A 576,716-nucleotide genomic window follows, 5' to 3' on the forward strand; every position below is an offset into this window, starting at 1 on the left:
CCTGCTCCCTTATCCCCCTCACCCCCCTTCCACGCTGACATCCCATCCCTGCTTCTGGGACTCCCAGTGTTAGTCATAATCTTGTAACAGCACATCTGGTAACAGGGGGGAGGGTTAACCCCCAGCACAGCAGGGAAACCTCAGAACCCTGCCCCACCGTCAAGGGCGGATGAGCTGATGATCCTTCTAACTGATGGATGTTTCTGCCATACCAGCTGTTAAATACTTTGTATCTCCCTCTAGAGTAACACAACTCCGAGTTCTTGGGAAATTGCTTCTACTCCATTGCATTAGCTCTGGTGAGCTGTCCCTCAGAGTTCTCTCTTCTCCCCTAGCCAAGTATGGGCTTAAACTCTAAATCAAGCCAACCAGATACTCGAGCCCTCAAATATGAGTCTAAAGTGGTGGGACACAAAGGCAGAAAAAAAGTGTTTAGGGGCGCCTGGGTGGCGCAGTCCTTAAGCATCTGACTTTGGCTCAGGTCATGATCTCACCACCCCCCCACCCCCCCCACCCCCCCACCCCGCGTGGGGCAGGAAGCCTGCTTCTCTCTCTGCTTCTCCCCCTGCTTATATTCCCTCTCTTGCTATCTCTTTCTGGCAAAGAAATCAATAAAATCTAAAAAGAAAAGAAAAGAAAAAAGTGTTTACTAAATTTTTATCTCAAATCATCCCAGCAATGAGGCCTGAGGTAACAATGAATGGACCTAGACACAGTTCTAACATCCAGCAGAAACCAATAAAGCCATACCCATTGTTGAAATACTGAAATATTGCCATAGCCAGTGGTCATAACTCCCTGCCCACACCCCTGAATGTCCTCCTCACCATCCCCTTCCTAGGACCACTATCCCAGATCTCCCTTTGATCAACAACCGTAGAATTAACCCTCGTGCTATTGTCTGAATGTTTACCTCACCCCCAAATTCATATGTTGAAATCCTATCCCCCAAAAGTGGTGGTATTAGAAGATGCGGCCTTTAAAATTTGCTTAAATCAAGAGGCTAGAATCGTCATGAAGGGGACTTGTGCTCTTATAAATCCCTACGCTTTTCCACCAGGAGAGGATATAACGAGAAGTCTGGGATCCAGAAGAGGGTCCTCACGTGGCCATGCTGGTGTCCTGAGCTCAGACTGACAGCCTCCAGAATGTGAGAAATACACTTCTGTTGTTGAGAAGTGCCCAGTCTATGGAATTTTGTCACAGCAGCCCAAAAAGGATGGAACACGACAGCCTACCTCAGCTGAGGGCTTCTAGGTCCCTGCTCAAGTGTGGCTAAGGGCAGTGTCTCAGATCAGGCGGTCCCTCCGCCATATTATTGTTTCATTTTTTGAATATCAGCACAGAACTCCAGAATATCTCTGACTCTGCACTTTCTGAAACTTTTGTCTCAGTTTCTAAACCTGCTTTCCTTTTTTGCTAACCAAAGTACTTCACATGGGTGCATCTTCATTTTACCAACCCTGGAGCTGAGACAAAGGACATGAGAGAGATTATCCTACCTTCCCTAGGGGATTAATAGCAAAGTCAGCCCTAGAATTCAAACGTCCGAACTCCTAGACCAGAGCTTTTTCCCTCTAGAGTGCACTGATCCTTTTCCAGATAATACTGTGCTCATATAGGGTTTTAACTTTACAGTGTGTGTGCAGGTACATCATCCTGTTTTAATACATTGGCTCTGCAAGGCAAGAATCATTCCAGAGGTTAAAATTGTACTGCCTTATTCTGTCCTTTGTGGGCTGGGAGTCCCCCAATCTCCTCACAATCTCCTTTCATGTTCCTGAACCAGCAATTAAGACATTCCTCATCTTCTCAGCTCCATGGCCCAGATCAAAGTCAGGACTTTGAAAGCAGCCAAGTTTTTCATGGGTGACAGCACCCTGTCCGTGTACACGTATTGTGTGAAGGGTTCTATTCATGGCATAATAGGGTTGGTGCAGGTCTAAGGGATTATACATGTGTGCTAACCCCTCCTCCTTACAGATGAAGAAACTGAGGTCCAGTGAATCAACTTTCCTGTCCAAATCCCCAGAAAGAGTCAGCGGCAGGTATCACTGGATTCAGTATCAGCAGACAATGAGCCAAGACTCTTTCCAATAATAATAATACCCTAATAATAAGAAAAGCCTTTACTGAGAATCTTTTGTATATCAAGCATTCGAGAAAAATCAAATGGACAATTTTAATTTTTTAAGTTATTATCTTATTAAAATAATTCATACAGGCATCTTAGAAATGCAAGTGATACAAATAGCTTACTTTAAACTATTGTCTTGCTTACCAGGAATAACCACTTTTGACTCTTTTAGTTTTTTTCTGACATTTTCCAATCTCCATGTTTCTAAATGAAATGCATGTACTGCTATCTGCTTATTAATTAATTTTAAATATCACTTATAGGTTTCCTATTATGGCAGGAGAGGATGTAGTCCTTTAGGCTTCTATCCCCTCTTCTATTCTATCTTCCCAAATGATTAGATTACAGTTTTTTCTTCAGTTTCCATGCATAGGCTTTGTAGGTGTTATTCATATAAAAGCATCTTAATGCATTGTGATTATTTTCCCTTTTTACTTCTAGTTTTTCCTGGAGTTAATCATTATCTTGTTTATTCATCTGCTTCGTTTTCTTTTTGCTGATCTTTCCAACTACTTCCAATAACATCTTAATCCAGTGCTCCACAAAGCCTCATATTTGGTTAAAAAAAATTTTTTTAAACATTCCTCCTTCTCCAGGCACATTTCTCTTTAGACTTGCTGCTCAGTGTCATCCTGGCCTTTGCTTTGCTACTTGGAATTCCTTCTGTCTTTCTCCAAGATTGGCTTCCCTATTTCCTGGAAATCATGTCTTCCTCTTCCTTAGTATACTCTTTTTGTTTGGGTGGAGTACATCCTCCAGGAGTTTTCTCAAGTTGAAAAGATGGTCCAGCTGCACAGGCATGGTGATGAACCTTGTCTCTTGAGTCATGCCTCTTCTCTCTGAATGGTTGCCCTCTCTGCCAGAAGCACAGTAATTATTATGGGGGCTCTCATTCTTTCTCTCCCATGCTGGATGTCCTGTCTCCAATTTTGCACATCTTCCTCGATCTAACTTTACTCCATTGTTTTAAGGAAGGACATCCTCTGGTGGTATCATAAGATAGGTACCTGGGGAGGGGAGATACATTTTTGAGATTTTGTATGTATTTACTTTCAAATTTCACTACTCATTAGGCTATGTATGCATAGACTTTTCACTTAGGAGGAATTTTCCCTCAAAATTTTGAAGACATTGCTCCCTTATTTCTTGCTTCTAGAACTGCTGTTGTAATGAAGAAGCCATTTCTGACTTGTTAGTCAACTCCATCCCAGGCAGAACTCACCTTTCCCTCCTTTGAGCTGGTACAGTAATTATTGTCCATTTTTGCCCCCCCCCAATCTTATATTACTTTGAGAGAGCTCTTCTATTGCTGACCACTCTGGTTGGTATGTACCGGATTTCTTTCCCACCAGCCCAGGTAGAATGTACGTTTCCTGGGAGGCAAGAAAATAGAACAGTATCAAAGAGCATGGATTGGGGGGCTCCGGGGTGGCTCAGTAGGTTAAAACCTCTGCCTTCAGCTCAGGTCATGTTCTCAGGGTCCTGGGATCGAGCCCCTCATTGGGCTTTCTGCTCAGCAGGGAGCCTGCTTCCTCCTCTCTCTCTCTACCTGCCTCTCTGACTACTTATAATCTCTGTCTATCAAATAAATAAATAAATAATCTTAAAAAAAAAGAGCATGGATCGTGTCAGAGTTCTGGCACCACAAGTAAGCTTGCAGAAGTCACTGAACCCCTTTGATCCTGTTTCCTTATTTGTAAAATGGAAACAGCAAGTGTACCTAACTCATGGATATATTGTGACTGGTAAGTGAATTAATCCATCCAACCTAATTAAATCATTAAAGCCCTAAGAAGAGTGTCAGGCTCCCAGTCAGTTCCTCACTGTTAGCTGATATTAACTACACCAGATACCGCTTCCTTTCTTCCACTTTTTAGTCCGTCCTTTTGTACAATGAAGTCTTAACTTATATGTGTGCACTTCAAATTTACTATTAGGAAATTATATAGATAAAATATGCCAGGAATAACCTATATAAGTATCTGCATAAAAATTAGTCCTAAATATCCAGACAATAATGAGAACAATGTCTATTTTTTACTAATTTGTAATATGTACTTTCTGTCACTTGTCGTATGTACTTTTGTCTTGGTCGAAAATACTCATCAATGACAGTGTGGGAACAGGACTCTAATAGCTTTAATGCTTGCACTGCCGGAAGCTCTCCTCACGATCCAACTCTGTAAAAGTCTAGAATCTTACACTGCTTTGCTGCCAAATTCTTTTTCCTGTGTATTAGATTTGCCATTATTGCCTCAGAGAGCGATGCCATTGTGAAACACACCAGTGGATAATCGACAACCCAGTGCCTTGCTTGTAGTGGAGATTCCACAAAGACTTGTCAGGGTAAGCTGATTTCAGTAGGAATCAGAAGCAGGGTCCCAACTGGTTGAGGAAGTCTTTCTGCTTTGGTTCTTCTTGCACAAAAACTATTCATTACAAGGTTGCTACAGAGAAGAGGATGTGTATTATCAACTCCAACAGAGGGCCTTACTCATAATTGGGGCTTGATAACTGTTTGCTACATTGAATTGGATGAAATTAATCAATTATGCTTCCCCAATTCTGCCCCCATAGCTGTCGCCAGTTTTAAAGCCACCTAAATCCATATGTCCAGCACATGGTGACTGTCTTAAGAGGGCAGGTGACAGAAGCCCCAGGACCCATCCACTTATTTATGTGTCCGTTCAATCAGTAAATACTTATTTATCCCCTGTGACCTTCCAGGCAATATTCTAGGTACTGGGGATACACAGTAAAGAAAAGAAGTTCTAGCTTCTTCGAACTTATTCACGGTGGGGATAGACAGAAAACACAGAAACCAATAAATGTGTAACATAATGTCATTGGTAAGTGCTAGAAAGAAGAATAAGGTGGGGATGGAAGTGGACAAAAGCTACTCTTTTAGCTGGAGAGGTCAGGGATGAGTCCCAGAAGAGGGTATCTGAGCAGGGAACCAATGGCGGAACTGGCTGGAGGAAGGGCAGAGAGAACCCGAGTTGCAAAGCCTCGGAGGATGGAGGGATGGCCAGGAGGCCTCTGACGTCAAAGAGGAGTAAGCAAGATGGGCATGGTTGAGAGAGGAGATCAGAGAGGTCATCGGGTCCACATAGTATAAAGCCCACAGGCAGACTTTGGGTTTCTACTCTGTGCAAGAAGGGCAATTCTAAGAAGAGTGATTTGGTTGGATTTAACTACCAAGAAGATCATTCAAGCACACAGATCTGTCTTTCTCATTTTCTTCCCTTATCTGACAATCTCGTTTTTGAGAATGATAAGAAGAATTTTATGGGATAGCCATTTTGCTTTCAAAACGTATCAAAATAGACAATTATGTGTGATCCTCACCACAAAGCTATTGTTCTAGAAAGAGCACATGGTCTCATCCATTTGGAAAAAAATAACGGAGGCATAAAAAAATAACCAAGAAAGAGGTTTCTTGTAGGCCCGTGCAGATTCCCAGGGAGAACAACTACCTCTCCAAGAACACTGCATAATTAATTGGCTTGAATTCTCAAACACCACAAAACACTTCCATTTAGAAACGCAGAGAAGGATCCAAGACCATAAAGGGTTACATATATTCCTTGCCTAGGGGACGTATCTGGCACAGAGACCTGGCCTTAAACTAGGGGAGAAAGGCTCACAAACCTTCAGCTCATTCTAAACCTCCTGGCAAGGGAACTTGCCAAGTCTGATCTGTCAACGCTTGTGATAATGGAGTAATTTTTGACTGCCTGTGATGATAGAACTGAACAAGATTTCAAAATATGTCCTTACTACACAGGACAAAAATGCATTCTCATCTAAGAGGTTTCAAATCAATGATCACAATAAATGTATCCATCCGACCTTTGAAATCAGTAGATGCTGCATGGTTGGTATGCTCCGGGGGTACAATTTATATTCATTTGTAACACTGTGAGAGCTTTAGTCATTAAGCCCAACCACATCTAGAGGAAGCCAAACTTCTGTAAGCGAAGGTGTAAAATTCCAGTAAAACTGAAGCACGTCTCAAAAAAGTTCCCTTTAAAAATTATGAATATACTTTCTATGTTTGAACTTCACAATTAAAGAGAGTATTGGTCATCACCAAGTGGGGCTAAACTGAAAGACAAGAATTGACTTGGATGGCCTTATGCAGTGTTTCCCTTTTTTTCCAATTATATGATTCATGCAAGTGGAATTTTCTGGAGTCTCAAGTGTATTCTTTCGGTTTTCCCAAACTTTTGCATTGTATTATGGCAGCTGCTTTTATGCACAGTTGATCTTGTGAGGGGGGCATTTTCTTGTGTGTTTGCCTAGAAAAGGGTCTGTTACAGTGTCCTTGGAGCTCACGACCTACTGATTTCCATAATACATTTCTGTCCATATACTTTCGAATCAATTCTAGAAAGACCCATTTACAACATAGACCTTAAAAGAGTTGAAAATTGTAGGATTCTTCATCTGGAGTTAGTTAAATGAGGTAGTGGGAGGGGGGCATGAGAAATCATTTTAGCCAGGGAACACTCATATAAAATAAAAGAACCATCCGCTGGAAAGCACTTGGAGGATTATCTCCTCTGTTTTCTGCTTTCAGGGAAGATATCATCTAAGTCATTTCAACTCCTCCAACTACCCTCAAACTTTTGCAAGGCTCCAGCGAAGGTGAACTAGCCTTATCTTCTCCCTTTGTACTGATATTCTCATTTTGGGGAAAGTCTTTTGCTTTAGATACCAAATAGCTCTCCAGAAAACAGAAATCTGCACCCAAAGGATTTTGCGCAGAGGGGTGAAAACCAACAAAAACACATATCTATCTAGAACGATATCTACACATATATCCAGAGAGAGAGAGAGAGCTGATAGATGGTAAGAAACCCAATGGCAATGGAAAAAACTTAACACCATTCTTTCTTAGTATCAAAATGTTTCAGTTAAGATTTATGTAAATTTTAAATAGTTTTAAAAATATTTTTAGCCAAACAATTCATGTTCCTTATGGAAAACTATAGAAGAAGAAATAAAAGAGAAAAGAATATTCTAAAATTCAACCTGCTTGAAATAGCTATGGTTAAGAGCCACTACTTAAAACTCCTTCCTTTGGGGGCGGCTCAGTCGGTTAAGCGTCTGCCTTTGGCTCAGGTCATAATCTCAGGGGCCTGGGATTGAGCCCTGCTTTGGGCTCCCTGCTCAGCAGGAAGTCGGGTTCTCCTTGTCCCTCTGCCTCTCCCCCTGCTTGTGCTCTCTGTCAAATAAGTAAATAAGTTCTTAAAAACAAAAAACAAAGAAAACCTCTTTCCTCTGTATCTAAGGACCTCTGAGAGTATTTTACGATGAGATCATACTTTTTACAATTTATAACTTTCTTTTCATTAATTGCAATATTACCATCTTTCCATGTTTAAAAATAGGTATCTACATCTTAGTTAATTGAAAATGTATTCGATGTTTTAAAAAATCACCCTAGACCTCTAAGACAGCATGAGTCTACTTAACAATTTTTCCATCGGGGAATAAAACCAAAAAGCTATAGGAACGTATTTTTAAAAGGTCTATGAAAACACATTGTTACGCTAGCAAGAAAGTTTAAAAAAAAAATCTTAGAAGCCAAAAATTAAAAGGCAAGAATCCAGAGGTGAGCAAGCACTTAAGCAGTCATCTACAAACCCCTGGAGACTAATCTATTTTTATAGCCTCTCAAGCTCAAGGCCAGGGTCCCCCAAGAGAGAATTCTTCTAGGTGACTCCCACATACAGCTGGGAATCTAAATGGCTGGACCATCAAGGAAAGGGAGATCCAGAAATAAACCCACTCTCAGAAGCAGATTGTAACGTGTGTGTTGTGTGTGTGTGTGTGTGTGTGTGTGTGTGTGTGTGTGTGTGTGTTTTAATCTTGAAACTGAGTGAATGCGTGGGGAAAGAGATTCTCTAAGAAACTACAGCCCAAAGATAGTCAACCAGGTTTGTGGCCTGAATTCACACCATCCATGGAATTAAAAAGCCTCAAGACTAAGAATTATTTTGAATGGGTCACTTGTTGTTATTTTCCCTAAACATCTAGTAGAAGTGAACTTGAGCCTCTCTGGAGGAACTCACTTTTTTTTTTTTAGTTTCCATTTATTCTTGTTTCTTTTTTTTTCTTTTTTTAAATTTATTTATTTAATTTTTAAATAAACATATAATGTATTTTTATCCCCAGGGATACAGATCTGTGAATCGCCAGGTTTACACACTTCACAGCACTCACCATAGCACATACCCTCCCCAATGTCCATAACCCCACCTCTCTCTCCTGATCCCGCTCCCCCCCAGCAACTCTCATTTTGTTTTGAGAGATTAAGAGTCACTTATGGTTTCTCTCCCTCCTGATCCCATCTTGCTTCATTTATTCCTTTCCTACCCCACAAATCCCCCAGTTTGCATCTCCACTGGAGGAACTCACTTTAACCACAGGCTTCAAGTAATTCCATAGATAAAGTTCCAAAGAATATGAATGCATAATAAAAAAAAAAATCTCATACTACCTAAGGAAATAAGAGACCATGAGCAACCGGCAATAGAAAAGAAACAGACAATAGACCCAGATCTGCAAAGACTTTTTATAGTGAAATTAATAAGAACAGAGTAAGTTATGTTTAAGAAAAAAAAAAAAGATGGGGGGGCCACCTGGGGGGATCTGTTGGTTAAGGGTCTGACTCTTGATTTTGGCTCAGGTCATGATCTCAGGGGGGTGAGACTGAGTGCTCAGGGTGCCAGGCTCTGTGCTCAGCAGGTGTCTGCTTGTTCATCACCCTCTGCTCCTCCCCCCTTTTCGCATGCACGCACTCTCTCTCAGTTAAATACATAAAATCTTTGTAGAAAATAAAAAGGGGGCGCCTGGGTGGCTCAGTGGGTTAAAGCCTCTGCCTTAGGCTCAGGTCATGATCCCAGGGTCCTGGGATCAAGCCCCATGTCAGGCTCTCTGCTTAGCGGAGAGCCTGTTTCCCTTCCTCTCTCTGCCTGCCTCTCTGCCTACTTGTGATCTGTCTGTCAAATAAAATCTTTAAAAAAAAAAAAAAGAATAAAGTCTCCCTTTTCTTTTCAACTGTGCTTAGCCATTTTAATAATCTTTCTTACTCCTAATTTCATCATTCTTTTCCCTTTTTAGAAAAGATTTTATGTATTTATTTGAGAGAGTGAGCAACAGAAAGAGAGAAAGAAGGATCAGGGGGAGGGGCAGAGAGAGAGGGAAAAGCAGACTCCCAACTGCACAGGGACCCGACTTGGGGCTTAGCTGGGGGACTCCAGGATCACGGCCTCCAGGATCGCAACCTGAGCTGAAGGCAGACACTTAACGGACTGAGCCATCCAGGTGCCCCAAAAAGGGAGCTTTTAGAAAAGAAAAAATCTAATCTTTAAAAAATTAAAAACTCAGTGCATCTAGAGAACAATATGAAAACACATACAATGTTAAAAACCTGAAAGATAGCAAGATATAAAATTAATATATAAATCAATGTCCTTCATATACACAAAATAGAAGAGTGAATTCTAATTATAATAGCAATAAAAAAGATAAAACACTTAGAAATAAACTTTTATGAAATGTACAAAATCTACATGAGAAAAATGTCAAATACTTATAAAAGATTTATGAACTTCATCCTATGGACAGACACCCCTTGTTCTTGAATAAAATGACTCAGTGTTATAAAGATGTCAGTTTTCCATAAGTTAATCGTAAAGCCTCCATAAAAATACCCAAAAGCTTTTATCTTAAAATGAGATAAGCTCATATGAAAAGTCACATGAGAAAATAAGGAGTGAGGGAGGCAGAAATCTGTCAGATAGTCAAATATCTCAGAAAGCTCTTACAAGAGTGTTGCTCTAGTTCATGAATAGACACACCAATCAATGAAATAAACTAGGAAGGACAAATATATATGGAAATGTAATGTATGATAAAGTTAGCATCTCCAGGCCCTGGGACCAAAATCCTGTTGGGACACCTGGAAATCTACTTAGAAAGAGAGAGATAGAATTGTATCCCTAATTCCTACTAGCACAGAGAGAATACAGAAAAGAACAAGTGAATAAGACACCTAATTATAAAAAAAGAAACTAATTATAAAAAAGACGCCATGCAAGAATGCAAGCTGGTACAACCACTCTGGAAAACAGCATGGAGGTTCCTCAAAATGTTGAAAATAGAACTACCCTATGACCCAGCAATTGCACTACTGGGTATTTACCCTAAAGATACAAACATAGTGATCCGAAGGGGCACGTGTACCCGAATGTTTATAGCAGCAATGTCTACAATAGCCAAACTATGGAAAGAACCTAGATGTCCATCAACAGATGAATGGATAAAGAAGATGTGGTATATATACACAATGGAATACTATGCAGCCATCAAAAGAAATGAAATCTTGCCATTTGCGACGACGTGGATGGAACTAGAGCGTATCATGCTTAGTGAAATAAGTCAATCGGAGAAAGACAACTATCATATGATCTCCCTGATATGAGGACATGGAGAAGCAACATGGGGGGGTAGGGGGATAGGAGAAGAATAAATGAAACAAGATGGGATTGGGAGGGAGACAAACCATAAATGACTCTTAATCTCACAAAACAAACTGGGGGTTGCTGGGGGGAGGTGGGATTGGGAGAGGGGGAGGGGATTTGGAAGGGGAGGCGAACCATAAGAGACTATGGACTCTGAAAAACAACCTGAGGGTTTTGAAGGGTCAAGGGTGGGAGGTTGGGGGAACAGGTGGTGGGTAATGGGGAGGCCACGTTTTGCATGGAGCACTGGGTGTTGTGCAAAAACAATGAATACTGTTACGCTGAAAAAATAAATAAAATGGAAAAAAAAAAAGACGCCATGCAAGTACTAAAAGGGAACTAAAAATAGATTTTTTTTTTTGAATCCTGTAAGGAAATGTTTTCTGAATAGGTCTAAAAATTCAGATACAGTAAAAGGAAAGAGTATGAATTCAACAAGATAAAAATGAAACAGAAATGAAAGGAAGTTGCATGGTAGAAATCTCTGTAAGCAAAGTGAAAAGACAAATTACAAAATGGAAGACAATATTTGCAGCATGTACTGCAGGTAAAGAACTAATATCGCTAACAGGTACAGAACTCTTAGACATGAAATGAAAAGGACCAAAACCCGTGGGCAAAACCCACGTGCAGAAAACAGCCCTCTAAAAAGATACAAAGTATTCCTTGCACTATAGAAAGAACTTCAATCTGGCCACAATTAAATTCAAATGAAAAGGGGAAGCACCATTCGCTACTTCTCAGAGTGGTGCAAGCTAATTAGAACGATGGTGTATTCTGCTGGCAAAGCTGGAGAGGCACTAGTACTCTCACATGTTGCTGATGAGTGTGCAAAATGACACACTCTCCATCTAGCCGGAGTATCACAAAGACTGTTTAATTAGCTCTTATGGGCGTGTTTACTCTTCACCCTTTGGTGTCTCTGCGCCCTCACCCTACACAGGCTCCACGGAGGAAATGGAAGTTCATCTCCAAGGATTGGGAGTTGGGTTTGTCGCGTAAAATTTGAGAAGTGTTCATATGCAAATCATTCGCATCTCTATCTTGTAACTACTACTACTTCTCCTCCTCCTCCTCCTCCTCCTTCTTCTATTTCTCTCTCTCTCTCTTTTTTTCCCCCTGCTGCTATACTGCTTTTAGGGGTACCTCTTAGAAGACAAACTCCTGGGAGACCTGGGTGGCTCAGTCAGTTGAGTGTCTGCATTCAGCTCTGGTAATGATCCCCAGGTCATGGGATCGACTCCCACTGGCTCCCTGCTCAGTGGGGAGCCTGCTTCTCTCTCTGCCTGCAGCTCCCCCTACTTGTGCTCTCTCTCTCTCTCTCTCTGAGAAGTAAATAAAATAAAATAAAATAAAATAAAACCCAACTCCCTGTCTCTTGTCCACCATTGGTCACATCACAAGCGATAAAAATCTAACTGCTCTGCGCTTCCTGGTTATACCAATACTTCTAAGCACTTGTACCCATGAACTTCAATTCACAATATTTATATCTAAGATTTATCAAAGTTGTCCCTTGAACGCATTTTAATCATGCAATAGATGGATAAAAATATTTGTGCTTGAAGATCTAGGGAAGGACAAAATTCTTTTTCGTCTACCTCTCTTAGGGTTTTTAGCTGGGGCTCTATCAGTTAGGTTAACTAAAGACCGATGAAGAAGAGAAACGCAAACAGAAGTTTATTAATATATGCCTTGTGCATTCACATGGGAGTACCCAGTGATGAGGAACTCAAAGGTGTGATTTGAACTTGGGCTTCCACAGCACATAGTAGCAAAAGAACAATAAATTTTTAGAGCTGGCAAACTAAAGAAAAAGGACTTTAAGCTTCTAGGGCTAGCAAATCATGGGAAGGCAAATATATGGGGAAAGTAATGGTAGATAAGAGCTAGTTTTAGCAAGATTTGTGATGTAGATTCCTCTGGTGACATCTCTAGGCTGGTAGGGGTTTTGAATTGTATCTAGTGAATAACGTGTCCGTCCTGAAAGACAGAGTGGTGTGTGGGGGGGGGGGGGGGGCGTTGGGGGAGGAGGAAGGAAACTTTATCAAGTTATGTCCTGTTTTAGCAAATTGGGGGAGGGCAGAGAGTCTTTCTTTTATCTACTTCTCAATAGCTTTTAGTTCAAAATAAGCCTCATACCAAAGTGACATACTTGGGGGGGGGGGCGCGCTGGCATATTCTGATATCCTTCACAGGAATAGCCAGACACTATATTTTATGAAATAATTCCTCAGCAGAAGGGGATATTATGGACTATAGCCGAACAACAACACCGCTGTGTCAACATATGTCCAGGTTGTCCTGGGAGATTAGAGGGCAGAGGCGGGATTGGAAATGTGTATGAAAACTGGTTCTGAGACAGAGGAACTTCAAACTATGTGTACCATTTGACTCAGGAAATGCAGTACTTACAGTTGTAGGAATTATCTTAGGGAATGATCATGGCTCTGTGTTTAAGTGACAAGGATAATCAGAAAGCAACTGTGTCTTCTAGGCATAAAGAAAATCCGGAAGAATCTACACCAAGGTACAAACCAAGGTTTTCCATGAGCCATGGGATACTTTTTTGTTGCTCTCTATTGCTAATGTTCTTGATAATTATTATGATTTGCTTTTATGGTTTTTACAGAGATTATCTTGATTTTTTAAGAAATTGTGTGTATGTCTTCCGACTTTGAGAACATGTAATGATGATCTCTACTCCAGGAGTTGAATTCCAGGGAAGAGGAATCTAGTTGCAAAGGGGAGGGTTGGGGAAACATCCAGAAGGTGAGTCCCCTCCCCTCTTTCAGACTATGTGTTCTGATACCGAGCCAGGTGTTCCCCAGCCCACACTTCTGCCATGAAATGACTCCCACTGCATCATGTAGACACCTGCAAAGGGCGGAGGGAAACTATGTTTGGGCAGGGAGCCTGGAAAAATGGAGGGTACTTGCCAAAAGGGAGTTCAAATTCCTTTGGAGTGTAATCATTTTCTGCTTCTCCATAACTAGATGACCTCCTAGTCTTCTCCTTCTTAAGGATCTCCCAAAAAAGCTTGGGCATTTAGTCAGGTCTCAGGTATAAATCATCTGGTAAGAAATTACTCTAATAATAAATCTTTTCTATACCAAAGGTATCTCAGACTCTTTGAGTCAAGTGTTAGCCCTGGCCCCTCAACAACCTTTGGATTCTCCCAGGTGTGGAGAGAGCGAGAAAGATGCCATGACGGATGATACGTGAGAAGCATGTGCAAAGGTCTGTGGGGTCCAGTCCATCACATTCAGAAGCGTGTTTGGAGCAGAGCCTCCAAGAAATGCATTTCACAATATTTTGTAAGCAGTAAGAGAGTAAGTATGAGCTTCTTGATGAAAATACAAGAGACTCTCTAAACCTTTCCCACAAGGCTCTCCCATCGGAGAGCCCCAAGAAAGCAAGCAGCCTAGACTTGGGTTCTCAAGAAAATCATAGTTGGGCAACTATTTGAACCTTGATGTCTCTAGCTCCAAAAATATGTTTTCCTATTTCTTTTGTTTTACAAACCATGCAATACTGTCACCAAGTATCTTAGTATTTTTAAAACTTTTCTCCCTACAATGAGAAAACTATATCATGATCCCTTACACACATACACACTCTATCACACACACTTACAAACAAATCTTCATGAAACAATACACACTTTTACTATGTTAAATGGCTCATTTATAGGCTATCCTATTGCTTCCTTTTTCGATGCTGGTTTCAACCCACTCCATGTATTTCACAAGCCAATAAGGGATCAAAACCAACCTATATCGTTAACATAAGCTGTTTGGAGCTTCTTTTTTTTTTTTCCTGAAACTAACTTTTAAATTCTCATGGGTCTATTTTCCATAAAAAATTATCTTTTGCTGATACTCTCCAACAGGGCACCATCACTGCAAAAAGGTGAGAGAGTTTGTTCAGTGGTTTTCCACGTTTTCAATAAGCTCCTCATTCAGATGGAATGTTCTCGGCCTTTCGCAATTCAGCATTCTGTTTCAGCTGCTTGCTGAAGCACAGGTGTAGGTCGTCAACCTCTGTTTCCTTGTGACTCGCAGAGAGGACACTTTTCCTCTAATGCCACCCCCCACCCCCACCCCAGCACCTACCTTCGGGCTTCTCCGGGGCTGGATGCTGTCCTGGAACACCGGAGCAAGTGACTCAGCCATCCGCTGACTTAATCTGAATTCCTGTTCTACTGCGCAACTGTGTGACCTTAGGGAAATAACATGATCTTTTGAGCTCCAGTTCCAGTATCTGTTCAATAGACAAAATGGTAGTCTTTAACTCACAGCATTGTTAGGAGAACCAACTAAGATAAATTGGCTGGTGCATATAGTAAGTCTTCCTAGGAAGATCAGTTATCTCTTTCTTATTCCTACGTATATCCCACCGTATCCTGTTATACTATAATTCTCTATCACATCGTATCATGTTATACTACAATTCTGTATCACAGCGTATCCTGTTATACTATAATTCCATAGCCCATCATATCCTGTTATAATTCTATATCCCACCGTATCCTGTTATACTATAATTCTCTATCACATCGTATCATGTTATACTACAATTCTGTATCACATCGTATCCTGTTATACTATAATTCCATAGCCCATCGTATCCTGTTATAATTCTATATCCCACCGTATCCTGTTATACTACAGTTCTATATCCCACCGTATCCTGTTATACTATAATTCTGTATCCCATCGTATTGTGTTCTACTATAATTCTCTATCACATCGTATCCTGTTATACTATAATTCTATATCCCACCATATCATGTAATACTGTAATTCTCATGGCAGCCCAGAGGTGCTAATATTTAAAGGGGAATCTGTATGTACATGTCTTTAATCCCAATGTCTGACACGTAAGCACATTATGCGGTCCCCTTCAGATTTTTCATTACTAAACAAACAGCCAAACGCCTAACTGGATGGAGTCAATGTGAAGGGTAAATGAGATAGGGCCTATCAAGTGCCCGGCACGTAGCAGGGGTTCACCATAGGATCTCTTTCTGTCCAAGCTGCTGCTTTCCCTACTTTACCCTATTCCCTGCTCTACATTCACCATTCTCTCTCTCTCTCTCTCTCACACACACACACACAAAACTACAAATTCTCGCCATCCTATTTACCTGGCCATATGCAACCAGAGGGTTTCAAGCTCTGAGAATGATGTCCAAGGCCACCATACCCAGCTACGTGCCAGTGAAATCGGTACAGGGAAGCAGTGGTGCAGCAAGGGACAGTAAAGACGTCTCTTGGGGGGCACCTGGGTGACTCAGTCTTTAGGTATGTGCTTTCGGCTCGGGTCATGATCCCAGGGTCCTGGGATCGAGCCCCACGCGGAGAGCCTGCTTCTCCCTCTCCCACTCTCCCTGCTTGTGTTCCCGCTCTCTCTGTCAAATAAATAAATAAAATCTTTAAAAAAAGAAAAAGACGTCTCTTGGATGTCTAAGCTCTCAAGACAGAGACGGTGCTACTTTCTGCATTCCAGGAGGTGAACAGAGTGAGTCTGATCTGATGGACACTCTTGAGAGAAGCAGTGACACCTGGGGACAGGGCCACATTTTCTTAGTGACAGTTATTTTACTGGTACCAGCAAACAAACAAACAACACACAACAAAACTTGGAGACCTAGTGAAATCTAGAGTCCAGTCTCCAGAGAAGCTGTTACGCATCACGAAATTCCAGGTGTGACTCGATTTGTGTATCTCTTTCAATTCCAACTTCTGCTTCCAGTTGGAACTGAAACAGACTGGAACAGATGAAAGAGAAATCACACTTAACGGGGTTCTGGGTGGGATCCTGGAATAGAAAAAGGACAATAGTTGAAAACCGATGAAAACTGGAAAAACATTTGCATTCTAGTTAATAGCAATAGTACCAATTTTAGTTTCCTGGTTTTGATCATTGTGCTATGGTTATGTAAGGCGTTGACTTCAAAGGAAGGTTATTTGGGACCAGATCTACCCCCTGAGAACAACTAGAAAAGCAAGGATAGATTACTGAGTATAATCTGCATGGAGCAAAACGTACAAATCTTAAATATGGAGTTCAGTGTATTTTTCTGTGCAGAATAAATAAAATGTGACTTCCCCCTCCATACCCAGCCCAGATCAAGATACAGAATGCTTGCCCCTTGCCCTCGCCTCACAAGTCTGTATCAGCAGTCAAGAGAATGGTTAGCTCTGAGGAGAAATCTAAGTAGTGATTAGGAAGGGGACCTGGGGAGACTTCTGTGGCCCTGTATTATTCCTTTTCCTCACTCAGGTGTGGGATCATTTTTGATAACTGACTGAGCTGTGCACTTCGGTTTGTGACTTTTTCTTAATGTATGTTATACTTCTGTTAAAATAGTCATTTAAAAAAAATAGGATTCTCACGGCACCTCACTGAGAAAAACTGCAATCATTTAAAATTCCCGAAGTGATCCTAGGCACTGGAATTTGTGTTTGGACCCGTTCATTCCAAATCAAAGAATGACCACCTAAGGACGCCTGGGTGGCTCAGTCGGTTGAGCACATCTGACTCTTGGTTAAAGCTCAGGTCATGGTCTCAGGGTCGGGAGATGGAGTCTTGCCTCCTATCCTACCCCCCTGCACCGTGGGGCTCCACGCTCAGTGGGGAGTCTGCTTGAGATTCTCTCTTTCCCTTTGCCCCTCCCCCGCCTACGTGTTCTCTTTCACTAAAATAAATAATTGAATTTTTTTTTAAAAGAAAGAAAGAAAAAAGAGAAAGAAGGAGAGAAAGAAAGAAAGAAAGAAGAAAGAAAGAAAGAAAGAAAGAAAGAAAGAGTGACCACCTTAATGGACAGGGGTTGGCGTTTAGAAGGGGACTTTTATTTTTTCTTTTAACCAAGTATCAGTGATATTTGGTACAATGGGAGCTGAACATAACGGGTCAATTTTCAAATTAAAAATTTTAAGCCGTTTTCATCCACTTAAAATTAAGAATTTATTTGTTAAAATTGAAACTAGATGAACCCTGAAAAACACAAGAGGGCAGCATTTCACATTTTATAAAAATGCTGCCGGGAGGGTGGCGGGCAGGAATGTTGCTGGAATGTTTAGTTAAGACACAGGTTTGGAGAACCGAGCTTGGTGAGAGCATTTTATCGGATGAGGAAACTAATGTCTGAAGAGTGAGTCACCTTAAGTTTCTTTAAATCACAGAGGTCAAGAATCACAAAACAAGGACCACTATTTATGTCTCCTAAGGGTGAACTGTTTTCCCAGACACTGCACTGTTCTTTCTGGCTTCAGGATCACTTGCTGCATGCCAAAAACGGTTGTTTTCTCCCAAAAGACCCATGGAGAAGGTCTCTGTGGCTTGCGGACACAGATTAGGGCATAGCTGCCTGGCACCTGTTCTGAAAATGAGTAACGAGTAGCTCAGCTGGAATGAAGCACGAATCCACTTCCGGAGCAGAAACAGGCTCCCAGTTTAATTACGTGCTCATCTTCACCGGAAAGAGGCCTTGAGGGAATGGTTAGACTGTGGTCATTTTAAAATCACGGCTTGCGAATGTTAAAGACGTGCATTTCAGTTACACTCTTGAATTTTGTTTTATTGCATTCTTGGGCTTCTTGCAAGAAGCTATTATTAAGAGTGGTAGATATAATGTGCTTGCCCTCTTTATAAAGACAGTAAAATCTTTATGGGGAGAGAAAAGGAGAGTTTTCTATAGTTTTTAGTGGTAGAGTTCATTACTATATCAAAGTTAGGCCTGGTGGACTAATTCCCAGACTTCTGCATTGTATAGAAAATCATCCTTTTAGGGGCGCCTGGGTGGCTCAGTGAATTAAGCCGCTGCCTTCAGCTCAGGTCATGATCTCAGGGTCCTGGGATCGAGCCCCGCATCGGGCTCTCTGCTCCATGGGGAGCCTGCTTCCTCCTCTCTCTCTGCCTGCCTCTCTACCTACTTGTGATCTCTCTCTCTGTCAAATAAATAAATAAAATCTTTAAAAAAAAAAAGAGTCAGAAAATCATCCTTTCTGGTACTTGAGTGGCTCTATCGGTTAAGCCTCTGCCTTCGGCTTGGGTCATGATCTCAGGGTCCTGGGATCGAGCCCTGCCTTGGGCTCCCTGCTCAATAGGGAGTCTGCTTCTCCTTCTACCCCACCTCCCTGCTCATGATCTCTCTCTTTCTCTCATTCTCCCGCTCTCTCTCAAATAAAATCTTAAAAAAAAAAAAAAAGCAATCTTTCTGCTCATGATACCCAGGACATGAGGCTTGCTATTCCAGGTTGAAAGGTGACTACGATGTCAGGAAAAATAAGACTAAAGTTCACTTCTTCTAACAGAAGGGACTGTGGGATGGAGAAGGTGACTAGAAAGAGAGAAGGATGATGAAGTGATCGGAGGGTATGTCCAGCTATCCCCTCTTTGGGATAAAGCCTAAAACCTGGAGAAGAAAGCCAATAGGAAGAGAGATATCTATGTCCTCCTCAGTAAAGAGGAGGAAAGGGACCACCACTTCCCAGGGCGCCCGACTTGGCAATAGCCACGTCAAAGTAAGTCTGGTGTCCACCTTTGTGGTTGGTGGAGGGAAGCCTTGACTTTGAGCTTCTCTACGCAGTTCCCTGTCCAAGGGTCCAGGAGTTCCTGAAGCTCCAGGAAAGCTTGGAAGGCAGCAGAGTGGGGAACCTGAAGACCTACCGCTGGTCCACCCTGGGGAAAAGATGAGATAGCTCTGAGGCAGAGCCTGGGGGTGGATGGGCAGAGCCAGAGGACCAGGCGGAAGACATGGCCAAAACTCATGTGAGTTAGAGAGCTAGAAAGAGCCAAAGTAAGACTAAGACAGGTAAGGAGGAACCCCGGGCCCCAGCCAGACAGAGAGAAAGCAGACAATAAATTACTACAGCTACAACCTGTTAAAGGCTGAAGATATGAAAATGTCCTCCCACTTGGGCCAAACTCCTTTATTAAGTCACAAGCAAGACAGCTTTGCTCCCTCCACTTCTTTGGGGGTGCCTGTTAGCCTGGGTCTTCTTTGCTATTTGATTCATGAAAAATCCCTTCATGTCCCTATTTCTCTAGGGAACTTACACTAAGTCTCTGGTATTGAAGCAGAGAACAACTTGAATGGCATTGAACTTAAGAACTTCTCTCTGTTAATCCCCAGCAAGTGTCCCAACTTTCTGTACCCCAAAACATTTTTATTCCTCGGGGAGCAAGCATGCCTTCTGTATCTGGCACGGTGCCTGGGAGGTCAAAAGGAAACCACTAGCTTCCCCAGTTTGGGGAGTCTTAGCCCTAGGGACCAGACACCAGTTGTAACGCATGCCTCAAGCTTTCATGCTACTAGGACTCTTGACCGTTGGTCCGTGCGTAACTTGGACATTCTTTTACGCGCTCCCGTTGGCCACAAAAATGCAGCTAGACTCTGAGGCCTTCACCATTCTGGGGACTCTCAACAAAGATAATGATGTTTCAATCAGAAACAGAACTCAAGAGTCTGCAAAGAACACCCCTCATGTATCTATCTGTCTTTCTGCCAGGCAATGGGACTAGGGACGGCTGCAGGTCTAAGGCTCTGGGATGACTCCCACCACTGGTCTGGCAAAAACTCAAAAGAGTTGGTGGAGTGCACGGAGGGCAAGAGATTTCATGCTGGTTACTTACTTAGATTTATGGGTGCTGACTTGACCACGCCCCCCCCACCCCTGGCTTCAAATCCCATGTCTGCCACTTCTGGTGTGGCTTTGGGTAAGTCGCTTAGCCTCCCGGTAACTCAGCATTCTTACCTGAAAAATGAGGGTAATAACAACGCCCACCTTGGAGAGTTATTGCAAACATTTAGTGATTCAGAATGAGATAATCCATGTAAGTCTGTGGAGTCTGACTCATAGGAAGGACAGTAAGTGTTATCTGCTATTTATTACAAGTTTAATGGTTTATTACAAGTTTAATGGTTTATTACAAGTTTAAATACTCTAGAAATCGACACATTTTTATACCCAGATTGTACTGATCAATACAAAATCTTCTTTAATTTATACTGATTCTAAACCCTAGCTTACTAACTAGCCACACTGGGATATAATTAATGAATATGATTCTCTCTACCTTTTTTTCCAAGAAGAATTATCACCTGTTCTTGGGCAAATTGCCCGAGGGAGACTGCACTTAGAGCAAAACTCAAGTGGCCCATGAAAGGAACAGTGAGGGGGCAGAATCGTGACCTTCAGAAAACATGGAGATGAAGTTCTTGCCAGTTTCTGACCCTTTCAACTGGGAACTATGAACATGTGGGTTGAGCGGAGGCTGGGGACTGCAGAGGTGTTTCGTTTTGCTAGAGCAGTGGATTTGTTCTATTTTGTCTGAAAACAAACAGTGCCAGGAGTTGAATGCTTTCGGAGCACGCGTTCTGCATCACCCACAACCCCACAGCTCACTCTTGTCTTGGTCTCCGTCTCCCCTCACATGGCCACTATCCACCTCTCATTTAGGTATTTGAGCATCTCTCCTCACTGTCATGCGTCTCCTCTCACAAATGCAGATTCCACGCACAGCAGCAATCCCCAGAGTCAACACCCTTGCGGGGCTGCCTGTCCCCCTCTCCTTCTACACCGTTCTTTTCCCTCCCATCGGCATATAGGTTGCATTGGACAGAACGGGGGAGGCTCCTTTAATCTTCTCAATGTTTCTCGCCTTTCTAACAGGCGAGACAAATTACTTGCTTCTTTTCACAGTTTCATCTTTTTTTTTTTAAGATTTTATTTATTTGTGAAGAGAGAGAGAGCATAAGCAAGGGAAGCGGCAGGCAGAGGGAGAAGCAGGCTCCGTGCTGAACAAGGAGACCAATGTGGGATTTGATCCCTGGACCCTGGACCATCACCCAAGCCAAAGGCAGACACCCAGCCAACTGAGCCACCAAGGAATCCCTCTTTTCACAGTTTTTAAACAGTGTGACTCTTGGCTCTGAAGTCTTCTTGGTAAACAACAAGGCAACAGCAGACCCAAGGCTGTAGGTATCTTCTCACTCACTGCAGAAACTGTAAGTGCAAAACTCCAAGCTTCAGGCTGAGTGGGAGAAGCTTCCAGACTTTGGGACTCCGTTTCTTGCTTCCATTTTTCTTCATATCGAACAGGAGCTCTTGATGACACCATTTTTCTTTCCTGTGCTCAGGTATATCGTAAGTTAGGTTAAGTTTCCGGAAACTGCATTCACTGAAAATGCATACACTTCCATCTTTATCTATCTGTGCTCAGCCATATACTCCTAGCTTAAGAATTCCAGTTCTTGTATTATTTCGAAGATTGTCATTTGTTTGTTGCTTTTTTTGTTCTTTAATCAGGAATGAAATATTTTAGAGGGGCAGACAGAAGAGTGCTGGCATAATTACATAATGGCTCTGTCTCTTCTCATCTGTGGCCCTTCGGTCATGGCCCCCCCCCCACTACAATTTCCCAAAGCCTCATTTCATTTCCTTGTATATAGAGAGAGAATCAAGCAATATTTTTGGGTCCATCACCTTGTGCTAAGAGCTTGGCTTACCTGGTAAAGCCAAAGAGAAAATGCCCATACAAGGCACAGTCTGTATGGGAGACTGCTTACCTGGCAATGCCACCATGTTGCACAACTCCAGGGGGCACCATCCTCCCAGATTTGTGTCAGGGTGTCTCCTACTGTTGTGCAGTATGAGGCCAGCATGGCCTGTGCATGCATTGACCCCATAAAACATGGTTTTACCTATTTTGTACATGAATGCCTCTACTCTAAATCAAGTCTGTCCATTCCATGTATCTATTTGTAATAATTCCTACTGAGTCTAACTCAAGACTTTATAAAATGACAATAGAATTCATTGGGACAGACTTACACAAGCTAATGATTTTCAGCAGTTCCTTAGTGAGAAGTAATTGGTGTTCACTGCTAGGACACCAGTGTTCAGTAACTGGATCTTGAGCTACATAATTACGGAATGTTAGTTGTATAGTAAGTATAAATAATTCCATTCTAGAGTGTGGGTTCAGTCTGCCCCCACAGATTCTATTATTGTTTCATAAATTCTGAGGTACTGGGGATTTCCTAACAATTCAACCCATAGCATCCGTTATCCTAAGGATGGCATATCTATATGCTATTTTTTTAAAGGTTTTATTTATTTATTTGAGAGAAAGAGAGAGAGAACATGAGAGGGGAGAGATCAGAGGGAGAAGCAGACTCCCTGCTGAGCAGGGAGCCCGATGTGAGACTCGATCCCGGGACTCTAGGATCATGACCTGAGCTGAAGGCAGTTACTTAACCAACTGAGCCACCCAGGTGCCTGGTATTTCTACGCTTGGTACATATTGCAGTCTGCCTCTGGACACGTGCTGAGTTCAGTCACTTGAGGTTTGCTGATGTTCTTCCAGATCAATAATCTGCTCCTACTGCATCAAAGAACATGATTGGAGTCTGCTCCCTTCGTTGAAAAGAGAGGGTATGATTGTGCGAAAATAAAGCACTGTTCTGTTTTGTTTTCTTTTCCCTTTGAGCAGAAACATACACACTACAACATTTCCTATGTAAAACCAGTAAAAGCATCTCTTATTGGCTAAAATTAGGACCTGCTCCCAACTTTTTCACTACCGATTGGGTATAAGCCAGTCTTTTTTAAGCTTATGATTGTGATCAAGTTTGAAATAGATTTATTGGATTGTCATTAACATTTTTTAAAAAATGAAATAGAACAGGGCTGGATAGAATAGAACTCAATTAAATTGAAAAAGAGAACTACAGGGGCCACCTGTGGCTCAGTCGGTTAAGCATCTGCCTTCGGCTCAGGTCATGTTCTTGGAATCCTGGGATGGAGCCCATGTCTGGGTGTCTGGTTCCCTGCTCAGTGGGAAGCCTGCTTCTCCCTCTCCCTCTGCCCCTCCTCCCTGCTCATGCTCTCTCTCTCCCTCTCTGTCTAATAAGTAAATAAAATCTTAAAAAAACAAAAAAACAAAAAGAAAAGAAAAAGAGAATAACAGAATGCATCCTACACAGTATGGGTGTATATTGGTCAGGAGTCTCCAGAGCAACAGAACTAGGATGTATATATAATATGATATGACATGATATGATATAGATAGTAGATAGAGTATAGAGTTATTTTTTAAAAGATTTTGTTTATTTAACAGAGAGAGAGAGAAAGAGATCACAAGTAGGCAGAGAGGCAGGCAGAGAGAGAGGAGGAAGCAGGCTCCCTGCTGAGCAGAGAGCCCGATGCAGGGCTCCATCCCAGGACCCTGGGATCAGGACCTGAGCCAAAGACAGAGGCTTAACCCACTGAACCACCCAGGCACCCAAGTATAGAGTTATTTTTAAAATATATAAGATATACATTTGTATCAGAATATATAGTGTATATGCAGAATTCATATACTAATATGTTATGTATAGTATATATGATATACAGAGAATATATATCATACATATTATACATACATATTATATATGTATGATATATATGTATAAAGAGAATTATTTTAAGGAACCAGCCTATCTGGAGGTTAGCAAGTCCAAAATCTGCAGAATGAGTCAGCAGACTAGAGACCCAGGAAGAGCCAATGTTGAATTTCAGATCCAAAGGCCATCTCTTGGCAGAACTCCCTCTTGTTCAGGGGATGGTCAGTATTTGGTTGTACTCAAACCTCCAACTGATTGGATAAAGTCCATCCATGGTATGGGTGACAACCGACCTTACTTAAGGTCCACTAATTTAAATGTAAATCTCCTCTAAAAACACCCTCACAGAAACACAGAGTAGTGTTTGACCAAATATCCAAGCCTCACGGCCCCAGCCAAGTTGGGACGCATAAGGTTGACCATCACAGTCCATATCTGTGGTGGTCATTCATGCTGTTGAGCAGATATTTTTGGTACTTTTCCCAGGCACATGTCAAATCACTTTTCCCCACCCTCTGGGTATCACCAGGTGACATGGTCCAAGAAATGTGAGCAGAAGTGATACGTGCCACTTCAGGTGGAAGTTTTGAGTGCTGATGTGGGACCTGCCATGTTCTCTTTCCCTCCTCGACTGAGGGCGATAACCTTTGGGAAGGAGGCTGCTCCGTCAGCTCCGTCAGGACAAAGTGAAGCAGGACCCCAGCTGCCTCATGACGCACATGACATAAGCCAGGACAAAATCTCTGTTGCTTTATCATTTGGAGATTTCTCATTTCTCTGGTATCACCTATTGGATCTGACCATTTCAGTGTGCTCCATAAAATTTACATTTCAGTTCTGTATATGTGCTTGTGCGTGTGTGTGTGTGCACGTGTGTGTGCGTGTGCACTGAGCCATGAGGCAAAACGAATCTCTTGCTCTAGGTTATGAATAAGATGCTTGATAGTGGATGACACAGATGGCCATTTTACTTTATATCATTAATTTAGCAAAAAAAAAAAAAAGACTAGAACTGGAAGGGCATGAAGAAATGAATTAGTTCACTGCAATCTTTTTAGAGATGAGAATACGGAAGCCGAAAAGGGTCAAGTAATTTATCTGAGGTCACAGAGACTAGGATTCAAACAACATTAAGACTCAAGCCAGCCCTGTACCCCTGGGGCTAATAATACATTATATGTTAATTTAAAAAATTATTTAAAAAAAAGGACTTCAAGTCAGCACTTTACCATAAAGCCCTACTTTAGGGAGAATTTTGTACAAGTGCCTTGAAAACTACAAAACATCAAAAAACTGCAAAGTAATGACATTATCACAAGAGACGGGTACAATGTGATGGTTAAGGGCTTAGCCTTTGTAAACCTGGTTTCAGATGCTGGCTCTGCCGCTTATAATCTGCGTGACTTTGAGAACACCATTAACCTCTTTGAACATCTGTTTTCTTATTTATAAAATGAGAATAATCTTATTTATCTCATATTTTCCAGATGAATAAATGAGATAATGTAAAGTTCTTCACAATGTGTTTAGTTGTTAGCACAATGTTTGGCTCATGATAAATGCTAATGATTTATTTGTAGTAAGTATAATACCAAAGAATTTGGCTTTAAAAAAAAAAAAAGTAGAGGAAAGCCACTCCTGGTCTTCGAAAGAGCCAGAATTTGGAGCCAAACAAGCACTATTTCTCAGCGGCGGCACTATGGAAATTTGGGGCCAGATAATTCTTTGTTATGGGGGCTGCCCTGTGCACGGTAGGAGGTTTAGGAAAGATACTGAAATATTAGACAGATGGTATGAGTCTGTTTCTAACCTTTGGCATTCTTGACATTTGGGGCTGGATAGTTCCTTGTTGTAGGGGGCTGTCCTGGGTAATGTAGGGTGTTTAGAAACATCCCTGGTCTTTACCCACTAGTTGCTAGTAGCTCCCAGTCAGGACAACCAAATTTATTCTCAGACATCGCTAACTATCTCCCGGGGGCAGAATCAGTCCCTTTGAAAGTGCCTATTGCACCGTTTTTCAATTACTTCTTCCTAGGAGAGAACTAGAACATAAAAGGAGGTTAATCTCTCTGAGAGAAAGGTATCTGGACTTCCCAGTCTTATACTTTATTGGCACTATCTGCTTAATGTCTATCTGACCGACTGGAACAAATTCTCCATGAAAGTGCTGCATCTGTCTTGTTTTCTGCTCTGTCTCCACGGTGTATACAGCAAGTGCATAGCAGATGTGCAAAACAAAACAAAACAAAACAAAAAACGCGCAATCGAAATAAAGACATGAAAGAATTTTTTTTGGCATTCCCTATCTATAACAATACAAACAAGGTTCCGACAGGATCAATAGAGCAGACTAGGTCTGCGGAAAGTTATCTCCTTTCTCCTGCTTTGCCCCAACTCTAAAATAAAGATTCCCTCATGAGAGTCTATTCTTAAAAACCAATTAAGATTTTCAAGGCACAAGTCTTCAGATGGGGGTCTAAAAAGAGCAAAACAGGGTCTCAGCTTTTACAGGCAGCCATGGAGTCTCAAGAGCCAGCACAATAAGCCTGTTACACGTCAAACTGACAGAAAGGCAGGAGGCAGAGTTGCCTCAACATAGCCTGTAGGAAAGGAAAGGACAGGTCTAGTGCTGGAGCTGGGGGGTGATTCTGGAGACGCACAGGAAGGCATGGCAAAGTCACAGTAGATCTGACACCAGCCCCTCCTGCTAGCTGAGTTTGCAGGCTGCTCGCTGGAAACAGAGTTACCTAGGTAATGATATTTTCTTGTGTTCTAGATCCCTCTGCCCTTGTTCCTCCCCACATGTGGTTGTTGCGTGAACCTGAAAAAAGTGTGCCTCTTTTCTTCTGCTCTAAAACCTTGCGAGCCACTTGCTGGTCTTGAGACTGCCCAGATACACAAGACTGACAATAACCATTCTGTTTCATTCTAAGCTCTTTCTGGAAACACCGCCTCTTCTAACTTTTCTGGCAATCGTGCATCATAATTCTCATCTATCAATTGAGTGGATTCTTGTGGTTCTTGTTGGCACCCATTCAAGACACCGCTTTGGCTTTCCTGCATCCAACAGCTGGACCCCATCTGTGTCCATGGCTTCCCTGACTACCTCCCTCAGTTTACTTCTCTCAACATGAGTCTATGACTTTGTTGCTGTGGATGGATCTCATTCCCAGCAGCATTGCCGCCCATGTTTATCATCTCTTCCCTGCATGCTTCCTTAATCTGTCTCTTACTTTGTCCTCGGACAAAACACCACGACCCTCTGCCTCTCTACCAAAGATGATCTCTGTAAGGGTCTTCTAGCAGTCAGCAGTAAAGAGAGGGTCGTCTTCATGACCCAACAGAAAATCAGCAAAGACTTGAACAGACATTCTTTTTTTTTTTTTAAATATTTTATTTATTTGTCAGAGAGAAGGAGAGAGAGAGAGAGCACACAGGCAGGCAGAGGTGGAGAGAGAAGCAGGCTCCCTGCCGAGCAAGGAGACCATGCGGGACTCGATCCCAGGACTCTGGGATCATGACCCGAGCTGAAGGCAGCGGCTTAACCCACTGAGCCACCCAGGCATCCCTTTTTTTTTTTTTTAAGATTTTATTTATTTATTTGACAGAGACCAAGTATGCAGAGAGGCAGGCAGAGAGAAAGAGGAAGAAGCAGGCTCCCCGCTGAGCAGAGAGCCCAATGCGGGGCTTGATCCCAGGACCCCGAGATCATGACCTGAGCCAAAGGCAGAGGCTTTAGCCCAGTGAGCCACTGAGCCACCCAGACGCCCCTTGAACAGACATTCTTAAAAGAGAATATCTGAATGGCCAATAAACATAGGAAAATGTGCCTTACTGGCCTCCAGGGAAATACAAATCAAAACCACCATACACTACCACCACACGCTCACCACAGTGAGTGAGGATGGAAAACACCCAGTGTTGGTCTTCAAGCTAGTGCACTGCGAGTGGCACTATAACTTGGTACAACCACTTTGGAATACTGTCCACTAAAACTAAATATATGTAATCCCCTACAACAATGATTGCTTATGGCCCTCCAAAGACATATTCTAGAATGTTCATTTGGGTACCATTCTTAGTTGCCTCAAACTGGAACTATCCCAATGCCCAGAAACCAAAGAGTAGAAAAATAAACTACATTATAATCTCACAATGGAAAAAGCACTGGGAATGACCTATGTACAATCTCATGCGATGGCATGAACGAATCACACAAAATGTTGAGCAACAGACACCAGATATGAAAGGAGGATGTACTATATGTTACCATTCAGGTAAAGTACTAGAACAGATTAAATAAATGCATGCTCTTAGAAGTGATAATAGTTACCTTTAGTGATAGGGGAGCACGTGCGATGTCTCTTGATTTGGGTGCTGGTTAGAATGGTATGTTCATTTTCTAAGTATTCATGAAGCTGTGCAATTACGATCAATGCATATTTCTGGGTTTATGTTATACATTATCAGGAGTCAGATCATCTGGAAGCAGACTCCAAGATGGAGATTGATATACAGTAAGATGTTGGGGTGGGTGCTTTCACGAACAACATGTTAGAGTCAAGGCATGATGGAGCAGAGGGAGCAAATGACAGGGAAACAGTGTAAGCAAAGGCCTTGGTCAGTCCAATAGGAGAGAGCTCGGGAATTAAATGACCCTTCAGAGTCAACCCAAAGGGGTCAAGCCTTTTATACCTAAACTCTGCACACATTCTCTTTTGAGAGGTGTCCATTTTAGTGCTTGCATGCTTTCTGTTCAGCAAATTCATTTTTTCTTCAAAGCCATGGACTGCCCCCAGGGAAGGGGGCATGATCTAGGTTGAGGCAGCTCTGTCTTCTTTCTTTCTCTCTCTTTTTTTTTAACCTCCCCCCACCCTCTCATGGTGAGAATATTTAAGTTTCTACTCTTGTAGAAGTTTCTACTCTTGATAATTTAAATTCTACAATACTAGAGTCTCCGTGCTATACATTAGATACTCAGACCACAGCCATCTTAGAGCTGAAAGTTTGTACCCTTGACTAATCTCTCCCTCTTATCCCCAACTCTAGTCCCTGACAACCATCTTTCCACTCTCTGTTTCTAGGAGTTCCACTTTCTTTTTTAGATTCCATGTGTAAGTGATACCGTGCACTACTTGTCTTTCTGGGTCTGGCTTATTTTCCTTAGCAGAACACCCTCCAGCTTCACCCACATTGTCACAAATGACGGGACGAATCATATTCCATTGCACATTTATACCATATCATCTTGATCCATTCATCCAGTGGAAGACATTTAGGTTGTTTTCATACCTTGGCTATTGCGAACAATGCAGAGTAGCTCTCACTAGTAGAGGGCTTGGACTGGAGGTGGCCCAGCCAAGCACTACCGCCTACCAGCCCTTCCCGTACCCGGACATAGGAACAGTACCCAGTCTACAACAGGACCATAGCAACTGCTACATATTTGAATAAAAAGATAAAAAAGAAATACTCCATCTTTGATCATGAGGCAAGACAGAAGAAACATTTGAAAGAAGAAACGAACAAAATGGAACAGGGAACATGTACACTGACCAAAGCCTAGTGCTAAAATGATCATTTCAACTTCCAGTAATTCGTTTCATGTTCCCGAATGCTGAGCCAAGGTGAACTATGGCATGTTTCATTAACTACTTATCCTGGACCAGATGCTAGTGCATGTTTGTTTATTCACATACTGCTGAGTTCTAAGAAGAATTTCCTGTGAATTGCTCAGATACAATCCAGCAAGAGAGAATTTACCTATAAATAGCCTGTTGCGGAATCTCCCATTTATTATGTGAGGTTCCAAAGAATGGTTACAGCTTCCAGCATTTTCAACCTTGTTGCCTGTTTCCGAAGGGCAGGACTTACAGGGGACATTCCTGCTGATCAGCACTGTGGGAAGGACAGTCCTACTCACTCCAGTAAGGCTTGGCTTGAGCTAGTTGGTTATTTATTAGAGTAAAAGCTGCAGTTTTCTGAAAGGCACGACTTTGAGGTTGAAGAGCTCTCTCCACTAAGCACTGTGCCCTCTGTAGTGGCAAGGGTCTCTTGTGAAATCAAATTCCACTGGACCGACTCTCTATCCTGTCCTTTGGCTGAATTGCTTCTTTGGATGGGAGCCCACAGCCACCCAGTCAGACTTCCGCACATTTGTCCACTTTTTTCTCCCTGGGAACGGTTGGGCTGGGGACAAGCGGATTGCTGGTAAGAGTCAGCCCCCAAGAAATCCTCTTCAAAGTGGGTAGAAGGTGATATCTCTGTGTTCCAAGTTCCATTGTAAATGGTTATGCCTTCCAACAACGGAGCCAAAGAAGGGGCCAGCAGCAGCGGAACTGGGAGCTTGGACAAGCTGGGATGGAAGGCATGTCCAGCTCTAACATTCTCCTTCTCAACCCTTTCTATGGAATCCCCATTTTCCTTTCTGTTCCCCAAATCTCTATTTGAAACTCGAGGTGCTCGATGCCCTTGAGCCTCTGCCAATGGCTTTTCGGAGTAAGCTCCCTTCACTTGAGAGTTGCTAGAGGCTCATAGAAATACTGCATCCTGGGACCGTACATGTCACTAACAGGCCATTGTATACTAGGTTATAAAGGGATAGAACAATCCAGCAGTTTCCCGGATTGCAGCATTCATGATTAACACTCTTTCCAGGTAGCTGCCGCATCTGCCAGCTGTGTTTTATATAGGGTGTATTTTATCTAACAGCTGTGTTTCTGGTTTCCACACTGCCAGTGGATTTGGCAGCAAGCACTCTATAAAAGGCCATCATAGTGGGTGTGTACTGTTTTATCTCCAAGGAAAGGTCTTCTCTTTGGAAAAATGCTCTTCAAACTAGTGCTCCTATGTCTTCGACACTGGAAGGGCATAGAAACCAAGGTGAACCAATCCTAGGAATCCATCCTTTTGTTCACAAAGATTGGTCCAGGGTTGGTCATGTGACACAGGCCAACCAACTTGAAGCTGTGGGGCAGGACATTTCACAGTGAAGCCGATGGAAAAGCGTCCTTCCCTCACTGATCGGTCAGCTGTAAGAATTCAAACCTGGCAGCCATGCCCACTGCGACATAGGCTTGTGTGAATAAAGGTCATATACGAGAAGGAGAAAGTAGAGAAAAGTAACAGCTACACAGAGAGTGAGATCCCTGGCAGCCTTTTAGGTTTTACTCGCCCTGATTTCCTAACACTTACTCAGTTTTGCCAGTTCCCAATTTGCCCAAGTAGGCCCAGCTTACACCTGTTGCCCCAGCTTAATCATTGACAGCTCCCTCTTACATTCTCAGAAGTGTTCCAGGTGAATGATAAAGTGTATAATCATTGTTCCTATTGCAATGCGGCTAAATAAAGCAATAAAGTCTCCCCCCGCTGTAAGTTAGTTTAAGCTGGTTTTATGTCACTTGCTGCCGCCAAAATCATGATTGATCTAGGTGCCTGAGTGGCTCAGTGGATTAAGCCTCTGCCTTTGGCTCAGGTCCTGATCTCAGGGTCCTGGGATGGGTCCTGGGATCAGTCCTGGGACTGGGCCTGTGTCGGGCTCTCTGCTCAGCAGGGAGCCTGCTCCCCCCTCCCCACCCCGCTCTCTCTGCCTACTTGTGATCTCTGTCTGTCAAATAAATAAATAAACCTTTAAAAAAATTTTAGGGGCACCTGGGTGGCTCAGTGGGTTAAGCCTCTGCCTTCGGCTCAGGTCATGATCTCAGAGTCCTGGGATGGAGCCCCATATCAGGCTCTCTGCTCAGCAGGGAGCCTACTTCCCCCTCTCTCTCTCTGCCTGCTTATGATCTCTCTGTCAAACAAATAAAATCTTAAAAAAAAATTTTTTTTAAAAAGTCATGACTGATCTATCACTCTTTTCTAAATTAATCAGGAAATCTTTTCACAGTCAATTCCAAACTTTGCTCATCTCCACTCGCTTGAATTCATTGGCAGACACCTGATTATCTATCTGCTTCTTGGTCTCCATTTGTTCTGTAGAATCGACACCCTGAGCTCTTCCAAGCATACCCAGCCCTGATCATGGACCCTTTGCTCCACACTTCACCACCCAAAACCAGCCTCACCCTAAGTGACAATGTATTTATTATACATTGTGCTTCTCCCCAGTGCATAGTCATGACCCAGTTTGGGCTCGTATTTATAGGAGATCCGGGGGAGGTTTCCTGTTGCACTCCTTCCCTTGCCTCAAGTCCATCCTGCTGGATCCTGTCCATCGGGCTCTTGCCTTTGCCAACATCACATCAAAGCCAGTTTCCAACACCCTCCAGCTCGATTCCGTCTCCAGGTTGAGCCTTTCTTCCTGATTGTATCACTCCCCACTTCTGCCCCATTCCCCTCTTTTGGCTTCTAGTTTCGTAACACGTTTTCCTGCTCATGGCACTTCTCACCATCCTAAACTTTCAGCACTGCTTCCTTAGCTTTGCATTTTGGTTCTTTCTTTTCCCTCCATCCTTTCTGCAACTTATCAAAGGCTTTGGCTGATACATCATTCGTTCTAGTTCGGTTCAATCTACCACAGGGATCTGGTACCTTATCATTAACTTGCAGGAGGCACGTCCAAACAGATGAGGGCTGTAGTTAAAAAAAAAAAAAGTACTGATCCTGGGGTCAGACACACGTGATTCACATCCCCTCTCTGCAATCATTGTCAGTGTGAAACCCAGGACTTACCCCCTAGCAGAACGACACGTTATAGCTTTCCCAAAACCCCACACAGTTTTGCAGATTTGTTTCATGTGCAAATCTTTTTTCCTGCTTTATTTGGTATTAGTTATTAGATATATTTGTTTTCCTTTTCTCCAATACCACTGTATTAGAGTAAGGTCATTTAGGCTACAATGACAAACCCCCCAAATCTCAGTGGCTTCAACAATACGAATTGGTTTCTTGCTCATGTCATAGCCGGATCTGAGTCAGGATGCTTTCTTTCGCAGACGACTCAGGGATCCTGGCTCTTTCCATTGTGTGGCTGCTCTATCCCAGAATCCTTCTCTTCTGGACCCATGTAAGAGTGAGAGTGGGAGTATAAGATTTCACAGGATATTTTTGTAGCCAGCCCGAGAAGTGGTATATATAACCTCTATCCACATACCATTGGCCAGAAACGAGTCACATTGTCCTACCCAAATTCAAGGCTGTAGACTTCCCAGGAAGAGGAAGCAGGATTGGCAAGTAAGCATCTAGTCCGTCTATGACAATCACATTTCCTAGTTGGAGTGCGCTGAAAATAAAACCGATGATGGTATTATTTATTATATTCAGTATAATAATATTAAGCACTTACATACTAAGCATATTATTAGCTCTTTTCATGGGTTATCTCATGTAATTTAATGCTCACAACAACTTTATGAGGTTCCAAATGGCTTGTGTAGAAATAGCTGGCAGAAATGTGGTGGTAGAAATATCGGTGTCAGTAATTACTCATTTAATTTTTGTGTGTCTTTTACATTCCCCAGGGCAACTGCCTAAGTTAGGATGTTAAAATAGTGTCCTGGTACTGTCTTTAGTGCATATGTTTAAAGATAAATCATTTTGTAATGGAGATTATGGAGCACTCTGACGTGAGCGGACTAAGGTCTTCAATATTAAGACATGACAACTGTATAAATAGGGTTAGTATGACGTGGACAATTATAAGGGCATTAAGAGAAATCTACTTGAATTCTCTGATTTCACTGAACTGGGGTTGATTCACTAAGACATCCCCTGGCTGGTAGAGACTGGCGGAGAGTTGTGGGAGATGTAGCTCATGACAAAAGATCTAGAGCTCTCTTTCTGGCTTTAGTTTTCCCTCCTTCCTAATGCATCTTTACCTTGTCTACATGATGATGCCTTTTGGCTCCATCTGCTATTTCAGATCCTACAACCGCAATAGATCTTTCTGTTGCCTAGGTGCTGACGGTTGGCTCTTCTCCTGTGTGTCATCCTACATAGACCCACCAACAGACAGAGCCCCTCCCTGTGGATTCTCCAGTGCTTATTCCATCCAGTGGACTTTGTACCCACTCTCCTGTTTATGGCTGCCCCATCCCCACCAGCCTCCCACACATAGAGCTCAGCATTCAGTAAGGGCTAGAAGAGGCTGCTAGAAACTGATAAGGAGAATGAATAGGTTTTAAGTCAAAATGGGGAAGAAAGGAGTAAGAGGGAGGGAAAGTCAGTTGGTGGTTAAGGGAACAAAAGGTCAGGAGCATCAAAAGGAAATGCCTTACACTCTTAACTCATGGTCAGCAGAAATTTTTAAAAAGGGAAGCTTTACTTGAATTTAGAGTCTAGACACTAACTGCAAAGGAAGTTGTCACCAAGAAAGGAGATTATTAAGTGAGAAGTTGTACATGCACTATTTTTATTTTTTACAGTAGAATTCCCTTTGAGAAACCAGGGGAAGACTCCAACTGTCAAATGAGAGACAGTCTCTGTTCACGCAAGGGGTGGTCTCAGCCCTCGTAGAACTCTCCGTTTGTCTGACCCCCACCAGACTTGCCAAAGAACCAATGCATGCTTTGTTTCTGGACTTGCTCTTTTTCATAGTAAGATGTTGACATCATCCAAAGGCATCCACAGTGTGGTTGATGTGAACAGAAGGCATTTCCAAGGAGTAAGAAAGGGGTACTTCATCCCCTGGTTGAACATAGCTGAAGGGGGATGTGTGCATTCTGTTCTTCCTTTATAGGGCTGGGAGCTGGAGTCAGAAGCCCCCTTATAGTTACATGCGCTGTGTTAAGCAACTGTAAAAATACATATCCACTGAGCTTTTCTTGCTCTGGGCACTGGTGATCTTGGACTTTTAACAGCCACTTTCTCTCCCGATAAAACTCTGCCATAGCCAGTAACTTAGCTTGGATATGGAAGTAACCTTCGAAAGTAGGATGACATGCTCCTATTTATAAGAGAAAACTCTAATACACTTTTCTTGACCTCTAATTCACACGAGAAAAGCACAACACATCTAAGAATGAAGAATTTCTTGGGACTTAAAAGACAGCAACAACTCTCAGAGACTGCGTTCAGATGAAAACTTCTTATCCTTCGAATGTGTGTGTGTGTGTGTGTGTGTGTGTGTGTGCACGCAGAGTACAAGTCCAGCCCTGGACTTATAACCTAGTTCTTCTGCGTGGTGGAGGTTGTAGAGGGAACGTAGAAGATCAAAGGTTAAATGGAGTTGATGAACCATTGTGAGATGTATCATACGTAGAGCTGTGACTTGGGACAATGTGCATAAAGTCAATCCAGCAGTTAAGAACGGCCTTCAAACCCTGAGCATGTACATGGCTTATAATAGACATCCAATTTCTCAATCATTGAGAAACTTTCTAGAAGTCTGGAATCACAGGGACTTTGCCTTGATTCCTTGATTCCTTTGCCTGTGACCATAAATGTCTCTCCTCCTAAAAGAAAGAGGTCTCTTTGCCTCTCCTTGGTCCTTGCTGTGAGCCCTCTTTCTCTCACTAAGCTCTAAAAAAAGGTGCCAGATTGAAGGTCTCCTGTGGTCCAGCAGATGTCAGTGTGGCCTCACTGGAGGACCAAGGGAAACGGGGCTGCACCAGACTGCCTGAAGGAATGAATGAAAAGGAGGGTCCATGTGTTTCCCAGGTCATCTCCGAAAGGAGGCAGGAAGGAGGAAGCATCAAGATGATACCTAAGATATCTAGGTCGATTTCCATTTTGGGAGGGTACACTGTCAATGTGAAGAGATTTTTACAGACACATACTTTTTTTTTTTTTTAAGATTTTATTTATTTGACAGAGATCACAAGTAGGCAGAGAGGCAGGCAGAGAGAGGAAGGGAAGCAGACTCCCCGCTGAGCAGAGAGCCCAACGCGGGGCTCGATCCCAGGACCCTGGGATCATGACCTGAGCTGAGGCAGAGGCATTAACCCACTGAGCCACCCAGGTGCCCCCAGACACATACTTTTTAAACAAACATTAATTAAGAGATGACTGTGGGTGGGGAATGTTACTAGGTCCTAGAGATACAGGATTCAGTGTAGCTCCTTCTTATCCTCTGGAACTCACAAGTTACTTGTTGGCTGTCCACCTGTAGTGATTTGCACTTGGCCTTAATAGCATAGGAGGCATATATTATTATGTGTTGAATAAATGAAGTGAAACGAGTGCACGAAAACAAAAATGTCCAGGTGTTTGTGTCCCAAGAACCATCCAAGAAGGAAGCTGGAAAAAAGGGCCACGGCATTGCCAGTTGGGGAGCAAAGGAAACCCTAGGAATGAATCAAACGATAGGTAGTGATGTTGAGAAGAAAGAGGGGAGGAGGGGGAATCCCTGGTATGTGCAAGAGGAACACAAGCCAGAAGGGCAGTCACTAGGCAAGAGGGATGAGCCCTGGATCATCGCTGCTCGGGGATGGGCCCAGCTGTGGTCCCCCACAGCAACATCTAGAGCGTGGTGTGCTCCCAAGGTGCAAAGTCTGGCTCTAGATGGCTCTCTTGCCACCGCATGCATGTACCATCTTGTGCCCTTGGACAAACCGGGTTGGCACGGGAAGCAGATACCGTCAGCAGTCAGAATGACTGGCTTCCAATCTTGGCCTCACCATTTGGCCTGTATGTGACCTTGTGCCACTGACTTCACCTCCCTAGAGAGCTGGAATCCTTGTCTACAAAGAGAGGATTTTACTAGGACCCATGTCATGGAGTCGTGTGAGGATCAAATGAGATCCTCCATAAAACCACAATTATCAGAGTAGCTGGCATATATTTAGCATGAAATAAATATTAGTTATTATTATTATTCGCTTTTCTAACATCCATAAAATGAGAATAAACCAGCCAAATTTACAAGGCCTCTTACGGATTAAAAAAAAAAGATCCTAATTTCTGATTTCATACTTCTTTTTCCATTCCTGTACTAAGGCGGAAGTGTGTGGAGTACATCAGGTGAGCCTTCTTAAGTGAGAAGGAGGAAGACCAGGAAGGTGGATGGCTAAGGAGAGATGTAAGTGAGTGGCTTACTGTGTGTTTGCAGTAAGAAACACCATGCACTGGGGCGCCTGGCTGGCTCAGTGGGTTAAAGCCTGTGCCTTCAGCTCAGGTCATGATCCCAGGGTCCTGGCCCGCATCGGGCTCTCTGCTCAGCAGGGAGCCTGCTTCCCTTCCTCTCTCTGCCTGCCTCTCTGCCTACTTATGATCTCTCTCTCTCTGTCAAATAAATAAAATTAAAAAAAAAAAAAAAGAAACACCATGCACTTCATAGCTAAGTCGGTATATGACCTCCTCCCTCTCCATTTCAAGCAAAACCAGCATTATTTTATTTTATTTGAGAAACAGAGAGAGCAAGTGCACAGGTGTGTGGTAGCGGCAGGGGAAGGGGCGAGGGAGAGGGATAGAATCTGAAGCAGGCTCCATGCCCAGCACAGAGCCCAACCCGGGGCTCGATCTCATGACCCCGAGATCATGCCCTGAGCTGAAATCAAAGAGTCGAACACTTAACCATCGGAGCCACCCTGGAGCCCCTCTCACATCTTATGTAGCTCGGACAAACTGAAAGAAAATCTGAAAACAAAACGAAACAAAATAAGGGTTCTTTGTCTAACAGATCAAATGTCCTTCTTCTTCCTTCTTTTCTCCTCCTCCTCCCTGTCCCACCCAGCCTGAGTCTCATCCACTCAGGCTGGACCTCAAGAGCTGTCCTAGCCCCCTTCCTGAAGTTTATCATCAGTCAGCCTTTGTGGACCCGGGCATTTCATATTTCGGGAGAAGCAAGTTTAATATTTAGTCCCAAGGGAGCGAGGGAATTTAGAATAAAATATGGAGTCCCAGGAGGCAATGAAAGAAGGTCACAATGGCCCAGTGACAGGCGCAGGAAAAGGGAGCTGTCCAATCCGGCATGTAAGTGCCCGAGACCCTTTGCCAAGGGTTTTACAGAGCGCTCCTTTCTTCTGCTCCAGGGCGTGCCTCAGATGTCCAAGGCAAGCAGCAGCCTGTGCCTCCACTCTCCCGCCTGTCCAAAGCTTGTGCTAACAGAAGCACGAGCGGGTGGTTTCGCTTGCATAATTCCCGCATGAATCTCCTAAGCCTCTAGACTTAGGAAGCTGCCCACAAAGTCAAATGGAACGATGTCTCAATTATGGTTTGCTCAGGAAACCTTTATAACTTCTTGAAAATCAAGACGGAGTTGCTGGTGTACCTGAGAAAGAGCGTTTGCCCTGGGACGTAAGGCAAGCCCGTTGATTACTTTCACTGTTTTCTGAACAGGATATCGAACTGCCGGGAACCTGATCAGGTGGTAAATGAATAATACGCAGTGTTGTGAAATCACTCTGTATGAGAGATGGAGTTTCAGAGATTATGTTTGGTAAGTTATTTAATTGTAATTTTTGGTTTCAAAGTGAGGGAGCTGAGTAACTACCCAAAGCAGAAGGATTTTTACTCTGTCCCAACAGACAGCCACAAATCCAGAGCTGTATTTTCTAATCAACCTGCTCCACAATCCTTGCTCCGCAGCACCCGAGGAGTATAGCCAAGGTGACAGAGTGAGTGATTTCTGTTAACGTACTCACCGGAGTATAGCGATGATCATATCTATTTTTCTAACCCTTCTATTATCCAGTCTATGGCAAAAACTAAAATGTACATGGTTGGTGATGAAGATACATGTGTATAGACAATCTTATGAATTAGTGTGTGTCACCATGACTGAAATTAGCATGATATAGTAATATTAATAATAATCGGGGCACCTAGGTGGCTCAGTGGTTAAGCCTCTGACTTCGACTCGGGTCATGATCTCAGGGTCCCCGGATTAAGCCCCACATCGGGCTCTCTGCTCAGCAGGGAGCCTGCTTCCCCCCGTCTCTCTGCCTGCCTCTGTCTACTTGTGATCTCTCTGTCAAATAAATAATAAAAAATCTTTAAAAAAAAAAAGATAAAGTCTATGAGACCTAATATATTTTTTTAAAAAGTAATAATAGCTATCAGTCGTTATTTTTAAAGTACTATGTGCCACAGGCACTGTACTAAGGCCCTTCAATGTGTTAATTAATTAATCTTCATAATAGCCTCCTGAGATGATTATATCATTTAAAAATGAGAAAACCAAGACACAGAAAGATGCACTGAGAAGAGCATTGACTAAGCATTCTGGGACCCAGGCTCCAGTCCCATGTATACATTAGTTGGCATGGATTTGAGACAAGTCATAACTTCTCCAGAGCTCATTTTCCTTTCTGTTGAGAGGGCAGAAAAACAAGACAAGCATCCACTTACTGGTTATTTATTATGGATCAGGCATAAGGATTAGCGTTTTACTCGTATTATCTCATTTACTCCTCACAGTAGTCAAACGGGGTCAGTGCTATAATCCCCATTTTACAGATCAGGAAACTGATACCTAGAGACATCAAGTAACTGAATGCACTCTTGAGCGTGAGAATTGGAATCTGAATCTCGGTCTCTAGGTCTCCAGATCCCGTGCTCTTAACCCCTATGACCTTTCCAGCCTTAGTACGTTTGGACTTGCTGCTTCCTCTGCCTGCAATACTCTTCTTGATTTCTCTAAGCCTGGCTCAGTCACCTTCTTTAGGTATTAAAGCCAACAATCAGGTTTGCAAAGAGGTTTTTGCTCAGAGCTGTTGCACTGCATAACTCCAGGGAGCACTGTTCACATGGACCATAATGAGAATGGTGCCTCACCGGAACTGAGGAGCATGGTTTTACTGACCACCCTGCTGAAATTCTGGTCATTTTCCATCACCCCATCTGGTTTCATTTACTTCTTAGCACTTACCCCTATCTAAAAGGAACTGTTTTATTTATATAATTTATTTATTATCTGTGGCTCCCAAGAATATGTAAATTTCATGTGGCCAGGGACCTGTATTATTTACTGTTGTTTGCCGAAGACTTAGTGACAGACCCATAGCACGTGCTTAATAATTATTTGTTGGATGTCCGTAAATATGTCATACTGACTTCCAATAATTCTTCCCTCATTGGAATCACAGGGTTGTTACAGGATAAAAAGTTTCAAGACATCAAGGCATCATGAAGACACTGATGTAGTAAGTTAGGATTATAAATTGCGAATTACATTTTCTGTGCTTTAAATTTATGAGCTAATTAGGACTCCCAGTATCATTGACCAAATAGACATTTATCTGACAAAAATTAAGAAGTCTCAGAATATCAAGTGTTGGAGAAGATATTGACAACATGTATCACTTTCTTATTTTGGAAAGGAGTGTACAGTGACTCACCACTTTGGAACTAGTTGTGTCCTTGTAAAGTCAGCATTCACGTTTCCCATGACTCAGCACTTCTTCTCCCAAATAAATGCCTCAGGTAAATTCCTACCCTTATTCCCAGGAGATGGTATAAGAATGTTCCTAACAACCCCACTAATGATGATGACAACAACAGTGGAAACAACCCAAATGCCCAATGACAAGAAAATAACTTGGGCTCTAGAAATTTGTGAAGCTGTGAAAAATGAATGAATGATGACTACGCAGAAAAATCTAGAAGAATCTTAGTAATATAATCCTGAACAAAAATATGTGAATCTCAGATTATGTAAAACTTGATGCCCTTTTAATAAAGTTCATTAAAAAATAAAGCTAAACAATAGTGAAAACAAGAGAATGGTAAAGTCAACATGGACTGCTGTGGTTATGTTGGGTAAGGGAAAGTGAGCACACGGTTGTGAAGGATGATATAGTTAAATGTAAATTGCTGTCAGTGTTCTGGTTCTTGGGTAAGATGGTGGTTTCTTGCAGTAAAGCACCTGCTTCAACACCATGATTTCTTATCCGCCCCCCTCCACCCCTTCCATGTAGAGAACACTTCTAGGAGGCAGGCCCAAAAGTGACACATGGATCCAGGGTCATGTCTCCTCAGTTTTGTATTCCCAGGGCCTATATACAGTATCAAGCAAGAGAGTCTCAGTGAGGTTTCTGGAAGGAAGGAAGGGAGGAAATGAGAAAAAATGTAAAGTGTCTTTGGTTTATATTGACTATAATCCAACCACTTACCCCATGCTTTACTCGCTCCCACACATACTGAATTATGTAATCAATTTGCTAATTAGTTGAAAATAAAAAAGAACTAACATGCTCCCAGAGTAGTAAACAACTACATAACATTTTTCCATATAGACTGTTCCACAATACTCATCAATACGGGGCTTTGTAGGGAGAAAATGATTCCAAATCAAATACAGTACAGAAAAAGCTTTTTAATGCACTTTTTTTTTTTTTCAGGCAAAAGAGCGTCAGAAAACATCCATCATTAAGTAGTGTTACAAATGGCACTTTTGGCTACATTAGAGAATTAGATATGAATCCCATGTGTTTTCTCTGATCGCTTAGTAGTAGAACAACTTTATAATGCAACCCTTTCTTAGGATAAAAAAACCGGCTAAATTGTCCTAAAAGACAGGAAAAGCTGTAAACCTAAAGTCACCACTTTAAAAATTTAACATTTATTTCATACTATACAATCTATTTTCATATTATAATTTTCAGTATTATGCTACAATTCTTAAGAAGGGAAAACATAAATTTCAACCTAATTTAAAAATGAACATATAAATTAAGTACATATATTAATGCATTTGATAATATCATATGCTAACTTTGATGGTGAACTTCATTTCGGTATGCTGCAGATTTGTCCTTTTGGTGTTGAACTGAGGAAAAGCATATTATACCTGAAATTCTGCCTTCGATGAGTAAAACAATGCTTAGTGATATCAACGGATTCTTACCAGTTGGTAAAACTGAAATGTTCCCAAGTTCTTCTGACGAAAATGAAACGGGATCAATACTCAACAGGAAAGAATAGCTAGTGTCAGTTTAAAATAGGTCTTGAGGGGCACCTGGGTGGCCCAATCAGTTAAGCCTCTGCCTTCGGCTCAGGTAATGATCCCAGGGTCCTGGGATCGAGCCCCCCATGGGGTTCCCTGCTCAGCGGGGATCCTGCTTCTCCCTCTCCCTTTGCTGCTCCCCCTCCTTATGCTCTTTTGCTCTCTCTGTCAAATAAATAAAATCATAAAAAAAAAAAAGAAAAGAAAATAGGTCTTGAAATTTGACTCTTGTCACAAATATTTGAAAAGAGTATTTGGAAATGTGATACTAGATTTTGAACGGAAAGCAATGATTTTTAAATTGTTAATTGTTAATTGCTACCACCCCAATGCAGTCACTTTTATAAGATGGCATGAAGCTGACTGTATTTAATCTACTCAAAGATGGGTATCTTCTTCCGGTTACCGGTCATTTCTCAACTAGTCCCCTTAGCAACTTGTGCAACTATTCATCCGACATTAATACTCAAACATCACACAATAGGGCCGACCCAAAAGGCAACTATGTTTTTCTCTCTACAGCAGAAATAACAAACGTGGCTTTCAAATTTGCACTGATACATATACCACACTAATGAAGAAACCAAAGAAGATTTCCTCCTCCATCACACTAACACAAACACAAGACACAAACTCCTGAAAAATCCAAAGTGTTTTCTCTGGGAACAACGAAAGCCATTTCAGGGTGAGTGAAGGCACACACATGGCGCGCGCGCGCGCGCGCGCACACACACACACACACACACACACACACACACAAATGCGCATGCGAAAGAAAAGCTCTTAGGAGTATTGCTTACTGTTCATTTAGGATAATTCTTGAGGTTTCACTTAGAAGTGGAGTTCCTAAATTTTAAAGCAATTCGCCTGTTAAAATATCACACAAGATGCTTATTTTTTAATGATATGATTTCACAATCCATGGCCCAAGTTAATTAAAATGTAATCTTTCAGCACTCCTTGTGTTTTAGGAACACCCTAGAGTCAAAGGCCTATTTTCACCACATTTGTGTTTACTACAGAAAGCTATCTTATAAAGGACATGTCACTAGAAAGCAGAAGACTAGCGTCTAACCCTGGGCTCTCACCCTAGCAAGCTTCATGAGCCCGGGTGTGCCACCGAACATTCCACACTGAACTGTGCTGATCAGTAAAATGAGGACAGGACACCGTGCTCTCCATGGCTCCATGTGGCACCACTAGTTTAGGATTTTCCAACTTTGAAGTATTCATTAGGCACTAGGTTCTATTCACAATCTAGTACCAAACTTCTACCCAGTGTAGAATTTCCAGATTTGCATCTGGAAAGCAGAGCCTTTCAGTAACTAGGTAGCTCCTTGGTCCTTTATTGCATGAATGGTGAGTACCTACTCTTGGTGCATTGAAAGTAGCCACAAGTTCTTTGCAGCTCCTCCCGTCAAAGGGAGAGACCGTTCCCCACCTCTTGATTCGGAGCTAGTTTAGTGACTTGCTTTGACCAGCAACACGCTACGGAAGTAACCCTGGGTCACTCCCCAGGCAAGTCCAGGAAAGGTCCTTGCAGTTTCCATTCTCGCCTTCTTTGATCTCATGAGGTGTAATGAGGAATCCTCAGGGATCCTGTGGGGAAAGGCCACATGGGGTGGAAGGAGACACCTGAGCCAACAGCACCGGCCATCTGTGACACCCGTGCACAGAGCCCTCCTAGACCACAAATGTTCGTGGGAACCCACCTGGCACCACCTGGACCAGTGGCGGGCCGTCCCAGCAGAGCTCTGCGCCATTTGCCAACGTAGAGGATCATGAGCACAGAGAGTGTTGTGAGGCATGCTGTGGGGTGGTACGCCAGCACCAGGGACAGCTGATACACAATAGTGTCGCCACCTGCTGATGCTCAGAGTGTAGCGAGGGAGACAGATACGTGATGGACAACCTCCAAGTAAATATCATCCGTGATGTAATCACAGGGCATTGATGCAAAAGGGCCCATGGGAATTTAGACAGGGGGAGTCAAGCCCAGAACTGGGGAGCTGGCAAAGGTTTCTCAGAGAAGATAGTATCTAAGGGGAGTTACTTAGACAGATTTCTCCAGGCAAAGACGGAGAGGTCATACTGCAGAGAGGAGAAGCTTATGCGGAAAGGCAGGAGGGAGCTCAGTAGTGTCCCAGTGGGAATGGGAGCACTCACTTTCATTACCATGTCAGGATGTCAGGGTGGGGGTTGTTGAGGAGTAGCTAACACAAAGCTCTCTTGACCTTAACTAGAATTCTCTGGCATTTGGCCTTTAATCTGAGGGGGAATGGAGCCAAAGGAAGAAATAGTTCCTCCCTCCTTTCTTTCCTTCCTTCTCTCCTCCTCTTCTTCCCTTCATATTCATTTGACCGAAGACATCAATAAACTCTGCATCAAAGAAATTCCACTGGCAGGAAGCTGAATGGAGTAAAGAAAGACAGATGCTTCTCTGGGGCTTAGATTGGTTAAAGGGAAGTGATACTATGCCAGAGCCCAAGATGATTGGCATTAGGACATGAGTACAAAGTACAGATGGCAGGCAAGAAGAAGATGCCATTGACAAAGGTGGTCCTCCTTCCTTTGTCGCTTAATGAACACCTGAACAGAGTCGTCTTTTAAAGCCGTCCTAAGAACTTTCTGAGCTGAATCATAAGGTCTCCCACTCACTATTGTGTGGCCTCAGGCACATGACTAATCTCTTTATGAATCAGCTTCCTCAGCTGTAAAACAGAGATAATGGCGATATTGAACCTCACGGGTCAGGAGGAATCAGTGATGTATAGTTTTAGCACAGCGCTGGGTATAAAATAACCCCGCAACAGTAGGTCCCTAAATGGGGAAAGGCTGGGGGAGGGGCGGTAACATGGGCTCTAGCATTAAACAAACCCATGTTTGATCTTAGCAGATCTTGCAGCAGTGACAACATGGATGTTGACGTTTGTTTACACTTAGTTTCCATATCTGAGAAATAAGGGTGATAATACCCTTCTTGGAGGTTTTTTTTTTTTAAGATTTTATTGATTTATCGTCAGAGAGACAGAGAGCGCGTGTGCACAAGCCGGTGCGCACACGCAAGGAGCGCAATGCAGGGCTTGATCCCAGGACCCCGGGATCATAACCTGAGCCAAAAGCAGACGCTTCACCCACTGAGCCACTCAGGTGTCCCTTGGAGGGTTTTGATGGAGATTCAAAGAGATCACATACATTAAGTGCCGTAGCACAAAGCCTGGCATACAGTATAATCGCACATACACACAGAATCGCTACTAGTTCCCAAATGGAGATCGACGGTACTAACGTTAGACGTTCTATATTACTTCAAAATCCTATTCTCTGACTAAAGCTAAAATCAGAAAAGCTGGATTACCAGAAACATATATATGTAACATCTTTAGCATGATACGTCCATTTTACTAGTACCAACACATTATGATAACCAGTTACAAAAAGAATGGCTGAGGTACAACATTCGTATTTCATTGTTAATATGTGATAAGAAAGTAACCTGGTTGTTCAGAATGCATTATATGAAATCAAGAATTTGACATTCCCTGACTACCTAATTTGGCACTTTGAGGAATTTCCTTGATACACCAAGCCCCCAAATGCATTCTTTTCTAAACCAAAAAAAGAAACATGCATATATACAGTGAGCTAAAATATGACAACACAAGATGATGTTTTGGTGAAAAATAATCCTGCCAAAGAAGCAGGACATGTCATTCCTTAGAATATGTTACACTAGAAAGCTAGTAAAAATTCAGGCCAACAAGGCAATTTAATTTCAAGTTTTTATCATAAATGGGCCAAGCTCTAGAACACTTCATTTAAAAAGGGACAACTTCAACGTGAAATCTTGCCAGAGGCTTGATATGTATATATACAAATTACTCTGTTTTGACATTCAACATATTCTGGATTAATTCTAGAAAGCTTCTGTAGCTGATTGATAAGACAAAATTATTTAGGCTCAGAAAGAGAAATCAGAGCTAATAATCAGAAGTAGTATCCCCCCTATGGATCCCATCTATATTCATCACAAGGTTTTTGTTTTCTTATGAACGCCATAAATGAAAACATAGGTTAGAAGTTGATACTAAAGGCAGGAATTAAGAAAAAGTAATTTTTTTCAATGGCTTTTAAGCACTTGAATGCTTTAGAACCTCTTCAAAATGCTTGTTAACGGGTAATATTCCTTTGGATGTTGCTTTAATTTGAAGCTTAGTGAAATCCAGATCTTTCCATAAAGAGTTCCATGTTCATTTTGGTTAAGAGAACAATTTAAAATCTGTAACAACTACTCAATTGAATCTTATGGGGGCTTTTAGCATGTTGCTGCTTTGGCCAGAGAAGCATTTCAACAACTTTAGGCGAACCAAGATAAAAAAACAATGGCTGAGAACTACAAATGGAACCTGAGTAAGGCAATTCTACTATATAAGGAAATTTCATTTCTGAACTTTTTTCTACATTGACATAATTTTTTTTAAAGATAATCTACCTGGTTCTTCCACATTCAAACAGTGTATGAAACACAAATCAAGATGTGTATGTGTGGAGAAATTTTGTGCGTCCAAAACCATCCATGTGCATTGAAGTCTTGTCATTGCATTGCTTTGTGTTGTCCTGGCTTCGATCATCCTCAGGCCACTGAAGGGCTGGGATGTCCACCTGCTCAGCACTCTAACTCCTCCATGACTTCCATGACGATCGTCCGAGGGCCCGTCAGAATCAGATTGCTCACCGTCCGGTAGTCGACATGCAGCACGTTGAGCCCATTTACAGAGACGACAAACTGACAGACCTAAAGGACAGACAAAGAGAAAGTATCTATTACAGCTCCTGCTTTTCCATAGATTTCTAATGAAGCCATTGTGTATCTCTAATGTCTAACATCTCTTAAAATACCCAACTGCCCCTAGCTGAAGACAACAATTTCCAAGAATCTATGCTTTTCCTGGAAGGCGATATAAGAGAAAAAGCATTTGGCTTAGTGTTTCACAAAATTAGGATTAAATCCTAATTTAGCAATTTACTAGCTGGAGCTAGGTATTTAAATTTCTGAGCTTCATTTCCCTCAACTCTAAACTAGAAATAATTAGTAGTAATAATAATAATACCCACCTTATAAGATGTTGTAAGAATTAAAGGAAGTGAAGTACCTCAAGCTACTGCAGTGCTCTATGCCAATGGAGTACTCAATACATTTTTACAGTGTTTAGGGCTGTTATTCATTTGGAGTCAATATTTAGGGAGCCCCTATGGCTTACTATTCCCAAGACAGCCCTCTTTTCCACCTACTGTTTCTGAAGGATTATTAATAGTGCTTCCTTCACTTGCCAAGGTGTCCCCATTGAGATGATAAATTCCACACCTTTCCCTATTTCCATCCCTTATGAAAGTGGGTGAGGCCAATAAAGGTCAGCTTTATTTACACTAAGTATTAGTTAACCCGTGATAGGAGAGAGAATTACAATAAAAAAAAAGAAGTACCACTCAATAATGAGAGACCATAGTGAGCTTGAGAATGATCTACAGCTACTGCTTCAAAGGGAGGTACTTCACTTGAGGTTAGTGGTGACATCAGATGCTGGGTACTTTCTTATTTAGCTGAAGCAAAATAACAGTTGGTATATCTGTTGTGTGCCTAAAGAGGCAGACATGGGACATTCGAATGATTTATGTCCCTCAAATAGAAATATGGAGAGACACACAGATCTCCAGCTGTCATTTGAATGATTTATGTCCCTCAAATGGAAAAATGGAGAGACACACAGATCTCTAGCTGTCAGTGATAAGTACATCTAATTAGCAAAACAGAATCCCACAGAATGTAAGTCTGTATAGTGCCTGGCACATAGAAGATAAAATATCCCCAATCCCCAACGATGTCTATGTCCTAATCCCTGGAACCTCTGAATATTTAGTTTACAGGGCAATGGGGAGTTAGGTTTCCAGATGGAAGAGGTTGCTAATCAGCTGATTTTAACATTAGGAAATTATCCTGAGTCATCTAGGTGGGCCCAGTGTAACTGCAAGGGTCCTTATGAGAGGGAGACTTGAAGCCAAAGGCAGAAGTAGATGTCACAATAGAAGCAAGAAAGTGGAGAGAAAAGAGAAAGGGGCCAGGAACCAAGAAATGTAAGTGACGTCTATCAGCTGGAAAAGGCAAGGCAGTGGATTCTCCCCTCCAAAAGCCCAGAAGGAATGCAGACCCGCTGACACCTTTAGACTTCTGACTCCAGAGCTAGAGCAATACATTTTCTTTGTTTCAAGCTGCCAAGTTTATGTCAATTTGTTACAGCAGCAATAGGAAACCAATGCAGTAACCCAATAAATACTCATTGTTGAATGAATTGAATGTATATAAATGCATTAAGCAAAAAAAGCACAATTTTGATTGACTCTTAAGGGTTTCTTGCTTCTTATAAATTATCCCCTCACTGAATAAGAAAATAAGAAAATAAAAAGGAGGGAAGGAAAGAAGACAAAAAGGAAGGGAGAGAAGATTGAGATAGGGGAAGGAAAGGAGATTGTCTGGTTGAGACTGACTGATTGAATGTCTCCCATATCTGTTGTTATCATCATATTTCTTTATAATCTCTCAGTAATTAATATGCATATATGATTATTAATTAATTAATTAATTTAGTGTTAATGACTCAAAGGATAGGAAAATATGAAAACAGTTTGAAAATCATTATTTCCTTTTCTTATTTTCTGAGTGGGTAATAACTATCAACTCAAACACTGTATTGATACAATATAAATAATATGAATTATAATAAATATTTAAAACACAAAATAGATTTTAAATATAAAAATTAAATCTATAAATTAAATATAATAAAACACTATATTATTAAGTATAAAAATACCTATCCTATTCCTCAAACCAATATTGGAAAGTATTAGAAGGGCAGCTATAGATGGAAAAAATGTGGGATTTGGAATTTAATCTTAAGCATTTAAGTCTTTGGCTCCTTTTGTTTGATGACCTTAATCAAGTCATGTCTTCTCTACCATGTCTCAATTTATAAAACAGGGTTAGGTAAAAATGCTTATCTGCATGGGCTCAAATTAGACAATGAATTTAAAGCCTCTTTGCACATGTCAAGCACTACACCGCTAGTTTCATGAATTTCTTTCCCTTTAAAAATACCCATTTTCTCTGTGGTCACATGCAAAACAAAATGGAAAGTGGACTGTGGTAAGGTAAGCAAAGTGGTTATTTACATAATGAACACTTTCTGTCGTCATGAACCTCAATATTTTCCACTCCCAACCTATACTGTCATGGCATCCTCATATGTAAGGAGACCACACCATCACTGTTTCTCCTTTCCCATTTCCATAAATCTGTCCTCATGGATTCAGGGCACATCTTGTATAGAATCAGCTGTTCTCAACCATGACAGAAGTCATAGTCATAATCAAAGTCATACTAGCAGGTTACAATCCCTCCTGAAGTAGGCCATGGGTAATTTGGAAGGCAATTGAGCACTAATTTAAAGTAAACATTCGTGGTGCTTTGTTTTTTCTGCTCCAGCATACTCATGAGCCAAAGGATAAGAGAAAGTCCACTCCCTCCTGATCCAGAGTGCTGACTTTAGACCTGGGTCTTTCTGTCCTCCAAAGAGACGAACAGCCTATTTGTGTTGCCAAATGAGAAGGCAGTAGTTGCCAGGTGAGCTCACATTCCAGCAAACCCTTCATGGGCTCTGGAAGGAGAGCTGTGTCTCTGCATCACCAGGGATTACCTTTAGCATTTAGTCTCAACCAGAATTGTATTCTGTCTCTCTCACACACTGGTTGTTTTCACTGACCATCACTTGAAAAGTAGGAAATTTCCACATAAACATCTAAGATCTAGCTTCTCTGGAACAATCTAAAGCTCTAATAACATCAGGTCAGGATGGCCACTTGCCAATGGCTGAGTAGGGGCTACTCCTAGTAGATGTTCTCTTACTTGCCATGGTCCACACCGGTTTGTGTTTCTCTGCCACCTAGTGGACAGACATTGGAGTCTATGCCCCTGATCTGGGGCCACCAGAGGCAAAGAGCTGAAGAGAGGGAAACTTGGTACACCAAGAACCAAAGGATGCCAAATATCCATCGACGGATGAAAAGAGAAATAAAATTTGGTATATCCATATCATGGAAAATCATTCAGCAATAAAATGGAATCAACCACGTGCTACAACATGGATGAACCCTGAAAACATGCTAAGTGAAAGAAGTCAGTTGCAACAGACTGTATATCGTATAAGTCCATTTATATAGAAAGTTCAGAACAGACAAATCCACAGAGACAGAAAGTAGATTAGTGGTTGCCTAAGGCTGGGGCATGGGGAGGTATGAAAGGGTGTCTAGTCCGGTAAAACTATAACCAATTTGCAATCCTCAAAATAATTGTTTTATTTAAAAAAAAGTGTAGGGCTTCTTTCAGAGGTGGTGCAATGTTCTTTTTTTTTTTATTTGTTTATTTACAGCATACAGTGTTCATTGTTTTGGCATCACACCCAGTGCTCCATGCAGTACGTGCCCTCCCTATTACCCACCACCTGGTTCCCCAACCTCCCACCCCCCCCCCACCCCCCTGCCGCCCCTTCATAACCCTCTGGTTGTTTTTCAGAGTCCATAGTCTCTCGTGGTTCATCTCCCCTTCCAGTTTCCCTCAACTCCCTCTTCTCTCCATCTCCCCATGTCCTCCATGTTATTTGTTATGCTCCACAAATAAGTGAGACCATATGATACTTGACTCTCTCTGCTTGACTTATTTCGCTCAGCATAATCTCTTCCAGTCCTGTCCATGTTGCTACAAAAGTTGGGTATTCGTCCTTTCTGATGGAGGCATCATACTCCATTGTGTATATGGACCACATCTTCCTTATCCCATGTTCTAATACTGATTGTGGAGATAGTCGCATGACTCTGTGACTATGCCCAAAATAAGTGAGATATATACTTTACACAGTATATGAATTATAACTCAACAAAGATGTTATTAAAAAGAAGAATTAGAAGAAGGGCGGGCTGATGCCAGCAGTTCACAGATCTCTGTAGACTGGAGAGGGTGGATGCAAGATTGGTTGAAAGAAGGGGTCTTACAGACCTCCTGATTGCAGGGGCTCTTGGAGGTTCAGAACTGGAATGGTAAGGGCTGTGTGACTGGGAGGATGAGCCCTCTGTAGCCACTGCTCAGGACCTATGATCTGGAGTTGAGAGGTGGAAAGGAGGCAGGCATCAGGGCCAGTTAGACAAGGACCAGCACAATGGTCAAAGTCCTTCTTATTGGGGTGCCTGAACCCCAGGATGGGAGCTGGGGGAAACAATATAATCCCAAAGGAGAAGGCATGGACAATGGGACACCAAAACAATATTATATTGCACTTGTCATCAACCTTGGTGAGTGGTGACTTGATCTGCACTTAATTTTAGAGAAAGGTCATTTTGGGGGCACCTGGGTGGCTCAGTCAGTTAAGGGTCCAATTCCTGATTTCGGCTCAGATCATGATCTCAGGATCATGAGATTGAGCCCCACATTGGGCTCTGCACTCAACGGGGAGTCTGCTTGGGATTCTCTCTCTCTCCTTCTCTCTCTGCCCCTCCCACTCATTCTCTCTCTCTCTCTCTCTCTCTCTAAAATAAGTATATCGTAGAGGAGAGAGAGAGAGAGAGAGAGAGAATCTTGAGCAGACTCCACACTGAGCCTGAAACCCAACATGGGGCTCCATACCAGGACCCTGAGATCATGATCTGAGCTAAAACCAAGAGTTGGATCTTAACTGACTGTGTCCCCCAGGCGCTCCAATAAATAAGCCTTTAAAATTTTTTTCTTTTAGGGTGCCTGGGTGGCTCAGTGGGTTAAAGCCTCTGACTTCAGCTCAGGTCATGATCCCAGAGTCCCGGGATCGAGCCCCACATCGTTAGACTTTCTGCTCAGCAGGGAGCCTGCTTCCCCCTCTCTCTCTGCCTACTTATAATCTTTGTCTGTCAAATAAATAAATAAAATGTTTAAAAAAATTAAAAATTTTCTTTTATGGTAGCTGGTTTCTATCACTGGCCACCCATGATCACCGGTATTAATGTTTATGAACAAACTGAGTCTGAGAGGTTAAGTACTTTGCTCAAGGTTACACAACTATGTGCGACTTCTGGAATTTGAACTCCATATGACTCCACAGCCCCACAAAAATACAAATTTATAAAGTACAAGTCATAAATGCAAGTTTGAGGAATACAGAGAATAGTAGAAGACACATGTTTCTTCTCTTTGCTTTAACTATTAATTAAGCAGTGTAGGTCCACTCAAATATCTTGTGATGTCGACAAGTGATATTTTGGGTCTTCCAACTGCGTAAAAAAGGTTTTTACTCAGTTAATCTTGGATTGCTTTTGTGCCACTTAAAGTCCTGAGTGATATAGGAACTTACATATTTATTTCGAATTTTTTTTTTTTTCTTGAATGACGAGAGGAAAAAAGCCTTCCAAACATTCATCACACTTGTATTCAAGGTGGTATTTTTGGAGTCAGTCTGTTAGTAAAAACGTCATCTCTCCCTAAGTGGTTCTCACAACTGTCGTGGCTCCTGCAGTTCCAATGTCCTGTTACTAAAAATGTGCAAAATGATCTGGAAATGCAGGTAGAATTGTATAACATATTCAGTTATGATGGACTTTGAATTAGCATCTATGGTACACTCTGTTCTGCAAATAAAGACATATTACAAGTAACTACAGGAAGTGCACAGCCTGGGGAAAATGTTTTTCTCTTCTGTATTAAAAAGCACACACATGCAAATACACAGAACATGTGACTACATCTACATTAGGTACCGTACTACCTCCTACCTAGATTCAGGGAACGTAGATGCCACCCATAAGTGGAAATGAAAATAGTGAGGGTGTGATGCTTTTCTTCTGCTTATGATTACCTTTATCAGATCTATTTTCAAAGATTTTATTGCAATTCTCTCATTTCCCGGTTCACAGAAAAGAGATCAAGTGTGAGGTCATGTAGCTGCTCTAAACTCATTTCCTCCAAGAACGGTGGTACCTTGACTTTATACAGAAGGGATATGGAGGACGTCATCCTTAATGAGAAGGAAGAACAACACCTTCGTAAGTCATAGGTAAGTGATTTCTGAGCAAGAAGGCAGTGGAGAAAAGTCCTAGAAACCATGGTAGGTCTGGTAAGAGTTAACGGGAAGTCAGGGGTAGGACTCAGCACATTTCAGGGTGTGATCAGGTTGGGATGAATACCTAGGCTGAACTCCAGCTTCTCTCCTGATAAGGAGCCAAAACAACCAAATAATCTTGCCTCTAATTCCTCTCCTGTGCTAGTCCTCCCGGCAGACGCCAGACAACCCTACAGATGGATTGAGTGCTCCTGCATTGCGCAATTGCACATTTGTCCTTGTATTCCAACGTCCTAGGGTTCCATCACAATCATTCAATTGTTATCCAAAGTGGGAGTGAGGTTGGAAAGAAACACTACACCTATGATTACGTAAGTGTCTTCTTCCTGCCATGGAAATCTGTATTCACCAAGACACTCGCATCCTTGAAATGACTGCACTCACGTGAGAGCTATCCTGGCTTTTCTCTTCCTTTCCCTTGTGTTCTTGAAGGAGAAAGGATTGGAGGAGGGTAAGCCTGTTTGAGGCTTTCCTTCAAAATAACAAAACAGTTGGCAAGACAGAGACCAAGAGACAAAGTTTTAATACTATGACTATAATATGATTAATTGATACAAATTTCAAAAGTAGGCAACTAACCTTATCTTATCATTCCTGGGTAGTGGTTTCACTAGTAGCTCATTTTGTAACAAACCGAGATGTGCCTAAATAATATGTACATTTTCTATATAGTGCAATAGAATTGTTTTAACTCTAACCTTTATAATTTGCGAGTAATGGGACTTTGGGCAAGTTATAAATACCCTGAGTTATGCTTTACTCATCTGTAAAATGGGGATCAAGTTTATTATGAGGATCAAATCTGATTAACTACTAAGCCCTGTGTTTAATAATAGCGAAACACTAAATAAATATTGGCTTTTCTCTTCTGTCCCTCTTTGCACACAACCTCTCCCCGCAAACAGCCTCGTGAATGCAGATTGTTGAAAGGAAAAGACAGACCGACCATCGCATGGTGATTCCCCGGGAAAGCCACCTTGGGTTCTGGTTTTGGGAGACGGAAATAGATACTGAGTTGCTATTATTTACTGAGATAAAATACGAAAAATAAAAATAAAAATAAATCCAGGGAGATAAGAGAGATTTTTTCCTAAGCTAAGAGTATCCCGCAAGGTTAGAGAATCCAGAAACCACTGCAAACAGTCAGCATAATTTTAAAGTAAATCGAGTATAGAATTCCTTAAGGAATCATTGGTCCTGTCTTGTAGGATATTCACTTTAACAAAGTCGATGCAGAACTAAAGTAAGCTGAGTCAGGATGTGCTCGTTACTTCTACAGAATGAATTCCTTACAGCTATAGAATGCTTTATGTTTGCAAAAACATTCACATTCAGCAAGGATACCAGGAGTTTTAGACACTGCTGTAGTAAATAAGTTGTGTGTCTGTATTTAGTGCATAATAGCCTTGACAGTGGAACATTGTTCTTGGGGAGGGAAAAAAAAAAAGAAAAGATTTGCAGCTGTATGTTTAGTCCCATAAATCTGTTCACCAAATATGCAACTGGCTAGAGAGCGAGTAGTGTGGGAGGCGGCAGAGATCCAGTTCTTAGACAAACACAGGATCCTCTCTCCAGAGAATTCGTTTTCCTCTAAGCTTTATGCCTGTTCAGCGTGCTATACGGCCCTGTGATGTCCCCAAAGAACAGACTGTGCCATCAGCCTCCAAGGAAAGTCAAGGATATGTTACGAGTGACTTTCCCAATAAAACAACAACAAAAAGCAACACTGAAGAATTTTTGTTTCCGACTGAGGAATGCCAAGTGCCTGCTGGTTTCTGACAGAATCTGCCCCCTTCCAGCCCAAATCGACCAAAGGTCTGCAGCAGACACACGCTCACCCTTAGTCCTCTTTGCTCCGTTGTGGGGGGAGGGGCCGGTCATGGGGAAATGTGGCGTACTTCAAGGAGGGGGAGATATGGGGTCCACTGAACTTAGTTTTCCAGATTTAGGATGAAAATTTGCCTTCCAGGGGGTTCCCTCTGGAGATGGGGATGCGGCTAGATGGAGGATTTGTGGCCTGTCCTGGTGGTTCATACCACTTTCCCACATGCTGCTCTGGATTCACTGGGACCACTTCCAAGATCTGCTTGTGCTAAGGACAGACAGCACACTCTTGACCTGGTGGTTCCCCGAGGTTATAAGCAGTGTCCAGGCACTGAAGAGAAGCAATGTACGCACATTATAACCACAAGATTCCCTGGAATTCCTTTACTACTGAAGGAAAGGAATCTGCCATCTGGGAGCCTTTGACTACCACAGAGGATATGCAAATTATCACTCCTACCTTGCCCCCCCTTACAAAGTTGGCTTACACTCTGGATACGGAAAGTTCCTTCGAATTCCAAGAATGGCGAATTGGGGCTCCAGCAACAGGAGACACACACTCCCAAAGCCATGTGTTAACTCCCAGGGGAGCTCACGGCTAAAAGGAAAGAGGCTCCAGAAGGTCCAACTTCCTCCCTGACCCCAAATTCTTTCCTCCACAGAACCTTTTACCCAATTAGCTGTTTGCCCTTAGAATGCTTTTTATTATTAGGCACTTAACACCCAGAAATTATTATGCTTTTTTCCTGGATTATGCTAAAAAGCAAAATGAATATAGTAAAAGTTTTAAAAGAGACTAAATAAGAGGCAATACACAGTAAGGTTATTCATCAGGTAGACAATCACGTTTTTCACATACTATTTCACTCATAAGAGGTGATCTATAGTGTGTTGGTAATATTATCTAACCTTTTTTTTTTTTTAAAGAATTTATTTATTTATTTGACAGAGAGAGTGAGAGAGCACAAGCAGGCAGAGCAGCAGTGGGAGAGGGAGAAGCAGACTCCCCACCGAGCAAGGAGCCTGACGCAGGGCTCAATCCCAGGACCCCAAGACCACAACCCGAGCTAAAGGCAGATGCCCAAACAACTGAACCATCTAGATGCCCTGATATTATCTAACCTTTAAGAGTGAACCAAAGTCTCATTATTTTTATTCTACTCCCATGGTGGTGCCCTTGTGATTGGAGCTGAGAACAAAATGGTGTGTATGTGTGTGTGTACTTTGCAGAGATAGTACAGGTCACAAGTAGTTGGTAGTATTTTAGGGGGGAAAAGTAAACGGGTTGAAAATAGGTCTAAGATGGAGCGTGGTCTTTGTAAGCATGTTATCTGGACTAAGTAACCTCAGACATTTTTGTCATGGTTGCTGGAAGCTGAGTACCGCCAGCGGAGGGAACTATTCCTCTGGTTTCTTCTCTAGAAACTCTTATTTTACCAGTACATGGGGCTATATTTGGGACCAAGCGATCTGTGGGCCAAGGACAGGGCTGCCAATCAGGCTCCTCAGGACCATCTCAGTTTAGGGACTTGTACTGAAGGACCTAGGGAGGTTCCATGCTGACTTGACTGATTGGGAGTAAACCCCACCCCACTCCCATCTCCCGGGGTCTAGCAATAAACAGTAGGTATGGTCTGTATGTTATGTTATGGATCATAACATCTTTTGGAACCTTGCACACCAGTCTCAGAGAACTTTATGCATTTGAAGACTGGGTTCTGTCCAATATCTCCACTCCTAGAGAAACACCTAATCCATGGCAGAGTTGGTAACAGACTTTGCCAAGATTAGCCCAGGTGGAAAAATTGAGGACCAGAAAATGAAATAATCCCAACACATTTGGAGGGTACCATGATACAATGGAAAGACCAAGGGTTCTGGAAACAGACAGACCTGGGCTAGTTTGGCTTTTGGCTCTTCCATTTACTGACACAACCAGAGGCTATGACTCAAACTCTGTCCATCTCAACTATAAAATAGAGCTAATATCCAGGTTATAGGGTTGGGACAAAGATGAGACAGATGATACACATTAAGCAACCATCACTGTGCTCACCGTGATGCCCAACTAAAATGGGTTCCTTCTTCCTGTTATTCCTGAAGAACATACCAGACATCACATTCCATTAAGTGGTCTGCCCTCCTGGGCCAGCTCCCACACCCACGCATGTTTACTCGAATGCCAAACCACTGGATTCTGAGCCAGGACTGAAGAGCTTCGCTAAGTCTTAATGAGAGAAAGTGATTAATTTATAGGTTAGCTCTGGAAAATGGGCTTCCCTTCTGGGCATTCAAAAATGATCCAGGAAAACATCCCAGATGGCCATAGTCAGTTTGGTCCTATTGCTTCCATCTTTCATAAAGTACCTGAGACGAGATATGTTGTGAACAGAACCAGAGTTTGCTAGAATGAGATGTTTGTTTGTTTGTTTTTTAAGTTTGGAGAGAAAAGACCAAACAGGTGACTCCTATTTTAATTACTTCCTCTGTCTTGGGTCCCTACCCCAAGGAGCTAGAGGGAACAAAGAGATAGTTTTTGCTCACAGAGACAATGTTAGAAGCAACTCTAGAGGTTTATAATCTAATTTCACATGCGGTAGCAAGTACTGGGTACAATTCCTTGAGGTCATCCTCTTCGTCCTCTCTCCTTCTTGACCAGATGGATCTCATATTCAGTGTCCCCACCCCTTCCTCGTATTTGTACTGGGGATATTCTGTGGGCCTGATTTTAGGAAGAACATGAATATAATAAATAAGAGGTGGGGCTATGTATTGTCCCCTTGGCCAAGCCAGAACTACATTTCCCAGATTCCCTTTCCAGTGTACTTCCAGGTCGAAGTGGCCACAAGGAGAAATTTGCATACTACGGAGGAAGCAGAAGTAAGGCTGCGAACATCACTCATGGCTGCCATGGTTAAATACAGCGAGAGGCTGACACAGAGGTGCCGTGGAGGGGTTCCGGCCTGTCGTTCTGTACTTCTCCATATCCGTTTCTTCTCCCTGACTGATAGCCCTCTGACCAATTGTTGTGTCAAGCTTCTCATCGCCAAGGAGGTCACCACCTTCTAGATTTCTTCCCCAGCTTCCCTTACAGTCCCATTCCAGAACGTTTGGAAATGAATGCTCGGGTCACCCAACCGGAAATCGAGGTTTGGGAACCATAAACAACCGAGGTGTCTGCTAAGGAAATACATATGGAAAATGTCAGTTTTTTCCCAGCTATTTCTGTATACATCCTATTTCCACAAGATCAGTAGCTCCTGACAAAAATGACTTCAGACTCTCCACAGAGTCTGAGACACCTAAGTTGTGTTCCACACAGAGTCCCGCAGCCCAAAATTCCGGTGCACACAGACACGGGGACCCCTTGGACCTCTGCCTCCTCTGACCTAGCTAAGGCAGGAGACAGTAGTGCCACCAGTGGGCCTCAAAGATATGGTGTGACTGGTCCTGACTACTCTGGCTCTGTGCATGTGACCTCATCAACCCCAGCTGTGGGTACATGCAGGTGACTACCCTGCCTGGAACACAGCTCAGTTAGGGTCCCACGGTCCCACGGTAGTAACACAGCTGGTCACACATAGCCACAACAAAGGCAGCTTTTTCCTCTGAGGTGCCGAAGGGCTCTGTGGGCCCTCCCTAAGCAGATCTCTGGCTTTCCCAGCCCAGCAAGAGAGCCCCCTTTAACACCTTGCTTTGTGAACTTTTCATCAGTTAGCACAAACTTCTGCCAAATCTGGGTGACTAGACAGATCTAGGTATGAAGAGAGGTCCCTCAGCAGAGAAACATCACCTCTTCAAACTAAAGACCCCACATATATTTGAATTAAAATGCAGCCGACCTCCACCAGCCTTCAACTTTCCTTGGCACGGTAGGCGGTCTATTTCCTTTTTCTTCTAAAAAGCTTCTGTAACTCTAAAAGAACCTGACACAGTGCAATTTTCCCAGGGTACAAGGCCACAGCTGTTAAGTGGCAACCTCACCATCAAATGCGGCTGAAACGCCATCCTGAAATTCTACCCCGAGGTATGGGAGATGCAACGAGAGCTGTGTTTTACGCCAGCGGCTGGGAGAAGCCGGGTTCCCTGACCCACACATGGCACCATGGTCATAGTTCACAGCAGCCCAGAAGTCAGCCTGAGGAATAACTGTGCGCAATCAGTGTCACTGAGGTTTACGGGCTGCTTCTTGGCTTGTTCTGCTTTGGGCCAATTCCGATATCAAGCGGAGCTAATGCATTTCCAAACGTGCTTGTCACTGAGACGCTGCAAGTTAATCCCTCCAGACCCAAAGTACACTGTCTAAATGTTTTTGCAGCACATTTCAAAACCCAGCTATATAGAATGCTGTCTTCCCTTTGAATTTCAGGCATTAAAGTCAGGGCAGCCCCTTATCCAACCACAGGATGAGATCAGGAAGCATCGTATCCATCTTCTGTGAAGTCTGGATGAAAATTCTCACTTTTGGCCGCTACGAATTGAAGTCATCTAGGAGTCTCCACAAAGAGCCCATATCTGGGCCTCAGCCCAGATCAACTGTGTTCGTATGTTTGGATACATTGGAGGAGTTTCCCAAGTGACTCTGACGTACAGGGAGGCTGGAGAACACTGGTCTGGGCATTAATTCAAGGAGCTTTGTGCTCTTGCTTATGCTTGTTCTAAACAAGAGGATTCTATGCAAGCCCATTTCCCCAAAACAGGAATTCAGGGCACACCAAGAGCTGCCATTCACTTCTTCCTTGGCCCTGAACAGCTTTCCTTGGGTCTTAATTTTCCTGCATGTAAAATGGAGCTTACAATACACACTCACTTCTATTTCCGGGAGTTGTGAGAAGACAATGAGGAATGCTGAGTCTCCAACACAGGTGTCACGAAAGCAAGGCACTATTAGTATAATGATTATTATTAAAAATAGTTGACCGTAATATAAACTCAAATAGCCCAAATCATATTCGTTACTAAAATGACTACGATGGTAGGGGTGGGGTGCAGGAGGGATAGAAATAGTCTAAATTGAGTGTCCACGGGCCAAGCATTGAAGTTGATCCATCGCACGCAGTAACCGGCATGATCAGGTCCTAGTTCTGGTTTTCTCACTTAACCCTGGGTGAGTCAGTTCATTTAGGTGGGATTTACTTTCTTTACTGATAACATGGGATGGTTAGACTGGGAGATTCTTATCCCGGGGTCCACGAATAAATTTTGGATAATCCGTAAACAACATTAAACTGTGTGCAAATATATGTCTCTTTCTCTCTCTCTCTCTCTCTCTCTCACACACACACACACACACACACACACACACACACACACACACTTTTCTTTATTTTTCCCCTGGGAAGAGGGTCCATAGCTGTAACTGAGCTCTCAAAGAGGCATATGACCCCAAGATAATATTAAAAATCAGCAGACTCTTTCTAGCTCTAAGCTTCTGATTATTGATAGAGAAAATAATACCTTCCATTGTTGTTGGCAATTCAACAGACATTTATATGATGTTGCATTTCAAACCCATTTCATCTATAAAGATATTCAGTGAAAATCCTGGACAAGAGCCAAGAATAAAAGGGGAACCGACAAGCATTAATCGCATAACCACAATGGCTTTCATCCCCTCCCAGAAATCAAACTAGGCTGAAGTTGATATCAGGTCACAAAAGACCCAGAAGACTTGCACTGGCCTAGAGAGGTCCTGGAACCAGAGCATCCTCGGGGGTCTGCCAGCCCGGAGGTTCTGCACATCCTGCCCTCTGGTCCCACCATGGGACTGGTGGAAGGAATATGGATTTGCATGGGGGCTGGAGGACAGATGGGGCAGAAAGGAAAGTCTTAGCTCAGAGAGAGATGTCTCTACAATATGGGATTCAGCCAGAACAAGCACTTGTCAGTGTCAGACAAAACACAGAAGAAGGAAAAACCAGATATTAAAGCCCAGGGTGGAACAAGGCGTCTGGTGACGTTTGGTACAGACTTTGCTTAAGGCTCTCTACAATCACATCATCGGGACCCATACTTGCTATCAGGAGACACCAGGATCCATGCTTCTGGGCTTCCTGCCAGCAGAACACATCCATTCCGAAGCCCAGTTCGAATGCTGGGGATCATACTAACACCTTAAAGATCCACAGATTTGGGCTGCTCAGATCTTTGGGCCACAGAAAGTTGAGAGAAGGCTGTGTTTTTTCTAGTTCCCAAAACTCCGCCCTTTCACTTTTAAACAGCTCAGTGATTTGGATTTCTCATTTTGCAAGAATGCCATCCATCCGTGTCACGGAACCGGAGGACACAGCTGTACAGTAAGAACCAATGCAGAGGGGCCCCCAAATGCAATATCATGCCTCTGGCCCAGGATCCTCTAAAGCCCTGTGTTATTAAGGGTATTTCTGGCTTTTATCTTCTCTTGATATAAGCCGTTCCACACATAAACAATAATGATTCCAAAGCAAAGGATCTAGACCCAGGCATATCTGAATTCCCATGTGAGTTTTATCCTTAGGCAAAATTCTTAAACCCTCCAAACCTCATTTTTTCCCCAGCTGTAGAAAGGGAGACAATACTCTGTCCCAGGACAGAGGTGATTGTAAATGAAAGCCCAGAGATAATGTACCTAGCACAGTGCCTAGCATGTAATGTTACTCAACAAATACTCTTAAATTTTCTTAGGGCTGTTTTCACTTGTTCTCCACAAAAAATCCTGAAAGGGTGGGACATGTGCTCCCAGATGGAAAATCTATCTTCTTTTGCAAATATGTTCAGTGCTGTCTGCCTCTGTATCTGACTGAAATGATGTATTGTCTAGACAACACCTGACATGCTCAAATTCTTTTAAAAAATAAAAATGAGGATCGACTCTGTACCAGGCAAGGTGCTGGGGATTTTAAGATGAATTATCTTGTTGTTGCATATTATATTATACATACTATATATAGTATAGTATATATACTATATATACATATTATATTATATAGTACATATTATATTTGTCCATCTACCTAAGAATATAATGATTGGGCCTTGGGAATCAACTTCCAAGGATTTATTTAATACCTTAGAAATAGTAAGACTTGAATAAATGGAAACCAATTGACTGGGATTTCTAAAAAAAATTTCGAGCACCTGTTAAGGGTCACGTGGTGTGGCAAGGGCTAGAATGAAATCGCATTGACTACCTGCCATCCTAACAAGCCTTCCTATTCTAGTAAAGCAGAGACAGTCTCTGGATCAGAGTTTCCACCATCCCTGGCCACAGAAATTAACTTGTTGACTCAAGAAACATTTATTGGAAATGTAGTAGAAGAAGAATTAGATGTTATCCCTGTGTTCATAGAGCATGTATCCTAGAGGAAGGTTAGAAAAAGACAAATAGGGGCACCTGGGTGGCTCAGTGGGTTAAAGCCTCTGCCTTCGGCTCAGGCTCAGGTCATGATCTCAGGGTCCTGGGATCGAGCCCCACATCAGGCTCTCTGCTCAGTGGGGAGCCTGCTTCCTCCTCTCTCTGCCTGCCTTTCTGCCTACTTGTGATCTCTGTCAAATAAATGAATAAATTCTTTTAAAAAAAATGGGAGAACTCTCTAAGTTCCCCTTTAAGAAAAAGACAAATACTTATCTGTGAAGGAAATAAGCAGGGAGGGAAGAAAGAGGAAAATGAGGGGCTCAGCAGATACTGCAGAATTCAGCCACCCTACTTCGGCCCGACCTCTCTTTCTCTTGCCCTATAAAAGGTGGAGAAGGAAATACTCAAATCATCAGCACCCCCAGAAATGATCACACAACACAAATTCCAGCCAATGAGATGCGGGTGTGAAAACGCTACTAAGACTTTCCATCCCCACTGAAGAGGAGGAGACCTGTAAGGGGAGGTGTAAAAAATAAGGAGGGATCCCGTGACAAGCTGTGAGAAGAGACTCCTAAGAGGAAGGAGTGGCAAGTGCAAAACGCCCGTGGAGAGAAAAGAATCACTGGTTTGAGGATCTACAAGGTGATAATGGAGGGGAGCAAGGACGAGAGCGGCCAGGAGGTAAGATTTGAAAGACAGGCGGGGGGTGGTTCATGTGGGACTACTTAGGCCATGGTAAGGTCTTCAGATGTTTTGCTAAAAGCAACGGGGACACAATGAAGGATCTCAAGCAAGAGAGTGGCAGAACTAGATTTCCTTTCATTGCAACATGGGGACAGATGATAAGGCTACAAGGTCACATGTAAGGAGACCAGTTAGGGTCACAGTAGTCCTGGTGAGAGATGACAGGGGTTTGGAGACAAGGAAATGAAGACAAACAGAAGTATTCGAGATACATTTTGGAAGTGTCTTGCGTTGGAGGAAGAAGAGAAGAACGAGCAGGACTTCTAGGTTTCTGGGCCAAGCAGTGGGGTGGAGGGTCATGATATGGCCTGGGATGGAAGAGGCTGGAGGAGGAGGAGACATGCGCAAAACAAAGCATTTGATCAACTCAACATCCATAATTCCTGCTTCAGTGATCCGACCCTCTGCCAAACGGATGTTTTCCCGTCTTGTTCTCCATCATTTTACTTTCTCTCACAGGCTCTCCCTTGAGAACCACGAGCTGTAACTGTAAGACCAACAACATTTCGTTTCAACTGGCAGAAGGAGAGTAGTGGGTGGAATTAAGAGACTCTGATGCTGAAGGCAACTGGCAGACTCAGGCCCTGACTTCATTCATTCTGAAAATGAATGAAACGTGCAAACCTACAGAAATTTGTATCTGAGACTCCAAGTCTTGCATCCAGTAATATGCCTAGTAAACATACACATCACAGTGCATAATTCAATATTTGTGTGAATAACTAATATCTCCCTTGTCACTAGATGGAAAGCTCCACAAGGGCAGGGACCTCGCTGCCTTTGCTTACCACTGGATCCCCACAGGGCACCGTAGGCAGTAGGCACTCAGTCAATATTTCTTGAAGGATGCTTGTACAGCATTTTATGGTCAGTGGCAGAAACTACAAGTTGTCCCCCAGTATCCATTGTCTTCTTTGTTACTAGAACCTCCATTTTTTCCTGGACACATGGCAACTGCCTTAGGGCTACCATAACAAATACCAAGAACAGGGTGGCTTAAACAACAGAAATTCATTGTCTCATGGTTCTGGAGTCTAGAAGTATGAGATTAAGGTATCATCATCAAAGCCACGCTCTCTCTGATGGCTCCAGGGGAAATCCTTGCTTGCATCTTCCAGCTTCTGCTGGTTGCTGGCAATCACTGGCATTCACTGGCTTATAGATGTATACCATCCAGTCCTACGGACATCTTCTCCACGGGTGTCTTCTGTCTGTCTTTCTAATGTGCATATCTGGCCCTATTTCCAAAATTTCCCTTTTTATCAGGACACCAATCATGGACTAGGGCCCAACCTAATGACTTCATTGTAACTTGATTACTTCTGTCAAGACTCTATTTCCTGAAGGTCACCTTCTAGGGTATTGGAGATTAGAACTTCTATGTGTCTTTTTTGGGGGCGGGGTAATACAATTCAACTCATATTAGTCACTCAGAATAAACAACATTTTCCAGATTTCCTTGTATCTAAATGTGGCCATGTGTGGTTATATTCTGACCAATGGGATGTAAACAGAAGCAGTGTTTCTAGGAAGGATCTTTAAGGGAGTAATAATGCCCTTCCCCTTCCCTTCGCTTTTATGGATGGCTGGAATGCAAACTTCATGGTTTCAGCAGTCATCCTAGACCTTCAAGTGACCTTGGCAATGGAAACTGAGCAAGTGAATATACAAAATAGGAATCAGAGACCACAGAGCCACATCTCAGCCTTGGGCTGACTTCTTCCCAGCTTGTACATGTCAAAGAAATACTGGTCTTAACCACCGTTTGGAAGGACTTTACGTCACTCATAAAATAGTGAACCTAATAGTCGCTGATCTACAGCCCCAAACTGTGGAATCTTCTGTAAGTCACACATCAGTGGAGACAGTAAACAGTATTATCCTTATCTTTACTCTTCCAGATACTTGGATTGGTCATGGATAAATTCAGGAGCTTGGCTGCGGAAGGAGATGTCCAGCCTTGGTCGGGGTCGTTTTTTATTTCTTCCAGGTATAGGTGAGTCTTGGGGGGTAGGGGTCACTGACTTTACACCTGGAGGGAGTCTTAGGGTTATCTGCCCTTGGGGAATCCTTCAGAAGGTTGACAGGATTTGGCCTCACATAACTATTCAGCTGTGACACAGAAAAATAGGGTGACACCTAATCTACTGAGGTCTAAGGGGTGTCAAGGTTTTCACTTCTCAGTACTTGCCCTTCCTCCTGTCCTCAGGGATCCAGCACAAAGAAAACCAGCATTAGAACCCAAAGCAGATCGGTGTAGGAACGGCTCAGGATTATACCAAGACATTTCTAAGACTTAACATGTCCTTGTTTTTGCAAAAGATGACTTCTGCAACAGTTGTGCATAAAAGCATTTATTTTCAACTCAATGTTAAATAAGGTTTGCAGCAAGCAAAACAAACCCACTGCTAGGCGTATAGGAATCGGTGGGGCTGGGACTTGACATAATGCCAGTAACTGCTGATTCTAAGCTGCACAGTTCTGAAATTGGGTTCCATCTTACGATCAATGCATCTCATATGTGATAAGACATAGGAGGCGATCCTCACTGAAGGTCTACTCCGTGACAGCTCTGGGCTTGATATTTCATGCACGTTTTCTTATCCCTCCTCACACTTATGCCATGAAGCAATGATCATTGCCATTTTTTAAACCATATTTTAATTATTTTTATGAACATAGAATGTATGATTTGCCCCAGGGGTACAGGTCTGTGAATCCCCAGGCTTACACATTTCACAGCACAGATCACTGCCATTTTAACACAAAAAATGGAGGTTTGACATTTCTAAGAAAGTGAGCAAATTGCAATAGCATGATGCCACATGGCAGGGACCTGTGATTATCTAGACCAGGCTCCCCACGATACCCCGCTTCAGCTACTGGCCTGCTACTCCCTGCTACATGTTTGTAAATATAAACTTATTTAAGCAAAGATGAGCCAGCAGACTCAGAATACCACAATAATTGGAATAAGCAATATAATACTGGCACGTACACACATCTGTTGAGGGTTTATGATGGCCAACTACGGTCCTAGGACACATTTCATTTCATTTGACTTGTGAGTGACTATTTTAAGTGTCACTGTAAAAATGAAGAACTTGAGACTGAGATTAGAGTTTAAGTCACTATCCTGCGTCCTTCACAAGTGGTGAAGGTGGGATTCAAACACCTGCTGTATGACATCCAAGCCTGACTCTGTCCTATGACCCAGCTCTGGGTACCACCTGGAGACTTGAGCCCTTGGGAATATGGGATGGGCCACAAGATAAGGAATGAGGAGGATAGGTTGGATGAAAGGAAGGAGAATGACTCGCCAAGATAAGTCAGATATGGTTCTGGGAGATTCTGAAAGTGGGGGAACTAGAGGTGCTTGTAATAGGCTCACTGAATGAAGCCAGTGAGAAAGGACCTGTGTCCTCCTCATCATGGTGGCAGCTTTCTAGAAGAGCACAAGAGGAGAAACATTTGGGAAATGAGAGAAGCAGGAGGATTTGTGGGTCACAAGGCAAAGGGAAACACGGACTGTTAAGGCCAGAGCTCAGGGAACTAGAAGGATCAACAGACCTGAAGTAATCATCAGGCTTATGCTATAAGCCTGATCCCATTGGATGCCTCTTAGAGACGCCCGTGTATTCACACTGTGGGGAACGGGGTAGGACAGCTTGCCTCCCTCACCAATCCTGTGAGGAAGACTCCACATCTTTCCTCATTTACAAGATGAGATAAAGGCCCAGAGAAATGAAATAATTTGCTAAACATCACAGAGACATGAGGCGTGCAGCCAGGAATCTATCTGACTCTAAAAACCTGAACTAATTTCTGGTGACAGAAATCATAACAGTGAGGCACGAGGGAACTTTCTGGAGTGCTGGAAATGGTCTTTGTTCTGAAGGCTGTTACACAAGTGCATGCATTTGACAAGGTTTATCAAACTATACACTTAAAAGCTGTATATTTGGGTACATGACCATTGCAATTCAATTTAACACAATTTTATAAAGCTCCTGATATTCCTTCCCTAACTCATCCATTCTCATTAGGTGCGACTTAGTCCCCAAAGGTGAAAAACTGCCCCAAAAGAGAGTGTGAAAAAATATTCCTCTTTTCATGTACAAAGCATACACACGTGTACACACAGGTACACACACACACACACATAGTGTACATAAACAGGAATGCAGTGTATCTGTGTTATCCAAACTTCATGGGAGGGATGATTAGGGGGGAAATGTCTTAAAAAGGCTCCTTCGGGGAAAGATAATAACAAGTAAGTTGAGAAACACTCTACCCTATCTCGTTGCTACCTCTCCTTCCAAAATTCTCTTCACACTATAGTCTAGCCATGGCTTCCATTCTTGTCTTCTGAGGAACCACGATCCTTTTTTGGGTTTCTTCTATATGGACTAAACCCTTTGTGTGTATGTGTGTGTGCATGCATGTGTGTATAGCACACGTGTGCATAGAATGCACACACACACACACATACACAAAGGGCACACACACACTCAGGCTTAGTTGACTTCTCTCCACTCTCTAGATCTCAGCTCAAGCATTTTTCCTGGGGGAAGTGTTCCCTGTCATTCTTCCCACCACCCTACAAAAATGAGAAACTCCAGTCCTTTTCTTCATAGCTCTCATCTGTTTATAATTATATATTGAAGAGTGGAATTACTTGATTAATGTCTTTCTTCTCTGGACTGAAAATCCCATGAAGGCCTGACACAGTGTTTGGTGCATGGTAGGTGGCTAGTACCGACTTGACAAAGAACTGTGCCGAGTTGCCCTGTCTTCTGGAAGGCTGTCAGACGAGGACGTGAAGACCACCCTCTATTAAGGAAGGGCACAGAGCAGCAAAGGGTTCTGAGCTGAAGCCCTCAGAAGTGGCCTCTTGTGCAGGCAGGGACCCCCTGCAAAGTGGTCTTTTCTCCTCCAATGCTAGTCACGCCTAATGATGAGCAAAGGGACACTAACCCTACTGCTTTCTGTCAACTAAAGGACAAGATGGCTAGAGGCATAGCATGCTGCATAAGACATCACCTTTTATTCCTACGCATGAATTTCCTGAACTCAACTGGAAAAGAACTACCTTTAACACAGTTAACAGAAAGCATTTTTTTCTGTGTGGACCATGATCCCACAATTTGCTACTTGAATGCCCGAACTGTCTTGGTTAAATTAATTAGGAACTTCAGGTGGTTTGCCCAACCTGGCCTCTCTTGGTTCAGAAGGAAAAGTCCATGAGAGATCTAGGTTTGTTGCCATGAGGAAGAAAGTCCAAAAAGCGGGATTTTTACTTTTTTTCTTCTGTATAAGAAATAGGAATTTCTGAAAGCATAAAAAAAGAACACAATGACCATGCATGCCTTACTCTGAGTCAGATAGCTCTGTTTCTATATAAACATGCAAAGAAACAAACAAAGAGAAAAGAGGCCCCATAAGTCCACATCCATCAATTCATCACAGCAGGAAACACGAGAAGAAGCCAGGAGTCTTGAAATCGCTCCCGACTGTTGGCACGGGTTGCATAAAAACTTGAATACTGTTTCTCACAGGATTTAATTATCCCCACCAGAAAAAAGGAAACTTTCCAGAAAAGAGCAAGAATAGCTTTTGTGCCTTATTTGTAAATACGACTCAAATTTCTTCCCAGTGTGAAGGCTGAATGGTTTACCCTGATAGAAGGTGATTAAACTAACACAAACGAATATTCTGCCTCTTTCACTTGGGTGACCCAGTAAGATCTAGAGCTGACCCAAGTGAGAGGTTGGTGCCAAGAATAAAAATTGTTTATTTGATCTTCAAGCCAACACAGGTGAACACGTGACTGCCCTAACAATTCATTTGAATTAAATACAAATTCTTCCCACAGGAGACATCCAAGGTCATGCATCCATGAGTAATTTGCAAGAGTTCAGCGTTTTGTTGGGATATATCATCTACTAAACTCTGCCTCGTGGGATTGCATTTTATGAAATAATGCAGTAGGAAACATTAGTAGGGCTTTGGGGCAGCGAGACCAGGTTTAACTCTAGTTCTGATGTTTGCAGACGGGGTGACTTGGGGAAAGAGATTCACTGGGTCTCAGTTTCATGGTCGGAAGAACGCTTCCCTTCCACCTTCAAAAGTTGGAAGAACAATAAAAGAGAGAGTGCGTATGACATGTGTGGGGACAAAATGCAGGTGTTCAATGGGTGAACTTCTCAGCCTTTCTATGGAAGCACAGATTCATTGGATCATTCAAAAATTGTTTCCAGCCCTTATTAAACTCTAGGAATTGTGCTAAGTACTGGGAACATAGTAGTTAAGACAGACAAGGTCCCTACATTTATGGAGCTATTAGAGACAGGTAGATAATAAACATGTAAGTACTATTATCAGATTCTGATAAATACTATGCCTTAAAAACCCAAGACACGGTAATAATGGGAAAGAGTTACTGGAGGAAGATAGGGAGACTATCCCAGGGTTTTTAGGAAGCTCCTCTGAAAGACTGACCTTTAATCTGAGACTTTAATGACAATAGTAGAGCCTGTCGTCCAGTCTTAGGCAGGAAAACTTGGTACTTGGGAGGGACACCTGCAAGGCCAATGGAGTCTTATATAGGCAAAACAGGGTAGAAGTAATGTTATTCTCAGCAGGGTCCAGATCATGGACACTGCAGTCCAGGGGAAGGTGTCTGGACCTTATTCTCATTGTAATGGGGAGCCATTAGAGGATTTTAAGTGCCAGAATCACTTGAATAGATTTATTTGTGGGCAGATGAAGATATAAGCATGATGTATTTGTGAAATGTAAAAATTCTCCCCTGTCTACAGTGGAGAACAGCCACTAGAAAATCATGTAAAATAAAGTTATGATAGACCATGTGGACCAGAAATGGGTTTCAACTTGATGTGATTTTTTAAAAAAAGGATGTCATTCAAGGTTGTGATGTGAAGCCATGTTTAAGTGATGGCCATTCGACTGTGGCCTGCAGTCTCGTGGAAGACACTTTAATTCTTTTCAAAGTAGAAGAAAAGAAGGAAGAAATAGAATTATTCCTCCTGGAACCGTTCCTTTCTCTAGGATTTTAGTATTCAGATGCTGGTATTAAATGGCCTTAGGTACAGAAAGGGCCTAGTATGGTGCAGGGTCAGGCACACAGAACACACTCCATAAATCAGAGATCCTTCTCTTTCCCCTTCCCCCTTTTGCCTTGAAGGAAACCACAGTCTACTGCTCTGGAATTCCTAAAGGTGAATGAAGAGTTGCCAAAGAGAAAATGTAGCAAACAACCTCTTCTAGTTGAAAATGTACTGAATGCTGGGGGAGCCTGGGTGGCTTAGCCAGTGAAGCGTCTACCTTCTGCTCAGGTCATGATCAGGAGTTCTGGAATCGAGCCCCGCATCGGGCTCCCTGCTCAGTGGGGAGTCTGCTTCTCCCTCTCCGTCTGCCCTTCTGCCTCCTCATGCACTCTCTTGCTCTCTCTCTGGGTCAAATAAATACATAAAATCTTTTTTAAAAAATGTACTGAATGCTGAACGGTTGACAAAGCTTTTGATGATTCCCATATTTCGTGCTACACTGTGGAGTTGTAATGCCCAGTGATTTTATAGTTTTCATTTTTTAAGCAAAAGAACCATCAGAAGAAAAACAGCTCCAAATGCAAAAATGCTAGATCAAGTGCAAATTTTAATGACTCCTACGGCTGTTTTTTAAGGCATGGGAACGAGGAGAGGAGTCGTATGAGGCAGAACAACAAACATCTTAGAAAAGATGCAACTAATTGTTCTCTCTCTCTTTTTTTTATGAGCGTCTTGATTCAGACAAAACTAAAAATAAGGTTATAGTCTGGGGCCTCTTGTAACATCCGTTTCCTTTTAGGTCTCTGGGAACAAACATTTTCTTATGGCATGGAGAGCAAGTCATCAGAAGGGAAGGGGAGAAACCAGACTAAAGACACACTTGACAAACAAGCTTGAGATCATATATAAGTCGAATAATTGACCGAAACATCTAAAATTCCATTGCATTTACAGTGGAGGTGAGGCTGGAACTTTCCCTGCTCTATAGGTTTATAGGCTCCCAGCCCTGCCTCTCGTTCATTCTCAACTGGTCTGCCCCACCTTGCAGTCCAGTTGCCTGACCCAGGTCCGCCTGCCGCAGTCAGAGGTGTAGATGGGGAGGCCTGAGAGCTGTGGGGCCACGGGGCTAGGTGGCCCAGGCACAAAGATCTCAGATGTCTATACTCCATTCTAGAGTTGCGGCCAGACTTTATCACTCTCCTGAAGGACACCTGTTCTCTGAAGTTCTTCCAGATATTCTAGAGAAGTAAATTTTAATACAAACATGAAGGTCTCCTCGCAGGAAGGATTAAGGATGCCATTTAAACCGGGCAAGGAGCTCTCCTTTGGGTCTGGGAAGGTCTAGAAGCGATAACAGGGGCAAATGGCCCTCAGTTTCTTCAGTCTGGGATCTGTCCTGTCTACATGCTGGTGGCCCACATCTTAAAACTTTCCGATCCCCAAAGAAAGGTGCCATAAGAGAGAGAAATGGTACCCATGAGAAACTTAGCTACAAAGTGATCTCTGTTTTGGCAAGTCAAGTGTGAAATTCAGCAGCCACAGTCACAAAGGCTCAGGTGCAAGGCTCTGTCCATGTCAGAAAGCTGGAGAAAACCAGGACCGTGACTTGAGGGGTGAGGCTGGTGTTCCACAGAGACAGTGACCCTGAACACAGAGCGAGGCACTTTATCCTGGGTCAGCTCCTGCCAGTCAGAGGTGCTAAACGAGGCTTCTGGCCAGAGCTTTGGATCATTCCTACCGCCCAGACCAAGCAGGTCAATCATTACGCAGGTTAGCGGGTAAGCTCCCGTGGGCTGATGTCCCATCCTCCTACTCTCCCAGGGCTCAGCACAACCAGACACACCACCCTGCAGTTTTCCTGAACAAAGGTAAAGGGCAGCAGCAATGTGACAGGTCAGTGGAAACAAGCCTCTGGGACTGGATTATAGGAACGGATTTTTATGCAAGTGGAGTTATTTGAGGGCAAGTAAATATGGGAAAATAGGAAACAGTTCAATGTTTTCTGTGAGAAAAATAATGTGCTAAGTAATTAAAGTGAATACACACCGTTAAATTATATATATATGGAAGGGCATAATATTCTCTGTCTTTTTCATTCAACCAGCAATGCAATTCAAAAATATATCTCTATATATTCATCTCAATACACAGTTTGACCAAAGGCAGTTTCTTTGGACATTTTTTTGGTTTTTATTTTTGTTTTTAAGAGAGACAGTGAGAGCAGGGGGAGGAGGCAGAGGGAGAGTGAGAGACAGAATCTTAAGCAAGCTCCATGCTCAGCGCAGAGCCCGACGTGGGGCTCAGTCTCAGGACCTGAGCTGAAATGAAGAGTCAGACGCGTAACTGATTGAGCCACCCAGGTACCCCTCTTTGAATAGTTTTAATGCTATATCTTAACAATCACAATATTTCATTTGAGTGTTTCTATTAAATCATAAAACATTGTGTTAGACAATTTAAACAAGTTTTTTGCCTGCTGGACTTACCAGAATTTTTAATATGCCAACGTGCTTTGTGAATTTCCGAAAGGGCACTAAAGTGCACAGCAGTTTGAAATAATTTTAATTACAGGGGCCCCTGGGCAACTCAGTCAGTTAAGTGTCCAACTCGATTTCAGCTCAGATCATGATCTCAGGGTTGAGAGATGGAACCTTTGCACTGGGCATCGAGCCTGCTTAAGATTTTCTCTCTCGGGGCGCCTGGGTGGCTCAGTGGTTTAGGCCACTGCCTTCGGCTCGGGTCATGATCTCAGGGTCCTGGGATCGAGTCCCGCGTCGGGCTCTCTGCTCGGCAGGGAGCCTGCTTCCCTCTCACTCTCTCTGCTTGCCTCTCTGTCTACTTGTGATCTCTCTCTGTCAAATAAATAAATAAAATCTTTAAAAGAAAAAAAAAAAAAAGATTCTCTCTCTCTCCCTCTGCCCCCACTCCCCACGGCTTGTGGGCATGTACGCACACCCTCTCTCTCTTTTAATTAATTAACTAATTAATTTTGATCACAGAACCTCAGGTCAGTATATTTTGCTGGACCAGAGAGCTGTATAATACAACTTTGGAAATGCTGCTCTAATAAATCCTGCGTTGTTCTAAAAACATACGAAAACCATTGTACACCCCTGGAGAAACTGAGACTATAAACCATATGAAATAGTAGCTTATGATGTTGGAAAAGAACCTATCAGGTTACTCACTCATCGGGGTATATACACTAAGGATGTAATGAATGGACCGATCAACAATGCCTAGAACAATAATTCATGTTAATCAATAAAGACAGACTACAATCAATTACATGGCCAAGCACAACAAGGTCTTCAACTTCAGCGTAAGTCCATCACTTTCCCCAAAGCAAACATGCTTTAGGTCAAAGGCCTATGTGAGTGAGCACACGCTTAGTAGGGAAGCATTCTGCCAAAAATAATTTCTACTAGGTGCTTTACTATGGAAATAAAATATAAAACTCTTCCCCGAGCCAAGAATTTCATTAGAAAATGACAAATTCAGCCTCGGCACAGATACAAATGCTCGCCCTTTCTGCTCCCGGCCAACTTTCCTGCCTCTGAGTTTCTTTGGTGCTGTGCCCGCTACGGACGGAGGAGGGAGGAACACAGACAGACTTGGTCAATACGGCTTCTGCAACTCAGCCAGAGCACAGCACCTGGTGAGCCCAGGCTTCCCTGCATGAATGATGGTGTTCAGGTCAGGGCACAGAGTCAACCCCTAATCCTATAGCACTGATTACCCAAAACAGCAGTCTGTGTACCCTCGAGCTGGTCTCCGCTGCATAGATTTCTTTTCCAGTGGGCACATCAGCGGAGGGTAAGTGCTGGACCTCGGAGCTGTGAAGACCCAACCCGTGCCTATCGCTTGACTGGTTTACCAGTCCAGAAGAAGGACTGACGGTGGGAGAGGATGAGAGTGCTGAAGAAATGAGCAGAGGAATGATCTGTAGCTTTCAAGCCTTCTGCATCCTCCCACAGGCCCAGATAATCAAGACATAACTATCCTCTGAGAAATGTTTTGCAGATGACAGAAGAAAACTGGGGTAGGTAAAGGTGTTTTCTGTGTTTTTTTAAGATTTTATTTATTTGAGAGAGAGAGTGAGAGGGAGGATGAGGGAGAGGGAGAGAGAATCTGAAGCAGACACCGCAATGAGCATAAAGTCCGACGTGGGGCTTGATCCCACAACCACAAGATCATGACCTGAGCTGAAACCAAGGGTCAGGTGCTTAACTGACCTAGCCATCCAGGCACCCCAGGTAAAGGTGTTTTGAAATAGAAAACCAATGCTCTCAACAACTTCTTATATGATATTTCTGTGTAAATAAAAACAAAGTCCCAGATGGTGACTATGATTACCCAGGTAAGCCCTGAGTCATTTATAGAATTGTCAAATCAGCATGCTGTCCAGCTGGAACTAATATAAAACTGCATGTTAATTATACTCTGATTTAAAAAGCTTAAAGAAACCAACATACATATATACACACACATACACACACACATATATCCTTACATATAGATGTATGTGTGTATATGTATATACATAACATAAGAAGTCTGGAAGATAGACATCAAAACGTGAACAGGACTATGCGTTACTGTATGTCAATCACACCCCAATAAAGCTGTTTAAAATTAATGTAAATAGTGGTTATCTCTGAGTTATGAAAGATTATAAGCAATTATCATTTTCTTCTGCTGGTATTTTCTACATTTTCTTCTGCTGTATTTTCTACATTTTATTGACTTCATAAGCACTACTTTAGCACCAAAAAACATTAAAAGTTATTTTTAAAAATCTTCCACCATTCATTCACTTTGTTTGATGTTTGTGTCATTCTCTGCACCTTATGAAGAGCTTCCACATATTTAACAGAAGAAGGAAATATATTACTTGAGAGAGGATGAAACGGGCTCTGAGGTAGTTACAGGACTTGTTCAATGTCAAAGATCTAGAAATTAGCAGAACCAAAATGGGAATCCCAGATCTCCTCTTCCAAATCCCATGACTTCTGTTTTCCTCTGCTCACTGCTTGCTGCCTCGCGTGGTCTAAGCATGTTCCACTGACTGCATAAATGCAGTACTTCGTATAGAACCAAAGCAGTAGAGTTATCATATAAGACTTGAGCAAAAAGTGGGGCGCCTGGTGGCTCAGTCGGTTAAGCATCTGCCTTCGGCTCAGGTCATGATCCCAGAGTCCTGGGATCCAGCCCTGCACTGGGCTCCTTGCTCAGTGGGGAGCCTGTTTCTCCCTCTCCCTCTACCTGCTTCTCCCTCTGCTTGTACTCTCCCTCTCTGGGTCAAATAAATAAAAATCTTAAAAAAAAAAAAGACTTGAGCAAAAGAGCTACTATTTTTTGTTCAAACTCAGTACTGGTGGATAGGGGAGATGAGATTAACCGAGCAAGGGCCGGAGACCAATGAGGCCCCAACACAGTGACAGGAAACCTTTTCCTCCTGGTGGCCACATCACACACTCTTGGCTTCACTTCAACCCTCTTCAGAAAGGGTAAAGGAAACTTGACCAAAATGGGACCAAACCACTCAGGGAGGGAACGTACAGATAGAAACAAACAACAAAACGAGGCTAGAGGTGTTCAGACATTGCCCAGTTGGAGGTACCTTCATTCCCGCCGCCGCTGCCGGGCCACTGGGGTCCACGGCCTGGATGTGGCACGGCTTACTTCCTCGTACCACAAAGCCCCAACCCACGGCATCACCGACAATCTGGAGAGGAAAACCACAATGAGCAATTGGCAGATGGTCTCTAGCAATTTGCCTGTCCTTCCAAGAGAAAGAAAACCAACCCAGCATTAAGGGGCGCGTCCTGACATCTCTCTCCTCTGTTCTATATGAACCTTGTGGGAGAACACGACACTTTGCTTCTATCCCAAACACAGGCGTATCAATGTGGGGGGGGGGGGGTCAAGAAAATACCTTTTTGGCAGAAAGAAGCTTCCTCTGTGAGGGGTACTCATCAGTACATAACCAGCAGGTGGTCTCTTTCTTAGGCTGTTATGCAGTTTAATATCAGACTCCAAGGGAAAATTGAGAAGATCGTGAAAACACAGTTGAAATTTCTCTCTAGACCCAAGTTTTGTTCCAAGTTTATTCTTTTTCCCCTGGATCCAATGATACTTTCCCGGTGATCTTGCTTGATCCGTGAAGTTCAAAGGAACAATTTAAGACAAACCATAAGGGACTCTTAATCTCACAAAACAAACTGGGGGTTGCTGGGGGGAGGTGGGGTTGGGAGAAGGGGAGGGGGGTTATGGACATTGGGGAGGGTATGTGCTATGGTGAGTGCTGTGAAGTGTGTAAACCTGGCGATTCACAGACCTGTACCCCTGGGGATAAAAATACATTATATGTTTATAAAAAAATAAGAAGTAAATAAAAATTTTAAAAAATAAAAATAAATAAAAAAATTACCAACGGTGCAGAATATGAAGAGTTTTGGCTTTTTTGAAACACAATTTTGTCTGCCAAGAAAATAAGTAAGTACATAAAGTTCACAATTTACAAGGAGGGGCTGTTCCAAAAGTGTTTGAAAGTAGAGGGTGCCTTTTCCAATAGAATCATTACACTCGGCAGTTACATTCCCTGGGCAACTCCCAGACATGTCTCTAATACGTACCCCAACTAAAATGCAGAAGACACACGTTCACAATTACTAGCAATGAGGGCATTTACATTTAAAACCAAAGAGAAATACTTACAAATATAATCAACTGTTTTTCATATGCTTGAGACTGATGCAAGGCAGGAAAGCAAGTGCAATTTTGGTGAACATTCTCAAAAAAAAGTGTAGGCCTTCCATTGGCTTTAGGATTTGCTGGTGTTACTAGTTCCTTATACCTAATTCACTTCCAAAATAAAGTTTATCTTTTTTTTTTTTAAAGATTTTATTTATTTATTTGACAGACAGAGATCACAAGTAGGCAGAGAGGCAGGCAGAGAGAGAGGAGGAAGCAGGCTCCCCGCGGAGCAGAGAGCCCGATGCGGGGCTCGATCCCAGGACCCTGAGATCATGACCTGAGCCGAAGGCAGCGGCTTAATCCACTGAGCCACCCAGGCGCCCCAAAATATAGTTTATCTTTTACAGACATATTTCCAATGCATTTTTTCATATCGATGGGCTAGGACTGACCCCATCTTTAAACTCCTTGGTGCCCAGAATGTGAGGCAGGCCTTGACAAGTATTTGAGAAAGACAGAGAGAGTGCAAGCACAAGCGTGAGCAGGGGGAGAGGCAGAGGGAGAGAGAAAGGGAGGAAGCAGACTCTCTGCTGAGCAGGGAGCCTGATGTGGGGCTCGATTCCAGGCCCCTGGGATTCTGAGCCGAGCTGAAGGCAGACTCTTAACCAACTGAGCCACCAGGTGCCCCCCAAAGTTAGAAGACTGAAGGAAGAGTAGAAGTGCCTTCAAGGGCACATCCACGTGGTTTTGTGCAGAGACTGAGAGAAAGAGGCGAGGAATGGAGAGTGCGTGAGGTGCTGTCAAGCAAAGCACTTGGATTCTGTTTAAAGAAAGCCAGTGGGGCTGGTAGTTCTAGAAGGAAGCCTGGAGGACCTCCAAGAAGGGCCAGGTGGCCAGGAGGGGCTCACAGGGACGCAGTGCTCCAAAATCCAGGGCTTGTATAACTCAAGACATGCTCAGCATTGTCAAAAGCACCATTACTTGCGGTAGAACAGATTATCCCATAGTTTTCTTTTCTCCCCTAAAGACTCCTAATGTCTTAAATGAATTTTGGGATTAACTGTAACACAGAAGGAATTACTGGCATTATTTGCACTGCCATTTGCCTTAAAGTCTGTAATTATATCAGACTAAGCATATAGTGGAAACCTTTTCTTAAGGGCACATCAAAAGGAGTTTCAAATGCTGTATTAATCATAAATCATGTCAAGTCCTAATGCATTTTAGTGCCCAAGGGTCAAGTAAATCTACTCTCATAATAATGCCAAAACAAAAGGGAAATTAGAAGGTTTTCAATTCTGTCCCTAAGCTACACACTGATTCACTGACATGTTGACGTGGCACAGAGAGAAAGCACGAGAAAACCCCAAATGAGGAGCCTACCGTGAATGTCTTCCTTGCGTACGGAGCCCCGGGAGTCAGGAGTTCCTCAGAAGTTACGGGTCTCTTTAACACTGTAAGACAGACACAAGGTCAAGGTGCAAACCCTTCTGGTCATTTGCTCATTCATGTAGCGGATATTTACTGAACGCCTCCTATGTGACCGTCCGCAAACAAGTGTGGCAAGGATCCCCACCTCACAGTGTATCTTTCTAGCCAAACGGGGACAGAAAACATGAGCAGGACGATGAACCCTAAGCCCAACTTAGAGACTTCTGGAAAGAAGAAATGGCACAGGAGTGTGTTGATATTTCTCTATCAAGAAAAAGTTTTCTAGTGCTCATGCTTCTTTCTTTTGAATCCTGACATGTATTCACCAGGACAAGGTTAAGACAGAGACTTGACTCCAGCGGTCCGATAGCCATGTTGCAAGAGCCACCCCCCAGCACCCCAACATATGGCACACATCTCATCTCACTCATGGAAGCTTTACTTATTTCCTGATCAATACCCTGGACTACATGGACACACTCACTGCCTCTTGCCCTGAGGAATGATGCTAGAGAAATGTGAAGCATATTCAGCGTGTGCTAGGCTCTATGCTAGGTGCTCCAAATATATGATCTCATTTAGTCCTCACAAAAGCTATCTAGCTAGGTTCCACATTGTCCCTATTTTATTAGTGAGAGACCGGAGGTTTATAAAAGTTAAATAGCTTTGTCCAGGATCTCAGCCCTCATGGGTAGCAGAATCAGGATTCAAACTCAGGCGTTGGATACCAAGGCCCAGCAGCCACTGCAACATGGGTCCTCCCATGCTCTCTTTCTCCATGAGCAGAAGGATGGGCTCAAAACCTCCAGAAGTCAGTGGTGAGCTGTCCTCCTAAGACATCCGTTCTTATCAGCTCGCTGCTGTTGCCCAGCAAGATGGCAAAGCCAGCAGCCAATTCCTGACTCGTAGGCAGCCTGAAATTCTGCTAATACCATAGTCCCTCCTTATCTGTAGGGGACACATTCCAAGACCCCCAGTGGATGCTGGGAGCCACGGATAGTACTGAGCCCTAGAGATACTACATTTTTTCCTATATGTACATATTCATGATCAAGTTTATTGTAGAAATAAGTCACAGTAAGAGATTAACACCAACACCAGCAATAAATTATAACAGAACAATATGCCATAATGAACGTCTCCATACATCCTGGGCTCACTAAGAACTTGAGAGGGGACTGCTATGGCCATCCAGAGAAGCCAGCGAATGGGGACCCAGGGAGCCTCCTTACCTAGTTAGACAGAGATCATGAACTTGGGTATCCCAAAGGAACATGAGGGACCAATGTCAAGCCCCTAACCTGGCAAAGTGCCAGCCTTCAGTTCCCTTGGCTGGCAGCATTCAGAGGTCAGGGGCCGGTCCTGGAACAAGGGAACGGCAGAAAAAGATAAGGCAGCACAGGGCAAGACCTCGATGACCCAACAGGAAGTGTGGCCCTAACAGACCCTCTCTCTGTTAAAGGCAATGAAGTGCTTCTCGTTGAGATGACAGGTAGCTGGGATGACTGGTTGCTTTTATAAAGCTCATAAAAGAGAACATGAATTTACATTCTCCCCAAAAGAAGGAGCAGGTCGAATATCAAAGAAAAGAACCTCTCAGATGAACAAGAGTTAAGAGAAGAGGTCCACGGTTGAGAACTCGGACTTTTTAATTCCCTCCCAGACAAGTTCCCCCCTCCTCCCCCAAAACCACTTCTGGGTGTATGAATTTGGATATAGAAAGCACATTGTACTGTGTGATTTATTATTACCATAATATTACTGTATTATTACTGTAATACTACTGTCCACTTCTTTAATATAATCTTTCCTTTTATTGAGCTCTAATTGACATCTAAAACTATATTAGTCTCAGGTTACAGCATAATGGTTCAATATATGTATATATTTTTGGCAAACCATCACCACAATAAGTCCAGTTAATACCTATGAATTCACATAGTTACACGCTTTTGTTATCTTGTGATAACCTTTAAGCTTTATTTTCTTAGCAACTCTGAAACAGACAATACAGTAGTACGAACTATAGGGGTCATGCTGCATATGACACCCTGGACTTACTTGTTTCCTAACAGGAAATCTGTACTGTTTGCCCATCTTCCCCCGTTCCTCTGGCAACGGCCAATCTGTTCCCTGGATATGTGAGTTGGGATTGTTTTTTCCCCCATTTTCATTCTGCATATAAGTGAGAGCACATATTTGTCTCTCTGTTTGGCTAATTTCACGTCGCATAAAGCTCTCAAAATCCATCCATGTTGTTGCAAATGGAAAGGTTTCCTTCTTTATTTTTCTTTTATGGCTGAATGATATGCGGTTATGTCATATCCCTCATCTTCTTCATCCATTCGTCTAGCCATGGACCCTTAGGTAGTTTCCGTGTCTTGGCTATTGTACATAAGGCTGTGATGAACGTGGACATGTGGATAACCTTTCAAGCTTCCGTTTTCCTACCTTTGGATAAATACCCAGCAGCAGAATTGCTGGATTATATGATGGTTCTCTGTTAGTTTCCTGAGGACCCCTCGTACTATTTCCCACGGGGGCTGCACCCATTGACACTCCCGCCAACCGTGCACGAGGGTGCCCTTTTCTCCACATCCTCGCCAACACTTGTTATTTCTTGTCTTTTTGACAACAGCCATTCTAACAGCTGTGAGATCATAGCTCGTCATGGTTTTAAATCACACTATATATACTGTGATATTTGACCACCATACTAATAAAGTAAAATAATTTATAAATTAAAATATTTTAATACACTTGCCCTTTCTTCTGTTGAAAAATAAAGAAATCTTGATGGAATTATCCTTTAGCTTTCTCTTTTTGTGTCCTTTGGAAGTTATTTGCTCATTACAAGAACATTAATCATGGTAATATCTGGTAGCTCTTTTTTTTTTTTTTTTGGCTGGCTTAGGGCATTTATACATAGTACTAAAAAAAATACATCCAGATGTAAATATAATGATTAATTTTAAATGCCTTACCATGAAGCCCTGCTTATCTGCTTGAGAATAAAAAAATCACACATGAGCTCACTGCACCCTGGGAACCCTCCCAAGAGTGAGGGAGAAGCGTGTCAGAATATGGGTGAGATGTAGGATTTATGAAGCACAGTTAAGACAATTGAGACAACCACAATGGAGACCCAAAAAGGCAACCTGACCTTTCTTTGTTGCCTGCTTATCAGCATACTTTCCCCTTTGAGCCAAGGGGGGAGGAGAAAGAGGAAACAGGGCAAACCCACCCGGGAAAGGTGGATGTGTAGTTCATTTAAGTAATTAACACTTTGCTCTGACTCTACCATTGTATGCAAATGCAAGCAAGAAAAAAATGGCATTAGCCTGGCTGACCCTTTTCTGAAATTGAAGTCTACTGCTTCTAACTCTAGGTTACACCTGTCAGATTTCTATCAAGCCTTCAAAAAGCCTATTTCTAAGAATACAGTTCTCCTTTCTCATCCTACCTTATCAGCAGAGCTCTTTCCTTGGAAAACACATGGGGGCTCAATGATTTTCTAGCCAGAGTCAGCGTGGAAGCCAGTTTCTTCATTCATTATGATTTTACTCTTCCAGCTAACCCTCCAGAAGGTAGCAAAAAAATGTTAGATTAGGTAAAATACCTAGATTTGCCTAGATAACAGTCTTACATAACAGTTTCTCCTAAAGCCCTTTGATCGATATCTATTTGTCCTAACATGTGTATTCTCTCCCCCCCCACCCCCCCCCCAAAGAGAGAGGATAGGTTCACTGAGGGAAGGGGTCATGATCTTTCATCTTTATATCCCCAAATGTGGTGATGAGAGAACAACATGAGCCAAAGGAACAAAGTCCCTTCCCTGAAGGTGATACACTGGACAGGATGTGAAAAAAAGGGAGTTGAGGGTGTTTTCAAGGCAGTGATTATTGGCACAATGGATCACATAATCTAACCCTGGCAGAGCAGTGGGTAAGGGGCAGTGAGAAGTCTGCTGTATCTGGGAGTTACAGGAACCTGCGGGCTGAAGAACCGACGGGGTCAAGGAAGAACTGTTTTTAAGCACGAGTTCATCACCCATCTTTGCGCCTAGACTTTTCTTTCTGGAACGTAAAGGTCATGGAGTTCGATGAGTAGGATCAGAAACCGCAAGGCACCAGGAGTCATTCTCAGAGAGTGCAGGGTTTGCACAGATATGTGCCTCTTCTTTGGGGGGTGCTGGGACCCAAAAGATCTTTGCATCTGCTCAAACCCTCTTAGGACTGTGGGGCTTCTCCCAGACGCCGGGACTGCCGATGTCTTCCACTGTCTTCCCAACCGCCTCTGGAAAGAGCTGCCTTGCCCAAAGTCCTGCCCTCCTCCCCAGGGGCAGCTGACATCGAATGACTGCTCAAAAATGAGGGCTGACAGGCCTGGCCATGTCACCCCAAATTGGGACAACTCTGAAGGGCCACCCCGACTCCAGAGCTCCCCCTGGAGTCAGTGGTGCAGACTGACCCTCCCTCTGCCCAAACCTCCATGTTTCCCTCCCGTTGGATGGGATGCTGGCACCGATTCCCACTCACGAGTCTCCCCCGACCCCGTCTGAGAATCTGCTGCCCGGGGGAGACCCCGCCTGCACACCTGCCCCCCTCAGCCAGAAACGGGGCTGCCTTCTGGCCACTCACCGGACTTGGGGTTGCAGAGCACCGGGGGGCTGCTGCTCAGGGTGGGGCTGCTGCTGAAGTAGCCGCTGCTCCCGCAGCTGCTCATGCTACTCCTCCGCACGGCAGACACGATCTTGATCTCCTTGCTGGGGCTGACTGTGGGGGCAGGAAACACAGCGGGTCACAGGGGCGCTGGCCTCCCCTTCCCAGCGCACCGGGGCTTGCAGCTGCCACACACCACCAGGCCAGTCCCTCTGGCCAGGAAAAGGCACCCTGGCCTTGGAGTCAGAAAAGCAAGAATTTGGGCACCTGGGGGGCTCCATTGGTTAAGCAGAGGCTTTTGGCTCAGGTCCTGATCCCAGGATGCTGGGATTGAGTCCCGCCTTGGGCTCCCTGCTCAGCGGGGAGCCTGCTTCTCCCTCTGTCCCTCCTCCCTGCTTGTGAGCTCGCTCTCTCTCTTAAATAAATAAATAATCTAAAAAAGGAAAGAAAGAAAGAAAGAAAGAAAGGCAAGAATTTCAATTGCAGCCTCTTCCTCATTTCAGTTCTTGGAGCCTCCACTTTCCCAGCTGTGAAGTGGGAATAATGCAATCCCACGGGATCAGTAGGAAGGGTGACGTGACGAACGGCAATGTACTCAGGCACATAAAATGTTATTTCAAGAACTACCGAGCCCAAGCTGAGCAGTCCCGGGAAGGATGTAAATTACCTCCGGGCTTGACACTTAGCGGATTAACAGTAATAATAAAGCCTCCTGATTTAATATGAAGTCACTAATCACCCAGAGCCATGGAAGAGGGAGATTAAAACACAAGACCACCTATTTAGCTCTGAAAGTGTATGTGGGGCAGCAGTCAGGTCTGGCTCTCTCAGAAAGGGAGGGGAGAGGGGAAGGTGTACTGTCAAATGACAGAAGCCGTGGAGAGTCCCCGCTTAGTGCCTGGAACGTGGGAAACAAACAAATGCTGGCTTTTGTGGTGACCATGTGCCCTCTGTCCTCCTTTTCATCACTGTCACTTTCAGCTTCTATCGGGACCACAAGACACAGGCAGAGCTTAGTGCTAGAAGAGAACAGGAAGAGTTGCTCGGCATTTGCAGAAGGCTGCAGCCTGCAGGGAACACACGGCTGGGATGTGTCTGAGCACAGACTGAGCCCCTGACCAGCCGGAGACCTCACTTTCCCTGAGGGGCTCTTGCTTCCTTCTTTCTTCCATCCTCGTTCTGTCTGCGGGATGAGGGGGGTTGGGGCAGAAGCACTGGAGTTAAGACAGAACTGGCATGAGATCCAGCTCCGTCCACCCTTTTCTAGCTCTGTAACCTTGGGTAAACCCCTCCACTGCTCCATGCCTCAGTTTCTCCACCCACAAAATGGGAATAAGAAAAGTCCTTCCTCTGACGATACAGTGAGAATTAGAGGAAAACTATGCAAGCAAGCTTAGCTCAGTGCCAAGGGGCACAGAAAGGTGTCAATATGGCTGCAAGGGTTCTCATTGCCTCCTGCCGTAAGTAACCAAGACACACATTTTCACTGTGCCCTGAGTTTCAGGTGAAGCCCAGATCATCCAAAACTTAGACCAACCAGTTTCTCGGGTCAATCCATGCCAAGTTTTCAGAGAGTTGAAGATAGCCATTTAAGCACTTCTGCTTCTTCCAAAGAAAGGCACCTCAAGCTAACCTTTTCTGGATGAGTGGGGTTATCTTTGTGGACACCTGTCAATGTCATTTCTGGCAGGGGTCACTGTAAATATGGGACTGTGTGACCTTCCATGTGATGTCCTAGGCTTTATGAGCTCCTCTACTTGCTTTTCACAATTTTTCTTTGTTCTGGGTCACCCCTTCCTGCCGGGTTGACAATCAGTAGTCTTTTACTTGAATATGCCCTCATAAGCCCTTATTCACTATTAAAACATAGAGCTTTTCAGTGCTCTGATTTAGAAAACTGGATCATTAATGATATGTAAGAATTGTTTATAAATGAAAAGTAAATAAAGTAGCTTGCGAGCTTAAGATTTCTATCACTAAAAAACATAATTTGATATAACGATGTTTTCATGACATCTAAATGGACTGCCCAGGAACAATATGGTCATGCTGGGTTTTTTTTTCCCCCATACTTTTTGGTTATGAATAAATAAAAAGGTGCCAAGAACAGCCTTTCACAAAGGTGAGGCATCACTAGACTAGTTCTCAAAAGACAAACGCACGTGATCACATACACAATGAAACTGACATACCAGACATAAAACTGGTAGATTTCCGATTGTCATGGCTCTGTTTCCTCAGGCAGAAGGGGCTGTCATGAGTTTCCTGAGACGAGGGCGATTTTTCATTGAGCAGCTCCATCAGTCTGCGCCTCCGCCGGAAGTTCATTCTGAACTGGTAGAGAAGGTTGCTGTCCACGAACGGGTGCTTGTTGGACACTGGGAAAGAGAAACAACGGACAAGCATGTCTGGTGTCCTGGCCACAGAGCACCGCCGCCAGGAGACTCCCTCCAGCAGGGGCAAAAGTCTTTGGAAAGAGTGTAATTCTCCAGATGCCACATGAGCTTGTAGTCCACACACTGTCCCAGGAGCTTTCCACGTGCTATGCACTTTAAAAATTTGCTAGCCCATTCCTTGGGGGAAGCATTGCCTGACTTTACCCCTGATCTAAAGTCATACTCTTTCTGGTGTTGTCTGAGCCTCTATGCAACCTCTCACTGAGCACTTATCACACGGAGCCTGCAGTGTCTGTTCATTTCTCTGCCTTGTCCACTCAACTCTAGGCTCCCTCGGGCAGTGGTCATGGCTTCATGTGGTCCCAGTGCCCAGCAAAATGCTAGTCTCATAGCCATACATCCATTTGTTTTTAAACTTTTGATTTTGAAATGATTATAGACTCAAAGAAAGTTGTAAAAATAATACAGAGACTACATATAAATTGTTTGTGTGTTTGTTTTGGTGGTGGGGGGAGGCCATCTCTTTCTTCCAACTAAGTCCCTCTGCTTAAGGGTCCAGACTGTGTCTTAATCATTCTGGCATCCTGAAATCTTAGACTACCCCGTGTTTGGCTCAGAGTAGGTGCTCAGTAAAAGACTGGTAGTGAACAGTCTGTGATGGGTAGTCGGATAAGCAATATGTCCAGAACACAGCTAACTTTAAACTGTTTATGGCTAGTCTATGCAATAGAGCTCACCTTAAACCAAGGTGTGGGTTTGTGGTAGGTCAAGAAGCGGTTACTGGGGCATAGGAAATTGGAACATTAAAGACAATGCATCTCTAGTCTTTCCTAAACTAAGTATAGTCCCTTTCAAGCCTTTCCTTTATTCTGAAATGATATCATCACAGCTTTCTTTGTTGTCCATTCATCCCTCCAATTATTCAACTCACATTTATTGACTTAGGTTGACTACATGTTGAGTACATTTTTTGTCCTGCAATTATGAAATGATGGTAAAAAGAGATAAAAGGTGGTTTTTTTTTTTAAGGTACTCATTTTGGCAATTTTTTTTTGAAATGTGAAATTTAAAATTCTGTAAATCACTAAGAAAATAATCTAACACAAACACTGAGAATCATATTAACTCATTTATCAGTAATAGTAACCAGTACAGCAGCCTCTTTAGGTGTTTCACAAATAGCATCACATCCCTTCTGGCTCAACACCGGAAAGTGAAATCTAGGGTTATAGTTGTGTTTATCATACACATTTGCTATGAGTAATTCTGGTTACATGAATATCCAAGTCTCAGGAAGGAGGGTCCCTATTAAGAGAGTCCCTTGCTAACTTTTAACTTAGTGATTCATATGGTTGTTTCACTGTCTTTAAATGGTGACTAGTCCCTTTGGCTAAATGCATGATTTTGGCCACACAGACAAATACACTTAATTCAGTGGTAGTTCTTCAATGTTCTTAATAAATGATGCATTCTTGGATTCAGGAGATGCTGAATGCATCCTGGACCAAGAGATTAGCCAGTTACATTTGGATATGATATCTACAAATAGTGGTTCTTTTGTGGATAGTCAAATTTTAATAATAAATTTACTTTATCGTTATATTCAACAATGCTGTTATAATAAAATTTTGTAGAAAAGTTATTTATTTCTGGCAAACTTTTCTCAGTGTATTGAGATCTTTTAAATCCTCAAGTTGACTTGGCAACTGTATCTTAAATTACAACCTGAAAATACACACTTCTGTAGACATTTATTAATACCTACTGTTTTCTCTTTGGAGTGTGACTTATACAAAACATTGGCTCTGGTATAAATAAATACAGAAAAACACTCTAAATCCAATCAAATTCCAGAATGGCCAAAAGTACTTTATTTTTTTTTTAAAGATTTTATTTATTTATTCGACAGAGATCACAAGAAGGCAGAGAGGCAGGCAGAGAGAGAGAGGGGAGGAAGCAGGCTCCCTGCTGAGCAGAGAGCCTGATGCGGGACTCGATCCCAAGACCCTGAGATCATGACCTGAGCTGAAGGCAGCAGCTTTAACCTACTGAGCCACCCAGGCGCCCTGGCCAAAGTACTTTAAAAAGTATTTTTGATTGAAGTGGAAATTTGGCTGCCAATTTAGTCTCCTCGGGCTTTAAACACCGAGACCTAGAGTTGAAGTCATACCTATGCTTCATGCTCCACCTCCCAAGCTCTCCACCACCTGCAGCTCAGGGGGTAAATCTGGCATCTGAGATGAATGGGTTAAATTCAAATGTCCTTATTCATCCTATTCCCTCTCCAATCCTGCAAATGACCTTAAACGTGACCAACCGAATCAGGGAAAACAAACGTTGGATGAGACAGCAGACTTGATAAGCATAATGCCAAGTGGACTGTAAGAACTCAAAAAATTAGACCTCTATTATTTTACAAGCACTGTTGTTATTTTTACAATTACTATCATGTACCGACGATGATGCCACTTGGCTTTATGGGAATTCAATTTTATGACACATGATATTTAATGCCTCACTTCCATTTTCAAGGACTCACTTGGATTTTCACGCCCGAGGAGCAGCCACGCTCTGTGGAAACGAAGGTCTCCGTGTGTTCATCCTCCAGCTGTGTGGCTGGAACAGATGGAGTCCAATTCTCCTCTCAGAATAGAAAAGTGACAATTGCATGTGCCACCTGCACTGTTTTCAATAAATTATTTGGCTTTTAAAAGGGTTCTTTTTTTCCTCTCTCTCTCATTAAAAGTTGAATGACATGAACGCTGAATTTCATGCATTGGCTTTGTTTGTGAGCATAGCCTTAGGTACAACACAGATTATTATAGCCACAAAATCTTGATGAGCCCAGGTAGACAGCCATATTATAGCAATGATCAGTTGACACATGGCTTCCATTGATTTATTCAACAACGTGAGCACCTAGTAAATCCCGCACACCATGCAGTTCTCTTTCTTAGCACGGTGGCTGGAATATGACAACGTATCTGCTCCTCCTTTCAAAAACCAAAGACTGCTAAAAGAGACATTGCTTCAGATAAGACCGAAACAATTAAGTTGGGACTCCATTACACACTCTCTTCCGCTAAGGAACTTTTAGAAACTAATATTACGCAATAAAAAGCCAAGGATCTAGAGTTCAGTGACCTCAGTTTTGATCTCAGGTCTGCCAACCTGACTAGCGAGTGCTTTAGGCAACTTACTAAACTTTCAACTTTTCACGGCTTTGCTGTGAAGGAAAAATGGGATAATGACTGTGAGAGATTTGGAATGCCTGGAATCTAGTGGTTTAATTCTTCTTATTCTTAGACTCCTAAAGATTGGCTTTAACCTTTAGTCATAAATTACATATGTAAAGTCTCAAGAAATAAACAGTGGCTAAATGACAGGAGAGTTTATATTCCAGAGGGAGAAAAGCGTTGGTTCCTCCTACACTTTAACATGACATTCACTATATTAAATCCAAAAGCCATTTGCTACATAGGCGACTTACGCTTTGGTAAACACAGAAGAAATAACCTAAACTCAGGGGGAAAAAAAGAGAAGGAAAGAAAAACCATTTAAGGGAAGGTGATTGGTGGCTCCAAAACTTGAGGTTGTTCCAATTCTTTACTTCTCAGATCCCAACACTGTACAGGACTTTTATTTAAAGTAAATATTGTGACACAAACAATTTGACAAATTTCATTCTTTGCTCCTTGAGACTATGAACCTCTAACCAGGAATAAATAAGACAGAATATTCAAAGCTGACATTCAATATCTGGTTTTTCTAGTTGTGCTCTTTCAATTATAGTTATAATTGAAAAGTGGTAGTTATTTCTCCATTCAATTTTTCAAGTTTCTGGGACTTATGAAGACTTTTCTTTCATATGGGTAGCATTCCCAAGGGGCTTGACTCGGCTTTGTATTAAATCAGACATAAAAATAAGAGAAAAGCAGGCACAGCCAAAGCTGTAAATAGAAGGTGACCTAACTGCTTAGGAAAGTGGGGGTTCTGGAAGCACTAAGCTCACAATGTTATTGATACTTGGTGAAAGAAAAGAGATCCTGATTTGCTGTGTGCTTTCCCTTTTCAGAAAGTATGAGAGAAATGTTATGTAGTCTACTACCAAAATAATAGATCAAATTGTAGAGAGTGTGGCTACATTTTTCTCTTATAAGTTTTTGGATGACTTCAGCAAACTCAAGGAGACCTTGACAGTGATCATCTACAAGAGGGGAAATTGGCTTCTTCACCACTGACACATAGAATCTAAACATGAATATAAAAATCTATCATCTTGAAACCTACAAATTCAGCTGAACATAAAAGACATTTTAAGCTACTTATCTAGTTGGAGGGAGGAAGGTCACATACTTTCATTCATCCTTGAAATGTTTGCTGGCAAATGACATAACACAAGAGGCATCGTGGAACAAGCCCACTGAATCCAGCAGTGTGATGGGGAGGGGGGTTGGGAGGGAGGGAGGGTGAGAGAATGTGCAGTCACCAACTGCTCTCTGGATGGCATTTCATCAAATCTTTTAATTTTTATTTATTCTTTAACTTTTTAAAGATTTATTTTTTTGAGAGAGTGTGAGTGGGGGTGGGGAAGGGTGAGTCAGAGGGAGAGAGAGAATTTCAAACAGACTCTCCGCTGAGTGCAGAGCCCCCCAACTGGGGGGGGAGGCACTGGATCCCAGGACTCGGAGATCATGACCTGAGCCCATATCAGGAGTCCGACACTCAACCGACTGAGCCACTCAGGCACCCAGGCACCTCCATCAAACTTTTTTAAAGGTGGTCTTGGATCTGGGATTACATAAGTAACTCAGCAGAGTGAAAAGAGGGCTTAAACAGAGGGGGAAAAGGATAATGGCTATTGCCATGAGAAGAACGATCAGCAGGGATGAGACAGGTGGCACCATACTGCAAATGCAAACTGGTGCCAAAGCTAAAAGGTCCTCCAGGTCACCTTGAATACAGGAGACCCTCAGCAGCTGCCCTGATAAGCATCCCTCAATGGTCCTCCACACAGCAGAGGTTGGTGTGGCTCACAGCTTTCCCCAGGGCAACCTGGTGGGTGAAGGATCATTCGGGACCATCCAGGCTGTCACGCCATCCTACTCCTCACTCCATTTCCTCTTGTTTGCTTTCTCTTCTCCACTTACCACATCCTAAAAGGACCATCCCCACCACCCCCAACACTGTATTGTCATTGACAAGACATTGACAAGAGTACTGACCAAACCTCAAGGCTAAACAGGTGGCGGGCATCTAGTCCTCAGATTTAAGGTCTCTAAAAGGCAAATAAAATGTGCATATGCAAGTGCTGCACCTCCCCTGCCAACAAGCCCAGAGCGTTCCGTTGTCTCAGTGTCCAGGGAAGGCTTTGCGCCCTTCGGCCTCCCTGCTCCTGATAATTCACCGCCCTTCGGAGTCCAAGCAACTCGTGTCGCTTGGTAGGCTGCAGATTTAAAAACCTGGCAAGACTAAAAAATATTGATATCATGCTTTTTAATCACGTGTTTGGTGGAAAACACACACTGAGGACTAACTATAACAGAAGATTAAAGCTATTTTTTTTTTAAATCTGAGCTACACTTAAGGTCATAATGACCCATCTCAAACCATCCTAAAGGAATGCAGGAGTTGAAAGAGCCCTGTTTCCCCAAGCAGCAGAAGTCCTTGATTCAAGAACATTAAGCAATTATTTTCAAGTGCCTGTGGCACATAAGGGCAGAGCGAGGTGCTTGGGATCCTAAACTCTTCAAACGGCAGTAACAACAGTGAGTCAGAGAACTAAAATAATTACTTCCTGAGCACCGACAACATTAAGTAGAGGATATGAAAACAGGAAATTGGTTTTAGGGTATAAAGTCCTATTAACTGATATTACTAAAACAAAACACTTCACATTCACAAAGTTAGAATCCAATTACACTAACTTAATTGATTGAAGGGAGGAAAGGATGGGAAAGAGACAAGGAAGAAGGACAAAAGTCACCCCAGAAAAGAGAGCAGAAAAGAAGAAAATCAAAACATGACATCGTGATGGCATAGGTTTCTGCATCTTCTGTGTCTTGGTGCCAGAAATACAAAGGTAATAAACAGACAGTAGGTCAAATAATGTTTTTTTCTTCTCTATGCATCATTAAATAATAGCTGGGTACGTTCCAAAGACTAGAACCTTCACTGTTAGTGATAGAACTCAAGACAAAGGGTGTGTTTATCAGAAACTAAATCATACCATAAGGGCAAAGTTCTAAAAACAAATTTATTTTGTCCAGGAAATGGAATACTGCACCGACAAAAGTCAATGAAAACCATTTTGTGACTCTGTTCTAGATCTTTTGGAATTGTTGGCATAAATCCAAAGGCCTCATGAAAGCACCTCCCTGTTGATTGATTTAACATGTATGTATTCAGCACGGAGTATAGATAAGATACTGCGTAAGACCAGCAAGGGTGAGGCCATCAATGTGATATCGAGCCATCCCCACCAAGGCACCTGATGTGGTGGATGTTGATGATAACAATAAATGAAAGTAACAATAGGCTAACATTTACTGAGGGACATTCTGTGCCAGACCCTCTGCTGAGCACATGCATGACTGTATCATTCTGTTCTCACAGCAACACTATGAGAGAGCGTTAGAATTATTCCCATTTTACAGATGAGAAGACAGGATTACACAAAGTGAATTTGCCCAAGGTTCCAATGTTACTAACTGGAAGATTCAAGTCAGAAATACTTCGGGGCACCTGGGTGGCTCAGTGGGTTAAAGCCTCTGTCTTCGGCTCAGGTCATGATCCCAGGGTCCTGGAATCGAGCACCACCTCAGGCTCTCTGCTCTGCGGGGATCCTGCTTACTTTTCTCTCTCTCTCTGCCTACCTCTCTGCCTACTTGTGATCTCTGTCAAATAAATAAATAAAATCTTAAAAAAAAAAAAAAGAAATACTGACAGATGAACTCTGGAACCCCACCCCTTACTCTCCTCTCTCGACTATCTCCCATCCAGAGATGTAACACCAAGGAAGAGGTAAATAAGGTTGCCAACACCAAAAACCCAGCTTACCCCTCATTGATTCCTATCTCTAGTTTACAGAAGGCAGTTTGGACGGGCACCTTTTCCACAAAACTTTTCACCAGGACAGAATGTTTATTACCTTGGAATTGTTCATCGAAAGGACAGAATGATGACATAGAAAACACTGGTCTGGTCTCAGAGGGCCCTTGGCTGAATAGCATCTTCACTCTTTTTTTTTTTTTTTAATGATGAACTGCATTGTATTTGTCCAAATAATACAGACAATTTTTTTCCACTATCCATTACACTCAGCCTGAGAAGATACAGCCAGAACCTTTAAGATGATTCATCTTTGATACTCATGTTTTATCCAGGGCTGGATACCCAGTCTTTACTAAGTTACTTAACTGCCCTGAGCTCCAGCTGCATTCATCTGGAAAACCAGTTGAAGAAATAACAGAACGACATAGGTCAAAGGCCTGTTATATTTTCTGGGCCAGGGGCGCTCCAGTAACGTTGGCCATGTGTGGGTTTCCTGGAAGGCCCTGGGCTGTCGGGGGCCTTAAACCTTTTCAAGGTTTAAGCCTCTGCAGACTCCGCCTACGGAGCGGAAGCATCTGGAAGCAGCTCTAGGAGCTCTGGAAGAAAAGGTGGCACCAGATCAATTCAGCAAGGCCACCAACACAGAGAAAAGCATCCAGCGGGAGGCTGGAGGGACCAGGATAAAATCCTACCCAAGAAATATGAAGTGTGAATGCCCACCACAGCCTCATTCCCAGATAGCATTTTCTAACTCTTTCCAGAAAGGTTACCACAAAACCCGATGGTGCTTCACTGTTAAGTAATTTGTCAGGTGTTTGTTATGACACTGAAGGGCACAGCATCTTTGAAGTAGGAAGAAACAGACGTTCAGAAAAGGAAGGAATCGGTGGTGAGATTTTTTTTTTTAAGGTAAGGTTTCTTATTTAAAAAATGGTCTTCATTTATTTTCTATATCGTTTATATCTGTACTCACCTTTTCTTAAACAAAAAAAGGTATAGGAAAAAACCTTGCATGCTTTTTCTAGAAAAAATAAGCTTTGTGTTTTGAAATCTTCGATTTATAGGAAAGCAGTAAAGATAGTATCGATAGTCCTCATCTAACCCAACACACGCTCACGTTAAGATAACCATGTGCAGTGGTCAAAACCAAGACATTGACATTGGTACTCCCAGCGATTTCAAATCTCACTTAGAGCTACAAGGAACTCCGTGAGGGGACACAAAAAGGAAACTAGTCCTTGGAAGCCCCGTTTCCCAGGGAAGCACATTTCACTGTGAAATGATAAAGACGTTTGTCCTTGTGGATAACAATACTAGCGGCTTATCCAAAACCCACTCTCTCTTTCTTCCTCCTTTATGATTTTCCCACGGCATCAGGGTACCTGGGTAAAAGCATTCGATCACTGATCGCCTTCTGCCAAGGGGTGACCATATGGTACAGTTCTGACCCTCATGATGTAGGTGTAAGTCTCGAGGAGAGGCAACCTTTCCTAAACAAAAAGCCAAGTCTTGCTAGGTGACATCTCACTGCCTTTCCATCTTCTCCCCACCCACAGACAGACACGAGGTCTGGCAAACTCTAGGAAGAGCCGAGCAGAAATGGATGGGGCCTTATCTACCTCTTATCAACCCAGGACTCCCCGCTCCCCACCTTTCCCTGGAGCAGCTCCCTGCCTGAGACAGAAGGACCTCTCTGTTCAAACCATCATTATTATATTTGCTGTTATTTGTACCAAAACACAATCCTGATGCTGTTCCAAATGTAGGTCTGGAGACATGAAATCAAAAGCTTAAAAAAACAAATGCTTTCCATTTATTTGCAGCCCATACCTTACAACAAACTGCTTGACTCGAAGCCAAGAGGGATTAGACATAAAGTCATGCAGGCAGAAGATAAGCCTTCCAGCCACTCGGCTCTGATTCCCCTGGGACGGAACTGCTTATGGACATTCCTTGGGCCTCAATTTTCACATCGGCAGAAAGGAAATTACAATAACTTCCTTTTTTTATCCATCGTAAGTGAAATTCATAAACATATGGGGACACACAGATCTCTGAAAGGCAGGTCACAATAATGTCAATGCACCATTAATAACTATCCTGTTGCCAGCAAAAATCTAAAGGATCCCACAAGGAAGAGCAGGAGTTTAAGAAAGTGCTTCTGAACTTTGGGTTACTTACTGGATAAGCACTTTCTGAGCAAAGAGGGAGCCGCCAAGATCAAAACCAGCCTAAGTGATATGAGCAACAGTTTCTGACTTGTGGAAATATTTAAAAATCAAAGGGAATAGTTAAAAAACAGAAGAGAAAGAAAACATGATTGTGAAATCAGTGTGCTGGGGAAGAGAGAATTATTGTCGCCATTCCAGAAACTTCCATGGCTGGCAACCAGCTCTGTGGGGGTGTCCAAACTGGCGTGGCAAAACAGAGATAACCAGGTGCTTCTTTGAGGCAAACGATCGGGTATTTAGGCACAGACAAAGATGTCTGAGATGAGGGGCTGTAAAATGACAAACACATTCCCCAGGATACTGTCCTACCCTGCGATGGATTCAGAAAGGTCCAGAGCTTGGCTCTCTAGAATGACAGCCAAAGGACACAAGGGCCTGCCAAGGACTTAAAATGTGGCAGAGTCTGAATTGAGATGAGCTCTGGATTTTTTTATTATTATTATTGTTTTATTAGTATTACTATTGGTATTAGTATTAGTATTGGGGTTTGAATGGGGCTTGAACTCAGGATCCTGAGATCAAGACCTGAGCTGAGATCCAAGAGTCAGATGCCTAACTGGCTGAGCCATCCAGATGCCCCTGCACTGAATTTTAAAAGATTGAGCAAGGAAAAAAAGAACATTAAAGAGCTGATTGGGATCTGTCATGTTGACAATATTTTGAAATGATATTTTAGAGATGGCGACTTAATATAGGTTATTGAGATTAAGTTCACCTGCTTCTACTGTTTTTACTGTGGCTCTTAGAAATTTTAAAAGTACATCTATGGATTGCATTTATGGCTTACATCATTTTCCTGTGGGAAACGGGATCAGTCTAGAGTAGAGGCTGCTATGCCACAGGAACAGACCAGCTAGCCACCAAACAAGTTCATGCCCTTACGTGTGGCACTTTGAAAGCTATCTGTTGTAGAAGAGAACTCTTAACCCGAGCTTTTTTTTTTTTTTAATTTTATTTATTTATTTGACAACAAAGATCACAAGTAGGCAGAGAGGCAGGCAGAGAGAGAGAGGAGGAAGCAGGCTCCCCACTGAGCAGGGAGCCCGATGTGGGACTCAATCCCAAGACCCTGGGATCATGACCTGAGCCAAAGGCAGAGGCTTTAACCCACTGAGCCACCCAAGCACCCCATTACCCCGAGCTTCTGACAGCTGAGTGATCGAGGGTTCTTGTTACTGCTGTCCCTTTTCCTGCCCCCCACACTACGTCCCCCATCCCAGTTCCTTCATTTTGATGTGGAAGCATGTTATGTTCCCACTTGGCAGGAATCCTTGTTTGCGATTATGCTCTCGGCAACTGTCAAAGATGATTTTATTTTTTTTATTTTTTTTTAAAGATTTTATTTATTTATTTGACAGAGAGAGATCACAAGTAGATAGAGAGGCAGGCAGAGAGAGAGAGAGAGGGAAGCAGGCTCCCTGCTGAGCAGAGAGCCCGATGTGGGACTCGATCCCAGGACCCCGAGATCATGACCTGAGCCGAAGGCAGTGGCTTAACCCACTGAGCCACCCAGGCGCCCTCAAAGATGATTTTAGAAAGACAGGAATGAGCCAGTGGGCCAAACCAACACCTACCCCTTCTCCCCAGGCATGGTGGCTTTGGTAATTTCCAACTGGACTGAAACTGTGCAGGAGCTCAAGGAGTGGTTACAATAAGATGGAGAGAATATAGATCCCCATATGCAGGCCTTGCTTGGATAGAGGGAGAGAGGAGGGAGGGTGGGTTCCTCCTTAGGTCCAATGTCACCACTGGGACAGAGAGGAAAGTGAAAGGAAGCTTTTTAGAGAAAAGCTAGAAGAAAATGTTAGAGCCTTTAAAATTTTATGTCAGTTTTAAAATAGTTTACATAAATAATTTTACAAAAACATTACTTTCCAAATTTGATTAAATTTGGTTATGAACATTAATAAACATTTTTTCCATTGTAATCTGGATGTGTGTGCATATGTGTGTGTAATTCCTTCTTAAATTTTAACTTAATACCGTTGCATAGTCATGCCGATCAGAGTGGACATATGGTCAGTTTTACACCTGGCAATCACTCCCCAGTACAAATACCCTTTAGTTTACTTAGCCATTCCTGGCAGAATAGAGGAGGAGGGAGCTGGGGGAGGAGCTGGAGGCCCAAACACAAAAGCACAATCTAGACCCACTGTCTGGGAGGGGAGTGTCAGCAAGGAGAAACTGAGTTAACGTGAGTGTGAGTGGGTAAGGATCCTGAGCCAGGAGTGGCTAGTTGGGGACTTTCTAGAGGAATAACCACGAGAGACTGCAGGACAGCAGCAAGGACGGAATACTGTGAGAATAATCCTTATTAGTATCCAAGGAGAACCTAGGTCCCAGACATGAACCCTTGCTCCAATGTCCCAGTCTCCCAGCTGCAAGGGACTGCCACAAAAAACTCACTCAAGACTGACGCAGAGTCAAGAGCTAGAAAAATGATCTGCGATGGAAAAGAGAATGAAGGCATTTCATTCCTTAAAGGAAAGCCTCTTAACTTTTTGTCCCACCCGCCTCCATTTTGCCTTGAGGGCAAGGGTCAAGCTCATGTCCATCAGTCGTCCGGAGGTAACATCAGGGTGCTTCCTGAGCAGTAGAAGAGAGGAGGGGTGTATCATGATGAGCAACTGAACTGTCTGTTCCACCCTGATGCGCCATTCTAATAAACCCGAGACCTCTACATGTCCCACTAGAGACGACCATGGAAACCCAGTGAAGTCCTTAAATTACCACGGAACACCTAGCAGAGTAGTACTTAATACAAGATCACATAGCTTCCACATACTTTAACGGCACAGCGATTGTGTTGTTGAACTTCAAGACTTCCTCGTGCTGTTAGAAGAAGGTTGCACCCGGCTCAACTGAGGACCATGTACGGGCAGGACCCTGGGCGACGAGCTATCAGGAGTGAGGCAGGAATTGCAATTGGTAGGATCACAGGTTTCAAGGCCGAACACTGTCTGTAGCTAGATCAGTGTCTGCGGACCTGACAAGTTATACTAAGGTCAACTGAAGATGGAAATGTTTGCAGTTACGACACTGTTCACAAAAGCCCTCTGTTCCTTATACATCGTACTCTTTTGGAAAATTACATGAGAGAAGGCTTTCTCCCATTTCCTTCATACTTTCTAATAGTTAAGGCTGGGTGTAGCTACAGGCCTGTTTTCCTTTAACCAAAATCAACACTGTAACGTGTACCAGTGCATCAGCCCTTTACTTTACCAAGCAACCTTGTTCCCCTCTGTTTGCGTTGCAGCAACATTCTGGCTGTGTACGTTTTCCTTCTTGCTTTGGATTCAGCTATAATAAAAAGTAAAATAGAGTCAAAGCATATTGGAAGGCACAGCGGGATAACTCCCCAAAATTCTAAATTGAGAAAATGAAATGGTTTTTATTAGATTGTGGCTGTTGATAAAGATTATGCTTGAAAGAACTATTGAAAGTAGATTGAGAAAATATTCTCCCCACGCATTTTTTTTTCTATTCAGAGTTTAACATTTAGGAGCGAAGAATGGTTATACTAGTTACAAATCCTGCAACACCGTCATCTAAAGCAACAGGGACAACAATGCCAAATGCACTGATTTGAGAGGAGAGGATTAAAGGAACTAACAGTGGTTAAGAACAGCCTGTCTTGCACAGACCACTGGGTGTTACAGGCAAACAAGGAATCAGGGAACCAAGGATGTACTGTATGGGGACCACCATAGCCTAATTAAAACAAATAAAAGAAAAAAAGAAAGCCTGTCTAACACTTTTGCCTGCCTTAGCGCTCATTTCTCTGTGCTGACAGAACTTTCAACTTTTTTTTTCTTTTCTTTTTTTTTTTTTTTTTGTGACCAACAGCCCTCTCCTACCTGGTGAGTCTGTCAGTCAAAGGGTTCTGCCCATCTTGGATCAAGACGTGGGCATGTGACCTAGGTTCAGCCAATCAGAATCTCTCTGGAGTTGAGCTTGGAGTCGGTTCCCAGACTGTGAGTTGCTGGAAGGCATGGCCCTTTAGTCACAGGTTCCTGGCACCTGGATCCCCAAGAAGTGCTTTAGTTCTTCAGGCATCTGGTTTTTCAATGTTTCCTTTCACTGTCAGATGGTTCTGCCATATGTTTAAAGCCAATGATGACTGGGGCTGCTCACACTCAAAGAACTCTAGCTGGCATAAATACTCAGCCCTGTGCCCGGCAAATGGCAAGGCCTCCATATGGGGTCATTACTGTCATCGGTTCGTTGAACACTTTTTTACTGAACAGCTAATACACAAATGCCAAGCCACTGGGGATACAGAGAGAGAAAACAAATTGTCTGTCCTCAAAGCACTTACACTCTAGTTAAGGGCAAAGAAAGAAGAAGATATTGACTGGGTACCATTTGTAATAGAAAAATCTTCATTTGATGGAGGCAAGAAGTGACCAAAAGCAAAAAGTAAGAGAATGTGAGTAGGAGAGTCTTGATGGACAGGAAGGGAGGGTAGGCCAGCAAGGGTAAGTTGCCATTGACAAAGACTTTCTCCGTGTTCTGACTTTATAGCCAGGTTCCCCTGCACTTATCTTAGTCAAAAGGCCGAGAAGTGATAGCCAGGTTCCCCTGAACTTTCTTTTTGATTAGGCCTTGACCTTGGCCCCCCATCCGGTCTTTGGCTTGCTTAGCTAGACCAGTCTTGTGAAGAATCCTGTTAAGTCACTTTAGTGAGAACCTTCACCCACCACAATACCCAATCACTCTTGATACTTGACAAGTTTCTCATCCTGCATCTTTGACGTATAAGTCCTCGGCCTACCTTTCAAAAGAATTCTCTTAAATCGGTTTAGCAGGAATCCCCCTACCCTTCAGGCCCCCTATTAATACATTTCCATCCCCTGACCCCATCACCCTATCCGGTGGCTACAAATCCCCACTTGTCCTTGTTACATTCAGAGTTGAGCTCCATCTCCCTCCCTCACTGCAATAGTCTTAGGACAAGACTTCCTTACTGTTTTAATAATGGCAGAAGACTTTCTTTTCTGCAGGATCTCTCAGTCTTGGGCAAGTTGCAATCTTGCCTTTGGCCTCAATCTTCAAGGCCATTTTTCTTCCTTTCTTCCTCCCTCCCATCTCTCTCTTTCTCTCTCTCATTCTTTCTTTGGCCAGGCTATTCTAGGCTTAGGCTGAACTCCATCAGTGATCTTAATTACCGGAAAGATCGGGTTAATTGTTGTCTCCATCTAGCACTTAGCTTCCTGTGCAGCAAATTCCAAGCTCTCTCTTCACGGCTGTCTGAGTGAATGTCTCAGCTACCATCTTCCACTGGAGAAGGGGATAATCCCAACTCCCCCCCGAGCAGCTGGGAGGACTGAAAAGGTAATATACATAAACTTGCCTTGGGAATTGCAAAATGTTATATAAATATATGCTCAAAACAAAAGAAAAGGAGAGAGGGCTTGATGAAGTGTTGAAATTGTTGAAGTGCTCTGACTAAATCTTTAAAAGAGGAAATTATGCGCCTGGACAGAGCAGCAGTAGCCTGATTATCCCAGGTCAGCTGCTGCAGCTGTGAGCAGCTCAACCACGTGATTATCTGGTTTCTCGCTCCCTCCATGTAAGGCAAAGTTAGCTGGAGAGCAGCTAGAGCGTAGGCAGATACTTTATGTGAGCAGAGAAACGTGTTCATCACATCTGTGAAGGCTGCACAGAAATCCCAAGGTGTCCCATCATTGTTTGGAGAAAGGGAATCGTCTGTGTTAGGAGCTAACCATTTTTATGGTTACAACATCTGCCAGGCACTATGCACCAAAGCAATAAAAGTAGGGGAATTACAGAGCTTCTAATGGATCCAGTTGTCTTTAGTGGTAAGAGATCGCCTGGATTTCAGGGCGCCTGGGTGGCTCAGTGGGTTATGCCGCTGCCTTCGGCTCAGGTCATGATCTCAGGGTCCTGGGATCGAGTCCCACATCGGGCTCTCTGCTCTGCGGGGAGCCTGCTTCCCTCTCTCTCTCTCTGCCTGCCTCTCTGCCTACTTGTGATCTCCTGTCTCTCGCTGTCAAATAAATAAATAAAAATAAAAAAAAAAAAAAAAAAAAGAGATCGCCTGGATTTCAATCTTGAATCTGCTGTTTACCAGCTCTTATCTTCCGCAAGTTACTTAACCTCATCTTTTTTTTTTTTTAAGATTGTATTTATTCATTTGACAGACAGAGATCACAAGTAGGTAGAGAGGCAGGCAGAGAGAGAGGGGAAGCAGGCTCCCTGCTGAGCAGAGAGCTCGATGTGGGGCTCGATTCCAGGACCCTGGGATCATGATCTGAGCCGAAGGCAGAGGCTTTAACCCACTGAGCCACCCAGGTGCCCCTTAACCTCATCTTTAAGATGGGAAGAATTATGATACCTAACAGAGTCAGGGAGAGGAATAAATGAGTCCATGAGGAGAGTGACTAGAACAGTGCCTGGCACATGGGAGGAGCTCTATAAATTTAAACTGTTATTTCCCGTCGATCAGATCGCATACAATAGCTGGCGTCTGGGGCCCCTAAGAAGTAGGAACTGTTCAGAAAGCTTTGCCAACCGCTCTTATGGAACCCTCACAGCAGCTCTGTGCTGGGGATACCACGGCAGCCCCGATCCAGGAGGGCTTGCTGGTGGGCCTGGTCTGTGGCTCGCATCTGGGAACTTGGTTTCTGGAAAGTTCCCGAAGTTACTGCTAATCAGGCAACCTTTTTTTTTTTTTTTAAAGATTTTATTTATTTACTTGACAGAGAGAGATCACAAGTAGGCAGAGAGGCAGGCAGAGAGAGAGAGGGAAGCAGGCTCCCCGCTGAGCAGAGAGCCCGATGCGGGGCTCGATCCCAGGACCCTGAGATCATGACCTGAGCCGAAGGCAGCAGCCTAACCCACTGAGCCACCCAGGCGCCCTAATCAGGCAACCTTACCCACTTGGCACACTGCCCACTGCTATACCAGCCTGCCTAGATTGTTTGTACAAACGCTGTGATTTATAGAGAACACGTGCTTTCCTTCTGGGAGTCTGCAGTGCAGGTGGTTGCGCCCCGCCACGCAGGCAGAGTGCCCCTCCATGAGCAGCCCCCAGCGAAAACCTTGTACTTGAGTCTCGAGTGGGCTCCGGCGGGACAGAGGCATTGACCATGTGTTATGGCAAGTCCCTGCTGGACGAAGGAGCCAGGAAGGGAGGACAGAGAAATCCTGTGCCGGGCTTCCGCAGACAGCACCTGAGGTGTCTTTCCCCCCTGATGATCCTTCTCTGTGTCCTTTCACCATAATAAATCTTAGCCGTGAGGCTGACTCTGTGTTGAAGCCTTCCAGTTCATGGGCAAGGTCATATGATCTTCCCCACAGAGCGAGTAAGTAACTCTCAAAGGTGGATAACGTGACTCTAATTTCATAAATCTAAAAGCCTCAGGAATGAAAGACTTGAGATGTCGACAGGGTCACTCAGTAGGTGGAAAAGCTGGGACCTGATTCCTGTCTGTCTCCAGAGACAAGGTTCATTCCACTGTATCAGGCGGCCACACCCAGGTGCCTACATCCTGGGCCAAGGAAAATGGTCTAAGACACCACACCTAGTAGCTACTGATTAGCTATGCGCCCTTGGGAAAAGAGCTTAAAGGCTTTGCACTTCTGAATACTTTACTGTAAAACTGGAATAAGAATGATATATTGTCACAGAGTTGCTGTGAAAATGTAATAAGATTATATATATATCTTGTATATGTGAAGCACACACACATTAAATATACAGTACAGGGGCATCTGGGTGGCTCAGTGGGTTAAGCCTCTGCCTTCGGCTCAGGTCATGATCCCGAGGTCCTGGAATCGAGCCCCACATCGGGCTCTCTGCTCAGCAGGGAGCCTGCTTCCCTTCCTCTCTCTCTGCCTGCCTCTCTGCCTACTTGTGATCTCTGTCTGTCAAATGAATAAATAAAATCTTAAAAAAATATATACAGTATATTAAAACCTATATTTAGTCTAGTACCTGGTATACAATAAGCCTTGATAAATGAAAAAGCTGGAGAAATATGTACATATGTGGTCAACATACATACATTTGTATCAACATATACATATATGCATGGGTGTGTGAATAAACACACATCACACACACGCACACATACATAGGCTTGTAAGTTAATGATTCGTCTCCAGGTTCTGTCTTGATTATAGAACACACCATCCACCATTCATAAATGAAGCTAGTTAGGATTTCATGGCGGGCATGATGGGGGTATAGCTCAGTGGTAGAGCATTTGACTGCATGACGGGCATGATTTCTTTTTTTTCTATTGGTTTCAGTCTAGGGAATCACATTTATCCAGAAAGCTTCCGCTCAAAGCCTAACGTCCGTCTTTCTTTAATGGGTCGCCTGTGAAGTTAATTATTAGCTAGAGAAAGCAGTGCTTTGCGTAAGACACTAACTGGCATTTGTCATTAGCTCTAACAGACACATACAAGGTGGTCATATTTTTATAACTCAAATGTGGAACCTGTTATCTAGCAATGGATTGCTGGACGGGGACACTGGGACTCCCTTGGAAACTCTGACGTCTCCAGATAGAGAATATTCAATCCTCCTGAAACTCTGGAAAGCAAACTTCTGGGGTTAATATTTGCTCTCGGTAATGCCTTCTTTTATCCTTTATGTTGCAAATTCATGCTGATAGCATTACAAAACTACAATGTAGTTGATGTATAATTATTAGCTCTTGGGAAATCATTTGGAAACAATTCCTGGCACCCTCTCTCTTCTCTCTGAAGATGTTACAGTATCAGTCACTAAACTGTAGTGTAAGAGGCTAGATTTCTCTGGTGCTTGGTATCACCAAGTTTTCCGTCTATAGCAAAGACGACAGAACTAACTCTAACCCAAATACATCATTTTTCACTGTGGATAGCCCCACACTCCAACCAACTCTGAGTTCACACTTGTTAGCAAATATCCATTTGGAGGTTCCTAACCGAGCGGCCTCAGATGAAATCTTTAGCCTGCTGGGGCCTTGGTTTCCTTTTCTGTAAAACGATGATAATAACACCTGCCCTACCGTCAACAATCCTATATTGGACACCAAGAAGTTTGTTAAGAAGATTGACCTCATGGGAGGTGTTCTTACCACAATAAAATAAATTTAACCATAATAACAAAAAAACATATCTGTCTCAGGGTGCCTGGGTGGCTCAGTCAGTTAGGTGTCTGCCTTTGGCTCAGGTCATGATGCCGTCATTCTGGGATCAAGCTCTGCATGGGGTTCCTTACTCAGTGGGGAAACCTGCTTCTCTATCTCTACCTGCTACTCCCCCTACCTGTGCTCTCTCTCTCTGTCAAATAAATAAATAAAATCCTAAAAAACAAAGACAAAAACAAAAACAAAACATATCTGCCTCAAAGAGTTTAAGAGGTTTAAATAAGCCAGTATTGGTGAAATCATTAGAACGGTGCCTGCCACAGGGTGTAAAAGAAGTAAATGAAATGTCTAGTACTACTTCTGCTCGCTAATTGCTTCTATATCCATATTTGAGTCCCAACAAGACCCTAAGATGTCTAAGGCTGGAGACCACACTGACACCTTACTTTGTACCCAAATTCCCACCCCCAATGAGCTTAACACAGTAGCTGACATAGGATGCCATCAGTAAATGGTTGTGAGTTCAGTCATGGCAAGGTCACCTAGGAGAAACCCCCTGGAATACAGTGAGTGGCTTGAGGGCCTCTCTGACCACAGCCTCTGTGCCATGGGTTTCAAAACACTTGACCCTAGCACACAGCAATGATGTGTATGTGCTAAGTCAATATGCACTTTACTTTGTTCAATGTTTATATCATTATCTCACTGAAATCAAAGTTTTACAAAAAAATACTTAATGATATTACATAGACTATGCTTCTGATTTTTTTTTTTTTTGGTTCATAAAAATGTACTTTCTATTTCATTAAAAAATAAACAACCTGGGGCGCGTGGGTGGCTCAGCGGGTTAAGCCGCTGCCTTCGGCTCAGGTCATGATCTCAGGGTCCTGGGATCGAGTCCCGCATCGGGCTCTCTGCTCCACAGGGAGCCTGCTTCCCCCTCTCTCTCTGCCTGCCTCTCTGCCTACTTGTGAGCTCTCTCTGTCAAATAAATAAATAAATCTTAAAAAAATAAATAAATAAACAACCTGTCTAATATCACTCTCCCTTCATACAAACAGCTCTCATGTGTCCTGGTTAAATCCAGTCCAGTGCATCTCAAGCTTTGATGTGCACTCAAACCATGTGGGGGTCAGGCTAAAATGTAGATTAGACTCAGCAGGAATTGGTAGGATCAGAGATTCTGTGTTTCTTTCATGCTCCCATGGTGACACTGTACAGTCCCTGGCCCATACTTTGGGGAGCGGTCATGCTGGGAATGGCTTTCTAAACTGATTTCACAGCCCACTAAAAGGTTACAATCTGCAGCTGTGAAACACTGCTCCAAATAATTCCGAGTCTTTCACCTCTATAATTCCATTATTATCTTTCTAACCTTGGGATAGAAATCCTAGGCCTGTGTAGAAGGAGGAGTAGGGGAGTTCACAGCCAGAATGACTCAAGTAGGGGCACCTGGGTGGCTCAGTCAGTTAAACATATGCCTTCGGCTCAGGTCATGATCCCAGTGTCCCGGGATCGAGTTCAACACCGGGCTCCCTACTCAGTAAGGAGCCTGCTTCTCCCTCTGCCTTCCACTTCTTCTGCTTATGTGTGCGCTCTCTTCTCTGACAAATAAATAAATAAAATAATAATAAAAAAAGAATGACTCGAGGCACCTGGGTGGCTCAGTGGGTTAAGCCTCTGCCTTCGTTCAGGTCACTATCTCAGGGTCCTGGGTTCGAGCCCCGCATCGGGCTCTCTGCTCAGCAGGGAGCCTGCTTCCTCCTCTCTCTCTCTCTCTGCCTGCCTCTCTGCCTATTTGTGATCTCTCTCTGTCAAATAAATAAATAAAATCTTTAAAAAAAATAAAAAAAGAATGACTCAAGTATGACCTTTCCTATGAACTTTTAGGCTGATGTGTTTACCTGGTTCCCAGCTCCATGCTCGCTGTTCAGAGCCTACACCTTGCAGCTGTGTTAATACATTGACTGAGCACTTATTAAGATCAGGGCATTGAACTGAGTGGTTCATATCAGCCACACTTATTCTTACAACCTCCTGTGTAGATATTCCCATTTTAGAGATGAGAGAAGGCAAAGAGCTAAAACTGGTGGAGTTGGGATTCCAGAGACTTCGTTCTTGCAACAGCCAGCCTCTGGGACGGCTCTGGTGGTCCTTGCCTCCTGGTACTTCCACCCTTGTATAGTCCTCTCTCACCGAATAGGGCCGACCTGGTCACCAGTTGGGTCCCAAGGAAATGACAGTGTGTGATTTCCAGGGCTCACTTAGAAGGTACAGGAGTTTCTGTCTTGTATCCTCTTAGATTCTCCCTCCTCAAGAATGGCCAGGTGGCCATGTCCTAAGAACTCTCTAGCAGCCTTATGAAGAAGTCCAGACAGCACTGGACGGAAGCTTTCTGCCAACGTCCAGCACCAACGTGTGAGGCACACACGGGGCCTCCTGTGGAGGCCAATCCTGTAGCCGGCCAGGCTTTCAGATGATGGCGCCCTCGACTGACATCTTTGCAATTTCACGAGAGACGCCACCTCACAACCACCCAGCTAAGCCTCTCCTAACCTGCTGACCCACAGAAACTGTGAGAGGTAATAAACATTTATTATTGCTTTATAGCTTTAATGTCTGGGGTAATTTCTGATGCAGTAATGGATAACTAATGTCGTTCCTAACCAATAGGTTATGCCATCATCATTATGAGTCAGCCCTAAAAGGAAAGTCAAACTCTTATGAGGCCTTTTGGATGAATTCTCCACTGTGGTGGTTTGCACTGTGGTTCAGCAAATGGTACCCTCCCCTTACACCCAAGTTGGTGAGAAGCATCTACTTCCCACCTGGACTGAACCTGGTGACTTGCTGTAGCCAATTGGATATGGGTGTTGAGGATGTTAAATTGCAACTGAACAGAAGTTTTTGGAGATGCTGTAAGGACCCACCTGTCCTCTTTAAGCTTCCGGCCTCATCTGTAAGAACAATATATCCCAGGGAGTAAATGATCCTTTAGCCTGGGTCCCAGCACGAGAACGCACGGCCAGCCCAGCTGAATCTGAGCCCAGTTTGGAGACAGGCTAAGCTGAGCCCAGGCCCGTGCAGAGGAACAACAAACCCATGAGTGAGAATCACACACGTGCCATTGCAAGCCACATGATTTTAGGATCATCCGTGACCTCGGCGGAAGCCAGCCCGCACACTCACCATGTTGTATAATGCCATGCTCCATGAGCCGGTGGCAAAGCTGCTCAGCCTCCTTCCTTGTGGTGGCCTCGCCCTCCTGGACCAGCCAGTCCAGAAACTCCGATGCCATGAAGGTGCGCTCATACTTGACCCCCTCCTCTTCCCTGGGCTGCAGCAGCGTGTTTTCAGGGCTCATCAGCCTAGGAGGAAGGAAGGGAAGAAAAATAAGCCTACAGGGAGGGAAAAACAGCTCTTTTGAAATCCTACATCCTGGGGTGCCTGGGTGGCTCAGTGGGTTAAGCCGCTGCCTTCGGCTCAGGTCATGATCTCAGGGTCCTGGGATCTAGTCCGCATCGGGCTCTCTGCTCAGCAGGGAGCCTGTCTCTCTCTTTCTCTCTGCCTGCCTCTCTATCTACTTGTGATCTCTCTCTGTCAAATAAATAAAATTAAAAAAAAAAAAAAAGAAATCCTACATCCTAGGTGTCTATGTAGTCTCGTGGCCAAGTTGTTAGACAGATGTGGCCATCTCATGCTGTTACATATGTTGTTTCTAACAGAAGGACCTGCCTCAGGAGTGAACAAGATGCATTTTCTCCTGGTAACTGAGAGAAAGGAAAAAAAAAAAAAACTGCTGGGGCTCCTGGCTGGCTCTTTTGATAGGGCACACAACTCTTGATGTTGGGGTTGTAAGTTCAAGCCTCACGTTGGGTGTAGGGATTTCTTAAAAAAAGAAAAGAAGAGAAGAGACAAGAATAGGAAAAAAGAAAAACAAGAAAAACAAAACCCTGGAAATGTAATCCAAAACCCACAGTAGCAGACTGCATTCCATTTAGGTACCTTGAAAAGGGCAATTTATGGACCCAGCCTTTCTAAAAAGGTTAGTATCTCTTTCCTCAAGGAGTTATTCAGTTTCCCAAACCACTGGGCTTACAAAATGACTGTTACAGGTTGAATACTTGTGTCCCTTCAAAATTCATATACTGAAATGTTGATGTCCAGTGTGATGGTATTGGGAGCAGGGACCTTTGGGGGGCGGTTACTTCATAGGATAAAGCCCCCCACGATAGGATTACTGCCTTTGCAAGAAGAGACAGAGATCTTGGTTCTGCCTTCTTTCTTGACGAGGATATGAGAAGACTGTCTGCAAACCAAGGAGAGGGCTCTCACTAGACCCCAGATCTATGCGGCGCCTTGATCTTAGACTTCCCGGCCTCCCAGCTGTGAGAAACAAGAGTTTATTGTTTAAGCCACCCAGTCTGTGGCATTTGTTCCAGCAGCCTGTGCTGATGTAAGCCACCCCTTCACAACACCCCCGTTCCCACAGAACTTGTTTCTCACGCCTCCTTCTTCGGTGTTCTCCAACTGCCCTCGCTTCTGTCCTCACCACACCTCCCGAGAAACCCCCACGGGGGCTGGAGTACTCCCTTGTATCCATATACGATGGGCATTTTGTAGACCCCCATTTGGGCTGGTGTTATTAGCATTAGATGCTACTGAACATTTCCCTCACCCGGAGGAGCATTACCGTGTCCTGCTTTCCCTCTTGTCCCTCTCTTCCTACCTCCTTCTCAGTTATCTTTGTATTGGCTCCTGCTCATCTCCTTGGACTTTAAAGGCTGGAATCTCTTGAGATTTGGTTCCCCAAATACCTCTTTTCTTATTGCTTAGTCTTTCAGGGAAGTTCATTCAACCTCCTGGCTTCAATTGCCATCCATGTCCCAAAGATCCCCAACATTATGTCCCTGGATCAGGCCTATATTCCCAATTCCGGACCTTTGGATCCATACAGACATCTCAAAGACCTCAACATCAACAAACCACGACCTGGACTCTGGTTCTTCCTCCAAACCTGGTCCTGTGTCAGTAAGTGCTTCCATCATCCTGCCAGAAAACAAGGCACTATCCTCAATGCCTCCATGTTCCTTAATTCCCCGCCTCCAGGTAGTCATACGAATTGTGAATTTTATGTCCCAAATCATACTCATAGATCTAGGCCTTCCCCTCTCCAATGCTCCCACTACCTTAGTCCATAACACTGATACATTCAACCCAATTACAATGGTTTCTTCATTAGACTTTACTATGTAGCCCCACCTGTTTGCAACCCAACCTCAAGCATCTAAGTTCAGACACAGCAATTAAATTTATCTTTTTCAAACTCAAACCTGATAATGTTTCAATGTTCCTACTCCTGCTGAAAATACAATTTAGTAGTTTCTGATTGCTTTGAGGCTAAACATTGAAATCCTTTATATGGCCTCTAATGCATGCATGATCTTTCCCTTTACCCCTTTAGGACCATTTTCACCTCTGACTTCATTGTGCTTCAGAGATGATCTTCTTATAGCTCTTCATCTGCCACAGGGCCTTTGAATATGTTATTCTTGCAGCTGGAATGGTCTCCCCCACCTTTCCACTCTTCTACCCACTCTTCTACTCCTTAAGACTACTTGACTCCTTATCCTTTGTCATCTCAGCTATCCTTGGGTCTCCATTAGGCCATCTCATTGCTCCCTGTACAGCCTGTGTCATTATCAGATTAAAGACTACTGCCTCTATTCAATCATAAGCTCCACTAGGTTATGGACCACGTTTACCCACAAAACTTTATTCAATGGAAAACTGAATCCCATAAAATACCAAAACCATTGTGTCATCTTCCTCTTTTAGAACAATTCCTGCTAAGTTCCTATCTTCTGCATGAAAGTTTCTTTCTTTTAAAAACCCTCATTTTCTTTTCAAACTAACAATAATACACAACACAAGTTGTACCATTTCACTCTAGAGCAGGACAAAACCTTAGAGATCACAGTAATCCAACCCCTTCTTCATCCTCATGAAAACAATGTCACTCTCTAACATAACATTATATGTCAATCATATCTGAATTTCCAAAATCTAAAAACTGAACAACTGCACTCAATGTTGCGGGTAGGAAACTCGCTCAGGGTCATGCTAAGAAGCACGTTATACATATTTATAAATCATTTCATTTGGGGTAATTGAACCTCCACACCTGAAGGTCCATTCACAGTATGTGCTTTTTCAGTGCTTTCAGCCCAATTCTGCTATGGAAAGGATGCTGGGCTAGGAACTTGAAGACTTAAATTTAGTTGGAATAGATCACTCAGGTGTGAGATATAAAACAATCCACTTTTCTTTGTTTCAACCTCCTTTTTCTCATAAGTATAATGCCATTTTCACCCATGATTGGGGGAAATCATCCCTGAGTGTGAATGAAACAGCTCTACAGTTCAAAAGGTGAGGTGGATACGTTACACTACTTCATCAATTATGGTGTCTATCCCAGGCAGGATGGATTTGTGCCCAACAGCTATGAAACAACAAGGGAAACTCCTCGGCACTCCCTCCAGTCTTCCCAGCAGAATCTTTAGAGTCCTATTATATGAAAGTCTTGGCTGGGCACAGGATTGGGAATCTAGAATTCCTTCCCTGTTGATAGTCTCCATTGAAGACACAGATGGACCCACCTGGCTTTTTTCTCTCTTTATAACACTCTGCCCCTTCTAGCTCAGCGATTTTCCATTTGGGTGTGGGGAGGACAAGTGGATAGGGTTTACTTATGTCATTTCTTGTAACCAGAAACATGACCTGCCAGACCTCTAGAGCTCCTGCTAAGTCACTGGCGGCCTCTGGACAAGTGGCTGGTTAGGCGCCATTGCCAATGTGAGCTTTAGGAAAGAGACCAGCTGGCAGGCCTGCCTGCGCTGACGCAGCTTGCCGTGCAAAACATGCCCCACCGGCCTTAGTTCTTCCTCATTTCGTTTCTTCTTAAAATCAAATAATGTCCCTATACAGGTTCCTCTCTAAGAAAAATGCTTTGACGGGACTTGACTTTGGTACTAATATGTGGTCATAGAGTTAAGGCAAGACCGACTACTTGTTACTGTGTTTTGCTAGGTAGCAAGCTATCCTCAAAGCTGGTGGCTTTTAAACAACCATCATTTCATTGTATCTAAGTATTCTGTGGGTCGCCTGGGGCCCAGCTGGCAGCTCCTCTGTCACTCTTGCTCCAGGGCGCTCATGAACTTGCAGGCAGATGGTGGCGAGGGCTAGGTGTCTGGTGCTGCCATGCTCCTCAGGCCACAGAGCATCTCCGTCCAGGGAGGCAGCCTGGATGTTGAGATGCAGAGCCCAAGAGGGAGGGGGCAGACACTACCAGAACTAGTCTATGGTTTTTATTGAAACCTAATCTACTTACTGTACAATGGACCCGTTTAACATGTATAATTCAACAGCATTTATACACAGAGTAGACAACCATCACTACAATCCATGTTAGAACATTTCCATCACCCCAAAAGGAAACCCCATCACAATCCCTCCCCACTGCTCCACTGCCCCATCCCTAGGCGAACACTAATCTGCGTTCTGCGTCTACAAATTTGCCTGCTCTACACAGTTCATAGAAATCATATGATACATGGCCCTTTGCGGCCGGTTCCTTTCATTCAGCATAATGTGTTTGAAGTTCATCCATTCTGGTTTGTATATTAAATTCTATTCCCTCCACAGTATGGCCAAATAATATTCTGTCCTATGGATATACTACATTTTGGCTCATCCATGCATCAGTTAATGGACATTTTGGGTTGTTTCCATTTTGGGGTTCTTGGGAATAATGCTGCTATGAATATTCATATAGGATTTTTGTATAGACATATGTCTTTGTGTACATCTAAGAGTAGAATTGTTGGATCACTTTGGTTACTGTTTAACCTTCTGGGAAACTGTCGGATTGTTTCCATAGTGGTTGCGTCATTTTCATTCCCACCAGTGAAGTGTGAGGGTTCTAATTTCTCCTCATTCTCACCAGCAGTTGATACCATCCATTCATTTTTCTGAGTGTGTCCTAGCAGCTGTGAAGTGGTATCTCACTGTGGTTTTGATTTCCATTTTCCCTGATGATTAATAATATTAAGCATATTTTTCATGTGCTTATTGTTCATGTCTACATATTTGGAAAAATGTCTATTCAGATCCTTAGTTCATTTTTAAAATTAGGTTACTTGTCTTTTTACTTTTGAATTTTAAGAGTCTTTTATATAGGCAGGATGCAAGTCCATTATCAGACATATGATTTGCCAATATTTTCTCCACTCTGTGGGTTGTCTTTTCATTTTCTTCACCATATTGCTTGTAACCCCAAAGTTTTAAATTTTGAAGTGGTACGAATTCTCCATTTTTCTCTTTTTGTCCCTGTGTGTTTGGTGTCACAGCTAAGAAACCACTGCCTGGTCCAAGCCCAGGAAAACGTATTTGCTCCTATGTCTTCTTCTAAGAGTTTTACAGTTTTAGTCCCTACATCTCATTCCATAATCCGTTTTGAGCTCATTTTTCTATAAGGCATGGGGCTGGGGCCCACCTTCATTCTTTCACGTGCGGCTATCCTGTTGTTTTGTCACCATTTGTGGAAAGATTATTCAGCCCCCGCTGAATTATCTTGGCACTCGTCAAAAACCAATCAACCTAGCCAGGCTTTCTAAATTGTTAGGCTCTGAAGTCACAGAACGTCAATTGCCCAGAATTGCATCTATTGAAGCCATCAGACTCAGGCCAGACTCAACGGGGGGTGATACACACCAGCTCTTTGTGGAAAGAGCAACATGCGCATATAGGAAGAGGCGGGAATATTTGGAACCATCTGGAAGAGGAGGTACCACGCTGATTTATTTTCACTAACCAATGAAAGGCAATTTCAATAGCTAGCTCATTTACAGCTGTGTGTTTTCTCTTCCTCATTTATTTACATATTTTTTACTTAAAGTATAGGGTAGTTTTAAAAGTATGAGATTCAAGACAAATCCAGCTTTAAGTCCTAACTCTGCATCCGTGTTAACCGCGGGACCCTGCTTCCCTAAGTGTACACTGGGGAGTGTAAGGGTGACTATTTGGGAAGGTCTGCAGCGAGTGGGATAATGCACAAAATGCTTCAATCACAGTGCCAGCTGCCCCTGCAGCACCGAATACATTTTAGCCATGATGACGATGATGAGGATGAAGATGACAACGTTGACGATGACAATAAAAGTTTTCCAGGTGGAGCCATTATTTGATCAAATCAAAACCTTCTGTGGCAAAATGGATTGAAATTCTGTGTGGGTTTCTCCAGACCAGAATAACAACTCTATTTTAATTACTAATTGGAAGTGTATATGAGGCTCAGAAACTCTTCTATTTTATAGAACCAATTCATTTTTTCATCAAAATTGTCCTGCTCTGGCCTATTATCATGACATAAGGCCACGTGCCAAATACAGCGCTAGGCATTAGCAATCCTTGCCTCCCATAAGCATGTATGAAACAGATTCTGATTGTGCATGTGAGTTGGTGTCAACCCTTCCTGGATATATATCTGAGTCAGATTTCCCAGACCCACTTTAGCCAGGGGAAGGCAGCATTACAATAGAAGGAACTGCTACATTGAGGGGCCAGTACAGAAATAGAAATAAGATGATAGCGATCTCCTTGTGCCCTGAAAAAAAAAAATCAGCATAGTGGAGAAGGCCCTGTATAACATGAGAACATAGGTAAATGGTACTCAAGGGCATAAGCTAGGGAGAGTCACAATGACCCATGGGCTATGCGGCCAAAAATGCGGTTTAGGATTAGAAAGTTAGCTTTTTAAAAAAATCCTGTGTTAACATAATGATAAATTATTTTGAAAGGCAAAATATGTAACTTTATATATATGAGAACCATTAAAAATTAAATATTCACTTACCCAAATATTAAAAGAGTTTCTTACTCCTGGGGGTAGTTTGTGAATGATTTTTGTTTCCTTCTTAATGGAATACTCTATTACTCAAATTATTCCCCAGAGAGAAGGTACTGTTTTTGTAACTGGGGAAATATGTTATCAATAAAGAAGTTATATTAAGCTTTGTTTTGCTGGGTTTTCTTCTTGTTGTTGTTGTTGATTTTAGATGGAGAACATGAACACACAAAAGAAGGAGGCAGGGGAGGGGCAGAGGGAGACAGGAAGACAGAATCTTCAGCAGGCTCCAAGCTCAGGGCAGAGCCCCATGCAGGGATCGATCACACGACCCTGAGATCACGTCCTGAGCCAGGATGAAGAGTCAGATGCTCAACCCAACTGACTGAGCCACCCAGTCTCCCGAAGGTTAAGTTTATGCTTAACTGCATGACTTGTTCCTGATAATGTTTATATTAATACTCAATACAATAAAGTAGCTCCCAATATATAAATTATATATTTACCCGTACGCTCCCAACATACAGTTTGAATGTATAACATTGACTTCTGTGATTAGAAAGAAGGTATTAATTAGGTAGAAATGCTTACATGAGTATGGGTATTCTTAAGTATTATGCTATTATCTATAGAACTGATGTTACACTGATAAATTGACATAATTTTCATATTAGACTTGGAACTAGTAAACAGAAAACTATTCAGTTAATACGAGTAAAGACGGTATATACTGGAAAGGGTGAGGGAAAGAAAGAAAAAACAGCATTTTACATCTTTTGCCAACAAATATTTTTTACCTGCTTTCACTCCTGCTTTTGCCTTCATATTATACACTGAATTGAACATCCTCATTTTCGTCTTCATTCCTTACTTGTGCTGTTCCCTCACATCTCCTCTCCTTTCTTTCTTGAAGAAATCCAAACCATTCTTTAAAAGGGGACGAGAGGTCACTGTACAGTGATACAGGTTGTTCACTGTACAAGGAAACCTGGCTTCAGGTAAAATGGAGGGCTAAAGTCTAGCCCTAATTCCTCATGAGCAGTCCTGTGTGGAAAAGAATGCACTAGCCAGAGGGAAAGGGCAAAAATTACCTGGTTCTCATTTGCACTAGGTGCGAAATGATGCAGTTGGCCTCTTTTAAAGGGCTGGATTGAGTACTAACTCCTCTTTGAGGCAATGCCAACTAAAGTACAATCCAGTACAAACAGACAGCTCTCTCTCGGTTTTGAACTTAAAATCAGTGCCATGGTTTATATATCCATTCAATTTTTAATGCACTCCAGCTAAGCTAGAAGCTTCTGAAAGATAGACACCATGCCTTAAATGTTTTTATTTCTTAAAAAACAAACATACAGAACAAATAGAAACTGAGCCTAGGGAAGGCGTATACATGAAGTGCTCAATAAATACTTGTTAATCAACTGAGGGAAAACTGAGAATATCACAAGCAACAGTAATAGAGACGGTGATTTGTCTTTGAAAGGTGAAATCCCTTCCTCCTTGCTTGTTATTTTAAATCTGCTGGAAGAAAAACTAGACCTTTTTAGTATTGGTTTTATGCTCTGAAGAGACTGATATTTTGGAACCTGAGCTGTAATTTTCACATTGCCCGTGGTTTTCAGTGTTGTAGTAAACATTTTCAGAACTTGAGTCAGCTTTAGACAGAAGCCGAGTGCCACTGCAAGGCCACAGCTGCCCTAAAAGGCCACCCTCAACTATGGTTTCATAACCGTAAAATTACACATGAGAGGAGAAGCCAAGCGTTTTTACAACATCTTCAAAACAATTCCAACCTCTGTTAGCCTTTTCCAACAACTGTCCAGGGAAGTTGGGTTCTCAAACATATTATAAAGGCTTCTTCTAAGGGAATCATTGTTATTGATGTTGAATGCTTCCATAATTATTAGAAAATAGAAGCATTTGAGGCCAAAAACAAAGAAAGAAATGGGCAAAGAAAGAAGCTTAGGAGAGGCAAGATGAAGCTATGAAGACAAATTGAGGACAATACCCACTAGGGAAAATAAGTATATTTTAAAAAAGTAAGAAAGTGATGGGGCACCTGGGTGGCTCAGTGGGTTAAAGCCTCTGCCTTCGGCTCAGGTCATGGTCCCAGGGTCCTGGGATCGAGCCCCACATTGGGCTCCTGCTTCCATTCCTCTCTCTCTGCCTGCCTCTCTGCCTACTTGTGATCTCTGTCTGTCAAATAAATAAACAAAATCTTAAAATAAATAAATAAATAAAGAGGTAAGAAAGTGATGAAAAACCTGAACACAATGACAAGTAGGTACTACTTTTGTGCAGGTTCATGGGCTAGGTGACAGGAGGACCACTTTGTACTGTACTTTTGTGGAAGTGGTGTGAAAGAGGAAGGGAAACAGGCTCTGGTCTCTTTTTCAACCAAGATCTTATGCTGTACTGTCACAAGACTCCACTCCTCTTAAAACAGATTTAAAATCACTGTGTTGACACATCTGTGGTCAACTGATTTTTAACAAGGGTTCCAAGGCCACCCAACGGGAAACAATTTTTTTCCCAACAAATTGTGCTGAGATGATTAGAGAGCCACATGCAATAATAATAATAATAATAGTAATAATGATGATGATGATGAATTAATTAAAAAAGTTAAAAAATGATGTTAGATCCTTACCTCATACCTTATACAAAAAAAATAACCCAAAATATATTAAAGACCTAAGTGTAAGAGTTAAAACCATAAAATTTTTATAGGAAAACATATGGGTCAATTTTCAAGACTTTGGATTGGGCAAAAGATTCTTAGGACACCAAAAGCACCAGTGACAAAATAAAAAATAGATAAATGGGACTACAGCAACATTTACAATTCTCATACTTCAAAGGCACCAGTAAGAATGCAAAAAGACAGCTCACAGAATAGGAGAAAATATTTGCAAAGCATATACCTGACAATGCATTTGCACCCAGAATACATAAAGAACACTTAAAGCTCAATAATAAAGAAAAATAACCCAATGTCCAAGTGGACCAATGATCTCAATAAGCCAGAGAAGACATACAAATGGCCAATAAGCACATAGAAAGAGGCTAGGCATCATTGGTCATCAAGAACTGCTAACCAAAACCACAATGAACTATCACTTCACACCCCTTAGTTGGCTAGAATCAAAGAATCATATTATAACAAGTTGTTTGCAAGGATGTGGGGAAATTGGATGCTTCATACACTATTGGTGGGGATGTAAAATGGTGCAACCACTGCAGAAAACAATCTCTCAGTTCCTGAAATCACTACATGATCCAGTCATTCTACTCCTCGCTGTATAACCAGGAGAAATGAAAACATATGTCCACAGAAAAACTTGTGAACACCAATGTTCATAGCAGCACTATTCCTCATTGCCAAAAGTTAGAACCACCCAAGCACCCATCCACTGATGAAACTGAAAATGTTATCCATCCATACAATGGAATAGTATTTGGCTACAAAAAGGAATGAAGTAGTGATATAAACTACAAAGGGATGAACGTTGAAAAACGTAATAAATGAAAGAAGCCAGTCACCAAAGACCATGTATTGTATCATTCCATTCACATGAGATGATCAGAACAGAAAAAGCTAGAGGGACAGAAAGTAAATCAGTTGCTTAGGGACAGATGAAAGAATAGGGAAGTGACAGGTAAGAGTTAACAGTTTCTTTCTGAAGTGATGAAAATGTTCTACAATTGTAATTGGTAATGACTACACATATCTATGAATATACTAATAACCATTAAGAAGTATACTTTATTGGGTCAGTTACATAACATGGGAATTAATCTTAGTAAAGTTGTTAAAAATAATACTCATTCATTAATCCAATAAATATTTACTGAGCATCTTCTATGTCCCAGGAGATGCAGAAATGAAAAGACATGGTCCTTGACCTTAAATTGCTTACACTCCAGTGGAAAAGCAAACATTAAAAACCCATGGGCAAGACAGATAAATGTCATAACAGAGTCAGAAGTACACAGATAACAAAAGGGAAGCAAGGAATCTAGGAGTGATCTGGTTGATTCCCTTCTCCTCTGCTCTTGCCTATCAGCACAAATGGCTCCAGAGAGAGGGGCAATGAGGCGTAGTCCTGGGTTTGAATCTCTGTACTGTGATTTCCAAGCTGTGGTTGGGCTCGATGATCCTGGATATCCTCTTGGATATAATAAAGATAATAATGCTTACTTCAGTGGGATTGTAAAAATTATAGCTAATCTATAAAAGAGTCAGGCATATCACCAGGCACGAAGTAGCAGTGAGCAAATGATATACACAGGCACATACACACACCCCAGAGAGTCAACCGTCGTCAACCCTGTCAGTCCTTGTCAGGTTGTCCAACAGTTCAAACTAACCAGAAGAACCAATTAATTCCAGGCATCTGGGGAGAGGAAGTGGCATTCAGGTAACAGATGAAACATATAAAAGCCAAAGAAGTTTAATTACTTAAAAATATATTTTATATTCTATTGAATGTTAACACTGATGCTAACGTCAATTTTGTTTAGAATATTAAATTATGGTAGACTACAGAGGGAAATTTAAAAAAAAAATACTATTTGGGGAAAGGTGGTTTCATAGGGGGGTTAAATTTGGGAAAATTTATTAAGCTGTACACTTAGGATATGTGTACTTTACATATATTACAGTTCAATAAATTTAAATTTGTAGTTCAACTTTAAACTTTAACTACAAATTTAAATTTGATAGTTAAAAATCCAGCTTGCCTTTCATTCTGGTCTGAAAGACTCTTTGGTTAGAGGTTCTGAAATTAATAAATGTTTTCTGTCACTTTGGTACTTTTTTTCATTTGATGGAACAATGTCTTTACTTATACTCCCCAGCTCTGTGTGAAGAGACAGTAATTAAGTAGGGATGTTTTCATTTAGCAAATAAAGCAAGATAAACAGCATAGGAACTATAGTCCTTGGATTCGTTTTGATATTTAAAGCCAAAGCCACCAACCTCAGGGAGCTTCCATACAAAGCCTCTAATGTAAGAACACTCTCCTTCCTTAAAAACTCCCAGCCACATCTTCCCCTGGTGCCGCTCCTAAAACATCCACTTCTGCTTGCTCCAAAATGTGCCTCTTCTCTCAGAAGGTCCTGCCCCCTCTTCTACTCTGTGTTCTCCTGTCCCTATGTGGCAGAATGTCTGGCGTAGCCTCTTCATACCCATCCCTCTTGATCCATTCATTCTAGAACTTCAACATTTAAAAACAAATCAGCTATTTCCTCTAGCAAGGACTCTCAGTTCTTGATCTCTTCCAGATGTAAGCAGGGGTCACTGTACTCAAAGCGTATTAGAAAGGATATTTCATTTCTACAGGTTCACTCAAATTACAATTTTAGTTTTTAATGCCAATTGTGGGAATGTGAAGAGTGTGCATTATGAGCAACTTTCATAGGATCACTCTTTAGGAACTGGAGGTTTAAAGCGTGTTTCTTGGTCCGTCTCAAATTCACTTGCCTTACCTGTAAATTCATGGTGAAAATCTCTCCCTCTTAGTTAGAGGTGTAGGAAGAATTAAGTGAAGTAATATGTGAAAAATATTTAGGATGGTGCCTAGAGCTGGGAGTGCTCAGTAAATGATGGCTATGTTTACTTTTCTTATTCTTTGGATGTCTACACTAAGACCCACTAAGACTCTACAATGAGTAAATACAAATAGATCTTAGATGACCAAGTACCTCCCCCTGGTTTTACTCAAATTTGAACATGCCACAGGTTAGGAAAAAGAGAAAGGGGCTAACCATTGGTTTCTTTCCTAAATAAGAATGACCTAGATCCATGACCTCAATGGGCTTCTGGTCCAACTGGAGAGAATGAGACCCAATCACATCGGGGAGATGGCTGCTGTAGTTCTGGGCTAGAACCCAGAGTGAAACAGGAGCAGAAAGGGAGCCAAAATAATCTGCTTCAATCCAACCACACTCCATACTTGCACAACAGTGGAGACAGACAGAATCTGGTGCCAATTCCGACCATCCCATCATGCATGGTACATGCGCAGAGAAAACAGAAAGAGCAAGTGAATTTTCTACAGACGGGGTGTGGGCAATTCTGTCTGCCTGTCCATCCAAGGAGGTATAAGATAACTCCTATCAGGGCCCAGATGGGTCTCACTGGCTTATCAATCGGGGTCCCTGCAGGAAATGACATGGATGGGCAAATGAGCTATTAAAATTTGGTCCGTAATGAAAGAGCGACTGATGCTATGGGCAGGGTTAAAGGCAATGACCAAGTAAAGCTCCCAGACTAGCAGACTGCAGTGATCATTAACAACTCCAGGCCTGACGACTCTGGAGGGAGGGAAGTTTCCAAAGCCTAAAAGAGATCTGGGGAAGGAGAGGGCTGACTGACAGGAGCTGAGGACTTCAATAGCGGGAAGGGAACAGAGAATTATCACCCTGACCTCACTGTCTTCCCTCCCATTTACTTCCTGCTCGTGCCTCCCACGGACTGAGGCCATGGCCATGGAGCATGGTGATGACCTCTGTCCATGTAGGCCAGTCTCTGGGGCACACAGAGGTCTGCAAAGTGGAGAGAATGGATCTGGAGGATGAACAGAAATGTCCCACATCCAGGCTGGGAGTCTCACCACATTGAATATGACTCTAGTGCAGAAAGGCACGTGGGTTTTTTTTTGGTAATAGTCTGTGTAACACAAGGATACTTTTGCCTATATGCATTTTCCCTTAGGGATTAGAAATATAAGGCCACCTGCATTCGACGAGGCTCTGCTGAGCTTTACCTCAGTCCTCACAACAAATCTGTGAATTAGTCATTTTCTTCCAATTTTATAGATTAAAAAAACCAGGGTCAGAAAGGTTGAATGTTTCAGTAAGAGACAGGCCAAGAACTCCGACACAGGCTTCCCCAATTCCAGAAATCGTAAATGGTTTTTTCCTTTTACCAAGTTGACAAAGAGCAACAGTGACTATTGGCAAAGTGAATGTTACAGAGACTTGGCCCGCAGCCTTGCAATCATATGAAATCAGGGAAACATGGCAGAAATAACCAGCACAGTCCACCTCCACCGCCACTGAACCTGGTCTACTGGTGAAGCAGCAATGCGTTTACCTTTAAATCATTTCTAAATAACACCTAGAGCTAGAAATCTGTAGACGACAAGCTGGGGCTGATGGCTTCTCATGGGCACAGCTGGCCCAGTGCCCATTCTGCAGGTTAACAAAGCTGGACTATCACAGCCATACATTACAGGGGAATGGCATCGCCAAGGGGCAGTAAGGAGAATATGATTTCCCTAACTAGACTCAAAGACTGTCTTCACATCCATTTAAAAGTCTCCTAAGCTGCCTGTGGTTCCCTATCATCTAGTGGTCTTCATTTCTGCTACCACCCCAGCTTAAAGCTACAGAAACTTTTCAAAGCAGAACGTGCAGATTGAAAAGTGGTTCAGAACATGGGCTTTGGAGCTGGAAACCAGGGTTGGAAAAGGGCCTCATGCTTTCTGGCTGTGAACGTTAAGCAACTCAGTTCACCTCTCTAGCCTGGATCTCCTTATTTGCCAAAGGGAGGACAACAGTATTTAGCTGATTAGTTTAGAGTGAGGCAATTCCTCCAGTCTATACCTGGTCCTAACAGTACGGGGATCATCACCTTGCTGTCTTTCTCATGCTCACTGGTACTCTAAGCTAAGTCTGACTGCTTCCTGTCCACCTCTGGCCAGCTTTGTTTTTTAAGCGATTTTAAAGTTTTTAATTTATTTTATCTATTTAATTGTGGTCAATAAACATAAATTCTTCCCATTTAGCTATTTTTAGGTTATAGTTCAGTAGCATTAAGTAGCTTCATGTGAATCTACAATCATCACCACCATCCATCTTGAGAACTTTTCATCTCTCCAAACTGAAACTCTTTACCCACTAAATAATAACTCCCCATTACCCACCCCACAACGCCGGGCTCTGACAACCTACTCTTTGTCATTATGAAGTTGAGTCCTCTAGGGACCTCCAAAAGTGGAATCATATGACATTTGTCCATTTGTGACATAGCATAATGTCATCTATGATGTCGCAAGTGTCAGAATTTTCTTCCTTTTTTTTTTTTTTAAAAGATTTTATTTATTTATTTGATAGAGAGAGATCACAAGCAGATAGAGAGGCAGGCAGAGAGAGCGAGAGGGAAGCAGGCTCCCCGCCGAGCAGAGAGCCCAATGCGGGACCCGATCCCAGGACCCCGAGACCATGACCTGAGCCGAAGGCAGCGGCTTAACCCACTGAGCCACCCAGGCGCCCAGAATTTTCTTCCTTTTTAACTAAATAACAAAAATAAATGAATAAATAGATAGATAAAGCTAAATAACATTCCACTGTATGTAAAGACCACATTTTGTTCATCCATTCTTCCATCAACAAACATTGGCTCCTTTGACCTTTTATTTATTGTAAATAATGCTGCTGTGAATATGGGTGTACAGATATCTGTTCAAATCCCTGATTTCAATACCTCTGGGTACATACCCCCAGAAGTGGAATTGCTAGGTCATCTGGTATATATATGTTTAATTTTTTGAGGACTCCCTCCCCCACACCATTTTCCCAGTAGCTACACCATTCCCACCAGCAACGCACAAGGGTTCCAGTTTCTCCACATCCTCACCAACACTGTGATTTATCATTTGTTTGTTTGTTTGTTTGTTTTGGTGATCACCACCCTGATGAGTATGAAGCAGCTGTAACACCACTTTTTGTGTTTCTAACGGCTCTGTGTTCCCAGATGCATTTCACCACCCCTACCGCCCAGTCTCAGGGCATCACTAAATGTGCAGACACTGGCTAATTCTATTCCTGGAGAACTGGCCCAAGCTCAGCTACCTGGACCAAACTAGCCATGAGGTTGTCTCCTACTTCACCCTTCCTTGGCAGGCTGAAGCTGCAGCTGTTAAAAATAGGAAAACCAACAAAATTAGGCGAACCAGGGCTGGTTCATATCAACATGCATGCACATTGTCTTCCATACTCTCAACTACACTTAGAATGTATAAGGCAGTGCTTAGATAAATTATTTGAAAATAACTGTAGTATAAAATTTGTGATGGGGTGTCTGGGTGGCTCAGTTGGTTGGGTATCTACCTTTGGCTCAGGTCATGATCCCAGGTCCTGGGATCGAGCCTCACATCAGGCTCCTTGCTCAGCAGGGAGCCTGCTTCTTCCTCTGCTGCTGCCCCTGCTTTTTGCTCGCTCTCTCTCAATCTGACAAATAAATAAATAAAGTCTTTTAAAAAATAAATAATAAATAATAAATAAAATTTGTGTTGATATTAAAAAAATGATAAAACAGTGAGTTTGTTTTATACGGTCTCTCCCTGACAAATTATTAAACATTTTAATAACTCATCAGGTGAAACACACAATTTTGCACAAAGAAACCTTTTTTTTTTTAAAGAAAAAAAAAAACAAAAAACAAAGAAGAGATGGTTAGGAGCATCCAGCAAGGATGTGGTTCTAGGTCAAAAGTTTCTTGTGACTCTACGTAGAGCTGCACACATAATGAAACTACTTAGTTTTTTTTTTTTTTACATTTTTGTCTTAAAATGATTGTTAAACACCCTGTGAGAGGGGATGATGGCCCTTTAAAACTAGCCCTGTTTTAAAACTTTTTAAACCAATCTCCTTTCTCAAATAAAATTTTACAGAAAATCCCATTTTTAAAAATCTCATGCTTATAACACAACATTTACTTATAAAATGAAACCTGTAAGGGAGTTTTGATTAACAAACAAAATACAGAAGTAAGGATACGGGTGAGGATATTCATGGCTCTCTCAATAATCAGCACCAGGGGCGCCTGGGTGGCTCAGTGGGTTAAAGCCTCTGCCTTTCGCTCGGGTCATGATCCCAGGGTCCTGGGATCGAGTCCTGCATCGGGCTCTCTGCTTGGCAGGGAGCCTGCTTCCTCCTCTCTCTCTCTCTCTGCCTGCCTCTCTCCCTACTTGTGATCTCTGTCAAATAAATAAATAAAATCTTTAAAAAAAAAATAATCAGCACCAAATCCAATTAATTTTTGCATTTTGGTTTAGTTGCCCGGAGATAATTCTCCATGGATCTTACACATCTCTTAATATCTTGCGAGCAGAAGCAGCGACAGCATATGTTCTAAACCATCTTTTCAAGAATGCTTGTATAGTGAGCAGACTTGGAAGGCAGATAGTGACTGTCTCTGAAGCAAAAGGGCAGATTGGCTTACTATCCTGTATAAGAAACATAAGTCTCACTCTGTGCTAAAGAGCAGTTTGCGTAATGACTATTACAAAAAAACTCAGGTTCCTCAAGCTTGGGATCCTCTTCCGTAACCCAACCCTGGCAGGCGTCAAGTGGCCTCCATTGTGCTATTCTATGGGAAGTGAGGCTTGGGGAACTGGTTCCAGAAAATGATGATACTCTGGTTATTACCACTGCTGAGAGCAACAAACTGTCCCTTGTCTCTGACCCAGGGGTCTCCTGTCTTCTGCCAGCACCCTGGAAATGGTGGCAGGCAAACTTGTTAGCTTGCAAGTAGGATAAAATCTCAAGATCCTTAACAGTCCTTGACATCAGTTACACAGCATGGAAATCATCCCTTGTCACTCAGACAAGCCATTGCAAAAGGGAACAACGTTTAATCCACTTACCATGCAATCCTAGGACACTCTTCAAATAAACCAAGAAGACAGGAAAGTTTATTCCAAGATTCTATGAATCACTGTTAAACTGGGCAGTACAAGTAAACTGTGACAGTGATGTACATAGCCTATTGGAAAGTATTTTTATTAGGGTATGCAAAATAATTAAAACACATTTTGAACACAAAATTTGAATCAATCCATAGAATTCCATATCTCCGTTCAAACAGCACTTCTCTCCCAGAAATGAAACAAGATAAGGTCAAAAGCTTGAAGGCTTTATTTTTTTAAAAGATTTTATTTTATTTATTTGACACAGAGAGAGAGATCACAAGTAGGCAGAGAGAAAGGGGAAGCAGGCTCCCTGCTGAGCAGAGAGCCCTATGCGGGGCTCGATTCCAGGACTCTGAGACCATGACCTGAGCCGAAGGCAGAGGATTAACCCACTGAGCCACCCATGTGCCCCACTGAAGATTTTATTTTTATGTATTTATTTATTTTTGCTGCAGCTCCATGCTTTAGAGCATGGTTCATTCGCTCCAACTATCTTCTACCAGTCATTAAACCTCTCTCCAGTTCATGTTCCCCACCTCTGTAGTGGGATGAATTGTGTCTCCCAGGTTTTACTCCCAGAGTTGTACAGGGGAATCACACACATTAATGCATAAGATGCCTTGTAAACCCTGAGGAGGCGAGAGAAGGTAAATCTCTGGTTACTGTTGTTTGCCATTAAAAGCAAGTTCTCTGTAGTTCTTTCATGGACCAGGCTCGGCAGCTCAAGGCAATCACAGCGTGCAGAGTCCTTTGTTCATTCAACAAATATTTATTGTGCCAGGCACTGGGAGGGAACAGGAAAAAGATCCCAGGGGCACATAGTAGAGAAACCTCTGATAAGATAAAACACACAAAAGGGCTTTTCCCCTTTGGATATAGTTTCCCCCTTGTATTTTCCTTCGAGGAGAGAATATAAAGAAAGCGGTGGGAACTCTAACGGCATGAGGCGGTTTAAAGCAGTTCTTCAATCAGGCTTACACTCTTATGCAAACTGATCAGACTATCAGTGGCTGGACAGAGAAAACTCTTGCTGCTGAGCAAAACCAAAGGCTCTTGAGGTGAAAAACTAAACTAATGTCTGTATGAACCAGACCTAGAAGAGAGTTACCTTCCTGTGAAGCCTGGGGTTAAACTAGAACAGAGAAGTCTGCTCCAGGTCTCACAACGAAATCAAGGTTAGTTTCAGATGTCCGTTTCAACTACTAGTTTTCGAAAGGAAAGTCCAAATTTGTACATTCAACTCATTTTCTCTTTTATAGCTACCTCTCTTTATCAGTATATAGAGCGGATCATCCTTGAGTTCAACTCATTTTAAAGCGGATCTCTTTTGCTAATCGAATTTTATAGTTTGGAACATGCACTCCAACTATCTTCTACCACAGGATGGCAGCGGCACAAATTCAACATTGCTCTTCTAAGTTACGGATATTTATCCTATTCATGCAGGTCTCATTTGAAAAGTACAAATTGGGCAGCGCCTGGGTGGCTCAGTGGGTTAAAGCCTCTGACTTCTGCTCAGGTCATGATCTCAGGGTCCTGGGATTGAGCCCCGCATCGGGCTCTCTGCTCCACAGGGAGCCTGCTTCCTCCTCTCTCTCTGCCTGCCTCTCTGCCTACTTGTGATTTCTCTCTGTTAAATAAATAAAATATTTAAAAAAAAATTTTTTTAAAAAGTACAAATTGGGGCACCTGGGCGGCTCAGTCAGTTAAGCGTTTGCCTTCGGCTCTGGTCATGATCCCGGGGTCCTGGGATCAAGTCCCACATCGGGCTCCCTGCTCAGCAGGGAGACTGCTTCTCCCTCTGCCTCTCTCTCTCATGAATAAATAAGTAAAATTTAAAAAGAAAAGTACAAATTGTAGTGTTCAGGAGAATGTGAGTTATGGTCATGCGTTGTGTGTCTGGGGCATGTGGACCCACGCAAAATTAAGTGGGAAACGGGAAGCACCTCCTGGAGAGATGGCGGACCTTCTTCTAGGCACCTTCAGGTGCAGTAAAGGTCTGATGAAAGCTTGTTGATGAACGTGCATTGTGCCTTGAATGTGCTCAGATAAATTACGCAAAATGACAAAGTCTGGGCATCCATCCAGGGGCATACATCCTCTTTCTCACACTGGCTTCCAGCTGGCAGCAGGAGAGGAGCGATGGGATACGCTCCTACTCCGAGGCAGGCCCTGTCCTGTGTGCCTGATACATCATGTAGTTCATTTAAGCCCCACACAGAGTCTGAAAGGTGGATACTGGTCATATATCCATCTACTAGGAGGGCGAATACAGGCACAGTTTGGTGAAGGCACTTGATAATTAGGCACGGAGCCAGGATTCACACCCAGGTAGCCTGGTTCCTGGGCTCTTAACTTCTGTGCCGGGTTAAATAATGACGGGTATCATTTATTTACATTATGATTTACTACTCTAGTATCAGGAGCTAACTTTTCTTGGGGGCTCACCCCATGCCAAGCGCTGTGCTTGGCAATGTACAGGCTGTAAAGTCCTCCCCACAGCCTTTCCAGGTGGGACCCCGTCTTACTTCCATTTATGACTACAGGTCAGTGAGGTTCCGCTGCCGGCTCAAGGTCACGGAGCAAGCCAGTTGCGAGGCTGGGACTGGACTCACACAGACTCATGTGTGAGCCCTCACACAGAGGGCTGTGTGACTCTGAAAACCATATCCACTGTCACTCACTCTGCAGAGGACTCATGTCACCAGCTGTCCCATAACCTTGCTCATGGTGGGACACCCTGAAAGGGCCAGTTTTCACCCCTTAACCAGAATTTGTTTGAGTACGGATCCTAAGAGGTAGCAGAGTCACTGAATTTAATTTGGAAGTACAGCTTTGCCCTACAAACTAGCAGACTGCGAAACACCTCTACAGGTTAGAAAGCCAAGTGCCCCCAAGTCAGCCGGGTTCAGCAAAACCCCAGACAGAAACCACCTGGTTTCACAAAGTTCTATTAATAACACAGAACAAACAAGCAAGAGGAGAGCAAAAAGGAAATATTGACAATACAGCCAGCCCCCCAGAGCTGCGGGGAGGGTGTGGGGAGCAGCAGCCCACACACCTGTTACCCTCTCACGCTGTATCACCAACACACAGAAATGACCTGATTGCCTCAGGTCCTAGATGCTCCTTCTGAGAAACAGGGTAGTAATGTAATGTCCCATGTATTTTATATTATATTTTATACCGTTAATTACTACGTTATTATTTCTCTTATTATTTGCCATTCTATCATTAGTCTATTGAGAGAATTCAGATAAAATAATCTAGTGGAAATGCTTTGAGGAGCTTAATTTATAAATAAAAGATATAGTTTTCATCACATTTTATAAAGTACCATATAGATTTATCTCTATTATTTTTTTGTTAAGGCACCAATAATTATATTCCTTATGTTCTTTAGTCCCTAAATCTATAGGTAGATTCATCATGAAGAAAAATCACTTTATTCACCTCCAATGTCTACTTGGAATATTTTCAAATTTCCATCAATTTTACAGAAAATTCTATATCTGGATATTTACAATCCCCATGTTACACTTTAAGTTAAACTACATTTGAAGAAAACATTAATTTTGTAAGTTTAATCTCCATAAATAATAAATAATGACAAATCTTTCCTAATAATAAACATTCTAAGATTTATCATAGCCTAGTAGCAATAAGTTTGGGCTTTGGGCTTCTGGGTTCAAATCCCAGATGTTTTTATTAGTGAGCTGACCTTGGGTAAGAGATTGAATCTCTCCCTGCCACATTTTCTTCATCCATCAAATGGGTACAGTTGATCTAAATCAGGGTTTGTTATGATGATCAAACAAATGGACTAGTCAGGCAGGATGCCTGACACATAGTTATTAACCAACTGATGTTATTGTTATTATCTTAAAAGGAAAAAAAATAAAAGGAACATATATTTTGCAAGGACTTCTTTCACAAATGTTAGAGATATCCTAAGCGAGTTTTCTGGCAAAAAAAGGAAAAAACCTTCAATACTAAAATAAATAAATTTCTTAAAAAGAGTTGTGAACAAAACTATTTTCTTCTTCATATAATTTTGAAAGTATACAAAGCTTACAAAATAATAGTACATGCTGAGATTCACAGAAAAGATATCCAGGGAAATACAAGAAAAATTATATATAAAAATATATAAAAGTTATATTAAATTTCATATTAATAAATTTTATAGTTTATATTAATATATAAAAATAAATTAATATATTTATATCAATAAATCAATATATTATATTATTCTGTAATTATATTATATATATAATATATAATGCTAAATAAAACTTTTCAAGTAGGTAAACTGAGCCATCATTCCAAAGGCTCCAAAGTTTGTTCCAAGTGTGTTCCAGCAACCAAGTGTAGGGCCAAGACTGTGAGGAGGCAGCTAGTTCATGCAAGGTTAAGTACCGATTAAATTACTTTTCCTAGTACTAATTTCACAAGCAGTTTGGAGGAATAAGTTTACTTGGAAATTGAGATACCGAACACTAATGACAGGAAGGGCAACTGCACACAGAAAAAAGACAGCAATATTGATCCATGGAAATGACATGTATATTTTTGACAACATAGAATCTTACAGTTTGAAAGAACTGTCTTGGTGATCTAAACATCTAACACCTACTAGAATTTTCCAGAAGGAGCTAAGAAAGAAAAAGAAAACACCAACAACGGAAGACTCTTCATCACAGGAAACCAACTGAGGACTGCTGGAGGGGAGACGGGGTGGGGGGATGGGGTAATTGGGGGATGGGCCTCAAGGTGAGCACGCAATGGAATGAGCCCTGGGTGTTATATAAGACTGATGAGCCACTGACCTCTACTTCTGAAACTAGTAAGACATTATATGTTAATCAGTTGAATTTAAAGAAGAATAAATAAACATAAAAAGAAAGGAAACAGCAACAAAACAAGCACTGCACTCAGATATACAAATGAAGGTGCTGATGGACCCCTTCCATTCAAATTCATGTGAGTGTGGGAGAGGAGGGATTTTCTACCCTTCCATTGTAGAAAGCAAGTGATGGGAGAAGGAACACACACGTACAGGGCATTAAGTGGCATTGAATGGCTGGACAATGCCATACTATTATCTGAAATGGCTATCATCTCTGGGGCCTGACAGCATACCGCAGTCACTGAGCTAAATATTCAAGTACCTGACACATGAATTCTTTTAATTCCCACAACAGCACTAAACACCTAGGAGGTGGTCCCATCACCCCTCCTCGGTCATAAAAGAGGACACTGAGGTTGACAGAGGGGAGGTGACAGGGCTAGAATCAAACTTATCTGGCTCTTCGCCGTCACGTGACTTAATCTGGCTCCCCAGACCCACCTCCCCAGGCACCAACCCACCCATCACACAGTAGGCTCTTTTGTGTGATAAAGACCTATTTTCAACCTATTTGAAAGGCACCCAGAGTTAAGGAGGGAGCTCCCGTCCCCGCCCTCCTTTCCCTAGTGGCTGTCCAGGCCAAAAACAAGAGGTGGGATGGGAAAGAGGCCACAGGACCAGGAGATCAGCTCAGAGACAAGACTAAACCTCTGAGTTATACAACAGTCCTCAAAAAGAGAAAATGGGCAACTGCCTTACTTACTGAGGGCAAACATCGAGCTCCAACCTTTTTTTATTTCTGGACTTTTGCTAAGTCGACTCAAAGATAAAAAATAAATATTTAAGTATTTTCTATTTAAATAAAGCATTTTCTATTTAAATGAATTCTTTATTAAGAATCTTACGAAATCGACTTGATTTCTGGCAAAGAGAAAAGAAAATGAGTGATCGAGTTTTCCCGTATTAAAAGGAACAGTTATGTAACTGTCCCACAGGGAAGAGTCAGGCTGAAGGCAGAATGATAAAAAGACGGAAATAGCCCTGTCTCTCTCCACAAGTTAACATCACAGTGGGGGATTTCATGTGCGACATACTTCTCATACAGCCTCTGTCCCCTCATGAAGGCCTTCACTTCGTTGTCCAGCGGGAAGGTGCCGTCATCCTTTCTAAAGCGGTAGAAGAGTTTGACGTCCTTGAATTCCTTGTGCTCGTCACACACTGAAACACAAAGTACACAGAGAGGCCAATAAGAAAAAAAAAATCTTATTTAATTCCTCAAATGATGTGAAAGGTTAATTAAGACTTGCTTTACCATAAGAGACTCTTAATCTCACAAAACAATCTGAGGGTTGCGGGGGGGGGGGGGGGTGTTGGGTTATGGATATTGGGGAGGGTGTGTGCTATGGTGAGTGCTGTGAAGTGTGTAAACCTGGCAATTCACAGACCTGTACCCCTGGGGCTAATAATACATGATATGTTAATAAAAAATTAAAAAATTAAAAAATTAAAAAAAAAATGAAAAAAAAAAAAAGACTTGTTTTACTACCTAAGTTCTGAAGCACACCATTCTACGATTTTGTGCATGTGTTTAGCACAGTAATATTAGCTATCATCATCATCCTCATCATCACCATCATTATCTAGTAGAATGGTCACACCGTTCTATGTATCATTCATGCCACAAATTCTTCTTGAAATACTGGGGCAGGCATCAGCCTCAAAGAATGTGACGTCGAGTGAGATAACGAGAAACGTCAACCTGGAATTAACATACGGTGCGAGGGGGCAACAAAAGAAGGGGATATTGCACTGGGAGCCCAAAGAAGGAATAACCAGTAACCCAGTAACCTAGTTGCAGGGAATGGACACTACTCTGAAGAGCTTGCATGCAGGCAGAGACCTGAAGGATGGCGAGAAATTGGGCTAAAGCGAAGATAGAGGGCATTCCAGCCAAACAACAGCACGTGGGAGGTCTTGGTCAGGGTTAGAAAATTCCAGGAGATGTGTTCTTGGAACCACTGAGAGTAACAGAAAAACTCAGAAACCTCTTAAATGGCCATCAGCAGGAGAATGGGTAAGCGTACCCATTATATATGGCATAGCTAATGATAATGGCAAAAGTAATTATATATGGTGTACACAGCAGTGGCAATGAGCAAATGAGAGTTACGCCATTAACATGCGTGAATCTTACGGTCCTGATCTAGTTGTGAAAGAACAAACATGCACTTATGTAATGATTTAAAGCACCGAAAGCAACACGATACCTTGCTAAGAGATGCCTATACAGAAAGGGAAATGTATTTAAGAGCAAATGGAAATAAACCCCACTGCCTCTTGGAGGAAGGAGGGGAATGTCAACTGGAGACAGATGCACAGGAGAGCCAGCGTTTTATTTGTTCAATGGGAGGGTACATATCGGGAATGGAAGACGTGGTCTTTGGTTTCCTCCCAAGTTACCGTGACTGTCGGTGGGCACCGCACTCACCGTGATGAATGATGCCCCGGTCGGCTAACTTCTGCATGAGCTTGATCGCGGTCTCTCTGTCGGAAGCCTCTTTGTGCTCAATCAGCCAGTCGATCAGTTCTTTTGCGACAAAGCAGTTTGGGTAGGTTTTGAGATGATGTCGCCTATCTTTAATCACCTTTTCTTCATGCAGCCTGAGCCTGGAAAGAAAATTTGGCAATTACTTCCAGGAATTTTAATGGCAACACAAATCATTCAGCCAATCCCAGAGCTCAGGAACAAAGTGGAGGCTCTAAGTGTATCAGAGGGCCATCCACATACCTGCAGGTCGGGAGGGGGTTGCCACACTGTCCCAGCCCAGAGGTCCCAGGAAATGATTCTACCCCCAGATCTAGAGATAATACAGGTCAATGATGGAGGGTGCGAAACAACCCTGAACAAGCTAGAGCTAGACAACCTGCCACTTGGCAGGCTCCCTTCTTCCCTCCACCAGTGGGCTTATGGCTTCAACCAAACAACAAACAAAAGTTCTAAACACTTGCTGAAACCAGGCACTTCCACTTCGTCACAGAGGTCCACCCCATGGGCATTCGTGCATCTATGCAACAGAAACGAATGAATGTCCACCACCTGCCCATTACGTATTTCCAGGATTAGAGACCTACGTTCAAAAGTAGCACAAAAATCCCGGCCTCTGCCTGTCCCGCTTTCTACAGGGGCAACAGCTAATCCTTTGGTGAGGCTTACGAGGGTCCAGGTGCTGATCGAAGCACATTCCATAGATGTTCACAACAACCTCACCGAGAGTTGCTATTACCCTCTGCGCTTTTTTTTTTTTTAACAGCAGAGAGAACCTCAAAGAGATTAAGTGACTTGCCACACAGCTAATAAGCAAAGAAAATTAAATTTGCACCTGATGGTCTCACTTCAGAGTCTGACTTCCCAATGGCCACTTTGTGCTGCCTCTAACCAGGGAGGGATAAACAGAATATCCGGGAGAGATGGCTGAAGGCCGTGGGACAAACATGATTTGTTTACAGGCTGATGGATTAGCGTGGGGGAAAGCGGTTGACCCAGAGCCTTCCCTTACACCCTTCAGAACTCCATGACTTTTTTTCCAAAAGAGTCTTCAACCAGCCTTTACATTTTTATTTTCATTTGGTTCCTCTTCTTTTATCAGCCTGCATTTACTTTTTTTTTTTTTTTAAGATTTTTTTTTTTTTTTTATTTATTTGACAGAGAGAAATCACAAGAGAGGCAGGCAGAGAGAGAGGAAGGGAAGCAGGCTCTCTGCTGAGCAGAGAGCCCGATGCGGGACTCAATCCCAGGACCCCAAGATCATGACCTGAGCGGAAGGCAGCGGCTCAACCCACTGAGCCACCCAGGCGCCCAGCCTGCATTTACTTTTTGATTCTCAAGGGTTTGAATTGGGTGAAACACAAGGTCGGCTTTCTTCCTGCTCTGCCCACATGGTCCTGTTCTAACCTCAGATTCTCAGCACCGTTGTGGAAGGGGAGTGCCACCTGAGTAAATCCCACAGAATCTGTGTGAGCGAGGCCAGAGGCTTACTTCTTCCTCTGTAGAATGGACGCAGTTCTGCTCACCCCATCCTTGGCCATGTTGAGACTGGGCAACAGAATGTCAATTCAGCATCGGCACCCAGCACAGGTCTCAACCTCCTTTCGTCTACTCCTTAAGGAAGGAACTAGACTGTCCTCTTGCCTGCTTTTTGAACACAGTTGACTGGATGAAATTTAATGGGTTTTGCTATCCCAGGGACTGTGAGTATAAATTGGGAGCACACAGGGCTGGGGCTCAGAAGCTCAGCTCTCTTCCTGGATAGACCACTCTGATGGGCTGAAGTGTGTTCCCCTCAAATTCATTATTCTGAAGGCCTAACCCCTGGTACTTCAGAATGTGACTGTATTTGTAGATAGGGTTTCTTAAAAGGTAATTAAATTAAAATGAGGTCTTGAGGGTGGCCCTAATCCAAGAGGACTAGGGTCTTTATGACGAGCAGAGATTAGGACACACTTCTGTACAGGGAGAAGAGCGTGAAAACACATGGGGAAGGCAGTCACCTATGAGCTAGGCCTCCGACAAACCAGCCCTGCCCCTCCCTGATCTCAGATTTCTAGCCCCCAGAACTGTGAGAAGGTAAATTTCTGTTGTTCAAGCCACTCCCTCTGTGATACTCTGTAATGGTGGCCTGAGCTGACGAGGACCACCAGGAAGGGCTAAAGTCTGGGGACGCACAAGTGGTCTGCAGGTGAAATGCTCAGCTGGGACATCGGCAGGGACAAGGGAGGATGGAAATGAGAATCCTGGGGTGCCTGGGGGGCTCAGTGGGTTAAAGCCTCTGCCTTCAGCTCAGGCCATGATCCCAGCATCCTGGGATCCAGCCCCGCATCCGGCTCTCTGCTCAGCGGGGAGCCTGCTTCCTCCTCTCTCTCTCTGCCTGCCTCTCTGCCTACTCTCTCTCTGTCAAATAAATACAATTAAAAAAAAAAAAAAGAAAAGAAATGAGAATCCTAACGCCTGTAAACGGCATAGAAAGAAAAAATCCATGCTCGCTGCATTCCTACTCGATGCCTAGTATTTGACTAAGCACTTACACCTATGCTCGCTTCACATCTACGGCCTGAATGTTGCATCCTCCCAAGTTCATATATCGAAATACTAAACCCGAAAATGTCTGTTATGAGAGCAATCAGGAGCACAAGACTAGGAATAGGAACTTTTCATTCTCGTTCTGACACTGCCAGTAATTCCAAACAATCCAACTTCTGAGCACCAGAATCCTCCCTGATAAAATGGGGATAATTATACCCATGGTGATTACTTCATCACACAGTCACAAAGTTCATTAATAAGGACAACGCAAGTATTCAAGCCCTTGCTATGCACTAGGCACTGTTTTCACTACTTTATGGACAGCAATCCTCACGGCAGCTCCCGGACGCAGGTAATGTTAAAGCCACAAAACCAATGTGGAGTTGTAATTATTAATACAAAATAAACAAAGCCTGATAAAAAAAACATGTTCACATAGGCGTGCTGAAGTCTCACTTCCCTCTAATTAATTCAGTGAGAATGACATTGAGTAATTTGTTTAACATGCTCAAAGTGGCAGAATGTGAAACATTAATTCTCAGACGTGATGTCTGTCAGGAATCCAAGAATAATGAGGACCAATTTATTTAGAAATCGAAACATGGAACAAGCTACCATATAATTTGGTGGAGGAGGAATATGTTATGAGCCAAAAGAGGAGTTTTAGCTCCTATAAACTTTCCATCTTAAAAAAAATTAATAGGTAATGTTTATCTTCAAATACTACAGAATAGAACCTTTCAGTTCCTATCCTTTCGTGAACCCGAGCATGGGGCGAATTCGTGAGCATTCTTGATTCCCACCGATTCCCACCCTGCACTGAGGGCAGAAGCTCTAGACTCTCTCCCTGCAGCCCCACCATGGCCTGGCATAGTTCCATGTTTAGAAAACGGAGCAGTCATCTGGTAGAGGGGAAAGAACTCTGGATCCAGGAGATACTGATGGTTTTCAACTCATTACTGTGGTTAAAAACTTTTAATAATGGTGCTAGCATCTTTTTTTTTTAATTTCATAGTCAGAAATACAGAATTCTAAAAATGACCATTAAGATTATGCATTCTTGGGGGTGCCTGGGTGGCTCAGTTGGTTGGGTGTCTGCCTTCGGCTCAGGTCATGATCTCAGAGTCCTGGGATCGAGTCCCGCATCGGGCTGTCTGCTCAGCAGGGAGTCTGCTTCGCTCTCTCTCTCTCCTTCTGCCCCTCCCCACCACTTGATCTCGCTTTCTCAAGTAAATAAATAAAAGAAATATTTAAAAACTTTTTTAAAATTGTACTTTCCTGAAAAACTATCCCAATAAAAAGATAAGAATTTTCACACCGCAAATACATAACCAAGTGTTTCTGCCTAGCACTTTGGACACTTACTATTTGCTGAAAAAAAAATGAATGTCCAAGCAACTAAGAAATTTTCGAAATTTTCAAAATTTTCAAAAAGGTAAGGAGGCTTCTAACTATTAGGAGTCCCCACCCCACAGCTTGGTAACCATAAGTCTTTTTACAAAACTATTTATGCTTTCCATTCCAGGTAATCAATCTCCAAAATTCTAATCCATGTTGCGTGTGTATGTGTGTTTTTCAAAAAATTATTTCCTTTTACTTGCACTTAACTTACCCCCTATAGGTTTTCATATGTTAATGTGCATGGAGAGCTCCAAAAAGGGAATAGAGTAAGGAATATTTCAAAGTCTTATGGAAAAATAGACATTTTGAGGAGCCAAGCCTCTTCTAGAATAGAAAGACCACAAAATGCTGAGCAAGGGGCTAAAAACCATACATTTTAAAGAAGACATGTTGCCTGGACACGTCAGTCACATTGTCCACCATGTCTAACACCCCCTCTGACTTAAAACCACCTTCCACACCTTATCTACCCCCAGCAGGGTTGACAACTCTGAGCCTGTTTTCTTTCCATGTGGGGAGATACCTGACTGAAAGAGCCCATGACCTCTGGTGGCCCCTGCACATACGTGCCCATGGGCTGTTCAGTGAGCCCAGAGACATGAGATCTTACCCAACCCAAGTGACATAATCAGTGAGAGCCAAGCAGAATGGCTCCCTCCAAGATTTAAACTAGAGCTGGAGTTTTCAAACTCACTGTCCATGGAACACTTTGCTCAAATGTAAATCACCGGATGTCAATGCATAAAACAGCCATGTGGGCTGTTCTAGCCAAAAGGCTGCCAAGTCCCAAGTACTTCCTGGTTTTCCCACTCGGTTGTCCCACATACACCCTCCATATTTCCGAGACCATCTCCATGGAATTCCCAGAGCAAAGGTGAACACTCCCCACCAAGATGCTGAGGAAAATTGCCAACCAGGAAGGTGAGGGGAGTGGGGAGGGCGGCACAGCATAGCTAGTGGAGAGAAAGAGGAGAAAGAGGGTGCAAAATGACAGACAGCATGAGATGCCTGTCCCTGGAATAGCTTGGTTCCTTAGGTTTTCTAGTTCTTCTTCCGCACTCTGTGTGCCCTACTAATAACCAGAACCAATCCCTTCAGGTGGCTGAGGAAGCCTCAATTGTCCGAATCCTAAAGAACCACACCTACTCAGGCTCTAAGGAGGCTTTCCAAACTTCCTCACCTTCCTCACCTCCCAAACACAAACACACCCGCCTTGAAGTCTAGGCACACTGGACCCTTCCCCATACCCCACGCAGGCCATCACCTCCCATGCCTCTGCTCAAGATGGAGACCCTCCTTCCGCCTTCAATAATTCAGAAAATTGTCTTTGCTCTTCAGCTGACGAGGCACCTCCTTTGTGAACATCCGCCCCCCCCGGGCCTTCGAAAGCTACAGCACCTTCTTTCCTCTCTTCTCCCACGCTATTTTGGTGCCAGGAGTAGAACATTCATCCTGCTGTATAACAGTTAGACGAGGAGCAGGATACTAAGGGAAAGTTGTTGATTTATTTGTGTCATTCTAGTGCCTAGCGCAGAGGAGGGGATCAGTTCTCACTGATGTGAAAAATCAATTCGATCATGCAATGCACTCGGTGCTAACAAGGCACAGGGCCGAATGGTCTTCTGACTAACAGTCCAGATCGATCCACACTGAACCACTGGGGAAAATAACCATTTCTATTTTAGCTACGTTTTTCAATACCCCCGACGAAGAAATTTAAATACGAAAACCACCTTCCCGTCCTTCATCTCAGACAGCTGGTGCACAGGTTTTAGATTCAAGGTGATTTTGTAATATTCTATTCCTGTCCAGCTAACCAGCTGCTGGGCTTGCATCAGACAATTTCCTCTTCTAGCCCTAGGAGAACAAACACTCCTGAGCGCAGGGTGTTAATAATCCCTGTAAAATTACCCTCCATCTGATAAGAAATGCAGAGATTGTTTTGCGAAAAATAGCTTGCAGAGAATTGCACAGGTTGTCGGGCCCAGGGAACAAAGAGGGGACAGAAAGCACATATTCTCATTTAAAAACAGCGTCATAAATCTCAGCCAAAGTAAACAGTTTAATTAAAAAACACAGCAAGCCAAACAGTAGGGCTGACAGTGCGAGCCTTGTGATTAAGGCAATAACGCTGACATAGATGTTCTGTCAAGCAAAGCTCCTGTCTTTCCCAGATGTTCAGCCAGCATCCGTCCCTGGGGACCAGGGAAGTCGGAGACAATCGCTCTGGATCACCTACCCCTGAGGGGACTGGAGTCTAAAAGGGTGAGAAAAAAAAAGACAGAAACAAATGAAACCTAACTTCCTGCATTTTCTTTTAAAGTTTGAATTGACTTTACAATTAAAATTTCAAATTTTCCAAATAAAACAGGCTCATGGTAGATAGAAAGAAACTCAAATAGGTCTAACACGAAGCTGGGTAACGATCGTGAATTGGTAATTGTCAAAGCCAGGGGACAGGTGCATGGGGGTCCACTCCTTTATTGACTTTGGGGTATGTTCAAAATTTTCCTTGACCCCCCACTTTTCAAAAGAAGCCGATGTTAATAGTTGCTTATGTTGGGGCACTTGGGTGGCTCAGTAGGTTAAAGCCTCTGCCTTTGGCTCGGGTCATGATCCCAGAGTCCTGGGCTCTGCTCAGCGGGGAGCCTGCTTCCCCCCTCTCACTCTCTCTGCCTGCCTCTCTGCCGACTTGTGATCTGTCTGTCTAATAAATAAGTAAAATCTTTAAAAAAATAGTTGCTTATGTATTCTTGCAAAGATCTCCTATGTACACAGGTACAGCTAGTTTATGTATATCTTTATGTGAGATAGGATCATTATACACATTTCGGGTAATTTTGCTTCAAGCAGATGCTTGAATTCTCCCAACCAGATCAGAACAACAGAAAAAATACACACAGCAAAAGGAAGGAAAGAACATAAAACAGGTTATCGTAAACACAGTATATGTGATTCAGGAGAGCCAGCAGGAACTGGTCTGAGATCACACACACACAATGCGTGTACACTATGCAGAAAGCTGCAGTGACCACCTTCAATGACAGCAGCGTCAAATGATCCACCAGCACCCCTTTGCAGGAGGGTTATAAGCAACGGCTCTGTGAATCAGGAACAAAGGCAGAGCCACCGGCTCTACCCAGAGCCCTCCTAGGCCCCATGTCAGGTCAGCGCAAGCACAAGTCCTTTACGCTGTGTCTTGTCACCACACTAACTGAGACGGTAAGCACACCCATGAGGGAAGCATGTTTGATTCTAAGACCTACATACCAAGCACTATATTTGAGATCTTGATGATGGCGTATTAGCAGAAATAATAACAGTTATTTCACATTTGAACAGAGCTGAGGCTAATGACATCCCTGTGATCAGGAAGGCACTGTCATAGTCATTTGACAGATAAGGAAGCAAGTTCAGAAAAATTAAAGGGACCTGCTCAAGTCACATTTTTGATCAGGAGTAGTCAGGACTTGAACTCAGATCTTCCGATTTCTGTGTTTAGAAAGCGTTCAGTGACATCAAACTTTAAATGCGAGAAGCATCTGTCTTCTGCTTATTTTATGCTCATGTAGACTACAGAAAAGAAAACATTCTGCTAAAGAGCCATGGAAAGGTGAAAATTTATGCAATTTCTACATCCTATAGATACCGCCACCAACATAAATACAAAAGAAGTCATTGCACTGTCTTCCATGTCTGCTTTGAGCCAATGTTGTATAATCAAGATGCCACTCCTGGGGGGTGGCATGGAAATGAGCTGGTGAGTTGAGTTACACCATCCCAGAGAGCAAGCCTCAGCTCATGCGAGACATACAACAAGCCCTTCTAATGACATGTGCAAATAGCTCATGAGGCCCTTTTAAATCTTTCTTCTTGTCCGCGAGATAAGAGGTAAATACAGGGTCAAGACAGGAAGGTCTCCAAGTCAGCCTTCCTTGCCTCGTTAGACCTGAGATTTTCACTGAGTTCTTCCTCCTGGGGGCTTTTTCCTACGAGGTCTCCTGTTCTGAAGGAACAAAGAGCACTGGCATCAACATCCCCAGCTCTGATCTCTTTCTCTGATAAGGCAGAAGTTCTTCCTGCCCGCGAAGGGCCTTTCCAAGAAGCTCCAAGATTTTTTTTTTTTCTAAATAGGTCATTATTTGTTTACACCACACCCAGGTGTATCAGGCCTCTGCCATTTCACAGGTGAAGAAACCAGCCCAGAATTGTTTCTGGAACTCAGGGAGGACACAGAGTGACCCGGAGGACCAGTACTGGTTACTGAGTCAGCTCAAGAAGTAGCAGCAAGTGGGGGATAAGAAAGTATAGCTCTTGGGCAGGAACAGGGACTCTGGTGCATCAGTCAGCAGATTAACTTCCTGCTCTCCTCATTCACGATTTATCCTTCATTTATAGCAGAGCTATGAAGCCAGACTGACTGGGGTTCAAATACAAGCTCCATCCGTTATTCGCTGTGTAACTTGGGACAAAACATTTGATTTCTCAGGACCTCAACTCTCTCATCTATAAAATGGGTATAACAATGTATGCCTCATATTGTGAGGATTAAATGAGAAAATTCTATGTAAAGTGCTTCGCATATAATAAGCTCTCAGTAAATGTCAACCCTTAGTGTTATTATTATGTAATATATTTCATTGTCAGATTTCACCAAAAGCAGCCTCAAGAAGCCACTAAATATGTACTTTTTAGAACAAAGGCTCAAGTTGCTGGCCATTGTTTTCCAGTGTGGGTGCAGGATTTTGCATTACATTTGCTTAATATCTCTGGGAGTGAATCAGAGAACAAGGGGGTGAATTAGCAACTCTATCTAAGTCTACCTAAGTCTAGCTTAGCTGTTCTTTGTTCAAGGATGAGAAAGAGCCCCTGTGTGGGGTGGCAGGTAACTCAGAGAAAACCAAAGGTGAGTTAGCACTCAGTCACTTCCTAAAAACACACGGAGGCCTCACTTCCTGGGAGGTCTACAAGAACTAATCTTACCCCTTCTGCCGCCTGAACTAAACTGATAACTAAAATCACTGACTTGTTTTAACAGGAAACTGCCTTCAGCCTATCTGGGCCAAGCCCTCCCTGACATCACTATTGGACAGATAGGAAAGCCAACACTTAGAAGTGAGTGACTCGCCCACGTTTGACCCACTGGCCTCCTGACTCGAACCAGACTCTCTGCCTGAACTCCACCACGGGACAGCCTGGAAACGGTGACTGGTGGCACTCTAGCCCTTTACTGAGGACTGGCCCACTGATGGGCAAGCTGGCCTAGACTCTGTGACAGCCTCTCAAGTCACCTGTTGTCATGCCCAGTCTGTACCCTGCCCCCCTTGAGAGAGACACTGCATTTCAACAGCACCTTTAGTGTTGGAAACTGAAAACTTCTTAGAGCAGAAGCTGTCTCAGGGCCCATTTTAGACAAAGAAGAAAAATGGAGAGAAAGATGAAGTACAGAGATCATGAAATAATAACTAAGTATTGTTCACTGGATCCCTAAGTGGAATCTGAAAAATACCAGCCAGGTGCTCTGTGGTCCGGTGGCAGGTGCGGGGTGGGGGTGGGGGGGGGGGGCGGCACACAGAGATTCAGGTTAGACAAGGAGAAGGCAGTGATGCTCAAAAAAGGCCTTCACTAAGATCACGGAGAGGGCTTGTTAAGCACAGAGCGCTGGACCCTCCCTGCTAGTTTCCAGTTCAGTAGATCTGGAGGTGGGCCCAAGAATCTGCATTTCTTTTGTTTTTAAAGGTTTATTTCTTCATTAAAGAGAGTGAGAGTGAGAGCAAGAGCAAGGGGGAGGGTCAGAGGAAGAGGGAGAAGCAGGAAACCCAATGAGGGGCTGGATCCCAGGATCCTGAGATCATGACCCTAGCTGAAGGCAGAGGCTTACCGGACTGAGCCACCAGGGGCCCCCGAGAATCTGCATTTCTAACAAAGGTCCAGGTGAGGCTAATGCTGTTCTTCAGGGAGCACACGTTGCAAACCCCCTGGGGTGGAGTGGAACAGCACCAATATTGTGTTGCAGAATAAAAAGATAAGAGTAAGGGGAGGAGGCAGGGGGAGAGTGACCAGAAGCTGAGCTGAGCACTGAGACAGCTGAACTTCTGGGGCTTGGGGGGCAACAAAGGGGCATCCAGGTGAGACATACTCTCAGGGAGTCTGTTTCCAGGCATTGGAACACCCTCCCCAGGAAATCAGGAACCTCGGGGTCTATACCTCACATCTTGCCAAAAAAAAAAAAAAGTAAAAGGCTGACATGTGAGCGACCCCAGGGTTCAACCTATCAGGTTCAACCTGATTCTCAGGGCTCCTTCTTCCTTTGAATGTATCTCCCCACCTGCTCACGGATGCTCGTTCCCCCATAAGGAGGAGCACAGCGGTCCATCCAATAAGAAGGTATAAAAGCCTTTTTTTTTTTTTTTTTAAGAGAGGTCTTTGGCTGATGAACAGGTAACAAGCTGAACTCATATTAAATGGCATCGGTTAATGTCCTCCATGCTATTCCTTATGCTCCACAAGTAGGTGAAACTATATGATAATTGACTTTCTCTGCTTGATTTATTTCACGCAGCATAATCCGGGAAAAGTGAAGGGGGGGAATCAGAGGGGGAGAGGAACCGTGTGAGACTGTGGACTTTGAGAAACAAACACGGATTTTAGAGGAGAGGGGCTGGGGGATGGGTTGGCCCAGTGATGGGTATTAAGGAGGGCACGGATTGCACGGAGCACTGGGTCTTATACGCAAACAATGAATCATGGAACACTGCATCAAAAACTAATGATGTACTGTATGGGGACTAATGTAACATAATAAAAATAAAAACTGAATGGAATCAGTTAAGTGGCACACATTAATGGTGGCATGGAACCTCTTCCCATTTTGATTGAGAGGAAGTTTAAAGTAGGGAGGTGCGTGACTTTGAAGGAAGAAAAGCAAAGAATTGGTCTGACAAGGAAGCTCAAAGCGGAAGCCGGGCTCAGAAAGCGGACCTCAGGGTCCTCAAAGTCTGGGGGGAGCCACAGACACTGGGTACTGTGCTGTCCCTGAGAGGAGTCAGGCCACCTAAGTGTAGTGTGTGCCGGTTCCGTCCAGGTAACATGGCTCTGGCGGGGAGGGCTCTTTTTTTTTTTTTTTTTAAAGATTTTATTTATTTATTTGACAGAGAGAGATCACAAATAGAGAGGTGGGCAGAGAGAGAGAGAGGGAAGCAGGCTCCCTGCTGAGCAGAGAGCCCAATGCGGGACTCATTCCCAGGACCCCGAGATCATGACCTGAGTGAAAGGCAGCGGCTTAACCCACTGAGCCACCCAGATGCCCGAGGGCTCTTAACTGAATTAGGACCCGAGCTTCCTATTGGGAACGTGAGGAAACCGCCTAGATGATTTCTAAAAAATCTCTTTCAACTCTAACTCCTTTGTTTTTTATGGATATGCTGAAAAGTCCCCAGGGTAAATCCTCACTCACGAGATCAAAATGGAACAGGCCGTTTGGGGGCACATTCTGTACTAAAAAGAGTTACCGCAAACCACAAGGCCCGGGATCACAACACAGCAATTTTGTTTCCTCTGTGCTTCCAAACAAGGATGAACATATCAAAGTGAATCTGGTGCTAAGGGAGCCCTACAAACACTGTTTATGGTTACGATCATCTAAATTCAGCCCACGGGACAGACGCTGAAACCGCCACAGTGTCATAGGCTTTGGGTGTGCAGGACATGGGAATAGACAGTTTCTTTGGGTTTAAAAGTAGTTGTAGGACCCTCAAAGGTGTTTTCAGGGGGTGCCTGGGTGGCTTCATTGGTTAAGCATCCGACTCCTGATTTTGGCTCAGGTCATGGGCTCAGGGTGGTGAGATCGAGCTCTGAGTGGGGCTCCACGCTGAGCGGGGAGTCTGCTTGAGCTGCCCTCTCTCTCCCTCTGCCCCTCCACCCACTCACACTTGATCACTCGCTCTCTCTCTCACAAACAGATAAATACATCTTTTTCTTTTTTTTTTTAAGTGTTATCAGGGACATCTGCAGCTATTGGGAAGGCTGCTTTCAGCTAAGGGGCTCCTACAAGATTTCTCAACCAATATACATTTATTGAGCTCCACCTGCATACCAGGCATAGCTGAAACAATGGCTCATGGTAAGCTAGCTTCTGTAGTTCAAGGGCCGTAACTGAAACCAGTGTTGTCTCTTCAAAATGAAAATGTTGTATTTTATGTGTGTTGGGTATGCGCACCCCCCCCAACCAAAGTCTCCATATTATGTTAAGGCTGAATCTATCCAATTATTTTCCTCTTCTCTTACTGCCTCTGTTTTAGCCAAATGTATCACCTTCATTTCTGCCTCTGTCCCTATTTGTAGCCTACCCTTTTTGCAGGATATGCTCCATTGCTTTTCCTATCCATCTGGGAAAGTCTAGTTCAACTTCACCTTCTTCCATGATGACTTCTCTCACTAAGCAGAGAGGATCTCGTTTCCCTGACTCCTCTGTGATCTATTTTCTCCAATGCTCATGTTTACCCATATATTATTTGTTATTTTCTTCTTTTTTGCATCAGTTGTCCAACTATCCTACAAATTCTATGCTTATACAACTATTTCATTCCTCTCCCATATTTCTCAGAGCCTCTGGGACAGGGCTAATGGTAACTGATACTCAGTAGAAGGGTCTGGATTTTCATCTTTGTTTTCAGCTAGACAGAAAGAAACATCAGCACAGCCCAGAATGCAAAACTTACATCTCTCCTCTCGGGCACTTTGGTGGCTCTGTACCCATCCAGGTAGCACCTCAAAGGATTTCTGCTATTTCCTTTCTATTAATATGAAGGAATATTTGGATCACATGTGTGTGTCTGGTTTCCCCAGATAAGTAGTGTTCAATGATAATTCCTTCAGAAAGAGCCCCCACCCGGGCGCCTGGATGGCTCAGTTGGTTAAGTGCCTGTCTCTTGATCTCAGCTCAGGTCTTAATCTCAGGGTCATGAGAGGCTGGGTGTGGAGGCTGTTTAAAAAAAAAAAAAAGAAAGAAAAAAAGAGCCCACAATCTTCTTCACAGAATGTGTATACAGCAGGTGTCCAAGCTTTCGCTCAAGCTCTGTTAAGATCCAGACAGGTCTGGACATATGTGGCTCAGGCTGGAGGACAGCACCCCCCCCCCCCCGCCCCGGAAGCCACTGACAGCTCAGCAAAGGAGCCAGACCACCAGAGAGGAGGGAAATTGGGGGAAGGCCATGGTACCTGGTCAGGCCCCAAAGACACAGAGCCTGTGTCTGAAGGTGCTGTGTTTGCTAAGGTTTTGTGAAGTGACAGGCCAGAAGCAGCCTCACTGTAGCGAAAAAGACAAAAAAGAGAATACTGAGAGTCTCCAGACCAGTGATACAAACACACATACACACACAAACACTGGGACACAAGAAAGTCACAAGAAGGTCTGTTGAGAAGCATCCAGACTACTCCAACATAAGCCCTTTCGGGGGTTAGTGGTCCCTTTCAGGTACTCAACACACTTAACGACCAGATGTTTAGGCCGTCTTTCATACCCGGGTAGAGTGTGGACACCAACTCCACTGGTATCGTGATTTTGTTTGTCTTGTGACTAAGAGAATGAAAGTAAAATGGAACTCTGGGAGAATGAAGAGGTCATGGGAATAAAGGGCACAGTGTAGGGAACAGACCCAAAGACATTCTAGTAATGCTGCCTGGTCCTCGATGGCAGCTGCCCTTGCGGGGAGCAGAACATCGTGTGTAAACCTGTGGAATCACCACGTCGTATATCTGAAACCAACGTCACGTTGCAGGTCAGCTAGACTCACAAAAGGGGTAAAAAAGTGAAATCCTGGGGGAAACTCAACCTAAAAATCTACATTTCACTCACAACTATGTAGAAAACAAAAACATTTCTCAGGGTCACATGCTAAAATGGGACTTCACGCACCTAATATCCCCCTCGGAAAAATCTTCACAGAACCAGCTAGGGAGAAGAAACTCCCAGCAATCTAGTTATCGGCTTATCCCAGGTTTACATTTTCCCTTTCTTAATGTCATTCCTGTGACCCTTGCAGGGACTTGACACACTTTTAGTGAAATTTCCAGAAAACATATGTACCCATGGGGTCTCTGAAGACACGTTGGTGTTCTCCCTATTCCCATTTCAGGAGGCTCTGGTGCATATAACCTCCTGGATGGAGACCCACATGTGCCTGGATTCCAGGTCACTCAGACTGAGGAACAGAGAGAAGCAGAGGGATGAAAGCAGATGCAAAAAAAGCACCAGAAACAGCCAAGAAGGGATTCCGTCAAGTGTGAAAGACTCAAGATGGTCCCTCTGGAGCGTCCAGATTTCTGTAAATCTGAGTCCCACTGAGGTTCCACATAGTAGTAATGTTACAGTTCATGGGCTCAGCCCACCGTGGCTTATAAACCACGACCATTCATTTCATCACATTTGATTTTTGCAAACAATCCTGTGAGGTACTTGGTGGGGAGGGGATTAAGCCCCGCCCATGGGTGACAAGAAGGAGCTTTACCACGATGACTGGGATTGCCATTAACAGTTCACAAGGGGCAGAGCTGCATGTAACATCTAGAACTTGATTTCTCACTTATCAGGAGTCCACAGTTGAAAGAGTATATCCAACCTCATTAATAAACCTCTCTCTCTGTGGTTATAACGGTGATACCAATAATGGTTGGACCCGTAGTATTATTTGCATATATATGTTTTTCATGGGTCTTCTGTTCTTTTGATGAGCACCCCCAAGCCCTCCATTTTCTCGATAACTCCCTGTTTTGTTATGGTGGGTGGGTAGGCATTTACACCATGCTGATGTTTTTATAAAGCATCTGAAAACTTAACCAATCTCTATTTAAAGTCCCAGACGCCCAGCATGGTTTCCAAACACCTGTGGCTGCTTATGAATTATAGCGCTCTTTAAAGCCAAGACTGTATTTTCTAAAGATAGCCAGACAACTAGAGATCTGGTCAGCTCTCAGCCACATTCCCCTGACAGTTGTCACTTGAATGGTGGTGTCACTTGGCAACAGCTAAAAAGTCACACTCTCTTAATTAGGCTACCGGAGGCAGGGTAGAGAAGGTGAAAGTGGGCTCTTTGGAAACCCTTTAAGATTCCAGACAGCCTTTGGAAGGCTTCTCTCTATTTAACGTCACTGTGCTCCTGCACCTGTCTCCAATATCTTTCCCAGCATTTGTTTTCTTGTGTGCAAGACGCTAGGAAGCAAAGCACAACATGACAAACCTTCACTCTAGGTACCAAAAAGTACAGGATACTGCTGTTCTGTGAATTGGTGGGTTCTCTCTCCTGGTTTTTAAATGAGGCCCAGGCATCTTTTAAACCCGAGGTCTGTTCCAAGGGTACGCTGATGGATGCCACGATTTCATCTGCTCCGGGCTAGCTGACGAGCTAACTGTCTGGTTAGTTTTTTGAGAACACTTAAAATGCCCTGCAAATCAGTCTCCATTTATCAGACTTGTAACTTTCCCACTGATTACACAATGAAGGAACAGTGATTTGATTTGATTTGGTTTGATTGCTATTTGCTTCAAAAGCAACGCAAGTTCTCGACTTCTTTGTTTTAAGGGAGGAGGTGCAGACAGAAAGTGGAAGCAGCCCAGAATAAGGTGCTCAGATGAAAACAATGATGAAATCTGCATTTTTAAAATTAAATTAAATTTTTTATTATGTTATGTCACCATACAGTGCATCATTAGTTTTTGATGTAGTGTTCCATGATTGATTGTTTGAAACCTGCATTTTAAAACAAAGGGACATAAACCAAAGAATAGGGGACTGTGTTCATTTGATAATAGAAAACCAATGGCCTGAATATAATCAACATCATTAGTGGGTGAACATAAACTATTATTGAATAGATAAAATTAAACATGTCTATGTTCAGAGAATCACAATATATTACAGTCCTTCCTAGATCATTAGAGCTATTTCTAAAACTCTTTTCCATGAAAAAGAATAATCTTTCTTCCTCCAGTTGCTGGTCTTTCAAAATTTATTTTTAATTTATTTCCTTTCATTTGCAGCAATAATGTGCTGTAATTAAGTTCCTTAAATCTTCTCTGAGCATTTAACCTGAAGGATGGTGAACTTTTTACCCAAACCACTCAACCAGTGAGTCATACACCAATAATAACTAAGTCCAGGTGCCACATTGGAGGTACAATTAATTCTATTAAATGTGTTTATGGTGTGACTCTCGATCATGCCCTGAGAATAGAGCCCATTCGCTTTTGCAACACATCACTCTATGTGGCTTCTATATTGTAGCAGATCTGTCGAACTCTTCCTTAAATGTTCATTCCACATTTCTCGACTGCATGAGCTAAAGAGCAGGCGGTAACCACTAGAATTAGAAGAAAGGTAAAACTCTTAAATTAAGAAATCAGTGGCGGGGGCGCCTGGGTGGCTCAGTGGGTTAAGCCGCTGCCTTCGGCTCAGGTCATGGTCTCAGGGACCTGGGATCAAGCCCCACATCGGGCTCTCTGCTCCGCAGGGAGCCTACTTCCCGCTCTCTCTCTGCTTGCTGCTCTACTTGTGATCTCTCTCTCTCTCTGTGTCAAATAAATAAATAAGTAAAATATTAAAAAAAAAAAAGAAATCAGTGGCGAAAAATTCAAACCCAGATATTAAAGCATTATTTGCATTTGAGGATATACATGTTTTCTGCTTCATCCTCTTTAATATTATTTTATACTCCATGGCACTTCTTTTGAAGGTCCTATCATTGATTCCATAGCAAACAGCCATGCTTCTAATTCTTCTCTTGACCCAGGAAGCAACATGAGGACCGGCATTTCCATCCATGGCACTCATTGTTGTATCTCCAGAGCCCTAGCTCTGCCCGACAAACTCAACACACACAAAACATGGTAGACACAAGTCCGTCATCATTTCAGTGGGTCTCCACCCATAAACACACATGCTCTCTTACCATCCTTCCCTAGTAAGCTTGCTCCTCTTCCCAAACATCGGATTTCTAGGCACGTGTCCTCCGAACAGTCCAGCCATCCAGGCACTATTCCTAGCTATCTCGGACTAAAAATTCTTTCAAGGGCAAAAATTAGGACTTCATCCTTTTTTTTTCTTTTCTTTTCTTTTTTTTTTTTTTTTTTTTTTGTATTCCCAGCACTCAGAGTGCTGTTGATAGGAGCTCCATCATTGTTTCTTGTACTCAAATTTCTTTCATCCCCTGTGTTTAACCTGTCACCATGTTCTATTGTTGACACCCTGGAAATATCCCTTAATGTGCCTTAGGCCACAGCTACTTTTCCAGTCCCGAGTCTCCTCATTTAGTCTCTGGAATGCTGTTCATTCGCCACACAACTGCTGCCTGCCTCATGGCTTATAGAAGGACATTCAGAGGCTCCCTTTTCCTTTTGATATGCCACATGTCCTGAGTCCTCTGTGTAGCAACAAAAACTTTCTGTGAGCCTTGCTCACTCTGCCTCTCCCCTTTACCAACCACAGGCTCCTCCCCGGTCAAGCAGGCCCCCACCCTACTCTATCCCATTTGTGTGTCTTTGCCCATGGTATTTCCTACCTCTAGGAATTCTGTCCTTCCCTACAACTATTACAAAACCAACTCATCTTTCCTCATGTCCCACTCACCAGGAGGCCAGCTCCTTTTGTGGGTCATAAGGATTTCTCCTTTCTAAAACGGTAGCTTTAATTCTCCAGGGTACTTTGTAGCATTTAGTTCATCTGCCCTCCAATTATTCGTGGACTCTTACTCTGTTTCTCTACCTAAAAAGTCATCTTCCTGAGAGCAGGAATCACTCTGTTTATCTCTTATCTTATGATACAAACAAAAACAGGTCTCAGAGCCTCCCAATAAATATCTGTAGGCTGAGTAAATAGAGATAAAATACTGTCAGCAGGCATCCAAATATGAAAATGATTCTGGAAGGAAAAGATGAAAAAGGCTATGTCCAGGTTTCTCCAAAATCTGCTGAAGCAATCTGTGCTCTTTATACACCTAAAGTATATAATCTTAACTCATCGCTAATAAAATGTTAACTGCACTTAAAATTCAGAATCCCAAATTTCATTTAGTCCTGCTTATGGGAAAAATATAACTGACCCTTCTATAAACAGAACGGTTTGGTGGAGTATATATAATAAATACATCGACTGCAAAAAAAAAAGTTCCTTAGTGTTCAAACCTATCCATGAATTACAAGGCACTGGAAAAGACTTTATGTTCTGTTTGTTGCCAGGTGGAAAAGAGTTCTGTTACTCCAACATCACAGACTCCTCGATTCAAAAGTCACACAGAGGAATATGCTTTTGCATTGTTATCATTAGCAGTAAGAGCAGCAGGAGGAAGAATGGCCCTCATTCTGTCGCCTGTTTACACAAGGGCCACTTACCCTTTTGATAAGCTTTTCCTCAGTGCCACGTGCTTCACAAAATCACTCTGATTAGTCACTCGCCACAAGTGGTGTGTGATGTGTGGGAATATTATTGCCCTTGTTGAATAGTGTGAATGCCCTCAGAAGACAGGAAAGTTACATGAAGGCCTTGCCTGCCCTAAGATAAACAGTGAGGGTCAGAGATTGAACTCAAAGCTCTGGTGTCCTGCTTGGAGCCCTGGGAAAATCTAGCAAGGTGTCCCTTCAGCAAAGCCAAGAAGCATCTGTCACCAGCTCATGACTCCAGACTAATTCTGGCCATACTAAAAATCAGCTCAATCCAACAAATATTTATTGGTGCCTAGTAAAGCTTAAAACTGTGCCAAACACTGGGATACGGCAGTGAATCTGACATGCTTGTAGACTTTCTTATGAAGGAGGGGTCTAAGACCATCCTTCGGGTGCGACTGAAAAAAATATGAGAATGTCTTCATGTATTTTATCTCACCTTTAAAATAATTTCAGTTGCTATTTTTGTGTATGTTTCTGATACATGTAATGCACTGGAACAGTAGTACATGTGGACAGCTGTTAAATTAATATGTTCGTGTGGGGGAATCTATGATCAAAACATTTTTGTTTTGTTTATAAGATTTATTTTTTTGACAGAGAGAGTGCATGAGCAGAGAGGGAGGGGTAGAGGGAGAGGAGAGAGAAAATCTCAAGCAGACTCCCTGCTGAGCGTGGCACCCAACTTGGGGTTCAATTCCACGACCATGACATTGTGACCTGAGCTGAAATCAAGAGCTTAACAGACTGAGCCACCCAGGTGTCCCTATGACCAAAACATTTGTGCAGATCAGGATAGGCAAGCAGAACATTTGAAAACTAACGGACTACATGACTCTTTAGACTTCCCTGAACATGCCACGACATTTCTCATCTTTAGGTCTTTCCAACTTCATATTTTCTCTGCCTCCAATGAACCTCCTCTCCCTCACCATATCCTGAGTAAACTTCAAAACCCAGCTCAACTGGTACCTGCTCAAGGAAATCATTATCCCTCTCCACCAGGCAAAGCTGGTCCCTTCCACCTGCTGCTCCCAATGCGGCTTGTACGCCCTTCCATTGTGGACATCCTCCCACACCACCCTGGAATCATCCTTTCCATCTCTGGCACTAGCCAGTGGGAGTCGCTGCTTGTGAGCTCCTTGAGGACAGGGTTGGGATGTTTTCCTTAAGAGCTAGCACAATGTCTGATACATGGTTTGTGTGAGAAATGTACTCACTTAGGTGAAGAATCTCTTCACAATGTTTTTTTCTAATTGCAATCAACTGGAAGAAGATAGAATTTCATGGGAGGGGAGGCAGTCAGAGTGCACTGTACTTCCTCCTTCCTCTCCTTGTAGTGGGGCAGAGGAGCTCTGAGGGTGGGGAAAGGTGGCCATGCTCAAGACAACAGATGACCGCTACTACCAGAAAATGTAGAGCTGAGATGTGAGAAAGTTATACATTTTAAATTCCCCAATGAGGGCTGGTCAGTTTCAGTCTTCAGTTAAAAATGAAGAACAAAGACTTCTGAGCAGGACAAACCAGAAATGCAGAGACATGCTGTGTTCTGATAGAACGGTCCCATGAAGATGCTTGTGGGACAGAGGAAAGGTGCCCAGGAATGGGGGAGAACCTCATGTCCCGGGTCAGCTCTACATACACTAACCACTTCGGGGCCTCTCGGTCTCCAGAGAAGGAGATGGTCTTGACGCCCCATGCAGACTTTCTGGGTTGGCATGAGGAAGTAGAGAATGGGGAGGAACCAAGACTGTTAGTTCCATTCTTGCCCTCGCACAAAGTCAAATGGCAGAGCAAGAGTCACTTACAAAGGCTGGACTAGATTCTCACCAAGGTCCTTCCAGTCTGAAGTTCAACAAGTTGGCTATGCTGAAGACCTAAAAAGATGCAGTGTTGACCAACTGTGATATGATCAACATTTTAGGAAGACCTTGACGAAGGTGTGACTTGGAGCAACTACTCTAGTTTTCTGGATGTCCTCTGGCCAACAAATATGGATTGAACACCTAGCGTGCATCAGGCACTGTGATAGGCACAGAACACGCGGTAAACAAGCCCGCAGGGACCCCGCCCTCAGAAAGTTCAGTTCGGTACACTTCACTTTCCTTGTTGTCAACATATAAAAGTTCTTCCATGTCTAAAAACCCTGAAATGCGATGATTCAGTGTGAACTCCAAAATGACATGGCCTCCAAGATTTCCTCTGCAATTCCGTATTTTTAAAAATTCCCTTTGAACATAGCAGAGCCACAGAACAAATTTTAGCTGTAAAATAATCCTTTTTTCAATTTAAGATGTCTGCATTTTAATATTTCAAATACATTTCTTTATCTTAGCTCTTATCACTGAAAACTACTTCAGTGGCTCTTGTTGGGGTATTAGCATTACAAAGCTGAGAACGGGATTTGGAATAAATCTGAGCTGTCTCCATCACTTAGTAACTGTGTGTCTTGTGACCAAGTCACTTAATCTCTCTGAGCTGCATTATTTATTTTGCCACTTAGCAAATTTTTACTTAGGTCAACCAGGTATCCACTCCAGTGCTCAACATTATAGACATAGCAATGGACAAGAAAGTTGGACAAACTTCATTTAAACCTTCTCACCTATAAATTAGAATTATAATAATCACTCAGATTCCTCTTAGCTCACAGGCTAAGGATCAATACAATGTTCAGGATCAATAATACCTCTTTCTAGGAGCTCTTGGGTGGCTCAGTGGGTTAAGCCTCTGCCTTCGGCTCAGGTCATGATCTCAGGGTTCTGGGATAGAGCCTCGCATCGGGCTCTCTGCTCAGCAGGGAGCCTGCTTCCTCCTCTCTCTCTGCCTGCCTCTCTGCCTACTTGTGATCTCACTCTCTGTCAAATAAATAAAATCTTTAAAAAAAAAATAGCCACGCTAAAAAAAAAATTAAAAAACAAAAAACAAAAAACACCTCTTTCTATAGGAACCTGCATGCACTGTTGGTAGACATGTAATTGGTGAAGCCACTCTGGAAAACAGTATGGAGGTTCCTCAAAACCTCAAAACATAGAAGTACCATATGATTCAATAGTTCCACTTCTGGTTTTTCACCTGAAGAAAACAAAAACACTAATTCAAAAAGATCTATGAACCCCTATGTTTATTGCAACATTATTTACAGCATCCAAGATATGGGATTCCATATTTACAATGGAATATTACTCAGCAATAAAAAAGAATGCCATCTGCCTTTAGCAACAACATGATAGACCTAGAGAATATTATACTAAGTGAAATAAGTCAGACAGAAAATGACAAGAACCATATTACTTCACTTATATGTGGAATCCAAAACACAAAACAAAGGAACAAACAACAATACCAAAAAAGAGAAACAAACTCATAAATATTGAGAACTAGTGGTTTCCAGAGGAGAGGGGGATGTGGTGATGGACCAAATAGGTGGAAGGGAATCAAGATGTACAAAGTTCCAATTATAAAATGAACAAGTTGATGATGAAAAATACAGCATAGGGAATATAGTCAATAATGCAATAATAACTTTGTATAGCAAAAGATGGTAACTATACTTATAGTGAGCATATCATAACATACATAATTGTTGAATCACTGGGTTTTACATCTAAAATTAATATAATGCTATATGTCAACTATACTTTAATTAAAAATTTTACGGATGCCTGGGTGACTCAGTCAGCTGAGCATCTGACTCTTGATTTCAGCTCAGGTTGTGCTCTCAGGGTCATGAGATTGAGCCCCACGTTGAGCTCCATGATCAGCTCCCAGTATACCTGAGATCCTCTCTCTCTCTCTCTGCCCCTCCTCCTGCTCACATTCTCTCTAAATAAATAAATAAAATCCTTTAAAAATTTTTGGATAAAAAAATAATACCTCTTTCTATACAAAAGATTTAATTATATCTGTTTAAATGTTAATGGTGTTCATAGTTCCTATCATGAAAGCTTTTCAGAAAAGAAAAAGGAAAATCATTTTAGGAATAATAAATTTCCTTTTTTAAGGTTTTACTTTTATTCCAATTATCACGCAGTGTAATATTAGTTTCATTTGTACAATATAGTGATTCAACACTTCCATAGAACACCTAGTACTCATTGGATAAGTGCATTCCTTCATCCCCTTCACCTATTTAACCCATTCATTCCTTACCCACCTCCCCTCTGGTAACCATCTGTTTGTTCTCTATACCTAACAGTCTGTTTTATGGTTTGCCTCCCTCTCTCTCTCTCCATTTCAAGTTGTTATTTAAATTCTAGTTAGTTAACATGTAGTGTAATATTGGTTTCAGGAATAGAAATTAGTGATTCATCACTTACATAGAACACCCAGGGCTGATCACAAGTGCCCTCTTTAATATCCATCACTCATTCAGCCCATTCCCTGCCCACCTCTCTTCTATTAATCCTCAGGTTGTTCTCTATAGTTTAAGTGTCTTTAATGGTTTGCCTCCCTCTCTCTTTCTTTCCCCCTTCCATATGTTCATCTGTTTTGGTTCTTAAATTCCACATATGAGTGAAATCATATGGTATTTATCTTTCTTCAATTGACTTATTTTGCCTAGTGAAATACTCTCTAGTTCCATCCACATCATTGCAAATGGTTAAGGTTTCATTCTTTTGGATGGCCAAGTAATATTCCATTGTACATATATAGACCACCTCTTTTTTTTTTTAATTTTTTTTTATTTCTTTTCAGCGTAACAGTATTCATTGTTTTTGCACCACATCCAGTGCTCCATGCAATACATGTAGACCACCTCTTCTTTATCCATTCATCATTCAATAGATACTTGGGCTCTTTCCATAATTTGGATATTGTTGATAATGCTGTTATAAACATCAGGGTGTATGTGCCCCTTCAAATCAGTATTTTTCTATCTTTTGGGTAAATACCTGATAGTGCAATTGTTGGGTTGTAAGGTGGAAGCTCTATTTTTAACTCTTTGGGGCACCTCCATACTGTTTTCCAGAGTGGCTGCACCAGCTTGCATTCCCACCAACTGTGTAAGAGGATTCGCCTTTCTCTGCATCCTCGCCAACATCCGTTGTTTCCTGACTTGTTAATTTTAGTCATTCTGGAAGGTGTGAAGTACTATCTCATCGTGGTTTTGATTTGTATTTCCCTGATGATGAGTGATGTTGAGCATCTTTTCATGTGTCTGTTGGCCATCTGGATGTTTTCTTTGGAAAAATGCCTATTCATGTCTTCTGTCCATTTCTTAACTGGATTATTTGGGGTTTTTTGGGTGTTAAGTTTGATACCTTCTTGATAGACACTGGATATTAACCCTTTATCAGACATGTCATTTGCAGATATCTTCTCTCATTCTTAGGTTGCCTTTTAGTTTTGTTTACTGTTTCCTCTGCTGTGCCAAAGCTTTTTATCTGGATAAAGCCCCAATAGTTCATTTTTGCTTTTGTTTCCCTTGCTCCCCAGGACGAGTCTAATAAGAAGTTGCTACTGCAGATGTCGCAGGCATTGCTGCCCGTGTTCTGCTCTACAATTTTGATGGTTTCCTGTCTCACATTTAGATCTTTCATCCATTTCTTTATATACTTGTCTTACCCAGCAAGTTCTCTTTGATTCTACAGACTAAGGGCTCACAGCGTGACCTACTTCATTTTTTCTGACAGCATCTGACCATCAATAACTGCTAAAAATTCACAAGACTGAGATGATCGCATCTTTCTAACAGCATCTGAGAAAGCTAAAAATATTAATATGTCTGTGTGTCATCTTACCTTCAGTGCATAATCAGCTGACTCTAAAATGGGGTTTCATGTTTGTACCTAAACAGTTAGCAATTTTAACAGTGCAATGAAATGACAGACTAAATATAAAAAGACCAAAAAAATGTGAATTGGCTCACAAATAGATTGCGTAAGTGTCCTTGTCCATGAAAACATCTAAAATTGAAAACAACCAAATGAAATCCATTAAATAAAATACTTTCTGCTTCTTACTCCCAGTATAAACTCCAAAGCATAGAGAAGTCCAGTACCTAAAACCTCAGAGTTTTCCAGGGCACCTGGGTGGCTCAATCAGTTAAGCATCTGGGCTCGGGTCATGATCTCAGGGTCTTGAGATCAAGCCCCATGCTGGGCTCCATGCTGAGCATAGAGCCTGCTTTAAGATTCCCTCTCTCCCTTTGCCCCCATCCCCAGTTTGTGTGCTCTCTCTCTCTCTCTCTCTCTCTCAAATAAATAAAAGCCCTAAGAGTTTTCCTATTTTTAAAGTAAAAATGGGAAGAATGAAATTACTTGGAAACTAAAAAGCATTTTCACTCTCTAGAGGGGATCAATCAATAAGCCTTTATTTTATTTCCTACTCCATTCCTAGAACAGTGGAGATATCATAAGAGCTATCAACACAGAGAAACAAGCAGCCATCTATATAACAATGTCATTAGAAATCCAACATACTTTTATGTATTAAAGCTCATACCAATGTAAGCAAACAATAAGATGATTGTTTTGACCACAGGAGGATTTTTCTATACCAAGCACTAAGCCTTTGTTTATATTCTGCAACAAGCAATAATTTTATATTAATATCCCAACTCTGTGCATTTAGGGGAAAAAAGAGTATAATAGACACCTATAATTTTTGTCACATAGTATTTATAGACCTCATTCCTGGTGTTAATTTCTGTGTCAATAATGGTTAAGAGACAGACACTGGGGCACCTGGTGGCTCAGTGGGTTAAGCCTCTGCCTTCAGCTCAGGTCATGATCTCAGGGTCCTGGGATAGAGCCCCACATTGGGCTCTCTGCTCAGCGGGGAGCCTGCTTCCTCCTCTCTGTCTGCCTCTCTGCATACTTGTGATCTCTCTCTGTCAAATAAATAAATAAAATCTTTTTTTTAAAAAAAGAGGCAGACACCAATTCTGGCTAATTTAGGAAAAAGTAGATTTCACTGAAAGGATACAGAGGGTCTTACAAATTCAAGAGAAGTTTGAAGATGGAAGCTTAGAAAACACAGGAAGTGTACACAGGGAATGTACACAGTACACAGGAAGTGTACTTCTGGGAATCCCTCCAGAGTCCCCCTGAGGGATCAGGAGACTGCCAGCAGCATTTAAAATTAAATAGGTGGGAGATTTCCAGAGACTTTCAAGAACTTGTGGATGATGAAGACCACAAGTTCTTGAAGTAGGCTAGAGAGTTTCTCAGAGCCACATAGTGATTCAGTGAGTACAAATTATGGTTGTTTTGTAATAGATTTGTGATTTTAAAAAAGGAGAAGGGTGGGGGGCTGACAAAGTAAAAGCATTCCAATGGCCAATGACCAAAGATGCACTGAACTGAGGTTTTCGACTGAAAGTTTAAACACATACAGATTCACACACAGATTTAAAGCCTTAACTGCCAGGAGACTATGTGAAGTGTCTGAATGGGTCACGTGGTGTTCTTCGTCCACCTGATAAACAACTTCCCTCATCAAGGAGACACGGAAATGAAGGAAAAGAGTAAGTTACTCCTTCTGGCTTCGCTCAGTTCCTAGATTCCGTCCTGAGACCAAGAGCAAGAATGAACAGACGTGGGAAGAGACTTCCAGGTAAGTGACTAAAGTGACAATCAGCTGAGTAGTAACAGATTTCTAGAGACATGAAGAAGCTTGAATACACAAACACAGACAAGGAGCTAGTCAATGTGTGATAAAAGGAAGAAAGCCTTATATCACAGGATAAGGAGGAATTAAAGAATAATAGGACTCTATACCTATAACACTATTTGGAAATTCATAGTAGCTGACGGAGGGTGGGGCGAAGATTTAAAAAAAGGCGGGGAGGGAAATAGAGCCAGCATTTCACATTTGGTTAAAACAGCAACACATAGTCTTGATAACGGGTTTTCCAAAATAGGGGCTTTTGGCAAAAATGCACAGAGAACAACCATTAGGCTACAGCTGTGTATATGTTATTAATGTCATATTCTGTATCAGTGGAACAAATAATAGGCATCTGTGAGGGGACAAAATAATTAGAAAACAAATAGTTTAGAGCTCTTTATGGTGAATCAAGTCTTTATCCCCGATCAAAATACCAGAATGTTTCTAAATTTAGTTTCCTACTATAAAATACAAGTCTTTTAAAAAGGTAAGCAAAAGTAATGAACACCAAAGCTTCTCAAAATCAATTTATAAATTTGCAAAACTCTCATCTCTCATTTGGAAGAACATCATCAGTTTCTGGTAGGTAGCCCTAAATACAAATATGCATAAACCACACACACACACACACACACACACACACACACACACATATGTGCACACATGCACACAACTTTCTCTCTCTTGGATATATATTAAGTGTTGGCAAACTTTTTCTATAAAAGACCAGATAACAAAGACTTTTGGCTTTGGGAACTATACAGACTCATTTGTAATTACTCAACTCTTTACTTTGTTATACCACAAAAGCAGCCACAGACAATACACGAATGAAAGGACATGGCTATGTTCCAATAAAACTTTATTTCTAGAAACAGGCAGTGGGCCAGATATGCCCTACCAGCTGTAGTTTTGCTTATTCCCAATATACATGACTAATTTTTAATATATCATTTAAAAATTCATGTTTTCAACATCATGAATAAATATGTACAGTCTCATTTCATAATAAAAGAAGATGTGCTTCCAGAATGTTAACTTTCAGCCATGTTGATGTGGTTACTATTACTGATAGTAATAACAACTAACAATGAATGTTCCTTACACTCTAGGCCTTAATCTAAGAACTCTACAGGAATGTTACTTCAAGGACCCTATTTTTCTTCTTCCCATTTTATAGAAAAGGAAACAGAACTTTAAATTGATTTAGTCAATAAGAGCAACTACTTAGGGCCCAGTATCTCCTGAGATAGTCCATTTATTCAAGAACCCAGGCCAAGACTGCATAACCTCCTATAAATATTCCTTATCCCCTCTTCTGATAAAGCAAGTCTTGTCTTAGAACTTGGAAATTCTAGCATTATGCCTGCATATCCCTGTTACCACAGAAAATCTTTATACTCATTCTGTCTTGAATCCAAGATTCCCCAAGCCCTTCTATTTTCTTCTAATCCAAAAACCAACACCTAAATTCTGGAACTCATTTTCCACCAAATCTCAAGGTCTAGTGTGAAAAAATAAGTTACAGTCATAAAATTATTGTCTTATCCATTCCTACAAATGAAGCAAGGGAGCATGGACTAAATGTCCAGGATTTTTTTTTTTCCTATTTCAACTTCCACTCTGAAAAACAGTGAATCAAAGGCTCTATATTAGGGTCTAAGGTAAGGATCTATAGTTGACTAAGTAAAAATTAATTTTAGCTCTAAACAAAAATTGAGCAATACCTTGAAAAGTTCTCAATCTACAATGTCCCAAATAATATTTGGAACATTTAAAAATGTTTCTTGCATGAGATTCTGCTGCCTAATCTATTCCTTATGTGTAAAACATAAGCTTAGGGATGTGCATTTTCTAGAATTTCATAACACAGAAAAGCAGCAATAAATAAGTTTCTTTCTACAGACTAAAATATGACCAGCTGTAATCACCTTCCAGAACTTCCATTTCTGGTTAATAAACAATCCATAGGTGAAGTGTATTTGCTCTTATCTTATGATAAAACACACAGAAGTCAATCTGACATATTTCACCAATATGTTTCCTGGTAATTAGGCACACAGTGTAGTGGAAATTAGTTAATTATTCACACAACTGAGCCAGGCTTTTTGTATCTTTAAGTATTTCCTCATTACTTTTTAAAGGGATTAACGTTGCTATTCATCATTTTCATGTATGTAGTTGCTATAATTCTTTTTTTAAATGTGATTTTATTTTTTCAGTGTTCCAAGATTCATTGTTAATGTACCACACCCAGTGCTCCATGCTATACGTGCCCTCCTTAATGCTCACCACCAGGCACACCCAACCCCCCACCACACTCCCCTCCCAAACCCTAAGTCCACAGTCCCTCATAATTCATTTCCCCCTCTGATTTCCCCCATCTCACTTCTCCTCTCCATCTCCCAATGTCCTCTGTGTTACTCCTTATGCTCCACAAGTAAGTGAAACCATATGATAATTGACTCTCTCTGCTTGACTTATTTCACTCAGCGTAATCTCTTCCAGTCCCATCCATGTTGCTACAAAAGTTGGGTATTCATCCTTTCTGATGGAGGCATAATACTCCATTGCATATATGGACCACATCTTCTTTATCCATTTGTCTGTTGAAGGGCATCTTGGCTCTTTTCACAGTTTGGCGACTGTAGCCATTGTTGCTGTGAACATTGGGGTACATATGACCCTTCTTTTCACTATATCTGTATTTTTGGGGTAAATACCCAGCAGTGCAATTGTGGGGCCATAGGGTAGCTCTATTTTTAATTTCTTAAGGAATCTCCACACTGCTTCCCAAAGTGGCTGCACCAACTTGCTATAATTCTTATAACACATGAAAATTTCATTTTTACTCTACACAGACACAAACATTCTGAAACAAGTCAAATTTCCAAGGTCCAGGCTCTCTACCCACAACACTGGGGCATTCTCTGATCTGAACTCCAGGCTCCAATGGCTTAGGGTTGAGTCAAGGTGTTTCCTCCACCTGCAAACTCTAAGAGCATGGCTTTTGATGGAGCACTGTGGTGTTGCAAAGCCCAGCTCTTCTACTGGGCTGATCTTGCGACCCTGGACAAGTTTCTTTACTTTGTAAGCCTGTGTGCCCCCATCTTGAACACGGGACTAATGATACCTACTCAAGGATTAAATGATACATACAATTCATATACAATGCTTACCACACTATTTGGCACACAGTCGGGTTCCATAAAGACTGGTTATTATTGTAATTACTGTTATTATTTATTGAGAAGGCTAAAAGGAAATCAGGATAAACACCAAATTAACGAATATCACAGTAAATAGCGCAGTAATAAAGCTTACACTCTGCTGCCGAGAGATGATTTGTCCGCCTACCTTGGCAGAAGGAAAATGGATGGAAGCTCAGTGGTGAGCAATTAGAGAGTGAGAGGTTAGAAGGTGTAACCTAGCTTCACCTGTCAACCAAACACCCTAAACCTTTACCTTATAAGATAAAGTAACACTTAAAGTCCTGGTTTCCAAACTTCAGAGTAAGTCAAAATGCACTTGCAGCATTAAAATATGGTGTGCCTCTTCCTGGGCTTGAGGCATGGAAGTTCTGGACCTAAGAATAAACAAGGCAGCAGACCTCATCTCAAGGAGTACGGCTCTATTACCTGTGGAGGGATACACAAGAAGTCTGGATGTGACCTCAGAGGCCCAGCTTGCTTTGCCAGGCAGTGAGCTGGCTGAGACTGGGAGCCTGACCTTTCCCCAGCTTCCTCTAGGACTGGTGGCCTCCCTTCCTGGCCGCAACTTCAAACAAGCCCCCAAGGTCTCCAGCTGCTGGGCACCTGCTGTTCCGCAGGTTGGACTTCTTGGTGCCTGAGTTCACAATACAAGAAGGTCATGGAGCAAAGGGATAGGGTCCATCCTACAGAATAGAAACAACTGCATGCCAGGCAGCTTCAGCTCATGCCCAACTTTTGGTAGGACAATAAGGAATGGAGGACCGTGTCCCTTCTTGCTGACCTTTTTCCATGTATGGGTCCCAGGAAAAGTGTTCCTTAATCCACACCATGAAACATGGTATTCATCTTTACCCCCCCACCAACTCACACACAAGAGGGACAAAAACAGAAAGGGCTGTGGAGGCCTTGTTGGAAGTCTGTAAGATACGATGGGAAGACTCAAACCAAGAGGTGCAGCCATCTTCTTGCGTCACTGGAAGAAGTTTGGCAATGAGAGCTGGACTTTCCCTTTAGAAGGTGTCATCTTTCGCTGACACCTCCCATTCCTAAAGGTCTGAAAGGGAAAGGAAGATAGGTCTGCAGTCAATCACCTTGACCCCTTCTCCAGGAGAATTATCAAACTTGGACATAAGGACTCTTGGAAAAGAAAACACCTTTCCCTATGAGAAACACACACTTTGCATTACCAATCCTTCTGCCACGCAAGGCATGCGAGGTCATATAGATAAGGTATGACTGTCAAGGACTCAGGTCCTAATACTATAAAATGTCTGCCTTCTTGCTTCTGTGGTTTTAAGTGACTAACTGAATTTTTCTTTTTCTTTTTAAGATTTATTTCAGGGGGAGGAGGGGCAGATGGAGAGGGAGAAGCGGAACCCCCACAGAGCAGAGAGTCCAGTGTGGGGCTCAATCTCAGGACCCTGAGATCATGACCTGAGCCAAAATCCAGAGTTGGCTGCTTACTAACTCAGCCACCCAGGCGCCCCTCACTCAATTTTCAAATGTAACCTTTGAACAAGTTTCTGAACAGACTACAGTATAATTTTAAATAAGTGTTCTCTTTGCTACAGGCTGTACTAGAATCCCCACAAAGGCCCAGCCTCAGAACTCCCCAGACAATGCAATTAAATTACTGTTGCTATGCCCCACCACGAATAGCATTTTTTACTACAAAGTCAAACCAAATCTCACATTAGAGGGGGATGTTCCTTTAAGGACCACTAGGCTAAATTTTATAATGAAATTTTGTTTCACATAAGCTACCAACAAAGATTGCAAAGATCTCCCCAGATGTATCTGAGATTCCATAAGTATGACTGCTGTGTTGATGGAGTCTTCCTCCCACCCACCCGGCCCCCGGCCACATGTTTAGAACACATTGCGTCTCAGCTACTGGAAGTTTCCTCTGGCAGAGGTGAGAGGGTCGGCGGAGGAGCCCTGATGAAGCAGAGGAATTCCAGATTGTGGAAGATGCTCTGAATCACCAGAACTGAGGGAAAGGAGACCCTAAAGAAGTCACTGTCACTCTCCCAAGGACCCTCTAGAGGGCTGGCTTCAGCCAGGAAGTCTTAGCATATAGATGGTGGTGGTCCAAAAAAGAATCAGACCCGTCCAGATAAGCCCCCAAATTCTCACAGTTGTCAGTCTCCTCCCTGGGTAAACATTCTTCCAGAACTGCTGACAAGGAGCCAAACCAACTTCCTCTCTTCAGTGTTCCCCTTTTGGAAAGGAGATTATCTCGCAACAAAATCTCCACCCAAAATGGAGCTAACAGGAAGACAGCTGAAGAGATTCCCGCTGGTTAATTAACCACGTCAATACTGAAATCATTCTGTCCCGGAATAAATGAAACGGCTCAACAAATCCTGCTGCCTTGGAATGGTGGTTGGTAAGGAATTCCCGCCCCTGACTGCTACACCTTTTGCTTGACAGATGTTATTGCAAGTTACAGGGATGTCCCCGGTAATCAGACTCTGCCCTTCTTGGCTTAACGCCCTCATTAGTGCAAAGTCAGCAAATGGCCAACGTGTAGACAAATGCGTTGGCTCCAAGCCCAGCTTCTTAGATTTCATGGATGTTTCTCGATGGGTTTAACTGGAGCCGCTCTCTTTGGTAGTGAACACGGGTGTAAGAAAAATCACGCTTTTGATATCACAGTTTTTTTTTTTTAATCAGCACTTGACTACAGAAGCTTTGTTACACGTGTGCATAGCATATGCCAACGATTCTGAAGAATAAAAGGCTAAATTCATACTATATTATCAGAGAATCATACCACTTTTATTTGGATTTATTCCTATTAATTATCTTTATGGTAAGATATAGTAAGGAAATCAATGCCAAAGTCACTATTGTAAGGTCAACACAATGTACACTGAAATATAAGCTCAAACCACATTAATAGTGGAGAAAAACCTGCCTGCTTGATAATCAAAGCGAACTCCCATTTCCAATTTATGGAGAACAGAAGGGGAAAATTGGCAAAATACACTGAACATGGGACATGAAAGGCCTTTTTTAGTTGAGATATGTAAGTAATAAAAGGTTTTGCACCTTTTTAAAAAAATCTACATCTTCATAATCCCCAAAACAACTTTGCTTAAACAAAGAGATGACTTTTATATGGCCTTGGCTTTCTCTGGATGGAGGGAAGCTTCCTTGGAAAATCATCAAAATCCAAAGGATACAGAAATCATTCTTTGTAATTTGACCTTGAACCACTTGCATTCCAGCCAGATGTTGAGAATTCGATTTTACTTCTATTACCAAGAAGTATTAGAGGCATATATTCCAATCAGAGGTGGTGAGGGGTAGGAGATGAGGGAGAAAGCATCTGGCGGCTAAAGAGGTGACCATCATGTTGGGGTGGTTTATAGGGGAAATTATGTTGAAGCCATAGAGTACAAGATGCACCAATGTCTCCTAACCTTTCCTATGCTGTGTCTTTCTTGTGGCTTTCCAATGGACACTTTCCTCTTTTCTACATAAGCTCCCTGCTCTGGACTCTGAGTTATTTCTCTGAAAGTCTTGGTTTAATGTACTCTGCTCAAAAATTTTTCACTGATCTCCCATTGACCCCAAATTACCTTTTGTTGAGGACACTGTCTGATCTCCCCCACAATCAATGAACCCTTCTCCAAAGTACAACAGCTGTGATCCCTCCTCTTCCCCAAGGGGACCTACAGCAGGCAGGATAAAGGCATCTTCCTTGCCACAGTATTACAGATGGCTAAGCCCAAGACTACCAGAGAAGAGCTTTGCTTTGCTGTAATATATTGTGAGTCTGTGAGTTAAGATGGTCCCAAAACATCAAAGCTCAAGACCTTTGCTGATCATTGATGGCAGCCAACTCTCTAACTCTTCAGTCTTCATTTGTTCAGAAAATAGCGAATATTATTAAATCACATTTTGAAGGTTTTAGGGAAAGTATATTATAGTCTGCAACTCACTCCAAAGTACCCAAGAATAATAAGTTGGATAGAAGGAGGGATAGGAAAACAGTCAAGTGATAAAGCAAACATGATAAAATGTTAATTGTGGAATCTAAGTGGTAGGTGTAAGGGTATTCACTGTAAAATTCTTTTCACTTTTCTGTATGTTTGCAGTGTTTCATGATAAACCATTGGAGGAAAAAGCTCTTGTTCTTTACACGTGGATGTCCTTAAAATGCTTTGTGATATCTCTCAGCTCTTGTAAGTACAGTAAAGTGTTCCTTATCATGGCAACCAAGGTCTGTTCATACTCCCCATGATGGCCTAGGTTCTACCCACTGTTCTGTTTGACAATCAGAGTCTGCGACCTAGTCGCTAACAAAACAAATTCTAACAAATGTGATGGAAAAGGAAGAATGGATATGCATTAGATCATGCTGCCTTAAAACTTCATCTCTAAAACTGCTTTTCGTTGTCAGTACTTAAGAAGAAAAATAGCACAACAAGTGGGAGCTTCGGTAAAGCCCTGTTTTATCTACTTTATCACAGCTTAACTGAACACAAAATAAGGGCATTCTACAGCTCAGTGCAAGACATACTCATACCACCACAGGGACTAACTTCTTGCTTTTTGCCATGAATATATTCCGTGAAAGTCACTTTCATTCATGGAAAAGTTAGAGAATAAAAAAGTAAGTAAAACTTTGAAAATGACTCAATGAAAAGAAGATCCAAGTTGATTCCATTCTCCTTTCCTTCTAAGGAAGAGGCTAGGAAGCAGGAATGACTTTTACAACCCAAGTAATTCACATTTTGCTGCATTCACTGTATGTGCCTGGAAATAGCTGGCAAATCTTATAAGAGGATCGATTGCATGGCAGATAGGAAACTGACCCAGGATACCCAAAAGAAGTATGTGCTAAACTCTTCTTTAATGTGGAAAAACAAACAAACAAACAAAAAAAAAACCAGTCCTTTCTTAACATACTTGTTCAGTAAATTTGCACTTTCATATATTCTTCTAGGAAGGATAAGAGAATGGTTGCTCTTAGACCTGCACATAATTATGTATCTCTATACTACCCCCCCAATCCTCCCTGCTCTTTCTGTCAAGACAACACTCACGGCATATTCTCCCCCAAATTTCACAGCTAGAAAATGGCCAAGCGGGGGCACCTGGGTGGCGCAGTTGGTTGGGCGACTGCCTTCGGCTCAGGTCATGATCTTGGATTCCCGGGATTGAATCCCACATAGGGTTCCCTGCTCTGCAGGGAGTCTGCTTCTCCCTCTGACCCTCCCCCTCTCTCATGCTGTCTCTCTCTCTCTCATTCTCTCTCAAATAATAAAATCTTAAAAAAAAAAAAGAAAATGGCCAAGCTTCACACATAATAAAATGCAGTGACGCACCCAACCCTGATGAAAACAGGATCACATGAAATGAGACTTTCCCTCTTCTTGAGAGAGTGTTCATCAGAATGCTTGATTGTTTCTTACACCTATGTCAAGATCAGAGGAGCTGCTGTGTTGGGACTTGTCCTCTGACTGTTGCCTGATCTGCCCACAGTGTCCCCTGTTCAGCTCTCCAGAGCAGAAATCATTCCACCACCCCAAGCAGAGCCTGTCCGAGCCGGATGATCTACATGAGGCCGAGATCTAGGTGGGTGCTGGGTCACAGCTCGCCTCCATAAAAGGAATGTCTGGACAAATATCGGAATCAGAAATGGGTAGGAACAAGTATTCAGGGAGACCGTATTGTCAGCATAAAAACTCAGAAGCAAACCATCACCACCACCACCAGAAGCAACAGGAGCAGCTGAGGGATAAGAGTGGACAGATCTGAGACTCTCTGATGATACTTGTGGCTGACTACCTCCTCCTACCTTCTGTGCAGCTGCCGCCAGCTTCCCTGAGCTGGCAGCCCTGGCATTTGTCCCCTCTAGCCACACCCTAGCCACAGCTGTTCATCTGTAAACTGCAGACACAAAAGATCTTGCTTCACCCTCCCGGATGTGTTTTCTCTCACTTCATCTCATCTCTCCTCCCAACCTTAGAAGTATTGTAAAAGTTACCAAAAAAAATGATTCTTTATGCACAGCCACGTAAATCAGGGTTCTCTCTTGGAGCCATCCCAGACAGACCCGATGAACATAGATTCCACAGCCCCTGATGGCCACCAGGGACAGCTGCTTGCAAGCATGCCGTCTGGCCTGCGAAGCCGTCTGCCCCCATGCTGTCTCCACTGTTGTCCCCCCCAAGTACATAATAATCCACAAAAAATAGTCACTAACATAAGCTTTCTTCCAAGTATGGTTCAGGCTGATAAATACTGGAAGAAGGATCTCGATCTTAGTTCTAGAGTCCGCCACTCCTCGGGACAAGGAGAGGAGCATGAAGAAGAGTGATGACCTACTGTGTAGAAAGAGGGTTGACCATTGTTTCATCTGTTTTTTCCTAGTCACTGACCTCATAGAAACCAACATTTAAGAGCCGCCCCTTAATAAAGGCCCCTTAAGGGAACCCTCCTACACTGTTGGAGGGAATGCAAGCTGGTGCAGCCACTCTGGAAAATAGCATGGAGTTTCCTCAAAAAGTTGAGAATAGAGCTACCCTATGACCCAGCAATCACACTACTGGGTATTTACCCTAAAGATACAAATGTAGTGATCCGAAGGGGCACGTGCACCCAAATGTTTATAGCAGCAATGTCCACAATAGCCAAAGTATGGAAAGAACCTAGATGTCCATCAACAGATGAATGGATAAAGAAGATGTGGTTTATATATACAATGGAATACTATACAGCCATCAAAAGAAAGGAAATCTTGCCATTTGCAATGATGTGGATGGAACTAGAGGGTATTATGCTGAGTGAAATAAGTCAATCAGAAAAAGACAATTAAATGATCTCTCTGATATGAGGAATTTGAGAGGCAGGGCAGAGGATTGTGGGGGGTAGGGAAGGGAAAAATGAAATAAGATGGGACCGGGGAGGGAGACAAACCATAAGAGACTCTTAATCTCACAAAACAAACTGAGGGTTGCTGGGGGGGGGGGGGTAGGGGAATAGGGATAGGGTGGCTGGGTTATGGACATTGGGGAGGGTATATGCTATGGTGAGTGTTATGAAATGTGTAAGCCTGATAATTCACAGACCTGTACCCCCGGGGCTAATAATACATTATATGTTAATAAAAATAGTTTTTTAAAAAAGGAAAAAAAGAATAAAGGCCCCTTAGTAAATGCCCCTTAATATATACCTAGTGAGTTCCTGATAAAATGAATACCGGAAACAACAGGAGAGGAGAACAATCTTCCTCCTGATTACATTCTCTTCTTTTGAGAGGTATTTAACTTGTCTGCAGGTTTATTAATTCTGAGAGATGGGAGCCATGACTTAACTATCAGCACTGGCCTTTGAGAAAACACAAATATATTACTCGTTCACAGATAACACCCTAGTCATTTCAGAAAAAGATTTACAGGAGAATATATCTATACAGGTATAAAATAATTCCATAATCATTTATGGAGGGCTTACCAAATGTCTTCTATTTGCATGATGCTTTTTGCACTACGTGACAAAGTACTTGCAATGCTCTCTGCTGGTAAGAACTGAGTCATTACCGAGGGTCTGCTCTGTACCAGGGTTCTGCTCCCTACGCTCACATCCAAATTGTGAGGCAGAAAAGATGTTCACAGGAATACAGTCCGTATGTTGGAAGAGCCCCTGATTCAAAGACAGTTAACGCTCCACACTAAGCTTTTCTGCATTGACTCCAAATACAGTGACTCTATTTCCTACAGCACCTCCCCCCTTTTCTTTAACCAAATAGGCAGCGATTCCTGACTCGAGGATATCTCTGCTATTGAGAAGAATAAAAGTGTTCTCCTTGTATTATTTTATCTATTTTATTTAATTAATTAATTTTATTTTAAAAATATAACTAAACATATTTTATCATTATTTATTATTTATTATATATTTTATTATTTATATTTATTATATATTTTATTTATTTATATATTATATTTACATAAATATACAGTGTATGTTATGTATAAATGTTTATGTGTAAATATAAATTTATCTATTTATATTTATTATATATTTTATTGGAGAACAGTGTGGAGATTCCTGAAGAAATTAAAAATAGAGCTTCCCTATGACCCTGCAATTGCACTGCTGGGTATTTACCCCAAAGATACAGATGTAGTGAAAAGAAGGGCCATTTGTACCCCAATGTTTATTGCAGCAATGGCTACGGTCGCCAAACTGTGGAAAGAACCAAGATGCCCTTCAACGGATGAATGGATAAGGAAGATGTGGTCCATATACACAATGGAGTATTATGCCTCCATCAGAAAGGACGAATACCCAACTTTTGTAGCAACATGGACAGGACTGGAAGAAATTATGCTGAGCGAAATAAGTCAAGCAGAGAGAGTCAAGTATCATATGGTCTCACTTATTTGTGGAGCATAACAAATAACATGGAGGACATGGGGAGATGGAGAGGAGAGGGAGTTGAGGGAAACTGGAAGGGGAGATGAACCATGAGAGACTATGGACTCTGAAAAACAACCAGAGGGTTATGAAGGGGCGGCAGGAGGGGGTGGGGTGGGGTGGGAGGTTGAGGAACCAGGTGTGGGTAATAGGGAGGGCACGTACTGCATGGAGCACTGGGTGTGATGCCAAAACAATGAACACTGTTATGCTGTAAATAAGCAAATAAAAATAAATAAATTAATTAAAAAATATATATAACTAAACATATTTTATCATTATTTATTATTTATTATATATTTTATTATTTATATTTATTATATATTTTATTTATTTATATATTATATTTACATAAATATACAGTGTATGTTATATATAAATGTTTATGTGTAAATATAAATTTATCTATTTATATTTATTATATATTTTATTATTTATTTATATTTTATTTCATTTATTTTGTTATTAACTGAAATCTAGTAGTAGCTTCTGGGTGGTGGTTTCCTGCTATTTCCTTAGTTACAGTGTCTAGCAGAGTGAGCAAATCTTCCATACTAATGGCTTCCAAGAGGGGCTACCCCCTAAGACAATCTCCATGTCAACTGTAAAATTCCTTAAGTTCAAAATGCAATGAAATGAACTATTTCTCCTTTTTCTCTTCTGCATGCTTTAAATTCCTTACCTCCTATTTATTTTATTTGTAGCTTGGTTTTTGGTTCAATGAGTTGATTCTTACCTTTTACCTGCATACTGCATTAACATTTGCAAAATTGGGAAATCAATCCAATATTTGTTGAATGTGCTTTTATTTTTATTCCACTGTAAGAGTCTGGAAAGGCAGTCTGTTATAACAAAAAGGCAAATACATCAAATAATTTGAAAGAACTACAGTTTCCTATAATGCAGCTAAAACTCATCGCCTAATAAATTGCTTGTGAGGAACCCGCTTTAGTGATTGTATGAGATTGTTGTAATTTGCATATTTAGTCTAGGTAGATGAGCATAACTGGAATGCTTGAAATGTTTTCTCTCTTAATTAAGCATCCCTCATTACCTTCTTAATTCTCCTCCCCACTCCACTTCCATCCCCACAGCTGGCAAAATTGTGAACTGCAATTTATCTTCCCATTAAATGATTACAAATTCAGAATGAGTGGAGTCCAAATTAAGTTTTCAAAACCACATGGCAAGCGATTTAATAGTTAGTAGAGGAAGTGACCAGTCTATCTTGTCAACACAAACACTTCCAGAAATAAATTGGATTTTTCCCAACAGAATGGAAAAAATCCTTTGTCTACTTTTTGTTTGCAAAAAGATGTCTCACTAGAATGTGATAAATCTTATACAAGGAATCCATTTTTTGTTTGTCTTATCATTACGTTCTGTAACCCTCTAAATTGCTTAGCTGATGACACATTAAACTGTAGTCTAGCATCCTGCCTAAGTGTGGGGACTTCAGCTCTACCACTTTATGGCTGGATAACCTATGGCCAGTTAGTTTAAACGTTCTGTTCCTCAGTTTCCTCATCTATAAAATGGGGTGATAAGCACATCCTCTACAAGGAGTTGCTATGCAGATTAAAGAGATATATATATATGGCATATATATGTATACATGTATACATCCACTCATGCATATATCTCTTTGGCAGGCACTAAATGCCACATAAATGACTCTTATTGTTATTATTACCATGCCTACCATCAACACAAAAAGAACAGTGAAACCCAACACAAACTGTTGGGCTTCATTATTACAACACTCTATCAAAAACCACTTTCATGGGTGCCTGGGTGGCTCAGTTGGTTAAGCGACTGCCTTCAGCTCAGGTCATGATCCCAGAGTCCGGGGATTGAGTCCTGCATCGGGCTCCCAGCTCCATGGGGAGTCTGTTTCTCTCTCTGATCCTCTCCCCTTTCATGCTCTCTCTCACTCACTCTCTCTCTCAAATAAATAAGTAAAATCTTTAAAACAAACAAACAAAAAAACCCCACTTTCTGGGAAAGTATCCCTGGGATTAACTTAGAGAAGAAACATGACATGCATTTGGGGTGTCTTAATTAGAGTGTCACAGTGACAAGTGCACAGCAAATTTCAGGATAAAAGACACACATAGAGCACATAAAAATAACCAATGACTTGAAAATTCATAGTATGAAATTCCCTTCATGAATTATTTATATATGGTTAATTATCTTCAAATGAGGAATGTTCTGAGATTTTCTCGACTATTCATGGCACCTTTTCTGTTCTGTATCAAGAATAATACTATAAAAATATATGTGTAAAATATCACTTCCATTTGGTGTGGTAATAATGTGTTACTGAGTTAGCGATAAATATCACTGCATTCTTTGGTCAAACAAAAAAGCAAAAGCTTTATTTTAAAACTTCTAATATTTTGTCTTTATCACTCTGTAATAAAACATCATCCAAATCCATCCATTTTTGTAATGCTTTTGTTGAGATGTAAGTCACATACCACATAATTTGTCCATTTAATGATTATAATGTGATGATTTTAAGTACATCCCCAGAGTTATGAAATCATAACCACAAACAAGTTTATAACATTTTCATCATCCCCAAAAGAAACTCTATATTCATTAGTACTCACCCTTCATTCTCCCTCCCCACGGCTGCTGGCAACCACGCTCTGTCTCTATAGATCTATTATGGACATTTCATAAAAGTGGAGTCATATGATACCTGGCCTCTTGTTTCTGCTTTCACTCCCAGGATATTTTTTTTTATTTTTTAAGATTTTATTTATGCACTAGGGAGAAAGACACAGGGAGAGGGAGAGAGAGAGAGAGAAAGAAAGCATGAGCAGGCAGGGAGAAGCGACTCCCTGATGTAGGAGTTGATCCCAGGACTTGGAGATCATGACCTGAGTTGAAGGCAGACGCTGAACCATCTGAGCCACCCGGGTATCCCTGCTCTCAGCATATATTCAAGGTTCATCCGTGTTGTGGCATGCCTCCCTACTGTATTTCTTTTTATGCCAAATAATAATCCATTGCATGGATATTTATCCATCCCCCAGCAGATGGACACCTGAGCTGTTGTTTCTGGCTATTATGAATAATGCTGCTGTGAACACTTGTGCATAAATTTTTATGTGAACATATGTTATCATTTCTTTTGACTATATACCTAGGAGTAAAATTGCTGGCCCATATGTTAACTCTGTTTTATCGCTGAGTAAATGCCAGACTGTTTTCCAAAACGACTGCATCATTTTACCGTCCACCAGCAGTGTATGAAGGCTCCAACTTCTCCACAACTTTGTGAACACTGGTTACGATCTATCCCTTTCATTGCAGACATCATGTCAGTATAGAGTGGTATCCAAACGCTTTTTTAAGAGGCAAAACCATAAAGATACACTGGGCAAGGAAGTAAAATCTGTTATGAAAAGGGAAAGAATGATGAGATTAGGAAAAGGAACCCAGTCAGGCTGGAGAAGGAAGCAGGAGATGTTTCTAAGTTTGCTAGTTAATTTCATGTCCTCATGTAACCAACTGCCCTTCAAGGTGTCAGGACTATGGAGCCAGGCCTCAATTTCACACCTGGAGCTTACAATAACCATAACGATAACTAAATCTTGGTTTATGGCTTATTTTACAGAGTTCCCTCCCATTTGATCCAACATCACAAATCTTATGTGGAAGGATATTATTAATTCCCATTCTGCTGGTAAGAGCACTGAGGCCCAGAGAGGCTGACTTGACCAAGGAAAAATGGTTAAAAGTACATACATACATATGTACACATGTGTGTTTCATTACTAGTAAATATTAATGTGTTTAATATATAGCATTAAATAAATGCATTTATTTATATAAATATATATGTTATTACATAACCACATATATAGCATATATATTATATATAACATATTATATACAATATTATGTATATATTATATACACGATATGCATGTTATATATATGTGTGTGTGTATATATATGGCAGTAAATAAATAAAACACACAGAGTTGCACCTGGAAGCCAAATTTTTTATTTCAAATCCCAATCCTTGGTGTCCTGGTTCCTTACCACGTTCCTTTGCCTTATCTCTGATGACCAAGAAAGCAGTGGGAAAGCAAGAGAGGACAAAGGGAGTTGTGTGTGAAGCAGTTAGAGGAAGGTGACCTGTAGATCACAAAGTCCCCCCAGTCAGACTATGGGAAAGCAGCTAAGGATGCAAGGACACGTTGTGACAGGGACAGCGTGGACGGATGCCTTCCCACCCGTTCACGAGAGGCTCTTCCAGTAACCAAGAAGCCAGGGCACACTTAAATTCCTAAATTCTGAATATTTCATCTGTATATTTAATCACATATACTCGTCAAATATTTATTGAATAATAACTATGCGCTAGACACAGTGCTAACATGATTGAGATTTTAAAAAGCAATGATTTCAATTTTGCAAAGTAAAATTAAGGCATGAACATTTTCTAAGGCCTTCACATGGAACATCTCATTTAATCCTCACAACATTCTTGTAAGAGATGTGGAAACGGGCCCAGAGAGTGAATCAGTAAATTGACCCCAAAGTGACAGAACTATGAAATGTGGAGGCAGAATAAGAACCCAGGCAGCCTGATTCTATACCCTGTGTTCCTAACCACCACCCAATCCTTCCTGCCAGATCTCACTTGGCTGGAAGTCCCATGTGGTGACGCACAGAGACCAATAATACTGATTAATTCCAGCAACCATTGTTGAATGCTCATTAATACAGAAGCTCAAGGGCACATTCCCACAACAACCCTATGAAGTACTTATCTGCATTTCCATTTTATAGATGAAGAAACAAAGGCTCAGAGAAGTGAGTTAACTTGTCCAACGTCACAGAGCTATGCTAGCTTACGCGGACATGGTACTTCCTTACATACCTGGCACTCTTCCTCTAAGCACTAACTCATCTAATCCTCATAACAACACTGAGTTAAGTTCCACTGTTGCCCAGCAATCTTAGTTAAGTAACTTGTTGAAGTTCCCACACTAGTAAGGAGCAAACCCAAGATTTACTCTAAAAGTCTGTCTTGAAAAAACCTAATGGTGAGTTGGCTACAAAGTGGCTGAGTAGAAACTCAAACCCAGGTCTGCCTAGGGAAGGAGCCTTCTCTCTTCTTACTCACCAGCTAAGTGTGGCCCTCTCAATCCCACGTTAGTATAGAGGGGTGCTGGGGGAAAGGAGAGTTAACAACTGCTCTGGAGATACCGACAGAAAGGGCATTTAAACTGCCTCCTGAAGGAGAAAGTGCTTCCTGGACAAAGAGAGACACCATCCAATTTTGTTATTTTAGAAGAAACGAGGGGCACCAGGGTGGTGCAGTTGGTTAATTGTCCCACTCTTGGCTCAGGTCCTGCTCTCTGAGGGATGAGATCCAACCCCTCCTCATTGGGTCTCAGCAGGGAGTCTGTTTAAGTTTCTCTCCCTCTCCTCCCCCCCACCCCTTTTAAAATAAATAAATAAATCTTAAAAAAAAATTTTAAAGTACCTGATGAGGACTTTGAAAAAGATGATACAGTAAGGAGGAGCAAATAAATTATTAAAAAGTGACTGTTTCAGATTGAATCAGGAAAGCTTTTGATTTTTATTCAATTAGGACATACTCTTGATGAAGGAAAAACGAGTTTTTAATTCCCTTTAATTTTCACTCTACTCTTAAAAATCATGGAGGGATTGAAGTGTGCTGTTTGCCTTTTGTAACGTTAAACTCAACTAACTCTGACTTCCAATATTTACTTCCTCAATCAAACCGCTGCAAACTGGGTGGTTACTAAACCTTTATGGATCTTTGCAAAGATTCTCTCTCCTAAAGGTCCTGAAACACAGCATTTAGAAACCAAAATAAGCCTGGAGATTCAGGCCAAGCATTAGAAGGAACAGGGGAGCGCCTCATGCCAGTTGGGCCAGGGACGGGCACTCGAGTTGTGGCTCAAACGCTTCAGAGTCAGGTTTTTGGTGGTTTTGGTTTTTTGTTTTGTTTTTCCCCTTCTCCTGGCAAACTGATTTATGACCCCACGACGGGCAGCTGCAGAACCGGTCAGACAGTGGAAGCACATTACTCAAACATGATTCCAAGAAGGACCAGGATGGGATGCCAATGGTGAGGGGGGGGTGGGGGCGGGATCTGGGGTTAACTGCCTGTCCCGGGTGCGGCGAGACCGTCAATTCCTAATTCTTGCAGCAGCCTGGAGCCCAAAGACTCTGCTCTCCCAAATGTGCGCGCTCGGGAAGCCGGCACGGCAGCGGGGCATCCGGACAAGGTGCCTCCACGCCCCCTCGCGGACGCGACTGATGATTGACGGGGCCGTGCCAATTTAGCGATAAGTAGCTTTTCAGAACCTGGGGTTTAGCCCCCCACAACACCCGCTCAAGGCAGTCCCGGCGATCAGCCTCATTTTATAGACAGATGAAAATGCCGAGGGTCAGAGGAGTGAAGCAGGACTTGCCAGCGGAAAGGAAAACCTCAAGTCAATCGTTGGGTTGGCCCTTCCATCTAGGAGTCGCGGGGCTGGGGCTGGAGGCGGCATGGGGCTGCGCACCCACCCTCTTACTCTCTGGACGCAGCTCTCTCACTCTCGGTGGCGCCTGGCAGCCAGGAGGCCTGGCAGCCCCACGTGCCGGGGAAGAGGGAGCGCGCGTCTGCAGGGCGCGGGGCTGCAGCGGCGCGGCCGGGGCGCAGCGCGCAGCACCCGCTCCCGCGCGTCTCCCTCGGAGCCCCGCGCCCTTGCCGAGTCGCAGGGCGCCTGGCTGCAGCAGCTAGGCAGGGGAGCCACGCCGACCGTCCACGAGCCCGCTGTGGTCCCGGAACCCCGCGCGAGTCGCAAAGCACGAGCCACGCGCATGTGCGCGCGGGGCTGCTGCGGGCACAGGCTGGCAGTGCCACAGCGCGCCCACCCGCACTGCCCCACGCCTTACCGTAGCTGCTCCCCGGTGACCAGGACCTCAGCCATGCGCTCTAGCTCCCTTTGCTGCGCCCCACCACTCCCGCTGGTACTGCTGTCGCTGCCACCGCTGCCGCCGCTGCCGCCCTCCTCCATGGCCGGGCCGCTCCGCTACCGCTGTCTTCCCTAGCCGCCCTGGGTCTGGGTGTTAAATCAGCCTGCCCCCACGAAGGCCTCTCCCGCCATCTTTGTTAGGGGCAGGCCCGTTGCTCAGACGCGATTGGCTGGAGAGGGAATCCCTGTGGGTAGGCTGAGGCTCTAGGCAAGTCCGCACCAGGAACTCCGGCTCCGCGCGGCGGCTGGAGCCCCGCGTGGTCGGGGGCGGGGCCAAGGGAGGAAAATATAAACATCTGGGCGGGGCTCCGGCTCTGCGGAGTGTGTATGCTGGTGGAGGTTAGGTAGGTGACCTCTCTAGGCGTTACCCGCAGAGCCCTTGCTGTGGGACTCTGGGGACAAACCAGGAGGTACTAGACCAGTGTGAAGGTATTTTTATTATATTGTCTATGCTCCAAATCGCCAGAGTAAAAACAATAACAAAATAGCTGAATAATGAACAATGAAGGATATAGGGATATACACGTCCCTGCAGGGACTGGTGAAATTAGGCATTGTTCTCGTCCCAGTCTTCACCAAAGACAGCTTCCTTACCTTATAGCGTAGTCAATAAAGAACGCTGCTGGCCTGGGAATCAGACAGACCTAGGATCCAGCTCCCACCTAAAATTTCTTACCAAAACGTGCTTAGTCCTCAGTTTCTTCCTTTACGAAATAAAAATAACTGCGGATACCACTGGTTGACATCTACCGCATGAAAGATTCGCGTGGCTCGTGCCTTGCGACTCGCAAAGTAATAAATGCAAGAATCATCAAGCCCACACATTCTGGCTTCAGAGTTGCGTTCTTAAAAGACTGCTTCTCAAAATGGGGCATATTATGGTTTTTTTCCCCCTCCTTTATGGGGAAGATGAAAGGAACTTTGATTTATACCAGATGAATGTTCTGTTATTCTGTCTCACTCAGGGTGAGAGCCTGGTATACAGGAAAACAGAGTAATGCGAATGGCAGAGGTCATTATAGTAAAGGGATATCTGTTGACATTTTATACAGATTTTTATGATTTTTGCATATATATGTCTCTGCACCTTCACGAGTAAATGTAAAATATTTTTTAAGTGAATACCATATGGAAAGACATGAAAATAAGAGGGCTGTTGGAAAGCAAATTGTCTTCAAATAATATTCTTTGTGTATTTTATACCAATTCTGCTATTCGAAAGTATTTATACTCACTATCCTTCTGGTTTATTGTATTTTATTGTTCTGTTTTCTTCTTGTCATTTATTTTAAAAAAAAGATCACTGTAGCCTTTTCCAGTATTCTACAAGATCATTACCTAACTTAATATTTACAATTCATCAAGCATTTATTCTGTGTTTTACATGGTGCTAAGCATTTTGTTTATTTTATTTACTTTACCCTCACAAAAACCCTGAGAGTTGTGTATTCTTATTGTCAGCTTACAAGTGGAAAAGCTTAAGCATAGAAAGGTGATGAGAGTTGTCTAAATTTCACACCTGGAAAGTCAGTTAGGCAGCCCTTGACCCCTGGATCTGTAGACTCTCTAGGTTATGCTCAACTGCACTCCAGAAAGAGAACAATTGTCCAACTCCCTTGTGAATTCAACAATAGCTATTAGGCAATACTTTCTCCAAAAAAAAATCTAACTTCCTTAACTTTTTAAATAAACCTATGGCAAAAATGTGGGGCAAGCGAGACATAGTTCCAAATGAATGTGGCTCTAAGAACTTCCTTCTGCATAAAGTATAAAAATCATTTAACAGAAATAGAGGTCCCAGAATTAATGAGTTTAACGGCTGGCTGTCCCTCATGTTTTAATCCTATAACAGAATATCAAGAGTTTGCAACTTTATGCTAGTTACTTACCTTCTCTGGGCCTCAATCTCCTGACAGGAATAATAATTCCTTCATTATAGGGATGTTGTGTGGTTTAATAACATTATGTAAAGTTTTCATGTATATGATGTGTTCAAAATCTGTTCTCTTTAATATCTTTATTGGTTGTAATAATAAGAAGAGGAAGAGGACAAAGGAGGAGGAGGGAGAAAGAGAGGAAGGAGAAGAAATTCTTGTCAGATACATTCCAGGAGTTTTTGGTGCAAGGCAAAACACCTTTTTTCAAAGTATCTCTAATTATTTTTTAAATTATTATTATTTAAATTATTGACTTAATTATTATTTTTGGAATTATTGTAATTATTGAAAATGAAGGAAGGAGAAGTACAGGCCTGGTCCCCCTAAATCACTTTTATTTAATGATTTTAAGCTTTCTGGAAGTGCAGAATGAAAAAAAGTAAATTATAATTAAAATTATAAATAAAATTATAAAATTAAAAATAAATTATAACACATTTCTGATTATCCATTGTTCAACAGTGTTTTATCCAAAAAGCTCAGGCTACATATTGAAAATCATCACTAGGGGCGCCTGGGTGGCTCAGTGGGTTAAAGCCTCTGCCTTCAGCTCAGGTCAAGATCCTAGGGTCCTGGGATTGAGCCCCCCATCGGGCTCTCTGCTCAGCAGGGAGCCTGCTTCCTCCTCTCTCTCTCTGCCTGCCTCTCTGTCTACTTGTAATCTCTGTCTGTCAAATAAAATAAAATCTTTAAAAAAAAAAGAAAGAAAATCATCACTATTGTCAACTGCCTTTTGTTTCTTCTTCCTTTCACTCTAGTGTTTTCCTTTAAATTTAGGCAACTTCATCTGAAAAATTAAAATTCCAAGAAATTTTTTTTTCAGAATATTTTCTTGTTGAATAGTTTATGATTAAAAAACTGTGGTAAAAAAAACTTGTACCATGAAAGTTTACAATTTTAAAAAACACCCTGACGTAAGGAAAACAAAATTCAAGTCAGGAAAACACCTTGTACTGCTCCAGTGAGAAAGAGCAGAATTGGCTTCTCTTGCTAGATGAGAAGGGTTTTCCGTGTCTGTACGTGTGAATGGGAAGGGGGAACTGGTTTGCTGTCATTGTTTCGACCTTTCTTTGGCATATGAGACTGGGTTAGAGGACAGATCCTTTTTCTTAACGTAGGGAAAGTTTGGTCTGACTCCCAAGAACGTGCAATCACCCGTGCTGAGTCCATCAGCCCTGGAGCAACTCTTCCACAACAGACTGGGATCTGCAGGTGTTGCTGGAAGAGGGATGGGCACTGACATGGTGATTAAACCAAGCGTGAAGATCTCTGAAGGGCTGAAAATTCCAACAGACCTCGGTTTGATTCCTGGCTCCATTGGGGGCAGGTTCATGAACATCTCTAATTTTTGCTCTCTTCGGTAAAGTCAAGATCATACTACTAATCCTATTTGGTTTGGGGGAGGATTCAATAACTTTTAAGGAGCACACTTCTTGCAGGTGGGAGCTATTAAATGTAAGCCTTTTCTTCCAGCTTGCCCTACTCACCTGCGTCCTGCCTTCTGGCTGTTTCTGTGCTTGGAGCCAGTGCTTCTCAAACTTTTGGGAGATGAGGGCCAGGTGTGTTTGTCCATGTGTGTGTGTGTTTTCAGTCCACTCAAGCTTGATATTTGGTAAAATACTACAGAAATGAAATTTTTTTAGGGGAAATTTTTAAAGATTTTTTTTTTTAATTTATTTATTTGACAGAGAGAGAGATCACAAGTAGGCAGAGAGGCAGGCAGAGAGAGAGAGGAGGAAGTAGGCTCCCTGCTGAGCAGAGAGCCCGATGCGGGGCTCAATCCCAGGACCCTGAGATCATGACCTGATCAGAAGGCAGCGGCTTAATCCACTGAGCCACCCAGGCACCCCTAGGGGAAATTTTTAAATGTACAAAACACAGCCCAGTTTGTCATCGTTGTGGTCAACAGACAGCAGATTGGCAAATTGTTATAAACATTCCTCTTGATGTCTGTATGTCTCAATGACTCTCAATACAGGTAAAGGTCACCCGTTGGCAGACTGCCCTTTTAGGAGTACCTGTAGGTTACTCCTAAAAGGTTAAAAGTAAGGTTAAAGGTGAGCAGCAATGTGAGAAGACGAACTTGAATAAAATGTATGAGTATTGTCAGCTCTGAAGCTTAATAACAGGTAGCTCTGGGTGGTGGTGTTCCCTCTTCGTGGACACCAGTATTGCTCCCACATGACCTTAACGATGAACTCAAATCCCACCTTCTCTGTGCTGTCTTCTTACACTGCCTCAAGCGCTCTGTTGTTCTTCCCTGTGCCTCACGTGGTATCAGAAGGTCTACGTTGCTACTCCCATGAATGGGAGTCTCTCTTCCGCAGCTGCTGCAATTTTTATTCTCTTTCCGTGGATAGAAGCAAATGGATGGGTCAGTATGAGCCTGTCTAGAAATTTCTGTTGGTAGATCTTTTAAGAAGGAAAAAATAAACGTAGAGGGAAAATAAAATGTTCGTGTGTCATCATTCACATCCCTTTTTAATATTTTAGTCGTGTTTAATCCATCTTTTCAAACATTACAAAATAAATGTGAAGTCGTTTTGTCCTCTAATCCCAGTCTGGCTCACCCCCCTCCCCCCCAACCCCCACCAAGAAGGTCTTAAAGCGGTAAGGGCATCAAAACTGCTCAATACTTTAGTCTATCCTGTCACCTAGCGGATGATTTTGCAATGACAGTAAATGATGGTGGGTCTTGTACCGGAGGACAAACCCCAAAAAAACATTTTTGGAAAAATTAGGTGGGGATTGTGGTTTGTCATGGTATTAGGAGTGCTACTGGCTTTTAGTGAGCAGAAACTAAGGATGCTAGATATTCTGATTTTCCAGGGACAGCGACCTCATAAAGAATTATCCTAAATCCTGAATGTCTTTCCTAGGTCCTGTGGGATATTCCTGCAGATGAAAAACCTGTTCCTGAACTTAGAACCTAATTTGGTTTTACATAGAAACACAAGATTTTTTTTGCACAATTTTAATATAATTCTGACTTGTCCAGGAATGCAATTATTATGTACATTGAGGAAAAAAAAAAAACTGTACTTTGCTCAGAACTTTACCAAGAAAGACTTGTTAGAAAAAATTGTTTCATTCGTTATTTGTGTGGTAAACACACTGTGAGTACAAAACACCTTTTTCAGGCTGCACTTGTTAGCGATTGCCTGTGTGGTGATTCTATGTGTGTTTGTATAGTAATATATTATTTAGCCAGATTTTAGAATGCCAAATATAAAATGAAGTGATAGCAGTATTCAGTTAACTATTGTCTTCTGTTATTCTAAAATTACTCATTATAGGGGCATCTGGGAGGCTCAGTCAGTTAAGCAATTGCCTTGGACTCAGATCATGATCCCAGGGCTCAAATCGAGCCCTGCATCAGGCTCCTTGCTCAGCAAGGAGTCTACTTCTCCTTCTTGCCCCTGCTTGTGCTCTTGCTCTCTCTCTCTCAAATAAATAAAAAAGTCTTCTAAAAATTCTTCTAATTTAAAAATTATTCATTTAAATAGTTGTAAACATCTGACCATCTCGCTACACTTTCTTTTTTTTTTTAAAGATTTTATTTATTTATTTGACAGAGAAAGATCACAAGTAGACAGAGAGGCAGGCAGAGAGAGAGGGGAAAGCAGGCTCCCTGCCGAGCAGAGAGCCCGATGCGGGACTCGATCCCAGGACCCTGAGATCATGACCTGAGCCGTAGGCAGCGGCTTAACCCACTGAGCCACCCAGGCGCCCTCGCTACACTTTCTATACTCACTCAAATGTTAAAATAGATTTTATTTTGCTATAAAGGATTTTCTTTTTCTTCCTTATACTCCAGTGTAAGAGCATCATGCTGATTTTTTTTATATGCACACTGAATTGTGCGTATGTATATTGAGAACATTGGCGGATATTGAACAGAGGAATGCCATCATCTGACTAACATTACTACAAAGATGGTTTGAGATAGCATAGGATACTCAGTTTTGTGTTTCATGAGGCAAATATATTAATGGATATTCCTTCTTTTTTCTAAGTGAGTGAATAGGGCAAAAACCGGGCCACTCTGTGAAACATGACACAATTCCACCATCTAGTGGGCAAAGTCCTGATTGTTTTATAAGCAAAGCTTCAATAGTTACTTAAAGAAGGTACAGTTAAAATTTAAACTGCTGTAGTTCCTGTAGAATTAAATACATCTTGGTGTAAATCAGAAATTCCTTATCTGAAATGATTTTAAGTAAAAACAAAGTAATACAGTTTCCAAGACACTACTTGATTCCATTTCTCCTATCTCATGAAATTATTTCTCTAAGGAAGTCTTTCTTCCTCCCTCCCTCCCTTCCTTCCTTTCCGTCTTTCTTTTTTAAAGTAGGCTCCATGCCCAACATGGGACTTGAACTCAGAAACCCGAGATTGAGATTCCCATGCCTCTACTGACTGAGCCAGCCAGGCACCCCGAGGAGGTATTTCTTTCAAGGCTTACGCTTCAAATATTGGTGAGTCTTCATTTTTTAGCTGAGTTTTGAAAATCACTGATTGAGTTCAGGGCAGGCTGCCCCCAAAACATACCTCTTTGGCATACTGCTTATTTTGAATTAAAGTTAACCTAAGAAGCAGCTGGTACAAGAAGGCCTCTCTGACCCTCCTTGGTCTCCTTAAAAGCAGGAAATAAATCTCCCCCGTGAAAGGTATCTGCACCAGGAGGTAGAGAGATCCCCTTATCACCAGAAAAGGAGTTTAGGGCCCAGAATTCACATAAATAAATCCTATCACTTCTTCACTAATTCACTACTCCAAGCTCAAACTTGATCATGTCACTTGCTTTGTCTAAAACGTAAAAATCGCTGCCGGCTTTAGTTGCTTCTTTGTATCTCGTATTTTTGTGAGCTCCCATACGTATGAATTAATTTGTTTTTCTCCTATTAATCTGTCTTATGCCAATTTAATTATAAGAAAAGCCAAAGAACCTAGAAATTTTTCCTCCCTACATCACACTCTCCATGGGCGATCTCATTTATAGGCAGTCTTGTAATCACCATATATGTATATTTAAAAGCTTTGTCTTTTAGCTCCTAGCCAGACCTTTCTTCAAACTCCCAAGTTCTAAATCCAACTTCGGAGGGTGTCCTCCCTTGTGTATTCTCAGAGCACATCAATTGCCACAAACCAGAACCAGGACTCATGATATCTCATCCCAAGTCTGTTCCTACCCTTCCTACAGCAGGTTGTAAGAGGAAATGCAGTTGCTCACACAAGAACCGAGAATCTTTGATCCTTTCCCCTCTTCTTAGTCCTTATGTCTAATCAAGTAGTCAATATTGTTCCTTGTAGCTCAAAAATTACTTTAAAAAATTTTATTTATTTATTTGACAGACAGAGATCACAAGTAGGCAGCAAGGCAGGCAGAGAGAGAGGGAGAGGAGAAAGCAGGCTCCCCAACAAGCAGAGAGCCCAATGTGGGGCTTGATCCCAGGACCGAGGTCATGACCTGAGCCAAAGGCAGAGGCTTTAACCCACTGAGCCACCCAGGCACCCCTCAAAAATTACTTCTTAAACCCAGCCACTTTCACCACTCATGTGGGCTCTTAGAGTCCAAAAAAAAAAAAAAAAAAAAAAAAAGGTAGGGAGAGACATTAAGTAATTAGACAACTAAATGTAAAATTGCAATTTACTTAAGATCTAAAAATCTCCTGCTTGGTGGGAGTCTGCTTCTCCCTCTGCCCCTCCCCCTGCTTGTGTGTGTTCTCTCTTTCCTTCTCTCTCTCTCAAATAAATAAAATCTTAAAAAAAAAAGAAACAATAAAAGACTCAGAGAGAAGAGAAGATACTAATTTAATTTCTTTGACAGTTTCACAACTTCTATTTTGCCTTTTCTACTTCAGTAATTCTGACACCGCCAGTTGAAGGAGCTAACTTGAGAGTCCGCAACTAAATGTATCATTAAAAATGGGAATGTCCTTATGTGCTATCGTGAGTGCTGTGAAGTGTGTAAACCTGGTGATTCACAGACCTGTACCCCTGGGGATAAAAATACATTATATGTTTATAAAAAAAAAAAAAGAAAGGATGAATACCCAACTTTTGTAGCAACATGGACGGGACTGGAAGTGATTATGCTGAGTGAAATAAGTCAAGCAGAGAGAGTCAAGTATCATATGGTTTCACTTATTTGTGGAGCATAAGAAATGACATGGAGGACATTGGGAGATGGAGAGGAAGGAAGTTGAGGGAAATTGGAAGGGGAGGCGAACCATAAGAGACTATGGACTCTGAAAAACAACCTGAGGTTTTTGAAGGGGCGGGGGTGGGAGGTTGGGGAACCAGGTGGTGGGTAATAGGGAGGGCATGTATTGCATGGAGCACTGGGTGTTGTGCAACAATGAATACTGTTACGCTGAAAAAATAAATAAATAAATTTAAAAATGCTATTTAAAAAAAGGGAATGTCCTTTGGAAAACGGAAATGACTTTTGACCGCTGGTTGACCATTGTCTATGAGTCATCTCTCACTTCTCTGAAAATCTTAATTATATCTAGCACAAGTCTTGGGATTTTTGCTCCATTACCTTTGTTTCCTTTGGTCTGAACTCTTTCAGCTGATGACTTTCTAGATCTCTTATTTTATGTCCTTGGTCATCCATGAATGGTGACTTCTTTTACTTTATTTATTTTTATAAATGGTGATTCTTGGTTGTCTCTCTTCAGCTTTGAGAATCTGTGTTCACCATTTCTTCACCCTCTGTTCTGCACGACCTACTGCCAGAGACTTGGGGGAAGGGGTAAAATCACACTTGAGCTTGAGTAGGAAGTTCTGCTGGTGGTTTGTCTTCCGGGAGTTTTCGCTCCCCACTCGTGGAATTCATTAGTCGCCATGCATTTCTCTGCCTTCCCATGACCGTTTTCCGCACCGCTTCGGCCAGTGGACGGAGCTGCTGCTAACTCGGTATGGGTGGACACGAGGAAGCTACCAGCTTCCCTAATCAATCACCCCAGCACATACCCCGGAACCACCTCTCAACTTCTGTATCTGGACTTGATGATCCCTGAAGCCTTTGTATACTTTATTCAGACTCATTGGTGGTTAACATTTTGCCCCACTTCCAAAATTTTCTTTGTCAATGTATTGAATGTATATTGTTTTTCAAGTGCTTGAGAATAAGAAGCAGACATCATGCTCATTTGCTCCTAAATATTTCCATGTGTATTTCCTAAGAAAAAAGACATTCTGTTATATAATCACAGCCCAATTATCAAAAGCAGGAAATGTAACATTGATTAAAAAAAAAAAAACCCAACAACCCAAAAACCTCTTACCCAGCCCACAGTCCATATGCAGATTTCATTACCGATCTCAACAATGTATTTTATAGCAGTAATTTTTCCTAGTCCGAGATCTAACCTAGGACTTTATCTTTTGGCTCCTCCCTGAATTAATTGTATTTAATTATCATGTCTCTTTACTTTTGTATAATCTCAGAAAGTTTCTCAGTTTTTCTTGTGCTTCATGACCCTGCAACTTTTTAAGAAGGATATAGGCCAGGCTTTGGGGGGTTTTTTGTTTGTTTTGTTTTTGGTTTTGGTTTTTTTTTTTTTAATAGAATGTCCCCCGACTTGAGTTGCCTGAGCTTTTCCTTACATTTAGATTCAGGTATTGTATTTTGGCAGGATTAACTCGGGATATCATATCAAAAGGCACATGATGTTCATCCCAGTGTTGGTGACGTTCACCTTGATTGCCTCATTGAGGTGATATGTCCTGTTGGTTTGCACACTGGCCCGCAGCCACGGAGGGCAAGGTGGGACCAAAGAAAGAGGCAGACCACTCCAGGGTGATAGGTGACAGTTTTTTTAAGATTTTATTTATTTATTTGTCAGAGAGAACACAAGTGGGGTGAGCAGCGGGCAGCGGGAGAGGCAAGCGGAGGGAGAAGCAGGCTCCCCGCTGACCAAAGAGCCTAATGCAGGACTTGATCCCAGGACCCAGAGATCATGACCTGAGCATGATGCTTAAGGGACTGAGCCACCCAGGCAGCCCAGTAGGTGGCAGTTTTTAATAAGGAAGGGAACCTTCTTATGAGGTTTGTCTTAGACAACAGGGAGACAAAGAAATATCAGCACCTGCACACCAGAATCTGAAAAGTTTATTGTACAGAGGCCTTGACTGGGTTCAGTTACATATACACCCAGATGGTTTCAACACCTTACCGTCTCACGGCTCTGTTCTTGGAACGGCTCCCGCTGTGGGAACGGTGGGCCAAACTTACATTCCAAATTCAAGAGAGGGGTGAGGAGGCTCCAGTCCAGCTGGAGGGTCAAATGATGATCTTGTCTTCTCAGTGCCCTCCTCCAACCTGCTCCAAGTTTACCGTTGTGAAGTGGCTGTTTTGTCTTTTGTGATTAGTAAGTATTTTTCAGGAGGATACCATGTAATTAATTAGTATTTTTCAGGAAGTTACCATGTAATTCAGGAAGATACCATGTAAATATCCTGTAAATATCCTGTTTCTCATCAAATTGTCACCTGTTAGAGTAAATAATCTTTCAAAATCTAATAATAATCTAAATAATCTTTCAAAAATCTAAATCTGATCAAGTGACACCCCTGCTTCAAATAATCCAATGATGTCCTATGCACTTTCCCTTCTTTTAGGGAACCACCACATTCCCCATTGCCCAGGTCCTACTTCCAAGAGTCTTTTTCAACTCTTCTCTCTTTCTCACTGTCCTCAGTGTCCACAAAGTTCACCCACCCTACTTTCTGAATAGTTGTTTTTTCTCCTTCTGCTTGTCCTGATTCCACAGGATCAGTTCAGGTTCTTACCAATTAGCTCTGTCCTTGTCTATTTAAATTTTCTGTCTGCTCTTACCGGTTTAAACCTTGGTTCCTAAACTGCTCTCCGAACTGCTACCTGAAAGATCTTTCTTTCTTTTTTCTTTTAAAAAAGATTTGTTTATTTATTTGACAGACAGAGATCTCAAGTAGGCAGAGAGGCAGACAGAGTACATAAATTATTGATTTAGTAATTTTATATATTATCAATATATTAATTATAATTAATATGATATATTGATAATTACTATTATTGTTAATCTCTATTAATAATAACTAATACATAACAAAAAGCTGCCATTGAAAAAATATCCTTTGCTTTCCATGCATTTTAGAATGTAGGTATTATTATCTTCTTTTTACAGACAAGGAAGTTAGAACAAGAGAAATGAAGTAAACTGCTCTAGGTCACAAAACTAGCGAGAGCAGAGTTCAGATTGAAAGCCAGGCGTGTCTGAGGCAAAGGCCAGCATTCTTCACACACTGAGCGGCTCCCACTGAACAGCGCACCTGCAATGGTTGATTCTCTTCCAATTCGTAAATTTCTCATCATGGAACCGCCTACATATTCAACATTTTTCTCCATCACAGTCCTCGCATTCAGGTGTATTAAAAAAGGTTAATGAAGGAGTAGGTCATAGGAACCAACCTTTCTGCCACCAATTAAAGCAGCTCCCGTGCCCCTGGGATGCCCTATTGCGTATAATTTCACCCAGAAGTGGAAAGAAAATGCCCGCTCATTTCCCTTGAGTTAAACCCCTCACTCACCCACCCATCTCCTTCTTTTACTTTAACCAAGGTCTGATGTACATCACTAGTGGAAAGCTCCTCCCAGGCTGCATCAGCTCCCAGGGGCAGCAAGGGTCCCAGACTGGGGCTGCAGGTGCCTGGGAGAGTTCACGTTATGCCCTTAAGAGCTACTAATGCACGTGCCTATCTGGAGGAGCTCTTCTCTTAAAACGTTGTATTCATTGTGAGATGTGGTCTGGAAGACACCACAGAGAAAGCTGCGTGAACGGCTCACACACCCTGCAGTGGCGAGTCTGTCTTTCCAGGAGACTGCAGGCCCTTTCCGGCCCCAGAAAGGAGGCTCTCCTCGGGACAGGGGACTCGGCCCCTCTCCTGACACCCAGCTCAGACCGGGTATTCAATGGATGGTTGGATCTAGTCCAAGCCATAGTCTCCCAGCTATGATGGTCCCCAGAGGCAAAGACATAAGATTCCCTGACCACGTCTACCAGGGCCTCGCTTCCAGTCCAAGTGTTCGCAGGACACCCGGCCGCTTGTTTTCAGAGCCCCAACATTGTGGGGGATGGAATCAGACTTCACTACCTCCTGCTGTGCCACCGCGGGTCAGGAGCTGGTCCTACTCGCAAAATGGGAAGAACCGGAACCACCTTAAAGGCTTGTGGTGAAGGATTTATCAAAGGAAGCTTGCGGAGTGCTTAGCATAAGGCCCGCCCCTGGTGGGGTTGGGGAGGATGAGACGATTTTGACGGCGAGGAAATGGGGGCGCCGGCTGGAAAGCGGAAGGGGTGGACGTGGGTTCCGCGCGGCGCCCGGCGAAGTGGCAGCACAGCTCCCACGGGGTCCCGCCGAGATGGCCCGGCGGAAGCGTGGATTTCCTCCCGCAGCCCCGGTCGTGCGTGGAGTGACTGGCCGCCTCGGACCTCAACCCCCCGGAGCAGCGGGGACTTTGGATCCTTCCGTGGACGCTCCGCCCCGGAAACACGCCCCCTTCACCTTGGCGCGCTTTTGGAAGGCTGTCCCTTGCTCCGGAGCTTTCCGCGGGGTCGGGCCTGCTCGCGCATCTCCGTTCTCTTTCATTAGCCCTGCGTCATCCCCCCCCCGACCCCCCACCCCGGGCGCGGCGGGACCCCCGGGCGCAGCGATGAAGCGGACCCGCGAGGAGGTGGACGCGACGCTCCAGATCGCCAAGCTCAACGCGGCCGAGCTGCAGCCCGCAGTGCACTGCCTGGCCTTCGGGCCCGGGGCCGGCGCGGCTGCCGGCGACTTCTGCCTGCTGGAGTTGGAGCCCGCGCTGTGCCAGCAGCTGGAGGCCGGGCACAGGTGACTGGCCTGCGGGGAGACACAGGACGGGGTAACTGGGCCAGAAACGCAGAGGGCTCGCAGCTGCCCGGAGGCCTCATCTCCAGCGCGTTGCCTTTCTAACGAGGGGCCCACGCCACTGCGGGTCCGTCCACTGAGCTGGACTGCGGTGATCCAGAGGATTGGCCCAGCTCGTCTGGGGGGAACACATCGGGAAATAGAACCTCGGTGAAGTTTTGGAGCCCTGAATAGTGATGTCAGGATCTGCGCTGAACACTTCGCCATTCTATCTTAAAATCCGGTGCAGCTGTCTAGTGTTTACAGAGTTCTCCTTGCCTTCCACTTATATTCCACTATAAGTAGGTCGGACTGTAGGGAATGAGTTGAAAGCCGTTCTACAGAGTTGGTCATTGTGGGAGGCCTCCAAAAGCGGACTCGCGTGGGGCCATTTAATGGAAATCTGAAGCTGTTTTTCATTTTGGGTCAGCTACACATGGGCTGCAAAACCATGGATTAAGAAACACAGAGGAGACATCTAGAGAGTCATTCAACTTTGTGCACTCCCAGCTTCTGGAAAAGGAGTTAGGGGCTCTGGTTTGCTTCTCTTCTGCAACACCCCACCTCCAACACCTGTATCTTATAAGGTTGTTCTCTTGTAGATTTCTTTAACTTGAACTCTTCAGGCTTTCAGTTTTTACATTTATTCGTCTGACGCTGTTATAATTAACGGGCCGTCTGCAGATGCTAGCCGCGAAGGATCCTTAAGGAAGCCTAAGCGGAGTCTCATTCATTGGTTTTCATTCCAGCTGAGTTGGGGGCGGGTTGGGGCGGAGTCTAAGAAAGGACTTCAGGTGTGCGGACTTTGCTTTTATCCGGTTACAAATCATCCACTTGGCAGTCCAGAAGGACTAAGAAATGCGTGTTTTAAAAACTTTTTTTGCGAGGGGACGGGTAGTTGCTTTAAACAAAATATTGAAGCATGGGGCGCCTGGGTGGCTCAGTGGTTTAAGCCTCTGCCCTTGGCTCAGGTCATGATCTCAGGGTCCTGGGATCCAGCCCTGCATCAGGCTCTCTGCTCAGTGGGGAGCCTATTTCTCCCTCTCTCTCTGCCTGCCTCTCTGCCTACTTGTGACCTCTCTCTCTGTCAAGTAAATAAATAAAATATTTAAAAAAAAAATTTAAAATATTGAAGCATGGATAGTGCAAAGGGGAAATAAGTGTTGAAGAGTGGGTACTTGGGGCTTACGTGTTTTTAGCACTAGGAAACTAAAAAAAACCACTTATTTTCACTTAAATTAAGTCTTTAATTTTAAAAAGCATTACACATTCTTCTATTTCAGGATTTGTTTTTATTTCTTTAAAAGAGGTGAATAGTGTAGAGGAGGGTTAACCTTTTATAAACAAAACTGCTAGAGCCTATGCCCTTGTTGTCAATGCCATCGTCTTTGTCCTTAGCCTTTCTTCTTCCTAACTTCTGTCCTTCCCGTCCTCTTCTGGCTCTTTCCCACCCGTGAGCCTTTGCCAGAACTTATTTACTGCAGTTTGTAAAAACATGCTTTTCCTCTTTTTTCATTCAGCGTTGCAGTTCTCTTTATAAAGTCCCAATTTCTTTGCAGCAGAGCTGATGGGTAGGTTAGGGTGTGCGGCTTTGATAGTTATGGGGATATTCAGAACAAAACTAGAAGAACCACTCTTAGGTGGGTACCAGGACCAAGAGCATGATGATTGTCTGGGAGCCTATTAGAATTCTGGGTCCCATCCCAAACTGGAAGATTGGGATTCAGTTTTTTTTCTGTTTTTCTTTTTAAAGATTTTATTTATTTATTTGACAGAGAGAGATCACAAGTAGGCAGAGAGGCAGGCAGAGAGAGAGGGAGAAGCAGGCTCTCTGCTGAGCAGAGAGCCCGATGCGGGACTCCATCCCAGGACCCTGAGATCATGACCTGAGCCGAAGGCAGAGGCTTAACCCACTGAGCCACCAAGGCGCCCAGGATTCAGTTTTTTAACAAGATTCTTGGGGTGGGGGGAGTGCAGGGACAGACAGAGCCTCAAGACTTAATTTTATTCTACAAGCCTAGAGGATTTTGGAACCGCTTATGATGAAGATGTCTGTTGGTGTCTCAGTAAACCATGTATTTTCTCTTCCCATTTTCCTGCAGTCTTGTGATTCGGGGTGACAAAGATGAGCGGGCTGTCCTGTGCAGTAAAGACAAAACGTACGACTTGAAAATAGCGGACACTTCCAATATGTTGCTTTTTATTCCTGGCTGTAAAACTCCCGACCAGCTGAAGAAGGAGGAAACGCACTGTAACATTATTCACACTGAGGTACTGGTCTCTGCCTTCTAATTTATTTGAGAATCACAACACCTGTGCTAATACTGCTTTTAATTAAAACTAGGTATGGGGGCACCTGGGTGGTGCCTGACTCTTGATTTTGGCTCAGGTCATGATCTCAGGGTCCAGCGCTTGAGCTCAGCGGGGAGTCTGCTTGAGATTCTCTCCTCTCCCTTCTGTCTTTAAAATAATAAATAAATAAATTTTTGAAAAAATCTCTAGTATAAATCACAGGGGATCTGAAAAGTTCTCTAATGCAATTTAAAATGTCTCGGCAGGGGCGCCTGGGTGGCTCAGTGGGTTAAGCCTCTGCCTTCAGCTCAGGTCATGATCTCAGGGTCTCTGGGATCGAGCCCCGTATCGGGCTCTCTGCTTGGCAGGGAGCCTGCTTCCTCCCCTCTCTGGCTGCTGCTCTGCCTACTTGTAATCTCTCTCTCTCTCTATCTGTAAAAAAGAAAAAAGAAAAAAAAAAAGTCTCGGCATTGTTCGGAGTCTTGTGAAGTTGGCTTATTTTTCCTATTGAAATTTTAAGTCATAGACAAGATGACCATTTTCTGCAACATGGAAAGTTTGTGATTAGGTGATGTGGTCTAAAAGTTTTACCTATTTTTAGTGAGTCTTGCTGGAGATATGTTTTGAAAGGAGGCTCCCTTAAGCCACAACTAAGGCTTTAAGTAATGTTTACGAGGTAGAGAAACGAAGAAATTTGAATTTTTGAGGCAGGTGTGTTTCTCACCTTTGAAGTTGGTTTAACTCATTACGGCCTCTAGCCATGCATAATAAATTCTTAATTATCATGGAGACTACTGATGACTGATACCAAATAGAAGTTTCCATCCTGTCTAGATTATTACACATGTCATGATCAAAACACAGCCCTTAATTCTCTTGGAATGACTTTAGCCAACTACCGCCTAAGAATTGGAATAGAAATAAGGGAAAATATTGGGAAATGTCAATGATTCCTGATGTTGCTAGAAAAGAATAACTTCTAGTAAATTTTCCTTTTTTGGGGGGTGGGTGGGTCTGTACTTCAATTGTAATTAACTAGAAATATGGGCAGTTCAGTCTTTTGTAAAAGATGTCATTTTTTCATCATGTACCTGTTTTGTAGGTGTTTTTGCAGGTGTATAACGAAGTAGGAGTACCTCTGAGCTCTGTTAAGAGATTTCTGTGCATTGAGACCGAGGATGCACAAAGTGTATCAAAGTGTAACAAAGATCTACCAACTGAAGTTTTTTTTGTTTTAAAGATTTTATTTATTTGAGAGAGAAAGCACATGTGGAGTCGGGGGAGGGACAGAGGGAGGAGGGAGAAGCAGAAGCAGACACAGCACTGAACAGGGAGCCCGTTGCAGGGCTCAGTCCCAGGACGCCAGAATCTTGAGCTGAGCCAAAAGCAGACATTTAACTTACTGAGCCACCCAGGTGCCCCAAGTTTTAAACCGTGGTTGCACTTCAGATGCCTGGAAGGGTTAGGTGAGGAATGCCTATGGGCAGAGCAGGCTGCTGCTGATCAAATGTTAGTGGATACCAGTCTGTGCAGTAATAGAGAATGGTGGGGTCTTGGGCAAATTGAAAAACACTAGTCCCGCATAGGTGGGCAGCCTCAGCATGGCCTTGTGGGAAAGCAGGCCCAGAGCTGCCCAATCTTCTGACTTCCTGTTTTTAAGTAAACCTTGAAATTTGGATTCTGGGAGAAAAATCTCCTCTAATATTTCCACATGGACAACTAATTTCAATTCCATAGTGACTATCCCTCCTGGACAACACAAAGCAGACACCAACATCTGTGCTTAGGATATAGCCAGCAACCCATCCGTTTGTGAACTGTGGATGAAACCCATCTTTTTGGTTTGGTCCTTAGGCTCCTCCCTTGGAATCCTTGGATTCAGCAGCATCCCCATCACTTGTCAATCAAGCCTTGTACTAGCTTGAAAGTAGAAGCATCCTTGACCTTGCATTTTGGAAGGCACCCTGCAGATAATCCAGTGCGGCCTTCTCTCCTTACTTAAGTGAACCACTTAATCGGACACCTACTAGGCGCTAGGTACTGGGCGTCCCAGAGGTAGGAAGGGGTAGCAGATACTCACCCATCCAGTAGCCACTGTCAACGGGATTGGTTGGAGTGATGAGCCTCTTGCTGTTTCACAATAAGGAATTAGCAGCATTCTTGCATTAAAGTCTCTCTTCCTTCACTTTCTGCTAGATTTTGATACCATAAGCCACATAGAGCAAGGAAACTCCCTCTCTCTTTTAACATCCCTTCATTATTTGAAGACTGTGATCACGTCTCTATTTTTTGTTTTCCAGCCTGAAAATACTCATTTTCTATTGTGTCCATCAGGTTTATAGAACTGTCCCCCCGGTCATTTCTTTTCTGGGCATACACCCTAGTTTCCAGAGTACATTTGAGCTACTGACCTCAGTGAGTGGCTCACTATGTTGGCAGTGTCTTCTTAACTGGGGTTTGAAAAGATGTTTCCTGAATATACCCATCCATTTGGTTGAGATGGCTGGAGGAGGCCTTCTCAACAGAAAGGAGATTACTGGCTCTTTTTTATTCTTACTGAGAGCAGGGGAGTTGGTTGAAATTTTGTATGAAATTTTCTTTTAGAAAGGCTCCTGGAAGGTTATATATTTATATTTTCTAGATCTTTGGTTTTTCTAATAATTATTGGGAATTAAGAAGATGCAGGCCTAAATTAAAGAAGCTAAAGAAACTTTTGATGGAAAATACTTATGAAGGACCCGACAGTCAAAAAGAAAAGGATTCAAATCATTCAAAAGTAAGACTTATTTTCATTTTTTTCTTTGAAATTTACAAAATAGAAATATAATTAGAGCCACTTAATGGCGACATTCTTACTTTTAGTGTTTATATTATGAAAATTTCGAACATACCCCAAAGCAGAAGACCCCGCCATATATTCATCACTTAGTTGAACATTTATCAATATGTTGTCAATTTTGTGGCTTCTGTCTCTGCTTCGTCCCACCTTTTTTTTTTCCCCTCCTTTTTCTGGAATACTTTAAAGCAAATGCTAGATATCATGGTGTCATTTACATAGCTGAAAACGTCACATGTTCCTAACTATGGAATACATTTTTTAGAAGGTTATTTTTATTTTATTAAAAATACAATTAGGGGCTCTTCAGGAAAGACATTATGGAAATGGAAAGTATTCTTACTCTCATGTGAGAATTCGTTGATTCCTGAAAGTATGGAAAATATTTACAAGCTAAGTAAAAAATATTCTCAAGTTTTTAATGTAATTCAAAATTATAGAACTGTACGGGCATTCTGAAGACCGTATTTATGTTCTCGTTTTCTTCATTGACTGATTTTTTTTTTCTTTTTTTCTTTTTCTTTTTTTCCTGTAGACCGGATAGTTCACTCATTTTAAAGCACCTTTAGTTCAGTGTCTTTAGGACATATACAGAGTTGTGTGGTCAGTCGCCACGTTGACGTTCAGAACACATTCATCACCCCAAGGAAACCCCGCACCTCCTACTTTTAACTTATGTTCCAATCTTACTTTTACCTACTTCCCTCTCTCACTCAGCCCTAGGTAACTTTTTTTTTTCTTTTTGGCATCTTAGCTATGAAACTATGGCTAAATTCAACATCACAAAGATCGATCCTATATTTTCTTCTTAGATTTCATGTAATAATCATTACGTTATCAGAAGAAATTGAGCTATGTATAAATATTGTCTTAATTTGTTCTATGTATTTATTCTCCCAAATTCAGTAAGTCTAAAAAATATTCTTCAAAGGCCTTAAAATGTTTTTTGTTTTTTTTTTCCCTTGTTTCAGTATACAACGGAAGATTTGCTTGATCAAATTCAGGCAAGCGAGGAAGAAATAATGGCCCACTTACAAGTTCTAAATGCCTGTGAGATTGAAGGTAGCATTACTTACCATAATTATTAAATGGGATTATCATGTAAGAAAGAAATTTATGGACATTTTCATCCCACTGCATACTATCTATTTAATTCTCTTTTGGTCTTAAAGCGTAAAGGTTAGGCTTAGGGTTAAAAAAGATATACTTACCTTTTTGGATGGGAGGTAGAGGCTACATGTCAGGTTTACATGAAGAGGTCCAACCGACTGGTGAGTCCAGCCACTTCTTACAGCGCTTTTTCCTTGAGGCACAGTTGATCCTAAGCCTTGGAAATAAAGTTTCAAATTATGGATGCCTGCCGTTAATTGCTATGGTATAGGAGTACCATGAATGTTGAGGTTAGAAACCAATGGATTTTAATGCCACCCTCTGCATTTTTCACTTCTTGCATGGGGATGGATAAAATTTTGGTATGTGTTGAGGGGCTCGTAGTTTATTCCTGGCTTTTTCTCAGATTGACATCACACACCCTCTTTTCTAAGGTCGCCTTTATTTTTTCAGGATAGCAATAGTAACATTCTCCCTTGGAAATGGTGGATTTGTGCCTGATTTGTTTCTTCAGGGGGGATGGTAGTGCCTTCAGTGATCAGTTGGCATTTTGTGATCTTTCTCAGGAACAGGGAAAGTATCTTGATGCCCAACCTTTATCTTGCCATTGATTCATTTCGTACCTCTGAGTCTGTTGACTCTTGAGTGACCTGGGCCCCTTTATGAGCACGAGAACATCTCTGCAAGACAACTAGAGGAGAGTTACAGCCATGCCAGTGCCCCAGAGTGGAAATCACTATGTGGGATATCCAACCTACAACCTTTGCCTTGTTCGTACAGTGTTCTAATGAAATCACCAAACCAGCTACAGGTTTCCGCATTTCCATTTAGATTGACAAGATTGCTCTGAACTAATTATTAAAGCACTTGAAAAAATCAGTGTCATAGGTAAGGTACTTTTAAAAAACCACTTGGGTTTCCCTCAGACATAATTCGTAATGATGAGGAGAAAAGCATAAAAAGAAGTGTGGCTTCTAAAGAAAGCTAAGATTTCTAGTGTCTCTTTTGTGCTGGGCAAGAGCACACTGCTTCTTCATCAATCTATTAGCCAATTAATTTGCTTACAATGTCCTTTGTAACTATTACTTTGGGAATTTGTAGGTTATTGGAGGCTTCTTGAATTTGATTATGAGATGAAACTTCTGAATCATGTAACTCAGCTTGTGGATTCTGAATCTTGGTCTTTTGATAAAGTTCCTTTGAATATTTGCCTTCAGGAACTTGGACCCTTGGAGCCAGAGTGAGTATTTTAATCACTGTCCCTCCAAACTTGCTTTAAGGAAAGAAAATTATTTCCCAGAATGGAACTAAATACAGGGTATAGACTATTAATATTTTGATGTCTTACAGAAATTTAAAAAATAATATAACCAGGAAGGACTTAGGAGTTGTAGTCACTGGGCTGAATAAATGTCCATCATCTCTGTGTTTTTTGTTTTTTTTTCCTCCCTTAAAAAATACAAAGACAGGGGCACCTGGGTAGCTCAGTGGGTTAAGCCTTTGCCTTTGGCTCAGGTCATGATCCAGGGCCCTGGGATGGAGCCCTGCATCAGGCTCTCTGTTCAGCTGGGAGTCTGCTTCCTGCCTGCCCCCCTCCTTGGCCTGCCTCTCTGCCTGCTTGTGATGTCTGTCAAATAAATAAATAAAATCTTAAAAAAAAAAAAGCCCTACAATACATAATGATGCTTCAGCTATCTTATGATAATAAATGTATGCTCACATAATTCTTAAAAAAAATGTTTAGTATGGGCCTGGCATGTAGTAGCTTTCCAGTATATTTTACTTAGTTCCTACTATAAAAATGTTACTTGGCAACCAACATCACTTAGTATGTAAAATCTCAATTTTGTATCTTAAGTTTTTAGTTAGCAATGGTGTTTAAGATACAATGCCTAAAAACGTATTGACAACTTTTCAAAGGAGTGTTTTAAATTTTTCAGGGCAATGATTGAACACTGTCTTAAATGTTACGGGAAGAAATATGTAGAGGAAGGTAAGATTTGGAAAATATTTTAACTTGTCTGTGTTCACATTGGTACACCTTTCTGAAATGTGCCCCTAGGTTTGTGGGAGGTGAGTTGGGTGTAATTTTTCCTGAGAAAATTGCACTGGGGAAAAAGAAACCGGAGTAGTGCTTTGAATGGTCAGAAGACCATAGAAAACGACCTTTTCCTTAGGTGACGTTTATTTTGCACTGAGTGCTGATAAAATTTGCAGAGCAACAGCACAGATGCTCCTTCAGAATGCAGTGAAATTTAACCTGGCTGAGTTTCAAGAAGTGTGGCAACAGAGCGTTCCAGAAGGAATGACAACGCGGCTCGATCAGCTCAAGGTGAGGTTAGCGGTGGGGATTGCTGCCGTAACGCATTACTGGGTGACGTGAAATCTTTATTGCCACTGAGTTGGGAGCTACTTGATTTTCCAAGCCACCGTTTCCATTAGGAGCCGACGATGCATTCAGTCCGTAACTGCTTTGAGAATGTTTCTATAGCCTCTGTGAGGTCCTTCAGGCCTCTGCTTCCCGCCCCTGGTGTATTTCATCTTTTGCATTTGTCTTCCCACCAGCACGGTTGGAACCCAAAGTGCCATATTTATGTGGCTGTAAAGAGCGCTGGTGTCCCTCCGATCCATTCTCTGCAGTGCTGCTAGAATGACTTGGAAAATGCCCGTGGATGAGACGAACGTCATGCTTAATGATGTAATGGTTGCCTGTAGCATTTAAGATAGAAAATCCAGGAGGGCGCCTGGGGGGCTCAGTCGGTGAAGTGTCTGCCTTCTGCTCAGGTCATGGTCTGAGGGTCCTGGGATTGAGTCCCACATCAGGCTCCCTGCTCAGCGGGGAGTCTGCTTTTCCCTTTTCCTCCTCCCCTACCTCCTTGTGCGCACATGCATGCTCTCTCTCTCTCAAATAAATAAATAAAATCCAGGACTGGTATCTTGGCCTGCAAAATGCTTCATCATCCCCCTGTGGCTCCATCTCCTCCTCCTGCTCACTGCATTCCAGCCTTCTTTCAGGTTTTTAAGATCTTCAAGCTCTCTCCCACCTGAGGACCTTAAGACAAGGCTTTTTGTTCTAGAACAACCTTTGTTGTAGTTTTGCCTTGCCACCTCCTATTCCTCTTTGAGTCACTCCCTCAAGGAGGCTTTTCTTTTCTCTAAGAGAAATGTCTCCTGTTGACTTGGCCCGAACACCCAATATTTTTCCTTCATGGGACTCACCGCTTAGCTCTGGGAAAATATTCAATTATGTGAGTTTCCCACTCTCCGTGGTGATAGAATTTTCTTCACTGTTGCTTGCTAATAGTGTCGTGTATGCTCAGTATTTGATACAGCGTGAAAGGATTTGCTCAATATTGAGAGTTCCTATTATGTCCAGGAATCATGCTAGACGCTGAGAAGATGATGTCACATGCCATCAGGGTCCTCAGCCTGGGCTCTGGCAATGGGGGTGCCTCTGACATGCATAAATCCTTTCTTATAATGTAGCATGATCTGTGTCATGGGAAGGGTGTGTACAAGGTGTTATGGGAGCAAAGGAAAGGGACTTATGCATCTCACTGACTGGTTGATCAGGGATGAATTCCTGAAGGCATGGCTGTTTGAGCTGCCGAGTTTGAAAGGATGAACTATGAACTCTCTAGATGGAAGGGCAGGGATGAGGACCCCGGAGAGCGTGTTCCAAGGCATGGAGAGAGAGAAATTGGGCACTATTGGTAGAGATGCATGACTAGAATAAAATGTGCTGGTGAATCAGTGAGGGACACTAGGGTCTGTGCAAAGGGATAGAAAGTTCTTGGGGGCCTTTTAGTGACATCAGAAGAGAAGAGCTACCTGATGAATTTTGCCTTTTGGAAAGAACACTGTGACACTGAGGATGTTTGGATGGAAGGTTGGCTAGATTATGATAACGGAGAAATCTCCAGGCTCTCTACAGTTACATACTCCTAATGAAGAAAGTACTGGCTAAAGAAATTAGGTGATGAGGAATGGTTAAGGGAAATGTTGAGGCCTTAAAATCTATAGGATTCAGTGATCACATAGGTATGGGGTTTGAATAATGGAATCTAGGATAATGCCCAGATTTTGTGGTTTCCCAGGATAATGGGACTAGAGCAGTTTTGAGTATCAAATGAGTTCTTAGATAGGTTTGGGTATAGAGTTCTTGCCCTCAGAAGAGTAATTTGAGTTGAAGATGCATGTGTTACTGTCATTAGCAAGTAGTGTTTGCAGTCTGGGGTTAAGTCGAGGTGAGTTGAGGCACCCAGGACAATGACATTGAGCCAAGTTGAGGTATCAGGGTAGGAGCTGAGGGAACTGCAACACTGAGTTAGGAAGAAAATAATAAGACGATGATGTCAGTGATGGCGATTCAAAGAGGGAGGAAACAACATTAATAAAGAAAACAAGGCTAGCAAATCCAAGGAAGGGTGCCCCTAGATTTGGCAATGAGAGATCATTGGTGACTTTGAACTAGAGCCATCCTGATAAATCGAGCAACGGAAGTCAGATTGTAGAAGGGAAAAAGAGAATTCACCATTTAATGGCGCTCTTTTTATGGAAAGGGCTATTGAGGGTCTCTCCTAGAGGAGGTGGAAGTTTGTGGAAGTTTCACGTAGCTGACATCTTGAGCGGCTTGGGCTCAGCCAAACCTAAAGGTGTGAGCTTTATTTAGAGACTAAACCATTATTCTAACTGCCCTTTTTCATTTCATTTTTTTAAAACAGGGTTTAGCCTTGGTGGATAGACACTCAAGACCAGAAATCATATTTTTGCTAAAAGTAGATGATTTGCCTGAGGATAATCAAGAACGTTTTAACAGTCTATTCTCTCTAAGGGAAAAGTGGACGGAAGAAGACATTGCTCCATATATTCAGTAAGTAACTTACCGAAGTGGATTTCGAGGGTTCTTTTCTCTTCTCTTTTTTTTTTTTTTAAAGATTTTATTTTATTGATACACAGAGATCACAAGTAGGCAGAGACACAGGCAGAGGGAGAGGGGAAGCAGGCTTCCCGCTGAGCACAGAGCCCGATTTGGGGCTCGATCCTAGGACCCTGAGATCATGACCTGAGCCAAGGCAGAGGCTTAACCCACTGAGCCACCCAGGAGCTCTTGACGGTTCTTTTTATAAAGAGTAGCATAGGGGTTTTAGATTTATTATTAAGAATTTTTTTTTTTTTTAAGTATTCCCTGAGGACATAGCTTCCTTTGAAGTGGCCCTCTTCTCCGTCATTCTTCACCTCTGATCCCAGAGGTGGGAATGTGTTGTCTTTCTTCCTCATGCTGCCTCTAAAACCACTTCTCTGCCCTCCTCCCTGCAAAACTGCAGCTCTTTGAGGCCCAGTCAGACTACTTGCCCCACTATGGCTCTAAAGCAGGCCCTCTCGCTGACGGACACCCCCCCCTTTCCCGCTGTCTCACTTTAACATTTCCTGTAGATGCCAGATTGCAGGAGAATGACCTAGCTCGTTGGTCACTGTTTACAGGACTCAAATCTCAAATGTACTAATGCGGCCACCTCTTCACTGTGTCTTAGCTCTCCTGTCCTCTCTTTACCCAGGCTGGACTTAGAAACAGATAAGAAAAGACAAGGACAACGTCTTTCCTACCATTAAATCTGCCAGCCTCCTTGGATTATGTCTGCACAAACGCCCTTGCAGTCGTTCCTCTAGAATGCATGAACCATCCCTGTTCCTAAGGCCAGTCCTTCTTCTGCACTAGATCCATCACTCGCCTTATTTTTTTAAATACTTTTTTTTTAAAGATTTTATTTATTTATTTGACAGATGGAGATCACAAGTAGGCTGAGAGGCAGGCAGAGAGAGAGAGAGAGAGAGAGGAGGAAGCAGGCTCCCTGCTGAGCAGAGAGCCCGATGTGGGGCTCGATCCAGGACCCTGGGATCATGACCCGAGTGGAAGGCAGAAGCTTTAACCCACTGAGCCACCCACGCGCCCCATCCCTCTGGCCTTATTAAAGACGTACATCCTCTAGTTATCTCTGTCCCCCCTTTTATTATTGATGTCTCCCTACCTGCTGGATTATTCCCATCAACATATGGTATTCTGTACTATTGCTCATTTTAAAAAACAACAACCTACTGGACCCCACACCTTCTGCTCTGTTTCACAAGAAATTCCTTTTAAAAGTTTGGGCACTCATTTCTGCTTCTTTTGTCTCCCATTCTTTCCTTAACCTGTTGGCATCTGTCTTTCTACATTTCAGTGGTCAACCGTCCATTCTTATTTACTTGGCCTCGTAGAACTGTTGGACACTGTGCACCATTTTCTACTTGAAGCTCACCGTTTTTGTCCCTTCTCTCCCAAGGCAGCTCCTTCTCTGTCTCTTGCTCAGATGTCCTGGTTCTTTCCAACCTTTAAATGCTGGTGTCCTCTGGGACTGTTCGTGAACATCTGCTTTTCCATTTGTACCTTTTTCCTTGGTGCCCTCATCTAGACCTGGATTTAAACTTAATGACTTCCTAATTTTATCTTCATATTTGATCTTTTTCCTGAGTTCCAGTTTCTCTTACCTGGCTGTCTACTGAACATGTCCACTCGGATATCTAAGAGGAGTTTCAAACCAGACATGCTCACAACAGAACTGTGGTTCTGCCTTGTCCTAACCCTGTCTTCCATCTCTCAGTAACATGACCACCATTAATCCAGTGACTCAAGCAAAACATCTGGGAATCATACTTGTCTTTTTTCTTCTCTCACTCTCTGGTTCAAACTAGGAGCAAATCCTAATGGGTCCTCTAGGACCTGCCTCTGAATTGGTGTCCCTACTTCTATTTTTCCCTCTTCTCCTGTCCCACGCTTCAGACTTTTTATTTTGGAAAATTTTAAATGTCCAGAAGTGACAATATAACATAGTGAATGCACCAGGTGCTCACCACTTAGCTTCCATAATCATCAACTCATTGCCTCCATTATTTAAAGCTTAGGTCACTTCTGCTTTTACATTCATGAAAACCCTCCTAGTGACTTCCCTTTATACTTAGAATTCAATCACAACTGTTCCTTTTCATGTTCTTTAAAGCCTGTATGACCTTGCTGTTGCTCCCTTTTCCAGCTCCTGTCCCTTCATTCTTTCTTTACCTCATACATTCCAGTCCTTCTCCTCTTTGGGGTCCAGAAGATGAAGCTAAAGTTCAGGGACGGTGGGTAACATAGATAAGCAGCCACAGGTAGCCTGGGACCCAGGGTCTCTGTCTAGACCCTCCTATATTGCATGGCTTGTATTTTTAATTTGGAGACTTGTGATACAATGGGGGAAAGAAATTGGACTTAGAAGTCATGCAGACCTGGCAGCAAAGTTTGGTTCCATCCTTGACTACCTGAGTTCCATATCTAATGTGGGGTTAAGTAATACATTACTGTTACTCTTTCTGTGGTTAAACGAGGTAATACATTACCTAGTTCAATTAAGGCTTAGTAACACTCCGTACCCTGTCTCTCCCACAAATACATATCCTTATGCTTGTTGGAAAGATGGATATAGGTAAGAGAGATATAAATAACTAGCACCATGAGTATAGTATATACATATATATGAATATGGTATATATATAGTACATATATAAATATAGTATATACATATATGAAAATAGCTAGCACTATGAACATTCATGCTATTCATTTTTTTTTTCCCCACAGAGATTTGTGTGGAGACAAGCAAACCATAGGTGCATTGCTCACTAAATATTCTCGCTCGTCAATACAAAATGGTGTTAAAGTTTACAATTCAAGAAGACCCATTTCTTAAAAGAACAACAGTCTGTTCTTTGGGACTGAAGTTGCTTCATAAAGTTGATGGTTATAAGAAAAAGATTCTTGCATATATTTGTATTTCAGATTTAAAAAAACATAGTTTGAAATGTTTTTCTTCTAATCCTAAGTGTTTTGAAACTACAGCTCTTTTTCCCTTAAATGAAATAGGACATTTCTTTATCTTTCAAGTTATTTTTTTATTATGCATACAGTGAAATTAAACAAGGACAAAAGTGTTTTCTATATTTAGTATACCTCGAGTCTATATGGTTTTATTTATAGAAAAGTGTTGGCCTTTTTTATATTTAAAATTGCATTCCTTTAATTAGGATTTGACATCCTAATAATTAACAAATTTAAAGGCTTTTTCCAGAGAACTAAATAGTAATACTTTCCTAGAAAAACTATTTGTTCACTAAAATGTCATTTCTCAAGTAATTTCCCCTCTATTTTCAACATCCCACCAAGACAGTCACTAGATCCTCTGTTATCAGATGAGTCATTTACATTGATGAAGTTGGCTTGGTAATAGCTGCTATGTTGCCTGGCTGATGTCCATGTGAAATGGGTCTGATCCTCAATCTTACATGAAGAATACTAATAGAGCAATTTATAATCCTATAATGGAGAAAACAGAAACTGCTAATACTGGAAAACTACAAGTAATGTCTAATGGGTTTTGGAAAGCTTGATAAAATGCCTTTATAGCTTTATTTTCCTGATTTGTATTCATTTAGGCCAAAGTTCAAATTAATTTTAACTTAGCTAATAAGCTTGTCACCAGGACAGTATGAGGGGTTAGGCGAAAGATAACTGATCCAAGTTTAAAAAAAAAAAAATGTTAATGGGTAATCCACGATTACCTAACCAAGATTTGACTGTTACTGAAATTTGCAACTGTTTTATTCTCTTGTACATGAACTGCACATGTCGATGATTTCAAAATATTTGTTTTTTCAATAAATGTTTTGTATCTATATGCGATTATTTAAAAATAAATATTGAGGCAGCAGTACCTAGTGAGGCCTCTTAAATCTGAGTTAGGACTACCTGGGGTTTAATTAACATGTCTCACAGCTACAGTCACTGGGACCCAATGAGTTCATCCTGTCCCTTCACACAGCAAACCCGCGGGACCCTCTTCTGGTTTCATGTATCCCTGGTTCTAAGACACCCCCCCCCATTCACCGCCCCGCTCTTCCCCAACCATTATATATTTCCTAATTTTTAACCGTTGGCTTCCAAGTGCCGGGAAAAGCAAAGGCTAAACCCCCAACGTGATCTCGCAAGCTCCACCCACCGGCACAGAACTTCCGGCTCCCGCCCTCGGCGCCGTCCCAGTTCCGCTGACGCCAGAGGTCAGAGGTGACAGGCAAGATGTCGGCCGTCTGTGTCTTTGAGTGGTTGGTGAAAGGAGCATCTTCGTGACAAGCTCGCCGGACACGGCGAAAAGGAGCCGAATCGCGGGAGCAAGTTTGAGGCGGCGGCGGGGTGTGGGCGCCGAGGGAGCCCTGGCCGCGGGGCATGACTGTCGGGAGCGTGGGGGAGCGGGGAGTGGGAGGTGCCGGAGGCTGGTAATACCCCGCAGCCCCCCGGGAACCGGGAAGCCAAGCTCGGTGGGAGCGCTTCATGCCGCCGACTGGTTTAGAGCCCGCCAGGATGAACAGGAAGAAAGGAGACAAGGGCTTTGAAAGCCCAAGGCCATATAAATTATAAGTATTTTTTCGTATTCCTTTCCTTTTTTAGCTTTTGTTCTTATTAGTTATATTTTGTGATTGCTTGAAGCTGCCTTGGTGACCCTGGGAAATCTAGTGGGAAACTAGAGCCCACTCACGGTGATGGAAATGCCATTTGTAGGACTCTATGTAGACAGTATGTATGGTTTTGAATGGCAGTATTGTTCAACAGATTTAATGTCCCTTGCAGGTCAATAAGTGTTTTTCTTAAAATACCCAGCTTCCTATTTTTATACGAAGAAATCTATTTTCGTGGCTGTTGCTAAATTTAAAACGTGCAATTACCTTAATTAGTAGGGTTGTGAGCTGCTTAGAACTTCCTGTTTATTCTTCCGTAGAATTATGTTTTTATTTAATAATAGCAGTATTTTCTTTTTCTTTTTTAATATACAACCCATCAGGTTGTCTGCATCAACAATATAAACTTCCAGAGAAAATCTGTTGTGGTAAGTATATTCTCAACAATTATAAGCAGTAACAAATTCAGACATCCTTTACAATATTTAGAAATGTTCCCTTCCAGATGACTATGCTTCAAGAATAGGTAATATTCGGAATTCAGATCTGTGTGACTCTAAGGTGCATAGCCTTGCTGCTGTTCCAACTCAAATCTCCCTTCTTTCTCTCTCTCTCTCTGTTTCTGTATTAACATTTTATTCTGTTTAATCTGTTGTAGAATATGAAAGTCTCTCTTACCAAGCATTTTAGAATTTTGCATGACACAAGAATAAGCCCATAGTGAAATTTCTTCTGTGAGAAAAATTAAGGTTAGCGCTCTCGCAGACTTAACTTGGCTGCTAAGAGGCCGGTTTTGTTTTCTGATACTTGGCTAACCTGGTTTAGGAGCATTGCTTTTTGAAGGTTTAGGTGTGGTGTTAGGGTGTTTGAAATCTCACAGACATTGCCCCTTTCCTTTGATATTTATAGATTGCATATATAATCCAGTCTGGGACAGTCTTTGGCTGCCCAAGTGCTTAATTTGGGGGGACCTAAATTAAAGAGACAAAATCTTAGTGAGCTTTGTTTTTTTGTTTTTTGTTTTCATTTGTTTTGTTTTGGTTTTTGCAGGGGGTGGGTGATGCGTGAACTTCCTTCTGGAACTGTTACCCCTGTATGCATGTGTTTACTCAAGATGAGCTGTATAGTTAAATTAAAAAGTAACTTATTATAGGAATCTTAGAATCATTAAAAGTTCACTAAGTCCCATTTCCTTATTCAGGGAATTTCTCTGTCAATATTCCCTGCATATAATTACAGCTGACCCTTGAATAATGTAGGGGCTAGGGGTCCCGACTTCCTGCACGGTCAAAAATACGGGTATAACTTTGACTTCCCAAAATCTTACTGCTAATAGCTTACTATTGACCAGAAGTATTACCAGTAACATGAACAGTTGATAACGCGTATTTTGTGTGTTTATTATATACTGTGTTATTGTAATAAAGTAAGGTAGGGAAATAATGTGTTATTAAGGAAATCATAAGGAAGAGACAGTACTGCCCTGTATTAGGAAAAAAATCCACATATACATGGGCTTGTGCAGTTCAAATCTGTGTTGTTCAGGGGTCAGCTATATTTACCTTGTACTTCATGGAAGGATACTTAGGTGTGTTGTGTTGTGTTAATTGGGCGGGGAAGATATGAGATTTAGGAAGTTTAATTAAGATGTTACTGAAATAATCTTGGGGAGAAATGATGAAGCCCTGAATGAAATAACAATAATGAAAGTGGTGTAGAAATAGAGTTGACAGGGGCGCCTGGGTGGCTCAATGGGTTGAAGCCTCTGCCTTCAGCTCAGGTCTTGATCTCAGGGTGCTGGGATCGAGTCCCGCATCGGGCTCTCTGCTCGGCGGGGAGCCTGCTTCCTCCTCTCTCTCTGCCTGCCTCTCTGCCTACTTGCGATCTCTCTCTGTCAAATAAATAAAATAAAAAAAAAAAGGAAATAGAGCTGATATGATTGACTGAATTACAGTGAATGTTCATTGAGTACATTCTATATATGAGACTTTTCTAAGGTTTTAAGTGAGTGACCTCAATCACAATAACCCCATGAAGTAGACACTATTTTAATCCTAATTTTAAAAACTAAAGTGGCTGAAAGACTGGAGACTAAGTAACTTTCTTCAGGGCATAAAGTTAACAAGTGATGGAGCCATTTTTAAATCCAGGATGACCTAAGAGTCACACAGCTCCTTATTGTCGGTTCCCTCTTTCAACCTCCTCTGCTCCTGCATATATAATCCAGTCTGGGACAGTCTTTGACTACCCAAGTGCTTAATTTGGGGGGAACCTATATTAAAGAGACAAAATCTTAGTGAGCTTTGTTTTTTTGACAAAAAAATAGATGGGAAGGAACTGCAGATGACTCGTACTAAGAATGTTAGGAAGGAGCTGTGAATGAATTGGGGTTTCCCACTAGAAAAATTGGTTGGGTTGTGAATGGAATAGGGTCCTAGAAGGAAATAAGCAGCATACTCATACAGGTTAATTGAGGGAAAGTTGTAAAAGGACTACTTAGACAGGGTTAAGAGAAACCAAAAGATGGTGGGGCACACTGGTTTAGCAACAAGAAACAGTTAACACTTCTAAACCCCAGAAAACAAAGGAAGAGGTTACTAGGGTATAATAGACTATAGTAGCTGTGGGAAGGAGTCACTTTATAGGATGTGTGGCCTTTGGTGGAAAAAGCTACTGCCTCCTTCAGCTGGGTAGCAGGGAACCTGAAGTTTAGATGAATTGAGCTCCCTTTTCTTCTCCAGTTTTCTCCTCATGCTTCCCATTGGACCACCCCAACTAGAAGCTAAAGAGCTAGCGGCCAGTTAATGTAAGTTCTAGGGTAGAGAATGGAGAGTGGATTCGGAGGGGCAGACGGAGAATATGTAGAATAGTCTACCCATTTGCCCCCAGAAACATTCTTTCTTGTTTTTTTGTTTTGTTTTTGTTTTTGTTCTTGTCTTTTTGAGATGAAAAGCTAGCACTCCCAACACAGGGAACTTAATGAAGTCTCACCCATTATTGCAGAGGTTGGCGATGGCCGACTACCTATTTTTGTTACAAGTTTTGTCCCAGTGCAGTCACATCCACTTATTTGTATATTGTCCGCACTGCTTTGGAGCTGTGCTGGCAGAGCTGAATACCTAGGACAGAGGCTCTGTGGCCCACAAAGCCCATTTACTGCCTGACCCTTGAGGGAGTTTGCCAGTCTCTCATCTCATGAATTCATGTGAGGTTATGGCCGTTCAGCTCTACTCCACTAAAGTATTAGCTCCCACCAGTATCTTTCATCCAAAACAGTGGAAAGAAAAGTAGTGAAGAGAATGAGAAACTTAATTGCTACAGCCCCTGCTTTCTTTAGCTAGTGTCAAGGCCAAAGTTGATAAACACAGCTTCCTCATTCTCCTGCCTGTTCTGTTTTCCCTTTTTCTTCTGCTGATGTTTCTGTTGGTCTGACTAGACCTTCATTCCTGTAGGATCTGCATCCTTGCCTGTCCTGTCTTTATTGAGTTGTTGCTCTTTTCCGTTGATGAGGACTATTGGCCAGGTGAGCCGTAAGAGGCGTTCTGTAAATCCTCCTGGACCGCAGACAGAATTGTTGTCCTTACTGTGTCGCAGAACCTAATCTTTGTTTGATAATTGGGATTAGTCATTCCAGTCAGTATAGTGGCCTCTTTCTCTGCCTGACGGTTTAGTGGCATGAGGAACCAAAAGTGGTCAAGGGACAGTCTCAGCTTCCGGTGTAATGGAACCAGGACTATGTGCCCTGGTGGATGCATGTTTCTCCTGGCCAAATATACCGAACCCAGGGTTACAAAGACAGCAAAGATTCCTCAGTTTTTTGTTTTGTTTTGTTTTTGTTTTTTAATATAATAGTGAGAACAGTCACTCCAGCTTTTACCCTTGGTTTGCAGATCTAGTTTGGCCATGGAGAGCTGACCTTGTATATTGTCCACTAGTTCAAACAGCATCCTGTTGGAGGTCTCTCAATTGATGCAGTACCTGAGCCTTCAGTAGCTGATCACGCCAGCATTTCTGGATGATAGGGCCAACGATGAAATGAGTATATTTTGTGTGTAAGAGCCCATCACCACACTTCCCTGTATACTTAGAGGCATGTCTGAGATAGTACAATGATATGTATGGTTTTCTACAAGTATGTTGTGGGTTGGGGGGGAATCTAGAATCTGTCTGCTCTTGTAAGGACAGATATGTTCTTGATGTGCACTGTCTCTTACCAAGTGACTGACTGGTCTTTCCAGTACCATCTGGATGCTTAGTATGAGCCTGTGCTAGTGGCAGTGGGACCTTAGCAGTGGTGGTAGCCAGCTCATCCCTGATGGAGGGAAGACCATGCCTTAGGGCTCATATAGCGCGTCTTTTCTGCCACCGTGACCTCCTTGTGTATTGGGTAGGGTGACTAGGGAGAGTCTGCCGTATCTACTTCATCTTGCCAGTTGGTTTTGGGGAGGTCCTTTCTGTTGTGGGTGCCCTCTGATGGTCGTTTATGTGGTAACAGCATGGATATTTTCACACTGTACCTGTTCCGAGAAATCCATCCATACGCTTCTCCTGCTCTCTTCCTGTTTTCAGTCTTTTAATTTTGTTCTTACCAAAGTCCTAACCAACCCGTTAGCAATTGCCCATGGATCCGTGTAGTTGTATACTTCAGGACATCTCTGCTTCTACAAGGAGGGTATGGCCAGATATATTTCCCAAGGTTCTGCTGGCTGTAGAACTTCTTCCACTGTCTTTTAGGGCCACACTTCAGTGGCTTTCTAATGGCAGTTCCCTCCACTTCCAGCTGGTGGTAGCATCCTGCGTGCTTACTCCTAATTTGGGCTTGTGCTTTGTGCTGTTAGCTGAGCATAGGGAGCGCTCAGTGACATGATGGGTGTATATGGAGGGAGAGGTAGACGAGCAGTGGGAGGACGTCTTACGGGATTCTGAGCACCTGCTCACGTGTTGCCTCTTCTTTATGAACCTGCTGGGCCCTGGCTCAGATCTGTTGTCTCTGTTTAAAAGTGGAAAACTGCTGCACTTGCCCAGTTTTATTTTTCAGAACTTTATTTTATTCTCCTATCATTATGATCACTTCAGGTAACAGTCTTTGGAAGTCCCATGGTCAAGTGTTGAGTTTCTACTGAAGGGTCTAGTAGCAAACTAGTGGTTGGTTTGCAAATTGAGTATAGTTAGCAACAGAAGACTTTGTGGCCTTCCTCTCAAAGCTCAGGAATTTGCAGTCATTCTATTGGGAAAAGCCAGCATCTGTAGAGCACCTCTGTCTGTCATGGACATTCCTAGTGCCATTGGATCTACTGACTCATAAGGCCCAAGTGTCAAGGTGGCTTGAACCATGCTTGGACCTGCTGTAGAACCTTTTCTTGGTCTAGACCCCTCTCAAAGCTGGTAACTTAATAGGTTGCCTAGTAAGCAGTATGCCCAGATCTAGATATTGCCTCCAGAATTCAAAGAAGCCTACCAAGTTTTGTGTCCTTTCCTCTTCCTCCTCCCCACTTTGGTGGGCAGTATGAAATGAAGCAACTTATCTTTTATTTGAAAGGAATACTTTCATATGCCTCAATACTGGAACCTTAGAAGCTTTATTAATGTGATAGGCCCCTGAACTTTGATGCTTTTTAACCGGCATCCTCTGCCATCCATACGTTTTTTTCTTAAAGCATTTGGAGAACTTGCTTTTCGCTTCTCACCAGGTCCAGTTAGCATAATGCTGTCAATATGATATACTAGTGTAATTCTTCATAGCCTGTCTGGGAATCAAGGGACTTTTGGACTATGTTTTGATTGAGCAGGAGAATTGATATAGCTTCTAGTTATTAGATGACAGTGAAGGTGTTCTGCTGTTTTGAAGAAAACCTGTGTCTGATTTTTTTTTTCCTGGTAAGAATTGGCAGGGGGGTGGGGAAGGGAAGGTTTGCTTGATAATTAGTCTCAATACTACTTACCAAGAGCTATGATGATTTGCTGCAGTAAAAATACTATATCTGAAACTGTGGTTGTAATTGGCAGTTTTGTGATAATTCATTGTCATTCTCCAAAACCTACTCAACTTTTGTATTGGCTGAATAATAGAGTTAAATGAAGATGTAGTAGGCATCTTTCCAGTATCTGATGGCATGAATCTTTGCAATTCCCCAAGGAATGTTTAGTTGCTTTGACTTACTATCTAGCCCTTCTGTAGTAGTCCTCACTGCGCTGGTTAGAGAACAAATATGGGGATTGTCAGTTACTAAAATATATGTTCTGAGACTGGGGAAATAAGCATGAGTTCTACTCTGAGGGAGCCTTGGGCTGTTAACCCCTTTAGTACTTGACCTCCAAAGACTTCCAGTATGAGTAGTAGACTGGTAAGGTTTTGGGACTCCAGGAATTGTTTCAGAATCAAGATATAATACCTCCAAGAAGAGAGGAAAAATTAATTCATTTGAGTGGGATGGGTCTCAAGATTTTAAGGAATGGTATGTGAGACTTGTACATGTTTGTAGGCACAGGAGAAAATCCTGTAGGGAGGAGGCATTGTAATTATAGGAGAGGATGATTAATAGAGTGGAATTTTTTTTTTTAATATTTTATTGATTTGACAGACAGAAATCACAAGCAGGCAGAGAGGCAGGCAGAGAGAGAGGAGGAAGCAGGCTCCCTGCGGAGCAGAGAGCCCGACGCGGGGCTCGATCCCAGGACCCTGAGATCATGACCTGAGCCGAAGGCAGAGGCTCTAACCCACTGAGCCACCCAGGCGCCCCAATAGAGTGGAATTTTTAAGGCTACTATAGAGCATGGCCTCCGTTGACCAGTGGAAGGATCACTCTTGAACAGTAGGGAAAGATGGCTACATGCAGCAGGAGGGAAAGAGAATTGGTAGATGGCAGACGAGTGGTTGAAATGAAGGATCTTGAATAAATGGAGATGAAGGATTGTGTAACAAACTGGAGGAGGTCAAGGAATTGGAGGACTTCATGTAGTTGACCAGGAAGACTGGGGAGGGAAATAGCAGGAGCGGCAGAAGGATAAGCATTGCGGGCACTCAAGTTTGAAGTGTCGGCATGGGAGTAATTACCAGTAGTAATGATCTATCTTTTGAAGTGTTGTCTCAATGCTGAAGTGAAGATTGTAGAAATTAAGGTCAAGGAACTTTGAAGCAGTGTTACTGCACGAATCAAATATATCTACATTCATATCACTCAGAGTGATGGCAGAGGTTAGAAAGGGGGGGCATGAGCCTTTGATAAATGTTGAAGAATTTGGAAGATAAGAATAAAGAGGAATAGAGGATAGTGGACCTGTATGGCATGAACATACGGGAAAAGAAGTAGAAAAGAATGATAAAGACATGTCTTAAGCATTTATTAGATGTCCACTATGATTTTAAGGGCTTTCCATGTATTAAATTGCTGAGTTGTCAGACCACCAAAAGGTAGGTAGTGTCATTATTCCTGTTTTACAGATGAGGAAAAGACAGAGCTAGAGTAACCCAAGATCATACACTCATTAAGTGGTAAAGCTTGGGTTTGAATGCAGGCAGTTTACCTTCAGAAAACACAACATTTAAAGATGACATTATCCTGCCCTTGCTCTTATAGCATATGCTATCTACGAGCGGTCCAGAGTAGCATTTGAAATTAGGAGGTCTCCTGTTTTCCCCTCCCATAATTTATAGTGAATGAAAGAATAAGTAACTTCTTGTCAGAGGGATTTCAAGAGACATTTTATCTAAAGCCAGAAGGTATAGAACGAGTATTTGAAAAAGCTGAATGGCACAAGAGAGATTATTTAGAACAGGATAGGAATATGATCAGCTGTAAAGTGCTTGGGAGGGAACAAGGAGCAAGAAGGAGATGAGATTAAGTGAGAGCTTAGGTGATTGGGGGGCTTGCAGTAATGCCAGTGGTCAAAGATGACAGGGAATGGAGACATGTAGAAATTAATGGATCTGAATGTTGTATCCAAATATAGGTTAGGGCTCTAGGTGGTGTCAGAGACCTGATGATACAAGGAGACTGGGCTTTCCCTATCTTCATGAAATATACTCCATTCACTGTTCTGTCAATGTTAACCTTAGTCTAGAAAGCCAAATCCTGTTCTTAGTCCCAGCCATGTAGCTAACTACTGATGTAAAGCACTTTCCATAATCTTTTCTATTATAGCTCACTTTTGCTGTTGTCTTGATTCTGTTCGCTGTCATTGAGCTGGTCTAAGTTTGTTCATATAGATTGGTCATTGGATTGCTGATAGGCTAATTAAGGTAGTAGTTTACACCTTTATTTTATTATTATTATTTTTTTAAGATTTTACTTACTTATTCGACAGAGAGAGAGAAAGAGACAGCAGAAGAGGGAACACAAGCAGGGGGAGTGGAAGAGGGAGAAGCAGGCTTCCCACTGAGCAGGGAGCCCAATGTGGGGCTCGATCCCAGGACCCTGGGATCAGGACCTGAGCCCAAGGCAGATGCATAATGATTGAGCCACCCAGGCACCCCAGTAGTTTACAGCTTTAAACACAGCTTTCATCAGCAGTATTTTGACTTCTTTCTGTTCTCATTTTCTACCACGTAGATCTGCATAGATAGTATAATTTAAGAATGTACGGCTCTCTTTATATTTGGGAATTAGAGGGATTGGGGCTGCAGAATCTCTAGATATTTGAGCAGTTATGCCAAATGTTATAAAAAAAAATTTCTTGCGTATTATTTAAAACCTTGTACGAGAAACCTAGCATTGTAGGAATCCATTGGAATCATTTAGATCTGGTTTGAATGTGAATACTCCACTTACTAATTATATGACTTTAACTTTGTTAACTTATCTGTGAAAAGTATAAAGTAGTACTTTTTTCGGTTGTTAGTGGGATTGGAGAGAACATATTCGTGTAATGTCTGGCATATAGTAGTGCTCACTAAATAGCAGCCATTATAATTGTTATGCTTTAGTCCTCTATGTTGCTGCCTCATTTCATCTTAGCTATTCCCATTGTAGCTTCTGAAATTTCCCTGTTCGCCCTGCAACCCCTGAAAGGCTACTCTTTCATGCCCTCCCATAACTGGCATTTGAGTACATCAGTTTTTTTACTCAAGGTAGTAAAGTCAGTGGACTAAATGCTATGTTCCAATGGCCCATCTTTCCCATTTGATTCCCATTTTGGAGGGCCATGTTCTTTCACTCACCAACCTGGTTTTGATTCTCTTTCTGCTCTATCTTTTTTTTTTTTTCCCTTTCTTCCCTGTTTGAGTTCCAGTCTGTATGGAAATTGTTGAGTTTGACAGTAGTGAGTTGTTTTACTGTCCTATTAGCAGAATATCTAATTTTCACTGATAGTGAAACACAAAAGAGATAAAGTATTTATAATTCACACCTGTTCATTCATTAGGACAATAATGTTTGAAATGATACTTGGAGAGCTTTTGTATGTATGTAGCTATTTGAGATTCTATCTCTGAAGGGTAGTATACATAGTAGAAATAAAAGTATAAATAAGTGTAAATAGTAGAAATAAAAAAAGTATGTTCTAAAACCTCCATTCTTAATTATAATGAAAGTTATTATTCTTTATCTTTGCAGGGATTTGTGGAACTGACTATATTTCCCACAGTTGCAAACTTGAATAGAATCAAATTGAACAGCAAACAGTGTAGAATATACCGAGTAAGGATAAATGATTTAGAAGCTGCTTTTATTTATAATGACCCAACCTTGGAAGTCTGTCACAATGAATCAAAACAGTAAGTTGTGTACTTTAAAAGTTGATGTTTCTAACAGCTTTATTTTCCCCATATTATTGGATTAATTTTTTCAACAGATTTTTCTTAGTTGATTATTAGACTTCGAATCGCAATTTTTTTCCTAATTATAATTTTCTTTTACCGCTCTGCGCATTTGGTTCAAGAAATTTTACTAGCTCTGCCCAACATAGTAAGTTATGAAGTTTCCTTTCTTCAGACTGATTTTAAAGAAGTATTATCAGAATTCTAAATAAATTTTAACCATTTTCCTACTTTTAATGTTTTTTAAAAAACTACTTCGTAAATATTAAATGTGATCTTAGTAGATTAGGTGTTTACTGTAATCCCTGGACCAGAGACCACTTTACTTTAGACAATTTCAGGCTGTCATATAAAAATATTGTTTTAAATGCCTCTTTGCTTCACTTTACATAAATACTGCATCTACTGAGGTTACTTCTGGTTTTTATCAGTAAACACGTTGTGATGAGTTTTGTGTCCTACTTTTTACAATTAAGTGCTTTGTCTCCACTTTTCCAAATATGATATGCTTCACTTTCTGTCATTTTTATGGTCAGGTTAATATTACATTTACTCAGTATTCTATAGTTCGCATGTTGTTTTCCAGCTGTTCAGCTTTTGTATAATTTCCAGCTTTTGAGATCCTAAGTAATGTTGAGTGAATATTTTGTCCCAGATCAGTTTATTTTCCTTTGACTTATTTCCTTAGGCAAATAGGATTATTTATTATTTTTAAGGCACTTAGTATTTTACTTCATTGTGCCCCATAACATTTGTGTTCATTTAAGTACTGTCAACTACATTTGAGGACACATGTTTTTTCAAAGTTTAGATAGCATTGGATTGTATCATGAGTCTCTGTTTTGGGGTCAGGTGCCAAAACTTTGTTATAACTTTTTTTAAGTTAGGATGGTATTTTAACTTCCCTAGATGTATAACATTGCTTTAAAGCAGCAATTCTCTAAGTGTGATTTCCAGACAAGCAGCATCAGCATCACCTGGAAACTTGTTAGAAAAAAATATAATAACAGAAAGGAGGGCAAACCATCAAAGACTCTTAACAACAGGGAACAGACTAAGGGTTGCTGGAGGGGAGGTGGTAAGGGGATGGGCTAAATGGGTGATAGGTGTTCAGAGAGCCCTTATTGTAATGAGCTCTGGGTGTTATATGCAAGTGATGAATCACTAAATTTTAGTCCTAAAACTAATACTGTGCTTAAATTAGAACTTAAATTAGAACTTAAATAAAATCTTGAAAGAAAAAAGACATGCAGATTCCCGTGCATTGGCTTAGATCTACTGAATCAGAAACTGAGGATATAGTCCTACAATTTGTGTTTTAACTAGTGTGCCAGGTGATTAGAAGGGTTGAGAAAAGAGGCGTATCTTTAGACATATTTTTGGTTCCAATTATCATTGGTTCAGAATCTTTACAACTCAGGGAAGAGAAAAGGAAATGCTGTTGGAAAAATTCAGGGAATTTCTGAATTGCTTCTGTAACTTCCCATTTCACAGAGATGAGTAGTTGTGAAATTACATTTCTTTTTCAGCCACACTTGTAGAACTCATATAAAAACACTTATTAAAAAAGCATTTGCATCCTCTTCCTCCTGGGGGAGGTGGGGAGAAATGACTTGCCTTTGGGATAGTAAATATACACCACTAATGAAAGGAAAAGGCACCTGCAAAAAAGCAGGTGGGGAAGCCATTGCCTTCCTAGAGCCCAGAATAGCTACCCAGTTGGTACTAGAACTCTGCATTTAATGACAGGGTAAGAAGCCTCTCTGTCTGCCAGTCACAGAACAGTGCTTGCACATCTGCTTTACCTGTTGCTCAGGTCTCAGAGCATATAATCAGTGACAGTCCAGTGACAGGAACAATGGACTCCACAGCTGTTAAGGACGGAAGCTTTACTTTGCCATGTTTGTTTTGAGGTGATCATATCCCCTAAAATTTTTCTCTAGTGGTAGGGAAGATGCTTTATCACTTGCCGCATTAGAAGGAAAGAAAAGGAGGTTATAAAGGGAAATCTTTACACTTTAATCTTTTCAGCTAGAATTAGAGCTCAGTTAGGCATGGTCACTTAGCAAATACTTGCTCCTTACCCCCGCTTTTCTGCCAAGCGCTAGAATCTCATTTACTTTTTAAGAGAGAGGACATTAGTTATTTTTTCCTGGTTTTTATTCTCTGACTCGTTTTAAAAAGGGTTTAAAATTGGTTGTGGAATTTTCTTAGACAACAGTTTTTAAAAGAAGCTAATGAAAGTAGCATGAAGAGTGAAAAGCATCGGGTAGTGGGCACACGCTAACTAAAGCTTCTGCACAGTTACTGTGGGAGAACTAGACTTGGGTTTGGTACTTCTGGCTGCCATACCAAAGAGGGAAACACTGTTGTTTATGTGATTGATAAGCCACAAGATAGAAGCATGCCCATGCCAGGTATTCAGAGGAAATTCTGCTTTCCTTAGAAGTTAGATGTGGAAAATCTCTCTTCTGGATTATATTACTTTTAGAGAACTTTGGGAAAGGCCGAGAGTTGAGGTCCTTACTTACTGTGCTCCCTGGATACTTCGTCACCTTTGTTTCTAAAGTAACTTTCTTTCATATACCAGTAAAATTTACACTGAAGCTGAAACAGAAATTAAGTGTAGCAGTTTTGAAATTGAAAATTAAATCCTGTGATAACATTTGATCTTTACTACCAGAATGTGTGTAAATGTATTTAAACCACGAATGCCCTAACAGTCAAAGTAATATACTGCTTCGTCACATTTCTTCTTATTTGTTTTAAAGTTTAAAGTTAAGGCGCCAGGCCCTTCTATTTTTAATGGAAAGTGTGTGCTTACCTTGGTTGAGATTCAGTATCTTTTTACCGCAGGGAGAATGTAAGGAAGGGAAACATTTAGATAACAGACTAAAAGACATTTCTGTGTCTATACTTTTGCCTGTTTTACCCAACTAAGTGTGAGCTGAGTTGTTAAATGACCCAGATGCAATTAAAAATCCTGTTTGTTATGTTACATGGATAGGGTGCATGCTCGCTCAGTCTCTCTCTCACTCTTTTTTGGGGGGGACTTATTGTCTGCCAGTAAAATAATTGTAGCAATCTCTCTAAGTATATTTTATATTTGAATCTTATATATTGTTGATAAATTATAGTTGGCCCTGTAGGAGTTATGGCTTTTTGGTTCTCTTTTTTTTCCTTTTTTTTTTTGCTCTATTTTTCTTTTCTTAGAATGAAATAAATGTGGATATTGCCAGAGAAGCTGTTTCTGTGGATAGCCTACAGTGGCTGACATCTTTTTACTTTGTTTCTTTTCCTTCCCTAGGTAGGCTTTGCAACTTTGAGAAGATCTTTTTTATTTTGCTTGAAAAGCTTCAGCCTTCCAGAGTTCCAAGCATCAGTTTAATTCCTGTCTCCTGTGTTCATTTTCACTCAGGATTGACAGTAGAAATGACCAATCTTGAGATATAAATGAAGTAGCTGTTGAGTGATTAGAATGATTATTTTTAGAGTAATTGGAGTTGATTTTTTTAAATTGCTGTTTAATTTTCTTTTTTGCTACTTTTTAAAGAAGATTTTTTTTTTTTTAAACAAATAAGAAGAAATGTGACAAAGCAGTATATTACTTTGACTGTTAGGGCATTCTTGGTTTAAATACATTTACACACATTCTGGTAGTAAAGATCAAATGTTATCACAGAATTTAATTTTCAGTTTCAAAACTGCTATACTTAATTTCTGTTTCAGACTTCTACTACCTAAAGGTTTTAAATGTTATTTTACTAATACATAGTAGAAGTAGGTGATTCCCTTACTGATTATAGTTAAGTAAGTTTTATATTAAGATAGTTTTATATTTTAACTCAGCCAGGATGGCTCACTGCCAGTTTTTTTACTGGTATTAATTAGGATTAAATTATGGTAGTTGGAGTAACATTAAAGTTGATTTAGTCAAAACATCAACAGGAATTTTTCCTATACTATTTCACCTTCTGCTTGAATGCTTCTAGCTCTGGAGAGCTCACTATATTTTAAAGCACCCCTTTCATTATTTCTGAATGCTAGAAAATTCTTTATTATATCAAACTACAGTTTGTTTTGCTATGATATTCACAAAATTATCCATTTAAATATTGTTTTATCCTAGGGGCGCCTGGGTGGCTCAGTGGGTTAAGCCGCTGCCTTCAGCTCAGGTCATGATCTCAGGGTCCTGGGATCGAGCCCCGCATCGGGCTCTCTGCTCAGCAGGAAGCCTGCTTCCTCCTCTCTCTCTCTGCCTGCCTCTCTGCCTACTTGTGATCTCTCTCTGTGTGTCAAATAAATAAATAAATAATCTTAAAAAAAATAAATAAATAAAAAATTGTTTTATCCTAATTAAATACTGTTTTCCTCTTTCTAGTCTACATGATCTAAATACTTTCAACCCTTCCTCATCTAAAACTCTTTCCAAATTTATTACCATTCTCACCCTTTGAATATACTCTGATTTGTCATTGTTCTTAAATGTGGTAGCCCTGAAACTAGATATAGTCCTTCCTATTTGGATTAAATGATAGATGCATAGCTGTAGAGTCATTTTGACCTTATCTGTATTCATTATTCTATAGTTTGAAATACATTAGCCTTTCACAAATGGCTACTTTGGTTTTGTTTTGTTTTGATTTTTTTTCTTCCAAAAATTTTTTTAAAAGATTTTATTTTTTTTATATCACAGAGAGAGAGATCACAAGTAGGCAGGCAGAGAGAGAGGGGGTATCAGGCTCCATGCTGAGCAGAGAGCCCGATGCGGGGCTCCATCAGAGGACTCTGCGATCATGACCTGAGCAGAAGGCAGAGTCCCACTGAGCCACCCAGGCGCCCCTTTCCAAATTTTTTATTTAAATTCTGGTTAGTTAACATATAGTGTAATATTGGTTTCTAGAGTAGAATTTAGTGATTTATCATTTGCATGCAACACCCAGTGCTTATCATAATAAGTGCCTTCCTTACTACCCATCACCCATCCAGCCCATCCCCCCCACACCTCCCTACATCAACCCTTAGTTTGTTCTCTATTGTTAAGTGTCTCTTACGGTTTGCTTCCCTCTTTCTCTCTCTTTGTTTTCCTCTTACCATATATTCATTTGTTTTGTTCCTAAGTTTCTAAGATGAATGAAATCATACGGTATTTTTCTTTCTCTGACTAACTTACTTTGCTTAGCATAATACACTCTAGTTCTATCCATGTTGTTGCAAGTGACAAGATTTTCTTCTTTTTCTTTGTATATATACACCACATCTTTATCCATTCATCATCAGTCATTAGACACTTGGGCTCTTTCCATAATTTGGCTGTTGTTGATAATGCCGCTAAAAGTATTGGGGTGCATGTACCCCGTTGAATCTAGTAGTGCAATTGCTGGGTCATAGGGTATCTATATTTTTAACTTCTTGAGGCACCTCCGTATTGTTTTCCAGAGTGGCTGCACCAGTTTGCATTCCCACCAACAGTGTAGGAGGGTTCCCCTTTCTCCACATCCTCACCAACATTTGTTGTTTCCTGTGTTGTTAATTTTAGACAAATGGCTACTTGGAGTAGTTCATTCAAGTTTGAATTTGAGGGAAATTCCCTAGGTTTGGTTTTTTTTTTTTTTTTTTTTTTTTGGTATAAAAACCTGTTCAGGTACAGTTTTCTCCAAGCAACCTATTTCACAGTATCATATCAAATGTTGTTTTGATTATTTCTAAAATGTCATCTTTATTGATTTGGAATACCCAAATACCAATACCAGTACAGTTTCTGTTTCAGAAAATGGGTTTTCCTGCTGCTGGCTTATTTACTTATTTTCTCTGTGTGGAAACTGTTAAAACCAAAGACAAGGGAAACCAAGACTTGGATGTAGAGTAACTAGAACTTTAAAACACTACTAATAGAAATGTAAATTGAGTTTGAATAGATGCATACCTTATGAATAGGTCTTACTCTTAGGTATATACCCAATAGAAATATGTGTATATGTTCACCAAAAAATGTGTACAAAAATGTTCACAGCAGCATTTATAATAGTCAAACTGGAAATTACCTGAAGACTCATCAGTGGTAGAAGGTGGATTGTGGTATGTTCTCACACCATGGGAATTCTAAACAGTAACAAGAATGAATGAGCACCAACTATATGCTGTAGTATGTCTGGATCTCGCAGACTTGACATTGGATAAAAGAAGTCCGACACAGGAGAAAGTCTGTTAAGTTGTTAATCTGTCACCTTAGCTGTCAGAATAATGGGTAACCCTTGGTGGTAGGAAGTGGGGCTTGGTTAGTGATTACAGGAGGGCTTCTGAGAGGCTGGTAAAGTTCAGTTCTTGCCCTATATGCTGGCTACTTTTGTTCTGTGAAAATTTATTTAGCTGCATATTTAGAGTACATGTGCTTTTCTGATACGTATTGCACTTCCATGAGGTTTTTTTTTTTTTTTTAAATAGAGAAGGAGTTTACAAATAACTGAATCTTAAGTTTTGTAAAATCTGCACTTATAGTTTAAAGAAGTATATGTTATTGGCAGAGAATTACCAGATTATTTTAATATGAATGTTTATAATAGGTTCTTGGAGAAAATTCTTTTGATTACCCTAGTTTTCTAGTTTTTCAGTATCTCCTATAACATTACTTGTCTCTTTAAGCTTTGTTTCCTTGAGGGGATGAGGGTTGGGAGCTGGAGCTTGGGGATGGTCGTGGTTACAGGGCAAGGACATATTAATATTTTGCAGTCACTATTATTCTGAAAATTGAAAACACTTATTATAATCCTGCCTTGTGATTTTTGGCTTTAGTGAGGTTATTATGAAAAGAAACATATTTGATTCATATTATGAAAGGAAACACTGAAATCCAAACCATGAGAAGATTGTTCCTCATAACTTACTTTCCAATAGATTCCGCTTAAAATGACTCACCATTTTATTTGGACCACTTTACCTTTTCTCAGGAAATGAGGAGATTAAGTGAGAATAATTTCCCATAAAAAAACTGAGTGGTCTAATATGTAATGTTTAAATTTGGCTTTTTATGTAATGATTTTTATTTTTGAATTTCACAGATACCGGGGGGAAATTACAGGTTTCTTCAACTGTCTTTCATATTTCATGTTTTTGAAATTTTATTGAAAAGAAATTGCAATCTCTAGATATACAAAATAGCCTTTAAAATTAGATGGTATGTTAAGTAAGTGCTGGCAAGAATGTGAAGCAACTGGCACTTTTATATATTGATGGTGGGAATATGGAATGGTATAGCCATTCTGGAAAACAGTTTGGCATATTCTTACAAAGCTAAACATATTTTACCATCTGACTCAGCAGTCCCACTCTTGTGTATTTGTACTACAAAAATGAAAATTAAAATCACATGAAAAACAATATACAGTTGTTCATAGCAGTTCTATTTGTGATAGCCAAAAGCTAGAAACAACCCACATGTTCTTCAGTGGCTGAATGAATGAACAATAATCAGTGGTCCAGTCTACACTGTGAAATACTGTTCATTATAGGAAGAAACAAACTTATTGGTACATGTGATGCTTGAGGTGAATTTTAAGACATACTGAGTGAGACAAGCCAGCCTTACAAGGTTGCTTTCTGTATGACTCCATTTATCTGACACAAGGCATAGCGCAAGGTACTCTTTGGGATGCTGGACCTATTCTATATCCTGATTGTGGTAGTGGTTACACATGTGTAAGAATTTACAGAATTATATACCAAAGGAAAAAGAGTTGCTTTTGCTTTATGATATTTTTAAAAAATAGATGGTATGTGAAAACACAGATTTATTCATTTTATTGTGATCCTATAGTTTTTACACATTTTACATTTATTTTATATTTTACACATTTCACACATTACACATCTATCTGACAGGAAGGAATAGTTAAAATTATTACTGTTTTTTGGAAGATCGAGCAAGGGCACAAGTCGGGGGAGCCGCAGGGAGGAGAAGAAGCAGGCTCCCCACTGAGCAAGGATCCTGATGTAGAACTGGATCCCAGGATCCTGGGATCATAACCTGAGCAAAGTTGTTAAAAACTTTAGTTAGTGCATCCTTCCTAGATAATAGAGGATGAAAATGGGAGAGGAATGGCCTCTGTCGGTTTCAGAGTTTATAACTTTAATTTTTTTTTAATGGCTTTTTCCATTTAATTTTTCCTGTAATCACTCTGTATAGTCTATAAATCTTACCTTTTAACTACTTAAAATTTTATTAAGCTAGTGAAATGTAACTAACTTTGCTTTCTGGATTCATCTAGTGGCCAAATGATAAGCCTAAAGGTGCACAACAAGAATGTGGCTCATGGGGTTGTCTTTCATCCCATTTTCTTGTTATGTCTTTCCTTGTCTTTTTTCTTTTATCCATTTTGTCCGTATTCCTTTAACCGATTTCAATGAGAAAATGTAATACGTGTATAGATGGTCCCCAGCTTAGGACAGTTTGACTTAAAGACTTTTCAGCTTTATGATAGTGCAGAGGTGGTGATACGCATTTAGTAGAAACCATACTTTGAATTTTGATTACTTTCCCAGGTTAGCATATGTGGTACCTGTGTACCTTAGCATACCAGGTTAGCATATGTGGTACCTGTGCGGTGAGCCACAGTTCCCAGCCAGCCATGGATCACAAGGCTAAGCGATCTATATACTTAGAACCATTCTTTATCCATACAGCCACTCTGTTTTTCACTTTCAATATAGTACTCAATAAATTACCTGAGATGTTCAACACTTCATTATAAGACAGGCTTTGTGTTAGGTGATTTGGCCCAATGGTAGGTTAATGAAAGTGTACTGAACATGTTTGTGGTAAGCTAGGCTAAGCTCTGATATTTTGGTAGGTTAGGTGTATTAAATGCATTTCAACTTAGAATGTTTTCAATTTATAATGGGTTTATTAGGACATAAACCCATTGTAAATGGAAGGAGATCTCTATGGGTGTGTATTTGTGTGTGTGTGTGTGTGTGTGTGTGTGTTTAGTGAATTACATATATCGTTTTTAGTGAAATAAAATTAGAAAATTGGATGGGAACAATGTTTTAATATTTCCATAAGACTTCTCTGTGTTGTTTTCATCTAATGGGAAATAAGGCCAAGTAACTATTGAACAAATATTGATAGAGTAGCCTCCTGGCATATAGGAGATAAAACAGTGAAGCAGCCAAAAGTTTCCCTCCTTCCTTAAGCTTATATTGTCAGGCGCTGGTGAGTGAAGGTAAGAAGTGTTATATTTTGAGGACTTAATACTCATCCTAACCTGTTGTAAACATCTTAATTTCTGTCAATCGTAGAGCTTGTGAATCCACTGAAATTTTTGCCAGCATGATCAAGAATATTTATTTATTCATTAATTATTAATTAATAATAATTCTACATAGATTCTTTTTACTTCTCTCAGGAAGGTATAGTGGCTTTGGCATTCCAAAATTAATGAAGAATGTGATAATCATAATAATACCATAGCATTGGCGAGTAGATTAAATATGACATATTTATTATTTAATAGGTTTTTGTCACGATGGGTTGAGTAATAGTTACTTGGCTAAAAAAAATACTCTCATAGGTTCCATAAAATGATATAATACTTAACAAATGCTGTCAAATATTTAAGAAAATAGTTGGTGAGATGTTTGGCTTATTAGTAAAACAGACTCTTTTTTTTGTTTCTTCCAGGAGAAATCTAAATTATTTTTCCAATGCTTATGCAGCTGCCGTTAGTGCTGTGGATCCTGATGCAGGAAACGGAGAACTTTGCATTAAGGTTCCGTCAGAGTTATGGAAACACGTTGATGGTAAAATACCAAAAATATATTGACTGGATAGTAAAATCATGTTAGGCTCAGTGACTGAAAACGTCTATGAAAATTAATGATGTCATAATTGTAGATTAATAAGTTGAAATATACGGAAGTTGGAAGCTCTTTTTTTTTTTCTTAAGGATCACTGGTTAATAGGAAAGTAGCAGTTAAGGGCTGTGACAAAACAACTCATTCATTGTTGTTTTTAAAGTGAAAATTATTTAAAAAAATTGGATGGTTGGGACAATTTGCCAAGAGTTGAGAACCCATGTAGTCTCAAAGTGGTTTAGAGTTACAGCATGTCATAGCAGGAAGAATCCTAAAAAATCACCTGGTTCAGTTCCTTCCTTTTACAGAAGAGTAATCTGAAGTCCAGACAGTAAGTGACCTATTGAAGGTCACTAATTAGTAGTCAAATCAGGGCTAGAACATAGGGTTCTATGTTCTGCACTTTTAAGCACACTCTGTCTTATTATTTCTAAACCTTCATTTTCTCTTGTATAAAATCACAGCCATTATAATTATTATATATAACTCACCTACCTTTATTTAGCCTATAACCAAGATAAAGAAGTAAAAAAACTTTTTGTTTTGCTTTTGCTTTTTTTTTTTTTTAAATAGTTGGTGTGTTTGTGGGGGGCATTTTTCTTAAGGGGAGTTGCACAATTTAGGGGACAGTCATAGAAGGCTATAATTTCATGTTCAGGGATTGGAGATAGCCCATATGGTTGTAGGGTTTTAAGGGAAATTACAAGAAACCCCTTTTAATCTTAGGAAAGCAACATGTTTTTGTTATGTAGAAATCAAAGGTGACATAATAAATAATGCATTATGTAAATCCTCAGGTCACTTTTCCCACCCATTCTTTACTCCTATTCTCTGAAGTCAACTAACAATCTGGGAGGCTTTTTAAGTCTTTATTTTTCAAATTTTGCACTGAATCTAGTTTTGAACTGTTTTCTTGAGGCAGTATAACATTGTCAGAAATGTTGGGAGGAGGGTATGGCATGACCTGAGCCATATTTTGGGAGAACACAGCTAGCAGTGAGTGAAATTGAGTGTAAGGAAGGACATCAATGGAGGCAGGCTGTTGAGTTAGTATAGGTGGAGAGAAGGTGAGAGCCTAAACGAGGCTAAGTAGTGTAGTTTTTTCATTTAAATTGAGCTTTGATTCCCATTTTATGTTAGGGTAAGTCTTTGCCCTTATTATATAGACCACTGTTACTTAATTATGTATTTATGTATCAATGTATATATATATTTATTTGTTGCAGAATTAAAGGTCCTAAAGATACACATCAATTTTTCTTTGGATCAGCCAAAAGGAGGTCTTCATTTTGTGGTACCCAGTGTTGAGGGAAGTATGGCAGAGAGAGGTGCTCATGTTTTCTCTTGTGGGTATCAAAATTCCACAAGGTAGATTATTCTTATATATTTCAGTTAATTTCACTTTCCAGTTGCATTTTTTTCTGTGTATGTGCAATACATGTGTTTTGTGTAAAATGAGAAGTGTGAGCTTGATCCTCAAATTTACCTCTTCTGAATCTTGTTCCACTAGTTATTCATTTTTAGTCCTGTCTTATGTTTTCCCTTTCCCTCTCAAAAATGAGGCTTCTAAAATCATCTCAGTTTTTTATTTTTTAACTTTATACCGACGTAAAATAGCATATAGAAAATTTCACAAATTGTAAGTAAAAAAAGGTCGGTGAATGTCACAAGTGAACAAACCTATGTAATCTCACATCAAGAAAAAGAACGTTACCAGTGTTGTAGAATCGTCTGTCCTACCTATTTCCATTCACTACTTGCTTACCTAATGTCCTCCTGCCCAAGGTTAACCATTGTTTTGATTTCTAAAATACCACAGCTTAATTATCTGTTTTTGAACTTTAAATAGATGGACGTTATGCATTATGGTCTTTATATCTGGGTTTTTTTTTCAACACAGTGGTAGTGAGATTTACCTTCATTGTTACATGTACTTATAGTTCATTCCCAGAGCTCAATAGCTCACTGTATGTTATTGAAATATTATAGTACACATAGTCTCTTCAGATTTTTAGTAATCCTCAGATTATTAACTCCTTCAAGCCAAGGATGATGTCTTATACTTCTTTGTGTTGCAATATTAGGTACAGACCCTGACAGTAAAACCTGACCTTGATAGAAAGTGGTATAGAAATTTAATGTCTGGCTTTACTAACACTATTTGAATTAATACAGTGCATCGTGTTCTGCAAAAACAGTTTTCTAACTTATGGATCAGATTCTGAATATTGTGGTTTTTTAATTTTTATTTATTTATTTATTTTTATTGTGGTTTTTTTTTTTAGAATTTATTATAGGCTTTTTTAGTTTCCAGAAATGAGTACTACATAAAAACTGACTATTACGAATATGCAAGTGAAAATAATTTTTAATTTAAAGATTCAAAGCTAAGAACTCCTTATCTCTTTTTTAAGGGTTTGAACTGGCAGTATCATATGATATATTTTCTTGATATTGCCAAATAATATTTGGCGAAAAGTTTCTGTCTTTAATCAGATTCTTTCAAGTTACACAGTGAAAAGCTTTAATAGGCAAATAGCTGAAGGCCATTTTGTACCTATTCTGTAAATGTTAGAATAACTTATAAGTGGGGGGAATGATGTAGGTTATACTTTCACTATTTTTTTATACTGTTGATATTTTTTCTAGATTTTGGTTCCCATGTGTTGATTCATACTCTGAATTATGTACATGGAAATTAGAATTTACAGTAGATGCTGCGATGGTGGCTGTTTCCAATGGAGATTTGGTGGAGACAGTGTATACCCATGATATGAGGAAGAAGACCTTCCATTATATGCTTACCATTCCAACAGCTGCATCAAATATCTCTCTGGCCATTGGACCTTTTGAAATACTTGTAGATCCATATATGCACGAGGTAAGTCATAGCTTCTTGTTCCTTTCTCCTCCCAGCCTTTCACCCTGATAAAGGGAAGGATGTAATGAAATACTGAATTTTTTTCCAACTTTTCTTTCTAATTATCCAGAATATCACTAGAGAGAATAAGGATTCCTCATCTGATATATTAACTGATGTGAATTCTTGAATGAATTACTTTTAAAATGTTATACTAAAGTTTTAGATTTTTTTTTCAACAGCTTAGAGTTCCAAATGAGTTTCAAGTCTACCTTGATTAGAATAGGAGTTGATTTATGTAACTAGTCTGTATTAGGGTCACCTTTTTTTTGGCGTATGTTTATGAATGTTATGGTCCCATCTCTGGAATCTGAAATATTGCAATTTTCAAAATTAAAGAACAAATTTGTTCTCACTTAAGCATCTACAGAGGAAGAAAGATAAGGCTGAAGCCAAGTTTAGAATTCTGTTCAGCACACTTATGAAGGCTTCTTGCAGGTTTCTTCCATCCCATATCTTGCTATAAATGGTATATTAATTGGCAGACCAGTTAGCCCTTTTAGGCCTCCCTAAGGATGAGACTTCTGGTGTTCAGGAAGTAATGTATTGGTTATTGACACTCTCTACTTCTGTACCTGTTTAAAGTAATATTTGAATGAATCTCTTTTTATTTACTCTCAGTCCCTAACATTTTCAATTTTAGATTTTTATTTCTTAGTATAAAACTAAGATATACATTGACCATATGTCTCAACAGTATTTCTTTCTGTTATTCTAGCAAGATGGAGGGCAGTTAGGTTTAGACTGTCAGTAAGCTCCTCAGTATGTTCTTATATTTGCTTTCCTGAAATTCACAAGATTTATAAAGTCACTTGTGGAAAATATTCAGACTATTTTATGAATGGTTTTGCTTTTACTGGCTTGACCGTGAGTCTTAAAAGTATATTCACTGATAAGATTGGCAGAGAATTTTATTATCTTTGGTAAATGGTTAGCTGTAAAATCAATATTTGATTAGTACCTACTTTGTGTTTTGGAAGAATTTTTTCCCACTCCCAGGCCATTGGATGGGAGAAAGGTAAATGATCGTTAAGAAGTATTTTTCTTGAATACTTAGAGCCCACTTAGTCTTTCTCTGTCTCAAATAAATAGTTTTTACTGCATTATCAGATTTGCTGTCACGTAGGTCTTTCTAAAAGAGAATCTTTTTTTGATGAATAGTATTTTGGGTTTTGTTTGTGTACCAAGAAGAGTGCTAATTATAATGCGCCTTGGGCCCTTGACCATTAATTGTACATAGATCCTCATCACTCATGTATGTTAGTGTCTAGTCTGTTCTAACACTGTTAGAAGAATAATTTTTATCATACATTAAAAACTTTCCTTGCCTCCACAATCCTGCAACAATCAGAATTCTTTAGTATGGCTTTCAGGATCTTGTAGAATTTGGCCCTAATTTTCCTTTCTAGCTTTTTTCTCCATTACTTTCCTGTTTGTTTATTATATTTGTATAAGTACTTAGATTTTTCTAACCATACCATATTTTTTTCTATCTTTGACTTTGTTTGAGAATGTCCTCTTTACCTCTTCATTCCTATCAAACTTTTGTCCAGTTCAAAAAGATTAGCTCAGATTTCATCTGTAGCATGAAACCGTAGTAGGTCATTCTAAACAGAGTGATCTCTGTCATTGTTGATGCCATTTATTTGGCACAGAATCATGATACGGGGTGAAATGGTATGTTATACTTGAATGGCTGTGTCCAAGGTGGAACTATTCACTAGGTGAGATATTTATGAATCAAAGGTGGATTTGTAATAAGCCTTGGAAATTTAAATCTTTCTTCTTTTGTATGCTTATTGTGCAGAGGGCATTTTAATTTTGAACCAAAGTTGTATTTTCAGTGTGTCTAAGCATTTCAGACTTATAATTCATCATGAATATAATTTCTGAGTACAGTGAATATTTTATAAACATAATCAGTAAAAGTAATCACTGATTTCACACTAGCATTTTCCCTCATTGCCATGAGTTTGTTAAAAGGACTTATATGAAGTTTTCCTTATAATTGAGACATTTAGGAAATTTAAAATACTAAAGGTAACATTGTCTTTTAATGATCTTCCCTTTTTATTTTCAGGTTACTCATTTTTGTTTACCTCAGCTTCTTCCATTGCTTAAACATACTACATCATATCTTCATGAAGTTTTTGAATTTTATGAAGAAATTCTTACATGTCGATACCCATACTCCTGTTTTAAGACTGTATTCATTGATGAGGCTTATGTTGAAGTGGCTGCTTATGCTTCCATGAGCATTTTTAGGTTGGTATTTAAGATTTGAAATGCCCAAATGAGGGTAATGTTATGAAGACACGTTATTTTGTGATCAATTTTAAGATATGTTTCAGACATTTTTCCTTTCATTTAAATAGGATTTATTTTGTAAAAAATCTAATGTTTTTAAAATTCAAAATGTAGAAAAGCATAAAAAAGAAAATTTCCAAGTGACCCAAAACACTTCTGTTACTTTTATCCAGATGTAACTGATAGTGATGTTCTACAGATTTTTTTTTAGTCTCTTCTTATGCATTTTAAAAAATAATATAAGTTATATAGCTTATATAAATGTCTAATGGGCTTTTTTTCCTAGCATCATTTAAAAATTTACTGATGTCAGACATTATAAAAGAGAGAAAACTTCATTTGTTTTCTTTTTCTTTTCTTTTTTTTTTTTTAAGGATTTTATTTATTTATTTGACAGAGAGAAAACACAAGCAGGGGGAGTGGGAGAGGAAGAAGCAGACCTCCTACTAAGCAGGGAGCCCGATGTGGACCTGAATTCCAGGATCCTGGGATCATGACCTGAGCCGAAGGCAGACACTTAACAACTGAGCCACCAAGGCACCCTTCATTTATTTTCTATCTCCTCCTGCCTTACTTTCTTTCTTTCGAAAGTTCCAGATTTATAAATTTTATGCCTTAGGTTCAATCATTTTATCTTATTTGTGCCTAAATTTTCTCATCTGTAGAAGCAGAATAATATTACTGCCCCTGTATTTTCTGGAGTATGTTAGAAAGATCTTAATGGTCAGTGTATTTGAAAGTAAACAATGAAGCACAAAAAATTAATAGGGGTGCCTGCCTGGCTCACTTGGTAGAGCATATGACTCTTGATCTTGAGGTTGTGAGTTCAAGCCCTGCACTGCGTGTAGATATTACTTTAAAAAAAAGGGAAGCGGGGGGCTCCTGGATGGCTCAGTTGGTCAGGTGTTTGCCTTTGGCTCAGGTCGTGATCGCAGGGTCTTGGGATTGAGCCCCGAATCAGGCCCCCTGCTCATCAGGGGAGTCTCCTTTTCCTTCTTTCTCTGCCCTTGCTTATGCTCTCTCTCTTGCTCACTTTGTCTCTCAAATAAATAAATAAAATCTTTTAAACAATTAATAGTTATTATTAGGAAAAGGTTTTTGAAATTAGAAGAGTGCTTCATAGGAGGATCAGTTTCTGATGAACATACCTGTTTCAGGCGAATGATAATTTCCCCTTCCCCTAGAAAAAGATACTTAACATTTTTCAAAGAAATCAATGGGAAACATTAAAGTCCTTGTTTTAGGCAAAAGTGAATTAAGATTATGGATTTCACCTAAATTTTGAAAAGATGTAAAAGTTTCGGAAGAATGTTCTGTTTTTTCTCTTTTATGTTGAACTTGAATTGCCTTATTTTAAAAGTGTGATTGTTTTATTTTGACTGAGTAATTATTTATTTCTTGGTTATAATTAGCTGTCTCTTTTAAATTCCAGCACAAATCTGTTACATAGTGCCATGATTATAGATGAGACGCCTCTGACTAGAAGGTGTTTAGCCCAGTCCTTAGCACAGCAGTTTTTTGGGTGTTTCATATCCAGAATGTCTTGGTGAGTAATTTCATAGTTTACAACTACTGAGATTAAGAATTGGGAAAGTTTGTTTTTGTTTTCTTTTCCTGTGTTTTCTTTTCTCTCTGTCTATTTAGAGAAAAATAATGAGTATAAATTTCACTCCAAATTTTTTTACCATCAATGCACTGTAGTTCTATAATTTTTAAAAGAATTTTGATAGCAACAATTTATTAGAAAACTGAATGAATACTGTAGATATAAGGCCTTGAATGTGCAGAAAACTGTGGTAAGAATTCTAATGTCAGTGTTCAGTGTAACTGGTAATGGTCAAGATCATGTATAAGGTAAAATAACAGTCTTTCTACAGTAGTAGTAATGATATAGGTATTTTCCTGTTAGTGTTCGCCTTTGTACTAATATACTTGAAAGAAGTAAGAGATAAGAACACTTGGGGTTTTTGTTTTTATTAACTTGAGATGAATTTGAAGAAATACATGAAAGTCCCTTAAGATTATAATTTATTTTTGTTACCATTCTGTGCTGTATGTGGTAAACAAATATCGGTTGGTTTCTTTTTCTTTTTTGTTGGCAGAGGTTAAGTTCTCTTGATTTGTAATTTTTTCCAGAATAACATAGTTTCAGTGAAGAGTGTGCCTGGAACATGGTAGGCAAAATGTTTGAAGAAATGAATGAATGAATGGATAAGTATATGAATGAATAGATGAATGAATTGTGTTAATTCCCTTTCCTCTTGAAAAACCAAAAATAAGTAATTGAACTTTCGATCTCAGAATCCCATTGATAATTATGCATGGGATTTGCAAATGTGAACTTTAAAAATTGAGCAGTACAGTCCTGGCTTTGGGCAAGTATTTCCTTAGAGGCAGATGGTATGGACAGAGTTGGCCAGGAGGGAAGCAGTGCAAATGTAGGGACATAAATTGAAATAAGACTAGAAAGCAGATGTGAGGAAGGTGTAATGAATGGGTAAGTAGAACTTACTGGTAGGAAGTGGTTAAACCAAATATTTTGTTAATACATTTTTTTAAATTATTTTCATTTTTTAAAAGAATGCATTAAAGTACACACTATAATGTGTTCTATTACCTCTTTGGCCTTATCTGAAAATTTTTATGATTAAGAGAAGTTTTATGATTAAAAGAATATATTTTGACTTTTTGTATAGGTCCGATGAATGGGTACTGAAGGGAATTTCTGGCTATATTTATGGACTTTGGATGAAAAAAACTTTCGGTGTTAATGAATACCGCCATTGGATTAAAGAGGTAAAAATAGCCAGATCCATTCCCATTTAGAAGTCAACAAGACATGTTAGTCCTGATTCACAAGTCACTTGTCCTTTACTTTCCATAATTGTAAAGCACTGTCATTTGAAAGTGCCTAATTTTTCCCAGCGAAATGAAAATCACTTTACAGAGTAAAACTAATGGTCTCTTTTAGGTAATTCCGTTGGCAGTGTTGACTTCAGACTCTTTTGCTAATAGGCAAGGGAGTATTTAGGCTCCTTCAACATCAAATTAGTCATTAGATATATCCAAGCTCCTTGTAGTCATTGGTAACATAACTCTGTGCTTCTGAGATTTGTTTAGATTTAGAGCCCAGCTTCTGGAGTCAGATTACTTTCAGTCTGCCTCATAGCATTTACAAGCTTTGTGGCTTTGGTTAATCTTTTCTGTGTCATCTTTATAAGGAGAGTAGATGGGGATTATGAGACATCATACATGTAGTGTGCGTGATGCCTTGTACATCATAAGTGCTTCTTATTGTGCCGGCTAGCCCTTTTATGTTTAGTGCATTTATGTTCTCTGTCATTGTCACGTCTTTTTCCTATTAATTAAAGGTTTGGCCAAAAAGAAAAAATCAAGTGTATTTTGCCTAGCCCTTTCTGTTCACGTACATATACATTTTACTCATCTTGTGCTTAACTCCTTCCTTCTCAAGTGGAAAAATTTCAACCTTTAATATCTTTATGAAATAAACCCCTCCATGTTCCCCTTTTCTCATTTTATGTATCTTCGTCGTCCAAACCTAAACTCAAGTAAGCCGAAAGATAATTGTAAAGGATTTCAAACATCTCAACCAGAAAAGAATTTATACATCTAAACTGGAGGAGTCCATTCTTCATTTCAAAAACTATTAATGAAGAGCAAAAATAACATATAGCACTTACAATGTTTGGGAACTACTATAAACATTTTACAAATATTAACTATTAATTTTCCTAAGTTATTGTTATTGTTATTACCCCCATTTTACAGATGAGGAAACTGAAACAGAGAGAGGTTAAATTATTTGGCCATAGTTACACAGCTAAAGTAGTAGAGCCAGAATTCTAACCTGGTTTTTAACTACTTCACTATGATTTTTTTTTTTTTAAAGATTTTATTTATTTATTTAACAGACAGAGATCACAAGTAGGCAGAGAGGCAGGCAGAGAGAGAGAGGAGGAAGCAGGCTCCCCACGGAGCAGAGAGCCTGATGCGGGGCTCGATCCCAGGACCCTGGGATCATGACCTGAGCTGAAGGCAGAGGCTTTAACCCACTGAGCCACCCAGGCGTCCCTACTTCACTATGATTTTTACCACTTCTGTATATAGCTTACATATTATTTAAACTAGTCATGTGTTTGTAACACAGTTTTGTTGTCTTTTTTTTTTCCACTTAAACTTTTTTTTTTGCTTTGGTCTGTATCATATTAGAGTAGACTGAAGAAGTTTTAAAATGGTAGATTCCTGACATAATTTTATTTCCATTTCTTTTTATTTGCCTAAATCTTCCACCAGAAACAAAATACAAAGAAGGAATAAATGAACTTGGAACATAGGTCAGAGAAGGTTGGGAAGAGCCATTAAGAAAAATTGGCAGGCTGCTGGCCAGCCCTGAAGTCACAAAGGAGAGAAGGCTTTTTGGCTTTATTATTGAGCTGGCTGTATAGTCTGCTTTGTTTATAAGAACATAAACTACTTTGTAAATACATTTAATGTATTTTTAAAAATTTACATTTTGATTCTAGGAAATCGAGAAATCACAGTTCAGTTCTAAATTTTGATACGTAAAGATATTTGCACTGACTCCTATTTTTATGTTTTTTAGGAGCTAGACAAAATAGTGGCATATGAACTAAAAACTGGTGGAGTTTTACTACATCCCATATTTGGTGGAGGAAAAGAGAAGGATAAGTATGTTTGTTTTTCAGAGGTGGTATTGTAAGCCTTGTATTATGGGTTCAGTCTTTGAGGATTACTTGGGATGTGTGTTGAGGCCCACACAGACCAAAATAATAGTATGTAATATTGAAACCACAAATACTGGTAATACTCTCATTACTCCTTTCCTTACTTTACTGTTTTTACTGCATGCGATGGCTACAAATGGATTTAAACATTAAAGACTCTCAAAAAAATATAAGGCTTTACTCTTTTTCCATGTTGATTTCCAGATGGTAGTAGATTATACTGTTTTTAGAAAGGTTTAAAAATAATGGGAACAAGTATTTTGCTTATGGACCACCAATTATTTTCTTAAGTAGGTAATTTCAAGTTCAGGACATCCTACCTATACCTGTTTGTCTGAATGGTCACCTACCTAGACACTTACTTACTCTTTGCTTTTCCCCTTCTTTCCTTTTACTTCCCTCCCTCTCTACCTTCCTTCTTTCTTTCCCTTTCTCTCCTTATGATGTGTAGCAAATCCCTGTAAAGAAGACAGCCACTTACAGCAAATAATGGTACTGGCAGGCAGTCTTGTTTGTTCTAGTGTCCATAGATTCCCTAAAGGAATGTGGATTGAAATGGGTGGGAAAGTTTTTCTGTGTTTTCACTCATTGTTAGCTGACATTTTATATTTTCCTTAACTATGAATGTAGGCAGCAGACAGTACTATCTTTGACTTTGTCAACAGTAGAAATCATAGATCTTTCCCTGTCGTGTTATAATTGTTAGCAGATATTTTGAAATACTCTGCACTTATCACCACCTCAATATTACTATAATAGACCACTGCCAGATCTCATTATTTAATGTATTAATAAACTAGCACATATATTGGCATATCATAATTTTTAAATATTTTTATAACTGCATTTCATTATAATTGGTTTTCTGTGTAATTCTATATATTTTATTTTGTGCATATGAAAGCAGTTTCTCAAAAGGGGACGTACAAGATTAACCAGGCTGCCCCAGGGTCTTAAAAAAATCACCACAGAGGTTAAGAAATTTAAAGTTCTATAACCAGTAGCCTTTTCTTTATTGTAGCATGGTCACCAAGACAAGAGTAAGTTCATAGGAAAGCATAGAAATTTGGAGTTAGGCAAACTTGGATTTTTGTCAGTATTTTTGTGATCTTAGAAAATCATATGACCTTTTATGTTTTAATGTGTAAAATGACGGCAATAGTCCTTAACCAGGTTGGTTGTGAGGATTACTTGAAATCAAGTTTCATAAATACTAGTTCCTGTTACTTTCTTTCCTGACTGCCTGCTATATGGCAGTTTCCCAGCATATGATTAGAGCATTGCCATGGTGTGTAAATATTGTTTACACTGAAGGCTTTTACTTTGGTTCTGCCCATTTATTTAGCTCTTGTATGTTTAATTTTTAAAGGCAAAAAATGTCTGGAAGCGATATACCTCCCTCCCACCAGTTCCTCTTAGAGATAGCCATAACCATTTTTTGTGTGTATGTGTGCCTTTATTTATGTATGGCATTACCAAATGTAGTTCAGTCATACATATATTACTGTGTAACTGCCAAATTGACAAATACTTTGAATTTCGATATGCTGTGTTTTTAAGCAAGTGTAATGACTACCCTTACACATTAATTGTGAGAGTGTAATTTGGTACAGTAATTTTGAAGGGTAATTTGTTGGTACCAATTAAATAGCCATTTAAAGTAGATGATTTTTAGATTCAGTAGTTGTATTTCTAACTCTGTTGTAATAGGAATTCTACTTCTAGACATTTGCCATACAGAAATACTTGCACATGTGTAAAAAGACAATACTACAGCATTATTTAAAATAGTGAAAAATTTTAAACATCTTAAGTGTTCATATATGTCATAATTTTTTTGTATTACTAGACTGTACTTTTAATAATTTTCTTTTCATGATGATGATCATCATCATTTCAGAATTTAGAATTTTTACCTAGTCAGTCTGGTCTTTGTCCCCTGCATTTTATTTATTTAGTTAGTTATTATTATTTTTTTTTTTTTAAGAAAGATTTTTCCCACCCTAGAATTAGGACAAGAAATTTTTTTCCTTCTTCTAGTACTTTTATAATTGTTTTTGCTATGTAGTACACCTGGAATTTTTTTTGTGTATGTGGTTTAACCTTGGGATATTGGTTAGAATTATATTAATTATAATGATGAATTTGGAGAGCACTAAAATATGGACACTGTTCTTATCTAGGAGCTTGGATGTGGTTTTATTAAAATTTTCCTTTGTGCTTTTTCATGAAACTTCATAATTTTCTTGCAGTTAAATTTATTTTTAGAAGTTTCCTACTTGTGTTGCTCTCATGCTAAGAAATTACTGAGTTATATTATCATGATGTGGCCATGAAACTTGTTTATTTAACACAAATTTGTCTTATTAAGTACAGTTGTTTATATTTTTAGTCCGGCTTCTCATCTACACTTTTCAATAAAGCATCCACATACACTTTCCTGGGAATACTACACTATGTTTCAGTGTAAAGCTCACCTCGTGATGAGATTGATTGAAAATAGGATCAGTATGGAATTCATGCTACAAGTAAGTAGTATTGAAGTTAAGGACTTAACAGTTACAAAGAAAGATACGTTCTGTATGTATAATCTGAATGCTATTCTGTAGAATAGGAGTCTACGTTCTGTATGTATAATCTGAATGCTATTCTGTAGAATAGGAGTCTACGTTCTGTATGTATAATCTGAATGCTATTCTGTAGAATAGGAGTCAGGCCTCAGGGGTTGTAGCAGGAATTCTGTTACTAATTAGCAGTTTGCTCACAAAGTAATCAGTGCTTTTCGTTTGTTTCCTCAGATGTAGAATGAGTATCAATACTTACCCACTTAATGCTGGATTGTCATGGGTATAATATTAGAATGTGGGAATGAAAGTAAAACGTATTTGTATATATGATTTTGTGTTCAGCATTATTTAAAATATTAAGGGTGAACTGCCACTTACGAGTGTTTTCAATAAAAACACCCAAACCTGTGATGTTTATTTTTGCTACTATTAAATTCTGTCATATATTTTAAGCAAGTTTTGGTGTAAATAGTTGAGATATAGTGGTTGAGGTAATAGAAGCAAGATGTATTATAAATGGTCAGCTATTTTTTTTTCCACTGATAACATTCTTACAGGTGAGTGAAAAAAAATTTTTTTGTAATTTTTTAAAGCATTTTATGTTTGCCTTAAAATTAAGTTTCTTGGGGCGCCTGGGTGGCTCAGTGGGTTAAAGCCTCTGCCTTCAGCTCAGGTCATGATCCCAGGGTCCTGGGATCAAGCCCTGCATCGGGCTCTCTGCTCAGCAAGGTGCCTGCTTCCCTTCCTCTCTCTCTCTGCCTGCCTCTCTGCCTACTTGTGATCTCTGTCTGTCAAATAACTTTAAATTTCTTTAATCTTTCTGTCCTTCACCTTACCATTAAAGTGGAGCAATATTAAATGAGAGATGGTCCATAAAGAAACTTGTAGAGCTGTGTAAGTCTTAATGAGTGTTTTCAACTTGCTAAATGTTTAGTTTCTTTGAAAGTTCATGATACAATATATTATAGGTGTTATATATTATTGCTATTATAATCCTTAAAAACAATGTTCATTGTTTGGCTAGGACATCATTAAAATTGACTTACATTTTGAGGAAGAATAGTTTTATAGTCTGGCTGTTTAAATCTTTGCATCCTTTTATTGCTAATAGTCTTTAACTAGATCTACCTATATAGTAAGATATGAAATGTATTATCTTTGTAATTGACTATAGTAAAGTCATAATGCAAAATGGGTATAGTACAGAATTGAAAACAATGTATATTGTGTTACACAAACTTACTAAATGACCCTTTTCATCCATACAGGTCTTCAATAAACTGCTAAGTTTGGCTAGTACTGCTTCATCACAGAAGTTCCAGTCACATATGTGGAGTCAGATGTTGGTTTCCACATCTGGATTTTTGAAATCCATCTCAAATGTCTCTGGCAAAGACATCCAGCCTTTAATAAAGCAGTGGGTGTATCCTTTTCAGTAGCAGCTCACCAAGGAGGGAAAGGGAATAAGGTTATATGTGTCAGGGGAAGGAGGCAAAAGAAAGATTTGGGAGACCAAAGGAGAACTATTTAAGTTGCTAAATAGTAGTAGAAATAACTAGGAACTGTAAATCATTTATGCTGAGATGCCTATTAATCATTGAGATATACAAACATGTATGTTTATGCTTGTAAAATTTGGCATATTTTGAATTGCTTTTTAGTGTGTGAGTATTGCAGTAGGCTTGATGATGGGGGAGGTGAATAATCCACCAGACAGGCCTGGAGGACGGCTCATTAGATGTAGCAGTCTGGTGGCTTTTAGATGTGGTTAGGGGTTGGCACAACTTAAGTGCTATCTGGGAACTTTTCAATTTTTACATTTTTTTCATATCAAAGCACTATTATATTAATAAACCAGTACAGTGGTTTTACTACTTCTTTCAAAACACAAATTTGTTAATATTTCAGAAATTTTGTTTAAATCTGGGGAAAGAGTTTTCACAAAAATTTTGAATACTTTGCCACCTGGTTTCCCCTGAAGTGTGTTCTCAGGCCTTGAACTGGTGAGAATGTGTCTGAAAGTTATCACTTACTGTAATGAGTCACTTATTTTGTTTAGTACAAATTCATCTCAGAATTCGAAAGTTCCTTTACAGTTCTGCAGAGACCAGAGTGGAGTGGTAAAATTTTATGGAAGTTTTGCATTTAACAGAAAACGAAATGTTTTGGAATTAGAAATAAAGCAAGATTATACATCCCCTGGAACTCAGAAATATGTGGTAAGATTTTTTTCCAAATGGCCCTTTTTACTGCTTTCTTCCCCGTTTCAATATAGGAAGGGCTTATGGATGGAGAACTGGTTCGAAGATATAATGAGATTTTGTTTGCAAAGGTGGAAATTGAGAAAACACAAACTATCAATGATGGAGGTTATGATGGAGATTTCAGGGGACACAGGTTACCCCAGTTCTCCCCTCCTTTGGTGCCAACTACCTTTCTGTGTCTCCCGATACAAATCTTCCATGGTACTGTTTTATATCTTAAAATATATACCTGTACACATAAGAATACATATGTGGTATTTTTCTAGCATTATCTTTGAACACTGTTTCTTTTTAAAGGGACCACTTAAAGTGACAGTGCAGGAGTTAGATGGATCTTTCAATCATACGTTGCAAATTGAAGAAAACAGCCTTAAACATGATATTCCCTGTCATTCCAAAAGCAGAAGGTAGGCATTGAATCATAACTTTAAACTGCAGTTGATAATTAAAGTGTAAGTCTCACGGATTAAAATGCCAAAATAAAAATCCTAATATATACCTAAGTTTCAAGTAAAGAACATATTATCTGGTATCTTTTTTTCTTCCTTCTATTTCAAGTTGGTATTACCAAATATTCTTTATTTGCTTTCTGTTCTTGACATTTTTATTCTTTGAATTAATTAATTTAAAAACTTAGATTTAAGAATCTTTATTTTGTAGGGTCATTGGGAGGTGGAATAGAAGTTTGATTTTTTTTTGGAGCCAGGAAAAATTCAAGGCAAATTGCTTGGTTTATTAGCCCCATTGGATTAATATCTATAGTAAATATTGGAGAAATGATCATTAAACATAAAGGAAGGCGCTGAATACCTATGTCACAAAAAGCCCCTGCATTTTCTTTACTTTGTCTTTCTCCTTTTCCCTGTATCACCATTCCTTTACAGAACATTCTTTTTTTTTTTTTTTTTTTTTAATTTATTTATTTTAAGTAATCTCTATACCCAGCTTGGAGCTCGAACTCGCAACCCTGAGATCAAGAGTCCCATGCTCCTCCACCTGAGCCAGCCAGGTGCCCCTTCATTTATTTATTTTAAGCAATCCTATACCCAACATGGAACTTGAACTCATGACCCCAAGATCAGGAGTTGCTCAGCCAACCAGGTACCCCTTAAAAAACCTTCTTGTTGTTTTTCAAAAAGGCACATTGTCATTTTCCTTAAAAAGTACCTGTACCCCTGGGGCTAATAGTATATTATATGTTAATAAAAAATAATAAAGTATTCAACCGTTCATCTTCAATGTAGTATATTTTTTCTTTACCACTGTTGTTAGTCATTAGCGTGTATTCTGAATAAGAAGATGGGAACATTTTTGTGCTTTGCTGGAAGATTGTGTAGTAATATCAGAACTTCAGGAACAGAAGTTTTACAGTCATGACTACATTGAGGTCATGTCAGACAGATGAGGATGTCAGTTGATTGTGACGGCCTTCAGAAATTTGACTGTGAAATTTCCCTGAAACCATTTTTTTTTTCTGCAAAAATTCTTTCTTAGTTCAGGCTGAAATTTCCCTTTCCTTTTGTTCTGTTTCTGCCTTGGAAATTGGGAACATCCTATTGCTACCCTTTTCGTAACATTTCCTCAGGGTTTTTCCTCTATAGTAACAGTATGTCCTTTCGGTATTCTTTGGTATGAGGAACATAGGAAGACTGTTCTCTGTTCCTATTTTAATTTGTAGTCTCTCAAGTTTTTAGTATATATCCAGTAGATTTTATCATTCAAGAGTAATTTGCATGGAAGCAGTTGCTTTTTGGAGGACTTTTCCTAAATATTTTTCATATTAATCAGTTGTACATGTTAATTAATATTAAGATGTTTTATAGTTAACCACATACTTCATTTCATATGGGATAGTTCCTTGCACATAGAGCACATGTTCAAATTTATGTTTCTTTTCAGGCTGGTTATATTTTCAATTTTTTTATAAAGGATTTCTTTGTTGATAGATCGATCTTTTCTTCATAAGATTACCAGTTTTTAGAAGTACATCTATGTTTTAACCTGGCATTTAGCTTTAAAAAAAGCATATTTTTGCTTTTTGTTAAGCTTTCATCAGGAAGAGCTTTCAGTATCATTGACTTCATTCCCTTCAGCTTCAAAATAGATTTTTCTGGTGTTTAAATTCCATTACATTCACTATCCCTTCTTCCTCAAGCTGTCTTACAACATTGCCTGAAGTTTTTATTTTGAACTTCATCTGTTCTTATCTCCTTTCTGAATTGAAAATGTCACAGTTTGTAAACTTAACTTTTCCCTGAATGTAGGAATAAGAAGAAAAAAATCCCACTCATGAATGGAGAAGAAGTTGACATGGATCTTTCTGCGATGGAGTAAGTTAGTTACTTGAGTTTAAGGATGTAATATATGCATTGTCGTTTGTCTCGTTACTACACACATCTAAAAGTATGTAAATGTGTTGAAATTGCTGCTTTTAAAACTTTGAAAATCCATAGAAATGCAGTGTTTCTCAAACTATAATGTGCATGTCATCACTTGCGGATCTTCTTAATATACAGTTTCTGATCTAGTGCTTCACTGGTGGGTCCTGATAGTCTGTATTCTAGGGAGCTCTCAGATGATCCAGGTTCTTTTTGTCTTTGGTCAAGGCTTCAGGGCATTTTGAGGCTCCCTGTGCTTTCAAAATACAATTTAAATATCACTGTTCTAAATTTTATGTGGTATTTACTGATTGCAGTATTTAATTTTTAAAAATACTATAATTCAGACTTCATTTTGCTCATCCATATTGTGCCTCTGTGTTTTTATTAAATATCTGTAATTATTTACGGGCTTGGTTGCCAAATATTACTGCTGTTTATATGCCATTTATATACTTTTTCCATATCAAGTGCCTTTCCTGTAGTAAGCACCCACTACTATTTGGTGAATTAAAGTAGTATTTTAGGTAGTGTCCTTTTGATGATGGTGTTGACATAGACTAGATTTTTTTAAACTGGGAGTTACTTTGACAAGTATGGGAGGATAAATTCATGATAGGCCTCTGAACTATGATTTCAGAACTTGCTATTTGAAAAAGATGATCATGAATCTAACATCTTTTTTTAAAAAGTATTAAAAGTCAGTTAATTTAGTAAAATAAATTCATTTCTTAGTCACAGATTGATTCCAAAAAATGATGGCGTTTATAGCCATAGTCAGGCTGTAGGCCATGGAATAAAGAAATTTGATCTCATTCTTTTTTTTCCACATTATATAATCACAAATCAAAATCCCCAAATTAATATTTTGAGATGGAATTTCTTTGTGACCACTGTCTTCTTATCCTTGGGGGATCTTTTAAGTAAGATTAGTAAAGATTAGCTATTGTGAGAAAGTTTGAAATACATTAAATATAATGAGAATGTTGTCAGTGTGATTAAAAAAATACAGTAAAAGTTCAGGCAGTCTTGAGTATTACATAGAGAAGAGAATCTGTTTAATAAATGCTTAGTTTTTATTTTATAAATATATAAAATTGAAACAAAAGAAAATTTTATTTTCTTTCAGTGCTGATTCCCCTTTGCTGTGGATAAGGATAGACCCAGATATGTCAGTGCTGAGGAAAGTAGAATTTGAGCAAGCTGATTTCATGTGGCAGTATCAGCTCCGCTATGAGAGGGACGTCGTTGCACAGCAGGAGTCCATTCTGGCCTTGGAGAAGTTCCCTACGCCAGCATCTCGCCTTGCACTCACTGACATATTAGAACAAGAGCAGTGTTTCTACCGAGTAAGAATGTCTGCTTGCTTCTGCCTCGCAAAGGTGAGATGATGCATAGTAGAAAGAAAACACGATTACTGCATTAAAAAAACAAAAAAAAAAAAACCAAAAAATTCTGATAATGAATTAACATTTACTGAAGTCTTTAATTTTACTTGGTAGCTGGTCCCTCAAAAGCTTTTTTCCAAATATGTTTAATAAGACTCATTCAAAAGGAAAATATTTTGATCTGAAAATAGATAATGCATTAAAAGTTTGTAATTGTCAGGGCTCCTGGGTAGCTCAGTGAGTTCAACCTCTGCCTTCAGCTACCGTCATGATCTCAGGGTCCTGGGATTGAGCCCTGCATCCATCCAGTTCTCTGCTCAGCAGGGAGCCTGCCTCTGTGCCTACTTGAGATCTCTCTCCCTCTGTCAAATAAATAAATAAAATCTTAAAAAAAAAAAAAGAGAATGAACTTTACCAGGAGTTCAGACCAAGGTTTAAAAAAAAAAAAATTTTTTTAATTGTCAGAACGAAAGTCAGATTTTTTTTTTTTAATTTTTTTTTTTATTTATTTGAGAGAGAGAGAGTGAGAGAGCACGAGAGGGGAGGTCAGAGGGAGAAGCAGCCTCCCCATGGAGCTGGGAGCCTGATGTGGGACTCGATCCTAGGACTCTGGGATCATGACCTGAGCTGAAGGCAGTCGCTCAACCAACTGAGCCAACCAGGTGCCCCGAAAGTCAGATTTTAAATTCAAAGAGGATTGTTCACCATTTTATTGAATTGCCAAACCCATCCTGTTAAAGCACAGAATGCATTTGGGAAGAAATTCCTTAGTTTGACTGGTGCTTTAGGTTAAATATTATAGGAAATCAGTTCATCTTAACTATTCTGTGTGGTGATTATTTCATGTTGGTTTGGGTTTAGTAACCAATATTAGTGATACATAACTTAAAATGATAGGTTCTATAATTTCACACGCTAGAAAAGTTAATTTATTAAGAAAACTAAATATTTTCCTTTAGATGCAAAAAAACTGAAGGTAGAACAAATGAAAACCAAAAAAACGCAGACAAAAATTTGGCCAGAAATACTGGGTTCCAGGTATTTAAAAAAAATCTTGATATAGGTTCATTCGCATTTAGTGGCAGCCCTGCCTTCCTCACTGCTAAAATCCATTTGCCTAGCATCTCCGAAGATTATAATGGTTAGATTCGTTTTGTCTTTAATGGTCACTGTTGAGTAGTTATATTGCTACATCCTGCTCAGAAATGTGAGGGACAACATGGTATTCTTTGATAGATCATCAGCTAAGGATATAATTTCATTACTTTTATAAAGATCTTTGTGATTCTTACATGCTAAATTCTTAGCAGGTCCATGAAGTTATAGACTGTTACTTAAAATTATAAATTATTCTTTTCAGACATAATTTCTATATACTCTAAAAGTTTCAGTAGCAGTATTTGGTTTTTCTGTAGAGCATTCTTGCAGACTTAAACATTAGCACTGTACTTGGCTTATTTTTCAGTTAGGGTAGACTTTAAAACCTTATTTAAAATTCATGATGATGATTCTATTTGATAATTTGAAGTGTTAGAATTATATTTTCTTAAATGAAAAGGACAAACTTACTCAGAATAGACGCCTTTTGCAAATATGTTTTTTTTAAACATAGCAGAATGCTCTAACTTACGAATTACAGAAAATACAAGTATACATAAGAATTGGGGGGGAGGTGAGTTAATTTTTTTTGGAAATGGTAATAAAAGGCTAAAATATATTAAATTTCTGAGAATTGAAATTGTTGAAAACAAATCCAGTTGTATTAATATATTTTAAGAAGTTATTTATTTAAAAATGTGTTTTCAGTGGTAATGGAAATAACTTCATTCTAATTATTTGCAGATTGCAAATTCAATGGTGAGCACATGGACAGGACCACCAGCCATGAAGTCACTCTTTACTCGAATGTTTTGTTGCAAAACTTGTCCAAACATTGTGAAAACAAACAACTTTATGAGCTTTCAAAGCTATTTTCTACAAAAGGTACAGTTTACTTTCTACTTTGTTATAATTGTTTTTTGCTGTTATCTGTGTATCTCAGTTTAACTTGGGGACTATTTAAATAACAGGTGTGTTTACTTTTTTATAAATTGTTTGCCTTTGTTCTATTTTTAGTTCTTCAAAAATGTTCCCCAGGGGCACCTGGTGGTGCAGTTGGTCAGGTGTTTGCCTTCAGCTCAGGTCATGATCCCAGGGTCCTGGGATCGAGCCCCGAATCAGGCTCCCTGCTCAGTGCGGAGTCTGCTTCTCACTCTGCCCCTCACCTGCTCATGCTCTCTCTCTCTCAAAATCAAATAAAACCAAAAAAAAAAAGTTCCCCAAATTTTAATTGATTATTCATTGAGATTATGAGCTGTGTGTAAGTAGCTATCAACATTTATACTAAAGTAAACAGAAATGGATAATTTGACCTTTTGGTTGCTCATATAGGGGATGGAGGTATGGGTGAGTCCTTCTGACAGCAGTCCTTCCAGAATGTGGACTACCCTTCTGAAACGGACAAGTACATAGCCATCTCTGGTTTCAGTCTTAGCTCTGCTCTCACTAGCAGTTTGCACGAGGATAAGTTTCTTAACCCTATAAGCCTCAGTTTACTCAATTATAAAATTTGTCTTTTTAAAAATCAAATAGACTAAGTATATAAAGTGTTTTTACACTATATCAGAAATTTTTCTATATATGATATAGAAAGTCACAGTGGTGTGATGGTGTCACTGTTTAGGAAGGGATATGGGAATGGCAGGATTTTCAACATTTGGGCAATTTGCAAATCACTTGTAAAATGTTTTGATTGATTTAATGATGATGATGATGATGAAGATGAAGATGAAGGCAGGGGTGCCTGGGTGGCTTGCTCAGTTAAGCATCCACCTCTTGATTTTGGTTGGCTCAGTTTGTGATCTCAGGGTCATGAAATCGAGCCCTGCATCAGATTCTGTGCTAGGTATGGAGCCTGCTTAAGATTCTCTTTTTCCCTCTCCCTCTGTTCCTCCTCCTCCTCCTCCTCCTCCTCTCTCTCTCTCTCTCTCTCTCTCTATATATATATATATACACACATATATGTATATGTATATATGCTCTCTAAAAAACCAAAATATGTAATAAAGGCAGAGTTCAGATTAAGTTTTCTAGATTAAACTAGAAAGAAGAATGAAGTTGAAGTAGAAAAAACTAACAAAGCCTATTTAATAATTTTGGTGTTGAGGAGTGGGAGAATGACATGTAATGGATAAAGCAGTGGGTTAGTTTTGTATAAAGGAAGAAGAAACTTGAGGCATGTTTGGCACAGAGAAAGGAATCTGTGGAAAGGGTGAGATGAAATATTCAAGTGGGAGCAAGTAAATGTAAAAAAGAGAAGGCGAAGTCAATTCTAAAGATACAGGAGTGGGTGGGATGCAGTTGGGAGGTTTATTTTAGAAAAGATAAGAACATTCCTTTTTCTGAGGCAGGTGGAAAGCAAATTGGAAGTGGGTGAAATGATAAATGTTGAGGGGGTTGTTAGGTAAGGTGAGATTTATATGTGATAGTGGGAGAAGGAAAAGATTACCTAGACATATTGAGATACCTACTGAAAATAGATGTCATGATATAATTAGAGCGAATTTCATCAGCAGAACAGATTCAGGATGAACCAGGTTTTGGGAAAGCCAATATTGGTGTGATCAAAGAAGTCGAGGTGGCATGTCATTTTAAAGGACTGAACATTCTCTAGTACTTAACTTGTTGCTCAGCTCTCTCTTGCCATTTCACTAATTCATGGTATGGAGACAAGTTAATTTCTGTGTCTACCTAGAATGTTCCCTTCATTGTGCCATTGTGTCCGTATACCTTACATTGTGTTTCATATTGGGATGTGTGTCCCATTAGTGAGAGGGATGAAATCAATTTGTAAGTTTTGGTTGGTTGGTTGGTTTGTTTTTAAAAAAAATAGTAGGCAGTATAGAAGACAACATATCTTATAAGGGTAGGTATAAAGTGTTTGTGGTTTTAATTAGTATACATGACATTTGTGTGTGTGTAGATTAGGATGTAAATGTATTTCTTACTGTGGGTTGCAGTCAAAAAAGTTGGAAAAGTAATGCTTGTAGACCAGTTTCTTTCACATAATACTTTGGTGCCAAAAAAGACTGAGAAAAGATTACTGTAAGTCAAACCTGAGTCCCTTAAGGGCAGAACAGGCATAGGACAGGTATTTCTGTGGAAAAGAGCCTTTCCTTCCATTCTTAGGGCACAAATAGTCTTTTATTACATCGTGGTAACACTGACGGTCTTATCGCAAAGACCTTCTTAAGCAAAGGAGCTTACGCTTTTTGTCCTGCAGTTTGGAAGATGCTGTTAGTTTGAATCAGATGAGAGCATAGTCCAAATCTCCCTGGGTACTGAGGACTGTGATGACTTCATCTGTGGTTCTTTCTTGAGTTTAAATAGCTTGGTTTTACTGGTAAAGGTTACCACTGTGTGAGTCAGGTTTCCACTTCTTTAGGAAAATTCCCTGTGAAAATCTGGAAAGGGAAAAGTTAGGCTGGATTTTAGATAATTTACTATTTTTCTTTAGGTTGAGTGGGGTGGTACTGCAGAATCAGTGTCTCTCAGACTCATGATCTCTTTCCTGTCTGTCGCATGCTTCCAGCCACTGTATCATCTAATCCTCAACATGGTTGTGAGGAAGCAAGGCTCTTAACTAGGCAGCTGGCTAAAATAATCATCTTGGTAGTAGAGTAGGACTTGAAGAATAGTCTGTCTTAGTGTTAAAACCCATTTCTTTTCCACTGTAAGACACAGAACTGCATTTATATAATTAATATGACATATACTTTACTTCACCAAATGAAGACATAGGCACACAGGCTACAGACTACGCTCCCTTTGGTTTGTTACTCTGCTCTCTGTTGCAACGTGTCACATGTTCCCAGTGAGAAGGGGTGGGAATTAGAGGGTTAAGCGCCATCCAGATATACCTAGGTCAGTCCTGGAGTAACCATTTTTTGCATATACTAAAATGAATTGTAGTAACAGAAGAGGTTATTATATGCTTAAAAAGTTTTTTTTCTATTTTTTTTTTGTAGACTATGCCAGTTGCAATGGCTTTATTGAGAGATGTTCACAACCTTTGTCCCAAAGAAGTCTTAACATTCATTTTAGACTTAATCAAGTACAATGACAACAGAAAAAATAAGGTAAGATACTTTAACGAATATTATAAAACTACCTAGTGACATTTTGTTCTTAAAGAAATATTTAGACTGTGAAATCATTGTTGAGTCCATGGTACTTGAAATTTCTTGAGAATATATACAGTATATATTTGTTATATAATACACAAATATGATTTATTATAATAACCAGTGGAAGACAACCCAAGATTAGTTGTTTGTTTGTTTGTTTGTTTGTTTTAATTAGTTGTTTTTTTACATGTTCCTCATACCTGTTGCAATGTGGATACAGTAGTGTATCAGATTTCAGGAAGCCAACTAAAACTTGATTTGGTGAAGTCTGACAGCTCAGTTATTTTTTATTCCTTTTTCTATTGCCATGTGATACACAGAAAACAGTTCCCTCTAGGGCTAATATATTCATTAATAAATTTAACTTTTTTTGTTCTTTACTATTATGTATGTTTATTAATTTATTTAGCAAATAGCTGTTGAGTGCTGTGCTTCAAAAATCATTTCATCTTGTAATTCTAACAGTCAGCAAATGGTTTTGAAAATACATGCTATGCTAGGCAATACACTGTGCTAAACAGAAAGAAGAGTTGGTAGGTGGTACCAGAATTTTGTTTACTCATTAAACATCTCTTGAACAACTGCTGTATTTCACAGTTTGATTCTGGACCCTCACAGATTCAACCTAATGGGGAATCAGACAAGTAAACAGTTAATAGTCATCCATAGTGGAAATATGTTTAGACTTTTCTAGGGCAATTCAAAGAAAGTAGTGCCTTCCAAAGGGTATAGAGAGAAAAACTCAGGGAAGTTTTGTATACAAGTGGTAACTTTCAAACTGAGTCCTAAAGATGAATAGGATTTTCCCAATGTTATTCCAGGAAGAAGGAACAGGACATGTAGACACATGTATCTGATATGGCAGATAAGTCAAAATCATGAACAGTTAATGAAACATTGCAATAGTAAAGAAAAAGTGACAAGTATGTTTATTAAAAAATGGTGATTGGTAATGAAAATCAGGAAGACCAATTTTTCCTCAAGTCAGTAGAATAATACTCAAATGATTTAAGCTAAAAAGAGTCCTTAAAAAATTAGTACTTTAAAAATACATTATAGTTGATAGACTTTTTCTTTCCATTTTTGAATACTCTTAAAAAATTTTCAGGGGCGCCTGGGTGGCTCAGTGGGTTTCGGCTCAGCTCATGATCCAAGGGTCCTGGGATCGAGCCCCGAATTGGGCTGTCTGCTCAGCAGGGAGCCTACCTCCCCTTCTCTCTCTGCCTGCCTCTCTGCCTACCTGTGATCTCTCTCTCTCTGTCAAATAAATAAATAAAATCTTAAAAACAAAATTTTTATAAGATTCTTTCCTAGTCTTCTGGTTTGTTTTGACTTTGATTTATAGTATTCCTTTCTTCCTCTACACATGAATTTCTTTTATTTGAAGATATAAGGTTAGAATTTCAGAAGATATCAAATCAAAATTATATTCAGATGGAAGGGGGAAATACTTTGCAAAATTGTTTATGTCAGTTCTTGTTTCAGGGGGTTGCTTATATAATTAAAATCATGGTAGCCCCAGTATAATACTTTTACTTTGTAAAGTGATTTCACCTACTTTAATTTCTTTAAACCTTACTTATTTTGGAGTTACAAATGAAAGAAGAACACAGAGGTTGAGAGTTGAAAATGACACAGTAAGTGTAATCTGGGAATTGTGCGGTGAGCTGTCGCCACCCATCTGTTTGGTGATCTTTTTAGTGCACCATGCTACTTTATATGATGCTGTCATCCATGTCCTCATTTAGGATTTTGTAAGGTGCATACTGACATTACAAAATTTTACACTTCCATTATTTTTTTTGCAGAACAACGTACGACTCAGTTTCTTGTAACTTTGAGAAGAAGGCTAATCGGGTGTTATAGTTAGTGGCTGTAAGATTAGCATACTAATCTTGGAAGATATTAAGGATAGAATAAATACAATAATGATAACAATAGTAATAATAAAATAAGCTGTTTTTTGTGTGTTCCATGGCCAGTACCAAAACATGTATAATCTAATATGATTCTAATCAGATATCTGAGATAGAGACTATTATCTCAATTTCCCTTTGAGGAGATTAGAAGCTAATAAAGATTCACCTTAGGGTAATAAGCCACATGTGTAGAAATGCCAAAAAGAAGTTGGGAATCAGTGGAAAATATTTAAAATTTTTTTAACATCTCGTTAAATGGATAGAGTATGAAATTCAGTACTCTGGGTAAGTTTTCAAGAAGTCTGAAATTAAGCCCCCTTAAAGCCTCTTTATTAGCTATGTTCTATGATAATCTTTTATACATATATATGAATTTCTAATAATATATGTTTATGGAATTTCTGTTTTGTTAATTACAGTACACAGAACATGGATTGAACTATTCTTGATTCCCAACAATCACTGTTAAAAACATCAGTCAGTCTTTGCTATAATACCCTGATACTGATGCCTTCAGGTTTTTTTTGTTTTGTTTTTTTGTAGGAATTTTCGCTATACCGAATACCTCCTACCTTCCATGTGTTCTGCAAATTATTTCTTCTTCTTTGTCTCTTATAACCTTAAGGTGATCAGATAATCTAGCTTGTTCAGTTAGGATTATAGTAGCTGTGAAAATTGGATGTGGTCAGAGGGATAAATGTTAAATCTTTTTGGTTTCCCTAGTTCACCCACTCCCCCTTCTCATTTTTTTTTTTTTAAGGTTTTATTTATTTATTTGACAGAGAGAGAGATCACAAGTAGGCAGAGAGGCAGGCAGAGAGAGAGGGGAGGAAGCAGGCTCCCTGCGGAGCAGAGAGCCCGATGTGGGGCCTGATCCCAGGACCCTGGGACCATGACCTGAGCCAAAGGCAGAGGCTTTAACCCACTGAGCCACCCAGGCTCCCCGTCCCCATCTCATTTTTAATTTCCAAGTTCATTCTGTGAGTTGAATACTTCAGTCAGAAATAGCAGTTAAGTAAATGGACTCTTACTTTGGTGGCAAAGTAGTTATCAGAAGATAATAATGAAGCTATCTGAATATTTGAAGAAAACTGGTAATTTGAATAATCTCTGAATGGAAAGGGTCTTTCTAAATTGGAAACAAGACTTAGAACCTGGAAAAGAAAAGGTCGATAAATGCCACAATGTTAAAACAAAATTAGGCTGACAAAAATCCATGATTGTTTTCCCTGGCTCGAGAGGGAAAAATTAGGACTTTTAGAGATTAAAGTTTTAGGGATTACTTTTGCAATCATGAAAATGATTTGAAAACAAAACTTGGTCCATAGTGAACATGTGTGGAGTATTTTTTCTTTGATTTTGTTTTTTTGTGTGTGCCTTATTTTTTCTGCCCAGTACCTGAACATAGGCACGTGTTGGGATTCTGTTGCTAAAACTGTCATTGTGAACTTCTGCCTCCACCATGGAAGTCACGGGACAGGTGCTCCCCCTCTGTCCCCTGGCAGTTTGTGTTGCTGTACCATATTCCCATTGATATAAAACTGTACCGTATTCCCACTGATGATAAAATTAATTGTTCCATATTCAAATTCCCAGGCTAAATCAAGCCACCCTAGATTGCCTTTCAATAAATTGTTTCTCTGGGAATTGACTGGGGTATGGATTTAGAAATTGTTTTGGATGTTTGTCTCCTCTCCTATCTCTGCTTCTCTTGCTAGATCTCCTGTTTGTACCTCATGTCTTCTACACCAGGCCTCCAGTTTCCTTTTCTTTTTACTTTGTATCTTCCTTTTTGCTTAGAATTTAAGGAACTTTTTTCAATTTTATATTCCAATTTAATTTTGATTCTGAATCTCTGCATATTTTTTCTAATCTCTGCATATTTTTTATTTTTAAAATGTTACGCATTTGGAAGGCATACCTTTGGTTATTTCTCAGACAATGTTCTTGATAGATTTTGGATTTTCTTCCCCCTTACCAGTGTTCTTTTCCTTGCAAACTCTTTCCAACAGGTTGCTTTTCTTCCTTTTGTTTGTTCTGGTCTTCTGTTTTTATGTTGATGCTTTCCTTAAATATCTGGTGATTCTTGATTATAAATTTATATGTGAGAATAGAGCTAAACAGCTGATTTCAAGCTGTGTGTTACCAGTAGGCTTTGTGGCTTGTGGTCTTCCTGTGAGAGGAATCTAACTAGGTTATTCTTATATGCAGTAAATACTGGTTGAGGAAACTAATGTATTACTAATTGGTGTGTTACTCTTTTTCCTAATGTATAACTACACAAAAGACATAGTTAAATAATTACCAGAGAACTCGCGTATGTTTTCTGATATATTGTTTTGAAGTTATAAATATTTTATTAATTTTTGAACAGAAGTGTGAATTTTGTTTCTTGCGATTATTTTTGGCTTAGTTTTCAGATAACTATTATCGTGCTGAAATGATCGATGCCCTTGCCAACTCTGTTACGCCTGCAGTCAGTGTGAATAATGAAGTTCGAACTTTGGACAACTTAAATCCAGATGTGAGACTCATTCTTGAAGAAATCACCAGGTTTTTGAATATGGAAAAACTTCTTCCAAGTTATAGACACACTATCACTGTCAGGTATAATAAAAGTTGCTTGCTTTTATAATAGAAATTATTCTAATTATAGGAAATACAGTAAAGTAAAAGGAGAAAATTAAAATCCTTTATCATTGTTTCATCACAGATGTATTTTTAGTACTTTGGAGAATGGCCTTCTAAATTTTTCATCTTGTAACTAAATACATTTTTAATTATGTGATACATATTGTATATATAAATTTTTGTATTCTACTTTTATCACAACACTTTCTCATGTCATCCGAAGTTCTTCATGAGCATTATTTTTGATGTCTGGAAAATGTTTTTATCCCACTGGATATAATATAAACATCTCTGTATTATTAAGCTTCTTATTTAGATGACTTTAGTGCTGTCAACTTGTTTGTATATGGCTATTAAAAACTTGTTTCTTTAGGAGTTTGCTAAAAAAAAAGTTGATCCAGTAGTTCAGATATCATCAGTTCTCACTTTTATGATATTCTTGACTAAATTATTGCAAAAAATTAATGTTACAAAATTAAAAGATTCAGATCACATCCGTATTTCAGTTTGCTGTTACAGATTGATTCCTAATGTCTGGGAAACAAGTTTGATTCGATATATTTTTATGGAAATATTTAACTGCAGGTGCTCTTTTTCCTAGTTGTTTGAGAGCCATACGAGTGCTTCAGAAGAATGGACATGTTCCAAGTGATCCGGCTCTTTTTAAATCTTATGCAGAGTATGGCCACTTTGTAGACATCAGGATAGCAGCTTTGGAAGCAGTTGTTGATTATACTAAAGGTAATGCTTTAGAAGCATATGTGCATATCAGTTTAGAAGGAAATGTTTATTAAATATTCAAGGCCATCTTAGTTATTGGGGTTTCCTATTACATAATAGGTTTTTAAATTTTAAATTCTTTAGAAAGAATTTTTGATAAATGTAGAACTTGCATAAGAATAAGTGAGGGAAAAGAATAAAATTAGAGATAGGTATCTTTGGTCTTTCTAAGGAGTCAGTGGTATTACTCCCTAGCTTTAATTACACGTTATTAAAACTAGAAGAAGATTTTTGGGAAGTTTCTAACTGAGGACTCAAGAAAACATCTTGTACCTTAGAACAGGCTTCATGAAATTGAAAAAAATGTAAGAGCAGAAAGTGACTAAGAGAATATTGTGTATTCAAAACATTTATACAGGGCAGAAAAATAAAGAGATGAAAATATTAAGAATTCAGTCAAGAAGAGTAGAACAGGTAGCAGAAAAACAATAATCCAAAATAGAATACTTTGAAAGAGTAAAATGAAACTTCTTAAGCTAAAATCTGAAAAATTTAAAATTTTAAGGTTATAGAAAAGTATATAAGTTCCTAGAATATCAGAATCTAGTTATTGCACAGGATAAAAAAATAATGATTTACCTGTGGCCTGTGACTTCTTCAGAATATGAAGAGTTCAACAGATAGTGAACAAAGGGCTAATGTAATGTTTAGGGAAAAGTACAATCCTACCTTCTCTTTTTGCCAGTCTTAAAGATTTAGAAGTACATCTCCTTTGTAACAGTCTTTAAAACAAAATTCCCAAAGAATTTTCAACTGAGCTGGAAGTGAATCAAGTAGTAACTCAAGATTGAAGAAAGTGTGAAATGAAAGACCCAGTGATGAATGACTATGCCTGTAAAAAAAAAAAAAAACAACAACTAGAACTAAACTTAAATATTTGTTAATGGCATGGTTAGAAAATTTAATGCAAATTTCAACCATAATTTGTCTTTTATAAAAGATTTATTTATTTTGGTGGGGTGGAGGGAGCAGAGAAGAGAGCATCTTAAGCAGACTTCACACTGCACAGGAGCCGCATGCAGGCTTGTTCGCATGACACTGAGACCATGACCTGAGCCAAAACCAAGAGTCAGAGGCATAACTGACTGTGCCACCCGGGCACCCCTCCAAAATAATTCTTTATAATATGCAGGGGTGCCTGGGTGGCTCAGTCGGTTGGGGGTCTGACTTCGGCCCAGGTCATGATCTCCGGGTCCTGGGATTGAGGCCCAGTTTGGGCTCCTCGCTCAGCCGGGAGTCTGCTTCCACTCTCCTCCTCTCTTTGTCCCTCTCTTGCTCATGCTCTGTCTCTCTCACAAATAAATAAAATCTTTAAAAAAATTAAAAAATAATATGCAAATATAAGAACATATAATTTAATTTACATATAGAATTCCAGATCATACTAAAATTCGGGACGAGTAAAGAAGTTAGAGTATGTTATACTTCTCTTCTGACTTTGGAGAGAGGAAGGAGTGAGGGAAGTTCTTTAATAGATACTGGTTAATTTTTACATATTAGAGGAAATCTACTCAAATATTTATCATTTTTTTATAAATTTTAATAGAAGTATGTGTGTGTATAGTCAGAAATTATAAAGGTGTAGAACAAAATAGTGTATATTATATATGTTGGGCTAAGTTCAGAAAAGATGGTTATTTGTTCTTTTTATTGAGGGTAACAATAAATCTTTCTCTTAAGAAATGGCAGTGAAAATAGTGATTTTGTTTTAATGGATATTTTGTCAAGTAAAAAAAATGTAATCTGTCAGTCTCCTATTTTGTTTGGACATTTTACCGGTTTGTGAAATCTAGACATCCTGAGATCCATCAAATATGCCAGTATTCCCAACTTTCTTTCTCAAAATACATGAATGACGTTTACTGCCACATGAATATGAAGATTTCATGAATTAGTATTACCTGAAATGAAATAGAATGCTAATATTATGATTTCCAAAAGAATGCTAAGTTAATAAACATAATTGAGAGGTGCTTCAGTATTATCCATATATCTGGATCATTAGAAAGTAAAAAAATAGATCAGAAATAAAATTCTGATAGTAAAGGTTTTCAAATCATAAAAGCATAACTTGTTGAAAAGGTGAATGGAAATTGCTAATGAGTGTTTTTATCCAGGTTGTTTATATTTATAGCACTATGTTATGTTATCTTATGTTGAAAAATTAAGACTGCTCTTTAGTCTTAAGTGAAAGAAACCACTTGGGTAAAAATAGTATTTCATATGGTATACTGTAATTATAGTTGAGATACCAATGGGTATCAAATTTCCTGTTACTTTCCTGAGCATCTAGAAATAAAATTTATTTAAGTATATTTTGTCCATTTAGAGTTACTCATCTAATTTAGGGATCTTAAATTATAATTTTCTTTATGTTATTTTGTCATTGATTTGAGCATTAGCGAAAAATAGGCACTTGGTCCTGTTTTATGTTTTGGCTATATGTAGCACAATACCAGTAAAGTTTACAAAGTGGCCTGTTCATAACAAATGTAAGAAGTTGCCTACAGCCTTCAACTCTGATTTGAAATACAGCCAAAGCATTGCCCTAAATATTAAGTGTAAATCTCTCCTTGTCACTCATCATTTCATTTGTTAAAGTTAAAAACATACATTTCTTTATTTTTATTTTCAGTGGACAGGAGTTATGAAGAACTGCAGTGGCTACTTAATATGATTCAGAGTGACCCTGTACCCTATGTAAGGTTAGTTTTTGAGCTGTATTTTGATTTTGCAAGTCCTAAAGTAAACTGAGTAATCTTGGAAGATTATACATGGAACAAGTTTTTGTTATTTTTTAAAAATAGAGGACTATGTTATACATTTATTAATGTCCTTTTTAGGGTGCTTTTTTAAAAATTGAGTGTGCTGGGGCGCCTGAGTGGCTTAGTTGTTTAAGCGTCTGCCTTGGGCTCAGGTCATGATCTCAGGGTCCTGGGATCAAGCCCTGCTCAGCAGGGAGTCTGCTTCTCCCTATCCCTCTGCCGCTCCCCCCAGCTCCTGCATGCGCTCTCTCTCTCTCTAATAAATAAATAAAGCCTTTTAAAAAATGTATTTTGGAAGGGAGAGAGGCAGGCAGAGAGAGAGGAAGCAGGCTCCCTGCTGAGCAGAGAGCCCGATGCGGGGCTCAATGTGGGGCTCAATGTGGGGCTTCATCCCAGGACCCTGAGACCATGACCTGAGTCCAAGGCAGAGGCTTAACCCACTGAGCCACCCAGGGGGCCCTATAAAATATATTGTTATAAGCAAAGTTTATTTCCTGCAACTTTATATACAACTTCCATTGTAATTTAAAGAAAAGCTTATATAACAGTTTGTAGTGTACATGGAACATCCCTTATATATCCAAATTTATAATATCTCTATTGATTAATTCAGTCTATTTTACAAGTCATTGAGAGAAGTGTCTTGGTGTATCCCATTTGTTTCTTTCTATCTCCTATAAAATCTCCATTTTTAATACACAGACCTGGGATTTTAAAAAGTATAAGAGGAAAGTAGAGGAAAATCCCAGTCCTGACTTAGTAAGTTTTCATTTTTGTGTTTCTTCTAGTCTTCATTTCCTTCACTTCTATTGCTTTCTTTTTGCAAAGTAGGATCTTCATAGTGTATTTTTTATTAACATATAATTCATAGTTATTTGAATAGGATTAAATTTTTTACCTTTTCTGTCTTCCTTTCTTTGTATATATGAGACACTTAAATTTTTGTCATTTGTTTTAAGATTATGACTTCACAAAATAAAATTTGACTTGTGGGAAGTAATTTATAGTCATGCCCACTAGAAACAAGAACATAAACCTAGAGATGTTGTCTTACTAAACTTTATACGTAAGTTGGCAGATAACTGTTTTCTCCAAAAAGGTGTACAGGCAAACTGCTCTCTGCCCTTACTGAAAAGCATCAGGGCATGAGGAGTCCATGTAAGAGATTATAGTTCCGTAATAAAGACATTGTCTTTGACCAGTGTTAGTTTTTGAGATGGCTTGTAGCAGTGAGCTCTTGCTTAAGGGACCTTATTATCTCAGTGTTTTATTTCTATCTGTCTGTCTTTTTTTCAACTCTAACCATTTCAGTGTTTTTTTTTTTTAAACTTTTTTTTTTTTTTAAAGATTTTATGTATTTGAGAGAGAACAGAGCAAGAGAGAGTGAGCCAGGTGGTGGGTTATAGGGAGGGCACTGCATGGAGCACTGGGTGTGGTGCAAAAACAATGAATACTGTTACACTGAAAGGAAATAAAAAAAAAGAGAGAGAGAGAGAGTGAGCATGAACAGTGTGAGGCGCAGAGGAAAAGGGACAAACGGACACCCCACTGAGCAGGAAGCCGGATGTGGGGCTCCATTGCAGGACCCTGAGTTCATGACCTGAGCCGAAGGTAGACGCTTAACCAACTGAGCCACTCAGGTGCCCCCATTTCAGTGTTTTAAATGTTGCCTGCTATATGTGTATCTTCATGCAAAGTTTTGCTGTTAATATTTCATAGTTGATGATTTGTGATCTACATTGTATTTTAAATAATTTTTCTTTATGGTTGATGTGTACTAAAGGTATGGTTGACGTGGATAAAATGATCATCTGTTCTCAGGTTTATATTCAGATAAAAGAGGAGAAGCAGGAAACCAGCTTCATCTCTTACCTGACAAGAGTTCATGCATTTGAAAGTTTATAAGATCCTACTGATAGCAAGTAGGAACAGAAATTAAAAATAGAGTATAAACAAAGTATATCGTGTATATTTGTGTTTTCAATTCACAACATTGGAACTAACATTAAAGCGTGTATTTCTGAGATCATGGAACTGTGTTTTGAAGATCATTTTAGCAGATTGTAGTACTATATAATATTTGAAGTTTCTGTATTTCTAAATTATATACTATACAACCTGAATGATTGTTTTTGAAGTTCTGTTGTGGAACTATTAATAGCATTCAAATTTCAAGAGTACTGTTACTTACAATCTGAACTGAAAACCTTTTTAAAGATACAGTTCATGATTATATTTGACATTTTTCTTCTTAGTTGATCTGATTCATTTATATCATCAGGAATAGGGAAGCTCTTATTCTGTACTTAATATCATCTAGCCCATAGTTCTATTCATAGTTAAAAAATTCAGTGTGTCTTTAAAAATCTTTAATGTTAATTGTCAGAGGATAGAAGTATTACCATGTAACAGTTAATGTATGTGTGTATTTAGTATCTTGGCACATCTGTCCATATTTTTGTGTTTCTTCTTTGTTTTTAATACTTTGAATAGGAACCTCTGTCCTTTTCTCTTTGTTCCCATCATTACTCTTTCTCCGTTTTTCTTTTCTTTCTTTTAGGTTATAATTGACATGTAACATTATGTTAGTTTTAGGTGTATAACACGGTGATTCAGTATTAGTATATATTGGGAAATTGTCACCCCAATAAGTTCAGTAAACATCCATCACCATACATAATTACAGACTTTTTTTTTTATGATGAGAACTTTTAACATCTACTCTCTTAATAACTTTCAAATATGCAACATAGTATTAATAACTACTGACACCATGTTGTACATCACATCCCTGTCACTTATAATTGTAGTTTTGTACTTTTTGACCTGATTCACCCATTTTGCCCTCCTCCCTGTGCAACCACCAATCTGTTCTATTACTTTTTCTTAAACTCGTTAAGTAACTACAGTACAGATCCACCATATTCTGCTTTATTGATTGGATAGAATTCTTAGTCTTAAAGATGGGTAAATATTGGTGTCTGTCTTATAGTCACTGGCATTATTCTCTCCTACCCCAAACACAGCATTTTATTTTTATGGCCCTTGGTTGATTTTTAAGCTAATGATGAAATGGTCTTCAAGAAGACCTAAATTTTTTTTTAAAGATTTATTTATTTATTTGAGAGACAGAGAGAGGGAGAGAGAGAGTGGGGGAGGGACAAAGGGAGATAACCGCCAAGCAGACTACCCTCTGAGTGCGGAGACTGACACAGGACTGAGTCTCACAACCCATGAGATCATGACCTGAGCTGAAACCAAGAGTAGGATGCCTAACTGACCGAGCCACCTAGGTGTTCCAATAAGACTTAAATTTTAAAAATATATGTTGATTTTCTCTTTCTGTGTTTATTATTATATATGTCAGAATTACTGATTTTGGTAGAGTTAGATAAAGCTCTGAAGAATTTTAGGGTGAAACCTTAAAGTCTGGAGGAAAAAACCCCCAACTACCTATAATTACTCCTTGATGCTTTAGAGCTAAACTTGAAATTTCTTTCTGCAAGGATGCTTCCTTGATTCCTTCTACTAGATCATGTCCCTGAAGTCATAATCGCCCATAAAAATCCTACCGTTCTTCCTATACTAAAGAAATACCTCCTGTGTATATAAGTATTAATTTTATGGCTATAACTATTTGATTATTTTTGTCTCCCCCTTAGGAATATAAGTTCCAAAGAGACAGGGACCACATTTCCTTTTGTCACTGTATGTATGGAACATAACATTGTCCTTAGAAATAGTTGGTTCAATACATGTGAAATGAGTGACTGGATGTAATTTTTTCCTTTTTCCTCTAAACATCTGTATGGCTTTTTCCCTGATCATATGTATGTTTAACTTCATATGTTAAAGAGAAGTGATTTTATCTCTATGTTGACAACTATATACAGAAAAGAGTTTTAAGGTGTTTATTTTGAAATGTTGGGCAAGTTCTTAGTCTTTCATGTTGGCTTGATGTTTTAAATATAGTAATAGGGTTGTCCACTTTATTTGTATCATTTTCTTGCAATAGAAGACTTTCAGATTATAGGTTAGTTCTTCATTAAGGTATCTTGAGAATTGAAACTAAATAAATGCCCTTTAGATAACCTGTATGATCACCTGACCATTTACTAATGCTTTTTTCCATAAAGTTTGCTGTGCATTTCACATGTCTGATTAGACAGAGTAATAATCCAAAAAGGGAAAAGAAAAAAAATCTATATGCAGTAAATAAATCATTAAATCTGGGTGTTGTATTTTTTTTTTTTTTTTAGGATTTATTTATTTGACAGAGAGAAATCACAAGAGAGGCAGGCAGAGAGAGAGGAAGGGAAGCAGGCTCTCCGCTGAGCAGAGAGCCTGATGTGGGACTCGATCCCAGGACCCCGAGATCATGACCTGAGCTGAAGGCAGCGGCTTAACCCACTGAGCCACCCAGGCGCCCCTGGGTGTTGTATTTTTGAACTAAAATGAAATTTACATTTTTGAAAATTATAGTTTCCTTTCAGTAGGCATAACTTTTTTCTTTTTCTCTTTTTCATGATTTTATTTAAATTCAAGGTAGTTAACATACAGTGTAGTATTGGTTTCAGGGGCAGAACTTAGTGATTCATCACTGGGCATGACTTTTTTATTCCTATAAATTTGGAAAAATGCAAAATCACATTAAGAAGAAAACTTTAAATGGCCTATAATTATTTTAACCAGAAACACTTAACATTTTGGATTATTGCTTTCCAGTCGTTTCTATCCATGAATATACTTTTTATATGGATAGGAAGAACTATTAATTATATTCTTTAAAATGGATAGGAGTGTTTTAAAGATGACATGGAATTATCTTCTGGTTTTGGAATGAAGCATACGTATGATTATAGTCTATCAGTCCCTCAAGAGACACACATACATCTTGTGCTTCTTCTCATGAGAGATTTTGAGCATGTTTTTAGTTTTGATTTGAGTTTCTTATTGACAGTGATTTGCAGTAGATTGGACTGGCCCACCAAGAAGATTCTCAACTGTTTAGGGAAATAATACTATAAACCTGTGACTTTCTCGGGATTTGCTTTAGGTCTGTTCCAGTTGTCTGAAGCATATAAGCATATTCTGAATTTTTATATTTAATCTCTGTAAAATTAAGCATAAGATTTTCATTGTCTTCCCTTAAACTTTATCTCCTGAGTATTGCTTTGGGTATTTAGTCATTTATAGGTATTTCTTTGTAAAATCCTTTCTTCTATCATCTAAACTTTAGAGAAACACAAAGCTTTTGAAGAAATGTTTAATTTGATAATAGTAATACATGTGCTGATCATTATTGCTCTTTTAGTGACCGTTTCAAAGATACCCTCTGTTTCATCTTTACAGTTCATTGGCACAGCTCTAAAGAGTTTGTGATGATCTGAGTAAATGCCATAAAGTTTTATTAGTTGGGCGCTACCACTTTGGTCTTTGGGGATAACTGAGAAAGCAGCGTAATAGAAACTTAAGTTTTCTTCTTAATGCAGACTTAAAGTATAACAACATGAACAAACTCATCCATATTTTTAAAGGTTGTTTACCCGTATTATTGATCTATTCTTACATAGAGATTCTGAGGTCCTTAAGGATAGAAATTGTGTTTATATATAAAGGTTTGAAAATATGCATATGAAATATCCATGAGGATGTGTATCCCCTTTCATATTCCCTATCTGTAAATTGCATCTATAACTCCATTTCGCTTTTTGTTCTCAAAGCTTTACAGTAGTCTTTTTATTTTATACAGTCTTAAAATATCAAAGCACAAGAGGATGTTAAAGTGGGAGTCCACATCTTCCAGTTTTACAGACATAAAATTGAAGCCAAGAGGGGTTAAGTATCTTAATCTGCAGCCTATTTGTTCCACTTTCCTCCCATCTCTTCAAGTACAAATCCAGTTCGATGCCTTACCACCAACAATTAAATATAAAAACTGCCTGAGTTCACCTTTAAGGTTTTGCTAATCTCATTTGTAATTACAACCTAAGTTTCTTCTCCAGTTATATCCAAGTATTCCATTACTCTGTGGTCTTGAATCTCTTAGGCCTGGGCCTGGCTCTTATCCCTGCACTAAATTTAGTTAGACTACTGCCATAGCTTCCTTGCTTTTCGTTTTCTTTCTCTATCGTCTTTCTTTAGTGTCTCCTACACATAGCTTTGGACATTTTCTTTTTCAGATTTTGTTTCGGTCACACAACCCTATTTTTAGACCACTCCAGAAGTGTTCAGATGGCCTCTCACAGGAGATAACTCCCAGTAGCGGCGTTTAACTGTTACCAGCATGAGGATGCTTTTACTAATTAACTCCTCTAAACTTCAGCTCATTTTGAGGAAACCTTTTTTTGGTCTCCATATTTTGAGTGCTTCTGCACATTTCCATGCTTTAAAAGGTACTATAATAATGAAGTGTATATTCATTTTATTACCTCAGTGTAGGCTTCTTGGTTTCTTGGTCCATATGTAATTTTTTCTTTTTGCCCCATTTTAAGATTTTTGTATTTACTGACCAGTCTTTTCTTTAAAATTTTTCTAAGGAGAATAAAATGCTCATTTTAGAAATGAAATGGGAAAGGTTGGTTAGGAATAAATACAGTCAGGTTTTAAAGGACCTCCTTGTACACTAAGGTAATTTTAGAAAGAACAAACCCACCAGAATCTTTCCAGTGAAAAAACAATAGTAAATATTATGTGTGAAGTAATGTCTTTTGAAGTTAAATTAAACTTAAACACAAAGATAAATCTAAGAAGAGATGATAAAATAGGAAGGAGATACTACAGATAATATTCAAATGTTTTTAGTTCATGGTCAGCAAAAGTTTGATTTTTCTTCATCTTTCAGACATAAGATTCTAAACATGTTGACAAAGAACCCGCCATTTACTAAGAACATGGAGTCTCCATTATGCAATGAAGCCTTGGTAGATCAACTTTGGAAACTTATGAATTCTGGTAAGAATTTTTAAAAAAATTTATTATCAGAGTATTTTCATGTTACAAGTTTCAGTACTTAAAGAACTATGGTTAATTTTTTATCATTTTTTTTAAAGACAGATACTTACCACATCTGCCTTCACAGTGGTGAGCGTGGTGACATTTACTAAGGATCTGTTCACTCCCTTTGCCTCACAAAGTGGTTGAGGAAAGAAAAATATTAATTTATATGAAAGTATCCCACATGTCCAAAGAGCTATAAATATGGACCTGCAAAGTGTTACTGTTGTTATTTTTATTGCAGAAGGTTACAAAGAGTTGAGAAATAGGTCTTCTCATCTGGTTTCCCTCACCACCTGGTTCCCTTTCCCAGGGGGAACCAGTTTCCTGTGTGTCCTTTCACGAGCAGTGTGTGTTGTTACTGTTCTGCACAGTGGATACCATCACACTTTGAAGTCACTTTATCTGGGAGAGGTATTGCTCCTACATATCGGCTCCGGAACCAGTGGGATGAGGGTCAGGTCCCAGCTGAATGATTTATGAGGTGTGCCTTGTCTAAGCCTTTGTATCTCCGTTTATGAAATGGGGATGGCGCTGATTTCTGCCTCTGCAAACTGAAAACTCAGTGAGTTACTATCTGTAAAGCACGGTATCTAGTTCATATGAAGTGCCAGCAGTGGTGTTAAGCTAACAGAGTAATGATATCGTTATGCGTCTCATATACTTGAGCTGTTTGTAGTTCCTTTTTTGTAGGTCGTTCATACTCTTTGCCATTTCTATTAAATAATTTTTTGGTCTTTTCCAGTTGACTTGTAAATGTTGTATATACTTCAAGAAAATTTGCCGTATGGCTCTGATATGTTGAAATTGTAATACTAGTTTTGGTTTAAAATTCAATTAAAAGGTAAATTTATTTTACTTAAAGATAAACTGTTCCAGGTAGACGGTGAGAGAGCAGTTGCTATTCGTTCCAATATATATGTATGTTACTTTATCTGCTCTCTAGAGTATTAGAAAATAACTTATCCTGCTTATTATATTGGTGGCCACTTCTCTAAATCATAACTAAATACTGAGTTCTGATTCTTTTTAAACAATTATTTTATTTACTAGCATTGTGATGGTAAGTAATTGTATAACTCTGTCCCTCAGTTTCATAATCATAGTGCAGCACCCCAGGTAAAAGCACCATAGCAGGTATTAAATTGAAACACAGTAGTATGGCTCTTGTCCTCAAAGTATTCAGAAAATAATACATAAACCAGTTCCTACTGATAAACCTAAATTATTTTTCCAATGGTTTCCCTAATCCCTAGAAGAATGATTGCTGCTGTTTACATAATTTTTATATTTTGCTACTTGTGGTACCTTGAAGGGTGTTATGATTACTGTCATTTAGATCCGGGGGATGAATACACAAGTTTAGGAACTTAGAAAGGGTTGTTTAACAGTTAATATGTGGCACAAACTGTACTGTGTTGAATATATTCTTAACAAGATGCATGGTTCCATGACTGGGATGGGTTACAACTTTGAAGAAAGCATAGTAATGAAATAACCTCTTATCACCTTCTAGAGAAGATATCTTGAACAAAATAAATATGTGTTTAAGATTAATGGGACAATTTCTCTAAGACATTTGAAACCCATTGGAAAACTGTGGTTATATACATTCAAGCTCTGATTGATGTTTTAGTATTTAATTTTGATAGTGTTTAGTAGAAAGTACAGTTGTTGGTTGGATTTGGAATTCTCCATGGCAGTTCTCTAAACAGAACAGATCTTAGTTGTAAATAATTTATTGCTCAGCTCTTCAGAGTTATAAATAAATGGGAGTAGTATGAACAGTGGGAGTGGCATGAATAGTTGGGAATAGTTTTTTGGTTTTTTTTTTTAATGTTTTCAGAGGGACATTGGATATTAGGGAAGATTGGATAGAGGGTTGCTCATTTCCCTTCCACTCCTAAACCTTTGGGATACATGAATGAATCTGATCTAAGAAATCCCTTTTTTTGTTTATTTTTTATTTTTATTTTTTTGGGGGGTTTTATTTTTAAGCAATCTCTACACCCAGTGTAAGGCTCGAACTTAACATCCCCAGGATCAAGAGTCGTACAATCCCCTGACTGAGCCAGCCAGGCTCCCCATAATTTTTAAAGTGTCTTTTTTTAAAAATGACAACGTTAATATAATCATACTACAGAGTTTTATCTGAACCCAAACAGAAAATATTATATGATTTTATTACATCCCCACAATTAAGACTTAAGTATATTCGGCCTTTAGGGAAGAAAATTGTATATACATAGTTGTAGTTGAAATGAAGTATTAAAACAGCATTTTATCATGATAATTTTTCACATTACTATGTATCTTCTTACTTGTGATTGTTTTTAAGAAATGGTAGTGAGAATCTGCTTGTAACAAAAGGAGCCAGAACATCATCTCAGGCCCTAAATCTTACTGAAATCTGTCTGCCCCTCACTCCCTATTGTAACTTCTTGGTCATCTGGTCATTTGCGATAAATATACAGAGAACAAAAAACTGGACATATTATAGGGATTTAATTGTATTCATTTATTTCTGTCCTGTTCCGAAGTGGATTTGAGATATGTTGACTTTGCATAGTTAAAAAATTTGTTGAACCCATTTGAAACAGTATAGAGAGACGGTATCATAGCAGTTAAGAAAAGCTCATCTTAGAAGGTGGTCATCAGGTGTTTTTGAAGAATCAAAGTTTGCTTAGCTGGTTTCAGAAACTTCTCAATAAGAGAGTAATTGTGGTAGGATACATAGCATTAGGGTTTCAGAAATTGAAATTACTTTGAGAGTAAGACAAATGAACTAATTATATGAAATTATATTCATGCTCTTTTTTATTTCATATGTCATTAATATTAATAATACTCTTTTTAGAAATAAGCTACAAGTGGGGCTCTTGGAAACTTAGTCATTCTAATGGCCATATACCAGAAAGAAGGTTCCCAGACTTCTGCCTTGAGATCCCAGGGCTGCCTGGTCTCTGCTGTCTGCCCTGGCGTGTGGTAGCTCCACTCAGTCTTACGTTCTGGGTTGCTACTCTGTTTTTGTTGTGAAAACACTTACACATATATACACCTGTACATGTATGTACACATACATACAGATATTAGATATCTTACCCCTTTCCTTTGTTTAATTATCCCACATACTTTTTTTCACCCCCACATTTTGTTTTTAAGATTTTCAAAGCTTAGAAAAATTTTAAGAACAATACAGTGAATGACCATGTATTTTCATCTTGGTTCAGGAGTTACTAACTTTTTACCATACGTACTTTCTTTTCCTTCTCTTTCTTTGTGTATACATACCTCTTTTTTTCCCTGAATTGTTTGAAATCAAGTTGCATCATGATATTCTTCCCAAAATACTTTAGTATATGTTCCTAAGAATAAGGACATCCTCGAACCTATCCTCTGTATCAGTAACATGCCCTACTCCAGTGTAGATCTCGTATCCACATTTCCTCAGTTTTCTGCCAAAATGTCATTCTTGTTCTCATATACTTTTTAAAGAATAATGCTTCTCAGAAAGAGTAAACATTTTTTTTAAAGATTTTATTTATTTATTTGACAGACAGAGATCACAAGTAGGTGGAGAGGCAGGCAGAGAGAGAGAGAGGAGGAAGTAGGCTTCCCGCTGCCTGATGTGGGGCTTGATCCCAGGACTCTGGGATCATGACCTGAGCTGAAGGCAGAGGCTTTAACCTGCTGAGCCACCCAGGTGCCCCAAGAATAAACATTTTTAAGAGAAACCTCTTTCACATTGTATCGTTTTTGTCTCTAGTTGCTTAAGAATCTTAAATAAATAGGTTTATTTTCAATTAAAAGTATCACATTGTTCATAGGCAATTCTTTTTAAAGCTTCCAGTATTCATTTATCCACCATTTATTTCCTGAGCACCTCCAGTAGCCACTGTACTATGTTTTGTATGTACAAGAATTTAATACAAAGAGATAGTTGCCGAAATAAGGAGAAGAGCAAAGAACTCCAGAAACCTGAAAATAGAACCACGAACCCTGCCTGGAATGGCAGAATGTTTGTGGGGTGGTGATTTTTGGGCTAGCTCTTAAGGAGTGGAAGAGTTTGCCACAGGAGAAAGACGTTTTAGGTAAGAGAATTCTATTTAAAAAAAGTCTCAAGTTCTGAAAGGGTGTTTGGCAAACAGGGTTATCTGGAAAAATAGATTAGGATGCAGAAGTGAAGAGCCCTCAGAAGTTTGCATTTTATCCCATATATAGTGAGGAACAGGTGGAGTTGTGACCTGGCTCTCTTCTATTAGCTGTATATATATATATATTTCTTCCGCAGTGAAAGAAATGATTTTCCTTTTACAACATAAAAATGTTGTAAAATTCAGAACATTTGAGAATCCTAGCTTTTACAGCTTTATGTAAGATATTGGATTATAGACCAACATGACAATGATTTTCTTTTATGACAATTTTTTTAAAAGATTTTATTTATTTATTTGACAGAGAGAGATCACAAGTAGGCAGAGAGGCAGGCAGAGAGAGATGGGGGGAAGCAGACTCCCTGCTGAGCAGAGAGCCTGATGTCAGGCTCGATCCCAGGACCCCAAGACCATGACCTGAGCTGAAGGCAGAGGCTTTAACCCACTGCGCCACCCAGGCATCCCATGACAATTTTTAAAAATACATTTTTTTAAGATTTTATTTATTTATTTGACAGAGATCACAAATAGGCTGAGAGGCAGGCAGAGAGAGAGAAGGAAGTGGACTCTGCTCAGCAGAGAGCCCGATGTGGGTCTCGATCCCAGGACCTTGGGATCATGACCCGAGCCAAAAGCAGAGGCTTTAACTCACTGAGCCACCCAGGCCCCCTAAAAATACATTTAAAAATTAAGAACTTAGGACTTGGAGTTTTTCATTGGTGCTTTGCATTTTATTTAAAATGTAAGTACTTTCTCAAGTCTTACCTGATTAACAGTGTTTTTTCATTTCCCAAGATAAAGTCCTGCATTAGATTGTATGTCATCATGAAGGAAATCTTAGCCATTACTCCCCAAGTTGCTCTTCAGTGTTTGGCACAATACTGTGACAATGACGTGAGAGCATTTATGAAATTGTCCGGGACAATTGATGGCTGTTTACGTCATACTTTTTAGTGTTTGGAAGTGTACAGCTATACTCTAGGGGGTAGAACAGAAGCTTCTAATTCAAATTGTTCGGTGGAGTTTGCCGCGTTTTAGAGTAAGAAAATGGACAGTTTTGATATTAATGTCGGAAGATTTCAAAGTTGTGGCCTTCTGGTGTTCTCCCTGTAAACACTCTTTTTTTAGGAAGAAGAATGGTCAAGAAAATGAAAACACATTAATACATATTTTGTAGGAAATTTCATCCATGTACACACACATGGCTATGAGTGAAATTTTTGTACTTAGTGTAAAATGCAGTGGGAGAGCAGGATAGACCCGCCCTAGGGCACTTGTTATTTGCCTGACTCAGCTCTGCTCAGATTTCCAAGGTTCTTTCATCAATAAGAAATGCTGGGTTTCTTGAAAAATGTCCTAGAAACAGTGGCTTGCTTTCCTTCTCTTTTTAGCAGTGTTTTGGCTTGATCGGCTTTAGTAGCAATTACTTCAAAAACGAACAGATGCTCTTATAGTGTCAGAGTTGCCCTTTTGGGAGTTTGTCTTTAGAAACTTCGTAATTGGAGTAGACAACATCAGCACTGGGTGTCCCCCCTTCTTCATGAGTGTTGTTCTTCTGTTTCAGGCAAGCAAGGTGGGTCCCAGAGTGGAACCGCTAGTGAGGACAGGATGGGACCGCATATGACCTAAGAGGAGCAAATAACTGTACTGTCCATATATTATGAGCATTCCTTGCCGCCTCCGTGATTGGAGCCGTGTAAGCTAGAAGAGCGTCTTCAAAATGCTGTGACTGAGGGTAGAAGTCAGGAACTGTTTCAGGGCTTCTCATTAATGGAATTGATTGATTTGAAATCATAGAATTTTAACCTGAGGGGACCTTACGCATTATCTCAGATCTGTGTTCTCCTTTGAGGGCCCAGGCACCTGACTTGCCCAAGATCCCAGAGCCAGCAGGTCATTTAGCAGAAGCGTTTTCCCCAGTGTGCCTTTCAGCTTAGTTGCACTGTACATAAGGACAGCCACTTTCAGATTCTGTTCTGTGATTCTGGAGTGGAATAGAGCTTTTATTTTTTTTTCTCTTTTGTAATTTTATAGGAAGTACTCTTCTTCATCTTTTAGCTCCCTCTTACCAGCCCTACATTTTAATACATACACATCAGTTCTTTGAGGGAGGAAACACTATCAGTAATTTCCCTCAGGAACAAGACAGTATTCATTCCTCCATCCAAAAGAGGATGTACCAGAATCTTCAAAAAAACGAAACAAACCGCGGGGCACCTGGTTGGCTCAGTCGGTTAGGTGTCTGCCTTCGGCTCAGGTCATGATCTCAGGGTCCTGGGATGGAGCCGGGCGTTGGGCTCCCTGCTCGGCAGGTGATCTCCCTTTCCCTCTGCCCCTCCTCTCAGTCTTGTGCCCATGCATATGCTCTCCCTCCCTCCCATTCTCTGAAATAAATAAAATCTTAAAACCAGAAAGCCCACATAGGAATAAAAAGTATCAAAGTTCTTACTCTAGGGGTTCAGTGCATTTAGCAGCCTTCACTGTGCTGTCTAATCATCTTCAAGCTGACTTTGAAAAAAAACAAAACACCTTAGTTCATCAAAATGTACATTTTCCAATTGCTAATAATTTTTTTTAAAACTTAGGAATTCACACTCAATTGCCTGACTGGTTTTGATGTCATCTACAACGTAGTTCAGGATGGTTATTTGCAGCAGATGTAATTAGGTGATACCAATCTTCAAGGCTAAGTTTTCTTCCAGTGTAAATGTACCCTAAACTGTTCCAGTTTTCTTTGCTGATAAAATGCCTGAGGTTCACTCCTTTACTTGTGACGCCCATGAGTAGATAGTGCTCGCTGCTCTGGCAGGATTCCTTCCTTTCCTGCAGAGGTTTGAGCCCATCCAGGCTTCGTAATAAAAGCCTCAGGAATCCAATACCTGCCCTTTGTGGAACCTACGTGTGTAAAATGCTTCGAGGAGGAGAATAGTGGATGCCTACAAAAACTTAAGCAATGGTAGGCTATTAAAATGTTCAGATCTCCATATTCCACAGAAAGAAATGGATTTCCAGCGTAAAATCCTTACTCTTCAGTCCATACTGTTCTTGCCATGTCTCGTTTCTCTGTTGTTTTAATGGCCAAACCTTGTCCTCCTTAGGAGCTCTTGCCTTTCTTTTTCTTTTAACAATGTTATTTATCTGTCACCTTCTCACATAGTAGCAAAGTTGAAGATGTCTCAAACAGGGTTGATGTTAGCTGTTTCATGTGCATCATATACATCATGTGGGCATGTACATCAGACTTAGGCATGTAAGGTGCCTAGTCCAGTGTCGTATAAAGTATGAACTCTCCGAAATTATAATTCCTCCCATACGAATTTCCTTGGCGTAAAATTTATGTCATGTTTATTACCTATTGGAGTAAGTCTCATCAGAACCACTACATGACTGATGGCAGTTTATTTACTCATTCTAATATTTGTTGAAAACCATAAACTTAATATTTATGCTGTCTAAAATTTGCTGTAGCAACTTCTTTCCCTACATTATGGCCCTCCTTTGAAATCACAGTTCTTGATCAAAATTAAGTATTTGTAGGATTTTTCTTATCCAGAAGAATTTACATGTTACTTTTCATTTATTTTAAATGCTGTACTTCATTTTAAATTCTGCCTAGAAGCCATAGCAATTCTTCAACCGTAGGTGACAGATTTTGTCCTTTCAGTCAGTTCCATTTGATAGCAGTATCTTCCTGGAGGGCTCTTTTGAGGAAAAAAGGGAAAGTGGGAAAGAACTCTGGTATTGATTTGCTCTCTGATCTGCTATTATATGGGATAAGGTGTAATCTAAGATCAAAACCCTTATTTTGGAGATAAAAAAGACCGAGATTCATCAGAGAAATTGAAAGAACTTGCCTCTAGTCTCTCAATGACTTTAAACCGAATTTCTACACAGACAGTCTTCTGGTCAGTATGTTTTACCAGCTGTTGCTATCTGTGGGATTTGCTTTTTCCTTTAATTTTTATTTTTTAAACAAATACCTAGTAGAGCAACACAAATATAAAGGCATTTAGCAAAACATTTTCCTCCTCCTCAATAAAGTTTTGAATCATGTTATTTTAAGTAGTTGTAGGATTTCTTACCATATTTTAAACCTAAAAGTAATAACTTTGACAGGAGAATTTGTTTCAAGTAGTAGGGTTCATAAAGGCTCATGGTGTGCTGTCTTACTAATGGCTGTTGAAGAAGAAAATCCGACAAGATGAACAGAGAATGAATGAACGTGGAGTAGTTACCAAGGAGAAGGAATTAAAAGGAAGATTTAAAGCCAGAAAAAAAATACTGTTTGGGGAATATTAAATTTTTAGTGAATATCTAAGCATTTGCTAAGAAGAATGGTGTAATTGGGGGTACCTGGGTGGCTCAGTTGGTTAAGCATCTTACTCTTGCTTTCAGCTCAGGTCATGATCTCAGGGTCCTGAGATGGAGCCCCTGGTCAGACTCCACACTCAGTAGCGAGTCTGCTTCTCGCCCTCTGTCCCTCCCATTACTCAGGCACTCACTAGCACTCTCTCTAAAATAAATCTTAAAAAAAAAAAATGATATAATGATAACATTTTTTCCAGTTATAAAACTCATTAGTTTCATTCACTGATACTTACTGCTTCCAGGGGCACCTGGGTGGCTCAGTTGGTTAAGCCTTCCGACTCGATTTCAGCTCAGGTCATGATCTCAGGCTCATAAGATCGAGCCCCACGTGGGCTCCCCAGTCAGATTGAGATGCTCTCTCCCTCTCCCCCGCACCCCTGTACACATGTTTGTGCGGGCGCTAGCTCTCTCAAATATTTTTTTTTTTTTTTAAAGAAAAAAGCATTTACTGCTTCCATAACGATTTCTGAATATCTAAGTTAAGATGCGTCTTGAGAGTAGAGGGTTTGCCAGTGGAGCCTAGGTCATTAGATGGCCCCTTGAATCATAATCCTTTCCCCTTTGTAGGTTGTGGAGCAGTTAAAAATTTGTGGATAAATGTACATACTGACTGACTTCTTTATTATTTACTTCTTAGGAACTTCACATGACTGGAGGTTACGGTGTGGTGCTGTGGACTTGTATTTCACACTCTTTGGCCTCAGTAGACCTTCCTGCTTGCCCTTACCAGAGCTTGGGTTGGTTCTTAATCTAAAAGAGAAAAAAGCTGTCTTGAATCCGACCATAATTCCAGAGGCCATAGCAGGCAACCAAGAAGCTGCGATTAATCCAAGTAGTCATGCACAGCTAGTTGGATTTCCGAACCCTGTAAGAATCCCATGCATTATGGAAGATGTAATTTTATCATGGAGAGCTCTCTAGAGAGGAGAATGGCTTTTTTTGACTGGCGAATTTTAAAGCCATGAAGAGTTTCATGTGCCACTTAAAAAAAACGGCCAGCTGACAGTAGTTGAGAGCACTTTCCAGTTTAGAAAGTGCTCCCGACAAGTTGCACGGCTGCACGTGGCAAATGAGGTCCTGCCAGTCCCTTTTCCCCTTTTGTCACGACCTGGTATTTTTGTACTTCACTGTTGAATTTCTTCCTCAAGTAGTAGAAAATTAAAATGAATAGTTAATCTTATCTATATATGCTGTTGGCAAACTATTTGAACACAAGGGCCCTGACTTTGTGTTTTTGTTTTGTTTTGGTTTGGTTTTTTTGCTACTCTGTGTCATACCTAGCACAATTCTAAGCATATGATAAGTGCCTGGCAAATGCTTTTCGAATTACATATCAGTGAACGGTCAGGTAAATGAGTAAGCTGCTGATTTGGGAGGAGTTGATTCATTACATTTTTATTTATGTATGTGTGTCTGTGTTTGCCTTTTATAAAAGCTTTTATTTCTAGCTATGCATTAGAAAATTACCAGACTTTTGGAATCATTTTACTGTAATTCAAAGAAAGTTTTCCAGAAATGATTTTCATATGAATAACAAAATGTCCTTATTAACTCATGCTTCATTTTTCGCCAATATTTAGACCAGATTACTTGCCTGGCAATTCCCTACTGGTGTTTTGACACTTGAAAACTGAGATTCTCTTCATGCTAGTTAGTGATAATTATTTTAAATTTGTTTATTCACCTAGATTTTTTCTGGAATGGAGTTGTACGTATTTGTTGTAAATTTGAAATGTATCCTAGAGTTTGGGTTATGAAGAAGTAAGATGATCTTTCCATAGGAAAAAAAAGAGTCTCATTAATGTGCTCTTTCAAATCTGAATATTTACAAAGTTGTAGAAATAAATATGTTTCTAATTCTTGCCCATTTATGTTAACTTATTCACATTCATTCTTGGAGCCTTCAGAAGAGGAGGAAATGATACCAAAAGATACATTCTTTTGGGAAAGCTCTAAAAGTTCGCTTATATACCTCCCACCTCCGCCCAAAAAGACCAGCAGACAGGAAAAGGTGAAGTTTATTTTAAGCCCATTGCTGATAATTTTTAGGCACTGGGCATGTTCTAATCTGCATGGTTGCTGTAGCTATTAGTGTTCAGCTATAATATGAGCTACTTGTCTTCAGAAATCTAATTTTGATCTTGAATATTGCCGCAGGAAGATGATCACCTTGCCAAGGAAGCAACATGTAATATGTCAGCTCATCAGCAGGGAGTGAAGAGGAAGGCTGATACACCACTGGGGTCCCCACTAGAACCTGGTCAAATACTGGAGAAGAATGAGGATAGCAGTAAAGTCAAACTCAAAATCAGAGTAAGAAATACAGGTTCAACCTGTATTAATAGTGTAGGATATTCACCTTCTTGTAAATCTTTTTGAATACTTCCAATGGTTTTTCCTTAGCAGGAACAGATGGGGCAGACTGAATCATAAAAGAACCCAAATGTCCATTTAAGATCTTCCATCTGATTATTTAACTTCTATTATCACATACTTCTTCTCTGTTTTGGGGGAGGAACTATGTGTGTGTTGTCTACCATGGCTCACTCCCTCTCCCTACAACATAGGAGTAGATTTTAGTTGCTGTTTCATTTCCAGTAATATCCATTCAGCTTCTTTTAGAGGCTGGCCCACTTAATTTTTTCTTACTTATAGTACTTTTTGAGAAAAAGATTACTTTTCCTTTAAAGATGTGGGGGTATGTTCTGTGGCCTCTCTGCTTCCTTTCCTAAGAGCTAAGATCCAAAAGTAAAGCGATGTAATAGCTCTTTTTCTCCTTTGTTTTGTGTGTGTGTTTTAGTTTTCAAATTCTCAAGATGAGGAGGAAATTGACATGGACACAGTTCATGATAGCCAGGCATTCATTTCCCATCATTTGAACATGCTTGAAAGGCCATCGACTCCAGGTAGGACTGGTGTACAGTAATCAGGAGGTGATGAAGAGAGTTCTCTTGGTACTGCTGTTCTAAGACCTCTTGCTTTATTTACAAGTGAACAGCTATAAAGTTGAAAAGTAGATAGTATCAAATACTAGATTGTAACAGATTATAATGCATATTAGCAAAGGAATAAGTTTGTTTAAAGGATTTTTAAAGGATTTTTTAAAATTATGTTTCATTTTGGTCCTTTTTAAGTATTTGGCATACTTCTGGATTTGTATTTTTTTAAAAAATTCATTCAACAGTTCTACCAGTAGCGTTAAGGGTTCCCCCCAACCTTTTTTTTTTTTTAAAGTTGACTTAATTTCAAAATAAAATACCAGATCTATTTTCTTTTTAATAATGTAATCATAATTTTAAACTTTGACTGAAGCAATGCCTCCCATAACACAGCTTTCTCTTTTTGCCTGCCTAAAGATTTTTGCACGTATTTCTCAAACATCATAATCTTTCCTTTTGAAAATAGTACCTGAGACAGTATTGGGTTGATAGACTATAATGTACCTTATTTTTCTGTGTTGGTAGGTGTTTAGGTTGTTTCAAGTATTTTTTTTTTTTTTATTGTAGGTAATTCTGCGCTGAATATCTTCATACAAAAGCTTTTGTTTCTTTATATTCTTTGGATAAATTTCCCAAAATATATTATTGGTGAAAAGATTAGTTTTAACTGTATTGTGAGATACTTACCTTCAGAAGATTTTCACAGTTCTTGATATATTGGGCCGTAGTGTTTTTTGAAGAGTAAATATCTAGTTTATGTTATCACCATTTTATAACTTTCAGGGATAAAGCATTGATGTAACTTGCATGTAAGGTATGAAATACAGTAATAAAACAAATACCGGTGAACCTACTCTCCACTCTCACCTGCATCTTGGGCTCCATGCCAGGGTCATTCCCTCTGTGCCTCTTTCTGGTTCTGTTCACCTGCTTTTGCACTAGAAGGAAAGACTATCTTCAGTTTCCTTTTTTTACTTTTTCTTAATCATTCTGTTGCTTTTCTTTATAGTGTGCCACATAAATACAGGATTTCCTTGCACTTGTTTTTTTAATTTTATGAAAATGGTATGATACCAATGTGACTTAACTTTTTTCAGTCAACATTATGCTTCTAAAATCACCCATGTTGATATGTAAGATGGAATTTATTAATTTTCATTTATCCTTTATCATTTTTGTATGCCCAGTACTGTTTTGTTACCACTGTAATAACTTAAAAGATACTTGTTAATTAATTATAAATGATAAATCAAGTTTAGTTTACTTTTTTTTTTTAAAATAATCTCTAGGCCCAATGTGGGCTTGAATTCAGTGATACCAAGATCAAGAGTCACATGCTTTATTGACTGAGCCAGCCAGGCACCTTCAAGTTTACTTTATAATGCATTTTTTTTTTTTTTGAAATATGAGTATTTTTCTTTTCTTTTCTTTTTTTTCTGGGTACTGTTCCTTTTTTCTTTTTATTGGAAAAAAGCGAAGTATTTATTTATACTCCATACTTGTTATCTTTTTATGACCTTTATGTTTGAATGATATTTTTTCTTTTTTCTTCTTGTTTTTCTTCCTTTCTTTGAAACGTGCTATATTTGTGCAAAGGCCTCCTTACTTACCTTGGTCTGCTTTTTATTAAATTTTAGTTTTGAGATATAAATTATTTTTCACTATTTAGTGATCTGAAATAAGCTAGTAGAATTTGAGAACTGACTTCAGGTAGAATATGAGCCTGAGATACATTTGAAAACTGAAAGGTCATGAATTCTTAGACTTTTCTGATTTAAGAGATCTTAACAACTATTTATCTGTTCAATCCATTTTATTATAAATAAGTAAACTTAAGAGAGAAGTATGAGGTCACTTGCCCTAAATGATGCACTCAGGTGTCAGCTGAGGTCTAGACTCATAGCCGGCTCAGCTCTAGACTGACCTTAGAACGTTTCCAAGTGACAAATGAAGGACTTGAGACACGATGAGATAATGTCTCACCTGGATTATCTAATTTGTTGATAATTTGGAATCAGAGCCAAGGTCTCCTGATAGCTCCTCCCGTGCTGTCCACATCATGCCATTAAAACCTTTCCTGTTTGAAATGTCTTCCGTACCCCCTACATTATTTTTACCTTTTTGTTGAGTAAATATTACAATGGATTTATCAGCAAATTTTCAGGGGAGCAAAGAAACTTGACTCTATGCAAAATTCCACACACGTAATATAAAATACGGTTTCCACCTCAAATATAGAATCCACTTTATGTATTTCACAGGCCAGTCACACTTTACTGTCTTTCTTGAGTATGTGTTGTACTTCGACTTAAGCATATAGGAACCAGACGAAGGAGTAAAATCAAATGGGATCTTTAGTAGTTAGGAGTATTATTTTTATTATTAGACTTCTACTATTGAACTGGTTCTGATTTTAAGGTTAACTGATAAAAACAGGTCAGGCTTTTTTCTTCTGTTAGTAAACCAAGAAATAAATACCTCTTTTCCCTTTTCCTTGGCATTCTAGGGCTCTCTAAATACCGGCCAGCCAGCTCCCGATCTGCTTTAATACCCCAGCACTCATCAAGCTGCGATGGCACACCTGCCACAAAACCCCAGTGGAGTATGGAACTTGCACGGAAGGGAACAGGTAAAATTACTATTAATATTATTATTTTGCTCAGGAACAAAGCTACAAACTTTGCAGAGTTTATCAACTTAAAAAAATACATAAAAATTCAGATCTAGGGACTTGCTTTTCTTGCAACACATTGACTTTGTTTTATCTAACATAAAGAATATTTTATTTAATTTATTTAGTTTTAAGTAGGCTCTGGACCCAGCTTGGAGCCCAACGTGGGGCTTGAACTCACGACCCTGAGATCAAGACCTAAGCTGAGCTGGACATTTAACCAACTGAGCCACCCAGGCGCCCCTAAGAATATTCTAGACTGGACTTTTTACTATTTGAAAATAGCGCATTCCTATTATATAAAACTTGGAAGTGAGAAAAGAGTTGAAAGGAGAAAAAAAAATCATCCCTCATTTTACCATTTAAAAATACCCATTATTGCTCTTTTCTTGCAGTGATTTTTCTTAGACTATTATAACATTAAAAATGCCAGCGCCAGTAGACACCATCAGATCTGCACCTTTCACATACTTTTGAAAAATGCGAAAGTCAACCACTTATTTCTCCTTTCCTCTCGCCCTGAAAATTTTACAATTGTTCACCCATAGTCAGTCCTGAAGACTAGATGCCATACTATAAAACTAGGATGTCCTGTCTTTTCAGTTATTAAATACTGATTGGGTTTAAGTTTATGAAAAATAATTCAGTTCACATGTGTCTTTTACCTGTTCTATTTTACATTGTCTTCCGCTACTATGTTCTTAGTTGCTTACCAAAAAAAAAAAAGAGATGGTAATCTAGACAACGAGTAAGCATTCAGTGCTGTTGAGCAAAGATTCAGTCCTCAAGTTTTGGAGGAACAAGGAGTGAAAAACAGGATACATAAGCAAAATTATTTTTAAAGAATAGTTTTCCAAAAGTCATTAGTCAGATTTTAAGATTCTACCAGATGGATTTTGCTTACATAAACCATGTTTTTATGATACAAACAAAAGAGTAACTGTTTATTGATTTGAGGAGCTGAAGGATCAACTGTGATTAATTCAAACCAAAGCAACATCTCAGAATATGCTGGTATTGAGACCCCAGACTGTTGCTTTCTTATATCTCTCTGTGTGCTGCTCTATGCATTTACTCAAATAGATTCATACAGAATTTATTTCAGGAGGAAATCAGCTGGAGACCTTATCACTTCCTTTGATAAATGAATTTTGACTTTTCTTGGCCTTGGCAATTTTGTATTCTCTTGGTTTTATTTTTTTATTTTGGTTAATTTTGCTTTATTACCATTTTACTTATTAAAATTTTACTATACATGAAAAATTTCCCACATCTTTAAAAACATTAGAGCTCAAGGTGTTTCAGACCTTTTGATATAGTTTGAGAGTGATGCTTCTGCCTGTTGCATGAATTCCTATTCCAGAGAAGAATCCGAGTATGTTTGGTTTTTCTTTGTGATGTGGCACACTAACACCTTTTTGTGCCCACTGATGTGCCTTTGTATCATAGTGTCAAATCGCTTTAAAAAACCCATCTTTACTTTTTTGTGGAATCTCACTTTACTAGGTCTTATAGCTCTCATGACATCATGTGGGAAGATTAGGAAGCGGATATGCAGGGCTAATGCTGGGAAATAGGAAAGTACTAAAATGTTAATTTTGGTTGCTAGGACCCTTTTATGACATGAAGCAACATGTATACCAGTATATTATTTGGACTGATCTGTAAACCTTAATTGTGAATATATTTTTAATGTGCTTTTGTAATTTTCTTTAAATGTCTTTAGGCTATTTGGTACCCTGTGGCCAGTGAGCAAGTCTTAAAGTTCAGTAGTGATCTTATGAGAATTTAGAAAACCTTCATTTTACAAATGGTAGTGTTCCTGAAGATTATCTGTACATATATTTATTTTGGAATTTTAAGTGTAGTTTTGCCATAGACACATTGTTACATTTGATAGGTAACTCCCAAACTAGCCTACAAAGTTAGAATCCCTTTTAACTTACACCATACGTGAAGAATAAAAGTGTCAGACTTAGCCACTAGTGTAACAATGTTTTTGATAGAAGGGGCACTTAGAGCTCCATCTTTTGGGATGTTAGAAGCACAGCTTCAGTCCAACTCAAAGTTGGCAGTAAAACAGGAACTTCCTCTCTTCCTGCCTCCCAGAAGGAGCCAGGGTCCCTTGCGGTGGTAGCTAGACTGGCCCTGGGTTGTGAGTGGAGGGCTGAGAAGAGGAGGCGTAGAACTACTGTAAGTAAGGGAAGCAGTGACCTCTCTTCATTCTCTAAGGGAGTCTAGATTAGAGGTCACAAGTGACCCTTATTTGGAGCCTTCCTCAGCACTTCCAACTGAGGCATCTTTTTTTTTTTTTTTTAAGATTTTATTTGTTTTTTTGACAGAGAAAGAGGGAACACAAGCAGGGGTAGTGGGAGAGGGAGAAGCAGGCATCCCGCACAGCAGGGAGCCTGACGTGGGCCTGATCCCAGGACCCTGGGACCATGACCCAAGCTGAAGACAGATGCCTAATGACTAAGCCACCCAGGTGCCCCCAACTGAGGCATCTTTTACTTGGTCTGTAGAAGTCTTGGAGAAATTTTTGAAGTAGTTTACTAAAAAGAGATTACACATAAAAATCTGGATTTCTGGCTACTCGGAAAAGGGTTAACTGAGAGGTCCTCTTAGGCTGGCATGTGCCTTCCATTTTGTGTTGTGCTTGGAATAGTGCTTACTCATTTATGCTGTCTCGTTCGGTCCAAGGCTTATGAGACTGGGCGCCCTGCTTCTCTGGGATGAATTCTGAGATGGCTCCCTTCGGGCCAACAAACCAATGATAATTGAGAACTGGCATGTGTTGCAGATGTCATCTGGTGGGGGGATAGAAAACGAATGGGGCTGTAGGTAAAATAAAGAAGAGGTGGAAACTTTTAAGTGGTGAAGAGGTCATAGTTTCCGGTTTGTTCTTTTTTCCCTCCAGTTTTCTCATTCCTTGCTTATGATAGAAGAATATTTTAGGGATGACATGTGTGACAGGTTAAGACATTTGGGTGTAAGAAAAGAGAAGTGGCAGGGATATTTTCCTTCCTTCCTTTACTGTTACCTACCCCCAGCCCCGGCCAGCCCCTCCCCAGAGGCCTTATAGCCTCCCAGGTTTTCTCCACCACCGCAGCCGTGATGCCCCACGCAGCCCATCTGTCTTCCAGGTTGCTGGGAGGCTTGTGGTGATGAAGCACAGAGGAGTGACAGGCACAGGGGCAGAGGGAAATCCCTAGTGGTTTCTGTGGGGAAGAAAGGAAGGAGAGTTCCTGTAATTTTGCCTAGCTAGGACTCCTGTGTTGTGTAACACCTAGCATAAGTCAAGAAAAGCACTGTTGTAGTGCATGAACTCTTTCCCACGATAAAGATACATACATATCTTGAGAGTACTGGTTCTTTCTTTTGAAACACTAATACAAAAAACAGACTTTGGGTTTTTTAACTTAAATTTTAAAATTTACTTACTTTATTTATTACAGTGATCTAACGAATCCAAAGACTAGACTTCATACTTTTCCTAATAAAAACTGCAGGTTTTGTGTTAAGTTTAAACATATACCTAATGTAAATGAATTTAAGAGAATTAGCAGGTTACTGACTGTTATTAACACTTTAATCAAATGGGCTGTGAAGCTTCTACATTGGCCCTATATTAAGTACTGCCTTGGTTTATTTTGCATTTGTTAAATTGACTGCAGCTAAAATCCTTATCCATAGTGCATTTTACTAGATCTCTAGGAAAGATTTAATGTTGAGTGAAACAACAAAACAGAGCATTGGTGGGCACCTAGGTGACTTAGTCGTTAAGTGTCTGCCTTTGGCTCAGCTCATAATGCCAGGGTCTTGGGACAGAGCCCCACATTGGGCTCCCTGCTGAGCAGGAAGCCTGCTTCTCCCTCCTCCACTCCCCTGTGCTTGTGTTCCCTCTCTCTCTGTCTCTCTCTGTCAAATAAGTTAAAAAAAAAAAAAAGTTGATTAAAGTGAGATCATTATAAAAAAGAAAAGAGCATGTGTTTTGTTCTTTTCATATAACATGAAATAGGAAAATATATTCTGAATTATATATATCCTTTTTTTGATATATGTGCTATCTATCATAGAGACATATCTTTCAGGTCACTAAAAGGACTTTCTTAAGCTTAAAAATGAGTGTTGCCTCACCTTGGGTGGGCCTCAAGTTACCAGGAATCTTATGAACCCCTGAAACAATAGTGTGAAATTATGTTTGTAAATGTGTCTTAGGGATGGTAATATATGCATTTTTCTCAGTAGAGATTCTAAATATGACCTCATACTAACGTGAAAGTCAACTCCTATGTGTTCCAAATCCAACTGTTAATACAGTTCCACATGGGAAGGTAAAGTGTACTTTCTTATCACCTTGGCTTAGACCTGGTAAAATTATCCAGGAAAGAGAGATTAGGCAAACAAACAAACAAATATATATATATATATATATATTTAAAGATTTTATTTATTTATTTGACAGAGAGAGAGATCACAAGTAGGAAGAGAGGCAGGCAGAGAGAGAGAAAGGGAAGCGGCTCCCAGCTGAGCAGAGAGCCTGATGGGGGCTCGATTCCAGGACCCTGAGATCATGACCTGAGCCGAAGGCAGCGGCTTAATCCACTGAGCCACCCAGGCGCCTCCCAAAAAATATATTTTGTCGGGGGTCCTGGGTGGCTCAGTCGGTGGGTCTGACTCTTGATTTCACCTCAGGTCATGTCTCAGGGTTATGAGGTTGAGCCCTATCTTGTTGTCAGGCTCAGCGGGGAGTCTAGCTTGAACTTCTCTCTCCCCTTCCGTCTGCGCCGACTCCCCCCACCCCGCACACATACATGTTTTCTCTCTCAAATAATCTCAGTATATAGAAATATATATTGTCTATAATAAGTGAAAACTTTAAGAGCTAAGGGGTGGTGGTAGTGATGGAGTACCATTGGGTTTTTTCAGATGTTCTGCTGTTATAGACACTATTCCAGTGAATATTTTTGTGTATGTGTCTTTGAACCATATGCATGAGCACATTTGTTGTGGGATAGATTTCTAGAAGTGAATGTTCTAAATCACAAAACATGGGCATTTAGCATTTTCATGGATAGTATTGAACTGCCTTAACTTCTCCTTTTTAAAAAACACTTTATTATGGGGTGCCTGGGTGGCTCAGTGGGGTTCCTGGGATCAAGCCCCGTGTTGGGCTCTCTGCTCAGCGGGAAGTCTGCTTACCCCTCTCTCTCTGCCTGCCTCTCTGCCTACTTGTGATCTGACTGTCAAATAAATAAATAAAGTAAAAAAAAAACAAAAGCAAAAACACTTTATTATGGAAAACTGTGAAGGAGTCAGACTAGTATAATGAACCCCGTCCATCCATTACTCAGCTTCTACAGTGATCAGCTCATGTCAGTCTTGTGTGGTCTATATCCTTACCCATTTCCACTCTCATGAACTATTTTGAAACAGATCCCACATATCATCACTTTATTCATGAACAGCTTACTATAGATCTCTAAAAGTTGAGGACTTTAAAGAGTCATAACCACAGTAACATTCTTGTACTTTAAAAAATTAATTTTTTGATACTTTTAAATATCCAGTCATTGTGTAAGTTTCAGTTGACTTAGTCATTATTCTGATATTTATTTTTAACGCTTTATTTTTTGAGTCGTTATCCACATGTCTTCACATTGCAGTTGGCTATGTCCTTTACATCGTTTTAATGTTCAAGTTTACCTTTTTCTCTTTTCTTCCCTTTTATAATTGTAATTGTTAAAGAAATGAGGGTTTTGATTGTAGTTTTCAAGTCTGTGTTTTGGTAATTCTATGCCATGGTATAATTAACGTGTTAGAGTCCTCTTTATTTCCTGTAAATTTGTAGTTGAATGTAGAAGCTTAATTGTATTCAAGTTTATAGATGGCCTTGTGTTCTTCTATCTGGTAACATATGATGTCTGGTTGACTTTATTTTTTTTTTAAATAGTGGAAGTTAGATTTTATTTATTTTTACATATTTTAATTTTTTAACTGAAATTCAATTAATTAACATATAATGTATTATTAGTTTCAGATATGGAGTTCAGTGATTCATCATTCTTATATAACTTCCAGTGCTCATTCCATCATGTGTCCTCCTTAATGCCCATTCCCCAGTTACCCCATCCCTCCACCCATCTCCCCTCCAGCAGTCCTCAGTTGGTTTCCTGTGATTAAGAATTGACTCTTTTATGAGGTTAGTCACTGCGATGTTTAAGGCCTAGATCCATTATGTCACTAAGGGTTGCAAGATGCTGATTTTCTTTTTTTTTTTTTTTAAGACTTTATTAATTTATTTAGAGAGAGTGTGTGCATGTGCGAGCAGGGGGAGGGACAGAGGGAGAGAGATAATCTAGAGCACACTCCCTGCTGATCATGGAACCCGATGCAGGACTCAATCTCACGACTCTGATATCGTGACCTGAGCCAAAATCAAGAGAGTCAGACACTCAATGGACTGAGCACCCAGGCGCCTCGCAAGATGGTGCTATTCTCATTCATCTTTCCAGTTTTATAAACTGGTTTATTTTTGTAAAGCTGAAGTCCCCCTCATCTATTATTACCCAGTGGTATAGATTTTACAGAGGGAGAAAGGTAATGGCTTCTCTTTTTATTTAATAATTTCCCGAATAATAAGTTGGCTAACTAGCATCCTCCAGTGGTGAGCTAATTAGTTCCAGTCCCTTAGTTATTGTTCCTGTCATTATTCACATTTTCTCATCTTTGGACATTTAGAACTCTTAGAAGTTGACTCTTGGGTCTGTTGAGAAGTATGTAACTTCCTTGCCATTATACCAGATATTTCAGGTTCATTTTGTAAATATTCTGCCCAGTCCAAAATCAGTCATTTGTCCAGGGAACCCTGGTTCCTAACACCTTTATCTTTGGATCAAGTTAATCCATTGTCTTATTAATAGACTAAATACAAATCAAGAGACATGCAAGATTTACAATCAGTGTATCTTCTTTTTTTTTTTTTTTTTAAGATTTTATTTATTTATTTGACAGAGAGACACAGTGAGAGAGGGAGAGTACAAGCAGGGGGAGTGGGAGAGGGAGAAGCAGGCTTCCCACCAAGCGGGGAGCCCAATATGGGGCTCGATCCCAGGACGCTGGGATCCTGACCTGAGCCAAAGGCAGATGGTTAATGACTGAGCCACCCAGGCGCCCCTCAGTGTATCTTTGATACTGAGTATAAGGCCGCTAGACAAGAGATTGGACTTTGAAGTGATTATAAGTATTCCTTGGAAAAGAATATACCCAAGTACACTCGGTTGTCTCTTTGGCAGTTGCCTCTACTAGGAAGTACAGTTTCCAATGTAATTATTGGTTTTTCTGCAATCCAAGTAGCTTGGCAGGTGTTTTGGATGATGAAACTTCTCTCAGCGCAGAAGAGGACCTCAGACTCTTAATAGTACAGACAGCCAATTGGAACCCTCATAATCTGTTGTTTTAGACTGACTAAATCATGAGGTAGGATCTGAAGGGATTTGTTCATGAGACTTTAAAGTGTCTTACCACTTCTTACCACCTCGCTCTGTATCCTGTTAGGTATGAACTTATTTTCTCATATTTTGGAAACCTACTCGTGTAATTTATTTAAAATCTAAATTAAAATCTTACTTATGGTGGCATATTTGGCTGATATCGCTCAAAATTTTTCTGAATACTCTCATGGTTACCAGTTATTGCAAAAGATACAGATCCCTAAACTTGCTCTGTATGTAAATAATCTCTGTAATTAGCTCATGCATCATTATTAGTGATGTCTTTCCCAAAGTATCATGAATATAAAACTATAATTTTGTAGTAGTAAAATATGAATCCGTGAGGACAAGAATCTTGATTTATTCATTTGTCCTGAAATGTCGGCACAGTGCCTGACACAAAAGAAGTATAGTAGTCTGTCAGTACTAGGTGAATGAATGGTCTTTAATAGTTTCTGTGCTTTATCCCTCTCATTGCAAAATTAGTGACCTTCACATTTCATTTTGTTGGATTAAGTTTACCGGACATTCTCTCTAAAGGAAACACAACTACTAGATATTTCTGTTGTATGAATTCATTTGTTTAGCAAGCTTTGGCAGGGGTGGGGAGGTGAAATGGAGGGGTGCTAGACGCCGGGTGACACACTGGGATACAAAGATGAAAGACCTGCCTGTTCTCAAGATGCTGGAAGTGGAATGAAAGAGACCCACCAAGGAAAAGCTGGGCAGCCAGCCGCTGGGAGGAGGGTGGGGGAGGGGGTGGGTGGGTAGGCGGGGGTAGGGGAGGGAAGCTTGCAGGCTGAAAGCAGGTTTAGACCTGCCTGTGCCGCCTTGGGCAAGTCACTTGAGTTCTCTGTGCTAGAATTTCCTTTCTGTATTATGTTGTGGGAACATGAAAGAACGAATCCTTTTTGGGCAGTTTGGGCAGTTTAATCCCTTTTGTCTGCTTCAGATTATCATTTAAACATTACTTCCTTGCAGAAGTTTGCCTCTGATCCCCACACAACTAATTTAAGTTTCCTGTTGTGCTACTGGTTCACTCTCTGTTTTGTCTTTTTATTACTTGGTTGTACCTACCCAGTTTCTTGTCAGCTCATTCGTAAATGGCAGGAGGACTGAGATCTGTTCAGTTTATCATTATTTTCCCCAGTTCCCCATATAGTTCCTGTCACTTGTTAAGGGAATCTGTGGGTCATACAAATAAGGGAAGGGCATTTCAAGCATAGGAAGCAGCATTTACACATTCACAGTTAACAAGTGCATGGAAAGTGACAGGGGAACATAAGGCTGGAATGGTGGGTTCAGGACAGATTGTAAATGGTCAGTAAAATCGGTGCTGAGACTGATTTTTAATGGTGTCTGTTTTGGTAAGATCCATGGTTTGGGGCTAGTTTGGTTCAAATTTAGTGCTGGGAATTTACTTCAAAAGTTCATTTCAGTGAAAAGCTTGGTTTTTTGGCTAGTTTGGATAAAAACCTATATTTTCAGAAACTGCTGTGTTTAAGTCCAAGGAGTTTGGCTTTTATTCTGTTAGTAGAACCAACTGAGTGGTTTTTTTTTGTTGTTGTTGTTGTTTTTAAAACCAACTGAGTTTTTGAGCAGGTAATTATTGATAGCTTTGTGTTTAGGAAGGTCACTACGCAGCAGGGTCTTTCAGCTTAAACAGTATTAACATTTTGGGCCTGAGAATGTGCTGTTGTAGGAGCTGTCCTGTGCGTGATGTGATGTCCTGTGCATCCCTAGGCTCTACCCACAGGAGGCCCATATCACTTCCGCCCCCAGTCCTGCCTCAGGTGTGACCACAGTGTCTTCAGATACTGCCGACTAACACCTGTGGGGCGAAATCAGCTTCGGTGCAGCTGTGCAAAATATGGGTTTGAGTGTAATACACTTCAGGCAGAGGAACCAGTTCACAGGAGACTGGGGCCGCCATCCCGATGAGGTGAGGTGGTTTGAATTCATGGGGTTACAGACAGTGTAGGGGCAGGTGAATGGCATATTTGTACGTGAAAGCCAACGAGATTCGGTGACCACCCGGACTGTCCAATATGATCCTTGGGCTTGCCTTAGCTGGCCGCCTGCATAGCAATGCCTCCAGTCCAGAGTCGTACGGAGAGACGTCTTCCTCGGGATTGCAGCAGTGCAGGAAGCGGGAAGTTGTTGTACACTCGAGTCTCCGAACTCCTGCTGTAGATTCCTGAACTGCTAGAATACTAAATGAAAAGAACTTTCCAAAACATTTGATTAATTTTTTTAGGTGAGATAAAAGGAAAGAAGATGCATGCTGAAGGTTAACAGCAGAATCTGTTCAAGAACATAGGTCTCGGGGCGCCTGGGTGGCTCAGTGGGTTAAAGCCTCTGCCTTCGGCTCAGGTCATGATCTCAGGGTCCTTGGATGGAGCCCCGCATCGGGCTCTCTGCTTGGCGGGGAGCCCGCTTCCCTTCCTCTTTCTCTCTGCCTGCCTCTCTGCCTACTTGTGATCTCAGTCAAATAAATAAAATCTTTCAAAAAAAAAACAAACAAAAACCAGAACATAGGTCTCCCTGTCTCTCATCTTTCTCTCTTCCTTTCTTTGTTTCTTTTGTGTGTGTGTATGACACGGACTCTTGTCTTTTTAAGTAGAGATGTTCCTTTTATACACTCACTGCCTTTTCTGGTTTTCTTAAGTGCGCTAAACCTACTTAAAGGGTTCACTTTTGCCTATCTATTCGCAAGAACTTACCTTCAGGAACTTAAACAAATGTGATTTTTGCTACACTGTCATTATCCGTAACTAGCGTAACGTGTTTCTGTGTGTATGGTAAGTGGGTCTTTGGGTGGCAGAAGTAAAGTACTGCCATTTCCCGCCCAGTACCTTGGGCTCGAGCTGTGGTTAAACAGGCTACTGTTGAAGGATGAATGTGGGTCTTAACTTATAACACACACACGTAATCATTCTTATCGTTTCATAGTACCTTAAAACATAAGGGCTGACTTTTAAAAGATGGTTTGGTAACACACTGCTATATATCGTAACTGGTATAAACTGTAAGGAAGTGGAATGTTCTGTGTCCTGGCCACAATGCTGAGCACTTCTGTGTGTGTGACTGACTGGATATCTTCTTCAGCTACTTCGCCCATTCCTAATAATTCCCACGGACGTGGTAAGTACTTGGGAGACCCTCTTTTCTGTACTGTCCGTCAGCTCTCTCTCACTTTCATTTCACTTCCTTGTTACCAACGGGATTCATTTGGGTGTCTTTAATCTTGAAGGGAAGGAACAGTCACCTCTGGAGATGGCTGTGCACCCAGTGGCAACAGCTCCGCTCTCTGTGTTTACTAAGGAGACTGCGGCCTCCAAACACAGCGACCACCACCACCACCATCACCACGAGCACAAGAAGAAGAAGAAGAAGCACAAACACAAGCACAAGCACAAGCACAGGCATGAGAGTAAAGAGAAGGACAAAGAACCTTTCGCTTTCTCCAGCCCGGCCAGTGCCAGGTCTGTCCGTTCTCCTTCTCTTTCAGACTGAGGGGGACAAAGGGCACTTTGCCTCTGTGCCCTGAAGAATGTATGTAACTAAAGCTTTGTTCTCTGTAAAGAATGATGAAAGGAAACAGACCAAAAAAAAAAAGTTGCCTTTCTCACAGAAATTCAGAATCTATGTAAGTTCTAAACATTTGACTTCTGTTATTTCTGCAGTTGAGATCTAACTAGAAGAATGTGTTATAGTTCTGGATCGACCATTTCCTCCCATTTCTTCCTTCGACCACACACACACACACACACACGCACACACACTCACTCGCACACACACACACTCACACCAAACTTCGTGAAGGCCCTCATACCACTGGCAGTTCCCATGCACATCATGGTCTTCATGTGTACTGCCAGAATCAATTATGTTTTAAAGTCTTTGATGGATGTTATGGGGCAAAGTGATGTTTTAAATAAGCTACTGCCAGATCTGTGGTGAAACCACGGTTTCCAGTGAAATCTTGTATGACACTATTGGGAACTACTGAGAAAGACTGAGGCTTTTCCATAGGAATCTTCTGTATTACATGGTATTTTTTGTGTTAACCAGAGAGGCTAAACATCAGCATTTGTGAACAAGATTACATGACATTTTCTTTTGCCCTAAAATACTGAAATTTTTAGAAGCAGCTCTTTTTAAAAAAGCAATTTCTTTTGGATAGCATTTTTGATAGTGCTTTTGGGGATTATGATGTTGGAATTTAATAGCGCTGTCAAAGCTACAGTTCTCAAATCAAGATGTTTAAATTTTAAGTTCTTTTTTCATTAAGTATAAGTGATATGTTCATATATAGAATATGTTTGTTAAATGTGGACAGTTTACACACCTGACACATAATCTAAAATTGTTTCTATATAACACGAAGTCCAGTACCTTAAAAAGGTGTTTATATGGTGTTTACTAACTCGGACATAGACAAGTCAGCCCTCATGTGAGAAACATACCAGAAACATTTAAAAATATATGAAACATTTTGGTTTCATACTTAGTTTGTGTGTTTTTATTTCTGAACTTACCATGTGCTTTGTTGTTTGTTTATTTAAAATGTTTTTCATACCTGTTCTATTTTTATCATTTCTCTTACCATTAGCTTGATAAAGTATTTCTTCCGGAATAGATGTCTCGAAGGGATCCAGTAATATGGGACTTTTAAGTAAATATACTTTTAGTTGTGTTTAACTTGTTTAATAAATAACTTTTTAAATTGACCATTCTGCCTTTGTGTCTTTTTATATCTTTGTTACCCTTCTCTTTGTGTATGTATATCACGTACCTGTCCACAAAGGTGTCTGCAGGCTTTGTGGACGGCAGGATTTGAGCTGGCCTTGCTAGGGAGAATGATTTCAGTAGAGATGGGGAAAGTTCTCTTAGTAAAAGAAACGGTGTTTTTCAAAACGGTGTTTTTCAAAAGTATGGAGGAAAGTAAGGGGATGTTCAAGAGTTGACAAGCAGTGCAGTTGACTTGGAGGCTGTGTGCGAAAGGGAACGTGATGAGATGGTGAAGGGCCTGAATGGCAGTTATTTCAAGATTGCAGTTAATTTAGTGTTGGCCCGCTGAAAATATTTTTGGAAAGTGGCACATTTTGTCACGGTGTGCAGTGTGATACCATTTACAGAATTCCCAACTTTGAAGATAGTAAGGATGTATTTCAAAATAATTATTAGTGTTGTAGGAAGATGGTGACAAATAATAGCAAACCCATATAACTTAAGGACGTGTTGTATATCCGGCATTGTACTGGGAGCTGTATGTTACCTGTCGTTTCTAAATTGGATATTTATACTGGGTGTTTCTTGTGAGGCACGTTTTTTTATGGCAAGCTTTCAGTTATTTAAGCTGATGGTTAGGAGCAGACAACACAAGAATTACTCATATTTTTTTGAAATATGTAATTACATGCAAACAGCACAGAATTCTAGTGTAAGTCTCCCCGGTCTCCTTCCCCAGAAAGAGTCTGCAGGCAGTATTACGTGTGTCTTTCCAGAGCTAGTCTGTACATACATCTATAAAGTATGGACATTTTTCTTAACAAACGATAGTTGTAGAAATTTTTAAATTTTCGTATAGCTTATCTTTTATGACTACACATTTTGTGTCATACTAACAAAGGTCTTTCTTATTCCGTGATTATAAAAGAATTCTCCCATTTTTTTGTATTGGTTTTAAAGTTTATGTTTCAGGTTTCTATCCAACTAGAATCCATCTGGAATTTATTTTGATAGAAAATAGGAGGTGGAGAGATCCAGCCTTTCTTTTTTTTTTTTTTTTTTTCCAGAATGTTACCCAATACTATGTATTTAAAACTGTCTTTTTGGGGGTCCCTGGCTAAAGTGCGTGACTCTTGATCTTCGTGTTGTGAGGTCAAGCCCCACACAGGATGTAGAGTTTACTTAAAAAAAAGAAAAAAGAAAAAATTAGGGGCGCCTGGGTGGCTCAGTGGGTTGAGCCTCTGCCTTCCACTCAGGTCATGATCTCAGGATCCTGGGATCGAACCCTGCATCGGGCTCTCTGCTCAGTGGGGAGCCTGCTTCCCCCTCTCTCTTTGCCTGCCTCTCTGCCTACTTGTGATCTCCGTCTGTCAAATAAATAAATAAAATCTTTTTAAAAAATAATTAAAAATTAATTAAAAAATAAAACTCTCATCTTTTCTCTCTAGATTTCAAGTCTTGCATACTAAATCCCCTTATTGCTTGGGCCCATTTCTGGACTTTGTAGCTGGTGTCATGGATCGGTCTGCTCATCTAACAGTACCACGCTGATGAGATCATGGTAGCACCGTGCCATGTTCCAATACAGTAGAGCTAGTCTCCCTTCATTACTTTTCATGATCTTCTTGCTGGTCCTGTGCGTTTTCTTTTTCCAGTTGATTTATTAATTTACATACAGTAAAACTCCCTTCTCGTGTATATTTCTATGGTTTCGACAAATGCTTGGACTTGTATCTCCAATCACCAGTTCCATCACTGCAAAAATTCACTCTAGTCAGCGGCTCCACCACCCAGCCCCTGCCTTCCACTGACGGATTTTCCATCCCTGTAATTTTGCCTTTCTGTGGATTTATTTTTCTACATAAATACTAGAATTAGGCTTTTTAGTCTCTCCCATGAAATTGTTTTTGTAGTGAGTATTGGTTGTGCGTTAAATCAAGAGTGAACTTAGAATTGGTATCTTGAGGTTGATGGTTTGTATTAGTGATGTCCATATTCCTATCTATTAGAACGGTATTCCTTTTTAACTTCACTATGCGGTAGTTTATGTTTTTGTTTCGCAGTCTAGAAATGATATCTTTTCGTTATAAGATGATTTTTTGCTGATTTTGTGCTTAGCTACTGCGTTAATCGGGTTCTCGAGAAATATATAGACGTTTGTTACAAGGTATTGACAATTTTGGAGGCTGGGAAGTTCTACAATCTGCTGTCTGCATGCTAGAGACCCAGCAAAGCTAGAGGTACAGTCCCAAGGCCTGAGAGCAAGAGAGCCTGCAGCACAGATTCCAGTCTGGGTCTGAAGTCCTGAGAACCAGGACTGTAAAGGGCAGAAGGTCTCTGTCCCCACTCTTGTCAGAGAGTGGATTCAACCTTCCTACACCTGTTGGGTGGAAGCCCTCAGTAGTTCCTGGTGAACCTATGCACAGTGGGAAGGGCTGGTACCTTTATTCATTCCACCAATTACGATGCTAATCTCTTCATGAACCACCCTTATGGACACACCCAAAAATAATGTTTAACCAGGTAGGTGGGCATCCCTTGGCCTAGATGAGTTGACACCTAAAATTAGTCAGGATAACTACATGGCTAAATTCTCACTATTTGCAACATTTACATGTATTTCTTGGGTTTTACTTAAAAGCATCCATATCTGTAAATGATGATAATTTTATTACCTCTTGTCTAATGTTGATAAATTTAGTTTTCCTTTTAAGATTTTATTTATTTATTTGACAGAGATCACAAGGAGGCAGAGAGACAGGCAGGGCAGGGGGTGGGGAGCAGGCTCCCCGCTGAGCAGAGAGCCCAACACGGGACTCAGTCCTAGGACCCTGAGATCATGACCTGAGCCGAAGGCAAAAGCTTAACCCACTGAGCCAACCAGGCGCCCTGATAAATTTAGTTTTCTAATTTATTTTTTTGTCTGACTTCTTCTCTTGCTGAAGTGGCCTGAGAGTTGCCGGCATGGCATAGTCTCTGATCATCTCACATCCCGTTTCGTGTTCTCTGCTTCATGGGTTGTAGATTGTGTTTCACACTTCCTCACCTTCTTTGAAGTTGAAGTTTATGATATTTGTTTCCTTTGGGTGATTATCAAAGAGAGAATGGAGACACTACCTTACTACTGAAGTCTTAGAAAATCCTGAAAAAGACGTTTTGATCAAAGTATCATTCTTCCATTGAAATCCTTGTCTGGTAAATAGTTGGAAAGCTACTTCGTTTCCCCATCCTCCTCTCCTGACTCATCTCTCCTGTTTGCAACCTTTTACTCTATAAAGAAATGAAATTTCGGGGCGCCTGGGTGGCTCAGTGGGTTAAAGCCTCTGCCTTCGGCTCAGGTCCTGGTCCCAGGGTCCTGGGATCGAGCCCTTCATCGGGCTCCCTGCTCAGTGGGGAGCCTGCTTCCCCCTCTCTCTCTCTGCCTGCTTCTCTGCCTACTTGTGATCTCTGTCTATCAAATAAATAAATAAAATTTTTTAAAATAAAAATAAAAAAAGAAATGAAATTTCAACATATCTCATGTGCTCCAGCCCAGGTGGAACTGTCCTTTCAAGACTTTCAAGTTCTGCCAACCCTGCTTTTCAGTGTAAGCAGGACTGAGTGACTCACTTCCAAAGGATAGAGTATGGAAGGAGAAAATAGTAACTTCCCAGTTAAAGCTGACAGACGCATCATTAGCCAAGTGACCATGGTAAATAGCAGTAGTGGTAAGTCATGTTAATATGTCCTCAGTATGATGTGGTGAGAAGGACACCTCTGTGGATATAAAACCCAACAATGCCAGTTTATCTGGTCTAATCATGAGAGAAACATCAGACAAACCCAACAGAGGGGGCTGCAAAATTCCTGACCATTATTCCTCAAAGCCCTTAAATTCATAAAAAACAAATGGCAGAGAGACTGTCCCACCAGAGGCGATGAGGGAGACATGACAACGAGGCAGTGAGTTTTCTTGGCTCGGATCCTGCAACAGAAGAAGAACATTAGTGAAAAAACTAGTGAAATCCAAGTACATTCTGGAGTTTCGTTAATGCACCGGTGTTCATTCGATAGTTTGGACAAATGAGCTACGGTGATGTTCGACCTTAATGGGAAACTGGGGGAAGGGTATGTGGGAATACTTGCGAAGAAGGAATTGTAATCTTGGAATTGTATCCCTTCTAGGGTATGAGTGTGTGTTTTGATCATTTTTATAACCTAAATTATTTACTTTTTGAAGAGCTAAAAATTCATTTTCCTCACCTCAGCATTTTACAAGAGAGGAATATTTGGAGAGAGGTCAAAGGGAGCAAGGATAAAGACCCAAAGGGTGACAGCTGGAAAGCTTAAGAGCAGAAATATAAAAGAAGTTCTTACAAGAAGAGAAGAATAGGCCGAGGGGCTATACCATAAAATACCTTTTTTATACCATAAAAAAGGAAAATTGTTTTTTCCCTAATTAGATACTGTTAAAAAAGTGAGAATTTTATGATTGGAGATAATTGAGAAAATACATATGCCCTCTTAGAGTTTCACTGAACCATCAGAGGCCTCTCACAAGTTCCAAGAAGTTCTGTAGTAAAGAAACCTGTTTAACACAGTATTTTCCCAAACTTACCTGACTATGGAACTTACTTTTGTCATATCTGTGAAAATCTAAGGAACATCTACTATAATCTTGGAAAAAGCTAATCCGTAAGTCTGATTTTTGTAATGTTTCCGTGGTATTTATACTATTTGGACTATATTATCACTGAAATAGAGGTTTCTCAACCAATTATTCTAGAGCATTTATTGACCCTTAATGGTCAGACCTTACTTAAGAATATCTTTACTGTTTAATAAAACAAAGTGTAATTATTGAGAGCCTCCTCTGTTCATCACAGACTTAAAGTTTCTTGGCAAACAATGATCCTTTAAAAAAATTTTTTTAACTCTATCTACATGACTTAAACATAGTAATTGAATGCTAATAGACCCAGCACTGTTTTTTGTTTTGTTTTGCTTTGCTAAAATAAACATTTCTCTTGGTTTAGCCCAGTAATCTCTAAACAGTTTTGGTTGTTTACTCCATTAGTTAAAAAAAAAAAAAAAGTACATGTATCTAATGTGTGTGTATACTTATAAGTATATATTAGTGCATAACATAGTTTGGTTTTGGGTGGTGGTTTTTAAAATCTGTGCTGACAATCTTTGTCTTTTCATTGGTGTATTTAATGTCATTCACATTTAAAGTAATTACATAGTTTATATAGTTGGATTAATAGCTACAATATTCATCATTAAATTATACAAGGGGGGCGCCTGGGTGGCTCAGTGGGTTAAGACTCTGCCTTCAGCTCGGTCATGATCTCAGGGTCCTGGGTTGGAGCCCTGCATCGGGCTCTCTGCTTGGCAGGGAGCCTGCTTCCCCCTCTTTCTCTGCCTGACTCTCTGCCTATTTGTGATCTCTGTCAAATAAGTAAATAAAATCTTTAAAAAAATTATACAAGGAAGAATAAAGATGAAATAAATTATTTGTAAATGTCCTGAAGTTTGTGATATCTTCATACTATTTAATAACTTACAACCTACTATAAACTTTGTTCAAGGTTCATTAGTACTAAGCATTTGATTTATATTTCAAATGAATTTTTTTTTTCTCCAGTCTAATTAAGGGCCCATAAAAATGTCCCATGTATGATGCAATATTCTAAGTACTTTTTATGCATTAACTAACTTAATCTTAACCACAACTATATGACATAGACAGTATGATTATGATGAAGAAATTGAAGCATGGAAAAGTTAAGGTAAAGGTCACACAGCTTGTAAGTGGCCGCATTTGGATTGAAACCTAAGAACTTGGCCCTATTTATTACGTCTTAGACTTGCACTGTCCAGATGGTAGCCACTAGACATTTAAGTAGTCATTTAAATAGAGGCTATTTACATTTAAGTTTGAAAAATAAAAATTTTTAGTTTCTCAGTGTCATGAGGTATATTTGAAAAGTTTAATAACTTTATTTTTTAAAGTTTAATAACTTTATCTGGGTGGTGGCTACCATGTTGGACAGCACCACTCCTAGAACATTTTGTCATCAGTCCTGTTAGGCAGCACTGACTGGGGCAACTGGTCATCATGTTTCTGTCTTGTGGTGTGGCTTTGGTAGAACTCAAGCTATGAGGCAAGCATTGGCTTAGCTCTTTCTCATTTGTTTGCATGTGCTTGCCTGACTGGTATGGTTTTCAATCTGGTGTGATTTGTAGAAATCTTTGAAAGACCATTGTCTACTTTGCGGTGTTTGGTTTCGTTAAAATAGGTAACATAACCCATAAGTCCATTTAACTGGACACAATAAACTGCGATATGTCAAAACAGAAGAATGGGTGAGGCGCCCCTGTCCCCAGTCCTTTGATGCTATGAAATACCTCACAATATTGTCTGGCACAGGGTTCAGGAGAAGATCTCACTGTCCGTTTATATGTAGAGAGATACCTGTAAAGTAGAGCTCGAGTACAGTCTTCTGTCTCTTGTAGGCTCTTTGGAATACACAAACCCTCTACTTGGAAGGTCCCTATTCTAGATCTCTGGCCTCACGTTTTCGAGCTGTTTCTCCCTCTTCCGTGCCTTGCTCTTGTATCATCGCTCCTCAGTTTTCCTCTTTTCAAAAGAATAAGCAAAACTTAGGCTTGAGACTGGCAAGACTGTTGCTCAGCAGGAGAACTAAAATCTTAACGGGACCCAGATGTTCTCTCTATGGAATACAGGGCCAGAAGGAGGGCAGTAAGAGTTCTTCAAAGTGGTTTTCTTTGACTCTCTTACGAAAAGTCTCAGTTGCTTCTTTGACAAGATAAAAATCCTTAATGTCTTTTGCAAAGACGTTTTCTGCTTTTAGTGCTGTGTTCTTTAACTGACTATTTCACGAGAACTTTTTTCCTTGGTGCAATCATAAAAAATGATTATGACATTTTAACTGAATTTATCTTATACTGTGATAGAACCTGATACATCTTTGTGTACATGTGAGACAACAAAATAGGAATGAGTGTAATTTCACTTGCAAATGCTTTTCATAAAGTTGTATACATTGTGTTTTATTTTTTTAAGATTTTATTTATTTATTTGACAGAGAGTGAGAGAGGGAACACAAGAGGGGAAGTGGGAGAGGGAGAAGCAGGCTCCCTGCTGAGAAGGGAGCCCAATGCGGGCCTCGATCCCAGGACCCTGGGATCATGATCTGAGCTGAATGCAGACCCTTAATGACTGAGCCTCCCAGGCACCCCTACATTGTGTGTTAAAGCGAAAGGTGGCAAGAAACGAGTAGACCTCATTACCTCTCAAGATTACACTGTGCTTCTCAGTAGGAGCACTTTGTACAGGACTGTCCCACCTGTTACTGGACGTCTGACACTCTGGTCCCAGCGTGCTAACCAGGCCCAGTCACTGGAACAATCAATCTCCTGGCCTATCTCCAGCGCTCCCCTGGGAGTGGGTAGTACCCAGGTTGAGAATTCTTGGGCTAACTGTTCCCTCCAGACTCTCATTACTGTCTCTCAGCTTACAAGAGAGAATATTCTTATAAATCTCTAATTAAAATTAGATGAAAATCCCCATTCAAGAAAGTACAAAGCTTTATTGTCTCTAATCACAGCTGCTCATTAAGCTTTTCCCATGAGCCTGGCACCGTGCTACCCACCACGTGTGCATTTGCCCATTCCGGATTCATTACACCCTGTGAAATGAGTGGCAATATCCTTTTTTTTTTTTACAGGTAGAGAAACTCTAAAGTGCTTAATATGATTAAAATCTATCATCCACGATTTTGTAGGTACATTCTGCCTCTCGGCACTGAGATAAATTCATGAGAAAGAGGGACACAGTTTTTGCCCTTGCTGAGCTTGCATTTAGTTTATGCAGCTAACTAATCAGATGCAACAAAATTTTAACCCCGATCCATCATTTCTAGAACGGCCTCTCTTTTCTACCACCACCTCTACCCAGATTATCTCCTGAAAGAAGAATTTAGTCAACCAAGCTAATCCTAGTCGATGAGCTGCATATATATGGACAGACATCCAGCAGGATGCAATACATTTTATGGCCTTTCTCCTCCTAGGGGCTGCCGGAGAGCATGTGGACAGCCCTCTCTAGAGTGGGACCGTGGGCAGCCTGATGAGCGAGAACCCACCTATTCCTGCCTGGAATGCTTACCCCTTTTCTACTGTGTTTTTCCTGCCCCAGGAAGTTGTATCTGCTGAGTCTCCATTAAAATACTTCCTCGGGGCACCTGGGTGGCTCAGTGGGTTAAGCCGCTGCCTTCGGCTCGGGTCATGATCTCAGGGTCCTGGGATCGAGTCCCGCGTCGGGCTCTCTGCTCAGCGGGGAGCCTGCTTCCCTTCCTCTCTCTGCCTGCCTCCCTCTCTGCCTACTTGTGATCTCTCTCTCTGTCAAATAAATAAATAAAATCTTTAAAAAAAAAAAAATACTTCCTCTGATTCTTGCATTTTTCATATAGTTTTTGAGGTTCTGTTGTCTCTTTCAGGGCTTTTACTGTATTCATTGGGAACACGGATGTGCATTCGCTTGAGTGACGGTCTTTGTTTGATTGGTGTTACAGTTTGAAGTCTGCACGCCAGAGGATGGATCACTGTGCAGAGTTTTGTACAAAGGGGAATTGCATAAAGGATACTATTTCGTGCCTACTTTCCAACACTGAGAAGTAAACACTAGAGGACTTTCTTTTCAACAGGGCTATCTGGTTGCCTATACCAGATAGTCTGTGTAACACGCACATGTTAGATATTAGGAATATAGTAGGAAAGAGGAAAGGAGTCAGCAAACTGGGTGGGTTGAAAAATTCAACAATTTTATTATTTCTCAAGATAAACTTTTACCCCAAAAACATGTTACTTGGGTGTGTGAAGTCCTTCCCGTTTAATTATGACTCACTGAGGGTGGAGGTCATGTCATTATCCTGTTTATGATGCTTATTGTCCCTTAACTATCTACTGCCACTGCGAGTCACTCTTGGCACTCACCATGGGCTGTTTTGATTGAATTGAATATGAAAGCAGAAGGTGTTTTTATCAGCCAGAGAGTCGGTAATACTGTAGAAATATCATGGTTCTGGAAAACAGGAAACCAGAGTTTTATGTCCCAACTTCTTCATGAGTGTCTCTTGTGATGGCCTCGGATAAATCAACCAACCTCACTGGGGTCCATTTCCTTGAAAAATGAGAAGACTGGTTAAGACGGTCTCAAAGTTTCCTGCCTGCGCCAACATCCTGTGATTATTCTGTTAGCATTACACAATAAATACCTGGAGAAGGTCACACGTGTCTAAGAAAATGTAGCTTATAAGCTTATAAAGTCCTTATTTCAGCTTTTTAATGTGGATAGCCTTGAACAGTTTTATTTAAATTTTCTAGAGAGAACTTCTTTTTCAGCCTCAGACCATCTGCGTATGCTCAGTCTATGTATAAGACAACATGGAGCTGGGTGTGTGAACATGGAAGTTTTCCATGGACAGTAAACAGTTTTCTCTTTTCTTAGCTCTTTGGACAGACCCCTCTTTACCCCAGACCCACATACAGGGACATTCATCAGCTGCTATGATGAGCTTTTAGAATTTCTGCAGAACGCACAGTCATCAAGCCCACACCAAGTCAGTAAGTAGATATCACTGCATGTATGTAAGTCCGCTGCCTCAAAGGGTCTAGGTTCTGGGAATAGAATTAAAATGAATATATAAGGAACTTGCACCCAGAGTCTAAACAAAGTATGGCGCTACTTTAAGGCAGACCCTGAGGCACATGGGGGAGCCATGCCAAATTCTCTGCTCCAATTACGGATAAACACTGTCAAAATTTCCTAGTGCAGAATTTTAATTGCTTGCATCCTGAAACTCCTGGGCCCTACGTATAATGCTACCCCAGAGACTGTCCTTGAAATTCAGTGTCCCCATAGTCCATCTGAGAAAACAATGCCGGGACGGACTCTGTGACCTAAATGTTGATGTGTGGCCTATCAAGCAAGAAAAATTTGGAGGAGGCAGTAAGACTTCAGTAAAACTCATTCCACGTGAAGTACTGCCTTCTGCTTGGCACATAAGTATGTCCATCCTGGTGGCATGGTGTTCAAAACGTCCTTTTATGAAATGGTGATGGCGGTGGTCAGTGGTTTGTTGTGTGGGTGGTTGATTGTTGCTATGATTGTCAGTTTCATGTTCCTACTTGGCAAGGTCAAAGTTGATGGTCCTTGAGCTTCTCGAGAATAATAAGCGTTGCCGTTGGTGCTCTGTGGACATAGATTGTGTCTTCGAGAAATTTATCTTCTGCTCCTTCTCCCTATGGGAAGAAGTTGAGTCAGCAAGACTCTGCTCATTTTATGGTTAAGCAAACAGACTTGGAACCATGTGTTCTACATTTTCTATTAATGCAATGCAGGCTTTTCCTGGCATTGATTAAAAATCTGCTCTCCAGACACCTCTGTACACAGTAATTATATGTGTGGGGTTATTATGTATGAGGTCACTAGACCTCACGTTCTCCTTACACCTTGCAAAGACGGAACCAAGTCTTTCATGCGGTAGGGGAGGCATCGACTTCAATATTGTGGTTTTAATTAGTAATGGTAAGTTTCTGTAACTGAAAAATAGAGATGTCTGTTTTCCTGGCTAAAGCTTCTAACATCTTTTGAATATCTTGCTTTGAGGGGACACTTTACACATCAGGTTTTGATTCTCCTGTAGTTGTTTTCCATTCGGAGAGAAGCCAAGTCTTATCCTAAAAGGTCAGTTTGGCTTCCATGCTTAATCAAACAATCGAGCTTCATGGCAATTTTTCTATTAAATACAAGAGTTTCTTGTTAAATGCAGATGTCTTTCTGCTTCATCTTAGGTAGTTGTCTGGTGATTCAAAGACTTAGGACAAGAGCTGGCTACATTGCTTCTTTTTCCACTAATGACTGCAGGGGCTCTGGCTGAGCTGTACCTTAGCCCCTCTATGGAGGAGAAAACCACGATTGTTAAGTAGAGCACAAAAAGGAGTTTGGGAGGGAAAGAACCCTTTATTTTTATTATGTTTGGTTAGCCACTGTATAGTACCTAGTTTGTTTTTGATGTAGTGATCAGCGATACATTAAGCGTAACACCCAGTGCTCATCACAGCACCTGCCCTCCTCAATACCCATCACCCTGTAAATGCCTCTACACAGTTGCCCCAATGACTTTTTTTTTTAATTGAGGTATCATTACCGTACAGTGCTATGCTAGTTTCAGGTGTATAACATAACAATTCAACATTCCTATACATTTCCCAGTGCTCATCACGATAAGGGCACTGTTGATCCCCTTTACCTACTTGTTACTGCATAGGCTTTGGCATCCACAAGGCTGCCTTTAAATCTTGTCTCTGTTGTAGAGAAACTGTGATTTGAAGTAAGCTGTTCAATCTCTTCTTTTGCAAATAAAATAGCTAACCTCTATTGGCCCTGGATGAGGACCCCAGATTGCTTTAAGTTTGCCCCACGAATTCTCTCAATCCTCCGTGAAATCGTGTGGCGGACGCTTGTTTGGGCACTCCTCCCAGAATACTCATTCTCCCCTCCCTTGCTTCTAGAACCCCGATGTTGTGGGGGTGACAATGTGTCTCTTAGGTATTTGCTTTTCAGGCTTCACTTGTGGCTCGAGTAACCATATAGGACAGGGTTCTGGCCATGCAGATGTAGCAGAAATCTGCTGGTTCTGCCTTAGTTTTACGGATCAAAGAGAACCGTCATGGCTGGTCCCTTCTTCTGTTCTCATTCTGCCCTAAATACTGACATGATGTCTGGAACTGTAACAGCTAGCCTGTGCTCCCAAGAAGGCTGAAAAACATTGCAGATGCCAGCCCTGACGTTGTGGAAATGCTAAGCCAACACCTATAGTCTTTGTTTCTTGGGCTTTCCATTATGAGGAGGAGTAGACCCTTATTTGTTTAGGCCACTATTATCAGATATTTCTTTACTTGCAGTTGAAATACAGTCCTACCTGCTACAAAGTATTATTATACTTTGTGTAATATTCAGTCTCCAGAAAAGGAAATAGGCCCAGAGGTGTTAAATAATGTATCTGAATTGCACAGCTAGTCTCTGACGGAAGTGGAATTCAGACCCCCCCCCCCCAAAGGCTGACTTACAGTCTGAGCTCTTAACTACTTGTGGTTTTTGGAGGAAGGACTTGAAATTACTTACATAAAGCATTTTAGCTTAATATGGTGCCTGGCTTGTAGTACACGCTCATTAAAATCTTAAGACCTTTTCCGCAATCCCAGCTATTGCTTCACAGTGTGACTCCTGGGTTTTGATTCTCATGAAGTTATTTTTCCGTTCTGAGGAGTCAACTTTTCTCCCAAAAGGTTGGTATTTAGTTTCTGTGCTTAATTGAACAATCGGGTTCGTGGCTGTAATAGGTGCTCAGAAAAGTTTGTTCAATAGGTGAATATTTGTTGAATAATTTCTCTCTTAGAGAAATTTTCCTAAGCACCACTTTTAGGAGATTACTATGTCCCTCTTTGGTAATGAAGCAATTTTTTTTTTTTTAAGTATTAGTATAGTACAAAGCTTCAGTAAAGTTCTAGAAACTAGTCTGCCTTGCTTCAGATCTAGCCTCACCACTGACTGATAAACTGTGTGATATTAAGCAAGTAACTTAACCTCTCTGTGCCTTACTTGCTTCCTCCATAAGATGGGAACAGTAATAATCCAAACTCCCTCATAGTAATGTTATCAGAATTGATTGGAATAATAAATTTAAAACGGTTTTTAAAGGGTTTGGCATATGCACTCAACAAATGTTTACTTTTACAATAACATTTTTATTAATTCACATGTACCCTACTTGAAGTGGTTCCAGTTAGTGAAGCCATGTTGAAAACAAGATCATCATGGAGTAGATGCAGCAGTTCATATGTGGATTCATAGTGATTTGCCCACATTAAAATGGAGTAGGGTCAGAATAAAAACGGGGATCTCAGCGTGGTAGCCAGGACCTACATGCTTGATTTCCTTCATAAACTGTTAACTTCACTTTAGTCTTGGGGTTTGCCTTTTAAAACCAGAAAGAAAAAAAAATTGTGTACTTTTAATAACAGATTATAAAATGTTGTTCCCACTTGCTTCCCTTTCCCTGCTCCTGTTTCAGATTTGCATGTAAGTTAGTTTATTTGGAAGGAATCAAGTCCACTTGATCAGGAAAAAATAGCATCTCTCTACCTTACTAGCCGTTATTATTACAACTTGAAATCAAAGTCAGCAAAGAGAACCAAAACTAACAATTATAATGTTAGCTTATGGAATTCTGTGTTTTAAAAGGGGCTAAGACTTTCGGAAGGTGTTAAGAGATTGATAGACGTATTCTCCAGGGCTACAAAATAACTAGTGAAAGTGATTTAAAAAAAAAATCACACCAAAACACAACTCTTTAAAGTTTCTGGAAATTGTCCTGAGAACATATAGCAAAGGAAGAAATATTTATTCAGCAAAATCTACTAAATATGTAAGATCAGTAAGAATCGGTGGTCCTTGAATCATCACCCTCTCCCTCCCTGTCTCTCCTTACTAGCTGAGCTTGGCAGAAGCTCTGCTCTAGGCAGGTGTGGCCAGAAAGAGCTGCCATTCCCCTCCGTTCCCAATCAAAGGGTACAGTATCTTACCAGGAGCAACAGGCCAACATTTCTAATCACGTAGAACTTCAAGTTACAGACACAAAGTTCTTGGTGGGTGCTTCCATGAGGCTGGGTACTCCTCTCCTCCATCCAGCCCCTACTCATAGGTTGGAGGCTTTACTCCAAGCATGGTAGTCTGAGAATAATGGGTCCCTGATTATCCTCACCCCAGCTGACTCAGGGTGAAGATTCCATGCCAGCGGAGGCAAACTGAGAAGGATAGAGGCTACTACCTCTCCTTGGGTCTCTGCTTATAAAGCAGAGGTGTTTCTCTAAGAGAAGCAGGCCCCTGTCACTGTCTAGCACCTGGATCAGTGGCTCAGAGATTTTGCCCAGGGGGTGGGATGCAGCCAGTAAAAACATAGATCTCTGAAGCTCACCCCCCAAAGGAACTGACTTTATTTGAAACAGAAGAAGGGGAAGTTCAAACCTAAGGGCATTGTCTAAAGTAATGAAGATGAGGTAGAAAGAAATTAAGAGGGGCTGGTAGTTCTGAGCATCAAACTAAACCTAGGCCAGCTAGTTTACTAGAAAGAATCAGGAAAACCCGTAGCTTCTATGAGCCCCCTGGTGTGAGAAGAAAGTTTCAAAGATTGGCCCCAACTACCCCTGCCTGCAATTAATTAGACCAACCCGAGGAGCAATTTATGGAGAAGAGAGAAAGAAGAGAAAAATCACATGCAGTCAATGGAGTGTAATAGCTGAGTGGGATATAAAAGAGGCAGACAACTAAACAGAGAAGTCAGGGAATGAGAAGGTTAAAAAAAAAACCCTGCTAAAACCACTGCCTTTCCAGGATGACTGGGTATATGCTGGGGCTTCATACTGTCAGATACAGGAGGAGGAAATTACATTTCATTAAAATAATATATGCAAATGACTAAACAAATATATGCTGCATGCTTACACAAAAGCCAGAAAGGGAGGAGAGAAATCATTACCCAGAATTGCTGCTATACGTTACCTACAGTGTCCCACTGGAAGAAAAAAAAAGACAGAAACAGGAAAGTCTGACTCATACATAGAAGAAAAACAGGCAACAGAACCTATGAGGGGGGTTAGTTGTCAAATTAGCAGGCAAAGACTTCAAAGCAGCTGGTTTAAGTATGTTCAAAGAATCGAAGAAACCATGCTTAAGGAAATAAAGGAAATTGTGGTGACACTATCTCAGCAAAGAAAGAATATCGATTAAGAGAAATTACTTCAAAAATAACCAAATGGAAACTCTGGAGTTGAAAAGTCTAACTGAAATGAAAAAGTCACTAGAGGAACCAACAAATTTAAAAGAATCAGTGAAGTGGAAGTTAGATGGATAGAGACTTTGCAAGCCAAAGGACAGAAAACAAAAAGAATGATGAAAAATGAACAGAACCTCAGAGAAATGAGGAACACCATTACCCATACCAATAGACATGTCATGTAAGTGCCAGAAGAGGTAAACAGAGGCAGAAAGGAGCAGAAAGGAAAGGGCCCCCTGCCACAAAGAAACTGAAAACATTACAAATTTGATGAAAATCAATCTACGCATCTCAAAAACTCAGTGTATTGCAAGCAGGATAAAACACAAAGAGATCTACGAAGAGATTATCACAGTAGAAATATTGATATACAAAGGCAAAGAGAAAATTTTGAAAGCATCAGAAGAAATGGGGTCTATATATACATATATATGTATACATATATATGTACATGTACACACATATATATATGTATACCTATATATATGTATATATAGATAGATATATGAATCCTGCTAAGAGTGATAGCTGACTTCTCAGAAACAATGGAGGAAAGAAAGCAGTGGAATGACATATTTGGAGTGTTGAAGGAAAAAACCCGCCAACCAAGAATCTTGTGTCTTGCAAAGCTATCCTTCACAAATGAAGGCCAAATACAGACACTTCCAGATAAAACCTGAGAGAATTTGTTGCTAGCAGACCCACCTTACTAAAAATAATAAAGGATATTCTTTAGGATAAAGGCACATGACTGCAGATGGTAATATGAACCCTTGAGAAAAAACAATGAGCACTGGGAATGGTAATTACATTATCATAAAAGGCAATATAAATGTATATTTCTCTTCCTTTCTGTTCCCTGGTTTAAAAATCAATGGTATAAAACAATATGTAAACAATTATACTTTGGGTCCTAAAACATATAGAAGTGTGATATATCTTATGTGGCAGCACAATGGGAGTCGGTGGGAACAAAGTTGTATTGAAGTAAGGAAATGACACTGAGTAGTAAAAAGAGAGGTGAGGAGTGGGAGGGGGCATAATGGATATTAAGATTTGAGGAAATGCAAAATAGTCCCCTACAGGACCTACAAATACTTGCAGTCACAATGCTTTAAATTGCATGTTTTCCTCTTTTGTAAACTGGAAAAATTCATAGTTGATTTAATATCTACTTGTGTCCCAAAAGGCACACTTATTTTTTGACACTGAAATGCAGCCAGTTGGAATAATTGGTTGCTTAGGCTCTGTGATTGCATCAGACCTTGCTTTTCAACTCAAGGAGAGAAACTACTGGAAATTTACTGACCTCAAACCATGTTTTTTTTTTTTTTTTTTGCAAAAATGAATCAGAATATTTAAAACATCCTTTAATGCATTATGAATTTCACAATTATAAATCAAGCTTTACCTGTCAAAATATATTCCTATGATTTGATCCTTGTTGAGATTTATTTAAAATTAAAGGCATTGGTCGGCTATTTTTGGGTGGTTTGTCTTAGAAACCTTTCAGCAACTCCATTTTCGAGAATTTTATTCTCACTGAGTCAGCTGAACAGTGATTGTGATATAGTTTATTGCTTGAGTTTCATAGTTTACACTTTCAAGGTGATTTGATTTATTTAACTGATACCTTTCTAAAGGAAATGGAAGAGTAATTTAGACCCTCTACCACAAGGTCGTGATAGTAAGTTGTGGGTACATATTTGCAGCATCAGGTTTAATGTAAGCATAACTATATGCCCAGGAGTGAGGTAAGTTCTGGGAAAATGAAGATATGAAGGTGAATAAGGATAGTCCCTTGTCATCAAGGAAATGGTCATCTCAAGGGACAGTTTGTGCTGGAAACAAGTAATTTCAATGCAGTGTGGTATTGTGTTAAATGGAATCCCAGGTGCTCTGTGACAAAGTAGAGAGCATCAAGCAGGCAGGGGTGGGCAGAGAGAATGAAAAGGAAAGCTCAGTCAGGGGGAGTTTTCAAAGGAGGCAACCCAGACTTCAAAAATGTGTGTTTGAGGTAGAAACGTATACACTTTCCTTTTCAGAAATTAATCATTATTAGATAGTAAATAACGGTTTAGAATAATTTTAAAGAAGTCATGTCAATGATAGACATTTCAGTCAGGAATTTCAAATGAAAGGGATAGATACCCAACAAAAACCAACTTAAGCCGAAGAGGGAATGAGACATTAGGCTTCAGGCACTCTTGGATCAAAGAATTCAAATTATGCCATCTCTCTACCCTATGGATCTGCTTGCTGCCTTTTGTATGGTGGCTTCATTTCCTCCTATTGTGATAAGAACTTATATGTAGCTGAGGTGAAATGGAGGTCAGTAGACCCAGATTCACTAATTCCCAGGTTAGGAATCCCAGGGCAAAAAAGCTTTTCCACTATTCGTATATACATCTTAAAGAACATTCTATCTGGCCACGTTATGCCCATCCCAGACCTTGCATGGGTCATGTGCTCATCTCTTGACCAATCAATGAAGTGAGGATAAATGGTCACGACTCATCCAGCCTGAGTCACATTCCCACATCTGGTAGAAAAGTACTGGATCGACCACATTTCCAGGGCCACAAGAAATGGTATAGCCTGAGGCAGTTTCTTAATAAAAAAGGAGCTCCTTTCCCAGGCAGGCTCCAACAATAGCTACTGTAATAGAGCCTGCTAATGGTCCCTCCATATCTACTCCTCTCTTTCTCTTTAAGTGGCAACCCCCAGTGTTACCCATGTATGTGTCACCTAGAATACAGGCATATTTCTCAGACTCACCTGCAACCAGGTGTGGCCATTTGATGAAATATGGCAAATGAATGTGTGTAGAGTTGCTGTGTAACATCTTCTGGAAATCCTTCTTTAAAAATAGCTATGCACCCTTTGCTTCACTTTTCTTATTAGTCTTTTCCCTCCTCTCTTTTGGAATTAAGATGGGATGGCTAGCTCTCGACCTGCCAAATTGGGCCAAGAAGAAAGGTCCGCAAGTTAGAGTCTCTGGGGGCATTGTCAAGCAGATCTGTCACACTTCGCTGAACTGCCTAGTTCCAAACTTTGAGGTGAAAGAGAAATAATTATCTCCTTTGCTTAAAGTACCATGTTTGATACAAACACATCACAATCCACTTCAGGGCAAGTCAGTACTTCCTCCCTGATAACTGTGCTTTCTCAAACCTTAATTATGATCTTTTTTTAAAAAAAATATTTTATTTATGTATTTGTCAGAGAAAGAGAACACAAGCAGTGGGGGGGGGGGGGGGAGCAGCAGGCAGAGGGACAAGTAGGCTCTCACCGAGCAGGGAGGCTGATGTGGGAGTCAATCCCAGGACCCTGAGATCATGACCTGCACCGAAGGCAGGCACTTAACCAACTGAGCCACCCAGGCATCCCAACCTTAATTATGATCTTAAGTCTATCCAGATAGTGTGACGTAGTTATTCATCTAGTCAACAAATATTTACTGAGACCTACTGTGTGTCAGTTCTAGGCAGTGGGGCTGCAACAGGGAACCAAAATGTTCAACAGACTAAGAAGCTTACATTGTAGTTGGACAAGGAGAAATAAAAGAATAGGTATATCACTTATAAATGGTAAGACATGCTAAGAAAACATGAAGAAGTATGGTTAAAGAGATAGGGATACTGGAGTGCTAATACTAGTTTACATAGGGTGGTATAGAGGAACCTCTTTCAGATAAAATAATATTTGAGTAGTGATCCAAATCAATGGAAAGTGTGATGGTTCATTTTATATGTCAACTGGATTGGGCCAGACATCTGTGTGTATTTGTGGGGGTGTTTCTGGTTGGGATTAACATTTGAATCAGTAGACGGAGTAGAGCAGATTGTCCTCCCTAATGTGGGTGGGCCTCACCCAATCTGTTGAAGATCTGAATAAAATAAAATTCTGACTAAGAAAGAACTCTTTTTGCCTGGCTGTCTTCTAGCTGGGACATCAGTTTTCTCTTGCCTCTAGTCTCAGACTGGAACATACTCCATCATCTCTCCTGGGTTTCCAGGTTGTTGACTGCAGATCTTGAACTTGGAATTCATGTGAGCCAATTCCTTAGAGCAAATCTCTTTTTGGCACAGGAAGGAACAGTGGGAGATCCAGTGAGTTTAGAGCAGTGGTTCTCAAACTTTTTGGTTTTAGGACCCCACTGCATTCCTAAAAATTATTGAAGATCCTTGAGAGTTTTGGTTACATGGATTCTATCTACATTTGACATATTAGAAGTTGAAACAGAAAATCTGAAAATATATATTGATTCATTTAAAATTACAATAATAAACCTATCACATGCTGATATAAAAATTTTATGACAAATAACTATTTTCCAAAACAAAAACTAATGAGAAGGGTAACATTGTTTTGCATTTTTGCTAATCTCTTCAATGTCTGGCTTGCTAGAGGATTCTCATAGATTCTCATAGCTGCTTCTGCATCCAATCTGTTGTAGTATGTTGTTTTGATTTCAGTGTCTGAAGAAAATCTGGCCTCATACAGATACATGGTTGGAAAATGGAAGTATTTTAATAACCTTTTAGATATTTGCAGTTGTTCTTCTTTGATATTATAGCTGACTCTTGAACAACTTTGAACAACGAAGTTCAAACTTCTTGGGTCCACTTACACATGGATTTTTTTTTCCAGTAAATACAGTCCAGTGCAGTAAATGCATTTTCTCCTCCTTATGATTTTCTTTTCTTTAAATTTTTCATTTTTTAATTTAGTTTAGTAAACTCTAAATGCAACATGGGGCTTAATCTCATGACCCTGAGATCGAGAATCACATACTCTTCTGACTGAGCCAGCCAGGCACTCTCCCACCCCCCTTTTTTTAAGTGCATTTATTTATTTGTTTTAGTAACTCCTTATAATTTCCTCAACAACATTTCCTTTTCTCCAGCTTCATTTATTGTAAGAATACAGTATGTTAATATAACATAGAAAATATGTGTTAGGGGCGCCTAGATGGCTTAGTCCATTAAGTAGCTGCCTTCAGGTCAGGTCATGATCCCAGGGTCCTGCGATCAAGCCCCATATCAGGCTCTCTGCTCTGCAAGGATCCTGCTTCTCCCTTTCCCTCTGCCTGCTGCTCCCCCTACTTGTGCTCTTTCTCTTTCTCTCTTCTCTTTCTCTGTCAAAAAATAAGTAAAATCTTAAAAAAAAAAAAAAGAAAATATGTATTAATTGACTACTGGTAAGACTTTCGGTTAACAGTAGGCTATCAGTAGTTAAGTTGTTCGGGAGTCAAAGTTATACACAGGGGCCAGGGCCCCTAAACCATGCATTGTTGTAAACTGTACATCAAAACTCAACACGTGGTAGTCTTTAGAGGGTAGTTACAACGTGGAATCTGAAACTATATCAAGAAAGTATTTGTTCCGTGCACCCCTGTGACAAAATAGGCGTGAAAACAACATCTTAGTATTAGAATAAAAGTATCTGTGACCTCCAGACCCCTGGAAGGGTGTGAGGAACTACACTTTGAGAACCATTGCTCTAAGAGAAGAGTAAGTGAGGAAAAATGGGTGAAGAGGCCATCAGGGAGCACATGTAGGAGCTTGTAGCTCGTGGTGAGCGCTTGGAAATTTGTTCTCAGTCAAAGGTGAAGTCCCTGTAAAGTGTTGAGTGGTGAAGTGTGTTGGTCTGACCTTTAGAAGACCTATTCTCTGTGTCTATGGAGGACAGACTGTGGGGGCCCAGCATGAGCAGAGAGGCCAAGGAGGACACAGGCCCAGTAGGTCCAAGTGGGATAATGATAGCTGGGACTGCGCAGGTGGTGGGGCTCACCACATAAACATTTGTGGAATGGTGGAAATGGAAACCTGTCTTTGCCTGAGGTCATTTCACCACTCTGTTAAGGATGATTCAACGGATTTCAGCTAAAGCCTCCATTTTTCTTTGTGGATGCTTCCGATGATCTATAAAAGCTCTCAGTGTCTCAGGGAATCAAAGTCAGTGCATGAAAGAACCCTGGAGAACAATCTTGTCAATAATTTTTAAATTATTCTTGAAGGAGCCACAGGATCTCTGTGAAAGTAAGATGCCAGTAATGATAGGAATTCAAGGAAGCCAATAGCGTGTGCTTCAGGCTCCTCAACTCTCCTTGGGTCTGCGCAAGTCTACTTTTATCTGTCGTATTAATGGAGTCTTTAAAAGCTTTTGTTCCAAGAAAGGGTTCTGTGGCTAAATAACAAGTTATGAATAAATCTTGGCACTCTTTGCACAGTGAGGGGAAGCCTGAGTCCTCAACACAGTATTCCACTCACGTTGTAATAACAGGTCAGAACTGGCCCTTCCCAAGAGCACTACCTGCCAGTCCTCCTGTAAGCCCAAGCTCCCCAGCTCATCACATGGCCATCAGTTACTTTCAGAGCCTCTCCAACTTCACTGGTTTCCACATCGCACCTCCCTTGCCTCCATGGCTGCAGACGCTCAGCCATGTAGAGATCATGCAATAGTCAAGCCAAGGAAATTTTTAGAGATTCTTCAGGGACTCAAAACTCCAGTGCCTTCAGAAGACAGGTGGGTAGGAGGCTAAGGGCGCAGCCAAAATTGGGAAGACAGAAATGTGGATGTTCTGACTACAGCATTCTGAGTCAAAATTTAGAAAAATTTCTGGCAAACAACGACAAAGCATAGACAAAGCAAAGAAACAAATCATCTCCCACAATGCCTTATAGATTCCGGTTTGACCCTTTAAAAATCTCGAATTGGTTTGATTTGCCCATTTTTCACACAAGGCTCTCTTGTGCAGGGGCCGTGACTTGGGAGGTTGTAGAGGCTGAGGATGGAGAGCTTGGGTTTTGAGTCAGATTCACCTAGCTTGTAGCATGGGACCACCACTGGTGAGATGCGTGATCTTGGAAATCACTTCTGTAAGTCTTCCTTCCCTCAACTACATTCCTCCAGGAAGCTCTTGGCCCAGCGCCTGGCATTAAGTGCTCAAAAACCATAGTGTCATGTTCATGTTGTTCATGTTGTTCTCGGATAGTGTCCCGTGCAGCAAACTGGGTACAAACTAGAAGGTTCTGCATCATCCGGAGATTTGCTGTTGGAGAAATCTGCCACCGGGACTTCTGGTCCCTTTAGTGCACCTGCAGACACTGCCTCCAAGCCCTCAAAAAGAAGAGGACTGGGGAAAGAGGGAGACTTGGAGAAGGCGATGAGTCAAGGCAGAGCTGGTGGCAGGACACGAGCTCCCCGTGAGCCAGACGGTGATTCTCAGGAGCAGCTGTTTTGCCTTAAGCATGGGGTCCCCTTGAGGGACGTTGTTAATGGAAGATGATCTTTCCCTCAGGTTTCCCCAGCTCTGCCCTGGGCTTTGGCAAAGGCCAGTGGCAGTCAGCTTGTGTGCAGGCCACTCTGCCCCCGCCCCCGGGAGCCCCAGTTTCCCGAGAGTCCGCCGAGACTGCCGAGTGGCTGCCAGGAGGAACCACTTTCGGTCAGGTCAGATGGAGAACAGATTTGAACTGATGCCCTGGGATTAAAGAGCCAGCCTGTCTTTGGCTGAAGAGAGACTGAAGTTTGCAAATGCAATTATAAGCTTGTTGCTTGGATGGGTTTTATGTTGCCGCATACCCGTCTCTGGAGTGTTAAACACTTCACGAATGTCTGTTGGGTGTTTGGGCACAGTATGGTTTTGATTATATTATATTCACAATTCTGGGGAACCGTTGTGCCTAACACACCCGCAGAGTGTGGGTTTGGGGGACTTAAAGGGACATGCTTTTATAGAGCGCCCACTCCCCTGATTCAGGGCACTGGTACTTGCAAAGGAACCACTTTTGTTCAAGAATTCTCAGGGGTGCGTTGGTGGCTCAGTGGGTTAAGCCTCTGCCTTCAGCTCAGGTCATGATCTCAGGATCCTGGGATCGAGTCCTGAATCTGCTGAGCAGAGAGCCTGCTTCCCCCTCTCTCTCTACCTGCCTCTCTGCCTACTTGTGATCTCTCTATGTCAAATAAATAAACAAAATCTTAAAAAAAAAAAAAAAAGAATTCTCAGTGTGCTTAAGGATGCGAAGTCTGAAGAACGATTTCCAGCTGTCTGCTTTCCAGGCCTCATCAAGGCCACTTGGATCTCTCTCAACTCCTCTTTATTCATCTGTTAAATGGGCATAATATCTCCCAGTCAGAACAGGGCAGCCAGGAAATTCAGACTGCGTCATGGGTGTTGTGTACTTAGCCCAGTGTCTGGGGATTCATTCGTGGATGCGCTGGCACCAGAATCGCCATGCCTTACTCTCTTACTGGCCTTGGTCAGCAAAAATAATGAATCAGATTTGGACCTCCTGCATCAACGACGCATGCATTACGTGCCTTGGGTTTGGGAGGAGCAATCTTCATTTTTCTTACCATGTGGCAGGTGCTGGGAGGCAAGTGCCACAGAGAACTGAGGTTATCATCTTCTGCACTTTCCGGGGCTTTCCAGAGATCAATGACATTCTGCATTGGTAGAGTGCCAGATAAAACACAATGGTCAAAGAAATTGGTTACCAGTGATCCCCAACAAAGCAGGTGTGATTCACAACTCTGGTGGGTAGAAGGTGGGATAGGAGTCTGTTGTAGTGTGAGCTTAAGTCTCCTGAGAAACTCTGAGAATGAGGAAAGAGAGATTTCAGATTTCGGGACACATAGGTGGAAATGCCAAAGGGCCAGGCGCAGTGTCTCCCTCGGGGTTATGGTGGACGAGACCGCCGGATAGGATCACCAGCCCTGGGCTCACCCAACAGAGCCAGACATGGGCTTTCTGGGTTCATCTGTTCTGCTAGACAGGGCTGCACCTGCGGTGACTTATGAGCAGGTGTCCCCCTAATTAATCAGCTCAAGCCTAAACTGTCCCCTTCTTTCACCTGTGAAGAAATGCTCCTCATTACCTTGGGTGTCCAACTTTCCTTTATGTGAAGGTGGTTTTTTGTTGTTGTTGTTTTTAAACAAACCAACCAACCAACCTCTCTCTCTCTCTTAAAATAGATAACATTTCTGGGAGAGGATTTTTCCAGCTATTATGTCCTTAGCTGTGTCAGACTACTGATTTCCAATGAGACAACAAGTTGAGGCTGGGAGGAAGGACTTGGGGCTCATGAATTTTGAAAGAGGAGGATATGGTGCCCGACACACTATCCTGGGAAGTCTTTCACGTAAGTATGCTCTGAGCACCTATATCATCATTCCACCTTGGCCACTTATAAAGAATTCAGATTTTTTTCCTACAGATTTTATTTATTTATCTAAGAGAGAGCATGAGTTGGGGTGGGGGGGATTGGGTGGAGGGAAGAGGCAGAGCGAGAGGGAGAAGCAGGCTCCCCACAGAGCAAGGAGCCTGATATAGAGCTCAATCCCAGGACCCGGGAATCACGACCTGAGCCAAAGGCAGATGCTTAACCAACTGAGCCACCCAGGTGCCCCAAGAATTCAGATTTCTTTGTCCCACCAAATCAGTCTCCAGGGGCAAGATCTGGACATCTTTGTGTTTAACAAACCCTTAGGGTAATTTTATCACGGTTTTGTTTCAGTCCCTTCCCTGGTTGGAGAGTCCATGGGGTGAACCACGTGTCATTTTAAGCTGCCAAATATATGATAGATCTGCTTATGTGATTGCGCCTGAAGACGAAATTCATCTACTGTGCCCAACCACGTTGCCAGAGTACATCTAGTCCGTGGGGGGTGAGTGCGCTGACTGGCGGAGATGGAGAGGCGGGAAGAGAGGGGAGGATACCCTTTCTTGTTCCCTCTACTCCGACTCCTTATTCTACATCAACTCCCAGGTAGGAAGACACGTGTCCTTTGATCTCCATTGTGTTCCTAGGATACCACTGTGAGCATATCTGGATTGTTTTGTTTGGACTTTCAAGGAGGAGAGAAAAAGCATTTAGCAGCTTCTTACGAGGTCCTCGGTACATGGCAAAAAGGTATCCAGTGAGCTTTAACACAATCTGCTCTAAATCAGAAACTTGCTCAAGCCCTTTCCTGGTATGCGTATTCCTTAAGTTCTGGGGCAAACCTTTGCTTTGTTTTGTTTTCTTTTGTTTTGGCAGAGCCGAAGGGAAACTGTAATGGGGGTTATTTTCCATACTTTTACCATAAATTTTTATTTACCCATCAGGAAAGAAAAAGCAGTAAATTGAATGTTCTGCTCTTAAGAAGGACACATGCCAGAGAGGAAGGAAACTCACAAGGCTCTTAATGACATCATTTACAAAAGAAAGTCCTTAGAAACCTCTAGTGCTGCCAGGCAGACTTGCCTGGTTGATGTCTGAAGGAAATTAATTGATTCCTGTTTTTGTATCCAGTGGAAAGGGCATTAGATATGACAAATAATGGCTTTCACCTTAAATGCCTGCCCTCCAATCCTGCAAACACAAACGCCCTCCTTGAAGAATTTTCTGAGAGCACTAGTTTAACTAAGTAACAGGACCTCTCTAGTGGTCTTCATTTCTGGTTGGAAAGGCAGGATTTCTGTATCTTTAAAAGAATTTATTTTTAGAAAAGTAGTCCTATAGGAATGCTGAGGTTTGAATTGTATCACTGCACAAGAAAGGTTTACATGATCATCGTGAGCTTTCTGATCATTTTTATCTCTACTTGTCATGTTCATTAAGTGAAGATTGTATGAAAGGATCTGCATCTGAGTTCGTAACATTTGTAAATGTAAGGAGCGTTTCCTTTGTCCTGAGCGTAGCAGTGCTTTGGAAGTCTGATCTTGCTAAGAGATCAAAAGGGATAGGTGTTGTCATTTTTATTTTATAGAGAGAAAACTGAGACTTGGAGATGTCTGAAGTTAACAAGAACAACAAAAAGCAGTTGAAATGTGATAGGAACCAAGACCGTCTGATTTCAAAGTCTGTAGAGTTAACACAACCCTAAGCTTGTAGGCATAGCATTTTGCTATGTGCCCATACAGACGGATGATTATTAGGGACAAAATATTGCTTTATTTCATTTTATAAGGATCAGGTTCAAGACAGAGAGGATGGTAGAGGAAAGAAACAACCCCCCACCCCCCGCCAATCTGTTGGCCCTTGGAAAAAGTAGGTCAGGACTCTCACTCAGCCTCCTAAGAAATGTTTCAAATCATTTTGGCTTTGCATTTTAGTTTTGTTCTCTCACTAACTCTGTATGTTCTTACGGGCAAGTGTCAGCGTCCTTAACTCTGGGTTCTCTCCCCTGGGAAAGATGGAGTTGGGTCAAATAACCATGAAGTTCATTGAGTTTCTAACATTCTATGAGCATACATGGTGCCTGCTTCAGGAAGCTCACAATCTCCCAGCAGGTGTGAAAAACACAAGCAATGCATGTTGCAAAGTAGAAGTTCAAGTGAATAAGTGAAGTATCTCTCTAGGTGGTCTGGGAGTCAGTGCTAAATCAATGGGAAAGACTGTAAGGAAGGCAGAAGGATAACATAATCCTGGTGCCATCTAGGATTTCCCCAAGGGGATAAAAAACGCTGGGCTTTTTAAATGTTCAGACAACTGGACTTACAAACATTTATAAGATGAATCCATGCTCTCTGTAACGAGGCAAATACCAGGGGAGTATTGAAGCTGAAGGACAGCTAGAATAGATAAGGAGCAAGAGGGGAGCCCTTGCCCTTGTATCGTCTGGTTTTTCGTTTTACTGCGTTCCTTTTAACACTGCACACACATTACAGGCCGCTTTGCGTCCCATCAGGGCCTTTCACTTAATGGCACTTTCATGGGGTCTGGAGTTCCTCAATGACCCTTGTAGATCTTCATATCTGGCACAGTGCCAGCACTAATGACGCACTTAATAGATGATGGGTTGGATGAATGGTTCACATATTTTGGAGATGTTCATGCATTTAAAACAACCACTACCACAACAACTCTATCGGTCCCTTTGGGGGCCAGGCGCTCCTCACAAAGATGAAAATGATCCTGACTCTGCTTTCACACAGCTCCATCATCCCGTAGAGGTGTAATCATAAATAGCGGAAATGCAAAGTGGGAAGGGAAGAATGCCTTAAGAGAAATGTAATTGAGGCCCTCCCAATTTGGGTGGACCAGAAGGAAGAATGCAAGACAATTCTCAACTCAATAAAACCGAAAGAGAAGACATAGAATGGGTAAATATGGCCCCAGAGAGCCAGACGATTTTTTTTTCCCCTATCAGCCCCTCAACTCTCAAAGTGGATCAATTTCCTTAGGCCTTGAATGCTGGTTCTTGGATTTCCTTCACTCCTCTGGTGCCTCATCCATTCGAGAGACTCAGATCACATCCTGACTTTTGGGTAGCCGTGTGTCTAGCCAGCAGATCCCTGAACATGAATGAAAACAATATAGAAAGTGTTGGTTCTCATCACAGACAAAGCAAGAACTCAAGGGCAAGAGCTGGCCAGAGATTGAGGGGAAGGGAGAGGAGGATGAAAGCGGAAACAGCCAGTCTTTTCATTGCCATGTGTCTCCTCACAGAGAAGGAAGCATGGAAGGTCTAGGTGAGTGGGGGTTCCGCTTTAAAATGAGCTAGTTAATTCGTTTGACAAGCAAGTGGAGCGTCTGTGATGTCCCAGGCAATGTGCCAAGCTCTGAGAGACCCTAGCGTCTCCCCATTTGTGTAATTAAATCTGAGATAGAGAATGCGGAGTGTATTAGTTTCTTGGGACCGCCATTACAAAGTACCACAGACCAGGAAGCTTAAACCACAGAAATTTATTTTCTCACAGTTCTAGAGGCTAGCAGTCCAAGATCAAGGTGTCAACAGTGTTTTGTTTTTGTTTTTTTGGTTTGTTTTTGTTGCTGTTGTTGTTTTTGTTTTGTTGTTTGTTTTTTTCCTGAAACCTCTCTCTTTGGCTTGCAAATGGCCCCCTTCTCATGGCTTCACAGCTCCCTGTATGTTGCCTGTGTCCTGATCTCTTCTTATAAGAACACCAGTCAGACTGGACTAGGGCTCCCCCTCATGACCTCATTTTGCTTAATTATGGCCTTAAAAGTCCTGTTTCCACCGTCACCTTCTAAAGCACTAAGGGTTAGAACTTGAACCTGTGAATTTTGAGAAGACACAGTTCAGCCCATAACATGGAACTTCAAACTCACAGCCTCAGTACAGGAAGGGGAGAAGCGTGGGGGTGTTTATTTTATTAAAGTTTACCTTTAATAGGTAAGTAAATCCATGTTCCTCAACAAAATGAAAACCAGCTTGAAAAAGCCAAAGCGTTAAACTTTTCCATGTACTCAGGATTTTATTGTTTGATGAAGATAGTAATTTTTCAATTTTTTTGGCACTAAGCTATGTTCACCAGCCCTGTTTTGTTTACTAAGTCCTTAGTTACAGCCTAGAGCTGACGTAGAATGTCTTGCTCTGGCAATGTGTACACAATGTACAAGCTCTGAAGGAGGAAAAAACATACTTTGCTGGCCTTAGGCTGAAATTTACTATAAAGGAGGATTTCAAGGGTGTTAAAAGAAGGGATAAATGATGCTGCATGATTTTCTTCCAGTGGACAGAGACGCATTTTTGGACTTGGATAAGAGGAAACATTTTGACTTGGGATCAAGGGGAACAACATGACATTAAGATTGTTCGTTATGCTTATCAACAGGAACCTGTATGCTTGTTAAAGTCACTTCTGTTCCCATAGAGGACATTTTCATTTCTGACCTTAGTCATGACCTTTAAGTGCCTGTGTGAAATGATGAAAGATACTGCAAAATTCCATCCCTGAGCCAATTTTGTTATTATCATAGTGTGGCAACTTAAAAAAAAAAAAAATCCTTATTTTGTGTATGGAACAGAGTTTGGGGTTATTTTAAATAGTGCTACCTACTGATTTTAAGTCTAATAATACTACCAATTTGTTTTTTTTTTCCCATGAAGAAAACAACTTTACATAAAGTATTCCTAGACTAGTTGAATTCTAGGAGATATTATAAAATGCCTATCTTGTTCGTCTTCCTTATCTTACAGGGAAGAACCCGAGGTTAGCAGATGTTGCCTCTCTCTCTTTCTCAGTGAAAGAATCAAGATTCAACCCAACTGAATTCAAGGTTCCCCATCTCCCTACTTAGGGCTTGTTCTAGCTGTTGAGTCACAGAGCACCTGCCAAATGAGACCTTGGAGACCACTGAGTCAACCCATCTTGTTACTATTAATTAATTGATTATTATTAATTAAGGGCCTGGTGGCCCAGAAAGGTGAGACAATCTGTTGAGGTCACAGGGAATTGAAGGTAGGAAGTGGAACCTACATCTTTATTCTCCAAGTTCTGAGAACACCCTTCCAGGATTTCTCCCAGCACCTCCTATGTGTCTTCTGTGCACAAAGGTGCTGAAAGGGGCCCCGAGTCCTTATCTTACAGTAAGGATAGGAAGCATGGGATTTGGGACTCCTCCTCTTGTACTATTTATCTTCCTTTGGTACAGAAAAAGGATGATGGGACAGGGTTAGAGATTCCAACAAGGAAACAGACAAGGTTCCAACTTTATTTAAGTGTAGTGGATCCTTTGATGAATGTGTTTCTCAGGTATAGACTACCTGCTAGGAAGCAAGGATCAAAAACAGAACAAAACAGAAAAATGATTGTGTGCTCTCTTCTTTCTCAGTGTGGGGAAACTAGATAAAAACACTTCAAAACATACCTAAAAATACATTGTGCATAAAACTAACTCACATACCAGGTATTTCTTTTATTGTACTGTCGTGGACATGTCTCCTCTCTCCATCCACAAATTGAAACCTTCTAGAAGCAAGACTGTATCTTAATCACTTTTATCTCTAATACTTCAGATGCCCAATACCAGTTTAACTTAACTTAATTCACATTCAACAACAATAAAGGATGTCATAGTGAACAAGATATCATAAGACTCCTACATTGGTTAGAATTAGACCCAACAGGGAGGAACAGGAAATAAAGGCAGTACTTAAACAAGTAGAAATGTTTTCTACCCCACATTCAAGATGTTCATGGTTCAAGTGATCAAGAGACAGTTCTTTCTTATAAACTGTGGAGTATGGCTTCCGCTCCAAAATGTCTATGAGAACTCTAGTGATTACATGTAAATTCTATCAAATAGGAGGGGGGAAATGATGAAGAATGATGTGCCCTCTCCATTTAAGAATACTTCCAAGAAATTACATACACAACTTCTGCTTATATCACAAGAGTCAAAATTCAGTCATGGCCATAGCTAGCTGCAAAGGAGGCTGGGAAATGTAGTCTTTTTCTCCTGAGGGAGTCACAGGCCAACCTTTACAGAGATTCCATTAGAGAAGGAGAAGGAGGGTCAGGACGAAAACTGGCAGGATCTGCCACAACTCCAAGTTCTTGAAAGTTTCACTGTGGTGTTCCAGGTTTTTGTTTCCTTGGTTGGTTTTGGTTTTGGTTTGTTTTTAGTGGGGGCCAGTAGTCTTTGGTCTCATGATAAAGATTGTAGATTTAGTAAGAAACAGATTGAACCCTGGCTCTGCTGATTACTACATGTGTGTGACTTTGGTTAAGGACCTTAACTTGTAGGATTATTGGACAAATGAAGCCACAGTCCTGGCACATTTGCCATAGGCAGTAAATGATGGTGTTTATTGTCATTTTTTCTTATTAATTTCCCCTTTGAGAACATGTATACCCCAAAACACATCTATAAAAGATGTGAGGATTTCATCATTCTCCCATCAGTTGGAGGATGCATTACAAACTCACTCACCAAAGTGCCAAAGCAAGGAATTATTCTTTCCTTCCGATGAGCTGGCATGGGGAATTGTTTCTGTGAATATTCTGTATATATGGGTCCTGACCTGTGTCCCCATGGGAAATGTCATTACATGTGGGATTCTGTGTGTTTGGGAGCTAGGTGCTCTGGATAGAAATGGCATAGAGGAATTCCAGAACCCTTAAATATGTTCCCCTTATTAAGTATGTCCATTAAACATCTTTTTCCCATAAGGAGAAAAACTATAAAGTTGCTGGTACCCCTTCTAGCCAGTTTTGTTGGTTGGTTGGTTGGTTGTGAATTAGTGGAGCAATGAATTTGAGCACCAACTATGTGACCCAGCCTTGATGTTTTTATACTTTTTTAAAAGACAGGCAAATGGGTTAGAGAACCACCTACAGTGACCTCAACCTGAAAAAAAAAAAAAAAAAGAACAAACACACAATCCTCAGGAGAACATTCATTGAGCCCTGCTATGTGTCAGGCACTGTATTAAGCCCCAAAGAGCGCTGATGTCTCGTAGGAGAGACAGATTCCAAGACAGATGATACCCTGAGAAAGAGGAATTACAACATAAGCTCACAGGTCAAGAAAGTTTATGTCCTCATCATTCTATGACATAGCTGGAAATTATACAGAGCTCAGGATGGAGAAATTTTCTACTAAAGAATGGGCAGGGAAAACATAAAGATATTTGCGTTGTGGCCTTTCTTTGGACGCTAATTTTGTGACCTCTATTAGTCTGTTAGCATTTTCTGGGCTCTCACCATTGCCAGGAAGGAAGCCAAGGCAGTCTGCCTGATCTGCAGGGAGCCTGGTGTGTTAGCCTTGTACCAACACAGCGCTGAGCGCCATGATTGTGTTTTGCATGACAGCCAGAGTCCAGCAATAATTTTCTAATAGAAGTCACTAAGAAATGATGCTCTGAAACACATTACATGTTTTTAGGCTACAGGCATTGGTTGATTTACCATAATCTGACTTGAAAGTTAACATAGTGGAGACAGGATTGTGCTTTGACTGCAGGATTTGGGTGTAAATCTAGCTGCCTCCTTGGCTTCCTTGAGATGGTGCAAGAGTTACTTACTGTTCGTTAGCTTCTGTTTCCTCTTCTGGGGGATTTTTGTGGAGATTAACTGGAATGACATATGCAAGTCAGTGGATTGCCTGGGAGGTATTAGGGACTTAATACTAGTTTACATCTTCTCCTCTACTTGCCTTCCTTGTCCCCCAGATTGCTCTCAACAATGACCAAATTCTGTGGGCAACTTTTAGTGCTTGCCTCCTAAGCCTTCTCAACATTTGACACGGCTGACCGTACATCCTTTCTGGGGACCCTCTTCCATTGTTTTGCACAAGGCCACCATCTCTTGTTTTCTTCTTACCTACCATTCTATCCTTGGCTGGCGCAGCTTTCTGCACCAGCCCCTGAAAGACTGGTATTCTCCACTGTCTGTTTTCACCCTCTTACTTCGTCCTGTCTTTCTTGGCAAGTTAATCTATTTCATGGTTCCAGCCACCAGAGCTTTCCAATCTGCTGGAGACATAAATCCATACCCACTGCCTTCTTTCCCGAACCTTGGTTTCCAACAGCCTGCTTTGTATCTTCCTCTGAATGTCCCAGCAACTTCAACATACGAAAGCATGAACTCTTCCCTCTGCTAGATTTCCTCTCTCAACGAATGCATGGCCACCTACCAAGTTATCTTTCTTTAACCATCCTTTTTAATCAGTTACAAAGTCCTGCTGATTGACCCACAGGATTTCTCCCAGACTTGTCTTCTTCCCCATGCTACTTTAGCCCAGGTTAGCTTTACCTCTTCCATTTTCAATGACCATGCTAGCTTTCTAACTGGTTCCTCTGCCTCCCTTCTCTTCCCCCCTCTGTCTGCCTGTCAAAATCATAATTAAATTTAGATGGATATATTCTCTCCTGCCTAATGATCTTCACTGGAGAAGTTCTGGCTAAAACAGGGCAGTAAAGCTGTTTCTACCCCAACTCTGTCTTCTAAAAGCAAATGAAAAAAAGGAAAAGAAAGTTTTCATCTTCAAATAACTTAGAAAATACCCACAACCCTAAGCTCTGAAAAATAATTGCTGAACACAGTTAACAGCTGGATTTAACTGAGGGAAGACACTTAGAGTAAATCCACTTTTCCATAGTGGTCTCCAGAAAGAGACCACATTGTTGAAGAGATAGTTGTGCCTAGAACAGCATTATGTGGGGTTGTGGGCAGCCTAGGTAAGTGTCCAAATCCCTGTTCTGCCCTGGGAAATGTCATGAGAAGCAGAGCCAGGAGAGAATCCTGCAGACGTGCCATCTTTACAAGAATTCTCAGAGGAGAGAGTACAGTAGAGATGGTAGGTGGCAATCCCGTCCGAGCCATTTGTTATATATAAGCAGACACACAAAAAATACTTCTCGCATATGTGAGGCTTCATATGTGTGCCAGTCAGACCTTGTTCTTCCATCCCATAGTTCTCCAGAACGAAAAAGAAAAAAAAAAATCAGCTATATCAAAGAAGATAAAAACAGGGGCACCTGGGTGGCTCAGTGGGTTAAGCCTCTGCCTTCAGCTCAGGTCATGATCTCAGAGTCCTGGGATTGAGCCCCACATGGGGCTCTCTGCTCAGCGGGGAGCCTACTTCCTCCTGTCTCTCTACCTGCCTCTCTGCCTACTTGTGATCTCTGTCAAATAAATAAATAAAATATTTTTAAAAAATGCTTTAAAAAAAAAAGAAGATAAAAACAGACCATGTAGTAAAAATTGGGGGAAAAAAGGAAGCATTAAAAATAGAAAACATAACTAAGAGAAGGGAACAAAGAACGACATCTATTGTCAATAAATTTAAACAGGGCTAAAATCATCTATTAAAAGAAAGACACAGAGAATGAGTAACAAAATGAAATCCATATCTGATACCTTGTAGCAAAATGAACTCTTTGTTGATCAAAATTGGAAACATAAAATGGAAGTCCTAGAAGTATGAAAGAAAACATGGGTGGATTTTAAAATAATATTGGAGTGGAAGAGACATTTCTAAGACCTGGATGGGGCCCAGAAGTCATAAACAAAATCATGGTCAATTTGCTTATTTTCCCAATATATAAAGAGCTCTTATAAATCAGCAAGGAAAAGACCACAAACTAATAGAAAAATTGGCAAGGAAAATAAAAACCCATTCCCAGAGAAAAAAGGCAAAACTGGTTTATGAACATACAAGCCGTTGCTCATCTTCCCTCAGTGGAAGAATTACAAGTCAAAAAGGAAGTTAAAAAAGGTTAACTTACTAGGGTGGCCAAGATTTAAAAGTTTGATAACAGGGTAATGTCAAGGATATGTGGAAACAGATACAGTCATACTCTGGTGATGGGAGTATAAATAGGTACTTTTTCTAATGGGCAAGCTGAAAGAAGCTCTCAGATTTTAAAAGCCACATACCTTTTGATCCAGCAATTTTGCTTTTAGTTGGTTTTTTTTTCCCCTACAGGAGTATTCTCGCATACTTCCAAAGATATGAGGATGGATTGCAGCCTTGTTGGTAGTAAGAAACCATTGGGAACAGCTTAAATATCTACCAACTGAGAATCAGTTAAAAAAAGATATGCAACAACTAAAGTATGGAATACCATACTGCTAATTAAAAAAAAAAAAAAAAGAGGTGAAGTGTGTCTGGGGGGGCTCTGTCACCCAGGTTGAGTATCTGACTCTTGATTTTGGCCCAGGTCATGATCTCAAGGTCAACCCCAGCATCAGCCTCCACACTCAGCCCAAAGTCTGCTTAAGGTTTTCTCCCTTTCCTTCTGTCCCTCCCCTTTCCCTACTTGTGCTCACTCTCTAAATACATATATACATACATACATACATAAAATCTTTAAAAAAAATGAGATGGAATTATATATGCTGAATTATAAAGATCTCCACAATACACCACAAAGCAGGAAAGAAGCACATACAATGCAATGTATAAGTATCTGCTCATGGGCAAATTTTAAGAGTATTTCTATGTATTTATATGAAAGGGACACAGTAGTGTGGGATGAAGACAGTGATTCACTTTTTATTACATCCTTCTGTACTGTTTGAATGCTTTTTAATATATGTTTGGTTTTCATAGTGAGAATAGAAAAATGCTAAAAACAAAATACAATGAGATGCAAAAGAGAAAATTTCAAATCCCTTTAATACACCTGCATTATTTATAGGACTGAGTCCAGAAGCCCCACCCACCATGGTAAACACTTAACCACCATGGACCTTGCCCATCTCATCTCCCAGCATTTCTTTCCTTTGTCTCTCTTCTAGCCATAACTAACTAACTAACTCACTTCTTAAGCACCTCATGACCTCAGTGTCTTTATTTATTTTCCACTTTGGTATGAAATCTCTGATTCTATCCCAGGAAATTGTACTCATCCTTTAAAGCCAAGTTCAAATGATGCCTCACCTCTGAGGTCTGACCTGACTGTTCAGACCCCATAGGAGCTCGTCCATCCTCCTTGCCCTCACAGCACTTTCATCTGAGGGAGGCTAGATTTGTTGTCATCTCACCTGCTCTGTGAGTCCCAGGAGGACTAGATGAAGCTGATTCTCTACAGAACAGGCTGATCAGGTCTCCAGTTGCTGTGTGCATTGGAACCATTCCTCTGAGACTCCTGTGAACGAGGTCTGTGTGGAAGGACAGTTTGGACTTCACATCTGCTTGGGCAGGTCATCATACAGAAGAAAGGGGCAGGAAGGCTCCAAATCCATGTTTGCTGATACCACACATGTATGTATTTTACACAAATTACCTTGTTTGGTCTTGACCCTTCAAAGTCAGTCTTATTAGCCTTGTTTTGTAAAGGAAGAAGGCTGAGGTTCAAAGAGGTTGGATGAATCACCCAATGTAAATGGTAGAGTTTGGTTTTAAATTTGGGACTTTATAGCTGCAAAGTCTGTGCCTGTTCCTTTCTGGAATCTGTGTTCTGTGGAGGGAGTGGGATTCAGGATGAAGTAACAGTGTTCTCATTGAGAGGCTATATCCCAAAGTCTCTCTTCGTTTGTCATATGGAGGTAAGCATAGACTGGGCTGAGGGCAGAGGTGTGGAGGATAACATAAGGAGTAACATTACGGCAGATGGAGAAAGTTCAATATGGCATTTATTTGCTAATTCCTTCCCTCTGGAAGTCCCAGATTTGTGGATGTTCTCCTGACCCAGGTCCTGTCCTTCGAAAAGGCCAGCTGGAGTGATTCTGTTTTCTGGAATAACACAGGGAGGATGATGATTAATACTTGGCCAACTTCAGAGTAGGAAATGTGAAACACGTGCCTGTGCGGGTTCCTTCACATGTTTCTAATCAACCAACCAGATTTTACTTGAATCTTTTATGGTTTCTCTGAAATTTGTAGTGAAATTGCAAGCCAAGTGTAGCCCGGGACCTATTTGTGGTTGCTATAATATCCCCTTTCCTGACTCCTTCCACCACTTAGTGAAAATTATTATTGCAGTAAAATCTCTTAGTCATACTTTCCAGGGGGTTGAAATTTCTTCGCTTGTCATATGGATAAATGTTATATTATGTTAATATAGAGCAGTACGGTTAGATGGGTCTTTGCTTGGAATTTGACAAAACACACAGTTGAAGTTAGATATTGAGAATTCTGTATGTAGGATGTATTGTAACTTCAAGAAACATTCTGAGTACCTACCATATTTAAGATATGTGGGAAAATGGGGATACAGAGATGGTTTCTACCTTGTATAAAAGTCCATCACTTAAACCGAACACATCTGACAGTGAACTCACTATCTTCACCGACCCGAGTTCCGATGATGAAACCAGCAGGAACCCAGTTGCTGAAGCCCAAACCATGGGAATCATCTGTTATTCTTCTCCCTCATTTATCACCGTAATAATAGAGCAAATCTAAGAGATACATTTTCTCCTAAAGATTTCTTGATTTTGCATCCTCGTCTCCATTGCCATGGTCTTTTCTTTGGTTCAAGACTTCATCTCTTGCCTTGAATGTTCTAGTAGCTTTCTCTCTCAGCTCCCTGCCCGCAAGCTCTCATCTTCCTTATCCCTGCTCAAGCAGTTACTCAAAACACAAATAGGATATGTCACTCCCCTGCTTAAAACACTTCATGAACTCTCTATCACCCACAGGATGAATGCCAGGATATTCAAGACTTTCCAAGGCCTTCTTCCACTATACTGCCTTGGCTGCCAAGTGAGGGGAGGGTGGGCAGACTGGTAAGTGAGGACACCATACAAAGACCATCTTTTCATTTGGAAATATCCAAAGCTGTGTAAAATGGGGAAGTTGTGGTTTTGGATGAACTAAGATGAGTTCCCAGTTCCTAGAGATCCACCCACCATGGGAAACACTTAACAACCTAACCTAGATGACCTTACCCAATCTCATCTCCCAGCATTTCTTTCCTTTGTCTCTCTTCTAGCCATAACTGCATTCTGTGAAAGCAGAAAAAAATAGATTTAAGACAAAGTAATGAGTTTTGGAACTCTTTTAGTCAAAATGTGATATTTATTGGAAGCATGAATTCAAGGTTTTTTCATAACATACTTATGCATCCGTCCATTTATTCATTCACTTCTTTGATCAACAGTTAAGTATTGAATACCTAGACAAGGGAGTTACAGAATACTATGATACAGTCTCTGCTCTCAAGGAAAGGCAGATAAATAGGCAATTATAAGACCAGAGAATGAGCGCTCTGTTATGAAAAAACACAGGGTGTTTTGAGAACACATATTAGGAGCATCTAACACAGTCCAAGGAAGTGTGGGGAAGATTATGTTGAAGTGGAGAGCAGAAAGAAAATATGACTTACCTAGTTGAAAAGAAGAATGAAGAGAAGTTCAAGTAGTGGAAAACATGGGCAAAGGGTCAGAAGCAAGACAGAGGGAAATTTTGAGATGTTAATATGGTGGGATTACAATGCCCGAGGTTAGGATGGAAGCAAATGTGGGGATTAGATACGAATCTACAGCTGGAGAAATAGGCCCTCCATTGGGACAGTGCCAGGGCTCATGACTGAGCCTGTGGAACACGGACTAGGCTCCAGCTCACTGAGCTCCTTAGCTATGGACAACACCTTTATCTATAGGAAGCACTTTGACCAGATTGTTGCTAAATTGTTTTAAGGAGTTGATCTTTTATCTTTAGGACAATGGAAAACCCTGCAGGGTATTCAGCAGAGGACTTAGGTGGTTAGGTTAGAATTTTCAAACCATCTCTCTGGCTGTATCTTGGAAAGTAAGTTAGAAGACTTCAGCGTCTTCCAGGAGACTTTCTCAGTGGTCCAGCTGAAAGATGATGGTGGCCAAACTTCAGGTAGAGGCATTGACTGGAATTAGAGCCATCATGAGTCATTAAGAGAAATTCAGCAGCAGAGGTCAAGGAGTTGGTGGGAATTACAGTCTTGCTCTTTCTCACCAAAAGTCTGCCTTGTTGAGAGGCATAGAATGCTGGGCTTGTTGGACCATGATTTCAACTCAGTGAAGAAAAGATTTTTTTTTTAAAACAACAACAACAACAACAACAACAAAACTGTTGAGTTTATTTCAGTTTATAACTGATATAAAAAACCTGCCCATATCTAAGGAATATGATTTGGGGAATTTGGACATATGCATACACCAGTTGAAGTAATAAATCTATCCATCACCCCAAAACAACTCTTAACAATAAAAATTCAACGAAGGAGTAGGAAGAAAAGCAGAACGAGATTCTCTGTTTGTCTATCAAGTTGGCCCCAAATCAGTGCCCCCTACATCTTTTAATAGGAGAATAACCTCACCAGAGCCTGACAGGGACATTTATGTTTGTGACAGCGTGTTCTATATTTCCTCCCACTGGAAACATTTTCACGAGGCAATTAGAGAATCTCATTCATTACCTCAAAAAGCAACTTGGGCCTTCACGGTTGTGCAATCACATCAAGTTAAATTTTTACAGGCCCTCGGTTGGCCTGGCGTGGGTGAGATGTGAGCTAGCAGGGCGGGGGTGTGAGAAGCACGGAGAGTCAGACCCTAGTGACATTAGCTATATGGCAGTTTGGGTTGGTCTGTGTTAATATCCTTAGTCACCAACTCAGGGGTGCTTTGAGGGCTAGTTCTTGAGTTCAAAAAACCATTAATGAACAAAATAATCATTCATATTTTCTCTGGTTTCCCAAAAACATTAAAAATCTGTTATTTTAACCAAAGGGGGAAAAACTATCCTATAAGAACAAGGTGTCAGGAGAGTTGAATTCTATCTCCAGCATCGTCCCTACTCAGGCACCAGGATGCTTGATAAGACACGACCTTTCCCGGGCCTCATGACCTTGTCTCAAAATTCCTTTCAGAGTGAAAATTCCATGCATCTGTGAATGTTGGCATTTTAAAGTATCAGCACCCAGTCGGCTCTCAATATAATATCTTTAAAATGAAAGGAATGTCCATTGTGTGCTTGGCCCAGGGCTATGCATGGGGGACACAAAGATAAGTGAAAAAATGTCCTTGTGTTGTAGTTGTTCATAGTCATTTGTCCAGGTGATAAATGGAATTAGAGAGCTATCCCACAGGCACATACAGAGGACTCTGAGATGACAGAGGGAAGGATGGCAAGAAAGAGACAGTTGAGTAGAATCTGAATGGAGGCTGGCCAGATATAAAGGAAAGACCATGCAAAGCAGTGAAATCAGACAAGGATCTACTAAGACCCTTGATGCTTCCATGAAAGGACAGCTGCCCTTAGAGTCAGAAGGATAAGTGTCAGATCAGCTGGAGGTAAATTTGATACAGCCTGTGTCCACTTGCCACCAATGATTGTGTCTGATCATGAGTTTGGTCACCAAGGGTCAGCCACCAAGTGCTGATTTGAGGTGTACTGAAGAGATACCCCAGGAGGGCTTAGCAGAGGATGCCACAGGCAGGTCCATATGTAAGTCAGCAGAAGGAAAAGAAAGAAATTGCTCCAGAGTAGTCCCTTAGGTCCATGGAGCCTATAACCCCTGCTTGCTAGAGGAACTGATGTACATTTGGTGGGAAGAACGAGGTTATTTCTGTCAGCTTCTTAGCCAGGAATGGACCTAACCTGCTACCCACCTCCCTCGCTCTTTGTATTCCTCTTCGGCTTCAGCTAAATCTTGCCATTGTCCCCTACTCTCACCAAGCAGAATGCAGATGACCACCTGGGACTGGGTATATGCATGGTGTATATACCTGGAAGATTGACTTGCATTATTTTTTAAAGCACTGGAACCATCTTTCTACATTAAATTTTACTTAGAAGAATAGTATATAAACAGCTAGGGCCAAACTTCAAGAGCTACAGCTGCATAAATATTTATGAGGCACTGATAATGTCTCAGGTGCAGTGCTATGCACTTGATCTTCATCCCCTCATTTGCTCTTATAACAATACCATGATGTGTGGCTTTAAGACAGGAATTATTTTTATTGTCTTTTTTAGAGATGAGGAGGCAGGAAATGAAGAGTTATAGCTAATGCATCACAAAACTCAAGTCTGACCTAGGCCATTGGCCCTCAGTGTGGATTCTCTATGGCACAGAAGGTCCTGTCCCAATGGGGGAGCTCAGACAGGGCTGGTGAGGCACAGCTGAGCCATCCCAGGCTCTGTCACCTTTCACTTTCTTCTGTAGTAGCTGGTATAGCTAAGCTTCTATATCTCCTTTCTCCCAGCTCAGGAACTGGGATAATTGACCAGACTGCTGTGTAGTAGGGTCTAAGAAATACTGCCTTGATTTGTCCTCTAAGATCTCTTCCAGAGTCTGTATTCTGTCATAGCGACTCAATGTGAAAGGAATGCTTGTGGTTAAAAAGGTCTTCAGAAGTGGAAGTAGATGTCAATCACACACACACATACACACACACTCCCCCCAAACAGTTATTACATGATTCCATTTATATGAAGTGTCCAGAGTAGGCAAATCTACAGAGACAGAAAATAGGTTAGTGGTTACCTGGGATTTGCAAAGCTAGGGAGACAATAGGGGTGGGGGTGGTGACTGTTAATGGATATGAGGTTTCATTTCGAAGTAATAAAAATATTCTAGAAATATCAATTCTAGAATGGATTATTCTAGAGTCCCAGAATCTAGAGATAGAGATCTATAGATTCTAGAATCTAGGACTCTAGAAATCTGGAATCTAGAAATAGATTGTTCTAGAATATTCTAGAATGTTGTAAATATCTGGAAAACCACTGAGTTGTATGATCTAAATTGAGGAATTGTGATGTTATATTATTTATAACTCAGCATAGCTCTTGAAAAACGAAAATCAAAAACAAAAGATAAAAAGTAAGCCTAGGACTTATCTCTCTAAAAATTCATCCATGTGTGATCTGTTAATCTGTGAATTCATTCCACAGTGTCCGTGGAGAGCCATCTCTGGCTGTGGAGTCTGCTACACGGGAGTAGGCCTCCGTGTCCTCCCCAGTCAAGAAGAGTCTTGACACAACAGCAGGCAGCAGCAAGCCTTGTCTCACAGACCTATATGCAAGGAGAGAGGAGGCTCAGAGCTCTGTGGGTGCACTGGGATGACCTGGGCGAGGCGTAGTATTGAACCCAAACCTAGACCTTGCCAGGGAGACCAGCAGCAGGTAGCCAAGACGGCATATGGGTGTTCTAGGTAGAAGTCGCTGCATGCGAAAGCTTGGAGAAATGAGAGCGCAGTTGAGTATCTGGTGGTTTCTGTGCCTGGATAACAGCCCATTGTGTGGGAAGACCGGGAAGAAGGAGATTGCAAGACAAGCAGGAGCTAAGTGACTCCATTCCTTCAATCATTCATTCATCCATTCATTTCTTTATTGAGCAACACCTGTGTCTAAGGCAGAGGTTAGGTTATAGTGGTGTTAGAGTTGGCTCTCAGAATTGCCTGCAAAGCTTACAAAAACTGATAGCTGGGTCTCACCCTACGAGTAACTGGTGTTAGGGTGCTTTGGACATCAGAATTTTTAAAGCTGCTCAGGGAATTCTGTTCGCAGTCATCCCTGGAAACCAGTAGACTGTACAATGGAGATGAAACAAAAACAGAAACTAAAGATCGGAGCGTCGATGGTCCTGGCACTTGCGAGTTTACACTCCACAGATGTTTTCTGAGAACCTACCAGGTACATCCTGCACACTGGGAGTTCAGCAGTGAACAAGAGCCCCAGACCTCACAGAGGTCAGACTAGTGGAAGGAACAGGAAATAGGCAAGCCAGCAAACAGAGGAGTCTCTCATTACAATGTGAAATAAATGATACGAAGTAAATAAAGATTAACAGCCAACCATGAGGGAGAGGATGGTTCCTTAGATCGGCCAGTCAAGAGTGGTCTCTTTGCAGTGACTTTCAGCTGGGTTCTAAAAGAAAACACTGGCCTTAGAAGATTCATGAGAAGTATGTTCCAGGCAGTGGGCGTGTGTGTGTGTTTATGTGTGTTATGTTCATTGTTGTTTTCATTATAAGGAACAGGCACATATTCAAATCACATTAGGAGAAAAGGAGCTCATCATATGGAAGAGACTTGAACGTGTTTATAGGTTATGGTGTTTTATTTATCCTTTTATGCCCAGAATCAAAGGTACTGACTGCATGTTATAGTTGTTTTGTAAATATTTACCGAATAAATGAACTAATGAAATCAATAGAGAAGAAACTGAAAGATAGGGTGATGGTTGATCAAAGAATGTTCCAGAGGAAATGAGAAGAGGGGGATTCCAAAGCACACAGCAGGAAGGGTGCCCCTGAGGTGGGAGTGAAGGAGCTGGGGCAGGAAACTCGATTCCTGGTGCAGAGACAGGAAGTGGCGTTCCCTCCTGAGATCTGCAGTGTTCTGCTGGGGGAGAGGAGGGTGTTTGCTCAAAGGGAGCCAGGTGGACGTGAGCTCAGAGTTCTGAGGAGGTGGGAAGAGTGACTTTGTGTAACTGGGGAGGTGGGATGGTCAGGGACATTCGGAAAGATCACAAGCGTGGGTGTGTGCGCCCAGCCGAGGCTGCGGACCACACTTAGATGGTGGTAGCAGTGGACATGACCGCGGGACGACGTACTGTGTTAGCAGATACTGCGTCTTGGGGGTTGCTGACGGGTGGGTGTGACCGTGGTGTGGGACAAGGAAACCAACAAACTCCGAGTCTGGAGTGAGAGAAAGATTGAAACTATTATTAAGGAAGTCGTGTAGAAGAGCTGAAAGATAACAAGAGGAGGGAACAAAGGGCAAACCTTCATGAGTCAAAGGCCAAATGTGGTGGAGAGAAGGGAATGAGAGAACTGGAAGGGACGGAGATCCTTGCTTTCTCCTCGTTTCTCCGTGGGAGGCACTGCACACAGCCAAGTACTATAAAGTACAACAAGAGCTACTTTTTATTGAGTGTGTGTATCGGAAGAAAACGGAAGAGTTTTTCCTACCCATTTTCATAGCAGATACCATAACCCCCATTTTATTGATGAGAAAACTGAGGCATGGTGAGGTTGAATAGCTTGCTCCTGTTCTTGTAGCTAGGAAGAGGAGACCACGCGTGTCTGATGACGCTAATGCCCCTAACTTCCAAGGTGGGTCGATAGAGATTTTTTTCTTATTGTAGAACACCTCTATGGCTCCTGCATCCTTTTCATGTGAGCTGATCACCCAAGCTGGCTGTATTTATCCATTTGGCATGGCAGGATGATGTCCGTTTCCTGGAGTGATACAGGTGCCTGGCCAGAGTCCAAACCCACACCCTCCTCTCGAGGCTCAGCCTCCCACACCCAGTGTGTGTGCCTGCAGGAATTATTTTCAGTCTCCCAGGGCACCGGGACAGCTTTTGTAGGTGTTGGTGTCTGGCTCAAGTGATGTCCTTCCCCTTCTTCTCCTCCTGGCTGACTTCTTATAGTCCTTCCAAAATGAGTGTGAGTATCACCCGCTTTCCCCTTCCCTAAGCTGGAAAAAAAAAAAAAAAATGAGAGCGATACCACCTGTCTCCCGGGCATCGCTATAGACCATCACAGCATCACAGCTCTTCTCTGCACAGTAAAATTGTGGGATGCTGACTCCTTGTTCAGGGCTCTGCTCACAATCCCATACCCCCATCCCCTTTCATCATCTAGAAGGACCCAGAAAAGAGAGGGGGAACAGGCTCTGATCATCACCAGTGATGGCCTCTGGTAGCAGTCTCAGGAATCCCTGGTTTGTACCCAGACCTCAAAGTGGCCAGGCTGGTCCCTTAGCCTCCTTTTAGCAGCTGCTAAAGGGGGGCAGGGGGAACCAGACAATTAAAAAAAAAATGTACTCAATAAATTTGAGACATCTGTGGGTATCATGATATGGATATGATATCACAGCTATTATACTAAAGCAATTTCAACCCTTTCGTAATTCAAAAATGAAAATAGTTGAGGGCACGACTACCTTATAGTACATGCTACAATTATGTGTTCCAGTGTGTGTGTTTGTGCCGTAACTGACTTCTGGCTCTGGGCCACTCGCAGGGAGGTGGGTGCTTTGTGGCAGTGGCCAGGCTGCCAATTCAGAGGACGGAGATTTCACTTTCTGGTTGGGTGATTGGGGTAAAGACCCTATTTCTCTGAAGCTCCTGTTTCTCTCTGTGTGTAAAATGGCAGGCATCAGAGAGCCTCCCCGGCATTGTTTGAGGCCAAATGACAGCACGATTGTGAAAAGCGCTTTGTAAACCTTAGCATGCTCTAAAGGAGAGTGGGAAAATGGTGGTATAATTCCGGAGACCGTTAGAGGCGCTTCTCCAGCAAACCGCCTCCCAGGTTTCACCTGGAAAGAGTAATTCGGGGAACTCAGCAGCAGCAGGGCAGGAAACTCGTGCAGCAAAATCCTTTTGGAAGCAGGGGAAGAATCCCACCGAACGAGATAGAATCGCAAGTCAAACCTCGTGGAGACTCTCCTTAAAAGATTATGGGATGAAAAATTAACTTGGCACTGTTGGGGGCGGGAATGTGGACGGCTGCCCTGGATGCCCCCGTCTTCAGCCTCCGGACACTTTTCCTTCCCCAAAGCCATTTTAGTCAAAGGTCATGTGTGAGTCTTGTCAAAGGCCAGCTTCCAATGGAATCATTGTCCCCCGGGACAGCGGCCCCCTGACTACATCTGCATTGGAGAAATCCCAAAAGCAAACGGCCCAGTGCAAACAAGAGCAGCCCGGGGCAGCCGTCCCGGGGCAGAGCTCACAGGTCCGCCGGCCCCACAGCAGAGGCCGCGTCCGCAGCGCGGGGGCCCGGCCCAGGCGCCCAGACGTCCGCAGCATGACCCGCCCCGCCGATCGGGTACGGTAGGCGCCCCACTCTCTCTCCCCGTCCTCCATTGCTGGGGCTCCCGAGTCCAAGCCGCTGTTCCGTCCGCCCGGGAAACCTTGCAAAGGGCCTCCAGATTTGCCGGAAAACGGTCCCTGTTGGGCTGCGTTCCCGTGCACTCAGCTGGAGCAATTTCCAGGCGCGCAAGACGCAGAGCTTAACTCGTGTCGAGCGAGTTCGAGTTTCGTGGCCCCGGAATGTTTGGGTTTGTAAACACTGTGTATCTCGTTTCTGGAAAACGAGCCGGTGGAACTTGCAGAGCAGGGTCGTGGACGAGTCTCCCTTCACCCAAGTGCTCGAACCCGTGTCGGGTGGGAGCTCCCCGGGCCGCGGCCGGGCGCAGGGAGCTGTGAACCGTGTGCTCCCGGGGCCGCGGGAAGCTCCGCGTTTTGTTTATTACCTGTTGCACAAGGGCTTTGCAGGAAGGATGGGGATTTTTAAAGCCATCTGTTTCGGTAATGTTCTCTGGGATCCCACAGTTGTGTCCAGAGGAAAGGGAATCATCTCGCAGCTGGAGGGAGCCCCTTCCGCACGGCCGGGGCCCCTCCCGGGCTCCACAAAGGAAAGATTTGATTGGCGTGCACGCAGCCGGGCAAGCCAGCCTCTGGGCCCTTTGAACTTAACTGTTTGAACACGTCTTTCCAATGGATCCGGCTAATTTGGGATAGGAGCTGAGGGAACCTGGGGTCTCCACGGAGCAGGCGTGCTTTTGATCCGGACTTGGCCATCTCCCAGGGCAGACAGAGCAGGTGGGCACAGCCGGTGTGCGGGCGCGAGCGCTGGGTCAAAGGGTTGCCGTTGCTGCCCTGCCACGCTCTGGTTTCATTTTAACAGGTTAAGCCCAGAGCCATTTCTCCCTGATAAAGGAAATGAAAACAAAAGCCTTTCTCGCACTCAGCAGGACGGAGAGGGAAGCGGCGGGATGTTTGTTGGTGTGTTTATCGCTCCCCCAGTACCACAGAGGCCGGGAGGTTCTCCACTCTTCAGTTCCTTAGATGTTACTGGAGCTTCTGCTCCTCCCCATCTCCATGTTGTCCTCCACCTTCCACACCAAAGTTCTTGAGAGTGGGTGACACCGCCTGTCTCCACTCCCTCACCGCCCCGTGACGGCTTTGCACCCTGTCAGCTGGTCGTCCTCTACCATGGCTTCCAAAGCAAAGCTTGGGCAGGGCCACCCAAGACCTCCGTGAGCCCTAGAGCAAGTTCAGCTTTCTCCCGGCTTCTCTGCTTGGTTTTGAACCGTTGGTCGTCCCCTCCCCCAACCCCTCTCTATCTCATGACTCTGTCCTGGGTCCCCTCTGACTTTCCCAGTGAGAATTGAAGACCTCGAAACGTCTTCCCTTCAGCAGTGCAGGTGCCCCCCTAGAATTCTTCATTCTCTTCCCCTCTCATCCCTTGGGAAATCTCACTGGTTCCCAAGGCTGCAACCATTAGGTACAAACCTACGGCTTAGTCTGATCTTTCTCCTAAATAGCAATCTTTTATATGGAACATCTTCACTTTGACAGGGGAGGGGGGTGCTTGGTGTGTGGGGTTTCAGATCAAGGTGTTCTAAACTGAGTTTGTCTTCTCCCTCCTCCTTCTGGGCCTGCTCCTCCTCTTCCGTTCGCCCCTACTCAAATGGCCTGCCCAGGGTCCAAGCGGGGCATCCCAATCTCATCCTGAGTGACCGCCTCTGTTTCGTTCAACCCGATCACTCTCCAAGTCCCTACTGTACCAAGTCTCTCTTCTATCCGCGTCATACAATTCACATCAGTCCCTGTGTCTCCATCTTACTGGGTCTTGTCTTAGTTGAAGTCAGTACCTCCCCGATTCCATTTGGTCACAATTTCCCACTCGGGAGCCAGTCCTACCCATCCCACACCCTCTATCTTACCCACCACACTACATCCAATGATCTTGCTAAAATGTAAATATCATCATACTTTTTTGCAAAGTCTTCAGTAGGTTCCTCTTTTTTTCCTGTCGAGTCTGTGTGCACAGGTTTTTCCAGGCCTTGCCTTTTACCATGCCCCACAATCTCATCTCTTATCCTTTCCTTCCTCTCCACATTTTATGCACGTTGCTTGCAAATTGAGACATATTAAACTATTTAGGAAACATGACTTTCCTCCTTGCCCTTCTCTTGGGTCTGTGTCTATATTTTTCCTTGAAGAATCAGCTGAGAGCAACTTTCTCTTGGAAACTACCCAGACCGTCTGCTCCCCATCCTCCAGAATGGGTGAGGTGGCCCTCCCATATACTTCCAGATCTTACCCTGTTCCTGTCAGTGCATTTACCAGTCCTCTTGCACATATCTCTTTATCTGTCTGTTTCCTACTGGCCTGGGAACTCCTCAAGGGCAGGGATCAGCACTTTTTGCCTTAGCGTCCTTGGAGCCGATAACCTGGACCCGACTGGGATGCTGAGTGAATTTGTTTGAATTCTGGGGCAGTTCTTTTCATGACTATTATGTTCAGGCCTTGAATAGGATGAGAGAGATACAATCTACAAATACAGTACGGTAGAGGATGAAGAGCTAAGGTCAACCGTGGTTATCAGGAAAAGGCATGGTCTTCACCTTTTTAACAAAGGAAGGGTTTAGACTTTCTGGGTATTTCAGATAATCCCCCAAGTCTCCCAGCTCACTCTCCAATCCACATCTCAACTTCTGAGTTTCTCTGATTACTACCTGCATCTATCCTAACCTTGTTCAAGACCGAGAAGAGCTGCAGGAAAACCCTTTTGCAGGTTTGCTTTGGCTTTGTGAAGGCGAAGGAATCCTTTTCAGCTGGAACCTGGCATGGGAAGAGGGTCCTGAAGGCCAAGATGGGCGGGCTTCTAGGAGAGCCTTCTGTTAAGCTGCTTCCAAAGTCGCAAGCTGGTATCTTCTAATACCAGGTCTGCAAGGCCTTGGGAGGGACCAGCAGATGAGTTAAGTGTGGCTCGAGTGTGGTAGAGGTTTGGGGAGACTAGAGAGCAGAAAATGCAGCTTTGATTTTCCAAAGAGAGAAATATGTGCGGCTGAACCTCTAGACAGGGGTGAGTGACGAATGGGTTCTATAAAGAATTACTGAAATTGCAAGTTGTTTTGTTAGAGCTGTGGTTCTTTCGAGATCTGGATGGACCCGACTCTTCTCAGCAGAAATGACAAGATGCAGCCCAGGCCACTTTTTGTCAACTCTAAGGAAGTTCGTGCAAGCCCACACTCCTGGATTCCTTTGAGTTGACGTGAACCTCAGGTTAAGACTCTCTAGTAAAAGGTTAAAAAAAAAAAGGCATCTCTACTCAAAGAGTTAATTCATTGGACAGATATTTGGGAGGGCAGGTGGTGATTAGCAGGAGCCAGCATACATCCAAGTAAACATATTTTCTCTTTTGAGAGGATCCCAGTGTAATAATGTGTGGTGTTGAACCTGAGTCACAGGACCTGGGCTCGCATTCCTGCGCTGGCACTCACTAGTTGTGTGACTTTCTCTCTGGATCATGGTCGTGTTTTGTATTAAGGAGGGATATAGGTTTTGGAAATTTTTACTAAAATGAAGCACCTGAAATATGGCTATACCTAATGATCACCAGTCAGTTCAAAACCTTGATTTCAGGAAGGGCCCAGATCTTACCTCTTCTTCTGGATTAGAAGGAGGCATGTGGGCTAAATGACGACCTGGTTGAGTGTGTTTGTTAAAGGCTACTGGATTAACAGGTGGATGTCTTTGCTGGTCTGCTCTGGGCTCTGTCCTTATCCCTCTTTTATTCAATATCACTGACATCCATAAAGGCATAATACATTGTTCACATTTGCTTAGAAGAAGACGTAAGGATTAGGAGTCCAAAAACTATTAGTTATAGTCTATTTCGGCTCTTTACATTGTGGGGATGTATGCACAAATAGATATAAAATGTATTGTGTATGAGTCCTAAAAGTCAATTGCAAAGGATTGGGTGTATCTGTGTGAGAGGAAGAGGGGTGGGAGGGGGTGAGAAGTAGAGAGAGGAAGAGGGAGAGGGAGAATGAGAGGGGAAGAGAGGAGGGGCAGAGAGGCAAGGGGCAGGAAGTGACAGAGAGGGAAAGTTTAAGATAAAAGTCATGGCTTCGTGCAATTAAGATTTAGGAGTTTGACAATAGAATCAATAGTGAGATGTAGCCTCTAAAATAACGTTAGGTTGTATTTAAAAACGTAGAGAATATAGAACACGGAAGGTAAGAGTCATTCTCCTTTGTATTGTGGAGACCATATCAGAACTATTGTTTCTAATTCTGGTTGATACATATTAATCCATTAGCATTTTTTAAAGCATTTATTATGTACCAATCATTGTGCCAGATGCTGATGATAATGGTGCTAAAAAATATAGACTTGCTTTCATGGAGTTCAGAATATAGTAAAGGTACTAGAAGAATAAGCAGCTGATTCAAATCCAGTGTGATACTTGCTTTAATAGGGGAAACTTAGGTCCCTGTGGAACCACCTAACAAGGGATATTTAGTTCAGACTTTGTGGGACCAGGGTAGACTTTTTAGAGGAAGTGATGTTCAGGGCGAGTCAGGGTTCTCAAGGTGCAAGTGGTGGAGGGAACAGTTTTCCAACCATAGGAGACAGCGCCTCCAGGAGGCTGAACTGAGATGGGGGAACAGAGAGATGAGGGGATGAGAGAGAAGAGATAGTGAGGTGGGAGGGGCCGGGCCTTCATGTAGCACAGCTGTAATTGATCCCTGGGAGAGATTCATTTAAGGGAATCATTAACACTGTGAGTAAGGCACAGTCTTGATCAGTTTCCAGTTTCGGAAAGATCATTCAGGCTGCAGAATGGACAATGGGCTGGAGGGATGGTCGAGGAGGGAACGTGTTGTGGTAACATGAACAAGAGAGGATGATGACCCCAACCCCCGTGGTAGAGAGAAGAGGACAAGAGTGGAACGATTCAGAAACTCACAAGGAGATATTAAGCAGAGTGACCACCTGTGGGAATGCTGTAAAGAAGGTGGCCCAGGACCTCTGCCTGCCAAAGGGAAGACTTAGAGGGGTCTGATGTCTGTCCTTCCGTCTTTCACTCTCATGTGGAAGGGCGATTAGCGTTGTGCTTGTCTCTCTGAGATGGCAGAGCTGGGCCAAGTGGGTGGGAGATACAGGGAGATAAATTTCAGCTCCATACAAGGAGGAATTTTCTAACAGACCTCTTCCAAGACAATGAGCATTTTGTCACAGGGTATTTGAACAAAAACAAACACTTGGTAACTATTCTTAGAAGAGCTGGAGAGGCAGGAAGAGAGGAGGCCAGGCTGGGTGGGCACTGACATTTCTTTCCAACTCTGAGATTCCAGGGTTCTGTGTGTGTCGTTCCACTATCTCAGCCTGGCATTTAAGGGCTGGTGTGATCTGGGCCTTTGTGGGGCACCCATAGGTCCTGGTTTCCCTGAGCAGTCCTAGTGCAGGCCTGCTGTCTCCTGGTAGCTCTTGAGAATTCCCACATTCACTGTCCAAGGGTCTTAGATGGAACAATAAATTTTCTGACCGTTCATCCCCCTGACTTAATACTCCTGCCTCCCCTGGCATCCTGTTAGAAACCCTAGAAACGAAGCATACTGAACTATTTGTTACTCTCCAAGGAGACTCGGCATTTTGCTGCGTGTTTGTTTACTTTTGCCCTTTCCTATGTCAGGAACACCCCTCCTCTGCCCAACCTCTTTACCTCATTGAGAAGATACTTTTTTCATCAAGGCTTGACCTAAATCAAATGCTGAGTCCTTCATCAAGGCTTCCTTTAGCATCCCAGGCTGAATTATAGTGTTGAGTACCTAATAAGTTTTATACGTACCTGGGCTCCTTCTGTTATCCCCTAGAAGTCCAGTACTGACATCTATGAAACATCCAGTAACCCGGTGGTATGAACGGTGCTAGGTCTAAGGCAACAACCTTTTAGAAGGAAATTTCCACTTGTTAAAAAGTCCTATTTTCATTTTATAAGGGATGCATGCATTTTGTAGGAAAAAGCTAAATAAGGAAAGTATCCAGTAGAAACAAAAAATTATCTACAGTCTCAGTACCTGGAGATAAGCATATGAACACATGAGTAAACACCCATCTATGCTTTTATGCACATTTAGTCTTAAAATTAAAATCCTGCGACTCCTTCTGTAGCCTGTTTTTCACTTAATAATATACCAAGAGTATTATCCCATGACACTCTATATTTTTCAAAAACGTGATTTTCAATGGGTGTATTGTGTTCCATTCTGCTGTCTCATGATTTGTTTAACAAATTCCTCTTGGTGGACATCAGACTGTTTCTACTTTTTTGATAGTAGAACAGATGATGTTATGATTACCCCCTGAGACAGGTGCCCATGTACCCACATGTCTGTTCTATATGGGATGTTGATAATTTCTCTAATGACAAGATGTTTATGACTAAAATAAGGATACTGAGTTGCTAAGAAAGTAAGAATTTTTTTTTAAAAGTTTACTTTAATTTTTAAATTTTTTAATAAATATTTACATACTTATTTTAGAGAGAGAGACAGAGAAAACACCAGTATAGGGGGAGGGGCAGAGGGAGAAGGAGAGAGAGAATCTCCAGCAGACTTCCCACAGTGGCCCACTGACATGGGACTTGATCTCATGAACCTGAGATCATGACCTTGAGATCATGACCTGCGCCCATATCAAGAGTCAAACACTCAACCGATGGAGCCACCCAGGCTCCCCTAATTTTACTTTAAAAAACTTCATTCCTATTCTATGCTATATAGATGTATAATATATAAGATATTTAAGTTTATTTATTTTTAAGATTTTATTTATTTATTTGTCAGAGAGAGAGAGAGAGAGAAGAGAGAGAGCGCACAAGCAGGCAGAATGGCAGGCAGAGGCAGAGAGAGAAGCAGGTTCCCTGCTGAGCAACGAACCTGATGTGGAACTCAGTCCCAGGACCCTGGGATCATGATCTGAGCCGAAGGCAGCAGCTTAACCAACTGAGCCACCCAGGCATCCCGAAATTTTTAAATTTTTATGTGAATGTATATTTACTAACTTTTTAAAAAGATTTAATGAAAGCATCTGATTTGGAAATGTGTTAACAGTCAGTAAGCTTGATGCAGAAGTGAGAGATAACCAATAAATACATTTTTTAAAGAACTGAGTTTGAAATCTAAAAACTTCAACATCTCTGTGAGTATCAGTGTGACACATTTTTATTTCTATGCTAAATATAAGGAAAAATGATCACAAGTATGTTACAGGATAAAGATAATTCTCTAAAATGAAGGACACTACCTAATATTTTGTTGTCTAGGGAAGGTATATGGCCATGGCTTTAGATCCTTATTCTGAAGTAAATAATTTATCATCTTAGACACTCAGCAAACAGGTAGGTCTCTCCACTCTAGAGTGAAATGTGTTCATATGAGAAGCAGGCCTTGATTAGGAAACACTGTGAATCAGTTTGGTGACTTCTTAACAAAATAAATGAAAGATGTTTTCATGGTTTGAATTGTGCCTTTCCTTTACCTCCCATTTGAAATCCTAACCCATGAGTACCTCAGAATTTGACCTTATTTGGAGGTGAGAAATGGCTCACATGATTATGGAGGCCAAAAGTCCCAAGATCTGTTGTCTGCAAGCAGGAGAATCAGAAAACTGGTGGTGTAATTTAGTTTGAGTACAAATAATGGGAGGCTGATGGTGTAAGTCCCAGTCTAAGTTCAAAGGTGTGAGAATCAGGAGCATAGATGTATGAGGGCAGAAGAAGAAGATGGATGTCCCTGCTTAAGCAAAAAGGGCAAATTTGCCCTTCCTCCACCTTTTTATTCTATTCAGGACCTCAGTGGATTGGGTGATGCATTGGTGAGGATGATCTTTTTTCGATTGAGGGTGATCTTTATTCGATTTGACCCAAATGCTAATCTCTTCCAAAAACATCCTCATAGACATAGCCAGAAATGTTTTATCAAGTGTTGGGTCATCCCTTAGCCCAATCCAATTGTCACATAAGACTAACCATCACAGGGTCTTCACAGAGGTAATCAAAGTAAAGTGAGATCAACAGGGTGAGTCCTAATCCAACAGGACTGGTGTCCTTACATAAAGGGGAAATTTGACACAGAGATACACATAGAAAGAAGAGGAAGGGAAGAAACACAGGGAGAATATGGCCATTTACAAAGCCAAGAAGAGAGTCCTGGAACAGATCTCTCCCTCACAGCCTTTAGAGGGAACCCACCCTGCCGACACCTTGATTTTGGACTTCCAGCCTCCAGCACTGGGAGTTAATAAGTTTCCGATACTCAAGCCATTTGGTATGTTATACTTTGTTATGGCTTAATACAGACTTAAATTAGTACAGATTTCATGAGCGCTTAATTCCCCGGCATGGTTTCAGCTTGTGACACTCATTATTATTATTTTGCTCTTCAGTCACTGTTATTTATTTATTCAGTGACTGTCATAACAGTCACTGATATTTATTTATTTATTTATTTATTTATTACTGAGATTCTGCTGTTATTTGCAGGAATGATAGATGACAATATATTGTTGTTCTTAGTTAGCAAAGCATTTCCATATTCACAATCTCCTTTGACCCTGAACAAGGTATAAGAGATGATAATTCTTATATCTCTGTTTTAGGAATAGGAATTGGAGGTTCAGAGAGATTCAAGGTTACACAGGTTAGATGTAGTAGAGCTGAAACTCAAACATAGAACTTTTGATACTAAATACTAAATACTTTGTTACTTTCACCTTCATGGACATGTCAAATACCATCTTTTGTCTTTAAAGTTTGAAAAGACATGGGTTGTGGCATGCTGAGTCGCATTTCTCTCTCCCTCCCTCTTTTTTTTTTTTCTAAATCCCCTGAAAAAGATTTTATAATCCTACTTGTTGGAAGATATCTGATGCATAAAGGCACCTACTCCTCCCACATCTTCATTATCAAATATTTATCAGGACTTGAGGCGCCTGTGTTTATGTGTGCCGAATATTTCTTCTCCACTCAGAAGCTTTGTTTACTGACAAATTGGGCTTTCTTAGTGCACAGTTTGATTGCTGACAAATCCAGTTGCAAAATTTGGACATGTTGGATATAATTGGGTTTTTCCATCATTAATACTGCTCAGATATTAATTCAACAGAGTGTCCTGAGGGGTGCCTCACAGTTTCCAGAAGCTGCTTGACTTTAATCAGCAGGAACAAATGCAAGATTATTGCACTTTTTCCTTGGGTGACCTAAGCTTGTTCTTGGCACCCGTGAGCGCAGAGCACTGGTTGTCTCAGAGTGTTTCAGTGGCTTCTACCCAGGGGACTTATTAGTTTTGAACCTTGGGGATAATTCCATAAGAATGTAATTCTTTTCCTCCCTGAAGGAACAAAATGTTGCTTGTGTTGGGTTATTCTTGTTATGGGACAAGACCAGTGGCTTCCAAATTGTGGAATCATAGAGGTCCATAGGTAAGTTTGTCAGATTTAGGAAAAAACAAGCAAACCAAAACAAGCCACAATAACAACAGAAAACCCCAAGATTCCCTGGTTAGACTTCAATTTTAAATAATCAGTGAATACCTTTTTACTGTGAACATGTCCTCAATATTGAAAATACTTTAAAAGATGATGGTCTCCAGCAGCCCTACTTATAAAGTGATGTTAGGGGTAGAGTGTTGGTAATTTTTCAACATTTCAAAAAAAGTCTATGAAAGTTATCCATTTACCCAAGTAGGGCTTCAGAAGTTCCTAACGATGTTAAATTTACTTGATTTTGAGGTTGGGATTTTTTTTGACCCAAGTTGAAAGCACTGGTCATCTCATGCTGAAACCATAATTATACTATCTTTTTTGATGACTTGTTGTATGCTAGGATGATGCAGAGCACATACATTATCTCGTGTAATCTTTAAAACCAGAGCCTGGCAAATTATAGCCTGTAGGCCGAATCTGGCTGCTGCCTGTTTGGTAAATAAAATTTTCTTGGGACACAGCCAAACCCCTTTGTTTCTGGAGAGTCTGTGTGTGCTTTCACTCTATAAAAGCAAGTTGGGTAGTTATGAGAAGGATCATTGCGTGGCCTGCAAGACTGAAGATATTATGATCTGGCCCTTAACAGACAAAGATTGCCTGCACCTGCTCAAAACCACCCTTTGAAGGACTTACTGATATTCTCATTTTTAGAATGAGAAAAAAATGAAGGCCTCAAGAGGTTCAATAACTCAGCAAGCTCTCTCAGCTCTTAGGAGTGGCTTAGACATGAAGCGATGGGGGCTTCTCACAGCTCTTCAAATTCGAACAAAGGTCTGCTGAATTCCAAAACTTCTGCTCTTTCTACGGCTGATCCAAAGGCTGATTTTAGATTGCATCTGTCTTAAATGGGCATAACAATACAGAATATGATTTATGATTTGATAACAATTAAATGCCATCCATCTCTGAGACCAGGAAGACGGGATGGGTAATGGTTCATTCTAGCATTCAGGCTCTATTTATGCCCCGTCATTTCTCTGTACCTCTGTTTCCGCCCTCATAATTTACAGATGATAATAGTACCTATGGGTGTGATTGTTACCCAGATTTAGTGAGATGATGTCTAAGGAGAAATTAGCAGAGTGCATGTAGTCCACACAACAGCTGTTACTTTTAGTTCCAATGACTATTATTTCAAACTCGGTGTTAAAAAAGAGTTTGGGAAAGTTGGGAACATTTGCCATGGTTGGTGGACAGAACACCTCAACCAGGAAGCCTGCCTAGCATAGCTACCCCTGAGGGCTGGATAACAGCTAGGAAGGATGCTCTTCCAGCTTCACTGGGACAGACGTCTTTGGTCTGAGCATGTCTTTTAGTTCTTGGCTGGCCATGTTTGTCTTGGGAAGGCATGTTGTGAGATGTTACAGGATGTTCATCCCGAGCTCGCTGGATCCTAAACCCCTTATTACTATTACCCCCGATTATTTATAGTATTACCATCCACTCCCAGTGGCTCTAAATTGACTAAAAATGTAGTCAGCCTGCCAGGGAATGACCTTCCTAAATAACACAAGACAAGCAATTTTCCTAAGAAACACCTCAATCTATAATTTGATCCTTAGGCAAAAACAAGGAAAAAAAAACCCCAGTTTTTACCAGTATTCTCACCCTCCAAAGCAAATTTTCTGTGTGAAATCACTAGCAATAAAATTTGTAGGTAGGATGTATTGAGCGTCTTAGAATAGCTTTGATCTGTTGAGGAGATGAGCAGATGAAGTTGTTCCCAAGAGGGATGGGAGTGGCAGGCTTGAAAAGCCTGGAAGAATTTTTGATGCTGTGTACAAACACTGGATGGCTAGTCAATCTGAAGTAACTGAAGACACGGCGGAGGCTCCTGGAGGCCTTGTTCCAGTGAAGAGGCATATGTGTGTGGGGACATCAGCAGCATGGGTTTGGAGTTTCCCCAGCCTGTCTTGGGTGTGTGGGGACAGGGACAAGAAAGGGGCAGTATTTTCTAAGGCTGAGCCTTAGCGCTTCCCTGGGATCTAGAGAATTCTTGAGAACTCCAGCCTCAGGGACTAGGCTGGGGAAGGACTGAAGGAGAAAGGGGCAGTGCTGAAGGTTGAACCTAGGTTCATGCCTGACTCTAAGAATGCTCTACTTTTCCCTAAATTTAACCAAAAAAGAATCATATTTGCTCTCAGAATGTTTCCATTTGGCTGTATTGGACTGCCACGAAGCAGACTGAACGGCATGAAGGAAATCACTCATTCATTCACCCAGTGTGGTCATCGACGAGGGGTGGGCCACGTGGCGCGTGGAAGCGCAAAGCGCAGCTGTGAGCTCCACGACCGCGGGTGCTGAGGAAAGCCTTGTCAGGCTGGAGCTGATGTGATGCAGCCAGTCAGCATGCCCTTCGAATTCTTCACAATGCGCCCTTGACTCCATAGGATTGGCCCTCATTAAAATGCAGGCCATGTGCCTCCCACTTGTGTATTCCTTTCATTCCTAAACAAACCCCAGTCTAATAAAGAGGCAAGCAAGGCAATGCAGGACACAAGTCCGCCTGGGAATGCTGGTGTTTCCAAGACGTTAGGTTGAGCCTAGCTGGCTGCTGCTGCACTGTGAGCTCTGAATGTCTCCCGGCACTCTGGGGTTCAAGGGTAGCATTGCCTGCCGTGCTAATTACACATGGGGATCCGCTGCCAAGCAAGGTTGCGTGGGCAGCCATCTCTCTATCTGTCTGGGGAATGCGGCCGGTCCAGAGGCAGGAGCTTCAGCTCGACGCTGGCGAACTTTCAGGAGGTGGTGGAGATGCAGTCCCTGTCTTCAAGACACTTTTGATTCAGGGAGAATTTTGGACAGAATGAACACAACAGAGAGGGCAAGGTGTGGTAGAGAGATCAGGGACTTTGAGTGGTTCAGACGAGGTGTAAATCCTTTCCCCACCACTTCCTCTGTAGCTGTTCTTGGTTCTTCGCTCGTAAAATAGGATTCGATGAAAGACGGTCATGCGATTATATAAGGTCATTATATAATACCTTCACGGGTAGTTAATTATTATAATCATTGTTATATCTATTATTGTCATTATCAGAATATGGCAGATTCTCATTGAATCAAGGATGACTTTTGGATGACTTTTGGCAAATTACTCAAACTCTTCATCTGTAAAATCGGATAATCTGAATGGCTTTATTTGTGCGGTTCCAAGGCTAGCTGTGGTCTCGCATCGTTCCCACCATCCTGTTTTATCCTTTACTCAGAGCTCTTAACACTAATTGACATATTTGTGTATTTTATGTCTTTTCCATCCAACAAAATGTAAGCTCCATGAGCAGGCTTTCAGGTTCTTTTCTAAATTGCTGGTGCCTTTTCTGCCTAAAAGAGTATTTGCTGCCTAAATGGATGAACGAGCAAGAGCGTGCTGACCCCCATGTTAAATGTTTGGCCCGTGGTTGGCTCCTGGTAGGGCTGACTGCACTCGGGGCCATTATTATGATTAGAATGTGTTGTGTGCAGTGAGAGGAACCAATGCACAGAGTTTGCTCCCAGCTCTGTCAGGTGGCGATCTTTGGCCTTAGCGCTGGCATCTCATCAACCGTGTCGTCGTTGGGTAAAACAACTGGGTCATTGTCAATAGTAAGGTCACATGAGATTAACTGCAAAAATAAGAGAGCATTTTGGTCAATTCTCAGGAAGAAAGGGAAGCAGCAGCCGAAAGGGAGAGCAGATTGGGAAAAGGAGAAAACGGCATCTTTTGCAAAGTGCTCTGTGACCTGAGGCCATCGGCTACAGGGCTGTGACTGAGCTCAGCCAGCTCCAAACCTTGAAGGCATGCAAAACCAGCTGCCTTGGTCAGGGGACGCAAAAAGAAAGCATCGGTAGAATCGTTCCAACCAGCAGTTGGTGCCAAAATGAGAAACTGTTTTTTACAGAGTCTGTTCTGTATCTGAACTTAAAAAAAAAAAAAAAAGACTTATTTATTTTAGAGAGAGATAGAGAGAGAGAGTGTGGCAGGGAAGGGGCAGAGGGAGAGAGAGAATCTCAAGCAGACTCCCCACTGAACACAGAGCCAGATGCAGGGCCCAATGCCACTACCCTGAGATCATGATCTGAGCTGAAATCAAGAGTCCAATGCTTAACTGACTGAGCCACCCAGGCGCCCCTGTATCTGAACTCTTAAAGGTACCAAGAGAAAAACCCCTCAAGTGCCTTCTACATGTGAGATTGGATGACTTTTTTTTTTTTTTAAGTAATAAACTCAATGTATCAAAACATAGTGGACTATGTTCTATATTAACTAGAAGGTTAAAGAAGTTCTTAGAAGCTAGACTCTGGTTAGGCAGACCAGAGTTTGAGTCAATTTGCATGAACTTGGACAAATTCCTTCAACTTCTGTGAGCTTCTGTCAAAAAGAGAACCCAATATGTACTTTGCAAGACTGTTGAGAGAATCTCTGAGCCACGTCTGGCATATTCTAAGTGCTCAATTGATGGTAGCTTTTATAATTAACAATTATGTCACAAGGACCTTTTTACTTAATCCCCACAACAACTCTGTGAGGGAGGTGTTGGTATCACTCCCATTTTACATATTTGGAAGCAGAGGTCTAGTGAGGTTTCCTAAGTCAGGCCACACAGCTAGTGAACATCTGAGTTATGACCTTAACTAAGCCTGACAGCCCAGTATTTTAGAAATTACCAAGTTGTGGGGGCACCTGGGTGGCTCAGTGGGTTAAAGCCTCTGCCTTCAGCTCAGGTCATGATCCCAGGGTCCTGGGATTGAGCCCCACATTGGGCTCTCTGCTCGGCAGGGAGCCTGCTTCCTCCTCTCTCTGCCTGCCTCTCTGCCTACTTGTGATGTCTCTCTGTCTGTCAAATAAATAAATAAAATCATTAAAAAAAAAAAAGAAATTACCAAGTTGTATAACATCTCTCATTAGAGCCCCTGAAGTTTAGTGGGATGCTGTAAACTTCAGAACGTCTGCATTCTCTTGCATAATGCTCTAGTGGTAAACTGAGGTCATTTCGACTTTGCAGTGGCCCTCTGTGTACAGAGTATTATAAGAGACCTGTAAGGCCAGGAGAAGAGGTATAAGGTCAGCTCATTTTATGCCTATCTTTTAGATCTACCCAGAGTGGATTGCTTCATCTCTTACTTAAGTCCATCAAATGGTTCTTCGCTCACTTTATCTAGATTTTTGTTCAGATATCCTCTCTTCAGAGAGACCTTCATTACCATCCAATTGAAAATAACTGCCCCCTTTCCTCTTTGTTCTCTAGCTCAGCTTTGTTTTCCTTATCACTTATCAACTATCTGGCATCTAGGATACATTTCTTCTCCCACTGTAGTGTGTGCTCTTGGGGAAGAGTCTTTGTCCTGTTCCTTTTGTGTCCTTAATGCCTGATGCATACTAAGGGCTCAATAAAAGTTTAAATAAGTTAATGAGTGAGTGAATTAATGAGGGTATTGGGTAACACGGACTCCTCATCATCCTACAAAACCCTCTCTCAAGTACTGAAATGAGACATCCAAAGTAAACCCAATCCAGACGGGAGTCCAGGCTGTGCCAGGCTCAGCTGAACTTCTCTCTCCTGGATTGGGGAGTAATTGTCTTTGAAAGGAACCCAAGATATAATGAGGTCATTGAGAGCTGTGGTCAAGCATCGACTTCCACAGAACCTGCAGGTAACGAAAACTCCCAGCTCTCTTTTACAAAAATTGTTATCAGAGGAAGAGCTAAAAGGGCAGGAAGATGGATCATGTCCCATTCTGCTGTTCAGATATTCTGTGCAGAAAGACAATCTCAGGAGTATAATTGGCAGAATATATAAATTGCATCTATAATGCCTCCAACAAAAAATCTGCAAGACGAGAGGGCTCCCTGGAAGTGGAGTGGAACAGAGATGGAGTGAGCCAATTCTCAGTGTCCCCCTCACATACCCATTGCATACCTCTATGACAGAACTCACCAGAGTGTGCTTAACAAACTGTTGACTTCCACATCTCCCAGTCAAAACATGCTTTTTATGTCAATATCCCCATAGCCCTGGCATAGCATACACTCGTGATAACCGTTAGCTTATGTTGTAGTGAGTGCTTGTGAAATCTGCCTTGAATCAATATTATATGAATTTGTAAAACTCTGGATTCTCAAGGTGGAGGGCAATTGTCTGACAATGACCGGCCTCTCTCTGATCTCCTGGGAACCTTGAAATGATGTCGTTATGATGCCCACAGCTCTGGTCAGTCACTTCCTCACTTCCAACCTATTCTTTTTTTTTTTTTTTTTTTGATGAGAACTAGGTCAGCCCGGAATAGAAGTTAATCTGTGGCTTCTGATATGTTCTGAATCAGGAGACATTATCAAGTATTAAGACTTATCAAACATTCATCAGATTCTCTACTTTGAATAGACTCATGTTTCTCCCAGCAAATAGTTAACGTTCCCAATCCTTCTAGATTTTGCCAGTTTTATAATCCTCATTAGGAAATCATGGAGAACAGAGAAGTCCCCCATTTAACAGGTACTTGAACTCATGCAGGTCTCCTGATATACTTGAGCTTGTTTTCTCATATACTGACAATACCAATACCGTGAAAGTTTTAAAGAAGGTTAAAGAAGGCAACACATATGTATATAAATGTCTCTAGTACATTGTCTGGCAAAGAGCAGACCTAGGAAATTACTAGCTATCACTTAAGGACTGTCTGGTCCATGCCAGGTGTGGTATCATGCATACATACTTGCTTTCCCCTTCCCCCCAACCCTGTCTGAGCTGCCGTGCTCTCTCCCAGTCAAAGGTGTGTTAGCTCTGTGATCCTGCCTATGAGCAGACTTCTGGTTTTCCTGATCACAAAGTAGGAAGAGTGAGCGGGCCTTGGTTCTTCTCATAGGGCTTTTTTTTGTTTTTTAATTTTAAAGTTAAAAATTCAATTAATTTTTTTAAAAATATTTTATTTATTTATTTGACACAGAGAGAGAGAGATCACAAGTAGAGCAGCAGACAGAGAGAGAGGGGGAAGCAGGCTCCCTGCGGAGCAGAGAGCCCGATGCGGGACTCGATCCCAGGACCCTGAGACCATGACCTGAGCCGAAGGCAGCAGCTTAACCCACTGAGCCACCCAGACGCCCTCAATTAATTTTTAAATTTTAAAAAATGCAAGGCATTTTTAAAAATTGAAGTGTAATTGACATATAACCTTATATAGTTTCAGGTGTCCAACAGAATGATTCTCTATTGGTATGCATTGCAAAATGATCACCCCAATAAGTTTAGTTAATATCTGTCAGCAAACATAGCTAGAGAATTCTTTTCCTTGAGACGAGAACTTTTAAGGTCTACCTGTTTAGTGACTTTCAGATATGCAATATGGTATTATTATTGTCACTATGCTGTGTATTACATCCCTATGACTTATGCGTTTTGTATCTAGAAGTTTGTACTTTTTGACCCCCTTCACCCATTTTGCCTACTCCTTGTCCCCCGCCTCTGGGTCTATGAGCTTTTTTTAGATTCCAGCCATTAAGTGAGTTCATTCCGTGTTTGTCTTTTCTGTCTGACTTATTTCACAGAGCATAACGTCCTTAAGGGCCATCCATGTTGTTCCAAGACATTGTTCTTGAATTCCCACAACTGTCCCACAACAGTGTGTTGCCATTAAGATCCAAGCCCGTTGAGATCTGTAGGTGAGAACTGGGTTTTCATTTTATTTTAAAGTAAAAAGGAAACAGGGAACTTGATTAAAGTATTATGACCAAGACTGAAGTAGTCTGAAAGAGATCCTCCTATTTTTAGGAATGTGAAGGGTTTCATCACACACAGGGGCTGGTTTAAATAGGTCCGCACCACGACTCAAATGCTTGTCCCTGTTAATTGAAAGGTTTGGAGGGTAACTGAGGTGACTCTGTACACATCTTGGAAGGCACTGACCTGAGAGCTGAAGGTCAGGGTTAATGTTCCTTTCCTGTGAGTCCAGATGCTTTGGAATTTGCTTCACTGTGGGGATAATCTCACTAGCTCTCTCTGTCTCTCTCTCTTTTTTTTTTAAGCAGCATTTTTGGAGATATAATTCATAAACCATCCAAACCAATCCTTTTGAACTGTACATTTCAGTGGTTTTTATTACTTTCATGGAGATATGGAAACATCACCACTGTGTAATTTTAGAATATTTTCATCACCCCCAAACAAAACTTCGTACCCAAAGCAGTCACTCCCACATCACTGGACAACGACTAATCTACTTTCTTTCTTTATGGGCTTGTCTATTCTAGATGTTTTATATAAATGAAACAATACAATACGTGGCCTTTGTGTTTAGGTTTTTTTTTTGCCTGATTTTTTTTTCAAAGTTCATTCATATTATAATGTGTTTTGGGACTTCATTCCCTTCTATTGCTGAATAATATTTAATTGTATTGATATACTTAGTTTAGTTATCCATTCATGGGTTGATAATTCTGCTATGAACATTTGTCTACAAGGTTTTATATGAGCATATGTTTTCATTTCTCTAGGGTATACCTAGGAGTGGAATTGCTGGGTCATATGGGCACTCCATGTTTAACATTCTGAGGAACTACCAAGCTGTTTTCCAAGGTGGCTGCACTATTTTACAATCCTATCAATAATATATGAGGGTTCCAATTATTGTCACATCCTTTCCAACACTTGTTATTGTGTGTTTTTAATTTTAGCCATCCTAGTGGGTGTGAAGTGGTATTTTATTGTTGTTTTAACTTGCATTTCCCTAATGACTAGTGTTGTTGAGCATCTTTTCTTGTACTCATTGTCCATTTATATGTCTTCTTTCTAGAAATGTCTATTTTAGTCCATTAAAAAATGTGGGTTATGTGTTTTTGTGTGTGTGTGTGTTTTTAACTGCTGAGTTGCAAGAGTTCTTTGTATTAAGGGTATTAACCCCTTAGTAGATGTATGACTTGCAAATATTTTCTCCCATGCGGTGGACCACCTTTTCCATGTTCTTGCTATCTTGACAATAATGTCATCCAATCTATGAACATGGGTGTTTTCCCATTTATTTAGGTCTTCCACAATGTATTCTCTAGTTTTCAGTATACAAATCTAATACTTCTTCTGTTAAATTGATTCATAGTAGTTTAACCTTCTGATACTGTTATGAGTGCAATTGTCTTCTTAACTTCATTTTAGATTGCCCATTGCTAGTGTACAGAAACACAAGTGATTTTTTTTTTTTTTAAGATTTATTTATTTGACAGATAGAGATTACAAGCAGGCAGAGAGGCAGGCAGGGAGAGAGAGAGAGAAGGAAGCAGGCTCCCAGCTAAGCAGAGAGCCCGATGCGGGGCTCGATCCCAGGACCCTAGGATCATGACCTGAGCTGAAGGCAGAGGCTTTAACCCGCTGAGCCATCCAGGTGCCCCACAAGTGATTTTTAATAGTATTTAGCTTGTATCGTGCAACTTTCCAGAATTTAGCTATTTGAAGAGTTTTTAAAATAGATTCATTAAGATTTCTACATACAAGTTCATGTTGTCTTGTGAATAGAGATAGCTATATTTGTTCCTTTCCAAGTGGAATGCCTTTTGTTTGTTTTCTTGCCTAATTGCTCTGTCTAGAAGTGCAGTGTTGACTAGAAGTGGTGATAAAAGACATCCTTGTCTTGTTCTGGATCTGAGAGGGAAAGCATTCAGTCTTTCGGCATTAAGTATGATGTTAGCTGTAAGTTTTCATAGAAATCTTTTCTCAGGCGGAGGAAATTCCCTTCTGTACTGAGTTTGTTGGGTGTTACTAGCTCTTGTTTGCTTGCAGGGGGAATCACAGAAAGAGCAGTTTTGCTTCCTCTCCAAGAGGGTACCATTGTGCTGCTAAGCATGTGATGATACCATTCCAGTAGCAAACATAAACTTCCTTTGAGGTTTGTGTTCAAACAAATTTCTTGAGTTGAAGCTCAAATTCTTGGGGCTTTCCAATCGGAGTGGAGGCTCTTTGTTATTGTAATTCAAACTCATGCCTTCAAGGCTGTCCCCAGGGTCACCCCACCCTCTGCCAAATAAAAGCTGCTCATTTTCTCTTGAGGTCAGGGAGAATGTGACAAGTCTGGTTTGTAACATTTCCAACTTTAAGCTACATATCATCTCTCAAAAAGTTAAAGGAATTTTCCTAGAACCTATGTCACAACTAAGCACCTATTATGTGCTCGGATCTTTGCTGAATGCTGAGAATATGATAACAGATGTACTCGTTAGCCTCCTGTATGTAATAATAGCTAATATTTGTACATTTTCTATGTTTCAAGCAATGTTTCAAACATACTTGCTTAATATGCATTCTTATCAGTTCGTCTTCACATCAGCTCAGTGTTGTAAGAATGCACGTTATTTTTGTTAATAACCCGTAGCCTTGGGAAAGTCTATGAGTTGACTGAGATTTGGGTGAGCACCATGGAAAGAAGAGGACTTCAGAGCTGAAAAACAGCATGAGGAGTTGTGTGGAAATTAGCTTGAACCTGGAGAAGGGTAGGTGCTGGTGGGACAGGATCCTGGCTCCCCCCACTTAAAGCGGAGCAGCTCCCAATTTAGATGTTGCTATTCATTTTGAGATTTTATTTGAAAATAAGGTTTTAATGCTTAAAAATGTTACAAACCACCACATTCACCCAAGAGTTCTGCTTTATAGATGCAGAAACATGGGCTTGAAGCGACCCAGGTAGTAGTTAGTAAGAGAGCAAGGGTTGAAGTTCAGTTGAAGTTCCAATTCGAAGTTCTGCACACCAAGTACTTCTTCAACAAATGTTTATTGTCTGCCTGTTATGTCCCAGGAAAGATGCAAAGCTTTGTGGAGTGCAAGGATGACTGGTCCCTGAATTCAAAGAGATCACAAGGGACAGAGAGGCCTCAAAAGGGATTTATCAGCAATAAGGGAGCAGAGCTGAAGAGTCCATTCGTCTGTATAGGAGAGGCAAAATCAGGGAGGGTTTCGCAGAGGAGTGACCCCTGACCTGAATTTTCATGAATATGTTGGAGTCTGCCAGGGAGATTTGGTGGAGAAGGGCATTCTAGGCCAAAGCAACAATCTATATTAAAGAATGGATGTGTGAGAGGGGGCATACCTAAATCGAGGAACAACAAATATTTCTCTAGTTAAAAAAACTTACCATTTACTAAACATTCCTCTGTGCCGGGCATTGAGCTAGGCAATTTACCCAGATTATTCCACGTAATTCTCTTAGGAATCCTATGAGCCGGATACAGATGAGAAAACAGAGTCTTAGGGTGGAGAAGCAGTTCGCCGAAGGTAATGTAAGGTCTCACAGTTAAACAGTAGTAGAACTGGGATCTGAATCCGGGGAACTTAATTTTGGATTTAGAATCCTATTTGCCTTGCCAAGGAGTTTGGATTTTATGCTTTAGATCAGTGGTTCTCAAACTTGCAGCAGAATCACCTGGGGGCCTGTTAACACAGAGTGGGGGCTCTACCCACCGCAACCCCCTGAGTTTCTGATTAGGTGGACGTGAGGTAGGACCTAAGGATTTGCATTTGTAATACATTTCCAGGTGACCCTGACTCTGCTGGCCCAGGGATCGCACTTGGAGAACTGCTGCAGATTTTGAGATTGGGAGGAAAATCAGCAGATTTGCATTTTATGCCGGCCTCTCTGGGCACTTAATGGGAATGAATTAAGAGAGGCTTAATTAATGACCACCACTCGGGTCACCTGGGTGGTGCAGTGGGTTAAGCAGCAGACTCTAGGCTTCAGCTCACGTGGTGATCTCAGAGTCAAAACCTCCCTGGGGCTTTGCACTCAGCATGGAGTCCGCTTGAGATTCTCTCCCACTCCCTCTGCTCCTCCTGCTCATGCTCTCTTTTTCAAACAAATAAATAAATCTTATATATAAAAAAAAAAGAGGTCTCAAAGAAAGGGTGTTTGAAGGGGACAGAAGGTGCAAACAGGTAAAACCATTTGCATGAGACAAACTGCCCATGCGTGTCCCGAAGAATAAAGATGAGGGGGATATCTAAAATATTAGTAACACTCAGCCAGCTCTGAGAAAGGATGGTAATAGCTGGAATCAATATTTAGAACCCATAGACTTGGTATCTGATAAGGAACAAGAGACGGAGGGATTGCAGGAGGTTTTCTTGAGAAGGAGTGAACTTGGGAGGTGAGCGCATTGTCTAGGCAGCTGCATTCTGCATGTGTAGAGTCGAGGCCCTCATGTGGTGTAACAGAGGGACGTCATGCTAGAATGGGAGAGGGAATGAAGCTGGCTTAGGGCACCTGGTTCCTGGACCTGTCTTGGAGATGTTACTTAATTTTGGATCTTACATTTCTTCATCTGCAAGTGGAATGGCCACCAGCTTTGTAGCCTGCTGGGGTGGGAGACGGGAAGGCAAAGGTTGAGCCTTCAGCTCGGGGGTGGACGTCTTTTCTGCAGTCGCACACGCAGCCATACGTGCAGTGCGTTCCACAGCGCTCAGTACAGAGCCGACACGCCCACGGAACCTGCACGCAGGCTGCACGGAGCTCCTGCACGCACGGGGGAGCCATCTTGCCCATTTGTTATGTCCTTCCTCCACGCACCTGGAAACTGAGCATAAGCTTTGTGAGTAGCTGAGAACAAGTAGACAAACTGACTTCTATGTTTTAGAATGTTTGTATTACGAGCTAGAGCTAGAGCTAGCAACAGAGTGGAGTTTTCCTGGCAGCAGTTCCTTTTGAACCTCAACCATGAATGCATGTATCTTCAGTATTTAAAGTCCGAGGTAACTTTAACGCAACCCGCCTTAGGTGATTTTTTACAACTATGGACACATGTGTTAAAGCTATTAGCCATATCCCTTCATTTGAACTAATTCTGGAGTGTTAGCAAGTGGGTGCTTATCTCCACGTCTGTTTGCTAATCCAGTTAGCACTGAAGGAGCGACTTTCCTGAGAGCTCTGTGTCCTTGGTCATCGCCACCCAATTCCAGCTTCATTCCCTCAGGAGTCACACTTCACACCTTCCCTTGCCTCGTTCCTTGCACTCAGTCCATTGACGGGTCTTTCCCCAACTCTCCCAGTGTTCTCCGTCCCCACCCTACGGCCTGGGTTGGTGCAGGTTGTTACTAGCTCCGTCACTCCCAGCTGATTGATGGGATCTGTCTTTGACTCCCTCCACTTCCCATCTACACTGTACAGAGATCGTCTTCAAATCTGAGTAAACTTTCACCTGCATAAGCCCTTCTGTGGTTTTCCATTGCTTGTAGGGTCAGGACAATAACACCCTACATGGCAGATGAAGCCCCCCCCCCCCCCGCCCAAGCTGGCCCCTGCTAACTAACCCCCCGGTCATTGTGTGCCACGCTCACTTTGGCTTTGCTGCTCTGGTCGACCAGCTAGCCGTCTTTCTGTATCGTGGGTGCGCTGGGCCTCCACCCTACCCAGAAGCTTTGCCCATCCCGTTAGCTCTGTCTAATATCTTCTCTTCTCTTACCTCATTGGTCCCACTTACCCTGCACATCTCCACCCCACTGATACCCCACAAAGTCTTCCATGAGCCTCCTAACTAGATCAATGCAAAATTATATGCTCTCATAGCCACATTTACCTCTGCATTTCTATACATAGCCAGGTGCAATTTTGCTTTCATTTCTGTGTCTGTTTGATTGATTTTAGGGTGGTCAGGGGGCTATGCTTGGTTCAACTCCCCATATACTCCTAGTGCCCAGAACAGTGCTTGGCACTCAGTGGAAGCTAATGAATATTTGTGCAATGAATGAAGATTCTTAGAGGAAAGAGATTGTTCTGGTGTGTGTGTGCATGCTTAGATTCCACTGGAAATAAGTGTCATGCATAGAGATTTACTATATAAATTGTGGTCATTGAAAGATGTGCCAGTGTTGATTTCAGCTTTCAATGGTATAATAACTAATAACATAAGTCCTGTTCGCATTTGAATAGATGTGTGTTATTTCTCCACTGGAGAACCCCCTGAGGCCATAGATTACCCATAAAACCTTGCATCGGTGGTTTAGAATCTTAAGTGGTGTCTGCTTTGTACACATCTGCTGTCCCGACTTGTGGGAGCAATTGTGCCCGCTCGCTCCTCCATTAGCCACCATAATTTTTTGCTCAATTTAGATTGGTAAACCCCTTTCACTAAGACTGCTATCCTGTTTTTCTCCTGAATTTTCTAACAGCTGGCAACCACAGCAGAATTTAAAAACAAGACTCAGCTCAGAGAGTTTTAAAATAAAATAGGGAGGGGGCGCCTGAGTGGCTCAGTGGGTTAAGCCGCTGCCTTCGGCTCAGGTCATGATCTCAGGGTCCTGGGATTGAGCCCCGCATCGGGCTCTCTGCTCAGCAGGGAGCCTGCTTCCCTCTCTCTCTCTCTGCCTGCCTCTCTGTCTACTTGTGATCTCTCTCTGTCAAATAAATAAATAAAATCTTAAAAAAAAACCTTTAAAATAAAATAGGGAGAAGACACGTGGCTGCTCTTTTCGTACTTTCTGAGCATATGTGCTGTATTTATGCCAAGAGATACCGCTGAAAAATCAGGTGGTCAGTAACTGCCCAACACCGACTTCTAAGGGAATTCCAAGAATAGGGTCAAGTTGCAGTCAAGACGCCACGATGCAGTTAATTCTGCATCACGAGAAAGTGGTTGTCGATAAAGGCTGAATCAGTTCATGAACATTCCATAATTACCACAGCAGGCAAGAATGACAACCTTCAATTATGTATCTTTCGAATCTCACTACGAACCTCAAGCCCTCTTACCTTCATCAGGGCTCGGGAACAAGGATTCACAGAACCATTTCATGAAAGATAGACTGTGCGTTGGTTAGTATAAATGCAACTACTGTATCGCGATCAGGCAACACATACACTGCCGCTTTGTGCCACCAGCAAAGTAAATAAAATTCTGTTCTGCTGCTTACAGTTTGGAGATGATTCCCATGGAGGAACAGCCATGGTGTGTCATAAAGAACTCTTGACTTTTATGTCCACTTAATAGGGAATGCTCCTCATCATGCATGAAAATGACATGATGAAGGAGACCAAGCAATTCAACACACAGGACATAAACCAATTAACTCAGAATAATTTATTCCACTTCTCTGTTCTCTCAATGTGTTTCTGACATTACTTGTGTCAGAATAAACTACTGCAAAGTTCTTGCCTGGCCTCTAGAATCCTCGTTTCTTCGCCTTGCCCTCTATACCCATAGGGGTGAATCCAAATCTTGGGGAGCAGGCCACAAATCCTGGCCTGATTCTAATGCCCAATAAAGCTTGAGAACCACAGAGTGATTACTAAGGCCTGAGTCTGTCGCAAGATTTGGTATAGTTCTGGTTTTTTTGTTTTTTGTTTTTTTTTTTTTCTGCCAGGGGGCAGTGTTCTCTGACATATGGCTGGATTGATAAGCATTCTGGAAGTTACTTTGAGTCTTTCTCCTACACTTTCTTGTTTACTGACCCAGCCACGGTGGGTGTTATTCCAGAATCTTAAACTACCAGGTTAGGTAGACTTTCTTTTTTTTAAAAATATTTTATTTATTTGACAGAGAGAAATCACAACTAGGCAGAGAAGCAGGCAGAGAGAGAGGAGGAAGCAGGCTCCCTGCGGAGCAGAGAGCCAGATGCGGGGCTCCATCCCAGGACCCCGGGATCATGACCTGAGCTGAAGGCAGAGACCCTAACCCACTGAGCCACCCAGGCACCCCTAGGTAGACTTTCTTGATTGGGTTGTGTTATCAGAAGGTTTGGGACCACATTCCAGTCACTTGGTTGAGTTTCTAGACCTATGGTACGCTTTTCCAGATTTTTTGGGTTTTCTGTTTTTGATAATGAAACGTAATTGTATTTTGTAGTCGATTTGATGCCTGAGGTGGGGACTTCGGTCATCCCCCTGAGAGGTAATTCATCATGATGTCTTGTAATAAAATTCTGTTTAACTATGTATGGTTAGATGGGGTGTGTGTGTGTGTGTACATATGTGTGCACGTGTGCACTTGTGAATATGTGTGTTTTAATGGGTTCCGTGTGCACAATGACCTGAAGACAAAACTCCTTGACAGAACGGTTGATGGAAATAATGCCTGAGCTCAGTCCTCTTAGATAATTGGTAACAAGTGCTGTACAGAAGCCAATTATGGATCGACTATTACATTTAAGACTTTTTCTCTGCACAGCTTTGCTGCATGTCAAAAAAAATTAATGGATCATGTTCAGCTTCTGAGTTCCCCCCCCCCCCAAGGGGAGCCTTCATTATCCTCAAGCTGGGTTTCTATAATCAAATGTCAGACAGAATCTGAAGTTGTTGGCAAGGGCCAGAGAGGTTAGAGAGAAGGGGAAGCAGGGTTTGGGGGGAACAATTGGAACACCGTTGGCATACAATGCGAGGCAATCCCAGGTTTGCCTTGAGCTTTTCCTTTTCCGTGTATCGTTTTCTGCTGTAAAAAGCAAGCCTGCACCTTGAACTTGAACCTGAGGAGTAGAGGACTCTTACACCGGGCGAACATCGCTGGTAAGCCTTGCTGAATACCCGATTCCAGATCATCTCAGTATGGCACCAAAACTAAAGCAAGGGACTTCTGGAGAAAAATCCATAAGCCTGCCCTCTCTGCGAGAGTACAAAGCTGAACGGATTCTAGAAAGGCAACTTGAAGTTTGGCAGTGTGTTTTCCTTTTCTCAATTAGCTGTTACTGAATTCAGAATATATAATGAAACCCAGGCCTACTGTGCAATCCACAGTAAACAAGGTCTTGCTTTTGTGCTCTCGTGTTTGATTTGAGCAGAGCTACTGCCTGGTTGGCAATCTGTTGCATGCTAAGTGCTGTATTTGTTAATGTACACACATATGCTCAGCTGAGATTGATGGTTCTCCCCCCCCCCCCCCGGGCGCGAGGGAAACCGAAGGCAAGCCTTCTTCCCTCCTCTGAATCCTAAAAGCAGACAATATTTAAATAACTTTCAGATTTATAGACCTTGTTTTCTTTCAGAAGCCTCCTGGTTGCCAAATGCTTCCTAAAGAAACTTAACATTTTAACATGTACGACGGCTTTAGAGGACAGCATTCGGGAGGGCTAGAGGACAGCACAACTGGGAAATAATCAGGGGAACAGTTTTTGAAGCTAACTTCTTGCTGCCTTTGGGATTTCCTTCCTAAATTCAATCACTAATAAAGCTTCCCCATCAGCCCCTCCCCCTTCGCCCTCCCCGCCTCTCCCCTCCCCCTCCAAATAAAAACCAAGCTGACAGTATTTTTTCAGGAAGAAAAGACAGGCTGAAGTTATTTTGTCCTTCCTCACAGGGCAGAAGGACTCTCTGCTGCTTAGCTGGCATTCCCAGCATTTTGATAAAAGTTACTTCTTTAAATGCTAACAATACCACGAGGAAAAATAATGCTATCTCTGGTGTTTAGTTACAATCTTGGGAGATTTTATCGTGAGAAATATTTGAGTAGTCGGGAGTAGCTGAGAATGTGTCAGTAGGGACAGGGTCATTTAAACTGCCAGAGAAAATAAATAAATGGGAAAGACAGGGAAAGTTGTTAGGTTTATAAATTATAAAACTTTCCGTGTGTGTGTGTGTGTGTGTGTGTGTGTGTGTGTGTGTTTTAAATAAAGCCGTGAGGTTGAGTCCATTGAATAACGACATTGTAAACCTTAAAAGCTTAAAGCTGGTGGAAACCCTTTTGCAGCTCTGTTTCATTTTGATCGGATCAAATACATTTGGTTTCTTTTTTTAAAAAACCCATGTTTTTGTGAGGGAAGGAAAATGAACATGCACTGTTATTAACCACAGCAACATAAGAAACCCTCATGTTACCAGAGGAAACCACATGAAAGTGTGTGTGTGTGTGTGTGTGTGTGTGTGTTAGGGGCGGGACCGATAAGGGGGTGGAGAGAAGGAGAGGGATGTTTCAAGCCTCTCGGGCTCAGAACTGCTATTTGTGAACCAATCGTGATGAAATCAAGCTCCGGACAAATCAGAGGAGGCTGTCAACCTCCCAGGTGGGATTACTTGTAGTTAATAGACTGGACTCAGAGCCCCAAAAAGCAGTGCATTCAGTGTAGGCAAAAGAGAACGCACTGCGGAAGGCTTTCCAAGAACCCTCGGCCATGGCCAGGAGAAGCCCGGGCCGGCCCTATCAGGTAGGAGAGATTACGGCTCCGCTGGGGAAGGACTTCAGGGGAGAACTGGTTCCTGATTTGGGATTTTTTTTTTCTTTTTGTTTTAAAACGGAAGACAGCGCTTTGTGGTGCATTTCGGAAGTCATAGGGTAGGGTGGTGATGTTAAAGTCCTTTCATTTGCCTTCGTGACATCTGACTCATTGGCTTGACACCTCAATCTCCTTATTCCCTTAGGTAATATCCCTGTTCACTTTTGCTGTCGGAGTCAATATCTGCTTAGGATTCACAGCAAATCGAATAAAGAGGGCAGAAGGTTGGGATGAAGGCCCTCCTACAGGTAAGTGTGACAACTGCTGGCCCTGTCAGTCCTTTTAAAATACTAGGCGCTGGACAGTCCATGTGAGCTGCTCACGAAATGCATCTTTAAGCTAACCTTGCAGTGTAACTAACTGAGTCCTAGATTTCTTCGGAGTAAAAATAGCTCTGTGTTTAATTCAGGTGAGAGAATGTGGTTTTGATTACAAGAACATGTAGGCTTGCTCCGTGACAACAGGCTATTTCAATCTTTGTACTCTGAAACTTACACATCTTAAGATAAAATTAAAACTCTCGTTAGCAGACAAGGCTGAGAGAGAAGTGGTGGGAACAGGTGCTGGTTTAATATTGGAGAGACATGACTTTGATTTATTGTCACGTGACATAGGATGTAGAATTTGTCTCCAGAAACTAATGATCTACCAAAAAAAATTGAAAGAGGGGGTGTCAGTGAGCAAAAGGCAGTAAACTATCTTTCTGAGACTTTAGAATTTAAGACTATGAGATTATGATTTACCTAGCATAGGAAAAATATGAGAGAGAGGAGATGCTTTGAAGAGCTCCCAGGATTGACTTGTACCCAGTTTTCTCTTTTGGCCTAAGGGCAGGTAAGTTTTAACAGTGTACCTTGACTTAACTAATAGAACCAAAGTGAAAGAGTTTCCTTTTACAATACACTGTGCCGTAAGCAGTGTGGGAATTCTTATAAAGGAGCTCCTTGTGCAGACCGAGGGGGCTTAACTGACCAGGTCTTAAGTAATGAGTTGGTTAATTTCCTGGAAATTGGAGCTGCTGATGGTTTTATAAATAAAAATTACATATTAAGTAATGGGTACTCTAGGGGGCAATATTTTCTTGACTTTCTCTGACATCTCAGCATGTTTGTCTGCCTTCCTGCGGATTTTGAATTTCTCTGTATTTTTTGACCTGACTGATCTAAAAGACAATCACCTGTCTCCACTGAGCCAGCATGAACTTTTGTTAACCAAGTCATGGTATATATGTTGAGGGAATACTAGGTCTTCCTCGCCTCAAGTAAGTTGCTTTTTGAGTCATGCCAGAAAGTTGAAAGAATAATCTGAGAAGTAGTTTAGTGAGTCCAAGTGGGGTGTGGTTGGGGTGAAAAGTGAGAAAATAGATCATAAAAATTGCACCCCCAGGGAGCCAAATGGACAAAATGAGTTGTCTCCTGTAGGGGAGGAAGAGGAGAGGAGATCACTGGGCTGGAGAATCCTGTGTTTATTAGTAACAAATGCTCTTCAAAGACCTCTTTTTCTTGTTCTAGACAAGTATAATTCTCATTAGCACTGACTGTCACTGCATAGACTGGCAAGGGGTTTGGAGCCTTAGTGTTATCCTGTGGGCAGACGAGCAGCTTGAGAGCTCACTGCTGGTTCTTTCCAGTGCATCCTAGAAGGAACCTCTCTTCTGCCTCAGAGTCCTATATGACTTCAACCAAAACCAAGAGGACAAGCTGTTTTCTTAATGAATGTGTAAAATGAAGTAACTCATTATTTTCGTAGTTGATTTTTTTTGGCAAACAGTCATGAGGTCCTGGACTGACCACTTGGATCCTTACAATCTGCTGTGTGGCTTTGGGCAAGTCACTTGGGATGTCTGTGTCCTTAGCTGTATCAGGAGAAGCAGGCCTAGATGATTTCTAATTTTCCTTCTGGATTAAAAAAAAAAAAAAAGCTCATGATTTTATCCATTCTGTTTCATTAACTCTTGAATTTGAATGCACTCTCCTAGAGAACTTGGAAAGTATAGAACAGATTTATTAATCCTGAAATATATTTTATGCATAATTATCTCCATACATTCTAAGAAGCAGCTCTAAGAACTGCTGAGTCTATGTTACGTCTGTAAAAATAATGTAATCTATATTGTGATGTGTACATCTAAGTGATCTTAAATGTAGTACAGAATATTTGCTTCTTGAATTATTTAATTAAATTGTGGATTATTTTATTTATGGAATCTTCTAAAATAATCTTAGTGGAAATCCTACCTCTTCGAATCTTGGTGGGGATATGATGACATTTACGTCTGAGTTTTAGGATTTTTGGTATGCCCGAACACTTCTTTTTAAATTAAAAAAATTTAAAAAATTAAAGAAATTAAAAAAATAAATTAAAATTTTAATTTATCTGTTTCCATAGTTTACCAGGGTTTGAGGCACTAATGGTTGATTTCTCCTGAATAAAGCCCAGAGATGTACTTTGGAAACCAGCATAAGTGCATCGTGCAGAGAGTTAAATCATGTTCATCTTTCTAAATGTTCTATGTGCCCTGAAAGGGCCTGCCTCAGATTATGTATGAGGCCGGTTACTCTGTAAGCAAGGCCTTCACATCAGAAAACACTGGGCGAACTTTTATATATGTATTAGGACAAGATACTAAAAAGGAAAGGCAGCCATGCTGATTTTCAGCAATGCTTTTATGTTCCAGAGAAATCCAGAGAAGCTCAGTGCTCCAAGACTGTGTGACCAAATGGAGCTCAAAGCGTATTAATTTATGACTAGCTTCAGACTGTCCAGAGTAAGAGCTCCCATTCAAAAGCATGCACCTTCTTGCTTCGTAAACGTAGTTTCTCAGAGTCTTCAGGAATGGGTGAGAAAGTTCTACGCATGGGGCAGACCCTCACTGCTGTACTCTGGACTGAGATGTTAGTTTCAAGGCTGTGGCTGTGCAAACAGACTGTTATAATTAACTAACTAGCACACTTGTTGGCTGGTTTATTGTTAGGGCCTAGTGACCCATCGAAAGTAATGCTAGAATGGGATTTCTTCTACCAGATGGTAAGAGATCCATGGATTTCTTAGGAGATATGAAACGAACAGAGCTAAGTATAATTCTCCTGGATGAATATAATGGGCAATCAGGTGCACGGGATGGATGGAATATGTTTTCAAAGAAAACGTAAATAGGAAGTGCACATCCATTTGACATCTTTGTTGCATATATTCCGGGGGTAGCCAGCTTTATTTACCTTTAAGGTTGTGAGGGAATTTGTGTGTATACTTGTGTGTGTGTGTGTGTGTGTGCGCACTCACAGACATATGTGTATGTGTATGTTTGTGGTGCAGAGTGGAGGCGATTTCATTGAAATCTGTGATGGATTCCCTTTCAGTCTCCAGATGGAAATGGGCTATCCTCTGAAACACAAGCCACTTAAGACTTGCAAGGCACGGAGAAGTTTGTGAGCTTGTGAGTAACTGGCTAAGAGAGACTTGAAAGCCCCACCCAAGTCGTCATCATTTTTAGTGACTCCAAAGCTTCAAAGTGTGTGAGTGTGAATGAAATTGGTGGGTAGATAGACAAGGAGGAGTGTCTCTCACAGCTTTATGAGGAAAGTGAGTCTTTGTGAATCACAGAGAAGACAACCATGGTAAGAGGGACAAGAAGGTTCGTGTTCATCTGATAAGTCTGAGAATCACCTTCTACAATAAAAATCTGCCTCAATGATGGCAGAGCAGCATGTAGGAAACTGCAAAGCAGACAGATACAACAGCCATGATTCTGGAAGGAAGACTCTGTCATGACTGAGATCACGTTATGGGACTTGATGTTAAATATAATGTGGAGTCAGGGGTGTTTATTTATTGAGAGAGAGACAGACAGACAGACAGAGAAAGACAGGGAGGGGAGGGACAGTGGAAGAGGGAGAGAGAGAATCTTAAGCAGACTCCATACCCAGGATGGGGCCCGATGCAGGACTTGATCTCACAACAGTGAGATCATGACCTAAGCCGAAATCAAGAGCCGGTTGCTTAACCCACCAGGCACCTCAAGTCATGGGGTGATTTAAGTAAACAGAATAAAACTCTCTGGAGTAGAAACGCTGGAGTAGAGTGCCTCTAAGGAGGGCACAGGTCATTTGGGGCTTTGTTAAACAAAGCTCTGCAATAGGGGTTTGTCATTTACCTTAAAACTATACAGAATTCTCTATCTTGTCTGTGTAACCAGAAATCTTAGTCCCCCATAGTTACCACACAGATTTTCAAACCAAAAACCTTTCCAAATCATGTCTTCATCAGAGTCATAGGCTGTGTACAGAATTTGAAAAATCCTTTGTGCACAAAAACAGTGCTAGAGTTGCATTCAGATGATCTAAAATTTTAACCAGGCCCTTGTTAGCCCAGATTAGCCTGAGGGTTCGGATTTTCCAATCAGGAAAACAGGGATAATGTTGCCTTTTTATCGGAAAAGGTTTTTGAAAACAAAATGCCATATTGGGGTTGATGAGAAGATAAGGTGTTAAGTATATGATGATACATTTAATTTATCTTCACTTATGTTTGAAGGCCAGTGTCTAAACTTTTACCCTTTCAGGTTGCTAGTTCCTGTGATTTCGATGGCAATATTTCCTTGTTTGGGGGCAGATTTGCAAACCATTCAGACATACTCTACCGACTACCGTCCTAAATGCTACCTGAGGGGTTCAAAAGTTGAGCTAAAGTTTTTAATCATTTTATTTACGTCACATAAATCAGTTTTCTTCTAGTCTACAAGACCTTTCTACATGACAGTGTTGTGTTTATAAATTCTTTAAAAGTGCAGGTGTCTGAAAACTTCCCAGGTAGGCCCGTTTACTGAAAAAGTTGTCCACGATAGCTGGTCCAGAATCTGACAAGGAGGAGAGAATAGTGGTGCCGCCAGAGTGGGCATCTATAGGAATTGATGTTTTTAGGAAGGAGAGATACTGACATGCAGACTTGTCTGTAAGGGCTACTCCCTGTGGGATAAGGTCAATCGTATCAGGAACACATGGCCACGGCAGAATGAGAGAGTATGACCAGAAAGGATGAATCATATACTCCAGAAGAGGCGTAAGACAACATGAAATGGTCGAGTTGGTCAGCATCTTGAATGTCGTCCATGTCGACAGCCTCCGTTCCCTGTGGTTTCTACTTCAGACATGGCAGGCAGACAGAGGAGAACCAGTTCTGTGTCAGTGCCTTTAAACAGGACGCCGCATAACCACAGCCCACAGCCCCTTGCAAGGCTTCCCTCTCACTTTCAGGAAGCACTCGGGCTGAGGACCTAAGACAATGGGAGAAAGAGACAGGGCGCCATCTCTCAGACCCTGGACTCAGGGCCACTGCGCAAAGCTTGAAGAAAGAGTCTTCCAGCTTTAGGAAATGAAAGGTTTTCAAACTTCAGTACTGCTTCCCTTGCTGATCAACATCCAAATCTGAAAATTTCCGTTTTGCAGAGGGATTTAGAGGATTGATAGGGATTAGAGGATGATAGGATTGGGCGTCTGGGATGAACTCATGGTTAGGTCACCACTCTTGTCATGGATTACGTTCTTTCCCAATGGCCTATTAAATTATTGGTAGTATTTCCTCATATAAATGGCACCAGAATTCTAGGACACTGCCTCTGTGTGGTAAGATGCCTATGTATGGTAAGATGGAGTATTGTATTTTTTAAAAAAATATTTATTTATTTGACAGACAGAGATCACAAGTAGGCAGAGAAGCAGGCAGAGAGAAAGGGAGGCCAGCTCTATGCGGAGCAGAGAGCCCAATGCGGGGTTCGATCCCAGGACCCTGGGATCATGACCCGAGTCGAAGGCAGAGGCTTTAATCCACTGAGCCACCCAGGCGCCCCCATTGTATTTTTTATTTGACCCTTTTAGAAAGACCTCATTTATTAATTTACTTAGAGAGTGGGTGGAGGGGAGGGGTAGAGGGAAGAGGGAGACAGAGAATCTCAAACAGACTCTTGCTGACTGTGGAGCCCAATGTGGAACCCAATGACCCCGAGGTCATGACCTGAGTTGAAAACAAGAGTCAGATGTTCAACTGACTGAGTCACCCAGGTGTCCTGATGGAATGTTTTAGAAATAAGATTTTACTTAACTAAATGAAAATAATTTCACTGTGTCTATCAGAATTATGAATTTGAGTGTAATAAATCACATTTTTACATTGGTTTTTTTAAATCACGAAATGCTTCTGTGAAAAATAAGGAATGTATAACACTTTTTTATGCCTATCATATATGTACGTATATACCTGTTTTAAAATTTGAAGTCCCTATTTTAAGAAAAGGATCTGTAGAGACTGTAAGAGTTATTTTTTAAGATTCTGGAACTGAGTTGCAACTTTAAGCAAAATAACATTATTTAAATATGTAATTAGGAAGGCAGCAATAGAATTTGAATCTCACAAAAGCATTGGCAGATGTCTCGTATGAAAATCTAAACCTCCGTGCTTTTCACACATTTTTGACTTGATCCCTTTTAGGTGTTTGTTTTTGTCATTTGTCTTCCTTGTTGGTTCTGAACTTTTATGGGCGTCTCAGTAATTATGAGACACCACAAGTCCTCATCAAACTGATCCTGCGGTTTTCATCACCCCATTCAATAAGTTATAGAACCTGAGTGCTCAGATTGATGTACTCCTGATTAGGTCACATAAAGGAAAGCTTTACAGATTTTAGAATTTAGACATATAGTAAGTCAGAGAATCTTTCTGTATGGAACCAGGTTAAAATTTTCCAGTAAGGGGCACCTGGGTGGCTCAGTGGGTTAAGCCTCTGCCTTCAGCTCAGGTCATGGTCTCAGGGTCCTGGGATCAAACCCTACATCAGGATCTCTGCTAAGCAGGGAGACTGCTTCCCCCTCTCTCTCTGTCTGCCTCTCTGCCTACTTGTGATCACTCTCTCTCTGTCAAATAAATAAATAAAATCTTTAAAAAAAATTTTTTTCCCAATAAAAAGCCAAGACCTAAAATCTGTCCTTAGGCTGGTGTGGGGAGGAGGGAAAGACGTGAGACTTGGGTATGGAATGAAAAAGCCAGGAAAAAGAGCCCAGGGATCAGAGCTCATTATGGAAGATGGCGGGGATAGTCTAGGCCCTGGAAAGGCAAAGTGAATGTGGCTCTACTCCATCACCTGATTTGACTAAAAGAGGTGCGAAAGTTCAAATTCTTCAGGTTATTGGACTGGAAGGACTACATGGATCAATTCATCTTCCCATTTCTCTTGCTGCCATTGTCAGCAGAGTCCAAGCCAGCCAAGAATGAATTTGGCATGTGTGCCCCCAGTCCGTACTGGCCCCCGAACTTAGCCTTACTTGCAAGCTGTTGGTGAACCTTGAGTCCAACACTTTTTACCATCTGTGTATTTGCATGATGAACACAAGAGCAACACTTCCTTCACAAATCTGTCTTCCGTTTAAGGCTTGGCAAAGAAGATTATCATTAGGGAGAAGCGACTGAGAGAGAGTCAATTATTTTCAGAAACAAAGTGGGGGATACAGTCAGAATAATCAATGCGGTAAGGATACAGTAAAAGTCACGTGACTGACAAGGATGGAGAAAGGCTTAAAATGGCTAAAATTCCACACAGATGTTTTAAAAGTAAAGAGAGAAATAGGGAAGAGATCGTGATGAAGGAAAAGCAAAGGGCATGCCCAGAGGAATATTTCAAATGCGGGCTGGATGCCATAAAGAAGAGAAGGCAGGACAAGTCAGCAACTATGAACAATGTGCCTTTGGACCTCGTAGCATCATCTCAGCGATAAGCCTAGCTGAGAGTATTTGTGTATGCAGCTCATGGGAATGAATTCTGCTCAGAATTTATTAAATGGCCACAGGGTCTGTCTAAGCTGTACCCCTAAATAAAAGAATAATTCAATTATAAGCCCCTTTTCTTATCTTTGTTTTTTACTATAGGGCTTTCTCTATTTTTACTTCTTGCACATCTCAACCTCTCCTCCCCCTGCAGTTTCTTATGGCCAGCATGCACTGTTGCTAGGTTGGCCAAAGTCAATAGAAAAATGTGGTTTTTGAACCAGAGGTATGGCACTGCATTGGAAACCCGACATTATTTCCTAAACTGAGCTGGTGCGGTTTGTACGTGTTTCAACATCCCAGAATCAACCATGCACAAGCGTTTCACATCTGATGGTCTAGTGAATCTGTTTGCTTTACTTGAACTGATCTGATGCCATAAAGGCTAGGATTGGGTGACTCTGACTTTTGAAAGGACAAAGGACTGAGGGATGGGTGGGATGTTCAGATAAATGGCTTCAGTGAACCTGGAAATGTTATTTAACTTCTGTTCTCTGCCTGCTTCTTCTGTTTGCTTGTTTTCAAAAGTAATGCACGCCAGCTGTAAAAAATGAAAAATTCATACACAGAAATAAGGAAATAAGAGTATACATAGCATGTTATCAATAACAATTAAGCTATTTCTATATAATATATATTATATAATATATACTTTATACATCAATACATACACAGGGACATAAATATATATGTTATATATATAAGAGGGATAGAAATAAGGAAACAAACAAAAGATATTTATAAAATCGTAGAAGTTTCAAATAACAGAAAGGTAAAAGAAAAATCCCCCTGTGTCTCTCTTTCTCAGTCATTTTGCTCAAATATGATTCTTGTAAAGAGTTTTTTATGGGGAGGGTGGAAGGGGAGAGGGAGGAAGTCTATTGACACCTGTACCTTTTCTCAATGCTTCTGTCCCCTCTCTCTCTTCTCTGGCTCTGTTTTTACTTTTATATTTATTTATATCCTATTACTCTCTTTACCTCTATTTTTGACACAAAATATGATGTTTAATATTTAATACTGTCATACTGTTCTGTTGCTTTGCTCTTAAAATAAACACATCAATGTATTTTATAGGTCTTTTCATATTAGCCTACACAGCCCTGACTCATTCTTTTAAAAGGCTGGGCAATATTCCATTAATGGTTACGTTGATTCTTACACATATATCTTGGTAAACTTGTACAAATATACATGAGAGGTGAATTCCTAGTAATGGAATTTCTGGGTGAAAGATTCATGTGCATTTCCAAAATGTGTTCTATTTTACAAAAAATTTCATTCCTAGCAACAGATAGGACACTGCTTACACTTTCCATTCATCAGAAATTAATCGTTTTGTAAGCTATGATGACGATAGGGCTTAATTTTTTCCAGTCGGCCAGTTATTCCAGCACTACTTACTAATTAATCCTTCTTTCGCCTGATTAATGCCTCTTTCTTTCTCCAATTGCTTTCATCATAAATAAATTCTCATGTATTTGACTCTATTTTCCAATCCCATCTTCAGCATTGATCTACTTATTTCCTGGTATAAACTGTCTTAATTATTTAACTCCAGAATATACTTTACTATCTAGTCTTCACCAAATTACTCTTACTTTCAAGTGCTTTTCATTTCATGTATTCATTTTTTTGTAAATTTTTAATATCCTCTCCGGTTTAAAAAACTCCTCTTTGTATTTTTACTGTGTTTGCATTGAATCTTTAGGTTCATTTAGGAAGAACTGATATTTCTATAATATTATTTTTATCTCCAAGGTGGTATATCTTTCCATTTAATGAAATCTTTTGAAATATCTTTCTGTAGAGTTTTAATGTGTTCTTCAGGTAGGTTCTACACATCTGATGAAATTTATATCTAGATATCATATCTTTTAAGAACTATGAGGAATGGAACTTCCATTGAATTTTTGAACTTAATTCCTTATATAATACAAATATGTAGAATTTTTGTCTCACCTATTTTTTTCCCTAAATTTTGAGTTGATCCTGAGATTTCTAGATATATCGTCATATCATAGAAAATAAAAAGGATTTATTTTTGACAAGCTGAGATTATGGTGTTCATGTTTGCATAACTCCAGTTATGGGTGTAGATTTAATGGCTGGAAGAGGTCTTATAAGTCTTCTATTTCAGTTCCATATGTTCAGACTGTTCTCTGATCATTTAGGCTCAAATCTCCTTACAAAAAGTTACAGATTTTCAAAGAGGGACATGAACTCTTGTTTCTAAGTGTGTACATCAATGTTCTCTTCTCTTTTGGCATCATTAACATCCGCAGAGACACCAACCCTCCCAGATTTGTAGTAATAATAATTGTAAACAGTAAAATAAAACCATCAGCCAACATTCATTGCACTTACTGTGTTTGACAGACTGCTAAGTGTTCTGCATGGATTGTTTCCTTGAATTCTCATTATAATCTCCAGTTACTTTCGTTAATCCCCCACTTTACAGATGAGGAAACTGGCAGGAGCTTTGGCGACCTGCCAAGGGTCCATAGCGACCTGCCCAGGGTCCACAGCTAGAAGGTGATGGTGCCAGGCTGCTCAGCTAGAGCCTGACTATGTCACCATGCTGTGCTCCTTCCCACTGCCCCTTCTCCGTGATGACAGGACCCATTTCCCAATCTCCTTGCTGTTGCCTCTTGTATCTTGCAGTGTTATCAGACTCCCCCTGGACCAACACCTCTGGATCATGCAAGGGCAGATGCTTTGAACTTCAAGAGGTTGGGCCCCCTGACTGTCGTTGTGATAACCTTTGTAAGAGCTACAGCAGTTGCTGCCATGACTTCGATGAGCTTTGTCTGAAGACAGGTGGGTAAATTTTGGTTCCTCTGGAGACTTGATTGGAGAGCTTAAATGCCCTCACTGTTATTCTCCCTGGCATTTGCACCTTGCTTTAGTCAAACCATACTGTGTGTGTTAGTTTTGTTTCTCGAATGATTATTGATTGTGACTGTTGTTTGCATACCAAGCCTTCTCAAAGAACGTTCTTTGCAACTGCGGTCATTATTTACTGATTTTGGAAATATTTATGGCCAAGCTTTTTTCCCCCCAATCTTCATCATCTGTCTCTTGCTATCAATTCCCACATTCACTGCTAGGGTACATGGACTGAAACTAACAGCATTCTTATTTTTAATTTTCTGTTTTAATTTTAATTTTTTAAATTTTTGCTTCCCTGCTCAGCATACAGCATTTGTGTTTTTTCGTCTTATCATGTAGTAACTATTGGCCTACTCTGATGTAATTCCCCATTCTCTGTGCAGGTGGAAAGTTGTTATGGAGTTCTACTTGGGGTCTCATGCTCAGGGTAGCTCCGAAATATTCCTCTCAGTCATCCTGGCCTTTCTTGGCATGTCTGCTCTACTGGAACCATCAGTAGAATATACGGACTTCAGAATGAATACACTTGAGTTGAGAAGAAGCAGTTTGGAGACATTTGCCACCCTACCTGCTCTGTTTCCAAAGCCCAACACTTTAAGTAGGACCCCGGAGAAACCTTGTAGGCTATCCAGCAGGCCTCTGGGCAGCACTATATGTAAACTCTGAGAAAGATGACCATCAACAGTGCCAAGATCTCTAGACACAGCTTCCTTGACAAGTTATGACTTGTTTTTGGACTTTTATGGTTTAAATGATTCTTTCAAAAATCTGACTCGTATTATCATTGATATTAGCCTTATACTTCTAATGATATCATTAGAAACAGAGACGTTATTCTCCTTTACTAAAGAAATAGCCCTTGATTTATATAAAAACCGACGCCAACTCCCTTACCAGTTCTGGTTTGTTTGCTTTTCCCCCACCAAACAAGAAGGGTTTTATTAGGCTGTTTTCTGTATAATACATTTTCCAAACATGTAGCCATTTTTTTCTTGTTACTTTCCTTTGGAACTTCTCCCAGGTTCCTTAGCCTTGGGTCTGCAAACTTAAATGCTGAGAACCTTGTAAACTGAACATATGGATGGAACAGATGTTCTAGTAGAGCTCTTTGGCTCCGAAACATTATTTCAAACCAGCAGCCTATTATTTCAAGCCAGCAAACCCGGTTGCTTGGCACCGGGGACCTAACTGATGCTCGTTTCCTTTGCACCACGAGCATCTGGACTCTGACATGTCCTCTCAGAGGTCCGGATTCCTGATCTTAGAGCTCCTTGCAAAGTTTAGTGATGTCCCCACTCCACCTTAGCTCTTTCCAAATGTCGTTCATGCCTCTCTTTCCAGATGTAATAAATACAGACGATAACAACATTTTTGAAGTAGTTTGTTTTTTTGCTGTGTACCAAGATTACGTTTGCCAAATGTGGAAGAATCAAATATCAAATAATAACAAAAGGTTGAAGGAGAAAATAAAAGTCCCTGAGATCCTACAGGCCTCAGAGATGGCCTACAGGCCACTTTCCAGGATAAGCACAATGTTTCAGTGTAGACCTTGACTACTATGTGTGTGTGTATGTGTATTTATATGAGTGTATATATGTATATGTCTGGGAGGGTGTGTCTATACTCATATATCTCTTTACACACTGTCCTTTTGAATGCCTAAATAGTATTCCATTGAACAGATGCAACCTGCTTCTTGAGTAACTGATCATTATTTAGATTTCCCCCAATTGTTGCTATTATGAAGAATGTATCAATGAATGTGGTTCATGATTATTCAAATTTTGTTTTCCTTAAGACAAATTCCTAGGAGTGGGATTTTGAAGCAAAGTGTACATTTTAAAAATATAAATATATGATACAAAATTAACACTTCTCAAAGTTTATATTCCTCTCAAAAGGCACAAGAGCCTTTCAGCACTACCTTTTCAACATATTCTCACTTTTAAAATACATATTTTCATTAAAAAATTGCTTTTTCTGATCTAATAGGTAACTTTCTTATTATTCCATAAGGTTAAAGTTTTTTTTTTTTTCTGTTTATTTCCATGTTTGTTTTCAAAATTATACAGCTGACTGATTCCTACCTTGTGTGGTTCACTCTGAACCCTGGCTTTTAAAAATTCCATTTTTACACAAAGCCAATAGTTCCTCAATAAATTCAGCTTGTTAATAGTGATTTTTTTAAACAAAGGGGTTTTCTTATGAAACTAGAGCAGCCATAAAAGTATATGTGTTATATGAATTATCCTTGAATTGGGAAAAAAAAAAAAACAACAGTCCAAGTAACCTTGGAAAATTGCTAACCATTGGGAATAGCAGGTCCTGGATAAAGGAATTTCAAGCATTTCTTCTGCTTGGGAAGCGAAGGCAGAGGAAGAGGGGATATCAAAAAATCAGAGAAAATTTGGATATAAAGGTAATTAAAAAGAGGGGAAATTAAACAGTAGTTGTATGGTTTTCTAGCATGGCAACTAGTACTTCTTTATTCATTTATTCATTTAGTAAAGTGTCTGTTGGTAGAATATTACTAAGTAGCAACATTGCTTCCTAAAACCATTGCCTTCCACTTACAACATATAATAAGGGATGAAGACCTCAAATGTCCTTACTCAGAGAGGGTTTTCATTCTATGTCAAGTAGCATCCCCTTTCCACCCTGTCATTATCTATCAGTACCATCGTATTATTTCCTTCATAGCACTTGACATGAGCTGAAATTATCTTGTTTCTCCTGGTCTGCTTGCCTATGGTCTGTCTTTCCCAATTGGAATAGAAGCTCCATGAAGATGTCCTGTCTTGTCTTTCTTGTTCTTCATGACCCCCCCCCCCCACCTCCAGCACCTGGAACATGGAAAACAAAACAGAAATATGTATTGAATAAATGAATTCATTATGAAGTTTCTTAGTACATCAACCCTGAATTTAAAGAGTTGTGTTTTATTTTCATGATAGTTTGCAAGTAGATGGAATGCATGTTCATGGAATACCTAGCATGTGCCAGGCACAGTCTCAGATACTGGAGACATAATGGTGAAGAGAGATGTGGGTTTTTTTCCCTCCTGCTATGGAGCTTCCAGTCTAGTAGATGAAAATGCAAGCAAAAAAAATATAGCATTCTTTTTTATTTTTTTTAAAGATTTTATTTATTTATTTATTTGACAGACAGAGATCACAAGTAGGCAGAGAGGCAGGCAAAGAGAGAGAGGAAGCAGTCTCCCTGCTGAGCAGAGAGCCTGATGTGGGGCTCGATCCCAGGACCCTGGGATCATGACCTGAGCCAAAGGCAGAGGCTTTAATCCACTGAGCCACCCACGTGCCCCTAGCACTCTCTCTCTCTCTTTTTTTTTTTATATTTTATTTATTTATTTGACACACAGAGAGAGAGATCACAAGTAGAGCAGCAGACAGAGAGGGGGAAGCAGGCTCCCTGTGGAGCAGAGAGCCTGATGCGGGGTCGATCCCAGGACCCTGAGACCATGACCTGAGCCGAAGGCAGCGGCTTAACCCACTGAGCCACCCAGGCGCCCCCCTAGCACTCTCTTTTAAATGAAAATGTTAATTTTCTTAAATATTTACTGTTGATAGAGTTAAACCATGGGCTCTAAATCAAATATGTTCAGACAGAAATCTGTAACCCATCTACTGGCCTCCTGGAGAGGAGGGGCTATGACCCCTTATTGTAGATGGGGCCATATTTCGGTCGATGGTTGGCACTGTGAGTGTTTTTCATATCCCATATCCCTTTCAACTCTACATCTCTCTGTTTAGGACTGGACCCTCTAGCTGCAACTTAGAGCAGGAGAGGATTTGGTTGCACTATTGTTTGTAATTAAATCAAGCTCATTAATGTCAAGCAAAGCTACTTTGGGAAATAAAAGAGCCCAGCTGTAGTTACTCTGCTTAAGATGGTGGAAACACCTACCACAAACCTTACACACCATACATTTTCCCATTTTTTTTGTTTGTTTTGTTTTGTTTTAAGTACAGTGTACAAATGGTAAGGGTTCCATTTTTCCAAAGGAGCCCAATTATGTTTGGCTTCGTACTCTGATTTGAAAAATTAGGAATTCAACCTATTTGTAAGCCCTCCAAATATCATCTAGGCCTCAGGCCAACTCTAATTTCACAAGCAGATTAAATGATGTGGGATTTAGCTCTTTTTGTTGGCAACACTTGTGAGCAATTGTGGCCTCTTTCATTTGGTTTGTGAGAAGCAGTGACAGTGTTTTATTGTGCCGATTTCAGCGGGCGGCTGGGAGTGTACTAAGGACAGATGCGGAGAAGTAAGAAACGAAGACAATGCTTGTCACTGCTCAGAGGACTGCCTGGCCAGGGGAGACTGCTGTACTAATTACCAAGTGGTTTGCAAAGGTACATGTTCCCGTGGGTTGGCTAGAGCTTTAAAAGAGTAAAAACTGGAGATGCTCCCAGGAATCTTGGATGTTGGGGCTGTAACACCTTGGATATGGGTTTGGAAGGAGGGAAGAGGTTGTGTTTTTAAATTTCTCATGATTTTTCTTAGTTTTGCTTCCCTGCATTTCACAGATCTGAAATAATAAAGAAATCGCCCCAAATTCCAGAATGTGGTAGAATTCTAATAATGAAGAGTTTACTAAAGTTCCTGTCTTGGTCTTAGATCAGGTTGTTTGAAAGCAGAGCTTGAGAAGGAATTCCGCGCCTGGAATGTATTGAGGGAATGCTCAGTGGGAAAACCATGTAAGGGATCAAGAAGGAGGTCAGGGCAGGGGGCGGCCAGCAAGGATGTGGTTTTAGGGGAAGTCTCACCTTGGCGTGATTTACTGCCAGGTCTGGAAGGTAAACTATAGCGTTCTTACCCTTGAGGCAGGGGGAACATGACTTTTATACCCATTGGATGTAAGCTATAAACTGAGGCACTAGCAGCAACCTGAAGATGTGTGTACCAGCTGGTAAAGAGGGTCGGGGCATGCACAGTTCCTGTTGTACCCCCAAAGCTGTGCATGCATATCTATCCACTTGGTATGGTCGATTGTGGAATATGATGGTTTTATTCTAATAGTAAATACCAGTCGGTGAACTAACAAAAATATAAAAGATGACGTTTCTGTCTCTAAGGATTTGAAGTTACCATAGCACCCAATTACAGAGGTTAATGGAAAGATCCAAGAATCTTTATGTAAACTTTACAAGTCACTTTATTGTCAAAATTAAGTCCTTCTTCCTAGCTGTACCATGGAACATTTAAGAAGAGTTTCTGTGAAAAGATTTCAGGAAAAAAGCAAATCCATTCTAAAATTTGTGTTCAGTTTGTGGCGGGAAGGTATTCCATAAATCCTGAATTTGGAAACTTTCCCTGCCCAAACAGTTATTGTAACTTTTGATAAAGCATAAATCAACTGAGAATCTTATTCCTTTTCCTTTCCCCCCCGCCCCATGTAGTAAATGTAACAATAAACCACATGAGACTATTAGAAGAGAAAAGACCAGAAAAAGTCCTAGGTGTCGCTGGTCATTGAACCATTCAACATTGGGTTTTGCTGGTTAAAACTTCTAGTATATGTGCTGCCGAAGCGAGCACTAGTTGTAATACTTTTGTGAGAGCCCTGGGTTACTAGATATGCGGTAAAACTCCCCCCAGTTTAAGGAGCAAGTTACGAACCTACCCAGCTGTCAGGAGTCAGATTCTTGTTGACCAGGGTGATTTCCGACGGTCAAAATATGTGATGTTTATTTGCCTTAGGGCCATTTAAAGCAAATGCTTTTGGATAATTTTCATTTCCTCTAAGGAAGCCTTGTTGTTAATGTTTCTTTGGTTTTAAACCTGAGCTCTTTTCTGTTCTCCATTCTTGACGGGGTAACTCAGGAAAGCTCTTGGACCTTGGAGGAAGAGAAAAGTGAAAGAGCATTGATTTTTTTTTTTTCCCTAAAGTCAGGACTGAACACCGATCCAGTGGCAAATCATCTTTCTCTTGCAATCTTCCAATCTATCATTCCTGAGCATTCTAAGCCTTTCCCCGCAACTGAAGGGAAGTTGTGCCATACTTTCTATGGCTCTGCGATGTTCAGTGGTGGAGAAAAGAATGTTCCATCTAATGACCAAACAGTTTATTTCTGGAGGGAAACACACATGAAATTTTGTTCACTGACGCCACTGATGTTTTTATCTACAAACCATTTAGACTCAGAAGGCTCGCATAAACACCACTTGGGGCTATTAAATATTAGCTTTTCCATTATGTATGGGTGTACTTTAGTAAGCCAAACCAACATTGGACTTTATTTCAGTTTCTGTTTAGATGGTGTCCCATAAGCAAGGAGTATCCAGCAAGACACGGGGCCTGGGGTTGCGGTCTTTAGGGCTCTGGCTGGCATTGACCATGAGACTCACAAGTGAATTTACTCACTTTCCCTCATAGGAGAGACACACTGGGTAGATGACAACTGTGAGGAAATAAAGACCCCAGAATGCCCTGCAGGGTAAGTGCCTTTTATAAACATGATGAAATTTTACATATCAGTTGATAAAATATCCCAGGATCCAGATAGGTATATGGTGGCAAACAATGTAAAAGCTGAGATCATCTTGTACAGGTAAACTTATACTCAAGTCCTTGTAAGTGATTAATTCATCGAAAGCACATCTTGAAGTAGTGAGTTTTTATTTTTATTTTTTTAAGATTTCATTTATTTATTTGAGAGAGAGGGGAGGAGCAGAGGAAAAGGGAGAAACAGTCTCCTTGCTGAGTAGAGAGCCTGATGCAGGGCTCGGTGCCAGGACGCTGGGATCACGACCTGAGCTGAAGGCGGAGGCTTAACCGACTGAGCCACCCAGGCGCCCCAAAGTAGGGAGTTTTTAAAAGCTTTTCTCTTATTGCCTCTGCGCATATTGAAGACTGAATATCCTCAATACTTCACCAAAGCTGAAGATTTTACGAAGTGTATGTAAATATCACCAGAAAAGGAAAGAAACATTTCTGGCATTGATTTGTTATTTATTTATTTATTTATTATTGGAGTTTTTTCTGGGAAGGCTGGTTCTGCCCTTTTTGGCAGAGGGGAGGGGAGGACTACAGAATTCTCAAAAATATCATCCAAGCTGGTAACTCCTACTGGACGCTGCAGGAACTTGACAACTGCTGAACTCTGGGTGCAGCCAGGCTTGAGTGACCCCCACGGCTCAAGTGCGACCGGCGTGAGACAGTTACTATGCCTTCCAGGAAACTGCTGAAAATTCATGGACCCTTAAAATGCCTGGCAGAAAATAAATTTTCAACAAGTGTGTTTTCATGAATGTATCTGTTCAAGTGGATTTTTGTTTTTCGGCAGCCTAGCCTGCAACGCAAAATCCGAGTATTTCGATATTGTCTTGATTTTCATCTCCTTCTTTGGCTTTAATGAGCCACTTGTACCTCTTTGGACTTTCTGAATGGAATAGCCGTAGTTTCTGACTGTTTAACATGTGTTTCGGTTATTCTGGGGGACAAAGCGTCTAGCAGTAGAAGCCCTGTTAATGCAGAATAGTCACAACTATAATAAACTCTTTAACAGTATCATTATATGTGCTTTATCTGTGACGCATCTGAAATACGCCTTATTTGTTATGTGGCTTCAATAAACTCAAGTCAAACTATCAGGAAAAAATGTTTTCCTGCAGTTTAGTATTCTCAAGTCTGACTGGCCAATTCTGTCCTCAGACTATAACCAGGATCTATTTTTATCAGATCCTGCTCTAGTTAAATGAATCATCTGGTCCTTTATTGATGAACTTTTTAAAGCTCTTCATCAATTTTGGTTATTTTTAAAGTTATTTTTGACTAAACCTAAAAGAATTCTTTTATAAGTTTTAGACAAGAGTTCCACTGCTCTAAATTTCATGCTCATTTACCCATTCATTCATGTATTTGATAAGCATTTATTGAAGCCTTACTAAAGGTCTACGAAATAGAAAGATGGATAAGACATAAACTATGCATCAAAATAATGTAGTATGTATGTGAATGAAAAAAGAGGTATGAATTAATATCTTAAAGGAATTCAGAAGTGTGAGCAGCTAACGTTATAGAAAAGGAAACCTTGAGGTGGGTTTTAAGGAATGAATAGGAGTTTTCTGGGTAGCAAATGGGAGAACACCTATTCCAGGCAAATAAAACAACTTTATACAGTGTGAAAAACCTTGTTTGTAGTGTAAGAGGCGGCAAGGGAAATCTGGAGTCCAGCCCCTTCCCTGGCCATTTTATGACCTTAATCACTTAACTCTGGACCTTGGTCGTCACAAATGCCATGTGGCTGGCAGCCTAGACCTTAACCAATAGCCTCACTTGAAGTTTCATCTTGGGAACTCCTGGTCTCAGTTGTGCAGAATGAGAAGGCACAATGGAAACTTTGTGGCAGGACGTTTTCTAAAGCTTAATATGTTATTCTTGAAGGTTTGTTCGCCCTCCGTTAATCATCTTTTCGGTCGATGGTTTCCGTGCATCTTATATGAAGAAAGGCAGCAAGGTCATGCCTAACATTGAAAAGCTAAGTAAGTCCTTTTCATACTGTCTTCTCATCAGTATCCATGATCTGCCCAGTGCATGCTCAGCTATGGGCTTTGAGAGCTATGGACAAGTAGATATAGTCTATTATTAGAAACACAGAAGTGATTGTAACTCAAGTCTTTGGTGGCTCGCAAAGTGGAGTCCCATACATGAAGTGACTCCTGTTGGTTCTCTTGTCCTAATGTCTGAAATTCTGTTCCTAGGGTCTTGCGGCACACACTCTCCCTACATGAGGCCCGTGTACCCAACAAAAACTTTCCCTAACTTATACACTTTGGCCACTGTAAGTATTTTTTTCTTTTCTTTCTTTTTTTTTTTAATTTTATTTATTTATTTGAGAGAGAGAGAGAGAGAGCACGAGCTGGGTGGGGAGGGGAAGAGGGAGAGAGAGAAACAGATGCCCTGCTGAGCAGGGAGCAGGGGGCCCATGTGGGGCTCTATCCCAGGACCCCGAGATCATTACTTGAACGGAGGGCAGACGCTTAACTGCCTGAGCCACCAGGGTGCCTCCTAAGTATTTTTTCAAAGGTTGTAGATTCAAAGGGTGTGGGTGTAGATTTCACTCTGAAATGGCTTAAATGGAGACTTAAAGAAACATGTTTCTCAGCGCCCCAAGAAAATGTGTTTTCTATCTTGATTGCCTGAGCTGTTCACGGTAAGTGTCTTTTACAACTTTGTCGGGGACCGAACCTCACGGTCACTTCAAAACTGAAAACATTTTTTCAGGTACCGTTCTGTTTGCACACATACATTAAGCTTCTGTCAGATACCACAGGATCTGTTGTTTATTTTCTGGGTTTTCAGATAAAAACATTGACTTCAGGGCACATTGTTTTCGTTTTTCCATACTCCCAGTCCTGCCTTGTTTTCTTCTTTAAAACCACAATTTGTTTATTTATTTTGTTATTATGATGACTTCGAGGAGTTCTGAGGTAGAAGTAGAACTTAGGGAAAAGGAAAAGTGTATTTATAATGAGAAGCTTCTTTGGAGGCACATAAGTAAATTTCAATCTGCAGGTTAACTTTTTGCAATAAAAGTGATTGTCATCCTACTAAATCGTAACAATTAAAAAAACCCCAATATTAACTTTCTTATCATCATGTTAAGTCTCTCAGATAGCTTATGATTAATAAGACAACATTCATGTTTGCTCAGACGCACACAGAGTCTACGTATATCTGATATAAATTTGGAAATTAAATATTGCTGTAAAACTTCCTATGATAACAAAATTTATGATAGAACTCACATGTACAGATTATCATATTGGTAGTTTAACAATAAATTTGCTTTTACACAAAGGGACTGTATCCAGAATCACATGGAATTGTTGGCAATTCAATGTATGATCCTGTATTTGATGCCACTTTCCACCTTCGAGGACGAGAGAAGTTCAATCACAGATGGTGGGGAGGTCAGCCGGTAAGTTCTGCGTTTTGTGTGTATGTGTGTCTCTGCACTGAACCATTTCATCCCCAAATTTTTACCTGCATAAAAGATGCATATAATTTCCTCAGACTTGGCAATGTTTCTGCCCTTTAGTGTTGTGTATATATATCTGTGCACATAATACCTGTATATATGTGTAAATAATGTATATATTCCTATGTCCATGTGTGTCTCTCTATATGTGTGTGTATGTGTAGATGAGGTTATGATTATAAATGTGCCAGAGGATAAATGTCTTCATTAGATGTTGATGATGGAAATGGTGACAGAAAGGCGAATTTCAGAAACATTTTGAGGAAGGAATATATAGTCGGATCTTACTGATTTACTAGATTTAGGGGTACAATGAAAAAGAGAAGTGAATGATTAGGATTACTCCCAAATTTTGGCCCAGGTACTATATGAACAGAGACCTAGAAACTTGCTGATAAGAAGGAGCTCAATGAAACCCACTGGAAATTCGTGAATTCTTTTGCTTAATCCATTTTTTGAAATTCTTGGAAGTTACATGTAAGTGGAACCTATCTTCATTTTGGACCAGCAAATTAATACTTTGAAAGAACTCATCCTGTTTACTTCGGATCTAATGGATGGGCAGAAAGTAAAAAAAGGATGTAGGTGGCTTTCTACATCATATTTTTCCTATGACTGTGTGCGAGGTTAGGCAACTTGATTTGGTCAGACATGAGCGAAAGGGCAACATGAGACAAGGTTGTTGAATGTGCAGAATTGAACCAAGGGCACACGCCCCAGGGTAAAAGGGCCAAGATCCCCACAGGAACACAGCTCAGTATACACAGCCAATGAAAAACATGTAGAAGAAAGACAGGAAATAGTCCCACCTTATGTCAACTTTGACTGGAGGCCAGGGCCCCCCAGAGCTCTGGTTAGGACAGAGGTCTGAGACCCTTGTGTATCGGCCATGACACGAAATTGGCAAGTGTCTGCACACATCCATGAATCTACCATCCCTGAGCAGTTCCATACCCAGAAATGTTTGCTCCAAACTATGGGCAAGCTAGAGAACAAAAGGTCAGAAAAAAATGGTATTGCTTTGATTAAAGGTCATTCACGATTACAAAAATAGATTCATTCCTAACAAATTCGTATGCAAAGCTAAACATGGGCTTCTCATTAAAAAAAAAAAAAAAAGTATTGGAAGACTTCTAGTATGTCTGCAGAATGTTTCTTTATAGCAGAGGTTCTGATTCTGCGGTTCAGGCTGGACTCCCAGAAGTCTGTGATGACCTGAGCTGTGAGCATAGTGAAATTTGTTTACAGGGTGGATTTCACAAAGTTTATGATAGAGGAACATTTTATGTGTAAATAAAATTATTAACATTAGAGTTCTGTCAAGTATTGCTCATTGGTTTTTTATATTCATTTTGTCATGGAAGCAAAGTTGCCTGAGGAACCACACAGGAGGATAGAGAGAAATAGTAATTTTATCAAATTGGATCACCTTACCCCAAGTGTTGACATTAGTTTCCCTCTGGGTTGGCATGGCTCAGAAGATCAGTCCACATCTTCATTAACTTCTGCAGAAACAGAGCAGAGGGAATGCTGCTAAGTTGCCCAATGGAATGAAGTCGTTTTCAATTCTGTTTGCCTATGTCCTGACTCTCAGTGTTGACAGATTTGACCAAGTTTAGTATTTTCCTAGTGTTGACAACGATTTACAGTGAAACCTGTACTTCTATCTTCTTCTTGATTTGTACTTCTAGCTTCTCAAACAAGGGGACACCATACAAATTTCAAGGAACATAGTAGCTATAATTTAAGCACATATTTATTATTGAAATTAAGCATATATGAAGAATATAGTGACAGAAACTGTAAGGAACTACAGAATAAGAATATAAGAAACTAGAAATATTAGAAGAAGAGATGAGCCTTAATAAATATTTCTCAGGCACTTATCCCATCCTCTCAGAGGCTTATGCATTTCACAAAATCACCAGTGGGAAAAAATAGCTGGGGTTGAGAAAATATTTATAAAAATCTTAGGTAATGAAATTAAACTCCGTTTATTTTTACTGAATGATGAAACCATGAAAGACATTTGGCTAAATAAGAAAGGAGTCAGAGTAAATGGTAAATAAGAACCACTCTAATCCTACTTTAAAGTTTAATAGATGGGATGAGGCATTTGTATATCATGCATCTGAAAATTTGAATCTTACATTAGCCTTCCAAAAATAATTAATTTAATTTCACCCTCCCCCCTTTTTTATAGGAAAGATATAGCCATTTTAGCCAACTCAGGTCTGCTTTTAATCTGTTAATACTCACAGTGGGCTATTAAAAGCTGTCATTCACTTACTTTATGATGCTACAGTTCTCATACCTATTTCAATGGGATTCTTTTTGTTGTTGTCGTTGCTTTAAAATTATACTCGGTTCTTATTATGACAGTACGGTCCATACTTTTACTGAAATTCCTTAAGCGTGTTCATTTCTTTGAAAAATCTCTCCGCTCTAATCCTGCAATTTCTGAAGGTATCTCAGTGGGAAATTCCCTGTTTGGTTTAAATCTGGACTCAGCAAAGTGGACAATGAATGAGATTCCCTACGAGACGCCAACTCCACAAAAGGTGGGGATTTGAGAAGTCCAACAACCCCCCCCCCCCCGCCCCCACGATGCAAGTCTTCTGAAGCCACAGTTTCTAGAGCAAGGCGTTTCCAGGAAGAGCAGGTGCTGTCTTACCACTCCTCAAAGAGGCGTGGTCTGCCGCTGCGTCTGCCAGCAGTGGTCACGCAGTGAGTTGGTCCGGAGGCCACCCTCGTGTATTACCGTAGTGGGAAAATGCAAGAACGATGGCAGAGAGAAGCAGGATGACATTAGAGCAGGTGTGAAATTCCGGCCCTAAAAGGTTGGCTTGATGGAAAGTGCCAGTCATTGCTTACCTCTCTTCCTGCCTATTTTATTATCCTGCTATTGGGCGGTTTTGCTGTCTTTTCAGGAAAATTTTACTCTTCATTTATTCTGTTGTTTCTTTCCTATAGATTGCTATAAATCTGGGCTTCCCCCCCTTTTTACTGTATCCTGAGGTGCTTAGATTGGTCTCTGCTCTGCGCTAAGGGGTCTCTCATGCTCACTTAGCCGCTTTGCTCCTAAACTCCTAGTTACCTTTCAAATTTCAGTTGAAATATCAGTCCCCAGGTGGTCGCTAAGCTCCTCCAGCCCTGGCTAAGCTCAGGGACCCTCCTTTGGGTTTTCACATGATTTCTGTCATAAATTTGACCATATATTTTTGAAATTATTCACATATCTGCTTTAGACTATGGACCCCATGTGGGTACAGTCTCTTTATTCTCAGGTTGTAATCCACAGCCCGATGCATTCAGGGGCCCTGCTACCGGGTCTTGAATTGAACTTGGACTGGACCATATCTGAGGCATGTTTGCCTGTATTTTTTCCTTATAGTTTATCAGTCACCATCTTCAGGCCCTAAGCACTTCCAAAGAGACACACGGGCCCGCAGTCTGCTCTGCTGCCCCCCTAGTCCTCATATGGTAGCTTGTTCGGATCTGGAATCTCAGTAAGTGATTTCCTACAGCAGATGCTACAGCCCAGCCCTCCCTCTGGTCTCCCGGGATTCCATTCATCCTGGCTCTGTGCTTTGGAATGCAAAGGAATCATTTCCCTGAGAAGCACGGCTAGAAACACTGCAATAGTAGCTCATGTCTTTGAAAAACTTATTTTCTTTTTCAAAACTTCTCCCTTTCTCCTAGTCACATTTAATTTAATGTGATCGTGTGTTGGATTTCACATTTAAATCCTCTGATTCCAGTGAGAAAGCATTTTTTTTTTAATTCCTAATAACCTATCAAGTAGGTGCAAAAATTTTCCCACTTGTTCCCTCTTCCAAATGTCGTAACTAAGACATAAATGTTGAAAAATGCCTCTAGAAAGCAGAGCAGTGGAGAATTATTGGCATTAAAGGTGGGGAAACCAAACCAGTGTCCTGTCAGGTTATTTTTGTTCTGCTGTTTTACCAGTCTTGGGGGAAATTTATATTACATTCAAATTCAGAGAAATACTGATTCCTTTTTCTCTGAATTAACAAGGAACTTGAAACTTCTCTCTCTCTCTCTCTCTCTTTCTCTAATGGCCGCAGAGGCTCAGTTTCAATTTTTTTTTTAACCAACATTTTAGTGACTTTTTTCCTCAGTAATTACTAGAATTAATTTCTGTGTTCAGAAATATGATATATACATATGACCTACCAAGGAATTTTTAGAGCTACTTATGATCTGATTTAACTTAAGAATGTCATGCTTCAATCTCCTACCATTTGCTAAACCCTGACAGAATGGCTGCATTAACACTAGGATCCCTTTGTCTGAGGTTTTTAAATGTTTTAAAATTTTAAATATTCTTCCATTTGTTCACTTTTTGCACTTTTCTGACCATGCTCCCACTTTTCTTTTGGAAAATGTGGCCAATATGATTTGTACCGAAAAGCAGAATGTTTTTGCTTCCTTTTTTTTTTTTTTGAGAAGAAATAAATTTTTTAAAAATGATTTATTTATTTATTTGAGAGAGACAGAGTGTTGGGGGGCTGGGGAGATGAGCAGAGGGAGAGGGAGAAAGAATCATCAAGCAGACTCCCTACTGATCACAGAGCCTGCCATGGGTTCAATCCCAGGACTCTCAGATCATGACCTGAGCCAAAATTAAGAGTCGGATGCTCAACCAATTGAGCCACCCAGGTGTTCCAGAAAAAAAAATAAAATAAAATAATATATATACACACACATATAAAATTATATATATAAACAATTATATATAAATAAATATACATATAAATAAACAATTACCATTTAATTGTCCTCATGGTTCCCTTGCTTCTTACAGTTGGCCAATTTTTTTTTTTTTCTGATTACAAAGATGTTAATTGTCACTGTAAAAATCTGGAGAAGTGCACAAAAGTATAAAGGGCATATGACCCTAACTTTGCCCTTGGGAACATTCTAGCACACTCCCTTCTGCCACTCTCTCTCCCCGTGCTCTTTCCTTATACCATTGCAAAGATCCTTCCGGTGCTCTTTTCCTGCATTGCTGAGCTAAAGGTTACCCATAGGGTTTCCTGTTGCCCAGATAATGCCAACATCAGCATAATTCTACAGCATAACTTTTGAAAGTGCGAGCTCATCATTTGGCAAAATTGCATTAAAAAATTTCCATTAGAAAACCCCAGATTAATCTTATATTTTGCAACTGCCAGATAATGCCTAGTACAACTTCTTTGTAAATATGGAGGTACTGGATTTTGTATGCAGTTGTTTGGATAGGAAAACACTAAGCGTGAGTCTCTGAAATTAAAGTAAGTTTGGAAACAGATCATTTAATGTAAGAAACTGGTTGGGGCGCCTGGGTGACTCAATTCATTAAGCATCTGACTTTTGATTTAGCTCAGGTCATGATCTCAGGGTCGTGGGGTCCAGAAGGCAGGTGGGAGCTTCAAGCTGAGATGGGAGTCTGCCTGAAATTCTCTCTGTCCTTCTGAACACCCTCTTCTCTCTCTCTCATTCTCTCTCTCTCTCTCTCTCTCTATATATATATATATGTGAAACTGGTCTCTCTGGGATCTGATGTGGTTTTGAGTCACTTGGTGGATGCCCAGCACTTAGTTTTGGTTGTATCTTGACAGTGGGGGTACTGCCAATGAGAAAGAATGGACATGCCCAAGCCTGGACATGCCCTTTCCTTATGGGCCCAGCTTATGCCTCCCCCAGAAGATCTGCCCCAGTTTCAAATGACCAATGCAAACTCTACAAAGCAAAAGGGTGCATGGCAAATTTCTTTCTACTTCCCTGACATTGCATTTTCTCAGTTTCCAGAGACAGTTGGGGTGGGTAGAGGGCGGGCTCGTGTTCTCTTGCCAGAGGTAGGATAGAGCGCAGGGTTTGAAACTTGGCAGACCACGTGGACCAGCAGCAAACCACCAACACTCTAGAAGAGTCCCTGGGTGTCATCAGGCTCGGCCTGGATGAGCAAATTATATGGAAATGAGAAAGGACAGAGAGCTTCGAGGCAGATTACAGGCTTATGATCAGCATTTAAATATGATACTGGGAACTGTGGAAGAAACTGTTGGAAGAAACTCATTGATTTCTATGAGGAAACACAGGGAGATATATAAATCAATAAAATGGAATATTCCCAATGCTCTTTGTCTGGGGTGATGGTGTTATACTAGTTACTCTCTGTGAAGAGTTGGCTGAAACAAAGAATTTACCATGTATGGAAAATGGGAGATTTGTGCGATCGCATCTTCAAGTGTAGAAGACATTCAAAAGAGAACCCTGCCCAGATTTTGAGATTAAGAAATAATGATCAATACACTAACAATGAAAATACAGAAAGGGAAATTAGAGAATCGATTCCATTTACTATAGCACCAAGAACCATAAGATACCTGGGCATAAACCTAACCAAAGAAGTAAAGGACCTGTACTCGAGGAACTACAGAACACTCATGAAAGAAATTGAAGAAGACACAAAAAGATGGAAGACTGTTCCATGCTCTTGGATTGGAAGAATAAACATTGTTAAAATGTCTATACTGCCTAGAGCAATCTATACTTTTAATGCCATTCCGATCAAAATTCCACTGATATTTTTCAAAGAGCTGGAGCAAATAATCCTAAAATTTGTATGGAGTCAGAAGAGACCCCGAATTGCTAAGGAAATGTTGAAAAACAAAAACAAAACTGGCGGCATCACGTTACCCGATTTCAAGCTTTACTACAAAGCTGTGATCACCAAGACAGCGTGGTACTGGCATAAAAACAGACACATAGACCAGTGGAACAGAGTGGAGAGCCCAGATATGGACCCTCAACTCTATGGTCAAATAATCTTCGACAAAACAGGAAAAAATATTCAATGGAAAAAAGACAGTCTCTTCAATAAATGGTGCTGGGAAAACTGGACAGCGATATGTAGAAGAATGAAACTCGACCATTCTCTTACACCGTACACAAAGATAAACTCAAAATGGATAAAAGACCTCAACGTGAGAGAGGAATCTATCAGAATCCTAGAGGAGAACATAGGCAGTAACCTCTTCGATATGAGCCACAGCAACTTCTTTCAAGATATGTCTCCAAAGGCCAAGGAAACAAAAGCAAAAATGAACTTTTGGGACTTCATCAAGATCAAAAGCTTCTGCACAGCAAAGGAAACAGTCAACAAAACAAAGAGGCAACCCACGGAATGGGAGAAGATATTTGCAAATGACAGTACAGACAAAAGGTTGATATCCAGGATCTATAAAGAACTCCTCAAACTCAACACACACAAAACAGATAATCATATCAAAAAATGGGCAGAAGATATGAACAGACACTTCTCCAACGAAGACATACAAATGGCTATCAGACACATGAAAAAATGTTCATCATCACTAGCCATCAGGGAGATTCAAATTAAAACAACATTGAGATACCACCTGACACCAGTTAGAATGGCCAAAATTAGCAAGACAGGAAACAACGGGTGTTGGAGAGGATGTGGAGAAAGGGGAACCCTCTTACACTGTTGGTGGGAATGCAAGTTAGTGCAGCCACTTTGGAGAACAGTGTGGAGATTCCTGAAGAAATTAAGAATAGAGCTTCCCTATGACCCTGCAATTGCACTGCTGGGTATTGACCCCAAAGATACAGATGTAGTGAAAAGAAGGGCCATTTGTACCCCAATGTTTATTGCAGCAATGGCTACAGTCGCCAAACTGTGGAAAGAACCAAGATGCCCTTCAACGGATGAATGGATAAGGAAGATGTGGTCCATATACACAATGGAGTATTATGCCTCCATCAGAAAGGACGAATACCCAACTTTTGTAGCAACATGGACGGGACTGGAAGAGATTATGCTGAGCGAAATAAGTCAAGCAGAGAGAGTCAAGTATCATATGGTCTCACTTATTTGTGGAGCATAACAAATAACATGGAGGACATGGGGAGATGGAGAGGAGAGGGAGTTGAGGGAAACTGGAAGGGGAGATGAACCATGAGAGACTATGGACTCTGAAAAACAACCAGAGGGTTATGAAGGGGCGGTGGGGTGGGGTGGGGTGGGGTAGGAGGTTGAGGAACCAGGTGGTGGGTAATAGGGAGGGCACGTACTGCATGGAGCACTGGGTGTGATGCCAAAACAATGAACACTGTTATGCTGTAAATAAAAGAATAAAAATAAATAAATTAATTAAAAAAAAAGAAATAATGATCAAGGATTCTTCCACTCCCAAAATGAATTGGCTTACAGATAACTCAAAAATTCATAAACTAAAGGGAATCTTCTATTCCCTAACCCTTTCAAAAATGTGATCACCAAGAAAAAAAGAAATGAATGAATTCTGGTTGAAATGAAATGAATTTTGAATCCTGGTTGGCCTTGGGACCCCCAGCATGCCAGAGTTTGTCCGTAAAGCAGAAGGATGCTCTGAACCAGTCTGGAAGGGCAGTCAGAGCAATCAGAGATCCTTACTGCTATGACCCATCCCTATGGGATGAGGGCACCACCTTCCCCATGCTGGCGTTCCCTAGGCAGCCCACACCTCCTCCAGTCTGAGAGAGTTCTCCTAGCTCTCCTGCCCATCCCTTACTTGCCAACTGCAAGAGCTATGATTCCACCAGGCTGGAGATCTTCAGTCCCTCCTCTGGGGTTTTGGAATCTGCAGAATTCCCCAAGGCCAGATGCCCCAGACCCTTCTGAAGACATGGCCAATCTCATGGAAACACCGCACCTCCCAATTTTCCCCTTTCCTCAAACCCCAGAGGTTTCCCCTGGAGTCTGTAAGACCCTCTGGAAGTCTGGATACAAGGAAACCGGAAAAGGGGCTTGCTGCAATTCCTAGACCATTTCTGCTTGGGTCTTATAACAAAGCAGCCACATTTCTTTCTGCTTGCCTCCTGAGGAGTGGGGGAAGGTTCTTTGTACACACTTATGTTCAGTGGGACACTGGCCATCCTAAGCTGTTTTTAATGTTCCTAGAATAACTGGATTATATTTCTTTCCATTGCATCATAATTAAGATTAAAATTGATCCAGCGGTCACCAAATGCTAAGACACTGCTTTAAGGACTTTAAAAGTATTAACTCATTAAAGCTTAGAATAATCCCACGTGCTAGGTAATACTATCTACATTTTAAAGGAAACCAAAGCCCAGAGAGCTTAAGGAACTCACTGGAGGACTGCACCGTTGGTGAGTGACAGAGGCAAGGCTTAAAACCCAGTGATCTGGTTGCAGAGCTCAGGTTCTTAACCACTGAATCTTGTCTCCTAAAACATGTTTTGGAAAGAATATTTCAAAAGCCTCAATGAAATGCTTGGTTCCCCTAACTTATCCCAGGAGCTTATTCCTTAAATTCCATTTATTGAAAGACTAAATAAAAGAGCATGAGAAAATCCAGGATAAAAAAATAGCCTTTTTTTTTTTCTTTTTGCCCTTTTCATTCACCTAGTTTAAAACAAGACAAAACTAAGTTCCAAGATTCTGGCATCTGTGTACCATTGGGGTTCTCCTGTGTTGGCTTTCAATAGTACAGGAAACATATGGTCCACTCCTGGGTCCTTTGATGAGCAGAATTCCGTCATATAAGTGAAATGTTCAAAACAGTGATCAGAAAAGACAGGTACAGAAGAGACTTTTGAGATGAAATAAGAGTTAAAAATGCCACTAGGATCACAGAAGAGTTTTTGAAAGCTTTTGCAGAGAATGTATTAAATGACATTTATGGAAATAATGATTCTGACTTCCAGATGTGAAAAGTGAATGATTACAAATAATGTGAAGTTTACAGTGGGATGTGGGTAAAGTGTAAGATATCTGATCTAATATATTTTAAAAACTTCTTCTTTGACCAAAACTCAGAACACTTTATAAGCCTCTTATATTTTCCTCATTAGCTATGGATTACAGCCACCAAGCAAGGGGTGAAAGCTGGGACATTCTTCTGGTCGGTGTAAGTTACCTTTATTTTGTCAATGTTTGTAAAATTATAGTCATGATTTAGCTTATGAAACAGGAACTCAGTTTGGTTTTACTTCAGTTAAATATAAAAGAACTCGAGCTGTTAAATATTTTTTGATTGGAATAATCTTCCAAGCACCTTTTTAGAGGTCGTCCCCTCTTCCCCCCCCCATCTTTTCTTAACAGAATGTAAAGAATATTTTCTCTTCTTCTTGTCATCCTAAAGATTTTTCTGTCCCTGTTGATTTTGGTAACTTACCATCTGGGGAATGTATGTTTCTCTTAGAATATTTATTGCTGGGGTTTGCATTATCATTTTCCTTAAATATACTATAACTCGCTATATTTATTTTGGCTCACACATTTAAAGTCTAGTGTGGTCTCAGACAGCTGATGTAGAGGACTAGAGATTGGAAATTCCAGATAGGAGACAAGGGGAAGCCTCTGTTTCCACTCCATTTTCCACCGAACTCTAGGATTTCCCTAATAAGAAAAATGGAACTACTTCTCTTCCCTACAGAGGCAATGGGGGGATTAGTAGTCAATGTTCATAAAATAGTCTTATGATGAAACTTACCTAATAAAAGTGTCAACATGTTGATTATTTTTAAGGCTCCCTAGTAAGAAAAGGAATCTGTTTCAACTTTCATGGGGATTTTGTTCCCACTGAGATGTTCTTTCCATTTTTTTTTTAACCACCTAAAGCTGTTTCCATATTTGCCTCTAATGTCTTAACAAAAATCTGACTATTCTATAATAGTAGTGTGCTGAAAGCAATCACAGGTTCACATTAATCCAGAGTGGGACCATCTATATTCTCCAAATTCGAGAATAAAAGTAGCTTTTTCAGATTTGAAGGACTAAATTGAAATTGAGTGTGGTGATTTGAAGGTAAGACAGTGACCCTGTAAAAGTCTCCTTTTCCTGCCTTTTTTTTAAAAGAGGTTTTCTGAGTTGAGAAGTGTGGGTATGTTAGAAATGACATGTAAATGACATGTTGATCTACCAATTTAACCCTGGACTGTCACAGTTGCTGACGGAAATGACTTCTTCTGCCCCACAACATACTTGTTTGGCAGAATGGAGAGGGGCCAATAACATAATAACATAATTAATACCTAGTCCCCATCCTGGCCCCCCGAAACTGTTGCGGAGCTTCATTGAAAAGGCCCAGTGTTCTTATTTTGAATAGTAATTTTCTCCACCCATTTCAAACCATTTCTAAGAAGGTAGCTTTTGTGTGCTCTAAACATGTCCTTAGTTTTGCTTTGCTTTCCAGGCTATTGTTCTTTTGTCTCTGTATTCTGGGAGTGACTTGGAATCAGTTTTTTCCTTTTTTTCTTGCTTGCTTGCTTGCTTGATGCTTTCTTGCTTGCTTTCTTTTTTTTTTTTTAATCTTTTTATAACTAAACAAACAAACAAAACAAACCAGGGTTTTACTTTTAGTTATTTAATGAAATATACATCCAGGGAATCGACACATGGTACATTCTGAAAATTCCTAAATTTAAAACCAGATTTAGACCACAGACTTAGACTCTGAAGGCCATCTTTTTAACGTGGCTCTGGACTGTAACCTAGAATTATTCTTGCTTTTTACATGATAACATTTTATTTTTTTTAAAGATTTTATTTATTTATTTGACAGACAGAGATCACAAGTAGGCAGAGAGGCAGGCAGGGGGCGAGGTGGGGGAAGCAGGCTCCCTGCTGAGCAGAGATGCGGGACTCGATCCCAGGACCCTGAGATCATTACCTGAGCCGAAGGCAGAGGCTTTAACCCACTTAGCCACCCAGGCACCCCTACATGATAACATTTTATTCCAAAGTCATCCTCAGCTGATGCCCCATTACATTGTGTGTGTGTGTGTGTGTGTGTGTGTGTGTGTGTGTGTATAAGTTCATGTTCAAAGGCAGTAATTCCCTGAAGGTATGAGTATTTACATTGGTTCTAATCCCCACCTTGCCAGTTCATAGTCTGCTGACTGTGTACAAGTAGTTAAATCTCTCAATATATTAATGTCCTCATCTTTAAATGGCAATGAGAACATCTTCATCATAGGGTGTTGTGAAGATGGCATGGGCTAAATTATCGAAAGAGCGTAGGAAGGTACTTAGTACATAGAGAGTAACCGATGAATGGTATTTGTTTTCTAATTCACATCATCTCTTTTGACATTGACCGGGCAATGACGATATGTGTTCTAAGGTAATTTGTTCCCCTTTAACACTAAGTACCTCATCTAGCCCTTCATTTTCCATTCCTCCTTTAAAAAAAAAAAAAAAAACTTAAAAAGAATTTAATTTATTTATTTGAGAGAGAGAGAGTGAGAGAGAGAGAGCATGCACGTGAGAGAGAGAACAGGCAGGGGGAGCAGCAGGCAGAGGGAGAAGCTGGTTCTCTGCTAGCAGGGAGACCCATGCAGGACTCAGTCCCAGGACCCCAGGATCATGACCTGAGCCGGAGGCAGACGCTTAACTGACGGAGCCACCCAGTCAGTTTTATCTTTTCCGACCATGTCTGACATACTTGGTCTCATGACAACTTCTCTATCAAACAGTGATGGTGAAGACAACAGCATGAGCTCCATTTTCCTTTCTGTTTGGGCTCTCAGTCTTCCTTTGCCGCGTTGTCTGTGCTGTCTCTGTGTTGTATTTCAAACACTAGATGGCGGGGCGCCTTGTTGGCTCAGTGGGTTAAGCCTCTGCCTTCAGCTCAGGTCATGATCTCAGGGTCTTGGGATGGGGCTCTCTGCTCTCTGCGGGGAGCCTGCTTCCCCCTCTCTCTGCCTGCCTTTCTGCCTACTTGTGATCTCTCTCTGTGTCAAATAAATAAATAAAATCTTTAAAAAAACAAAACAAAACAAAACACTAATGGCTAGGGCCCATGTCTTTTTGGTTCCTGGGATAATCTCATAGAGATAATCTAGAACTCCTAGGAAAGTTCAAGACCACTCTGTCCACCTCCTCATTGGAGAGATTACAACACTGTGGCCAAGAGAGGTAAAGTGTTGTGCCCAGGATCATGCTCAGGAAGGATACTCAGTCCTCTACAGTTCCCCTCTCTGGGTCTTACCATGCACACACACTCAGCCCCTGCCCAGAAGTGACAATCCTGTCCTTGTCTTCCTAAGCAGAGAACTGTGACTCCTCTGTAAGGGTCTTTTTAGTAGGAGTATTTTGTATCTTTATTCACATTCACACAAAAGCCTTGAACATCATATATGTTTAACAAGTATGTCATGAATGAGTGTTTCATGTCTGTGGACCAGTGAAGCCAGTACATGAAGACAGAAGCTAACGTTCTCTAAACTCAATGTCCTGGGCACTATCCGAAGTGATTTACATGTGTTCTCTCTATTAATCCTTACAACAAACTTATGAGATAGTAATTATTATTATCTTCATTTTATAGAGGCCCTGAAAGGTTAAGTAACTTGGCAAAGTCTCATCACCAACATACGTTGGAGTCAGGATTCAACCCCAAACCTTCTGGCCTTGGGGTGGACACTTTTTTTTTTTTTAAGATTTTATTTATTTCTTTGACAGAGAGAGATCACAAGCAGGCAGAGAGGCAGGCAGAGAGAGAGGGAAAGCAGGCTCCCTGCTGAGCAGCGAGCCCGATGCGGGGCTCGATCCCAGGACCCTGAGATCATGACCTGAGCCGAAGGCAGTGGCTTAATCCACTGAGCCACCCAGGCGCCCCGGGGTGGACACTTTTATTCCCTGCCCGCCACTGGACAAACCCCGTATCTAGCAGAGGTGTGAGCAGGTGTGTGTTGTAAGTACCACACAAGTTCCATTAGCTTGTTTTTCCACTGGCATCAAGCAAATCCGTCAGAGTCCACTTTTGTGACTTAACACCGATTACACAATATGAAGCAGCTTGTAGGTAGGTAGGGAAGCGAGGTAAATGGCAGGGCAGCGGCATTTGCTTTTTTCTAAGTTAGGAAAGAATTCCAAATATGTAATTATTTTGTCCAGATACAGGGGATTTCTGAGACTGCTGAATTAAATACCTGAAGTGATTAACGTGGCTTTGCTGTGCCTAGTTCTAATTCAATTATAGGATATAATAAACAGGGGCCCATTTATTCAAGGGCATTGGATTTTGTTTAAATTAGGACTTTTTTTCTGGGCTGGTGGGATAGTCCTAGTCTGAGAGGGGGCCAGAGGAATGACAAATATCCCATCTATGAGTTGGCGAGCGTGGCTGGTAGAGGGCGCGCATGGGGGAGAGCTCCAGGATTAGAGCTCCTGCCAGCTGGAGGCTTCTGCGTTGGAGAAAGATGTGTCTTCCTCGTGGCTTGCCCTTGTTCACATCCCCCAAGAGTAGAAGTGTAGATGGCTCACCGGCATCCCACAGTAAGTTTTCAGTAGAGTTTATTTTTTAGAGTAGTTTTGGGTTCGTAGCAAATTGAGCAGATGGTACAGAGAATCCTCATATACCCCCGGTCCCCACGACACATGCTCACCATTATAGCGTCCCCCACCAGAGTTGTGTGTGTGTTACAACCCATGAACCCACACTCACACGTCATTATCACCCGGGGAACGTAATTTATCCTAGGGCTCACTCTTGGCCGCAGCCATTTTTAGTACCAACGATTAAACTTGGGCTTTAGTTTGAGTTTGTCATAAACAAGTTCTAACTCCTGGTCTCAGATCGGGGAGCAGAAAAGCCTTTGGTGCTCCTTGTTAGGAAACAGCAAGCCAATCTCCCCCATAAGTAAAAACATCGCTGTGCTCATGAGCGTCTTAATGAAACTCAGCCCCGGCTACGGTGCTGTCATGTTAGCGGAGAGCTCTTAAAGCTGGTGCCAGATCTCGGGTAATTATATTTCAACAGAGGAATGAGGCTTAAACACAAAAGTCATTGTGGATGAAGATTATACCCTTTTTGTCAGTCTCATAATTATATGGGCTTGTTCTTGATAGATTTTTATAGAGCTAGAAGAGAATTTCAAGACTACCTTTCCCAGCCCCTTATTTTATAGAGGAAGAGTAGAGTTTCAGAGTAACGTTTCTAAAGTCATATAGGTCTTTAGAGATAGAATGATAACTCATGATCATTAATAAAAATTAAAGATTTTTTGGAATATAATGTGCTAGGCACTGTACGTGCCCTTTTGCCTGTGTTGTCTCATTTTTTTAAAAGACTTTATTTACTTATTTGAGAGAGAGGGTGTGTGTGTGTGTGTGCATGAGGTGTGGAGGGGCAGAGAAAGAGGGAGAAGCAGACCCCCTGCTGAGTAGGGAGCCCCATGCGGGCTCCATCTCAGGACCCCGAGTTCATGACCTGAGCTGAAGGTGGGCACTTAACTGACTGAGCCACCCAGGCGCCTCTGTCTTGTCTTATTTTATCTTCACAATCATCTTTCTTTTACCAATAAGTAAACTAAGGCCCGGAGAGGTCAAAGTGGCATAGAGGTCAGGAGAGGTCACAGCCCCAGCAAGATGCTGATTGGGGATATTCTGGTCCCTCTGTGGCCACAGCTAATGGCTTTACTCACTCAGTGGTGATGCTTCTGAGCCCGGGGTCCTTTCCGCCTATACCAGAGTCTCTGATCAATGGGGCAGGTTCCGCATTTGATTGTGAACCAGAGTTTCTGGTCCCCTCTCATGTGACAGAGGTTGAGCCATACAGTATGTTGTAGAGGGATTGGAAGTTTAAACACAAATTCGAAAGAGGGCCTTTTGCAGCAAGGAAGTGAAAGCAGGTGGTGGTAAATAGAGAGCCCTTGGCCTGGGTACCAGAGCAAGGACTCAGCAGGCGGGAGGGTGTAGAACTACGACCTCACATCATGTTTGCTTGTTGTGACCTCCCCCACCCCCCGCCAGGGTCATCCCTCACGAGCGGAGAATATTAACCGTTCTACAGTGGCTCACCCTGCCAGACGACGGAAGGTATTTATGGCTGTCCCCCTGACTTAGCCTCTTTCTAGCACATTTTCATCCTAGGTCAGAACAGGATGAGGACTAGATGGGCACGGTCGAGGTGCGGGATTCCTAAGTTCTGTGGTTCTCAGCCTTGAGCCTTAGTTCCCTAAGAAAGATATGGTGACATAGACCATAGGGGACCCCTTAATTATAGGGGTTAGTACAGCTGTTCGTCCTGGCCACCAGAGCAGAGCTCCGGGGGGTTCCTGGCTTTGATAAATGAGCCAGCAGCAGCCTCCCAAGCACTAGGGAAGCAGTAAGACCGAGTTCTCCCTCTCATGGAGATGTTCGTTCAGGCCGCTGGCCCTGTGGTCCATGTGACTTTCCACTGGGCTCTATTATCTTGAGGATCAAAGACCTGAGTATGCATTCAGATAATCCTTTGTGACATTTGCTCCCTGAAGGTGGTACCAGGCAGTTAGCACAGCGGGGGTAGTGTAGGGGGTGGTATGTAGGGGGTGGTAGATGTGGAAAGAATAGAATCCCCCCCCTCCCCCACCGAGAAACAAAAGAGATCTTTTCCATGTTAAGATTAACAGTGGTTGGGAGATTACTTAACTAGATTGGAGAGGAGTTTTTCTCAGTGTGGAGGGATACTTGGGATTCTCTGTTATCTGTGGTTTGGGGGAGATTCTGAACCTTCCAATTTCCCTGCAGGCCTTCGGTCTATGCCTTCTATTCCGAACAACCTGATTTCTCCGGACACAAATATGGCCCTTTTGGCCCTGAGGTTAGTAGCTTATCATCTTCCTGAGGAGAACCTGCGCCCCCCGGCTACTGACTGGATTTCTGGATTTGTATAAAGTCTCTTGGGTATTTGCACCTGCAGGTTTATATAGAGTCAAAGAACTACAAGATTAAAAAAACACTTAAAAAAAATCTTAAACACACCTACTTCTTAAGCAGGAGTTTCAGTTCCGATTGATTTGCTATTCAAACCTAGCCTGCCGTTGGTGTTCATACGAGGGGTATGTGCCATTGCTGAAGGCGTCAGAAGGCAGGGGATCAGGAAAGGGTGGCATTTGCCATCCCTGGGTTAGGAATGGAAAGGCATCGGAAGTCGAAACCTGCAGGACAAGACACTCAAGCTGAATTTCAGTTCCCTTAAAAGGATTGTGCATTTCAGAGAAGGTAGGTCAGCTAAGTAGCTCTAATAGCCTTAGCAGGTACAACCAACCTGGCATATGTTCTAGCATTGGACATTATTTGTCTGATAAATTTTGACACAGGTATATATACACCTGTGAAGCCATCACCACAATCGAAACTGTGGACATATCCATCACTCCCCCAAATGAAACTGATTCTTAATTAAGGGAAATGCACTACTGAACGAATCTATTTAGCAGAGCAATGTAACGCCCTTTTCTCAAACAGCCAGGAATCTCAGTTGAAAACCATCTGTTTGTTAGACGCTAACCAGTCGAATTTCAAATTCAGAGACGGGAAGGAGAAGAGGGCTGTATTTTATGATGTCCCTCAGTCATCTGGAGATGGAAATCTTCCCGGTGTTGCAGCATAGATCATTTTAAGACAGGATGGGATTTGCAAATCTAAAATGGTTTCCATCTCTTGCTCTAATTAGAGTGGTGAGGTCTTCATCAATGCTTGAACTTGACTGGGGAGGAGAAATCATTTCAAAAACTCTGCTGATGGAAACTGCCTCCCATTCTCTAATAGCCTATGATAGCACCGTTGATGATAATTAAGTTCACTGTGTTCAGCATAAGACTGAGTAAGAAACATAGAGAAGTGCGTCTTGGCTTAAATATTTTTGAGCAAAATGCAGCATATCTAGCTAAAGGCAGCAAATACTGCATACACCAGAAATACCTAAGTATTTTTGAATGTTTGACCATCAATTCTGCAGTGACTTCTTTCAAACACTGCAAAGTAATGGCTATGTAAAAGCATTCTTGGTTTGCCTTAAATCGTTGCAGCTCTATAAGTCTGATGTTCTTTTTCCTCTCCCTTTGATGTTTAACGAGTGTCACATGATTATGAAACACAAATGATAAAATGAGATAAACATCTGTATGAAACGCAAATCTTACTCTTGCCAGTGCAAGCGTGGCTGCTTTATCTTTAGGATAACTTTCTTTGAGATTAATCTAAAGTGAACCAAAGGAACCACGTTTTATTAAAATGTTTAAAAAAAAAAAAATCCTAAGCAGTTCCATGTGCCTTATTTAAAAGTTGAACTTTGCTTGGATAATAATGTCCCCTAGAAGATGCTATGGCTTAGGCAAGTCAGAGATTGGTATAACCACTCTCTTAAAAGCAGGAGGTTGGTACCTAAAGAGATATGGGGTGGCTCGGGTCACCTGGCCTTTAAGTGGACTTAGAGGCAGAATCTCAGAGCTCCTGCGTTCTTCCCATGGAACGCTTTAAATCACCAGGAGGTAAGCAGAGCGTTCTGCTAAACAGCCATGTTCGATTCAGACAGAAGATTTTCTTTATGTCAAAAGTTGGTTTTTTACGTTATGAACAGGTGGAACTCTCACAGTCCTCAGTTCTTTGAAAGATATACAGCTCAGCAATTAGCATTCTTGACCCACAAACATCCCTGGATTTCTCATACATGTAGTTCAGTTGTGATGAACATACTTGAAAGTGTATGTGTGTGTGTGTTTTAATCAAGAAATAAGCGAAAAGCTTATTTTTTTTAAGTGCTGAGCAGTAATAATAGAACACAGTATAGGATGCTTGAATTTGTTGTAATGATGGCGTTGTGCTCAGGGGTGCTCAGAAATATACAGAGTTTTTTTTCCCCCCTCTAGAAGTTTCGAATTAAGACTTGGAAATATTCATGCTATGTTCTTTCTAATATTAATACTTCTTATAAGCTGGAATATTCTCATATATCCACTGGGTAAAACACTCTTAATTAGATATCTTGGAATGTATCTTCAGTTCTGGTTTACCTGGAAACCTGGCCACTTTCTTCTGGTAAGGCAAGGAATATTTTCAGATTTCAACTCTTTCTCGTTTGGTTCTAGGAATCTTATTTTTACTGAATGAAAAGCAAAACCATTTACACTTTAAAAACACGAAACCAAAACAAGCCAGCAAAACCTCTCTTCTCTCGACTAATGGGTTTCTATCAATTATATACATGTGGTATGTGAATAAAGACTTTACAAGCCAAAGTATTATTTATAAAATCAGTGACATGTCATAATTTACATCTAAGGAGAAAATACCTTATATTTGAAGTTGAACTGAAGAAATTCAGTCTGACAGAATGTTACATGCTATGATGTAGTTAAAAATCTGTGCTTTATTTGCTTACTGAGTATACTTTTTTCAGGATGATTCTCAAAGGCTATTAAATGAGATGACCAAACAGTGGGCTAATAGCCACAAGAAATGGTGTATTGCTCCTGGTTTCATAGTGTAATGGTGAATGTTCAGAAACATGCTTGCTTTTGATTATTGGCGCAATCTTTTTCTCCTTGACCTTCTATGCTTTCCTCTGTGACTCCTCGTTCGGCTGCTGTTCCAGGCCTAGAGGCAGAGCTTTGGCTGGCTAGTTTCTACCTTCAGATGGCAAAGTATCCTTCTGAAAAGCAGGGAAATTTGCCCCTCTACCTTCCATCCTCCTAATAACCTCAGGCTAAATCTTCTAAGTCAGACTAAAGTATGGCTGGTCAGTAAAGACTTAGCTTTCGTCTACCTCTAACATTCGAAGAAGAATCTACCTGAGATGTAATCCCTGGATGAAAACTCATTTTGACTAAATTCTGTTTCTCCCACTGCTCCTCTAACCCGCTGCAACCACAAGGGCCCGCTTACGGAGTCTTCGGAATGTTGAGGTCTGTTGTCTTGCGAATGGCCGAGTGTCTGATGGGCGGACGAGCGCTAGCTGAAATGGGTTCAGTGACCACGAACTGGGAAACCCTCTTTTTCTTTTGCTTCTCTTCTCATGGAGAACTGCCTGAATACTAGATGCATTTTAAAAAACCAAACCAAACCGGAGTCTGTGGGGCTGGGTCTTTCCATCGCTCTGCTGGAGAGAGAGGATGAGGTAGAAAAGCCTTTGCAGTCGCTTGCTCTAGACTCAGTGACCTGGCATGGCGGATGGCCTCCTCCTTGGATACACTAACATCGTCCCTCCTCCCGCCCCTTCCTGCATCTGAATGGTTCTTGGAGCAGTCCCAGCGAGAGAGAGACTCAATTAGGGAGACCCTAGGGCTTGCTGCTTTAATTCACCTTTGCACCATCAACAAATCAGGGGCCTGTTTTTCTCTAGCATTTGGAAATCCCAAAAGATTATCTTCCTTATTCAGCTTCTGTGTCAGCTTCACTGCTCTCTAGATTTTCAAAATAGGACACCAAGTGCTGTCCTCACTCCCCACAGGAAGGGGATTTCTGATGGGAAGAGTATCAGCCCGTTGATTTTTTTCTTGATATGTAAAACCAAGATGAAGAGATCTTGATGACTTTTTATATTTTACCTAATTTCACAAGATAATTTTTTAAAAGACAGTTTTATTTATGGTTCTCTTGGGGTTAAAGTTCCCCTCTACTGAAAACCTAAATTATCAGTGAGAAGTTCTCTCTCCTGCGGAAAGTCTCGATTTGTGTAAGTACACATCCATGACCAAGGAGGATTGCTTATTATTGATGTGTCACTCCACCTTGGCTTAAAAATATTTTTTCCTAATCCTCGCCAATGAAGGTGACCCTTGTTTTGATATATATCGGTGGTGTGAAAAGATATCCATCGGATTCTGAACCGACGTCACCTATATGTATCCCGCTGTCACCTTGAAATGACCAAATGGCTAGTGTTCTATTTGGTTTTCTTCTAGTACTTCAAAAATGGAGAGTTTGGATAATGAAGGACCAGTCTCTCCCCAAGGCAGGAGTTATGGAATGCTGAACAGTATGTCACCCACATAACTAGATACTCTTAGACTGTCTTGCTCTCAATGAAGAGGTTGTGACGGCTGTGTCAAGATGGATTGAGGAGGCTTCTCTCTATAGAGTTCCCGGAATCACTCCTCATACCCACTTTTTCTCACTTAAGGAGCCTTAGTTTTTCTAACTACGGCTCTGCTGACCCCAGATGGCAAAGTGTGAGCTTTATTATCTGACCCAGAGGGACAGACGACTTCTGAGTCCAGACATCTCTATCCGCCAGTACAGGAGAGTAGTTATGGCTCACCTCTTACTCCGGCTAAGAGACCTAAGAGGAAGGTTATCCCTAAGAGGAGACAGGAAAGACCAGTTGCTCCTCCAAAGAAAAGAAGAAGAAAATTACATAGGATGGATCATTATGCTGCGGAAACTCGTCAGGACAAAGTAAGTTTATCTATTGTTCCAAAGCTTTGTGGCGGGCAGGTCTGAGTCAAAGGTTTCCTTCAGTGCCTTGGTTTGAAAATCAGCTGAATAAGTTTCAGAAAAACTCAGGTTGCATCATCCTTGGCTTGGAGTCCAGAAGAATCTAATACTTCAGAGGTTAACATTAATGTGAAGACCTCCTGAACTTTCAGCAAGACAGGAAAAAAGAACCTTCTAGAATTAGTTGCCCTAAAACTGGTATTAACATTTAGGCTTGAATGAATGTTAAAAGGCTGTTGGATTTGCTTGCACTTCTTCATGGAATCTGTTATGATGCTTTGTAGCCTTGGTTCTTGAGAACAATCCAGAAAAACAGCGAGGGGAGTCTTCAAAGACAATGTAAATTAGAGCTCAACAGAAAATTGGCTTAGATTAGAGGCCTGTACCTTCCAGAAAAGGTCCTAGGTTATAGGTAAGGGAACGGCTGAAACAGAAGGAAAGAAAACCGTGGAAAGTTGGCATTGTGTGTATTTTCCCATAGAGACATGAGTGATGTTTGCTCTTTTCACTACATTCAGGACAGGCTGTAGGTTGTCACTTCTCTTGAAACCTTCAGATATCTCCAAGGCACTGTCTTGCTTATAACTATCTGAGTTAATCACTGGAAGGAGGTCCTGGATTTCAGCTAAGTTGTCTGGTGAGAACAAGTCATCGCCAAGGACTGATATATATGGCACTTTTTTTTTTTTTTTTTTTTTTTTTGTCGAGGCAAAGGTCTTAGAGGAGAGCTTGCTTTTCTCAGAAGCAAATACCAGTTAGTCTCACACGTATTAACCCTTCAGATGCTCCTTGCACATATCATCCTGAGACTTGCACTTACGACTTACTCTTTGGGACAGAATTTGAAACTCTGACCCCTGTCAAGAAGAAAAACAAGTTTACACCGGATTTTTACTGAGGATATGATATGAGGAAAGGTCTTGAGTCATTTGAGAAGATGCTAATGGAAGATAATATTGTGTGCCTGAAATTTAAGAAAATGATATGCAGACCCCGCTGTTCTGACCAGTCTTCTTGGGTGTATGTGTGTGGCTGCAGCTAAATTGTAACATTCATCCAAAGTACTGTCAAGTGTTTGTCTGATGAGGTGTTTCCTGGAAACCTTTTCATTGCACAGAGATGCCATGAGAGGGGAAGCCTTTATTGTGCGGGAGCATTCATGCTCTTAGATGCTTCCACTGAAGCAAGAATATGAGGGACAGATTATGTTTCTTCGGCTTTGGAAATGTTCCTCAGGGAACTGAGTTCTTGTGTTTCCTTAGGCTGAATAAGAAATCTAGAACAAGCTCAGTGGTTCACTTCTTGTGAAGTTAGGATTCTTATAGAATCTTTTTTTTTTTTTTTAACTCAAAATCAGCTTGAAAGGGACTAACTTGAGAAACTGCAGCTTGTTTCTTGGAAGAGGTTCTTCTCTCGTAAGAATCTATTGTTCTCAGACATTGACAGTTCAATTCTTTGAAACATTAGATGGATTCCGTTGTAGTAATGAGGTTCTGTTTTAGCATCCAGTGGAAGGGTACCCTTTTACCTCAGAATTGCTTTTGATTCACTTAGCCTCCATCTTCTCGCCATGGTTCAAAACCTGATGTGATTTCACCTAACGAACAAGAGGCTTTAACTATCCATCTGACTTTCTTCTCACTCTCAAAATTCTTGGATTTAATTAACGATGTTACATTTTAAAAAGGTCATTTTATTTCTAAAAAAGAAAAGAATTACCCTTAATATTTCTGATATTTTTGTATCACAGAATTTTGAAAGGGATTGGATGAGGAGAGGTTTTATGTTCCTGAAATAATACAAATAAAAGTGCTCAGAACAGGTTTCCATTAAGAGTGGCAGGCAAATCTCCCTAGACAAAGCTCTGCCTCTGGGCCCGAAGTTTTCTTTCCAGAATGTTCTAGGGATAGAAGAACTTTGAGAAGCTGGAAGGATAAGAAAATACCTGCAGGGACTAATTTGCTCCTTTTTCCAGATGACAAATCCTCTGAGGGAAATTGACAAAACAGTGGGGCAATTAATGGATGGACTGAAACAGCTGAAGCTGCATCGCTGTGTCAATGTCATCTTTGTTGGAGACCATGGTAAAGCTTTGTTTTCTCTTTACTAATAGAGCAGCCACATAGATCATGTTTCTGATGGTGTTTGGGGGAGGAACCCATGCCCTCAAAATCCCAGATTACATTCTTCACCACCTTCCCCCTTTCTTCAGGGTAGGGAAAGAAATCAGGCCATGACTCAAGGTATGAGATGATCCAACCATTTTGATCAAAACCAGGGACTTCCTATGTCTTCCTTTTCTTTGCAAGAAAGGAAGTCTTTCTACAAAAGTTTGTCTCTTACTAAAGTGTGTGTCTTACTAAAGATTTGCTTGTGGTGTTAATCACTTCCTCCATAAATGTGACATATAGAGTCCTACTACCTCATCTCTGTTAGTTACATCTCCCCAAAGGATCCTATGAGTTTATGTGGCTAAAGAAATCAATCTAAATATGATAAGGAAGAAGAGACATAGCGTTCTTAGCAAAGAAGAGGTGTATAAGTCAAATGATAGCCCTGTATTCACTGAGGGAATTTGAGACCCAAACCAGAGGACCTTACTTCAGTTACAGAAACTGTTAAAGAGAGGAAGAAGGAGAGTTTTTCTAAAGCACTGTATAAAGGATAAAAATTCATGACAACTCTTTTGAACATCCTAAACATTAGATATTAGAAAGCTGGAAGGGGGTCCTCAGAGAGCGTTTGTATCTCCTAGCTGTGCATCTTGAGTTCTAGAGAGTACCTCCTGCATTCTAGAATTCTGTTTGAAAGAGAGACCCTGAATGTGGTCTCCATTCCCTTCTAGGAGAGAGTTTGGGGGAAAAATTTTGGTAGACTCTTTGGTAGTTAAGAAAGGCAGACAAGACTCCCTAGTCAAAGGTCTGCTTTGAGCATGTAATTTTCTTTCCGGAGTGTTCTAGGACATTTAGGAGAAATTTTTTGAAAGTTGTGGGACTAACTTGCTCTTTGGCAGGGGCTAAATGCAACTCTCTGTGAAATCACACTCCATGAGTTTGACTTGGTGGAGAGCTACAGATAAGACAGAGAATCTGGAGCATGGGGGGACACAGCTGATTCAATTTAAGTTGCCCAGACGTGTTAAGAGCATTTGGTCACAGGCTGAAGCTTGATGTCTAAGAAGTGGATGGGTCCCAGTCTTATACTAGGGCATTTAAAGGTCTTAGATTTAAAAATGTTCATCATCACTAGCCATCAGGGAGATTCAAATTAAAACAACATTGAGATACCACCTGACACCAGTTAGAATGGCCAAAATTAGCAAGACAGGAAACAACGTGTGTTGGAGAGGATGTGGAGAAAGGGGAACCCTCTTACACTGTTGGTGGGAATGCAAGTTAGTGCAGCCACTTTGGAGAACAGTGTGGAGACTCCTGAAGAAATTAAGAATAGAGCTTCCCTATGACCCTGCAATTGCACTGCTGGGTATTTACCCCAAAGATACAGATGTAGTGAAAAGAAGGGCCATCTGTACCCCAATGTTTATTGCAGCAATGGCTACAGTCGCCAAACTGTGGAAAGAACCAAGATGCCCTTCAACGGATGAACGGATAAGGAAGATGTGGTACATACACACAATGGAGTATTATGCCTCCATCAGAAAGGATGAATACCCAACTTTTGTAGCAACATGGACAGGACTGGAAGAGATTATGCTGAGCGAAATAAGTCAAGCAGAGAGAGTCAAGTATCATATGGTCTCACTTATTTGTGGAGGATAACAAATAACATGGAGGACATGGGGAGATGGAGAGGAGAGGTAGTTGAGGGAAACTGGAAAGGGAGATGAACCATGAGAGACTATGGACTCTGAAAAACAACCAGAGGGTTTTGAAGGGGCGGGGGGGAGGGGAGTGGGAGGTTGAGGAACCAGGTGGTGGGTAATAGGGAGGGCACGTACTGCATGGAACACTGGGTGTGATGCCAAAACAATGAACACTGTTATGCTGTAAATAAACAAATAAACGAATAAAAAAAAAAAACCAAAAAAAAAAAAAACCTTGTCTTACCAGGAGCAGGATTCTGAGCTGAGTAGATTGTGTTGGCTTTGGGAAGCCATAGCATCCCTTTCTTGAAAGGTAGTATGGTTTAGTGTTTCAGAGCCTGGGGTTTGGAGTAAGAGTGGATTTCAATGGAGTTCAAATTGCGCTATGCCACTCAAGAGCCCTGAGATGTGGCCTCCCCTTGTGGAGAATGAGAACACTTAACACTATCTACACAGTGTTAGTCAGGAGGATGAGAGGGGATGATGCTTGAGAAGCCCTTCACATATGGTCTTTGAGATCAAGAGAGATGATTCACCCCTGGGGCAGCAGAAGTGACTTCCTAGACATATAACCAATGGAAGAACCTTCCAGTCTTCCACGAATATGGATTTGGAGACGTCCTCTTCCTGAGTTAACAGTGTACTAAAACATAGTAGCTGTTCATTGTTTTACTTTTTCTTTCTGGGAGTTTAAATGTTAAAAGACAAGTTCTATACCCTTTGTGCTATGTTAGAATATGGTTTTGTCTCTTTTCATTCTAATTTGTTTTGAAGAAAGAGGTGGGAGTGTCGATCTGGGACTCTCAAGAGGGAATAATTTGGATTTTATCAGGTCCCTGCCACTCTGGGTTATTTCTTTATTTCTTTATTTCAAAACCTTAGGATGTCCTTTACAGAATCCCTTATTTCCCTGCTCTTAGAGAATATCTATCTGTTGGATTGTGCCAAGCAGGATATTAAATCTTCACAGTTCCATGTCATCTCAGAAATTTCAAAATGACCAGCCTCCCTAGTCTGTTATTCTGAGATTTGAGTTTGTGTTGTTATTTATTTATTTATTTTTAACATCGATCAAGACATTTTTTGGTAAGGGGGCAGGCAACAAATCTTGTGTGAGGGAAGAATACTTTTTGGTTAAAAAAATTCCCTACCTAGACCCTTTTTGTGTTCTAGTTGCTAGCCTTTAGTTTTGACTGATTACATTGTTTACAACTTGCTTTCAGCAATATTTTGTTTTTCAGTTTGGGTGGTCATTAGGGCTGACATTTTTTTTTTCTCTCATCTCTTGTTGCCAGTATTATTTTGTCAGTAACATCCAAGGTCACCAGTGGAGACAGAGCGAGGACTGGTGATTATGTACTCAAGTCAGGAGATATATTGGAGAGAAAGAGAATTGAAAAATTACATTTTATAAAAGAGACACAGGACTATATATTCTGGTCATTTACACCACCTCCAGCTGGGAAGAGTTTGAAGAAATCTAGGATTCTTTTTTTTTTTTTTTAAGAGTAGATCTTTTTCATAATGTCTATGTAAGTAGCTTAAAAGAAAGATCATAGTTACTTCCTTTGTCTTGCTGTTTTTGCTGAATGATTTAAGATGGTCATTGAGATGATGCATATTCAGTCTTCTAGCACTTCGAGATGATGTGACTAAATCAAAACCTGGTAAAAATTGATATAAAGAAGCATTAAAAAAAATTAAAGTCAAGTTCAGACATCTCAAAGGAGAGGGGTCCTCGCATTAGGTTGTGACAAACGAACTAAGGAGATGCCTGGATGATATTTTTAGTGTCTGTGTTAGGATTTTAAGTTTACAGTGGCCTAAAAACACTTCTTTTTCTCCCTTAGGAATGGAAGATGTCACATGCGACAGAACGGAGTTCTTGAGCAATTATCTGACTAATGTGGATGACATTACGTTAGTGCCCGGAACTCTAGGAAGAATTCGGCCCAGATTTAACAATAATGCAAAATGTAAGTTGAGTCTTAAAAATACTAAGTTGTCAGAATGGTAATATAGTAGAGTATGTAAGGGCTTTTTCTCTGAAGCTGGACTACTTGGGTAAAAATCCAAATTTTTCTACTTCTTAGCTAGGTGGCCTTGAATAAGTCATATAATGCCTAAGCCTCATTTTTTTCATCTGAAAAATGGGAAGCTTTGAGTTGTTGTGAAAATGAATCTGTGCACATCCCTTAGAGTGCGTCCTGGCACATGGTAGCATTATGTAAATATTTGCCCTTGTTTTCTTTATGTGGAAAATACACTTAATTTGAGACATGCATACAATCATAAGCTTTTACAGGAGAGGACTGTTTCAACAAGAGGTGCAGGCTTGCTTTCTCGCTGAAGCTGGGGAGTCTAGGACAGGACTGACAGAACCACACTCAGACCCTGGATGCCCCTAGGAGCCCAGTTGAAGGGGACTCTTCGTCTTTATGAAAGTGATGGACAGAACACAGGAGAATGAAGATGCCCTTGGGAAATGGTGGCCGTTCTACACGATATGAACAGGAACAATCTGGTCACTTATGTTGTACACGTTCAGGTTACATATGCTACTGACGAGAACTTTTATTTATAGACTAAGATGTTTTAGGTGGTGCCCATCTAGCTTCTGAAAAGTCCACAGTTTTGTTGGAGACATGCTGCATTTTGGGGGGAAGAAAATCTTTTAGAGGTTTTAGCCTTGGGAATAAGAAACCATTGGCACAAGTGCAAAGCTTTGGAAAATTAAGTTTTTCCCAAACTGCGTTCCTGAGTCAACACGAAAGGGAACTATTCCAAGGTCAGCTCCAGGCAACGTTGTAAAATAAACAAATGATCAGTGTTTCTGCCGCTTCTCTCCATGCCATTTCTGTCCTCCGTGTCCTCCCCAGTTCACTGCTTACTTGAGACAGGCCGGCCCTGGCCAGAGACTGGACACGAGTCACTAGGGTACCTCTTGATTTAGTACTTTTATATTAGGGCTTAGGCAAGAAAGTCTTTGTCTATTTTGAAAGGTCCTTCAGACATCAGTAAATGTAATGGGAAAGCTGTTTTAGGGGAAAAGGAAAACTTTCTTGAGGCCAATGAAATAATAAGCACCAATAATTAAATATTTCATACCATACAAACACTTGCAGGTATGTGATTTCTTTTGGTGAGGGTCAGTAGAAGGGGTGGTGAGAAGTATAGACATTGGTGGCAGGATGTCTGGGTTCAAATCCCAACTCTGCCAGGTGGTCCCTCTATGACCTTGGGTGAGCTACTTATACACTCCGTGCCTTGGTTTCCTCATCTACAAAGTAAGGATTGTTGGAAAGATTAATGAGGGATTAGCCGCATGTCACATAAATTAGTGTTTAGCACATAGTCAGAGTTGTGTAAATGTTAGCTACAGTGATGACGTCTTGGTCATATCACTATTTCAGCTAAACATGCACACGGTCTTCTTTAATCCTTCTAATAACCTTGTGGGCCAAGTGTTACTGTCCCCTTTTGCAGAGTAGAAATCAAGGCCCAGAGAGAGGTGATGTTACCAACTAGGAGGATGAGAGCTAGGAAGTGGCAGAGCTGGGATGTGAAACCAGACACCCAGTCTTCAAGCACCAGACTGTGCTGGGGACCTCTTCCCCACAGGCAAAGTGGGAGCTGTCAGCAAGAGAGGCCTGAGAACTTCAGGACTGAAGGGTTGGTCTCCTAAGCATGGGCTTGGGTATTTGTTATTTTCCAGTCATTCTCTGAGATTTATCTGAGCACAAGATTGCCCCATGCTCTTTATTTTTCTTCATTATCAAAGAACGTGAACTTGCCCACTGTGGTCCCTTTGTGGACTATGGTTTATGAGCCCACAGAATGCAGAGCTTTGAAGCATGGTATTCTCAGTTTGCTAGAGTCCCCATGGGCAAGTCCCCCTCTCCTAAATGCCCATTGGCTTTGTGAACATTCTAATAGCACCTGCTTCCCAGAGTAGCTGGGAGACCAGAGAGAAAGTGTCTGCAAAGCTTATGCGTGATTGGGACACAATTTGGGCTAATCATTTTGCTACCACGATTCCTTACTTGCTTTCCATTAAAAGATGCACTAAGAGGTGCCTGGGTGGCTCAGTCAGTTAAATGTCTGCCTTCAGCTCAGGTCCTGATCCCAGGGTCTTGGGATGGAGCCCATCCCACATCAGGATCCCTGCTCAGTGAGGAGTCTGCTTCTTCCCTTTCCTCTGCCCACCCAGCCCCCACTGTGCTATCTCTCAAATAAATAAATAAAATCTTTTTTAAAAAAGATGCACCTAAAATTGAACCCCAATTTAAGTAGAAATTTAAGTAGAATGGGATCCACATTTTAGCTTCTTATTTCATAACTTTAGAACTAAGATTCTGAAAACTGTCTTTGACGAGTGTGTACTTACACTGCAAGGCAAGCTTAGTCGTGCATTTTCAACAAAAAACAAATATTTATTTGTATTTATTAACATGTTTATTGAGCGCCTAGTATGAATGAGGCCCTGCGGTATAGATATGACCTACTCTACTGACATGTAAATTACAGGGAGGACTGCTTCTTGAGAGTTGCTATCTCTTCTGTATGCTGCTTTCCTTTTCTGCTGATTCTATAATGACACACTAAAGCAAATTTTTTTAAAACAAAACAAAATCCAACCAACCTACAATCTGCTGTTTCTCTCCATACCCACCTCCCGAAAGGGGGCCTTCAGATATTATAATCCTGTCCACAGTTTATACATAGCCATAATTTACATAGTTTTGCTTTTAGCTCTTCCACGGTACTGACTAAAATATCTTTTGTTCACTGGTAGTGAAAATAAAGGAGATGCGTGTGTGTGTGTGTGTGTCTGGAGAGGGACAACTACCTGTGGAATTAGACCCATGGTGTTACTGAGGAAACCAAACTCCCTGTAGAGAAAAATAACTCAATGGATTAAAGTTTCGTCTTAAAGTGGATGATAACTTGTTTCCTAGATCTGCAGATAAATAGGAAGTTACACAAAAAGCCCCAAATGCCCAGTTGGGTTCCTGATGTCAAATAGCAAATAAACTAAAGCCAAGATCTGGAGGGACCATTTGGGGGTAATTTAATGATGTTTATCTTCCATTATCCTTGTGCTCTGGGAGGAGGAATTCCCTTCCAGAAGAGGAGAACCAGATCTAGCAGGGAAATTTACCACTGGAGTATTTCCGCTCCATTTCACTGGCCAAAATTTTAAAATACCAACACGCAATTTTACGTGTGTGTGTGTGTGTGTTTTAGAGACTCATTTATTTATTTAAGAGAGAGAGAGCAGGGGAAAGGGAGAGGGAGACAAGTAGATTCCCTGCTGAGTGGGGAGCCTGACACAGAGCTGGGTCCCAGGATCCTGAGATCATGACTGAACTGAAACCAAGAGTCGGATTCTTAACTGACTCAGCCACACAGGTACCCCAATTTTATATATATTTTAAACAAATCTTAAAGTGATAACTCTTCAGGGAGGGGGGAGAAAGAGAAAGAATTTAGTCTTGCTGTAAAAATTATTTCTCTTAGTGATTATTATCATCTTTTTTGAAATTGTTTTCCTTCTCTCTTTGAACAGATGACCCCAAAGCCATTATTGCTAATCTCACGGTAAGTATTGAAGGTTACCCGGCCTCTGCCCTCAGAGTAGCTTCCACACGCTCACTACCTAGGATCCCTTACCCTGTGGGGCAGGAGGAACATTTTCCTTACTGCCCGGCGATCCCATATATTTGTTTCTCTTAGAGTTTTCAAAACTTCAAAACTGTGGACAGCTGCAGGCTCCCTAATGGTCTTGGCAGTGATACAAACAGAATATTTGATCTTTCCATTAGAACTGAAAAATACTCATTCATGAGTAAACAAATCCTTACTTTCTCTGAACCAAATCTGCCCATCACCCTATTCCATCGTCCCCCACAATGCCCCATGCAGGATGTAATCACACAGGCCCAAGTCAGTGTCCCCCTCCCTCCACCCAACCTCCCATCCATTGACTTAAAGTAGTTGGAAAAGGCTTTAGAGTTTGAGTTGCTCTTAGTAACAGTCTCACAAGTCAAGAATGTATCTTTAAAAATTCCTGACTCCCTCTGATAACCTTCCATGTCATCTACCAACCTGTCAAATCCCCTTTAAATCTAGTTGTTTCCAGCTTGTGTTATTTGAAGGGGGATAACAAATTCCATTTATTCACTAAAGGACCTTTTGTTTGACTTTAAAAACCCCCCTTGATTTTCTAGAGTGAGACTATCTAGGACTTTTCCTAGAAAATACTCCATATGAATTTCAATTTGCATTTCTATTTCAGTGTAAGAAACCAGATCAGCACTTTAAGCCTTACATGAAACAGCACCTTCCCAAACGCTTGCACTATGCCAACAACAGAAGAATTGAGGACATCCATTTATTGGTGGACCGCAGATGGCATGTTGCAAGGTAACTTGGGGATTGGTAGGGACTATTTTTGATCTTTGAAACCATCTCTTTGGTAACTGGAGTGCTATAAGGTCCTGAGCCATTAAGAAGAAAAAAAGAAAAAGAAAAAGAAAAAAAAATCTCTGTTGGAAATCCCACCATTTGCAAAGACTTTTTATGCTAGATAAACACTTAGTGCTGAGCCAACACATCTCTGTCTTCTGGATCCCAGCCTCTTGGTGTCTTTTTGAAGTCTCTCAGTGCATCTCTGTGTGGTCTCTCTCTCTCTTTCTCTCTCCTTTCATTTTTTAAATTTACAACCTAGTCTCTATTCTTATTACCTATGAGGTCAAAAGTATGCCTGGGACATTGACTTGCCACAACTGGACTGATTTGGTCTGGGTTGACAAGACTTACCCTGTAGCAGCGTTTGTAGAAGACTTTAGAAAATGTTCATCTTAAAACTTCTGTTACTGTGGGCATGTTTTATATTGCCTTAAATATTTCAGATGTTTGCCTTCTTTTGAACTATAAAAGACTTTCCAATATTTAAGAGACTATTTCTTGCCCTTGAATCTGATATAGGATGTGTCTGGAAATTCTAAGCACTTCCGCAGAATTAATCATTAAAAGTTTATCCATTCTCAAACAGACCTGACAGAAGCCCTTTTCCGCTCAATCCTGCTCTTTCTCCTTAAGAAAAGCTTTGTGAGCTGGTCTGTGGTAATAATTGAAGTACTATATACACTCTCGTTAGGAACTTCAATGAGTTTATAAGGGAGCAAAGATGACGAGAAGATGGTGGTCCTCTAGAAACTGACATCAGTATGAAACACCCAGTGGGACACACGTGACAAATACATAAATATCCTATGGTAATTGTCAGGGGCTGCACAGAATTAAATAGTAGGATTATGAGGAGAGACATCTGAAGACCAGAAATTATTGAAATCCTTTATAATGGATATAGAGTGTCTTCATGGAATAGTTAGGAAGATGTGGAAGACATGGGCTTGGCTGAGTGTGTCTTCTGCAGGCCCTTTTACATATGGGGTGGCTTGGAAAAGAGAGCAACTTCAGTGCAATTGGTAGGTTGATAATGATGGAAAATTGGGAGTTGAGCAGAAAGAGATGATAGCAGTTGACCAAATTAGAGGAGACGGAAGCCAGATATTTTAATCATCAGTAAATCTTTTTAATTCTTGCATTGCAAACTCTTGCATTGTTGTGTTATCATGTGCACATGTCTCATCATCCCAAGTGGAAAGTTCTTTTTCTAAGAGTGGGTTCCCAAATGTTCAGTTTGTTTCCCACCAAGCACTTTAGCTCCATGCAATAGGCCCAATAAATGCTTACAAGGATCCATAGAAATGGGACCCATGAGAAAATTGGTATTAATAAACATTAAAGTGTTTGTGGAAAAGTGCTTTGTGACACAAAGCAAAAGCCATCTTCCTGTCAGGGAGGAAGGTCAAGTGGTTTTGATGCCTAGAGAGCAATGTTTTCACTTGCTCCTTCTAAATAGAGATGTTTTCTAGATGAGTCCGGGCTTTGGTGAAATATGTCACTATTATATGTTAGGTTTACCACTCAGTTATACTCAGTTATACTCTCTAGTTGTAGTCTACTGATAGGTAAATTTGTGTGCAAATATTTTTATAAAATACGGATCTCCATTCGTTGATGAAGCATCCCATGTTGTAATAGCAAGCCTATTATGAACTTGGCATTGTTCACACCTATATCTCTATCACGAGGGACAAACATGGCTCCAGAGTGGAGAATCTTACAGTTTTGGAGCTAGAGAAGCACATAGGCAGACAGAACATGACCTTTGACAAACACTTTGCTCGGTGCAAGCATGAGGTAAGAGGAGGGTACCTGATTTCTGTTCAGCGTTCCCATTTGTTGGGGGCCAATTTTCAAAATAAATCCACTTCGGGAAAATGAATAGCATCATCTTTTCAATACTGCAAGAATGATACAACTAAAATAGAGACAAATATGCCTGTAAAATCTACTTCCAAGGGATATTTTGTGTGCCTAAATGGGCTTTTTATGAGGACTTTCATGAGAAATCCTGGCTAATCCTACAATTATTTCAATGTAGGAAACCTTTGGATGTATATAAGAAACCATCAGGAAAATGCTTTTTCCAGGGAGACCATGGATTTGATAACAAGGTCAACAGCATGCAGGTATGACCACAGACCTAGGCATTGAAAATGTATTTTGGTGATTCTCAGGAGGGCTGGAGAAGAAGGGCATGAATGAAGTTGTACAGTATTCATGAACAGGGGAGGGGTGGCTACTAGATAGTAGCAATGTCTAATTGTTTCTGTTTGTTTTCTTTTCTTTTGGAAGACTGTTTTTGTAGGCTATGGCCCAACGTTTAAGTACAAGACTAAAGTGCCTCCATTTGAAAACATTGAACTTTACAATGTTATGTGTGGTAAGTCACTTATTTAATCAAGGCCAATGAAGCAATCTGAGTTATCATATGAACTTCCTCAAGGTCAGAGAAAGAACTGAGGTGTCTGTTTTCTAGGACCACTTCACCTCCCTGCCAAAAAAAAAAAAAAAAAAAGAAAAAAATGGTGGTAATATGCCCATTGGTTCGAAGGACAGAATCTCATCCCCCTTCTAAGGCTCCTTTGTCTTCCTTTAACAGTTGACTAATGGGGAGTTTTCATAGTGTTGCTGTTGGCAGACGCTGGTTGATCTCACATCACATTACAATTTGACACCCCCGGTCAGAGACCTGGTGAAGCAAGAAGGGTTCCTCACAGAGCTTCCCCGCCTCCATCTCTCGTGCTGCAGCCCAGTTAAACAGTTGCCAGCTTGCATCCTGGCCAGCTATTTATGTGATCCTAATTATTTTTCTTCCTTGAGCTTCTAGTCGCTGAGTGAGGACAACTTTTCCTATTTAGTAAGGGAGTGCCAGTCTGGTGGTTAGAGGGGGAGTCTGAAAGTCGGGTCTCCTGGGTTCTTTTCCCATCTTGGCTGCTAGCTCTCCCCTGTCCTGCTTCTCAGCTTAGGCAAGTCACTGTGTGCCCGCTTGGCAACTGTTCACTTGCTATGAAATCAGCCTGTTCATTTCACAGCAGCCTTTCAAGGCACCGGGCCAAAGCCTCCTCTTCACCCCACACTTCTGTGGAGTGCATTAGAGGTCAGGCTCGAGATTACTTATTGATTATAAGTCTCATTTCAAAAGCTGGGATAAAAAGTCTCTGTGCTGTAGAAAGGCATTGACCCTGACGCTGGTAGTCCCTGTAGAGGTCATAGACATAAGCCATAGCTAGGCAGGGCCCCGTTCCTTCCCTTTTTCTTTTTGGGGATGTCTCTCTCTATGGTCAGGCAATGACCGTGACTATTTCAGAAAGCTGTGGCAAGACATGGTCAAGCTAGCATGGTTCGGGAAATAAAAAGGGAGTGCCTACAACTAATTTTGGCTTTATCCAATTGGGATTTGTGTTCAGAGTTTTCAGACCCTTGGAATATGCATGTTTTTTACTCTTACTGAATCTCATCAAAAAATGTTTGTAAAACACCTGGCTTTATTTCTTTCTTCCCACCAGATCTCCTGGGCTTGAAGCCAGCTCCTAATAATGGGACCCACGGAAGTTTGAATCATCTCCTGCGCACTAACACCTTCAGGCCAACCATGCCAGAGGAAGTTACCAGGCCTAACTACCCAGGGATTATGTACCTTCAATCTGATTTTGACCTGGGATGTAACTGTGACGATAAGGTAGAACCAAAGGTAGAGATCATCTTTATGTTTATCATGGAAGATCTTATTGGGTGTAGAGCAGTGTTGTCCACTAGAACTTTCTGTAATGATGTAAATAGTCTATATCTGTGCTGGCCACTGGGAAGATATGGTTTTTAAGCTCTTGGAAAAAATTTACATTTTGTTTAATTACTTTAAATTGAAAGAGCCATATACAGCCTGTGGCCATCATTTTGGGCTCATAGGTGTAGAGAACAAAGGCAAAAAAGTAGAATTCATGATGCTGTTCTAGAGAGTCACAATTTCCAACCAAAGATGCTTTCTTTTTTTCAACGTGGATCATGTGTCTATCTGTCATGGCCCCAATAGGAAACAGACGGCCTATGCACAAAGGTTTTTAAAGAGCATTTAAAGGGATTATATGAATTATGTTTACTGAAAGGGCTATTTACACAGGCTGGGCCAGGTGGAGGCAAGGTAGTGAGGGATGGTATAGTATCCGGGGGCTAGCGGGGTGTCCAACCTGGCCTTGAACAATAAAGGGACTAGAACATGGAGAGAGAACTGTATAGGGAGGAGTTCCAGGATAGATGGGTGCTTCTAGTACACCGCAACCTGGTGGGGGGGCGTGGGGGGACCTGGCATTATTCACTCCTATATCCCTATCACGAGGGACAAGCATGGCTCCAGAGTGGAGAATCTTAGAGTTTTGGAGCTAGCGAAGCACATAGGAAGACAGAACATGACCTGCGACAAATGCTTTGCTTGGTGCAAGCATGAGATAAGAGGAGGGTGCCTGATTTCCGTTCAGGTAGGAAATTGTTTCTCTGTTGTTCCTCCTCTAATGCCATGCTGGTGCCTTGCGTGGGTGTAGGCCGACAGGGAGCTGGAGGGCAAGCTGGCTTTTTGGTGCAAAGTCAGTCTCCCGGGGTGCAGAGCAGGGTAGAGGTAGTTGAAACCTGGATGGGGAGGAGGGTGGTGCAAATAGAAAACCACCCAGCACATTGTGTTTGGATAGTTTTTGAACACCAAACTACAAGTGTTAAGCAACAATTTGCTTATTGAATTTTATATTGATCAAAGACCTTTATAGTTACCAATCCGTGCTTTGACAGCAAGAAATAATCAGCGTTACCCCACTGAGTTGATGTGATTCCAACACAAAGAAAAAAAAATCTTTTATTTTGCATGTGTGGTTTTATTATGGATAAATGTGTGAACCTTCTATTAGACCTTGGAAAAATGGAACATAGTTCTCCTGCCTGCCCTATCCCCTCCTACTATTTCCTACCTTCCAGGATTCCTAGGGACCTGGGAGCCACATGATGGGAAAAGCTCACCGCTGGAGGAATTCAGTTTGCTCCTCTTCCCCCACCCCCTTTTATCTCTCCTTCCTACTTTTGCTCCTGACAAGAACCAACAAAGTTAATTACTGTAAGGCAGGTAATTTCTTAGACCTGAGCTGCAGGTGTTGCATTGCCAAAGTCAATAGGAAGTGGCCTTTGAGCTGGATTCCAAATATAACTTTAGAAGAATCTTGTAGTTGTATCTTGCTTTCTGAATTACCTTTCTTCTGGAAAACAAGAAATGTTTTGGATTTGTTATCTGAAACCATTTTAGACGAATTCTGGATTGTCTTTGTTTTGTCTCTGGGTTTTCCCAAGAGGCTTCAGCTCTATGTGTATACCCTTGCTGCCAATCCCACTTTGTTCCTGCTCCAAAGGTAATTAGCATCTTGAATATAGTGTATATAACTGCCAGGCAGGTCTCTATACTTCTACTCCATACATATATATACATCTTTTAAATAATATATTAATTAATCTTTAACATAGTTCCCTAAAATAATTTATAGTGTAGTTTTGTATATTATACATTTGTATGTAAACACTATTATATTATATGTGTCCTGCAATTATTCTGTTTGTCATATTTTGAGATTTATGCACATTAATACATAATTTTAGCTCATTCATTTTTACTTCTAATAGTTGATATTTAATTGTGTAAATATACCATAATGATTTCATTCATTTTCCTGTTTGAGAACATTTGGTAATTTCCAGTCGTTAGCTCCCCCAAACAAGGCCGCGGTAGACATTATGGCCAGTGTTCTCATACACGTATGCTAGAGTGTCTCTAGGACATATAACGAAGGATAGAGTTGCTGAGCCATTACTTTCCAATCTTAGAAAAAGTGATTTCATTCATCAGTTTGGGAATCACCTTAATGTACCTAGGATTAATCTGAAATATTGAGATGGTATTCTAATTAGGTTACATATCTATGTGCCCAAATAACTATTCTTACCAGGTAGTTTGAAACTTGCTTCCATGATTATCCACAGCTTTAGGGAAAGGAAACAAAGTCATGGAGAGATTAAAGAAGGTGCTCGAGATCATAGATCTCCTAGGAGGTGGAACCTGGAATGTCAGTTTGAGATCCCCATAGTAATTCCTCCACAGAATTTTCGGAATTTAGGGTCTTCTTTTGAATCTAGCAAGATGCTAAGTAGAAAGAAGCCTGCAGGAAAGACAGGATATTTCTGATTTGCTTTTTTTTTTTTTCTCCTTTCCTTTTCTGGTTTTCACACATGAAGAACAAATTGGATGAACTCAACAGACGCCTTCATATAAAAGGGTCTACAGAAGGTGAGGAGTTGATGGGGGAAAAACAATCAGATAAGTTTTTGGTTTTAGTTTTCAGAGATTGAAGAGACTTCTTTTTTACTTCATAGTGTAAGCATAATATTTTTGAATACTAAAGTTTGGGTTGTGACACGGTTTTCATATCCATCTGGCAAAGTTTATTGGTTTATTCTGCGTGTGCAAGGTGCCGGTTTTTAATAGCCGGAAAAATGCCATGAGTTTTTTGTTTCTCAGTCGCTTCTAGGCTCTCTGAACAAACAGGCATAGCACTGTGATCTGGTGGGCTGTAAGTGAAGGTGCTGATGGGGACGTCTACGAAGGGACTGGAAGTCACAATAGTATGTAATTGCAGCTGGTACCTATGAGGGAGCTGAGGTACCAGAGAGGCAATGATATGTCATGGGGAGAGAGACACATAGAACGAACCAAATCAGAACTCCCCCTTTCCAGAAGGACCATCTTGAGCCCTCTAACTCGTTCTCCTCTTATTTTATGTACAAAAATACAATATAGAATGATCACATGTGTGTATTAGTCAACTTTTGCAAGCTTGTGACTAAAGAGAGTCTCAGTGGTTTGTACCAAGAAAGCCGCATTTCTTGCCTGCATTTCGGGAGGCCGACCCTAGGCCCTGTATGGCTGTGGGTATGCTTTATTCTGGAATCCAGGCTGAGGGAACAGCCCCCCGCTGGGGCACACCCTTCTTCCAGAAGAGGGGAGAGAGGAACAGCAGGCCCGTGAAGTGATCCACAGTGCTTCTGCTTTTATGAGGCATTTGTCATGACGGTTCCCAGTGGACTGGTAAAACCAGAGCACTTGAGGCCAAGGGAGCAGGGAAGTCTTCCTTCCACAGGGATGCTGTCCTGTAAGACACGTGCCAATGGGTGGTCGTAAATAGTCCTTTCCAGAACGGCAGTCAATAAGAAAGAATATTAATGCAGGCTGCCTCAGAGGCTCTTCTTTCTGGTTTTGAAATTCCAGAAAATGAGAACATAGAAAGGGAGGGAAAGGCTCCAGCGTAGGTTACTACAGGAGATGGCCTAGCTTCCTGCAACAGCAAAGGAATGACAAAGAGTATATTACAAAGCAGACAGAACTCAAACACAGTGGCTCCAAGTCAGGCAGTGAAGAGTGACACATTTCAAATACTCCTGAGAGCATTAGTTGGGTTATTAGCTTAGGTGGGACCTTGTTTATCATATGTGCTGTTTTCAGTCTGATTAAGTGAAGGACAAGGAAACCAGTAGATTTTATTTATTTGATTCACTTTCGGTTGTTTTTTTTTTTTTTTTTTTTTTTTTAAAGAGAGTGTGAGAGAGCTTGGGGGAGGGGCAGAAGGAGAAAGAGAATCTTATGCAGACTCCATGCCCAACATGGAGCCTCACTCTGGGCTTGACCTCAGAACCCTGAGATCATGATCTGAACGGAAATGAAGAGTCGGACGCTAAACCGACTGAGCCACCCGGGTGCCCCTTACTTTCCCTTTAAAAAAAAAAAAAAGATTTTATTTATTTCTTTGAGAGAAAGAGGCACAGAGAAAACACAAGCAAGGTGAGGGCCAGAGGGAGAGAGAGAGGCAAACTCTTTGGCAAGGCGGGGAGGCCAAGATGGGGCTCGCCTCAGGCTCCATCCCAGTACCCTGAGATTATGACCTGAGCTGAAGTCAGACACTTAGCAGACTGAGCCCCAAGGAACCGCCCCCCCCCCCCGCCTTTATTTGCCCTTTTGATGAAGATTTTCATCTTCTTCCTCCTTCCCTTTCTGCCTCACGGAGCCCACGAACTCTTGGGTATGTAATTGGATAAACAGCTTTGAAAATAGGATTCAGTTGGTAGAAGGTACACACATCCTTCACAAACTCTAAAAGTGATTTGAAATGTTTGACACCAAGCTGCTAGTGAACTACACTGTCATTATACTTAGAAAAACGGAAATGTTGCCAGAGTCAAAGGGTACAGAGTCTTATGATCAGAGTTTTTCAAATATTCAGTCACCAAGGCAGAGAAATAATACTAGATGTTTCTCTTCTAGAAGGCACTCATAAAATAGTTAAATATGATAACTTAATGGACTCTTGTGTTTTTGCTGGTTCAGGCTCTGGCTGTTCATGATACTAAGTCATTTCCATTTGGGGGGAAAAAAAATCCTGCATTTAATTTGGTGGCAGTGTGCTCATGTGACAAAACCAGTCTCACGACTCAGCATAAACAGTAGTCTCAAATTTCTGAGCACGAAAATAAGTACCTTGTAGGTGAAGCACAGACTTTCAGGGCTGAAAGGAGCTATAGTTAGTGACTTTTCCGACTCATTGCTCCACTCAAAAGTCAATGCAAGTGTCTTATTTCAAGATGATTTCACATCACTGAAGCTTAAAGCTGATATGCTTTCATGGAACTAGACCTTCCCAGGCATGAGTTGAGTGCCAGCCTGGGACTAGAAATGGATTTCTCTGAGAAAATTTGGTTCTGTCAGCCGTGTCACTGATAGTTTCGTGCATACGGACTTCACACTGGTGACAGGAAATTTTAAGGGAGAATCACGATAGCCTATCTCTTTGGTCTGCTTCTGACCTAGTTGGATAGTCTTTAATGGTACAAGAGAGACTTTAGCACTGTTACATGGAATAAAAATAATTACATACCATTATCTTATTATGTGCAAAGCATTTCCTTGTTTAGACTCTGCATAATGTGTAAGTCTCTGTAAGTCTCTCCCTTGTCTTCCTGTATCTCTGCCTCTTGGTCATTGGCTGTCTCCTGACCGGTCCTATCTCAGTCATTTATGAAGCTACAAGATGATATTTTCTTTGTCAGAATTCTCTCCAGTCTTTATGGTGTTTCTTGGGTCACAAATCTAGTCTCCCACTTGAAATCTTGGGTGTGTCCTCCGCTAGAGGAGAACTTCACGGGGCTGAGTCCCTGTGTGTGTGAGCGCATGCCCATGTCATGTTCAGAATATCACCTCTCCCTTCTGGATATCTTTGAATATATGTTGAAACTTTTAAAGCATTTTGCATACCTAAAGTCCCATACAAATATAAAGTTGTATTATTTTTTTAACTTTTTTTAAAAGATTTTATTTATTTATTTGAAAGATAGAGATCCCAAGTAGGCAGAGAGGCAGGCAGAGAGAGAGAGGAGGAAGCAGGCTCCCCGCTGAGCAGAGAGCCCGATGTGGGGCTCGATCCCAGTACCCTGGGATCAGGACTGGAGCCGAAGGCAGAGGCTTTAACACACTGAGCCACCCAGGCGCCCCAAAGTTGTATTATTTTTATTCCTAGTTTTTTTGCTTAATACACCTATAGGAAGCTGATTTTTTTTTTTCATACGAAATCAAGTACTTTGCACATTCCATTCGTAACCTTCATATGGGGCTGTTTTAATGTCATATGCTACAAACTTCCTCACACATAATACATGTGTACAAGCTGTACATCACAGTAGTGAAACAACCCAGGGGATACTTGAGGTCTATTAAATTAATCTCAGGGGGCGCCTGGGTGGCTCAAGCCACTGCCTTCGGCTCAGGTCATGATCTCAGGGTCCTGAGATTGAGCCCCGCGTCGGGCTCTCTGCTCCGCGGGGAGCCTGATTCCTCCTCTCTCTCTGCCTACCTCTCTGCCTACTTGTGATCTCTCTCTCTGTCAAATAAATAAAATAAAATCTTTAAAAAAAATTAATCTCAGGCAGTATTTTGCTGTAAATATTTAAACTGTTATAGGATCTAGTCTTTCACTAAAATGTAGAGGAAAAAACATAGATAACCTTCATAGACAGTGATCTAAACTGCTTGCTAAAGCCTTAATAATATTTTTAGATTTGTGGAGATTTCTGGATTTTAATTGCATGAGTACTCTTGTTTCCAAATCACATATATGTCATGTCTAACAAATTTGCTGTGCAATGAAAACTTATTTCTTTGAGCCATTGAGTCAATAGATGAATGAATGAATAAAGTGGAAAATTTTAAATTTGTCATTAGCAAGCAATTTGGGCACCATAGCCAGGTATTATAATTTTCACTTTCAGAATAATTATACTATTTTTTTATTACCTTAGTCTTTCCTCTATTTACATTGGTATAAAAATGTTTTGTAATTTGTTAGATTAACATTCACTATCATCTTCATGAAGAAAGGAATTAAAACTCATTCTAACACCAAATATATTGGACCCTTTATCACATACAATAAGAAGGTAGTTTAGATAGAAAAATGACTGAAACACTAATAACTCTTGTGAATTTTAAAGCAGAAAAGGACTAGACTAGCAGGGAATCTTCTGTGTAGCTCTTTTTGATGCTGAGATCTTTTAATTTTTGTTATTTCTGGAGATGTTAGCTATGCTAGAGAAAGGAGATATACTTGTGTTCTCTGTGTTTATCCTTCTGGGTGGGTTGTGGAAGATTTGGGAGAAATCAATAAATAGTATAATTCTTTATGATTTATAGTAAGATTCAAGATGAATTAGTTGGAACAGACACTGAATTTTAAGAGCCTCTGCCTACCAGTATTCCTGGTGCTGTTGAGCTGTTAAGCATGTGCCTTTTACAAAATCACTGCAGTTACAACTACAACCACTTTGGGGTCAAAAGTGAGCTAGGTGCTTTACCTGCTTCGTCTCTAAGTAGTGCGATGTCCCAGGGAGATATGAGGTTTGGGGCGTTAAGTTACGGAATTGCAGAGCTTTCAAGAGGTGAGATGAGATTTGACTTCAGTTCTATGTGGTACTAAAGCCCTTGTACTTTTCTCTGTAAATGCTTCCCATTCTAAGGGCTGATATGAGGAGAAAATATCAAGAGAGTCTCCATGCTTCTCAGGGTCTGGAAGTGGTTTCTGAAGTACTAGATGCTTTGATACAAATTGCTCTTCTTTCTTTAAAAATTAATAGATTTATTTAAATTCCAGTTAATTAACAGATAGTGTGATATCAGTTTCAGGTGTAAAATTTAGTGAATCAGTACTTCCATACAACACCCAGCACTCATCACAAATGCTCTCCTTAATTCCCATCACCTACTCAGCCCATCTCCCACCCACCTCCCCTCTGGTAACCCTCAATCTGTTCTCTATACTTAAGAGTCTGTTTCTTGGTTTGCCTCTCTCTTTTTTTGCCCTATGATCATTTGTTTTGTTCCTCAAATTCCACATATGAATGAAATCATATGGCATTTATCTTTCTCTGGGTGACTTATTTTGTTTAGCATAATATTCTCTATCTCTATCCATGTGGCTGCAAATGGCAAGAGTTCGTTATTTTTGATGGCTGAGTAATATTTCATTACATATATACTATATATATTTCATTATATATATTATACATATATATATTTTTTTCTTTATCTATTCATCAGTCAATGGACATTTGGGCTCTTTCCATAATTTAGCTATTGTAGATATGCTGCTATAAACATTGGGTGCATGTATCCCTTTGAATCGGTATTTTTATGTTCTTTGGGTAAATACATAGTAGTGCAATTTTGGGTCTTAGGGTAGTTCTATTTTTAACTTGTTGAGAAAATTCACTAATTTGCTGTACCACTTTGCCTTCCCACCAAAAATGCATGAGGGTTCCTTTTTTTCCTACATCCTCACCAACACCTGTTTCTTGTGTTGTTGATTTTAGCCACTTTGATAGGTGTGAGGTGTGAGATATATCGTTGTAGTCTTGATTTGCATTTCCCTGATGATCAGTGGACATTGAATATCTTTTCATGTGTCTCTTGTCTGTCTGTATGTCTTCTTTGGAAAAATGTCTATTCATGTCTTCCCATTTTAAATGGAATTATTTGTTTTTTGGGTATGGAGTTGTTTAAGTTCTTTATATATTTTGGATACTAGCCCTTTATCAGATATATCATTTGCAGATATCTTCTCCCATTCCTTCTAGTTTTGTTGATTATTTCCTTTGTTGTGCAGAAGATTTTTATTTTGATGAAATCCCAATAATTTATTTTTGCTTTTGTTTCCTTTGCCTCAGGAGACGTATCTAGAAAAATGTTGCAATAGCAGATGTCAAAGAGGTTACTGCCTGTGTTCTCTTCTAGGATTTTAATGGTTTCTTGTCTCACATTTAGGTCTTTAATCCATTTCAATTTATTTTTGTGTATGGTGACAGAATGTGGTCCAGTTTCATTCTTTTGTGAGTTACTGTCCAGTTTTCCCAACACCATTTGTTAAAGAGACTGTCTTTTTCCATTGGATGTTCTTCCTAGCTTTGTTGAAGATTAATTGACCATATAGTTGTGGGTTCATTTCTGGGTTTTCTATTCTGGTCCATTGTTCTGTGTGTCTATTTTTGTGGCAGTACCATACTGTTTTAATTACTACAGCTTTGTAGTATGACTTGAAGTCCAGAATTGTGATGCCTCCATGTTTGTTTTTCTTTCTCAAGGCACATTGCTGTTCTTATTAGCTTCTCGCCAAGCATGACTCAGGTAGAATTCATGCCTGAGAGTAGCCAGATCTTCATTCCAGTATGCCCTCCCTTAGATAACCCAGTAGTTAGCATCGATTTGGAGGCCGCCCAAAATGCTAAAGAGGAATAATGGACCAGAAGGATAGAGGCCTACATTCTGGGTACTGCTTTGTAGCTGAATTATCTTGTACAAATCATGAACCTCTAGTTCCTTCATTAGTAAAATGAAGATGATATTGATCTGGCTAGTGTATCTTTCAGGGTTTTATTAGGCAGGTCATATATAAAAAGTTAGTTCTTGAGAGTCATAAAGAACAGTGTTTTAAAAAAAATAATACAATCATGCATGTATTCAACAAGTATTTACCAGGTAGATATTATGCATTTGGTATTGTTAGAGGTAGAGATACAATGATGAACAAAACAGAGAAAATCTTTATCCCATTATTATTTCGTCATGAGATTTAGCTGGTTAATGAATTACAGAATAGTATATTAAGGGTTAAGATAAGAAAGAACAGGACATTAACAGGCATTGAATCAAATCTCAGAAGAGGTTGACATGGCAATAAATGATAACAGGCCCTTCAAGGGAAAGGAGGAGAAAGGATGAAGGAAAAGGAAAGACCGTGGATAGAGATTATGTGATAAAATCAAACAGCATATTACATGGGAGTGAATGTTTAAAAAAAAAAAAAAAAGACTAAAAAAGAGAGATTTTCATGTGGCTCTCAAGTCAGCCCCCTAATCTGTGGGAATATGAATCAGGAAGCTGAGGAGGGAAAAGAAATACAAACTCAACGTCTGGATGACCAAATTTTGGAAGACAAAAGAATGAGCCCTGGGGAAGTACACACCACTTAAGAAGATTTGCCTCACAGTATTTTGCCAACTGTGGTATCTGGAGGAGAACCTTAGCATGTACCCAAAAATGCCAAAGACTACTGTAAACAGGGAACTGGGGTATGGAATGAAGATTCTTTCTGGAATCCCATGGAACAGGAACCCAGCCTGAGAAGACATGGAGTCTAGACCCATATCAAGAAATGACAAGGAACGTATTTCACAAGTGGAGGCTTGTAGTCTCGTCTCTGGGATGACTGGTCTCAAGATGAAGAGCTTATGTGTCCAGAGACTGAGACTCAAGTACAGTTTTATGGCTCAAGCAGAAACTCTTTGCTAAACAGAAATGCAATGGATGGCTTGTCCAAGGTGTCACAAAGAGTAGCAGAGTTAGGCTGTGACCAAGAATCAGTGGTTCTTTTCTAGTCTGATAAACTGAAAAAGGAAAATCTAAATTTTGACTCTGGACCATAAAACTTGTGTTTCTTTCTGCAAAGATTATTTCACCTCTTTCTTAGTTGAAACAATTATGCTTTAGGAAGACCCGGGTAAACTCTTTGGGTTAATTAGGGAAACTGGTTGGATTTTAGGAAACTGTCAAAACCACTGTATTGTTTTTCCTTCATGCTGTATATACCCAGTTAATAGTTAAGAAATAGTCGCATAATGATATATTTGTGCTCAGCTATGTGCCCAAAACAGCAGTTGTGCTTTGCTTGGGAGCTATGATGAAGTGCACATTTCTTTTTTTTAATTTTTTTTCAAGATTTTATTTAATTATCTGAGAGAGAGAGAGAGAGTACACACAAGTTGGGGGAGGGGCAGTGGCAGAGGAGAGGTACATTCAGCAGTGAGCTGACATAGGGCTGGATCCCAGGACCCTGAGATCATGACCTGAGCCAAAGGCAGACCAGACCGTTAACCAACTGAGCCACCCAGACACCACTGAAGTTCACATTTTTCTAAATTCAGAGTAGAAGAGTGAATAGAGATGGAGAAGCTCAACTGGGGAAATCTTTCAGAAGAAAGTGAATCTTAACATATCACTTTCCCTTTTGTCCCTCACTCCCTCACTCCTTCATTTCTCTTCCATGTGGTGCTGGACTATGTGAGTGTGTTATTTGTCATCCACATTTGAGTATGGAAAGGGGCACTGTTAACAGTTATGCTAGGGAAGCAGGCTTAGCTTTCTACCTTCTGTAAGGACTGTACTGATGCCACGTCACCCCCATCCATGGCAGTCATGATGCTCTGGGTTCCCATCACACTCTGTAGATACCTCTGATGAAGTTCATACATTATTGCACTTGAGTTATTTGTGCTATGTTGGTCTCTCCCATTGAACTGTGAGCTTTTCGAAGGTAATGATGTGGGAAACAAAGGCAAAAGAAAAATTAAATTTCCTGACCACTTATAGCCCATTGACAAGTCCTTGAAACAGGCAGAGTGACATTCCTCTAGGAACTCAGCTGCTTCGAAGTTGATACTTTGCTAAAGGCAAAAGGCAATCTTAGCCTGATCCCTGAGGATCCTGCAAGTCTACTTTAACATGTAAAAATTCCTTTGGAAATTTCCTTTATCTTTACCCCCCAAGATACATGTTGGCAATCATCCCCCAAGCATATGACCCACTGATACACATCTGAAGGGTCTCATGACTAAGGTTTTATTAGATAAATGACCTTTTCCTAACAACAGCTAGCCCCCTCAAGGTCCTGGAAACCTTGCTTTCAAATTCCTTAGAGACTTATGCTATCCCTAACAGCTCTCCCAACTTGAAAGTAGATAATTGGGGCTACTGTTCACAACCCCAGGGCAGCTCTTTCTGCCTATGGGTCCTGCCCCTGTGCTTTAATAAAACCACCTTTTTGCACCAAAGATGTCTCAAGAATCCTTTCTTGGCCTTCAGCTCTGAACCCTAACATCTTTCCTACATCAGTAAGAACTCTCTCGTCATTATCTTGGCCCAGTATCTCTCTATTATAGCCCAAGGCCTGGCACAAAAAAAGGTGCTCAGTAAATGTTTGATGAGAGAGAATACATTAATGAAAAATTTGAAGGGAGATCGGTGACAGGATTGCTGGAGAAGCCATTCCTGGTAGAAAGAAAAAGAATCAGCATAGAATTGCTAAGGATGATAATGACCAGAGTATTATAAATAAACCAGGCTTTGCAGAAGTAAATGAGGACTGGAGAGGAAGCCAGATTTGGTGGAACCTAGATTGCCCAAGGTTATTGTTGGTGGCTGTTCTTCGGAGGGGTGTTGCAAGGAAAAACATGGCTGCTGTTTTGTTGTCTCTTAATAGAATAGATTGGATGCTAGCCCTGCATTTGAATTTGGAGGAATGTGTTTGGTAAGCATTAAAACTTGAATGATAAAAAGAGAATAGCTTCTCAAAGAATTTTGATACTTCTGCTTCCAGCTGAAACCAGGAAGTTCAGAGGCAGCAAAAATGAAAACAAGGAAAACGTTAATGGAAATTTTGAACCTAGAAAAGGTTTGGTTTGAGTTTTGAAGGAAAGTCTGACTTGGTTAACTGTCCCCAAGTACTACTGTTATGATTTGCTGGCTTCTTATTTCTTCATTATATTTCATTTATATAAGGTTATCCTATTATGTCCTAATTCTTAGGGTGGGTCCCCAAATTTGGCAGCTTGAACAAGGCTTCTCCATTTACTGCAATGCTGAAGAAGCCAGGCTTTTGCGATAGCAGTGTGGGTCACTTTGCCTCAAATCAGCAGTTCTACTTGGGAAAGTCTTGCAAAACATTCTACAAAGAGTTTTCTCTGTTACTTGCATAGAATGGTAATACTTTAATTAAAGCAACATGTATACATAATTTAATAAGTGATTGCCGGAACTGATTTCCTGTAATAAAAATAATCATAAAAATTTTTTCAATGATCACTTAGGGAATTGTGAATTGCCTAAGCCTCAATCTCTAAACATTTTGGTCCGTTCAATTTCCAAGAATCTATGGAAGTCCTGACTTTAGCCTATCCAAAATGGGCAGCTCACACTCCAGGCATTTATCGTGGGTGTGGAATAACGGTTTGCACACTGAAGTCCCTTCTCTTCTTCTTAAAAGAGTAAGGTTTTAGACCACCTCCCCCCCCCCCAAGAGGAGAGCTTTCTCTTGGAGGTCCCCATTCTTGGGTCTTAACTGAATTCTTTGGTCCGTGATGATGTTCCCTCTTCTGTATTTAAAGGACCCTCCTGAATGCCCACTTAATTTATCTATACATGTTCCTTTAAGTTCTTACCTAAAGAGTTCTCCTCCATTTGACAAAGCTGCTTACTTTAAATGCTCATTACTACTCACCATTTATGCTGAAATAATGCATCATTTGAGTTGCAGTTTGCAAATAATGATCAAAGAATGCCTTCCTCTTAATTAAATCATTGGTTAATTTGATGAGCCTTTTCAGGGGTCAAATGAATGAATTCTATAAAAATCAATGCTATCGACTTTGCATCCAGCTGAATCATTTCAATATTTACTATCATGTTTCCTTCCTCTACAGATTAAAATTCTTTACAACTAAAAAAAGTATTCAAAACAAATATGGCATTTACTTAATACTTTTGGTAACAGTGAGCTTTGACCCATGCTTAGGTGGTCAGATAAACCACAAAGTGTTAGGAAAATTAACTTGATTAAATTAAGAAGAAGGAACCACACTATTAATAAGTAAGCAAGCAAGTTTTGGACAACTTGACTCTTCCAATATTTCTTTCACATTTGTTGTAAAGTTTAATATGTGTTTAACACAGTCTACTTTCTTTTTCCTAGAGAGACACCTCCTCTATGGTCGGCCTGCAGTGCTTTATCGGACGAGATATGATATCTTATATCACACTGACTTTGAAAGTGGTTATAGTGAAATATTCCTAATGCCACTCTGGACATCATACACTATTTCCAAACAGGTCATTGAAAAAGTTGGGTTTTATATTCGTCCTGTGATTACGTGCCTTACACTCACGTAATGATTGCTTTCTTAACAGAAATTTGTCTTTGAAAAGATTTTAATTTTTCTTGATGAAATAAATCTGACATCAAATCTATTGCAAGATATTTTGAATTAGGCTCTATTCAATGTTCTAATAACTTCACGGGAATATGTTCAATTATCAACACATTGAAGGGAGGATACTAATGTTCGTCATCGCTTTGACTCCGCTTGCTGTTGCCCAGTAGTTACTGAAGACACCAGATTTGGCTGTTTGTTTTAATAGCCTTTATTTATTTATTTATTTTATAGTAGTTTTAGGCTCATGGCAAAATTGCATCGGGACACAGAGTTCCCATATATCCCTGGCCTCACCCCTGCACGGCTTCCTTGACTGCCAACATCCTCTTTTTTAATAAATATTTTATGTTGGGGTCTCAGTTTTGGTGAAGATGAGATAGGTAAATTTATATCTGGAATAAAAAAATGTATTTGGCAGTTGAGGCATGTTTTTGATTTTTGATTAGAAAATGAATACTTCCGGTGCTGCCAACCCAACTTCCTGTTCATTTGTGCCCCTGGTACAACTGTATGTGCAGTATCTCTTTGTATAGATGATATGTCTATATTATTTCTTAGAGTCTTATTTTTTAAGCTGTCTTCAGTGGAATCCTACCCATTTTTTCAACAGTGCAATTTCTGCTTTTTATATTGTTGTTTTACTTAGGATTTTGATAAAAGCGTTCTGTCACTAAATAATACAGGAGTTTGAAAATTCCTGGCTTACTGTATTTGAAACTGAGGCTTTGGTTTTAGAGAGAGGATATCAGAGTATGAGCTCTAGGGAAAGCTAGAGGGGTTTTGGTTCTGGCTGGTCATGACAGGGTAGCATGGCTTACGTAGTTCTCCGTTGCTTTAGCAAAGTCTTTGTGATGGCATTCCTAACTACCTCTGACTCACTATGCAGGCAGAGGTCTCGGGCATCCCTGAATACCTGACCAGCTGCGTTCGGCCTGACGTCCGTGTGTCTCCGAGTTTCAGTCAAAGCTGTTTGGCCTACAAAAATGATAAACAGATGTCCTATGGATTCCTCTTCCCTCCTTGTAAGTTACAGAACATCAGGATCTGACCATTCTAGAGGGATGTTATTTTCTGGAATTTGGTCTGTTAAGATTTCAGTGGTCTTCAGGTTTTCTTCTGGAGAGGCACTGAAGAGATTGAAGAGGTGAACTTCTGTGGGATCCTTCCAAAAATCAGTCAGAAGAGAGACCACCTTTCACAAATCCCTGTTCTCTAGGAGCATTTTGAAGTACAAGGGAATATATATTGTACCTCCTCACATCATTAAGTGGAAACCTGAAAGTGAAATAGTGTATCATTAAGATTTTAATGTTTTAAATTCTATACAGGTGATCACTTAAGAATATGGGAAGTGTTTTTATTATTTCTCAATAGCTTGATGACATTTTTTTTAAAAGATTTTATTTATTTGACAGAGAGAAATCACAGAGAGGCAGGCAGAGAGAGAGGAAGGGAAGCAGGCTCTCCGCTGAGCAGAGAGCCCGATGCGGGACTCGATCCCAGGACCCTGAGATCATGACCTGAGCCGAAGGCAGCGGCTTAACCCACTGAGCCACCCAGGTGCCCCGATGACATTTTTAAGTCCAAATTAGACTAGTGAAATCAAGAAATTCTTTGACATAATACTTAGTTGACCCAGAACTCAATAGGAAGAAAAAACATTGTAAAAATTTTGGGGAGAGAGCTCTTGGTGAAGAAAAGAGATTGGGTGGGAGGGGAAGCAGGGAATGCTATATCAAGTAGGGAATGAGTAAAAATAAAGGAGTATATCCATTCGCCATTCACTTCATGCTGTTTGGACCATTTTAGAAAATTGATTTTTTATTGATGTAGATTTTGGTAAATAATGGACACTGTTTGTTTGCCTAATGTTTAGATTTGAGTTCTTCACCAGAAGCTAAATATGATGCATTCCTTGTAACCAATATGGTTCCGATGTACCCTGCTTTCAAACGTAAGTCTGATATTTACCTAGTAAACTACTACTTATGAGAAGAAATATTTCTAAATTTACCGCTTACATTTTCTACCTCTATATTAATTTTAATAATAATAGTATCTTTCACATGTTTATATTTTCTATTTTTTAAAAAATGTTCTTTTTTTTTAAGATTTTGTTTATTTGAGAGTGAGAGAGGGAGAGCAGGAGTCGGGGGGAGGGGCAGAGGGAGAGGAAGAAGCAGACTCCCCACTGAGCAGGGGGCCAGATGTGGGGCTCAATCCCAGAACCCTGAGATCATAACTTGAGCTAAAGATAGACGCTTAACCAACTGTTATGGAGGCCACTTGACATTTAACAACATCTACATTTATTTACTGACTGTTAAAAGCTACTAGCACTTCTCTCCTTTAGGGTTGATGGTGATGATGTATTCTGACTGTTGATTGTGAAATTCAGAAAGAGCTTTGCAAATTATTCTAGTTTCACTGAACACTCATAATTTCTTTATATATGACATGATGGTGGATGATAGTGATGCTATGAATGGCATAGTGAGCCCTGCCCCCAAAACCAAGTTCTAGTCCCCCAAGTATGACCACTTAGCTATGTAATCATAAAAATGTCATTTAACCTCTCATTTATAAAATTATGAGATTTGATTGCATGATCTCTATGGCTTATATGGATTTATGACTTAGTTGTCCAATGACCAGAATAATCCATTTCTTATTTCTGATTACAAAGAATTTACTCATTTGCCCATCCATCCATCCATCTATCCATCCATCCTTCCATCCATCCATCCATCCATCCATGTATTCAAAGATAGAGAAAACATTCTGGAATAACTTTTACCTCCCTTTCCAGTGAAGAGACTTATATGCGTATAGAAAAGATAGGAAAGGGAAGCACCTCTACCAGCTTCCACTTGGCAAAGGAGCACTGACTGTATTACAGGACCCTTGGGGCTGAAATAAAGTCTCAGAATCCAAACATGTGATTGTGGAGTGCCATCAACAGTGGCAAGCTCCACCAACTTGACATCGGTGAAATGGCCAACGTCATTTAGAGAAAAAAAAAAATGTTTATTTGATGTCCTAGCTAGTAGGTGAAGGTTTATTCAAGGGTGTAGAATCCATGGCTTATGAGTGAAAATTAAAGTAAGCTTTTAAAAGGAGATTTCCTGGTTTTTTTCTTAGACCCCACTGAGAAATGTTTCAGAAACCCACATAGATACATTAGTCATCATATTACATGGAATGCATCTTCATTTAATTTCCACAAATCAGGGTTTCCTGGATTTCTTTATTCTTTGCTGATGCTTTTTGACCGAGTGTAATAAAGGAAACACACAGTACCACCCCGAGGCTGGCATGTCAAGAGGCCTTTCACAGAGGGCTCCCTGTTCTTCCCTAGGGGAATGGTTTTTTCACATGCCACATGTCTGTGGGTTTGGTCTTTTGACTGTTCTCATTGTTATTTCTTTCCCTCTCTGCCTTTCCAGTTTTTCTGCTTAACATTCGAACTACTCTCCCACTGGCCTCCTTTCTCTCTTACAAATATCTGGGGCATCTGGGCTCTGGTGGGTTGCTCTGTCTTTCTCATTCAGAGTAGAGTATCAGGAGGTATAAAGAACAGTAGAAGCACCATGAGAAAAACAGCCAAGTGCTTTTTAATAAGGGGAGATAAGAACTGATAACAGCCGGAACCTCACCATCCCCATCCCCATGTAGAGCAGAGTGTAGTTAAGTTATACTTAACATCTCAGAACCAACTCACTATGTGCCTTTCCTGTTCTCTTGTCATTCCCTTCTTTCACTTTTCCTTTCCCCCCAGCTCTGCTCCTCTCCATCCTTCCGACTGACATACTGTCAACTGGAGCTAAGGTGGGCAGGGAAGGTCTCTCCAGGGGTGACCTTGAAAATGAGAAATGATGGAGGAGGACAAAGCAGACATGCACAGATCAGGAAGGTTTCCCAGCAAAAGGAAGAGCAAATACAAAAGCTTAGTCTGAAACAAGTTCAGCAAATAGGAAGGCAGGAAGAAAGCCATGCACCTGAGGGGAAAAGAAGTAGGAAGTAAAGTTATGCAGGTAGGCAGGGGCCACAGTGGAAAGTTGGGACTTTATTCTAATTGCAATGATACCTCATCTGGAATGTTAGGAACAGGAAGTTGGGAAGAACATGAAACAATCTGATTATGGTGCAAAATGATCCCAATGGCTATTACGAAATGGTCTGTGGAGTAGTAAGTGTTTCTAACTGGGAAGTTGTCTTCTGCGGTAGTTCTTTGCTGAGAAGGTAGTAGCTGAGATGGGTTGGATGCCGTGAAGATGGTGAGAGGTGGTCAGGTTTGGATGATAGGAGAATATTACAGAGGTGAATTAGAATTTAAAATTAAATTTAAATTTAATGTATGTGAAAGGAGCCACGTCACGAATGACTCCTAGGATTTGGACCTGATCACATTAGTGAGCAAGTGAGTGAAATTAACTGATGGAGAAGCCAGAAGTTCAAGCAGGATTGGGAATGAAGACCAAAAATTCTGTTCTGATAATTTTTTGCTAGACATGATTATTAGGTATTCAAGAGGACCATGAAATGCATGGTTGAATAACGCATCTGGAGCTCCTTCAAAGGGTCAGGGCTAAAGACACAAACTTGGAAATAAGCTTGTGGAAGGAAGGAAGGAAGAAAAGGTAGATGAAGGCCTTTTTTTCAGTTTCTCACAAACACTGTACTTCCTCTTTTATACACATGGTTCCCCTTGCCTGGTGTGTTTCCACCTCTTTGCCTAGAAAACACCCACTTATCCTTCAGAACTCAGGAGCAATTTCAGTGAGGAACCATTCCCTGACTTACTGGGCTAGGTGACCTAAACTCCCCTACCAATGTCTCCATACCTTTCCCTTTGCTGGCTCATAAATGACACACACACAGCTGGTACTTCAGGGCGAATTCTTTTCAAGAATCGCAACAGTTCTACTGTCTCTTGGCTTGTGACCTTTGGCTTGTAGAATGCATCCTAAACAGAATTCAACCACAGCAAGGAGTTTTTGTTCATGAATTACAGACTTCCCCCCCCCCCCACAGGAATCTGGAATTATTTCCAAAGGGTATTGGTGAAGAAATATGCTTCAGAAAGAAATGGAGTTAATGTGATAAGTGGACCAATTTTTGACTATGACTACGATGGCTTACATGACACACAGGATAAAATCAAACAGTAAGTTTTTCATTTCTGCTCAGGGTGTGGTTTTAAATTCTAAGAGCTCACTGAAGGCTCTTTTTCAAATATTCACACACTCAAGAAGAGCTGATACCCCTGAAATCTTTTGCTCTTTGAATCTCCTTATGATTTCTTTGGTGCTTTTGGACCTTTGATTAAACATGGTAATGGTGGTTGGAATGGAATGGAGTTTTGTGGTGAAAACATAGACTTTTCCATTCCATGAGAGAAATGTACCAAAAGATTTTTTTAAAATTTGTCATTTATTCTTTAACAACTCTTCAGTGGAAAGATGATAATTTTCCCTTATCTCTATTTTTGGGGGGGGGGGTCTTTTGGAATCGCTTAGATTTTCTGGTTCAGTATGTCTTTTTTTTTTTTAAGGTTTTATTTCTTTATTTGAGAGAGAGAAAGCGAGAGACGGAGAATGAGTGGAGGGGGAGAGGCAGAAGGAGGGGAGGTTGTAGACTCTCCACTGAGCAGGTAGCCCGCCATGGGGCCCAGTCCCAGGATCCTGAGATATGACCTGAGTGGAAATCAAGAGTCCACTGCTTAACCAACTGAGCCACCCAGCCTCCCCTCTTTAGAAGTCATTTAATTTTATACATGCATGAAACAGAGAGTGGCACAAAATATAGGAGGGTTTAATTGTTCTTTACAGATAATTAGGAATAAAAAGCTATTTTTTCATATATATATTAATAAAACAGGATTTATCCTACTCCCTTTCTCATCATCCATAAGAGAAATTTCATCTTACTTGTACATTTATTTTATTGCTAATCATTGTAACAGTTTTTAGCCAAAATTAAGTTATCATATTTCAATCAGATATTTTGAAAATGATTGAAATTAAGGTAATAAAAACCAGGTAAGGAATTGTGAGTTTCTGTACTTCAGTTTACTGGAAAAGATTTTTTTTTTTAAATTTCTTGGTTCGTCACTAGCTCATCAGTCCTTAGTATTTCCTTGAGTAAATGAGGTCTCTGTACCAAGTTAAGCGTCTCATTGTGGTTTGAAAGGACTTGTTATTCCCCTTTCTCCAGTATTTCCTCCCTCAGGTCCACTTTACACAATTTTGTGCAAGCTATCTTCCTGAAACATGGGATCTCATGATGACTCTTCCTGGCACAGAAACCTTCGATGAGGTCTTACTCCTTAAACCATAATGCCCAAATCCCACAACTTTGCCCTCAGAAGTCACCAAATTATGGCTCTTTTTTTTTAAAGATTTTATTTATTTATTTGAGAGAGAGAGAGAGAGGTAGTGAGAGAACACACACGTGGGGAGGAGAGGCAGAGCACGGAGCCCAATGCAGGGCTCAATCCCAGGACCCTTGGATTATGCCCTGAGCTGAAGGGAGATGTTTAACAGATTGAGCCCCCCAGGCACCCCAAATTATGGCTTTTTATTGACTCTTCCAGCCTCATATTTCTACTCTCTTGATAAGTTCATCCTGTCCAGCTTCTAAGTCTTGGCTCATGCTGTTCTCTTTGCCTGGACTATCACTTTCACTCTGCCAAGTCTAGAGAAAGAGGGGATTCAGGTAGCAAAAGCATTAGGTTCAAAACACAGAACTAGGATAGTGCTTAGAAGTGAAAAATGATTCTGTTGAATGGGAGTTAATTTTAATGACTTGGGCAATATTCATTGGTCACCATTTAAAAAAGAAAGCTACTACATCAAACTACATCAGTGGTCATTTTATTTTTCCTTCTCCCTCCAGGTACGTGGAGGGCAGTTCTATTCCCGTACCCACTCACTACTACAGCATCATCACCAGCTGCCTGGATTTCACTCAGCCTGCCGACAAGTGTGACGGCCCCCTCTCTGTCTCCTCCTTCATCCTCCCTCACCGACCTGACAATGAGGAGAGCTGCAATGTGAGTTCAAAAGACCGAGTCCTTTAAAAGGAGTCATCTTTGTTTCTTAATGTAGATTCCCACCAGGGAAACTCTTACACACTTACTATAAGCCATTTGGACTATACAGTGTAACCAAGTAGAAAGAAGAAAGGATCCAAACAAAACTTGACTTATCACCTGGGAACTTGGTGTTTGAATAGATTTGTCACCTTCAATGTAAGGGTGTGGGGAGGAGGAGCGTGAGGGTGTACATTTCCTGTGGTTCTAATTATGTGTTCGATTTTGTCAACTGATCAAAGTACCCGATGTCTTCCCTTTTGCAAGAGACATACTTTGTAAAGGTAGGATGAAAGAAATAACATTGTGATACTTGTGGAAACTAGGTAAGAATTCACGGGGGTTCTTTCTATTAGTCTCTACTTTTGTGGATGTTTGAAAGTGTCTCTAATAAGAACTTTTTTTAAAGACACACACACACAGGCATAAATACATTATAAATCAGATTTTTCATCTACTGCTAGTTATGAGAATAGTTGTAACAGATGACCCCATTCTCAAATAGCACAGATGACTTGTCCACAGAGGCAGGAAGGCGTCTTGAGGAACACCCCGGCAGGGGATAGAGCCTAGCTGTGGGCTCCTGGCTCTGGGCTCATTCTGCCTACACTTAGGGACCGATCACATCACTTCCCCAGATCTCTTTAATGTGACAGAACGGCTGCAGTCCAAGATTGATTTTAGAAGTAATAGTCCCCATGATTTTGCTTTATAGACTAGAAGGAGCAGGAATGTAATCTAGGGAAGAGGGTTTTAGTCACAAATCCTACTTGGTTCCTAAATTGTGTAAGTTGTGGTGGGAAAAGCAGAAGTCTGTTAAATATACTTACTACTCTAGGGGTCTGTTGTGGGCCAGAGCAAATAAAACAGGGGCAGAAACGGCTACAAAAGGCAAAGAGCTGTAAGAATGAGCACTGGGTGTTATATACAACTAATGAATCATTGAACACCGTATCAAAAATTAATGAGGTGGGGCACCTGGGTGGCTCAGTGGGTTAAAGCCTCTGCTTTCAGCTCAGGTCATGATCCCAGGGTCCTGGGATCGAGCCCCACGTCGGGCTCTCTGCTCCGTGGAGAGCCTGCTTCCTCCTCTCTCTCTGCCTGCCTCTCTGCCTAATTGTAATTTCTCTCTGTCGAATAAATAAAATATAAAAAAAAATTAAAAAAAAATTAATGAGGTACTATAGGTTGGCTAATTGAATTAAAAAAAATAGCTTCACCACAGATTATCAGCTTCATGGGAAAGATAGCTATTGGCTATGGTTTCAGCTGTGGGTAAAGATGGCAGCTGTGGATATATCCAAAGCCAAGTAAGCAATATGGGAAAAAATGGAAATTTGAAATATGGCCAAGAAAGCTAATGAAGCTTGACCAGAATATTGAAAATGAGGATAATGGTGGGACAAAAGGTTTGAAAAGTTATTTGGAATCAAACTTAATAAAAATAGTAGCAATAGTAGCCATAGTGGCAGAGGTAATCATTGCCGCCATTTTCTGAGTCTGTGTTGCCAGCCAAGAACTGTGCAGGTCCTCCTCATAAATTATTTCTAATCATCTCTTTACTCTACCAGGCAGGCGTATATGGTCCCCCCCCCCACTCCCATTTTATTCACTGTTTTGAAAGCTCTAGGTAATAAAGGAAAAGTATGATCCATTGTTACCTGGCCAGTCAGTAGGAGAGCAGAACTTCAAGTTCAAGACTTCTGACTTCAAAAGCCCGTCCTCTTCCAAGTTTATCAGATTTCCATAGCAGAACCTTGGGACCTTAGAAACTTCCAATTGCACAGGCATTGGGTAGCCATGGAAAATGCTGATACGTAACAGCAACATTTTAGGCTTTAGGGAGATAAATTGAAGTTGCAATGGGTCAAGCATGGTGCTCAAAGTGCTTTGGCAAGATTCATGGGATTGAGGTCAGAGAACAGGAAGTGAGGTAATGGTCTTGGGAATTTCAAAAAGAGGGTGGAAGGCAGCAGTATAATACTGAAGGATCAGTAAGATCTTATCAGTAATTTGATGGGAGGTGGAGAAGTGGGGGAACTGAAAGTGAAAGACAGGCGGTCGTCAACTTATTAGCTCAATGTTCTCCATTTTGATTACTCATAACCACAAGAGTAGCCAGCAGTGTACCAGCGTGATGTAATGCCTCAGCAAAACGTGATATACTTTCTTTGGACTTGAGTTTTACTACAAACTTATGGGGAGGTGAAAATTTCTGCAAAAAAGCTAAACCCATATATTATGGGGTGAAATTCTAAATTGCCATGCATTTTTAAGACAGAAGACTACAAAGACATTCCAGACTGATAGTGGGCCACTTAAGGTACACCAGATTCCTGGGGAGTATACGTTCCAGTCTCTCTGTCATTAGGGGAATCTGGTGATGGGACACTCAGTTCAATGGCATTCTTCAGTCACCCCAAATTGCACAACTGCCAAATGAAATCCACAGACATCCTCCCAGGTCCTCTGACCCTTTCTGGCTCTGGACTCTGCTTAGAACTTAGAGATATTTCTTGTAGAGTTCGTGGTGAGTCTGTGTCTTACTCTTATTCTGCCCGCATAGATGCCTGTCCTTGCTTTGAAGGTCACCTTACAACTGCTGGGGGTTGAATTCACAAACTCACTTAGGAGAGAGTCAGGGAGAAAAGGCAGGTGAAGAATAAATGTCTGTAACAAGAAAGACAATAAGCAAGTTGATGGGTGGGCTTTTTTTTTTTTTTTTTGCATTTATCTTCTTAATTATTTATTTTTAAAGCATTTCCTTCCTTTCCCTTGGTGCACATGAACTTTGATTTGAATGTTCCTAGTTTTGCATTTCACACCAGAGTCTCCCCAGCAAATATTTCTGTGAATTGCCAGCTCGCATCAGGCAGAAGATATTTTCTTCCTGTGTTGTATGGCCAGTATTTCCTAACCACTCCTGGCAAGCGAGATTTCTGCATGTGAGAACCAGAAGAAAATGCCCTTCAAGTGAAATTGGCAAATTACTTCCCAAGGAAAGAAATAGCAAAAGACAGTGTTTTTTCTTCTTTGAATTCTTATAATCCCAACTGGCCACTATTTAAATTAGGAAAAACCTTTCCACCCCTTTGTACATTTGAATGACTGCATTTACAAAGGAGAAATTAGACCACTGAAAAATCAAATAGAGTTGAATATGAAAATTCTCCCAAAATATAGCTTCATGCTTACTCTGCTTACTCTGAGGGGGTCCTGATCCATTTGGAGACCTCCTACTTCGTTAATTATATGGTCACAGTGAGGATTGGTCAGTACCGTTGTGGGCAGAGTTATATTTAGGTCTGTCTCTTCCTGTGAATCGTAGAGAACTTGGTTAGCTTGGGTTAGGAGGGTGGGGCACGGAGGGTTAAAATCCTTACTTCCCCAGCCTGCAAAGCAATTTCTTCCTATTTCTTCATTTTACCCGGGATGGCCAGGCATCAGCTTCCTGAACCAACACCCTCGTAGTACATTTTTAGCACTGGCAAAAGCTGCTAGAGCTCCGTGTCCAGGTCTGTGTGGGTTGGAGCTTTCCGAGAAAACCCATTGCAGGTTCTCGGGTTTTGGTGGTGAGTTCATTGAGAACACGTGCGGTGAAGGAGTTGGGCAAGGGCATTTTTGAACTTGCTCAGCCTTGGGACACACAGCCACCCTTCAATTGTAGAATGGCTCTTGGGAGCTATTGCAATTCTGGGCGGCATTTGGGAATGAAATTATTTGCTCAGGTCTACTGATGAAGGTAGGCTTATCCCCCAGAATTCTCAGGGCTCTCAGATCTCATTCTTTCCCTCGACTTCTCACAAAAGTGAAAGAAGAGGGGCGCCTGGGTGGCTCAGTGGATTGGGCCGCTGCCTTCGGCTCGGGTCGTGGTCTCAGGGTCCTGGGATTGAGCCCCGCGTCGGGCTCTCTGCTCCACGGGGAGCCTGCTTCCTCCTCTCTCTCTGCCTGCCTCTCTGCCTACTTGTAATCTCTCTCTCTGTCAAATAAATAAAATTAAAAAAATTTAAAAAAAAAGTGAAAGAAGATATTTATAAAGTACAAAGTATTACTCCTCCTGAATTACTTTTTAGTTTCATCATAGATATGAATGAATTATTTGGTGTGGGGCATCTGAACATCCGTCATTGGAATTTGTGCCAAAGAGGCCATATTGGCAAATTGCTAAGACAGAAAGAGATTTCCTTCCTTTTTTCTATGACGTTGTTTCCTTACTTTATCTTTGCCCCTGCCTTCCTTTTTCTTCTTCTTCCCACTATCCAAGAAAGCTGATGAAGTAAGCATTATTTTCCATGGGAACCAATGAAGAAAGCCTAGAGAGGTTAAGTAGCTTGGCCAAGGTCTCCTCTCTAGGAAGTCATAAAGCCACAATTCCAACCTTGGTTTCTTGGGCTTTAATGCACCAGATGTAGCACTGAGCTGCTTTAAGTTGAACTCATTATTTAAATATCAATTCCTTGCCATTTGATAGACCCCATATGTACTCGATATCGTGGGCTCGTCTGAAAGACCAGGAACGCATTGTGAGATTTTGTGCATGGGGCACCAGCTCTTTGCTTTCCTCAGGAGCCAGAAGAGCATTCCAGAATACCCTTGCTCTGTGCTCCCCTGTGCTGTTTGACAGTGGGGAAAGAAACACATCGCTGAATCCTCCAGGGCCTTTGGTTTTTGTAATTTTATGTTCTGAAAACATATTGAGTCAAATGCCCTTTCACACCACATGTCTCATTTATCTGAACCAGCTAATTGCTGTTGAAAATGTTCACAGCCAAGGGCACGTATTTGTGGCACGTTCCCAGCAGGAATGTGGTAGAGCGGCTGGGGAGGCCAGGAAGGAACAAGACATACCGGTTCTGGGTTCAGGAGGATGGAGGGCTCATTTGTGGACTCGCAGCAAATTGACGGTTTGGAGAACCTGCTCTGGAAAAGTCTGGCTCTGATTGTCCTCTGTTTCCCCTGCAGAGCTCAGAGGACGAGTCGCAGTGGGTGGAAGAACTCATGAAGATGCACACAGCTCGGGTGCGGGACATCGAACAGCTCACCAGTCTGGATTTCTTCCGAAAGACAAGCCGCAGCTACCCAGAAATTCTGACACTAAAGACATACCTGCATACATACGAGAGTGAGATCTAACTATCTGATCACCTGCAGTGCAGTCTTATCAACTGGTGTATATTTTTATATTGTTTTTGTATTTATTAATTTGAAACCAGGACATTAAAAAAATGTTAGTATTTTAATCCTGTACCAAATCTGACATGTTACGCCTGAATGACTCCTCTGTTTTTCTCTAACGCTTGATTTAGGTAGTCTTATGTTCTGAGTAGAGCTTGTAATAAATACTGCAGCTTGCATTTTTAGTGGAAGCTTCTAAATGGTGCTGCAAATTTGATATTTGCATTGAGGAAATATTAATTTTCCAATGCACAATTGCCACATGTAGTCCTGTACTGTATCAAAATACTGATTTTGTAAAGTTGCATTCATTTACTGTTAATTATGACAGACATATTTAAACCTTATAGACCAATCTTAAATATAATAAATCACACATTCAGTTTTTTTCTGGTTTATTTGGCCTTTGTTTCACTTATAAATTAGAGGGTTTGCTTCGGGTATATTCATGCATGAAAAGCATCCTTTTTTTTTGTTGCTGTTGTTTTTGTTTGTTTGTTTGTTTGTTTTTATTGAGCCCTCTTCCTCGCTGAATAGAATGCACATAGTCAAAGGGACATCCATGATACTCAGTCACAGTGGCCTGGATGAAATAGTTTAGGTACGCATCTCTGAGAAAGCAGGAGGGCTGAGAGGGACGGGAATCAGAAGACCTCCTGAATACCCTCTCTCACCAATCTCTTTCAAAAATATTTTGACTTTTGGAGGAGTAGGTTCTTTTGATAAGTTGGTTCAAAGCTCTAAGTATTAAACTCAACTGAGACTTTCTTAAGATTATATTTTGTATAAGGTCAACCTATGAGCTATGGAGGATATAGAGAGAAATAAGATAATGGGATGGAGGATAGCTATAAAAGTGCAACTAACCCATTTAGGTCAAAAATAATAAATGTCAAGTGAAAAGTGTTAGTAATAATAGAATAGGACAGGGGTCATAATGGTAGGTGGGGTGATTATAGATGGACATAGCTTTAAGTAATGAAACACAGAGTGAGGAAGTCATTGAGAGATTTTCAGTCCTTCTGATTATGTCTTAGAGAAAGGATCACATTAGTGTCCTCGTATCTCTAATAGTTGCTCATCCCCCTTTAAAAAAGAGAAGAGGACAACATATAGCTTTGTTTTCATTATGTGAATTTTTATAGTTGCCCCTTTTATGGTCAGTGAAATGGGGTTTTAATTTTTATAGAGCTTCCTTTAAAAATTAAGAAGGAGAACTTTGTGTCAAATAAAAAACACATTACAACAGAAGTAGGAGAAATTTGACTGGGATATGGGAATCACGACAGTAGTTAAGGGAAAAAAGCCATAATTGGAAACCAGCTGTTGGAATCCCTAGGAAGAAGTGAACAAGAAGATACTCAAGACTTGTAATTACTGACCCCCTATGTTCTACGCATGTCTCTAGCCCTTCATATGCCTTGTCTCTAAACACTGAAAAATGAGGAGTTCAGGGGAGATTTTACGGAAAGGAGAAAAACGAGGATGGCAATGGGGAAGAATGCTTGCATTGGGCTTTGTAGTTTGAGTGAGGGTGAAAGTACGAAAGAAATGAATTGGAGTATGACTCATTCTTCATCTGATAGTGAATAATGATGTATTGATCACTTGCTACATGTCAGTACTGATACTTTCTGTTGGGGACAACACTGTAAAATATAGACGTGGTTCTAGATGTCATGCTTGTGGTACATACTGTGAAGAAATTAGACAGGTGCAGAGGGACAAGGGGTAGGAAGAGAAAAGCCTTGTAGACGACATGACAGCCAAGACTTGGAGGGTGAGAGGGGCAGGGACCGGAGAGCATGGCCAAGGAATGGGGGTGGGAAAGATCTTGGAATGTGTTAGGACCTGAAAGGAGACAGGTGTAACTGAGCACAGCGGTGAGGTGGATAGGGACCAGGTGACTAGATCCTTAGAGGCCCACTGAGGCATTTGGATGGAAAATGAAGAAATGTCAAGCAAAGGTGAAACAGAATCTGATTTAGTGTTTCAGTATTATTGACATACATCTGCAACAATGACATGGTATGTTCTAACTGTAATTCCATGTAAAATACACCTGATACCTATTAAGTGTTGTGATGCTGTTTCCCAACAGTAACATTACAAGAGAGGGGTCAATTCTGTTTTTTGTTAATAGCGGCAACCATTGCAACCTCCTTGCTTAGCTGGCTTTCCGTATCACCTCAAATTGAACTCTTCTCAAAATAGGTTATATGCGAGGCTTTTGGGGTGAGTGGTGGCAAATTTAGTTGAGTACCGCTGCTCTATTTTTATCCAGAGGTCAAATCTTTCTTTCTCATAAATAAACTTCATCCCCAGAGAGAACATCAACCACTCTGTATTTCAGGTGAGTGGCTTTGCCGATAAACACATGTCATTAATTGCGGGGCTATTTACAAAAGTCCCTGAATGGACAGGGCCTCTATTAAAATGAGGCCTGAAAGACTATTTTAAGTTGGGGTATTTGTTATTTTTTTATATTGAGACCTTGGTCCATTCATGCTTTCATTGAGCAAGTTGCCAGCGGCTCGCTAGCATGGTGGTCCTGTGCGAGGGGATGGATTCAGAAACTCCCTCTAAAATGAGCTCATTGTAAATAGTGTAAACCAGGAAAGCAGCCACATAGTTTCCCAAGAGGAAAAACATTTGGAATTGTTTTTAGGAGAGTTGACTTTAAAAAAAAAAAAAAAAGCTCTGAACAAAAGTAAGGTTTGGGGCCAGTTGGGTTTGTAGAACTGCCCAAGAGCCACAGCTCCCAAATCCAGTGCCCATTATTCCTCGTGGCAGTTGGGAAGAGGGTGGGTGCAGTAGGTCCTGATGACTCCTCCTGTTTGGATTTCTCTCACTTCAACTGTCTCTCACTGTGTCTTTGCTGAGTCAGGACCAGGCTGCCTTGTGGGTGGGAACTGGTAAAGGCAATAGGAATTCTCCCATGGCTTTGAGCAGAGGGATGGTATGGGACAGTGAGGAACCAGTGTTCGATGTTTGAGTTTGTAGGTTGGGGGTAAATAGAACATTGCTGGAGGCCCCACCAAGAGTGGCGGGAGTTCCTGTTTGGGCTGCATTTCTAGGAAGCACATGTCCTTGACCCCTCTTGGCAGGGATGTTCCATTTGGGCTGGAATATAAAAATGGAAATGATGCCCCTGCCCTATGAAATTTTGCACTCTGGCTATTGGGAGCAGGCAAAACTCCAGTTCTTGTGACACTGGGCCCTGTTCCCTCTAATTCCTTCCCTGCCTTTAGGTAGTTCCTCCCAAAAAACCTCAAGTGGTGATCAGTGTGCCATTGAGCAATTGAATGTTAAAGATCTTCTGCAGCATTCTGGAAAAAGAAGAGCACCAGCATTTCAGGCTAGAGTGAAGGGGACAGGCCATATCAGGTCACAGTTAAAACCTGAAGATTTGCCAGGGCCCCTGGGTGGCGGAGTCAGTTAAGAGTCAGGGTCATGATCTGAGGGTCGAGAGGTTGAGCCCCGAGTGGGCTCTCAGCAATGATTGAGGAGTCTGCTTGAGATTTTTCTCCTTCTCCCTTTGTCCTTTCCCCCACTTGCACTCTTTCTCTCAAATAAATTTGCAGTTACATGATATTGGGCAACATAAATTCCAATCCAAATTTTTTCATCTGTAAAACGCTGATAATAATACCTATTTCTCAGAGTTGGTGTAAGAATAAGAATTATGGTAAGATATCTCATTGAAACCTAATTTGTAAATTTTCTCCTTCACTTTTATCTCCATTTCCCACCAAGGAAGATATACCCTCTTGAAGTATTTTTTTTTTGGCTTTGGGTCTTTTTGCAGAGTAGGGGCAGGAAGTCGAAGTAGTCTGAAATGAGTGGATTCCTTGTCTTTTGTGAAACAGAAATCCACTGAATAGGTGAAAAGAAATAGCTTTTAGGAGGGTCCTTTCCTTGGATTCAGAACTGGAGAGCGGTCTGTGGGTCTGAGCATGTGGTTACACTCCAGGGGTGCTATGTGATCCTTTTGGGGAGCTAGAACCTTAGGCCTTGGGGATTCTGGCCAGAGCTTGGAAACAGGAAATCAACAAACCTCAAGGGACCTAGACACATGCACAGTGAAGACATGCACGTCAACTGAACTTCTCATATCATTTTTCCTTTACTAGATTCTGGTGTCACCCTGGGGGGGATGAAGGAAACCTGAAGAAAGACTAAATGAAAACATGATGTAAGCCATGTAAGCTGGACACATAGATTAGAAATGAAATTTATTTAAGGAAAATGAAATTTTACTTCTTGTGGAGTGAGATATCTACCAGCTACATTTGGAAAATGCTTAGCACCATGCTTGCTACATGCCAGGTGTTCAATAAATATTACTGGAACAAAATTAAGCTTGGAAAAAAAGAAAAAGGCATGGAAAGAGCAGCCTGATAGGTAGGAAACAGTGGGTATTATGAAACTCAAGGATAAAGACACTTTCAACATGGAGGTGGTGATCAGTGACATCAAATGCCAGAGAGAAGTTAGATGGGAATTTGAAAGCATCTGTTGAATTTTGCAATAAGGTGGTCATCTTTGACCATCCTAGAAGGACATTCAGTGAAGTGGCCTGAAGAATGGTCAAATTGCACTGGGTTGAGGAGAAAATGGTTGAGGAGAGTACACTGGAGGCAGTGAGTAGACACAACTCTTTGAAGAAATAAGACATAAGAAATAGGATAAATAGACAAAAATGCAGGCTGAGGGTAGAGTTGAGGGAGGATTTGATTCTATCTAGGATGGGAAAAAGCTTGTACAGACTGTTGAGATTTCACAACCCTGCAAAGGCACTACTGGGTAAAGCAGTTGCATGGCAAACACATTTGAAATAGAAAACAATTAATGAAATCAGTAGTAATAGATTTGCCTTCAAATTAAGGAACTAATAGAATTACCTCTTGGGGTAAGTGTTAGCATAGCACACATTGTGTACATCACACTTTGCAAAATAGTAGCCTGAAGTCTGGATACAAAGCACAGATTTCTTTGTTGTGCCCATGGGATATTTTAAAGTTTTTTTTTTAAGATTTTTATTTATTTATTTGACAGACAGAGATCACAAGTAGGCAGAGAGGTAGGCAGAGAGAGAGTAGGAAGCAGGCTCCCCGCAGAGCAGAGAACCCGATGTGGGGCTCGATCCCAGGACCCCGGAAAGCTATTGTTTCAGTCAACAATCAGTGGAAGTCCATTTGGCTGCTCTTAAGGCCATCATTCTCTAGACCAGCGGTTGGCCATAAATATTTTCCATAAAAGGTTTTGCCATCCAGTTTCTAATTACTCATTTCTGCCATTGTAGGCGCAAAAGGAGCCATGGGCACCATGTCAATGAAAGACCTTTGCTTTGTTCCACTAAACTTCATTGTGGACACTGAAATTTCAACTTCATTTCATTTTCATGCATCAAGAAATATTGCTCTTCAGAAATCAATGAAATAGAAACCAAAAAAACAACAGAAAAAATCAATGAAACTAGGAGCTGGTTCTTTGAAAGAATCAATAAGATTGATAAACCCCTGGCCAGACTCATCAAAAAGAAAAGAGAAAGGACCCAAATAAATAAAATCATGAATGAAAGAGGAGACATCACAACTAACACCAAAGAAATACAGACAATTATAAGAACATACTATGAGCAACTCTACGCCAACAAATTGGACAATCTGGAAGAAATGGATGCATTCCTAGAGACATATAAACTACCACAACTGAACCAGGAAGAAATAGAAAACCTGAACAGGCCCATAACCAGTAAGGAGATTGAAACAGTCATCAAAAATCTCCAAACAAACAAAAGCCCAGGGCCAGACGGCTTCCCAGGGGAATTCTACCAAACATTTAAAGAAGAACTAATTCTTATTCTCCTGAAACTGTTCCAAAAAATAGAAATGGAAGGAAAACTTCTAAACTCATTTTATGAGGCCAGCATCACCTTGATCCCAAAACCAGACAAGGATCCCACCAAAAAAGAGAACTACAGACCAATATCCTTGATGAACACAGATGCAAAAATTCTCGCCAAAATACTAGCCAATAGGATTCAACAGTACATTAAAAGGATTATTCACCACGGTCAAGTGGGATTTATTCCAGGGCTGCAGGGTTGGTTCAACATCCGCAAATCAATCAATGTGATAGAACACATTAATAAAAGAAAGAACAAGAACCATATGATACTCTCCATAGATGCTGAAAAAGCATTTGACAAAGTACAGCATACCTTCCTGATCAAAACTCTTCAAAGTGTGGGGATAGAGGGCACATACCTCAATATTATCAAAGCCATCTATGAGAAACCCACCGCAAATATCATTCTCAATGGAGAAAAACTGAAAGCTTTTCCGTTAAGGTCAGGAACACGGCAGGGATGTCCATTATCACCACTGCTATTCAACATAGTACTAGAAGTCCTAGCCTCAGCAATCAGACAGCAAAAAGAAATTAAAGGCATCCAAATTGGTAAAGAAGAAGTCAAACTATCACTCTTCGCAGATGATATGATACTATATGTGGAAAACCCAAAAGACTCCACTCCAAAACTGCTAGAACTTGTACAGGAATTCAGTAAAGTGTCAGGATATAAAATCAATGCACAGAAATCAGTTGCATTTCTGTACACCAACAACAAGACTGAAGAAAGAGAAATTAAGGAGTCAATCCCATTTACAATTGTACCCAAAACTATAAGATACCTAGGAATAAACCTAACCAAAGAGACTAAGAATCTATACACAGAAAATTATAAAGTACTCATGAAAGAAATTGAGGAAGACACCAAAAAATGGAAAAATGTTCCATGCTCCTGGATTGGAAGAATAAATATTGTGAAAATGTCTATGCTACCTAAAGCAATCTACACATTTAATGCAATCCCTATCAAAATACCATCCATTTTTTTCAAAGAAATGGAACAAATAATCCTAAAATTTATATGGAACCAGAAAAGACCTCGAATAGCCAAAGGAATATTGAAAAAGAAAGCCAAAGTTGGTGGCATCACAATTCCGGACTTCAAGCTCTATTACAAAGCTGTCATCATCAAGACAGCATGGTACTGGCACAAAAACAGACACATAGATCAGTGGAACAGAATAGAGAGCCCAGAAATCGACCCTCAACTCTATGGTCAACTAATCTTCGACAAAGCAGGAAAGAATGTCCAATGGAAAAAAGATAGCCTCTTCAATAAATGGTGCTGGGAAAATTGGACAGCCACATGCAGAAAAATGAAATTGGACCACTTCCTTACACCACACACGAAAATAGACTCCAAATGGATGAAGGACTTCAATGTGAGGAATCCATCAAAATCCTTGAGGAGAAAACAGCCAGCAACCTCTTCGACCTCAGCCCCAGCAACATCTTCCTAGGAACATTGCCAAAGGCAAGGGAAGCAAGGGCAAAAATGAGCTATTGGGATTTCATCAAGATCAAAAGCTTTTCACAACAAAGGAAACAGTTAACAAAACCAAAAGACAACTGACAGAATGGGAGAAGATATTTGCAAATGACATATCAGATAAAGGGCTAGTATCCAAAATCTATAAGGAACTTAGCAAACTCAACACCCAAAGAACAAACAATCCAATCAAGAAATGGGCAGAGGACATGAACAGACATTTCTGCAAAGAAGACATCCAGATGGCCAACAGACACATGAAAAAGTGCTCCACGTCACTCGGCATCAGGGAAATACAAATCAAAACCACAATGAGATATCACCTCACACCAGTCAGAATGGCTAAAATTAACAAGTCAGGAAATGAGAGATGCTGGCGAGGATGTGGAGAAAGGGGAACCCTCCTCCACTGTTGGTGGGAATGCAAGCTGGTGCAATCACTCTGGAAAACAGCATGGAGGTTCCTCAAAATGTTGAAAATAGAACTACCCTATGACCCAGCAATTGCACTACAGGGTATTTACCCTAAAGATACAAACATAGTGATCCAAAGGGGCACGTGTACCCGAATGTTTATAGCAGCAATGTCTACAATAGCCAAACTATGGAAAGAACCTAGATGTCCATCAACAGATGAATGGATAAAGAAGAGGTGGTATATATACACAATGGAATACTATGCAGCCATCAAAAGAAATGAAATCATGCCATTTGCGACGACATGGATGGAACTAGAGCGTATCATGCTTAGTGAAATAAGTCAATCGGAGAAAGACAACTATCATATGATCTCCCTGATATGAGGACATGGAGAAGCAACATGGGGGGGTAGGGGGATAGGAGAAGAATAAATGAAACAAGATGGGATTGGGAGGGAGACAAACCATAAATGACTCTTAACCTCACAAAACAAACTGGGGGTTGCTGGGGGGACGTGGGATTGGGAGAGGGGGAGGGGGCTATGGACATTGGGGAGGGTAAGTGCTATCGTGAGTGCTGTGAAGTGTGTAAACCTGGCGATTCACAGACCTGTACCCCTGGGGATAAAAATACATTATATGTTTATTAAAAAAAAAAATTTGGAAGGGGAGGCAAACCATAAGAGACTATGGACTCTGAAAAACAACCTGAGGGTTTTGAAGGGTCAGGGGTGGGAGGTTGGGGGAACAGGTGGTGGGTAATGGGGAGGGCACGTTTTGCATGGAGCACTGGGTGTTGTGCAAAAAGAATGAATACTGTTACGTTGAAAAAATAAATAAAATGGAAGAAAAAAAAAGAAAAAAAAAGAAATATTGCTCTTTAGCTTTTTTCCCAACCATGACAAATTTTCACTGTTCTTAGTGTTGTGGCCAGATAGAAACAGGTGGTTGGTTGTCTGGATAGTTCCTAACTGCTGCTTTGGATCACCACCTGTCTCATTGTTCTTTCCAGTCTAGATAGTGTACAAGTTCCATTTTTAATTGTGTTTTGCATTTTAATTTTGTTTTAATTTATTTTTCTCCAACTTGCCCTACTACATCAATTTACTTTGTCTTTAGGCATTTGACTTTGATCCGCATGTAGGGTTACCAGATGCCTTGGATTGAAGGACTGTCAGTACTAAAACCAGGAAAGTTTTGGGCAAACCATGAGGAGCTGGTTTACATTATTTTATATTTCTGTTAGTACTTTGCCTTTGGAAAGGCATTGCATCTTAAATAGCTCATTTAATAATCTTCAATCATCTTTCATCTCTTTCCTTCCATAGGGCTTTGTTTGCCATCTCTTAGTAACTTCAGCCAGTGTTGTACTTTAATCTCTTTGTCTCCCTCATCTCCAAAGTGGCAGATCTGGTCTCTTTCATTATCTATTCAGAGTCCTTTGCATAGTGCCTCCCACGTGTCTCTTATCATCAAGTGATAGATGGTGACTGATGAACCTTATTCTCTCTTCACCTTCTGAGACAGTTAATGTCATTATGAGTGAAAAACTGGGCTGAGATGAAGATCTAATGGTAATCTAGAGGCCCACATCTTACTTACAAGTTCTGGCTTCCTGAAACGAGAACTCTGTTTCTTCTGTGTTGGTGACATCTTCTCTGGGCCTTGAAAACACCCCAGCCAGAAACCTGAAGTTTTTTTGTCCTGTTCCCCCTTTTGCTGAAACCCAGTTTCAGACTTGGTCAAATGAGTCGAGCCTCTCCACTGTCCCCTTTCACATAAACAGCTTGAATCAGGGACATGAGGAAAGACCTTATGGCTTTGAAATCAGATGTGGGTTCCAGTTGGGACTCCACCATGTGCTGGTTCTCAGACATGTTTCTCACATTGTGACCAGCTCATCCTGTAACATTGGTATGGTCAGAGGTACATCTTTGGATATTGTGAAAAGTAGAGATAATGAATATCCAGCACCTAGTATTATGTCTAATTCAATGAATCATCAGCTATTCAATGAATCAGCAGCAAGATAAGCCCCAGGTTAAATCATGAATTTAAAAGCCAGTGTTCTCATCTTAAGCTGCCACTAATTTTTGGAATTATGTGCCTTGTCTCAAACATAAAAGGAGAGCAAGTTGGAGGATCTCTCTAGCTGAAGTCAATGATTAGAATTTTGTAATTTTGAATTTCTGGACTTTACATCCCACTCCACCCCTAATCTCTGAATCTTTGTCTACTCAATTTTTTAAAAAATTTTTGTCTACTCAATTTAAATGTAGAATTCTTTATATAACATTCACCAATAGTTTGTTCCAAAGTCAAGATTATTTACTCCCATCTTTGTGTTTCCATCACAATCTATCAAAGAGATGACATTTATCTTGCCACTTTTTGGTGAGTTTTTTGCCACTGCTTCCTCCCTGGCTGTGGCTATTTGGATCATAATCTCCATTACTAGTGATGTACTATTGGTTGGCTCACTGAATTTAAATTTTTTAAAAAATCTCCATTATGCATCAGTATATTCCTGATATTCACTAAGAACTTGATAAATGTCCCAGGAATGGATGAATGCCTAAGGACAAGGAGTTTTAAGTGATTTTCATAAGGAGAAAAGAACATCAAATTGCCTTACTTAACCAAATAAGTATAACATAAATTGCTTCTAGATTTTTGCTGCCCAGGGTCATTGCCAATGGCTGGGCATTTCTATACCCATCTCTTCTCACACTTCCCTCTTGATCTTTACACCTTTTATATTTCTTCTTTCCTAGTCAGCTGCTTGGAGAGACTTGACTCACCCAGCAAGATGGACTGAATTCTAGAACCCAGTGACATTTTGTCTTTGTAGTCAAGTTTTTGCCTTCCTTTAACTTTGAGACAAAATAAATTCAAGGGGTTCTTAGCAGTGATCTGGGCACTCTAGCTCTTTTATGTGATTTTAAATCATATAGGTTCTTTTATATATCTTCCCTACCTGACAATGGCCAAGACATCTTGTCCCCCAGAGATTATGAAGAGAAAATCCCTGTGAAAACTCTGGACCAGATTTTACGATTCTTAATTTTCAAACATGATCTCTAGCTTAGGTTGGCCTGGTTGAGAATATTGACTCATTCGCTTATTAGCAATGAAAAGTTGCAACAGTCGCTTAACTTCACCAAAGCTCACTTTCCTATCTGTAAAATGGGGTTAATAAAGCACCTACCTCAAGGGAGCATTATGAGAATTCTATTAGATAATTGCGATAAAGCTGGCATGAAGATTGGTCAACACACACACACAGACACAATTAAACTGTCACATAAGTCAGACTATTTAGTTTACTCTTGTTTATCTTCATTGAAGCTATCAGAATACATAGATTATAAAAAAGACTAAGTAAAGTGTGAGGGGAATTTGCAGTGTCTTTGGCTGCTGGGATCCACCCCCACCCTTTTGGGTACAAGAACTCCAATCTCCTCCTAAGATATCACCTTCCCTTATCACTCCAAGTTCACATAATTTGAGTGATAAGGATGCACTCCAGTTTTATGGGCATGTTACTCAGATCTGACCAATATTTTGATTTGTTTCTCCCTGGGCACAGTGAGTGGTTCTGAATGGCATGGGACTGAATCAGGACCAGAAACACAGTGGGACTTTGGCTCAAACATCCAGAGAGATTCTCTTTCCCACTAGGCTGTAACCCAGAAGGATGTAAAGCTGGAACGAGATATTCTTCTTCCTGGAGAAAAGACCACTCCAGGAATGGTGTATTATAGTGGGCACAGAACAAGGCAAAGAGAAACAACCTGGGTCCCTGCCTAAGCCAAGCATTACCACTAACCCTTTCATGGGCCAACAAATGTCTTTTTTACTTCAGCTAGTTTGGGCTTGAATTTGACACATAATTGAAAGAGTTCAGACTCACACAGGAGATGGTCATTTTGTTCATTTGTCCTTCTCCAGGTTAAGGTATAAGAATCAATCCCAGACTCAGAAAGCAGTCGTAGTGACACAGCCCCCTTTCACTTCTACCATCATTAGCTGCTTCATCTCAAAGCTCTTGCTTCAACTTCTTTTTGCCACACTCCCACCTCCATTAATTAATCTTGTCTATGCCCTTCCTGGTCACAATCATAGCTGCCTACTAGTTCCCTCCCAGTGTCATCAGTAGCTACTGGTCTTTGACTGACTCTAACCTGGCCTCCCATACCCTTCAAGGGCAACAGTGAACAAACACATAACTGATACTAATCTAGCAACTGGTCCCATCACATTCCTCCTGAGATTTCTCAGTTATAAGGGTAAACCTGAGTGTCCAGATCTTGCATGAGGCTGGTGAGAGAATTAGTTCTTTTCTTTCTTGCAAACCCACAGACCAGCTCAGCTCATTCAGTTGAATTAGATCAGAGGAGCTCCAGAGGCTTCCACTGTGAAGCTTGTAGACTCCTTGCTTGTAGAGGCTGGAGAAGAGGCAAAGGAGAGCCAGAGTGTGGTGTGATCACAGTATAATTTTCCTCCCTCTGGGAGCAGTTCAAGCGTATTCTACAAATGTCAGGGAACCGATGACTCATCAAATAGTCGAGTGTTGGTTTTGGAAAAGGCAGAGGAAGTCACTGCTTTGGAGCTCAGTGATGGATTTGCACTAAGGTGAGATCTCGTCACACCAGTGGGACTGAAATATTGGCAGTAATCCCTTGCTCTTTTCTTAGCCCGGGAAAGGTGCCATGTCCCCCAGATCCAAGAGTGGGGTGACGTACTGGCCGTCAGAAAATATTGAGCGTAAGCCTTCCAAAGGTAACACCTCCTGTGCCTCCAAGGACTAAGCTGCTGTCTGCAAAGTGAAGCTTCAATTCCCTTAAGACAGAAAGGGGACCAGCCTCACCTTCTGTCCCACCACACTGGCCAAGAGGAAGATAAGGAGGGCATCTGTCACTTGGTTCATCTAGGCAAATGTGAGCTGCAGATGAAACGCAGCTGTAGGAGAGAATCTTGCTAGACATTTCCACCCTTGGCCCATATGTCTGATCCACTTGCTGAGTTTGGTAAGTGAGAAAGTACAACTATTGACTCAGAAGCATGAGAGAGGGACACAAGCCCAAGAAAGGGAAAAACAATAATGGATGGGACTATTCAGCAAAGCCCACAGTTCCTTACGTAACACTTGGTTCGTGTGAACTCATGCCACCCGCGTGTTACAGGTCATATGTAGCGCTGATGTGACTGATGTGTTGAAGTGGAGATAACTCATGTGGGGGGGGACAGTGAAGTCATGTTCTATGACACTCCTTCTTCTTCTCTTCTTCTTTTTTTTTTCCCTTTAATGGCCTTGAGCAAAGACTGTAACTTCCTGACCACTTCTACATGCTCCAGAAAGTGTACGCCTCTCCTGTTCAGTCTTTTCTTTTTTAAAATGATGAGGTGTGTGTAGATCCTTGTGTATGTTTGGTGGTAGTGATGAGAGTTAGGAAGGAAGTCCCATGGTCATTGGGCCTGTTCCATCTCCTCTTAATAAGTCCTGGTGGTAGAAGTAGGGAAAGGGAGGGAGACAAGAACCTGGCCCCAGTTGCTGGCAGCCTGTGGTGGACACTCCCTTTAGAATGTGGCTTACAAATGGTAATTAGGTCCATAGGTTTTGGCCTTCATTGCAACTCTGGGATTCTGGGAAAAAGGCTACTCAGCAGCCTGTAACACCTACATGTAAAAAGAGAGCTTCAGTGACAGTCTTCATATTTGCTCTTCTCCCTTTCCTACTTTCTTCATCACCGCCGTTGTCTCACATTGCTATGGCAAAATCCTAACTTACATCTGCTTTTCCAGGTCTATGTCTGAACAGTGTGGTGATCCTGGAGAAAGCCACATGGGGAGGGACATAGTGGAGTGACAGCATTCCTGATCATCCCTCAAATGGGCTCTCCATCTGGCCCATCAGCTCTCTTAATGACTTTCTAGAAGGCCCACCATCACTCTGCCCCAACAGCTGACCATGTTTCAAGCCACTTTGCACTGAGCTTTTGATTTCTTCTCTTACTTTCAGTGGCCGTTGGAACCATCAGATTAGAAATTTCTTTAAACTGTGTACCTGTCTACACCTGCCCAATAGCAGAACCCATCTTTACTTCCAGGTATGTTATTGGGGTATCTCTCCTCCTAAGGTCAATCCCTCCCCTTGTGCTTAAGTTCCGCATTCTTCCATCTTCCCAGAGACCTTACACTATCAATGAGTCCCCACAATGAAATCTTTTTATAAATAGTTAAACATGCTTAACTCTCTCCAACCTGCAAAAGAATAAAATTAAATTAAAATTCCTTTTATATTATACATATCTTCTCTTACAGCTTCTTCTTACTATTTTTCTTCCAATAGTCTAATCCTTTCCAATTTTCAGAGCCAAACTTCTCAAAAAAAAAAATACCTGTCTACACTTGGGGCCTCCATTTCCTCTGTACTCTGCACCTGGCTTCTGTCCTCTCACTGCTCCGACAGAGCTCGCTAAGTCCGCTAATGATCTTCATGCTATTTAGTCCAATGGCAGCTTGTTAGTTCACATTTTCTTGACCTCAGCAGTATTTGATACCACGGCCTCTCTCCTTCACCATCATTCTGAAATGCCACACCTTTTTGAACTGCCTCCTTCATCTTTGGCTGAGCCTTCTTTCTCTTTGTAGCACGTTGCTTTTTTTTTTTTTTTTTAAGATTTTACTTATTTATTTGAGAGAGAGAGAGAGAGCATGAGTGGGGTGGGCAGAGGAGCAGGCAGACGGAGAAGGAGAAACAGAGTCCCCGCTGAGCAGAGAGCCTGATGTGGGGCTCAATCCCAGGACCTCGGGATCATGACCTGAGCCAAAGGCAGACACTTAACTGACTGAGCCACCCAGGTGCCCTGCATGTTGCTTTTCTAACCTGCCATTAAGTATTGAAGTTTCTCAAGGCTTGATCTGAAGCACCTTTCTCTTCCTTTTTCTTTTTTTTCCTGTGTATCTTTTCTCTCTGGAATCTCATTGATTATGTGACTGCCTTTAGCATTTAACCAGGGACAACCTCTCACGTAGTCTCTAGTCCAGATCTTACTTCAGATCCTTATGCTTGTATACCAAAATTTCTTTTTTTAAAATAAACTTTATTTATTTGAGAGAGAGTGAGAGTGCATGGAAGCTGGGGTGGGGCCGGCAGAGGAAGAGGGAGAAGGAGAAGCAGACTCTCTACTGAGCACAAAGCCCGATGTAGGGCTCAATCCCAGGACCCTGGGATCATGACCTGAGGTGAAGGCAGACACTTAAACAACTGAGCCAGCCAGGCGTCCCCATGTCCAAATTTCTATTGCATATCACTCCCACATGTTTCAAGGTCACCTTAGACTCATGATATCTAAGACAATGTATAAAATTTCCCTAAACCCACTTTTTTGGTATTGTTTGCTATTTCAAAGAATGGCAGAAGGTTGAGTCAATTTTGCCATTATCTTTGATCTATTCCACTTTCACTAAACTTGTCAATTTTACCCCCTTTTCTTTTTCGTTCCGGCACTCTGTCTGCCTTCATCCTTTGCTTGTTTAACCCTTACTGCTTCCCAGAGTTATGGTAAATGCTTTCAATTTGGTCTTCCTGCATATGTTGTGGTCGTTTTCCATCCCACAATTCATGCAACAGAATGATCTTTCCACATGCAAACCAATTATGCGTACCAGTCTTCTCCTTCCTCTTCCCCATGTCAATTATTTACTTAAAAGTCTTTAATATTCCATTACTCTTTGCCAAAAAACAGAGAACTTTAATATGACCAACAGAATCATTCTTTTGGACTGGTCCCTGATACCCTCTCCAGCTCCATCAGCCATCATTTCCTTCCTCACTTTGTGTGCTTCTGTCACATGGGCCCTTCTTTTGTTTCTTGATTAGGTTGGGTTCCATGTGGACACAGGGCTTTTGCACATGCTGTTCCCTGGAATAAACTTCCTTTCTTCTTCTGTCTAGTTCAGTAACATTTACTCTTTAGCTTGCCAGATAAACATCATGTCCTCAAGCATTTCATAACCTCACAATATAGATCAGAGTCTTTTCTTATGTGGTAGAATAATATCGCAGCATTCATCTTTACGTGGGATAGCACATTCATCTGGGCTTCATATCTGTCTGTCTGACTAGACAATAACGGAGAGCAGTGATTTGCTCAGCATTGTTGTCCCAGTGTTCAGAACACTATCTCAAACTTGTTAAGCACACAACAAATATTTGTAGAATGAGTGAACCAAAAGTCCTGTTAGGCTCCATTGTCTTCATTGTGTGACTTACAGAATAAGTGATAGTGTTGTGTACACTAACATGGGTATATCTGACTCCAGAACCCAAGAAATACCTGATATACAATGGCTTGTGCAGTGACCAGTGAAGCAGCATGTTCACAGTGCCCTGTGTGTGTGTGTGTGTGTGTGTTTATTGTTAAACAGGGACCATGAAATTTTGCCATAGCTTAAGGAGGCTTAGATGTAGATTGACTATAGGTCTGATTTACACTTGTTGTCTGAGTGTAATTATTAACAGTGTGATTGTTCATCACGCCCTCTTTAACTCTCTTTGACATTGAACCACACGTGATTTGGGCATCCTGTTTATAGGCAAGGCAACAGAGCCAGTGTAAAGAGGTTTAGAGTTAGGAGCCTTCGGTAGTAGTTCCAGCTCTGCTTTTAAATTTGATGGTGGTGAGTTACTTTAGTAAGTCTGAAAGATGAGGTTCTTACTAGCCTATACTTGGTGATTTTTGTGGGATCTTCTGGCTAAATTATTAAAGGTAGATTGGGTTTTCAACATGGGTAGAAGGGCCCACTAAGCTTTAGGGACATGAGCAAGGCCAGAGAGATATCAAACATGCATAAATTGTTTAGATCACAAGGAACTTGGTAGGAGAGGGCAGAAATAGGTTGGAGATTGTAAATTAGACCATTTTTTATTACTATCTAATTAGAAGACTATTTATTGAATGAAGTAAGATGAAACACAACTTTCGATAATTCTGTAGGACAGACATGGATCTGAGGTATGTAAGAAGAGTATATGGGAAATGAACTTGAAACAGATACAGTAAGAGGTGATAGAGGGCCAAAGCTGGGCACTAACAGCAGTAAAGAAAAAGGACTTGAAAATCAGAACCACCTTGAGGTAGAAATAAATGTTTGGTGACTTGGGAGTAATTGGATCGGGGAATGATTTAATCAACAAATATTTTTAATACCTGTTTTGTGCCAGATATTACATGGTGTCTTGTACTACAAAGATGAAAAGACTTGATTATTGATTTCAAGGAACTATATAAGTTAACAATTGTAATGAATACATAAATATTGGAATGGGCTTATGTTCAAAGAGCAGTTAAATCATAAAGAAGGAACTTTAAAGTCTTCCTGGGTGAATAAGGATAAGCATCATAGAAGAGGTATTTGCCTTGAGACTGAAAGAATGAGCATGGGAAGTGGTTGGATGAAAGCAGATCAATGCCAAGACTTATGTCTTAATCATCTTTCTATTCCTAGAACCATTATGGTGTCTACAAAATGCCAGGCTCTAGAAAGAGGTGGCTACAAAGGGAAGTAGAAGAGGATGAAGCAATGAAGGAGAGGAAGGAAAGGATGACCATTCAGAGGTTGAACTTAAAGACTGCTTTGGTATCTTCCACATCCTGAATGGCACTGCGCTAGCTTGAAAGGGCTGGATCTGCCTTTGAAGTTAGCTAGCCTGCAATTAGGAGAGCTTAGCCATCAGGGGACTCTGACTCAATAAGCAGAATTATAAATTTCTATTCTAATTACGTTCAGAAACCTTAAAAGATTTGATTATATTTTGGTCTAAGGGATAGGCCACAGATTTAAAGGAGTCACAAGTCTTGATATTTTCTGGAATCTTTCTGCTCATCTTTAATTGAAAGGATATTTACTTTTAAACTCAATTTTCAGGTCAATCCAATTATGCTTCTCCGTAACACATGCTCTCATTTCACCTTGGCAGATTGGTTTCATTAGAAATAATCCATGGTGGGGGTAAAGTTAACATAATATTGCTTCTAAACTAAGCACAGTTTGATGAAAGATTTGGATGTACTTGGTGGGTTGCCGTTCCAATTTCAGACGTTTTGCTGGCATTTCCTGAAAGTCTGCCAAGAGCAGGGGATGACAGCTAAATGGGCTTTTCATACTCTGAGTGTGGCGGTGAAGGTTTAGCCTTGTGACTCTTTCTAAAAGCCTTGGGGAACTGATGATCAAGAGGCCCCAAACTCCTCTGAGAAATGTTATTTCAAACGAGCACTTGCCAATTCCAAAGTCACCAGTTAGAATTTGAAGATGAATTAGGTCACCTCTCACATTTATACATTGTTTAATCCAATTTGCAATGTAATGTCACAAGCATTATCCCATTTGATCCTCAGAGTAACTCTGGGTTGTAGTCAAGAATGGCCTTGCTTTTTCCATTTTATGGGTTTTGCAGATGAGAACTAGGTTTAAAGAGAGTAATTTGTTTGTCCATATTTGCACATATAATTAAATGTTTATGAGATCTGGGAATCAACTTGGTCTACTCATTCCCAGTCTAGTGCTTATTACACTTAACCATGAGGACTTACATGGTGAAGCTTTAAAATATACTCATTGAATAAATGACAATTCAGTCTTTGCAGCAGATAATGTCCATATGACAGATTTAGGCAGGCAGGCCTAATGAGGATAGAAAAAGCACAAAAGACAATGACTTTGCTCTTTAAGGTTTGAGCTTTGGTGTATCTTCTTGTCAGCTCAATGGTGGCCTTACCGATCCACTAGTCCAAATGCATATCAGCTTATCATACATATACCAGGCATCTCCTTCCAAGACAGAAAGGGTTCCATAAAGAATAAGAAGTGACTGTGATGGTAATCTTTTATGGGTAGAAATTTCATTTAACAAAGATGATCTGCCTTACCAACTTAATGGTATAAATGAAGCTCCTTCTTTAATTTTTTTGATATTCAAATTAATTGCCTCTCAAGTTGCTTTAGCAGAATGGTATTTCTGGTCTAGATTATTGTACCTGCTGCAGTGATTTTTCAAGAGAGAACAGTCTGAGCCCTCATTGTTATCTGTTGCTAAAGAATTTACAATTGTTATGGCTCTTTGGTTTATTCTCGTGGGAAGATGTTATTTTCACAGTTGCTCATAAGGACTCTTGGATCGGGAAGAATTCAACATCAGTAAAAATCAGGGCTCTTCCTATGAGCAGTAAACTTTGGCTTAGAACCTAAATTTTAAGTCCAGGCTCCACCTTTCTTCATTGTGAACCCCATCTTGAAGGCTTTGGTGGACGTAGATTGACATAATTGTAATCTATCAAAGAGGGTTTAATGTTGAACATTGGAATGGAAGTTGAAGCCTCTACCACCTATGTATCTACAAGTTCCTTAACCTCTGTGCTAAGTTTCTCATCTAATCACAGCAATGTCTTTGACACAACAGAATATCAGGAGGGGAAGTGTTTTGGTAAATACCCCCAAACGATTCCATTTAATAATGTCCACTCACCTTATCTTTACCTATCTTAGGCATTTTAAGTGATTCTTCCTGAAATCAAGAAGTCAAGAAGGTACTTCCTCAAATTTTTTACATAGCAAAAACTAAGAATGAATTTATGTTTGCCTGCCAAGGCAACTTGATATAAGAGTATTGCTGAATACTGAAAAAGTTGAAAGTCTTAGCGTGACACAAATATATGAATAAACCTTCTGTATGGGAACAGACATTTGTTCTGACATTTGAATACTGAATAGATATTAAAACAATCTAAACAATTAGATAAGAATAATGAATTTATGAACATCTGATTTACAAATCCCCAGGAAGGCTATATTTTACTCTATTGTCAGAGAAAAGGAATAGAAACAATTGTCTTCTGTTAGAATGCCTTAAAGGGAAAGAAATGGACAAAAGTGAGGTGACAGGAAAGGCAACAGAACTCTGAGTCCAAGAAGGGTACCAGTGTTGATCTGTGGCTGATGTGAAAATGTTGGAGCCAATGGACTAGTGAAAGAACTGTCATGAAGTTACAGGTCATTGGGACAGCTGCAGTGGAGTTGAGTAGCCAACGGCAAAAGAGTTCAAGTCTAGGGGCACTGGTGCCAACTCCGATGACAGTGAGAATTCTATGGCAGTGACATCATTGGTAGTGGTGATGGTGTTCTGATTGTTTTGTCTCATTTTATTTTCTTTGGAACATCACTTTCTAGCTTTCCTGTCCATTCAGAGAGCTACCAATTTTATTCCACTAAATTACTATTTTTGATTAAGTTATTCAGGGTTATGTTCTGTCATTTATAAACAAGATACCTGACCATTGCAGATACTGGTCTGAGTACATGCAGGTATATCTCAGGAAATTGTGAAAAATATGGGGCAATCTGAATCAAATAGAATTAAAAGCAATCGAAGTTCAGTTTAAATCCAGGGATGATAATCTGGAAGTTCATGGCGTGCAGTTGGGAAACTGCCAATTAAGGCAAGAATTCAGTACACTGAGTTGTTTAGTGTTCTAAAATGCAATAAGGACCCACAGGAATTTGAGAACTATGGGTTGAGGTGTGTGTTATTTGGGATCTCAGCAGCAAAGAGATGGTACGCTCAAGTGGGAGTTTCGAAGAGAATTTAACAGAGGGCTTATTTACAATATTGTGGGCAGGGCTAAGAAAAATCAACAAGTAGTTTAGGGATTTGAGCTACAAGATCCCTTTTTGCCCCCTATGCCTGAAAGAGCAAGGTCCAATTACTAGAACTTAGAGAGAACCATAGCTGCAGCTGTAGCTGTAAGGTTTTCCCAGAGGAACTGCGGACTTTGGTAGAAGAATCCAGACACTGCTAACTCATGGTCTGGCAGGTAGCACGGGGGTCAGGGAAAAACATGTATCCTATCTTCATCTAATTTTCCTCACATGCATTTCATTGTCCAGAACCTGAACTGGTAAAGTTAAGGTCACCTGGTTGATACAGTACATGGTCACTTTTGGGGGGCAAAGAATAAGGAGGGAAAAAACGAAGTGTAGAGCAGGATGGGCAAATGGAAATTAACATCACAGGACAGCTAATTCTAATGACAGTAGATAGCTTTGAAGAGACTGACCAATTCAAATTCCTACATTCTTGGCTCAAGGAAAATCCTGAAAGAGAGGAATTTTCTATGAATAAAGAATGTCTTATGTCTTAGAGGCTTAGGGCTGGGATAGGTCAAAAACCAATTTCATTCTATGGTTTGACAAATTCTAATCAATTCAGTTCAAAATTTTATTAGACTTCTCCTAAAACTGGCACAACGAAAGAGGAAGAGACTCCTAGATTAGATTGGAAATACGTGGGAGAATTTGATGTAGTTGAAGTGAGCCTTCATGTTCACTTGAAACAGCACCTCCCTTTCCAAGCTTGCTGGAAGACTTTGTGACTAACTCCCTAACTCTTGCAAGGGAAAGCCAATTCTCCCTTTGTCCTCTCTCCACCGACCTCATTGACTTTCTGTCTGTAAAGTTTGCCCCTAAAATACTTGGGATAGAAAAACAAATTTAGAAAATTAAATCTGAGAGGAGACATCTTTTACTCCAAAAGTATTACAAGAATTTACTAATTTATGTGGACAAAAAAATCTAAGATGTATATGGAGGAATGTATTCTGAGGGTGTCGTATTAAGGAGGGAAGAAGATAATTTTATTTCAGGCTGAATTTATTGATATTGGTCTCTTTCCTGGTTACTGTGGGCTCATTGGACAAGACTGAATATCTGGGAGTGGTTCTAATTGTTCATTTTGTTGACTGAAATCTGGGTCTACATGAGAAAGATACCAATACTGTTGTAGAAATGGAATTCAAAGACTTTCAGAGATAGGAAAGTTGAAACAGATACGACTCATCCACTCATTGCCTAGTCATGGTCTTGCAAAGGGCCCGCATTGCAGCTTGACTCTTTCGTTTGTTTACTAAGCTTCCTTCCTCACTTTTCCATAGGTGTTGATCCCAAGGGCTCTCCTAAATAAAATATCTTGGAAACTAAATGCCATCTCAGAATCTACTTCCCAAAGAACCAACAGGTAGCACCAGTTATAGCCTCATCTGAGGTACAAAATGCGAGATGTAACCTGAAACCAAATCCCTTTCCTTAGTGTGCGTGCGTGTGTGTGTGTGTGTGTGTGTGTGTACTTGTTTTCCCTTTTCTTCTCTCTCACTCTAGCCCATCTTTATATGTATGAATATTTTGTGTGTTTTGGGAGCTGGGTTTTAGTTTAGTCAAAGTGGCAGGATATCAGGAAGAAAAATAGACATCATCCTAAGATTCTGGACCTGGAACTAATGACAGTACTAGACGAGGTCATGTTCTGCTTCCCATCAGGAGGTGGTGAGAGTTTGGTTAGTCATTTGGTTGCCATTGTGTTAGGAGCAATATTTTTGGAAATGTTGAGAAGGGAAGAAGGATCTGGGAAGATGTTAGGCAAAGTGGAGAACTGTGATGAACATTAGTCATTTTGGCTGCCTGGAATCTAAGAATGTCCTTCGTATTTTGAGGGAAAGTCCTGAGCGAGGTGGGAGGTGATTGAGTTCTGCAGAATTCAAAGGGGTGGACCATCCTCTCCTTATCTTGGCCATCTAGTTGCTGGGGCAGTGACTTGGGACCCATGTGTAACCAATGCGATTCTCTAGCATCAAACTTGAAATGCGGATGCAACGACGCAAATAGCATGGTCAGTTCACAGTAGTTCCTGCAGACTGCAGCAAACTCACAAGTCCAGTGTCATAGCAAGAATTTGGTGGCTAAGGAGCATTCCACATACAAGGGTGGCATTATAGGCAGACTATCTCTAAGCAAGACCTTGGCTAGGTTTCCTTTGGTTCCCAGTTGTCTCAACTTCTTTCTGATTCTGTAAAGTTTCTAATGCCTGTGCAGTCAATTCCCTTTCTTGAGTTAGGCAGAATCTCTCTCTGTAATTTGCATTCCAACCTCTAGCTAGGCGTACAAATATCCCAGGACACTCATAAGTTCTAGGAGTCTCGATACCTAATGGGGTTGAGTAGTTCAGGCACTTGAACTTTAAAGCAGATCAGTGCAAGGTAGCTGGAGATAGAAGGGAATGAGCACTTCCACAGTACTGAGATCTTCGTGTGAAAACACTTCCTTTTTCTTTGACCTAAGAAGCCTGGGACTTTGCGGTGAAGAAAATGACTCAGTGATAGGCCAATGAATATAAGTGATAGGGACTTACTGTTCTGTGGCCTTGACTCTGTTCCTTGTAGTCTTTATTCTCTGTTTTCCCTGATTATAAGTGACACTGGGATATTTTGTGTTGGCAGGAATATATCGCAGATACCCCACTCCCTAAAAATGAAAAAAAAAAACAAAAACCAAAAACCAAACTGATTTTATTTACAAATGATTGCCAGTGAACTGAGGAGCAGTTGGATCACAGACTAGGACTGGTCACTAAGTGAGGGACCCAGGACCATCTTTCCATTTCTGCCACAGCTATAAAACTGGCAGACACAAAGAAATGTGTTGGATCCTCAAGTCAGGAACTTGAGAGCTGCTGACTTTCTCCTCATCAAAGCAAAACCCCAATTCACTCACTTAGATGCATTCCCAAATTTATAGATCAGATTTATGAAAACCATAGCAATGGCAAGAAAAGAGGTTGCTTGGCAGACCTCAAACAGGCTGCCAAGACCACAAACTCTTACACGTTTCTTCTTAACTCTTATGACATTCTCATTGGAACAGGTGAGTAACACATCTCCTCTTACATAAATGGCAGAGCGTGTTACAGAGTGTTATGTTTGTTTCAGTTAATCCATAAAAGGGACAAGTTAACTCATACACCTGAAAGGTTGGGAATAGTTAATCCCTTAGGATCTAGGAAGGGATTGAGACAGGAAGTCTGAGCTATAAAGACCATCCTAGGGACCAAGAATGAACCCAGAGCAGAATTTCTTTGTGGTCTACAGTTGGGGACTGCTAGCATAACACTAATATTCCCTTCTGCTATGAACTGAATGTTTGTGTCTCCCTGTTCCCACATTCCCATAGTCAAATCTTCAAGTCCTAATTCCTGGTGGCATTTAGAGCAGGGACCTTCAGGAGGTATCTTGGATGAAGCCCTCATGAATGAGATTAGTGCCCTTTTAAGAAGAGACATGTGAGAACTCTCTCTCTCTCTCTTCACCATGTGGGACATAGCCAGAGGACAGCCATCTGCATACTGCGGAAGGGCCCTCAATGGGAATCAAACTAGCCAGCCAGCTAGAAAGATCTTGGACTTTCTAATCTCTATAACTATGAGAAATAATTGTTGATTAAGCTACAGTCCACCATATTCTGCCATAGCAGCCTGAGCAGACTAAGACCAAGAGAACTTTGGACTAAGAAGACAGCAGATTTCTCTTGGGACGGTAGGAAACAATTCACTAAGGGAATGTGATTATAGTAATGCTTGGATCTCATAACCAACTGAACTACCAAGAACTGAGAAACCTATAGTCTTAGGAGAGTGATAGACAGAACATCCGCCTTTTTACTTGTCAAAATTCATTGAGCCCCGGCTATACGCCAGCGACTATGCTTGAGCCTATACATACATTTTCTCATTTCATTCTCTCAACCATGCTCTGGAGGAGGTGCGGTGTTCATTTTACAGATGAGGCTCAGAGAAGATAAAGTCACTTGTCAAAGTCTCTTTTTCTGTGTGACAGGGTACGTCAGAACCCAGTGCTGTCTGATTCTGAAGCCCAGGCTGTTTTTACTAGAGATGGAGCAAAACATCCATGAAATGTTTGCCCGCAAGATAGGCGTGTTTGCTCAGAGCTCATCCCTGCCCTTTTGAGGTTAACAACAACTAGTGTTTTGTTTTTGGGCTTTTTTTTTTTTTTTTAACCACTTGTCCCTGGGTACCACTGTCAGATTCAGAACCCCAGGCTGCCCTGAAATTTGATCCTACCCAGTGTGGGATCTTTCATATTCTTCTGTTCTTTGGCCTCACGGTTTACATAAAGCACAACATCAATCCAGTTTACCCTGGACTGAGTTCTAAAAGAAAGCACATTACTTTACATGCACAGGGAGGAGACGTTCAGGGAGTTAGGTTTGAAGCAAACTTTGTGTGTGAGAGTGCTTTGTTTTGTCACAAGGGCCTTTGTCTCGTGTACTTTAAAAGAACCCAAACAACCAAACCACTGAGATGAAGAGTGGTTTTAAAGACATACGGTTTGAATCACCCCTGTTCCATAGAGTCACAGAAACGAGAGCTGAAAATGACCTGCTTGGCCATCTTGTCCTTCCGGAGCCAGTCCAGATGGCTCCCCGGGGATGAGGCTGCCTTAGCTCCATGGGGTTCCATGAGCCAAGCGTTGGGGGACTCCTTGTTTCCCTCCTCTGTGAGTCGGACACTGAAGAGTTCTTAGTACTTGGAGATTTTCCCAACCCCAAGCCAAAGTTTTCCTTTGTTGCATTTCATTTAATTATTCCTCCTTTATGCTGCTGGGCCTCTGACTCATTCTTTTGTCTCTAGCAGTTTCCACTCTTCCCAAAGTCTCTCAGTCTTGGGGAGTTTCCCCAGGGCCCTTGGCTGTGTGTTTATTTATTTATTTGCGAGAAAGAGAACATGAGAGGGGGAGGGTCAGAGGGAGAAGCAGACTCCCCGCTGAGCAGGGAGCCCAATGTAGGACTGGATCTGGGACTCCATCATCACAGGACTCCAGGACCATGACCTGAGCCCAAGGCAGTTGCTTAACCAACTGAGCCACCCAGGTGCCCCCTGGCTGTTTTGAATGCTCACCAGCACTTCACCTTCTCCAAGCTAGGGAACCTCCAGCATGAAGCCCCGAGACTGACACACACGAGGGCTTGGGTGGTGGTAGTGAGCCTAGCTGGGTTTTCCCAGGTGTTCTCTTCATAGCTAGTATTTCTTAAAAGTTGCTGTTAATATGTCCTAAATGACAGAGAGGAGCAAACAGTGTTCAACGAACACCGCTGAACCTCCCCTAGAGCATGGCTGAGAGAATGAAATGAGAAAATGTATATATAGGCTCGAGAATAGTCGCTGGCGTATAGCCAGGGCTCGATGGATTTTGAAGAGTAAAATGATGGATGTTCTATCACTCTCCGAAGACCTGTATCTCAGAGAGATCTTTTTTTTTTTTAATTTTATTTATTTTGACAGAGAGAGAGATCACAAGTAGGCAGAGAGGCAGGCAGAGAGAGAGGGGGAAGCAGGCTCCCCGCTGAGCAGGGAGCCCAATGTGGGGCTGGATCCCAGGACCCTGAGATCATGACCTGAGCTGAAGACGGAGGCTTTAACCCACTGAGCCACCCAGGTGCTGCTCTCAGAGAGATCTTCAGGTAGTACAAGGTGCCTTGAGATTTCTTTGACATCATCTATTTTGTCTTAAATATTTATATAATTTTTAAAAGATTTTATTTATTATTTGAGAGAGAGAGAGAGGAGCACAGATGGGGGAGGGGCAAAAGGAGAGGGAGAAGCAGACTCCCCACTGAGCAGGGAGCCCAATGTGAACCTTGATCCTGGGACTCTGGGATCATGACATAAGCCAAAGGCAGACCCTGAACCAGCTGAGCCACACAGGCACCCCTTAAATATTTATATCTTAAATGCATCCAGGTTTATTTTAAGGAAATTACTCAGTCTTCTACCATCCCCCTCAACGTGCAACCCCAGCCTTGCAAAATCCTCAGATAAAATTGCCATTGTAGGAATGTGCTTTATGCTAAGTCCACGACCTCAAAAAAAAACCTTAAACATTGCAAGAATATAAATTCCAGGTTGAGAAGCATGACTCTGAGAAGTACAAAGTGCTATCCAATTCAAATGCGGAATGAAGGATCTGGAATAAAGGAAGAGATGAGAGAGGATTCAACTGATAGAAAACGAACACGACCTGTCTTCGGGCAGACCAGGTTTGCATCCTGAATCTGTGAGAGTCGGGAGGGTTCTTTAACACTTCTGACATTCAGCCTTTGCATGGGGAGAAAATGAGGATCACAGACTTCACCGTGAGATTTTAAAGACAGAATATTTGCAAAAACACTTAGCCCAGGTTTAGCATCTTTGGCAGTTAAAAAAATGTTACTTGCTTTTCATTTGAAGGAGGGCTCTGGAGGAGATGGCCATAAAGAGAAGAAAGCTATTCAAGACTCTTTCTGGGTCATTTAACTTCCTAGTGTCGCCATCTACAGCCCCACTCATTGGCTGGAAGAGAACACTTTCAACTCAAAGACTCAGCCCCTGCTTGGTCTTAGCCAAATGTAGCCGTGTTTTAAGGGTCCTCCCCTTACTATTGAGAAGAACTTGGAATTAGGGCTGTTGGCCAGTGTTGTGCGTGAACCATGGGGGTCTGCCCACCCTCTGAGCTTCAGTTCTCCTCTCGCCTCTCCCCCTTCTGCCTGGGCCTTGGCCTCCCTTCCTGAGGGCATTTCCGTTACCTGGTCGAGAGTGAAGTTTGCTGTCAACACCACAGCCACGCAGCTGGGCCTGGCATCTGCATAAACCTGGTTAACTCCCTCTCACCAAGACCTGGCCTGGTGTCTAGGGTTTCTGTCTCTTTGTTGTTTGGTTTTATCAGCCCGTTATCTGTCTCCCTTCTTATGTAGTAGGCCTTGATATCTGCATGATTCATTTCCCACTTCTCACCCGTGCGGAGCCAAGGTGATTGTCAGGTCTTTGTTCTTTGCGCATTGTTTTTCACATCAGTTTGGTATCTGATCCCCTTCGGATTTGGATGATACTTCCCCTAAATTGAAGTTGGAGGCAGGACCTCACCTCCTGCTAAGGAAGCTGACAGGCTGGATGTTTCCCCATCCTCAGCCCTGGCAACTAGAAGAAGGGCGCTTGACTACATTTGCTCAAACAGAAGCTTCTGCCCAGGTCTCTGAATTTGGAGGCAGTGATTCCGAGTAGCAGGGAGAGGTCAGAATTGACTGCAGGGGTGGAAGTGGTGGCCTGCATTGTGTCCTGGCATCACAAGTGGCCCCCCCGAGTCCAGGCTGTTTTCCTGGAAGAAATGTGGTTGAGATTTTAGACACTCGCCCACTCTTTGCTATTTCTGCCCATTTTCTTTTAAAGATTTTAACTTATTTATTTGACAGAGAGAGAGAGAGAGCACTAGTGCACAAGTAAGGTGAGCGACAGGCAGAGGGACAAGTAGCCTCTCCACTAAGCAAGGAGCCTGATGTGGGGCTCGATCCCAGGACCCTGGGATCATGACCTGAGCTACCCAGGTGTCCCAATATTCCTGCCCATTTTTGAGCTTGTTTGTTGGGGTGACCCATCAACTTCCTGAAGGAATTCATGCCCTTCCAGAAATCCTCTTATGCTTTGGGTAACCAGAGTCTGTTTGGGTCATTTGCATCCAATAACACAGACCCAACAAAATGTTTTAATCCAGGCTAGCCAACCACAGTCATAATGCTGCCATCTGCTGGACCAGTTGTTTCCCTTTTGTACCTCTGGGGAGATCAGGACCTCTAGGAAGCAGAAACTGTACTGGGGTGAGCACTGTGGTGTGTCTTCCCCAATTCTCCATCAATAAAGGATTTGTTCCCTGAGATGCTAGAGGAGTGCTGTTGGTAGATCACCTTTGGCTGCCAGGCCCTTCAGTGACGGCCTCATCCATAGAGAGCCACCTTGCCAAGTCCACACCCCAGGATGGCTCCCATCAAAGGACTGGTGGATGTGGCCCTGTCAGCCCCACTGGGGACAAGTCTGAAGGGCCATTCTAACTCGAGGACTCCCTGTGAGATTTGCTGAGGCTGTCACTGGCCATACATTACAGCTTGACCCCCCTCTCTGCCCAACCTTGCTTCTCCCAACCCTCTCCCTTTATCAGGTGTTGATCTTAATAAACTCCTTAAGAAGCCTCCTACACGCAGGTCTCCATCTCAGAGTCTGCTTCCTGGGAAACACTGTATTCTGATAACTAAATTGAAGAACTGGGTTAGGTTAGAGTAAGTGCAAATATATACTTGCTGAAAAATGGAGTGATTCCTTTTATAAACAGAGAGGCTAACCATCTCTTCCCTAAGAGGGATCACCACTCCTGTTCTGGATCCCATCTCTTCTCAACAACTCTTGCTTCTCTGAAGACCTCTCATCACCCTCTTCCTCAAGTTTCTTACATATCCCCAATCCTTAAATATGGGAGTATCTCAGGGCTTTGTCCCGGGCCATCTTTTCTAGATGATGTCAACCACCAACTTGAGTTGTTAGCTTCAAGGTCAGTTGACAAGTCTGTCTGTTATATCCCCAACATCTATGGCAGTGCTTGGCACTTAGTAGCCCCTCAACAAATACTCATTTTGTTGACTGCAAGTTCATACCCTTTATATTTATTTCCCTGTTAGGGAAAAGAAAGCTAACCTAGTAGCTGCATGGAAAAGTTTTGAAGAGAAGAAGATTTATGTTACGTTACTGAAGTGACTTGGTTTTTTTTCCCCTTTTAAAAAAATATTTATTTATTTATTTGAGAAAGAGAGAGAGCACATGTGCATGTGCGTAAGCAGCGGGAGATGCAGAAGCGAAGGAAGAGGGAGGGAGAAAGAATCTCGGGCAGACTCTGTGCTAAGCACAGAGCCTGATGCAGGGATCTATGTCAAGACCCTGAGATCATGACCTGACTGAAACCAAAAGTCTGTCGCTCAACAAAGTGAGCTACCCAGGCACCCCCCCCCTTTTTTTTTTGGTGTAGTCTCACATTTTTGTTTCTTAGAGCCCTTCTTCAGTCATCTCTTCACCCCTTACTTTTATTATTCATTCACATTACAGTGCACAAAGACAGTGTGGCTAAAGCGCTGTTCTCAAAGGGAAAATATTGTTTTAGGTGATATTGGTAATAGAAATGGGACGTGTACTACATAATAATCATAACCATCTCAGTGTTAGCTGCGCTTATTTTGTTTGGTTCTGCGAAGGAGAATGGCTTCCCTCTCTCGTTTGATGTCTACAATGCTATGAGGCCATTCTTATGATTTCCATTTCATAGCTGATGAAACTGACAGGACATAACCTTTTCCAACCCAAATTACACAACCAGCAAACAGAGGATCAGGAGTCAAATTCTTGTGTTTCATTCTAAATTGCATGCTCTCTCTCTTTTTCTTAATATTATATTGTTGAAGCAGAAACCTAGAACTGCTGGCACATTTGGGTTGCCAGGTAGGGGAGGACTGGTCAGTTTCTAGCATAAACCACTGTGCAGTAAGATCCGTCTTCTTTACCAAACCTGAAACCATGTTTCTTTCTGTGATGCCCTTGGAAGACTAAGGCTTCTCAGTCCTATTGTCTGACTGTCTAGCTTTTTCTGGAAAAACTCCTGGACGAAATAGGAAGCCTATCTTCACGTGGATGGTACATCCAATTCATAGGATTTATGGATATTTGTCACAGGAATCAAAGTAGGAAAAGCAAAACTAAGTAACAGGGCATAGATGGGCCATCTGTACTGATTCAAATTTGACGATTTTACTCGACTACCATGGGAGCAAAAGCACCATAATGAAGCTATTTCTTTAAAATTGAGGAAGGAGAGAAGAATGAGTCCTTCTTGAAAAAAAGAACCAAATAGTATCCTGATAGTGATCTGGCTAGCCCCAAGCTCAAAACTGATTAATGTCTCCCCAGAGCAGGGTCTTACCCACAGAACTCTTCATGCCAGAACACCAGCTGTGACTCTGCTATACTTTTCATTTGGAAACAAATCTTCCTTTCCAGTTTTCCAAGCCTTTCTGTCTAACCATGTTCTTGGCACACTATCTGATCACAGCTCAGAGATTTTTAACCTGCCTGAAAAATACTGTGGATGGATTTTCCAGGAATGCTAACCTAGACGGGAAAACAATGTTTGATCTTAAGTAATAGTTTCTTTTCTCTCTTTACCCACTGTCATGCACAAAATATACCTCAGTAAGCGGCTGACTCTGTGTGTGTGTGTGTGTGTGTGTGTGGGCACTGGAAAAACGATTTCAACTTATTGATGGAGGAGGGAAGTGCCTGAAAGGCAAAAGTCATTATTGATAATGTGGGAGAACTGGCAAAGGATAAGGCAAGATACTGTCAGTATAGTCTCCTTATGAGGTCTGGGTAATACTTCTTAAACATCTGTATTCCGTGCTCCCTATTACTCATCTGAAAGCCTTACCCAGATTTTTAATCATTTCAGTGGAGCTGGAGATTCCTATTATTATTTCCACTTCCCTACCTTTTTAAAAAGATTTTATTTATTTAATCACGAGAGACAAAGAGAGAGAGGGGGAGAGGCAGAAGCAGAGGCAGAAAGAGAAGCAGGCTCCTGAAGGAGCGGAGAGCTGTATGCAGGACTCCATCCCAGGACCCTGGGATCACGACCTGAGCTGAAGGCAGATGCTTAACTATCTGAGCCATCCAGGCACCCCCTACCTTTTTTTTTTTTAAAAGATTTATTTATTTATTTATTTATTTGAGAGAGAGAGAGAGAGACCACATGCGTGTGTGCATGCACGTGAGTCGGGGTGGGAGGGAGATTAAGGCAGAGAGAGAGGGGGTTCTAAGCAGACTGTCCACTGAGCATGGAGCCTACTGGGGCTCTGTCTTACCTCCCTGAGATCATGACCGGAGCCAAAACCAAGAGGTCGTTTGCTTAACTGACTACACCACCCAGGCACCCCTCCCCGACTTTCTCATAGCCAATATTTCTCGAGTAATCACCACCTGCTAGATGCAGTGTTAAGTGATTTGAGAAGATCGCTTTGCCAAAGCTCTGTAAGCCCAGGAGGTGGGTATTAATTATTATTTCCACATACACGTGAGCATGTGAAGTAGGCATGGATTAAGAAACGTGTCCAGGGTCCTAGAACTAGTAAGAAGCAAAGGCTGTGTTCCAACCCAGGAGTGTGAGACTCCAGAGACTCCACTCATCACATTAAACCAAACTGTCTCCACCTAGAAGCTGCTGAAGGAGCTTGCTTGCCGAGAAGTTGCCAAACCCTCTCCAGGTTCCAGCCTTCCAGCCGTGGCCTCCAAGCCTTCTGGGAGAGCTGGGTAGGTGTCTGTGTACTTTTCAGACCAAACGTGGGGTGAGACTTAGTAACCTGGGAAACCAAAGAGAAGATGAGTTTAACAAACACAAACACAGACTTTCCCTCACGCAGAACAGCGTTGCTGGCCAAGGGCTGTGATGTTTATTAGCTGTGGAGACAAGGACCTGCCTGCCGAGCAGTTTCATGACATACCAAGAAATCTGTCTGTGGCCTTTCCTACTTCTGAGAAAACCAGACGCCAGGAAATAGGATTGGAGTGAGTGAAATATAAAACTGGTGTAGAGTGCATCCTAGCTATTGTAATGCCCGCTGAGGATGTCAGCCCTAAAAAACAAACAAACAAAACCCATCATGGTCTTTATGGTCCAGGTTTTGGTTCTTTTTCACTTCCTTCTTCAGTCCAGGTTTTGTTTCTTCATTGCTTCTTCTGAGTGGGACACGTTCTTTAAGGTGCTTTAGAAAATGCCAGACTTCCTCAACATTATGGGGAGAAATACAACTTTGATGTTTTTAAAAGATCGGGCACATATAGATGGTATGTGTGTGTACGGGGGGTAATTTTTAGGATGCTTTTGCTTGCATATAGCAGAAACATAAACTCAAGTTGTAATCATAAAGAAAATATATTAATTTAAATAATGGTGAAGTCCAGCGATCGTGTGTTCTTTAGGTTGGGTTTGATCCAGGGGCTCAATTGTGGAACCAAGGCATTAGTTTCTTCTTCTCATTCTGCTTCGCCTTCCAAGGCTTTAACCTCATTATAAAGTCCTCTCATGGTTTAAACTGGGTGCTGGCAGCAACTCAAGCCAAAAGATTTCTTGTTTACATCTGGGAAAGAAAAAGGGAGTCTTCTCTCCACCATCTAACCAAAATCCTTTACTTAACTATGATCAATTTAGACATGACTACATCTATGAATCAACCATCGTTGCCATGTGAACTGGAAGAGCTTGACTCTACCAGCTCCAGGAATGGGTCCAGACTGGCTTAAGTCAGTGAGTATAATCCCCACTCTGTTCCTGTAGTAATTGGTTCAGGATTGGATGCATAGCTGGTGCCTAAGCCATGCTGGAAATGGGATTCTTTGGCTATAGTGCTTGTTTTGTAGTAAATGGGGGCCAGTCCAATGGAGGCTAAGCCTGTAGCCGCATCATCTACTTCAGAGGCAGGAGCGAAATAGAGTCAACCAGTCAGAACTATCTAATTTTTGGGTCATGGAGAGAAATACTTACATATAAGAAAATTAGTTACACTATTTTAAACAACTTTAATCCTATTTGCATGCTGATTCTGCCTCTACTTAACCGAACAGTTTACAAATTCCTAGGTCACCTTCCATATAATGTTGAGGCCAATAATGTAAGCCACTAGAGTCAATATTTCTGGTCAAAAAAGAGTTCAGGAGCAGCTCTAACTTTGGGGTTCTGTATTGTTTTTCCTTAAAAAAATTTCTTATTATATTTCCCTATAAAAATACACATATACAGAAAATGACAAGAAAATGTTCATACCACATTCACTGCATGAGTACAAAGTTATGTAAAGCAAATGTTAAATTTTTCTCCGTCTTAATTACTGCAGAGATAATTAACACCTTACTATGTACTTTCCATGTTTTTTACCCACAAAGAGCATCACAGCATGTATAGAGTTGTTTTGGCTCAGTTTTTTAAATAAAAAAAATGAAATATACACATTATAAATATCTTTTCTTACTTAAAAATACATCATTGCTATATTTCCGTATCAATAGTTGTAGATTAAATTATTTTTTTAATAGATCCCAATTTGGAATATGTACTACAAAATTTATCCAACTATTGTGTTATTCTATTCTATTCTATAATTCATGGGCATTCAAGTTATTTGCATTTATTTGCTGCAGAAAACAATGCGATTTCACTTCATTTAATTCAGAATGGGATATAAATTATATTTCAATAAAGCCATTATAAAATATGTGAGTGCGTGTGTGTATCTTATCAATGAATCTATTCTCAGAGGTTGATCCTGTGTGTGGCCCATGGTATCAAGTAAGTAAATGTTTGTTCACTTAATCTCCCTTGGATTTAGAACATTAACCAAAGTAGTGAGCAACTCATCAGAAGTACATTCCAATTTTATCAGTCAAGGTTTGACAGGAAACAGATTGATATAAGGTGACTGAGTTGAGTTAAATGAATGGATTAATGATGTGGGTAAGGGTCCATTTAAGGGAAACCAACTCAGAAGAGTAAAGTATCCTGGAGAGAGCAGGAACCCTAACCTGACCCCTACCTTGAAGACCAAGGAGTGGGAGCCAACTCTGGAATCCGGAAAATGGGCTACACCTGGAGGAGAAGGCTGACTGTCTGGAACAGTGGGGTGGTTTCAACAGAGGAACCTTGTCCCTGCCTACCCATGGCCTGCCAGGAAAGAGTTCTAGGGGGCTAACTGTCCCAACATTCTCCTCCTGTCCTTTCCTCTCCTATTGCTGCTTCCCATTGTCCAGTACTAACTGGACAGAAAGGAAACTCAAAGATGCTGTTGACAAAGGTCAGCCTTTTTGGCCTCTGAGCAAGATTGAACAGTATAGAGCATATAGGTTATGGTAGCATATAGTATTGTATGTATGGTAGCATATAGAATTCAGGAATTGAGTGAAAAATGTAAATGTTACTGTTGGGTATAATTTTATACACATGGGACTAGAGTAATTTACAAAGCTGGTTTTTTGTTTTAGTTTTTGTTTTCTGAGCAATGGCACCACTTTTTTTTTTTAGCTCTTTATTTTTACTGTCAAAATTTGCAATCAGAACAAATAAACATATTACAAGCTCTTCAGTATGGGGTCATATCTGTGCTCCACAGTGACTTGCAAAGGGATGACTGGTTGGTTGCTTCTGGAATTCCTTTCTCATTAGCATCATTATACCCAGATGGGCTAGAAAACAAGTCATCTCATGAAAGAACTCCATCCTAGCTTGGTGAGACTGAGATTGAGTGATATTGTATGATTCAATTATTATCTCACCAACCCACTCTGTGACAGGATTTGTACCAGAGACTGGGAAGAATGTAAAGAGGTATTAGACACAACCCTCAAGGAGCTCATCATCTCCTGGAAGAGAGAGGCAAGTAAACAGATGTTTGCAGTGTACTGTGTAAATCTAGTGCCAGAGCCATACATGGCCAGTAGAGTGTAGGGATTATGTGCTTGTGTTCGAAATATGGTTCCATCACCTACAACATCTGTGGCCTATAGCTAGTCACTTAAATTCTTAAATATAATAATAACTGTCGCAGATTATAGTTTCTCAAAATGGCACAACAACTTCCTTCCCACATGTAACATGACCTTGCCATTCAAGCCCCCCAACGAAGGGTGGAATTAAGTTTTCTGATCCCTTGAATCTGAGAGTGTCCTGGGACTACTTTGACCAACAGAATATGGTAGGAGTAACACTGCCAGTTCTAGATATAACCCACGTTCATCTGGTCTGGCAAATTTCATGTCTAGCCCTTTGGAACACTGTATGATTGCAGTCAGTGATGGAACATGGAGTTCCTGTTAACCATCTGGCTGACCTCAGTAGAGTCTAGATCTATAAAAAACCCAAGTTGGACAAGGCTGATGATAGAATGCAAAAATATAGGAGTGTAAGAACAGAAGGATTTAGGGATTTGATAGAGATAGTCACTTCTGCCATAATACCTCCCAGAGCAGCAAACAAATGTGCTGCCTTCCAAATACTTAGTGGAAAATGCAAAGAAAGTCTACATTTCTGCTCAGACTCTGACATAGATAGGCAGTCAAGGTGGTTGCCATTTTAAATGGATTTGTTGCTCCTGTTGCTAATTGACATTCCCACTATTTGTTACTTTAGAAAACTCAGTCTCTCTGGGCTTTAATTTCTTCATTGATAAAATTGGGATAATGTTAGAACCTATCTCATAGGATGACTGTGAAAATTAATGAAATTTTGTGTGTAGTGGCTTAGCATAATGCTTGGTTGATAGAAATCAGTCAACAAAGCTTTGCCTAATTGCTATAGACTGAACATTTGTGTCTCCTCAATATTCAGATGTTGAAACCTCATCCCCAGCGTATTTGGAGTAGAGCTTTTAGGAGGTGATTAAGTTATGAGAATGGAGCTTTTATGAATGGGATTAGTATCCTTAAAAAAGAGGCCATAGAGAGCTTCCTGGGTCCTTCAGCATGTGAAGACATAGCAAGAAGGATGTCTGTGAACCAGGAAGCTGGTTCCCACTAGATATAGAATCTCCGTGTGCCTCGATCTTGGACTTCCCAGCTTCCAGAATCATGGGAAATAAATTTCTGTTGTTTATATTACCAGTCTACGGTATTTTGTTATGACAGCCTGAATGGACTCAGAAACCATTTGAGGGTTTAATATAATTGTTATATTAATAATTAACAATTGACAATTAACAATTAATAACAATTAACATAATTGTTGATAGGCATTAAATCAGTTCTTAACTCCCAGGGAAGCCAGGGTAATTTTTAAACTTTGAATTTAAAGGATATTAGCATAAAAATACTCATTCAGGAGAGTGAGTTCTCACCTATTTTTTGTGACTGTGGCACGCCCATCTCTTTAATGCAGGAAATTTCAGTTACCTCTGAGATGTGAGTTAGGAAAAAAATTGGCTGCTTAAGGATATTTTCATCTTTGCCTACTCAGAGGTCTGCCAATGACTGAGTTGGGTCCTAAAATCTAGAGAAGAGATGCTTCAGGGACTCTCTAGAAGGTCGGTTCAGTTACCCCAACCACTGAAATAATCTTCGACTATTTACCTAACTCTTCTGAACTTTGGTTTACTTATTGTGGCATGAGGCTTGGCTATAGTAGCCTTGGCTATAGTAGGCTTGGGAAGATTACACAAGACCACATATGGCAGAAGATAATACATACACTTTAATATTGTTCTCCTCGTTCTCATTCCCAACTACTGTGAGTATGCACTATAAACATGTCACAACTGCCTGCCCCCTTCCCAGGCAAGGAAAAGCCACCTAGACCAGAAGGGTACATACCACTGGACCCAATGACTGATGGATATGGGAGTACAAAAGATTGACCTTGGCTTTAACCGGAGATTATTCTGAGATGAAATTTATGCTCCAGGGGGCCACCGCGGGTAAGGCTAAGTCTAGACTTTTTCTCAACATTCTTTCTTCTTGCCTTGCTTCCTTAGAGGTTCTTCCCGGAGAGTGTTCCTTCTATAAATCACATTTATTGGCCACACCAGTTCCTGCTTTGAGAGATCCAGACCTTACATACTTAGCGAAGAGCCCAAGATAAAATAATTATCCTTAAAATCTTTTGACAATATTTCCTACAGAAACTGCCTAAATGTCTTTTTCTATCTTGAGTCAACTCAAAAATTCCTCCATTCTGCCATGGCCCCAGGGAACTTGCTTGATTATCAGGGACCTTTCACCCAAAGGAAATCAGTCTCTTATTTGTTTAAAGGAGTAACTCTGCAGGGTTGATACTTCTGTGCCTCTCTGTGAATGCCATTTTACTTCTACCCTTCTATAGTTTGTTAGGGAAGTAGAGGCTATCTAAAAACCCAGAAAGAATGTGTGAGGTTTCTTGATGTGGATGAGCCTGTTTTTGAAATTGGTAGGCTTCTAGAAGCAAATTATTTCAGACTGAACTAGTTGATATATTTGCATAGATTTTTCTTTCCTTTTTCTTTGGTTTCTCATAAGGCAAGTTCTGGAGGCTGGTAACTTGAAGAGGAATTGTAAGGACTTATTATATTTTTATATTTTAGCCAGGGGCTTTCATTAAAGTTAAACAAAAACCTTTTTGACTCTTAAAGTGTCCCTGCTCCCCTTCCCCCCAGAGGATTTACTTGGGGACAAGTCCCTGAAACCAACTCCAGGTAACAAAGCCCAGATACAAGAGTGGGTCAGGCCAGGTGGAGACATCCGATCAGTGGGGGGTTGCATACTGTCTCCCTAGCTACCAAGAAGTAGGGACCCATGCCCTTTGCAGCCTTTTTTGCGCCAATCCTAATCAAGGTGTAATAAGCTGGTTCTAATGTCTACTAGGGTAAATTGTAATTCACTTGGTCACCTAGCATCACTGTGGAGTTTCCTGTGTGTGTTACAATTTCATTGGTCACCTGTGCGTGGAGAGGCCCGACTGCATGGCCTTTGCCCTTAAAAGCTAGTCTGTGAAACAGAGAAGGGTCGCCCTCTCTTGTAAGAGGTACGGCCCCGATAGTTCGGTTAGATTCTTGATGTTTGGTGCGAAATAAAGCTTTGCTTGACCTTCACTTTTTATCATTATTGGGGCGTAACAGAATGAAGACTTTTGTGAGAAAATATTGAGTTTAAAAACTGTTCCATGTGGTTCAAAATATGTTTTAGATATTCAGTAGGAAAAAGTGTGGACTTAATCACAATAGTTTGATTTGGAAGAATTTTCTATCAGCAGAAAACCCAGTGAATAGCTGGGGATTCTGAAGCATAACTTAAATGTTGACGTGCAAAGATTGTTCTCACCAGGGAACTTCAGAGGAGAGAAGAGGTTCGCTAAAAGAGGGTTGATGGTGGTGGGGAAATGGCATAGGATGGAGGGGTACATAAAAGGGTTGAAACAGCCCCATGGATATTTAATAAGGAATTGGCTGTTGATGAGTACATATATATTTTATTTTATTTTACTTTATTTTATTTTATTTTATTTTATTTTATTTTATTTTATTTTATTTGACAGAGACAAACACAGCCAGAGAGGAAACACAAACAGAGGGAATGGGAGGACGAGAAGCAAGCTTCTCACCGAGCAGGGAGCCGAATGGGGGGCTTGAACCCAGGACCCTGGGATCACTGCCTGAGCCAAAGGCAGATGCTTAATGTCTGAGCCACCCAGGCACCCCGATGAGTACAAATATTATCATCAGTCAGGCAACATCTAGCACAGGTCTGGTTGTAGGAATTTTAGTAGAATCAAATTCATTCATCCTGTCATGTATGTGTTCAACACTATTAAGTAACTTCTATGTATGGTTGTGCAAAGACAAATAAGACTTCTCCATGAAATTTCTGCACTCAAAGACCAGCTATAAGAACAAAAATAATCTACTTATTCCACTTACCGTAATGTCCTCAATGTTCACTCATGTTATTGCATGTGACAGGACTTCCTTCTTTTTTATAGTTGAATAATCCCCCCACCACACACACATGCACACGCACACACACACACACACACACACCACAGTTTCTTTATCCATTCATCCATCAATGGATTTAGGTTGTTTCAAATTATGTGAGGTATCTAAAAATAGTCAAACTCAGAAGCAGAAAGGAGAATGCTGGTCACCAGGGGTGAAGGCAGGGAGAAATGGGGAGTTTTTGTTCAATGGATAAAAATTTCAGTAATGCAAGATGAATAAGTTGTAGAGCTCTGCTGTACATCATTGTGCTTATGGATAACAACATTGTGCTCTACACTTAAACATTTAAGAGGATAGATCTCATATTATGTGTTCTTACCACAATTTTCTAAAAAAAAAAAAAAAAAGAATGGAGCCTAAGACCATCTCGATCTTGGATAAAATAAGAAAGAGAAATGAAAATTTGAAGAAATAAGGATTCTAAGGTTCTAGGGGAGAGGCCAGTTTAGGAGACCAGTGTGGCCAGGAGAAGGTTAAAATATGAGAAAATAGGAAGAAATGAGTGCCTGTGGTCACACTGAACACAGATCAGGAAGAGAAGTCAAGATGGGACATTAGGGACAGAGAGGGCAATTTCACAGTTTGCTACCCTTAAAATGGATAATTAAAGTTTAGGAAGCCCCTCCCTTTGGGCATATATGTTTTCTCCAACTTTTTCTTTCTCCACCCCTTACATTTTATATGAATTCCTCAATTCTATGCCCTTACCTGCCCAGCAAAGATTGTTTTATCCTGGTCAATCTGTTTTTTTTTTTTTTTTTTTTTTTTTTTTTAAGTATTCTTATGAAAATAAGAAGAGACAAAGAGAGGCCTGGAGGAGTGGAAGGAAATGGAGAAGAATAATTCCTCAGATTCTCCTTTGTTATGGAGAATCTGAAGGATAGATCATGCAGAGAGTTAAACTCCAAAGAAATTATCAGTGAAGCTAGGCCAACATGCATATCAAAGAGCTAAGAGCAACACAAGAAGTAGAAAAAAATCTGACAAAATGGCCAAAGGGACTGAGAAAAAGGGAGAGACCCCTTTTTGGAACAGTTATAGGTTAGGAGGATAAAAAAGAGGGAAAGAGGGAAGGGGACTTAAAAGAATTTGCCTTGCATTGTTGACTAAATTTTCTCTAAGAGATGAATGTAATTCACTGAATTATATTAGTAATGGTTTTTATAACTGACCTGTTGCTTTGATTACCACATTTAGTTGAGACTGGACCATATTGAGACTCATTCAAAATACAGAAATTCTATCACTGAATATAACTTCAAGTTGACCTATTAAGGATCAAATATTATCAAATCTGCATGTGCAAACTGGGGATAGCTACTATTAACCGATTTGCCCATGTCACAATATTAGTAAGTGGTAGACTCAAGGATTAAATTCAGATGTGTTGGACTTCATAGCCTTGAACGTGTGTGTGACTACAATGGAGTAACATGCAGTTACCAAATTAGAAGAAATGGACAAATGTCAGGCCTGCAGATGTGTAGATGATGATATCTTGGCAGATGATGGGGTAACAAAGAAATCACAAGTCAGATTCACAGAACATTTGTCCAGCCTTCATCACACTATCATCACATACTCAGTAAATATTTAGTCCTTAATGAAAATAACTTAAAATTCTGAGGTTGATAGATGCCCTTAGAGAGAAGAGAATTTTATGAAGATGGCATGAATTTACCAATGTGGGGGTTGCTAGACAGCGACAGAAGAGTAGCAGAACGGTCTTCCATTCTATGAAATAAATGTGGTGGGTGAGAGGTCAGTGGGAGAAATCATTTATTTTTTTTTAACAGTACAAGACTTGAGATAATGTCTCTCAATCTTCCAAAATTCCTGTAATGATGACATATTCTTTTTTGAATTTTATTTTTTTAATTTTTATTTCTTTTTAAAGCGAGAGGATCCGAAGCAGCCTCCACACCCAGTGCTGGAGACTGGTGCCGGATTCAAGCTCACAACCCTGAGATTATGACCTGAGCAGAAATCAAGGGTCAGAGGCTTAATGGACTAAGCCATCCAGGTTCCCCTATTGTTTGACTTTCAAAGATGAAAAGATGACTTTTTAAGATGAAAGCTATTACATGGGTTCCAGAAGTCAAGTCTTAATTCTGTTACTTCTTTAGTGTATGACTCTTAACAAGTTACCTAACTATTGGCAATTTGGGTTTCTTGATCTGTAAAATAAAATTTATGATGGCATCACCTTATTAAGATCAGTGTGTGGTATTATTTATTATCTCATTTAGATCAGCTGTGTGTAAAGGACTTTGTAAGCTAAAAAAGATTCTATGAATGCTAGCTTTACTAATAATGAGAGAACTTTTGTGGTCATATAGTATTGTAAATAATTTCCCTATTTCATAATTCTCATACTTACTCTGTCTAATGCATAATAGTCTACAAAACGGATGCATCCTAAGTAATTAAGGACGTGAACTTCAGTGAGGTGAATTAGCTCACCCAGGAAATGTTGGCACCAGGGTATGAACGTGCTTCTCCCTGACCTCAAAACTTACGCCATTAATACAATATTGCCTAAAAGAGGAAATACCTGTGTTGTAGTTACCCAAAATCTCTATCTCTGAACGCATAAGGAAAACAAAGAAGGAAAGGTTACTCTGCAAAGATAGGGCATAAATCTAAAACTGCCAATGTTCTCAGCTAGGGAAAGAAAGAAAATGGTGGTGTGTGTTGGGTGCGAGAAAGAATAAAAAGTGTAAAAATAAGTTTTGCTTGGCTCAGCTGACTGAGGGACAAGGGAGAAAGAGCAGTCTTCATTTTGAAATCAAGGCTTCAGTGAATTTGCAGCTCAAGGTTGAATGAGCCGCCCCTTAGACAAATAAAGGGATGCTGCTTGCTTGCTCACTCCAGGGCTGGAGTAGAGCACCATGCACTCACCTGGGCTGTATGGTCGGTCATGTGAAACCCCTTTGAAATAACATTTGTTCCCCTTCAATTGTTATTCTGTTATTCTTAGGAATTGGGTTTTTTTTTTCTCCCTCCCAGAAAGCCACAGCCTTGAGTATTACTCTTCAATAATATGGACTAACTTGGCAATGAAATAAGAAGGATTGCTGTTACAGATTCAATATGCAACAGTTATATGTAAAGAAAAAAAAAAAGAAAACAAACCAAAACTTCAGCTCTTTGAGGAACTGATCTTTGAACTTGGTCTATTCTCCAAAGAGAAAGAAAAATGTCATCTCCTCTGAAAGTTAGATTTATTTTCCTTCTCCAGGTTATGTTTAGAAGTTGTGGGCCAACCTTTCATTCACCAAACACCAAATGTTACCTGGGTAGGATGCCCAGAAAAACAGTAACAGGAATGTCTTAGCTTGCCACCTTTCTTTCTTATGGTCCTCCAACATGTCCCCCGCTCCACTCCACCCTTTTGCCCATTTGGCCAGTCTGTATGGTGGCCCAGGACCAGCCATCCCAGTCACTTCCATGGTGTGGTGGTTCAAACGATCAGAAGCATTTAGTCAGTGTCCATTGGATGCCAAGTGCATTGTTGGGCTCACCATAGCAAGTGGGGGCAAACCAAAGAAGATTATGATGGTACAATAAGGACAGAAAAAGACATAAAATACCATCCCTGTTCCTAGGGAGCACACAGTCATCTTGGGAAGATTACACAGTCAAATGTCTACGTGAAGCCCAGGCAGGTAAGGTCAGTGAGGGAAGAAAGTCATGTGGGGATTGCAGAGTTTTGGAGAGCAATTCCTCAGTAGAAAGGGGCATCCACAACTCAACTCCAGAAAAATCGTTGCTATTCAGAAGGTTGGAATGGTGTGGCCTGATGTTTAAAGAAATACTAAAAATCCAATTTAAAAAATTGTGGAAAATCTCCAGATTTATACTGTTGTCAACTAAAGTATCGTTTTAGAGCATTGTTTGACTAAAAATAAAAGACATATATAGGTGGATACAGTGTGAGAGAAATCATTTTGTGATTTCTCCAAAAGGAGAAAGATAAGAAGGATGATGATCTTTTGTTGTCCAGCCTGCTGCTCCCTTGCAGTGTAGTCAATAAACTTTTATATCTTTAAAAAAAGAAGATGGGGCGCCTGGGTGGCTCAGTGGGTTAAAGCCTCTGCCTTCAGCTCAGGTCATGATCCCAGGGTCCTGGGATCGAGCCCCGCATCAGGCTCTCTGCTTGGAGGGGAGCCTGCTTCCTCCTCTCTCTCTGCCTGCTTCTTTACCTACTTGTGATCTCTGTCTGTCAAATGAATAAATAAAAAAATCTTTAAAAAAAAAAAAAAGAAGGGGCGCCTGGGTGGCTCAGTGGGTTAAGGCCTCTGCCTTTCGCTCGGGTCATGGTCCCGGGGTCCTGGGATCGGGCTCCGCGTCGGGCTCTCTGCTTGGCGGGGAGCCTGCTTCCTCCTCTCTCTCTCTCTGCCTGCCTCTCTCCCTACTTGTGATCTCTATCTGTCAAATAAATAAATAAAATCTTAAAAAAAAAAAAAAGAAGAAGAAGAAAAATCCTATACCATTTTGATGTGTGTTATGACAGGAAAGGTCTAGATGCTGTGTGAGCAGAGGCAGGCACTCATCCTGGCACAGGAAGTCAAGATAGGCTTTCCAGAGGAGGTGGCATGGGTGTGAACCATGTCTTCGCCATCCTGGCTGGTTAGAGGGAGGGAGAGTGGATCACGTGTTCTTGGCTAAGGAGCCTGCTTGTCCAAAGTCAGGGACATGCATGAGGCAGGATTTGCTGGGGGATCTGGATGTAATTTAGAAGAAACGAAGGCTGCCTACAAGTTACAGAGTACTGAATAATGAAGCTGGAGAACTAAGTCGGTGCCAGATCACGAAGGGCCTTGAACATCGTGCTAAGGATTTTGCACTTGATTTTGCAGTGTTAGGATTTTTTTGAGCGAATTTAAGCAGAGGATTAGCATAATCTGATTGTGGTTTAGAAAGACTATGCTGATGGAAAAAAGGCAAAAGTGGTAAGTTCGTGTTTCTTGAGAGCTTCTTTTAGGGATTTGAGAGAGACATGATGATTTATATTAGTGACAACAGAAATACAGAAGAGGGATTCAAATGATATTTACTAGGTAGCCTCAGGGGGCTTGGTGAGAATGGGTAGGGAGAGGGATGAGTTCAGAAAGAATCCAGGTTCCTGGCTTGGGGGATGGAGTTGATGGTGACCTGAAAGAAGGGAAGAGGTACAAGAGGGGTAGTTTTGTGTTTGAAGTTCAGGGGTTCAGTTTCAAGCAGGCTGAGAACAGGCAGAGATCCGCGCTGGCAGTGTTTTCTAGAAGACGGGACGGGAGGTGTAGATTTGCGCTCACACAGGCAGGGGAGGGAAGACACAGGATCACACAGAGGATAGAGGTTGGAACTTGATGAACACAGAGCTGGGGATGGTGGGTCAAAGCAGAGGCTTCTAAAGGAAGTAGCCATACAGGTAGTAAGATGACCAGGGCTGGGGACACTCGGCTAACCCACTGCAGAGAGACTTAAGGAGGAAGTGCTACACAGAGCCAAATGCTGCTGAAAGACTAACACGTGGAGGACAAATATTTGTCTATTGGATTTAGCCTCAGGATGGTCATAGTTGATCTTGGCAATGGCAACTTTGGGGATGGCAGGGGAAGAATCTGGACACAGATTCTTGTCCCACAGATTGCTTGGCCGAGCATTGAGGAAAGTGAATGGAGATGAGGAAGTGGCACAGGGAGTCCCTAATACCCTTTTAAAGGTAGTGGATGTAAAGCAGGTGAGAGAGAAAGGGTGCTAATGGAAGGAATATACGTGGTGAAGGGACCTATACTTGGAAGAGGCTTAAAAATGCTGGTGTGTTGACGAAATGCTCATAGGGATGAGCGGCTCAGCTATTAAGGAGGAAGACTGGCCCAGTGAGCAGCCCCAGATGGACGACCGGATGGTCCTGGAACATGTGTCATCTACTGTCTGTTGTCCATCCCCCGCCATTCCCGCCCACCCCCGCCCCACGCCTTGGTCATCTTGCTTTATGCTTTTCTCTCAGCTCCTGCTTCTTGCCTGCTTTGTTCTTGTGACCTATTTGCTGGAATCTTTAGACAACTTCTCTGGCTGTGGGGTGTCTAGGAGAGGCTTGCCAATGACCCGGGGCTGGCAGACACCACTTTTCCATTTCCATCCGCAGGACTCTACTTAGGAAATACAAACAAACAGGATCCATACAAAGTTGACTTGGGGGGCGCCCCGGGGGTTCAGTTGATTAAGCATCCAACTCTTGATTTTTGGCTCCGGTCATGATCTCAGGGCGGTGATATTGAGCCCCATGCCAGGCTCTGTGCTGAGGATGGAACCTGCTTAAGATTCTCTCTCTCCGTCTCCTTCTGCTCCTCTCCCACCTGCACTCTCTCAAAACAAAATAAAACAAAACAAAGTTGACTTTGTATTCTTTTAATAAAAGAATACTAATAAATGAGCCTTAGGGATAAAAAGTACAGCTTAGGGAACACAGTCAATAACATTGGAATAATGCTGTTCAGTGACCAGTAGCTACTACACTTAGCATGCTGAGTACTGTGTAATGTATGGAATTGTCGAATCACTATATTGGACAACAGAAACTAATATAACGTTCTATGTCAACTCTATTTCAGTAATAATAATAAAAGAATACTAAGAATTTTCTGTTTTTCCCGGAAACAAAAGGCCAATACATGCAGTGGGTGGTCTGGTCTTAGACCCCTGACAAAACCTGGCAAAGGGTCATAGTAAATGTGTCCCTTGGCAGCTATTTTTACTTTAACTGAATTGCAAATTGAAATGTAAATTTTGTATCCCATTTTTTCTAAGGGACCAGTGTTCCCTAACGGAAGAAGAAAGCAGAGAAGCTCATGATTTGGTCTGGGATTGAGAGCGGAATCAGCAATATCCACCATGATTTTTTATAGCTGGTGTTCACATAACTTTGTTTGGGTTGATTTCATGCTAAAAATGTCGATTGCTACAAATGCCAAAACCCCTCTTGTCCCTCGCTCCCAACCCCCACCTCCAAGCTAACTCAGGCTGGATGCTGAAATCTGAATGCACTTTATCAAAGGCTGGCCCAGAAAGCTACCATGCAGAGAGATAGTGCTGTAGTATGATTGGGTGGAGTACTCAATCTATGCATGGGGCAGAGTAAGAAGGACATTCCAAGGTGGAGTGAACTATGGGGACTCCGGGTGAGAGGAACACCCACTTGGATGAGAGAAGCCTAGTGTGGGAAGTCAGAATCCAAATGCGTTGAGGAGGGCTTCTGCATGGAAGTATAGCCCGGTGGGGAATGGTAATGCTTGAATGGATGGGAGGACATCTATCTGAGGGAAGTGTTGCCGAGAAGATGGAAGATTTGTTACTTAAAATGGGATTAATCATATCAAAAGGAGGTACAAATATGGAAAGGAAGAATATCCAAATCAACTTGATGGTGTTGAACTTGACTTGAAGTATAATTGTGAACTCATGGCATTCAATATATAGGTGTATAGAAATACAGTGTGTGTGTGTGTGTGTGTGTGTGTGTGTGTGTGTATCTGTTCTCCATTTCTGTTCATTGAGAGGGCCTGAGAATAGGGACATCCTTGTAGTAGGAAGCATACCTAGCACCAAGATCGTGGCTTCTAAAATTTGTTCTCCACTAGAAAGAACCAGGACTCCTCAGAGAAATGGCTGATTCCAAGTCTGGGGCAGGGAAAATGCAACATGAGCCTAGAACTAGAACTTCTTTTGTAAGGAAGCAATATATATATATATATATATATATATATATAATTTATTATATATATATATTTATATATAATTTATATATATAAAATATATATATAAATATATATATATATATAAATTAAGTGAGAGTTTGCTGAATGGGACATTTACACAGTTTTCAAACCACTTTCCCCCAAAACATTTATTAATTTCAAGGGAAAAGAATTACTTAACAACAGAGAAGCCTGGAAGACCCCATTCCAAATAAGAGATAAAGGACACACCATCACTAGGAGGACAAACGGAAATCATGTGCTACTTGATTAGATGCAATGAAAAAATCTCAACATCACATTTGTGATATCCCTGCCTAAGGTGGGTAACTTGAATCTAATCATGAGGATCCATTATTAGACCCAAATTGAGGAATATTGCACAAAGTAACTTGCCTGTAATCTTCAAAAGAAACAAGATCATGAAAGCCAAGGAAAAAAGCAGAGAAACTGAGGTCAAGAAAAAAGCAGAGAAACTTAAAATTGAAGAAGTCTCAAAGAGACTTGATGACTATTGCAATAAGTAATTTTTTCAGTAGGGATGATCTCACTGGGACAAACGGTAAAGGTTAAGTGAGGCCAGAAATGTGAAGGTAGGAGGGTGTCAGTCACTCCTGATTTTGATGGTTACACTATGGTCATATAGATGTCCCTGTTTCTAGGATGTGCACCCTTGGGAGGTTGGAACATACTTGCAGTTGAATCTTAAGTGGTTCATTAAAAATGTTCGTTGTACTGCATTTGCCATTTTACTGTGAGTTTGTGATTATTCCAAAAATTTTTTAAAAACTATATATAAATATATACGGCATTATTTTTTTAGAGTAGTTTTAAGTTCACAGTAAAATTGAGGAGAAGGTACAGAGATTTCCCATATAACTTCTGCCTCACATAAACACAATTTTGCCTACTATACTCCCCATCAGAGCACTACATTTTTTACAATCGATGAACTTAGTGCTGTACATTTCCTGGGTTTGGACAAATGCATAATGGTATATAGCCATCATTCTGGTTTCATGCAGAGCACTTTCACTGCCCTAAAAATCCTCTATGTCCTGGGCATTCATCTCTTGGAAGAGATTCCAACCTCTGGCAACATTAATAGTTTTACTATCTCTATAGTTTTGTCTTTTCCAGAATGTCATGTAGTTGGAATCATACAGAATTTAGCCTTTTTGGATTGGTTTCCCTCACTTAGTATTATATATTTAAGTTTCCTCCATGTCTTTTCATGGCTTGATAGCCCATTTCTTTTCTTTCTTTCTTTCTTTTTTTTAATTCTAGTTATTTATTTTAGAGAGAGAGACAAAGAGAGAGTGAGCATAAGCAGGGGGGGAGGGGCAGAGGGAGAGTGAGAATCTCAAGCAGATTCCCCACTGAGCTGACACAAGGCTCCATCTCAGAACCCTGAGATCATGACTTGAGCCAAAATCACGAGTCTGAAGCTTAACCAACCTAGCTGCCCAGGTGCCCCAGCCAAGTAACAGCACTGAATAAGAGTCCCTTGTCTGGATGTATCACATCCATTCACTTCATCCATTCACAAACTGAAGAACATCCTGGTTGCTTCTGAGTTTTGGCGATTATGAATTAGAGTGTTATAAACATTTATGTGCAGGTTTTTGTGTGTATCAATTAGAGATAGATGTATAGATAGAAATAATTTCAATCCAATCATTGGATTAAGCGGCATGAAAACCCTCGCCTAGATTCACTGTACTCATTAGACTTCCAGGGAGGGTTACTAAAATAATGTGGGTTCACCTTCTGCATAAATATGCTTATTTTTTTCAGATGAGGAAACTAAATCCTGGATAGTTTAAATAATGCATTTTCCAGGGGTGCCTGGGTAGCTCAGTTGGTTGAGTGTTGTCTATAGCTCAGGTCATGATCTCAGGATCCTGGGATTGACCTATGTGGTCAGGCTCCCTGCTGAGCAGGAAGCCTTCTCCTTCTCTCTCTCTGCCCTTCCCCCTCCCCGACTTGTGCTGTCTCTCTCTCTCTCTCTCAAACAAATAAAATCTTAAAAAGAAAAAAAAAAAAGAATGTGTTTTGTAGGTTTCTGGCCCCTCTGACACTTAAACCTGGGATCTTTTCTCCATGCCAGATTCATCTCTTCCCCTTTCTACTCCTATGATGCTAATGGCCCAAGCCAAAGCTCTCAAAGCCAAATTTTTCCAGGTCTTCTCTTCATATTTTCTTTTCTCAGCTAGATTTTTCCCTGACAGTGGCTTCCTGGACTTGGCAGCTCTCCCCTGGGGGTACTTGTTTGGTGTTGGAGGCATGGATGATGGCAACACCAGGGTGTGCTTGGATTAACTCTTTGAATGTACAGCCCAGTCTCATTTCAAGTCAGTTTCACAGACTCTTTGGATAAGGCAGCAGTATTTGGCCTCCGGTGCTTCCAAACAAAGACAGGAAATGGCACAAACTTCAAAGTAAGCCCCTGCATGGTGTCAGGGCCATGAGTACTGATCATTTATTTGAGCTTCAATAGTTGTAAATTAATGTCAAATATACATGGAGGCCAGAAGTAGCTGGAGGGGTGGGAATGGACTACTTTTACCCTTGCTTCCTGAAAATTTAGAGCATTTTCCATTCTCAGTGTTTGGAAGTTTAGGGTCAATTTGAAGGTTATAGTTATTTTCAAACCTTTAAACAACCCTAAGTTTATTCTTGGATCTTTTTCTTGATCAAGTTAATGTTATTATTTATGCCCCATATGTTCTTTTTTTTTTTTAATTTTATTTATTTATTTGACAGAGAGATCACAAGTAGGCAGAGAGGCAGGCAGAGAGAGAGGGGCGGGGAAGCAGACTCCCTGCTAAGCAGAGAGCCTGATTTGGGGCTCAATCCCAGGACCCTGAGATCATGACCTGAGCCGAAGGCAGAGGCTTAACCCACTGAGCCACCCAGGCATCCCTGCCCCATAAGTTCTATCAGTATTTCTTTTTTATTCATTTTCCATTCTACAATCTTTTTTTAGAAGCAACTTTATTGAGGCATAACTTACATACAATAATCCACCTTTGAAAACACAGTTTGATGAGATTTTACAAATGTAAACACCCATGCAAACATCACTCCAGTTAAGACAGGATATTTCGAGTATCCTAGGAAGTTCCCTCTTATCCTTTTGCAGTCATTTTCTCTCAGTCTAGGGGCACTTGCTGGTAAGGTTTCTATCACCAATACTTTTGTCCATTCTTGAAGCTTATATAACTGAAGTCCTACAGTGTGTCCTCTTAGGTCTAGCTTCTTTTGCTTAGCATAATTTCTTGGAGATTCACTGATGTTCTTGCCTCTATCAGTTAATTATTATTTTCCATTGTTAATAGAACACTTAATTTTAAGTCTTTTTAAAGATTTATGTATTTATTTAGAGAGAGAGAAAGAGGGAGAACATGGGGGAAAGGCAGAGGGCAAGGGAGAGAATATCACATAGACTCCCGGCTGAACATGGAGCCCCACAGGGGCTCGACCTCATGGCTCTGAGATCATGATCTGAGCCAAAATCAAGGGTTGATGCCCAACTGACTGAGCCACCCAGGTGCCCCATATTTAATTGTCGGTTCATGTAATTTATTCTTTAAATTTTTTTTTTGAAATAATCTAGGCTTACAGAAAAGTGGCAATAAGATTACAAAGAGTTCCTATAAACCCTATTAACGTCAGGGAAAATACATGTGCTTCTATTAACCCATGCATACACTTACATCTATATTTATTTTTGTATCTATCTATTTGTATGTACCTGATACAGGTAATATACGGATCCTAATATAAGCACATGCATCAGAATAAACATGAGGTCACACTGTATCTCTGACCCCAATCCAGTGGCATTCCAACAATGAGAAATCTGGCTTTCATTACCTACACCTTACTTACGAAATTGTTCATTCCTATCATACACATAAAGTACTTTTGGAATGGTTATCCCTATTTCCAAGAAAAAAAAATTTTCCAACTAGGATAAAATGTTTGCATACAGTTTTTGTCTTTAACCTTATAGCATATAGTCAGAACACTTTTTTTTTCTTAATAGCTGTGTCCTCTCAGCCCAAAACGCTTTTTTACAGTTATTAAGGCCCGCTCATTTCTTCCCCATCTGCTCCAGTTGGGTGGTGTCTTTCATCTGTAATAGAGTTAGACTTACTTGTTAAACCCTGCGTTTCATCTTGGTTTCTCTTCACTATCTTGGTTGAGTTTTTAAGTTTTGCAAATGGAAAAATTCACTTTTTGTGAGGTACAGTTCTATGAGTTTTTAAGAACACATAAAATCATGTATCTACTACCAATAACATGCAGAATAGTTCCATTATTTCTTAGTATTATCCCACTGAATAAATAGTTCATTATTTTTAGTACCATGTATAAAGCTTCTATGAACATGTGTGTGCAGGTTTTCACGTGAACATGTTTTCACATCTCTAGGATAAATGAGAGGAGTGCAGTTACTAGGTTGTATGATTGTTACATGTTTAATATTTTAGACAAATTTCCACAAGATTTTCCAGATTGACTGTACCATTTTACACCTCCATACAGCAATGTCTGAGTGATCCATTTTCTCCACATCTCCAGCATTTGGTGTTGTCGCTACTTTTTATGAGTCATTCTGAAAGGAGTGTAGCAATATCCCTCTGTGGTTTTAATTTACATTTCTCTTATGGCTAATGTTGAACATCTGCCTCTTTTCCAACTGTATACTCTCTTTGACGAAATGTCTTTTCATGTCTTTTGCCTGATTTCTGATTTAATTGCTTGCTTTTTAATGTTGAGTTTTTCCATGTGTCCTTATATATTCTAAATAATACTTCTTGGTCAGATTTGTGGTTTGCTAATATTTTATCCCACACAATAGCTTGTCTTTTCATCCTCTTGACAGGATCTTTTGCAAAGCAAATGTTTTTAATTTGGAAAGAATCCAGTTTATCAGTTTTTCCTTTTATGGGTCATGCTTTTAGTGTCAAGTCTAGCTTTTGATCCTGAAGATTTTCTTGTACAGTTTTCTAAAAGTTTCATCATTTCACATTTACATCTTAGTTTTTGGTTCCATTTTGTGGTAGTTTTTTTTTTTTTTTAGGTGTGAGGTTTAGACCAAGGTTTATCTTTTTTTGTGTGTGAATGTCCACTCGGCCCAATGCCACTGTTAAAAAGGCTATTTTTCCTCCCTTTAATTGCTTTTGCAGTTTTGTAAAAAATTAGTTCTATAGACCTACTCCTCTGCCAGTACCACCTATGATTCCTGGAGCCATATAGTAAATAATATTATTGTTTTTCAAAATTGTTTTAGCTATTTTATTTCCTTTGCTTTCCTATATAACTTTTTGAGTAATCCTGTTTATATCTACAAAAAACATCTTGCACAGATTTTGATAGCAATTACATTAAAACATTATATCAATTTGGCGATAATTGACGTCTGTACTATGTTGAGTCTTTCGATTCTTTGTATGGTTTCCAGCATACAGATCCAGACATATTTTATTGAAGTCACACCAAATTTTAATTTATTTAAACAATTTATATCTAAGCTATTTTATATTCTGGACCTGATCGTTCTGTGCTTCAGAGCCTTAGGAGATCTAAATCATTGGTTGCTGCTGGTAGCCTTCATTCATGGTGGCTTGTCTTCTGTACTTGGTGAGCTTTGAGTATCATCTCATATAGGGCTGCTTTGAATTTGTGGAAATGAAGGATGCTACCCTCCAGAGATGATTTATATTTGCTTCTGCTGGACTGCAAAAGTTGATTCCCACTTGGGGTCTTCTATGATCATTGGTAAGTGTAGTTTATTGGTAATTTTATCTCTATCCCGGGAACCCTCCCTCTGTTCCAAAGCTAGTTTCTGATTTGCATTGGAAATATATCCTTAAGGCAACCTTAGCTTTTGTCTTTACTTATTGGTCCCTCAATTAGTTTGAGCCTATTCTGCTATTCTTCTTCTTCTTCTTTTTTTTTTTTTTAAGATTTTATTTCTTTATTTGACAGACAGAGATCACAAGTAGGCAGAGAGGCAGGCAGAGAGAGAGGAGGAAGCAGACTCCCTGCGGAGCAGAGAGCCGGATGCTGGGCTCGATCCCAGGACCCTGGGATCATAATCTGAGCCGAGGCAGAGACTTTAACCCACTGAGCCACCCAGGCGCCTCTGTTATTATTCTTTAAAGACAATCTTGGAAATTTCCTTTTCTTCACTCATTTTAAAGCACATTTTTTTCAAAAAAATAGGCCTTAAATAGTAGAAATTCATGTCTATCCATTTAAATTTCCCCTCAGCTTGTCTGACTCTAATGGACTCAATGCAGTTCTTTGCTGCCTTCTTTGCATATATATTCTTCTAATATATTACTGATCTCTTTAAAATGTTCCTTTTTTACTAAAGGTAACTTTGTACCACCTCACGGGGCACCTGGGTGGCTCAGTGGGTTAAGCCTCTGCCTTCAGCTCGGGTCACGATTTCAGAGTCCTGAGATCGAGCCCCTCGTTGGGCTCTCTGCTCGGTGGGGAGCCTGCTTCCCCCTCCCTCTCTGCCTCTCTCTCTGACTACTTGTCATTTCTCTCTCTCTGTCAAATAAACAAATAAAATCTTTAAAAAAATATATGTACCACTTCTTACTTCTTTTGTGTCTTTACGCTTCAGCACAGTGAAATATTCCAAATATGTTCGTGGACAGATTTCTGAATGGCATGAAGAATGGAAGGAAGGGTCAGGAAGTTCACATGCTGATTTTCTTTGAAAAATCACAAACAGCTAAACAAACTGGGACCTAAAGGAACTTTTCATTATCAAAACAGATTTTGCCCTAAAGAAAATCACCTGAAATTGTACAAAGTATATGTAACTATGATGCTCCCTGGTGGCCATTTTCTGCCAGAGCAAAGAAAAGAATTTCAGTGTTCAGCAAATAGAAGTGTCGGGTATTCTGACATGCAAAGACTATAATATTTTCTTTAATGTTTCAAGTTTTTAGTTAACTTCTAGCTAGTTAACAAATAGTTATAATATTTTAAAATCAAAACTGCCTATACAGAAATCTAAAAAAATTTTCTCTCTCTATAAAACGTTCTATTGTTGCAGCAATAAAATCCCTTAAAAAAGCAATTTTACATAATAATATCTTCTTTCCCCACCCACATATGGACTTTTGCTCTTTGACAGTCAACAAGTTAAATAACTGATGACCCCTGCTTCCAAAAAGATCAGAATATGGTGAGGATACATACATATGAATAAAAACCTCTGCTCACTGAGACAAATTCAATAATATGGGTTTGTACAAGTCCAAAGAGTGGAAATACAGTAGATTAAGGATGCTATTGAGATTTAAGATGACTTGATCTTTGATTTATGCTTTGAAGTGTAGGTATGCTTTTATTAAATAGAACAGTAGAAGAAGGGGATTCCAGGCAGATGAAGGGCATGGTACAAAATCTTGAAGAGGCAAAAAAAAAAAAAAAAAACCCCACAAAAAACCACCTTCTTAGGCACTTTCTGGTAGAGGCTTTCACATGGGCTACATGTGGAACTCTTGCAGAATATATCAGAAGGTTCTTCTGTCTTCAGAAGAAGACAGCTCTTTTGGGTATTATATTCATATTCGCAGGACTGCTGCTGACAATGACAACAGAAAACCTATCTCAAGCAATTTAATGAACAAGTATTGACTCAAGGAAATCAGAGCCAGGTAGAAAGAATATCGCGGATTTTCAAATGGTTTCCATAGCAAACAGATTGAATGTGGGGATACACAAACATTTAATTTGGAGGATTCTCAAAATGCTTGAGGGAAAATCTGGATAGGTGTGTTTGTGTGAAGGATTCTGCAGATGTAGTTCAAGGTCAAGAACAGAAACTTTGATTATGAACATAAAGGTCACTTCATTTGTATCTGCAGACAAGAAGGAACCAGTGACTTTGAGTTACAGCCGTGCTCGATCCAGGGAGTAATTTGTGCAGAACTGATAAGCCATCGATTTGACTAAACCTGAGTAGACTTGAATATGGAAGCTTAGAGTTTGAAGGACTCTTAGAGGTCGTATACTTTAGCTCTCTGGTTTAAAGGAGAACACTTTTCTTGGTAGCAAAGGCAATCATCTCCCTCATCCTGGCCTCAGAATGATAAAAAAAAAAATTATATTCTCTGTTTTCCTAAAAATGTAGCCTTCTTACAGAATGCAAATATTTTATGAACATTTCTCACAAATTTCTCTAACATTAACTGGAATTTGAGATTAATAAACTCAGGTTATAGACTGTGGCCAAATATTTTGGAAGCATTGTCTTTATAAAGCAAGAGAATTAGGTAATCCTTTGAATTCAAAATACCTTATGAAAAGAAAGGTATCTGATATTTGGATATACAACCATCTTGTTCATTGGTGAGGTAGGTATTATGATCTGCAAACTTGTTCAAACTTAACATAGATAATAAATGGAAGAGCTAGGACCTGAACGTATGGCCTATTAAGCTTGTCTTGCTAACTTTCATTCATCTTTATAAGTACTACTTCAGTCCAGTTGTTCTTGGGAAACAAGAAACATGTTTCTTGGGAAACATGTAGTTCATGGATTGCTTTGAATAGGCTTGACCACAACCCCAAAGCAATGGATGGTCCCTTATTGAATCTAACCAGTCTTAGTTGGATAGCAACCACTCATCCTATTGTATTACTATGGTCCACCACCCTATGTCTGCCTCCTTCTTCTTATTGCCCCCTCCTCACTTTTACCAGGGTGGGAAATTTGAGGCAATGAGAGAAGTTCAACAAATTCTCAACACACTACCTTCCATCTACCTTAATTGGTGCTTACGTTCTCTGCCTTGCCTCCTGTTATTATGGATAAAATGTCTATCTACATATCTAAGGTCAGCTCTTCTGCTTATGTCTTAGATGTCAGAGCTCTAGCAATTCTCTTCTTTCCAACCTCTGATTCAGGGAATTTTTTTTCTTTCTCTAGCTCATTCCCATTAGCACACAAAAATTTTATAAATCCTTCCATAATATAAACAAAACAATACAAAACAAAATATCCTCTTTACCCAATATCATTCTTTTTACTTCATTTTATTGCTAGCTCCCTGAAATGTTATCTGGAATCACTATTTCTGATTTATCTCCACCCGTTCTCTATTGAACCCAATCCATTCAGGCAATCACCCCATCACACCCATGAAACTGCGCCTGTCAATATTTCCATGACTAGGGTGACTCATGTCTCAGTTTGTACAGACAGTCCTGGCCTCTGCCTGTTCTCCAGGATTAATTTTTCACTCTCAAAGTGCCTTGATTTGGATGATAAATTATATGTTCACCCTATTTGTGACCTTCGCACTGATAAATCCAGCTAAATACAGCCTCTCAATGTTCATTATACTTGAACCAATAGTGTTTTGTGCACATCACATCTTTCTTTCTTCATTTGTCTTCTAGGATCTCACGTGGTTCTCCTCTTGTCTAGTAGTTTCTTCTAAGTGTCCTTAACTGATTCCTCCTCATCTCCCCAGTTGGTGAAGGTTGCAGTGCCCTAGGGATCAATCCTTTGAACCCTGTTCTTCTCTACTCATCTATACTTATTCTCTTGGTAATCTCATCTGGTCTCTTGGCTTTAAACACCTTTTATGTATTAACTACACCTACATTTATATCTTTGTTCTAGAAGTTTCCCCTGAGCTTCAGACTCATTTACTATCTATTTAATTGATAGCATCCCAATCATAACATATCCAGAAGTGAACTTTTGACATACTCCCACACAAAAAAATTGCTTACCCCAATCTTCCCCATCATAAATATCAAGTACAGTTTGCAGTTTGCAGGAAGTGAACACCTTGATCTAATCTTTGAGCTTCATTTTCTCTCGTATCTCTCATCCAATATGTCATCAGATCATGTTCTAACAGCAAACCCTACACTCCTTTCCTCCTCCACTACTTCTGCATGTATCTCTCACCTGGATTCCTGTGGTAGCCTCACAATAGGCCTTTGCTTCCATAGGATAGTCTCTCAACAGAGCAGCCCAAGCAATCCTTTCCACAAATGCGTCATAGCATGCGACACTCTTCTGTTCATAATTCTTTAATATCGCATCTCAGCATAAGCCCCAAACTCCACACAGTGACATACAGACCCGCTATTATCTTCCTTCTTTACCCCTCTGAGGTGACTGCCTCCTTTTCTCCTCACTGCTCACCCTGCCCAGAAGGGCACAAGGGCACAAGGGCATCCTTGTGTTTTCTTGCACGTCAGGGCCTTTACACTGCTGTTTGCTCTGCTGGGATTCCCGTCCCACAGTTATCCCTGTGAGTCACTCCTCCATCTTCTCACTGAAGCTTTTCCTTCCCACCTTTCTTCCAATGGCAATTCCCTTCCTACCTGTGTGAGTTTCTTGGGCTATTTTACCAAATTACCATGCAATGTGTGGCTTAAAACAACAGAAAGTGTTCTTTCACAGTTCTGGAGGGTAGGTGTCTGAAATGCGGTCATCAGGACGGCGTTGCTCCTTCAAAGACTCCATCTCCGGGTAGAATCCTTTCCTGCCTCTTCCTCGCTCTGGTCAGGGAAGGCATTCCCTGACATTCCTTGGCTGGTGGCTACATCACCCCAGCATCTGCCTCTGTCGTCAATGAGGGTCCTTCCAGTGTATCTCTGTCTTCACATGGCTTTTTGTCTCCTTATAAGAATACCTGTTGCATTGGATCAGGGCCCACTCTAAAGACGTCATCTTAACTTGCTGGCATGTGTGATGACCCTCTTTCCAAATAAGATCACGTTCACAGGTGCCAGGGGTTAGGACTTTGGTCTATGTTTTGGAGGATACAATTCACCCTGTAACGCTTCCGCTGTGCCATATTTCTTACCTGATTCCCCTTTGGAATTTTCTGCATTCATTTTACTGTTCTTTCCCTTACAGGACATTTTATTTTATAGATCGTATTACTGACTGTAAATATAAGCTCCACAATGGCAGGGACTTTTGGCTGTCTTGTCTCTTGCTGTTATCCTGCTATTTAGAACAGTGACCAAAACATAGTACGCATCCAATAAATAATTGTACCAATGTTATTGGTGAACTATCGATGTTATTTCATTTTGCAGTGATTCTCTTAAGTAGTCTTGAAATTGGGGGCGGGGTGGAGAGGACAGTTGCTTGTACAGATTGAGAGAGGATGGAAATACTGTCTTCCTTTGCAGGGGCCAGGCCAAATCTGGTCTGCTGCCTGCTTTTGTAAATAAAATTACAGTGTAATACAGATATGCTTGTTTTGTTTATATATTTTCTAAGGCTGCTTTTGTGCTACGATGGTAGAGTTGAGTAACGGCGACAGGGACCACATCCCTCGCAAAGCCTACAATATTTACTGTTTCATCTTTTATTAAAAAAAGCAAGTAAGTAGTCCAACTTCTGTGCTTCTACTATTTCCATAAGTTTAAGTGTGGGAAGGCACCTGGATGGCTCAGTGGGTTGAGACTCTCCCTTCGGCTCAGGTCATGATCCCGGGGTCCAGGGATCGAGCCCCGAGTCGTACTCCCTGCTCAGTGAGGAGGTTGCTTCCCCCTCTGCCTCGCCCCCTGCTCATGCTCTTTCTTTCTCTCTCTCTCTATCAAATACATTTTAAAAAATTAAACAAAAGTTTAACTGTGGGGACGGCTGATCATTAAAAGAGAATCAGATTTAAGAATTAATGAACATCTCTCGAGTGAAAATAAAATGAAGCGGGAGATGGTTTTCAGCAGCTCAGTGGATTCAGACCACTGGGTGTCTCTCTTCCCTAAACTTTACAAGGAAATGTGGAACCAGACATCAGCCAACTGGGACTGTGACATACCAGACAAATATTGACAGTTACTAAGGCAACTGGGATAAAGTATTGGCCAAAGGATAATATAGGCGCCAATTGTGCGTGCCATGTTTCTCACATAGGGGAGAGACAGAGAGAAAATGAATGAAAAATATATTTCAAGATCTTTCTTTGACTGTGGCCTGAGAACAACTCACAGCTGATGTTTATCTTAACTCCTTTACCGTTTTTTTCTGGAAATTAACACTTTGGGGACTGGGGGGGGGTCCTTAAGTCAGCTAGCATATGTCACAAGGGGGAAATCTGTTCGGGTATCAGTTCTCTCTTCCAGTTATCCCTGGAATTTACTGTTTTACACTGTGTTCTCATGGCCAACTGTAAGGCCAAATGCATTTTTTGGCTTGCTTGCTCTTTTCACAGAAGCGATTTCTGCAACACCTCCTCTAAGAGATTTCATATTAGTCAATGTTGAGATGATTAGACTGCCTTTCTTTTTGCCTCCTATACCATGGTCTGAGGGAGTTTTTAACCTGTGGTTGAATTTGAGCTTTTGTCACTGATGAAACTTAGGCTTTTGTCATTACGCCAGTGCAAGTCTTCCTAACAGTGGTATTATTGATATTTTGGGATGGATGATTCCTTGTGTGGGATGCTTGGGTGTTGCGGGGTGTTGAGAAGAATCTTTGGTCTTTATCCACTAGATACCAATAGCAAACCGCCCCCCCCCCGGTGATTAAGATCAAAAATATCTTTGGATATTACCAAACATCCTCTGGGGAGCAAAATTATCCTCGGTTGAAAACATTGTATTAGTCAATGTTTAACCATATATATGTATTTTTTTTCCAGATTATTCTTAGAACATTCTTAAAACACTAATGGGAGAAATTCTGGAGATTCTAGATGTTCAAGTTCTAAAAGAGAACTTCAGTTTTTCACAAAGTCAGGAAATTCAGAACGTAAAACATTGATGATAAGCCCAGAGATATCATTAAACAAGCACTGCTTTCATTCAGTGAGAAGCAAAATAGGATCTCCCATAGGAAATTTTGAGGTCTCTTCTGCATGACATATTCAGAAGTCTTGCTATTGAGATCTCTTGCTTAATGAGAAGACATTCGGGATGGTCTCAGAACATGCCCCGGCTCTGCTCTCCCCAAAGCCTTGCAAATGACTGAGTTTGGCTGGCTGAGTTTGGAGCAGCTGATAATGGCATGGCATCTAGGAAACTTGTACATCTGATATTTGTCTTCTGGAAAACCATCTGCCTGTCCACAGTCCCTGTGAACTGCCCAGTCTTTGAGTTCCTCCTTGCAGGCTGAGTAATCTCATTTCCCCACTGGACAGGAGGGGCTGGTTGAGGTCATTATGACGATTCATTAGTAGCATGTTGGGCTGTAACTCCCAAAAGAGCTTGAAATATTGATTTTATGCATGTCATGCTAAAGATTGAGCAGTTGTAATCCTACTTTGCATATTACTTCTTGCTGATTTATAAACAAGATGGCTTTGCCACCAGTGTAGCTGACATGCTCTAATAATCTTTGTGGGAAAAGTCACACATGTTTAAATGAGCTCATCCAAATAGCATCACTTAATCCTTTTCTGATATTGGGGATACACTGGAATGAAGCATAGTTTAGGAAGAACTGAAATCTCACCCTTCTTTGTTTTTCTTGGCTAGATCTATCACCTGCAAAATGGGTTATAATTTGTAAAGCCTCTAAGAGTAGTGTTGTAGAACATATTTTGCTATGCCTAACAATACAGAGAAATAGGCATATTCTCAATATGCCTATGTATGACCATGGGGCAACATCCATTTAATGAAGATTGTCTTCTCCAAGTTCTCTAATGGATACTGTAAAAGCTTTCTAGAAAAGGTCATGAGCCACAAACCCAACAGGATTCTTTACTATTCCTTTGGAAAAGTTAGGCAATTAAAAGTTTACATCATTTGTGGGAAACATGACTGATGGTTCAAATGAACTTATTATAAGTTATTTCTTTAGAGCTTACAGACTCATATTTTTCTCTCAAATGCCAGCATCATTAAGTAAAATGTGAGAGCACTGGAACTCTGAGGGATCTTAACAAGTAAAATGGGCAGAAAAATCAGTACCTCAGTGAGTAGTTATGAGAATTGAATGAGATAATGTGTGTAAGGAGAATTTGGAATGAGAACCAACCTAATTAAAGCTGGAGCTATCTCATTAGGATGGAAGAGCATATATCAGACCTAAGAATCCAAGGCTCCTTCCTCAATAATTCCATGGTCATTGTTTCCACAAAGGGTGAGGTCAAAGTCATGCTGAAAGGAAATATATCAGTTTTCATATATCACAATAGACTTTTTTTTTCTTTTTGGTTTGAGCTTGTTTTATTTTTGAGGAAAAATCAATCCTTGCCCTGGGATACTCTCCCTTCTTAGATTAACTCCTGAGGATATTAGTTGAATCTCTTGAGGACCAAAGGTGAAACTCAGAACATTCATTTTTTTGTCTCATTCACAGGACTCTGATCCGGTGCTATCCTCGTAAGTCAAATAGGTCGAGTTGAGTAGAACTTCTATTAGCCTCGGGCTAAATCCTCAGACACTTGAGTTTGTAAAAGTTAAGTAGCCCTAAAGGGACTTTATTGGGAAGTGGTGGAGTTATCTAAGAAACCACACTGGACTTTGGAGTAGAGGGCTTGAGAGAATATTAATATTCTTGCTATATAATGTTAATATAAAGAATTCATTTGGAGCACCCTTTCAAAGATTCCCTTGCTAGTGAGACACAAAGGAATGCCTAAGTTGGACAAAGTTAACCTCTCCTTTATTACCCTGTACTCTTCTTTTGAGATCTACTCTCCCTCTCCCTTTGCATGTTTCCATCCTAGCCTGGTAAATATTTGGTATAAGGAAGAAAGGTAAGGTGGCTTTCAAGGAAGAGAAGGTATTAGTTTCTTAGTCATCTTGTGGACACTTGTGGTAATATAATTAGGAGAATGCATTTCCCCTTATGTTATCCCTCACATACATAGATTACCAAATGAAGCTGTTATAACTATTGGTGTGATGCAAGCAGGTCAGAGACCCAGAATCTGGTTATAGCAGCAGGAAAGTTCCTTCCAGACTGGAGAGAAAATAAAACTGAATTCTTTGAGTACCCTACATAGGTTAGCCATGAGTATCTTCTGCAAGAGGAAAGGGGGATCTTGCTGTATTTGAGTTTCATAGGTGCTCAGTAAATGTCAGGTTAATTAATTCTCTCATAATGATATGACATGTTTTCATAGAATTAAGTTCGGGGATTCCAAACATTAAAATCATAGGGCATTTTACATATCACCTTCTTGAGGATGACCTTACCTACACTGATTGCTTCGTAAATATTGTCTTGTTCAACTGCATCAAGATAGAGAGGTGTTATTTGTGACACATCATCTTCTGTCAAATAAAGAATATTTGTAACAGGAGTGAGATTCTAACACATTTGACACGATCTTCCACAAAGCACAGAAACATATCCAAAGCCATGGTAATTGCGTTGTCTGCTAGGGGTCATTGATTCTTTTAGCTAAATGACGCACATTGCTTGACCATTTTTGCATATGGTCAGAAATTTTAAAGCCTAGCTCTAATATTTCCTTTTCTGTTTGCAGCCCAGGTAAGGTACTTAAACTTTATAGGGAAAATGTCTACAAGATGACGAACATTGACTTTTCCTCCTTATTGATCCATTAACCATCCAGAGTGTTAGGAGTAGAATGCCAAATAGGCTTTTTCAAATATCAAGCATCTGGATGATGAAAAATTTGAATTTATATTCAAATGTCTTGGAGTTGCATAACAGTTAATGACCCCTAATAATAACTCATGCCAAATGGGAATTTAGAATTTACAGATTACTTTTACAGACATCTCCCCACCTAGAGTTGAAGAGAGTAGTACCTTTTTTAAGCCATTATGGCCTTAATCCTGATAAAAATTGGGTGTCAGGTAGCGAAGAAGGACCTCTAAAACACAGTGATGTTAGAACCTTTTGTTATTCAGGCATGGACAAAGGGAACCAACAATATCATTTACGATTGTGTTGGTGTTAAGTGTAACAGTTTAAGGAAACTATCCAATTCCTATGTCTTGTCTTGATGGTTAAGTTGGGGGATAACAGGCCAACGTTGCTGGCTAGAGTCAAAGAGACAGAAAAGGGAAATTTAGGGAGAGCATGTTTGGATGACATACATCAGAAATTGGACCAAGTCAAGTCTAGGGACAGGAATCAACAGGAATAGTCCAAACTAAAGCATATAACTAAAAGGAGGTTTGCTGTGAACCAGAAAGGGGAGCTTGGAGAAGTAGGTGTGGGCAGGTGTGGACACTGGACAGATTCCTGCGATCATCACTGATGGAACTTTCCAGAATTTTAGCATCAATTTTACAATGGTAAACTATTTTTTTTTAAAGGGCCAGGGAATGACAGTCATAAAGTTTCAGTTCTATTTGTTTGCTTATCTGTTTTCTCATCAATACCATTTTCCACTCATATAATCTTTCTAATGATCCTTTCATCCTCTTGATTTATTCTTTTATTTTTTATCCAGCACATATTGAGTATCCATCTTGTATAGAATTATTGCTTAATGTTTCATAGAGGAGTGAAGAGAGTTAAATACAGCCCATGAGGTGTTATCTATGACCCATAATAATGGCTATGATAATTTCAGATTGAGTATGAGACTGCTCATTTTTATTATGGACGGATAAAGGTTTTTTCTTAGTTGTGCTTATGTAGAGATTTATCCTGTGTTTGCTTTCCACCTCTTAACTTTAGGGATGATCCCGAGATGACTCAATAAAGGCAATTTGATGGGTTAGCCTAGAAAAGAGGTCATCAGTGGGCATACAGAGCAAATATTGCAACTCACTGTCATCCCTGAGGACCCATGGATTAGGGACTGCTTGCACTTTCCAAAAATCTTTTGAAGAAAAGAAAGCAAGAAACTGGTAAGTTGGAGAGAGAAGAGAGGGAGGCAAACATAAAGCTTGGAAACAAAGCAGCACCTTTTTACTATTCCTCTAGGTGGCTCTTCATGATTCGTGATGTATCAACTCTTCCTTAAAACCAAATCATGTAACTAGCAGGGGAATCTGAAATAGCAAAGAACACCTAAATAAGCTTTTATTCTATAGAAGTCATAAATCATGAGTAGTTTAAAATTTGGCCACGTGTCTACGGGAGCTCTATATAACCAATAAGAGCACATTTGCCTCTGGGTTTACTGCCCCTGTACATGCTACATACAGCTAACTAACCAGGGTGGGGGTGAGGCTTATAGAAAACTCAGGGGGTCTTGACTGTTACTATATATTTCAGAGTGAGACTACAGAGTTCAGGGAATACTGAAGTCAAATCACATCACTCCCCTCATCAGAATACAATAAAATATCTTCTCTGGACGTTTTCAAGCTATTCACTCGTCAAAGAAGAGAAAGACGAAACTAAAAGAGTAGTGGAAGATAATGATGTGCAGCTTATGAAATGTGAGGTCCTTATAAACCCACAGTTAACTTATGTAGGATTGAAGAAGTGTGTAAATCAATACAAAGGCTTGGTAGAAGAAGATGTCCACTAAACTGCAGGGCTTTTAGGAAATAGTACTTGTACTTTGTGCTCCAAGTTTGAGAAATCTGTATTGCATTCAACCTCCTGGTGTGGTATGGAGTTTAGCTCTTTTGTTAAAGAAACTGTGTCCAACATTGTAAGAATGGATCTGTGATGACCAATCTAACATGACAAGAGGCATGTGGTCAGACCTTAGACAATCCGAAGCTTAAGTAAGAGTATTAACTAATTAATGCATTTTTCTTGGATATGTAGTGCAGGTTGATTTTAAAAATGTCAGTGAAGCCCTACCAAATGGATGAATTGTTTTCAATATATTGAATGAGTGGTAACTAGTGAGTAACTTGGGTTATAAAGGAATTGTTTGAGTGAAATCATCCATTTCAAAAAATGATCTAATTCAATGATTCTGTCTACAAAGCTTCATATTTATGGATGCATCTTGATACTTTGTTTGAGAAGCCTGACAAAGCAAGTGGTCCCATTAAAAAAAAGTCAAATTCATTGATTATTTGGTATAGTTTCTTTTTACGGCTCTTTATAAAATGAAACTTTTTTAAAATTGAAGTATAATTAAAGTACAATGTTATATTAGTTTCCGGTGTACACGTATTGATTCAACAATTCTTATATTACTCAGTGCTCATCAAGATAAGTACAGTTACCATCCATCACCATATAGCATTATTACAATATTACTGACTGCATTTCCTATGTTGCGCTTTACATGTCCATGACATTTATTCTATTACTGGTAGTTTGTACTTCTTAATCCCTTTTATCTATTTCACTCATTCCCCTGAACCACCTCCCCTCTTGCAACTACCAGTTATTTTCTCTGCATTGAACAGAGAGAACAGTTTGCTATCTGTTTATTTGCTGTATTTTTTAGATTCCACATGTAAGTGAAAGCATATGCTATTTGTCTTTCACTTAGCATAATACCCTCTAGATCCATCCATGTTGTTGCAAATGGTAAGATCTTATTATTTTTCATGGCTAATTAATACTCGATTGTTTATGTGTATATATCACATCTTTATCTGTCAGTGGACACTTAGGTTGCTTCTGTGTCTGGGCTATTATAAATAATGCTGCAATAAACATAATGTGCATATATCTGTTCAGATTAGTGTTTTTGTTTTCTTTGGGTAAAATACCCACTATTGGAATTACTGGATCATAAGGTAATAAAGGGTTAATATTCAAAATATAGAAAAAACTTTTAATTAAAAAAATTTTTTAAAAACTTTTAATTTTTTTGATGTTTTGAGAAACCTCCATACTATTTTCCATCAGTGTGCATTTCCAACAGTGCACAAGGTTTCCTTTTTCTCTGCATCCTGGCCAACACTTGTCTCTTATCTTTTTGATTCTAGTCATCCTGACAGATGTAAGGTGATATCTCATTTTGGTTTTAATTTGCTTTCTCTGATGACAAGTGAAGTTGAGTATCTTTTCATGTGTCTGTTGGCCATCTTTGTTTTTCTTGGAAAAATGTTATTCAGGTCTTCTACCCATTTTCTTAATTGGATCATTTGTGGTTTTTTGGTGTTAAGTTTTTTTCTGTATTTTTCTGTATTTCTGTATTTTTTCTGTATTTTCTGACATATCTTTTTCAGATATGTCATTTGCAAATAACTTCTAATTCAGTAGGTTCCCTTTTCATTTTGTTGATAGTTTCCTTTGCTATGCAGAAGCTTTTCATTTTGGTGGAGTCCCAATAGTTTATTTTTGCTTTTGTTTCCTTTATCTGAGGAGACTTACCTAGAAAAATGTTGCTAAAGCCAATATCAAAGAGCTTACTGCTTCTGTTGTCTTCTAAGAGGTCTCCCATTTAGGTTTTTAATTCATTTTGAATTTATTTTTGTTTATGGTGTAAGTGGTTCATTTTCATTCTTTTCATGTAGTTGTCCAGTTTTTCTGACACTGTTTATTAAAAAGATTGTTTTCCCCATTATATATTCTTGCCTTCTCTGTTATAGATTAATTGTCCCTATAATGTTACTCAATTCTGGGCTTTCTATTCTGTTCCATTGATCTATGTGTCTGTTTTGGGATCAATACAATGCTCTTTGGATTATACAGCTTTGCAGTATCTCTTAAAATCTGGGATTGTGAAACTTCCAGATTTGTTCTTCTTGCTCAAGTTTACTTTGGCTGTAAGGTTGGTAGGGTGTCATTTTATAGATGGTTTCCTTGGTTGACTTTTTCATATCTCTACACTTTGAGGGATGTTATGTAGATACAGTTTTTATTAATATTTGCTTTGCTCATTTCATTACCACAGTGCCTACAGAGACCAGAATAAATCTGAAGTCTATGGTTGTTATTTTCTAATCCAGAAACCAGAAGTGCTTTTATTGTAATGAGTTCAGCCTTCAGAATGCTCATTATAATAAAAAGAGAAAAGAAGGAGGAAGGGCATTTCAAGCTCTTAGGAGCTGGGGGGAAGTCATGCTGCAGGCAGCCTGGTCTGCCTGGTCACAGCCGGGTGCCCCTGGGTGAGTCCTTACCTATCTGATCTATAAAATAGGACAATGGTACTCATCTTGTAACACTGTTACGAAGAAATGTTAGGTTGTAAAGACGATATTTATAAGTGCATGGCACATAGTATAGGTAGTCTGTAAGTCAGTATGGATGGGATCACAGAAGTTGGTGAATTCAGTATCCTTCTTTTGCATACATAGAAGTCCAGAAGCTACACAAGTAGAGCATGGTTTTTTCCAAGTTCAGTGTTTTCCAGTATGTTCTGCTACTATGTTTTTGCCTTGGCTGAAGAGGCACATGGTAGGAGAGGACTGAAGAGAAACTGGGAAAAATTTAGGGGATAGCATTTTGTGATGGGCTTTGAATGATAGGTTAGATTTCAAAAGGTGAAGCTAATGGAAGAAGAACATCCAGGTAGATGGTATAGCAATAAGAAGAATCTGGACACGATAAAACTTGAGCCCTTCTGCCAAAGGGAATAAAGATCACATGATCCTGCTGAACAAACCATTGGATATTGGTTTGGAGAATAGATAGTTCTTTTAATGAGGGCTTATAGATAGACTTCTGATACTCTTACCTTGCTGTGTCATGAAATCGTGCGCAGTAGGCATGAGAGACTCCATTTTCCCATAGTTGCTTCAGAGAGACCTTTGCTGATAGCTGATCTTCAGATGAGAAAATGCCTTCTAAAGAGGCTTCAAATGAGGAACTGGCTTATATAAGAACAGAGGTCTAAACTGCTTCAGATTCAGTTGGGGACATTAGTTTCTCTGGATCCTTTCTGGAATTTGGGGGGCACCCAATTGGGACTGAGTTCTGGGGAGCCCATGGTAATGAAACTGGTCAAAATGGCAAGCAGAAGAGTAAAGGCCAGAAAGACTCAATAATTTAATATGAAAAACTGAGGTCTGAGAGAAAACTTACACAACTCCCCCAGACTATAAGCTTCTTGAGGGCAAGCACTGTATTTGCTTTGTTCTCTGCTTTTTTTTTTTTTTCCAGTTCCAGCACATTACTTGGAAGGTGGTAGATAATCAATCCATATTTGTTGAATTGATTAATTTCTCAATATTAACACATAAAAGAAGAAACTCTTGCCTTCATCCCAGTGGTTGGTGAAAAGCTAAGGAATAGCATGGAGGACATTAGAAGAAGGAAAGGAAAAATGAAGGGGGGAAATAGGAGGGGAAGATGAACCATGAGAGACTGTGGACTCCAAGAAACAAACTGAGAGTTTTAGAGGGGAGAGGGGTGGGTGTGTGGGTTAGCCTGATGATGGGTATTGCATGGGCACGTATTGCATGGAGCACTGGGTGTTATATGCAAACAATGAAACATGGAACCCTATATCAAAAACCAATGATGTATTCTATGGTGACTAACATAACATTAAAAAAAAAAAGAGTGGGAAAACAAAGCAAACAAACAAAAAAAAGCAAGCTCAGGACCATATTCCTGACAGTTCTTGGTCTCAGAATTGTTATCCAAATTCAATGTTTGTTTGTTTTCAAAGAGCTGCATAAAATGCCTCCTGCCAGGGAAGTTCCTTAGGTGGTGACCAGTGTCCAGAGCACAAATTCTCAGAGCTCAGTAATAGCTCTTCATTCACTTGAGTCTTTTGAACATGAACTACCTACTTCCTTAACTGGACTATATGTAATCCCAAGAACATAGACAATAACACAGAGAGATTTAGTGCATGAATTCTGGATTCTGGATGTTAGGATTCAGATCCAGGTTTTGCCACATAATAAAATTATGATCTTGTGTAACATACTTATCTCCCCAAACCTTTGTTTTCTTCATCTGTAATTTTGAGATGTAACAGTACCCAACTCATGGGATTTTTACAAAGACTAAAGTAAATGTGCAAATCTATGTAAAGCACTTTGTTTATTGTCTGGTGCTTAATAATCTTGTAAATATTATTTCTCTTTTTCCTCTACTTTGTCCCTTTAAAAAATCGTCTTTTTAAATTATATATATTCTAAAATCAACATTTAAAATATTTCATGTTTATGAAAGTAAGATAAATCTCACAATTGAGGGTGTGTCCTAAGTGAACTGGCATAATTTTTCTTTCTTTTTGTTGCATAAATTAATAATACATCTTATAATTGATGGCACCTAAAATGAGATAAAATTGGAAATTATTGTTGTTACTACTAATTTGACTATGTGAAGTATACAAGGAAATATGTGACTTCAGTGTAGACATTGTACATCATTCTGGGGCATCAGTTTCACTTGAAGAGTTGGGTAGGAAAAGTTGAACACACTAACCAATTAGAAATCTAAAATGTTATATATTTTTTAATATTTAACAAACATGGATATAGTAAAGAGAAATCAAGATTTACCTGAACTTTTCATTGAAAAATGTGGTGTGCCCTAGAAACTTTGGCCTGCAATGCTGGATTTCTGCTGTAGGTGTTCATTATGCTTAGCTGCTTGGAATAATGTAAGAGAAAAATATGAGACAATGAGACGTAGTGGTGAGAAAACCAGACAAAGTCTCTGCTCTCATGGAGCTTAGAGTCTAGTAGGGGACAGACTTGAAAACTAATGACAGAGGTGGGGTGTTTAGCTGCTGTGATTGTAATTGTTACAAGAAGAAGTTGAGCAGGAAGGAGGGCATGGTCAGTTCTGTTGTGGGGGGCGGGGGAGGTGCCAGTCAGGAAGTCTTCTCAGAGAAGGTGAACTTAAAAGTAGATTCTTGAGCAAGGATATGGAGTTTGGGGAATGACAGGGTCCACCCAACAGGATCCTTGTCGTCTTTGTCCTTTTCTTCTGGGGGCTGAGATGCTCTGCAAAGTATCAGGGAAGATTCTCACTGCTGAGATTTAGAAATTTTTAGAGGAACCAGAACTTGGATTTACTGGCATCTCCCCTGACAAGGTCTTCCAAGGATCTTGCGGGTGGCCTTGCTTCAGCAGGACAAATCTGTGTCCATTAGGAGCATACTGACCCTTATTTAACCCACACAAAGAACTTTGTAACCTCTTCCAGACTTCTGAACCTCTGCTACAGGCAAAGCCTGCTACTCAGATTTTGCTAATAAAATATAAGTCCAAGCAACATCCTCGTCTTGGATTATAAAACATTTATTTCCAGGCTCCTTCCAGTAGAACTGGTGGTCAGTTCATTCTGTGAAATTCTGCCATTTGAATGGAACTCTATCTTCTTTTGTAGTGCTCCCTGGGCTGAAATTCAGACCTTCAATTTCTTGTTCTAAGAAGAGACACACATCTTTAGGAAGAATGGGACAACAGTGACATCCTTACCCTTTGCACGTCCTGATTATCCACAGAACAGCTGGCTTAGTGAAACAGTAATTCACAGTCCTCAGCTGGATAGCTGCAAAGAATTCATCATTATTCAGAGTTCAGAAAGTGCCAGTAGTGTTATTGAAGTGGTAATTGAATTTGGTGGACCCTCTGTGGTCCAGACGGGATAGCACTGCCGGCGAGAGCCATGCGGTGTGGTTAAGATGAATACATTTCCAACAATAATGAATCTTCAAACCAAGCTCGATAGCACACAGCCAAAAGGACATACTGTTTTGATAATTTGATTTATGATATTGAGCATTTTGGATTGAAACCCGTGCAGAAACATGACAATGTGTACCTACAGGAAGATCCTGGAAGAAAAATCCAGTCCTGCCTAGAAATCTCTGTCAAAAGGTCTATTGATAATCTCATCAAGCACAGATATGTATGTGACAAATTATTTCCTTGTGTAAAGACGTCCTTGCCACATTCTTGAACTGAATCCTTATGGGGTGGAAGAAAAATTCCCAAATAATTTTCAATGAAGTGTGCCTTATCACTAAAAAGCAATTAAGTGCTTTCAAAATTTCACATTCACAGAATGATCCCAAACATCTCACTACTTTGCAATGCTGTTTCTAAAAGAGAACATTTCTAGTTTGGGAAAATAGCACAAAAATGAAAACTGTTGGAATTGTTTTGGTTGCTGAAAATACACTTGGCCTCATGGCTGCGGCACTGAAGAAAGGAAAGATCTTTGGCTCTGAGCTCAGGCAGACCCTGAGTTTGAACCCTAGCTCCTTCATTTACTGTGTCCTTAATAGGCAATTAGCTTCCTTTATACTCTCTATATTTCCCTGTAAAAATGAGGTCAGTAATGTCTACCTCTGAATATGACAAGCAGAGAATAAGGGGCAAAGCTTGATTCTACTGGATGTTTCTTATGATAATGGCTGTCATTTGCCGGCCTACTATGTATCTGGCACAGTCAAGTGCTTATGAACACATATTATCTTACAACAATGTGTGACTGATAATTAGGGTAACCAATCTGGCCCAGTTTTCCTGGGATTGTCTGATCTTACAACCAAAAGTCCTGAGTCCCAGCAACCCTCTCAGTTTGGGACAAACGAAGGTGGTTAGTCACTCTATCAATATTATGGTCTCCTCTTACAGGTGTGGAAACTGAGGCTCAGAGTATATGTGCAAATTTCTCAGTATCCCACAGCTGGAAAAGAGTAGGCCTGGTATTCAAATCCAGGCTTGAATAACTCCCAAACCTGCCCTCAGCCCTGCTCAGTAAATGTTGCATTCCTTGCCATCTTCCTAGAACATTCTGGACTTCACAGATATTTATAGATCGGATCATATTTTTTTCAAAGTCTTTAAATTGTCATTTCAGGACTGCATGCATTCATGTGTGTGTCTGGGTAGGTCTGAGAGTGGGGGATTGCTCTCCAAGAGACAGTGATAATGAAAATGATAGTTTAAAAGCCTAGCATTTATTTCAAAGAATATTCTGTCTGTTGTCCATTCATTCATTTATTCATTCATGTGTTTAATGGGTATATAGTGAAGTCTTACGATGTGACAGATACTGGGGCAGATACAAAGAAGATTAAGATGCTGGCCTCGAGGTGCTCAATGTAATGGAATTTAAAGAATCGGTTGTAAAATACTGTGACCCGGTGAGGAAAGCCCTCCATCATTCCCACATCCCCTGGCACCTCAAGCCCAGCAGAGCTTCTCTAATGAAGTGCCAAGCTTATTCTTGATGCTAGTTTTTTTTTTTTTTTTTTGTATTAGCTGTTACTTCTATCCAGAAGATTCTTTCTCCTAATCTTGGTCATTCGGATCTAGGATGAAATGTGACCTCTTCAGAAAGAGCTTTCTTGACCACCTCCAGCTAAAATGGCCACCAAGAAATTCTCTATTAGATTGCCCTGTTTTGATGATCTTCCTAGGGTTTATTTATCACTATTTGATATTTCTCTTCATTGATCCTTTACTTGCTTTTAACCTGTTTCTTTCAACAGAGAGAGTGTAAATTCCAGGAAGGTGGCTTGTTTATTTTATCATTTGTTTTACTTTCCCAGAGCTTAAAACAATGCTAGGCACCCAGAAGCAGTGAGTAATTGTTTTTGAATGAACAAAATTAATGAATTAGTAACTGTTTCAGATGCTGGAAGGGGCAGCCAACTCAACACGAATGAGCAGGTATGAAGGGAACTTTGCTTGAAGGGATATCTGAATTTAGCCTTATCCTTTTATCCCCCCTGCTTTTAAAGTAGTATGTTCTAAGTTAGAAAAAAGGAAAAGATAAAGAAATCACAAACAACAACAAAAAGGCCCAAGGTGGCATAACACTATCATACTTTATTGTATATTGTCTCCTAGTTCTCATTACGTGTTCTCTTTATATGTTTGAACATACTTTTGAACAAAAAGAAATCACTTTTCTCACAGTTCTATACTTTTTGTGGGAGGTTAGTATTTTTTTATATTTTCATTTTAGAGATAGCTATTTCCTTCATTATAATGGCTGTACTGGATTTATCCAGCCAAATCTATATCGTTGGGCCTTCAGATATTCCCATTTTGCCATTGTGGACAATATGGGACTGAACAGACTTACAGAGAGATTATTTCTGCATGGATTCATGTGATAGCTTGAAGTAGAAACAAAAGGACTTTGATTTGAGTTCGCAAGCCACCAGTTTCTCTTAACCATTTGTTTAAAAAATTTTAAGTTTCCTCATGTGCAAAATGGGGAGGAGGGTTCTTCACAGGGCCATTGGGCAAATTAGATGCTGTTAATGAAGGTATTGTGTTCTGCAAATACGTGTGCAATAATAAGTGTGCAATAAATGTTAACTGTCCTTAATAATGTTCTTTGAATAAACTCTAGAAATCAAATTGGCTTTCCAATTTATCTTAAGGGACAAATACAAACTTGCTAAATATATAGGTTAGGCAGGAAGCTACAGGTAGGAGAAATGAAGTTGGGATAAGAGGAAATTTTTTTTTTTTTTTAATGTGGAAGAACTATAGACCCACTACATCAAAAAGAAACTTTAATATAAAGTCTATATTAACTTTGACCCTCACACTGCCCAGATGGCAGCCCTATTCACTGCTGGGCTCTGCATTGCCTCTGGAAATATGCTTTTCCAGGCACATAGTGAAGAGTAGGTCGATCAGGATAATGCTGGCAGTTTTAGATGGGTAATTGGGAGGATGGAGAGCAATTTGAAACCAGGGAGGCAAGTTTTGCTTGGTCCACATTCAATTTTTAATACATAGATGTGTCTAGCAGGCTGTCCAGAAAAACGTATCAGAGCTCAGGATGTGGGCTTGAGTAAACAGTGTGGGGATTATCTGAGGCCTTGGTAATAGAGATCATCGAACTCAGAATTATCTTTTGTTTCCCTTCTGATAAGAAATTGTAAGCTCATCTAAAAATATGCACCTTGTTTTCAATAGATGCTGTTGCTTGGTGTCTGATTTAATTTGTAAATTTTAATTTTATCTGTATTTCCTTTTTTATATGGAAGTAGAAGTAACATAAAGTGTTATATTAGTTTCATGTGCACAATATAATGAGACAGCAGTTCTATACATCATTCAGTGTTCATCTCAAGAAGTGTAATCTTACTCCCCTCACTCTATTTCATGCACTTCCTACTCACCTCCCCCACTGAAAACCACCAGTTTGTTCTCTGTATTTAAGAGTCTGGTTTCTTTTGTTTGTGTTTTCTCCTTTGTTTTGTTTCTTAGATTCCCCATATGAGTGAAACTATATGGCATTTGTCTTTCACTGTCTGACTTATTTCACTTAGCATTATACTCTCTAGATCCATCCATTATTTAAATTTTCAGTAAGCAACTCATAAGCACATAAGGAATGGCAGTCACACTTTGATAAAATCATGTTTATTTAGTGAGGTCTGACAAACAGAGAAAGTAAAAAGAATATTTTTTAAAAAATGTATAACTTATATATAAATACTTTAAAAGAGAAAAGCTGAACACATGTGGTGACATTAAAAGAATGTATACATTTAAGTTTGCAGCCTATCTTATAGCCTGACAAATTAGATACACGTATGTATACACATATATCTTGTTTGTGAGTTTGCATAATTAGGGCCCAAGGATAAGTTCTGGGTATGTCTACCATCATTCTGAACTCCCATAAAATTTGTGGTATTTTACCACCACAGTCATGTTGATTTTGTCCTTCTTTCTCAGAATCTATAACCAGCACACTTGAAAGTCATCAAAGGTTATAATCAGGTGCTTTAGGCCCCAGTTTACTCATCAGTAAGGTAAAGAAAATCTCTGCTGATGTGTTCTGCCTCTTCTGAGTGAAAAAGCAGTGAGCCCCACTAGCCTCCAGCATATAGAAATGTATGAGGGCTGAGAGGCGGGTCATCTCTGTATTAGGGAGAGTTTTCAGTTTGGTTTCTTTCTTTGTAAAGGAGTCAACTTGTCTCCAATGGAGCAAGTTTATCACACCAGTCCACTTAACTAACAAACATTCCATTCCTGTAGATACATCTTGTTTCCTAGTATGCAACACAACAGAAGACTAATAGTCTTTGGCTTTCAAACTGAAGAGCTACACATTTCCTCAGATCTTGAACTTGGAAGTTGAGAGTTGAGCCACTCAAAAAGAGAGTTCAACAGAAACCTCCTCAAGTCAAACCTCACTATATGGCAAAATATTCGTATGACAACATGTTCAGTATGATATTGAACTTCACTGTGATGTTCATGACTGACATTTTCTTGATATTGCACTAGTGTGTAACAAAATAAGATGAGTGTAATGTGGTAGTCTACACAGTAAAACATGTATCTGATTTCTTAAATTTATACAAATTTTCGTTTGTAGTAAATACCACAGAAAAGTAAGTCATCCCTAAGTACTATCCTGAGCTTACCTTGATTTCAAGTTTACAGTTAATCATATCTTTCATTTAAAAAAAAAAGACAGATATAACTGACCTCATATGACCACAGAATATACACAGGATTCAGGGGTAAAATAATAATTCTTCCTAATTTTTCTTATATTCATTTGATAGTGGGTAGCTACAGTTTGCCTCTGTAGGTATGCTTCTCAAGGATTACATGTTACATTTCCCCTCTGCTGGTGTTTGGCTTTAACTCTTGGAGGAAGGCCTCGTGGTTATGAGGACAGTTGCTGTGACAGGTACAGGTCCCAATGACCATCACTGGTTTCTTGATGATCTGCCCTGGGGAGCACTCGAACTCCACCTGGATGGTTTTGGTGTTGTGGGGGGTGCAGCACCGGCCATCACTACATACCCCACAGAACCTGGGCTTGTAGGTGTGGAGGCTGGTGCAGTTCTTGAATTGCAGGTGGATGGCTTTGAGTGACTTTGTGGTGCGGAGACACTTCTTTCCTTTCTAAAAAAGAAGAAAAGGCAGATTCATGGAATGGCTACCCTTTCTCCAAAGAACTATTTTAGGGATATGGAGTAAATTGCTAGCTGTCTGCCCCCTATCCATTGTTCTTCTTTGCTAACATCACATTATTGTGTTTGGACAATTTGGTCAGCTACGAGGATCTGCTTCCGCAGAATATCTGAGTGCTTGGGATGGCTTCGTGATCAAGTTCTGGCCAATGATACATAAACCAAGGGATTCTGGGAAATTCTTTGATGTTCAGACAGGTACAGTTCTTTATTGCTTCCTGCACTCACTATCTTCCTGCCTAGAATGTGGAAACCATGCTTACAGGTACATAACCATCTTTTGACTTGGCAATATGCATGAGGGTGAAAGTGTATATGAAGAAATCTATTTTTTCAAGCCACTGAAATAGACTTTGATGTTGTTTTAGCCAATGCATTCTTAGGCATTATAAAAAGAAATGGAATACACCTGGCAGCATTGCATACCTCCTAATGCTTCAAATACTTCAAATACTTTTCAGACATTAACTCACTTAATGTTACTAACATTCAGTCCTACAAGGATCAATTATTCATGTAAGGAACAACTGTGCAAGCTTCACAGATGAGTAAATGGAGTCTCAAAGGCCTAAAGTCACCAGAAACATCTCGTTACTGAATGTCTGACACAAGCCCATGTCTTCTATTATACTATAACCTCAGGAACATCTAAGATAATGGGATTTAAGGTTATTTTCCATGAAGGCATGGTAAGTGAAGAATTTATTCAATTTCCATTAGTAATGGCTGATGAGGAACCCTCATACAGATTCAGCACAACACTGACTATGTTTGTTTCCCGCTCAGAATTCTTCGCCTACTAAAATTTACCATAATTCTCTTCTGCTTTGCACTTTCCTAGGCACAGCCCTCAGCTGTGGAGTGATGAGGCTTGGGATTCTCTTAAATCGGTGGCTCTCAAACGTTACATCAGAATCTTCTAGAAGGTCTGCTAAAACAGAGAGTGTTGGGCACTACACCCAGAGTTTCTGATTCAATGGGTCTGATGTGGGTCCCAATAATTTGCTTTTCTAACAGGTTCTTAGATGATGCTGCTGGTCTAGGGAGTCACACTTTGAGAAGCACTAGCCCATTTTAAAGCATCTCTTGGTGTTAGGAAGTAATGATTATTATGTTGTTATTTCCCTAACTTTCAAATAGGTTTTGGAACCTTTATGAAATGTATGTATCTTAAATAGAATATCTCCCAACATAAAACTGGGTGCAAGTTACATAAACAAATGTAAAATTTTTGGCAAAAGAAACAATAGAAAAAACAAAGTTTTGGAGGCATGACATGGAAAAGCCTTATTTAATAAAGAAGTGTGTCCTTGACAATGTTAAAGGTCCTTTGTTTCTTCCTTTTTGATATTTAATGTGTAACCTACATTCTTGCCAATGTCCTCAAAAAGGTACAAGGTCAGCCACATCTGTGTGTGTGTATGTGTGTGTGTGTGAGAGAGGGGGAGAGAGAGAGAGAGAGAGAGAGAAAGAAGCAGAGACAGGAACAGACACAGGGAGAGAGAGACGAGAGAGGCAGCTTTGTGGGTGAACCCCCATTACTGTGTCCATGCATATTGCAATTCCCCTATGTGGGGGGAGGGGCAGCTTCTAGCATATAATTTTAGGGATGTTTCTATGTGTTCTTTCAAAATTGGTGGAAGAAATATAAATTAGGATGGACCCCCCAAAATCATATAGCCATGTAGCCGTAGAACTAAGATGATTGCTGGAAACTTCTTTGAGCGATAAACAGAAATGATGCCTAATGCTAAGAGAGTCATCTCTGTCCAGCCACTTTGTGAATTCATTCTATTTAATCCTCCATGACAACTTTGAGGTAGGTACTGTCAATGGCCTCATTATATGGGGGAAGGAATTGAGGTTTAGAGGTTAAGAAAATTCATCCAGATCCCACAGCTAGTTTCTATAGTGTAAGCCAGGAATTAGGCTGTCTGACTCCAAAGTCGCACCCTTAGACATTAGGTGATATGGTGTAGGGATATGTAAATCATTCATTGTTAGACACTTTTTGGCTTTAGGGTTGTACAAATTTCCATTTAACGGTCAGTTTGGATATTGTGTTTTCTGATCTATGGCTCTAGTGAGGAAGCCTGTGATGTCATCAGGAACCAATCAGAGCTTCTGATCCGCATGCCTTATGGTCAGTGTTAACACACTGAGTTGATTCACTTCCAGCAAAAAAGGAAAGAAATGTGCTATTTTATTTGGCACATATCGCCTTTTGCTGGGAAACGTACTATTCCCCCTAGACTTTTTGAAGCACTGAAAATAATTCCCAGACATCCATTCATTTACTCATCAACAATTGTTTATCAGGCGCACAGCAGGGACCAGGTAGGATTTGGGGACAGAGGGTTGAGTGAGGAAGATTCGATTTCTACCCTGTGCTTCCTACAGATAGAGCCTAAGGGGTGAAAAATACGGAGGTCAGAAGCGACCGCTTTCAAATCAACTGTGTTTGGCAAGCGAGCGGCCACTTTTTTCCCAGGAATGGGATGAGAGTTGCCAGACCTTCTCAACTGGGGACACTACTGTTGCCTGCTCCTCCCTCCACCGCTAGACCTGCTGTGAGTTGCTTGGATATTTCAACACATGAAAGAGGAAAAATAAAAGAAGGTAAACTCCCTCACTGCGGGAACCTCTCCCCCCTTTTCTCTGGGCTTCACTCCCAGCTAGAGCTGGCCTCTGTGTGGACTAGTGTCAGCGAGACTTTCTAGAGCCCAAGACACCCGGGAGGCAAAGTTGCTTCCTCTGGGTGGGAAGGCTGCCTCCAGGCTCTTACCTTATCTGCCGGCTGCTTGGGTTCTTGCTCACAGGGTCGCACAATGCAGAGCCGAGTCTGCTTCACCATTTCACACTGCGGGTTCCTGTTGGTGACCCGGGTGGAAAAACCCATGCCACAACTCTTGGAACATGCGCTCCACTCTGTGGTCTGTTCGATGCAGTTGATGCTGGAGTCAGAGACCGCAACTCCTAGCGTGGCTTCTGTCCTGTAGGCTACGCGATGGACCAACAGAGGCGGCCATATTGAGTAAAACATGCGGATTGCAGAAGGATGCTTTCAGCCATCCTTGGAAAGGGGGTCTCATTCAATTCTGTACCTACTAAACTCAGGTGCTCTCAGAACTGGATCTCTGTTTATAAAACCTAAAGAGGAGGCACAATGCCGGCATGTTCTGGGCCTTCCAGAAAGGTCTGTGGGATGACTCTCAACTTGTCCTGAACTAGCTTAGGAGGCCCTGTTTTTAAGAAGACTAGCAGTTAGAAGAACGTAGAACAGGATAGCATCAACAACCATCCCGTAAGCTGTCGTGTTTTCAACATGGGATATAGACACTTGGACTCTGATTACAAACATTTCTGTCTCAACACTTAATAGGTATGGCTTGGGGCACTTCTACACGGAAGTTTTCCTATTCACAAGGCATGTTTGATAATTTCTGACCTCAGAAAACCTGCCAAGGTCTGTGTACTGTCATCCTAAATCTGGCATTTAGGATGTAAATCTGGCTGATTCAGTATCTGGCTGATATTGGCTCTTGAATTTTTTTTTTCAAAAAAACATTTCCTTTAGAAGATAAAACACAAAGAGAAGCAAAACAAAGCTCCTTGACCCTTCCTAGAGCATCTAGAAAGGTGGCATTTCTCTGGGACACCTATCCAGGGAAAAGCAGCATTCTTTAGAGAGGCTGGTCATGCAGTAAGACAAAATCAGTCCCCTTTCTCAAACGAACCACTGAACGCAGCAGGTTCTCTTTCGGAGAAACTGTGTGCCTACTTCAATAACTTGGCAAGGATTCACACACACGTGATGTGTTTGATCTCAGTGGGCAATCTGGAATCCACCCCTGGATGGCTAGAAACCGAGGCCAGTTTCTCATGGAGAAGCCAAAAGAGCACACATGCTTCCTGCCTGCCTTTTGCCTGTGTGGTGATCACTTTCAGGTGATCTGGAGTTTCTTACCTGGAAGGGCAAGGCCTCCCAACTCCCCTTTCTCGTTTGAGTCACAGATCCACTTTTCACAGCATTCCCCTGGCACTTCAACTTTTCTGGGAGCTGGACAGTCGGGCTGGGGCAGAAGCAAGTCCTCTCCACAGCGGGGCACACAGCCAATCTGCCCATCTCTGCAGGCACACTGGTATTTGCAGCTTGGCTGAAAGGTCTCCCCACTTTGGTAAATGACCCCATCAAACACACAGTTGTCTCCTTCTACCGCTAGAGCATCGGGGAAGCAAGGCAGAGAGGGAAGGGCAGAGAGAAAAATCAAGAACAGAGTGTGATGGGGAAGCTATACAAGCTACACGCAAACCCAGGTGCCCCTTTTTTTCTCATTGAAGCTATCTGTTTCTTCTCTCTCTCTCTGGTAGAGATATGTCCCCATGGAGGCCTCCCACAGCTAGAAGAAACCTTGAAGACCATCCAATGCTGCCACTGTTTTGGTTTTTTTTCCCCCCACAGATGAGGCAGGGAGTGCACCACTGAGAAGTGACAATCCCAAGGTGCCACAGCTGTTGTTCCCAAGAATAAAGTCGTTTTGCTAGACCTTCCTTCGATTCTCCTACTCCAGCAGCTTAGAATTAGAAAGAAAAAAGGTGCACTTTGTACTCCCCAGATAGGTTAACTGGTCAAATCGGGAAGAGAGGTAGGATTCCTTGGCATTCCAGCACAATAAATCATCACTAACTTAGAGAAGAAAGTAAAAGGCTATTCCAAGCCCTCTTATGGGGATGGGGGGGGGGCTGGAGTGGGGGCAGCCTCCAACTAAATGGTGCACCAGGTGGAAAAATGATCCCCCAATCAGTGTCACCAGCCTGAATTGGTTAGTTGCCTGCGTTTTATTTTATTCACAGCCCAGACTGGTCCCAGGAGTGGTCCCAGGAGACCAAAGGCTGCTTTAGCTCAAATAGGACCATTACAGGTGTGAAAACAAACCTGCTGGGCGGCAGGTGGGGGAAACTGTGAGCTTGTGAGTCAGCCCAAGATTCCATCGCCCCCAAGCATTCCCTTGGAAATGTCCAAAGAAAATTATTTCACTGGCCCTAAGCTCTGCTCTGCTCCTCGCCTAGGATATCTAGATTCCACTGTAAGGAGGCAAGCGATGAATGCTCTCAACTTTGCCATCAGTTTTCCCCTCCGGCTTCTCTAAAGCTGGAAGCGCCCCCTTCCCCACCCTTCCGCAGACCGTGCCTAGCGCCCAGTAAGTTCTCCACAAACATCACCCGCAGCAGCATCCCCGTTGTTACTTGCACGTTACCCTCAGGGAAGGGGAGAAGGAGAGGAAAGGAGCCCCGGGCGGGAGCCGAGGGCAGTGAGCGCGGGGACCGGATTACCCATGCAGATGCCGGTTCCCGCGCTGGGGTCCGCTCTGCGATCGCAGAAGAGGCCGCGGCTCTCCTCGCACGGCTCCAGCAGGGAGCAGCTCTCGCCGCGCTGGCGGGCGCACACCAGACAGCAGGAGCAGTCGTCCAGAACGGCTCGCACCCCGGGGGCGCAGGTTGGCGGCGTCTTGGGACACCGGGCCGGGCACTGGGTGGGACAGCGCGGGGTGGCAGCGACCTGGCGCGAGCGGGACAAGAAGGAGAAAGCTCTCAGCAGGGACGGTCGAAGGCAGAGCGACCCGAGCGCCCCGGCTGGGGCCACCCTGGAGGGCAAAGTAGCCAGAGGTACCTGAGGGGTGCGCCACTCACCTGCCCCAGGACCTGGAGCAGCAGGAAGGCCAGGCCGATGCACCGCTTGGGCAGACTCTGCACGCTCTGCATGATCAGGCTTTTCCCTCCGGCTTGGACGGAACAAGACCGGGCGCCCCAGATCCGCCCCGCTGCCCCCGCTGCAGGTCGGGCGCCCGCCTCTGCTCCCCGGCGGCACCGGTTTAGGTTTTATAGCGCGCTCGCGGGACGCGCTCAAGCCGGTTGGCTGCAGGGCCGGGAGGAGAAGGGGGGGGGGGGACCGGCTGGGTGGGGAATGGAACGAACCCCGGGTTGCCATGGCAATTGGCCGTGGGTGCTGCTCTCCTAAGGGCGCGGCCCTGGGGCCTGCGTGTGCCTGTGTGTGGCGACTGGCTTTTCCCGGAGCGCAGGGAGGGGCAGGGTGGAGTCGCGCGGCCGGGACCCGGGGCTCGCTCGAGCGCGTGGGAAGGAAACGCCCGTTTCCTCCTGGAAGCCGCTCGGCCTTCCCCCAGGACCGAGACACCGGCACTCCCCACCGCGCTGCGAGCCGGCCCTTGCAGGCAGGGCTGCAAACGTGGGGCTCGCCTCGAGGGGTGCCTGCAATCTGGGCCCATCCGCGGGGGGTTGGCGAGAGGCCCAGCGGGTTAGTCATAAGGGAAGCACATGCAAGTTTGTCACCCTTTAGGGCGCTCTTTGAATGTGTGGAGGGGAGGGGAGGGAGGGAAGCAGAAAGAGAGAAGAAAAGAAAGCCGAAGGGGGAAAGCAAGAAAAGAGAAGAGAAGACAAAAGCAAAGCGAAGCATCCCGACCGGGTTAGGATGAGGGATGCTATTGGCCCAACGGGGCAAAAAGTTCCTTCGATTCGAATCTTTCCAAGACCCCACTGACTGTTAAACCTCACCCCTCCTCCCGATTCCGCAGGCTTGGAAGAAATAAAATGAAAACATAATAAGATCAGAGCATAAAGCCCGAGGTAAATACAAGCTTTCTTCCTGATAGAAGAAAGCCTTGAAACACCTGTTGTATCATGCCTAACATAAATCAGCGCGTGTCAAAACCCAAGAGCCGTTGAGAGTTGGTGAGACAGGTTCAGCTCAGCCACTGTCCAAACCTCAGTGAGTTAGGGAAGGAGAAAGGACGGGTTTGGTTTACTTGGCTGACCCCTCCAGCAAATCACATCTATCTCCCACCTGGCATCTGCCTCTTAAAAAGGGCTGCTTCCGAGCCCTTGTCATCTCTCAGGAGAATGGTTCCAAAGATGAAATTTCTTGACGGATTAAAAGAAAATTTCTCCCCTACTTCAGCTTCGCCACTGCCTCTGGGATAACTATGCCCAGCATCTCTGAGGAGAGCCGCCTTGGAAAGACACTTTATAAGAAAAATTATAGTCTTGTGATGTAACTCTGGATTGAAAAAGGGAACAGATTTCCTCTACATCGTCCATGCCCAGCATGAAGGACAGCAAAGGCAGCTGGTGGAAGGGGCCAGGCCTGCCATTGCAATGTCTGTTCCTCGAGCTGAAGTTATCCCAAGTCCCTTGAGGAGAGTTCTCGGCGCACCTTGAAACTGCTATTATGTATTCCCAAGCCCGCGATCATTCTGCTTTCTTTGAGGTAAGCCAGACTCAGCAGTATTCAAAGCTTGACAAGAAATTGAACAGTTAATATGCGCCATGGCTAGGACCCTCGTATACTCTGGACAAACTTCCCGGGTCGTCTGGCTCAGTGATGCTTCTACTTTGCCGAACATCCGAATCAACCAGGGTGTATTTAAAAAAAAAAAAACAAAACCAAAAAAAAAAAAAAAACCCACAGATTTTTCTGCCCCACCCTTGACCTACTCAGTTAGAGTCTCTGGTGAAGGCTCTTGGTAGACAGCATTTTAGTGAATTTCAAAATGGCAGCTGGCCTTGGGAAACCTGCAGTCATGGAAAAATTGGAAGCATAGTTAATGGGGAAGCAAGAATCTTGGCCAGGTTTTCAAAGCGTGAATAGCCACAACAAGGAGAAATGGGCAGCACTAGGGTTGGGCTGACTTTTCTTGGGAAGAGGAAAGATGAGAGGAGAAATGTGAATTCCAGATTAAGGATGAAAATGTCAAGAAATCACAGCTAACCTGAGTCTCTTGATTGCACGCAACGGAAACCAAACCGGAACTGGCTTCGGCAAGAGGACTTCTGGAGGAATGCCGTGGTATTTTGCAGATAACTAATGAGAAAGGTGCTAGTAGGCCTTGGAGGCCACCAGCACCAGGGCCTGGGAGCCAACAAGACTCTGCCCCCCCCCATCTGTTTTCATTGCTCTTCTGGGTGTCAGCTTTACTCAGTCTCACCGCAGACCAGCTTCTCCCATGTAAGGGAAGTGTCAACCTTAAGGTCTCCCTAACCTCTTACATTGTGACCTGATCACCACAGGAGGAGTGTCCCTCTCCCTTGGCTCAATTTGGAAAGTTCCAGGAGAGGAGCTGGATGAGCTCATCCTGGGTTAATTGAAGGAGAGAAAGATGAGGAATGGGGATTAGCTAACACCACACAGTTGGAATGGGATGGAAGAACAGTTCCCTAGGAAAGAAGGGATGGTTCTTTAAGAAGAAAGCATGTGTGACAGGCAGAAGAGAACGTTTCCACTCTACTGTCTGCTGTAAATGCTCCTGGATAAGGAGCTCCACATTATAACAACTGGAAATTGAAAGTGAACCCATCTGATGATAATCAGCTCATGCTTGCTGTCTCTAGGACATCTTCTGTCAAACCCCACATGCTGGGATAGATTTTGTCTTCTCCACTGGCCTGGCACCGGTGCTTTCCCTTTCTATCTCTGAACTCACTGAATAACAATGATGTGACTGTTTCTGTGCTCATCTCCCCTCCTAACCAGGAGCCCTTGAGAACAGAGAGTCCTTCAGAGTTTCCATAACACTCCCAGGGATGGACAAGTGGTCAGTTGTTCTTGGACCTTCTGAGATACTGCAGACCTTGCTTTGAGTTTTGTCTCTTGTTTCTGGTTGAGGTAAGAAAAACTGGATGTGTTTTTCTTCAGCCACAGCTATCCACCATCACCATCTGCTTCTGACATGCACCTTCTCCCAGTCTTTCTTGGCGCTGAGTCCAAAGGATGGCATACAGGCTGGTGACCTCTTCTTGTTGGAAATAAACCCTGTGTCAGTGGAGATGTCTGAGGAAGTCAGGGAACGTCACCTTAGAAATTCTGCATGAGTTGCTGGTCTTGGCTACCAACCAAGATGGCAGCTCTGCTTGGTTATGAGGTGCAAGTACCATGGTGGATTCATCTCTTCATTCCAGTCACTTCTTTCTCTCTTTTTTTTCCTTCACCGCAGATGTGACACCAGAGACTCATTGCTCCTTCTCTATCTCAGACAGGTTGTTAACTGATTTATATAGATACATTTTAAGAAAGAGAGAGAGCACACGCACAAACAGGGAGGGAGAGGGGTGGAGAGAGAGAGAATCTTAAGCAGTCTCCGTGCTGAACGTGGAACACCATATGGGTTCAATCTCATGACCCTGACATTGTGGCCTGAGCCGAAATCAAGAGTTGGACACTTGACTGACTGAGCCATCCAGGCACCCCTGATTTATATTCTTATTACTCACTAGTCAATACTCCTACCCAGAGTACATGTAGAGAACTCCTTATATATTTTTTTAAACATATTATTTATTTATTTGACAGACAGAGATCTCAAGTAGGTGGAGAGGCAGGCAGAGAGAGAAAGAGGAGGAAGCAGGCTCCCCACTGAGCAGAGATCCCGATGCGGGGCTCGATCCTAGGACCCTGAGATCATGACCTGAGCCAAAGGCAGAGGTTTAACCTACTGAGCCATCCAGGTGCCCCTCCTTATATTTTTTAAAGGTAAAATTTTATAGAAATTTCCATTGTTGTCGTTCTGTTTTTCTTCCTTTTTAGAAAAGATTTTAAAAATATACTGGCACTGATTTCTGTAGCAGGCAGGAGAAATGTAAAGCACAGAACCCCATATTAAAAATGAAACAAAGAAAAAGCAGTGACTATGATGTTTTCACTTCCGGGACAACTCTATCGCTCTTCTCTCCTCAGTGATTACATTCTCCACAAACGCATAGAGTTTGCATCTTCATTCAGTCATTATTTAGTGAAGGCACGTGTACTTAGCTCTGGGAATGTGCCTCCTAAATCAACCTCACAGCTCTTTAATGAGTCGGTTGTTTTTTTTCTAAATTTCCTTCGTATGTCCCTTTCCTGCAGTCCCAGGGAGTTGGTAGGACACAAGGTAATTCCCATTATATGTTAGGCCAGCCAGCTCTATAAGGTATGCAGTTCTATGGCTAATTTCAATCACACCCGCTCACTTCTCTAACAGATCTCTTCTGTTCTTGCCTTTCTGGAAATGAGGAGGGACAGAGAAGAAGCAGTGACAGGAGGCGAAATATTAAATATATAATGTTTAGTGTTATCCCCTTTGGAAACATCTGCTCCTCACCCACATTTTTAAAAATTATTTTTTAGTGTATTTCTTAGATAAAACAAAAATCCAGAAGATTAAGTACAAAGAAAGTCAAGCTAGAAATTGACTAGAAATGTGAGAAATAAGTTAATTGCTCCCACTGCTAAATGACCTCCTTATAGGGAAATGGCCTTTTTGAAACAAATAATTTTTTAAAAAGTTTTTGAACTGGGGGGTGCCTAAGTGGTTTAGTTGGGTAAGCATCCAACTCTTGATCTCAGCTCAGGTCTTGATCTCAGGGGTGTGAGTTCAAGTCCTGCACTGGGTTCCTGCACTGGGGATGGAGCTCACTTAAGGAAAAAAAAAAAAAAAAAAAAGAGTTTTGAACTGGATTGGAGTCTGTCAAGCTTTAGGTACATGCCACATTCCCAGGCTCTAGGCACCAGCATTACTCATGCCCACCCCCAGCTGAGCCAAGTGGCCCCTAAGCAATTCTTTCTATGTGACTTCTCTACGGCTTATAATGGCCAGGTAGAGTATAACCAGTTCTGCTCCATGGATCAGAATCCTTTGGACCAGGAAGTTGTGTCAGAGACAAAGGCACATGCGTAAGGGTTGGACATCAGTATAGTCAATAGCATTTCAGGAGTGCTCCAGCCTGGATGACAGTGGGTCCAACTCATATTGCTCGTGGCCAGGAGAACACAGAGAAGGAAAATGATATCACTTGAATACAGGCAAAGTCCTCAGCAATTTTAGATGACTGTTTCTGAAAAAAGAAGTGATTCTTCTTGGGACAAGTCCCTATTCCCAAATAATATCTCGGAGCCCAAACAAACTTGTGCAGCCTCCCCTACTCAATTTATGAATTCTCAGCAACAAATAATAGAGACTTTTAGGAGAGGTGTGACCACAGAATTGTGTTTCTCTTGACAATGTTCATATGCCTAATTTATTACATGATAATTTCTTATACCTCATGGCATGAATCAAAAATGAATGAGATGTTTTATATTTGCAAGGATTTTATTACCTAGTAGGAAAATGAAGTTAAAAAAAGAAAAAAAAACAATTCTCACATAAGGCAGAATGTGATCATTTCTGTCCATGAATCTAGAAAAAGTAACATGGAGCATAAAGGAAGATGAAATTAACTCCTGGGAGAACATGGGAGTAGTAGAGGTTGGGGAGTGAGTGTTAGGAAAACTAATCATTCCATGTTCATTGTCTGTCTTTTCACTAAGCCTTCTTGCCCTGAAGACTAAATAACATTGAGTTGGATAATGCATGGGTGGGATTTTGAAACCTGGAGATGTGGATTGAACAGAGACAATGGAAGAAAAATATAAGGATAGGAAAATTCAGAACTTATGCAGGAAATGAAGAGTGGCTTAATTTATCTGGAACAGAGCAAGGTAATGGGAAATAAGGTTGGAAAAGTGGATCACAGCCACCAACCCTTGGAAGAATATAAATGCCAAACTGTAGAGTTTAGTTTGTTTTTTAAAAAATATCTATCCATTTATTATCTATCTAATCTATCTATCTACCTGTCTATCTATCACTCTATCTCCTTATCATCCATCTGTTAGTAAGGAACTGCATGATCAGGGCCATATTTAGGAACATTTTCTTCAAAAACTTATGCTTGATTACCGAAGAATGCGACTGGGGATAAGTCATGCAGTGTTTTTAGAGCAGTGCAAGGAAAGATGATGAGGACTGGAACAGGCAGAGTGGCACTGGGTATGGAAAGAGGAGGTTGGAAATAAAAGGTGATTTGCTTTACATGGAGCTCTGGATGGCTGTGGAAGTCTGGGGTAGTGATTATGTAAATATGACTCTAGGTTTTGACCCTAGATGACTATGTATGTGTGATAGCATTTAGTAGAAGCTGAATAGCTTCTGTGATAAAACACCTCTCCCAAAAGACTACCTGAGCACCAGTTCTGAGATCTTAGACAATTTACCTGGCTGGTCTGGGCCTCAGTTTCTTTCTCTGTTTGTAAAATAAAAATAGTAATAATTGTTTTTTTCTTTCTGGGATTGTTGATAGTATAAATAATGTGATAGATGGAAAGTCCTGCAGCCCTTCTCAAAGGGGTTCTGTCAAAAATTGAAGCCCTAACACCATGAGGCATCCCATTCAATGAATTGACTTCTCTTTTCTGCATCTTGAACAGTGTAGCATGTAACACACACTACGGGGAACCACAGGTCATCTTAGAAAGCAGTTAGTAGTGGGGCGCCTGGGTGGCTCAGTGGATTAAGCTGCTGCCTTCGGCTCAGGTCGTGATCTCAGGGTCCTGGGATCGAGCCCCGCATCGGGCTCTCTACTCCTCAGGGAGCCTGCTTCCTCCTCTCTCTCTGCCTGCCTCTCTGCCTACTTGTGATCTCTGTCTGTCAAATAAAAAAAAAAAAAAAAAAGCAGTTAGTAGAGACTTATTATGACATCCAGGCATGGGTTAGGTGATCTTGAGGACAATTCAAGGAACTTGAGTTCTGTTCTGGATTGGGTGAAAACAGGAAGTAGAAGCAATTTCACAATTGGTTATCCTAGTAATCTTTATTGCAAAGGCAGGATGAACATAACTTGGATAGAATCGTTTTGGAGGAAGAAATGATAGTTGCCAGGTTAGCTGGATCAAGGAAACCTTGGTCATTTTTGTGGTCACACAGTGTCTTTATTTTAATTTCTGTCACACATGATGATAGAGTGGTCTTGTCATGGAGAGTCCTTATCAAATGTTGATAATTCACAGCAGAGGAAACTCACAACCTAGTTGGTAGCAACAGTTATTAGTCACGGCTGCTTTTTTTTTTTTTCTTCTTGTGAATAGCTTAGGTTTTTTTTCCTATGAGATGAGTAGAAGTAGAATTATCAAAGGAAAGGTTTAAGTAATTTGTGGGTTTGAACACAAATTCATGATTTGCTTTCAAGGAGTGTGTATCAATGTACTCTTCTGCTAGCAGCGTAGGATAATGGGCTAAATGTCGGACAGTTTCCAGAAAGCCAGTCCCTTGCATGGTTGGGGTGATTTGTTCAAATGGCCCAAATCTTTGGGGCATCTGCGTGGCTCAGTTGGTTAAGGGTCCGACTCTTGATTTCAGCTCAGGTCATGATCTCAGGGTTGTGAGATTAAGCCCCCTGTTAGGCTCTGCGCTCAACAAGGAGTTTGTTTAGGATTCTCTCTCCCTCTCTCTGTGCCCACCAACACCCCCCAACCCCCCACCAGTTGCACTCGCTATCTCTTTCTCAAAATAAATAAAAATCTTTTTTTAAAAAAATGACCCAAACTTTGATGCTTTTAGTGGTTCTACATAGTTCATACATAGTTTTAGTGGTTCTTTCATTAGGTTTTACTGCTGAATTTGCTAGTCATATAAGTTATGCATATCATTCCTTCCCACTATTCTTCCCTCCTTCCTCCATTAGCAGACTCTTTCCTTTCTGTTGATTGAAATCAACAATACCAGCCAACACCGTGAACCACTTTTTTCTTGTTACCCAGTCCTGACCATTTGTCATCCTCATATCACTAATCGGGAATGGCTATCATTCATTCATTCAAGTCATGTTTCCTTCAGGTTATCTGGACAACAAGCTGTCACTAATCAAAATTCTCTTTTCCATTGTCTTTCTGGACTTCCCAGTGTCCTGCTAGATACTGTGAGTCTTCTTTTAGAAGAATCTCCTCTTGCTGGTGCTAGCCTATGTGTGCTAGGTCACCTGTAAACCAACTTGAACGGTGGCTCTCACGTATTTCTGACCATGACACTTAGGGAGAAGTATACCGAAAATTTATATCATGAACAAAAACCCATGTTCACATGTTTATAACATGCATAAACCCATGTTCACAGATACACATACCAGTTTATAGAAATCATTTCACACCCATAACTATATAATTAGAACAAAAGTTTCACCAAAAAATATGTCTTTACTACATGGCCTGTGTTTGGATATTTACTATTCTAGTCTCTTCTATTTAAAGAAAAAGCTTGTCATGATGCTCTAAATTAATGTTTTAGCTTCTTACTGATAGAGGAGTGTCTCCTTGATTAGGGGAGGTGAATGGTAACACAATCTGTTCCTGCGTTCCTATTTTCTCCATCTTAGAATTTCTTCCTTTTTCTTAGGCCAAGAAATTTCAATTTGATTGGTATAGGTCATCCCCGATTCTAGATAGTCATTATCCACCCCCATCTACCTAAGTTAGAAAACTGAATTCAGAATCTCTGGTAAACTCAACCGCAACCATAAATTCAGTCTGCTCTCAAATGATGCTTCTTTCCTCCTTAATTGGATATTATCAGCAACCATTTTTGTGAATACAATCCCATATTTTTTCCCAAAGCTTGGCAATTATTTTATCCTTATTTTTAACACTTAAATGTTTTAACTTTAACTTTAATGTTTTAACTTTAATGTTTTAACTTTAATTCTCTGTATCAAGGAGCAGTTTACTTGGTGATAATATTTAAAATATATGAATATGACACAAAATAATGGGTTTATTCTCAAATGGAAGGAAGATGCCATTTTAAATGCTATTCCATATGATAACTCCAGTAGAAAATGACAAGTGTAATGGTCTAAGGGGATATTATCAAAGGATGGTGTTTACATTGGAAATTTCCATCTTGAATACCACCAGAAGAAGAATTAAATGTATACTAGTCTTCTTCTTACCCATTGCAAGAATATCCTCAAGAAAAAGCTTTCAGATTTTTTTTTGTGTGTGTGATATTAACTACTGTGAACCTTAGCATGATTTCTGTTTGAAATTGGTCACCCATTTGACAATTATTTTATTAATTGTAAGTCTGTTCCTCCTTCTTCTGGATTCTGAGGAATGGGAGTTTAGGACAGAAGGAGAACCAGATCACATGGGCAAGGTTAGAGTCTGAGGGAAAGAGGAGACCTACCTTTAAGGAGGAGAGAAAACATCTCTATTAGACAAGGAAGGAGGAGTTCCTTCAGTTGCTAAGCTATTCTTGGACGGATCTGTAACCCCTAAGCTCACAGGTCTTCCCATTTCAAATCCATTTATCAGCATCCAGCATTTTCCTTATCTCCAGGATACTGCTAAGGCTCTGATATTGATTCCACTGACATTTCTCCACTGTGAAAATATTGGGTTTGGTTTTGTTTATTTAAGTCTTTTTTTTTTTTAAGACTTTATTTATTTATTTATTTGTCAGAAAGAGAGAAAGAGAAAGCACACAAGCAGGCAGAGGTGGAGAGAGAGGCAGGCTCCCTGCTGAGCTAGGAGCCCAATGCGGGCCTTGATCCCAGGATCCTGGGATCATGACCCGAGCTGAAGGCAGCAGCTTAACCCACTGAGCCACCCAGGCATCCCTGTTTATTTCATTCTTGCAGCTAAAAGAGAGGAGATTCTTTTCGTTTTGTGAATAGGTTGCCCCTTCATCCTCAGCTATCCCATCAGTACTACCCAAAGTGGGAACTTTCCCCCAAAATGGATAGAAAGGTTCAATGTTAAAATAAATGCTAACTGTCCATATACGATGAATGATTAGCTAGCTTTTCCTGCATCTTTAAATTCAATTTTCATGATTTTTGATGTACAGAGTTTTATAAATTTAAGTCAATACACTCATAGATATTCCCTTTGTGTTTTTTTCCATTCAAGTAGCTCTTTTAATAACTTAAAAAAAATTTCCATCTTTTAAGTGAAAAATCGAATGGCTTTTTAAAGTTAATATTTATGAAAATTATACTTAGTCTAAAAATGTCGACAAGTACTATGTAATTGTAAGGAACAATAGTCTTCTGCCCTATGCTTACATTAATTTTCATTCTTCATAGTCAAACATTTAAAAATCTTTTAGCCATATTCATCTTCAAATATTTGCCCATGTATCTTCCCATACTATATCTCCATATTAGCTTATACCACTTTTTTTTTTTTTGCATTTTCAGATTTTCCTGTCACCCACTGACTTTCTTCTTTGCAAGATGAGGGTTTAGCTTTCTTACATCACAACTGCAGCATCCCTCTTCCCATTGATTCTCTCTTCCTTCTTTTTTCCAGTTGTCATAATTTCTGTTTAAATAAATGCTGTTTTATAAAATTTTTATTTTTTTTCAATTTTTAAAAATACATACTGTTTCCTTATCTGACTATTGTAATATGAGCTACAGGTGCCAATGTACTGTACCTACATTTCCTTTTTAAAATTTTCTTTAAGAGAAAGAATGTGAATGGGGGTTGAGGCAGAGGGAGAAGGAAGAATGTTAAGCACACTCCCTCCAAGCTGAGTGGAGAGCCTGATGTGGAACTCAATCTTGACTTGGAAATCATGACCTGTGCCGAAATCAAGAGTCAAAGGCTAACTGCCTGAAGCACCCAGGAGGCTGCTATATTTCCTTTCTTGTAAAAGGCTTTGTTTTTCCCGAGTTACTATTTCATTTTTTTATTTGCTTTTCTTTGTACTTATTAGTAATTAAACTTTAAATTTTATGAAATAATTCCTCAAAACATGGCCAATTACTTCAGATAAATTACTAGTTGCCTTTTCTTTTCTCTTGGCTACATCTTACTTGGGACGCTACAAACTTTCATTTCAAATTGGAATGGTACGTTCCAAATCCACTTACTCATTCTTGTACTGAGAGCTCCTTACATCCGGGACCTCCTTTCACTATATTGCTGTGCTGAATCTTCTATTTTTTAAATTCCAGGTATCATGTTACACTTTAGATAATAACTTACATTTAGGTAGAACTGTATCAATAATTGTTAAGTAGTCAAATGAAATGATCTACAAATACAGTAGTCCCTTCGTCTGCAGGGGATATGTTTACAGACCCTCATGGATGTCTGAAATTGCTAATAGCTCTGAACCCTCTATATATTGTGTTTTTCTAATACGTACATATCTATGGTGAAATTTAATTTATAAATTAGGCATAGTAAGAGATTAATGACAACTAATAACAGACTAGAACAACAGTCACAATATGCTATTATAAAAGTTACGTAAATGTGGCCTTTCTCTCAAATATTTCAAAATATCTCAGCGTACTGTACTCACCCTTCTACTTATGATGACGTGAGAAGGCAAAATGCCTCTGTAATGAGATGAAGTGAGATGAATGATGTAAGCCTTGTGACATAGCGTTAGGCTAATATTGACCTTCTGATGCTACATCAGAAGGAGTGTCATCTACTTCCATGGCTCTTGACTGTAGATAATTGAAATCGTGAAAAGTGAAACCACAGATAAGTAAGTCATTGTAATCCAACTTAGGAGTTGACTGGGTGGAACAAGAGGGTGTGTCCAGAGACCAGTTAGAAGACCACTGCAGCTGACCAGCTGAGAGATGATGGATGGCCTGCACCAGCATCTGGCAATAGAGATGGGGAGAAGAGAAAACGTTTTTACACAATTATAAAGCAAAGGCTTTGGATTTATGATTTTTAGCAGAAGTGACAGAAACCAACCGAAATTGAAGAACAAGCCTAATTATAAGATTATGGGGATGCCTCCAAGGAAATGAAGTATATAGCTGAGACTTAGAAAGTGCCTGGAACCAAGAAATGGAAAGTCTTAGGAAACTTATGCAGTAACTTGTTTTTATCTCTCATTTCTCTTTCTAAATTGTCACTGCTTTCTGTATCTATGCACACTGGCTGAATCTACTCCATGTATATATGGTGGAAGATGGCCATAGCACATCGCCCACATTTCTACATCTCCTCTATTGAAAAGGAAGCCTGCAAAACTGTGTTTTTAATTTTTCAGTTTCAATTCAAATTCTTCAAGAGTGCGAACCAGGGGGGCTGGTCCACTTTGAATCTTTTTAAGTGGATTCAGGAAGAAGCTTTATGGTAAAAATAAGATTCTGAGCACACACCATATTGAATGGGGCTAAAGTTAGGGTTAAAAATGTAATGACTTTGGGGGTGCTTGGATAACTCAGTTGGTTGAGCCTCTGACTCCTGGTTTCAGCTTGCATCATGGTCTCGGGGGTGTGGGGCTGGGCACAGAGTCTTCTTGAGATTCCCTCTCTTTCCCTATTCCTCCCCCCTACCCTTCCTCTTTCTCTAAAACAAATAAATAAAATCTTGACCAGAAAGAATCTCATGATTCTTATTTCCTCATGAAGCGGTAGATGTAGTAATTGTTGGGAATAAGAGAATGTCATAGAGTCAACGATTTCAGGAGGCAGGTTAAGGTTAAAAATTGTAACTGTAGAAAGGGAGAGACTGAGTAGAGAGACTTCTTATGACCCTAGGTAACATTGAGAGCCCAGCTGGGATGACAAATTTCAATTTATGGTAGTACTAATCTGCAAATTGACAGAGGCACAAAGAGTTTAGGTATTAGATAGAGATGAACCTTTCATATTAAGGATGAGAAGATAGGGGAGACTTATGGATAGAGAGAAAATAGAAAGAGTAGCATGTGTAAAGGCCCTGAGGTGGGAGAGATTTGAGGTGGGGTTTGAGGCACCATGAGAAGTCTAGATTGGGAACACCGTTTGCAGGCTAGATTCACAAGTTAGCTTTTCTTCATCATTCAGCAGAGTGACTCCAATGTCCAACCCAGTACCTATTTGTAGTAGGTGCTCAATAAATATTCGTTGAATGAATCTAGACCATATCTCTATCCAGCAATTTTCCTTCAAATTTTCTGTCCTCTAGATGGCACCCTTCCATAATTTACAGAGGTAATTCTGGCTATCTATTTTTATGTTGGAAAAATTACTTAAAAATTTTGGGTCTCAGTTTCCTCATAGGTATAATAACACCCCTCCCCCACTTCATAGGTAGTTGTGAGGTTTCAACTGAGTACAATATATGAAGTGCTTACCTTTTGACTTGGGAGGCCATCAATACTTACTACCTAATATAATTATTATTTTTATTGTTGTTACGGATATTATTTCAGCCTGTGAGATTATTTGTACACATGTCATTGTCCTGTATAAAAATCTTTCAATTTTTACTAGACTTTTGTAAGTTGAAGAACACTAAACACCCATTCCCATCTTAATTGTATCCTGAGTTTTCCTCTGAGATACTAGCTTTTCCTAATTCTGAGTCCAAGGGTTGGGTTTTTTTTTGTTTGGTTGTTTTTGCCTTTTTTTTTTTTTTTGTCCAAGTGTTTTGAGCAAGATGTCCACTCCCAGTTACAGGGTACAGCTCTGGAGACTTACTGTCAAAGCCTGTATTCTATATTTCATCCCCCCTATCTTAGGGAGTCTGGGAGTCCCACCAGAGTTGAAATGAAATATGCAATAATTTGGGACTTTTTTCTCTCCTCTATGGAAACACTGAGAAGAGATCATCACTTTTCCCCACAATCATAAGAGGTGAGGTTGTGAGGTTGTGAGGTTGTGAGTTTGGTATCTGTGAAACCATTGCTGCTAGAAGGATGGCTAAGAGAGTCCTGAAGGAGAGCCTGAGGGTCAAGCAAAGAACAGAGCAGAGAGAGGCTTAAGAATGAAGTTCAAGGTGATATTTTTTTGAGCCCCTGGATTCAATCCTGCCTGAAACTAGTTGTGTTTCTGATCTTTTGAAATATGTGAGCTAATACATTTCACATATTGTTTAAACTAATTTAAGTTGGGATTATATAATCTTAATTTATACATAGTTTTTACTGAGAATGCAATCTGTCCACTTCGTATCAAATATATACTGACAGAAATACCATATTCTTTTAATAATCTTTTTCTAAAAATTCCATTAATATAAGAATCAATGGGGGCACCTGGGTGGCTCAGTGGGCTAAAGCCTCTGCCTTTGGCTCAGGTCATGATCCCAGGGTCCTGGAATCGAGCCCCACATCGGGCTCTCTGCTCAGCAGGGAGCATGCTTCCTCCTCTCTCTCTGTCTGCCTCTCTGCCTACTTGTGATCTCTGTCTGTCAAATAAATAAATAAAATCTTTAAAAAAATATAAGAATCAATGGATGTTATGTCACTAAGTAGTCGATAAATTTTTGAGTATAAACCAAACTCGAGGACAATGTGGTCTTTCAAAACTTAGTGACTCTTTTAGTAATTACGCTGCAGTTCTCGGGGGCTATCACTGGGTAAAGATATTCCTACACACAGGGGCGCCTGGGTGGCTCAGTGGGTTAAAGCCTCTGCCTTCGACTCAGGTCATGATCCCAGGGTCCTGGGATTGAGCCCCACATCGGGCTCTCTGCTCTTCGGGGAGCCTGCTTCCTCCTCTCTCTCTCTCTCTGCCTGCCTCTCTACCTACTTGTGATTTCTGTCTATCAAATAAAAAAAAAAAAGATATTCCTACACACAAATTAGTTTTTCTTTTATGGTTTATTTCACTTTTTAACGTAAACAAGAACATGAATAAAGTTGAATTCAACTTTTTGCTATTTAAATCCATTATTTGATGTCTACATTTCCATTATATCCAAATTTTGAGAGACCATGGTTTTTATTACTCACAGAGAGAACATTTGAAGTGGAAGGAATTTTGGAAACGGACTGAACTGGGTTCCAATTTAGCTCTGCGACTTGCTAGCTCAGTGAGCTTGAACTCATTATTTAACTCTGAGCCTCAACTGTTTGCTTTTCAAATTGGAAGTGATAACAGAAACTTTCAGAGAGAGAGAAAAGTAGTGAGGAATACTGAGACAGCACACGTAAAACTCCTAATGTACATTACGATACCTAAAGGCGCATAACATGTGTTATTGCCCTTTTTCTAATTAGGACATATAGCTTTGTCTCCAAAAATTTTAGTGAGAAATCATGCCGAGAAGATATATTGTTCTGTGAATTAAAAGTATTAAATCTTTTTCTTTATTTACCACTTTCTAAATGCTCAGTGAGAAACTAATATGTATGTAGATTAGATCTGGTTCATTGCTAATTTGACGTCAGGTTTATGAATTATTTGCAGTAGTGTATCTAAGGATGATGATAAGAATACCCGTATTTCTTAGCACAGTATGTATTTAGAATTACGGGGAGCTTAGAAAGCCATTAAATCCCTCTCTTATTATAATGTCCATACATCAGTTTTTCTGTATATTCTTTCAGTTACACTGGAGAATTTTGACTTCATGTTTTTTTTCATTTATTGTTCAACTTTATATTATTTTATGTTGCTAGCTGTGTAGCTCATAATAAGGAAATTGGAAAAATGTGTGTGCAATCATGCTACAAACTGTGACCCATGCATTTAATATGAGCTGGGAGAGAAGTAGCTCCCCCTTTGTTTTATTTGTATTATTGAAACACTCTCAGCATTTGGATTTCAAGTCCAAAGGAAGAGTTTTGTTCTTCATAGTGTTTTTTGAACAAATGTCCTGAATGGATTTCATGTGAAATAAATTTTGCTTTCCCCCTGGACCTCAGTTCTAACTCTGACAATCAGAAATCATTTTTAAAATCTCCCAATTACATACCCTGCCCAGTGGTCTAATGACCATGACCTTTTCATGCCAATTGGATCCTTCCTCTCTTCCCAGCTGGAGACTGAGCTAGAGTAGCTAAGGAACCTTCTTAAACAGAGGGGTAAACATATCCAAGTTTAAATTTGTCTGAATACTAGTATAATTACACGAATGGCTAGCTATCCTTTTTTATTGTTCAACATGAATTCAGGAGGGAGAAATAAGCTCCTGAAAGTTAATGAAGACAAAAGTCCGAGAACAAGAAAGTATCGCCAGAGATGTCTCTTTATACATAATGATACTTAACAACTTATGACCAAGACGCAAGATGGTATGATGGTTACAAGCAAGGGCTCTGGTGCTGCTGGCTGTGAACCCAAATCTGCCAAAAGTACGCAATGCTGGGAAGGAAGGGAGCCTCCCAGTATGCTTCAATGAAATGGAGATAAAAAAAAAACAGGACCTACTTCATGCATTCTCGGGAGAAGAGGTAAAGGTAAGTTAAATAAGTACACTTAGAACAGTACCTGGCATGCTGAAAATGCTCAAAATATATTACTTTTGGTTATTGTTGTGTTTCTAGGTATTTAATTTAATAATAATCTACAGAAATTTTATATAAATAAATAAATACTGACTAAATTAAAATAAACATAATTTTAGGATTCCAGGAAATTCGATCCTGTAGAAATCAGTGAGAAGATATTTCATATTAATTTACATTAATTGAAATGATAAACATTGGCTGTCATACTAATGTTACAGAAATTTTCATAAATTTCTTCATATACACAAAAATAGCACTTTACGAACAGACCCTAAAGGGAAAAAAGGGACAAAAGCTTTTTGACTTCCAAGCAGTGTTTCTTCTGGAAATGGAATCCTGTTCCCTCTTTGAGCTATTCCCGTTCTTCCCTTACCTCCTTTCTTAACCAAAATTATTAAAAGAATACTCTCTACTTGAGCTTTCGATTTATTACCTACAGTTTTCTCCTGGCCCCAACTAACCTCACTTTGCTGTTCCTTTGCAGCTGTCTTTTCAAAAACCATTGGAAAACCTGAAACTTCTAAAACTCAACAATCCTTTTAGTCATTATTGATGGATGCTTCAAAGCATCAGAGCATGTTTGTTTTTCTTTTTTCTCAAAATTCTTCCCTTCCCTTGGCTTTCTTATGCCTGTTTCCCTCCTCAATCTCTTTGCATTTCTTATTCTTCTCAGATACCTATGTTTGCAGCAATTTTGCCAATTATTGTATCCTTAGGATTTGTATCTCAGACATATCACTCTTAGACTCTCCTGGGTTGATTTGACCCAAGCCAATAATTTCTGGTTACCTCCCAAATTGTCCCAATTTATATTTCTCAATTTCTGTTTCAGTTGTTTATCTTTCTGTCTCTTAGATACCAAGGTGCCCCATAAATATTTAAAGGTCACTGTGACCTCAATTAAAACCAAGTATTTCCCTTCCCACTCTGAAGTTGCTTCTACATTAATTCTTCTTTAGATGAGTGATTCTACCATCAACATGCTTATCTAAGTTAGAAACCTTGAAAGCAGACAAGATTGCTTCACTCACATTTTCTGATATTTCCCACTGGTCCCCAAGGCAAATTGAATTTACCTTTGAAATTACTTGACCTATCCTTCTCTTTACATCTACAGTCCTACTACTTAGTTTTGGTTTTCCTCATCTTTTGCTTCCATTATTATAACGTCTACTTGGAGGGCAAGGAAAGACTATAAAAGTAACTGAAGAACATTGAATTCTCAGAAAAGAACTCTACATAAGTAGAACCTTTAGAATAAAGTGGAGAAAAGGTGTGGTTAGTTGGCATTTGATGGAGAAATTTTGCAATAAGATGAACTCTTGAGCTGCTATCACTGAAATGTGTTATTCCACAGGTCAAATAATAATTTAGGGCTGATAGTGATGTTTGAAGACTAGTGAGGGATTGTCTACTCTGATGATCAGCCATGCCAGTCAATTTAATTAATTTTAAAAGTATTTATCAGTTGTGTAATAAAAATTTGGCAAGCACAAATACAGAGCTAAACCTATGACCTTACCCCAAATCATCCTTCTTTCTGTTTTTCTTCTTTTAGTAGCTGGTACCATGGATGGCCATTCTCCCACTCTAGAAACTTCAAGAATTTCCTTGCTCCCCATCCCAGAGTCCTCACCCTGATTTCTGACTTCCCATGGCTTAGTGCAAAGCTCATCATTCATTTTCTTGAGAGGGGTAGTTCATATTGGATCTTTAGCACTCTACTGAACATTGACTATTTTTAAATAAATGTTTGTTGATTCTCATTTCAAAATCCTAGACATTGTCATCTATGTTGTGGACTATTCCAATAACCTTCTAACTTGATTTTCTAACATTTTTTTTTCCCAGTTCAACTTAGCCTCCATATTGCCAGCACAGTTATCTGCCTAAAAACTGAGATCAAGTGCTCGCTACGGCAGCACATATACTAAAAACTGAGATCAAATCAGTCCTTTCTTCTGGCTTCCAAGGGCCTCAAGCCCAAGTTCAATGCCCTCTACTTGCCAGCCTAGGCCTTTTACCAGTTGACTCCCTCTTCCCCCTATAGTCACATTCCTGACACTTCCCTTCCTGCATCCTATGCTGCTGTTACTTCTTGTGGTTCCTCAAATAAGCTAGGCCTTCCTCCTTGTCTTTTCACACATGTTGCTCCCTTTGCAGAGATGCCCAGCTCCCTTTGTGGACACCCAACAAATTTCTCTTCTGCTCACAGGACATTCAGGCAGGTAGCCTTTCCTCCACCATCCTCACTACCCTCATAACTCTCCATTATACCTTTCGGTATTTTTAACAACTCATTCTTGTCTCTTTACCCCACTTCGTGAACACTTGGAAGGCATGAATTTTGGTTTGGAGATGTCTCAGAACTCTCAGAGCTTCTTAGTGAATGCATAGTTGCCTCCAGTAAAGATTTTTTTAAATGAATAATTGAATACTAGGATGACATTCTATTTTCAGTTATGTACATATTTTTAATGTCTTACACATCATAAGCAGGCACATTTTTAGTGTCTTGTTCTAATATTTGACCAGAGAGATATTTTTATGTATGTTCCAAGGAAAAAAACATGGAGAATCATTGTAATTGTATAAGATTTCAATTGAAGTGTTTAGTGGTCTTGTTAGCTAGGTACCCTAGGCTCTTGAAAGAAAGAGAAAGAGAGAGACAAAAGAAAGGAAAGAGAAAGAAAGAAAGAAAGAAAGAAAGAAAGAAAGAAAGAAAAAGAAAAGAAAGAAGAAAGAGAAAGAAAGGAAGAAAGAAAGAGGAAGGAAGGGAGAAAGGAAGGAGAGAAGGAGAGAAAGAAAGAAAGAAAGATTGATTAAACACAAATGCTAGAAAGGTGATAGACTAGCATCAGTCTAAATGTGACCTGGTCTCAGTAAATGAGAGGTTTTATCCAGAAAGTTCGGAGTTGTTATCTCCCTGGCAGTCATTCCACAGTGGCCCAACCCACTTTCCACCCATATCTTCAACTTCTTCCAACCAATCAGCAAGATTAATTCATTATCAAGAACATGTCTTGGGTTCCCACTCTATTTTTTAACTCCACTGTTTCCCTTGTCAGAATGCCTTTAATCCTCTATTCCTTCTCTCCTCTTAAGATCCAACCTAGTACTCAAGAGACTTCAAGATGTCACCTCTTCCAGGAAGATTTTTTTCTGATCCTTGCTGTAAATGAAAACTTTTTTTTCCTCTTAACTTCTTCAATACTTTTTACCTTATTGATAGCACTTACCACAACCTGCTCTATACCGTGATTATTTGTGTACTTGGTTTATCTTTCCTATTAGAGTTTAAGATTCTTCAGGTCAAGAGAGTTATTTTTAATCCTTCCACCTTCACTCAAGCCGTGTTTGGTACAATTTTGGTATTCAATTAGTAATTGTGATATAAAATTGAAATTAGTTCTGGGCCTGGATTTTGCTATTGATAAGTTTCTTGGGGCCTGAACTATCAGGTACAGACATGTGTATGCCTCAGTCTCTGTTGAATTGTATGGGATGTCCCTGTCTACTTATTTCCACGGCTAGAAATCTCTGTTTTCAGAGCCATTACGCAACAGACTGTTACAACAATACGAATAACCATAAAGATCTCTACAGTAGCAATCTCTAGACTTCTTAGCCCCGAGACAACATCATGTTGAGGAGGGAATAAGGTGAATTGTCAGGAGCACAGACTCTGGATCTTGAGTTGTTTCGGTATGAATCCTGGCTCTGCCATTTATAAGCGGTGTGACCTGAGTAAGCTACTTAACCCATCCGTGCCCCACTTTTAGTATCCATAAAACAGGTATTTTAACAGTACCTACCTCAAGGGGATTGTGTGAGAATGAAATGAGTTAATATATGTAAAGTGCTTAAAAAAGTATCTGGTACATGGTAAGCACTCAGCTGGTTTTATTTTTTTACTTTAGTATTACTATTACATGCTTTTAGTATCTATGCCTGCCCCTCCCTCGAAAGCATGAGCTTCTAAATGATTGATACTGTGTTTTCTTGGCCTTTCTATTTCAAGTGACTGGTACAGTACCTCATACAGAGGTAACACTGAAGGAGAAGAACCTGGAAGAAAATTCCTCCTTGTTCTAGAGGTGAACCTGAACTTGCTTGCTCCCTGTCATGGATATTCAAAGAACTTCCTTTTTATGCTCTCAGTAACCTCATATTTAACCCTGCTGGTTTTCATTTACTTTATAATTCAATCATAATGAATTTTAAAATCCATTCTAACTTCCAAAGATCTCTAGAGATTTGCTTCATCAGTCTGACATCACGTTCATTTACATTTCTTATTTTTTCATTTCTTTGTAAGAGGTCTAAGAATTGTTCCAATAAAACACTTTTAAGATTGTATTACATATACTGTGTGCTATTTAATCCTGGCTACATGTTCAAATTAACAAGCACGAAATTGCTAATGCTCTGATCAACTATTATAAACTGTAATGCGAGATCTGTCATAATTGAAAAAAAAATTGGAACTGGACTATTCTTTTGTAACCATCTAAGCTAATAATTTACGTGGAAAATATTTATACAAAAAAAAAAACATAGCAAATTGAAGTTCAAGTTCAGGGAGTTGTTAGAAGCCATCTAGCTTGGTCACTCTCCCAAGAGGATAAGATCCTTAGTAGTCCCATAATAAATAATTGTCTTTTGCCTAGATTGTTCCAGGAAGAAAGAACAAATTGATTCTAAAGTCATCTTTTTCCTTTGATGGGCAATTTTAACTGGTGGGAAATTATTTCTCCTGTTGAATAAAACCCATTGCTCTAAACATAACCTAAACAACATAGGTTAGAGTAGATGAACAGCTTCATGATGGCCTTCAAATATTTGGAAACAGATATTTCATTTCCCTGATATGTTATAAGTCAACAGGTTGTACTGATGGAACTCAAGAGTCTTTAGATCTAGAAGGCACATAAGTATGATTTGACCCTATTATTTTGCAGATGAATACATTAAAAAGAAGAGAGGTTGAGTAGTAAGAATGAACACATGAACATTTGTCCAGTCATTGTGTCCTCAGCCACCAGCTTAATAAATTTATAATTTTGTAAGTTAAAATAACATATAGTTTTATAATTTAGTATAACACAAAATTTTACAGTTTATTATAACAAGTAAATTATGAAGAAATTTATAGGTTATTACAAACATAATGCTGAAGACCTTGGTGAATTACAGCCAATCCATTTTCCTCCCTCTTTCCCCAAAGGCTATCACTAACCTGTATTTATTATTTAAGATTCAAATGTATTGTGCTCCTACTGCTCCAGTGGAGAAAGAGAATGACTATGAGTGATGTAGAATACAGGATTTGTGATGGGGATTTGATTTTATGTGGTTTGTAGGCGCTCTGGAAGAAGTGGGAGCCTATTGCCTCTGCATCTGGGCGTGAAGTCATTGTTGGTTAGTAGAACTGGCAGTTAGGAACACAAACCAGATGCAAAGTGAGGTGAAATGAGAACAAAAAGGAACATACATCCATCCTTCACTGCCTCCAATCTTGACAATGATGGTGAAATGGAAGGAGCTGTTGCCCCTTGCTATGGAACTGCATGCATGCTTGCCATGGGACTGAGAAGTTGAAGGAGGAGTTGTGGGACTGGATGTTGTTCCCTGCCAACAAGATGAGCACTGGTCAGACCACCGTATGCATGGATGTGGTGGTCCCTGGCACCCATGCTGACCTTTGGAGAAAACAGCTGCCCCAAAGACTCATCAGAAGCTACAAACTACAGATCTCTTCTCTTACCCTATTTACTCCAGCAACTTTCTCAGTGTGGCCCATTTTTTTATGACATCATACTGGTCAATCTCAATATCTGAAACATTTGTTCCTTTAATCACTCGCAAATGGAAAATGGTGATAAAAATGAGAATCAATATATTGCCAACATTGTCTTGAGGGTGAGATGAGATGTTTATGGAGTACTTAATTTAGCGAGATTCAACAAATCACTGTAAATATTAATACCTAAAACCTCTTGCTGTTTCTATTTGATGTGTCTCACCATTAAACTATGTACTTCTTGAAAGTAGGATCTGTGCCTGAATCAGTCCTATATCCTTAAAAGCTTAGGTAGTAAAGCCATCAAATTTTGGGGAGGGAGGGAAGTAAGTAAGAATGAACATGAAACCTTGGAACAACATTTTCTAAGCATGTCACCGAAGAAAGACTTGATAAAACATTTAATATTATAAAAATAAGAAAAATTGTCTATTTAAAAATCTCAGTGAACTAAAGAGGAAAAAACAAACTGTAATGATATGTGCAAACTATATGACTAAATGTTAATGTTCTTAACATGCAAGAGATTCCAATAAACAAGAATGAAAAATATAAACAAGTCAGTAGAAAAATGAGAAGAGGATGGACATTTTTCCCCATACATTTTAAAGATTTATTTATTTATTTATTTTAAGGAGAGAGAGAGCATGGGCAGAGGGAGGGGCAGAGGAAGAGAGACAATCTCAGGCAGACTCCCCACTGAGCAGGAAACCCACCGCAGTCAGGATCCTATGACCCTGAGATCATGATCTGAGCTGAAATCAAGAGTTGGTCACCGAACCCACTGAGCCACACAGGAACCCTACAAAGAAACATTTTAACACAAACGTATTCTTTTACAGTTCTAGAGGTCAGAAGTTCAAAATGAGTCTTCCGGGGTTAAAATCAAGGCATAGGCTGGACTGCTTAGTTTTAAGGGCTCTAAAGGAGACTCCATTCCTTGCCTGGCCCAGCCTCCGGAGGCTGCCAGCATTTCTTGGCCCATGGCCACATCACTCCAATCCCTGCTTCTGTGGGTGTGTTCTCTCTTACCCACTTTGATCTTCCTGTTTCCTTCTTATGAGGACCATTGTGATTACACTGGTCCTATTGGATAGCCCAAAATAATCTCCCCATCTTTATTTAAAAATATCTTCACAGTCCTTTTTGTCATATATAAAAAATAATATGTTTGTAAGATTCTGGGAAGCATAATGTAAATGCTTTGGGGGTGCCATTATTGAGCCTACAAGAGTGAGTTAAGAATCACTGACTATTAACTAAATTTGTTACACTCTTCTGCCCTGGATGGACAACACTGATATCCAGAGCAGTAGGAAAAGTAGACTAGATAGCAACCGGCTATGTCAGTTTTCCTGGCATTTGAGCGGTCTGGGCATTGCCACATGACTTCAACTTTCTCCATTTATTTTTTATAGCCTAAACACAAGTGAGTCTTTCAAGATGTTGGTTGTGAATCTAAAAATACATTTTTTAATAAAAAAAATTCACCATAAATATTGTTTTTGCTTCTTCATTTCTCATTCCTCAGCTTTATGGTATGTATGTTGAACATTATTTAAACCCAAAATCATTTTTTTGGGTATTAAATTGAAAGCTGAAATGAAGGTCACACCTCACCAAGGAGTAATGATATTCTCTAGCATCATAAGGGGGAAATCAACACTCCTCCACCTTGTCACTCTGGACCTATCTTGTAATTCTCATGGAACACATGACTGGATTAATTCCTTTCTAGGCTTTCACACTAAGAATACCGTGATGACATCCAGACCCACTGACCCTCCAATACATCATTCAAAACAGCCTGGTAATGGCTATTAAGGAGAGCACGGATTATTTGGAGCATTGGGTGTTATACACAAACAATGAATCACGGAGCACTATATCAAAAACTAGCACTGTACTGTATGGGGACTAACATAACACAATAAAAAATTTAAAAAAATAAAAACCTTCTAAAACAAGCAAGCAAAAATACAGCCATGAAGTCTGTAAAAGGAAATTATAGCAATTCTTACTTTGAACTTAGTTGCATGTTTATTTGTCCAGCATTGGTAGGAGACCAAGTTTTCCGAGAGCATTGATTAATACTTTACTCAGCACATAACACAATGCCTGGCATGCAGTAATTACTAAAAAAAAAAATTTTTTTGTTAAATATATGAGTGAATGGAAGAATGAATGACTTCATTTTACTGCAGCCTGTCTATCAAGTGGACTCTAACATAAAGGTGAGGATATTACTATATAATTTTAATACTTTCAGTTTAAGCAAGAAGGGAAATACTTCAGAAAAAAGTGTTCATTCTTCTTGGGTACTTAAACATATATCTGCCTGTCATTGGCAGTGGAAGAACAGCCCTCAGGAGTCTAGAAAGGCATCTCGTAGGCATTTCCCAGATATATTCAGAAACTGCAATTCCTGGGGAGAAAGGTTGAGCTCAATGTTGCCCAGAGCAGGTGCTGAAGCTGCCTGTTGGGTAATCAATTTCCACGACACATCAAGCATTTTCTTGCTTCAAGCATTACCTTGGGGCGGCTGGAGCAACACTGTGAAAAGGAAATGAACATTCTTAGAAGTGGTTTGGATTTTGAGAAGAGGTTCCTAAGGGGTGCCTAAGATTTTTAGGAATCCTAAAATTCCTTAAGAAGGTCACGTGATCAAGGAAGAAAACAAACGAGTTCTCAGTAGGAGAGAAAGAGTCAGATGAGATGCATTCATCTTAGGGTACAAAGTCTCATGTTATGTGTAGAAACACACACAGAAAATTACACTTAGAAGACTAGACCTGGCTGGAAACTTTGGGAAGAGCTGATTCTGAGTTCTGAGTTCTACACATCAGAGGCCCATGGCCAGGGTGTTTAAGCAAATTGTCCAGAGTGACACAGGGAATCTGCCGCAGAGCCAGGATTATAAAGTGGGGCGCCCGGCTTCTAACCCCTTTGCATTCTCTTGAGCTGGCGGCCCAGCCCCAGTGCAGCAAGAGAAACCACTCCTGGGGTTATTTGGAAGAGCATCTGTCATCTGGCTGCCACGCTCATGGAAGAGCCAGACCACTTGACGGTGGAAAAAGAGGATGGAAATGCAAAAGGCGAAGATGGAACTGCAGTTTTTATATGGAAAACATGAACCAACTATGGTTTGAAATATTAAAAATAGGTTAAATTCAATTTACATTCTATTGGACACTGACTTCAGGGCTATAAACAAAATGTCTGGAAAAATTTATGCAGCTATCTCTCTTTTGCCACATTAGGTAGATTAATAGGACTGTGCCCCTCCTCTAGAAACTTATTTAAAGGTTGAAAACATTAACCTTAATAAAGAAAAGGGAATGAAACATGGAACAATGATTACTCCTATGATCTCTTAGACTTGTCCTCTGTGATGCAGAACCAACAGCCCTGGGTTGGAAATGAAGAACCGGATCCTAATTCTGTTTAAGCTATGACTTTATTCAACTTGCCAACAATGCTCTGGGGTTCAATTTATTTACCTGTAAAATGAGGGGATTAGATTAGATGGAGTGTCCCTAACAATCCGTCATATTTAACATTCTAAGACTGAACTTTTTTTTTTTTGTGAGCATACATGTTCACTCATTAACTACTTTCTATGCATCAGGTATCATGCATGATGTTGTACACACAAGGATGAACAAGAAAAATATGATCTCTGATCTCATGGAACTTAGACAAAGAGTAAACAGAAAACACTAGTAGTTAACTTATTACATTTTATCCATAAAAAGTAGATAATATAACTAGTGATAGGAGCTAAGCTATGTTGGAGAGTAGAGTCAATGTCAAGAGAGGAAGGCCTCCTTTGAGTCTCATCCATGGAAGACCTCAAGCCTCAAGGAAAACATTTAAATAGACATAGGAACAACGTGCCTAGCAGAGAAGACTTAATATGCAAAGGCACTGTGGTCAGAAAGAGTTTGGTATGATTGACTACCTGACAGAAGGTGACAGTGGCTGGGAGATAGGGATCAAAGGAAAGGAGGCATAAAATGAGGACAGAGCAGGTCTTGCAAGATACTGCAGATCAGGGGAGGCAGTTTGGATTTTTCCCATGGGCAATGAGAAGCCAAAGGAGACTTTAAAACAAATGAGTGTCATGGTTTAATTCGTGTCTTAAAAAGATTACCTTCAATTCTGTGTAGAGAGAATGTAGCAAGGCCAAGGTACAGAAGGGAGACTGGGAAAAGGTAGTTGCAGAAATTTTGTTAAGTGAAGCAGTGGCTTGGCTGAGAGTTACACAGTGGAAACGAAAAAGACTGAGTAGATTTATGAGAAATTTTAGAGGTGGTTTTGACAGGACTTAATAGCACATGGTAGGTCCGGGGCGGGGAAGAGCGAAGTCAAGGTTAGAGATGATTTGAATAAGTAGATGGTGAAGCCATATATTGGGGAAAGCTGGAGGAAGAAGAGGAGTCAGGTGGGGACAGAAATCAGTGATTCAGTTTGATCTTGTCAAGTTTGAGATGTCCCTTAGACATGTGCAGGGACACACTAAGTAGATAATTGGTTAGAGGAGTCTGGAGATCAAAGAAGTGGTCTGGGCAGAAAAGGTATACATTTTTGGAATTACTGGAATACAGGTTGTAGATAAGACTCTGAGGATACTGATAGAAGGTAAAAATAGGGAAGAAGACCCCAAAATTAGGGCGTAAGTGGGAGAGTCACCTGCAAAGGCTGAGAAGGGATGACCAGTGGGGTAGATGGGCCAAAAGTCACATAAGTAAGAACAGAGTGTTTGTTTGTTTGTTTGTTTGTTTCTTTTTTTTAATAGGAGAAAAACACTAAAGTCTTAGTCCATGTGCACAAAGTCCCACTGATGAAACTGAGAAAAAAAAGAATGATCAGGGAAGGCAGATTTCATACATTTTAGACAAAGAAGTATAAAATCTTTGATGATTTATGAGACAATTATGTTTTTCATCTTCAGGTGCTAAAATTAGTAAGGAATTCTAAAGATGATTTGGTCTGGGGTTATAAATTGATAAAAGTAACAAAATTTACTTATACAGAATTCTTGGACCTGAATTCTTTGACAATGAGAATGTCTCTCTACCTCCCGGTGTTTGAGGTGGTACCTTTCAAATGGGAGATTTACTTCCTTCTTTCTGGAGACAAAGGAAGGTCATAGTATTCTTCTTGTCGTGGACATTTCTTAAGTAACTTAATTCAAAATAATCAATATGTCACTGGGAAACATTTTGTGGTGGACTGCCCAAAGGCACTAGAGTTTCTTCCTCTAAAACTCACCTGGAATAGTCACATCCTAAAAGCTGTTTGTTCTGTCTCATAGAATGAGTTCTAAGTCCTGACAATGGGTCAGTTGGATTCAACTTAGCTCAGGAGGTGGTGATGCTGGTGTGTTCGCAAAGTTGGGCCTTAGGCTCAAGGAATCATGTAATAAATTACAGGTATTTCTATTCAGATAAATAAGAAACAATGGTTAACAAGTGTAGTAAATTATAAACCAGTTTCTCCATTCTGGGTGTAGCCAGTTGAGAAGGTTTCTGACATCAGGGTCCAAGGATCTTTCCCTGAAGTGAAGGCCGGCAGTGACAATCAAAGAATTTTTCCTGGTTTGCTGGTATATCTCTGGTGACTTATTTTTTTTCTTCTTTAAATCTTAATGAAGGAACATGTTAGTTGAAAGATGCATTACACACAGTGTAATTCCAATGATTTAAGCATACAGCTATTTTCATATGTAAGAAGAGAGTGTTTCAAGGAGGGAGTGGTCAGCTGTGTTGAAAACTGCTAAGAAATTAAATAAAATGTAGACTGAAAAGTACCATTATATTGGAAAACATAGAGGTAATTGATGACCTTTGCAAGAGAAGTTTTGTTTTTTGTTTTTTGTTTTTAATAGTGGCAGGATGAAAACTACATTAGGATGATAGGAAAAATTATTGAGAGGGGAATACGTAGAAGAATGCGTAGAAAAAAATTTAAGAAATTTTGTTGAGAAGATCAACAAAGAAATAATATAGTAGCTAGAAAGACATGAAGATTCAAGAGGACACAAAATTTTTTAAGAATTTAAGACACCGGGGGCGCCTGGGTGGCTCAGTGGGTTAAAGCCTCTGCCTTCAGCTCAGGTCATGATCTCAGGGTCCTGGGATCAAGCCCCACATCAGGCTCTCTGCTCAGGGAGCCTGCTTCCTCCTCTCTCTCTGCCTGCCTCTCTGCCTACTTGTGATCTCTGTCTGTCAAATAAATAAATAAAATCTTAAAAAAAAAAAAGAATTTAAGACACAGGATGCCTGGGTGCCTCAGTTGGTTAAGCGACTGCCTTAAGCTCAGGTCATGATCCTGGAATCCCGGATCGAGTCCCACATCGGGCTCACTGCTCGGCAGGGAGTCTGCTTCTCCCTCTGACCCTCCCACTTCTCATGCTCATTCTCTCTCTCACACTTTCTCTCTCAAATAAATAAGTAAAATCTTTAAAAAAAAAAAGAATGTAAGACACTACAGCATGTAAAATAGTTGTCACTAGTCTACTAAGTACTGAGAGAGAAATAACGGAGAGCAGAGACTGGCAAACTATGGCCCACAGGCCAAATTTGGCTTTCCCCTGTTTTTGTAGACTATTAATGGTCCATGAGCAAGGAATCATTTTTATATTTGTAAATAGTTTAAACATTTTTTAAAATGAATAATATTTAGTGATGTGTGGAAATTATAAAAAATCAGATTTTAGTGTTCATCAATAAAATTTTATTAGAACACAGTTATAACAATTAGTTTCTGTATTGTCTTTTAGGTTTTTAGGTTATAATGGCAGAGTTTGGATGTCAAGACACAGACTGTATGGCCAGTGTAGCTTAAAGTATTTACTCTCTGGGACTTCAGAGAAAACGTGTAGAAGAAAATAAGTGAGAATAACTTGGGAAGGGAATGCAGCTGAGTCCCAGAGGGACTGGCTTCTCATAGGGTAGGGAAGCTTAATCAGTAGAGCTGGAAGATGTTAAGCATTGCACTAAGTGTCCTGAGTTTGGTGACTGTTGGACAATATCGCTCTCCATTATGCCTCTTTTCTCAATGACTGGTAAGTTACCTAACGTAGGTATAGAGTGATCCTGGAAGTGTAACCTAAGCCTTCTTTCTCTCAAGAAAAAAATGTCACAATGAAATAGACATACAATTCATGACTTTCAAGTCTCAGAAGTGAAGTATAATGAAATATCTTAAACATGAAACAATTCTCTGAGCTGGGGAAGGAAAGAGATACTCTGAGGGAAACCAATTAGCATGATGCTAATGGTTCTCCGAGGGGCTCTGCCCTTCCCCTTCTCCTAGGATTAGTCATAACGGGAGGGAAGATACACCTCCCAAGCAATTTGGGGTAAATTCAAATAAATGGGACACGACTTTGATCTTCTCCTTTGAAGCCTGGAAACCATGTGACTTGGAAACAATAGAGGAGATGGCTACCTGGGGGCCCAGAACAGACAGATGAGGCTGTCCTGCTATAGTTACAGAGAATTGGGGTAGACAATCCAGCCATACCATGGGGCCACTGCAATCAAGACACCAGCAGGGGATGGGAGTATGGAAGTGGGTGAAACAGACAATAAAAGCCAGGGACCAAACATGAATGATAGAAATGAAGACAATGGGGCACCTGGGTGGCTCAGTGGTTTAAGCCGCTGCCTTCCGCTCGGGTCGTGATCTCGGGGTCCTGGGATCGAGTCCCGCGTCGGGCTCTCTGCTCGGCGGGGAGCCTGCTTCCCTCTCACTCTCTCTGCCTGCCTCTCTGTCTACTTGTGATCTCTCTCTGTCGAATAAATAAATAAATAAAATCTTTAAAAAAAAGAAAAAAAAAGAAATGAAGACAATGGAAGTCCAAGGAAAACCCCAAATCAAATGGGGCTTTATAAGCCTCAGTGGAAGTCAGCAAGGATAACTGAGAACTGAGAACCATGTCTTACTCTGGATGCTAAGTAATTTTGAAGACCCCTTGATTGTTGGAGGCTACCACAAATGGGGCAGGTGTTGAACCATACATTTTATTTTATTTTTTTTTTTTCAGTGTGAACTATACATTGAGTGAGTTTGCTTTGAATTACAGTGACTGAATTTTCCTTGAAATTGCAAAATCCAATTTCTGCTCTAGGTGCCATAGGAGTTTTGGACAGAAACTAGGAAAAACACTTACATTTTTTGCATACTTGAGTTTTGTGGTTTGAAAATTTAAAAATATTAACAGGAGTTGAAAGAGAGAGGGGAGAGTTTGAAATTTTCACTTATGCCCTCTGGAAGGAGAAAAATGTTTTTACCACATAAGTCATTTCTTCTTCCTGATACACTAAGTTTACTTCTTTAATCAAAATTGTCATCCATAACCACTTACTGTATGTGGAATATGATATAGAACACTTTATGTGCATATTTCGTTCAATTCCTACATTAGTTTATGAACCTCATAATTCCTTATGGTATAAGGCATTTTTATTCTCATTAATGAAAAAACAAAGGTCTAGAATATGTGAAATACTTTGCCAAATGTATTTGACAGCAGAATCCACTTAATCCCAAAGCCTTTCTTTCTCATCTTTCTTCCTAACTTCCATTTCTCCAGTCAATAGTTATTAATAATGACTTCCATTTGGTAAAACTGCTTTTTGATGAGTATCGAGCTAATTGCTTTCAAATATTTAATTTCCCTTAGACCTTGCAAAAAAGTCCATGCCATATTATTATCCCGACGGAGGCTCAGGGATGCCAAGTGATTTACTTCAAATCACCCAACCAGGAAGCAGCAGAGCCAAGATTTAATCTAGTCTGTCTCAGAAACCCACATTCTTAATACTCTTCCCCTTCTGCCACTTGGAAACCTTTTCTAACAACAAGCAAGAGTGATGACAAATCGTCTTCTCTCTGCTTTAACTTAAAGGACATATACAGGCCATCTGCAAAAAATTCATGCCCCTTTCTTCTTGGGCACGTAACTAGGCTCCTTTGCTGTTGGCCAGGGTGTGTATGATATGAGTAGAAACAATAGGTGTCATTTCGAGGCGTGGCCCATGAATCCTCTTGTACCATCCACCAGGATCTGTCCCCTCGATCCGGCTGGATGCAAATATGAGGGGGACCCTAGGAATTGGCAGAGTCACAAGATGGAAGCAACTGGGGTCCCCGAATAACAGCTTTAACAGAATCATCCCAAGAGAACTGATACTTCCTCAGGACTGCTATCTGGCAGGTGATACAGAAGAGAGGAATGGGTTTTATTTGCCTATTTAATATTTGCTATGCTATCTTAGCTTATTCTAACAAATACAAATGGAGAAGGACATTGCAGGTAACACATACCCAGAAGGAAGCAGGGGAGCCGTGCTGAAAGCAGACAAAAAGCATTCTGCGAGATTGTAGGAGGCATGCTGCAGGTATCTCAGAGACAGCATTCTGACCAGAATGCAGTTTGGGTGAGAACAAATCCAGAAGAACATTAGGAGGAGGAAGGTCAATCAAGAAGCTATAGTAGCAACTCAGGAGCTAAATGGTGGTGGAGTGACCTGGAACGATAGGAGAGGGGTGAGCAGATTTAAACTATTTTAAGATTTAAACTATTTAAGATTTAAACTATTTAAGATTTAAACTATTTACAGTAGGGCCTGTAGTTGAATATATGTGGACTAAGAAAGGGGGAGCCTTCAAGGATAACACGTAGGTTTCCAGCTGGATGATGGTGTCATGTGCCAGGTGCACTCGAGGATGCATGTCACACGGGAGAAAGGGGTGGTGGGATGTTTCTTATAACTAGATAAGGACTCTAGGCATGAGAAGGTTTAATATCTTTTCCGAGATCAAAGAAGCCATTCTTCTGCCTTCCAAACCCAGGTTCTTTGCACTAGCACAGATTGCAAGAAAATTTAGAGCTTCTAATTTCTAGTACCTTTCTCTTTCGACCGCTTTCTTATAAAAGAGAGTTACCTTTATCAGGTGTGGTCATTGGAGTGTTCAGGAGAGTTATGTACAATGATGACACTTCTGTGGCTGGTAGAAATCCCCAGGAGGACTCCTTTTGAATGAAAAAGGATTCCTTTCTCTAGGGTTTTATTTCTGACCCACAATACTGCTGTGTGACAAAATTAGCTTCCCCTACTCTTGCCTCCTTCTTGGTATCCTTAATGCCTAACTTATTTCAGCTCAATGCCCAGTATCTGTACCGATCTGAGTGACTCATGAAGCTTAAAGCACAGCTGTATTCAAAGGCGTCCTGGGTGACCTGCATTTCATGGGCTGCTGCCTTAGAGCTGAGCATGGTTCCCTGAGTTTCTGTGATGCTCTCATCTGCCAGAGACTGATTGGAATGTGCAGTTGCTCACAGTGGAAGGGGAAACATGTTTCTCATTCAGCAAGAATGTGGTCCCATCCACAGAGTTTACAGCACGGTTACATTTGAAGTTCAGCCCTAGAACTCTGTGGCAGTAAAAATGGTCATGATTTATAGAAAAATGTCACTCGGCTGTCTCCTCTATAAAAGCCGTTTACAACTCTCATTGAATATAAATCAGAATGTATGCCGCCAACAAAATGATGATTTTGGCATAATGTTTTCAAGACAAAAAGAAATGGACTAGAATTGTCTTGGCTTTTTACTGAAGACAGATATTACAGGAATGTATTGCTGGTCCAAAATCAATATTCTTGTTTTTAAAAATAGGTACGAGTAAATTTATGTCTTGGTGAAATTCCAGACTAATTAAAGCTGTCATTATAAAGTTTACCCGTGGATACTGAGGGTGCCATGCTTTTGTAGTTTGAAATTTAGCTGAATGTGTTTTTCTTTTAGTTTTTGTCTTGTTAAGCCATATTCTTAGATACATAACTCAAGCTGGAAGCTGTATTTCATTCTACTGGGGAGAAAAGAGTTGGCCTCCAAAGGACTGATTTGCTAAATTCGTTTTGGAGATACATAAGAAGCCTCACAGTATATTTTTTCTCCAAGTTTGAAAAAGATGTTAAAAATGAATGATCAAACAATTAAGATCTGTATTCGAAACTGCATTCCCCATTTCCTTGGGTACTTTTACATCATAGGACACTCAAAGGAGAGATTAGGGTAAGGAATTGAGGGATGCGGGGAGCTCATGGTTCTGTGAGAATATGGAAAGAACATCCAATATTGTGGCAGGAGAGAGGCGGAAGATAAAAGGTCTTCATGTGACTGCTTTGGGGGTAGAAAAAGAATGTTGAGAATGCATGTGGAGAATGATACTATGAAAGGCTATCAGGAGGTTTTGAGAGGGCAAGTCAGACAAATGGCAGAAAGATTTGGCTTCTCTTTGTGGCAACCATCTTTACCCTCCCCTCCCCCATACTTACCTTGGCCAGACCCCACCTTGAATATTGCTTTGTGAGTGCTACAACTGGGGGATGGAAATAAATGAAAAGGGTCAATAAAATACATTATTTTAGGAACTATTAAAGGACTCAGAATAGCTCATTCCCAACAAAGAAAGCCCTCAGAGAACATGGTACCTGTTGCGTGGAAGAGTAAATCCACCTGTTGTGTGAGGTCTCAGCGATCTGATGTCGTATCAACAGGAAGATCTTACATTCATTCATTCACTCCATGAAATGTTTGTTGAATGTCATGTGGTGGGTGGAGATTTAGACTCTGGATTCCAGTGCAGTGAGATATAGTTTAAAATAAAGAAAACCATTCTTCCTCTTCCATAATTAACATTATTTATTCTAGATAGAATTCTTAAGTCATTTGATATATGGTTCCCCGTTCTTTTCATTGGTCCCTGTTCACTCTGAGTCTTTCTTAATATGGACATGTAATCTCTATAGTGATTATAAGGACTGGAGACAATTCTATATTTTACTTTCTAAATTTAACAATAAATCAACAGCTTCCTGCGAGAATGAGGTATGAACTTTTCAGTGATGGGCTGAGCTGACTTAAAATCTGTGCATTTCCTACCCTGGGATCTTCTAAGCAGAATCTAGATGACTACTTAGAAGAGATAATGTAGAAGTTACTTAAACATTTATGACAGAGAGGTGGGGCTTGTTTTGAGATGATATAAAAAGAAGTATAGTGTTGTGAAAAGAGGCCTAGTGACTCAGAGGTCTGGTATTAATCTTTACAAAGAGATTTAATATTAAAGCAGTATTAGAAGCATACTTAGAGAAGCTCCCATTTCTCTCTCCTCCTGCTGTCTAGTTCATTCTTCAACATTTTTTGATAATAGCGTTTTCTATTTTTTCCTTGTTATTTTCTTAACAATACTATGACTTTGTCTTCCTAATATCTCTCTGATAAGGAAAAACTCTTCTCATCTAGAACATTCAGTTACCCTGGGATCATTTAAACATACTAGAATCTCCAAGGAACAGACAAAGTTCCTGGGTGTGATAGTGGTAGGTTTCTATTTCCCTGCCTTTACTTTAAGTGAACAACCATGGTAAACAGAGGACAAAATTGAGCTCAGAATGAACAATAGGTTATACTAATAAGACATATAAAATCTTTGTAAACATTTTTCTGAGTTGCATTTGAGCCCTGTGACTCCCATGCCGTAGTTGGAGCCATGAGCCTAAGAGTAATATTGTATAAAATCTGTAAAATTCTCCTAGCTACATGATCTTTGACTCTTCTATGTTACCCTAGGATTATGAAGTATTATGACATAGGTCCTAGTACTTATAAAATTAGCAAATGGAACATATTATCCATCGAGTCATGTTAAACGTTTCAAATGGGTAAAAAATAATGTTTATAAAGAAACAGGGTTAAAAAAATCAGAAAAAAAACAAACAAAAAAAAAAAAACAAAAAAAAAAACACCAACCAGGTTGAATAGTAGAACAATGGCAATCTCAGTATGTTTGGAGTTTGATATAATGACCCAAAAAGCTAAAGTCATTGTAGTTTGCTTTATTAAAGGACCTGTTTGCAGAAGAGAGTCATAAGGGTATCATTGAATTTTGCTCAGGTAAGAACACCTCTGGGGCATAGTTACCCTTCTGCACATTACACATTTGTGAGCAACACTGGCAAATGAAATGTACCCCAAATTGGTTCCTGATATGTATAACAAATCATCTGCAAATGATTGAAAGAACTGAACACAGCTTAGTCAAATATGGTTTAAATAGTTATGTGAGAGCTGTCATCAGATAATTAAGGGCAGAAGGAGGAAGAACACCTATACCTGGACTAATCTAGGACCAGAAGTGAAATTTAGGCTCAGTAGGAGGAAATGCTTTCTGATGGTTCATGTTATCCAAAGAGAGAATTTCCTTAGGAAATGTCCTTATCATTGGATGTGTTCACGAAGATGAATAACAATCCCGCTGGGGCTATTGGAGAAAGGACGCTTGCAATTATTGGAAGATGAAATTAGATATTTCTGTTTCCTTCCAATCTATTATTATTGTTATAATCAGGATTATTTCAGCTTGGTGGCCAGAATACAGTGCTTAGAGCCTGTAGAAGAAACACTATGCAGAGAGTCTACTTCCAGGCATTCTGGAGAAAAGGATGATTTGAATGACCTTTTGCAAAGGGGCACTATCTTATGCAATGATAGTACCATTGATAGTGGACAGCACAACATTTGACTGAACTTCCAATTTCCTGGGCCATGGATCCTCAGCTTTTTTCTAAGGAGATTCTCTTAACTTCCTTACGGTTATTTTCATGTAAAAGTATATAGGAGAGCTGATGGCGACATCAACAGAAATAGCAGGTGTGTGGGAAAGGAATTTTGGTCCTATTTTCCAATCTCAGCCATGTATCAGAGCTATTGGAAGGGCATGATGTCAGTAACTTTCTAAACATGTCTTCAATTAACATGACTCTGGTGGGCAGAGGGAACCAATATCATGACAATAGAATCTAGCTGGTCAGGTATAATTCAGAAGTGTGATTTCCTTGACATTTATATAAACTAATTCATTCCCTCTTCCACATCCAGGGGATGCACAATGACCTCTTACAGTCACATGGACATTTCTACTTCTAATTCCCTGTGCCTTCTGACCCCAATGTCTTCCTCTTCTCTCACCAACCTCGTCTGATGCAGACATGGAAATGCATCTCTTTTGCTTATTAGACACTTCTTATACAAGGGTCGTGAGTGGAGTTGACTTTACTGGAGGTTTGGGAAGACAAAAGATGCTTTTGTAATGACACATTACAAATAACATGACAACTCAGGTAATCTCTTGTTATGAAAAATCTTCTGAACAATTTGCCGCTAGAGATTTCTCATAGACAACATTGCTTTATAGGCAATAGACCATGGCCATGTCATCCAGCTCCTCTCTCTCTTTTGTTCTTTCCCTTTCATGTTCATTATTTGTTCCAAATCCAGATTCCTGTTTTCCTCTCAAACAGAGCAGTCAAGCTTCTTCTCACTCAAATCATCATGTTCTCACCTTCCTCGGCTTAAGTGACTAGACATTGTAACTTTCTGACATAATTCTTTCTTCAGGAGAATTCAAGGTACCAACTGTAAAAATATTTTTTTCTACCAATTTCTCCTTTTGGTTTTCTGAATGGGGACCTCTGGCCATGCTATCCTTGAACCTGGACTATTAGTCACTGAAGGTAGAGGGTTAGGTGGAAGGAATATGAGATTCGAAATAAAAAGTCCGATGTTTTGAACATTTCTTTAGCCACTTAATGGCTACATGACCTTGGAGAGTTGACACAGACTCTTTGAGTCCCTTTTGTCCTCATAAAAGGCAGATGACTTATACCTTAGAGAGTAATTATGAGGATTATTTGAGCATGTGTAGACAAATCATCCAATTAAGTGCTTAGCATATGCTAACCTCTAGATAAATGTTTATTTCTATCATCTCAGAATCCATTTCAGTTCTTTCCCAGCATTTTCTCAATACCTTAGAACCAGGTCTTGACCTATAGCTTGGAATATTGGGAAATATTTGGGCTAAATTGAACAAGGAGACACAGATGAAAAAAAAATAAGTGTGTTTTATAGACAAACTCTAGCTTTCCTTTATATATTCTCAAACCAAACTCCTACCTTATTATACATCCAAACAATGAAGTTGAGAAACTAGGTTCTAACAAAGCTGAAAAGACAATGAACTGTTGACAGACGATTTACTTGGAAGCTTGGAATTCTAAGCTTTTCTTGGAATTTACCCTGGAAGTTCTTAAATGTTGCGATTGTGTGGAAATATTCCATACGTTGTTATTAATACGTTTCCCTCATTTGTGGTAGCTGATGCAATTGGAGAGGGGGACGGGGAGGGCAGAGCATTGCTCAGAGAATGATGTCGAGCTAGGTGAAAGGTTGGAGTCCAAGCTGGACACAGGTCTGGCCTTAGGCAGTTCTTTGGAAACTCTGATGACAATCTGATAATGGAAAAAGAGTGCTGTTTACAGCAAAATCTAAAAAATTATGTCTGTCTCCCCTTGGGCAATTTTTATCTTTAGCAGATCTTTTCTGCCTTCTATTTGTTAAGTGGCTGGACCTCAACATCAGATCAATTTGGATTTTCACGCAAATAAAACACACTAACTTAATGGGATGTGAAAGAACCAACTTCAAAGTAAATCTCTGTTGAAAGGCACTTGAATTACATTTGAAATGGAAGTGAAACAAAGTTGAATTTTATGGTATTGGCTTACAGGCACTGTCTGACACCATTTATAGATTGACCCAGATAAGATAGAGACCAGAATCAATCAATTCCCCCCATATACATTTCAACTGTTTGATGACAGATTGATTCCATTTTAATATATGTGTTTTTTCTTTCTTTATTTTTATTTTTTCCAATAAGAATGTTTTTTCTCAAAATCCTAACATGAGTTAGCCTTTAAATATACAACTATGAGTTTAAAATAGATTGTGTTGGAATTGACACAATATAAAATGCCCTAATCATTACTATGTTGTTTCATTTAATTTGTAAGTGTTCCTTGCAGTTTTCAAATCTGTCTTCCAAAATCTCATTTGCCTCAATTGTCAATCTCATATCGATCCAGTATCATCCCTAAACTGCAGTTTAAGATACCATAACTCAGAAAGATGAAGAGATTCCCCTAATCCATGTATCTAAAAGCAACACAGGTACATACTTATGGACCTAATTTCCTGCCAAACCTGGGTTTGAGGGTAGTAAGTAAACACATATTGTTTTGGTATTAGAATATAGATTTTAATCTCTAAGCTGTATTCTCTCTCCTAGACCCCGAGCCTCACCATCACTTCCACGCTGCTGTCAGAAGTAGTACTAGTGGGCATCCTTTCCACTTCTCCTTAACACCCTCTTGCCCCACCAGGGCCTTCATGGTTTCATGTTGACTGTTTATGATAAAATCATGGGGGAGTTTACCTCATTTTGTTTAGACTAGATTTTGCAAGGGGGATTATTGATGAAGAATGTCTTGTGTTTTCTCCATACTAGTAGAGACTTGCAGAAAAGTAATGCCTACAGGGTTCCAATTCTTACAACTATATGATACCACCAGGAAAGGAGTATTACAGAATAGGACCCACTGTCAGGGATTACCATGCTTGTTGAATTTGTAAGTAAGCAGCTGGATTATTCTCTTGTCTTTCCTTCATCTTCTTGGGGATATGGGTAGCAGAGGCCTGGTGTGATTTCCGAAGGAGATCTTGGAGGGTAGGGGGAGAACTTCTGTCACCAAAGGTAGCTATCCTGGAATTGTGTTTAAGGGCAACAGCTATTAGAACTCTTAGTATCCATCTCTCAAAGAGGTGCTGTGATTTTGGGGAGGTTTTGAATATGCAAAAATTATAAACTATTTAGGGTATGAATGGTCTTTTGCTATATAGCAAATAACTATAAAGTAAGTAATTTCCATACTCTTGGATGTGCAGGTTGACTATGGATTGCTGATTAGAGAAATAAATGCTAAGGAAACTCAGAGAAGAAAGGCAAGAATGTAACTTGGTATCTGCTTCCTGGGCCCAAAGAATATGGAGTTCCTAGAAGAGCACATAGCTCATCTGGAAAAAGATAAATGTCTTCTCAAAACAGACCCAATATGTGCTTGGACCTACTGTGTGCTGCCTGTCTCTCAGGTTTATACTGATTTCAAGTATTAGTGAAGTTGGATTGTACACAGAGCAACACCTCAAAAAGTTTCTAACTAAAGATTTTATGAAGATGACCTAAGTATTTGTTGAGAATGCCTGACCTAACACCTGAAAAAGACAGCAGTAAACTGTTTACACTGTGTATGTAAGAAACTATCAAGGACACCTACTGAGGAATAAATTCCAGTCACACATTCCAGTCACACTGAGAATAAATTCCGGTCACACATTCCTCTTCACTTAGCAGCTAAGGCCCGCAGGGACATGTAGGTGACCATCTCCCAAGATAGCCGTTACCATTGATACCTAACTCTGAAGTTGATACATCTCCCAAAGAAATGTTTTCCATTCCGGTCTGCATTCTTTGACTTTCATGTCCTGAGGCTTTTCCAGTAGCTCCCACACCACTAAGCTGGAAAAAGCTCTACAAAGTTGGACAGTGTAACTTCACTCACAGTCCCGTGAAGCAGTATCTGTGTTAGTCTATGGTCTTCAAGCGTGTAACACACCATCACGGGACCATGGAATCTCCATGCTTGAAGGGACTCAAAAAAGACCTGTAGTCCAGAAAGGCTCACAGAGTCATAAATACCCTCCATACCATCTATAACCTTTCAAAATATCTCATTCTGTCAGAGAAGTATACAGTATAGGAACCCAACTGTATCCCATGGTTGCAAATTTCATGTTGCCTGTTCCAGTTGTTAAGGATTTTTTTGGTCTTCCTCATTTTGAGCAGGATATCTTGGCTTTACAAACTCCTCTCTGGAGTCCTAATTAAACCTCACTGGATTAAAATCAGCTGTAAAAATTAATTTTTTGTGGCTATCTGCACACCAACCCAGGGATTCATGGGACAGAACATTTGCTCACTGACTCTATGTTTTTAAGATACCTGTCTATTATTTTAGTTCACTCCTTAACTAAACTGAAAACACCAAGAAGCCTCCAGGGTAGAATATGAAGCCCTAAACAATTAACAGATGCTGAGGGTTATAGGAACACTGAGAATTACTATAATTGCTGTTTGGGGAGTCATAGCCAGGGCTTGGAGCCCAGAGACAGATGATTCTGATTTCCCACCTCCCTTTGATGTCCTTGTTGACAGATAATGTGAAACTAGCTCCCCTGAGCCTAGTTTGCCTGAATTTACTGGATTTGCAGGTGTTTGGCTTCATCCCATTAATGGAAAATGATACAAATCGTCTCTCAAGGCTTACGCACTGCAGAAGGATCTCATGTATCATAGAAAACCAGACCGTTAGAATGAGAAGTGACTCTCAAAATCTAGCCTTTCCCCTGATTTTATCTAGTTTTTTAATTAGAACTTTTTTCTTTCTTTTTTCTTCTCTTTCTTCTAGAGCTCCAGTATAAAAAAAAATCAGGTTAATCTTATTTTCTAGTAATTAATATTATCATTAGAGGCAATAGTCTCCTCTTATTTTATCTCCTTTCAGTATTTTCTCCTTAATCACCGATCTCTCTCTGTTCTCCTCTTGCTGTCATGGGCATGGGTATAGGCTGAAATCTTTAAAGTTGTATGGTTCTTTGGAAAACGAATGTTATTACTTTGTGTATATAGGTGTTTTGAATTTACATGAAGACAAGGTAAATTATATCTTATGATTCTTAGTTTTTTTTTATCAACACTTGTTTTGTACATTTGTATTTAGTGTTGCTTCTGATAGCTGCTAGGTAAGGTACTGAGCACACCACTTTCTATTTATCTGTCCATCCACACATGCATACCTCGGTTGTCATCAATCCCCCATGTCCATACACAGTGCTCAGCTGATCATTCTTAGATAAGCCTGTTTATGGATCTGTGGACAGCTCTCTCTGGGATGTATACAAAAGAGAGGCTTACAAAGGATTTATTAATATTTCATTGCATTAAATGCTTCAAATTGCTCTCCAGATGATTGTATTAGCTTCCAATTCCACCTGCAGGTACGTTTCAAATGTGGCATTACCCTCGTTTTGGGTAGGTCTCAGCCTATCTATAGGGATGCCAGGAACTGGGAATGCCTGGGGGAACTCGCCTGAGCCTCCACTACTGTGGCAAGTCCTGTGGACATTGCCCATTGCCCTAACAGAGCCAATGTTGTGGCTGGACGGACTCTTGTGGTGCTTATTATGATTGTGGGACTTACCTCAGCAACACAACCAGGGACACACAGCCAGGTCACAGAGGGAGAGACAGAGTGTGCATGGACCAGGGACTCCCTTTATCGATCGAGGGTGGGGTGCCTAGGATTTCACAGGATCACTCTTGACTGGTGAATTTAGAACAAAGAGTAAGAATTAAAGTGCGAGAAGGGACGGGGTCAGTCAATTGTTCAGTTATCTAACTCACTTGGGGCTTTCTAAAATGGGAACTTAATGGGTGGAGGGACCTGGCTCTATCCAGATGTGTTCATTCAAGACAGATATCTTTGAAAGGGATGCCTCAGAGATCAAAGGCTTAATGTCCAGTACTTCTATTACACTCAAAAAAGCTAATTGTCAGGCACTTACACTATAACGCTCTTCTTGATTTTTGCCAAATTAGTGGGTGTAAAGTAGTTGAATGTTATTTTGTGTTACATTTCTCTTATTTCAAGCATCTCATCTTATATTTGTTAGCTTTTTTGAATTCATTGTGAATTGCCTGTTGATAAACTTGCCCATTTTTCAGTTCAGTGCACTGGTTTTTAATGTATATTTGTAAGAATTCTTTCAGTATTATAGATATTAACCTATGTCAGCTTTTCACATTGTACGTATTTATCCTAGATAGGCTGCATGAGCATGAGAAATCACTTCCCCATATTACATAGATCTATTTTTTGACCCACTATGATGTTTTATTGGTTAATTTACTTGTTCTTATGTACTATACCCAAACTATTTCTAAGACTTTATTGTAAATCATGTGTAACCCAGATGAACTTCTCTCTTTCCTTTTCATTTTAAAACTGTCAAGTATTCCTGTATCTGTATATTTCATCTAAGTTTTGGAATAAATCTGTATTGAATTTTGATTGGAATAGCATTAGATTTATAAAATAATTTGAGGAAAAGTAACATGTTTATGATGCTAATTAGTCTCATTCATGAACATGGTATATTTCTATCTTTTGTAAGTGTTCTTTTACATATTGTAATGGAGTTTAAAAGTTTCTCCATGAAAGCTTAATCAACATTTATAAAGCCGTTGAGAGGATTTGTTGCTATTTATAGAGTATTTAAATTTCTAATATATATTTTTTTCTTTTTTAAGATTTTATTTATTTATTTGTCAGAGAGAGAGAGCACACAGGCAGACAGAGTGACAGGCAGAGGCAGAGAGAGAAGCAGGCTCCCTGCCTAGCAAGGAGCCCGATGCAGGACTCAATCCAAGGACTCTGGGATCATGACCTGAGCCAAAGGCAGCTACTTAACCGACTGAGCCACCCAGGTGTCCCTCTATTATATTTTCTAATTGATCATTAATGGTAAAGGAAACTTGATTTTTTTTATATTAAGTTTATTGATTTCTTTGGATACAGCTGATATCGTTAAATATTTAAATTCCTTAACTTAAGCTTCAACTCAATTTTTTCCGATCTTGTTTATGTTTTTAATAAACTTTAAAATTGTTTTCCATTAAAAACTATAGATATTTTTGTTCGTTTAGTGCCTAGACAATGTACAGATCACTTTGTTTGCTCTTATAAATCACATGTTGTTTTTTTACAATATTTTCTTATTGATGTTTTTGTCATGGAGGAACACTGTTGGTTTCATATATTGACCTCAAATCCAGCAACCCTGCTCATCTCTAGTTTTTCCAACATATTTTCTGTTGACTTTTTTTCAGGTTTTCTTTGTGATTTTTATCATCTTCAAATAATGGCAGATTTAATCTCATTCTTTTATATCCTTATTCCTTTTTTTTTTTTCCTTTTTAAAGTTGTAATTAGAGTACTCCTCAGCTCAACACCCCACAGTGGCTGCCCATCTCACTCAGATCAAAGTCAACCACTTGCAATGTCCCGGAGGCATCATTGTGGTTGCTTTACACCTCTGACCCAGGGAGCTGCTGTCCACATGGGTCCCTTTTCATCAGGCACACTGAGTGCCTCACTGGTTCTGAAATTTTCTGCAGGCAGTCTTCCTCCCAGCCTTTTCAGGATCAACTGTATTTGCATGAAGCGAGAGTGGGGTCTTCCTTAAATTTTACAGCTAATGCCCCTCACTTACCTTATTCTAGTCCAAGCTCTGCTTTTCACTTAATTTGTGTTTGGCTGTAAAGTTCTTATCCCAAATATCTGCATGACTTATCCCCTCACATTTTTCTAGCCTTTTCTTCAACAGCCTCTCCTCAGGACATTTAAAATGGATGCCTGCAAGCACTTTCTATCCTTCTTTCTTGCTTTATTGTTCTCTGCAGCTTTTTTAACTGCTAAACACACCCCATGACATGTATTAATTTATTATTTTTTTACTTCTCTTCTCCCCACTAGAATATAATGTCTACAAGGCAGACTTTTTTGTCTCTTTAGCTTACTAGAATATCCTCAATGCGTGTAACTGTGTCTGGCATTTAGGAGTCTTATAACCATTTGTTGATAAGTAAAGAAATGAAGGAATAAATGAAACTACTGATGTTTTCATCTTGTTCTGGATGAAAAAAGAGACTTCATCTAACATTTGTCCAGTAATAGGAGGTTCACAGTAGGTTTTTGACATTTAGCCTTTTTCAAATTAAAGAGGTAGATCTGATATATCCAATATTATTTCTTAAAATAAATAATAGAAAATAAATTCAGTTTAAAAAACACTATAGCATAAGAAAAAGGATATTAATAGCTAAGTAAAAAAAAATCAAAGTATTAGAATGAAATGCAAAAGAAGTGAAAACAGTGGCTATCTCTGAATAATGGCGTTATCATCTCTGTTGTATTTACAATTTTTCTATATTAAAAATAATTTACTCAAAAAGAAAATGTCAAAAAATAACCTCATTGCTAGGCAATTAAAGTATTCATGAATTTCCAAGGACATTATGTTCCATTTTATTTTATTTATTTCCATTTACCAACCCTTTACTGAGCAAAACATTGTGCCAGGTACTAGGAAAGATACAAAGATGAATAAAACACAAGCCATGTCCTTAAAAGAGTTTATAAACCAATGTGCCCCAATAATACAAGGGAGCAAAGTGCTGAGTGTGCACCAGCTATGGAACTCCTGACCTTCTGGGTTCCAAATTGGAATGCTGGCATTACATTTGAGCCTTTGCAATTTCCATCCTAGGAGTATGCTTGACGTTATTCTTCCTTGGACTAAACCAGAGCTACTGTCTAGGAAGATGAGAAAAACCTCAAACACCCAAGGAGGCATGGAAAATTTTTTGGACTGGTAGAAAGAAAAGAAATAAGGTGGGTTGATGAGGAGGTGACCTGACAGATGGGCTGATCGATGGTAGAGGATGGCGGCAAAGGAGAGCATGAGTCAGTGATGGTTCCCATACGCTGCTAAGAGCATTCTGTCCATGGAGAGGACAGTGAGGAAAAGGGTGAGGTAAGAGGGCCAGGGAAACTTTCAGGACTGGGCAAATTCAGCAAATTTCAAACCACAGAATCTTTGAATGTCTGCATTAAAAGAGACTGTAAGAGGTCATTTAGGGGTGCCTGCGTGGCTCAGTTGGTTACTCAGCTCGGGTCATGGTTTCAGTGTTCTGGTACTGAACCTCACATCGGGCTCCCTGCTCAGTGGGGAGTCTGATTCTCCCTCTCCTTCTGCCCCCACCTTCATGCTCTTTTTCTATCTCTCTTTCAAATAAATAAATAAAGTCTTAAAAAAAAGAGGTCATTTGGTCATTCTCTTGCCTGCAAACACAACCACAAACTGTCCTCAAGATGAGAATAATCACAACCAAACTTACAGAATGTTCACTATATACTAGCACTGAGCTACTTGAACATGCTTATTCTTTCTGTTATTAATTATAAAATAGGTACATTATTATCTCTATTTTAGGAAAAAAGGAGAGTGAGATGCCAAGAACCTAAGCAACTGGCAGAATGCCACAAGCTAGTAAGCAGAGATAAGATTGAACCCTAACAATCTGGCTTGTGAGCCCACACTTTTTAACCACTACACTCTCCTGACTCTTTAAGATGTTCAATTTATTTAACTTCTACAAAGAAAATCTATAATTCTGTCATCAAAAGACAAATCACTTTTTTTGCCTGGGTCAACTTCCTTTTTTTTCCTCATTAATACTCATATCATACTTGAAGATTGTTATAAAGTCAGCCATCAGCAATTATTATTGCTTAACTTGGAAGTTTAACTTGTTGGACAACAAGGGTGGTATAAATGCCTGGTTGACATGGGATAGACCATGGTCTTTCATTAACTTGGCCTCATAACCACCTCCTTGTAAGGTCTCCTCTACATCACAGAAGAAAATGTAGGAACTGTATGTCCTGAATTCTCTGCCTCAACTGGTTCCTGGATCATTTTCCAAAGAAAGGCAGGCTTTTGAGATTTGGAACAGGAAGAGAAATAGAGGGTATTATTCTCATGAGAGAGAAGCAGCCAGATACATAGCAGACATGGGGTTTTCAGGGATCCAATATAATCCTCTTGTCACCAAGTGGCAGAGCAGTCTCCTCAAGGAATAGACCCATATTGGGGATATGCTTTTGGGCTCTGTTGTTAAGGGTTAGATATTCAGAGGCATTGGCAAGGGTGAGCCCATGATTAGTCTTCATTTCTGTTGCTGTAAACACTCTATTCATGGAGCCATCATGCCAGTTCAAGGGTGGCTGATGGCAAAAACTGCCTAATGTCACCTGGCTCAGCCAATTTTTTTCTGCCTGCTTATTCAAAGCCTTTTCAATTATGGATACTTTCTAGAAGTTATTAACATGTGATGAGAATATATTTCAAATACAGAATGCTCACTCCCATATATGCTTCTTTACCCTTCTACACTGAAATTTTTGTCTCTAAGTCTTTTTTTTTCAAGGACTTGTCTCCAACTTTCTAACTTCTTTTCCTTCAGACTCCTGACCAGCTTGCGAGGCTCATGGGCCACTGATATCGATTCCACCTGTAGTCTCACCTAGACTTACCTTTCCATTAAAAGTGGATAAGCCAGTTTTACTGGTTAAGATTCTGCCCAGCTGAAAGATTTTCCTCTCTACTGTCTTTCAAAATCATTTCTGAGTGTGGCTATAGCATATTTACCATTTAATTTTGGCTTGCACCCATATGCTGAACTATTTGTAAACCAAGTTCAGGCTGTTTCTTTTTGTTTCTGATGGTTTTGTAGAAACCCTCCCCCATAGGGTCATTAGTGTGGGCTGATGGAAGGGCATGCAGCCAGCATGGTAACATGGGGGTCCGCTATGTTTGATCAGATAGCTTATTTGTACCCTCTGGTCTTGCTAGAGCTTAATACTGGATGTACCTACCATTTTTATCTTAGAGTGAATTGCTCCTGGGACTATTTGATTTTATGACTTGATGGTTCCTATAGAACTCAGCTCTTGATGGGAAATTCAGGTGTGGTTTTTGGTGTCCCATGGTCAAGTATTCCATCTCTACCAGGGCCCACTAACTCTCTAGGAGCTTTCTTCAAAAGGCAAATAACTCTCCCCTGCATATGATATGGCCTTGCTGTTGAACCCCAGGACACTGCTTTGTAGTACACCCAACGGTCCCTGCCATGAACTCCTCTCATCTTCTTTTTCAACTACAGAAGAGATTAGGATAGGCTAGAAAGTTAGGTTGAGATCAGGTTATGGTATGCTCATGATTTAGAATTTTTTTCATATTTGTGAAAAAAATAATGGTTTAACTAGGGAAATTTATTAATTAGAATAGGATTTACATTGGAAACATACATTTTTAGAGCTTTCCCTTACTATGTGAATGCTCACTATCCAAATATTCATTTAACTTCTTTTTTATTTTAAATATTTTATTTATTTATTTGACAGACAGAGACCACAAGTGGGCAGAGAGGCAGGCAGAGAAAGAGGAAAGGAAGCAGGCTCCTCGCCGCACAGAGAGCCCGATGCGGGGCTCGATCCCAGGACCCTGGGATCATGACTTGAGTCGAAGGCAGAAGCTTAACCCAATGAGACATCCAGGTGCCCCTTCCATTAACTTCTTATAAAACATTTACCCAAGCCTACTACTTTATTTGAAATCCATGCTAGTGAATCTACATACATGTACTAGCAAATATCGTTTGGGTTGGAACCCGCACTGGAGGATTCAGAGAACACTGCTCCCATATCTTCACTGTTCTGTTAGGTCGGTGTCTCATGCTCCTGCTTTTAGACCGTTGTGTGTATCTATTGCATGCACACCATTATTAAGTAAAAATGCTCTTAAAGAGAAATAGAAAAAGAAATCTAAAGGAAATAATGGTCTAGAAAAGCTCATATACTTCATTTTTTTTTTAAAGATTTATTTATTTGACAGATAGAGATTACAAGTAGGCAGAGAGGCAGGCAGAGAGAGAGAGAGGAGGAAGCAGGCTCCCAGCCAAGCAGAGAGCCCGATGCGGGGCTCGATCCCAGGACCCTGGGATCATGACCTGAGCTGAAGGCAGAGGCTTTAACCCGCTGAGCCACCCAGGCGCCCCAAAAAGCTCATATACTTCAAAGACAGGCTGAAGGTGATAAACTGTACTGAGCAAAATGAATGCATTAAATGTATAAAGCTTGTCCATGGGCACGTATATACCCATTGTGCACGTGATAAGAAAATAAATATTGTGAGAGTACTGTTGATGCTGGAGAGCTTCGCTGTGTTACTTGATCCCAGGATAATATTTTTTAATAACTAGAGAAAGGCCTTACGTAATGGATTGAGAGCCACACTCAGCATGGGATATCCTTTAACACCACGTTGAAATAGCAGAAAGCTCTAGACATCCCTAAAGATCTGAAGAAGGCAGTAGAGAAAGGGAGTGATTAGGTGGGGGAGCTGAGTTTCAAAGCAGGTGAGGAATGGTTTGAGAAATCTGAGAAGCTGCAAGATTTTATAATTTGAGGACCATTGGCAGAAGCACCCCTAACAACTACAGAGCCTGTGGCAGAGTAAAAAGGAGGGTCCAGCCCACCGCTCATCCAAACTTCCTCCCACCAGTTGCAACCCATTGTGAGGGATCTTGCACACATGAATGTGGATGTTCCAACCCATACGTCAAAGCTCCATCTACGGGCTCTCTTCCAACCCTGGGCTTAACAAAGAACCACCCATCATGAGACATCCAACTTGTGCGGGCCCTAGCAGGGGGCTTGTGTCCATTTGGGCAGGGAATTCCTCAGTCTTTCCTTAACTTTGATCTAAAGGAGGGACAGAGACACTGGGTGGTTGTGGTCTCTTGATTTCTAGGACTGTTTGCTCCGTGGGGAGCGGTCTGGCAGGAGGAAGGTCAGAGCTAAGCCCAGGGCAGGTTTGCAGAAACCTAAGAGCAATGCCGATTATGGCCAAAGTTTCTACTTAAAGTGAAGATGAACGAATCTTTCCCAGTGGAGTGGATGTAACCATTGATGAAAAAGGAGCAGAGCCATGAAGAGTGATGAAAAACCTTTAAAAGAAAATTTAGATGATGCAGACAAAATTATTGTCATTACTTGTGAATGTGATCATGACCTGAATAGCAACATCATATTTTAAAAGGGGACGACATACACCATCTCATATTATCAGGATCTATATAATTGCAACTGAAGGACTTTAAAGAAATTATTAATGAGACTTCCATCCCAATACCTTGTCTATGGTTTCTCATGGCGGTCTGTTTTTGAAGTACTCCAATACTTGAAGTATTGGCACTATTGAGTGCCAATAAATGAGATCTTTACACCTCAGGCATTTACTTTTTCACTTCCCCCCCCCCCCCCCCCCCAGCAGCTCACTCTTAGCTAAACTTCACTCATTACCAAGGGGCTCCTGTAGCTACCAACTCCCTCTCCCTCTTCTCATTCAAGCAACTCTTTAAGTAGTTCTGAACTGTTTGTCCTTGGTTTTTTTAATTAAAGTATTATTTGCTTTCATTGTGTACCCTGAACATATTACTGTATTTTGTAGTTATTTACATTGTAGCTCATATTCATTGAGATATGAAAGAAAAAAACATAATTAGTCTTAAATTCTTATAGCTTCATTGTGTATTGCAGACAAACATATGCACAGTGCACATTAAATTTAAATAATCAGGTAACTGGTGTTTTGTAAGCTTTGTATCATGCAGGAATCCTTGAAGCAGTACTGTATAGAAATCCACAACAGTGTCTCTGAAACCAGCTGAAAAGAAACCTCCATTTATCCTGAAAATTTCCAACCCTACACAGACAAATATAGAAAATATCATACAATGAAATTACAAACGTATCAGGTAGGGTTACATTAATTGAATCCAGGGAGCCCTGCTGGACGGCGGCACTTTCTACTGTCATTGCTATGCTGCAGAGAAGAGCTACCCTCTAGAGCTTCTGAGATGCCAGAGCCCGCTCAGGAACATATTTCTCATAGCTTTGGTGAAGGGAGTGTACTCTGAACCCACTGGAGGAAGAGTGTTGGAAGTTGGGTGAGCAGATTGTACTAAAAAAAAATCCATTCTTGCCTTCCAAAGTCATTCTAAGTCTTTGGGTGCCTTATTATACAACATACAAGAACATTCTGGCATTTAAATATTACTTAATGTTGTCAAATTTGGGTCCAAGTTTGAGTGAACAAACCAAACACAATGTTAAGCCAGTTCATGATCTTTGAGATAGGCACAGAATCCAGACATTTAGTGCACTCATATCAACGAATGATAGCAACATCCTTTCACCCTGGTTCAATAGCATTAGGATCCATTACCATACACATTCTTTGTCTGGCAGTTTCCAGCAAGGACACAAACAGGGAGTAGGAGTAACTTCACATTGTTATGCTGGCCAGTTTTTGGTGTCAGCTTGGCTAGGCTCTAGCCCCCATTTATTCATTCAAACACAAATCTAGGAGTTGCCATGAAGACATTCTATAGGTGTGATTAATATTCATAATCAGTTGACTTTTAGTAAAGATTGTCCTAGATAATTGGGCTGGGTCTGGTTCAATCAATTAAAAGTTCGCCAAACTGTAGAAAGAGCCAAGATGCCCTTCAAAAGATGAATGGATAAAGAAGATATGATCCATATATACAATGGAGTATTATGCCTCCATCAGAAAGAACGAATACCCAACTTTTGTATCAACATGGATGGGACTGGAGGAGATTATGCTGAGTGAAATAAGTCAAGCAGAAAGAGTCAATTATCATATGGTTTCACTTACCAGTGGAGCATAAGGAATAACACAGAGGACATTGGGTGAAGGAGAGGAGAAGTGAGTTGGGGGAAACCAGAGGGTGAGACAAACCATGAGAGACTGTGGACTTTGAGAAACAAACTAGGGTTTTGGAGGGGAGGGGGATGGGGGTTTGGGTGAGCCTGGTTGTGGGTATTAAGGAGGGCACGTATTGCATGGAGCACTGGGTGTGGTGCATAAACAATGAACCTTGGAACACTGAACAAATCAGATAAAATCTTAAATAAATAAATAAATAAATAAAAGTTCTTAAGAGTAGAGCCGAGATTTTCCTGGGAAAAAAAGAAGAAATTCCACCTGTCTACCGCACTTTAGCTTCTACCCAAGAATTTCAGGTTTCCCTCACGGATGGCCTGGACTTGCCAGACCCCACAGGAGCATAAGCCAATTAGTTGCAACAAATTCCTTAATATACATGAACTACTGCTCTGTGTCTCTTGTTGAACACTGACTGTTACTACTTTTGATACAACTTAATTTGTGTCTCAGTTGGCAATTTGGAAAGTTGAATGGATTCTC

The 576,716-nt window shown here is 40.8% G+C and overlaps 5 protein-coding genes and 1 long non-coding RNA gene across 16 annotated transcripts; 4 read left to right on the top strand and 2 right to left on the bottom strand.

Moving 5' to 3' along the window:
- Window positions 1-41,241: 41,241 nt before the first annotated feature.
- DEPTOR (DEP domain containing MTOR interacting protein) lies at window positions 41,242-176,483 on the bottom strand. The gene is made up of 9 exons (XM_046006184.1): window positions 176,205-176,483; window positions 131,574-131,752; window positions 130,180-130,303; window positions 106,822-107,000; window positions 85,041-85,226; window positions 82,828-82,962; window positions 78,140-78,210; window positions 75,681-75,785; window positions 41,242-46,686 (listed from the first exon to the last, which is right to left on the bottom strand). Exons 1-9 carry the CDS (start codon window positions 176,324-176,326, stop codon window positions 46,558-46,560), a joined length of 1,230 nt encoding a protein of 409 aa, XP_045862140.1. The 5' UTR covers window positions 176,327-176,483; the 3' UTR covers window positions 41,242-46,557.
- On the top strand, window positions 157,231-167,343 carry LOC123942317. 3 transcript variants are annotated; one of them, XR_006818396.1, is made up of 3 exons: window positions 157,231-157,560; window positions 162,639-163,215; window positions 164,933-165,245. It is a non-coding gene; the product is annotated as an uncharacterized LOC123942317 (long non-coding RNA). The 3 variants fall into 3 exon arrangements; XR_006818398.1 differs by having other exon boundaries at window positions 157,484-157,560; window positions 162,587-163,215; XR_006818397.1 differs by lacking the exon at window positions 157,231-157,560 and adding an exon at window positions 166,323-167,343 and having other exon boundaries at window positions 162,203-163,215; window positions 164,933-165,019.
- Window positions 176,484-188,800: 12,317 nt separating the features above from the next.
- Window positions 188,801-204,144, top strand: DSCC1 (DNA replication and sister chromatid cohesion 1). Its single transcript, XM_045998238.1, has 9 exons — window positions 188,801-189,102; window positions 191,241-191,409; window positions 194,072-194,206; window positions 195,238-195,328; window positions 196,478-196,616; window positions 197,317-197,369; window positions 197,554-197,708; window positions 200,101-200,249; window positions 203,031-204,144. Exons 1-9 carry the CDS (start codon window positions 188,924-188,926, stop codon window positions 203,137-203,139), a joined length of 1,179 nt encoding a protein of 392 aa, XP_045854194.1. The 5' UTR covers window positions 188,801-188,923; the 3' UTR covers window positions 203,140-204,144.
- A 358-nt stretch (window positions 204,145-204,502) lies between these two features.
- On the top strand, window positions 204,503-297,897 carry TAF2 (TATA-box binding protein associated factor 2). Of its 5 annotated transcripts, none has more exons than XM_046012182.1 (27): window positions 204,503-204,856; window positions 205,272-205,326; window positions 214,450-214,610; window positions 224,332-224,450; window positions 225,731-225,872; window positions 227,154-227,385; window positions 229,505-229,689; window positions 231,164-231,277; window positions 232,428-232,527; window positions 234,356-234,441; window positions 236,890-237,025; window positions 238,333-238,487; window positions 239,169-239,283; window positions 239,626-239,735; window positions 241,593-241,658; window positions 242,836-243,088; window positions 244,937-245,077; window positions 248,161-248,271; window positions 252,652-252,845; window positions 253,471-253,610; window positions 256,285-256,354; window positions 263,259-263,368; window positions 272,570-272,799; window positions 274,090-274,245; window positions 274,733-274,838; window positions 277,378-277,500; window positions 297,848-297,897. In XM_046012182.1, exons 1-27 carry the CDS (start codon window positions 204,774-204,776, stop codon window positions 297,880-297,882), a joined length of 3,528 nt encoding a protein of 1,175 aa, XP_045868138.1. In that variant the 5' UTR covers window positions 204,503-204,773; the 3' UTR covers window positions 297,883-297,897. The 5 variants fall into 5 exon arrangements, with proteins under 5 accessions (XP_045868138.1, XP_045868111.1, XP_045868128.1 ...); XM_046012155.1 differs by lacking the exon at window positions 297,848-297,897 and adding an exon at window positions 288,289-289,768; XM_046012172.1 differs by lacking the exon at window positions 297,848-297,897 and adding an exon at window positions 277,671-279,830.
- Window positions 297,898-333,089: 35,192 nt separating this feature from the next.
- On the top strand, window positions 333,090-444,774 carry ENPP2 (ectonucleotide pyrophosphatase/phosphodiesterase 2). Of its 5 annotated transcripts, none has more exons than XM_045999418.1 (26): window positions 333,090-333,229; window positions 362,416-362,518; window positions 372,747-372,902; window positions 377,222-377,347; window positions 379,372-379,432; window positions 381,382-381,479; window positions 381,699-381,778; window positions 382,799-382,918; window positions 392,866-392,921; window positions 398,771-398,836; window positions 399,527-399,599; window positions 406,191-406,299; window positions 409,889-410,014; window positions 413,608-413,639; window positions 414,337-414,464; window positions 416,554-416,641; window positions 416,808-416,895; window positions 418,022-418,206; window positions 420,777-420,828; window positions 430,508-430,582; window positions 431,879-432,015; window positions 433,006-433,141; window positions 433,996-434,073; window positions 437,154-437,286; window positions 439,017-439,173; window positions 444,175-444,774. In XM_045999418.1, exons 1-26 carry the CDS (start codon window positions 333,173-333,175, stop codon window positions 444,343-444,345), a joined length of 2,691 nt encoding a protein of 896 aa, XP_045855374.1. In that variant the 5' UTR covers window positions 333,090-333,172; the 3' UTR covers window positions 444,346-444,774. The 5 variants fall into 5 exon arrangements, with proteins under 5 accessions (XP_045855374.1, XP_045855390.1, XP_045855357.1 ...); XM_045999434.1 differs by lacking the exons at window positions 333,090-333,229; window positions 430,508-430,582 and adding exons at window positions 334,274-334,612; window positions 404,021-404,176; XM_045999401.1 differs by lacking the exon at window positions 333,090-333,229 and adding an exon at window positions 334,281-334,612.
- A 73,582-nt stretch (window positions 444,775-518,356) lies between these two features.
- Window positions 518,357-525,764, bottom strand: CCN3 (cellular communication network factor 3). Its single transcript, XM_045997927.1, has 5 exons — window positions 525,593-525,764; window positions 525,236-525,461; window positions 523,869-524,120; window positions 522,687-522,901; window positions 518,357-519,833 (listed from the first exon to the last, which is right to left on the bottom strand). The coding sequence occupies exons 1-5, from the start codon at window positions 525,662-525,664 to the stop codon at window positions 519,537-519,539; spliced, it is 1,062 nt and encodes a 353-aa protein (XP_045853883.1). The 5' UTR covers window positions 525,665-525,764; the 3' UTR covers window positions 518,357-519,536.
- Between the last annotated feature and the right edge of the window lie 50,952 nt (window positions 525,765-576,716).

Source organism: Meles meles, chromosome 1 (genome assembly GCF_922984935.1).
Source record: "Meles meles chromosome 1, mMelMel3.1 paternal haplotype, whole genome shotgun sequence".
Lineage (NCBI taxonomy): Eukaryota > Metazoa > Chordata > Mammalia > Carnivora > Mustelidae > Meles > Meles meles.

What these genes read in the sequence shown, in the direction of transcription:
- DEPTOR (XM_046006184.1), bottom strand. Translation starts at nt 176,326, where the DNA reads ATGGAGGAGGGCGGCAGCGGCGGCAGCGGTGGCAGCGACAGCAGTACC. An exon ending in GTCACCGGGGAGCAGCTACG is followed by an intron (nt 131,753 to 176,204) that starts GTAAGGCGTGGG and finishes TTTTCTTTCCAG; the next exon opens with GCTCAGGCTGCATGAAGAAA. An exon ending in ATCTACCAGTTTTATGTCTG is followed by an intron (nt 82,963 to 85,040) that starts GTATGTCAGTTT and finishes CTGCCCCCACAG; the next exon opens with TCAGCCCCAGCAAGGAGATC.
- DSCC1 (XM_045998238.1), top strand. Translation starts at nt 188,924, where the DNA reads ATGAAGCGGACCCGCGAGGAGGTGGACGCGACGCTCCAGATCGCCAAG. An exon ending in CAGCTGGAGGCCGGGCACAG is followed by an intron (nt 189,103 to 191,240) that starts GTGACTGGCCTG and finishes ATTTTCCTGCAG; the next exon opens with TCTTGTGATTCGGGGTGACA. An exon ending in CTTGGACCCTTGGAGCCAGA is followed by an intron (nt 196,617 to 197,316) that starts GTGAGTATTTTA and finishes TAAATTTTTCAG; the next exon opens with GGCAATGATTGAACACTGTC.
- TAF2 (XM_046012155.1), top strand. Translation starts at nt 204,774, where the DNA reads ATGCCGCCGACTGGTTTAGAGCCCGCCAGGATGAACAGGAAGAAAGGA. An exon ending in GTTATGGAAACACGTTGATG is followed by an intron (nt 224,451 to 225,730) that starts GTAAAATACCAA and finishes TATTTGTTGCAG; the next exon opens with AATTAAAGGTCCTAAAGATA. An exon ending in GCTTCCATGAGCATTTTTAG is followed by an intron (nt 229,690 to 231,163) that starts GTTGGTATTTAA and finishes TTTAAATTCCAG; the next exon opens with CACAAATCTGTTACATAGTG.
- ENPP2 (XM_045999434.1), top strand. Translation starts at nt 334,364, where the DNA reads ATGTGTGAGTCTTGTCAAAGGCCAGCTTCCAATGGAATCATTGTCCCC. An exon ending in ACCCCAGAATGCCCTGCAGG is followed by an intron (nt 379,433 to 381,381) that starts GTAAGTGCCTTT and finishes TTATTCTTGAAG; the next exon opens with GTTTGTTCGCCCTCCGTTAA. An exon ending in ATTTAACAATAATGCAAAAT is followed by an intron (nt 410,015 to 413,607) that starts GTAAGTTGAGTC and finishes CTCTTTGAACAG; the next exon opens with ATGACCCCAAAGCCATTATT.
- CCN3 (XM_045997927.1), bottom strand. Translation starts at nt 525,664, where the DNA reads ATGCAGAGCGTGCAGAGTCTGCCCAAGCGGTGCATCGGCCTGGCCTTC. An exon ending in TGCTCCAGGTCCTGGGGCAG is followed by an intron (nt 525,462 to 525,592) that starts GTGAGTGGCGCA and finishes CGCTCGCGCCAG; the next exon opens with GTCGCTGCCACCCCGCGCTG. An exon ending in GGGAACCGGCATCTGCATGG is followed by an intron (nt 524,121 to 525,235) that starts GTAATCCGGTCC and finishes CCGATGCTCTAG; the next exon opens with CGGTAGAAGGAGACAACTGT.